This window comes from Globicephala melas, chromosome 19 (assembly GCF_963455315.2).
Source record: "Globicephala melas chromosome 19, mGloMel1.2, whole genome shotgun sequence".
Classification (NCBI taxonomy): domain Eukaryota; kingdom Metazoa; phylum Chordata; class Mammalia; order Artiodactyla; family Delphinidae; genus Globicephala; species Globicephala melas.
Genome location: NC_083332.1, coordinates 26,497,218 through 27,073,933, shown reverse-complemented (window position 1 = coordinate 27,073,933; position 576,716 = coordinate 26,497,218). Strand labels below are relative to the sequence as shown.

At 37.4% G+C, this 576,716-nt stretch overlaps 2 protein-coding genes, 1 long non-coding RNA gene and 1 other non-coding gene across 8 annotated transcripts; 3 read left to right on the top strand and 1 right to left on the bottom strand.

Moving 5' to 3' along the window:
• The first annotated feature begins 76,358 nt into the window (after window positions 1-76,358).
• Window positions 76,359-88,054, top strand: LOC115840279 (uncharacterized). The gene is made up of 3 exons (XR_004034410.2): window positions 76,359-76,529; window positions 83,570-83,684; window positions 86,044-88,054. It is a non-coding gene; the product is annotated as an uncharacterized lncRNA (long non-coding RNA).
• A 40,887-nt stretch (window positions 88,055-128,941) lies between these two features.
• On the bottom strand, window positions 128,942-326,763 carry PHKB (phosphorylase kinase regulatory subunit beta). Of its 5 annotated transcripts, none has more exons than XM_060289761.1 (32): window positions 326,491-326,760; window positions 324,177-324,289; window positions 302,708-302,797; window positions 300,668-300,806; window positions 295,009-295,108; window positions 289,964-290,071; window positions 287,118-287,198; window positions 278,314-278,429; window positions 258,418-258,481; window positions 247,091-247,186; window positions 244,750-244,947; window positions 242,073-242,130; window positions 241,458-241,535; window positions 232,273-232,431; window positions 226,661-226,755; window positions 188,711-188,766; window positions 188,104-188,197; window positions 183,390-183,473; window positions 182,575-182,679; window positions 181,323-181,405; window positions 181,026-181,116; window positions 165,332-165,393; window positions 165,085-165,247; window positions 163,891-163,972; window positions 161,993-162,050; window positions 159,750-159,840; window positions 155,425-155,627; window positions 142,969-143,103; window positions 136,708-136,837; window positions 132,533-132,640; window positions 130,363-130,503; window positions 128,942-129,710 (listed from the first exon to the last, which is right to left on the bottom strand). In XM_060289761.1, exons 2-32 carry the CDS (start codon window positions 324,229-324,231, stop codon window positions 129,573-129,575), a joined length of 3,261 nt encoding a protein of 1,086 aa, XP_060145744.1. In that variant the 5' UTR covers window positions 324,232-324,289; window positions 326,491-326,760; the 3' UTR covers window positions 128,942-129,572. The 5 variants fall into 5 exon arrangements, with proteins under 5 accessions (XP_060145744.1, XP_030688914.2, XP_060145745.1 ...); XM_030833054.3 differs by having other exon boundaries at window positions 326,496-326,759; XM_060289762.1 differs by lacking the exon at window positions 326,491-326,760 and adding an exon at window positions 303,142-303,221.
• ITFG1 (integrin alpha FG-GAP repeat containing 1) lies at window positions 326,736-566,195 on the top strand. The gene is made up of 18 exons (XM_030833058.2): window positions 326,736-327,079; window positions 328,736-328,808; window positions 334,051-334,196; window positions 335,343-335,400; window positions 336,613-336,687; window positions 354,266-354,360; window positions 398,582-398,643; window positions 406,167-406,248; window positions 445,065-445,159; window positions 447,390-447,562; window positions 495,972-496,122; window positions 497,657-497,765; window positions 509,360-509,403; window positions 531,493-531,571; window positions 556,783-556,907; window positions 557,472-557,554; window positions 562,006-562,123; window positions 564,768-566,195. Exons 1-18 carry the CDS (start codon window positions 326,872-326,874, stop codon window positions 564,825-564,827), a joined length of 1,836 nt encoding a protein of 611 aa, XP_030688918.1. The 5' UTR covers window positions 326,736-326,871; the 3' UTR covers window positions 564,828-566,195.
• On the top strand, window positions 515,676-515,778 carry LOC115840335 (U6 spliceosomal RNA). The gene has a single exon (XR_004034434.1). It is a non-coding gene; the product is annotated as a U6 spliceosomal RNA (small nuclear RNA).
• Window positions 566,196-576,716: the final 10,521 nt, after the last annotated feature.

Below are 576,716 nucleotides of genomic sequence, written 5' to 3'. Positions count from 1 at the left end.
AATTGGGTCGATGGATGGACAGAGGGAGAGATGCAAACAAGCAAATATAGCAGGATGGGGAAAGATCTGCGTTGGACAAATATCAAAGGTTCTTTTTTTTCTCCCAAATTGTATGTTTATATATTGATTTCCTAAGCATTTGTCAGATATTTACTATAATATGAAGATAAGTAAACATTAGTCAACTAAATGCCGTTTAAGACTAACCTTTGCAGCTACTCAGGATTGAGCCAGAGTGTGAGTCAGGGGCTAGCTTATGCTGTGGTAGCAAACATCATGAAAATGTCAGGGCTTAACATGACAAAGGTTTATCTCTTGCTCATGTCACAGGTCCCCCGCAGGTTAGCTGGGCTCTTTGCTCCAGCATCACCACCTACATTGTCATCTTTTTTGTTCTTACTAAGAGCCCAGTTGACAGTGAACCAATGTACTTGCCTGAAGGAAAGAAGAGAGTCCAGCAAAGCACAAATGTCTCTGAGGCGTCTTACATTCCATCAGCTAAAGCAGTCGAGCCACATGGCCAAGGGAGGGGAAGCAAGTATGTTGAAGTGTGACATTGTCCTCAGGCAGAGTAATACACGAGCCACTCTGGCCTTTCTCTCCCATTAGATTGCAAGCTCCTTGAGGTCAGTCTCCATGTGTTTTTCTTTTACTTAATTGTGCAAAATAGAATGCCAAGAAAACTTCCACGTCTCTGACACTCAGTAAACATTTGCCATTGATAACTGAATCTCTAATATCTTTACCCTCTGAGAACAGTAGCTCTTTTTTAAGTATGATACTCTTATTGTGCCAGCTCCAGGATGAAATCGCACAGACAGTGTTCAAGGTGGGTCTTAGAACCTGTGGCACAAAGGCCCTTTATGGTTTTCTTTGCCTGGTTGAGATCTGAGGCTCAGCAGTAGGACACTCTTTCTGAAAGCTCTCCACCTGATGCTCTACCATTGTGCCACTGCAGCAGGGAGCGGGAAAGAGGGAATCATTTAAGGACCCCAGGGTTTGTGTGGAATTTCCACAAGGTAGAGAGGTGATAATAAAAACTCAATGGAGAGGGACAATTGGGAGGGAGATAGCTATTAGCAGGCAGCATGGGAGGCGGAAGAGGCTTAAAAGAAACGCTGAGGTTTGTTTCCAAGGCAAACATCACACCTCCTCATCTGTGCAGCCCTCTCACCCCCCTGGTCTCTTCCCCCACACTGATGTCTTTGTGGCTTCTCCTTGCCATGCTTACAAGGCCAGGCCCTCTCCCCAAGGCCATTGAGCCAGATGATTCATGCTGTACAAACTGATACATTCTGACACGGTTTCTGTGAAAGCCAGCTTAGCTCTAAAGCGGCAAAGTACAAAGCCCTGCACAGCAAAAGCTAAACAGGTACATAAATGAATCAATACTCAAGCGCTCAGCACATTCGCACATATTTACTACAGAAACACCCTGTTCCAGGCCCAATACCTAGGCTCCTAACTGTGTTAGTCAATATCACTCGTCAATTAAAAACGAAAGGAGTTTTATCACTCCCCCGAGACCCCAGACTACTGGCTCTTAAAATGGATTTCAAGTAGGTGTAAATAGCTTGCTTTGCCCGGCAGCTGTGTTCCTGAAAAGTTTCTTGTAAATCAAATCCTCTTTTAAAATGCATGAAACTTTTAGGTTAAAAGGAACCCTGTGGGGCTTCCCTGGTGGCGCAGTGGTTGAGAGTCCGCCTGCCTATGCAGGGGACATGGGCTCGTGCCCCGGTCCGGGAAGATCCCACATGCCGCGGAGCGGCTGGGCCCGTGAGCCATGGCCGCTGAGCCTGCGCGTCGGGAGCCTGTGCTCCGCAACGGGAGAGGCCATGACAGTGAGAGGCCCACGTACCGGAAAAAAAAAGGAACCCTGTGATTAATCCTTTTGTAAGGCAAATAATCTTTCTGTGATATCAAGTCACCCTACCACCTGCCCCCATCTTGCTCTTCCTCCCCTCTCCCACTCTACCCCTTCTGGTGGCCACCTGCCCCCACCCACTCCATTCTATAAGGTCAGCTTTAGGCATAAATAACACGTTTAAAAGAGGACTTACGTCTTTGTGACCTGGAAGCAAACCAAAGCCCATCTTTTTTAACATGGATCTTACAAACATCCTGATAGAGAGGTCTGTGGAATATATATCACTTGTTTACAGATACCACAATGCACAATCACCAGAAATGCTGACGAGCTTGGCTATGAAAGGAGCTAGCTGATATTCTCTGAGAGAATGGCTCATCATCCCTCGCTCGGCCCCAAACCAAAGACAGCATCTTAGGAGATGGGCAGAGAGACAGTGAGGACACCCCATTCCTTCCTGCTGGTGAAGACTGAAAAATAGACTGAATCATAGAAAATATCATTCTCCAAGGATCATTGGGAATATCAGTCTATAATTTTGCCCAAAGACAAAGCCAAAGACTAACCCAGCACTTCTCAATCTTTAGTCATTTGGGAGTTTTACTATGTCCATGTACCAACTATAGTATTATTTACTCAGTGGCTCTTGTTAAATTGCCTCACTGCTTTTTACTTAGCCTCATGAGAGGCAATGAGATTTGTGAAAGCACAAGTTTGACATGTAGTTATATATTTTTGGATATATTAAAATAAATTTATCACTTAAAAAAAAATCTGTTCATCCATGTGCCACCTAAAATCATCCTGCAGGCCACTAGTAATACACATGCCACACTTTGCAAGATTAAACAAGATGACCTCCCCCAACCTGAGTCACAGTGGTCTCAATCCTCTTATCACTGTTTACACACCTGTGTCTATATTCATTCAACAGACACTGTTGAGTAACTACTGTCCATGGGCATTGTGCTAAGTATGGGTGATGAGAGAGGAAAAGCCTTTGTGTCTTTGGGAGCTTACAAGTAGTGGAGGCGGGGCAGGCTAAAAGAAAGAGAGCTATAGAGTATTGTACAAAGAACTGGGGGAGCACAGAAGAGGAGAAATGAACTGTCCCTCAGGGACAGGAGAGCACTGTGGCTGGGCTTGGAAGTATGGATGAGATTCCCCTGATACGAGGAGTGAAGGAAATGCATTCCCGGAGAAAGAACAGCCATGTGCAAAGGCCCAGGGGAATGTGGCAGGACAGCAGTGATTAGCTGAGTGCTTTGCATGGCAGGACAGGGGGCAAGTTTTAAGATCGAATCATAGAGGTCTTTTTTGTAGGACATTAAGTGATAATGCCCTCAAGGTTCATCCATGTTGCAGCATGTTTCCTCCCTTTTTAAGCCTGAATAATATTCCATTGTATGTTGTTATGGACTGAATTGGATCTCTCCAAAATTCATATGTTGAAACCCTAACCCCATGTGACTGTATTTGGAGATAAGGCCTTTAAAGAGGTAATTAAGGTTAAATGAGGTCATGAGGGTGGCACTCTAATCCAATAGTACTGGTGCCCTTAAAGAAGAGGAATAGACAACAGGGAAGCAAAGACAGAGAGAAAGGCATTGTGAGGACACAGGAAGCTGCTGGCCTTCTGCAAACCAAAGAGAGAAGCTTCAGTACAAAGCACCCCTGCTGGCACCTTGATTTTGGACTTCTAGCCTCCAGAACTGTGAGAAAATTGATTTCTGTTGTTTAAGACACCTACTTTGTGGTATTTTGACACTGCAGTCCTAGCAAATTAATAGATATGTATATACTGCATTTTGTTTATCCATTTATTTGCCAGTGGACAGTTGGGTTGCTTCCACCTCATGGCTATTGAGAATAATTCTGCTGTGAATTTGGGGGTACAAATATCTCTTCAAGACTCTGCGACCTCAATTACTTTGGATATCTATGAAAAAGTGGAATTGCTGGATCATATGGTAATTCTATTTTTAATTTTTTGAGGCACCTCCATACTGTTTGCCATAGTGGCTGCACCAATTTACAATCTTACCAACAGTGTACAACTTTATTCCATTGTATGTGGATATCAGGTTTTCCTAATACCATTTGTCCCTTCCCTATTAAGTGGCTTTGGTACTCCTGTTGAAAATCATTTGACTATATACACAAAGGTGTGTTTTTGGGCTCTCTATTCTATTCCTTTGGTCTATATAGCTTATCCTTATGCCAGACAAGAGTGCTGCTCTGTTTTGATTACTGTAGCTTTGTAATATGTTTAGAAATTTAGGAAGCATGACATCGCCAACTTTGTTCTTATTTTTCAAGATTGTTTTGGCTATCCATGTTCCCTTGAGATTTCACATGAATTTTAGCATGGATTTTTCTATTCCTGCAAAACATGCCATTGAGATTTTGATAGGGAATGCATTGAATATATAGATTGCTTTGGGAAGTATTGAAATCTTTAAAAATATGAAGTCTTCCAGTCCATAAACAAAGGATATCTTTCCATTTATTTGGTTTACTTTAATTTCTTTCAGCAATGCTTTGTAGTTCTCAGTGTACGAATTTTTAATCTCCTTGGTTAAGTATATTTGAGGGTTTTTTTTCATGCTATTGTAAATGGAATTGATTCCTTTTCTGATTGTTTTAGTTAGTGTATAGAAACACAACTAGTTTTTATGGGTTGATTTTGTATCCTGCAACTTTGCTGAATTCTTTTATTAGTTCTAACAATTTTTTTGTGGAATCTTGAGAATTTTCTACATGTAAGATCATGTCGTCTGCAAACATATAATTTTATTTCTTCCTTTCCAATTTGGATGTATTTTATTTATCTTTCTTGACTAATTGCTTTGGCTAGGACTTCCACTACTATGTTGAAAAGAAGTGGTGAGAGTAGGCACCCTGTCTTATTCCTGATCTTAGAGGAATAGCTTTCAGTCTTTCACCATTGAGTATGATATTAGCTGTGGGCTTTTCATATATAGCCTTTCTTGTATTGAAGTTGTTTACCTTTACTCCTAATTTGTTGAATGTTTTTATCATAAAAAGTTCTTAAATTTTGTCACTGCTCTTTTTGTATCAATTGAAATGATCAGGTGAGGTTTTTTCTTCATTCTGCTCATGTGGTATATTAAATTGATTAATTTTTGTATGTTGAGCCATCCTTGCATTCCAGGTATAAATACCACTTGGTCATGGCTTATAATCCTTTTAAGGTACTCTTGATTTAGACCTGCTAGTATTTTGTTGAGGATTCTTACATCCATATTCATTAAATATATTTTTCTGTATGGTTTTGGGAGTGTTGTGGAAGTTTTTGGGAGAGAGGGTTGTTTGTTTGTTTGTCTTGTCTTATAGTATCTTTGTCTGGTGTTGGTATCAGGGTAATGCTAGCCTCACAGGATGAGTTTGGAAGTGTTCACTTCTCTTCATTTTTTGTCAAGAGTTTGAAGAGGATTGGTGTTAATTCTTTAAACGTTGAGAAAATTCTCCAGTGAAGTCATGTGGTCCTAGGTTTCTTTGCTGGGAGGTTTTTCATTACTGCTTCAATCTCCTTATGAATTATAGGTCTATGCTGACTTTCTATTTCTTCCTAATTTAATCTTAGTAGGTTGTGTTTTTCTAGAAATGTATCTATTTCTTCTAATTTATCCAATTTGTTGGCATTTAATTGCTCATACTATTCTCTTATAATCCTTTTTATTTCTGTGGCATCACTTGTAATGTCCCCTCTTTCATTTATGCTTTATCAATTTGAGACTTCTCTCATTCTTATTAAACTAGCTAACATTTTTTCAATTTTGTTGATCTTTTCAAAAAACTAACTCTTAATTTTGTTGACTTGTTTTTGACTTTGTTTCTCTATTCTTTGCTTCATTTACCTCTGCTCTTTTATTTCCTCTCTTCTGCTAAATTTGAGTTTAGTTTGTTCTTCTTTTTCTGGTTCCTTGTGATATAAAGTTAGGTTGTTGATCTGAGATCATTCCTTTTTTTTTTTTTTTTTTTTTTGCGGTACACGGGCCTCTCACTGCTATGGCCTCTTCCGTTGTGGAGCACAGGCTCCGGACGCGCAGGCTCAGTGGCCATGACTCATGGGCCCAGCCGCTCTGCAGCATGTGGGATCCTCCCGGACCAGGGCACGAACCTGTGTCCCCTGCATCGGCAGGTGGACTCCCAACCACTGCGCCACCAGGGAAGCCCCCCATTTTTTAATGTAAACATTTACAGCTATAAACTTTCCTCTTAACACTGCTTTCATACCATCCATAAGTTTTAATGTGTTGTGCTTTCATTTTCATTTGTCTTGAGATATTTTCTAATTTCCCTGTCATTTCTTCTTTGATCCGTTAGTGAAGAGTATGTTGCTTAATTTCCACATCTTTGTGGATTTTCCAGCTTTCCCTTTACTATTGATTTCTAATTTCATTCCACTGTGATTGGAAAAGAAACTTGGCATAATTTCACTCTATTTAAATAATTTAAGATATTAAAATGTTAATTAAAGTTTTAAGAGTTGTTTTGAGATCTAAAAGGTGGTCTATCCTGGAGAATATCCTGTGTGCACTTGAGAAGAATGTGTATTCTGCTGCTTTGGGGTAGTGTTCTATGTATGTCTGTTAGGTCTAATTCATCTATAGTATTGTTCAAGTCCTTTGTTCCCTAATTGATCTTCTGCCTAAGTTGTTCTAACCATTATTGAAAATAAGAGTACTGAAGTTCCCTGCCTTTATTGTAGAACTGTCTATTTCTCACTTCAGTTTGCCAAGTTTGATTCATATATTTAGGAACTCTGATGTTCAGTGCATATAGATTTATAACTATTCTATTTTCCTGGTGAATTGACACTTTGTCAGGTAATTCAGAGACGTGTGTATTTCTAGGGTCAGTTTCTGGAGATTTGTTTCATTCTTTTGTTTGGTCTGAATGTCCCTATTTCTTTGTATGCTTTGTGATCTTTTGTTGAGACTTGTGCATTTGACTAAAGAACAATTCCAGTGTTTATAGACTAACTTCATGCAAGGGAAGACCTTCAATAATCAGCCTTCCTAGAGGTTCTGGGACCTCTCAAACTTTTTCTTGGCATACATATTCTCTGAACTTCTGTGTGTGTGCTTTTATTTCAGTATATACAGCTGCTTTTAACTATTCTTAATTTCTCTAAGAAGCTCACTCTGCTCCATTTCAGAAGCTTTCAGTTTCTGCTTTTTATTGTATTCCTCTGCATATAATCTCTTGCTCCCCTGATGCCTGTCTCCAAAACTTCAGACTCCCTGCTGCTCTGACATGCCACAGTGCTTGCCTCTGTTTTCAGCGTGGCCTCCAACTTGATATCTAAACAATGCCTCTACTGCCATTAGTTTTAAAGTCATAAGATGGAAACCAGTCCCTGGGGCAGCCACCAAACTAGCTAGAATATTGAACACAAGTATTACTCTTTTCTTTCTCTCCCAAGGGAGGAGTCAGAAATTGGGAGGTTTCCTCCCAATCAGGCTGCAACAAACTGGGCAGGAGAAAAGGCTAGAAGGTGCAGAATGCCACAAACTTTCCTACCATTTTCGGTGGTTTGGTTTCTTTGTTTCCCCCTTAGCTATACATTCCCCTGGGTCTTCAGCTTCCCAACTGATTTCTAGATTATTCACAACAGTACTTTGGTCAATATATTGTTATTAATTTGGTGTCTATGTGGGGGAATGAGGACCTGCAGCTTCCTATTCCACCATCTTGCTGATATCACCAATTGTTTCTTCACAAAGGCAAAAAGGCAATTCAATGGAGAAGTCATAGTCTTTTCATTAAATGGTCTGGAATAATTGGATATAGATATGCAACATGTGAATCTTTACTATCTTTCACACCATATACACAATTTTGCAAATTGGATTATAAGCGAAATTGTAAAACCTAAAGCTACGAAACTTCTAGAAGAAGTCATAGGAGAAAATCTTTGTGACTTTAGATTAGACAAAGATTTTTTGATATGGTACAAAAAGAGTGATTCATAAATGTTTTTTGATAAATTGGACTTCATCAAATTTTAAAACTTCTGCTCTTCAAAGATCCTGTTAAGAATAAAAGATATTTAAGATGGTACATATTATGTTATGTGTATTTTACCACAATAAAACAATTAGAAATAAAAAGAAACAACAGGCCACGGACTGGGAGAAAAGAAACATACAAAGCGAATAACTGATGAAAGACTTGTTTCTGGAATACATATAAACAACTCTCAATACCCACTAATAAGAAAATATAGAACCCAAAGAGATGGCAAAATATTTGAACATACACTTCACCAAAGAAGATAAACTGTTGGCAAATAAACATATGAAAGGATTCCCAGTGTCATATGCAAATTAAAACCTCAGTGAGATATCACTACACATCTATTAAAATGACTAGAATTTTTTTAAAAACATAATATCAAGTGCTAGCAAAGATGAGGACCAAATGGAACTCAGAGACAGATGATGGGAATGCAAAATAGCTTAATCAATTTGGAAAATAGTTGGACAGTTTCCTTAAAGTTAAACCTTTACCTCCCATATGACCCAGTAACCCATTCTTATGTATTTTCCCCACTAAAATTAAAAAGCATGTTTATACAAAAACATGTACATGAATGTCTATAATGACTTTATTCATAATCATCAAAAGCTTGAAACGACCCAAGAGTTCTTCAACTGGTGAATAGTAACCAAAAAATGATTAATCCATACAATAATTCAGCAATAAAAAAGAATGACAATTGCTTCCCACGACATGGATGCACTGAAATGCATTATTCTATGTGAAAATAGCCAAACTCAAAGGATGTATGATTCTAGGTGCATGATTCCATTTATATGACAAGAAACAGGTCCGTGGTTGCTGGGGCTGAGTTTGGGGAGGAATTGTCTATGAAGCAATATAGCAGTAGTTACATGATTGCATGCATTATTCAAAACTCATAGAATTATACACTAAAAAGTATGAATTTCACTATATGTAAATTATGCCTTAGTAAACCTGAGGCATATATATATTTATATTTATATATACACACACACGTATGTTATGTTCATGCACACACACAGCTGTTTCATATCCTTGCCAGTGCTTGATATTATTATTTTAATCACTCCAGCCATTCCAATAGGTGTGTAGTGATGTCTCATTATGGTTTTTTTGTTAACATCTTTATTGGAGTATAATTGCTTTACAATGGTGTGTTAGTTTCTGCTGTGTAACAAAGTGAATCAGCTATACATATACGTATGTCACCATATCCCCTCCCTCTTGCATCTCCTTCCCACTCTCCCTATCCCACCCCTCTAGGTGGACACAAAGCACTGAGCTGATCTCCCTGTGCTATGCACTGCTTCCCACTAACTAACTATTTTATATTTGGTAGTGTATATATTTCATCCCAGCTTACCCTTTCCCCTCCCCATGTCCTCAAGTTCATTCTCTACGTCTGCATCTTTATTCCTGTCCTGCTCCTGAGTTTTTCAGAACGATTTTTTTTTTCTTTTTTTAGATTCCATATATATGTGTTAGCATACAGTATTTGTTTTTCTCTTTCTGACTTACTTCACTCTGTATGACAGTCTCTAGGTCCATCCACCTCACTACAAATAACTCAATTTCATTTCTTTTTATGGCTGAGTAATATTCCATTGTATATATGTGCCACATCTTCTTTATCCATTCATCTGTTGATGGACACTTAGGTTGCCTCCATGTCCTGGCTATTGTAAATAGAGCTGCAATGAACATTGTGATACATGACTCTTTGAATTATGGTTTTATCAGGGTATATGCCCAATAGTGGGATTGCTGGGTTGTATGGTAGTTCTATTTTTAGTTTTTAAAGTAACCTCCATACTGTTTTCCATAGTGGCTCTATCAATTTATATTCCCACCAAGAGTGCAAGAGGGTTCCCTTTTCTCCACACCCTCTCCAGCATTTATTGTTTGTAGATTTTTTCATGATGGCCATTCTGACCGGTGTGAGGTGATATCTCACTGTAGTTTTGACTTGCATTTCTCTAACGATTAGTGATGTTGAGCATCCTTTCATGTGTTTGTTGGCAATCTGTATATCTTCTTTGGAGAAATGTCTATTTAGGTCTTCTGCCCATTTTTGGATTGGGTTGTTTGTTTTTTTTTGGTACTGAGCTGCAGCTCATTATGGTTTTAATCTTCATTTTCCTAAGGACTAGAGAAATTGACTACCTTTCCATAAGCTTACCTACCTCATAAAAGTGTTATGAGTAGTGTGAGGTACATAGAAACACTCAACAAATTGTATCTGAGTTCAGAGTGGGTGGCAGCCAAGAAATTCTTCATAGATGAGGTGGCATTTGAGCTGAGACTATAAGGAAGACAGATGTTGGATGTGCAAGAACTTGGGGTAGTATTATTAGAGTAGACATGCTTCGGGAGTCCAGATTCAGAATAAAAGTAGTATGAGGTGCATTTGAGAAATTAAGTAGTCAGGTACAAGAGAACTATGAAAATCAATAATAGTAAGCATAACAAACTGGTCTTAGATTAGAGAAGGCTTGAAAGTCAGGATGAACATAGGGGTTTTTTCCCAGAGGTTTTTGAATTAGGGTCTTTCTTCTGAAGGTGTTTTGAGCAGCGGACTGGCATGGTCAGAGCTTTGTTTTACACATGGGAAGAGACTGGCTGTAAGTAGACCCCTCGAGAGCATTCCCACAGGGGGATGGCATGTGTAAGATGCTGAAGCCTGAGAGGGATGATGAGGACATTTGGGAGGACAGACTAGCACAGAACAGTAGAGCCCGACAGGAGGATAAGAGGGACATAGGAGACATCTCAGCACAATATGCTGAAGGATGAGGAAGGCTCCCTAGTGATTGAGGGAAGGGCAACTTGGCATGGAGTGCTAGAGTTAGGGCAAGATGCATCTCCACAAGGGGTGGCAGCCCAGTGTATGGTGTGACGTCCTTGTGAGTGAAGAGGGTATCACACAGGCACAGGAGGGCAGCAGCACGGTGTGGGGTGTCAGAGACTGGATGAAGTGATGTCCACGTTGGTGGGAAGGGCAGCAGCAGTGGGAGACAGGTTACATAAGGAAGAGCTGGTCAATAAATAAGTAGGATAAGGATCATGGAGACAGGTGTCTTTCTTAGGATTTCCATCTTTCTGCTTACATTGCCCATCTCTTCTTGCATGCTGTCTACTATATCCATTAGAGCCCTATATTAATCATAGTTGAATTCCTGGTCTAGTAATTCCAACATCCCTGCCATGTCTGGTTCTGACGTCTGCTTTGTCTCTTCAAATTGTGCTTTTTGCCTTTTGGTATGCCTTGTAATTTCTTCCTGATAGTCAGGTATGACATACTGGGTAAAAGGAACTGCTATAAATAGATCTTTAGTACTGTGTTAGTGAGGTGTGGAGGGAGGGAAAGCATTCTATAGCCCTGTGAGTAGGTCTCAGCCTTTCAGTGAGCCTATGTCTCTGGACTGTGAACTTCACAAGAGTTTCTCAATTTTTTTCTCCCTCCTTAGTAGGATAGGATGGTTAGAGTGGACTGGAGTTGGGTATCTCCCTTCCCCGGGTCAGTTAGGCTCTGATAATACCCTAGCAGTTTAGGTTCTAGTTAACTAGTTTCTCCTCAGGGCAGGGCTCGTTCAGAACAGAGTACTGTGGTATATTTCAAAATGGTTCCTTTTCCCCTCACCCTACCAGAACAAAAGGGGATTTTTCTCTGGTATTTTCTGTGGGAACTTAGTCGAGTTCCTAAAGGTAAATTTCCCTGGAGTTTTCAATTCTCAGAATTGTTCACACTGAGACTCAAGCAATTGTCAACTACAATTGTCAGTTTTCTATCCTGGCACTTGTTCCCCTGGTGGTGTCTCTGTTCTGGTAAGCTGCAGCTTAATACTGCCTATATTTGCTTATCTCTGCAGTTTGGGGGGCAGTGGTTTGTACTGGGTTCCCACCCTTCCAACCACTGATCCAAGTAGAGTTGATTTTCCTTTCTGTTCAGCTTTCTGCTTCTTGTTAGGAAAGAGTGGCAACTTCCAAGCCCCTTACATGCGCATCAGAAACTGGAAGTCTTTGGAGGCAGGTTTCTTATTGTGAGAGAGGGAGTTACAAATAGGACAGGGGAGAAAATTAGAATGAATAAATAAATGTGGAAATAAATATAGATGTCAATGTGTAAATATAAATTCCCTAGTGCATCACTGTGAAGGCCTAAGAGCAGTGACACCCTAGCATCAATAAGCACACCAGATCTGAGTTTCTAAGTATCATTCTTCTATAAAAGGACCAGAGCTCCTTGGAGGAATTATTGATTTCTGGGTTGGAGCAGGGCTAGTACAAGATAAGCCTAGGTGCTCAAATATTGATGGGGTCAGGTCAAAAGGGCACAGAAACCAGCTTGAAGGGACTCCCACTATGCAAATCTTGGATAATCTGAACATCAAAATGAATGATAGCAACAGATTATAACTAATTGGCTGAAACAAGACTTCATGAATCCATACCAATAGACATAATAAATTGAAAGTTTGAGGAGAAATAGAATATCCACATAGTCTCAAAATACCCACCCTCCAAGAAAAGTATATGAATTGCAAAGGGAACAATAAAAACTTTATAAAGCCTGATAGACACCACCTTATTAAATCAAAGTTAGTGTCACCAGTAATGATAGGACAAGTCATAATCGTGTGCCACCTAATAAGATGCAATAAGAAGCATATTGTGTCACTTCTGTGATATTCCTTGTTTAATCAAAGATGCATACCCTGTTTAATCATGAGGAAACATCAAACAAACCCAAATCGAGGAGCATTTTACAAAATAAATGGCTGTAATCTTCAAGAGTGTCAAGGCCAAAGTCAAGGAAAGATGGACATTGTTACAGACTGAAGACTAAATACAACATGTAATACTGAACTGGATCCTTTTACTATAAAGAGCTGTAGACCAACTGGGAAAACTTTAAGGGAATCTGAAGATTAGATGGTAGTAATGTATCAATTTTAATTTCCTGAAATTGATGATTGTATTATGGTTTTTGTGGTTACTACTATTTTTGTGGTAATGGAGCATGATATTAGCAACTTATTCTCAAATGTTTTTACAAATGTTTTTACGACTTTCTGTAAGTTTGAGGTTGTTTCAAAAATGAAGTCTGCTTCAGTGATTGTAACAGTTGTTCAAATGAGCCTCAATGAAAGTATGAACAAGGAATTATTAGAGAGAGGACAAGATGATGAGGATGAAATTGTCAAGACTTGCAGACTGTTGTGGATGAGGGGGCAGCAATAGCAGGTGGAGACTAGGATGACTGTCAATTTTCAGGCCTGGAAGATTGAGAAGATATTGGTGCCCTATTAGAAAAAGAACAGTAGAAATTTATAAATCAGGAAGAAGATTAGGGTTGAGGGAGGACAACAATGAGTTTGTTTTTTGGATATATTGGCTATGTTGTGTTGAAAGAGTGGTTCACTGTCTATTCAGAATCCAGGCCCCTCTGAGGATTTGGATAAGAAGAGACGCTAAACACAAGTGCGTGTGTGTGTGTGTTTGGTGGGGGAAGCAGATCAATGTTAGGCTTGGCTTGTCCTGGGTCCACCCCCAATAACTGTCTGAAAGTGCAGCATTCCAACCATCATTTATTCTTTCACTAGCACCCTGATTATCCGCACCTGTGGAGAATGAGCCTAAATATATAACTGATTATTCTTGGAAGGTTGCCAAGAATAAAAACATAAGCCAGAAACTTCCCAAGCTATCTCCAGAGCATTAATGTCTTTTCAGCTTACACAAATCCCCTGTTGCCAAATGATCTGTCAGTGGCCTGGACAGTTAAAGAGACTGAATGCATTTTGGTTGCACAAATGTGTCCTTTGATTACATTATTATTTAGTCCCCTCTTTAAAGGTAACTTGTGACCCCAAGACCTTATTTTGTCATTTGAGACTCTCTCCAAATGTAATTTTGTATCCCCATTTCCTCTCCTCTCCTACCGGAGTCCCCACTCCAGCCAGCCCTGTATCCTTTCCATTGTCAAACTTGTCATGCTTTTTCCCACTTTTGTGACTTGACTCATCTCATGAGTTGAAATTCAAATCGTGTCCAGAAAGAGCATTGTGCTAGGCACTCTGGAAGCACTGAGTTGATTAATACACAGCCTCTATGCTCAGGGAATTTCAGATACAGTAGGAATGGAAGATGCCTCTATAAGGAAGAGGAGGACCTTCTTTATGAAGGCAGTTGCGGAAGAGGAATGGGCATGTGGAGTTCAAGACTGGACAGATGCTTACTGTTATAATTACGACTCGAAGACATCAAGCCAACCCATCAACAAATCTCCCATTTACAACCGGCTGCTCCTACTGCCTGGAGAGCACACACCAAACCTTGTCACCCTTACTGCCCCTCATTCTTCAGGCCTCAGCAAAAAGTAAACATTTCCTTCAGAGCAGCCTCTGCTAATCCACCCCTGCTACCAACTAGTGTGCAATGAGAAAGTCTCCACTCACACATCCTTTCTGTCTCATCAGGGAAAAAATAGCCAGGTGCATCATAAAAAATTGGAAGGAAAAAAATTAAAGAGTCTCAGAATCTCAGAGCTGGAATGGGCCTTTGCCAGCCCAGCCCTTTGCGAGGCAGATGAAGAAACTGAGGCTCAGATAGGGAAAGTAATTTAGCCCAACACCACGGAGCAGTTCAGATGCTTTGGCTGCAAGAAATAGAAATTTCAACCCAAAATGTTTTACACAAAAAGAGAATTTATTGGCTCGTGTAACTGAACAGTCCAGAGGTATACCTAGGTTTAGCTGAGACTTGATCTAGGACCCCAGTGATGAGATTGGGATTAGTGTGTCCTCCCTCTGTTGACTCTCCTATTGTGTTACCAAAATGGGTCCTCCAACATCCGAGAAATATATACTTCCTCACTGGATTCCATTTCCCCAATAATCCAACTGAAATTCCAGAAGTTGGTTTTATTGGCCCTGATTCACTTAGCTTTGTGTGTGGTATATCTCTGAACCTATCGCTGTGGCCACTGGAAAGGGATATGCAGACTGAGTTAAGGCAAACAGGGCCTCACTCTAGAGCTGGAGGTAGGACAAGTCCACCCCAAATCTCATAGCTGAGAAATTTTGGATGCTGCTGTGAAGAGGATAGGAGAATGGATGCTGGGGATACAGAAAGTTACCACCACAGAAAGTTACTGGCAAAGTCAAGGCTAATGGCCAGGCCTCCCAGCTCTGATTCAGTGGCTTCGTCATGTTATGGAAAAGCCAGCCAAGGTGCCATGGCACCAAGACGTAGCCAATAGAGTTTTGCATTCAAATAATTGTATACGGACTCTGAAATAACAATGCTAAATTCACACCATCCCACAGGCAGAGAGAGAGGAACTCCTGGCTCTGAGTCCAGACAGAGATGTGTTGCAAGAAGAGAGGCATTACTGAAAGGAGCTGCAGAGCTAAATTAGGAATGAGAAGTAGAGAACATGGGTAATAATTGTCCCACATGTGCTGCCAATGGAATTGAATCAGCATAATTGATTTAATCTACACAAAGTGAGACAGGTCTTCTGGAAAACTGCCCATGAGCAGATCAGCAAGACCCATAATTGGCACATTAAATGAAAATAAAGTGAAACTAAAGGTGGAGCTCTTCCAACCTGAAATACCCAGAATAATGCAAACAGACTGGCTGGTTGGAGGAAAGCAGGAAGAAGGATGGCAAGTGTGATTTATTCCCAGGGAGCCATGGTTCAGATCTGGCTCCTTCGGGAATCTTTATTTGTGTATTGTCTTAAACGTGATGTTCACACAGAATATATTTTATTCCCAAGAATATAGAATTTAAGATGTGCTTTTTCCTTGGTTTAATCACAAAAATAGTACATTTTTAAATCCTCTTGGGGTTTTCTGAGTTCCATAACAGTAACCCTTCCTGGCACAGAATACTGTCAACAAATAAGCGGGTGATGACTTACCTCATTTGATAATTTCACCTTCGTCAGTGTTAAGTGTTCTCTTGTAGAGAAGGGCTGAAGAGCTATAGGACAATTCTACCTTGTGAGGACCCCTTTATGGCACATATTCAATAAGAAGGAAACTTCCAACTCCTTGACAAGGCTCTCCATAGTCTAGTCCTGGCCCATCTTTCAAATTCAGTCTCTCAGTTCTCCCATTTGGTCTCTATTGCAACAAGTCTGAAGCAAAGACTTTTTCTATACAGTTTCGATTCTTGTTCGATGTGCTGCCTTATAGAGACTGTATCTTTTACCTTCCCACACATCTATGGACTAGACACAGATGGTGACCTCCGGTTTGTGACTTCTAGATTAAAACTCCACCTTTCTGGTGAAGTCTTCTTTGATTCTCAACAAGAGGAGATGACCACTCTCTCCTCCGGACACCTCATCATTTTGCCTCTCTTTGACCACTCATAACATGTCCTGCCTTGTATTATGTGATTTGTGCATCCATCTTAACTTTCATATCAATCTCTGTATTTCCAAGGCAGAGATCACAGGTGATTTATCTCTGTAGTACCATGATGCCTAGCCTGGATGGATTTCTTAAAGAAAATTCTTAAAGAAATTTCTTGAAAATATTCTGGGCGAAAATACACATAGACAAAAACTGTGTGTGTTTTACTAACTGCAACACCTCGAAAAGCACAATCAGATATCTTGTGAAAGCTTTGAGGGTAAAAAAATGGGGAGAGACCCTGGGTGCATCCTCTGATGAGATTCCCTGAAATATCCCTTTCATTGTCTTCACCTTGAGTCTTTCACAGTGGAGGCTGTTTGTCATCTTTAGCTCAGAAGAACCTTCACTTATTGTATTACTGTGACCCTGGGCAGTTACTAATCTGTGAGGCGATTTCAAGCCAGCATTCCTGGTGGCACTAATCATCCATAAAATTTATTGTGAGGTGACATGCAGCTGGTAACATGCCTTGGAGCGGGAAATTCCCTTGACGGTTGTCTAGATTAGAAAAAATAGACTCTGTAGCCACTCGTCAGAGAATTAGATTCTACTACTAGACATCAGTTTGGTTCTCACTTTGTTTCTTTCCCCTGTGCTGCTGCTACTAACTTACCCCTGGACTCCAGCTACCCAAACTGCCCTACCCCTGTCCACAGTGATAGTGATTCTTCCAGGAGTCAATGGCACATAGGAAGATCTGAAGACAAAAGACTCTCGGCTTCAGGAAAAACTAATCAACAATGCATGTGTGTTGTTAAAATTAAAATGGAAGACAGTGGAATGTCAATCACTAAAAATATAGGTTCTAGAGTTAAGATCCATTGTTTGAAACTGGCTCCCTTAGCTGAGGGAACTTGAGAAAGTCATCTGACCTCTCTGAGCCTCAGTGAACTCATCTGTAAAGTGATAGCAGCAATAGTGTCTACCACACAGGGTTGTTTTGAAGATTAAGTGAGATCATGCAAAGAAAGCTCCTAGCCCAGTACCTGGCACATAGTAACACTCAAAAGTTGTTACCTATTGTTATATCTACTTTATCATCATTATCAGTAACATATCTGGTGCTAAAATTCCCAGATTAACAGCTAAGAAGAGCCATAGGACAGACTCTTGACCACCATCTTTCCTGGAGCTGCAATATTCATAGGATATCCAAGCTCCTCTTCTGCCTGCAGGAATGTCTGTTCTCACACATTTTGGAACAATGTTCCTCATCCTTTTGTCAGTCCTCAGTCAGTCCAAAAACCAGAGCTAGAACCACCAGTTGAAAAATATGGGGAGACTGCTCTCAACTAAATATAACAAAAGAACTTTCTCACAGATAGGACTGTCTGAATATGGGACAGGCTGCCTCTCGATTCAGTGAACTGCCCATTACAGGAGAAATTCAGCTGGATAAACACTTGCTGGAAATACTGTGAAATAACTCAGGCATCATACACAGGAACCGAACTTGAAGACCTCTGAGGATTTGACTAACCCCAGGCTTCAGTGCTATCTCTTTTTTTATTCTTAGCACTTCCTTATAGAAAAATAATTTGATAACATTGAAAAGCGTCCCAAACAGTCATTTCAGCTGGGGACCTGCTTTCTGGAACAGAGTATTTTGCAAAGCAAAGATCCCAAAACAGTTATCTTTGGCTAATAGAAAAGAATTTCTAGTAAACATGCTACCAGCACCTACAAAAATCACACTTGAGAATTGAAAGAAAATTCTACTTGGTAAATTCTTATTTTAGAAAGGCATTCACTGAATTGCTTAGCTATGTGCACCTTGAGTTGAATTAAGTTCAGGAGCTAAATGTATCCTAAAATATGCCTGCCTTCTATCTTTTGTTACATCACACATTCTGGCTTTGGAAAGTAACTTTTATCTTCTGGGGAAGATAAAATCTTTCATCCTAATCAGAGCACTTATTATATGCTTTAGTAATAATAAAGAATTTGCCTAATCTTTGTCCAGGTTTTTGGCAGGAAGTTTCTAAAAACCTTGAAATTTCTTGAGTGATAGGGTGTCTTTGTTATGCTAATAAGTTGACTCATGGTGGACCCTCACATAGCTTCAGGATAGGGCTGGTCACCAGAAGGACCAATCAAGTGATTAAAGGGTAGTGACCTCTGGCCAGACCAACTACTAGAGAGAAGAGAAGGCACTGAGTTCAGCCACAGAGTCAAGGATTTAATTAATCATGCCTAAGTAATGAAACCCCAATAAAACCCTGGACACCAAAGCTCAGTAGGGCTTCCTAGTTGGTAAACACATTGATGTGCCAGGATGGTGACATGGTCTGACTCCACAGGAAGAGGACATGGAAGGTCTGCCTTCAGGACCCTCCCAGACCGCACCTCATGTGTATTCTTTATAGTAAAATTATAATTAAAAAATATATAACTCAGTGCTTTCCTGAGTTCTGTGAGTCATTCTAGTGAATTATCAAACCTGAGAGGGTCATGGGAGTTCCCAAATCTATAGCCAGTTGGTCAGAAGTGCAGCCGGGGGACACCCAAGGTGTGGCTGGTGTCTAAAGTAAGCACTATCTTCTGAAAGACTGAGCCCCTGAACATGAGGAATCCGAGGCTCCTTCAAGGTGGTTCATGTCAGAATCGGACTGCAATATACCCAGTTGGTGCTGATATAGAATAGATGCCATAACATAAAGTTATTTCACTGGATAGGCTGTGTCTTGTCTCTCTCTTCTAAGAAAGTTTGGGCCACCAGGATTATAGAATAGGAACATAACTCTTGAAAAGTAATTGGAGGCATCATATAGGAAGAAGCTGGGCCACTGGGGGATTATGAGGAACATGTAGGTTCTTGGGAGGTTACTGCACAGGTAAGAGGATACAGGGAGCAAGATGAAGATCTGGTCATGGAAATTCAGGAAAGAGTGGGCCAAAAGGAGTGTTTTACAATTTCTCATTTAATTCTCATACAAGCTGATAAGATAGTCATTTTCACTTTCCTTTTGCAGATGAGAAAAATGAGACCCAAAGAGGGTAAGTAATAGGATCAAGGATGTAAGTGTCAGAGCCAGGATTGTTAACCCACTTCTATTTGAGTTTAAACCCCTTGCCATGTGCAGTATGCCATACTACCTTTTACTGTAAGGGCAACAGGTAATGTCTCAGCACAACCGTCTGTGATCGGAAGTCTCTGAGCAGGAGACTGGGACAGGCTCACTCAACCAAGACTGGGGAACAGGCCTTTAGTGGCAGGAGAGGGGAGGACTGAGGAGGGTTTTTGGAGAAGCTGAAGCATGTGGCAAGGTTACAGTGACAAAGATTCACACATGAAGTTATGACGCTGTAACTGGAGTACAGGGAGGGACTCAGTCACAGAACCAAGGCAGACAAGAGGCCGCTTCTCATAACCTTGATGCTGGACAACCTGGATTCCTATGTCACAGGTCAGAATTAATCCCCTACCCCACCTCTAGGGCTAGAAGTCTTTACAGACGAGGATTGGCCAGATAATAAGGTCATCAGTCTAAAATCAGCAATTTTAGCCACAGCAATCAGAGAAGAAAAAGAAATAAAAGGAATCCAAATCAGAAAAGAAAAAGTAAAGCTGTCACTGCTTGCAGATGACATGATACTATACATAAGAATCCTAAAGATGCTACCAGAAAACTACTAGAGCTAATCAATGAATTTGGTAAAGTAGCAGGATAAAAAATAAATGCACAGAAATCTCTTGCATTCTCATACACTAATGATGAAAAATCTGAAAGTGAAATTAAGAAAACACTCCCATTTACCATTGCAACAAAAAGCATAAAATATCTAGGAATAAACCTACCTAAGGAGACAAAAGACCTGTATACAGAAAATTATAAGACACTGATGAAAGAAATTAAAGATGATACAAATAGATGGAGAGATATACCATGTTCTTGGACTGGAAGAATCAACATTGTGAAAATGACTCTACTACCCAAAGCAATCTACAGATTCAATGCAATCCCTATCAAACCACCACTGGCATTTTTCACAGAACTAGAACAAAAAATTTCACTATTTGTATGGAAACACAAAAGACCCCAAATAGCCAAAGCAATCTTGAGAAAGAAAAACGGAGCTGGAGGAATCAGATTCCCTGACTTCAGACTATACTACAAAGCTACCGTAATCAAGACAGTATGGTACTGGCACAAAAACAGAAATATAGATCAATGGAACAGGATAGAAAGCCCTGAGGTAAACCCACACACATATCATCACCTTATCTTTCATAAAGGAGGCAAGAATATACAGTGGAGAAAAGACAGCCTCTTCAATAAGTGGTGCTGGGAAAACTGGACAGCTACATGTAAAAGAATGAAATTAGAACACTCACTAACACCATACACAAAAATAAGCTCAAAATGGATTAAGGACCTAAATGTAAGGCCAGACACTGTAAAACTCTTAGAGGAAAACATAGGCAGAACACTCTATGACTTAAATCACAGTAAGATCCTTTTTGACCCACCTCCTAGAGAAATGGAAGGAAAAACAAAAGTAAACAAATGGGACCTAATGAAACTTAAATGCTTTTGCACAGCAAAGGAAACCATAAACAACATGAAAAGGGCTTCTCTGGTGGTGCAGTAGTTGAGAGTCCACCTGCCGATGCAGGGGACATGGGTTCATGCCCTGGTCTGGGAAGATCCCACATGCCGCAGAGCGGCTAGGCCCGTGAGCCATGGCCGCTGAGCCTGTGCGTCCGGAGCCTGGGCTCCGCAACGGGAGAGGCCACAACAGTGAGAGCCCCGCGTACCTCAAAACAACAACAACAACAAAAAAAAAAAAACCATGCAAAAAGAACCCTCAGAATGGGAGAAAATATTTGCAAATGAAGGAACTGACAAAGGATTAATTTCCAAAATTTACAAGCAGCTCATGCAGCTCAATATCAAAAAAACAAACAACCCAATCCAAAAATGGGCAGAAGACCTAAATAGACATTTCTCCAAAGAAGATATACAGATTGCCAACAAACACATGAAAGGATGCTCAATATCACTAATCGTTAGAGAAATACAAGTCAAAACTACAGTGAGATATCATCGCACACTGGTCAGAATGGCCATCATCAAAAAATCTAGAAACAATAAATGCTGGAGAGGTTGTGGAGAAAAGGGAACCCTCTTGCACTGTTGGTGGGAATGTAAATTGATACAGCCACTATGGAGAACAGTATGGAGGTTCCTTATAAAACTAAAAATAGAACTACCATATGATCCAGCAATCCCACTACTGGGCATATACCCTGAGAAAACCATAATTCAAAAAGAGTCATGTACCACAATGTTCACTGCAGCTCTATTTACAATAGCCCGGACATGGAAGCAACCTAAATGTCCATCAGGAGATGAATGGATAAAGATGTGGCACATATATACAATGGAATATTACTCAGCCATAAAAAGAAACGAAACTGAGTTATTTGTAGTGAGGTGGATGGACCTAGAGACTGTCATACAGAGTGAAGTAAGTCAGAAAGAGAAAAACAAATATCGTATGCTAACACATATATATGGAATCTAAAAAAAAAAAAAAAGGTCATATAGAACCTAGGGGCAAGACGGGAATAAAGACACAGACCTACTAGAGAATGGACTTGAGGATACGGGGGTGGGGGGAGGGGTTAGCTGGGACAGGGTGAGGGGGTGGCATGGACATATATATACTACCAGACGTGAAGTGGATAGCTAGTGGAAAGCAGCCACGTAGCGCAGGGAGATCAGCTCCGTGTTTGTGGCCTCCTGGAGGGGTGGGATGGGGAGAGTGGGAGGGAGGGAGTCGCAGGAGGGAGGGGATATGGGGACATATGTTTATGTATGACTGATTCACTTTGTTATAGAGCAGAAGCTAACACACCACTGTAAAGCAATTATACTCCAATAAAGATGTTTAAAAAATAAATAAATAAAAGGAACAGGTAACAAGCATGACAGACAGTGTATTGTGATGAAGCCCAATACCAGCCTGATTTATAAGGAATCAAAGTTCTTTTAAAGACAGCATAGGTCTAAAAAATGTATCCGTAGTTTACCAGTGTGTCATCCCAGGACAAGCGAAAAGTATAATATTCATTTGGGGAAGAGAAGAGGAATTGAGTGAGCTTATTTCTCTCTTCAGAGATGTTACCAGGCAGATACAGGCCAGTTGTTTTCTTAACTCAGACAAGAAGACAATGTACTGATATTAAAATAGAAAGAATGGCTTGACTGTCAAGGAGATTCAAAAGAATGGAACCAATGAAAACTGTGCCAAGAAGACAATATGCAAGTCTGCCTTTCTCTTGGTTATCAACTTTTTAGGAGTTTCGTGAAGTTCTAACATCATGTTATCCAGTTTTGCAGAAACTCACATCATGTCAAAGAACTGTAAATTGACTTTTTATTTATCTGAATTTAAATTAAATTTAAGTCACCTCTACCCTCTTAAATAATGTTGCATATCTGAGGTTTCATAAAATTGGAATTTAGACATTAATCTGTTCAAAGCCACATAATAAAGCAACTAACTTATTAGGTGCCCTTCCAGCTCTGTGATTCTTAACTTTATGTTTAATTTTTAACCTTTTTTATTGTGACATATATCACATATACAGAAAACTGCACTCTTGAGATTTTCTAATTTTTTTGTGTGTTCATTTTAGTAAGTTGTATTTTTCTAGAAATTGTCTATTTATCCATATGTTAAATTATTGGCATAAAGCTGTTCAAAATATCCACTTATTAACTTTTTTATGTCTATGGGGTTTGAAATGATGCTCTCTTTTTTCACACCTGGCACTGGTTACTTGCGCATTCTCTCATTTTTTCTTGATCAGACTCAATAGGGGTATCAAATATTATTAATCTTGTCAATAACAACATTATTTAATTAATTATTTTATTTATTATTTCCTTTCTTCTACTTGCTTTGAGTTTACTTTGATATTTTTTTCCACTTCATGAAAAAGATAGTTCATTGATCATCAGTCTTTCTTCTTTTTTATATACATTTAAAGTTCAAATATTCCCTTTAGGCACAGCTTTAACTACACACCATGAGCAAGTTTTGAATGTAGAATTTTAATTTTCAGTAAGTTCAAAACATTTTTCCCCAAAATGTTACAGCATATTTTTTATTAATACTTTTGAGCACCAAAGTTTTCTGATAATTAAATCAACACTTTAGTGAGAAAGTCAACTATGAAGTAAGTACAGCAGGCCCTTGGCAAAATTGTGAAGTAAAACAGATACCTCTTTGGACCTTTCAGACCTTTCACCTTTTCTGTCTTTCTTTTTTTCTTTTTTTTTTTTCTTTTTTGTTGATGAGAACTCAGGATTTACTCTCTTAATTTTCCTGTATGTCCTATAGCAGTGGTAACTATAGTCATCATGTTGTACATTACATCCCTAGTCCTAATTTATCTTGTAACTGGAAGTTTGGACCTTTTACCTCCTTCCTCCAATTCCCCCTGCCCCTTTCCTATGATAACCACAAATCTGACTCTTTTTATGAGCAAAACATTTCTAATTTCAATTGAGACATCTCCTTTGACCCATGGTCAATATTACCATGGATAAAATAGAAGTATATTTCTTAATTTTTACATATATAAATTATATTTTTTAATTGATTTCCAGCTTAAGTACATTAACTCTGAATTATTTAAATCCTTTGAAATTTATTGAGACTTGCTTTAAGACCCAACGCAAAAGATTTATTGTAAATTGTGAATGAGTGTAAATGTTTCCTGTGTGGTTTAAAAGCACAAGTATTCTGTAATTATGGAGTGTAGTATTTTGATTTTCATTTTAAAAAGGGTTAATCAAATATTTTATATTCTTATGATAGTTTGCCTGTTTTTCCAAGTACCCACAGAAGGAAAGATGTTAAAAATTCCCCATTATGATTTTAGATTTTTGATTTCTTGTTGTAGCTCTGTAATTTTTCCCTTATACATTTTGAAGCTGTAATTTTGGTTGCATATAAATTTAGAACTGTGATATTTTCCTAGTGATTTGAAAATCTTATCGTTTTGAGTTATATCTCCAGTGGGGTTTTTTTTACTGTCTAATTGTATAGTTTTTTTTAGTGGGCTGCTCTAGAATTCACAGTAAATATTCAGTTAATGCTTATTAGTCATAGATTTCATACTTGTGAATTTGCCTATTCACTAAAATTTATTTGTAACCACAAAATCAATACTTGTGGCACCTTCACAGTTATTCACAGACATGCACAGAATGATGAAAAATTTGAGTCATCCAACATGCATGTTCCCAGCTGCATTAGAATAAGGTGATGCTCTCCCTGCTTATTTCAGTTTCATGGTGTAACCAAATGTCCTTTTCATGGTCTATTTAATGACACATTTTTCATATTTTGTACTTTTTTGGTGAATTCAATATTTGAAATGGCCCCCAATTATAGTCCTGAAGTGCTATCTACTGTTCCTAAGTGTAAGAAGGCTGTGATGTGCTTTACAGGAAAAAAATATATATGTATTCAGGAGTTCAATGTCAATGGATCAACAATATAGTTTAAATAAGATGCCTTTAAACAGAAACACACATCAAACAAGGTTATCTATTGATCAGTTAATGTAAGTTTAACCAGAGTCTTCTAGAAACTTTATCCTGTATTTCCCCTAGGAGCAATGGTTCAGTATTTGCTAATTCAGTGTTCATGGAGAGTTTATAGAACATAACTACTGTAAATAATGATAATCTACTGTACTTAACTTTTCACAGTCTACTTAGAATTACTATTTATCACTTCAGTTGAAATCTAGAAACTTTGCCACCATATAGGTCCTTTACCTCCCTTCCTTTATCCTATAATTGTCCTAAGTAGCGTATCTACATACATTGAAAATCCTACTAAACAATATTACAATTTTTACTTTCAACTATTATACATATCTCATCTTAAAAACTTAAAGGGGAAAAAGCAGTCTATTATATTTGTCCATATATTTACCATTTCTGTTGCTCTTCCTTCAATCTTGAATTTCTAGAAATTCCTCTGGTATCATTTCTCTTCCACCTGAGAAACTTATTTTAGCACTTCTTTTAGATCAGGTATATTGGCAATTAATTATCTTAGTTTTCCTTCATCTGAGAATGTCCTTTTTCCATCTTTATTCCAAAAAGATTATTATTATTATCATTTTTGCTCTATGTAAAACTCTGGACCTTTGAGCACATTAAAAATGTTATTCCACTGCCTTCTGGCCTCCACAGTTTCTGAACAGAAATCTGCAGTCATTCAAATTGTTATTAATCTACATGTAATGCCTGCTTTTCTCTGACTGCTTTCACAATATTTATCTTTGGTTTTTAGCACTCTCATGTGCTATGTCTGTGTGTGGATTTCTCTGAGTTTATCCTATTTGAGGTTTGCTGAGGTTCTTGAGTTTGTAATTTTATATCTTTTACCAAATTTGGGAAGTTGTTAGTCATTATTTCTTCAAATATATTTTTTGCACACTCTTTTCTCCTTCAGAAACTCCAGTGACATAGTATTAGACATTTTGATATGGCTTACAGGTAATTTTATTTCATAATCTTTCCACCTCTGTTTCTCAGATTGGATATTTTCTGTTTACCTGTCTTCAAGTTCACTCTTTCCTCTGTCATCTCTATTCTGCTACTGAAGATCTTAAGTGAATGTTTTATTTCAGTTACTATGTTTCTCATTCTAAAACTTCCACCTTGATTCTTTTTCTTAGCAACTGTTTCTTTGCTGAAAATTTCCATTTGTTTCAAGGAGTATTCACCTTTACTTCTTGGAGCATGGTTTTTCTAATAATACCAACATCTGGATCATCTTGAATAAGACACCTGTTAATTGTCTTTCCCTTTGAATATTGTTTTAATTTTTCTGCTATTTTGTATGTTGAATAATTTTAAACTGTATCCTGAACATTTTGAATATTATGTGAAGAGATTCTCATTCCTGTTTAAATCTTATGGAGAATATTTACTTATTTATTTGCTTATTTGTTTGCTTGTTGTTGCTTAGCAGGCAATAGACCGAATTAGGACCAGGCCACAAGTTTTGACCTACATTTTTTGGTCTGTGGTTTCAATGTCAGTTCTGTTTACAAAGTTTTTCCAGTGTTATTCAGAAATATTCTGTGTGGGTGTCACCCAGGGGCCAACTGGGGACCTGGGTGGTCATCTACCCCCAAAGTTCAGTCCTCAAAGTAGTTGATTTGCTATTTGGAATTAGATCCACATGTGTACAGCTTGGAGATTGAGCCCAGGAATTCATCCACAGCAACTTCACGGGATCCCTTCCTCAATCTTCCTCCTCTCCACAATCTCCACACTCTCTGCCAGGACCCCCTTTCCTTCCCTTTGGCTGGAAACCCAGGGCTTTTATCTCTCTAAAGTGCTCTGCACTTCTTACAATAGGGTCCACCTCAAGGGCCAAATAGTTTGAGAATAGAGAGAGAAAAAAGCAGTGGGAAACACAACCATGCTTCAGACAACAGTTAGGTTTAAAAAGGATTCAGGGACTTCCCTGGTGGTTCAGTGGTTAAGAATCCACCTGCCAATGCAGGGGACACTGGTTCGATCCATGGTCTGGGAAGATCCCACATGCCACGGAACAACTAAGCCTGTGTACCACAACTACCGAGCCTGTACTCTGGAGCCCGCAAGCCACAATTACTGAGCCCACGCATCACAACTACCGAAGCCCATGCACCTAGAGCCCGTGCTCCACAACAAGAGAAGCCACCACAATGAGAAGCCCATGCACTGCAACAAAGAGTAGCCCCCACTTGCCACAACTAGAGAAAGCCCGCATGCAGCAACAAAGAACCAATGCAGAAGAAAGAGAGAAAGAAAGAAAGAGAGAAAGAAAGAAAGAAAGAAAGAAAGAAAGAAAGAAAGAAAGAAAGAAAGAAAGAAAGAAAGAAAGAAAGAAAGAAAGAAAGAAAGAAAGAAAGAAAAAGAAAGAGTGAGAGAAAGAAAGAAAGAAAGGATTCATCTTCTCCACAATTTTAGTTGCCTGCCTGGTCACTGCTGCCACCATTGCCCCTGCCAGATTTCACTTTCAGGATTAAGGAGAGAAGGAAAAAATACAGGAAAATTTCCTCACTCTCTGTTAAATAGGGGCTCCTCTTCCTAATCCTCTGTCAAGAAGAAAAGGGCTTCTCTTGGAGCTCTTTCTTTCTGTATTCAGTGAGCTGTTCCAGGATTCTAGTGCCTTTGAACTAACACAGAATATATAGGGGGAAAAGGCAGGAAAACCACCAATATATCAATCATACTTAAAGTTCAGGTTTTCTTTCCCAATCTTCCTAACACCATTTACTTTTCAGAGTCCTCAGATAGCTGCTCCATGTATTGTGTCCTGAGCTTTTAGTGGAAAAACAGGATGGAGTGTGTTTACTTCATCTTAATTGGAACTAGAAATGTTTTTTATATTTCTAAATCTTATACAGATTATATCAGACTATGTCATTCACTTTCCTTAACATTTCATTTAATTTTATATTATCATGTAGATCTTATTATAAATACATATTAACTGCTATATCTATTAACCTACCACTTATCAATATTTAGTTTCTAAATTTTTGCTGTTACAAAAATGTTGTAATGAACATCCTTATACATGTTTCCTTGTGTCTGTGTGTGAGAATTCTTTAGAACATATGCATAGAAGTGTCACTGTTGAGAAAAAATTATGTCTTATGTATTATGAAATACTATCTAAAGTAGTTGTGTCAGTTAACACTCCTGCTGGCAATGGATGAGCATTCTCCATTCCTTCCCCACGTCCTTATAAGCAAATAGCGTTATCAGATTTTTAAAATATTTTCCACTCTGATGGATGTGAAATGGTGTCCTATGATTGTTTTATTTTTCATCTCTGTTTTATTTTTCATTTCTCTTTTAAATTATTTTCTGACTGCAAAAGCACATATGCACTATAAAAGTAACATGTTAATGTAGAAAAATTGGGGAGAAATAGAAAATTAGAAAGAAGATTGCTTTAAAAATATAATACACCAAACTAATACAAGTGATTATTTCAGAGGAGGAGGACAGGTGGTTAAGACTGGGCACAGTGGTCAAAGGGCATTTAGCCTTGGTGTAATATTTTAATTTTTTTTACATAACATATGTATTCATGCATTTCTTGTCATTAAGAATTAACTTAAAAATAAATTATGATTTTCTTGTTGGGATATTTCTTTCCATTTTATATGTTACTAAGTTTTATGTTATATGTTATTACATAGATATCAGTAGACTATATTTGAAATTTAAAATCTTGATTGTTTTTTACTAAATATGCCATAATAATTTCTTTATTTAAAAAAACCTCTGTAAACATCTTTAATAGTTGCACAGAGGCCCATTCATGTAAGTGTGTTATAATTTACTAAACCATTCACCCCTTATGGGCATTGGAGTTAGTTTCAGTATTTCCTCTGAGGGCAAAATAACTCATCAAGGGACATCTTTGTTAACCAGCAATATACTGAATCATTTTGTAAGTATGGGAAATTCTGTGTTTTAACAATTTCTTTTTCTATATTTTTTCTAACTTCTTTTTTTTAAATGTTTCTCAGAGAGGAATTTCATAAAACAGTCTAAAATATAGTTTCTAATTTACTTTGTCTAAAATATAGTTTCACTATAGAGAGAATGTGTGTGTGTGTGTGTGTTTGAGAGAGAGAGAGACAGAGACAGAGAGAGGAGGACCACCTTCTCTGCCCCAGCCACAAGTAGGCAAGACAACACAAGTCATTTATTGCACACCTGCACTTAGTCTGCTCACTCCATCCTGCAGGAGAGTGGAAGAAACTGGAGCTCCAGTTCTGCCCAGCAAAATTAACCCCTGCCTAAAATAACACAGAATACTCAGCTCATTTTACAATGAGACATTTCAGATCCCTTGAGAAATGCTGTTATTAAATGACTGAATTCAAAACATCATTTTATATTGTATACACACAAAAAATTAGCTTTTTGCTCCCAGGAAACACACTTTCTGAAACATTCAAATCATTTGAAAATCAAACACAAAAAATGTAGTCACATAAAACAATTCATAATTCTAAAATCTAGTGTTAAAAATTGAACATAGACCCACTTTGCAAAGATAAAAATAATTTGTGAGTTCACTAATGAGAATCTCATTTATAATATTACTTCCAGTTTTTCTATATGCATATTTTAAAGTTATTAAGATGACAGCATATAGATAATTTTTATCTTGCTTCCTTACTTAACTTTTTAATGTGAGCATTTTACCTGCCATTCATCACTCCCCATAGCATTATTTTTAATAGCTGCATAATATACTATAATTTACTACTTGCCTTTAGTTAACTGGTTAGTTTCTATGAGGCAGGCACTATGGTCATCCCCATTTTACAAATAATATTGTTGCACAAAGCCTGGTATTGTATTTCAGAGATGAAAAAAAATCATGATCCAAATAGTGATGTTTGTTGTTAACTGGCATTTCCATAGAAAATGAGAGTCCAAATAATCACTGTTTTAAAACTGCAATTACCTTGTTTTAGCTGAGCTGGTGTCCATTTCCATGGAAATAGAAGTAATAGCAGCAGTGGAGTGAGAATTGGCTTTGGTGTCAGAAAAAATTGCTGCCTGAGATCAGAACTGTGGCTTCCTAAATTGCACCTGCCTAACCCAAGGCATGAGATATGCGGCTAGAGTTTGTAGATTATTGACTTTGGAAAGTAAAAACAAAGAGTTCTGTCAGATCTGACACCCAACTCCCCAGCTAAGCCTCGCCAGTCTAAATAATTCAGGCAGAATTAGATTTTTATTTTTACCCAAAGTTTGCAGAAAAACTACCTTGTTTTCTCCAATATTTTCAAGATAATTGCTGAATATTCTACTTCATTTATTTGGAAAAGGCTGCCTTTTATCAAAATGTGATTACTGTTAAGTGACCACTTGCACTACGCACAGCAATAGAGAGTAAGAATGTTGTCACTAGGTCTCACTCCTTAAGGCACTATCACATATAATTTCAGGCACTAATATTTTAAATTTTTACTATGGAAAATGTAAAACATCTACTAAACTAGACAGAACAAAGCATGGGTCAGCAAATTTTGTTCCATGGGCCAGATTTGGCCTGACACCTGTTCTTGCCAAGTTTTATTGGAATGCAGCCACATTCATTCATTTACATATTGTCTACAGCTGCCTTCACACTACAAGGGCAGAGTTGGGTGATTGCAACAGAGACCATAAGGCCTGAAAGCCTAAACTATTTACTCTCTGGCCCTTTAAAAAAATGTACCGTCCCCTGATCTAGTGAACCCCCATAAACCCATCACTCAGCTTCAGCAGTTATCAACTCATGAGGGGCATACACTAACAGGTGAGCTTTATTGTTTTAAGTCTCCCTTTGTGTCTCTTATAAGGTATTCAATGATTTATACAACATAAATATCAACAGCTAAAAATAGTTGCAACCAGAGGCAACCTGGGATTGCTGTCATTTCTTCCTCCCTCTTTGTGTCACTCTGGACTTGGTACCAAGGGAAAGAGGGCAACAGAGGTCAAGCCTGAGAAGATGCACAGGGTGCTTCAGAAAGGCACATAAGCAGCGTAGAAGTGAAGGAAGAACAGGAATCCAACGAGGAAATACCCAGAATCCTCTCTCCCTCACCTCAAGCCCAGGAGCCTTCCCAGCACACACCACCAGCCCTGATTTCAAGATTTTCTTATATCAAAACTTGGTTTAGACTGCGGTGTGTGGAGAAAGAGCACAGAGCCCATAGCCAAGTGCTGGGGTCTGCACTTAGCTTACTGCGCAGTATTGGAAGGGTCATTCACCAGTTGTGGGCAGATGAGTCCATGGTAGACTCAGTTTGCTCAGAAATTAAAGGGTATCATCCCTGCCCCTCTCATCACCCCAGCTCTCAAAATTCTGAAGATCAGATTGGGGGGAATATGCATAAATGTGCTTTTCAGAGCACCGTAGTTCACCTACGTGGTGGATATGAGGGATAACTGGTAGAAACCATCCAAATGACACTCAAGAATTGAGTGAAACAAACAAACAACCAAAAAAGGCAAAGGGAAAAAGTCCTTCCTTTGTTTTCCCCATACCTTTTCACTGTTTTCATGCTCTTTCAGATTTATCCATTTATTTTCTCCTCAGAACCTACCTTTAAATTATGTAGGCAATTTATCTAAACTCACATTTTATAGATGAGAAATTCAAGGCATCGAGAAGTAAACACATTCCTCAAGCCCGTGTAAAGATGACAATGCTCACAGGACAGATGGTGGGAGCTAACCAGTAGGACTCAGATTTCCGATTCTAACACATGCCATCTCTGTCTCCTTGAACAAATTTCTTAACCTCTTTTTACCTCTTTCTTTCTCCTTTGTAAAACGTGGGTAATACCTAATGAGTACTTAACAAATATTTTTTTCCCATAATGCGTATCCTGGGAAGAAAAAAAGCTCAACATGATTTTTGTTTACTTATTTGGGGCTTTTTATAGGAGAGGTATGTAGGAGTGGGAGAAAGGCAGAGTCCTGTCCTCACTCTGGGGTGAGTAGTCAGCATAGACTATCATTGTGAATGGCAGAGAAGGGTAAATATTCAGCATTTGAGAGAATTCTCTGGTTCTGTTCTCAGACACAATTTTCAAACAGGCAGCCCTAAATGATAAGACTATTTTGGCTGAGCTATTAGCCTTGACTTTTAGAAACTTAATCTTCAACCAAAACTTGAGCCACATGACTTTGGGGTTGGCTAAATAAGGTGACATCTCCATCTAAAATTACTAAGACATTAGGAATTCAAGTATATTCATGCCCACAAGCTGCTGACCACTGCACCTCCCCAGCCATGCTACCCTCCTTTTGAGAAGCAGAGATCCTACAGGTTCTATCATGAAGACACATAATGCTAGCAGAGGCAGGTAGACACACAACTGCTGTAGCACAAAACTAGCAGGGCTGCAGGCTGGCACATAAATGGCTAAGCACGCAAACCATCAATATCATTCCCATCAACCTTACTCAGAGTCACGCCTCTGCATTCCGTTTACCGTGGTGAGATAGTCTCCTCTTCAGCCTATTATCCTAGCATTCATCTGTCCTGTCAACACATCATAAATTGTTTATAATGCATCGCTCCAGAACAGCATTGAAGTAATGAGAATAAATAGATCCTGATAGACATATTGCAACCCACCAAGACTGAACCATTAAACAGCTCATGAATATTTAGGAGGTGTCGACGTGCTACTCACTGCATAAGGTGTTTGGGAAGTTTTGCCACGTATGGGGGTCTGATGTTTGGGGAGCCGTGGTAAATGAATGAATAGACTGAGTTGGAAATAGACGTGTTCCAAACTCTGTCAGTAACTGAAATAACTGGCTGTGAGGTTTTTTAAGCAAGTCCCTTAAACTCCCTGGGTGTTAATCTGCTTATCTGAAGGTACCTGTAATGTGTCTCCGAGATCTGACATTCTGATTCTGGGGGAAATAGGGGCTTCTTGTATGTCACTTCAGTGCTCTCAGCCTCACCTGACTTAAGGCCACTTGTTCCAGCCTGCGCCAGCACTGCAGTGACCAGCTCAGATTGACTCAGCGGCAACCTCACATGAGTACAACCGGACAGTGCCCTGCCTCCAGCCCATAACCACCCACCTCCATCTTATTGTCCTGGGACTTCCCCATTTGTCACTGAGGCATGAACATCCATGCTGCATAATCTCAAAGTACGAGGGCATTCAAGCCCTGTAGGTCAAGCGTCTGACAGATGGGAGATGGAATCTTGTGAGAAATTCTTCTCCCTTGTTGAACCAGATGGACTGTTCTAAGAAGCATGTTTTTATTTGGCATTGCAGAAGATGGTCCAATGAGATAGAGCAAAGAGTTACATTCACCAAGTGGTGGCCAGCTGATCAAGACATCCTTACATTGGCTTTCTCCCACTCTGCCTCACTTCCCTTGTCCCTCACTCTTGTGCCCTGGGATTTTATTCCCTAATAAAGAGATAGCACATGAGCTTTGCCCCAGGCTTTGCTTTCTGGGGATATGACACTGGGAATATTCAAATTAGGCAATGTGAAATTTATAGGCCAAAAGAAACACCCAAAGTCCTATACTTGATTTGTGACTGGTTTTAGAAAGTAGAGCATCACTGGGCAATTATTTTTATCTATCTACTTGTGTGCCTATCTACCTAGAGAAAGAAATAAAATTCCCTTCAGAAATAATCTTTAAGTGAGGCAAGAAAAAGGTAAGACATAAACCTCCCCATCACTGAGACTTCTGAGTGGGAGAAAATAAACAACATACTTTTTTTCCATGGCTGCCTTACTTAACTTGAACCCAGCAAGGCCACTCTTACAACTGGCTCCCTGAGGCTTTGCTTGTCCTCACTGTTACCATTCACTGACCCAATATCTAGGGTTTTGATATTGGATTTCTCCTGAAAATAAATAATTCTGCCTAAAATTCTTACAAATTTTATATGGCCTCACTAGGGTCCTGGTCACAAAAGAAAATACAGGTTCCGAGAACAGAAAACTGAATTCTAAGATTCTACACAAAATGATCTCACATCAATATATGTTGGGTTAATTCTCTTGGGCCCTGAGGACAATCTCCAAGTTTGTACAAAGTCATATGTGGGTGCTTTGGTGCTATTGTTGTCATCTGACCAGCTTTCTGCTTTCTCCTGTCCCAGCTCCCACCTTCTGGTTACAAAACTTTGCTCCCTGCACAGGGTTGGGTATATGACCCAGGCTGGGCCAATCTTAGCACCATAACTTACCCCTCAAGCCAGAAATTTGTCCAGGGGAAGGTACTTGACCCAATCTAGGTCAATCAGATGCTTTAGCTGTTTTTTTTTTTTTTAACAGAACTAACATGGAAGATTCCCTTTCCCTTTGACAGAAGCTTCAGAGATGTGACCCCAGAGTTTCTAGTAGTCATGATCACCGCTAAATGGAAAAAAATTTCTGACATAGAAAAGAATGAAGCCAAGACAGAGAGAAAAACAAAGATAAGAGATGGATAGAGGGAGACAGGGTCTTAGAATCAAGTCCCCAGTTCCAGTTTCTGAGCTTCAAATATTCCTGCACCTCATTGTTATTCTCTGAGATGCCCCAGTATCTTGTTACTAAATCTCCTTCTTTGCTTAAGCTGGCTGGAATTGGGTTTCTGTCACTTGCAATCAAAAGAATCCCGGTTAACATAGATGTGTGTAAAACCCAAGACCCTTTCTCTATTTTAATATGCCTTGCTATTCTCTTTTTCTTTGTGCAAAGGGATGAACTTGATGTGGACCTTCTAGCTACCTGTGCACTAGTTAGTTAGACTGGATTTACAGCTTATCTTTGGACCCTGATCCATTACCCCTATTTTTCCATGCCATAGAGAGGTTTTCTCTGGATGCCTGCACAAACCAGAATAGGAAGCCATAGATTTAGGTGACAGAGAAACGTTAACCAAGCCAGTTTGCTCTGCCGTGCTAATGTTAAATTTCATTCACGTACATGTACAGCAGATGGAGGAAAAACCCAAAATGTTTAAATTTTACTTCATCTGATTCAGACACCTTGTCAGGTAGGTAGAAATCCCAGGCTTTCTTTGGATGGAGGATTTTCACCATGGACTTTCGTGATATTTATTCTCATATCTTTCAGAGGCACAGATAGCTGAGTAATTATGCAGCATGGAATACCTAATTGCATTCAATAATTACATGGGAAGCTGCAGTGTGGAAAATAAAGAGTTACCAAAATAACACGTTGTTTCTGACAAAATGAGAGGAAAGTATAGTTCTGGCTCGAGCAGAAACAGCTGCCTGCCATGAGGCTGGTGCCCTTCCTGCTCATCTGGACAGCTTTGCCACCCATGCCTGAGACACTCTGAGAGCTGACTCTTGTGGCTAGCACGTCTTTCTCTGAAACAACTTATTTGGACTCTTTTCATACTTGAAAAAGGCTGTGTTTCAAAAATCGATTCTCAGGCATCTGTCGTTCTAGCTTCTGAAATGTTTTCTTCAAAGATATAGGCACTTCAGTATGCTGCCTCACAGCTACACAACCTGATGTCTTTTAGGTATGCAGCTGTGGCAGGCCTGCCAGCACGCACTCTGGATCCCTATGTTAGCCCATTTACTCCAATAAGTAACAGGAAATCGAAACCCTTTGCATTTGTATAGCACTGTCTTCTCAAAGACCTTCCATTTTAAACTTGACTTCTACCCTATTAGGTTTATAAGGCAGGGAAGATTATCACCATTTGATGGAGAAGAAATATGAGGACCATGAAAAGGTCCAGAATGAGTTAGGACTGATCCTAACTCATGTAGAGGGTGTGAGCTCCTGGATGCTGTACACACACACACACACACACACACAAACACCAGTGAGAGGTGTCAATTAATAGTGATCATCTGTTACCTGATTATTTTCCCCCTAGAGATATGAGACCATTCCCAGTCTTTCCTTATCTTGACCTTGGTTAATCCACCACGGAATAAAAATCTTAACTGTATTGATCAAAATATGGATCTATCCGTGATCTCCCTCATTCCTGTAATCATTAACCAATTTAGAGTTGACTGTGTGTCAGTCCTCAAGTCTTCGCAAAACAAAAAAATTCATGTTATACTACACCAGTTACTTTGAGCCTCAGAATTCCTAGCATTGGTATGTTAATTCCACAAAAATTAAAGTATCAACAAAGACCTTTAGAAAGTTCTTCAAAAGAGATACAGAGAAAAGCAAAGAGAATATAGACAAGGCACTAGGTAGTCACTGAAATAAGCAATTCTCCTCGATCATTATTAAAAGAACACCACCAGGGCTTCCCTGGTGGCGCAGTGGTTGAGAGTCCGCCTGCTGATGCAGGGGATATGGGTTCGTGCCCTGGTCCGGGAAGATCCCACGTGCCGCGGAGCGGCTGGGCCCGTGAGCCATGGCCGCTGAGCCTGCGCGTCGGCAGCCTGTGCTCCGCAACGGGAGAGGCCACAACAGTGAGAGGCCCACATACCGCAAAAAAAAAAAAAAAAAAAAAGAACACCACCAAATATCACCCAAAAATTTTGCAAAAAAAATATTGCAAAGCCCCCTAGCATAATATGTTTAAAGTCATTAAGGTGAAATCCACCAGGGAGAAAACTAAGGCAGACATTGCCGTAGAAGGTCAGCATCCTGGGTAATGGAGAATATACCCCAGAGGGGTCTTGATTTATCTTTGTGATTTTGTACAATATGAAATGTCACCACACAGTAAGAGCACTGGAGACGTGGTGTTCAGAGACAATTTTACTTGCTCTGATGAGGCACGGTGTCCACTAAGGATCCAAGGTGGGTCTACCATACATGGTCAGTGGGCAGAGGAAGCTGTGACAAACTGAATTCATCAGGTCAGCAGAGAGGAACGATCCCTGCTGCTCATTTAGTTTCTAGATAACTGGTTATTGTTCTTCTGGACACTTAGAGAACATTCCTGAGAGGCACTTAGTAACTTCTAACCACAGAAAAAAGGAAAAGAGCTCTGAGTAATTTTGTGAAGAAAATGGGAAAACACATTTTTGCATATAGAAGACAAAAATAAATGGGGGTGAGGAAGAAGAAGAAGGAAGAGGGGGCTTCCCTGGTGGTGCAGTGGTTAAGAATCTGCCTGCCGGGGCTTCCCTGGTGGTGCAGTGGTTGAGAGTCCGCCTGCCGATGCAGGGGACATGGGTTCGTGCCCCGGTCCAGGAAGATCCCACATGCCGCGGAGCGGCTGGGCCCGTGAGCCATAGCCGCTGAGCCTGCGCGTCCGGCGCTTTTGCTCCGCAACGGGAGAGGCCACAACAGTGAGAGGCCCAAGTACAGCAAAAAAAAAAAAAAAAAAAAAAAGAAAGAATCTGCCTGCCAATGCAGGGGACACGGGTATGAGCCCTGGTCCAGGAAGATCCCACAAGCTGCAGAGCAACTAAGCCCCTGTGCCACAACCACTGAGCCTGTGCTCTAGAGCCTGCGAGCCACAATTGCTGAGCCCACGTGCCACAACTACTGAAGCCCATGTGCATAGAGCCTGTGCTCTGCAACAAGAGAAGCCACCGCAATGAGAAGCCCATACACCACAACAAAGAGTAGCCCCCACTCGTCACAACTAGAGAAAGCCCACACGCAGCAACGAAGATCCAACACAGCCAAAAAAATAAGTAAGTAAAATAAATGTAAAAAAAAAAAAAAGAAGAAGAAGGAAGAAGAGGAAGAGAAGAAAGAGGAGGAGAAAGGGAAACAGCTTCTATTTTCTGCCTGTTTTGGGCATTATATTGTATATATTCAGATTGTCATAGTTGGTGTTTCAAGTCAACCCATTTTGAGACAGCAGTGCAAGGACCATGCATAGATGAAATAGGTGGATATCTTCATAGTGTGATTTAAGGGATAAGCAGGCCCCAGACTCCAAAAGATTTCTTCTCCTGGCTTGACAGGGCACATTAAGTAGTGATTATTTCAGATTCCTCTATTTAAATGCAAATAACTCTGGAAAAGATAATACATTATGAGAGTCATTAAGCATCATTGTGATTAGTTTATCATATCACTTTCCCGCTAGACTCCTAAGAGATCCTGGTTCAAGATTTACCTTGACATAGGTACTAATTTGTCATCATGGATAATTGCCTTAACCTCAGAACGTCTCAGTTTCCTCTGTTATACAAACACCAGGGTTTGCCCCATCTGCCTCTCCAGACACTTTAAGAATTGAGTGAGATAATGTGTAAGTAAAAAAGTAACAAAGACACTAGTGAGTCATTACACTTAGAATTGGAAACACTGGAAGCCTGAGGGGGAAGGGCCTGAAAGCTAAGAACCACTTTATGACCTAAGGACCAGTCTCAGACACATACCTATTTCCATAAAAGCTGTCCTGTGTAGCTCAAAGAAAGAGCATTGAATTTAGTCAGAAGACCTAGTTTTCAAAACCATCAAACAGGAAAATAGACAAAGATTATGAGAAGGAATTTAAGTAAGCAAGATTCAAATGGCCAAAAATACTTGAAAAAATATCCAATCTCACTAGTAATATAAAAAAGACAAATTAGAACAGAAAGATGCCATTTCTACCCACAATATTTTTAAAATATGTTTTTAAGTAATAATACTCAGAATATATTAGCATAGAGGAAAATGAGCTGCTGATGGTTGTACAAATAGGACTATTTAGCAACGTGGATCAAAAGACCTAGCAATTCCAATTCCAGCCATTTTCTTGAAGAAATAGATAATAATATGCATAAATATTTATTTTCAAAAATTCTTTTACAGTTCTGCTTATAATCACAAAACAATAGAAATGATATAAATGCCCAACTAAAAATGGTCATAAAATATGGTATAAACCTGCAGTTATATACTATTATATACTATTTTGAAAAGTTGTAAAAATATATTTATTGACATAGAAAAAGTACCTAATAATTTTCTAAGTGAAAAATATGGTTGTAAAACAGCATACACAGTATTAGATCATATATCTTCTTTCCATCTATCTAATCTATATTAAGGAGTATTTATCAAAATGTTAATAGTAGTTCTCTATGGATGTGGGCCCATAAAGTATTTTTTTCTTCTTTGTTTACCTGTATTTCCAAAATTTCCACAGTTAACCTTTTTTTTAACCTATGTGGAAAATATTTGTTTTAAGAGACATCTATCAATATGAGAGAAATTTCAATAGGAGTAGAGCTTTTTAGATTTGAGCCAAGTATTCCCAGTCTATAAAATGTGGAAGAGGGAAACACCTTCCCTACAAAGTCTACAAAACTTTCAGGAAAAAAAAATAAGATATGTGTGAAAAGAGTTTTGAAACCCATAAATCCCTCTGTAGCATCAAAATGGAAGACAGTGGAAACACTATTTCCGCCCTTGTCGCCTGCTGTAAGAAAATTGTTTCAGCACCACGGACAGCAAAGCTACCCAATTACTGGGAAAAACTTGACCCACCAACACAAATGAAAGGAAAGAAGTTTTAAACAACTTTTAAGTGCAGATGTGTGTCAATTAATGCAAGAACTTATTTCATTAAAGTGGCGGAGTTATTAGTCAATCCATTCAGTCACTGAAATGCCACTCCCCATAAGTATCTGCTCCTTCTACTTCTGGTGAGAATAGGTGATGGTTGGCAAGAAATCCTATTACATATGGCTTGCTGGCTTTCATGGCTTGCTCTACACAATAGGGAGGACAGAATTCTCACAAGGAACAGCAACAACTACCCTTCCTGCTTTCTCAAACTTTCTTTAGCTCCTCGACAAAATTTAGTTCATTCCTTCACATCAACACAACATAATGAGTTCCAGAGTACAATGCAGCCACTGATATTGTACAATACTACCCACTGAAGGGCCCCCAAGCACCTTGCAGGGAACAGCCACACATGTATCAGCTCTCAGACTCCAATCACAGCTCCAGGTCAGCAAGAGGTCTGGGACCAGAGCCAAGAGTGGGCCTGCACATCTAGAGACAGGGGAGAGGTGATGGGCTACTTTCAGAGATGTTATCTAACCTCCAAATTCCCCCCACCTCTCCTGCTTCTATAAAGATCTGAATGTTACCTTCAAAGACATTAACTCATTTTACAGGTATTTAATAAGCACCTACAGTGTGCCAGGTAGTGTTCTGGTCACGTGGGATTCCAACCATGAAGAAGGAAGATAGGTCCCTGCAAACAGGGAGTTTGCATCCTAGTGGAAGTGACAGACAAAGAAATAAATAAGATAATGATAAGTACTATAAACAAATGGAAATATCATGAGATAGGGAGTGGACTAGGAATGGCGGGGGTGGGGGGGCAATTTTGGATTAGGGGATAAAGGAAGGCTTCTCTCAGGAGACCTGCCAAATGAGAAGGAAGAAGTGGAAAATATGTGAGGGAAAAGCATTAGGTAAGGGAACAGTGAGTGCAGTGGTTCTGAGCTTGGTATGTTCCTGGAACCAAGGAGTTTAGTAACCAGGGAGAGAGTAGAGTGAGATGGAGCCAGGGAGGTAGGCAAAGGCCAGATCATGTAGAGCCATATAGGCCTGGTGTAAAACTTGAATTATATTCTAAGTGCAATGGGAGGACAATTGGGGGATTTTAAGACAGGGAGTGACATTCAGACTGTTGATTGAACATATTTCAGTGACTTAAATATCGGTTTTTCCAGATTCCTCACATAAAGTGCAAATACCCTTGAAGGAGGCAGCATTTTAATTGAAGTCTATTGACCACACTTCCCTTCTCCATTCTTTGCAGTACAGGTAGGGTGAAAGCACAGGGTGTCTGATTAGGAGGCCCCAAATGCAGGGAGAATTGCTTTAAAAGCAAGAATACACAAGCACCTGAGACCAAAAAAAAAAAAAAAAAATTGCCAAGGGCAGAGATTAAAAAAAGATCCTCCAGCATGGTGAGAAGGAGAGATTAACTTTGGAATCAAACAGTGTTAAATTGAAAATCTGGTTTCTCTGTTCTCCTACCTACTAACCTTGGACAATTTCCATTCTTAGAAAGTCAGTTACAAAAGCACACAGGATGGACATTATATGCTGTTATGGACTGAATGTGTGTTCTCCCAAAATTTATATATTGAAATCCCACCCCTCAATGTGATGGTATTACAGGTGGAGCCTCTGAGAGATAACTAGGATTAGATGAGGTAATGAGGGTGGAGCCCTCATGAATAGGATTAGTGCCCTTGTATGAGTCACAAGTGTGCTTGCTTCCCTTCTCTGATCTCTATCATATGAGGAGACAATAAAAAGTGGGCAGCCTGCAACCTGGAAAAGAGCACTCATGAGAATTTAACTATACTGGCACCATGATATCAGACTTCCAATCACCGTAATTGTAAGAAGTCAATTTCTGTTGTTTATAAGCTACCCAGTCTCTGGTATTTTTGTTATGGCAGCCCAAACTGACTAAGACACTTAGAAATGTACTGAAATTTATCTCAGTCATCTCTGTGAATTCCTGAGTTAACTACTCTACCATAGGAGCACATTAGGATTTCATTCAATATCATACAGTATACCCAGAGCTATGCTAGGTGCTGGGATTTCAAAGATGAATCAGAAAGCAATAATATCCACATGCTTCCATGCACACCTTTTCCCAGAAAGTAATGAAATTTTGGAAACAGTCTTTGGCAAAGAAATTTTCTTAAGCTAAAAGAATAATTGCAATGTCTGCCTGCCAAATAAATTCACAAATATTAAAAAACAATTGTATGAAACAATGAACTAAGGAACCTGGAGAAAATTTGATACAACATGAACAGGAATGTGGATGAAGAGGCATAAGCTATAGAGGCTGCTGGAGAGAAGGGGCCCTATTGGAGCTGAGGGTCAAAAGTGAGGAGAAAGTTCCAGGAAGAATTGGAGAAAAAGGAACTGAGGTTAATTCTAAAGAGAAAAGGGGGACTTGCCTGGTGGCACAGTGGTTAAGAATCCACCTGCCAATGCAGGGGACACTGATTCGATCCCTGGTCCGGGAAGATCCCACATGCCACGGAGCAACTAAGCCCGTGCTCCACAACTACTGAACCTGAACTCTAGAGCCCATGAGCCACAACTACTGAGCCCACACATGGCAACTACTGAAGCCCACACACTCTAGGGTCCGTGTGCCACAACTACTGAGCCCGTATGCTGCAACTACTGATGCCCACACACCTAGAGACTGTGCTCCACAACAAGAGAAGCCACCGCAATGAGAAGCCTGTGCACCACAACGAAGAGTAGCTCCTGCTCACCACAACTAGAGAAAGCCCACACGCAGCAATGAAGATCCAATGCAGCCAATAATTTAAAAAAGAGAGAGAGAGAGAGAAAAGGATGTTCTAACAATAACTTTCCAAGAGCTCTCCCATAGATTCCATCTGCCTTTCAGTGCATCACTACAGCTATCCACGTCCTTAAAGCAGGAGAAGAATGTTGTTGGGAGGGAACGTTCAGGGGCAAATACCACACTGGTTGAATGTCTGAACAACACTGCCTTTGCTATCTCAAATAAACAATTGACACCTCAAGCCATGAATTAAGAATCCCAAACATAATTTGACCACCTCTCCTAAATCACAGCCTCGTCTTTGGTCCTAATCTGAGGTAAACAGACTCTCATCCCTCTAGCTCAAGTAACTAGGAAAAAAAACAGGTCAGGTCAAAGCCATCTTTCCTTCAAAAGTTGTTTTCCTTAAAAGTTTAAATTTCCTTAAAAAGTCAGCTAATGGAGAGGGGGGTCAAATTTTCAAATGTTTTTGCTCCCTCCTAGTTCACTGCTAAATCTATTTTAATTTCGAACCTCTATATGACAAAGTATAATATGACTCAAATCAGTGACACCTTATCAATTGTTACCAAAAAATTACTCAAGTCACGGGTCAGAAGGTGGGATTCTTTGGCCTTGGGGCCACTAACAAAATTCCACAATGACAAAAGGATCTTCAAAAACCTGTGGAGTTGATCTTGGTAGCTGTTTCTAAGGAAGTATTTTCCAATCTAGTGAAAACATTGGGATGGAAATGGAAGCCCTTGAAGTATCATTTGTCTTAGGTTAGTTCTCTGGCAAACAGACTCTGAGATGGAGATTTGCAAGCTGGATATGTATTAGAGAGTGACTTAGGAATCAACACCTTCTTTCAGAGTAAAAGAAGTGGGAACCGGTAAGGGGAGAATCTGAAATTTGCTGCAAACACAAAAAAGACCTCCACCCATGTGGAGCTCTGGTGCTGGGATGGTTCTTTAGAGTGGTCCAGTCTGGAGGTAAGCAGGCTGGACCTTTACACTCCCTCATTGACTAGTCATTGGTTGAGGGATGCCTGCAGGAGGGAGCATGACCTTGAATGAGGGTTTTCTTTGGCTGAGGGCAATTCCCAGAGAGTGACTCAACTGACAGCCCTTGGCTGCCACACTCCCAGCACCTAGGGGAATGGAGGCCTCAATGCTCTCAATCAATTGCAGACCTGGGCTGCAAGCAACAGCGTCCATACCATCCGTAGTATGGATGGCCAGCAGTGTGCCTGCATAGGCCAGGCTGGGAGTCCACCCTCACAGATTTCCTTCAAACACTTGAAATTTCTCTCCTGCTTTCTTTCCTTGGATTAGATTCTCTCTTCTAACAGTAGTCTCTGATTACTGACTGTATGTGTTATCCAAACTGATGACAGTTCTTCTGTCCCCACTTTCTTAAGTTTCCCTCGAAGAGGAAAATGCTTCTTGATCCAGTGCATGTTGATTCTCTCATCCTCCATTCAAACTCCATTCAAACAAGAGCACTCACAGGACTCTTGTTATTGTTGGCACTGCGCTCAGCCTGAGAATTGCAAAGAGGACCCCAGCCCTGTCCTTGAGGAGCTCACAGTCTATTAGAAGAAACAAAAGGAAACGAAATTGTGTTATTTGTAGTGAGGTGGATGGACCTACAGTCTGTTATACAGAGTGAAGTAAGTCAGAAAGAGAAAGACAAATACCGTATGCTAACACATATATATGGAATCTAAGGGAAAAAAATATCATGAAGAACCTAGGGGTAAGACAGGAATAAAGACACAGACCTACTAGAGAATGGATTTGAGGATATGGGGAGGGGGAAGGGTAATCTGTGACAAAGTGAGAGAGTGGCATGGACATATATACACTACCAAACGTAAAATAGATAGCTAGTGGGAAGCAGCCACACAGCATCAGAGAGATCAGCTTGGTGCTTTTTGCACCTACAGGGGTGGGATAGGGAGGGTGGGAGGGAGGGAGACGCGAGGGGGAAGGGATATGGGAACATATGTGTGTGTGTGACTGATTCACTTTGTTATGAAGCAGAAACTAGCACACCATTGTAAAGCAATTATACTCCAATAAAGATGTAAAAAAAAAAATTTCAAAACAGTGTGATAAGAGCAATGATAAATGTCATGAAAAAAAATTTTTGAGAACCTAAAAGAAGGAATGACCAAACTCTGCTTGAGGAAATCAGAAAAAGCTTTCCTCTAGAACCGATGTTTGAGCTTGGCTTTGAAAAGTGAGTTGAGCTCTGCCAGATGGGGAGACAGAAGATGGGCATGTGAGGCAGAGCATATGCAGAGGTGTGAGTAGGGTCTAGAGTCATTTAGTTGAAGTTAGGTTAGTTAGAATCTTTTAGGTTTAGCATGGCTTGATCAGAGGGTGTAGATGGTCTTGTGTTGAGCTAATAAGTTTGGATTTTATTCTGTAAGAAAAGGGATACTAATCTAATGGAAGTCTTCAAGTTGAGAATGACAGAATCAGATTTATTTATAAGTAAAATATCAAATATTAAATAATATTACTTAATATTTTAAAAATAAATATAATAGGGACTTCCCTGGGGGCGCAGTGGTTGAGAGTCCTTCTGCCGATGCAGGGGACACAGGTTCGTGCCCTGATCCGGGAAGATCCCACATGCCATGGAGCGGATGGGCCCGTGAGCCATGGCTGCCGAGCCTGCGCGTCTGGAGCCTGTGCTCCGCAACAGGAGAGGCCACAACAGTGAGAGGCCTGCGTACCACAAAATAAATAAATAAATAAATAAATAAATAAATAAATAAATAAATAAATAAATATATATATATGTATATATATACACACACATATATATATAATATTAAATAATAATATTAATTTATTAAAATTTGTAGTGAAATTGTGGAAGAAGGATGGAATGAAGGGGGACTTCCAGAAAAGAGGTTAGGCAGAAAACTTGAAAGATTTTTATTATTAAATATTCCAACTATAGAGAATATAATGAATATCTGGTTCATACCACACAGATTCAATAAGCCTTAAATTTTTGAGGATATTTGCTTTAGATCTTTTAAAAAATAAGAAATAAAAACTCACAGACACTGTTGAAGCCTCTCTTGTATCTCTCTCCTGTACACATCCCCCTCCCTCTCATTTGGCACCCCCAGGTGACCGGCCTGTGATAAGAGACTCTGGAAACAATTCAGTGGTGAGAATATAAAGGGTAATTTAAGACAGTGGTAATTACGAAGACGAGAGAAAGGACAGAGAGACCTTCTAAGGTATAACTGACACAATTTGAGGCAAATAGATTAAATGAAGGAGAGGAGGATTATCTTAGTCTGTTCAGGCTGATGTAACAAAATACCACAAATTGGCACCTTATAAACAACAGAAATTTATTTCTCACAGTCTGGAGGCTGGAAGTCCAGGATCCTGGCAGATTCGGTGTTTGGTAAGAGCCCACTTTCTGTCTCATAGATGGCACCTTCTCACTGTGTCCTCACATGGTGGAAGGGTCTAGGGATCTCTCTGATGTCTCTTTTATAAGGGCACTAATTCCATTCATAAAGCCTCCACCCTCCCAACTTAAACACCTCCCAAAAGCCCCACCTCCTAATACCATCATCTGTGGGAAATATGATTTCAACATATGAATTTGGGGAGGGGAGACACAAACAGTAAGATGATGGTAAGGAAGAAATGAGAAAAAGGCAACTCCCATGGTTTTAGCTTGGGTTACAATTTAGCCAGTGATACCATCAGTGAAAATGGAAATGGGTGTGGCAAAGCAGATTTGGAGAAAACAATGATGAGTTTGGCTTCAGGTAGTTCTGGACCTCTAACCAGAAGTTGAGGCTGGGAATATCTTCCTGGTGTCCACACATGAATGATGTTCTGAACTTTGGTCACCTGCACCCTGTACCTTCTTGTTTCCAATTTTTTCTTTGTTGTAAACAACATATAGATGTAGCTTCTGAGTAAGTTGATGACTAGAACTGAAATTACAGAGTTACAGGGAAAGGAGCATTTGGTTTTCAGGATTTGAACATACCAAAGATACGCAGGAATTCCTCTTATAGCTCACTCTTGCCAGAATCAGCTATCATCATTTTGACAAACATTTGCTAATCTAGTAGGCAAAGAATGGTTCACTTACTGTTGTTTAAATTTGCATGTCTTTGATTATACTGGAAGTTGCACATTTTTCAACATGTTTGTTTACTGCTTTACATTTCTTATTTTGTGAATCATCTGTTCATGTCCTTTGCCCATTTATCTAGTTTGGTTTTAAATGTTTTCATAATCATTCACAAAACTATTAACCCAATGTCATGTGGTTTGCAAACATTTTTTCTTGCCTTTTCATTTCAGTTGTGGTTTTCATCTTTGTTTTATTTACATATATTTCTATACTTATTCTTCTGCTTAAAATCTTTCTGCACTCAACTTCTGAGCATGGTATGCAAGGCCCTTGGGGGTCTGGCTCCTTGCATCTCTCCCCTGGCAATTCTTCCTACAAAAATACATGTTCTAGACACCCTCAACTACCTCTTCCGGCAAATGCAAAGAAGCTCTCTCATACTTCTAAGACTTAATACATCTGCCCAGAATGCCTTTCCTGCCCCCATCAACCAAGATAATGTCTAGTCCTTCAGAATCCAGCTCAAGCATCACCTCCAGGGTAATGTGATGGAGAGGGTTAGTGCCTGGACTCTAGAGTGAGAGGTCCTGGGCTGGAGTCCCAGCTCTGCAATTTCCTCACCTGTTAAGTGAGAATAAAAGTAGTGGCCCCACAAAACGTTAAACGTAGAGTGACCACATGATCCAGAAATTCTACTCCTACATATATGCTGAAGAGAATTAAAAACATACTTTCTAACAAAAACTTGTACATCAATGTCCATAGCAGCATTATTCATAATATCCTAAAACTAGAAACAACCTAAATGTCTATCAACTGATGACTTGATAAACAAAATCCGATATAGCAATAAAATGGAATATTACTAGGCATAAAAAGGACTGAAGTACAGATACACACAACAACATGGATGCCCTTAAAAACATTATGTTAAGTGAAAAAAGCCAGACACAAAAAGACACATATTGTATGATTCCACTTATGCGAAATGTCTAGAACAGGCAAATTCATAGAGAAAGAAAGCAGAGATTAGTGGTTACCAGGAGCTGGGGATGGGGGGAATGGAAGGGGAGGTGACAGTTTCTTTTTGAGGTGATAAAAATGTTTGGAATTAGATAGTGGTGATGGTTAAACAACACTGTGAACATACTAAAAGCTGAATTGTATACCTTAAAGGGCTTAAAATAGCAAATTTTATATGATGTAAAATTTACCTCAATTTAAAAAAAAAAGCAGTGCCTATGTCACAGTGAAATCATGTGACTAAAGGAGAAGATGTGTGTCTGGGGTACAGAGTTCAGTTGGTCTGCTGTGTCAAGCTGACTGGGCACTGGGCATAGGAGATGGATGGCACAGAGTGAATGCTACCCTGTCTCTCCAGGACAGAGCTGTGCCCCTCAAACTCCTTTCCATCCTCTAACCAGTACTTATATGCATCGCAGCCTTTGCTTTACCTGCCTGCGGGCTCCTTATGAAAAGGGCTGGATATGTCCCTGGTGCCCAGCATAGGGTCCAGAATATACCTTTGTTATTGGATCAGTTGAGAGTTTCCCAAGTCTTCAGAGTCAGCTGGAAATGAAGTTGGTCTAAATCCCAGAAATATATGTGCCTGGTAAGTATGAATCAGGAGGATCAACTGGAATCCCAGAATTGAGACAGCTCATAAATATCATTTTGTAATTCCACCTTTTATTTCAGGAGGAAAGCAAGACCTAAAAAGTTGTATAATGTACTTAGGCAACATGAAGGGGAGGGAAAGAGGAATGGATTCAAGACACTTGCTGAGGACACCCCCACTCAGCACCTATAAGACCATGTTATGGACTGAATTGTGTGCCCCCAAACTCATACATCAAAGCCCTAACCCAAATACAGTGTGACTGTATTTGGAGGCTGAGCCTTTAAAGAGGAGTTAAGGTTAAATGAGGTCACAAGGGTGAGGCCCTGATCCAATAGTACTGGTGTCTTATAAAGAAAAGAAAGTAACCCCAGGAATGTGCGTACACAGGGAAAAGACCAGGTGAGGACACAGGGAGAAGGTGGTATCTGCAAGCCAAGGAGAGGCCTCGGGAGAGACCAGTCCTGCCAACACCTTGATCTTGGACTTCCAGCCTCCAAAACAGAATCAATTTCTGTTGTTTAAACATCCAGCCTGTGGTATTAGTAATGGTAGCCTTGGCAAACTAATACAGTCACCGACAGGCTGTTGGATGCCTGCTCAGAGTTGTCCTGCCCAAAAGAAGGAAGAAGTCCCAAATGATGGATCAAGGTGAAGGTGAGGGCAAAGGGAGTAGAGTCTCCAGGCCTTCCTCCCCTATTCCTGTCTTCTCACCCTCGTCTTTGCCCACATCTGTGGCCTCTCTGGCTACAGGAATGTTTCTCCAGCATTATTTAGCAAAAAGAGAGCTGGTTCTGGGAAGAGCCAGGGAGGAGTAAGATGGAACATTTCTGAAGGCCCAAACCAATGTCCTGCCTCATCATTCAGAGCAGCATCCTCCTTCTCCCACCCCAGGTGACCTTTTCCTGTAAATAAACCCATGAATGGTTTAAGGTACAGGCACTAAATTAAAAAGATCATTTTCTGCTGCAAATTCTCCTTACTGTCTTAGTTATTTTGCATGACCGAAATTCTTTTATTTTTAGTTAACACATATTTTTAGAAAACAGAATTAAATGAAAATCCTTGCAGAGCTTGTCCAACTCCTGTAATGCTTAACTACATAAAAATTTCAGTGTATTATTTATATCCAGATATGCTGCAGCTGAATTTCACATGTAACTGTTCAGAATCCCAAGTTCCTTAACAGAAAAGAAAAAAAAAACTCTTCACTGCTACTTGCTTTTTTTCTTTCATCTTTTATTAAAGAGACTTTTAACACTTTGAACTGTGACCCTCTTACACACAGAAATCCCAAATCAAGTCAATATCTTGCTTTAATTCACAAAAGAATGAAAATCCAATGCATCTGAAAAGTGTTCAACCTGTTTTTTTTTAACATCTTTACTGGAGTATAATTTTTTTACAATGGTATGTTAGTTTCTGCTGTATAACAAAGTGAATCCACTATATGTATACATATATCCACATATCCCCTCCCTCTTGCGTCTCCTTCCCACCCTCCCTATCCCACCCCTCCAGGTGGTCACAAAGCACTGAACTGGTCTCCCTGTGCTATGCAGCTCCTTCCTACTAGCTATCTATTTTACATTTGGTAATGTGTATATGTCAATGTTACTCTCTTACTTCGTCCCAGGTTACCCTTCCCCTCCCCATGTCCTCAAGTCCATTCTCTACGTCTGAGTCTTTATTCCTGTCCTGCCCCTAGGTTATAAACACTCTAAGTGGAGGAGAATGCAGAAACAGTCCTGGATTCTGAATAAGTACTCTCCTTGCATTCAGAGGAACAAGAAATGCTTGGCTTCTTCTAATAACATCTATAGTCTGTGAACTTGTACCCTTAAAACCAATTATTTAACTCCTGAGAGTGTGGGGAGACTCAGGGAGAAATCAAATGGATGGATCTGAGCCTCAGAATCTTTAGGCCAGTTATAATCATGGAAGTAGTGATGCTGATGTGAGGCTAACCAACTCAAAAAGAAGAACCAGGATGCAGGGAAGGGAACATACCATGCTGCAAGCAGAGGCAGAGCCAGATTCCAGCAACCAGTGAGCAAGCCTGGGGTTGTGAGGGAGGAATCAAGAAATCCAGACCCCCTCCCCCAACCTTCTCTAGGGTTCTCTCCACAGGTCTGTTAATGTTCCAATTGCATCTTGGACAGAATGGCCCTTGCTTTCACAGAGCAAGAGACAGACAGAGGGGGGTGGGGGGAGTGAGAGAATCAAAGCCACTCTACTTTTGGAGAATGGACTTTGGGGAGAGGATGGCTCCACTAGCAATGCTTCTGACCAGAAGGAAGAAGACCCAAGTCTAGTTCCTCTTTCTGCTCCAGCCATGTGACCTTGTGATGTCACATAATCTCAACAACAATATGAGTCTGTTTTCAGTGAAGGTAGGTGATTGTTTGAAGTTCCTTGAATTCTGAGTTCTAGGATTCTAAGAATTTGCATTAAGACCATAGAACACTATACTGGGAAGGAACCTGGAAAACTCTTCCCTGTCTCCTCACCAGTCCTGGTGTCCCTCCAGGCCTCAGAAGTTCCAGCCTTCAGAGACAGTTCCCTCCTTAGCCCATGAAGACAAACAGAGAGAGTTGGGCTTGTGAGTAGGCTGAATCTCTGGGGAGAATCATCACTGTGCTGTCAACTACTCAGAGAACATTTCCTGGAGGAGGAACATTTCCTAGAGAACATTTCCTGGAGGAGCAGACGGTTGGAGCACTTTCAGTAAAGGTGAATGAAAAAAAGCTGAGAAGCTGCAGAAAAGCCTGAAGCTCTCAGGGGCTAAAGGGAGAGGACTTTGTCCACAGAAAGTATAGAGGCAAAGAGGATAGACACCAGCTCTAGGCACATGGGTTTATCTAGGAACTGTCCTCGTGTGGCTGGGCTGGGTGCACAGAGAGGATGCTCAGTGCCAGGGCGGGACACTATTCCCATAGGAAGGGTGAAGACTTAGGTGTCACCCCCACGGTTCAGAGGAGGAAGGGAAAAGAGGGCTGGAAAGAGACCTTCCTGAATCATCAAAGATCATGGGTAGAGGGCAGTGAGAAGACCCTATAGCCATAAATGCTCCTTTAATAATAAAACACTCATATAATAGCTCATATTTGCTAAGCAATTATATGTTAAGCAACATACTAAGCACTTTACGTTTGTTACCTCATTTTTTCTTCACAAAACTCCCAAGACATAGATATCATTACTGCAAATTTAAATGAGAACCTAGAGGCATGGACGACTCAGTAATTTGAGCAAAGCAGCACAGTTAGGAAACTGCCAGGCAGGGGTTTGATCCCACAAGATCAAAAAGAACTTGGGTTTTAATCCTTTTAAAGATTCCCTAAACTTAGTATTGTTGTTACCTCCTGAAAATAAAAGTGTGTGGGTATTTGTCTGTTGAAACTGGAAGGTGGGAGCTGAAGAGGTGCTGCCTTCAGGCAGCCTCCAGGTAAATGTGAGGCAGTGAGGGAAGCCCTCGGGATAGAATCCAGACATTGGGACAGGAGGCGTGGTTGCACTGCCTGAAAGCTCTGTCCACAGCACCCTTTTCAACAGAATAAAATGGCAGAGAAACACTGTTTATCACTGGGCTGCTGTAACATACTAAGCCTGAGAATTTGGGGGTTGGTTCAATCCTGGTTTGTTATGGACTGAATGTTTGTGTCCCCCAAAATCCATATATTGAAGCCTTAACCCCAAAATGCAATGGTATTAGAAAGGAGTCTTTGTAGGTAACTAGGTTTAGATTAAGTCATGATGGTAGAGCCCTCATGATGGAATTAGATGCTTAGAAGAAGAGGAAGAGAAAAGGAAGCCATCTCTGCCTCCACATGAGCACAAAGAGGAGGTTGGGGAGCGAGAGGAGAGGCCCTGCAAGCCAGGATGAGGGCCCTCACCAAGAACGGAATCTGCACCTTGATCTTGGACTAGAATTCTAGCCTCCAGAACTGTGAGAAATCAGTGTCTGTTGTTTAAGCCACCCAGTCTCTGGTGTTTTGTCATGGCAGCCTGAGCTGACTAGGAGAGGGCTCTTGGCTGCAAGCAACAAAAACAAAGGGAAACCGTTGAGGATATCAAGGCACTGGTGGAATCCATGGAGCAGTGGTTATGGGAAAAGGCAAGAAACAAGAGGGCACCAAAACGTCAGGAGATGGGCATTGGGAAGCCCGGTGACTTTTCACACCTGAACAGCCCGAGTGGGACACCAACCATCCCCTCTGTTCCTGTGTCCTCTGCTTTAACTCCCAAGAAGTTCTGTTCCATTGGCCAGTCCCCAGCAAACCTAGGGATGGGGAGCAAGAGGAAGGCTCTGTCCTCAGTTCCTGCAGGGGGAAGCAGGACCTGGAGCACACCTGTCCCTAAGGCAGCACAGGCTGGGAGAGAGGAAACTCCCAGAAGGAATCGGGGTGCTGCTGGGCATGAAGACGAATTCTGGGCGGGCAATAGTGAGAACGTACACACAGGTGCAGATGGGAATGAGCCTGAGGTGGGAGAGTCAGTGGAAAAGGAGGGCCCTGTCCTCCTTTGTCCCCTCCTTCCAGGTGCCCTGAGCCTCTGGGACCACAGGAAATCCCACCACCCAAGGGGCACTGTTGTCCATCCAGGGTACAGAAAGCTGGAGGAAGTGGAAGTGAGGCAGGGAGCCTCTAGTCTACAGGAAGCAGCAGGCAGGTCAAAAGGAACTCCAAGGCACCAAGATGGAGTGAATAAACCTACTCCAGGGAAACAGGGGTGTGAAAAGAAATCATCCAATTACCAATTAGAGAGAGACCTCTTCGCTGCACTTGGTAGGATGCCAGGAGCCCAGAGGCATCGATAGAAAGGAGCAGGCTGCCCTCTTCCCTTTTAAAGAGCTTCAGGAAGAGAGTTCCATCTTCCTCCATTTGCATAACTTTCTGTCCCAGCCTAAGAAAGCCACTGAGGCTTTTTTAAAGCTCATTACATTTCTGTTTTCACTTCCATTTGAACTCCCTTTGCATTATTTTTTTTCTTTTCTCTCCAAGGTTGTTGGATGTAGAAGGCAGTGTGGGGGATTGCAGGCAGAGACTGAGGGCAGCTGGGGGAACGTAGGACAAGAGGGCGTGGACAGAGGGTGTGAAAGATGAGCTGCAGGAGTGTGGAGACCTGGCTTCTCTTCCCAGTGATGCCATTGACCCACCTCCCCACCCTGGGCACTGGGCTACCCCTAACCCAAAAGACACCTTTGTGCAAAACAAAAAGGTGTCCTTTCCTCCAGTAGATGCAGCCCATGGATAGCTTGGCTATCTTGCACAAGCTGTATTTCAGCTTTACTCACTTCTCTTCTGAGTTCCCTACATAGTGAAAAACCTGCACAACTGTACATAACAGCTCTGTTTAGTCAAATCACATAACTCATGCACCTCTGTTTCCTCATCTGCAAAAAACAATACCAGATGCCCGGCTTGAGTTGTATATGTGAATTCTTTTACCTTTTTGTTGTGAAAGATAATGTAAAACAGAAAAGCAGATGAAATAAATGTACAATGTCCCAGGGTTATTTCAGAGTAAAATGAAATGATGCCAGAGAAGGGACTTTGGGGAGTTTAAGGTGCTAAGTTAACTGGTTATTGAGTCAGACCCAAGGGTTTTCACACCTTTAAGGGGACAGTCTGCTTCTCGTTCTGAATTGAGTCCCTTCTGGACTTTCTTAGGCGACTCCTGTGGCTCCTCCCACAGGGGTAGTTGCTGTTCTGTGGTGCTGGATTCAGGGAGGGGATGCTGCAGAAGTTGGCTGGTATCTTGCCCTCCCCTCCTCCTCCCTTCACCACCAAGTATGACTCACCCTGAGGTGGGGATCCTGAGCCACTCAATGACTCACACACCAAGCAACTCTCAGCATTGCAGATAAGGTTGTGTTTGACAGAGTCAGGTTGGCCTGACCCGCTGCCTCCAAGCTGTGTGACCTGGGGCAAGTCACCTTACTTTTCTGAGCCTCAGTGTCCCTATCCGTAAAACAGGAATAATAGGATCTACGCATAGGCTTGGGGCAGTTTTGCATGCAATAAGCAGTCCAGCTGACACTGTGATCTCACAGGACTAGAACTCAGATCTCTTGGTGACCAAGCTCACTGCTCTCCCTGACTCCAGTTTCCTCACCCACCACCCTCCCTGGGAAGGTGGCTCTGATGAAATCCAGCTCCCCACCCTGCCCCTGGGAGGGAGCCACTAAGAGAACTTCTTCTCTGGTCACAAAAGTGATTTTTAATGGAGATTGTCAACAGCTTGAGAAGGTAAGTAGCCACGTGCTGAGCAAAGCCACTTCCAGGCCTCTTGGAAGAACTCTCTTCCCCTTCCAACACTGAATGTCTTTTGTCTCAGGAAATGTCTTTTTTTTAATGAGGATAGGAAATAGCTCAATAGTAATACCTGTGTTTACGGTTCATCCAGGATTTGGCCAAAGTCAATCCCTTATCAGTTTCCTGGGGAAAAGTGTCAAGAACCTTGGGGATGCTGCCCCAGATAGTCAACCAAACTATCCTTATGCATGTTCTACATGGGCTGTGACAGCCCTTTGTTTTGAGGATATGGGCACCCACCCTTTTGCATGACAACCACATGTGCACAATTATATGTGGATAGCTGTGACAGAGTGCTCTCCACCCCAGAGAAGCAGAAGACTGCAAAGAATCCCCCAACTCCATTGTGCCAAGCATATTCAACATCATTTAGATGAAGGGGTCCATGCATCTCAGGGAGGAGGCTCATCCCTGGATGGATCCAGAGCAATTCTAGGTACCCTGAAATCATATACAAGATTTTCTTCTATGTGTGATATGTGAGTCATTTTGGGGAGAGAAGAGAGTTTCCATTGATCTTCAAGAGGGCACACAGCCCCCAAAGTATTAAAAATAAATGAACAAGGAGTTAGGAGCACATACCCATAGGGTCCACAAAGACAGTGTAAATGCATGAAGCAGGCCAGGTAGAGTAAGGAAGGGCTGGGGAGGGATGCAGCGAGCTGGAAAGCACACTCACGTCAAAGAACATGATGCCAAAAACTCGGCCTCTGTGCACCAGTGCTGAATTGAATCTTGAAGACAGAGTTTTGCGTGAATTAGAAAAGAATAGCTTTATTGCTTTGCCAGGCAAAGGGGGACACAGCAGGCTCCTGTAACAAAAAAAACTGTATGTCCCAACCTGGGAGGATTTGATGAGGAGTTTAATAGCAATGATTCAAGGGCGGGGTTGCAGAGTGTGTGCAGGGCTGACACTCCTTTAATCTGGCCTCAGTTGGTCTGATGAGTTTCTGTGGTTCCTTTAAACTGGCCTCAGGTGGTCTCTCGAAGAGTTTCTCTGGTTTCTTTAATATGGAATGAAGTATGTTAACATCTTCCATTTATTGTGGGCTTTAGTTCTGTGAGGAGCTCAAAGATATTTTTATGTGTATCACTTGAGGCAGAACCAGGACCCTGCCCCAAGGCTGCACCATTGTTTCTTGGCTGCTCCTCCCTTTTCGCTGCATCCCCTCCCTTTCCTGATTAGCAACTGTCTGAATCTTCCCTTTGGAACTGAAGGAAGGTCATGGAGCCTAGAGTCGATTCTCTACAAACAAGAAACAGGGGACAGAAAGGTTTCTGTGCCCAGGAGCCTCACAGGATCCTGCTCAGTTTCAAACATGGATAGTAAAAACACTTTTTAGGACAACAGAACATGCTGGGCCAGTGCTGGTCCATTGATGAGCAATGTTCAAACCCCCCCCCCCCACAACAAGAGAAAGGATCTCCCTAAAGTCCCTGAGCCAGCTGGGGCCATGCCATGACTGGACCCTCCAACACCCAGGTCTTTCCACAACAGCACACAGCTGGTCTTTTGTACATAGAAGACCAACAAAAAAACTGAGCTTGGGTGTACACTGTCACCAGAAAAGTAGTAGGAATCAGGGTGGCCCAAGAAAGTCTGTCATCAGAGATGAGGCTTCAGCTAGATTTTGAAGGCTGGAGAAAAACTCTGTTTGGAACAGAAAATACAACTGAAACAGAGACCTGCTCTAGTGTTAGTTCCTATGGTCTTAGTCAGGAAAATAAAGGTAGATTTTATCCATCTCACCAACTCCTTACATTGGAGGGAGAATAGCAGGCCCACTAAATTCTTCTACAGGGAAATATGGCCTCCTCATGCCCCTCCAAGAGAATGGACTGGCTTGGAACAGAGAGAGGAGTGGCCTGAGGAGCAGGTGGCTGACAGCTGAGGGAGCCGGCTAAGAATATAATATCCCACTTAGCCCAGCCCTCAGGCAAGGGCAGGGATAGTGTACCTTATTTATGACTACAAGGAGTTGGTCACAGATCACTGATGGTACAGGTCACTCCTTCCCTGGGAGGTGGTGGGGTGGGAAGGGGTAATGTGAAGATATTGATGCAGCTGCTCCATGAGCCACCCCAACCAAGCAGGAGGCAGTGATCGGGGACTCCACCCCATCTATGACTACTTTCCACACAGCCCCCACAAGCAGTGTTCTCATCTCCTCTTCCCAATCTCTCCAGGCTGGATGTCCTTCTTTTGCCCCTTCAGGTCTCCTCCCAGCCCTGTGCTTTCTGTGGGGAGACTGGCATGTAAGCACCCCATCAACAAGCTCCCTTGTCCTCTCTGCCATTGGGGACCACTGCCAGGAGATTAGCGAGGGGAGGAGGAAGTGAGGTGAGGGTATTCATGCTCCCTCTCTGCAGGTCACTATGCCAGCTGCCAAGGTCTGGTAGCATAACTTTCATATAAAAAACTATGTACAGTTTTTATGTAAAAAAACACACATTCACAAATGCATAGGAAATGACTTGGAAGGATTAAAAAACTGGTGACAGTTAACTATGAGGAGGTTGGGAATATTTGTGAAGGGTAGAAGGTGAAGATAAAACATTTTTCCTTAAATATTCATGCTTGACTTTTTTTGATTAGCACGTGTTTGTGAATCGTTTTTGTAACTTAAACATTGTTAAGTAACTGCACTGGATATTTGTTGTACTTTTGTAGAAGGATCAGTCCCCCTTTCCAACAGCCCTCTAGCTGTCTTTGGCTTGCTCAAGCTACACCAATCACATTCTGGCATTCCTTCCTTTGCTGCAGAGCTTGGAGAGGTCAAATCTATTCCTTGAAGTTTAGGGCTCTAGATGTGGCTTGGTTTCTACAGATTAGGTACATTTGTATGAGACCAATTCAATTGTGTGAAGATTGAGTTTAAAGGAGTGAAGTGTTCATTTTATTGGCTTGGATTAGAGCAGAAGAGGCTACAGTTTTGGTGATGGCTTCCTGATTGTGGCAGGGGTAGCAGCTCCTTTGTTGCAATGCAAAAGTTGGCCTCTGTGCACCAGTGCCAAATCAAATCTCAGAGACAGAGTTTTGAGTGAAGTAAAAAGAATAGCTTTATTGCTTTGCCAGGCAAAGGGAACACAGTGGGCTCATGCCCTCAAAAACTGTGTGTCCCAACCCGAGGGGATTTGGTGAGGAGTTTTATAACAGTGGTTCAAGGGCTGGGTTGCTGATAAGGATCAAGTTGTGTGCAGCGCCTGCATTCTTTTAATCTGGCCTCAGGTGGTATCCTGATGAGCTTCTGTGGTTCTCAAAGTTATCAAGCTGTGACCTTCTCTCTGGAATGAAGAATGCTTCATCAAGTAGTTAACATCTTCCATTTGTTGGGGACTTTAGTTCTGCAGAAGAGCTCAAAGATATTGCTATGTGTATCCCTTGAGGCAGAACCAGGACCCTGCCCCAAGGCTGCACTATTGTTTCTTGACTGCTCCTCCCTTGTCTCTGCATCCCCTCCCTTTGTTGATTAGCAACTATTTAAGCCTGCACTTTGGAACTCAGGGAAGGTCATGGAGGCTGAAGCCTATGTCCTACAAACAAGAAACGGGACACACAGAAAGCCTTTCATGCCCAGGAATCCCCTAGGGTCCTGCTCAGTCTAACTCCCCCGTTTTCTTTGATACTTCTCAATTTTGAGGAAAACAGGGGTTGGACAAGAAAGGGAATAATTGTTTTGGATAGAGATGCTAATCATAAACTCAGCAGAGGAAATTGGTTTTAGGGGGACTTGATTTTAATCCCCACTTCTGTTTTATCTTTCCCCAAGTGTTTCAAGGAATGGAGCTATGACTGTTCTGGCTACTTCCTGCTGACATAGGGTGTAGTCCTGCCTCAGTTTGGGGGGAATGGATACTGAATTAGAAATATTTTAGTTCCAAGTTATGGATCTTGGTCTTGTATGATTAAGATCTTAATCCCTTAGTCTGCCATTTTGGTGCAACAGATCCAGTTAGAAGTAGGAAGAGTGACAACTGGAACGTTAATAGACAAAATAGATCTCATTCCCTGAGGAATTCAGAAGAATAAGCCTGAAACTCAGTCTGGACCTGACACTTCAGGAGTTTCAAGAGGAGACTTTGAAAACATAAGGTTGCAGCTATTAGCTGCCAACAGACACTGTTTGGGAATTGCTAATGGCATCCCAAGTCTGACATAGCTCAGAAAATTCAAGTTTTCAGCAATACAAGAATAGGTCTGAAATAACATCCACAATGGTCACTTAGTTTTACCTTAGATGTCTGAACCATAGTTACTCCATTTTGACTTTCAAGTGCATTCCCCTCCTCAGTGGCCAAAGTAGATGTACAATGCATGTCCAAAAGGCCACAAAGCAGGCTGCTTTGGTTAGTAAAATCTAAGTTAAACCATATATAAGCCACAGTGACTTCCCCATACTTCAATATGCTCAGATTTTTTTCTTTTTTTCTCATCATTTCCCCTTTTGATTGCAAGTGTTTCAATAGAAAACATTGATGGTCAAAATATCTGTCCCTCAATGCCCAGGTGATTCAGCTGTTTGCCCCAGGTATAGATCATGTCCCCTGATGCTAGGCCTCCTTTATATTTGCCTAGTTAATCCACGTTGGGGAAAAACTGATCAGGTATCATGAACAAGCTCAGAGGTATGTTAATGAGGAAATGCTTTATAGGCCATACATTTTATCATTTATATCCAATTGTCACACAAGCATTGTACATGTGCTTTTAGCAGTAGACCTCAAGCAAACAGTGATACGTCATGAGTAATTACACTCTGATAACTTCACTAGGTAATTTTCCTTTCCTCCTGAACATCAGGGCAAAAGTATGGCTAACACAATAACTTTCATAAATACAGACTTCTACTAGCAGAACTAGAATTTCATATCTGTTGAAACATAATCTTTTTCTCTAAAATTACCCTCATCTCCATCAAACACAGCCAAACCAAGGTTAATTTTTTTCCAAAATAAGTCTGGTCCATTGACTACATAGGCTCCTCCTTATTGACTCTGGTGTAATTCCTCAGAAGAAATCTCAAACTAAATTCCTGAAAGGCCTCTCAAGGACAGGAAAACCATGCCAAAGGCCTGCCATCAGATTCTGCTTTGGTGGATTTCTCTTTTCCAAAAGTCTCAAAAATATCAAGATTCCTGCACATGTCAGGAGACAGTATTTCCCATTCACCTGATAAGGTTGCTCCGAACCCAAGAGTCTCCAATTTCTGGAGCAACCAGGCAGAGAGAAAATAAAAATATTTCAATTTTACCTACAGAGGTATAATTTATCCAATTTCTCTAAGTCATAAGTAGTTTGAGGGGAAGGGCTTCCCTATGTCTGGAAAACACAGATCCAAACAAGTAATATTCCATACAAAATACCCATAAATATTATAACCATATTCACCAGTTCACTGAGTAACTAATCTTTTTGTTATCTGCTTTATGAAGCCATCAGTTTTCCCATTAGTTTTTTTTCTTTAATGTTTGTTTGTGTATTTATTTATTTTTGGCTTCATTGTGTCTTAGTTGTGGCACGTGGGAGTTTTTGTTGCAGCACACAACTCTTCATGTTGGCATGCGGGCTTCTCTCTAGTTGTGGCACGTGGGCTTAGTTGCCCCAAGGCATGTGGGATCTTAGTTCCCTGACCAGGGATTGAATCCATGTCCCCTGCATTGGAAGGCATATTCTTAACCACTGGACCATCAGGGAAGTCCCCTCCCGTTAGATTTTTATGATTTTTCTTTTTTTTACCAGCTCAGCAGTATTGTCTGAAATTTATCAGAGACTTTTACTTCTCAAAAGGTTCTTCCCAGGAACATTTTTTTTTTAGACAGTAAACATCGTCTATTTTCGCTTCTTTCCAATAGAATACATTTGATCACATTTTTTTTATACAGCACGTTCTTATTAGTCATCAATTTTATATACATCAGTGTATACATGTCAATCCCAATCACCCAATTCATCACACTACCACCACCACCACACACAGCTTTCCCCCCTTGGTGTCCATATGTTTGTTCTCTACATCTGTGTCTCAATTTCTACCCTGCAAACCAGTTCATCTGTACCATTTTTCTAGGTTCCACATATATGCGTTAATATACAATATTTGTTTTTCTCTTTCTGACTTACTTCACTCTGTATGACAGTCTCTAGATCCATCCACGTCTCAACAAATGATTCAATTTCGTTCCTTTCTCTGGCTGAGTAATATTCCATTGTATATATGTACCATAATTTCTTTATGCATTCTTCTGTTGATGGGCATTTAGGTTGCTTCCATAAACAGGCAATTGTAAATACTGCTGCAATGAACACTGGGATGCATGTGTCTTTTTGAATTATGGTTTTCTCTGGGTATATGCCTAGTAGTGGGATTGCTGGATCATATGGTAATTCTATTTTTAGTTTTTTAAGGAACCTCCATACTGTTCTCCATAGTGGCTGTATCAGTTTACATTCCCACCAACAGTGCAAAAGGGTTCCCTTTTCTCCACACCCTCTCCAGCATTTGTTGTCTGTAGATTTTCTGATGATGCCCATTCTAACTGGTGTGAGGTGATACCTCATTGTAGTTTTGATTTGCATTTTTCTAATAATTACTGATGTTGAGCAGCCTTTCATGTGCTTCCTGGCCATCAGTATGTCTTCTTTGGAGAAATGTCTATTTAGGTCTTCAGCCCATTTTTGGATTGGGTTGTTTGTTTTTTAATACCAAGCTGCATGAGCTGTTTATATATTTTGGAAATTAATCCTTTGTCCATTGACTTCTTTGCAAATATTTTCTCCCATTCTGAGGGTTGTCTTTTGGTCTTGTTTATGGTTTCCTTTGCTGTGCAAAAGCTTTGAAGTTTCATTAGGTTCCATTTGTTTATTTTTGTTTTTATTTCCATTACTCTAGGAGGTGGATCAAAAAAGATCTTGCTGTGATTTATGTCAAAGAGTGTTCTTCCTATGTTTTCCTCTAAGACTTCTATACTGTCCTGTCTTACTTTTAGGTCTCGAATCCATTTTGAGTTTAGTTTTGTGTATGGTGTTAGGGAATGTTCTAATTTCATTCTTTTACATGTAGCTGTCCAGTTTTCCCAGCACCACTTATTGAAGAGGCTGTCTATTCTCCATTGTATATCCTTGCCTCCTTTGTCATAGATTAGTTGATCATAGGTGAGTGGGTTTACCTCTGGGCTTTCTATCTTGTTCCATTGATCTATATTTCTGTTTTTGTGCCTGTACCATATTGTCTTGATTACTGTAGCTTTGCAGTATAGTCTGAAGTTAGGGAGTCTGATTCCTCCAGCTATGTTTTTTCCCCTCAAGACTGCTTTGACTATTTGGGGTCTTTTGTGTCTCCATACAAATTTTAAGATTTTTTGTTCTAGTTCTGTAAAAAATGCCATTGGTAATTTGATAGGGATTGCATTGATTCTGTAGATTGCTTTACGTAGTATAGTCATTTTCACAATATTGTTTCTTCCTATCCAAGAACATGGTATATCTCTCCATCTGTTGGTATCATCTTTAATTGCTTTCATCAGTGTCTTATAGTTTTCTGCATACAGGTCTTTTGTCTCCATAGGTAGGTTTATTCCTAGGTATTCTATTCTTTTTGTTGCAATGGTAAATGTCAGTGTTTTCTTAATTTCACTTACAGATTTTTCATCATTAGTGTATAGGAATTCAAGAGATATCTGTGCATTAATTTTATATCCTACAACTTTACCAAATTTATTGATGAGCTCTAGTAGTTTTCTGGTGGCATCTTTAGGATTCTCTATGTATAGTTTCATGTCATCTGCAAACAGTGACAGTTTTACTTCTTCTTTTCCAATTTGTATTCCTTTTATTTCTTTTTCTTCTTTGATTGCTGAGTCTAGGACTTACAAAACTATGTGGAATAATAATGGTGAGAGTGGGCAACCTTGTCTTGTTCCTGATCTTAGAGGAAATGCTTTCAGTTTTTCACCATTGAGAATGATGTTTGCTGTGAGTTTGTCATATATGGCCTTTATTATGTTGAGGTAGTTTCCCTCTATGCCCACTTTCTGGAGAGTTTTTATAATAAATGGATGTTGAATTTTGTCCAAAGCTTTTTCTGCATATATTGAGATGATCATATGGTTTTTATTCTTCAATTTGTTAATATGGTGTATCACATTGATTGATTTGCGTATATTGAAGAATCCTTGCATCCCTCAGATAAATCCCGCTTGATCATGGTGTATGATCCTTTTAATGTGTTGTTGGATTCTGTTTGCTAGTCATTTGTTGAGGATTTTTGCATCTATATTCATCAGTGATATTGGTCTGTAATTTTCCTTTTTTGTAGTATCTTTGGTTTTGATATCAGGTTGATGGTGGCCTCAAAGAAAGAGTTTGGGAGTGTTCCTTCCTCCACAATTTTTTGGAAGAGTTTGAGAAGGATGGGTGTTAGCTCTTCTCTAAATGTTTGATAGAAGTCACCTGTGAAGCCATCTCCTCCTGGAGTTTTGTTTGTTGGAAGATTTTTAATCACAGTTTCAATTTCATTACTTGTGATTGGTCTGTTCATATTTTCTATTTCTTCCTGGTTCAGTCTTGGAAGGTTATACCTTTCTAAGAATTTGTCCATTTCTTCCAGATTGTCCATTTGATTGGCATAGAGTTGCTTGTAGTAGTCTCTTAGGATGTTTTTTATTTTTGTGGTGTCTGTTGTAACTTCTCCTTTTCATTTCTAATTTTATTGATTTGAGTCCTCTCCCTCTTTTTCTTGTTGAGTCTGGCTAACGGTTTATCTATTTTGTTTATCTTCTCAAAGAACCAGCTTTTAGTTTTATTGATCTTTGCAACTGTTTTCTTTGTTTCTATTTCAGTTATTTCTGCTCTGATCTTTATGATTTCTTTCCTTCTGCTAACTTTGGGTTTTGTTTGTTCTTCTTTCTCTAGTTCCTTTAGGTGTAAGATTAGATTATTTATTTGAGATTTTTCTTGTTTTTTGGGGTAGGCTTGTATAGCTATAAACTTCCCTCTTAGAACTGCTTTTGCTGTATCCCATAGGTTTTGGATCATCGTGTTTTCATTGTCATTTGTCTCTAGGTTTTTTTTATTTCTTCTTTGATTTCTCCAGTGATCTCTTTGTTATTTAGTAATGTAGTGTTTAGCCTCCATGTCTTTGTGTTTTTTACGTTTTTTTCCCCTGTAATTCATTTCTAATTTCATAGCATTGTGGTCAGAAAAGATGCTTGATATGATTTTAATTTTCTTAAATTTACTGAGGCTTGATTTGTGACCCAGGATGTGATCTATCCTGGAGAATGTTCCATGCGCACTTGAGAAGAAAGTGTAATCTGTTTTTGGATGGAATGTCCTATAAATATCAATTAAATCTATCTGGTCTATTGTGTCATTTAAAGCTTCTGTTTCCTTATTTATTTTCATTTTAGATGATCTGTCCATTGTTGTAAGTGAGGTGTTAAAAGTCCCCCACTATTATTTTGTTACTGTTGATTTCCTCCTATCATATATATTTATAATTGTTATATCTTCTTCTTGGATTGATCCCTTGATCATTATGTAGCGCCCTTCCTTGTCTCTTGTAACATTCTTTATTTTGAAGTCTATTTTATCTGATATGACTATTGTTACTACAGCTTTCTTTTCATTTCCATTTGCATGTAATATCTTTTTCCATCCCCTCACTTTCAGTCTGTATGTGTCCCTAGGTCTGAAGTGGGTCCCTTGTAGACAGCATATATATGGGTCTTGTTTTTGTATCCATTCAGCAAGCCTGTGTCTTTTGGTTGGAGCATTTATTTATTTATTTATTTTTGGCTGTGTTGGTTCTTCGTTTCTGTGCGAGCGCTTTGTCTAGTTGCAACGAACGGGGGCCACTCTTCATCACGGTGCATGGGCCTCTCACTGTTGCAGCCTCTCTTGTTGCAGAGCACAAGCTCCAGACGTGCAGGTCAGTAGTGTGGCCCACAGGCCTAGTTACTCCGTGGCATGTGGGACCTTCCCAGACCAGAGCTCGAACCTATGTCCTCTGCATTGGCAGGCAGATTCTCAACCACTGTGCCACCAGGGAAGCCCTGTTGGAGCATTTAATCCATTCACATTTAAGGTAATTATCAAGATGTATATTCCTATGACAATTTTCTTAATTGTTTTGGGTTTGTTTTTGTAGGTCTTTTTCTTGTTTTATGTTTCCCACTTAGAGAAGTTCCTTTATCATTTGTTGTAGAGCTGGTTTGGTGGTGCTGAATTCTCTTAGCTTTTGCTTGTCTGTAAAGTTTTGATTTCTTCATCAAATCTGAATGAGATCCTTGCCGGGTAGAGTAATCTTGGTTGTAGGTTCTTCCCTTTCATCACTTTAAAAATGTCATACCACTCCCTTCCGGCTTGTAGAGTTTCTGCTGAGAAATCAGCTGTTAACCTTATGGGAGTTCCCTTGTATGTTATTTGTCATTTTTCCCTTCCTGCTTTCAATAATTTTTCTTTGTCTTTAATTTTTGCCAGTTTGATTACTATGTGTCTTGGCATGTTTCTCCTTGGGTTTATCCTGTTATGGGACTCACTGCACTTCCTGGACTTGGGTGGCTATTTCCTTTCCCTTTTTAGGGAAGTTTTCGACTATAATCACTTCAAATATTTTCTCAGGTCCTTTCTCTCTCTCTTCTCCTTCTGGGACCCCTATAATGCAAATGTTTTTGCATTTAATGTTATCCCAGAGGTCTCTTAGGCTGTCTTCATTTCTTTTCATTCTTTTTTCTTTATTCTGTTCTGCAGCAGTGAATTCCACCATTCCGTCTTCCAGGTCCCTTATCCCTGCCTCAGTTATTCTGCTATTGATTCCTTCTAGTGTATTTTTCCTTTCAGTTATTGTATTGTTCATCTCTGGTTTTTTGTTCTTTAATTCTTCTAGGTCTTTGTTAAACTTTGTTAAAAATTCTTCTAGGTCTTCTAGGTCTTCTAGGTCTTTCTTGCATCTTCTCGATCTTTGCCTCCATTGTTTTTCCAAGGTCCTGGATCATCTTCACTATCATTATTCTGAATTCCTTTTCTGGAAGGTTGCCTATCTCCACTTCATTTAGTTGTTTTTCTTGGGTTTTATCTTGTTCCTTCATCTGGTACATAGCCCTCTGCCTTTTCATCTTGTCTATCTTTCTGTGAATGTGGTTTTTGTTCCACAGGCTGCAGGATTGTAGTTCTTTTTGCTTCTACTATCTGCCCTCTGGTGGATGAGGCTATCCCCATGAACATTTTTGAAGATGAAGTACTTTTGCAAAAACACATGAGTACCACAATAATTGTCTATAAATGACAGAAAGATTTAAAAGGGCAAAGTTAAACATCTGAGTACAATGTAACCAGTAAAGAAACTTGGTTACAGTAACCCGAATTATGACTTGGTAACATTTTCAAAACATACCAGATTTGTAGGAATTACTCAGCTGACAATGCTTCATATATAATTTAACATACCAAGTAATCCTGGTTAAATTAGTATCTCTCTGAGATGCCTCAAGTTTCCTCTGAAGAACCTCAAAGTTGGCTGGAGGTCAGAAGAACTTTTAGAATCAGCCAAACAATACTTATTTACTAAGGCAAATACAGATCACTTAAAGGCAAAGGAACTCACAAGCTGTTATCAAAAGCAGTATTCCAAGAAGACTTTGGAGAGAGAAACAAAATTCAGTCTTGTCCCAGCCCATTCCCAACAAAATCCATTTACCCAACTAAATTTCCTTTTCCTTTTCCACAGATCTTCTACAGCTTTCTATATCCATATTATTTTGCCCTTTTCTTTTCCATTCAGAAACAACCAGAGTCACTCAGAGGGCTGAATGAACAGAGTTGTGATGGTTAACCTTATGCATCAACTTGACTGGGCCATGTTTTGTCAAAATTATTCTGGTTCTTTCTGTAAGGGTGCTTCTGGGTGAGATTAACATTTAAATTGGCAGATGGAGTAAAGCAGATTGACCTCATTAATGTGGGTGGCCTCCTCAAGTCAGCTGAGGGCCTGAATAGAACAAAAAGCCTGATTCTTCCTCCAGTAAGAGAAAATTCCTTCTACCTGGTTGCCTTCAAACGGGTACATTGTTTTGTTCCTGCCTTTGGACTTGAACTAAAACACTGACTCTTCCTGGGTCTTGAGTCTGCTGGCCTTTGGACTAGAACTATACAATCTGCTCTCCTGGTCTCAAGCCTCTGAATTTAGACTGAACTAAACTATCATCATCTCTCCTGGGTTTCCAGTTTTACAACTCACCCTGAAGATCTTAGGACTTGCCAGCTTCCATAATCATGTAACTAATTCTTTGGAATCCCTCTCTCTCTATGTCTCTCTGTCTCTCTCTCTCTCTCTCTGTCTCTCTGTCTCTCTCCCCCATCCCACTTCTAATTCATCAGCAAATATGTTGGCTTTGCTTTCAAGATCCATCCATACTACAAACACATCTCATCACAACTACTGCTGTCTCCCCTGAGTTACTGCACTAGGCTCCTGATTGGTTTGCCTGCTTTTTCGGTTTTTGGTCCCCTTCATGCAGTCCTCCATACAACAGCCAAGAACGATCCTCTGCTATGTCTTTTTTCCAATAATAACTAGTTCTCCAATTCTCTGACACCAACTGGATGTCCTACAATTTTATTCAATTCAGACACTAACTACCCAGAGTTAACACAGACCCAACAAGATAAGGCTTCAGTCCCACAAGACTATTCCCACTTCAGAAACCAGCTACAAATGGGGTCCCCAGGCTAGCTGCATGTCTGTCCGACCAAATACAAATGCAAAAGTTCCCATGACCCACCCACTCCCTCATGTTTGATAACTGGCTAGAATGACTCACAGAACTCAGAAAAGCACTAGACTTACTGAAACTGAGCAGAACCCTGTGGGGCTCCTGGGCATGGAAGCCTTTTCATGTCCCTCATTTCTTGTTTGTAGGGAACAGACTCCAGCCCCATAGCCTTCCCTGAGTTCCATAGGGCAGATTTGAAGAGTTGGTAATCAGGGAAGGGAAGGGATGCAGAGACAAGGGAGGAACAGCCAAGAAACAATAGTGCAGCCTTGGGTCAGTGTCCTGGTTCCACCTCAAGGGATACACTTAACAATATCTTTGAGCTCTTTACAGAACTAAAACCCACAACAAGTGGAAGATGTTAGCATTCTTCATTCCAGAGAAGCCCACCAGAGGCCAGATTAATGGAACTAGAGAACCTCATCAAGATATTACCTGAGACCAGATTAAAGGAGTATAGGTCCTGCACACACCCTAATCTTATCAGCAACCCCACCCTTGAACCATTGCTATAAAACTCCTCACCAAATCCTCCCAGGTTGAGACACAGAGTTTTTGAGGGGCACGAGCCCACTCTGTCCCCCTTTGCCTGGCAAAGCAATAAAGATATTCTTTTCTACTTCACCCAAAACTCTGTCTCTGAGATTTGATTTGGCACTGGTGCACAAAGGCCAAGTTTTCAGCATCATTACTAACGCAGTTTTATTACAAAGGATACAAATGGAAGAGATGGATAGGGCAAGGTATGGGGGGGGGATGGGAGGTGGAGTGGCACAGATGTTCCATGCTCTGCCCAGGCACTCCACCTTCTCAGCACATCAATGTGATCACCAACCTGGAAGCTCCCCTAGGCAAAATGTTTCAGAGTTTTAGTAAAGTTTTCATTATGTGGGCATGATGGATTAAGTTACTGACCATTGGTGAATAAACTCAACCTCCAACCCCAGTCCCCTCCCCAGAGATGGAGGGAGTAGGAAGGTGAGGCTAGAATTTCTAACCATCTAGTCATGTGGGTGTGACCAGCCCCCATCCTGAAGTTATCTAGCCACCCCTTCCTCACCCCCACCCCCACCTCTACCTTGAGTGAGTGAGTCATCTCATTAGCATACAAAAGACATTCCTATCACTCAGGAAATTCCAAGGGTTTTAAGAGAAAAAGACAAAATATATTTTTTATTAGAGCCACATCATGTTACAACTCTATTCAAAATCCTCATTTCTTTCAGAATAAAAGCCAAAGTTCCCACAATGGCCCACATAACAATATATTCTGGCCCTAGTGTCCTTCCCTTAACGAATTCCCTTTTATCCACAAAGGCCTCAGATATGCTAGGCAGGTTCCTACTACAAGCTTCTGCACAGTTGCTGTTTCCTTTGACCAGAAAGTTCTTTTCTCAAACGTCACTTGAGTAGTAAAGTCTCATCTGTCTTCCTTATTTAAATTGTGACTCTCCTCCAACACTCTAAATTCCCCTTTGATGTTCTATTTTCTTCCAAAACACATATTACTAGTTGCATACAATATGTCCTAATTTACTTATTATCTGACTCCCCCCACTAGAATGCATTTATTTCTCCTTGTAGTTCTATCAGTTTTGCTCATGTATTTTGATGCTTTGTTGTTAGGCTCATACACATTAAGGATTGTTATATCTTTGTGGAGAATTTTCCCCTCTATCATTATATAATATACCTCTTTCTCCCCAATAGTTTTCCTTGTTCTGAAGTCTGCTTCCTTTGAAATTAGTATAGCTGCTCCAGCTTTCTTTTGAATAGTGTTAAGTATGTCTTCTCCATTCCTTTACTTTTTTCCCTTCTTTTTGATGTGGTAAAAATCACAACATAAAATTTACCATCTTACCCATTTTTAAGTGTACAGTTCAGTAGTGTTAAATATATTCACATTGTTGTGCAACAGATCTCCAGAACTTTTTCATTTTGCAAAACTGAAACTAAACTGAGCAGGATCCTGTGGGGCTTCTGGGCATGGAAGCCTTTCTGTGTCCCCCATTTTTTGTAGGGAACAGACTTCAGGCTCCATGACCTTCCCTGAGTTCCAAAGGGCAGAATTTGAACAGTTGTTGATCGGGGAAGGGAGGGAATGCCAGAGACAAGAGAGGAGCAGCCAAGAAACAATAGTGCAGCCTTGGGGTGGGGTCCTGGTTCTGCCTCAAGGGATACACATAACAATGTCTTTAAGTTCTTTATAGAATTAAAACCCCAAAAATGGAAGAAGTCAGCAATTTTCACACTAGAGAAGATCAACTGAGGGAATTCCCTGGCGGTCCAGAGGTTAAGACTCCATGCTTTCACTGCTGAAGGCCCGGGTTCAATCCCTGGTCGGGGAACTAAGATCCTGCAAGCTGCACGGAGTAGCCAAAAAAAATTTTTTGAGACCACCTGAGGCCAGGCTAAAGGAACCAGAGAAGCTCATCAAGAAGGTAACCTGAGACCAGATTAGACAAGTACAAGCCCTGCACACACCCTAATCTTATCAGCAACCCCACCCTTGAACTGTTGTTATAAAACTCCTCAGCAAATCTTCTCAGGTTTAGACACATAGGTTTGAGGAACAGGAGTTCACTGTATCCCCCTTTGCCTGGCAAAACAATAAAGCTTATCTTTTTTACTTCACCCAAAACTCTGTCTCTGAGATTCGATTCAGCACCAGTGCACAGAGGCCAAGCTTTAAGCATCAAAACTCCATACCCATTAAACAAAAATTCCTCATCTGCCATCCCCAGTCCTGGTGAAACAGGAAGGAAGGGAGCAGGGCACAACCTTTAAAAGAATGGCATAGCTGTTCAGGATACAACATAAATGGTTAGAATCAATTAGTCCCAAGATGGCAGAAGAATTGACATCCTGTAGACCTTGAGCCTCATTATACTCTCTTTGTAATATATTATATGCTAAGTGACACACCCACAGGTGTCATGACAGTTCCGAGGTCAACCATAAAAGACCAAAAATTGGGTCATGTCCCAATTCCTGGAAATCTCCATCCCTTCTCCAAAATAGTTGAATAATCTTCCCACTCATTATTCTATGAAATTACCCAGCCCATAAAAACTAACCACCCCATATTTTGGAGCCTCTTGCCATCTGAGATGGCCTACACTCTGTCTATGAGTGTTGTATCTCTCTCAATAAATCTACTTCTTACCTATCATTTTGTCTCTCACTGAATTCTTTCTGTGATGAGACTTAAAGAACCTGAGCTTCATAAGTCCTTAGACCAGGTGTGAGATTTCATTAAAAGACAGTGGGTTCAAGTCCCAATCTGGGTTTTGGTTGGGTCAAGTTCCAGCCTGTGGTTTCAAGTCCCATCTGAAGTGTGCAGTTTCACTGATAACTATCATTCTACCTTCTGTTTCTATGAGTTTGACTCTTTTAAATACCTTATATAAGTGGAATCAGAAAGTATTTGTCTTTTTGTGACTAGCTTATTTCACTTAGCATTATGTCCTCAAGGTTCATCTTATTGTAGCATGTGACAAGATATCCTTTTTTAAGGCTGAATAATATTCCATTGTGTGTATATGTCTCATTTTATCTGTTGATTATTTCTGAGTATTTCATTATTTTTCATACTATTATAAATAGAATTGATTTCTTAATTTCCTTTTCTGATTGTTCATTATTAGTGTACAGAAACACAACTGATTTTTATGTGTTGATTTTGTATCCTGAAACTTTGCTGAATATATTTATTAGTTCTAATGGGTTCTTTATGGCATCGTTAGAGTTTTCTACATAGACGATCATGTCATCTGTGAACAGAGATAACTTTACTTCTTCCTTTCCAACTTAGATGACTTTTTTTCCTTTTTCTTGACTAATTGCTCTGGCCAGGACTCCAACACTATGTTGAATACAAGTGGCAAGAGTGAGCATAATTGTCTTGTTCCTGATCCTAGAGGAAAAGTTTTCAGTCTTTTACCATTGAATATGATGTTACCTGTAGGTTTTTATACATGATCCATTCCTTTATTTTTAACCTATTTGTGCTTTTATATTTATTTAGTTTTTAACATCTTTATTGGAGTATAAGTGCTTTACAAGGGTGTGTTAGTTTCTGCTTTATAACAAAGTGAATCAGCTATACACATACATATATCCCCATATCTCCTCCCACTTGCATCTCCCTCCCATCCTCTGTATCCCACTCCTCTAGGTGGTCACAAAGCACTGAGCTGATCTTATATTTAAAATAACTTTTTTTGTAGACAACATATAGTTGGGTGGTGGTTTTTTATCCATTTCAGTAGTCTCTGTCTTTTACTTGTGTATTTAGACTATTCACATTTAAAGTGACTATTGAGATAGTTTGATTAATGTCTACTATATGTCTAACTTTTCTATTTGTTACACTTGCTCTTCATTTCTTTTTTTGTCTTCCACTTTTTCTGCCTTTCATGGTTTTAACTGAGCATTTTATATAATTCCATTTTATCTCCTCTACTAGCCTGAAAAAAATTCTCTCTGGATATAGGATTCTGGGTAGAATTTTCTTTTCTTTCAGCACTTGAAAAATATTGTGCCACTCCTTTCTGACCTGCAATATTTTAGAAAACGGCTGTCATTCTAATTTTTTCCTTATGTGTAAGGTGTCATTTTTTCCTCTGACATTCAAGAGTTTTTGTCTTTAATTTTCAGAAGTTTAATTCTGGTGTGTCTTGGCATGGATTTTGTTGGGTTTATTCTTTAGGGGGTTTGCTCAGCTTCTTTCATATGTGGGTTTATATCTCTTGCCAAATTTGGGAAGTTTCCAGTTATTATTTCTTCAGTTCCTTTTTCAGCCATGCTCTTTTTCTCCCTCCTTTGGAAACTCTGGTGACACAAATGTTAAATCTTTTGTTATAGTCTCAGAGATCTCTGAGCCTCTGTGAAATTATTTTCACTTTATTTTCTTTCAATCTATTGTTTAGATTAGGTGTTTTCCATTGTTCTATCTTTACTTATTCTCTCTGTTCCTTCCATTCTGCCATTGATCCCATACACTGAGATTTCCACATTTTCCAGTTTTAAATTTTCATTTAGCTATTTTTTAATATTTCCTATTTCTTTGCTGATACTTTCTATTTTTCTCTATTAAATAATTCATAATGAATTCATAATTGCTCTTTGAAGCATTTTTATCTGGCTGCTTTAAAATATTTCTCAGGTAATTCTAAAATTTCTGTCTTTTTGGTGTTGAATTGTGTTGATTGTATTTTCATTCAGTTTGAGCTCTTTCTGGTTCTTCTTGGTATGATGAGTAATTTTTTACTGAAAATTATGAAACACAGGATATTATTTTTAAAAAATTTTAGTTGGATTTTTCTGACACTGCTCTGGCAGGAGGAGTAGGGACAGTGCCTTTTTATAACCAGATGGGAAAAGAAGTCTAGGTTCCCTTCTCAGTCTCCACTGACATCTATGCATTGAGGACTCCTCATTACTGCTGAGTGGGGTGGGAGTTCCAGCTCCCTATGTGGTCTCCATTGACACTGTAGTAGGGGTAGCTTCATTACCACTGGGATATAGTGAAAGTCCTGACTCTCCACTATTCCTGCTTTGACACCTCCCAATGGGAAGAAAAGGGGAGCCTCATAACTGCTGGGTGGCATGCAAGTCCATGTTTCCCACATGGTGTCCACTGGTACCACAGGAATTAGATCTTATTACCTGCTAGCAGGTATGAAGTCCCATATCCCTACTTGGCCTTCCCTGACACCACGTCTTTGGAGGTAGTGTTGGGATACCTCTTTACACCCTCATGATGGTGGAAGTCTAGGTTCCCCACTAGGACTTTGAAGGCATGGGTGGGGATAAGAGCCATAATTTTTTCCATATTTTTTGGCTGGAGTAGATCAGTTACTGCCTAAATTCCTTCTATCTTGCTTGGCTGCTCTTGTCTGTGACCTTTGTTGGGAAATTTTTTGGTCTACACCCATTTTTATTTCCAGGTCACCAGCTTCTTCATCTCCAAGTCTGGGATATATGAGGCCAAAGGAAAACTCAGAGAACTCATCATCATGTTATTCATTAGGTCCAGTGGTCTCTAGCCAGTCTGCCTTCTTTACTTCATGTTTCTGAGGTTTCTTGTGTTTGTTTTATATATAATGTTCAGGGATTAATTATATCTTGAAAGGAGAATAGAGATAAGTACATATATTCCATCTTCCCAGAAGTGGAAAAACCACTTTTGCCCATTTTCAAACATTGTTTTTTTTTTAATTATTATTATTGAGTTGTGAGAGTTCTTTATATTTTCTGGATAAGTGTCCTTTTTTCGTATTTTTCATTGCAATTTTTTTCATTCAATCTGTGGCTTACCTTTGAGTTTTCTTAAGGGTATCTTTTGAAGAGTGAATGGTTTTAAGTGTGATAAAGTTCAATATATGATTTTAGTGTTTTTTGTGTCATAGTTAAGAAAATTTCCCAAGGTAATTAAGATTTCATTTTAGGTTTTCTTCCAAAATTTAATTGTAGATTTTATATTTTGGTCTGTAATCCATTTTGTGTTATGATCCATTTTTATGTATTTGATCTGGTATGAGGTAAAGTTCAAAGATCTCCCCTGCCCCATGAGAATATACACTTCTTCCAGCACCTTTTGTGAGAAATTAAGTAGCCATACATATGTGGGTCTATCTGGACTCTGTTCTGTTCCACTCTTCTTTGTATCTGTCTTTAGGTCAATACCATGCTATTTTGATTCCTAAAGCTTTATAATAAGTCTGGAAATCAGGTAATAAAAGTCCTCTCCCTTTGTTCTTTTTTTCAAATAATTTTGGTTATTTTAGGCACTTTGCATTTTGAGATAAGCTTTTTTTTAACTCGAAAATATTTTTTTCTAGTAAGAAATATGTAACACAAAATTTGCTGTTTAACCATTTTTAAGTGTACAGTTCAGTGACATCAAGAACGTTATAATATTATACAACCATCACCACTAATCTATTAAGTCAGTTTGTCTATTTCCACAAATAAAGCCTGTGGGTTTTGATTGTGATTGCATTGAATCTGTAGATCAATTTGGGAAGAATTGATGTCCTAATAATATTGAGTCTTCCAGTGCATGAGCCTGGTATATCATTCTATTTATTTTTGTCAGCAATATTTTGTAGTTTTCAGTACACAGGTTTTGCACATCATTTGTCAATTTTGTCCTTAAGTTTTTACGTATATTTTGATATTGTAAATGGTATCATTTTTTAAATTTAATTTTTTATTATAAATATATGGAAATATATTGATTTTGCCATATTGATCTTGTACCCTGCAACTTTGCTAAACTCATTTATTTGTTCTAATAGTTTTTTGGTAGATTCCTTAGGATTGCCTGCATAGATGATCGTGCCATTTGCCAATAACAACAGTTTACCTCTTCTTTTTCAATTTGGATGCTTTTTATTTCTTTTTCTTGTCTTCTTGTGCTGGCTAAGACCTCCAACAAAATGAATAGAAGTGATGAGAGAAAACATCCTGTTTAATTCCTTATTTGGGGAAGAAAGTATTCAGTCTTTCACTATTAAGTATGATATTAATTATATGAGGGGCGGTTTGCAGCTGCCCTTCTTCAGATTGAGAAATTTCCCTTATTATAATTTTGCTGAGAGGTTTTTAAAAATCATAACTAGATGATTCTGTTAAATGATTTTTTATACATTCATCAAAATGTTTGTGTTTTTTCTTACTTAGTTTGTTAATAAATCATACATTTTTTATTTTCAAATATTTGCATTTCTGGCATAAGAATGTATTGAATTTCTTTTTAATAAGATGTTGGGAGTAGGAGTTTATTAATTAATTTATTTATTTTTGCTGTGTTGGGTCTTCGTTTCTTTGTGAGGGCTTTCTCTAGTGTGGCAAGCGGGGGCCACTCTTCATCGCGGTGCGCGGGTCTCTCACTATCGTGGCCTCTCTTGTTGCAGAGCACAGGCTCCAGACGCGCAAGCTCAGTAGTTGTGGCTCACGGGCCTAGTTGCTCCGTGGCATGTGGGATCCTCCCAGACCAGGGCTCGAAACCGTGTCCCCTGCATTAGCAGGCAGAATCTCAACCACTGCGCCACGAGGGAAGCCCAAGAATGTATTGATTTTTTAAAAGGATATAGAAGCCATGCTTTGCAGGGAGGAGATGGGAAAAGCCACTCTTCAAATGAGATCTTCCTTTTTCAATTAGCATGATGCTATCCAGGAGTGACAGAAGCACTTAAACAACTGCTGCAAACTGAACATTGTTTCTGTAATAGGAAGCAGAGTTCAGGTAGTGATTAGAAATATGTGAAATAATGTTAGATAGAAGTCAGTTGATCATTGGCGCCTCTACGACCAAAACAGATGAGCAACTCTAAGGCTGTACTTGCTCTGTATGATTGATCATGCTATGAGTCTTGCAAAAAAGACTTACTTGAGTCACCATGAAAAGAATCACAGCCCATAACTGAGTTCCTACGCCTGAATCAATTCATAGATCCAGAGCCTCTGGAATAAAGGGGAAATCAGGAAACGTTGAGTATGAATATTGAAATAATACAAATGTGTACTGGAAATCTCCTTACCATGGCAAGTGGGACTAGAGGCCAGTGTAACTGATCATTAAGGAAATGAAAATACTAAGACCGTTCAGAAATTACTGGACTCCAGCTGTAAGCTAGTACTAATTCCTGCAGACTCAGGATCCACTGATCAGAGTGCAGACTTATACTATTTTCTTTCCATCTCTATACATTTGGACTTTTTTAATTTAGAGGTTTTAGAATTTAAGAGAAAAAGGCTTCTACCCTGGGGGTTGCAACAATGTTTACGTTGAAATAAAAGTTGAAATTTCCACATAATTAGTTTGAATTCTTCATGTCACTGGATAAACTACCAAAAAACAGTTGTGTTGGTTGGGGCGATTGATCCTAATTGTCAAGAGGAAATAAGGGGCCTGCTACACAACAGGAATAAGAAGGAATATTTCTAGAGTCAAGGACCTTGAAGGAGACCCCTGACCAATACTCCACAATGGGAATGTAAATCCAGGTACATAAAGAGATTCCATGATTCTTCCTCCTTCCTCCTCTACAGTTACCAATGGGGGTATACATGGCCTAAGCCTAACTAACCAAAAACCTCTCCCCTCTCTCTTTCTCTCCTTTTCTCTCCCTGTCATCTTTTACTGGAAAGATACTTGGATGAAAGAAAGAAATTGTTGGCACTCAGTCATTTAAGCTGTGCTACCCTGCAGAGGAAACCACTAGCTGCCCACTAATATCCATGTGACCATCTTCCACAGTAATAAATTTAAATATGGGAAGTAGCAACCCAGCTAGGAACCATATTTCCCAGCCCCCATGGTGCCAAGTGACTAAGCTCTCATAAATAGAATGAGCAGAACAATTTCTGCCTCACATATTAAGAAAAAAAATCCCCAGCCCTGAACTCTTATTCTTCCCTTCTGATGACTGGAATGGCAGCAAGCAGAGGGACCTTAGAGGCCATATGTTTAAAACAGAAGCTTTATCATAAACCTGGATCCTTGAATATCTATCTGCACAGAGCAAGGCTTCATCAACATTGGACCACACATCTTGAACTGTAAGTTGAAAAAAGAAATAAATTTATTTGTTCTTACAGCCACTGAATTGGAGAGTCTCTGTTACAATCTTGATACATACTCTAATGGTCAATTAATTTGTTTTGATCTCAGTCTGATGTTCAGTCTTTCTGTCAATTCAGTGATCTCTATAACTAATATAGTAATTACAATTTTAAATACCCTTGGGGAAATAGATACTGTTATCCGACTCCAGCCATTGCATTAGCTGAAAAATTTTAGATGAGAGCCCCCTGAAAGCAGCATTCTCTTGAAGGGGATGCAAGTTATGGCAGAGACCCCTGGTCATTGCCAATATCTGTTCTTCCCTTCTCCCATAATAATAGTTCAACCACCTGTAGCTGATGACGTGGCTATCCAGCTTTCCTTGAACTAGAAATGGCCATAAGACTAAGGTCTAGCCAATGGGATGTAAATAGAAGTGATACGTGCAGATTTCAGATCACACTCTTAAAAGGTGGGGGATGCCCTCCCCTTACTCTGTCTGGAGTACAGATACGGTGTGTGACATCCTAGAAGATGAGGGCAACACAGTAGACACAGAAGAAAAATAATATAGAAACAGCCTTGGTCCCTGACACCATGGACTGCTTTGAGAGAGATAAAAACTTCTATCTTACATAAAACACTATTTTTTGGGGGGAGGGGAATCTCATTAGACCAGCCAAAGCAATGTTCTAACTGATGCATAAATTATGTTCTCAAAGTACAACTGAAATACTGAAAGGGAAACTGTAATGTGTGGATTGGAAGACAAGAGAAGGGCTCTGGCTTCAGTGGGGCTACTAACTTGCTAGGTGACTTGAGCAAGTCAGACCCCTTCTTGGAATCTCAACTTCTTCATCTAAAAATGCAGCCCCTACCAAGATGAACAACCAGTGAATAAGTTGAGAACATGCCAAACACAACAAAAAAGAAAAAGAATAGGCAAAATCAAGCCCTGCTATAGGCGAACAAATCCATGGAAAACATCGAAAACAAAAAGCAAGGCATGTATATTATAGGGGCAACTCTATGCCCTTTCTTTCTTCTTTTTTTTTCTTTTTTTCCTTGGTGTTATTTTCTTAGACATTTGTGTTTTTAAATAAATCTTACAGATTCAGTGCCAAAATCCCACCTGCATCCTGCTGAGAAGTCATAATGCCATGTTTATGACACCAGCTCTGTTTCCATGGGGATGATTGTGTCAGTGTAATTCCTGCATTATGACTTCTGGGTATGTTTGAAAAGATGGGTGAAGGCAATGAAAAAATCTTTGAATATGCACATTTGTTGTTATTCTGATAACTCACAGCCACAGGAATGATGATCCCGAAAATAGAGAGGAGGAACCAGACAGACGCCCATTAAAGGATGACATCATTTTCCTGACTGCTGAAAAGGCCACTTAACCCCTCAGCCCTTCTTCCTTGAAGTTTTTGGGCTGCTTCACTTTAAATTTTTTCTTTAAGTTTTTAATATATTAATTTGCATGAGGCAGCTGTAAGGCTTTTATGTGCTCCATCTCATTGCCTAAATCATCTGGGTAGGGATTGCATTAAGCTCATCCTGAATAATGGCTTCTATTATTTAAATCCATTTTAAATTCAATTTTGCCAAGAAGTTATCACTCCTACTCCATCTGCAAATATGGAAACTTAAATGTAGAGGTTCCTCCCGAAATTTTCCACAGAGACAAAAAAATGTCATCCATTTAAATGCATGCTTTGAGCACTGAAAATTCCTTGAGCAAACAACTTTAAACAACCTATTTCTTTTTAATATCAAAATTGGTTTTTTTTTTAATTTGCTGATTATAAAAGTAATTCATTTACTGTAAAAAAAAAAATCAAACACTGAAGAATCTAAAGTAAAAAACAGTGTCTACTCAAAATTGCTATGATCCACAGAAACATTGTTTTATCTTCATACTTTTTCTAGATCTTTAAATATAAAGAAATATCAATATTTATGAAAATTGAATCATATAATATTGTAGCAGACTGCATTTTCCAAAGAGGACCACGTCAATATCCCCATCCTGCATGCACTTCTGCAAGTGTCCTTGCTCCCTTCAATCCATTCTTTGATGAGAAAAGGTTATTTCTCCACCCCCTGGAATCTGAGAAGGCCTTTGGACAGCTTCAGTCAATAGAATATGGCTGTCATAATGTTATGCTCATTCTGTACCTAGCCCTTAAATGGCCTGGCAACTTCCATTTCCTACTTCTTGGAAGCTGGCCACCATGTAAGAAGTAGGACTCTCCTGAGACCATCATGCTCTTCAGGAAGCCCAAGAAGGCCTGGAAGATGAGATTCCATGTTGAGAGGTGAGGAAACCAAAGTTCACCAAGGCACCAGACAGGCAAATGAAGAAGTCATCTTGAAAGTGGATCCTTCCATCCCAGCTGACCCAGCTGATATATCTGGGGGGGTCAAGAACAAACCATCCAGCTGAGCCCTTCTTGATTCCTGATCTAGAAAATCAGATGCAGAGTGAAATCATTGCTTTTTTTAATGATTACCAAGAAAATTTTAATGAAATGGGAAAATATAATTATGGGACATTAAGTGAAAATACTGAAGTCCCAAACTATAAATACAAGATGTTAGCTATGCCTTTGCTTGTCTCACTTAGCTCACTGCAGCAGCCACCTAAATGGGCTCCCTCAACCAGACATGACCCCTTTCAATGCATTCTCTGTATTGTAACCAGAGAGGACTTCCTAAACTAAAATGGTTATTTTAAACTCCAAAGTTCTGGGGTTGTTTGTAACATAGCAATAGATAACCAAAACATATTCTTTGAATATTTTTTGTTAAAACAAATTAAATGGACCTCATCTCTTTTAAGGGTTCTCATATTATATGCATTTATCATACTTTAATTAACTCATCCTTAATAGATGTACTTTTAGACTAGTTTCCTTTTTATTATCATAAATAATGCTGAGGTGAATATTTATTTACATATGCACCTATCTGATTATTTTCAAGAGTGAATGTTTGTAAGTCGTATTACTGGGCCAAAAGATAATTCAAAATTCCATTTTGATATCTTCAGTCTGCTTGTATTTCAGGGATGTACAGAGTTATTCCCACACAGGGTTATACGAGAATTTCTCTTTTTTCCACACTTTCATCATCTCTGGACCTTATCAACATTTATAATCTTAGCCAATCTGCTAATGTATACATAGTTTCACTTTTATTGGCCATTTCTTATATTTTGTAAATTGCTTGTTCATAAAGTATGTTTATTTCAGAGTTATTTTAAAGCTTACTTTTGTTTTTTATTTTAGATGTTGGGGGTAGGAGTTTATTAATTTATTTATTTATTTTTGCTGTGTTGGGTCTTCGTTTCTGTGCTAGGGCTTTCTCTAGTTGTGGCAAGCGGGGGCCACTCTTCATCGCGGTGCACGGGCCTCTCACTATCGCAGCCTCTCTTGTTGCGGAGCACAGGCTCCAGATGCGCAGACTCAGTAGTTGTGGCTCACGGGTCTAGTTGCTCCGCGGCATGTGGAATCCTCCCAGACCAGGGCTCGAACCCGTGTCCCCTGCATTAGCAGGCAGATTCTCAACCACTGCGCCACCAGTGAAGCCCTAAAGCTTAGTTTTTTATGTAAATAAATTCATATATAGAAGACATTACTGTTCACCAATATTTCCATTACTCTTCCTCTTCCAGAGAAGCATAGGAAAAACAGATTTCCCTAATTAAGTGAACTTATGTATGTCTATGTACCTTGATTTGGATGGAAAACAAAAACGAAAAGGGAAAGGACATGCATAAAATCCAGGAGAATACCTTTAAAAGCTGTTGCACAATTCTCCATTCACTTCTTTCCCTTACCGCATCAATCATGAAAATACAGGTTGATAGGACGAGTCCATAAGATCTAAATGGCCTGGAAGTCTAAACCAATCTGTTGAGAAAATTGCTCTGGAGAGTCTTCCAGACCCTCAGAGTTTTTGTGAGCAAGAAATAAATGTTTTTCAAATTGATGCACTGATAGTTAAATTGTTTACTACTGAGGAGTAACCTAACTTATCTGACTCATATTCAATACAATACACACCTGATTATATACATGCTTTCCAAATGCATGGTTTGTTGTTTGGTTTGTTTGTTTGTTGCTTGGCTCCACCCCTACCTACACATATATCAACACACACAACATGGGTCACATTGGGAGAAGGATTTAAAAATCTGGTATGAATCCTTCCGTATTTTTCCTTCATGCTCACAATACTATAACAAATATGCACATACACGTACACAGGAATGTATGTAAACTGGGATTTTAGTCTTTGTTTTTTTAAAAAAAGAAAGCAGACTATTATATACCCTTTTCTGTATCCTGCATTTCTTACTCAATAAGTGGTAAAGTCCCCTACTATAGCTCTAATTCACTCATTTCACCAATTGCTCAACAGAATGGAGTATGAATGCTATAGAATGTATTCAACCATTCCCCTCTTGACCGGCATGCACTTTAATCCAGCGCTGTGCTGTTAGAAACAATGCTGCAATAACACTTTAGTGCCCATGCCCGTTAATAGATCTGCTTTTATTTCTGTTGGCATTCTTGGGAGAAGCCTGGTAAGGTTAAATGATACATGTGTTTTTATTTTTAATAAATACTGCTAGGTTATTTCTGCCAAGGGCTATAACACTGCACATTTCCACCGGGAATAGGAAAGCATCATTTTCTTTAAATCCCCACAAGTATTAGGTGTGTAGCTCTTTCTAATGAATGTAAACTCATAGCTCTTTAAATTTGCATTTTCCTGGCTACCAGTGAATTTTAGCATCTTTTTATGTATCTGTGACCATTTAAATTTGCTCCTCTATGACTTTCCCTTAGCTGATATTTTAATTACTATATTTTTCTTGTCAGTTTGAAGAAGTACTTAGAATAATATGGACAACTTACCCCTTATCTGTCATTTGTATTATATGATTTTTTCCCACTCCATTTTTTCCATTCATTTAATTGCTTCAATAGCCATACAAAGGTTATTATAATTTGATTTATAATATCTAAGTTTCTGGTTTTAGTTGAGAAGTTCTCCTTGACCCCTAAGTTGCAGAAGTTTTTTGCAGGAGTATTGTGTTTTTTGTTGTTTTTCATTTTGAATACTTGAGCATTTAAGTCATGAGGAACCTATTTAACTTTTGTTTCTTTTTTTGATTTTAAAAGTTAAGGTATTATTTATATAAAATAAAATACACTTATTTTAAGTGTGCAGTTTGATGAATCATGATAATTATATATGACAAAGTAATCACAATCAAGATATAGAACAGTTCCATCATTATAAAATTTTTCTTATGCAGCCTTATATCTCCAACCCCAGCTCCAGGCAACCACTGATCTGCTCTCTGTTACTATAGTTTTGCCTTTTTCTAGAACTTTTCATAAATGGAATCATCCACTATAGACTTTTGTGTTTGACTTCTTTCACTTAGCATAATGTTTTTGAGATTCATCCATGATGTTGAGTGCATTAATCTTTTGTTACTTCTCATTGCAGTATAGAATTCCATAGTATAGATAAACCACAATTTGTTTATCCACTCACTGGTTTTTGCCTATTATACATTGTCCTGCAATACATTTGTATACATGGTTTTGTGAATATAAATTTTTCCTTCTCTTGGGTAAATATCTAGGAGTGGAACTTCTGGGTCTCATGGTAAGTGTATGGTTACAGTTAAATGTACTACCAGACTGTTTTCCAAAGTGACTATACAATTTTGCATTTCAGCCAGCAATGTGTGAGACTTACAGTTGTTCTATATCCTCACCAACACTTGGTATTGTCAATAATTTTCAGTTCAGCCATTCTAATAGGCATGCCATTATGGTTTTTAATTGGGTTTTCTCTGATGACTAATGACGTTGAGAATATTTTCATATGCTTATTGGGCATTCATATATCTTCATTTGTAAAATATCCATTCACAAATTTGATCCTTGTTTTAGAAAGACCTTCTGCCCAGTTTTTATTGGGATGTTTGACTTCTTAAGAGTTCTTTATATATTCTAAATACAAGTCCTTGTCTGATGTATGTTTTTGAGAAAAAAAAATTCTCCCTATTTATGACTTGCATTTTTATTTCTTAACTGTGTTTCTTAAAACCCCAAAGATTTTAATCTGAATGAAGTCAATTTTATAATTTGTTTGCATTTATATTTTATGCTGACTGTATCCTGTTTAAGAAATCTTAATGTAATCAAAGTCACAAAGATTTTTCTCCTATGTTTTCTTCCAGAAGTTTTATTATTTTAGTTCTTACATTTAGGTCTATGATCCTTTTTTTTTTTTTTTTTTTTTGCGGTACGTGGGCCTCTCACTGTTGTGGCCTCTCCCGTTGCGGAGCACAGGCTCTGGACACACAGGCTCAGTGGCCATGGCTCACGGACCCAGCCGCTCCGCGGCACGTGGGATCTTCCCAGACCGGGGCACGAACCTGTGTCCCCTGCATCAGCAGGCGGACTCTCAACCACTGCACCACCAGGGAAGCCCTATGATCCATTTTTAATTAACTTTTTCTAGTGTTAGGTAAAGGTGTAAGTTCATTTCTTGTATATGAATATATAGTTATTCTAGCACCATTTGTTGAAAACTTTCTTGGCACTTGATTGACCATTTAAGTGTGGGTCTACTTCTGAACTCTGTTTTGTTCCACTGGTCTCTATGACTATCCTTATACCAATTTCGATTGCTACAGATTTATAGTAAATTTTGAAATCAGGTAGTGTAAGTCTTACAAATTGATTTTTCTTTTTCAAATTTGTTTTAAGTATTCTATGTCCATTGCCCTTCTATATAAAATTTTCAATTTGCTTTGTATATTTCTTCAAAAATCCCACTGGTTTTCATCTTCTCAGACCCTGGAGCATCCCAGATGCACAGCCCAGACTGAGAGATGTGGATACTGAGGAGGCCCAGAGTAGATAGAGTAACTGTAATCTGTTCCTTAACAGATTTGCTTTCTTGCCTGAAACAACTAACAAAATCTTTTCCTTGACAGATTTTCTTTCTTGCCTGAAACAACTAACATATAGGACAAAATAAGAAAGTTTCTCAAGACATTGAACATCAATCAAAAAAGGACAGTGATCTCTGAAAGATGAAGAACAGATGAGGTGAGCCCTACAATTGCTCTAGCTATGGCCTAGAGAGAGTTCTCAGGCAGCAGCACAGGGCAGGGCAACCCAGGTGGAGCATAGCAGTCTCCCTAAGTTGAAGAGAGGAGCTGGGATCCAGAGGGGCTAAGGCAGCTAGAATTAGCAGAGCAGAGTGTTGAAGAGGAGAGAGCAAGCTGCAAGGAAAGAGAACTCCAGAGATCTGTGAGAGTCCCAATACTCTTCAACACGCACGTGTGAGAAAACTATCAAAAGGATTAGAAGGGAAAGTCCTCGAGGAGTACAAAGGGCCAACATAGTGCCTGTTCACATGATCTGGAGTGAAAAATCCTCATAATTATAGGAACTGGTAGAATACTAAAGAGAGTTTGCCTCAGTAGTGGAGAAATTTTTACCCTAATCTGAACATTGCTCTGTTCCCTGTTATCCAAGCTTAAGGTAAGACCCAAAAGGATCAAATTGTTTCCAAGCAACTTAACTGCATCCAAAAATGAAGCTCAAATATATTTAAGCAAGTATACATTAAAGAATAACGTACACAAGGAAAATTTCACAAAGCCTAAAATACATTCAAAAATTAAGAAGCAGGCAAAGAAGTAGAAAAAAATGCAAGCCATAATGAGGAAAAAAGTCAATCAAACTGACCCAGAAATGACACAGATGATAGAGTTAGGAGGCAAGGATATTAAAATAGTCATTATAACTGCATTCCATATGTTTAAGCTAGAGGAAGATTGAACACAATAAGTAAGGACATGAAAGATATTTTAGAACAGCAAAAAATCGAAATGGTTTTTCTTGTTTCAATCCTCTTTCTGTTCTTCACCTTGGACAATATTTATCATTCTATCATCATATTCGCTTACATTTTCTTCTTTCATATCCATTTGGATTTTAAGTCCATCCAGTGAATTTTTAATTTCCAAAATTGTATTTTTTTATTTCTAGAATTTCTATTTGCTTCCTTTTTACTGTTTTTATTTCTTTGCAGAGATTTCCTTTTCTATGCTGAAATATTTTCATTAATTGAAAATATGTTTTCTTTTACTTCATTGAGGATAGTTGTAATAGTCATTTAAATAACCTTGTCTATTAATTGCAGCAGCTGATTAATCTTGGAGGGTCATACCTGACTGACTTGTCTCCTCTTGAGAATACATTCCATTTTCTTAGTTCTTTATATGTTAGATAATTTGGGATTATATGCTGGACATTATGTTAAGTTGTGAACATTCTGGATTCTGTTATTTTTCTCTTATGAGTGTTTTTAGCAGAGAACGTTCTTGCCTGGTTTAAACTTCAAACTCTGTCTTTGAGCAGCAGCTCTAGTCTCAGCTCAGACCTTTCGTCTTTAGCTGAGCTGCTTTGAGTCTTCTACACATGCATAGTTTGAGAGTCATTATGTGGGTTCACACTCCCCCTCCAACTCTCTCCAGAATTCACAGTATTCCAGCTTCAATTTGCTGTTTCCCCTAAAGCTGCTGTGAGCACTGCCATGTGGACTCACAGAGAGGAACTTGCTAAGCTTCTTGTGCCCCTCCACCAAGTGAGCATGCACCTCCCACTAGAGTATACCTGCTTCTCTTCACTATCCCATACTTTCAGGTAATCACTTTTTGTATTGTGTCCAGGTTTTATCATTGTTTTCTGCAGTGAGGGGCAGGGGCAGGCAGGTTGTGCAGTGTAGCCTTAGTTCATCATAACTGGAACCCTGGGAGAGTTCAGGAAGGACTTATCTTTGGATGTGGTGTCAGATCAGAGTCAATTTAGCTGGATGGCTAATTGTTCTAGTGCATTTATTAAATAACCCATATTTTCCCATAGAAGTACCCATTTTTGTCATATGTAAAATTCTCAAGCATTGGCACACTCATTTTGAAGTCTCTTTTTTATATCCCTGATCTGTCTATTCCCATGCAACTATCACATTGATTTAAATACAGTGACTGTGGCATAACCTTAAAAAGCAAATTCTCCAACATGGTTATTCTTTATGATTTTCTAGATTATTCCTAGGCATTATTCTGTAATATATATTCTAAGATTATTCATTTAGATTTTAAAAAGTATTTGTATTACTAATTGGAATTTCATCAGGTTTATATAATCATTTGGGGAGAACTGCTGCTAACCGTAAGTCTTCCTATTCAAGAAACATGTTTCTTGGGGAAACTTTTCTTTTATCAGTGAGATTTTATAATTATCTTCAAATAGGTCCTGTGCCTTTCTTTTAAATTTATTCTAAACACTGCGTAATTTGTCATTTATAACCAATGTCATATAGCAATGTCATTTATAACTAACATTTCTATGTGCTGATTTCTAGAGTAATGTAATTCATTGTTATATTTATATCCAGCCAAATTCTGATACCTTCTAAAAAAGCAACTTTAAAAACCCACAAAAAGGGCTTCGCTAGTGGTGCAGTGGTTGAGAGTCCGCCTGCCGATGCAGTGGATACGGGTTCGTGCCTCGGTCCGGGAAGATCCCACATGCCGCGGAGCGGCTGGGCCCATGAGCCATGGCCGCTGAGCCTGCGCGTCTGGAGCCTGTGCTCTGCAAGGGGAGAGGCCACAACAGTGAGAGGCCCACGTACCGCAAAAACAAACAAACAAATAAAACCCACAAAAACACAACCTTTTGATTTTCTATGTTTATAGATGCCTTTAGCAAAAGCATTGTTCTTTTTCCCCCATTGTTTATGCCAGTTTTGTTTCATGCTTTATATTGTTGCAGTTTTAGAGACTCAATACTAAATACTAGCCATAGGAGGTATCCCCTATCTATTGTCAGATCATATGAAATCAGTTTATTTGCTATTTAGTTCATTTTATTATTGAACCTTGATTTATAGTCATGATTCAAGTAGTTTCCTTTTGTTGCTATTTTATTCACAATTTTAATAGCTACTGAATTTTATCAAATATCTTTTCTGTATCTATTGTTATAATATGGCTATCTCATTTACTGTATTATTATAATGGGTTACATTGATAGATTAGCATATTGACCTTGCATTCTTGGAATAAATCATACTTAGTCAGAGTTATTATTGTCTTGATTTTAAAATGACCCCAAAGTTAACAAAAAGAGTTCAGCAATGGTTCTATATTCATAAGCAAAATTGGTTGATAGTATATTTTATGAGAATTATCAAAATTAGATGTTAAGATTATCCTGGTTTCATAAAGTAATGTGGGAGGTCTGGATTTTCCATGCCCTGAAATATCAAAATACATTGGAATAATCTATTCTATAAAGGTCAAACTCGTCTTGACAATGGTGCCCTTAACAATGATAGAACTCGAATAAATTTCCAGTTTTTTCTAAGATGGTTAGTTTATTCAAGGTTTAAAATTCCTGAGTAAACTCCAGTGATATCTATTTTGCTAGGAATAATCTATTTCCTTTAGGCCTTAAACCTGGATATCATCGTTGCATGCAGTATTCTTCTGTAATTTTTAAATGGTTATAGTCCCTTGCTCATTCCAAATCTTGTCTATTTTTGCTCTCTCTCTCTTTCTCTCTCAGCTTAATTAGGCTTGCAAATGTTTCTGCTTTATTGTTTTTTTCCAAAGAAACAAATTTCTGGATTTATTTATCTTTCTCTTTTTCTGTTTCATTATTTCAACCTTTACCTCTATTAATTCCCTTTTCTTAGTTACTTAGTTTATTTGATTACTTTTTCTAACTTTATATGATGAGTATTTTGTTTCTTTAATAGTTTTATCTTTCTTCTTTAAAAATTAAGACATTTAGGGCTTCCCTGGTGGCACAGTGGTTGAGAGTCCACCTGCCGATGCAGGGGACACGGGTTTGTGCCCCGGTCTGGGAAGATCCCACGTGCCGTGGAGCGGCTGGGCCCGTGAGCCATGGCCACTGAGCCTGCGCGTCCAGAGCCTGTGCTCTGCAACGGGAGAGGCCACAACAGTGAGAGGCCCGCGTATCGCAAAAAAAAAAAAAAAAAAAAAGAAAAGAAAAAATTAAGACATTTAAAGCTCTAGATTTTGGAGAGTTCTGCTGTGCTGGGTCATTTTACTTTGCTGGTGATTTCTTTTAAATTTCTTCTCGAATTCAAGTGTTTTCTAAAGACCTGTTTCTTAGTTTGCAAGTAATTAAGATTGTTTAAAAACCCTTTCATTATTTACTTCCAATTTTATTGGATTATAATCAGAAAGTATAGTCAGAAATTTTTAAGGTTTTTTTTTATGACCAAGTCCAATTTTTAAACATGTGCATGAACATTTAAAACCTTGTTTTGTATCTGAAAGAAGTAAAAGTTCTATATACAGTTATTAAATCAAGTTTGAGTGCAATCCAATTCGACTATATCATTTCTTTTTTAACAAAGTTTTTCTTAAAGGGAGAGTAAAGCCAACTGAAAGAGCACCCAGTGGCCAAAGTTGGAACAATTTGAGCCACAAGATAAATAAAATTGTATTGAGTCGTAACCTAAAATGTAAGTTTCCATGAGTCCATTATGATATAAATAAATGACTGAGTAAATAAGTAATTGGGAGAGAATAGATAAATCTCCAGTGCAGAATTCCAAATAAGTTATTTGGAAACTCTACTTTCAAGGACATGGAGCAGACCTTCCACTTCTTAAGTGTGGGCTGTGTGTAGTGACTTTCTTCTACAAAGTACAGTACAGAAAGAGGAGGGGGAAAGTAACCTTATGGTGGAGAAACATGAAAAACACTACTTCATCCAGGTGATCAAGGTTAACATCTACATGATAAGTCACTCTCATAGTATGTCCCCTCGATATGATGTAACAAGAATGGCATTTTACCTCTGTGGTATTTCTTCAAAAGAAAACACTACAGTCTACTCATGAGAAAAGAAGTCAGGCTAAATCCCACTTGAGTGACACCCCACAAATATTTGACTAGTAATCAAAACTGTCAAGGTTAAGATGTCAGCAAAAATGGCAGAATAAGGACATGCCAAGGTCCCCCCTCCATAAAAGCAATGAAAAAACTGGCAAAACTGGTCAGAAATAAAACAGCAAAAAACTAAATCTCAGCGAGAGCAGCAAGATTTGTGGCATTGTAACCTAACATTCCCCACTCCTCAGCACTGTGGAGGCCTTGAAAAATAATAGCCTGCATTCCTAATACTGTACAAGAGGGAGCAAAATGAGGCTGGAGCTCTCTTTCAAAGCCTCATCACCAAAAGGGGGCCATTATATGACCGATCTGATGTTCCCTAGAAGACCTCACTCAAAAGGTTTTATTTGACTTCACTCAAATTAGTCCAGTGCTAAAAGGTTGTCCTTGGAAGGCATTTGTCAAATGTTTTAAAATCTTGGTTGCCTGAGGCAGTGAATAACAGTTGGGGCAAACAATAGACTAACCAAAAAGCTTGAAATAAAAAGCTAAGGAATAAGGTGTCTATAGGGGCTGAAAGGTCATGCACATGCATAAAGATACACACATGTTCAAGAAAGATCTGAAACTTGAGGAAAATCCCAAGTTCTCACCTCTGACTGGCTTTGAGGCTTTGTGTAAGCATCAAGTTAAGACAGAGGCAGAGCTGTAAATCACCTGACTGAGTGTTGAAGATATTCCCAAACATGCACACAGAGCCCCTTGGCAAATACCAATAGACTTATTAGTTACAGGCATTTAAGGCAATTTCTGTCCAATAATTAGCTGATCACTGAGAGACTTCAGTGTCCACATATGACAAATACATAGATTTTAGAGACCTATTTCAGAAAAGTCACTAAACTAACAAGAAAAACTACAAAAAACAGCAATAGCAAAACCTGGGTAGTGTAGAGAATCTGATTTTCAGAGTTGTCATATATATTATTTGAAATGTCTAGTTTTCAACAACAAAAAAGATATGGGACATGCAAAAAAAAAAATCCATACACAGGAATCCAGTGAAAATTGTCCCTTAGGAAGCCTAAACATCGAACTTATTAGACTAAAATTTTAAATCAGCAATTTAAGTATTCCACAGAGGTAAAGGAAACTATGTCTAAAGAACAAAAGGGATCAGGCAAACAATGTGTCACCAAATACAGCGTACAAAAATAAAAAGATAGAATTTATAAAAAGGACTCAAACAGGAAAGCTGGAGTTAAAAGTATAACTGAAATGAATAATTTACTATATGGGCTCAATGTAAGATATAATGCAGAGGTAAGCAGGCAGAAGAAGAATCAGTGTACTTGAACATTCAATTCAGATTAACTGAAATAATTCTGATCAATTGAAATTTTTCAGTCAGAGGAATAAGAAGAAAACAGAATGAAGAAAAATGAACAGATTCTCAAAGATCTTTAAGGGTCTTTGTGACATCAGCAAGCATACTGCGAATCCCACAAGCCTAATGGGAAGCTAGAGTGAGAGAAAAGGGCAGAAAGAATATTTGAAGAAATAATGGGTGGAAACTTCCAAAATTTGATAAAAGAAATGAACCTACACATTCACAAAGCTCAGTGAACTTCAAGTAAGTTAAACTCGAAGAGATCCATATCTAGATATCATAATCGGTCAAAAGCTAAAGACAAAGAGAGAATATTTAAAAATCAAGAGAGAAGTGACTCTTCATGAACATGAACAAGGGATCCTCAATAAGGCTAATAGCTGATTTCTCATCTTCTGGCTGAAGCCAAAAGGCAATGGTATGACTATTGAAAGTGCTAAAAGAAAAAAAAACACCAAACCTGTCAACCAAGAATTCTATATCCAGCAAAATTATCCTTCAAAAAATAAAGGGGAATTTTAGGAAATCCTTCAGGCTGAAATGAAAGAACAAGTAACTTGAATTTCATGAAGAAATAAGACCAGTAAACTACATAGTTAAATATCAATGACATTTTAAATTTATTTTTTTGTTCATTTTTTCCTATTTTCCTCTCTGATTTAAATTTTTTAAATTAATTGTGCTGATGGTTGCACAACACTTTGGATACAGTGAAAAAATATTGAATTGTATACTTCAAATGGGTGAAGTACATGGTAAGTGAATTATATCTTAGTAAAGCTGTTACCAAAAAATTATAACCAACTGTCTAAGCTAAGACACGTGATGACAATATAATATGGTACCCTGGATGGGATCCTGGAAGAGAAAAAGGACATTAGGTAAAAATTAAGGAAATATGGATAAAGTATGTATTTAGTTAATAATAAAATATCAATATTGGTCAATTAATTGTGACAAATGTACCATAATATTCTAAGATGTTAATAATAGGAAAAACTTCATATGGGGTATATGGGAACTCTCTGTACTATTGTCCCAATTTTTCTTTTATCTAAAACTATTCTATAGTTATATTTTATTTAATTTATTTTTTATTGAAGTATAGTTGATTTACAATACTGTGTTAGCTTCAGGTGTACAGCAAAGTGATTCATTTACATTTTTTTTTCAGACTATTTTCCATTATAGGTTATTATAGGATACTGAATATTGTTCCCTGTGTTATACAGTAAATCCTTGTTGCTTATCTACTTTTTGTATAGTAGTTTGAATCTGTTAATCTCATACTCCTAATTTCCCGCCCCTGACCCCTTTACACTTTGGTAACCATAAGTTTGTTTTCTATGTCTGTGAGACAGTTTATGCTCTGTATCTAGATTCATTTGTATTATTTTTTTAGATTCCACATATAAGTGATATCATATAATATTTGTCTTTCTCTGTCTGACTTACTTCACTTAGTATGATATTCTCTAGGTCCATCCATGTTGCTGCAAATGGCAATATTTCATTCTTTTTTATGGTTGAGTAATAGTCCGCTTTGTATATATAGTGTATGTCTTAAACCAATCATCTGTTAATGAGCATTTGTGTTGTTTCCATGTCTTGGCTATTGTAAATAGTGCTGCCATAAACTATTTGAATCTTTTTGAATTAGAATATTTCTCTTTTCCGGACATATACCTAAGACTGGGATTGCTGGATCATATTGTAGCTCAATTGTCAGTTTTTAAGAACTATTCATACTGTTTTCCATAGTGACTGCACCAATTTACATTCCCACCGAGAGTGTAGAAGAGTCCCCTTTTCTCCACACTCTCTCCAGCATTTATTATTTGTAGACTTTTTGATGATGGCCATTCTGAACAGTGTAAAGTGATACCTCATTGTGGTTTTGATTTGCATATCTCTAATAATTAGCACTGTTGAGCATCTTTTCATGTGCCTGTTGACCATCTGTATGTCTTCTTTGGAGAAATGCTTATTTAGTATGCTGCCAATTTTTTGATTGGGTGGTTTGTTTTCTGATATTGAGCTGTATGAGTTGTTTGTAAATTTGGGAAATTAACCCCTTGTCAGTCACATAGTTTGCAAATATTTTCTCCCATTCTGTAGGCTGTCTTTTTGTTTTGTTGATGGTTTCTTTTGCTGTGAAAAAGCTTTTAAGTTTGATTAGTTCCCACTTGTTTATTTTTTGCTTTTATTCTTTTTCCTTGGGAGACTGATCTAAGAAGATATTGCTATAACTTATGTCTGAAAATGTTTTCCTATGTTCTCTTCTAGGAGCTTAATGGTGTCATATCTTACTTGGACATCTAGACAAAAAAAAAAAAAAAAAAACACCTTGAGTTTATTTTTGTGCATGGTGTGAGGGAATGTTCTAACTTCATTGATTTATATGAGTCTGTCCAGCATTCCCAACACTATTTGCTAAAGAGACTGTCTTTTCTCCGTTGTATATGCCTTCTTTGTCAAAAATTAATTGACCATAGATGGGTGGGTTTATTTCTGGGCTCTCTGTTCTGTTCCAGTGATCTATATGTCTGTTTTTGTGCCAATACCAAACTGTTTTGATTCCTGTAGCTTTGTAGTATTGTCTGAAGTCTGGGAGGTTTATGCCTCCAGTTTTGTTCCTTTTCCTCAGGGTTCCTTTGGCAATTCTGGGTCTGTAGTGCTTCTGTGTAAATTTTAGGATTATTTGTTCTATTTCTGTGGAAAATGTCATGGGTGATTTGATAAGCATTGCATAAAATCTGTAGACTCCTTTGGGTAGTACAGCCATTTTAACAATATTAATTCTTCCAATCCAAGAGCATGGGATATCTTTTCATTTCTTTGAATGATCTTCAATATACTTTATCAATGTTTTATAATTTTCAGGTTTATTCTTATTTATTTTTTTGATGTGATTTTACATGGGACTTTTTAAATATTCTGATATTCCATTGTTAATGTAAAGAAATACAACATATTTCTGTATATTAATCTTGTATCCTGCTACCTTGCTGAATTTATTTATTAGTTCTAAAAGTATTTTTGTGGAGGAGACTTTTGGGTTTTCTATATCGTGTATCATGTCATCTGCATATAATGACAATTTTACCTCTTTCCTTCCAACCTGGATACCTTTTATTTCTTTTTCTTGTTTGATTGTTGTGGCTAGGACTTCTATACTATATGAATAGAAGTGGTGAGTGGGGAGAACTTGTCTTGTTCCAGAATTTAGTGGGAAGGCTTTCAGCTTTTCACCATTGAGTATTATGGGTTTGTCAAAAATGGCTTCTATTATGTTCAGATATGTTCCCTCTATACAACTTTGGTGAGAGTTTTTAATCATGAATGCATGTTGAGTTTTATCAAATGCTTTTTCTGCATCTATTGAGATAATCACGTGGTTTCTGTCTTTTCTTTTGTTAATGTGGTGTATCATCACATTGATTGATTGGCATACATTGAACCATCCTTGCAACCCTAGATTGAATCCAACTTGATAATGGTGTATGATCTTTTCTATGTATTGTTGGATTTGGTTTGCTAATATTTTGTTGAAGATTCTGAATCTATAGTCATCAAAGATATTGGCCTGTAATTTTTTTGTAATGTCTTTGGTTTTGGTATCAGACTAATGGTGGCTTTATAGAAAGGCTTTGGAAGTTTTCCCTCCTCTTCAATCTTTTGGAATAGTTTGAGAAGGATAGGTAGGAGTTCTTCTTTTTATGTTTGGTAGAATTCCCTACTGAATTCATCCAGTCCTGTACTTTTGTTTGCAGGAAGTTTTTTTGTTTGTTTGTTTGTTTTTAATTACAGAATCTATTTCATTTCTAGTGATTGGTCTGTTCAAATTATCTCTTTCTTCTTGACTCAGTTTTGGCAGGCTTTATGTTTCTAGAAACTTGTCCATTTCTTCTAGGTTGTCCAGTTTGTTGGCATATAACTGTTCATAGTATTCTCTTATGATTTTTTTTTAATTTCTGAAGTCTCTGTTGTTATTTCTTCTCTTTCATTTCTTATTTTATTTATTTGGGTCCTCTCTCTTTTCTTCTTGGTGAGTCTGGCTAAAGGTTTGTCAATTTTGTTTATCCTTTAAAAATACCAGCTCTTAGCTTTATTGATCTATCATTTTTTATCTCCATTTTATTTCCTCTCTAATATTTATTATTTCCTTCCTTTTGCTGACTTTGGGTTTTGTTTGTTCTTCTTTTTCTAATTCTTTTAGGTGGTAGGTTAGGTTGTTTATTTGAGATTTTTCTTGTTTCTTGAGGAAGAGTTGTATCTCTATGAACTTCCCTCTCAGAACTTCTTTTGCTGCATCCCATAGATGTTGTAAGGCTATGTTTTCATTGCCATTTGTCATGCGATGTTTTCAGATTTCTTTTTTGATTTTATTGTTGACTCACTGTTTTTTTAGTAGCATATTGTTTAGTCTCTATGTGATCATTTTTTTCCACATTTTTCTTTCTGTGGTTGATGTCTAGTTATATACCATTGTGGTCAAAATGCTTGAAATCTTTGAATGTTTCAAATAATTTCTATCCTCTTAAATTTGTGGAGGCTTATTTTGTGTCCTAGTATGTGGTCTATCCTAGAGAATGTTCCACGTGTGCTTGAAAAGAATGTGTAATCTGGTATTTTTGGATGTAGTATCCTGTAGATATCAACTAAGTTCAACTGTTCTATTGTGTCATTTAGGACCTCTGTTGTTTTATTGATTTTCTGTCTGGAAGATCTGTCCATTGATGTCACTGGGGTGTTAAAGTCTCTGATAATCTTTTGAGTAGAATATCCTATGTTGCAGGTTTTCTCCTTTCAGGACTTTGAATATATCATGCCTTTCCTTTTTGTCTGCAAAGTTTCTGTAGAGAAATCAGCTGACAGCCTTATGGGGAGGTTCCCCTGTAACTGAATTTTTTTTCTCTTGCTGCCTTTAGAATCCTCTCTTTATCTTTAACTTTTGCCATTTTAGTTATGATATGTCTTGGTGTGAGTCTGTTTGGGTTCATATTGTTTGGGACCCTGTGTGCTTCCTATACCTGTATATCTATTTCCTGCTTTAAGTTTGGGAAGTTTTCAGCCATTGTTTCTTCAAATACATTTTTGATCCCATTTTCTTCTCCTTCTGGAACCCCTATGCATAGGTTGGCATACTTTATATTATCCCATAGATCTTGTATGTTGCTGTCTTTTTTTTTTTTTTCTTCATTTGTCTTTCTTCCTGCTGTTCTGATTGGGTGTTTTTCATTATTCTATCCTCTGCAGCACTTATTCATTGTTCTGCATTATTTAGTCTACTATTCATTGCTTTTAGATCAGTTTGTTTGTTTTAAACGAACTTTTTAAAAATTTTTAATTTTTTTAAAAATTTTTGGCCGTGTTGGGTCTTCATTGTTGTGCATGGGCTTTCTCTAGTTGCAGCGAGCAGGGGCTACTCTATGTTGTGGTGCATGGGCTTCTCATTGCAGTGGCTTCTCTTGTTGCAGAGCATGGGCTCTAGGCACACAGGCTTCAGTAGCTGTGGCATGCGGGCTCTAGAATGCAGGCCCAGTAGTTGTGGTGCACAGGCTTAGTTGCTCCATGGCATGTGGAATCTTCCTGGGCCAGGGATCAAACCCATGTCTCCTGCATTGCCAGGTGGATTCTTAACCACTGCACTACCAGGGAAGCCCTAGATCAGTTTTTAGCTCAGCAATTGAGTTGTCTAATTTTGATTTATTCCTCTTTATAGTTTCTAGTTCCTTGTTACAGTGATCTGCATTTCTATCAATTGGGAGTAGTTCCTCTGCTTTTTCATTTTACTTAAATTTCTCTGTCTTCATGAATTTAGGAGAAACAATTATCTACTGTGGTCTCATTTTTTATTTTTGGCTGTGTTGGGTCTTCGTTGCTGCATGTGAGCTTTCTTTAGTTGCAGCAAGTGGGCTTCTCATTGCACTGGCTTCTCTTTGTTGCGGAGCATGGGCTCTAGGCATGCAGGTTTCAGTAGTTGTGGCTTGTGGGATAAGTAATTGTGGCTCACAGGCTCTAGAGCACAGGTTCAGTAGTTGTAGCACATGGGCTTATTTGTTCCACGGCATGTGGGATCTTTCTGGACCAGGGCTCAAACCCATGTCCCCTGCATTGAGAGGTGGATTCTTAACCACGGCACTGCCGGGGAAGTCCCTCTGCTGTGGTCTTAAAAGGCTGTTTTTATGTAGGAGCATCACTGTGTAGACTATATGAGCCCAATATTTTTGGTGTGAGGGCTGAGTTTAGTATGGATGCCTGCCATGTATTGTGCTGGCCATTATCCCCTTGATAGGGGGTGTGATTGGTGTTGTGGTGACCAGAGCCTGCACTGGATGTTGGGCAGGGCTTCCCCTTTGCTCTGTGGCTGTCACAACCCTGTTGGGGGCAGGGTCTGATCCCCATTTGTTGGAGTAGAAGCCCTGAGGGTTGGTTTCAATAAGGCTTTGTTGCCCTTAAGTGTGTGCTTTCTCACCAAGGAGGTGAGTGCTGAAGCAAGTGAGACCTGTGTAGTTACAGCAAACCTACGTGCCACCCATGCAGGCATCTGCGGCTCTGCACAGAAGCAGCCCAAGCTTGCATGCCTTTCTCCTTTGTGTTCATCCCAGATCTAGTGCTAAAGTGTCACTCGGGGCCAGGGCGTTGTGGTTGCAGGAACTGAGGTGGTTGTGCTGCAGCCTGGAACATATGCTGCCTCTATGGTAGGTCTCTGCCAGGACCTGTTGGCCCCAGATCCAGCTACGGGCTGCAGTGTAAGAAGGGCAGAACTGGACCACTCCCTCTGAGGAAGAACCACTGCATACTCCTACCCAGGGGCTATCCACTGGAGACACGGGATTCTGTGATGCTGCCCGCCACCCGATGTGCATACCAACAAAGTCCTCTGCTGCTGGACACACCCCCAAACCCGCCCCCATTATGGGAGCACTGATAATGGGCTCCAATGTCAGCCCCACCTCCACAATGTGCATCTCAGAAAGCCCACCACTGCCAGAGCCACTCACCACCATAAGCACGCTGACAATTGTGTTCCTATGATGGACCCATACGTAGCCCTGCATGCGCGAAAAATTCTTAGGCCTGGACTATGCTCTAGGCTGTCTCTGCACAGCTAGACTGAGTCCTCTCCCAGGGTCCGCCCGAGTTTCAGTGCCTAGCTGCTGCTGGTACTAGCAGCCCCACTGGGAGTGCATTTCAGGCTGGGAAGTGCGGGAGGTGGTAGCTGTCAGAGCAGGTCTCTCTCTGCCCTGATTGCTAGCAAGCCAGCATGCACGCACTCCTCATGAGCAGAGTTCAGGCCCCTCCAGTCCTTCTATCTGTCCCAGTGGACCTCCCAGAAGGCAAGGAGGGCTCCAGGGCAAGGGGCCACCCATGTAGACCTTTCTTCTTTCACAGGTCCCTCCCAGGGGCTCCAGTCCCATTCTGATTCCTTTTTTTCCCTTCCATCTACCCAGTTATGTGGGGAACTTTCTTGCAGCTTTGGTTATATAAGAGATCTTCTGCCAGTTTTCAGTTGGTTTCCTGTGAGAATTTTTCCACTTGTAGATATATTTTTGATGTGTTTGTGGAGAGAAGCGAGCTCCACATCCTCCTACTCTGCCATCTTTATCTCCTGCCCAGTTATAGCTTATTTAAAAAATCATCTGTGCAACTCTGAGACAGGTGATTGAGGTGCCCACTTTAGTTAAATTTTTACTGATTATCCCTTACTTCACATATTTAGTTGCTATTATTTTTGTCACACACATACTCGATTTATCATTGCATAATATTCCCTATTTATCCTGTTTAGTGCTTTTACCCTTCAATCCCACTTTAATTTCAACAGGGCCATTTTTGTGGGCCCATGACACATGTAGTTTCTACATGACCACAGTAAGTGGGACCTCTGATATACTCTCATTTATCACCTATACTCCCTCTTCACAGTGTGTTTCATAATCACCTCCTTCACCTGCCTCCTTTTTGCATTATCTGCATCTCCATCTCCCAGCTCATAAATTTGCTGAGTATTTATTAGGATTTCCCCTACAATACTCCTGTTTGAAGAATGTTTGCTTTTATTCTCTCTTATATAACAATGTCAGTCTATCCATATCCATTTACAGGTATTCTTTTGTTCACCTCATTTTCTGGTTTTCCCCAACTGAAGTTCTCTATACTTTTTTCGTGGTCAGTCATTTCCTTAGTATATTTTTAGCTGGAGCATGTGGGTTATAACTCCAACTTCTTGCATATGAAGAAATATTTTTAGATCCATTTTTATGTATTCACTACTTCAGAAGTCACAGGAATCTTGAGGTTTAGGAACAATTTAAGAAGTTATTAATGGAGAGATAATGATTCAAACTGTCTCTCTATCTCTTCGTTTCTGCAGAAGGGTAGGAAGACCTATTTCCTATCTGGGAAAGGCAGTCTTCTCTTCCATGAAAGACTTAGAAGTCAACACATGTGGGGGCTGAAATTGGAGATTGCTGGAATTTACCTTCCTGGAGCAGCCGGAAAGTATTTGATACAATTGTTAGTGCAATCAGCACAACTGAAAGAGCAGCTTGGCTTGCTGTAGAGGGAGTATTTAAGACCAAGAGAGAAGAGTTGTCCCCCCACCCCCACCTCTCTAGGAGAAGGGAAGCAAGCCCACCCAGGTGACAAGAGTAGGTAGTTCTTTTTCTACTCTCATTTCGGAAACCTCACCAAGCAAGATTTGGTTTTCCAAATAGCCTTCTTTGTAGAAAGAAGCCAGGCCTCAATAAAAATGAATTATTTTTCTGGTACCAGTCAGATTTATTTTGATAAATAAATGTGTTGTTCCAAGGGCCTGATTCCAAGTAAAGATGGGAAAGGCAGGGGAAGGGGTAAAAAGGAGCCAGGGAGATGTTTTCATGTCTGTCTCCATGTTACCTGAGATTATTTGGGAGAAGGTACCACTTTCAGTTTTCCAGAGAGAATGACCAGTACCTAGATTTAATATAGCCAGAGAAAGATAAATAGACCAACTTTGGGCCCCTGACAAGCTTAACTAAAGATTTTGTCCCAGGACAAAGTGGGTGAGTTACTTCCATATTTCCTCTCTACATATTGATGTGCATTCTCTCAGCTTTTTGAGACTACATTCTAGGACCACTGGTCTGGGCACAATGCCTCATGGTAATTATTAATACAATTACATTTTTTCAGATCTCAAGGAAGAGCGCTAGTGTATATTTTTAATTATAAGGTAAAGTCAACATTTGACCCTATGTATATGAAACACCTTGGCCAAAGTCAGATGGGTGAGTCCTAGGACCAAGTGGGAGTATTCATATAGTCTTACATGAAGCACTTCTTCTTATCCTCAAATCTGCTCTCACCTTGTCATTTGAATACACAACATCTGTGCCATTGTTCTCAATTGCACTCTCTGATGGGAAGCTGTATGACTTGATATCTTACACATTATAGCTGTTTCATTAGGATTATCATTTAAAATAAGGAAAAAAGGCTCACTCCAGGGTGCCATATATTAAATACTTTATCTCTTCTTTTTGAAACAATCAGAGCTAAATGTTTTTATAGATAATCCCAGGTCTCATTAAAAGGGAGTAAATGTTCACTCTTATGAAAACTTTTCAGATTCCTCAATAACCTAGTTTATTAACATTTCCTTCTTCTCTTTTCCCATTTTCACATTTCCTCTAATTTCCTCACCTTTTGAAATTCAGCTGGAGCATCTCTGTCTTGTGTACCCTTGGCTGTGTTCCCCTGACTTTGCTTCCAGAAATAATTTCTATGGGTTATTTACTTAATGCCACCCTCAAAACACAAGAGTTTGCCTGTAATGGGCTGGCAGTAGTTGATGTCTTTATGTAACCTTTCATGCTTTGCATTGTGTTTTGGAGAGGGAAAAAAATCAATGAAGCTAGTCGCTGTTGCCCTTGCTTTACCTTCAGATATTATTATTGTTATTGAGAAACAGCTGAGTCTGCAATTGGACAGCCTCTTTTCTCCTTTAATTGAGTGAAGGAGTCCATAGCACTTCCCGCCTATCCCCTCCACCTCTGGGATGGACTGGGATCATTCTAGAACCAGAGCATTAGTTCTCCCTCTCTACATGGGAGACTTCAACTTCATGCTCAGTTGAGTAAGTTTCTTTAGTGTAGTAGAAGCCTCTCAGGTCATCCTCTAGCCTCCAGGCTGAGCCAATCCTAATGCCATCCTCAGGAATATGAATTGGGATTGTGTAGCAAGATCCCTAGCATGTAAAATCATGCCTTGCTGGTGGTCCCATCTTCCACCAGGTGACCTGGAGAACAGAGGAAGCAAAGACCTGGAATGCAGAAGATGTGCAGAGAGGAGCCACAATGAAGGCAAAGAGAGGATCCTCCTTGGTGGCATCCATGTCCTTGGTTCCATTCTTTTCTGAAACCCAGCTGCATCATGTATCTGTGAGCTACCCTGATATCCTTATAATCAATTCCCCTCAGAAATCTGCTTTTTCCCCTTGAACAGCTCCAGTAGGCTTCTGATCCAACCAATCGGGTCCTTACTAATAAACATATCTAAGTGTTAAAGAATCCTTCTTCTTCTCTTTTTAAAGAACTCTTCTTCTTCTCCTCTCCTTTTACATTTTCCCATGTAACTGCTGGCTTTTGCCTTCATGGTTTTGCTGAGTATGTACTTGTACACTTGTGTGTTGTGTGTGGATCTGCGTCCTTATGGACAAAAGACACATTTATCCTTTTCATGAATAAGTGTAGCAAAAGGCATTTCAAAACCTCCCATTGAAACAGGAGGGAAAAGGGCAGGGCACAACCTTTAAAAGAATGACATAGCCGTTGAGGATACGACAAAAACTGGTTGGACCCGTTTAGGTCCAAGATGGTGGAAGATTCAACTTCCAGTAGACCTTAAGCCACATTGTACGCTTATTGTAATACATTTAGCATATGCTAAATGACACACCCACCAGCACCATGACAGTTCTGAAGCCCAAAAGTGGGCGGTGGCCCGATTCCTGGAAATCCCTGCCCCTTCCCCAAAATAGTTGGAATAACCTTCCCACTCATTAGCCTAGGAAATTACTCACCCCTATAAAAAATAACCACTCCATATTTTTGGGTCTCTCACCTTCTGAGATGGCCCACACTCTGTCTGTGGAGTGTGTTTCTCCCAGGACCTCTCTCGCCTTTTGAGACAGACCATATTCTGTCTATGGAATGTGTGTCTCTCTAAATAAATCCATTTCTTACCTATCACTTTGCCTCTTGCTGAATTCCTTCTGTGTTGAGACATAAAGAACCTGAGCTTCATTAAGTCCTCAGACCAGGTGTGCAATCTCTATTAAAAGACAGTTGGTTCAAGTCCCAGCCCGTGGGTTCAAGTCCCAATTTGGGTTTTGACTGGTTCAAATCTCATCTGAGGTGTGTGGTTTCACCTTGGTGAGCCACCTGCACCCCCTTATCAGGGGCAGTCATTCTTTGGCACCAGTCTATGTGGAAATGCAGAGCAGGTGTCAAGGAATCTTTAATTCTTTTCACAATAAATAAGAAATATGAATTTTTAGGTAAAATCTCTTGGTTTTGAAATGTTGACTCAATATGTGTTTGAATATGCAATAGACCAACCAAAAGAAACCCCACAAAACAGTCTCTGGGCTGCTTGAGATCTCTGCAGATCCTTGCTATTCAGAGTGGTCTGAAAACCAGCAGCACTGGCATCCCTTAGGAACTTACTCAGAATGCAGAATCCCAGGCCCACCCCAGGCCTGATGAATCAGAATCTGCATCTTAACAAGGTCTCCGGGTCATCTGTCTGCACATTAAAGACTAAGAAATCCTGGCTTAATTCACTTGTTCATAAACTGGGCTTCATTTGGAAATTACCTGAGCAGCTTTAAAAAGTACAGATATCTGGGTCCCACTCTCAGAGATTCTGTTTTAACTAGTTTGGAATGCAGCCTGGGCATTTTTTTCAGCTCCCCAGTTGATTTTAACATGCTGCAAATGTCAAGAACTGTTGGTCTACGACAAGACCCCCCATTTCCTATCGCCTCCCAGATAACACACCCAGCACTACACTCAGACCTTATCTACCTTGGCCTGTGAGTTGGCGACCCCTGGTCTGGAGTCTTACGACTTTACAGGTGTTGCAGATCAAAGGTCCACAAATATTGCCAGAAGACTTTTTCTTTTTTGGTCCAGAACAGTGTTTCAAAAAAAATGTCTAATTTGATAGTCCTAAATTAGAAGACAGGACGTTTTTAAATGCTGCCAAGAAACATTGAGTATCAACATCTTAGGGAAAAAAAAAAACAAACTATTATAGCCAAAAGTATTCATTTACACACTGCAAGGTTTCCAAATACACAGGGCTAAGCCAAGACATGCATCTGAGATGATCTTAGCCATTTGAAAATTCCAGTCCTTCGAAAATGTAGTCAAATGAGCAACAATAGCAAAATAACCAAGGTTGAACCCTGAGAAAATGGACACCTAAAATTAGAGCAGAGGAAACATGTGTTCTTTTAAATTCTGAGACCTAATCACGCACTCTGATCATTGCTTTACACTGCAGCAGCTAAAGCAAGCTTTTTTGTTTGTATCTGTGTCTGTGTATAAAGTTCTCCCAGGGTGATAAACTGCAAACAAAAAAAAAGCCCATAATTTTTTACCCTCCCTGTGTCCTTGCTCTTTGCAATGTGATGTGGTTTCTTCCCTTAAGAGGGAGAGTCTATTGCCACCCTTTGAATCTGGGCTGGCCTGGTAAATTCCTTTGGCCAGTAGAATGGGCAGAGGGATGTTGTTCAGTTCTGAATTTGGGCCCCTGCTTCTGCAATGTGAGCAAGCTGGATTAGCTGAACTTGGAGAAGACCCAAGGCCTTCCTGAACCAGCTGACAGCCAGCTGACTCTCAACATTTGAGAGCCCAGCCAACAGCAACAGAGTCGCCTACCTGACCCACAGCTGAACACAGATGCATGAGCAAGCCTAGTCAAGACCGAAAACTTCACCTAACCAGCCCACAGAATCATGAGTTACACAAAAGCTTGATTTGTTTTGGAGTGATCTGTTACACAGAAATAGCTAAATGACATACCCACCCTAGAGAATTTCAACTAGACATTAAAGTTCTAAAGAAATAACTAGAAAATAGCTAAGCTAAACTAGAAAAGACTAAGGAAGGTGACAAGGCCAACTACATGGGACATGGCTTACCTATCCTTGTCCACCAGAAGTGCACAAGGGTTCCTTTCTCCACATCCTCGCAACACTTGTCTTCTTTTTTCTTTTCGATAATAAGCATCCTGACGAGTGTGAGGTGATAGCTTATTGTGGTTTTGATTTGCGTTTCCTTGATGATTAGTGTTGCTGAGCATCTGTTTATGTATTTGTTGGCCATTTGTGTGAAGCACCCTGTTTATTAAATATTTCTTTAGAAGTATGCTCTGGATATCTGTCTCTTTGTTCTCTCTCTCTCACACACACACACACAAAGTGACAATGTTATACTTGTCTCATCAAATCATCCCCATCTCCTGAGAGTCTCAGGAGAGAGAGCTATGTAGTAAGTCACTGTTGTCATTTCTTTACATCATCTTGAGCTGGACACCACCAAGGACAGGTGACCTCCAGAGAAAGAAATGGTCCCAAGTGTTAGCAATGAGCCAAGAGCAGCCCAGACATGTGAATCAGGAACATGCAAGGAAAGTAGTTTTCGATAAGTTCCTGTGAATAGCAATTCTTAGAAAGCTTTCTATGGGATGCCATCTGGATGCATAACTATCACCAGGATAAAACAGCACTAGCTTTCACTCTAGCCACGTACATGTCTCATATGCTATACTCTCAAGTTTTCTGAGCTTTTATTTTTAAAAATTAAGGGAAACTTTATTTTTTCACATTCGATTTTCAATACAATTGTATCACATTTTCCAAAATGCCAAGTAATCTAAAAGTAATTTACATCTGAGCTAGGAATATGTCGAATTTTTAGGATATTTTCCTTCTTACATCCTGAATTGTGCTCTGACTAATCTAGTAGTAAAATTAGTTAAATATTCAACTAGGCACAAACTGCATGATTAAAGAGAATAGCTGTGAGAGCTGGAAGGAAACCAGACTGATTTAAAATTTATCAAGACATCATTTAATTCCATGCAATGAGCATTTCCTGCACTGCCAGGGAACCGGTCATCATTATTCATGAAGACACAACCTTCATGGAGCTATATTAAGGAGTGATCGTTCAGAGGACTCACTAGTTTTTACATACAAATGAGACCCCATGGTCTTAACAGCACAGACCAGCCTACAGATGGCAGTTTTACCTTGTGGGTCTCTAAAACGAGCCTATCCTTGGAGCTTTAACCAGCAGACAATGCCTCACCTCACTACAGTCAACCTGAAATGTGCAGCACGTTGTATCTCGCTGCCTTGATTAAAGTGCACCAATCATCCAATTACACTGCGTGATTTCTAAGCCTCTCTTGAAACAAGCCCCTAGAAAACCAAGAGGAACAATCACATTGAAGAAGGAAGACCCAGGATTTCAACAGGCTTTAACCACAAAAGCTTCAATTTGCTTCTAGGTGTGCAAGGGGTAGAAGGGAAACAAGGTTCTTCATCTCCTGCCTGGTCTTCCACAGGCAGGGACGCGGATCCTCGGAAGAAGGTAAACGTGCCTCATTGTGAAGTCTCCTCTGGCCTATCATTCTTTCCTTCCCTCTAAGCTGACCAAGCTGGGTGCCTTCGCCTTGGCTACTAACACATAAATCTTCGAGAGGAAGCAGCTCACTTCACTGACTGCATCATTAACTAGCAAGGTCATTCTTTACATTTGATAAAGTGACCTGCAAAATAGATCTTTTGCAGAAAGTCTACACCCAAATGTCTCTTTACGAATAAAAACCAAGTGTCCGTGAAGACACTCCTCTTGAGAAATGTAACTAGCACTTTCTGAATCCCTGCCCTCTGGCTGACACAACACAAAACACTGGGTGCCCGTGTTACATTTATTCTCAACCACTCTAGTGGGATCTTGAAGTTCAGATGGGCCTGTCCTTTGCTTATGGATAGGCAAGAGAGGTGACACAGAGTAAGAAATGCTGCCAGACAATCTGACAAAACAAGTCCAGCTTCCAGTTCTTCCCAGAGGACAGGGAGTCATGGTTGGGAGCATGGACTCTGGAAGAAGACCAACTTGCGTGTGAATTGTAATTTTACCACCTTACGACCTTGATAAAGTTCTTGATCCACCCCCCCCAACCCTGAGACTTGAGATAGAGATACTCCCTTCTACCTTATAAAGCGGCAGTGAGGACTAGATGAAGTCATAATTCATGCAACGTGCCTAGCACAGTACTTGACACACAGAGAGTATTCAGTCAGTGCTGGCTATCATTATTTATTATGCTATTTTCCTTGGTTTACTCTCCTTTCAGTCCCTTACTGGAGTAGACTGAGAGCTTTAGCTAAAGCAACTTCCAGCAGAAGGAAGTAAGAAATGAGTGGAGATCATTTGCCATATGGTGATAAAGCAGTAATTAAATAGGAATTACCACCCAAACTCAGCTGGGCAGGAGGGATGGAGTAGGAAATCTGGTCTACTGTTGTTTTTTTTTTTTTTTTTATCAGACTGTGCTTGTGGTAATGCTGGAGCTGGAGGTGGAAGAGTGTGGAGTTGAGAGGAAATGGGAACCTCATCACCTATGGCTTTCACTTGATTAAGACTCCTTTCTTTGCACCACACCCTTCAACAAGATGAACCTTCAACACAGGCTGTGCTTCAAGAGACCCGATTTCCATCCGCTGGCTCCCAGGACCAGCCATCTGCCACGTCTGACTGGGGAGCAGAGATGAAATTAAATTGCTGCGGCATCACTTCCCCACTCCCTAAGAAACTCAGTGGAAGATGGCAGGCTGGCTGCCTGTAGCCGCTTACAGGGCAGACCATTCTGTGTTAACAGAGCAGAAACAAGCAGAACAGGAAAACCGGGAGAGATGCATTTTATGTTTTTCTTGTTTTATGGAGGGACCTCAGGGAAAGACAACGTCCCATAGCGATGTGAGTCAAAGAAATCAGAACCATGTTAGTATGGTGACATCTCTATCAGTTCAAGGTTTCCCAGACCAGAGGAGCAAGGACAACTTTAAAAAGAGTTAGAAGAAGAGCAGCCAGAAATCAGAAAAAAGATTTATGCATGAGATCACTGCCAAAATGTAAAAGGAGCGCAATTCACCCACAGCATGGAGATGAAAGCCTTCACAGAAACAGAAGGCGGCGCAGCTGGACCAGGATCAAAGGGACCTTAGTTCTAGTGCCTCCCAGAAGCATAATGGGGGAGGTGGAGGGGGTGCTCTTTCAGCAGTGTTTTTCATATTCTATGTTGACATAGATGAGAGACATTAGAAGGTGTATGTGTGAAAGCAAGACCACGAAAAGCAGAGAAAACTGTCCAAAGTTGGCATGTGCTTGCTGTAGCCCCTCTCCCCAGACAGCTCCCCCCATGTTATTGCTGGCTGTTAACCAACTATGGAAATCAGAGATTCATTCTCACCTGCCAGCTGGGGTTGCTGCTGCTTGTTTTGCCTCTGAAATGTTATGAGGTGGATTCATTTAGGGTTTTTACAGAAATGATGCTGTCAGTGTGCTGTTCCTCTCCGATGAGGCACAAACAAGAGAGTAAATAAACCCAGGCTTGGGAAATGGAGATTGGGGACTACCTCAAACCCTTCCTCCAGCATCTTACAAGTGAGCCAGCCATGGCTCAGGAAGGCTGGCTGATTTCTGTAAGATCACACACCCTGTTCAGAGGTAGATCGAGGACTAGAATCTACAAAGCTTTATTTATTTGTTTAACATCTTTATTGGAGTATAATTGCTTTACAATGGTGTGTTAGTTTCTGCTGTATAACAAAGTGAATCATCTGTATATATACATATATCCCCATATCCCCTCCCTCTTGCGTCTCCCTCCCACCCTCCCTATCCCACCCCTCTAGGTGGTCACAGAGCACCAAGCTGATCTCCCTGTGCTATGCAGCTGCTTCCCACTAGCTATCTATTTTACACTTGGTAGTGTATATATGTCCATGCCACTCTCTCACTCCGTCCCAGCTTACCCTTCCCCCTCCCCGTGTCCTCAAGTCCATTCTCTACGTCTGTGTCTTTATTCCTGTCCTACCCCTAGGTTCTTCAGAACCTTTTTTTTTTAGATTCCGTATATATGTGCTAGCATATGGTATTTGTTTTTCTCTTTCTGCCTTACTTCACTCTGTATGGCAGTCTCTAGGTCCATCCATCTCACTACAAATAACTCAATTCCGTTTCTTTTAATGGCTGAGTAATATTCCATTGTATATACGTGCCACATCTTCTTTATCCATAGAATCTATGAAGCTTTAGAGCAACAATTTAGGAATTTCAACACTGAAGTGTGAACAAATTAATGGGGATCTCCTTTATTGAAGGCATGAAAATCAGGATTGATTTGTTTTATAGTTGTGACAGCTCACAAGAATCAAAGTCCTTCCCATGTCTAAGAGTCTACAGACACAGAAAAACAAACAAAACAATAAAACAGCTCAGGGACAAAGCCAGTCAGGTTTGCAGAACAGGGTGGACCTGGGGCAGCAGATACAGCTGGATGACTGTTAAGGTGGCAGGGCAAGTTCTCAGAGGATACCAGCTGGGGTTGCCTCAAGTAGAGGAATAAGAACTTCCAATATGCAAGGCACCCTTCCAGGCATGCTGAGCTCACAGAGATGTAAGAAAGTGCGTGGAGGGGAATGATGCTGCAATGCTGGGAACGGATCCCATGGAGTGTCACTTTCATGTACATTACATCACAGCAAGCCACTGAGCTAAGTATTGCTCTCCCTATTTTGCAGAGAGGGGCTTCCAACAGTGGCAGAGAAGGAATCAGTGTAATGTGTGTGTGCATCTTCCTCAGCCTCCTCATAGTTCAGCAGGAAAAGGGTACATGCACAGAGAAACTCAGGTGTGCTCATGAAGCTGACATCTCAACAAACTAAAGACTGTAACGTGGGAAGAGGAAATAAACATTCTCTGGTGTCTGCACACATTGTGTAGCACAGGGATGGGCATGAGGTATGATCTTGACAGCTCCTTCGCTGTGCTTCTGGACCAAAGGGGCTGCTGGACTCTCCCATTAGCAGAGAGCTAGTCTGTTGCAGAGTACAGATTTGGGACCTTTCCCAAGACACAGTTTAAGAAGGCTGGGGAGTCAGAAAAGGGCTTCTGGGAAGAAGAGGAACTGGATTGGACACAATGCTTACGGGGAGCTGGTCCCAACTCAGGTTTGAAAAGCTGGTAGGAAGAGGTACTTGGAGCATCAAGATGAGAGGTCATGAAGAGGTGATGAAAGTGGAAAGAGAAAATGAATGGAATTACCTTAGGGCTCTAGCTGTAGACAGCCTGTATGATTAATGTACATAAATGTGGTTATATGATATGGACCCATTAGCCTAGAGCATGCATTTAGCAAGAATCTCCTAGAAATAATGGCTTTGAGCTAAAGGACTACTGAAGCTGGCTTCACCCCCGTGGGCAGCTGGTAAGGAAATCTTTCTGGGAACGGAGGCGCTGGAGGCTCTCAAGCCCTGGAAAATTGTCTCCTGCTTTCCTCAGCTGGGAGAGGTCCATCGCCAGAGAGTACTTCTTCCAGCCACATCAGCCGAAGACTCTGGGAAATGAAGAGAGAAGCGTATTTTTCTGTTCCATTATTTGAGTCCATCCTTCCCCTCGTGCCCAGCTTCTAATCCAGTGGTGGAAGTGAGCCACCAAAGTCTCCCTTGCTGGGTCCCTGCAACACAGGCAGCATCATGTCTTGTTTCTGAGGGACTATTATGAAAGCACTTGGATGATTAACATTTTTAATGTGCAAGAATAGATTTTGAAATTGTCAGTCCTGTTACCCAGCTCTATCCCTGGGCTTCACTCAGAGCTAACCCCGTGCCCTGCTTTCTCCACCTATCACAAATAAAAAAGCTGGTTAAAGGTCCATTTCTTCCTCCCACCGCACCCCCATTATTGTTACCTAAGTTCTAGCTGTCAAGAGACATTGCTAAAGGAAAGAATGCTTTAATTCAGCATTAGCTCACCAGAAAACACTAGTGGGAGTTGAAATCACAAGTAGGCAGAGAATGAAGTTGAGCCAGAATTCCATACGAAGTCATTTTCTCCTCCCGCACTCCCCTATGACCCAGGCAAGAACCCTTATTTGTGAAGAACATAAAGATTTGTTTCTCTATATCACAGGAAAAGCATCATGATAGTTGTTGATGCTATTTTTTAAGTGTCAGGATGTTCATTCCTCTCCTGGAAAAGAGCAGTATATTTAGAAATGCTCTGATCTCTTATCTGCAATCAGCAGAAAAAATTTATAATTTAGCTCACTTTGAGGAAATGATGTTTAGACTGGACTCCAAAAGCAGATGACGTGGATAATTGGCAATTCTCTGTCTCTAAGAACGGTGACAAATGTCATAGAAGAGCCTTGGCCATCACTTCAACAAGAGGTCCCCTGGAAGCCCTTGGGCACCTGCCCGTGCTGACAGGGAGATGTGGAGGAGGGAAGCTTTTGGAGGTGACTGGCTGGCTTTAGGCACCTAGCATTTTGGTGAGAGCAGTTTTGAAGGTAGAAAGCAAACTCTGCAAATGTAGTCAAGTCATCTTAATTAAGGCCAGAGCCTCTTCATTAAAAAGAAACAGCACTTGAGTTCATTGAAAAGGATGGAGGGCACTGGCTAACTATGAAGCTGAGGCACATATGAATTTTAGTTGCCTTTTCTTAAAGCTGGTCTCAAATTAAAGGCCAAGCGGCTAACCAGGGCCGAGGGAAGTGATTGAGTGAGAACCAGGGACTCTGACACTCAGCTCAGATGCTGCACAAACCCTCAATGGCCTTGGCCTTACCAGGGCCTGTCTTTCTTTGTTTCCAACCCTGCAAAGAGTGCCCCAAATTCCTCCTATTCCAAGGCATTCATGTCAGCCCCCTGCCTAAAATCCTCCAATGTCTTCCCATGGCACTTAGACTGAAAGCCAAACCCCAGGCAAGGCCTGCAGGGCTCCCACATGACTTAGCTCCAGCCCCACCCTCCAAACTCACATCTTCCCGTCCCCCTTTGTTCACTCCAGTCCAGCACCTCTGGACTTCTTTCTGCTCTGTGAACACAACCAATTTGTTCCTGCCTCAGCATGGCTGGTCCCTTCCCATCCTTCAGTTCACATGTTACCTGCTCCAAGAAGCCTTTCTGACATTCCCTATATAAAATACCCCTTGCTCCCTCCATAACTCTCTAATCACTATCCTGTTTTTGTTTTTGTTATCTACCTCTGACATTACTGTATTTCTTTACTTGTTTATTCTGTCTCTCCACACTGGAGTATAAGGTCCTGGAGAACAGAGATCTCACTTGTCTTGCTGACCATTAGATCCCTAGCGCCTATAACAGAGCTCAATTGCTATTTTTAAATGAGTGAATGAATAAATCTCTTAGGAGGCTCACAATAATAAAAAAAAAAATCCAGAAATAATTCTTGTAAAGCTCAGCAATCAGGAGAGTACACGTGGAAATACGTCAGTCTGGCAATCTTCACAGAGAGCTCTGCACTCCGTCACTGCAGCTCCCCTCTGCTCCCAGATGGCACCTGACAGAAGACAGAAGTAATTTGTAGGAAGTCACTTTATAACAAAACCCAGAGGTTCTAGTTTTCACTCCCCAGAGCCACTTACGTTCATTCCTAAGTATTTTTACCCAGAGATGCCTCCTGCAGTCAGCCCTGTTAATATCTTACGTATACAAGCCACAAGAGGCATCAGTTGGAAAGTCTTTAAAATATTGTCTCAGGCAGTCTGAGCACAGGCAGTAATTTCAAAGTCAGAGTCACGCTGCTGCTTGGGAAAGAGTAGCCTGTGATGGAAAGGAGAAATTGGAACTGGACTCTCCTTCTGAAGTCCACTTACCTACCCTGTTCTTCTTACACTTCTATTTAGATGTGGTCTAGGCTGCCACATGCACACCCAGGGGACACAAAGAAGGCAGTTTGTCCAGTTAGGATGCAAATTGTGAGCGTGTTTCATCTTGAGTCGTTGATCCAGAAAAAAAAGTAGAGAGAGATGAGCTATATGGGGCCAAACTCGTCGATTGTGCTTGCTTCCCTTCAGGGTAATTCTAAAATGTGAAAAGGTTAATGGTTTGTAGAACGAAGGGTGTGTGGTCAGTCTGAATTCTCTTCTACGGCTCCCTTCCTGACTAACGAATTTCTATTGGTTACAGAATATCCTCAGTGGTGACATAGCTGTGTGTGGTACCTCTGTGGGTCCATAGCAAACAACAAGGGAACTATTCAGGAGATGTACAATAACAGTGATAAGGACAGTAATAACTCAGCTGTATTTCCCTAGGAATCACGCTGGGAGACAGAGCTGAGCACAGACCCCAGTGTGGGGACCGTGACCCTAGATATTGCTTGGCTGCTTCTGCAGGTATAGAGCCAGGCTGGGGCTGCAGGAGGAGGACTTCCAGAGGGGAAACTAGAAAACTCAGGGTCTGATGGACTGGGAACCTCCAAATTCAGGGTCACTGCTTTCCGCTGCAGTGTGACAGAGGCCTAAGGGTGTTTATATAAAAAGCATTCAACTAATCAGGGTGGCCAACCTTTCTTTCCCAAATATAAGAAAATAACATTTACAAGTCCAGACTTACTCAGAAGGGCAGCCCTGCCATTTACTCACCCTCCTTGCCACCATTCAACCAATATTTAAGCACATGCCACGTGCAAGGCACCCTATTGGGTGCTACGTACTCAATGATGAGATAAAAAAGTTTCCTGCCTCCCCTAGAGCTTTCGTTCTAGTGTAAGTTTGTCTTTTTTTTTTTTTTAAAGACAGCTTTATAGTGATATGATTCACATACCATACAATTCGGCCATTTCGGGTATACAATTCAATGGCTTTTTATATGTTCATGGGGTTCTTCAACCATCACCACAATCTATTTTAGAGCCTTTTCATTACTTTAAAAGGTAGTGTAAGTTTTAGAGGAGTTAATCACTTAGTTATGAGTTGCAATTGTGGTCATTGCTCCTATAGACTTCTTTTGGAAAATGATGTGAGTAACAGGAGGAGCTCTCTGGTTTCTCATCTCCACAGTGGCTCCCGGCAAAGTGACATTTGAATTGGGAACTGATGGATGAGTAGGAGAGAGCCAGGCAAAAGGAGTGAAATGAGGAGGGGCCGGAGAAAACAAGAGCAAAGGTTTTGTGGTGAATCTGAGGAACTGAGACAGGAATTTTGAATTTTATCTTAGAACAACTGGTTCTCTAATTTTAAAGAGTTTTAAGTCTCCCTGCTCTCCCCTTACCCCCCACCTCACCCCGCCATGGTCAGATTTTCATTTCAAAGTATATCTCCTGCTGATGGCTGGAGAATGGATGGGAGGGAGGCAAGAGTGAAAGCAGGAAGGCAGTTAGGAGCCTGGGACAGAGGTCCAGCCACAAGATGATGGTGGCCCAAATTGAGGTGCTGGCCGTAGACGTGAGAGCAGAGAGCTGATGCAAAATTTTTCAGGACCTGAACTGAAAGACCTTGATATTGATTGACTGTGGGAGTGATGAATCCCAAGTATGCCTGCACAGCTAGGAATATGGGTCATAGACAGAAAACTGGAAGAAAGCCAGGATTTTAGGAGTTGGGAGAAAGATCATTACAGGTTCAATATTGGATATATTGACAGTGAAGTGTCCACAGACTAAGCTGTCAAATAGGTAGTTGAATATGAACCCGATGTCAGAGGTGAGACCTGGGCTGAAGTTACAAACACCGGCTGTTGATCATTGATGTCTTGAAAGCAGGAGAGACAACAGAGTAGAGAAGGGGGCCTTAGGCAAAGCCAAGGGGAACACCAATATTTTTTTAATTGAAGTATAGTTGATTTACAATGTTGTGTTAGTTTCTGGCATACAGCAAAGTGATCCAGTTATACATATATATGCATATATATTTTCATATATATTTTTCATATTCTTTTCCATTATGGTTTATTACAAGATATCAAATATAGTTCCCTGTGCTATGCAGTAGGACCTTGTTGTTTATCTATTTTAAATATAGTAGTTTGTACCCGCTAATCCCAAACTCCTAATTTACCCCTCCCCCTCTTTTCCCTTTAGTAACCATAAGTTTGTTTTCCATGCCTGTGAGTCTGCTTCTGTTTTGTAAATAAGTTTGTTTGTATCATTTTTTAAGATTCCACATATAAGTGATATCATATATTTGTCTTTCTCTGTCTGACTTACTTCACTCATTATGATAATCTCTAGGTCCATCCCTGTTGCTGCAAATGGCATTATTTCATTCTTTTTTATGGCTGAGTAGTATTCCATTGTGCATATATACCACATCTTCTTTATCCATTCATCTGTCGATAGACATTTACGTGCTTCCATGTCTTGGCTATTGTAAATAGTGCTGCTATGAACATAGGAGTGCATGTATCTTTTCGCATTATAGTTTTGTCCAGATATATGCCCAGGAGGGGGATTGCTGGACCATATGGTAACTCTATTTTTAATTTTTTTAAGGAAGCTCCACACTGTTTTCCATGGTGGCTACACCAATTAACATTCCCACTAACAGTGTAGGGGGGTGGGATGCCAACATTTTAATGGTGGGTAGAAGAGGATGAACTGGTAAAAGAGGCTGAGAACGAGCTTCCAGGGAGGAGGAGGTAAACCAGGAGAGTGTGGTGATCTGGAAACCAAGGGAAGATACTACTTCGGGGTGGAAGAGGCTCTTTGTTTAAACAGTGCTGAGAGATAAAAAAAAAATGTCCTTTGGACTTGGTGACAGGAAAATTATTGGTGACCTTAGTAATTTCAGTGACAGGAAGGTGAAGAAAAAAGAACATGTGCAGACTGTTTTGAGAAATTTGGCTCGAATGTAAGGAGAAGGATGGTGTGGATAAAGGGTCATGTGGGGTGAGGAAGGAAGGTTAATTTTAAGATGGGAGTGATATGAGCAAAAGTAATGCTAATAGGAAGGATTCAGTGAAAAGTAGAAAAGAAGACTGACTGATGGGTAAGGTGCTTGAGAAGACAGGAGAAGGTGAGATCCCAGCACAGCTACAGGGGTTGGCCTTACCTGGCAGGGCAACCTGCTTCTGCCCCGAGGAGCCCAAAGCAAACCTTGGTTTCATCTACATCCAGGAATGAACCCACACTACACTGGAAGCAGGGATGATGTTCTCAGAAAGCCTGGCTGGGCATTGTTTGCTCTTGACTATGCACTGGATGTGGGATGAGAGTGCTTCTTGCCCCCATGCCAAACACACGCATGCACACACACACACACACACACACTCACTCATTAAACACGTGTTTTGGAAACAGGAACCCCATAGGAGACCCTACCTCTACTTCCTGCCTTAAAGGCTTTTCCTTTCACAGCTGAGACCTCAGTTTATACCTCACACATCAAAACACCCTTTGTCCATTCCTCCTGCTCTCAGAGTTCAGATTGCCCATCCTTCACCTTCTCAGGATGATAATAAATGGCCAAGTCCCATGGACAGGCCAACTGGGGCATAATAAGCAGCAAAAGGAAGGTCAGAAATACAACAACACTCCAGAGAGGTGGTGCATGGGTCACTGCAAGGCATCATTTTCCCAAAGGCAACAAGACAGACACTAAAAGAACAGCCCCAGCAGAAGAGAGCAGCCGCTGCCCGACTCCCTGCCCCTCTGGCCTGGAGAATTCACGGAGCCTCTGGCCTGAGCTGGGTGGGGGTCCGTGTGCACTGCCCCTCTTTAGTCAGAATTCAGCTGGAATGGCCTTTGGTGCAGCCCCAGAGTGGTAGTGGGGATTAGAACTGAACTGGGCCAGTACGCTAGGGGGCGAGGAACCATCCCAGAGCAGGCTGTGAGGATAAAATGGGATGACGGCTGGGAAGTGTCCTTGAACAGGTGACTAATGTTGTCCTGAATCATTAAACGTTGGAAGAATTTGGTGAAGATTCATGGAGCCCTCTAGCCCAGCAGTCCCCAACCTTTTTGGCACCAGGGACCGGTTTCGTGGAAGACAATTTTTCCACGGACGGGGTGGGGGTGGGGGGCGTGGGGGGAGGGGAAGGGGGACGGTTCAGACGTTAATGCCGGCGATGGGGGGCGGCAGATGAAGCGTCCCTGGCTCGCCGCCGCTCCCCTGCTGCTGTGCAGCCCGGCTCCTAACAGGACGTGGACTGGTACCAGTCCACGGGCAGGGGTTTGCGGCCCCCCTGCTCTAGTCTGTACGGGAGCTTTGGGCCAAAGGCTCTGTGGTCACTGTTCTAACACCAGTGCAGACATAGTAAAAATCAGGCTGCTCTCTGTACAATAATCCAAGGCCTGAATACAGTTAAAACTTCCTTCTATACATTGTGTAATCAAATAACTACTATGCAGACTGATTGTTTTCTACCAAGCAACCTTCAATAATTAGATGCTAAAGTGTTATCCTTGTCAGTGCCCTTTCTCATTGATCACCCGTTCCTCTTCATAATGACCCTCTGTGATGTGGAGGGTGATTACTGGTTTCCCTCATAGTCTGTTGGGGAGAGGGAGCCATTAGCGACCTACAGGTGAGCACATGTTTCCTTTAGTTAATACTATGTACCGTTGCCGTGGTCTCTAAATTAAAGAATCAAAGGAAAATTTCACTGGCATAATGTATTTTAACCAAACAGTCTCCAACTAAACTCCTGTCAAGGATATGGGGCCCTGGGTTAAAAGTAGAAGGAATTGTGTTGGGATCACCCCCTGCCCCTACCTCTACCTCCAACACAGAGAAAATTAATGGCACTGCCTTGGATACATTTGAAAAAACCACTTAACTAACTGCTGACTCTGCTAGTTCTAGTTATTTACTTCCCTGTTCAATAGAAGTTGAAAAATCACTTGTATTATTAATTTGTGTGAAATCTTCCAGCTTCAGAATGTGACTCGAAAGCTGTTTTTACAAAGCAACGTTGGAATTCTCAGCTTTTTGTTTTCAAATGACTATAGTCATTCATCAGTGGTTCTTATAAACATCAAGCTTACATTTTTTACCTTACATTTTCTAGGTGAGATAAACATGTATAGGTTTACTGAATTTCTCTAGCTCTCTCACTGCACAGTCATACACAGAAGTACCAAAACAGCCCTTAGGCCCTTTCCTATTTTCAGAAAATTACCTCTCCCTTTAGGGCAATCCCTATTCATATTAAATATTTATTATCCACTCTCTTTTCTGTCAATCTAGAAGCATTTATTCAACTTCTGCTATAAGTTTAGCACTGTAATGAGTAGTGGGTGGCATGGACATATATACACTACCAAACGTAAAATAGATAGCTAGTGGGAAGCAGCCGCATAGCACCAGAGAGATCAGCTCGGTGTTTTGTGACCACCTAGAGGGGTGGGATAGGGAGGGTGGGAGGGAGGGAGACGCAAGAGGGAAGAGATACGGGAACATGTGTATATGTATAACTGATTCACTTTGTTATAAAGCAGAAACTAACACACCATTCATTGTAAAGCAATTATACTCCAATAAAGATATAAAAAAAAAAATGAGTAGTGGATGGAGACACCCAATTTATTTAGCCTTTATTGAGTACTGGGCCTCAGAGGGTTTATACTTCATCTAAAGAAAGCATTGCCCTCACCAGTAGATAGTCTGTGTTCTATAGTTGTACAGAATTACTTGGCATCCTTGGGCTGTCCAAAACTGAGACTAGTAGGAGGGGAGGGGACAGGAGGATGGAGGAACTGAACCAGAGAGAAGCCAGGGAAGTACCTTTCAGGCAAGGGGACCACATCTTGTCTGTTTTGAAGACCATGATTAGCCTGGACTAACTCGAAAAGGCAGATCATAAGGAGCCAGGGGAGGTTTATTTACAAGATGAACAGGTGTTTACAGACATTCAGTTTTGCAATGGCCAGAAGGGAACAGATAATTAGACTCAAGTCACGAAATTGGATGGGTGGAGGATATACAGTCGAAGTATTTGGCAGTGCCCTAAAAAATGTAAAACGGGGCTTCCCTGGTGGCGCAGTGGTTGAGAGTCCACCTGCCGATGCAGGGGACACGGGTTCGTGCCCCGGTCCAGGAAGATCCCACATGCCATGGAGTGGCTGGGCCCGTGAGCCATGGCCGCTGAGCCTGTGCGTCCGGAGCCTGTGCTCCGCAACGGGAAAGGCCACAACAGTGAGAGGCCCGCGTACAGCGAAAAAAAAAAAAAAAAAATTGTAAAACAGATAGCCAGTGGGAAGCAGCAACATAGCACAGGGAGATCAGCTCGGTGCTTTGTGACCACCTAGAGGGGTGGGATAGGGAGGGTGGGAGGGAGGGAGATGCAAGAGGGAGGAGATATGGGGATGTATGTATATGTATAGCTGATTCACTTTGTTATACAGCAGAAACTAATGTGACATTGTAAAGCAATTATACTCCAATAAAGGTGTTAAAAGCAAGAAAAAGTATTTGGCAGTGGATAGTTCTAGGAACAGAAAGTGACTCTTTCATCTGCTGCCAGTGGGGGAACCCAGGAAGAACAAAAGAACACAAAAGGACATTTGGGGTATAATAGGGAGGGGAAAAACATTGATTCAGAGCATTGTAAATGTGGAAGCCATCCTGTAGTTTGTTCCGGATTTCCTTCAGGGATTCTTGACTCCCCAGGATAGCATCCTTTCTCTCCTAAGGCAGCAAGACAAAGACACATACCTTACAACCCCATCTAGGTCACTATTCTTTTCAGTGGGGGCCCAGGGCTGGGGGGAGGTGTGCCATGGACGGTAATTTGAAAATAAAAGGTGCCCTCCCTCATGGAAGATGTACGCTTCCTGAGTTAGACACTGGACCTCTGGGTTAAAAAAAACCATTCCCCGTGAGGACAACCCACCCTGTTTCAAAAACCACCACTCTAGCCAGCCTCTCCTATAACCTCAGGAGGTGGGCTAGAGACTGGGAGAGGCTTGCTCTGGGATCCTTTCAGTGCCTGGCTACAGTCTATGCTGCCCACCTCCCCTGACCCCACTGCAGTGTCCATAAAGAATTTCAGCTCCAGGTGGGGCCTCACCAGGACTGAGGTAGGGGCACAGGTAGAAAAGCTTCTGTCTCATCACCTGCTCTGGCATATACATGCTATAGTTTAAACCAAATCCAGGGTTTGTTTTGGATAGATCTTAAAAATTGTTAAGTTTTGGGTGGGAAGAGATGTTTATAAGCCCTACTGTCCCTGTCAATCAAATATACCATGTCCGTGGGAATTTTGGCCTAGGGAAGTACCTGCCCAAAAGACAACCCACCAAGTGTGATGGGTTCTAAGGAGAGCTATCCTCAGTTGGGTTGGGGACTCCATTCAGGGTGGGGGAGGGAGGATGCAATGCCGCAGAAATGAAGAAAGTTTCCATGCTTTCGTGTTTACAACAAGGAGGATTCTCCCTCCCCTGAGAACACTATTTCAGACTTGCTTTTTCTTAGCCATTATTGTCATTAAAGGAAGATAGATGGTAGATAGATAGATAGATAGATGGTTAAAAAATAAAATGAACCCAAATCAGCTTTTTCAGAGGGTGAGTGAATTAGCAGTGAGGTAAGAGGCCAGATCTGAAACCATGTCGATCTCTGTTCTGATCCTGGCTGTGCCACTGAGTTTGCCCAGACTGTTTAACCTCTCAGTTACTCAGTTTCCTCACCTGTGAAATGGGAGTAATAACAGTGCCTTCCTCGTTTAACCCTAACCCTAAGAGTGTTAGGGTTAAATGTGATAAATCATTCCAAAAGCTTAGCAGAGGTAGAGCCAAAACTCCTGATGGACGTCCTGGGGAGGTGTCCCAGGTAAATCTATAGGGAGGGTCTGGGCAGGATCCCAAAGGAAGTCTCTGGGTACACGGCTCCCTGGCTTTTCAGTCATCTCCTGGGGCAGCAGGCATCCTTTTTCCGGGCTGAGATCTGAGTCTTAAACCATGTTTTCTCTTTGTCCCATTTATGATTTTTTGATTACAGACAGTGAGACAGGCAGGCAAGCAATCCCACTCCCTGCTGAGGAACTTTCTCCTGGTTCAAGCCAGATGTCAGGTGGGCAATTACAGAGAAACAAGGCCATCAGCGTCCTGGCAGTGGAAATAGGAAGATGTCAGATTCTGAAGATAGAAGTAAGAAGACAATGGGACTTGACAATTGAGGATGAGGGCTTTAAATATGACCACAGGTTTGGTGATAACAGGGATGCCACAGTGAAGAGACCTTGAAGCCAGAAGTGGGAAGTGTCTATACTGGGGAGGAAAAACAAGTTCTATAAAATTTGGATAAGAAAGGGTTTAATGAAAGATGGTAGGACAGATGAATGTAAATTTCTAGTGGACAAATAAGAGATACAATGTGTATATGTATACACACACATATATATGTTATGAGGATACAGGTGATATTTAAGGCAAGAGAATGGAGGCACTCTTTGAAAGACAGCACTTAGCAACACAGGGAGTGAAAGTTTAAAGCAAAGGGGTTGATGCACACAGTTACATAAATGGAAGATGGATTGATAAAATGGCAGAGTTGAAGGGACCTTTGCAAAAATGTAGCCCAAGTAAATCACTTTAAGGATAAAGAAACTGAGGTTCAGAGAGCATCAGTGATTCATCGAGTGGTCCACAACATCCAGAAAAATGGGAGATCAGGGGCCTGAGACTAAGTTCTCAGACACCTAGTTTTTGTCCTTTCCCACAGTTCTAGGCAGGAGACCAGGAAATGGCTGTGTGCAAGGTGAATGTTTATTAATACTGACCACCAAAATGAAATTGGCAAGCATGAGCTTCTAAATTGGGGGTAAAATAGACTTATGAGTCAAGGAATTATGAATACTAAAAAAGTGAATGCCCTTTGTCCTTTAACATAGATCAATGAGAAACAACAACAACAACAAAACAAACCCAGAAAAATACCTTAAAATGAAATGGAATCCTTAACTGAGGGCTGATTAATGATTTCAAGGGCTGGAGAATCATTCCCCTACTTTTTTCAGGATAAGGAAGTGGCAGAAAAAATTGGATTCAAACGATTTCATTTCTGCTTGAATTCATCCTGCTTCTTTTCAGCCCAGAGTCGTGCATGAAGTTGACCAGAAGAAAAACTTGATTGCACTGCCAAACTTCTAGGTCATAAGCTGTACTTTCATAATTTGAAATATCTCCAGCAACAAACAATTGAATCTGAAGAGCTAGAAATCCATGTTGCATGAAGGATTTCTGATTATAGCACCCACTTTCAGGCTCAGAAAACAAACACTTCTCTAAATGATCCAAACCCCTTCTGAACCGATCATCTCTACTGGTGGCTCAGGTGGTATTTGAACCAAAATTGCCACTTAAAACCTGCCTCTGTAGTTCACTATACTGAGAGCACAAGATGGGACAGTTAACTATCCACCTCGCATCGTATTTCTCTACCAAACGCAGGAAGATGGCACTTGATGGTGAGTGACTGATGTTATCGAGTTTCTTCATTCTCATTCTACCGTGGGCTCAAAAGAAGAGTAAGATGCACTCACGCTGTGAACTTTCGTGCTTATTTGGTACCCTTCAGTGCGTTCTACGTGATGGAACTGGGACCTGCTTTTTCAATCAGATGGATATGCCTCAGGTAATCTCTTTGAAGCAAGAAGGAGGATTAGCCAGGTTCCAGAGTAAATGTTTCTCTTGGAGCAGCAGGGGTTCCAGCTACCTCATTTAGGGAAACTGCTCCCTTGGGTTCCCACTGTGCTGTTCCTAAGGTGCATCAGAGAGGAACCAATGCTGTTGCAAAGTGGGCATATGGGCTATGGGACAGCAGGAGAATCCCTAACCGTACCCCAGATTTCTCAAATCTTCAAAAATAGATGAGCTTGTTTCTTCATGAAGTATGTTTAAGCCAGTCATGTAACAATGTTAATATGTATCAAAATTTAAAATTTTCCATTTAAACTTCCTCTGCATATGTGAAATAATTATTTCATCGTTCTGAGTGCTAATATTGTGAACTGGAATCTGACTGTTCAGACACTATTTGTGGGGCCTTGGATAAGACGCTTAAACTCTGTTCCTCAGTTTCCTCATAACGTAAAAGGAGGATACCAATAGTTCCTACCTCGTAAGGTAGAGCTAATATACATAAAGCACTAAGCCCAGTGCCTAGGATGTTAAGTGCTCAGTAAATGTAAGCTATTATTAGACTCCTTTATTACTCTATTAAGGTAACAAGTCGTATAGCTATGTAATGTTTTCTTCAAAAAACCACCTTTTGGATTTATTGTTTTTGAATTAATTTCTGTTCCGCTTTATCATTTTCTTTCTTGTGCTTTCCTTATGCTTTATTTTAAAATTTCTGGCAACGAGTATTTAATTCATTTATTTCCATTCTATCTTGTTTAGTACTATGTTTAAAAATATGAATTTTTGTCTGAATGTGGTTTTAGCCTTCTTATATGTAGTAATTTGATTCTAGTATAGATATTCTGAAATTTCAATTTTGGTTTCAATTTAGAAAGGAATTTCAAAATTTCCTAGAGCCTGGCTTTTCTCTTTTCTATTTCGGTTATGAAACTAGGGTTTTTGTTTGTTTGTTTGTTTGGTTGGTTTTTTTCCCTTTTGCTTTACATAAAAGAATGCAGTCATTGCTACTTCTAATTTTGAAATGCTTGGAGGCTTTCTTTGGCAACCCAAATTCGGTCAACTTCAAAATGTTTTAGGGGAACTAGAAGGTGTAATCTTAGTTGTTTGGATATGGAATTAAATATTTATGTATTAGTGATTATACTATTCCCATGCTATCATTATTTGTCTGTAGATTTAGTTTGTCTACGTTTTTGTTTCTCCTTGCATTTTCAGACACTTGCTTTATGTATCTTGATACTTATACTGGTTAAACAATTCTTTGTGTTACATTCTTTCTGTCCAAATAACTGGGATAGTTTCTATCTCTGGACAGAACACTGGCTCAGTAGTCAGCGATGGCTGTTGTAGTAAGCAGAGTGTGTTGAGGAGGTGGGGACCAGCAGAGACTGCTGCACAGTTAGAAAGAGACTGAAGCAGTTTGGCTGCCACGTTCGCTGTAGTCATTGTCATCCCAGCCCACAGGAATGGGGAAGGAGCACGGAGGGGCAAGCAGGGAGGTTTATGGGGCAGGCCCATAAGTGGCACTCATTAGTTTTGCTCACATCCCATTGGAGAACACTCCCGTGAAGTCACAAGGCCACACTCAACTGTGAGAGAGAATGGACTGTATGGCAAATCTAAGCAGCCATATGCCAAGCTATAATTGTTACTATGCAAGTGAAGAATTGATTTTGATGGACAGCTAGCAATTTCTACCATGATGCTGTGTTTTGTTTTGTACATTGAATTAGGCCACTTGTATCCTAGTTACGGATTTAATGCTTTTTTAAAATTTTAATTCAATGCTGTCTGAATTAGGCCACTTGTGTTCTAGTTACGGATTTAATGCTTTTTTAAAATTTTAATTCAATGCTGTCATAAATTACGGATTTAATGCTTTTTTAAAATTTTAATTCAATGCTAAATTAAATTGAATTTAATTTAATTCAATTAAATTAAAAATTTAATTCAATGCTGATAAAGAAGATAGTTGCAGTTATAGTGGATCTATCATTATTCTTTTGTTTTCTATTTTGTGCTATATGGTCAATTTTCTGAACACCCCCCTCCCACCTTCTGGTAATTTAAAATTACTTTTGTATTTTAAATGGTAAACTTTTAAAAACTTTATTTCTTGATTTATTAACTTTAAAAAAAATGAAGTGAATATTGACATCTTGCTGTGAAAGACAAGGGAATTAGCTCACTCATACTTCCTTCTCAGCCCCCACTGAGTTTTGTCAGCAAGCTCTAGGATTTTTGTCCCAGTCCATTAGTTATATTATTTTAAATTGTGAAGTTTTTCTTTCAAGTCATCTTTACATTCTCCTCTGTAAATACAAATTGCATTGTTAATTTTATATTTTAATGGATTAATTCTTATGTTTTTAATGTATCAAGTTTTCTCCATTACTATACTCTTCACATTGATCCCCTTGATTGACTGGATTTAGTCAAATATTATTTTCAAGAAAGGTTCATGGTTGTTACGATTCCTGAGTTATTGCCTATTTAAGAATTCTTCATTTGCCTTTATAACTGGCTGGAAAAAAAACTTACGTCTCACTGTTTGTGTGACATTGAACTGGTGTGGAGAAATTCAGCCCTACCTGATGGGATTTTTTTGGTCTGAACTTCTGCAAGACGTCTCAGTGTTGCTCATTCTGTACCAAATTTTTCTGAAACACGATGTATCCTCTTTATCTTTTAGTTCTTCCTTATTTAGGGAAAACTTTATCAAATCTTTGAATTTTTTTTTTTTTTTCCTGTGCCAGTCATAGCCTTCTCTACCTACAGATACAAATTCTAGGTTGGATCAACCTTGTCCACCCCTGTTTCTTTTCTTTTCCATTTGCATTCACTGTGGTTATCTCTCTGATTTGCCAATCTCTCAGATGAAAAAATCAAAATGCCCACTCCTAGTAGCTATTCCCTTCCTTGGGGAGCATGACTGTGGCAGTCGTGTGGTTTGCACACTGCACAAAGGTGCCCAGTTGAGAGCATAACAGGGGGCTGAAATCCAGTTTATGCTAGGCTCTCTGAGCTACGTGTCCTAGGCTAGTTTGGGTCTGTATCTACTCAGAGAAAGGATCTTTTTCTTTGCACAAAGGTACTAAACCTTGTGCCCACAGGGCTGAGTGTGCTCAGAAAGGGTGCCTTCTTCTAATTCACACAGCTGTCAAGTGGGCTGGCAATAGTCCTGCTGGAGAATAATGTGGGACAGTGTTAAGTGTGGTGGGGGAAGAACTTCCATTCTGGAAGGACATTTTCTGTTTCTTTTCCCTTAGATGCTGATTCAACTCTCATCTGATTCCCTCCAAACGCATGAGGTTTTTCATAATTTATCTACTGACCTGTCCTCACCCTGTACGGCTTCTGGGAGGCGAGAGGATAGGAGCCAAATACAAATTCCTATGGGTCTTTTGTCTTCCTGCTGCTATTCAGAGTTTACGGTATGAGGTTGTATTGCTTCCCTAGTTTGAATGCTGCTGACGTCGTTTTGCTGATCCTTTCTCCCTCATTTTCCATTCATGTTTTTAGTTTCCGAGATAGAGTAGTTTTATGAAGCTGGCTGCATACTACCATACTTCCAGACTCTCCTTGATTTAACTGTGGTCTCTCTGTGCTGTTATAACTATGTTTTCACATTGTGTAGATTCTTCTACTTTTATATCATGTATTTAATATGCATGCTCATGAAGTACTTTTATCTGAACCTTTATCTTTACAGTTCTGGTGAAAAGTTAAATTTATTCAGGTATTCTATAAATGTTGTTTGGTATCCGTAAGGCACTGCAAGCTTATCACATATTGGAGATGACATCAAGATGATCCCACACTCTGATTTTTTAAAACTGAAATATGACTTTTTCAGACTTAAATAAAATTGAAGGAAATCTGGAAAACACCATGCTTCTTAAAATGATGTTCTGGAAATATAGCTGAATTGGACATTCAGTGAGGAGTTTCCTATAGACATTGCTTGTACAATAAACTTACACAATGAATCTGCCATTGTGATAGAGGAAGCTTTAAATTAGATTTAAGTCTTGTCATGCCAGGATAAATGTGCTAATATTTTCAGTCAGTCTCTAGTACAGCTGTTAAAACATTTTGGCTCTGTAGGCCAAATGAGGCTTCTAAAATTCATGAGTTCTGTGTTCTAATTCTTATTATTTTTTTCTTTCCTAATTAGAAAACAGACATTAGCTTCTGTAGAGGGAATATCAAGATTTATTGATCCCAAAATATCTTTCAGAACAACAAATTTTGAGTTTCATCAAAACACAAACTCGATACATATGTCACAGATTCTGAATGCCTTCAGTAGTGGAAAACTTCAGAATTCTGCATATGTAACATTTAAGCAGGAAGCTAAAACTCATATATGCATTTGCAAATGATGTTTGATTTCAGCTAAGACAGTGGCCGATTCCTGGCAACTCTGCTCAGCTAATCTGACTTTTTAATTCTTAAAAATACAACATAGTTCCTTTTCCTCCATATTTCAGCAAATATTAAATATTTCAAGGTTTTTTTTTTTTGTTTTTTTTTTTAATTTCCAGTTGCCCTAGCTATGAACTGTCAGTCCTCAATTCTCTCCATGGGTCTCATGTTTAAGTCTTTTTCATGCTTGTTTTATAAACTAGCTGCTTCATTATCTTTTCATAAACTCTCTTAATATATCAAGTCAAGTATTATCTTCTTTTCCATATCCCTCTCCTTAAGATGTTCTTGACCATCAACAAAATGAAAAGACACCTTACTGAATGGGAGAAAAGTATTTTCAAATCATATATCTGATAAGGGACTAATACCCAAAATATATAAAAAACTCATACAAAAAAAATTCAATTAAAAAATGGGCAGAAGATCTGAATAGATATTTTCCCAAGGAAGACATATAGATGACCAACAGGTACATGAAAAGATGCTCAAAATCACTAATCATCAGGAAAATGCAAATCAAAACCACTATGAGAAATTCTCTCACACTTGTCAGAATGATTATTATATAAAAAAAGAAATAACAAGTATTGGTGAGGGTGTGGAGAAAAAGGGACCCTAATGCACCGTTGGTGGGAATGTAAATTGGTGCAGCCACTGTGGAAAACAGTATGGAAGTTTCTCAAAAAATTAAAAATAGAACCATCATACAATTCAGCAATTCCACTTCTGGGTATTTACCCAAAGAAAATGAAAATACTAACTTGAAAAAATATCTGCACCCTCATATTCACTGCAGCATTATTTACAGCAGCCAAGATATGCAAACAACTTAAGTGTCCATTGATGGATGAATGGATAAAGAAATACTCCACTACATATAAGCCATAAAAGAATGAAATCTTGGGGCTTCCCTGGTGGCGCAGTGGTTGAGAGTCTGCCTGCCCATGCAGGGGACGCGGGTTTGTGCCCCAGTCCGGGAGGATCCCACATGCTGCGGAGCAGCTGGGCCCGTGAGCCATGGCCACTGAGCCTGCGTGTCCGGAGCCTGTGCTCTGCAACGGGAGAGGCCACAGCGGTAAGAGGCCCGCGTACCGCAAAAAAAAAAAAAAAAAAAAAAAAAAAGAATGAAATCTTGCCATTTGCAACAACATGGATGGAACTTGAGGGCATTATGTTAAGTGAAAAAAGTCGTACAGAGAAAGAGACAAACACCGTATGACCTCTCTTACATGTGGAATCTAAAAGAAATAAGCAAGATCATAAACACTGAGAACAGATTGATGGTTGCCAGAGGTAAGGGGCTGGGGGTGAGAGAAATGGGTGAAAGGGGTCAAAAGGTAAAAAGAAAAAAATAAATATGATGCATTACTGAGCAACAACAACAAAAAAAAAACAAAAAAAAAGAAGGAAAGAAAAGAGAAGCAGCATTTGTATTTTTCTGGATGCACAAACCTAAAAGCAGGATGGAAGTAACCAAATTATCAATTTCAATTCAAGTTACTTTCCTCTTTAACCATAATATTACAAGAAAACTTACACTGAAATATAAGCCATATTTTAAGTAATGTCCATGCTCATATTTTACCTGTTTTCTGAATTTGCATATGGGGGGTGGGGAGAAAAGAAAAGAATACAGTGAAAAAACTATCTATATTACTCTAAGCAATTTTGTGCATAGTGAAATTGTTTTTTCTTCCAAGAAAATGTAAAGTCATTTCTTTTTCTTAACACACATTCCAGATATTTTAAATGGATATTTCCTCAAAGAGCTGCAAAATTCACAAAGGAGTTCCTTGAAGTATTTTCACTATTGTAAATAAGCAAACAAAGAAAGGCAAATCTATATATGTATGTGTGTGTTTTTGAAGAAAAAATTAAATATATGTATAAATATAAATTCAACATACATACACATATAAATAGGAATTGAATCTATGTAAATACATTTAATATATGCATATTATGTGCATATTAATTTTCCCCACTGAAATATTATTTATTATTGCTGGTTTTTAAGGAGTTCAGATTATTTCATGCAAATCTAATTAATCTTCAGTACTTCTTCAAGGTGAATAATAAAGCATTTTTTTATTTTTTATGCATTTTTATATAGCAGACATACAGAGTTCACAAATAATACAATGTGATAGATACATTTGTTGCATGTGTGTGTATGTGTAACTGGCTCTCTGTATTCATGGGTTCTGCATCCACAATTTCAGCCAATCATGGATCGAAAATATTCAGAAAAATAAATTTCAGAGAGTTCCAAAAAGCAAAACTTGAATTCGCAGCACATTGGCAACAATTTACACAGCGTTTACATTGTATTAGGAATTGTAAGTAATCTAGAGATGATTTAACGTGTACAGGAGGGCATATGTAGGTCATGTAAATACTATGTCATTTTATATACGGAACTTGAGCATCCATGGATTTTGATATCCATGGGGAGTCCCGGAACCAATTTCCTGTGGGCACTGAGGAAAGACTGTACAGTTTGACTGACTTTAGTACAAATGCATCCATCCATATTGCCAAATATAAATTGTTCTAGCTCTTTCAAATTATTGATCATTAGAGACAAAAAAATTATTTCAGTGATACCACTTTTATTTCCTATTATTTATGTTACTACTGGAATTTTCTTCAGAGCCAGATTATGCTCTGAGTCAAAGGGAAAACTCAAATTGACTGACTAGTGAGGAATTCTCAGTGGGCAATGAGCGCTTACAGCATTTATCTGGAGGCTTGTAAAAGTGGTTTGTAATCCAGTAAAATCATGGTTTTAGACAGAAGCCAGTGATTGGTTTGGAATCAAAGATAGTGCAATCAGATAAGATAGCCTTAGGCCAGAATTCCTAAAGAAGCAAGGAGAACTCCTAAACGAAATCATCCCCCATAGCCTGAATCAACTGTTACTGGCTTCTCCCCAGTGGGTTTTACCAGGAAATGTGGCAATCTGAGACTACAATCACATTAGAGGGAAAAAAATCAGTCTGGGGTAGACTAGTGAGAAGTACACAGATTCTGTAATGACATACAGAAATCTGAATTCTTTTCATATTACAAGTGGAGGAATTTATTACATAATCTGGACCATAGTATTCTTACCTGTAAAATTGGGATAACAATTTCTATCTCATATGATCAGTATGCAAATTTGCTATTATAATTCATGTGAAACACTTAATACATAACAGGTTCTGAATAGATGTTATTTTTCTCCTTCATTTCCGAAAAAAAAAAAGTTCTATTTGGTCAGATTTTTACCTCATTTTTCTCAATTTTGCCAACCTGCACACGTATGATTTCTTATGCAGGATCTAGGCAGTGTACCTCAAAGTTATGAGGAATGTGCCTGACTCTTCAGATTTTTTCATGTGATCCTGCATCCATTTATTTGATATCAGTTTGACTTGTCACTGAAGCTACTTTGTCCTTTCTTTCTTAGATCCTTTCAAGACTCTACAAATAGGCTGCATTTTTTGTGACAAGTTTGACTTCTCAGGTGAAACTCAATAATAAGACTGGTCAGAAAAATGACTCTCTTTGGGGCCAGGGCTCAAATTAATGGGCTTCATTGTAATATTCAGTAAGGAAATAAATTCATAAAATTTAAATGTTTAATCTACTTTATATTTTTATTAACATTTGCTTAAGTAAATTTGGTAACAAAATATGCGTAATTGTAGGTACCATAGATTCTCTTCCATTTCATCTCCTGATCAATTAAATGAAAATATTCAGGAGTAATAAACTTGATACTGTGAGTAATGGAACAAAGAATGTGTCCAGATATATTCATTAATTCAGAAATAAAATTTAATGACTTTTAATTTTGTTTTTTATGAGTACAAACTAGGTTAACAGCCCACACTTCTGAATAATCTTACTTAAATTGTTTTTAGTAAGAGCACAAAGAAAATATTTGATCAGGCATAGGTTTATTATTTTAGTTCAACCACTACAGTTAGCACAAATACAAAACCACAATCATGTTTACAAGGCAAACATTGTACAATAGCTCTGTATACTAAAATATTATCGATAATGCAGTTTGAGAATCAAAATATCAGCTGGCTGATTTTGCTTTTATGATGCATACTGATATCTTTTTCTAGCATTATAATGCCACTTAAAAAATTTACCATTCTTTCAATATATTTTCATTCCTAGTACACATAATTAGTTGGAAAATTCATTTAATTGGCAGTAAGGTGGGAATTTAGTCCAAAGTGCAAAGACTCATTTTGATGAGCTGTGTAATCACAAAACATGCAGTGGTGAACTTTCAATTCATAAACAATTACTATTGTTCAGTAAAGATTATTATTGTAGTGGGCATAATCATGAGAACTTATTTTCACTTGATTATAAGCAGTTCTTACCATCAGATTGCTTATGGCATGCAAGAGGTCCAATAACTCTGCCAAGGGTGTGGCAACCACTCACCAGCACGATCAGCCCACACATTAATGGTTGCCTCGATTAAGCTTCAACACAAACTTCACACACTTCTGGAAAACCTGCCTCAACAGGGTCTCTAACACCTTCCTCACTAGCTAACCAGACACGGGTCATCATTGCTTGGCTTGACTTCTCCTTCCAGCAGCAAATTCATCACAACCTTTGTCAAATAGCTGCATGTTCCTCTTTTTCCCAGCGGGGGAGTATTGTAAAAGGAAGTCATGTCATCCTACAAAGGAAAACAATAAGCAAGTTGTTTGATTTTTTTGTTTGTAAAGAGTTGACAGGTAAAGTCAGTGTCAGCCTAGAGGGAAAAATAAATTCACAGAAATATTTCCTCATGGAAAAGATGAGCTTCTTGAGTTTTTCTTTTATTTTCCTGAGGTGTCTTCTCAGCATATAAAACAAAGACAGACATTTTTAGTATTCTCCTCTTTGCTGATAATTTTTATTTACTTAGGGAACCTTTTTACTGACAAGCATAAAATATTAAACAGAGAGCCTGGAAGGGACTATATTAGGTAGTACACAGCACCAATGTAGCCTGTTACTCATTCCCAGCCTCCCCAGAATTTAATTTTATAGCCTTCTGGAACCTATGGCTCTTTTCTGCTAAAACACATTTTAACTGCTAACTATAAAAAGGAAAATTTATCTCTTCTTAGATTTCTTTTTAGTTAGAACTTCATAGCTGAATTGACTAGTAATTAACTAAAAAGTAACATTAATTCCTTAAATAAATCAGACCTCCCTCTGTCTCTCAAGTACTCTATTTAGTACTCCGTAAATCTGTTTCATAAGATAAGTGATAAGAGATTAGGGATATTTTGAAGAATTGAGACAAAAAAACAATTCTACAAAAAGCTATTTTGTCTACTTACTTGTTTTTCAACTTCTTTTAGTCGACTCTCATCTTTTTGAAATTCATGAAATGCTTCTTTCACCAGTTTGTCTAGATCTACTTTGTCTTGAAATTCTAGCTCAGGGTTTCTTTCCAGTACAATGGATACAACCATTAGTAACTAGAAGAGACAGACATATTGAAAGCCAATTATATGAACCATAAAAGCGACACAGTCTGGATATGTTTTCATTCTTTACTCAGACTGATGTATGGTCCTCATATTCCACAGTGTGTTCTGTACAATGACAGGCTTTAGGATCATCCATGGATGGAATCTTCCTAATCTTGCAAACTAGTAGCATGAGTTCTGTTTGGAAACCTCACCTTTTTTTTTCATTGTATGTATCCCTGTAGCTGTATGGAAATGTTTTTCAGTTACTTAAATAAAACTAATAACTTAGAAAAATGACTTTTCTAATCCTGTCAACAGTACATAGTGCCCTATTCACCCGAAGTGTCTGAACTCTTTCTGGTCTTCAGGCCTTAATCCTTGGTGGCAAGACACCAAAACAGTGTCCTGTGGAGCACAGGCTGCCTCGGAAGAGGTGGTAGGCAACAAAGCCAGAGAAGGCAGATGAGTTCAATGGAGATTCTGTATCTGGGCTCAGGATCAAATGACTTGGGAGTCTAGCACCCCAAAATGAGTATAATTCTGTGACATCATAGTATTTTTTAGGGGACAGTTATGTTTTAAACAATATACTTTGACTCTTTATGACATGAGTATTATTTGGTTTGTATAAGCTATCTTAGTTTAAGGCATCATCCTATTGTTTGGCTACCCTACACATTTACCTAAGTAGTAATGTTCATTTTATATGACAAACTGTAATATGCAAAGACTGTAATATGCAAAGATTGTATCTGAGTATACAATGCTTGGTAAAGACTTTCTCATGATGATTATGGCTCCTAAGTTGGCCATGGAACAGGAAAAAGGCCTCATAATTCCCAACTTGGGAATCTTTTTGAATGTATTTTATTGAAATGCTTCCCAAATAGAACCGGAAAGAACCAAAGGAAACAGAAAAATCCAGGGGTCACAATGTGGGAGACCTTGGGGCAGGGCTTTAGTCAAAAGAATTCGAAGTTTTGCTCAAGTACTAAATGTAGATTTCTTCCGCAAAGAGAATGACTTTATTTTAGAGACAACTATGGGCACAAGATACCAAAAGGTTAACAGCACAAAGAAGGCATTCACCCTTTTGAAAACCCCATCTTTTCTTGACCCCAGTCTCTGCCTCACTCCCACATGCTATGACACTGACTGGCTGATATTCTTTCCCAAATCCTGGCACATCAGAGATAAGGCTGAATCTCACTTAGCTGACTGTAGCTCCAGATATGCTGGATTTTAGGAGGTGCCACATCCAGTTCAGCACCCACTGAGAGCTTCTGTATCAATAAGACATATTACCCACCCTCAAGAAACACAAAGTCTGATGGAGACATTCCCAGAGAAACAGACAAAGTGAGGATGAGCTATAAATTATATCCATTCATTTGAGGGATTCTCTATGTATTTTTTTCCTTTTTCTTTACTTATTTATTTTCTCTCTATGTATTTGATATGTTTTAAAATGGCAAAAAAGCATGTGTACACATGCGCACACACGTGTGTGTGTACATTAGCATTTAACTTTATATGGAGCAATGATGATACACAAAATTACATGTCTTCTCTGTTCACAGAGAGATGTCTAGAAAGGTGTCCCTCAAAATAATAGTGGCAATCTATTGTTAGTGGATATAGAGACATTTTGGGCTTTCTTTTCTATAATTTTCTGAACTGTTGAAATTTTCTACAATAGTCATGAGTTATTTCTGTAAACAGAAAAAAAAAAAAAGACAAATAGAAAAAGGTCACTTCCTCTTTTTCATGGTACTGTTGATGCACTTACTGTGGGGGTGAGTGTATAGCTGAGAAAGTTGGGCAGTTAGTCTTTCCACCCTGATGGATTTAAGATGTTTGAATTGTTCATGTGCTTTGACTTGGGTCAAGGATGGCCATCTCCTCCAGGACTCAACTGGAGATTTGGGTTAGGTGAGGAGTGGAATTCCTGGTCTCTTGGGCAGTTTCCTTATACTAGTTTTCAGGGAACAGATAGAAAGCACTTCTTCAGCAATCTACATTTTAAAATACAAACCTCCACAACTATCTGTCTGTATTTTGGCTGGTCAATATTTCCCAACATGTCTTCCACAAGGAGAGAGAAATTCATCTCATACATGGTCATATCTGACAGGGTTGGTTGCTGAAAGAAATAACTCAATATTAATATGCTGCATTGTTATATCCTGGTTCCCACTTAATAGGAAAACTTCATTTTCTAGTCAATAATCTTTTTCAGCTTCTACAAAACCTTAGAGAGCATTTTCAGCTATATGACTGGATTTTATATATGTCAAATTACTGAAGCCAACCAGCTTGTTGTGATAAATTAAACCTCCTGTTTTTAGTAGTTATCTTCACTATTTTAATGTTTTTAGGGAAAAGGGACTATATTAGAAAACCACTTCAATACACAAACGGAAGAGCCAAAAATTGAGACAACAAATAAGAGTACATATTGCTTTCAGAATTAACACAAGAAGTTATGCTTGCTGTCAGACTTCAGCATGTAAGTCACCTGCTATTAAATTAACATCATTTCTGTGGCAGGTCCTTTCTGAGCTGGCAGCATAAAAATGCATACAAATAAGTGAAACAATATTATGCACAGGAAAAAGCAAAACAAAAAAAATGTTCTCTACTCTACTCTTGATATTTCATTTAAGACAAGAGTATTGCAAAATCTTCCACTCACATTCCACAAACCAAATGAAAGCAGAAAATAAACTCAAATCTGAATCATATCTGGGCATGGTAGATAATCTTCAAAGGATGGAAGGAAAGGCTCTAAATGTTAGGCTTATATGGTGGAAAGCAGATGGAGTCCCCAGAATTATTACCAGAGATGCAGAGATGATGAGTCATACTTATTTGCTTTTACCTCAGTGATGATTTACAGTGAACTTAATCACAGCCTCAGAACAATATCTATCTACGTACTACTCAAAATGGGACCCAGCAGAAATGTCTCCTTTCAAACAAATGACAGCAGTGTTATTCTGCTTGGTATAATAATGCCTCAGTCCTATATTCAGTATGGTCCATCTATTGTATTCTATATTCAATACAATCCAACATAAGGTTAATGTTTACAGGTAGTACCTAATTTGGGGAAAATGAAGCTGGTTGTTCAACAGGGTGCGGGCATACCTTGTTTTATTGTGCTTCACTTTACTGCACTTTGCAGATTGTGTTTTACAAATTGAAGGTTTGTGGCAACCCTGTGTTGTTATATGACGGTTACCAATTTTTAGCAATAAAGTACTTTTTAATTAAGGTACATGCATTGTTTTTTTAGACATAATGCTATTGCACACTTAGTAGACTACAGTATAGTATAAACATAATTTTTATATGCACTGGAAAACCAGAAAATTTTATGTAATTTGCTTTATTGCAATCGTCTGGAACCAAACCTGCAATATTTGAGATATGCCTGTAATTATAACTGTTTAGATGTCTAGCAATGAGACTAATGGGGTCACAGAAGAAAAGGAAGAACTTTTCATGGGTTCACATCAATTTCCTTTTAATATATCTCATTTGAAAAGTCAACCTAGCTAGTATGCAATACAATAGTTAAACCTAGAGAAGAGACATCAAGGCTGCCTTATTTTCCAGTCTCTGAAAGAAGTGGCAAGTGTAGCAGAGAAGTTAAGAGAAAAGGCTCAGAAGTCAAATTGCCGGGGAAGGGGGTTGCACTCTGGGTCAGCTACTTCCTAGATGTGTGACCTTGGAAAAACCACTTATCTGTGCTTTAGTTTCCTCATCTGTCAAACAGTAACAATAAAGTACCTAACTCAAAAGACTGTTGTGAGAATTAAAGGAGTACTTAGAAAAGTGCCTGGCACATAAAAATACTTAACATGTAGTTGTTGTTAGCAAGGAGAAAATACTAAATGTAAGTGGCCCAGGCAATTAGACAATTAAAAGAATATCTGGTAGGTATTAGCGGGGGTTGGGAAAGAAGGTAACAAAACATTGCCAGAGTCCACTGTACATGGACACAAGGCCTAGCAGAAGAAGCAGGACACGAACAGTAGAGGCCAGTTCCCCACCCACAGGAGACAGAGCTGCTCCATACAACGGTCACAGAGCATCTGGGAAAGGGCTGGAGCACCTATACTGGCGGCCGACAAGAACCACTCAACAGTTTGTTAATAGCATAAAGGATCCTTTTAAAAAGTTCTTATTCATTTTTGAAAATAAATAATAGATTCACAAAATTCAAATTCTGAAAGGTTAAAAAGGGTTTTCAGTGAAAAGCTGCTCTGTCCCCCCAGACCACAGTTCCTTTTCCCAAAGGCAAAGACTAGAACGCTACCAATTTCTTATGGATCCTTTCAGAAATACCCTATGTACATATAAACAAAATGAGTATGGGTGTGTGTATTTAAGAATATTTTATTTTCACAGATATAGAGATCAAACTAGTAGTTGCCAGTGGGGTGAGGGAAGAGGAGAGGGGCAAGATAGGGGTAAGGGACTACGAGGTACAAACTATGCATAAAATAAATAAGCTGCAAGTATATACTATATAGCAGTGGTCCCCAAACTTTTTGGCACCAGGGACTGGTTTCATGGAAGACAATTTTTCTACAGAGCAGGGTGGGGGTGGGAGGGGATGGTTTCGGGATGATGCAAGCGCATTACATTTATTGTGAACTTTATTTCTATTATTATTACATTGTAATATATAATGAAATAATTATACAACTCACCATAATGCAGAATCAGTGGGAGCCCTGAGCTTGTTTTCACTTGCCACTGCCTGTAGGGTTTTGATATGAGTCTGCAAGCAACTGATTTATTATGGTCTCTGTGCAGTCAAACCTCTCTGCTAATGATAATCTGTATTTAGAGCCACTCCCCAGCGCTAGCATCACTGCCTCAGCTCCACCTCAGATCATCAGGCATTAGATTCTCATAAGGGGCACGCAACCTAGATCCCTCGCATGCGCAGTTCACAGCAGGGTTTGCGCTCCTATGAGAATCTAATGCTGCCACTGATCTGACAAGAGGTGCAGCTCAGGATGTAATGCGAGCGATGGGGAGTGGCTGTAAATACAGATGAAGCTTCACTTGCTCACTCGCCCGCCACTCACCTCCTGCTGTGCAGTCCACTTCCTAACAGGCCATGGACCAGTACTGGTCTGTGGCCCAGGGGTTGGGGACCCCTGCTATACAGCACAGGGAATACAGCCTATATTTTATAATAACATTAAATAGAGTATAATTTATAAAAATACTGAATCACTATGTTGTACACCTGAAACTAATATTGTAAATCAAGTATACTTCAATAAAAAAAAGAATACTTTGTATAAAGACTTTCATCAAGAATAATTTGTTTGATGTTTCAACACTATAAACAGATACACTACTCCATTTCTTGAAGGCCTAATTATTCCCTGACACCTAAATCATTGTGCATAAGCACAATGATTTAGGTGTCAGGATTAAATAAAATAATTAAATCAAAGAGGCAGGGCAGTTTATATAACTTGGGAAACCATCTAAAGGAGGGAACACTAATTCATTCGGACCAACGGTAAGTTACATCTCAATTAAATGATTGTCTAATGACCTAAAAAGTTACTGTACTTTTCACATTCAGTACAGTTCTTAACTAGTAATTTCCTTATCCACAGCATTACTAAGTCACCTTGTTTCTTAAGACTGATTTGGTTCTGTCTTTTGAATGTATGTTTTCCTGTTTGTGAGGTCCCCCAGCACTGGCCCATTCCAGTTGGTGGTGAAGGAATACCACCACTCAGTAATGTCAATATAAGAAACCCTAAATTCACTAATAAGCAAACAAAGGAAGGATAGATTGCTTGGCAAAAGGTTTGATCATACGGTGTCTTTAAACTGAGAACTTCCTTGAAACATCTGAAATATGATAAAACAAAATTTTTTTTTTATTGAATACAACTTTCAAGCAAAATATCCATTTGTAAAACAAGGCTTTTTTATAGAGGAACACTAAAATTGAAAAATAAAAGGAACTCAGATTGGGAAAAAATATTTCCAATCCAATTGACCAGACTTATTTTCTCCCTTCAGGTATCTGGATACCCCTACTTTAAATACTCTTAGAAAATGGAATAAGTAGAAAAGTTATTTTCAAAGCAGAGAAGGAAAGAACTCTCTGCTCCTTGAGGTCCCTTTAGAAGTCCCTTTACTGACACAAACAGAGTGGGGCTGTACCTGGGGCAAATGCCTTCCAGCTACAATGATTCCATTGGGTGTGCGCTCCAGGATCTGCCACACTCGGTCATAGAACCCAGGGGGAGTTCTATTCAAAGACCCATCGATCTGACGCCTGTTCAGCCAACATCTGTAGACCAAAAGAAAATGCCTCAGTGTTGAAAAACAAGCTTGTTCTGGCAGAAAGCAGGGCTTTTATATGGATTAACTGTTCCAATAGAGTGAGCAAGAAAAGCCAAATTCCATCAATGATGCTTATCTACCATGTGTTACAGAGGTTACTAAATATTTCAAAGTGAAAACAGAGCTTGCAGGAAAGGAAAAAACCCCCAAGATTTAAAGAAATTTAACAAGCAAAATGTTATTCTCTAGTAAGTTACTTACAACTCACTATGTGATTAAATGACTTTCTAACATAAAAAGCAGCTCAATGTAAAAACACAGCAGCAGTCATTTTCAAAATTAGTTCATGTGGTCCTCACATACAATAAAATGTAAGCTCCATGAAGACATGGGCATTGTATTGATATATATAGCTTGATCATTCCTATACACTTCTCCAAGAAAGGTGCTTAATAAACACCTGATAAGTGGGTGAATGCTCAAAAAAGCATGATGTATCTAATGAAATTACCTTATTTTAAACCTTATGTGTCAATTTAAACCTTATATTTAGTTTTAAACCTTAATTTAAATATGGCCAAAGTACCAGTGCTGAAGAATCAGTTACCAAATTTTACATGTCATAATAATCGACATGTAAGAGTCAAAATTCTAGATCTATTATTTGCATGGATAAAGTATTAAACCTTAAAGATATAATAGTTATTTCAATCACAAACTGCTAAAGATGCAGAATTTGCATAATCTGAAAAGAACACACAAATGACATAGTAGTATATTCTTACAAAAGCTGAAGATAGTAACAAATATAAACTTTTTATACTTGGTATTAAAACAGGCTGCAGAGTAAAATGTGTCATCAACCACAAGGTGGGAATGTAATGACCAACAGTATTTCTAGGTGTGAAAATAGCTATGCATGATACAGTAAACATAAAAAGACATTTTTGTTCTGGTGAAAGAGGACCAATGAAATTATATCACTACATAAGTGAGGAGGCACTTTTTTGGACATACAGCTTCTTTTGGTAGACCCACACTTGTGTGGCTGGGTTCAGTGCTATGCTAAAGAGAAAAAGCCAAAGGAGTTCCTTCATGATGTTTTATTTTGGAAAATGGGTGTGCAAACTGAATATCCTATATTCTGCATTTGATTTTTCCCCTTATTTCCTTTGTTTGGCAACAACAAAAGAGATGTTTTCCGAGTTCTATGAAGTCATGGTTAATACTATAAAAAGGAGATGTTTGCTTAGAACAACATAAAAGGTAGAAATGTGTGAATACTCACAGAGGAGGAATTATTTTAGAAGAATTCTCTTATTTTTACTTTTTTGGCTTCTTATTTTGAAAAAAATTAGACTTACAGAAAAGTAAAAAAAAAAAATTAATGAAGTTCCTCTTTACTCAACTTCCTCTACTTCTGTCATCTTACATGACCAATAGCACAACTATTCGAAACCAGGAAATAAACTACTAATCTATGGGCCTTATTCAAATTTTGCCAATTTCACCACAAATATCCTTGTTTTGCGCCTGGATCCCATCCAGGACCCCACACTGCATTTAGTTTCCAGGTCTCCTTAGGCTCCTCTACTCTGTGACAGTTCCTCAATCTTCATCTTTCACGACTTAGACATTTTAGAAATGTCAGTTATTTTGTAGAATGTACCTCAATTTAGGTTCGTCTGACGTTTTCTCATGATAAGACTTAGGTTATGCATTTTTCACAGGAATACCCAGAAATAGTTGTACCCTTCTCAGCACATCATATCAGGGGGTATGTGATGTTGATGTATCTTATTAATGGTGATGTTAACCTTGATCATTTAGTTAAGGTGGAGTCTGCTGGGTTTCTGCACTGTCAAGTTACAATTTTTCCTTTTACAATTAAAAAGTATCTTGAATGGAAATACTTTGAAATTATGCAAATTTTCCATTTCTCATCATACTTCTACCCACTAAATTTAGTGGTTCTTGCCTGCAATAGTTATTACTCTTGTATTTGCCTAATGGTGATTTTTTTATTTCCATCATTCCATCTATACTTATTAATTGGAATTCCATTGTAATACAAGTCCCTTCTCTCCCATTTATCTACTTATATCAGCATGGACTCATGGATATTTATTCTACCAGATGTAATCCAATAGTATCATTATTTATTTTCTTGCTCAAATTGTTCCAGCTTTGGCCATTGAGTCTTCTTCACATTGTCTCCAGCATCCTTCTAACACACCTCTATAATTTTTTGGAGCATTTTCTTACTTTCTGGTACCACAAGATGCTCCAGGTTCATCTTGTACTTTTCTTGCCCCAGCCCTGGAATCAACCATTTCTCCAAGGAACTCTGGTTCCTTTATTAGAAAGTGGTATTTGGAAATCAATATCTGGGCACTAGGTTTGCTCATTGCTATTGGGGTTTCATTGCTTCTAGGTTCTTTCAGTGGACAATTAGAAAAGATATGGATGTATGCTCGCATATACACATCCACATTTATTGCTGTACCTATTTCTGTATCTATACATCTGTGTAAAAATCATGAATTCATACTGATATTCCCAATTCCAGCCCAAAACCACAGGGTATATTCTAGCCACTCCTCTTTCCTTATTTGTAACTACATTTTCCAACAGTGAAAAAAAATCTGGCTCAAATTAGCCACATTTACTTATTTACTTAATATCAGTGTGTGTATGTATACACACCATATATATAACACTATGTGTGTATGTGTGCATATATATATATATAAATAAATATATATAAATTCCAGAATTGCTAATTCCTACCTCTGTGAGAAAAAAAATTTATTATACAGAATACAGGATTTGTGTGCAGTTCTTTTTTGTTCAGCTTTACAGTGTCTAGTCAATGTTTTCCAAAGGTACTTTGGTTAATTCTTGTCATCCCCTCCCCCTTCAGTGTGGTAATATTATTCATTTGTAATATGGTTAGGGTCAGTTGTTACTGTTTGTATTCTATTTTGGGTACCTTGCACACATGGATTAATTTTAATTAATTATTTATATTTGGGGAATATAAAACATTACCATAGTTTGAGTCAGAGCTATTCAAATGGTATACTCAAATGGAAGGTATATTCAAATGGAAGTATTGCTCAACCCTCAACCCTACTGCACTGTACTTATTTTTTTCATTCTTCCCACCCTGTTCCTCCCCACTCCCTGAAGGTAACCAATTTCATTAGTTTCTGATTTATCCTTCCTGTATTTCTTCTGTAAAAGTAAGCAGATATCCCCTTCTTTCTTACATGAAGAGTAGCGTACGATACATACTCTTTTTTACTTTGCTGGGTTTAAAAAAATTTTTTATTTTATTTATTTTACTTATTTATTTTGGTTGCTCCTGGTCTTAGTTGTGGCAGGCGGATTCCTTAGTTGTAGCTCACAGCCTCCTTAGTTGCAGTTCAGCAGCTCCTTAGCTGCAGCATGTATGTTCCTTAGTTGTGGCACATGTGCTCCTTAGTTGCGGCTGGCGGGCTCTCTAGCTGCAGTTCATGGGCTTCTTAGTCGTGGCATGCGAACTCCCAGCCACAGCATGCATGTGGGATCCAGTTCCCTGACCAGGGATCGAACCCGCATTTCCCCACACTGGAAGGCAGATTCTCAACCACTGCGCCACCAGGGAAGTCCTCTGGTTTCTCTTCAGAGTGTGTAAATCTTTTGCCTTTTACTTTGCTGTTTTTATGTAATGATATAGCCTAGAAATTATTCTATATCAGTTCATAGAGACCACACTCATTCTTTTTTCACAACTACATAGTACTCCACTGTGTGGACATACCAGTTTATTCAAATAATCCCTCATGCATGGGGACTAAGGTCATAGGCATTCCAAAATTTGCAATTATAAACAATGATGCAATGAACAACCTTGTGCATATATATAATATCTATTCATGCTGTTGGAGGCAACCTCCAGGGTGGGTCCCTAAAAGTAAGACTGCTGGGTCAAAGGGGAAGGGCAAACGTAGACTTTTTTTTAGATGTTGTCCAATTCCCATATAGAAGAGTTGTAGTCACCAGATATATATAGGAGTGTCTGTTTCTCCACAGCCTCAGCAAATGTTTGCCATACTGTTTAACTTTGCTAGTCTGATAGATGAGAAATGGTATCTCAATGTGTTTTAATTTACATTTCTCTAATTATGAGTTAGTTTGAACATCTTTCCAAATATTTAAGGTCCATTTTTAAATTTTTTAAATGAATTGATCAATCATATTTTCCCCCATTTTTCTCTTAGGTTTTTGGTTCTTTGTCCCTCAGTTTCTAAGATTCTTGGATATTAGCTCTTTGTAACAAATGTTCTGTTCCAGCTTCTCAGTTGTCTTTTGGCATTGTCTATTTTTTCACCATGAAAAATGTTGCTTTTAATTTTTATATAGTCTTAATAATCTTTTACTGCCCCTGGGTTTGAATCATAGTTAGAAAGTCTTTCCCATACCAAGGTTACAAAGGAATTTACCCATGTTTTCCTTTTTTTTGAATTTATTTTTTTATATTTATTCCATTTTATTTTTTTGGGCTGCGTTGAGTCTTTGTTGCTATGCACGGGCTTTCTCTAGTTGCAGTGAGCTGGGGCTACTCTCTGTTGTGGTGTGCGGGCTTCTCATTGCAGTGGCTTCTCTTGTTGCGGAGCACAGGCTCTAGGCATGTGGGCTTCAGTAGTTGCAGCACACATGCTCAACAGTTGTGGCTTGCAGGCTCTAGAGTGCAGGCTCAGTAGTTGTGGCACAGGGGCTTAGTTGTTCTGTGGCATGAGGGATCTTCCTGGACCAGGGCTTGAACCTGTGTCTCCTGCATTGGGAGATGGATTCTTAACCACTGTGCCACCAGGGAAGTCCCAACCCATGTCTTCTTTTAGCACTAGTATGGTTTCATTTTTTTTTTTTTAACGTTTAGATCACTAATCTGTTTGGAGTTTATTCTCAAGTACAGTATAAAGTATGAATTTTATTTTATCTTTTCCAAATGGCTATCCAGTTGTCCCATCACTATTTATTTAAAAAGTCCATCCTTGACCCAATGATTTTGAGATGTCATACATGAAATTATCATACATGAAATTTCCATAAGGTCTTGGGGGGTCTATTTCTGGACTTTTTATTCTGTTCAACTGTTCTATTTTTCTGTTCATGTACCAGCATCACGTTATTTTAATTATAAAGACTTTTAAATATTTTTACTGTCTCTCTTAGGGCAAGTCTTTGTTTTATGTTTTTCTGGTTATTCTTGCATGTTTGTTTTTCCACAGGAAGTTTAGTATTAACTGGTCTAACTCCATAAAACAGCTTGTTGGAATTTTATTGGAATTTCATTAAACTTGTAAACAGACATCTTTAAAATGTTGAATTTTCCTGTCTAAGAACAAGGATGCTCTTCCATTTGTTCAAATATACTTTTGCAGAAGACTTCTTCTCTAGGTATTTCTAGGCATATAACTATACCTTGGAAAGTACCAGGTACACAGATAGTGCTCAATAAATGCTTGCTTAAATAATTTTATTAAAGCACTTTCTGTAATAAAGATAACTCTTCAATTTAATGCAATCCAAAGTATTTGTTTTGTTTTTATTCTAAGGTTAGCACAAGTTAAGTCTAAGACAAGTTTTATCTGAATAAGTTTACAGTCTACTTAGAGAGACAGAGTTACAGGCAAGATATTTAAGTAACATTACCAAATCCAAACTTTTATGCCAAAATGTTGGGAGGAATTGACCAAAGTGGAATGAAGTGTTACATTCTGCATAGAATAATAAAGATTAAGAAACATTTACAATCTATATCTGAAAAAAGTATAAAATTCAAATCAACACAAAATCACAACTGAAGACAATTTTTTTTTTTTTTTTGCGGTACGCGGGCCTCTCACTGTTGTGGCCTCTCCCGTTGCGGAGCACAGGCTCCGGACGCGCAGGCTCAGCGGCCATGGCTCACGGGCCCAGCCGCTCCACGGCATGTGGGATCTTCCCCGACCGGGGCATGAACCCGTATCCCCTGCATCGGCAGGCGGACTCTCAACCACTGCGCCACCAGGGAAGCCCTGAAGACAATTTTAATTAGTATCTCTAGGTATGCTGCCCATCTACTGGTCTTTGATAAAGGACCCTCATTACCTTCCATTCCTTTGAGGCTGCAGAATATCCAACAGAAGCTGTTTCACTTCAGTAGGTGACAACTGATATAAGTCTCTGGCTGGCTTGTTTCCACCACGGATCTGTAGTTCATACTTCATAGCATGGATGATCCACCTGAAACAAAACAGGGAAAGCATGAATCAATAACTCTTGAAATAAAATCACCTTGTGCTTCTTTTGGCAATGCCCTTAACAGCACTGACCCATCCAAAGAGGAATGAAGAAAAGGCCATTTGAATTTCCTGAACTGCTGATATAATTACTTCCATCAAGATTATGTGACATGATCAGCCTCTTAAAAATGAGCCCTGCTTGTGCATATGTGGATAGGTAGTAAAACATGAAAATAGACAGATACTGGGGCTTCCCTGGTGGCGCAGTGGTTGAGAACCTGCCTGCCAATGCAGGGAACACGGGTTCGAGCCCTGGTCTGGGAAGATCCCACATGCCGCGGAGCAACTGGGCCCGTGGGCCACGGCTACTGAGCCTGCGCGTCTGGAGCCTGTGCTCCGCAACAAGAGAGGCCGAGACAGTGAGGGGCCCACGCACCGCGATGAAGAGTGGCCCCCGCTCGCCGCAACTAGACGACCCAACACAGCCAAAAATAAATAAATAAATTTATAAAAAAAGAAAATAGACAGATACTTAGGTTCTTACCAAATGAGATTGATAAGTAGTGGCTGCCACACTACTATTTTCTTAATACTAGATATATGAAAAAAACAAATAGGATAAAAATAAATCATTTTAAGAAATGGGCTGAGATATGCTATTACATACACATTCCTTTCCCAGGAAGGACAAGTATTTTTTACCTACTTCATTTATTTTGTAGTCATTAATTGGAAGGGACAGAGGAGAAATACCTGCCTTTGAAATACAGGCACACAGTTAGTTATAACTTAATTATACTAGTATATCAGAGAACATACTTTAATCAGTAGATTTCAGAAGAATCTATTCTTTAATAGATATTTAAATGCTGTTCATAAAACACATTTGTATTACAGAAAGAGCTTTAATGTGATTATTTAGGAAAGCATTTATTGAGTACTATTTGTGTGCCTGGTAGTTATGTGTCTAGAAATGCCTAAAATATTTCATTATTTTATGTGTAAATAATTTTATTATTTAACTTGAGAAGCTTTTAGTAAGTATTTTTACAGTTTCATCTCATTTCATTTATTGTATTCTGAGGAAAGAACTCGGATAAACTAGTTATGCAAACCAAAGAAAACTCAGGAAATAATACTATGCCTTAGGGAACCAGAACTCTACAGACCATTACGAAAAGCTAGGGAATTAGTTTTACACAGCAGATTCCTGTGCTTTATCCTTAAATCCTTTGGTGAACACTGAATAACAAACAGAGACAGAGAACTCCAAAGAACATGTCTTCATTCACCCAGGCTTTGTCTCCCAAAGGGGGTACTGTGTAGCCAGCCCACAGGTAGAAACATCTAGTTACAGCAACAAAGATTTAAAGTGGCGAAGTTACTGTGCCCAAATATTTCAATATCTTTCTCTTATACACTTCTTTGAAAGACTGCCTACAGGTTATTGCAGGTACAGAGATGAAAATGTTAGGTGGAAATAATCAAAAGATTCAAGTCCTTCTTTCTGCCAAGGTTGGTTTGCAAAACAACAGTGATGAATCCTCATGGAATGACTTTACTCTCTCTCAATGGAAAAAATGGTAAGAAAAATGGTAACCGTTTCCAGTTGAGCAGGAAGTAATATCAACCAAGCATATCACCCTGCCCACTGGGCCAGGCCATAAGCCACAAGGCAGTGTGTCTCCTGTGACTGCTCCAATCCCTCTGATAAGGCAACTCTCAGCTCTTTTTCCTATCCTCTTCACTATTCTTTGTTGTTGCCATTTCTGGAAGTTAGGAATTTAACTAGTCTGCCAGTCAAATGCAGACTATGTTGCATGACACTGAGATAGATTATAAAGGCATGAGAGATACACAAGGATAGAACATAATAATTTAAAAAATATATAACATTACTATTACTACTGATAGTACATGACAAATATTGAATACTTGCTCTTTGGTAAGAACACTAAAGATGACAAGGTATCTACAAACAACAAACTACATGTTCGTGAATTTTCTGATATGTGCAACAACAGAATATGTAACGGAGTTAAGATGCATAATTTGCACTTCTCTAATCAGCTGAAAAGCAAAACTGGACTAAACCTGTATTATTGCCAAAGACTAGAATTTATTTACTTGTTCATCTTCATTATTATGAACTACATTTAATCAAAATGTTATACAAGCATAAAAGTCACAAGGATATAGTTACTAGTTACTCTGGATGTTTTGATGTTAAAGTTGCTTATGAAATTAGTTCTTTTAAAAATTTATTTTATTGGAGTATAATTGCTTTACAATGTTGTGTTCATTTCTCCTGTACAATGATACGTGAATCAGCTATATGTATACCTATATCTCCTCCCTCTTGGGCCTCCCTCCCCCACCCCATCCCACCCATCTAGGTTGTCACAGAGCACTGAGCTGAGCTCCCTGTGCTATACAGCAGGTTCCCACTAGATATCTATTTTACACATGGTAGTGTATTTATGTCAAACCTAATTAGTTGTTACAGCAACATTTCAGTTATAATAAACTGCTCCATGGACTCTCTTTAAAATATAAAAATTCTATTTTTAATTTTATAGGTTGGACAAAATTGTTTTCTATTTATTATTTTATTTCTTTATTTAACATTTAAAATTTACATTTGAGGCAGCTTAGTATAATAGAAGGAACATCAAATTGAAAATCTAAAGACCAGCCTTTTGGTGTCCCCAAACAACTTAATGTCATGAAAAGAAAAATGGGGTAAAGGGGTACTGTTCTAGATTAAAAGTGACTTAAGAGATATAGCAACTAATGCCATGTGTGGGCCTTCTTTGGGACCCTGGTATTTTTAAAACAAAGTCATTTTGGGGACAACTAGAGAAATATGAATAAAAACAGTGTACCAGGTAATATTAAGGAATTATTGCTAACTTTGTTGGGTGTGATAATGGTACTGTGTTTATTAAGAAAATGTCCTTTTTCTTACTTTAGATATATACTTACTAAAATATTGAGGGGTAAACGTCAAAATGTCATTTGGCTGTAAATTTCCTTTATAATTTACAGCCAAAACAAAGTAAAGCAAATATAGTAAATATAAATTACTAACAATTGCTTTTAAATTGCATTTAAATAATGGGTATATAGGAATTTACAAAACTATTCTGTTATTACACATTTAAATATTTTCTTAGTGAAAAGAAAAAACAATGAAGACAGACCTGGATACCAATTCTGTCACTTACCAACTGAACCCCATTTCCAAGTTATTTTTCAAATGGGAATACTGTATTACTATTACTTGTTCAGCTCATTTTATGAAATTATTTTGAGGAATAAGTAAGACAATGTTATGTTAAAACTGTTAAAATGCTTTTGAAATTATAGAGTTCAATTTTTATGTTCAATTGTTATGTTCAAATTATGTTAGCAAACTCCTTTTATTTGACTTCTCAAACTCAGGTTGGAAGAAGTGCCTCATTGATTTCACTTCAGGAGGTGTCCTCTTCTAAAATAAGTAACTAAATTTTTTAAAACACTTACTTTTTAAGGTCCTCCCAAAACTTGAGTTATTAAAAGTAAACATTATCTATCACATTTACCTTTTAAAACCTTCAGTACCATAAACAAAGATAGTTGGAGATCTAAAAATTTCCCCTCTGGCTTCTATTTACAAAATCTCAGCAGTTCTGTGAGCAAATTATAGAAAACATTGTACTCAGCAGCCACCAAAGAAAGAAGATGACTTTTTTTAAAAAATAAATTTATTTATGGCTGTGTTGGGTCTTCGTTGCTGCATGTGGGCTTTCTCTAGTTGAGGCGAGCGAGGGCTACTCTTTGTTGCGGAGCATGGGCTCTAGGCGCACAGGCTTCAGTAGTTGTGGCACGTGGGCTCAGTAGTTGTGGCTGGCGGGCTAGAGCGCAGGCTCAGCAGTTGTGGCACATGGGCTTAGTTGCTTCGCGGCATGTGGGATCTTCCCGGACCAGGGATCAAACTTGTGGCCCCTGCACTGGCAGGCAGATTCTTAACCACAGAGCCACCAAGGAAGTCCCAGAAGGTTCATTTGAGCACAAATGAATCTAACTTATTTGCCAGATTGTTAAGAATACATTATTCATTCAAAAATATTGGCCAAGTTAATCTGTTTAGCTTGGAATTCTTCAAAAGACTACAACAGAAACAGTCAAATAGCCTTATATATGAACAGACACTTAGAGAAAGTAAATAACCAAGTGAGTCACACAGTTTAGAAAATCAAAGACATTTTAATCCATTTTTAGAACTACTAATACAAAAGAGCATTAATTCCTTTGCATGGGAAAATCTGGCTTCTTACCCTCATTCCTGCTGACAAAGTCACCAAACCTGATTTGACAATTCCAATGTAAAAGCACTTAATGCAAAATGGGGAAAGCAAGCAAGCAAGCAACTGTGGAAGGTCAAAAGAATGAAGGTTATTCTTGGACCAGATCCTTATAAATTCAGTCTGCCTAAAGAACCAGCGACATGCTCTATTTGACAATAAGCAAATGAGAGAGAGGCAGATGCACACTACTGACCAGATCAACCTTCAAATGTAGCATGGTCTGACTTGACAATGAATTCCTCCACAATGCTGGAAAAATGTGAAGAGGTGGCCTAGTATTCCTATACAGTCCTGGGAATAAGTTTATCCTTCTAAAAACTCTCTTAATGTGAGGTTGGTTAGCATGTTGTATATGTATTGGCATTTTCCTTTCCAACCTGCCCCAATTAAGGAGTGAAATATAAAATAAGGTACATGGAAACCTGACATCACTGGTAAATCAGAACAGCTGACATTTTCTGAAAAAATGTTATAAAGAATAGCACTGATCCACAGCAAGAAACAATTTTTAAAATAATCATTTTGAGGTTATTTCAAGATACTAAGAAGTATTTGCCAAGTTTACTATTAAACACGTGAACAAATAACTGTGCAAACATTTTACTAAGCTATATGACAGGAGATGAAAAGTTGCAAGAAGGGACTGTTCTGCTTGATTCCTATTAATACAAAGAGGGAGACAATTTGATGAGGCAAAGTGAGCTTCCTGTTTGGTAACTGGAGAGAAATCACTCACCCACTCTACCTCTGATCTAATCATAACAGAATAGAGGTAGAACTCCATCATCTCACTTCTTTACCTCGTATCAAATGGCAAAAGCAAAGTACTATGAATGAGTATCAAACCAGGCTAATGAACTCAGAGCTGCAATTATATCCTTTTTCCTTTACTGCACAAGCAATGTTATGGCCTGGTACCTATGACACCAAAGGACTTCTCTTAAGCACTGGATGTGTGATCCACAGATGCAGCTGTGGGCATTAGAAGACAAGACATGCATGGATCATAATGGCTTACAGAGGATGTCCTGGCAGTATGAAAAGCAGGGATGAAAAAGACTTGATAACATATATGCTCAGGGGTTGTCTCCTGAATAATAGACCTAGAACAGAAAGCAGTTGATTGGAGGTCTTTACAGTAATGGGCCTGTCAGGAACTTAATCTATTTCAACATGAAAGCTGGAGCACAAATCAATAATGAGACAGCAAATCAAATCATTATCACACTAGAATACCATTCCTGTGAGCAGGTTAATTTTGTTCACTGGAGTGCCTGATAGCAGTAATGTTGAAGAAATTGCATTGGCAGGATTAACCTTGGGAAAAAGAGAAAAGAAACATGGTGGTATTGGTTTAAAGCAATTGAGGCAGTGGGTGATGTAAATAAATAAAATTTAAAAATCCAAAAACCTCAGAGAGAGAGGTTAAAACAGAGAGATACAAGCATACATAGTGCAGGAGAATTATGTGTAAGATGTACCATGACTCAGACAAATGTTCTTATTTTTTATGTCCATTCAGCCTAATGAATGTTAGCATTTCAGGAGGAATATGGTGTTAAAAGTTGGCTAAACTATCAAACTCTTTAAGCATAATCAACATTTGAAAGATAGAAACAACAGTAAAAAGTCAGATATGAATGAGTCTGAAATACTTTAATTAACCTGTAAGGAAATTAAAAAAATGTTTTCTATAAATCCCTTCCCTTCTTTCTTTTAAAATCATGCTACAAACACAAACGGGTGACTTAGAAGAGCAAGAAACTCAACAATTTATAAGAAATTTGACACTCAAGGACTCTATAAATGAATAATTTGCTCTTAAGCAAGGTTTTAAGCAAAACCTTCCAGGGACTAATTCCAGGTAAATTTTGTAAAGATACATAAATAGAGTATGTGTTTGCTGCTAGCAGTAAATGCAAGGAAGCTGTTCATTTAAGGAGCTGAGGTCTGAGTAAAATTTATTTAAAATAAGTTCCAATAAAAATATATTAAAAAGATACAAAATTATCTTTTTTCTTTTCAGAAGGGCACTATCACAAGCCTCACAGACAGGATAACTGCAGTTCTCTGAGGTTGTTAGATATCCCTTGAGTAGAGACAGGGTTCCAAAACCTTTCTGTTAATATGGTGGAGGAGCACCATGGGCAGGCACAGGAGAATATTTTTTTAAATTTTTATTTAATTAATTTATTTATTTGGCTGTGTTGGGTCTTTGTTGCCGCACGTGGGCTTTCTCTAGTAGCAGTGAGTGGGCGCTACTCTTTGTTGTGGTGCGCAGGCTTCTCATTGCGGTGGCTTCTCTTGTGGAGCCTGGGCTCTAGGTGCGCAGGCTTCAGTAGTTGTGGCTCGCAGGCTCTAGAGCGCAGGCTCAGTAGTTGTGGCACACGGGCTCTAGAGCGCAGGCTCAGTAGTTGTGGCACATGGGCTCAGTTGCTCCGCGGCATGTGGGATCCTCCCGGACCAGGGCTCAAACCCATGTACCCTGCATTGGCAGGTGGATTCTTAACCACTGCGCCACCACGGAAGTCCCCACAGTACAATTTTTCAGAGTCTGCCATGTGCTTCATGAGGTCCCACCAGATGATGGTGGGGTAAGACCATGTCAGATGGCAGCAGAGAATCCAAAAGGGATTTTGAGTTTCATTTTATGAAATGCTTGGGATCATTCCACTGGGCCTTGAAGGAGAATCAACTATGGTAGAAAGGGATACCTCGAGGGTGAACATCTCTTGTGGGAGCAGAGGGTCTTTGCAAACCTAGGACTGGAAGACAAGGGTGAGTATGTGTGTGTTTGTTGGAGGGGGTGGGTGGGGCATGGGATCCTCCTCCTTGGGATTTGTAGTCTGCAGAAAGAAAGCCCCAGAGGTACTTGCTCTCCAAATGCCACAAGATAGAGGACCTCAAATTACCAAATGTCACAGCAATACTGTTTAAGTTTTATCCTTTGCAAAAGACCTTCACATTCCTTACCCAGAACTGCCACAAACCAATGAAGAAGCCAAAGCAGGGACAGCCTCCCTATTTTATATATATGAGAGCTGGAAGAGGGATGGGGAAGCATGAACTCTGGAGTCATTCACCCTAGGTTCAAATCATGGTTCTTAGTATTGTGACCAAGTGCAAGTTACTTAACTTCACTGAATTTTCATAGTATCTTAATATATCTCTTGCACTGTACAAGGGGCTAACCTAGAATTAGTTCCAAATCATCCCTATTTTCTTGGTCTCATGATGAATAAAGGGGGCAAAATCTTATTTTTTATGTTTGTTAATTTGTAACTGTTCAGCCTCCTTGGTGTGTCTTGTACTGTACAATACTAAATAGTACTGATCCTAGATTGGAGGACTGACAAACTAAAGACAAAAACCATCAGGAGACAATGCACATCATAGCTGCTACATGAATACTTGAATGTAAAATGGGTCATAGGCTGAAATCATGTAGAAGGTACCATAAAGGTCATAAGGTTTTAGAAACAAACAGTAAGGCCTGTCTCCCTTAAAAGAGAGCAACACTATACATAAGTGAAAACATGCACAAAGTATTTAAGATTGAAGAACAAGAACTTTGGAGTCAGGCAGTCCTGGGTATAAATCCCAGTTCTTTCACTTACTGATTTAAGTTACCTAAGCTCTCTGAATCTCAAGTTGTTTACTTTAAAATGGGGGTCCTAGTGACTACCTCAAAGTTGTATGGATTAAATCAGATAATATATATGAAGTATTTTTAGCATACTGTCTAGCATATAATAGGTGTGCAATAAATAACATATGGTTATGGAGATGGAGGAGGAAAGGAGGATGAAACCGTTCATCAGAGTAAACTTTTGAGTGCAAAAACAACATGTTACTCACATATGTATCCCCTTAGATCCTTACAGGGAATGCTGATTAGAGAAGTACCATTATAAGGTAATTTGTACCATGCCCTGATATGATTAACTGCACCATTCCATTAATAAGTGGAGAAAGTGCTACATCCTTCTATTCTCTATATGTATGATTAAATTTTCATATAAACAAGGCCCTATTTAACTTTGTCATTTCCTGAAGGACATGACTGTACAAACCAAGCGCATTTATCAAAATTAAAAGAGTCTTTTATTTCTCTGAGTAGAGAGCCATGCTTTTATTTTTCCTAAATTCCCCATCACTAGCTCAAGGCAAACTACCTGAATCTACTTATAACCTATATATTAAACAATCTGTCAAATTTTATTGAACATCTCTTGTGGGCTAGAACACAATACAGATAGGAAGAGAAGATCTGGTTTCTATCCTGAGCAGACGTAAATTTCTTAAATAAATTACTTCTTATTTAAAAAAAAAAAAAAAAGACTCCGGGACTTCCCTAGTGGCACAGTGGTTAAGAATCTGCCTGCCAATGCAGGGGACACGGGTTTGATCCCTGGTCTGGGAAGATCCCACATGCCGCAGAGCAACTAGGCCCACGTGCCACAAATACTGAGCCTGCACTCTAGAGCCCGCAAGCCAAGCTACGGAAGCCCGTGCACCTAGAGCCCGTGCACTGCAATGAAGAGTAGCCCCCACTCGCCACAAGTAGAGAAAGCCCACGCACAGCAACAAAGACCCAACACAGCCAAAAGTAAATTTTAAAAATATAAATAAATTAAAAAAAAATCAGACTCCTTCCCAACTGACAATGTCCCAGTGTTTAGAGCTGACCCTGTGAGTCCAGCATATGGGGGAAATACATATAATAAGTTGGGCAGGGACAATGTTAATACCCACAATGGGAATATAATGCCTCGATTAATTCCAGGATGAGTTTCAGGACAGTGAATAAAGTTTCCCGGCAAATTTCTCCATTAGGAGGCTTTTTTCTATCATTAGATTTTTTCTATCATTAGATACTAAGTCAGATGCTCTGTCCTGACATTTTTATTTCGGGTGACAGTTTGAGAAAAAAAGAGTATTTTATTTCTCACAGAAGGCACTGAACATATAGAATAGCAGATACAAAAACAGGAAGAAAACTATTTTTAGAATAAACTAAACATACTTCATTCCCAGGCAGAGAAAGAAGCTTCAGGTCAGATGGATTCAAGGAAGAAAATTACATTGGATTTTTGAGAGAACATAAATTAGCCTAAAATGCTGAATAAGCAGTAAAGGAAAATCTACTTAGAGGCTGAAAAACACAGCATTGTGAAATCCTGGGGAACAGTTAACTTTTACTTTAAGCCTTTGCTTAAGTCACCGTAAGGATGACTATCATTTAAAGAGTCCCCTGAATAGAACATTTACTACAAATAATATGATTTGGAAGAGTTATAACCTATACTTCTTAGTCAGCCTCAGAGAAATGCCTGAATCTGTGACAACAGAGTACTTTTAATACCTGTATGGATACAAAGAATCACACCTCTTTTCATTTAGAGACAACTCACATGAAAGACCCATTTCTGCATCCTCATATATAGTCAAGAATTAGAGCTGAAAATTTTAGAGCTAACAGAGACCGAAAAATCAGGATATGATTCACAGTTCTTATAATTGATTTGGAATACATCCTAATATTTGAAAGGAATTATTTTAAGGGATGAAAACGAAGGTCAAGTTCTATGCAGAGTGAGTTCATTTCTCAATCAAAAGAAAGAGGAGATAAAGAATGGGAAGCGTACCTGAAATATACTCTAACTAAAATCAGGTAAACAGTTTAAAAACTAATAACCTCAACTAAAAAAATTTAAGTAAAACTGAAAAACATAACTTACAAAGTAGAAATCTCCCAGAGAAAATAATTGACACCGATTTTATGTATATTTTTCCACATATATATTATACATATATATATATATATACAGTATTATTGTTCTTTTATAAAAAATAGAACAATATATTTGCAACTTTTTTTTTTACTTAATTTATCTTGGACATTTATAAATATCAGTATATTGACTCTATCTTGTTACTTGTAATGGCTGCACAGCATTTTATTGTATGGCCCACTATTTCAAACAAGCATGAAATGAAGACTGCTGTTAAAGTATATCTAAATTCCTAGAATAAGAATTGTTGAAACGAGAGGCATTCAGATACTTCCAATAAGCAACTAGTTTTTAATGTAATTTTTTGAAGGAAAAAATGGGTAATCATTTTACATAAAGTGCTTCATACTCACATGCAAAATTAAAACAAAGAAATGAAAGGGAAAATGAAATCAATCCAGCAATAGAAGAAAGGAAAAAAAAAAAAAAAGAAACAAGAAAGCATGGTAACTAAAAAACAAAATATAATGGTAGAAATAAGTCAAAATATAAATGAAATGGCACAAATATCACATATATTTCTATTGAAAGATAATCAGACTGGATTAAAAGTAAATATGGCATGAATGTTAAATATAAAAGACATATCTATACAAAATGAAAAAAGAACATTGAAGGTAAAGGAATGGAAGACAGTATACCAAGCTAATAAAAACAAAAACAGAAAGCAGGCATGGCAGTAATATTAGACACAAATAATTCATTTGTTATATTTCATGCATTGTAATGGGACCATGGTTATGCTTTTAAAAAGTCCTTATGTCTTAGAGATACACACTGAAGTATTTACAGATTAAATGATATGATGGATTTGCTTTAAATCTAGACGGGAGTGTGGGTGAGGTAGGTAGTGGGGGGGTATGAGTGAAATAAGATTGGCCATATGATGATATTGTTGAAGCTGAGTAATAGTATGGGCTTTATTATACTATTTTCTATACTTTTGTAGATGCTTGAAATTAAAAATAATTTTTTAAAAATAATTCAATTACAAAATAAATGACACAAGGAAAGATTCATTGTTAAAACATGGCAACATGGACAAAAACAAAGCTTTAAAATATATAAAGCAAAACGGATAAAAATGCAAGGAGAGATTGACAAATTCATAATCAGGAGAAAATTTTACAATTTATCAGCAATCGAAAGTCAAGTAGGACAGAAATAGTAAAGATATTGATGATCTAATTATACAACTAGCAAGCTAAACACTTATTCACACTCACACACATTCACAGGTATTTGCGCCTGACAGGCTACATAGTCTTTTCAAACACTTGATCATCCCCCAAATTGGCCACATATTAGGTTACTCTATATGCTCAAGTATTGTTTTTTGTTGACTTTTTTACAATTAGAACATATTCACATGATACCTGCATTCAATACAATCAAAAATATGTTTAAATAAATGAAAAGACTCATTTGTACTTTACTCGGTTGTGGCAGGCCTTTTAAATATATTATTTTGTTTCACCTCACACAAAACAATGAGGCTGGTATGAAAACAGGAGGGAGGTTCAGCCACTGACCTCAGGCCACTGAGATGATGAGTGGCGGTCTGCACTTGCACTCAGTTCCGCTGGATGCCAGAGCCTGGTCACGTGCTTACTGCACTGCCTCACACAGTGCTTGACTAAGAAGATTCAAGATCACCAGAGCCTTACTTTCAACTTCTCCAAACAGAACACTTACAATTTTAATGACTAAAATTTAGATTTTGGTAGAAAATGGATACAGAAGAATATTCTTAAAAGGACCAAGTTTTTATTTGAGTGTGTCCTCCTGACACCTAATTTTACTAAAAAAACCCCACTCTTCTCTTAAGTCTTATCCACTTATTTAGAGGATTTTTTACAAGTATTGTGCATAATGGGGTTTTTGTTTGTTTGTTTTATTGTTTAACATGATACACCTGCTTAAACCCCTGGAGTTTGATTTTACCAGAGAACAGAGTTATTCCCCTACATCTCATGTTGGGAGTTAAATATGTTTAACAGGAGGGTTTTTTTCAGGCCACTAGTATTTATTTCTTCATACCACCAGATGTTGTCTCTATGACTTAGGGCAAGATGCACTTTCCTAAATACCCACCAGATCTGGGGCAGCACTTCACTCAGAGAGGCCAAGGACCACTTGAACAATTCTCTTTATGCAAATGCAAAGTACTTTACTCACCCAATTCGTATTTTCAGCATGCCACGGAATAACTCCGGGTTATTGGAGATGATCCAGCCAATATGGATGACCAGTTCTTGCTGAATGACCGCCTCCCTCTCATCATGGGTATTACACTTGTAATAGATGATGTCCTTAATCACTCTTGGAGACAAAGGATTAGAGATAACCTCTTCTTCATGTCCAAAGGCACCCAGAGTTACCTATAGGTGGCAGAATTTTATTGTAAAAATGTCCTAGCTACTAACAGATAAAAGAAAAAAATTCAAGGCTCAGGATGACTGGCAGGATGAAATTACTCTATGCAAGCTAGGGAATTAGGTAGAATAACTGTTCCTGCTATTTATTAAAATGGCTTTCAAAGCATGACTCCCACTGGAGTTCATGATGGTTCAGTCTGGTCTGAAATACAAGGGCAGGTGAGGGTCCTGGTTAGGAGAGTGGAGGTGAATGGATAAAATCAGGGAAGGAATATAAATAACTAATGAGATAAAATTATTCTGAATGACTTTAGTACTAGAAACCCCCCAGAGAAACCAGAATACATTGACTAGTTTTACTTTAGTGCACAGCCTATGTTTGAGAGTATATCCTTCACCTCTTTTACAGTTTCTCATGTGGAAGTGTTTACTCTTTAACAACACTGTAATCTTTTCAAAGGCAGGTGTAAGGACATAGAGTTGTAGTGTAGCCCCACTTTTCCTGGCGTAGTTCTAGGCACTCATTTTCAGTGAGTGCTGAAATACTTGTTGATGTATCTCTGGCCTGTGGAGGGGAATAAACAAGACTGCCCACAAGCCTGCGAAATGAGAAAGCACAGAGGGAAATGGCAATGAAAATTCAAAGCCAAGAGTGCTGTTGAGCCTGGGCAAGAGAAATAAATACTCTGCTCCCCCCTTCTCCTCTCGCCTTAGCATTCTGCCTCCCAGAAAAGTCTGAAGCCCCTCCTTCCTCCTCATTATCCCTCTCCCACTCTCTTCCTTGTACAGTGCACGATTATAAGATGCAGGAAAAAGAAGAGGACATCAAAGGGCCCTGTGTTTTCTGAGATGAGGGGAGAAGGCAGAACAGGTGTCTTCTGCCCCAACTTTGTGATGGAGTGAAAACTGAGAACTGCTAGTTTATTGTAACACAACTGGTACCAACCAGTTAGTCCAAGTGCGATTACTTTTATTAAACGATGAACAACACAATAAATGAAATTAAAAGTACTCTAGATGGGATCAATAGCAGAATAACTGAGGCAGAAGAACGGATAAGTGACCTGGAAGATAAAATAGTGGAAATAACTACTGCAGAGCAGAATAAAGAAAAAAGAATGAAAAGAACTGAGGACAGTCTCAGAGACCTCTGGGACAACATTAAACGCACCAACATTCGAATTATAGGGGTTCCAGAAGAAGAAGAGAAAAAGAAAGGGACTGAGAAAATATTTGAAGAGATTATAGTTGAAAACTTCCCTAATATGGGAAAGGAAATAGTTAATCAAGTCCAGGAAGCACAGAGAGTCCCAGACAGGATAAATCCAAGGAGAAATACGCCAAGACACATATTAATCAAACTGTCAAAAATTAAATACAAAGAAAACATATTAAAAGCAGCAAGGGAAAAACAACAAATAACACACAAGGGAATCCCCATAAGGTTAACAGCTGATCTTTCAGCAGAAACTCTGCAAGCCAGAAGGGAGTGGCAGGACATATTGAAAGTGTTGAAGGAGAAAAACCTGCAACCAAGATTACTCTACCCAGCAAGGATCTCATTCAGATTTGATGGAGAAATTAAAACCTTTAGAGACAAGCAAAAGCTGAGAGAGTTCAGCACCACCAAACCAGCTCTACAACAACTGCTAAAGGAACTTCTCTAGGCAAGAAACACAAAAGAAGGAAAAGACCTACAATAACAAACCCAAAACAATTAAGAAAATGGGAATGGGAACACACATATCGATAATTACCTTAAATGTAAATGGACTAAATGCTCCCACCAAAAGACACAGATTGGCTGAATGGATACAAAAACAAGACCCATATATTTGCTGTCTGCAAGAGACCCGTATGCTAACACATATATATGGAATTTAAGAAAAAAAAAAATGTCATGAAAAACCTAGGGGTGAAACAGGAATAAAGACACAGACTTACTAGAGAATGGACTTGAGGCTATGGGGAGGGGGAAGGGTAAACGGTGACAAAGCAATAAAGAGGCATGGACATGTATACACTACCAAACGTAAGGTAGATAGCTAGTGGGAAGCAGCCGCATAGCACAGGGAGATCAGCTCGGTGCTGTGTGACCGCCTGGAGGGGTGGGATAGGGAGGGTGGGAGGGAGGGTGACGCAAGCGGGAAGAGATATGGGAACATATGTATATATATAACTGATTCATTTTGTTGTGAAGCTGAAACTAACATACCATTGTAAAGCAATTATGCTCCAATAAAGATGTTTAAAAAAAAAAAAAAAAAAAAAAAAAAAAAATGTCATCTTGTAAAGAAGAAAGCAAACAGAAGGCACATCATTGCCTCCGGAAGCAATGATGACTAAAGCACTATTTCATTCCAGGGAGCTTGAGATGATCGGAAAGTGCTCTGTAGAAACAATATTACTTCAGTTCTCAGGGTGGAATTTCATAAATAAGCAATTACAAACTTGGAATGTTCCATTCTCATTTCTTTTTTGTAAAAGTGTAAGATGCAGTGAATGAATGGACTTCATACACCTGAAGCAGAGCTGTCAGCCTCCCAGGTACCCAGCTCTGTAAGTGACTATTTCCCTGGGAGATGTGCTGGTCTGGTGGGCAATGGTCCAGCCACAGCCTCAGGACAGGCTCCAAGGCCTCCAGGATTCTGCTCTGTGAACAGAATCTCAGAATCACAGGCTGTAATCTCCCTCTAGATAGTGTATAGAATGGACATGACCAACCCTAACCTACCCCTCCTCTCCAACTGTCAGGTGCCAGTGACCTCAGAGATCATCAAAACCTTCTCATACATCGTAGAATTAACTATATTTTCAGATATACTACAGGGGCCTAAAATCCAAGGAAAAATAGCTTCCCAAAGCCTGTTTACTTTCTTTAAGGGGTGGCTCAGTCCAAGGCAGCAATACAGGACTCTGTGGCTGGATTTGAGGATTGCAGTGAGGAAAGGAACCCCATAAGTTACTACCTGTGTCTTGGTCTTTTTAGCTGACGAATGAGAATGAAAATTCTACCTCTTAATAATTTGGAGAAAATAACATATGTGAAAAGTGATTTAAATTTTTCTTAGGAGTTTTTTTTATTAGTACAATAATTTTTTCATTGTTATTAAATATTACAGAATAAAATATTCTTTCAACTTTTCAAAAGCTAGATGTCAAGATGAAATCATTTCTGTTTTAATGAGTTAAGAGCCCTGAGATATGAACAATGGGTTGATTCCATCAGAGAAGGTTAAAGTTTTTTGTATTATTATATCCCTAGGTTAACTATCAGGAAGACATGACAAAGCACACATACTCCCAAAGGAGAGATAGAAAGCAAGCAGGTTTTCATTCCAATCAAATGATTATTCAGCCAGGTAATTAGAGCTTATAGAAAATAAAACAAAAAATGAGCAGCCATATTCCACTCCACATAGCCACGTGCACAGGCTCAATTCAACCCACATTCACCAAGTGCCTCTCAAAGGCCATGTTGGGCACACTGGGACAGGTGCTGGACAAGACATGGACCATGACCTCTGGGGGTTCACGGCCTACCCTGGGGTGAGAGACACACATTTAAATGAACTGGGATCCAGGGCAGGTTGTGAGGAGTGTCACAGGCCTACTGTGAGAACCCAGAGAAAGGGACTGCTAACTGGAGATGGCTCTGTGAGGAGAAGATGACAAGAGCTGGCCTTGGTGGGAGGGGAGGAGCTGGAAGGAGAGGTGGTCCAGAAGGTTAAGGATGTGGGGAGTCAATGCATTTCTAAGGGGGAGAAGAATCTTAAGAGGAGGAGAAGGGAAAATGCGCCCTTCATTGCTCCCTATCTTTGTTCTACCTATCCTAAGCCTGTCTGGAGTGCTTTAGTAGGTATCATACCATTTTCTTTGTCAGTATCTTCACTGATCTCAAGTTAACACAGAAGTTGAAAATTAAAGCTCTGAGGTGCAGCACAAATACTTAGTATCTGTGCATCTTTAAGACTAGATTTTGCTTGGGGAAGGAGCCTTTTGTAGAAATGCCTGAGCCGTGACTGTGAGAGACCTATGACACTGAGGCTTGCCAGATTTAAAAGCCAGGGTCCTGCCCAGAAACGTTTGTGACTGTGACGAAGAGTCTGAAAATCAGATACTTACCTGTTTGCCCTGCACTAAAACATTAGTAATGGATGGGGCCAGGCTGTCCACTAGTTTACTTAAAAGACTTGCTGTATGGCGCACCACCGACCTGGGGGTGAAGAAGAGAGCAGGCCAGAGGTTGACAAATCTAAATGATGAATGAGTGGGGCCCTTGAACGGGGAGACTTAAAAATATACACAATTAGGTCCTCATGTAATAATATGGAGGAAACAATGACCCCAAGACACTCGACCTAACAGCTGAAATCTCCCAGATTGTAGGACCAACCAGAATTAGGGAGGGATAACCTCATCCTCACCTCTGCCACCAGCATTATTTGTGCCATTAACAATTTAAAAAGAAAGAAAAGGGAGCCTAACTATCCCTTTGGCAGGGAGTGGCATAGGAGGAAGAATTGATTATTCTGATTTTGCATTAAAAAATTCATTATTAAGACTGTCACTGGTACATGCCCTCTATTCCTATAACCCGCTTTAAATCAAGTTTCTTTCGGTGCCTACATAACCAAATCCCTGGATCAGGGGACTCACTTAGTACTCAATTTTAGGAAGTGATACAATGAAATACCAGTATTTTTTTTCTTGCCAGGATGTTGGAGGAAGGAATTCACACTGCTATTTTTACATTTCTGAAAAAGTCTTAGACTGTAAGGAGAACAGATTAAGCACAGCACCTGCAATACATAAGACACTTTTGCCCCCTCAAAAGTAAAAATTCATGTGGGACTTTTAGATGGAGAAAATAAAATAAAAATGTAGGTTTAAAACTGTTTTCTTGTATTTCAGGACATCTATGGGAGCTGACCAATAAAAAACACTTACATTGCTTAATCTCAACATAGATGAACTAGTAGAAAATTAAGTCATATCTGATAAAGTTAGTGAAACAAACACTTTTAGAGAAGCTTTCACCCATACATTGTAAGACCAAAAGACATATTTAACCCTCAGAACGCAAATAAGCCCACACATTTCAAGCAGCTTGAGTTTCCACATTCTGTGCATGTTACCTGTTTCCCATGTACCAGAAAAGTAGTAATGTGTGGGGCTATAGAGGAAGGAAATTTCTGGGTAAATGCAGCCCCGTAGCGTACCGCCAACCTGGGTATGTCAGTGGAAAGCCATAAAAGGGAAAATACAGTAAATAAAACTTCCAGGAGTTTGTTCTTTTAAACATAACAGTCAGGACTCTAAATGTTTGCTAATGATTTATCTAAAATATAAGTATTAAACATAAAGCAAATACAGGTTTGCTTAACCGAAGATAAGATTATAGACCACATTTGAAATTTACTGACTAAAAAGCAACACCTATTGGTTTGCATGCCTTACTGTGCTGAGAATTTACAGTGAAAATCTGAGACTTAACCACAGGACTATTACATAATTTCTTCTGGGTTAGAATGGTATATTTATTATAAATCATAGAGTTGAAATACTGCTAAGAGACTGTTTTGTCTAATCCCCTTATTTTAGAGATTAGAAAACAGGCTCATCAAGGTTAAGGGAGTTTCTTATGACACTGCTTGAAACTTTTTTTTCAAAATTAGATAATAATGGGTTATTAAAAATATATATATATTTATATACTCTTAATTTCAAAATGTTAGATTTTGCTAGTAAAACTGTTATAATTGCTTCAAAAATGAAGATGGCATGCATTTAGACATACCTACCCCATTGTGAAATAAAACAACCTTATCTCAACTTACCTAATTTTTCTTCAGTCTCTGGGAAGAGACTACCTCTGCAGAACGTATCAGTTACTTGTTATGAAGCAACTACAATCACTGGGATTCATTCAACTTAAGTCATGAGAGAACTATTTCCTAAGTATATTATTTTTTGCTTGTGATTAAATGAAACACTGGTCTCTTCATGACCTTCTATAACAGAACAAGTTTCCCAAATACAAATTAGAACCTAAAGCATCTTGCTGGGACAGAGGAGGTGCAGGGTAGGAAAGAGCCATTGGAACATCATTCCAGTGCATCCTCTCCAGGTTCTATTCCTATGGGTGTCTTTACTCCCAGACATGTTTTTAATAACTTGGGAGAGCCATGATAAAATGCAATGTAGGCAGATTCTTAGAAAGTAGGCTGAGTCACAGTGCTGTAAACTTGGAGTTTAAAAGTAAAAATTAGGATGAATAACCACCTTTAAGACTGGTCCATTACCTTTAAGATACTGAATATGAAAACATAAAAATAAAACATAATGACAAGGACGCTAATACGAACCAACATTTTTTGCTGCCAGCTCTTCTATAGACTCTCTCAATGTGATCAGAAACGGTACCTAGACATCAGATAATAGAGTCTTTGTTGAAAAATGCTTTTTATTAAATGCATAACATTTATTCCCCTTAAAAAAAAACACTCTTGAATTTTCATTTTGTTCCATTAGAGTTAATACATCCATCCATTAATGTTCTGAACTACCTGACATATTTAAATATGTAACCCAAATATATAGTGTGAATGTCTCCAACCCTTGTTACTACTTAGTTTGAGTATATGATTTGGAATAAGTACTTTATTTCTTGAAATTCATTGTTTTCTTAATACACAATCTATGTTTTTAATAAATAAAAATAAGTTATTTTAATTTACTATAGAAAATAAAAAACAGAATATAGCAAATTGAACAAATACTATAGACTGACTATACATAATTCTTCATTTATTTGTTCAAAAAAACTTTATGGTGATTCTGTTATATGCATGATCATATACCAGTGCTCAAAAAATACCACTGGGTTTCATTCTTTGGGAGCAATTTACATGTGGTCTGGCATCATGACTGGTTTGTCAGTAAATTAACCACGTGACAGGACAGAGCACAAAAAAGGGTAAACAAGGGTAAAGGACAAGATCTTTATCATTTTACCCTGAACTTATTTTTATAACAAATTGGATAAAATTATATTCAGATTCTGTAGATGCTTATGATTTTCAATATATAAGGTTTCACAGATTTAAAACATTTAAAGTCTTCTAAATATCTAAGTAACAGATGAATATTATTCCCAAGTTTATAAAAATGGTTTAAAAAATAATTCTCTCAACATTTTCATTATAAACTATTTTATATAAATTTTGTTTCATTTTAAAGCACTACTAAAATAAACATTCTGAATTCTAGGTTCCTAATGAAATGTCTGCTTTTTAATTATCCTATTGTTTTAAAGTATAAATTTTGATGTCCTCAATATAACTAGGATCCTGTTTACACTTTGAGTTTCAAGATTAATTAGAAACATGAAGGATTCTGTTTGAAATTTGCTTAAAGTTCTTCTGCCTTAATAATATTAAGTTAAAAAATTAAGACTATTCAATTCACTGTATAATACTCAAGCCAGTTATCCTTAGCTACAATAATGCAAAAACTAAGTAGACCTTATTTGAATAAACAATTATGTTTAGTTCACTACCAGAACTATAAGTTTTATTAATTACATTGCTGTTTAGAATATTGACTCAATTTCTAAATCTAACTAAACAATATGCATCTCTGGACAGAGAACTTTCAGATGAGCTAAAAACTTTGAGTAGCTAGACATTAAATACTTGAAATGTATCCTACATTATTCTGTATTATAAAATGCTGGAAGTACACCATGATGTAGAATTCAAAGATTCCTTAGAGTAGTGACTCAACATACGAGTGTAGATTTCAGGGATAATTGGGTTTCATCCTTAATGCAGAGTGGACATGAACATGATTAGAATGATTTATTCTTGTAAACAGTCTTGAGAGTGCAATTCTACTAAATGCCATGTTCCATTTCAAATGGCTGCTGCAGACCATGAAGGAGCTAATTTTTATAGCTATAATGATTGAATATTGTTCTTGGAAACATACAGAAAAAAAAACTGGAAACAGAAACTGTCAATAAACAACTATGGAGTTATCAGAGGTTAACAGTCACAGGCAGAATCCAGGTTCCAACACCATTCAGACAATCAGAGAAGGGGGTATGAATTTTCCTTTTAAAAGTTTTTTTTTAAAAAAGGTTTAATAGAGGAGAAAATAATTTGTAACATTTTAGTGGATATTCATTATGCATATTTGATATAAGTTCAAAAATAGAGAGGTCTTTTTATTTAAAAATGTTCTCTTAGACATGTACTCTTACCTTCCTTTGTGATGAAGTTGGGCCCTTCTCTTTTCAGCAGTATACCCAGCAGGATGGCTTGGCTAGCCAGACAACTACAGTCCTGAAAATATAAATCACTATGAGTAACTGTAATGAATGGGTACAAAAATTACCACAGGGGATAACTAATCATGAAACCACATGATGCAAAGAGGAAATATTCTGCTATGCAATTGAGAAAAGATAAAATGTCATTGATATACTACTGAACGTAAGATGACATTATACAACTATTTATTTTAGCTATCCTGGAAACAGTGGGTAGGCAAGCTAGCTTCCTGGGGTAGTAGGATTTACTAATCAAATTTTCCAGGAAACAAGATAAGTAATGAATAGAAAATATGTTGTCTACAAGCATTAATACTGATTCTGCCACTCTCTGAGAGATTCGGCCAAGTCATTTAATCACTCCCTTGTTGACTTTACTTGTTCATAAATGGGAGACCATGTTGCTGTCAACCCAATGTGGAGAGAAGGATGAAAGGAGGGGATGTATGTAGACCACTTATTATATGCATTATGTTTTATGCCTACTATATCATATTTATGCTTATGTCGATCCATAGATAATATCGATCAATCACAAGAACTGGTATCTGACAGGTTATATATTTAGCCTACATGCTCAAATTTGTATGGTCTAATAAAATGTCATTGTGTTTATAGCTCTACCATTAGAATTTCATTTCCTTTGATACGTACTATACCTTATACCCCCACCCCTCCTCCTTTAAAATGAAAATAACCTTAAGGAAGGTATAATACTAGGTTGCTAACATAATATTCATATGGATGTAGTTATAGGATTGCTTTCCTCGGTAACTGGAGAGACTCAAAGCAAGCATTAGACCTAAAAACTGAGACAGGAGAGAAGACCTGGGTTGGGAAAAGGCGACAAAGGGCACTGAAAGAGAAATCTGGAGATCCCAAAGGAAACTATACTTCTTTAATGGGTTACTCAAGACAACACACTCCTTAAGCATCTTTAAGACATCCACACTAATATCAGACCATGAGAACTACCTCTCATTACTGCCTCAGGTACAGACAGGCATCTACCTCCAGGTTAACTACAACCTTCTCTGGGAGGACAAGAAGAAATATGGTTTGCCCCTGGGAGTTCCTGCTCTGCCAACCTCACTCAGGGCCATGTGGGAATTGCATCTTCCTCACATTCAGTTTTTGAAGAATTTCATGGGTGGGTTTGTTTTTCCATTCAGTAATGGTGACATCTGGCTCCTGTTCTTCTTCAGGAGCATTGGAGGTACTGCTTTGTCGTTTGACTTTTGAATGCTTGGGAAGTTCTAGTTCCTCAAAACTCTTAAATTCTGGAAGCCTAGAATTTAAAAGAAAAAGTTTCAGATTCCCTGCATTCCTAATGTAATCTCAAGAAACACAATAATAACCTAAAAGAACTTACTCTTCTGTGTCACTGATTCGTAAGAAGTCAAGTTGTTCTACCACAGCTCCAGATATTAGTGTCTGAAACGTGATTGAGAAAAGAGTCACAGCTCTTAAATTCATCAAGCCACAACCTTATGATCTATGTACATACTTTTCTGTAAATATATAATACTTTTTAAAAAGTTTACTTAAAAAATATACATGATGTTGGGCTTCCCTGGTGGCGCAGTGGTTGAGAGTCCACCTGCCGATGCAGCGGACGTGGGTTTGTGCCCCGGTCTGGGAAGATCCCACATGCCGTGGAGCAGCTGGGCCCCTGGGCCATGACCGCTGAGCCTGCGTGTCTGGAGCCTGTACTCCGCAGCGGGAGAGGCCACAACAGTGAGAGGCCCGCGTACCGCAAAAAAAAAAAAAAAACCCCCAAAAAGCCATGATTTTTAAGTAACTTCTTAAATGAACATTCTACAATCAGACAGATTTTCACATACAACAAATCCCCCTGAAATAGAACATACACATCAAGCTACAAGCTCATGAGTCATAATAAATAGCAGAATCAACATGAGATGAATTGTTTTTCTTTCCATCCTCTTATTTATTTTTAAGCTCAATTAAATTTCAGTATTTATTAAAATGTTAGAAAATAAAATTTTGAAATAAAAAAAAACATGAAATACCAATGTTGTCTTCAGAAAAGATAATTACGCTTTGGATTTTGCTACAGTAATATATTTCAGGGCTATCCAATGATGAGACGTTGCCAACTCTCCATTTTTCAGGATCATGAAGGTGTTGATTATCTACATTCTGGAAACCAATATTTGGTCATTCTATATTCCACTAGTTCCTGATTATAGCTTGAGCAAACTAAATGAGGCCAAACTTGAACACAGTTGTTGTCTGTCAGTGGTTCATGGTGAATGTATAAATGAATGATAACCCACAATGATACTTAGCACTATGTGTCACTTCTAATTATCTGATGAACTGTCAAATAAAAGTGAGAAATGTACTGCCCAGAAAATAAGCCATAAATTATTATTTAAAAATAAGTTAATTTTTCAGTCTTAAATATATTATTTTCTCTATTTTCTCACTGTTCATTTCAAATGTGAAGCAACAGGATATAGGGAATGTTGCTCTTGTTGGCTAACCACCCAGAGTTGTGCTGCCTTCTCTTCTAGTGAAGACACATAAAGTAGCTCATCAACAAATAGCCACTACAAATGGCATGATGGACATGTTACCAGCAATCGTACTAAAGTCTCCTTGCAGAGTTTGAGTGAGAAAGGCCAAACATGCAACTGACCTGCACGTTTTTATGTGGCCCAGCCACAGTCAGGGTCTGAGAGCAGTCTGTGCCTGGGCAGAGAGCAGTGCCAAGCACAATGGAAGTCTATAGAGTGATACTTCCTAGGATGCAGGATTACACCTACACATACTGCTCTCTAGTTAACTAGTCTGTTAGATGAATATTTACTGGACACTGATATATGCCAAACACTATGCTAGATATTGAGGAAATAGCATGAACAAAATTAAGTAGACAATAAACAAACAAAAACCTAAGTATGTAGAAAATATGAACAGACCAATCACAAGCACTGAAATTGAAACTGTGATTAAAAATCTTCCAACAGGGCTTCCATGGTGGCACAGTGGTTGAGAGTCCGCCTGCCGATGCAGCAGACGCGGGTTCATGCCCCGGTCGGAGAGGATCCCACATGCCACGGAGTGGCTGGGCCCGTGAGCCATGGCCGCTGGGCCTGAGAGTCCGGAACCTGTGCTCCACAAGGGGAGACGCCACAACGGTGAGAGGCCAGCATACCGCAAAAAAAAAAAAAATAAAAAAAAAATCTTCCAACAAACAAAAGCCCAGAACCAGATGGCTTCATAGGCAAATTCTATCAAACATTTACAGAACAGCTAACACCTATCCTTCTCAAACTCTTCCAAAATATAGCAGAGGGAGGAACACTCCCAAAGTCATTCTATGAGGCCACCATCACCCTGATACCAAAACCAGACAAAGATGTCACAAAGAAAGAAAACTACAGGCCAAAATCACTGATGAACATAGATGCAAAAATCCTCAACAAAATACTAGCAAACAGAACCCCAAAGCACATTAAAAGGATCATACACTGGGATCAAGTGGGGCTTATCCCAGGAATGCAAGGATTATTCAATATATGGAAATCAATCAATGTGATACACCTTATTAAAAAATTGAAGGAGAAAAACCATATGATCATCTCAATAGATGCAGAGAAAGCTTCTGACAAAATTCAACACCCTTTATGACAAAAACCCTCCAGAAAGTAGGCACAGAGAGAACTTTCCTCAACATAATAAAGGTCATATATGACAAACCCACAGCCAACATCGTCCTCAATGGTGAAAAACTGAAACCATTTCCTCTAAGATCAGGAACAAGACAAGGTTACCACTCTCACCACTATTATTCAACATAGTTTTTAAAGTTTTAGCCACAGCAATCAGAGAAGAAAAAGAAATAAAAGGAATCCAAATCAGAAAAGAAGAAGTAAAGCTGTCACTATTTGCAGATGACATGATACTATACATACAGAATCCTAAAGATGCTACCAGAAAACTACTAGAGCTAATCAATAAATCTGGTAAAGTATCAGGATACAAAACTAATGCACAGAAATATCTGGCATTCCTATACATTAATGATGAAAACTCTGAAACTGAAATTAAGAAAACACTCCCATTTACCACTGCAAAAAAAAAGAATAAATTATCTAGGAATAAACCTACTTATGGAGACAAAAGACCTGTATGCAGAAAATTATAAGACACTGATGAAAGAAATTAAAGATGATACAAATAGATGGAGAGACATACCATGTTCTTGGATTGGAAGAATCAACACTGTGAAAATGACTAGACTACCCAAAGCCATCTACAGATTCAATGCAATCCCTATCAAACTACCACTGGCATTTTTCACAGAACTAGAAAAAAAATTTCACAGTTTGTATGGAAACACAAAAGGCCCCAAATAGCCAAAGCAATCTTGAGAAAGAAAAATGGAGCTGGAGGAATCAGGCTGCCTGACTTCAGACTATACTACAAAGCTACAGTAATCAAGACAGTATGGTACTGGCACAAAAACAGAAATATAGATCAATGGAACAGGATAGAAAGCCCAGAGATAAACCCACAGACATATGGTCACCTTATCTTTGATAAAGGAGGCAAGAATATACAATGGAGAAAAGACAGCCTCCTCAATAAGTGGTGCTAGGAAAACTGGACAGCTACATGTAAAAGTATGAGATTAGAACACTCCCTAACACCATACACAAAAATAAATTCAAAATGGAATAAAGACCTAAATGTAAGGCCAGACACTATCAAACTCTTAGAGGAAAACATAGGCAGAACACTCTATGACATAAATCACAGCAAGATCCTTTTTGACCCACCTCCTAGAGAAATGGAAATAAAAAGAAAAATAAACAAATGGGACCTAATGAAACTTAAAAGCTTTTGCACAGCAAAGGAAACCATAAACAAGACAAAAAGACAACCCTCAGAATGGGAGAAAATATTTGCAAATGAAGCAACTGACAAAGGATTAATCTCCAAAATTTACAAGCAGCTCATGCAGCTCAATATCGAAAAAACAAACAACCCAATCCAAAAATGGGCAGAAGACCTAAATAGACATTTCTCCAAAGAAGATATACAGATTGCCAACAAACACATGAAAGAATGCTGAACATCATTAATCATTAGAGAAATGCAAATCAAAACTACAATGAGATATCATCTCACACCAGTCAGAATGGCCATCATCAAAAAATCTACAAACAATAAATGCTGGAGAGGGTGTGGAGAAACGGGAACCCTCTTGCACTGTTGGTGGGAATGTAAATTGATACAGCCACTATGGCGAACAGTACGGAGGTTCCTTAAAAAACTAAAAACAGAACTACCGTATGACCCAGCAATCCCACTACTGGGCATATACCCTGAGAAAATCATAGTTCAAAAAGAGTCATGTACCAAAATCTTCATTGCAGTTCTATTTACAATAGCTAGGACATGGAAGCAACCTAAGTGTCCATCAACAGATGAATGGATAAAGAAGATATGGCACATATATACAATGGAATATTACTCAGCCATAAAAAGAAATGAAATTGAGTTATTTGTAGTGAGGTGGATGGACCTAGAGTCTGGCATACAGAGTGAAGTAAGTCAGAAAGAGAAAAACAAATACCGTATGCTAACACATTTATCTGGAATCTAAAATAAAAAAAGGTCAAGAAGAACCTAGGGGCAAGATGGGAATAAAGACAGAGACCTACTAGAAAATGGACTTGAGGATACAGGGAGTGGGAAGGGTAAGCTGTGACAAAGTAAGAGGGTGGCATGGACATATATACACTACTAAACGTAAAATAGCTAGCTAGTGGGAAGCAGCTGCATAGCACAGGGAGATCAACTCGGTGATTTGTGACCACCTAGAGGGGTGGAATAGGGAGGGAGGGAGATGCAAGAGGGAAGAGATATGGGGACGTATGTATATGTATAAGTGATTCACTTTGTTATAAAGCAGAAACTAACACACTGTTGTAAAGCAATTATACTCTAATAAAGATGTTTAAAAAGAACAAAAAACAAAAAACCCCCCTAAGTATGCTATGTCAGATGATAACTGCAAAGTTGAAATGAGAAAGGCAGGGGATGGGGAATGCTGGGGCAGACAAGTAGGAAGAGGCAGGTTTGCCATTTTATAGGTTATTAGAAAAGACTTCTCTAATAGGGTGACATTTAAGTAGAGACTGAAGGAAGCATTGCAGTCAACAATATGGATCTGAGGATAGAGTGAACAGCAAGTGTAAAGGTCCTGAGGCAGGAGCATGCTGGGTATGTTTTAGGAGTAGTAAGGAGGACAGTGTGGCTGAGTAGAGTAGATAGGGGAGAACGGTAGGAGATGAGGTCAGAGAAGAAGGTCCAGACCATGGGCATCACTATTGGAAGAACTCTGGTTTTCACTTAGTGTGAGAGAGGAGGTCATTAGAGGCTTATGATATGTGACATAATCTAACTGCCCTATGACCAGGTAGAGTAGGAAGAAGCTAATAATTGTGTTATGGCCAATAGGAATTTAGGAGACTACTATAAAAATCTAGGTGACAGATGATGCAGCTTGGACCATGATGTTAGTGCTAGAGGTGAAGGGAAGTGGTTAGATTCTGGATGTAATCTGAGGGTAGAGAAAATTGGATTTGGTAATGGATTGTAATGTGGGTTATGAAAAAAAAGAGTCAAGAATTTTTAACTCTCAAAGCTGATAGCCAATACTGAAAACGTAAGAAAAATAATTTTGATTTAGTATTTTCTATTTTTATTAGCCTACCCACCTTAATTCAGCTCATAAAGTAAATGTTTAATCTGAACTAACAGACAAGTTCTAGATTCCATTCCATTAATAAGCTTTAGAGCTTTCAATTTGAAAAATTCAATTGGTTGCACAGACTCCTGAATTAGTTTTTTTTTTAATTGAAGTATAGTTGATGTACAATATTATATAAGTTACAGGTATACAGTATAGTGAGTCACAATTTTTAAAGGTTTTACTCCATGTATAGGTATTATAAAATATTGGCTGAATTAGTTTTATAAAAAATATTGTAATTAATTTGCTATGCATTAATACCTCAGTTCTGATGGTAATTAAACAACTTAATATTGATATATATGTCTCAAATGCAATATAGTATTCAAAAAGGTATCCTGCTCAGTGATATTCAAATATATCCCACCAGGCCTTTTCCAACTGAACATACCACCCAAGAATGTACTCCACTCCATTATTCTGCCCCCCTATCTGGCTTTATATTTGGTTCTGCTCCCCTACTAGAATAAGTCTCATGAGATCAGGGACCTTGTATATTTTTTTCACCATTGTATCTCTGCTGCCTAGAGAGGGTACTCAGTAAATATTTGTTGAATCAATGAACCAATATCTACATACTTCTTACAGAGAGAAGAGTACTCTGGGAATGCAGAGATGAGTAAAGCCTGGTCTGATAGAGTTTTCAATCGACACAGAGAAGCAGACATAAGAAACTAGCCATACCTAAAATAAGAGCTACAGCAAAGCTCAAGGAAAATGCCACAGAAACACACTGGAAGGAGAAATTAATTCCAGTCTTGGAGACTTTGCTAAAGAGGTGACATTGACCTAAGTTATAAAAGTAAAGTATGACTTAGAAGGAAAAAAAGAAAAAGGCAATTCTAGAATACAGTAACAGCATGAGCAGGAAAAAAAAATCAATTTCATTAAAGATTTTGAAATTACTCAGTATACTTGAGGAGTAGAAAGCAGGGCTGGGAATGAACTGCATGAAGACATGTCCTGGGTGATGCAGCTAGGAAGTGACGCTGAGGCCCAATGATGAGAGATTGTGGACCACAGGCTAAGGACATTTGGAAGGGCCTGAAATAAAATCCCAGAGAAGTTACATAGGGCCATTTTTATTTACTATATTAAAGAGAAGACAAAGGCTGGTATGGGGGTATGAGGGGTTGTTTAATGGGTATAGAGTTTCAGTTTTACAAGATGGAAAGAGGCTTATTCTCTGGTTAAGACTCTGTACTCAAGGGTACATATAGGGCACAGCAGAGAGCAAAGATAAAAAGATTAAACAATGGGAGAGACAGGGAAGATGGAGGAAGAGTAAGACGCGGAGATCACCCTCCTCCCCACAGATACATCAGAAATACATCTACACGCGGAACAACTCCTACAGAACACCTACTGAACGCTGGAAGAAGACCTCAGATCTCCCCAAAGGCAAGAAACTCCCCACGTACCTGGGTGGGGCAAAAGAAAAAAGAAAAAACACAGACGAAAGAAGAGGGACGGGACCTGCACCAGTGGGAGGGAGCTGTGAAAGAGGAAAGGTTTCCACATACTAGGAAGCCCCTTCGCGGGCGGAGACTGCAGGTGGCGGAGGGGGAAGCTTCGGAGCCGCAGAGGAGAGTGCAGCAACAGGGGTGCGGAGGGCAAAGCGGCGAGATTCCTGCACAGAGGATCGTCGCTGACTGGCACTCACCAGCCCGAGAGGCTTGTCGGCTCACCCGCCGGGGCAGGCGGGGCTGGGAGCTGAGGCTCGGGCTTTGGTCGGAGCACAGGGAAAGGACTGGGGTTGGCGGCCTGAACACAGCCTGAAGGGGGTTAGTGCACCAGGCTAGCCAGGAGGTAGTCTGGGGGAAAGTCTGGACATGCCGAAAAGGCAAGAGACTTTTTCGTCCCTCTTTGTTTCCTGGTGTGCGAGGAGAGGGTTGCTTAAAGGAGTTCCAGAGACGGGTGCGAGCCGGGGCTAACAGCGCGGACCCCAGAGATGGTCATGAAATGCTAAGGCTGCTGCTGCCGCCACCAAGAAGCCTGTGTGCGAGCACAGGCCACTATCCACACCGCCCCTCCCAGGAGCCTATGCAGCCCGCCACTGCCAGGGTCCTGGGATCTAGGGACAACTTCCCCGGGAGAACGCACAGCGCGCCTCACACTGGTGCAATGTCACGCTGGCCTCTGCCGCTGCAGGCTCATCCCACACTCCGTACCCCTCCCTCCCCACGGCCTGAGTGAGCCAGAGCCCCCAAATCAGTGGCTCCTTTAACCCCGTCCTGTCTGAACGAAGAACAGACGCCCTCCAGCGACCTACAAGCAGAGGCGGGGCCAAATCCAAAGCTGAGCCCAGGGAGCTGTGCGAACAAAGAAGAGAAAGGGAAATCTCTCCCAACAGCCTCAGGAGCAGCGGATTAAATCTCCACAATCAACTTGATGTACCTGCATCTGTGGAATACCTGAACAGACAACAAATCATCCCAAATTGAGAAGGTGGACTTTGAGAGCAAGATTTATTATTTTTTCCCCTTTTCCTCTTTTTGTGAGTGTGTATGTGTATGCTTCTGTGTGAGATTTTGTCTGTAGAGTTTTGCTTTCACCATTTGTCCTAGGGTTCTATACATCTGTTTTTCAAAAATTTTTTTCTTAATAATTATTTTTTATTTTAATAACTTTATTTTATCTTACTTTATTTTATTTTCTTTTATCCTCTTTCTACTTTTTCTCCTTTTTATCCTGAGCCGTGTGGATGAAAGGCTCTTGGTGCTGCAGCCAGGAGCCAGGAGTCAGTGCTGAGCCTCTGAGGTGGAAGAGCCAACTTCAGGACACTGGTCCACAAGAGGCCTCCCAGCTCCATGTAGTGTCAAATGGCGAAAATCTCCCAGAGATCTCCAACTCAACACCAACACCCAGCTTCACTCAACGACCAGCAAGCTACAGTGCTGGACACCCTATGCTAAACAACTAGCAAGAGAGGAACACAAACCCACCCATTAGCAGAGAGGCTGCCTAAAATCATAGTAAGTCCATAGACACCCCAAAACACACCACCAGACATACACCTGCCCACCAGAAAGACAGGATCCAACCTCATCCACCAGAACACAGGCACTAGTACTCTCCACCAGGAAGCCTACACAACCCACTGAACCAACCTTAGCCACTGGGGACAGAAACCAGAAACAATGGGAACTATGAACCTGCAGCCTGCAAAAAGGAGACCTCAAACACAGTAAGATAAGCAAAATGAGAAGACAGAAAAACACACAGCAGATGAAGGAACAAGATAAAAACCCACCAGACCTAACAAATCAAGAGGAAAAAGGCAGTCTACCTGAAAATGAATTGAGAATAATGATGCTAAAGGTGATCCAAAATCTTGGAAATAGAATAGAAAAAATGCAAGAAACATTTAACAAGAACTTAGAAGAACTAAAGGGGAAACAAGCAATGATGAACAACTCAATAAATGAAATTAAAAATACTGTAGAAGGGATCAATATTAGGATAACTGAGGCAGAAGAACGGATAAATGACCTGGAAGATGAAAGAGTGGAAATAACTACTACATACCAGAATAAAGAAAAAAGAATGAAAAGAACTGAGGACAGTCTCAGAGACCTCTGGGACAACATTAAACGCACCAACATTCGACTTATAGGGGTTCCAGAAGAAGAAGAGAAAAAGAAAGGGACTCAGAAAATATTTGAAGAGATTATAGTGGAAAACTTCCCTAATATGGGAAAGGAAAAAGTTAATCAAGTCCAGGAAGCACAGAGAGTCCCATACAGGATAAATCCAAGGAGAAATACGCCAGGACACATATTAATCGGACTGTCAAAAACTGAATACAAAGAAAACATATTAAAAGCAGCAAGGGAAAAACAACAAATAACACACAAGGGACTCCCTATAAGGTTAACAGCTGATCTTTCAGCAGAAACTCTGCAAGCCAGAAGGGACTGGCAGGACATATTTAAAGTGATGAAGGAGAAAAACCTACAACCAAGATTACTCTACCCAGCAAGAATCTCATTCAGATTTGATGGAGAAATTAAAACCTTGACAGACAAGCAAAAGCTGAGAGAGTTCAGCACCACCAAACCAGCTTTACAACAAATGCTAAAGGATCTTCTCTAGGCAAGAAACACAAGAGAAGGAAAAGACCTACAATAACAAACCCAAAACAGTTAAGAAAATGAGAATAGGAACATATATATCGATAATTATCTTAAATGTAAATGGATTAAATGCTCCCACCAAAAGACACAGACTGGATGAGTGGATACATAAACAAGACCCATATATATGCTGTCTACAAGAGACCCACTTCAGACCTAGGGACACATACAGACTGAAAGTGAGGGGATGGAAAAAGATATTCCATGCAAATGGAAATCAGAAGAAAGCTGGAGTAGCAATTCTCATATCAGACAAAATAGACTTTAAAATAAAGACTATTACAAGAGACAAAGAAGGACACTACATAATGATCAAGGGATCAATCCAAGAAGAAGATATAAGAAGTGCAAACATTTATGCACCCAACATAGGAGCACCTCAATACATAAGGCAAATACTAACAGCCATAAAAGGGGAAATTGACAGTAACACAATCATAGTAGGGGACTTTAACACCCAACTTTCACCAGTGGACAGATCATCCAAAATGAAAATAAACAAGGAAACACAAGCTTTAAATGATACATTAACAAGATGGACTTAATTGATATTTATAGGACATTCCATCCAAAAACAACAGAATACACATTTTTCTCAAGTGCTCATGGAAGGCTCTCCAGGATAAATCATATCTTGGGTCACAAATCAAGCCTTGGTAAATTTAAGAAAATTGAAATCGTATCAAGTATCTTTTCCGACCACAACGCTATGAGACAAGATATCAATTACAGGAAAAGATCTGTAAAAAATACAAACACATGGAGGCTAAACAATACACAACTTAATAACGAAGTGACCACTGAAGAAATCAAAGAGGAAATCAAAAAATACCTAGAAACAAATGACAACGGAGACACGACGACCCAAAACCTATGGGATGCAGCAAAAGCAGTTCTAAGAGGGAAGTTTATAGCAATACAATCCTACATTAAGAAACAGAAAACATCTCGAATAAACAACCTAACCCTGCACCTAAAACAATTAGAGAAAGAAGAACAAAAAACCCCCAAAGTTAGCAGAAGGAACGAAATCATAAAAATCAGATCCGAAATAAATGAAAAAGAAATGAAGGTAATGATAGCAAAGATCAATAAAACTAAAAGCTGGTTCTTTGAGAAGATAAACAAAATTGATAAACCATTAGCCAGACTCATCAAGGAAGAAAGGGAGAAGACTCATATCAATAGAATTAGAAATGAAAAAGGAGAAGTAACAACTGACACTGCGAAATACAAAAGATCATGAGAGATTACTACAAGCAACTCTATGCCAATAAAATGGACAACCTGGAAGAAATGGACAAATTCTTAGAAATGCACAACCTTCTGAGACTGAACCAGGAAGAAATAGAAAATATGCACAGACCAATCACAATCACTGAAATTGAAACTGTGATTAAAAATCTTCCAACAAACAAAAGCCCAGGACCAGATGGCTTCACAGGAGAATTCTATCAAACATTTAGAGAAGAGCTAACACCTATCCTTCTCAAACTCTTCCAAAATATAGCAGAGGGAGGAACACTCCCCAACTCATTCTACGAGGCCACCATCACCCTGATACCAAAACCAGACAAGGGTGTCACAAAGAAAGAAAACTACAGGTCAATATCACTGATGAACATAGATGCAGAAATCCTCAACAAAATACTAGCAAACAGGATCCAACAGCACGTTAAAAGGATCATACACCATGATCAAGTGGGGTTTACTCCAGGAATGCAAGGATTCTTCAATATACGCAAATCAATCAATGTGATACACCATATTAACAAACTGAAGGAGAAAAAGCATATGGTCATCTCAATAGATGCAGAGAAAGCTTTCGACAAAATTCAACACCATTTATGATAAAAACTCTGCAGAAAGTAGGCATAGAGGGAACTTTCCTCAACATAATAAAGGCCATATATGACAAACCCACAGCCAACATTGTCCTTAATGGTGAAAATCTGAAAGCATTTCCGCTAAGATCAGGAAAAAGACAAGGTTGCCCACTCTCACCACTGTTATTCAACATAGTTTTGGAAGTTTTAGCCACAGCAATCAGAGAAGAAAAGGAAATAAAAGCAATCCAAATCAGAAAAGAAGAAGTAAAGCTGTCACTGTTTGCAGATGACATGATACTATACATAGAGAATCCTAAAGATGCTACCAGAAAACTACTGGAGCTAATCAATAAATCTGGTAAAGTATCAGGATACAAAATTAATGCACAGAAATCTCTGGCATTCCTATACACTAATGATGAAAAATCTGAAAGTGAAATCAAGAAACCACTTCCATTTACCCCTGCAACAAAAAGAATAAAATAGCTAGGAATAAACCTACCTAAGGAGACAAAAGACCTGTATGCAGAAAATTATAAGACACTGATGAAAGAAATTAAAGATGATACAAATAGATGTAGAGATATACCATATTCTTGGATTGGAAGAATCAACACTGTGAAAATGACTAGACTACCCAAAGCCATCTACAGATTCAATGCAATCCGTATCAAACTACCACTGGCATTTTTCACAGAAGTAGAACAAAAAATTTCACCATTTGTACGGAAACACAGAAGACCCCGAATAGCCAAAGCAATCTTTAGAACGAAAAACAGAGCTGGAGGAATCAGGCTCCCTGACCTCAGACTATACTACACAGCTACAGTAATCAAGACAGTATGGTACTGGCACAAAACCAGAAATATAGATCAATGGAACAGGATAGAAAGCCCAGAGGTAAACCCACGCACATATGGTCACCTTATCTTTGATAAAGGAGGCAGGAGTGTACAGTGGAGAAAGGACAGCCTCTTCAATAAGTGGTGCTGGGAAAACTGGACAGGTACATGTAAAAGTATGAGATTAGATCACTCCCTAACGCCATACACAAAAATAAGCTCAAAATGGATTAAAGACCTAAATGTAAGGCCAGAAACTATCAAACTCTTAGAGGAAAACATAGGCAGAGCACTCTATGACATAAATCACAGCAAGATCCTTTTTGACCCACCTCCTAGAAAAATGGAAATAAAAAGAAAAATAAACAAATGGGACCTAATGAAACTTAAAAGCTTTTGCACAGCAAAGGAAACCATAAACAAGACAAAAAGACAACCCTCAGAATGGGAGAAAATATTTGCAAATGAAGCAAATGTCAAAGGATTAATCTCCAAAATTTACAAGCAGCTCATGCAGCTCAGTAACAAAAAACAAACAACCCAATCCAAAAGTGGGCAGAAGACCTAAACAGACATTTCTCCAAAGATATACAGATCGCAAACAAACACATGAAAGAATGCTCAACATCATTAATCATTAGAGAAATGCAAATCAAAACAACAATGAGATATCATCTCACACTGGTCAGAATGGCCATCATCAAAAAATCTACAAACAATAAACGCTGGAGAGGGTGTGGAGAAAAGGGAACCCTCTTGCACTGCTGGTGGGAATGTAAATTGATACAGCCACTATGGAGAACAGTATGGAGGTTCCTTAAAAAACTACAAATAGAACTACCATATGACCCAGCAATCCCACTACTGGGCATATACCCTGAGAAAACCATAATTCAAAAAGAGTCATGTACCAAAATGTTCATTGCAGCTCTATTTACAATAGCCAGGACATGGAAACAACCTAAGTGTCCATCAACAGACGAATGGATAAAGATGTGGCACATATATACAATGGAATATTACTCAGTCATAAAAAGAAACGAAACTGAGTTATTTGTAGTGAGGTGGATGGACCTAGAGTCTGTCATACAGAGTGAAGTAAGTCAGAAAGAGAAAGACAAATACCGTATGTTAACACATATATATGGAATCTAAGAAAAAAAAATGTCATGAAGAACCTAGGGGTAAGATAGGAATAAAGATACAGACCTACTAGAGAATGGACTTGAGGATATGGAGAGGGGGAAGGGTAAGCTGTGACAAAGTGAGAGGGTGACATATGGACATATATACACTACCAAACATAAAACAGATACCTAGTGGGAAACAGCCGCATAGCCCAGGGAGATCAGCTTGGTGCTTTGTGACCACCTAGAGGGGTGGGATAGGGAGGGTGGGAGGGAGGGAGACGTAAGAGGGAAGAGATATGGGAACATATGTATATGTATAACTGATTCACTTTGTTATAAAGCAGAAACTAACACACCATTGTAAAGCAATTATACTCCAGTAAAGATGTAAAAATAAATAAATAAAGATTAAACAATGCATTAAGTGAAAGACTCATAAATGAGCTGATTAAAAATTGGAGAGCTGTCATTTTAGTCCATGTTGTAGATATAAACAAAGACTTCGCTGCTTAGTGATGGGAAGCTATTATCCGTTTCTCTGACTTTCAAAGTGCAGTGTTGCACGAACTCGTGGTCCAGCATCTGTACTGTCAGAATTAAGCCACTTGTGCTGTGTACGTGAAAATAATCTGTGCTGTTGTAAGTATCCTGGACAATTTGATAATGTACTATTTTATTGTCTTCTGAATCTGCATCGGTAGAGAGAGACAACTTATTAAACAGCTGTCCCAACGAGAGATGTTTCTGATAATATACAGCACAGTGCAAAATCCCTGACTCCCCTCCCCAACCCTGCTCTCAGTACATGGAAGCAAAATGTATGTCCTTCAAGCAGAAGGCTAGATGTTTATTTTCCGGGGAAACTGAAGAGCAGAAGAGAGAAAAATCTCCAGATATTGGCATCTGGGTTTTCCCCAGCAAAAAGGGCCTTTGCCACCAGACTACCTTACAAGCAAATTCATCATGACAATGATCCTTTTTCCCAAACACACAGCTTCCAATGAAGTTTTTATTCTTTCACTCTTAAAAATGAAGGGATCGCTAAAGATTACCAGACATCTGACAAATGTCTCCAACATGAATGAATGAGCCCCCCAAAACAGAGAAAAAAAACCTGAAAGAGATAATGTAGAAAGGAAAAATTTCCAAAGCTCTCTAGTTAATGTTCTCAGAAGGATAAGACAACATATAATACTCAGGAAAGAAAGGACAAGATAGTATGAAAGGGAAAATTAAAAACATGACAGCAAAACACAAAACTCAACAGAGGAGCTACATGATAAATAACAAAGAAATTCCCCCGTGAAGCATTACAAAAAGACAAAAGAATAAAAAATAAGGGGAAAAGATAAAAACTTAGGTAAAAATCAATCAAGTATGCAAAATATTAGGTTGGCCAAAAAGTTCGTTTCTGTAATATCTTATGGAAAAACCCGAATGAACTTTTTGGCCAAGCCCATACAAGCACCAGTGAATGATTATGTAAACATGCCATTTACCACATTACCTACACAGGTCCCTCTTTATAAATTTTCCTCTTTCTTACTCAATATTGAGTATCTACTACATAAAAGACTATGAAATGATCACAACTTTTTAAAGGAAATAAGTTGATAATGGACTACAATTTGAATAGTTTATGTTAAAGGTCATAAAAGGATATTAAAAGAGAAAAGTATCATTTCTGGTCTGAGTGATTCTGCAGAACTGGTCTTTAAAGTTTGGTTAAGACTTCAAAGCCCAGTGATGTTGAAAGAAGGAAAGCTACTCCAGGCAGAGGAAATGGAGTGAGCAGAAAGGGGCAGAACCTCACAAATTTGAGAACACAGTAAGTAATCTGTATTGGCTGAAGCAGAAAGAATGTTTAGTAGGAGATCATTGTGGGCAGAGAGGCTGCTATGGTTATAGGGAACCACAAAGGGCTTCTGTTATTTAGGAGCTATGAAAATAATGCTGTAAAATTCTGAATGGAACAAGAATTATCTCCAGGTTGGATGTCACTGTGTGGTAGGGAACAGAGCACTGGACCAGGGAGTCAAAGAACCTGAGCTTATACAGCAGGTCACTTCACCACTCTGGACCCCACCTTCCTCAAATGCAAAACTGAGGTCAGAGATGATCTCTTAAAGTCTGAAATTCTGGTGGGAAACCACTGCAATTGCTCAAGCATCAGATTGGAGGGATCAGATAAATGGGGTGATGGCAATAGGAACGGGAAGGTAGGCAGAGAATAAAACCTTCAGACAAAAACCTTCCACAGAATATAATTAAGAAACATAGCTGTATCTGTGGACTAATTGTGCTGGAAACAGAAACACTGAAATTCAGAAGACTACCTGTAGACGATCAACGTGAACTTTGACTCCTCCAACCACTCCGTTCTTAAAAGCTGCCAGCATATCTAGTATGGGATTGAATCGGCTACCTCTGAAAAATATAAACAGATAAACAAAATGTGCATATTAACAACAGAATGAGAAATTAATTATCTAGTACTAAGTACCCTTTACACACGCAAAACACTCTGTCACACGCTGAGATGGATATAAAAATACAAGGAGGCCCTGCTTCCAAAGGGTTCACAGTGTTAATGGTGATGAGATGCATGCGCCTCAACTCTTTCAGCCACCTACCTTATATTGTCTTCCCGGATGAGAACAAGGAAAAGTGGATGTCCATGCATTTTCCAGTATTGCTTAATAAACTGTAGTGCATTCTATTAAAACATAAGAATGAGGCAGGATGTAATGGCACAGTATCTGAGCTGATCAGGATGCTTAACCATTAGTGGCAAAGAGCCAACAAAACTATTCTATATCAAGATAATTCATAATCAAACCCTGGATAAGATAGACTACTTAGGGGTAGAAATGTTCTAATACATACAAGTTAAGCTAGAAACCATTCTGATTTTAAACTTCGTTCTTAAAAATAGATCACACATGTTTTAAGGCTGCACCGCCCCCCACTCCTTTTTTGAGGCCTAATAAATACAGTTCGAGAATGGTCCCAAGGAAGGAAAATCAACCCAGGGTTATCATCCAGAAGATTAATTCTCACTCCACGTTACTGTAGATTTATATTACAGCCGGTAGAAGAGATTGGGGTGAATCTATACAGACCATTGGAAACATGAAGAGTTCTTTATTTGACTCAATTTCTATTATCATTATCATCATCATCATCATAATCATCATCCCATCAAAGACATACATTAACACTTCACTATGTGCCAGGCACTATTCTGAGGGCTTTGCATATATGAACTCCTAATCCTCAGGACAGCCCTATTCAGTTATACAGATGAGAAAACAGGGACACAGAGAAGTTAACTAACTTGCCCAAGATCACAGAGCTGGTAAACAGTAGAGTCAAGATTTTAACAAATGAAATCTGGCTCCAGACTTCATGCTCTGGGCCATGACCCTAAGCTTTTCTACTCTGTAAATGGAAAAGGGAGTGGAGGAGATTTTAACTGAGTGGGTATAATGAGTTAGGTGAGGTTTTACTTGAAATTCTTCATAAATAAAATCATTTTGGTAACTCAACTTTTGTTCAAAAAGTGATAAACTTACTATCGTATGAACATCGTTTCCAAAAAAGTTCCCCCTCTGCTTTTACAACTACAGTATATACCCTTTAGTTCCATTTGTAGAAGGTAGACAAGTAAAGTCATACAACTTTATATAAAACAGAATACATCTATTATTCTAATGCTGCAAGTAATTTAACTCCCCAAAGCTATGCAGATGTTGTTTTACTTTCATATTTGATACTGTATTAACCCAGTATCATAGACCCAGGAGCACTTAATTTAACAACATACGATAGAAATCACTAGAAACAAAGTCATCCCATTTCAATTAAAAGGTGTTCTGAAGCTACCTTTATGTCATCTATCAGCAGTAAAACATCTTGAGACATGTAGAAATCACTTAGGTCAAAGATGATAGGGTAACAAACCACAGTCTTTCCTAGAATGCGATAAATCTGTAAAGGATAAATTTTTAAAAAAAGAAAAAATATAAACAAACAAACAAATAAATAAAACAGACCAAAGGCAAAGGTACAGTACTATAAGTCCTAATAAAAATTAAAACTGATGTTTAATTCTGAATAAGCAAACAAAATAATCTTATAAATCTACATAATGTTAAGAAGGTACAGCTTCTTGATTGACTCAGTATGCTAATAAAGTAGTCCGCCTCTACTATAAGGGAAAAAGCCTCCGTCTGAGTAAATACTACTATAATCAGGTATCTTACAAGGCTCAGAAACAAAAGAGCAGTGAGATGCTTATCTATTTTTAGAAGAGTTCGTGGTATCACACAAAACTAATTTTTTTTTTGCGGTACGCGGGCCTCTCACTGTTGTGGCCTCTCCCGTTGAGGAGCACAGGCTCAGGACGCGCAGGCTCAGCGGCCATGGCTCATGGGCCTAGCCGCTCCGCGGCATGTGGGATCTTTCTGGACCGGGGCACAAACCCGTGTCCCCTGCATCGTCAGGCAGACTCTCAACCACTGCACCACCAGGGAAGCCCCCAAACTAATTATTGATATTTACTTGTAGAAAATAATAATTCAGATAATTAGCCCAAGTATATGATGAAATGTGAGAATGGATGCATAGCAGGTCAAACATCATTCCCGTCTGTGGTATTACAATCTGAACACTGCTCTCCAAGGAAATTTCATGAGTACCTTTGATGTACCGAGGCAGCCAATGGGCCTATCTGGCCTTCCGCAGAGTCCTAATTTTTCATTGATCCCCAGATGGAAATAAGCCTGTAAGACACAACTGTGTAAATCAGAGCCAGACAAAAATTCATGCTTTTCCTTTTTTGCCCCTTTTCCCCCCCTCGACTAATGCCCTGCTAATTTCTGATTTCTCCAGAGAAAAAGAGGCCAGGGAAACTTTATTCAATGGACTTGTAGGAAAACAAGCCAGCTAATGACATCAACTTAGATTCTGGGGCACTGGGAGATTTGAGAGCAAAACTTTTGCAGATCCATTTAGCAACATTCTAAAATTTGACATTGTTCTTACACTGTCATGTCATGAATTTATAACTTGCATGGCTCTATCTGATTCATACAAGCACACAGAGAAACAAATGCTTCCTCTGTGATAAAAATTTTGGCTCTTTAAAGTTTTAAAAAACAGGGCCACATAACTTCGACCAGATTCCCACCTTCAAGTATTTCCCACCAACATGGAAATGTCTTTACTGATTTTTCCGATTATATGAATTTTATGAAAAATTTAATCCACATGCTACAAGTGAATGGTCCTGTTACTCTCGTAACCCCTTAGGCAACAACTATTTCACTTTGGTATGTGTTAAAAGGAGTGTAATTTATTGTGTGATCCCTAAAAACACCAGAAGCATAAGATAGGGTTATAGATTTTTAACAGTGCATAGATAAATACCCATATCACATACACACATACATGTATATATATTTACATAAATGGGTTCATATACTATATAATCTGGTGTTCCATTTTTTTAAACTTAATATTGTTTTTCTACAAAGTAAAAACAGATAAACTTGGAATGAACTAGGGGTTAATTAGTGCCAGAGCACTTAATCCAATCAAGAAGTCTCCTTACCCTATTTAACATGGATCCCCTGATGAAGGTAGCTCCCAATTTTTAGTTATTTCAAAACCAATTCTGTAACCAATTTTGGACAGTATACGATTACTTCTTCAGGATAATTTCTTAGACTTGATGAATCAAAGAGAATATATATTCTCTTTCAAACATACTGCCAGGTTGGTCACCCTCCAGAAATAATGGACCAATTACTTCGACATTAAATGTGCATAGGCCATTTTTGTCACTCTCTTGAGTCACAATGACATTTCATTTTAGTTTTAAACAACTGTATTCAAATATTTTGTGGTGGACCATTTTCCCATATACTTAATAGCTATTTATATGTTCTATGCACTTTTTCCTTTTTTCCCCTGTCTACTGGGCATTTGTCATTCTTTTTCATTTGTAAAAGATCTTGGTATGTTAAGAATATTGCTGTTTTATCAAATATTTTACTCAATTTGCTCATCTTCAATGTTGTTATGAAATGTGAGAATGACTGCATAGTAGTTCAAACATCACTTCAGCATTTGGTATTTCAATCTAAACATTTTTCTGCTAGGAAATTTCACAAGCACCTTTGATGTGCCAGGTTGTTTATGCTACCTTCAATTATATTTAGTTAAATCTGTCAATCACTTCCTTAATCGATTTTTGGCACTAGTGTTACTCTAAGAATGGACTTCCCCTCACAACAGTTGTAAACTGTTCTCCTATTTTTTTTTTAGTGATTTTATATCTAAATCATTAAAAAGATTTAAATCTTTAATCTGTCTGGAATTTATTTTTGTATCTGATGAGAGGTAGAAATCTAACCTAATGGAAAATCAAACCAACTGTCTCTACACAATCTACTGATTATCATTTGAACTGATTTCAAATATCAACCTCAACGTATACAAAATTAATGTCATCACCAGAGCTCTCTGTTCATTCTGCCATGGTGCACACATGTATGTCAGAGTTAGCTGTCTCCTTCTCCTTCTCCATTGAATGTTCCTAGAAAATAGCACCCCCTGAGTTGGCACTGTGCCTGGCATACAGCTGGTGCTCAGGAAATACTCGATGGATGAATGAGGGAGCAAGTGAATGTCCTCCTGAACCACATGTGCTGTGCATATTAATTCTGGAACAGCAGTGGTTTTAGACAAAGTCCACTGGCTATAAAAAGTACTCTATAAGCATTATATAGCATTGTATAGCTACACTGAAACTACAGTGCACAGCACTAGATGGAGACCACTTTCCCTTAAATTAATATTTATGTCTAAACTACTTTAGATTTCTTCTTTTAGGCAAATGATTATATTAATCAACCATGCACAAGTTAAAATGTACTGATCTAGGCAGATTTAAAGGAAATCCTTAAATACTACTCTATTACAGTAAAAGCATTTTCCTTAACTTTCTGAACCATGGTAGAGAAGGTCTATGACAATTAAGTAATCAGATGCAGAATGCTCACTGAATTCTAGGGTGCTGATAATACCGTCCCTACATTGTACACATTCACACCATTTAATGCTCTGAAACACATAGCAGGGACCAAACCACCTGGAAGTACAGAAATACTTCATTCTACATCTGCAGTGTATTCAGATCTCCCATGAGGCAAATCAAACCACAGTTACCACATTATGAAACATTAACCACACACAGTGAAAGCCTTACCCTCAGCTGTCTGCCCTCACACCCTCTTCAGTGGGCTGAAGGAGGGTACAACTTCTCAGAAGAGAATAAGCAGCCACTGGCATAAGAATATGTGTATTAACTAAGATTTGAGGGAACATTTTCACTTTTAAAAGGTAGACTATAAGAAACAATGTAGTCGGCAGTATATCTTAGAGGGTGAATCCCAAAATGCAGCTAGCTTGAAACACAGAGGCTGTAGCCACAGAGAATTTGCCATCCTGACACGTGCACAGAGAAGCTGGGTTCCTGGTCACATATCTGTCTTTTTAGCCACAACACACACCCAAATTGTAAATCATGCGTTAATGCCATCTTTAAAACAACAAAGTATAAAATAAGTCAGGACCTGTTATAAGTCTTCACTTTGTAACAGAATGCTTCCTACCACCTCTGTGACTCCTCAGCACCTTGCACTAACATCTGTCATAGCACCGATCAAAGTGGATTGTCATTAACTATTTTTCTGTCATCCCAACAGACCCAGAGGTCACTAACTGAGAACAGGGACAGAGTCATTTTATCTGTGTGCTCCACACAGTACTCTGCACAGAACAGGTGTTACGATGAATGAATGAATGAATAAAATGCCACATTCAAGTTATTTGGAGCCATGTTGGTCTCTTAAGTCTTGATTGTATGTTGTCTGGTAGAGTACAGATGCTCCCAGAAAGAGGTGCTAATATACATTAGGCCTGAAGATACAGATTCAGGTTAATTTGTTTTGAGAGCATGTTTATCAAAGAATAATAACCTTTGTTACCATTCTCTGGAGCTTTCAGTGAGAGGCCATAAAAGTGTATCAGCAAATACAGCCTGCACCTGAACGATAAGTGCACAGTGTTACAACCTTAGATTTTCTGCCATTCCATACAGCCTCCTCTCCTTGCCTTGTGGATCCTTACTTCCCTCTTGGCCTCATTTAGCCTCTTCTACAATGAAACCTAGCTTTCCATCGTTTACTTTGTAGTGTGATTTTAAAGTGTTACCTACTCCAGGGTTCCTTGCATTTTTAGCCATGTCTCTTTAATCGAGGGGGAGAAAAGAGTTCTAATTTGTTAAGGACTTTTGAAGAGCTGGTGCTCTGGGTGACCTAACACCCAGGTTCTGGTTTTGTTGTCAATGCATGAAGTCCAGTCTGATTAGCAACAACTCTGGGGCCTTGCATTTTCCCTGCAATGTGCACCTCACTTCTCTGAGCTTTTATTCTTTGTTGTAACATCAAGGTTTTAATAAAAAACATTTTTATCAGCTTAACTGACTCAATCAATCTTGATCACTTGAGAGAGACTATTCTAAACATTTCCACCAAACACCAAAAACAAACACTGTTTTTTTTGGCCAGGCGGCATATGGGATCTTAGTCCCCGAGACCAGGGATCAAACCTGCGCCCCCTGCATTGGAAGTGCAAAGTCCCAATCACTGGACCACCAGGGAAGTCCCATTCCTGTACTGTTTTTAATGTACAGGTTTAAAACAGTGGTTTAAAAATAATTAGTGGAGATCAACAATTTCCCATCCCTAATGAGCAGTAATATTCCTAAACTCAGGCATATGCTGCAGGGCAGTGCATACAAAAGGCCTCAAAAGTCATCTTTTAATCCAATCTAATAGGTATGTAACTGCATCAAATATAAATTCAGATGTCACTTTATAATTATTTTGAGACCCAGCAAACCAAAGAGGGTAGGAATTACTTCAGACTCCAAATAGTAAGGCAAGAGAAAAAGGGAAGTAGTTATTACCAACAATATTTAGGTGAGAAGATTCCTTTAATTGTTAATAAAAGGGAAAATAAATCAAATGTAAAGGTTAATTTTATACACCACTACTAAAATTAAGGCTGATTTGTTATTTAAGTGGTCAGTCCAGGTTTGTAATAGACTTTAGCAAGGAGCAGAAATCAACAAGACCTATGAATATAACGCACACACACAATGCAGTTGTGTTTCCGTAACAGTGTCTGATAAAGTGGGTCTCTCAGCTTAATCAGAAAGACTTTGGATCAATGACCCTATCTCAGAATTGGATTTTTAAATATGCTTCTTGACTATAAACTAAGTCTAATCATCATGCTCTAGTACCTACATAAAGGAGACAGTAAAGAAGTAGAATCACTTACTTTCACGAGCTCCTGCTGGGCCCAGATCTGAATGGGTTCTACCTGTTGAGGAGTTTGAGTCTGAATACCATATGTGTTGAGGAAAACCTGAAGGCTAAAAAACACAGGGAAAAAAAGAGACATTTTCAGTAATGCATTTATATGGACAATGGTGAAGGAGGAGGAGAAAAGGGGAAAGACTATGCTAGTTTGGAGCACATTATTCATTTGTTAATGTCAGCAATATGTCATCTGCACTAGAATCCAGAGCCCTCTTGGGTTCTTCACAAAGCATCAGCTGTGAGCTTTGGGGGCTGCCAGAGAGGTAGGCACTAACTTGGGGGATCCCCATAATCTGTTTGCATTAATTTCTCAAAACTACACACCAGGCAACACTGGCACTGGTCACAGACTTTAATTAATATTAACACCAACTAAAACAAAATTATTTTTAAACATGAAAAGAATGTTATTCTGGCACTTAAAATCACATTAGTGACATCCTTGAAACCCTGTGAAGGGGTCTATGAAGTTAATTTCTACCACCACACTCAGTATTATAAGCCTAAAGCAATCAATCCCCTTCCCTCCCCCTCAAAAGAACACGCCACCCATCTGGATTTCATACCGTTGGCTTTCTGCTATGAGCGCTACATAAACAACCAAATCATTTTCCAGTGGGCCCTGTAATACAGAATAAGGGAGGGGGGAAACATTTTAAAAGATCTGGTCATCATCAACTATAATGAGAATCAAGGACAATAGTAACCATCTCTGAGCAGTTCATTAAGATGATGGACACCAGCTGGCTCTAAGCAGTTGCCTCTCTTTCCTTGCTCTCCACTGCCTACTAATCAATTTGATGGTGTAGACAGAGTAATGGAACACCAAGGAATGGAAAGCCATAAATCTCACCACTACTGGAGGGGCTAGTCTGTCAGGGCTATTTTGAACGCTGCATAAGAGTAGTTTGGGGACCGAGAGTCATTTTCCGTCATTTAACTATGAAAGGAAGAGTGGGAACTAAAAATAAAAACCTAACTTACGTATTCTCTAAAAAAATGACTGTGAGTTAAAACTGTTCATTTGACATCTTCACCACATAAAGGTATTCCCTTTCTGGTTAGCCAATTTTCCTTTGGCACCTGATACACCAAAATAGCTTTATTCTAATATATAGCTTCTACGGTAGAGAATGAACTACCCAGTTGACTATATAATTACCACCGTGTTAGTTAAATACAAGCTGTTGGGCTTAATAGTTCTAATCAAACATAGTGTTGGATATTTGCTACTTTTTGTGTGTGTGGAAAAGATTCACTATAGCATATATTATGCATAGCTAAAATGAATCCAATTTTGAGCTTGTACATAACTAACACAGAACATTAAGAAGCACCAATAAATTACAGTATTAGGAAGCTCTGAAAATTGTGATCAAATATAATTTCTTCATAGTAATGAATCCAACATTCCCAATAGTATGCTGTAAAACATTTGATTTACTATCAGTCAGTTCCTCTCTATGGTATTTAATATGCCAGTAGAATTTATGTATGATAGAAGGCAAGAAATACCAGAATACATATATCAGCAGTAAGTAACATACAAAGGATGGTTCCCAGAATTATTGTGAAAATGCCATTTCAGGCAGTCTTCAATGTGATTTAAATGAATATATAAGGAAAAATATGATGGAACAACCTCACAGAAATAAATAGACATTAAAAATGCTATAAATTCTATTTTTATTTGATAAAGACTTTAAAAGTTGATGTTACTCAAAAGGATGAGAAAAAGTAATTATTCAGAGTCTTGTCAAGATTTCTAACAAATGAAAACATTAAGCTTCATTTTTCGTGGATGAAATCTCCCATTCATCAAAAGAAGTAACCTTAGAGCGGGCCATTATCTATAATCTTCAGGGCAATTAGAGTTTTTAAATAAAAAGCAAGTGAATACATATATTAGAATGCAGATGTTATTCCACTAACAATAAATAAGGCAGCTTACAGATCCTAATTGGTAAACTGGTTTCTTCGTTTTGAATCACAGGCCTGTTTAAGACAATGTTGTTTCTATTTGTATGACAGAGCACTCAGATCTAAAATGCCCACTACACATGTTGAATCATAGTGAGCATCTGATTAGGAGACTATTCGATGGTTGAAGAACTCTTTCATTTGAAAAGTCAGCATTTAGGAAAGTTCCAGTTCAATAACCATCTACCATAATGAACTCAGGCCTTTAACACCAGCCCAAGCGGGACACTTCACCCCATTTCCACCCACAGAAAGAATTGTGCGTGGCCGGTCCCACCCCAACAATTTTCTTCCTTTCACTGACAAAGTTGGAACTATCTTTTCTCTATTTTCATAATTTTCTTCAAACCTCCAAAATTACTGTCTAAACCAATGAAGTCTCTCTGAAAACTGCCTAATAATAAGTAATACCTCCTATTTCTGAATGGTATTTTCCTTAATAATATTATAATATTTTCTGCTTTTAGGTTCACAAAGTACACACGTGCGCGCGCGCGCACGCACACACACACACACACACACACACACACACTCAAGCCCAGTGTGGTACTAGTGCTCTCCATTTTATAAGCATGTATGCACTTATTCATTTAACCAACAGTTAAGACATACAAGAATCCACGCTAGACTCTGATATTACAAGATGAATACAACCCAGTGCCCATCCTTGAGTTTAGTCTATTGCAATAGATAGATAAGTTTTCAAACGTGTTTATTATCACAGAAAAGTATCCCACTGATATCTTCCTTTGCCAGTATAGATCTACCTGGTTTAAAAAAAAATGGCTGAAAGACATTACATTATATGGATGTGCCATAATTTATTCAAGCCATGTTTATTTTGATAACATTTAGGTGGTTTCCAATATTTCGGAGAATCCTGAGGATTCAGGGAGAACAAAGTGCCAAGTACAGTATTTGAAACATAGTAACAATAAAGGGCACGAATATTTCCTGCAGCTGTACTTACAGTTTTCACACCTATCCTAGGGCAGCTGCTTTCTCTTCCTTGTTGAGATTTGCTGTAACATCTATGTTGCCCTAGAATGTTTTCCACCATTCTAAGACATTAGGACCATCCACTATCCCATTTTTATGACTAGTTCTTCACCAAATAATTCCAAACATCTTTTCAAAGAAATCCTCAGATGACTTACCACCTTCCCAGTTTTCCCTCCCTTTATTTCTCAAACATAGACTACCACTATTTCCTTACTTTCCTTGTCTCTGTTAGTTCTGTACTCTGCCATCTATCCTGCTTTGCCTTTGAGATGGAAATCCTTACCCTTTAAGTCCTTGTTCTTCTATTCATCTCACTTCTTTCTCTTTCTCTCTTACCAAACTCATTCACTCTGGTATCTTTCATTATCACTTCTAAGCAGATGATTCCATATCTATATTTCTAGTCTTGAACTTTCTCTTGAGGTCTATCTAGTTCCCACATTTTTAACTGCTTTCTGGACATTTTCTTTTGGCTATTTTCAAAGTTAATAGGTCTAAAACTCAACTCCTTATCAATCCTACTCTACCTCAAATAGACTCACTCTAGCTCAGAACCTCTGAACCACCTTTGACTCCTCTCTTTTACCCTCAATATCCAATTTGTCACCAAAATCCTGTTAATCCTTCCTTCATAAAATACATTGCTTGAATCTTCTTCTCATTTCATTTCTATAGCAACATTCAGGATTGAAAAGTAACAACAATAGCAACCATCACTTTACAGAACATCGTACATTCTGTGTGTGAGGAGGCACTGATCTAAGTGCTTTAACAAACCATCATCCCATTTTACAGGTAACAAAAATGAGGCACAGAAAGTTTAAGTAACTAATCCAAGGTCATAAAGCTAGTAAATAGCAGAGCTAGAATTCAGATTCAGGCAGTCTAACTGCAGAGTCTGTGCTCATAATCACTCACTTACTCTGCCTCTCAAAGAGTGGAAGGAGGGCAAGTTTTAGAAGTGAAATACCCACAAAACAAGTTCCATTCTTGTCACTTCCTATCCCATGATCCTGGTTATCTAATAGGAGCCTTAAACTTACCATGGACAAAACTGAACTACTGATTTCCATCCTTAAATTCACTCACCCATAAAGTATGTCTTATCTCTCTTTTTTAAATTTTATTTTTTTCTTTCTTTCTTTTTTTTTTTTGCGGTATGTGGGCCTCTCACTGTTGTGGCCTCTCCTGTTGGGGAGCACAGGCTCCGGATGCGCAGGCCCAGCGGTCATGGCTCTCGGGCCCAGCCGCTCTGCGGCATGTGGGATCTTCCCGGACCGGGGCACAAACCCCTGTCCCCTGCATCAGCAGGCAGACTCTCAACCACTGTGCCACCAGGGAAGCCCTAAATTTTATTTTTTAATTGAAGTATAGTTGATTTACAATATTGTGTTAGCTTCAGGTGTACCACAAAGTGGTTCAGTTATACATATATATATATATATATATATTTATTATTTTCCATTATAGGTCTTTACAAGATATTGAATATAGTTCCCTGTGCTGTAGAGTAAATCTTTTTGCTTATCTATTTTATGTACAGTAGTTTGTATCTGTTAATCCCATACTCCTAATTTATTGTTCCACTCCCTCTTTCCCCTTTGGTAACCGTAAGTTTGTTTTCTGTCTGTGAGTCTACTTCTGTTTTGTATATAGAGTCATTTGTATAATTTTTTAGATTCCACATATAAATGATATCATATAATATTTCTCTTTCTCTGTCTGACGTACGTCACTTAGTATGATATTCTCTAGGTCTATCCATGTTGCTGCAAATTGCAATATTACAATGTTTTTATGGCTGAGTAATATTCCACTGTATATAGGTACCACATCTTCTTTATCAATTCATCTGTCGATGGACATTTAGGTTGCATCCATGTCTTGGCTACTGTAAATAGTGCTGCAGTGAACACTGGGGTACACGCATCTTTTCGAATTAGAATTCTTGTCTTTTCCAAAATATATACCCAGGAGTGGGATTGGCTGGATCATATGGTAACTCTATTTTTAGTGTTTTAACGAACCTCCATAGTGTTCTCCATAGTGGCTGTATCAGTTTACATTCCCACCAAGAGCGTAGGAGGGTTCCCTTTTCTCCACACCCTCTCCAGCATTTATTATTTGTAGACTTTTTGATGATGGTTATTCTCTAATAATTAGCAAAGTTGAGCATATTTTCATGTGCCTGTTGGCTACCTGTATATCTTCTTTGGAGAAATGTCTATTCAGCCTTTTGCCCATTTTTTGGTTGGGCTGTTTGTATTTTTTTTTATTGAGTTGTATCAGCTGTTTGTATATTTTGGAAATTAACCCCTTGTCGGTTGCAGTGTTTGCAAGTATTTTCTCGCATTCCATAGGTTGTCTTTTTGTTTTGTTTGTGCTTTCCTTTGCTGTGCAAAAGCTTTCAAGTTTGATTAGGTCCCATTTGTTTATTTTTGCTTTTATTTCTTTTGCTTTGTGAGACTGATTTAAGAAAATATTGCTATGATTTATGTCAGAGAATGTTTTGCTTATGTTCTCTTCTAGGAGTTTTATGGTGTAATGTTTTATATTTACGTCTTTAAAACATTTTGACTTTAGTTTTTGTATTTGGTGTGAGGGAGTGTTCTAATTTCATTGATTTACATGAGGCTGTCCAGCTTTCCCAACACCACTATTTCTTATCTCTTTAATACTGTGCACTCATTTGATCTGGCCAAAAATGTGTAAGTTATCCTTGATTCCTCTTTCTCCTTCAAACCTCATAACCAGTAACAGCTAAAACAAACAAAAAAGACAACACTTATTGAACACTGTGTAGTCATATTATTTACTGATCAAAACACCCCTATTAGGTAGGTTACTACAATTATCCTCATTTACTAAGGAGAAAACTGAGGTGCAGAGTGGTTAAAAAACTTATCTAAACATCATATAGCTAGTAAGTGGCAAAGTAGGGATCCAAATATGGGCAATCTCATCTATCTCTTAAACATTACAGTGTACTGTCTGACTCTCTAATGCACTGCTAACTCACCAATAAGTCCTACTGGCTCTACCTCCAAAGCACATCTCAAACACACCACTTTTCTCCAACTCCACTGTTACTACCACCCTACTCAAAGTCACCATGATCTTTCACTTGGTCAACTAACTGTTCTACCTACCTCAGTCTTACCCCACAATTCACACAGTCTATCCTGCAAACAGCAACAGGATGGTTTTTTAAAAAAGTGTAAATCAGACCATGTCACCTCCCCGCCAACATGCATACACACAAACACCCTGTTTAAAACTCTCCACTGTCTTCCTATTGCCCACAGAATAAGAACCAAACCGTTTACCACAGCCCACAAGTCCCTACATAATCAAGCTCCAGCCTACTTCTTCTTTCTCATTCTCTCTCCTCTCCTTCACCATGATTTAGCTACACTGGGTTCTCTCCACTGAAAATGACAACTGTGTTCCTATCTCAGGGCCTCTGTACTTACTGCACTCTTGCTTGGAATGTTTTCCCTTCAGATTGTTGCATGAGGCCCTCTTGTTATACAGGTCTCAACCATCATCACTTCCTTAGAAAGGCCTTCATTTTCTACTGTAGCCAGCCCCCCTCTATTACTTTACCTTATTTTGTCTACTTCACAGTACTTGTCATCTCCAGAAATTATTTGGTATTATTTACTTATATATTCACTGTTATTCATCCCCACCAGAAAACAATTCCCTGAGGACAAGCACTTGATCTATCTTGTCTATTGCATAGAAGAATGCCTGGCACACGGTACGTGCTTACTGTCTGATGAATGATTGCCTAGGCAAGTTTCTCTATGTTCTTCTGTGCTTATCTATAAAATGAGAATAATGCTATTTAGGAGGCCTAACACATAGGCAGAGGATCAAACAAAAGAGGGCCTATAAAAATATTTACAAACTTTAATCTGCTAAACAAATGATATTTATATTATTCTTTGTTGTGTGACTATATTAATTAACCTCTCTAAGCCTCACTTTCTTCATGGGTAAATTGGGATAATAAAAGTGTCTATAGGGTTATGAGGATAATACATAACATATATAAGCATTTAACAGTGTCTGGCATATACTCTTTTTTTTCAATGTAATATACATGCTTTTTTTAATTGAAGTATAGTTGATGTATAATATTAAATAAATTACAGGTGTACAATATAGTGTTTCACAATTTTTAACCGTTATACTCCATTTAGAGTAATGATAAAATATTTGGCAAATACTCTTAAGTGTTTAAAAACCATTAGCCCTTTTATCAATCCAGTAACATGACTACAATCCTGGATCACTGTTACAGGCTTTCTGGACTTTCTGCTTCACACTTGCCTTTGCCCATATTCTATACTTTATGGTTAGGGAAATTTTCTTGTATCTGTGATTTTCACAAAGGAGGTGGTGAAAGAATATTTGTTGAATGAATGAAGAAATGGGAGGAAGGGTGGGTAGGTGAGTAATAGGCATATTTCTGTCATGTTTAGGACATCACTTTTATACTCCAAAACCAGTGTTTCCCAAATAAAGCCCCAACTTCCTGAGGACTTTTACAACTTCACTTCTACCTGCAGTTCCCTGTTTGTCTTAGAACACTCCACTAAAAAAATAAAAAGCAGTTCATCATGTCCATCTCAAGTTTCTGTCTTCTGTCCTACACTTGGACTGTTCTTTCTGTTTCTTTCTGCTTATCCAGTTCCTGGCCCACTCTTTCAACCTAGTCTCCTCCATAAAGTCCCCCAAACATCAGGATGCCAAGATGTCTCTGTCTCTATCAGCAAGAGCAGGTGCTGTCTGCATGAGTCACTTGCCATCTCTCTGCCAGGGCTTTTTTCATGTTTATGAGTGGTCTGTATAATTACAGAGTGCACCCTTGACGGATGCCTCATGCTCTTTTCTCACTTAGCACGTACACAGCACATTATACCAAAAGAAGGCAGTTGGCACTCATTCGGTGGTCTGGAAGAAAAATATTTTTTTAAAGTATTGTTACATTTTTATTAGCAATATACAAATCTTTCCTTGAGCATAAAGGACAAATATTTGCAAATATAAACAAGATATTTTTAACAAAGGGAAAGAATCATAACTAAAAGTATACATATTTTTATAAGCTATTAAGGATTGTACAAGTCATTTAAACTACATGATTCAGGACCAACAACGTGTAGTTGAAAATATTCTGATTTAAAACTTTCATTTCGGGGGCTTCACTGGTGGCGCAGTGGTTAAGAATCCGCCTGCCAATGCAGGGGACACGGGTTCGAGCCCTGGTCTGGGAAGATCCCACATGCCACGGAGCAACTAAGCCCGTGCTCCACAACTACTGAGCCTGCATGCCTAGAGCCCGTGCTCCGCAACAAGAGAAGCCACCGCAATGAGAAGCCCCCGCTCGCCGCAATGAGAGAAAGCCCGCACGCAGCAACGAAGACCCAATGCAGCCAAAAATAAATTAAAAAAAAAACAGAACAAAAAACCACTATCATTTCTATAAATGAATAAAGTCATATTGGGTTTTTTAACAGTTTTTTAAATTGAGATAAAAAACCACATAACATGGGCTTCCCTGGTGGCGCAGTGGTTGGGAGTCCGCCCGCCGATGCAGGGGACGTGAGTTCGTGCCCCAGTCCGGGAGGATCCCACATGCCGCAGAGCGGCTGGGCCCGTGAGCCATGGCCGCTGGGCCTGCGTGTCCGGAGCCTGTGCTCCGCAGCGGGAGAGGCCACAACAGTGAGAGGCCCGCGTACCACGAAAAAAAAAACAAAAAAACCCCCCACATAACATAAAATTTACTATCTTAATCATTTTTAAGTGAACGGTGGAAGAGAAACTTTTATAGTGTAACTTGCTGGTGAGCTGGGCACTACCTGTATTAATATTGCAACCCATCTTGCTCAAAATTTAAAACTATGGTAATTAAAACACTGCATGTACATCTATCTAGATTCTAGTTTTCAAATTATCCAAATCAGGTCAAAGTAACAAGGCTAGGAGATTTTCAGCTGGGAGCTATAAATAAAACAATATAATACAACTTTCAAAGGGTATACAGAGAAATTTAAATGTGAATGTACCCTAATGGTTTTCCTTCCCCTTGTTCTTTTTTTCAATTTAATTTTAATAGACAATTAATTCATATGGTTCAAAAAATTTTAAATTATGAAAAAGTTTTCAGTGAAGTTTCTCTCCTACCTGTGGCCCATACATCCACCCCACCACCTACCAACCAGGCAATTACTATGATTACTTATGCCCCTTTCCAGAGTTTCCTTTTGCCTATAAAAGCAAACAAGAATCTATAATCTTACTTTCTCGTATTTTAGACAAAAGGTAGCATACTATCAGCACTTTTTCCCACTTAATCATATATCATGTATTAATACACAGAACATGCCCTCATATTTTGTTTTAACTGCGTAGTATACCCTTATTTTTTATATGTACCATACTTATTAATGTCATCTTTTCACATCTTTTATCATTTAAGGCTAGTCAACCTTTTGCAACTGAAATCTCTGAACATGGTTATAGTTAAATCGTGGAACCATTAAACATCAGGTTTTAATTTTGCTTATAAGAGTAGAACAACCACTCAACCGAAAACACTCAGAGGCATTACTACCACTGGCTTATGTGGGGGCACTAGAAGATTGTTATCAGAAAAGATCAGTAAGATGGGATTTTGGGAGGGAGCAGTGTTTTGGGAGGGGGCAGAGGAAGCATGTGGGTCTTTTCTAGGAGAATGGCACACAGAAAGATGTATAGATTCTGTTCATTTATAACTTATTCATGGAAATAACATGACAGCCTAGTAATAAGATTTATATTATTATTTTATTGATTACGTTTGTTTTGTTGTCCAGTTTAGAATGTCAAGGAATTAATATATCTCAAGAGTCTGCCAGGGCTTCCCTGGTGGCGCAGTGGTTGAGAGTCTGCCTGCCGATGCAGGGGACACAGGTTCGTGCCCCGGTCTGGGAAAATCCCACATGCCGCGGAGCGGCTGGGTCCGTGAGCCATGGGCGCTGAGGCTGCACGTCTGGAGCCTGTGCTCCGGAACGTGAGAGGCCACAACAGTGAGAGGCCCACGTACCGCAAAAAAAAAAAAAAAAAAAAAAAGAGTCTGCCATATGTACTGTCACAAAAACTCCCATTTTTAAAGATCAGGAAACTGAAGTGAAGAGTGGTGAAATAATTTGTCAAAGGTCGGTGGTAGAACTTAAACCTGACTGCAGATATGTCTAAGTCTAAAGTCTATGGTGCCTGTCATGGTATATATTGCATGAATTACGTGCTGCTTGCTGCTGTGGTTTGTATTAGTTCAGGTTCTCCAGAGAAACAGAGCCAACAGGGTGCGTGTCTGTGTGCGTGCTTGTGTGTGTCCACGCACACATGCGCACACATATTTGTTTGTGAATGTATAAAGAGAAGAAAGAGATTTACTATAAAGAACTGACTCAGGCAATTAAGAAGTCTGGCAAATCCCACAATCTGCAGGGTGAGTAGGCAAGCTGGAGACCCAGGAGAGCTGACAGTGTAGTTCTAGTCCAAAGGCCAGGAGGCTCAAGACCTAGTTCTAGTCCAAAGGCAGGAAAAAAGCCAATATCCCAGTTTGAAGGCCATCAGGCAGGGAGAATCCTCTCTTACTTGGGGGAGGGTCAGCCTCTTTGTTCTACTCAGGCCTCCTGGGATGAGGCCCACTCACATTAGGGAGGGCAATCTGACCTGCTCACTCTACTGATCTGAATGTTAATCTCATCCTGAAACATCTTAACCCTCATCCAGAATAATGTTTGACCACATATTTGGGCACTCCATGTCCCAGCCAGGTTGACACATAAAATTAACCAACACACAGTTGGTTACAGTCACAGGGAGCAGAGTGGTGAGCAAAAGCCTTTGTGTTCTACCAACAGTCACTCTTCATTCACTCGACATCAGGTCTAAAGAAAACTCAACTCCAAGTGGTGTCTACAAAACACCTATTTTCTTATCTCCTTTTTGATAGAATATATTTCTTAAATTCTTGGCAATTAAATTTAAAAATTACCTCTTCTATTAAATAATAAATACAGTATGTAAAACTCATAATTCTTATTTTTGCAACATTGTATTAAGCTCTGGTCTAAGTAGCTTTATTATTTTTTCTTTTTTTTTTTTTTTTTGCGGTACGCGGGCCTCTCACTGCTGCAGCCTCTCCCGTTGCAGAGCACAGGCTCCGGACGCACAGGCCCAGCGGCCATGGCTCACGGGCCCAGCCGCTCCGCGGCATGTGGGATCTTCCCAGACCGGGGCACGAACCCGTGTCCCCTGCATCGGCAGGTGGACTCTCAACCACTGCGCCACCAGGGAAGCCCTAGGTAGCTTTATTTTTAATATGCCCTATGCTGCATAAAATAATCTACTGTGGCTGGCTTGAATAGGTCTTTTACTGAAAGAAGGACACAGGAGGAGGGAGAGAAGGAAAGAAAAAAAGAAGCCAACAAATAAACGGGTCACACCCCACCCAAGGCTGGTCTTGCCTCAAGGGCAGTGCATTGAAACATTCTCTGCGTCTGCTTCTGGGGCCTTATAGAAACTCATTTATGCTCATTAGCCTTCATCAGTAGGCCCTACCAACATCCAGCATTTTTTCATTACACTCTTTTTTCAGCAAAACCTCATTAGCTGAAGAAACCAGGCAGATGCTTTATACATCTCAATTCCAACTGGAGACACCATATCCACAGTATTTTTCCTGCAAGAGCCAAGTAACAGGCTACAGCAGTTTGAACACAGGCACATCCTGATTGGAACACACTGGCATCTTATTCTGACATTTCCAACCAAGCCAAAGCAGCTACTTGGAGAAAATGAATAGGGATTCAGAGGAAAGTGGTAAGTGGAAATACCAACAACAGCATGGTTAAAAAGCTAAACTTGGCTTAAGAGTAGAGAAGGCCAGGGAGAAAATGGCCTTTTAGGATCCCTGTATTTATACATTGCATTAGTGATTATACAAGCTTTCTATTTAAGAGGAAAACAAATGAATTTTAAAAAGTATTCCCAGACCTCAGACACACAGTTTCAAATGCCTGAATGAATAAATCGGGCAATGGTTTTTGAGAGCAGTCCTTTCAATGACTGCAATTATCTTGGAAGAGAACACTAATCATCCTTTTGTCACAACAAATTAGTTTGTTAAACTGTTTTTACTCCTGTCTAAGCACATGCTGTAACTGAACGTTTCTATATTTTTATCTTAAAGAAATGACTGTGCTAAAGGTCTTGTTTATTTCCTGGAAACGATGCTAAAATGATTATATGGGCCCAGGTGGAGAAACCCTGACTCATGGTGTTCACACAGATTTAATCATAACCAGCAGGAAGAACAAATGATGAGAAACTTATAAAAACACAACAGAGTGGTCAACATAGAGAAAGACTGGTAAAATGAGGGTGAGATAGGGGAGGTAGAGGCAGAAGAAGGGGAGTATAGGTTCCAAAAATCTAGCCATTTCCCTCTCAGGGTTTCCATGTCATTTCAAAGGACCTCAGGTGTTGGGTTACCACCAATGAAAGGTCTCCAGCGGTAGACAAATGGAAACCAGCTATTTAGAATCAAGGGGGAAAAGGAAGCAAGTTATAGCAAGACAACTTGTTTTTGGTTTTTCTCCTTTGGATGCCTGCACGGACTAGATCATTTCTCTGGTGTCTGAGTTGAAATGCCAGATGTAGAAGGGGCCATTTTTATCATCTGGGAGTAGGTTATAAAAAAAGGTGTGAGGGAGTCCATGAGAGGACTCCACTTCAGCCAGAGCAGCACAACTTTTAAAGTATTTTTTATGCTGAAATTCTGCCTAAGATTTTGTCTGAAAAATGTGTTTCCTTGATAAAAATCAGTAATCCACTTGATGGATGAGGAGACTGAGGTACAGGCAAGGGAAATGGTCCAGGTCCTGAGCAAGTTAGTGGCAGACCCAGAAATAGAATCCAGGTCTCTGTACTAACTTGTTCTAGTGTTCTCTCTACCAAATCAGACTGCCTCATCTTACCAGCTTGACAGTAAACTTTTCAGTACACTAGAGAATTGCCAAGTGCACGACTCCATGTATGAGTGGAAATGAATGGACAGGCCACATGTACAGTTATTACAATGTGAAAGCCACCTAAGAAGAGAGGCTTTGAAGGGGGAAAAGTATAAAAACCTGTGCTACTTTCTCTTTCAGCACTAGATGCTCTTCTCAAGAACAAAAAGACTGGGCTAATTAAACAGTGCAAGGGAGAACCTGTGGTAAGATTTATAGCTGCTGGGTTAGAGACCGAACAGTTACAGAGGAACCCAGCAAGCTCTAGAATCCAACGAGCTTTTAACTATATAGAGCCATGTTCACTGGTTGAGGCCAAACTGTTTCTAGTGTAGATTCTCACCGGGGACCTGACTGCGGGGGACACACGCTACCATCGCTCTTAGCAGAGTAAACCTAAATGTCTTCCATATTGATGAGATCACAATGCAACAAATCTGTGTACTAGAAATGCTCAGGGTTTGTTCACCTGTTCATTCATCCAAACATCATGGTAGGAACCAGGGATGGCTGAAAGATAGATGAAATGTTATTCCTATTCTTCAGGAACTCACCATAGAACGGAGAAGACAAACTATATATGGAGTTCAGTAGGATAGTAAATACAATGCTATTAACCGGTGGGTGCTTTGAGGGCAAGGGAGGGAGCATCTAATTTAGTCTCAGAGAATTGAGGAGGACTTTATAGAAAAAGGTATATGAGCTGTAAGAATGAAAAGGATAAACGTAAAGGATGATATAATAGAGTAACTGAAGATAGGGCTACTTTAGATTAATGGTCAGAAAATAATTCTCCTGGGGGGTGTCATTAAATCTGAGACTGAATTCAATATCAAGAAGGAACAAGATCTGGTAACAAACACTCAGGCAGAAGGAATAGCAAAGGCCCTGAGAAGAAAAGGCTTGAAGAGTTTGAGGAACTAAGAGGAGACCAGTGTATGTGGAGTATAACAAGCAAGCAAAAGAATAAGAAGTGAGGGTGGAGTTAAGGCTCAAAAGGGCCTTCTAAGGAAACAAGGCATTTGGCTTTCATCTAAGTGGAACGAAAAGCTACTTTTTAAAAGGGTTTCAAACAAGGAAAGACTCAATGTAATTTACATTTTTAGAACAATAGTAATAAATACATATATAGTACCTACTATAGGCCAGGCTCTGCCCAAGCATTTTATATATATTAACTTGTAATGGCTGCTATATAAACATGATTGGCAGAAGGCAGAGTGGACACAAGGAGATTCACTGAGCACTGCAGTTGAGAGATGATAGTGGTTGGAATGAAGAAGGAGCAAGTGAAAAGATCTCAGGAGTATTTAGGAAATAGAATTGACATGACTGGATTGGGAAGGGGAGAAGTAGTGACATAGGTATGGAGGAATCAAAGATTACTTCTATGCTTTTACAAAGTTTGAAGGAGAAGGGAGTATTCAATGGTGCTGAATATCTTTGAGGACAAACAGACTAAAATCTGAAAAAAGATCAATGGATTTATCAATTAGGAGGTCAGGAGTAAACTTTTGCATGTATTTTAGTAGGTTGGTGGTATAAGCAGTCAGGCTACATAGGGTAAAGAGTGACTGGAAGCTAAAGAAATGGAGATGGTGCAAGTATTTTTCTAAGATGTTTGAAAGGGAAGGAAAGAAGGGAACGTGACAGGGGGCACACTTGAGGAATTTTTTTCTTTCTTTCTTTTTTTTTTTAAGGTCAGGGACAATTAAACATCTCTATAGACTGAGAAGAAGAAGTATGTAGAGGGAAAGAGGTTGACATATAGAAGAAAGAATGGATATCAAAATAGAACAGGATAAAGGTGGAGGGAAAAGAGTTGGGTGAGTTAATGCCTGGGATTCAAAAGAAAAGATCCATTCATTATTAGAGGTATCTCAGCATGTACTAGAATACATTAGTCTAGTTTTTTCTTATTCAAGTATAGCTGATTTACAATATTATATTAGTTTCAGGTTTATAACACAGTGATTCAAAATTTTAATAGATTATACTGCATTTAAAGTTATTATAAAATATTGGCTATATTCCCTGTACTGTACAATATATCCTTATGGCTTATTTATTTTATACATAGTAGTTTGTACCTCTTAATCCCCTAACCTCCATTAGCCTAGTTTTGTTTTTTTGTGTTTTTTTTTGCTGTACGCGGGCCTCTCACTGTTGTGGCCTCTCCCATTGCGGAGCACAGGCTCCAGACGCGCGGGCCCAGCAGCCATGGCTCATGGGCCCAGCTGCTCCGTGGCATGTAGGATCTTCCCGGACCAGGGCACGAACCCGTGTCCCCTGCATCGGCAGGCGGACTCTCAACCACTGCGCCACCAGGGAAGCCCTATTAGCCTAGTTTTAACCTTTATTTTTACAGACACTTCTGAGAATTTAAAACTCTATCTCCCACTTTCAACAATTTTGACCCAGTGCAAGGAAGGGCTCATGCTCTGCTACATACTATTATTTATTCTTCACTGCCATCTTTAACTCATATTCTTGGGCTAACTTTATTAGTTTCTTCAGTCTCTGATTAATGATAGAAGAGTCATAATCGGTGTTCAGTTATCTGACCATGCTACAGTGTCCCTTTTGCTCTCCAAACCACACACTCCCACAACGGAAGACGTTTTAAATAAGATTGAGGAAATAATAAGGTGCTCATAAAAATAATTAAGGATAAAATATGAAGATTTTCTCATGAAAATTCATAAAATTTATGAAATTATATAAAATTGCATGCATTACATGAATATGGCCTTCTCCTAAGCCACTGAAAGTGATTTTCAAAAGATATATTTCTTTGGCATTATATTCTGACATTTCTAATTTAACATTCTTAAGAAGTATGGGATACAACAGGATAATGTAATCTGAGAAAATGCAACAGACAGTTAAGTTGTATCTATGCCAAATCAAAACTATCAATACAGGGCCACAGGACTTCCGGGAAGATAGCGGAGGAGTAAGACGCGGAGATCACCTTCCTCCCCACAGATATACCGGAAATGCATCTACACGTGGAGCAACTCCCGCAGAGCGCCTACTGAACGCTGGCAGAAGACCTCAGACCTCCCAAGGGGCAAGAAACCCCTCACGTACCTGGTTAGGGCAAAAGAAAAAAATAAACAGAGACAAAAGCATGGGGATGGGTCCTGCACCAGCAGGAGGGAGCTGTGAAGGGGGAAAAGTGTCCACACACTAGGGAGCCCCTTCGCGGGCGGAGACTGCGGGTGGTGGAGTGGGGGAGCTTCGGAGCCGCGGAGGAGAACACAGCAACGAGGCGGAGGGGCGGAGGGCAAGGCGGAGAGATTCCAGCGCAGAGGATCAGGGATGGCCGGCACACACCAGTCGAGAGGCTTGTCTGCTCACCCGCAGGGGCGGTTAGGGCTGGGAGCTGGGGCTCCGGCTTCAGTCGGAGCACCGGGAAAGGACTGGGGTTGGTGGCGTGAACACAGCCTGCAGGGCGTTAGTGCACCGCGGCTAGCCGGGAGGGAGTCCGGGGAAAAGTCTGAACCTGCCGAAGAGGCAGGAGACTTTTTCTTCCCTCTTTATTTCCTGGTGCGCGAGGAGAGGGGATTAAGAACGCTGCTTAAAGGAGCTCCAGAGACGGGCGCGAGCCGCAGCTGAAGGTGCGGACCCCAGAGACAGACATGAGACGCTAAGGCCGCTGCTGCCGCCACCAAGAAGCCTGTGTGCGAACACAGGTCGCTGTCCACACCCCCCTTCCGGGGAGCCTGTGCAGCCCGCCACTGCCAGGGTCCCGGGATCCAGGGACAACTCCCCCGGAGAACGCACGGCGTGCCTCAAGCTGCCAGTGTCACGCTGGCCTCTGCCGCCGCAGGCCCGCCCCGCACTCCGTGACCCTCCCTACCCCCGGCCTGAGTGAGCCAGAGCCTCTGAATCAGCGGCTCCTTTAACCCCGTTCTGTCTGAGCAAAGAACAGACGCCCTCCGGCGACCTACACGCACAGGCGGGGCCAAATCCAAAGCTGAGCCCCTGGGAGCTGTGAGAACAAAGAAGAGAAAAGGAAATCTCTCCCAGCAGCCTCAGAAGCAGCGGATTAAAGCTCCACAATCAACTTGATGTACCCTGCATCTGTGGAATACATGAATAGACAACGAATCATCCCAAATTAAGGAGCGGTGTGGATGAAAGGCTCTTGGTGCTGCAGCCAGGAGTTAGTGCTGTGCCTCTGGGGTGGGAGAGCCAACTTCAGGACACTGGTCCACAAAAGGCCTCCCAGCTGCACTGTGAAAATCTCCCAGAGATCTCCATCTCAACGCCAGCACCCAGATTCACTCAACGACCAGCAAGCTACAGTGCGGGACATCCTATGCCAAACAACTAGCAAGACAGGAACACAAACCCACCCATTAGCAGAGAGGCGGCCCAAAATCATAATGTCTACAGACACCCCAAAACACACCACCAGACGTGGACCTGCCCACCAGAAAGACAAGATACAGCCTCATCCACCAGAACACAGGCACTAGTCCCCTCCACCAGGAAGCCTACACAACCCACTGAACCAACCTTAGCCACTGGGGACAGACACTAAAAACAACAGGAACTACGAACCTTCAGCCTGCAAAAAGGAGACCCCAAACACAGTAATATAAGCAAAATGAAGAGACAGAAAAACACACAGCAGATGAAGGAGCAAGATAAAAACCCACCAGACCTAACAAATGAAGAGGAAATAGGCAGTCTACCTGAAAAAGAATTCAGAATAGTGATAGTAAAGATGATCCAAAATCTTGGAAATAGAAGAGACAAAATGCAAGAATCAGTTAACAAGGACCTAGAAGAACTAAAGATGAAACAAACAATGATGAACAACACAATAAATGAAATGAAAACTACTCTAGATGGGATCAATATTAGAATAACTGAGGCAGAAGAACGGATAAGTGACCTGGAAGATAAAAGAGTGGAAATAACTACTACATACCAGAATAAAGAAAAAAGAATGAAAAGAACTGAGGACAGTCTCAGAGACCTCTGGGACAACATTAAACGCACCAACATTCGACTTATAGGGGTTCCAGAAGAAGAAGAGAAAAAGAAAGGGACTCAGAAAATATTTGAAGAGATTATAGTGGAAAACTTCCCTAATATGGGAAAGGAAATAGTTAATCAAGTCCAGGAAGCACAGAGAGTCCCATACAGGATAAATCCAAGAAGAAATATGCCAAGACACATATTAATCAAACTGTCAAAAATTAAATACAAAGAAAACATATTAAAAGCAGCAAGGGAAAAACAACAAATAACACACAAGGGACTCCCCATAAGGTTAACAGCTGATCTTTCAGCAGAAACTCTGCAAGCCAGAAGGGAGTGGCAGGACATATTGAAAGTGTGGAAGGAGAAAAACCTGCAACCAAGATTACTCTACCCAGCAAGGATCTCATTCAGATTTGATGGAGAAATTAAAAACTTTACAGACAAGCAAAAGCTGAGAGAGTTCAGCACCACCAAACCAGCTCTACAACAACTGCTAAAGGAACTTCTCTAGGCAAGAAACACAAAAGAAGGAAAAGACCTACAATAACGAACCCAAAACAATTAAGAAAATGGGAATGGGAACACACATATCAATAATTACCTTAAATGTAAATGGACTAAATGCTCCCACCAAAAGACACAGATTGGCTGAATGGATACAAAAACAAGACGCATATATTTGCTGTCTACAAGAGACCCACTTCAGACCTAGAGACACATACAGACTGAAAGTAAGGGGATGGAAAAAGGTATTTCATGCAAATGGAAACCAAAAGAAAGCTGGAGTAGCAATTCTCATATCAGACAAAATAGACTTTAAAACAAAGACTATTAGAAGAGACAAAGAAGGACACTACATAATGATCAAGGGATCGATCCAAGAAAAAGATATAACAATTGTAAATATTTATGCACCCAACATAGGAGCACCTCAATACATAAGGCAAATACTGACAGCCATAAAAGGGGAAATTGACAGTAACACATTCATAGTAGGGGACTTTAACACACCACTTTCACCAATGGACAGATCATCCAAAATGAAAATAAATAAGGAAACACAAGCTTTAAATGATACATTAAACAAGATGGACTTAATTGATATTTATAGGACATTCCATCCAAAAACAACAGAATATACATTTTCTCAACTGCTCATGGAACATTCTCCAGGATAGATCATATCTTGGGTCACAAATCAAGCCTTGGTAAATTTAAGAAAATTGAAATTGTATCAAGTATCTTTTCCGACCACAACGCTATGAGACTAGATATCAATTACAGGAAAAGATCTGTAAAAAATACAAACACATGGAGGCTAAACAATACACTACTTAATAATGAAGTGATCACTGAAGAAATCAAAGAGGAAATCAAAAAATACCTACAAACAAATGACAATGGAGACACGATGGCTCAAAATCTATGGGATGCAGCAAAAGCAGTTCTAAGAGGGAAGTTTATAGCAATACAATCCTACCTTAAGAAACAGGAAACATCTCGAGTAAACAACCTAACCTTGCACCTAAAGCAATTAGAGAAAGAAGAACAAAAAAACCCCAAAGTTAGCAGAAGGAAAGAAATCATAAAAATCAGATCAGAAATAAATGAAAAAGAAATGAAGGAAACGATAGCAGAGATCAATAAAACTAAAAGCTGGTTCTTTGAAAGGATAAACAAAATTGATAAACCATTAGCCAGACTCATCAAGAAAAAAAGGGAGAAGACTGAAATCAATAGAATTAGAAATGAAAAAGGAGAAGTAACAACTGACACTGCAGAAATACAAAAGATCATGAGAGATTACTACAAGCAACTCTATGCCAATAAAATGGACAACCTGGAAGAAATGGACAAATTCTTAGAAAGGCACAACCTGCCAAGACTGAATCAGGAAGAAATAGAAAATATGAACAGACCAATCACAATCACTGAAATTTAAACTGTGATTAAAAATCTTCCAACAAGCAAAAGCTCAGGACCAGAAGGCTTCACAGGTGAATTCTATCAAACATTTAGAGAAGAGCTAACACCTATCCTTCTCAAACTCTTCCAAAATATAGCAGAGGGAAGAACACTCCCCAACTCATTCTACGAGGCCACCATCACCCTGATACCAAAACCAGACAAGGATGTCACAAAGAAAGAAAACTACAGGCCAATATCACTGATGAACATAGATGCAAAAATCCTCAACAAAATACTAGCAAACAGAATCCAACAGCACAGTAAACGGATCATACACCACGATCAAGTGGGGTTTATTCCAGGAATGCAAGGATTCTTCAATATACGGAAATCAATCAACATGATACACCATATTAACAAACTGAAGGAGAAAAACCATATGATCATCTCAATAGATGCAGAGAAGGCTTTTGACAAAATTCAACACCCATTTATGATAAAAACCCTGCAGAAAGTAGGCATAGAGGGAACTTTCCTCAACATAATAAAGGCCATATATGACAAACCCAGAGCCAACATCGTCCTCAATGGTGAAAAACTGAAAGCATTTCCACTAAGATCAGGAACAAGACAAGGTTGCCCACTCTCACCACTCTTATTCAACATAGTTTTGGAAGTTTTAGCCACAGCAATCAGAGAAGAAAAAGAAATAAAAGGAATCCAAATCGGCAAAGAAAAAGTAAAGCTGTCACTCTTTGCAGATGACATGATACTATACATAGAGAATCCTAAAGATGCTACCAGAAAACTACTAGAGCTAATCAATGAATTTGGTAAAGTAGCAGGATACAAAATTAATGCACAGAAATCTCTGGCATTCCTATACACTAAGGATGAAAAATCTGAAAGTGAAATCAAGAAAACACTCCCATTTACCATTGCAACAAAAAGAATAAAATATCTAGGAATAAACCTACCTAAGGAGACAAAAGACCTGTATGCAGAAAACTATAAGACACTGATGAAAGAAATTAAAGATGATACAAATAGATGGAGAGATATACCATGTTCTTGGATTGGAAGAATCAACATTGTGAAAATGACTCTACTACCCAAAGCAATCTACAGATTCAATGCAATCCCTATCAAACTACCACTGACATTTTTCACAGAAGTAGAACAAAAAATTTCGCAATTTGTATGGAAACACAAAAGACCCCGAAAAGCCAAAGCAATCTTTAGAACGAAAAACGGAGCTGGAGCAATCAGGCTTCCTGACTTCAGACTATCCTACAAAGCTACAGTAATCAAGACAGTATGGTACTGGCACAAAAACAGAAATATAGATCAATGGAACAGGATAGAAAGCCCAGAGGTAAACCCACGCACATATGGTCACCTTATCTTTGATAAAGGAGGCAGGAGTGTACAGTGGAGAAAGGACAGCCTCTTCAATAAGTGGTGCTGGGAAAACTGGACAGGTACATGTAAAAGTATGAGATTAGATCACTCCCTAACGCCATACACAAAAATAAGCTCAAAATGGATTAAAGACCTAAATGTAAGGCCAGGCACTATCAAACTCTTAGAGGAAAACATAGGCAGGATACTCTTTGACATAAATCACAGCAAGATCCTTTTTGACCCACCTCCTAGAGGAATGGAAATAAAAACAAAAATAAACAAATGGGACCTAATGAAATTTAAAAGCTTTTGCGCAGCAAGGGAAACCATAAACAAGACCAAAAGACAACCCTCAGAATGGGAGAAAATATTTGCAAATGAAGCAAATGTCAAAGGATTAATCTCCAAAATTTATAAGCAGCTCATGCAGCTTAATAACAAAAAAACAAACAACCCAATCTAAAAATGGGCAGAAGACCTAAATAGACATTTCTCCAAAGAAGATATACAGACTGCCAACGAACACATGAAAGAATGCTCAACTTCACTAATCATTAGAGAAATGCAAATCAAAACTACAATGAGATATCATCTCACACCAGTCAGAATGGCCATCATCAAAAAATCTAGAAACAATAAATGCTGGATAGGGTGTGGAGAAAAGGGAACCCTCTTGCACTGTTGGTGGGAATGTAAGTTGATACAGCCACTATGGAGAACAGTATGGAGGTTCCTTAAAAAACTAAAAATAGAACTACCATATGACCCAGCAATCCCACTACTGGGCATATACCCTGAGAAAACCATAATTCAAAAAGAGTCATGTACCAAAATGTTCTTGGCAGCTCTATTTACAATAGCCCAGAGATGGAAAGAACCTAAGTGTCCATCATCGGATGAATGGATAAAGAAGATGTGGCACATATATACAATGGAATATTACTCAACCATAAAAAGAAACGAAATTGAGCTATTTGTAATGAGGTGGATAGACCTAGAGTCTGTCATACAGAGTGAAGTATGTCAGAAAGAGAGAGACAAATACCGTATGCTAACACATATATATGGAATTCAAGAAAAAAAAAATGTCATGAAAAACCTAGGGGTGAAACAGGAATAAAGACACAGACTTACTAGAGAATGGACTTGAGGCTATGGGGAGGGGGAAGTGTAAACTGTGACAAAGCGAGACAGAGGCATGGACATATATACACTACCAAACGTAAGGTAGATAGCTAGTGGGAAGCAGCCGCGTAGCACAGGGATATCAGCTCGGTGCTTTGTGACCGCCTGGAGGGGTGGGATAGGGAGGGTGGGAGGGAGGGAGACGCAAGCGGGAAGAGATATGGGAACATATGTATATACATAACTGATTCATTTTGTTGTGAAGCTGAAACTAACATACCATTGTAAAGCAATTATACTCCAATAAAGATGTTAAAATGAGAAAAAAAAACCCTATCAATACAGGGCTAATTTTTAAAGTGCAACTGTTGATATCTTCCAAATTAAAAAAAAAAACTTGTCCAAATTAAAACAGTGGCTTGCATGTGTATAGGGACAGTCTTAATCAAAGACATACAAAGAGATAAGAGAAATTTAACAGGTCAAATACTCAAAATTTAATTTTTTCTAAATTGAATATAATCTAAAAAATATATTCAAATGGCTCCTTACTTAATGAGGCTAATCCTTCCTTTACATTCTTTCCAATTCTTCAAAATTCAAATCTTATCTTCTGCAAAACAGCCCAACTATAATGTTTAATCAGTAGACATTATAAAAGTTTATACAAGTATTTTAATATATAATGATTAATAAGGTCAAACTCTCTGAGTACTAAAAAAACAAAAATAAATGAAAAACTTTCCAATGTAGGAGAAAACAAAGGAATGACAGAAACTAAATAGTGGCTTCACATTCCTACTGGTAAGTGACTGGTTGATAAATGATTATTTGTTGGCCTAGCTATAGAAGCACTATGCTAGTTGCTGTGTGGAAGCTGCAATAATGAAAGGTATGCTGCTTAAGACTATCTACCTTAGTCATAATTAAGGGACAATGAGGACACAGGGAAATGACATTAATATTATAAGCCCCACTGGCAATGATTCTTCACTTAAGCAAACTTTAGTCAGGCTCCTGAACCTCCTTGTAGGCTCATCTGTGTGCTTCCTTGTAAAATTCAGTTTTAGCAAGAATCCTGCTTAGTCAGTTTAACCAGAACCCTCACCATCAATATCTATTTGTTCAGCCTCTGTATCTGTTCAGATTCCTCATCCTCTACCATCCCCCAAGTGATATCTGATCACCCTGGCCTCTCTTAAGCAAAGAATCCTGTTGGTTGGTTTAGCCAGAATCCCCCTTACCAGTGATATTTCCTCTTAGTAATTTTTCATCCACTGACCACCACCCTGCTCCTTGGCTATAAATTCCCTCTTGCCCATGCTATATTTGGAGTTGAGTTCAATGTCTCTTCCCCACTGTAAAATCCCACTGCAGTGGTCCGTATACCTATTGTGACGGTCCTGAATAGTCTGCCTTATCATTTTTAATAAGTGTCACTGAATAGTATTTTCTTTAATACCATGTAGTATATGTGCATTTTCACCATGGTGTATATGGCTCATCAGGCCACACTTCAGGACACCTGGGTTCCAGCATTGGATATGTACCTGTGTGACCTCGGACATGTCACTTCTCTTTGAATCTCAGTTTCCTGCTCTATAAAATGAGGGAATTAAACAAGATGCTCTTGATAATCTTAATGGTCTCTTAATATACTTTTAATATTCTACCATGTATGTGAGGTACAGGTAATAAACATAATGGCATGGCAAATAATTTTGAACTTTATCGGTGAAACAAGAAGAAATCAACTCCTCTCTACAGAGCTATGGGTAGTTTTATGGTTTATATAGATACATTTGATTAAAAAATAAAACATTACCAAATCTAGGCTAAGGTCTATAATAATACATTTGGATCAAGTGTGTCTTAGTGAAGGAAAGTTTCTAGAAAGTGATTTTCATTTTTATGTAAGTGTGAAAAATTGTTTTATCTTATCTCTTGCCTTATTTTCTTTGGCTAATGAACACTATAGAATATAAAATATTTCATTTAGGGACAGATAAGTAAGTAGAGACCTTTTAACGAAAAGCTATTTAGCCACAACAGCAGTCTTAAAAACACTATAATGCAGTACACATTAAATCTTAATCGGCTCTTACTAGGATAAACTTCTAGAATAGAAATTATTACATTAAAGTGTATTACATTATATGGTACAGGAAACTCGATATAGCCATATATTACATTATATGATACAGGAAACTTGACATAGCCAAATAAAGAAACATCATATAGACATTTAAAACAACATTTTATAGAAATAATATGAAGAATAACTATGATAGTATAAATAAGTGTTAGCGAGTGCAAAACTGAGTATCCAGTAGGACTATGCATAGTAAGAAAGCCTATGCATAGTAATAGCCAAAATGTTGAAAATATAATGTTTTTCTCCAGACTGTTTAGGATTGTTCTCATTCTCATTAATGAGAAAGCAATATTATTTATAAAATAAGTTATGTGGAATAAAATAAAAATAGCAATAATATTTATTTAGGTCTTATAATGTCAGACATTTTGTTAAGAGCTTTACATACAATATTACCACTTAATTACATACAACCACCATGAGTTATGAAGTATTACCCCTACTTAATAGATGAAGAAAGTGAGGCGTAGAGAGATTAATTAAACTGTCCAAGGTCACTGAGTTAGTAAGTAGAAGAAATGGGTTTTATATAAGCTAGGCCTCTATGATGCAAAGCCACTATACTATATCACCTTTTTAAAAATAAAAATTACATATATATCTCATATTCTTTAATCTTCAGGAAAATAATTTGTACAAAATTTTATGCAACTGTATTTTCAGGAAACAAAGTATGAAACCCCCTTTTCTTCATTAATTTGAAAAATGAGAGACCAACAAGTGTATATGTTTTTAGCTCAGATCTGTATAAATATGTACATGATTTAGTAAATACGTACTGACTTTCATCCTAAATTTAGAAACTTTGCAGCTTGGAAAATAAGCTTTTATGACTAAAAAGCATTCCTTTCATATTGACCTTTTCTCCAAAGACTGTCAAAGTAGATCAATTCATTTTAATTGGCATATTAAATGTGCTAGTCTACTTCTCAGATTCAAAGCTTGGCTATCACTGAAAATGATAAATGTGAAACTGAATTCTCTCAAGGGTGCTTCAACACACATGATCTGCTCTATCATGATGATTATGTCATAAACGTAAAATATTGCTTCAAGTAGCTGACCAAAAATACTCATATTTTATTAGTACAATGGCAAAAACACCTGGAACTCTCTAAGGACCTTGTGAGAGAACACTGCTCCTCACTGTCAGGGAGTAGGGTTTCCAAAGCCCAGTCCTCTGGTTGACAGTGCCTCATAATATGGCTCATTAAATAAGAGAGGGTTAGAATAGAAATAAAGGATAGGTTTCTCTTCAAAGATCAATAGACCTTTAAAAACTTTTTGTAGATTCAAGAATAAGAAAAAAAAAGGGAAATAGGGAAGTCCCAGGTAAATTCATAAATTTATTTATATTTATGAATAAACAGGATTCTGTTCTCAGAGTAAAATGCCAGGAATATAAGTGGGCTCAGTGTGTTGAATCAGAACAGGGGCACGAATTGAGACTTGCAGTAGATTCATTAAAACAATACTAGATGATAATATTCCTTGTACATCGTTAATTTGGACAATAAACCTTGTTTTCTTGCTTGGGTCTATTTTTCCTCTTTTACATTTCAGCCATGAATATAAGAAGTCTTCATCTTGTAGATGAAATATTTCATTATATCTCACGCCTATTATTGGAATTTTAATTTTAGCAAGTTCAGTTGGTTAATTAGCATGACATGTCTCTGGTGCCGCAGTGGTTAGGAATCCGCCTGCCAATGCAGGGGACATGGGTTCGATCCCTGGTCTGGGAAGATCCCACATGCCGCGGAGCAACCAAGCCCGCGAGCCACAACTACTGAGCCTGCGCTCTAGAGCCCGCGAGCCACAGCTACTGAAGCCCGTGCATTTAGAGCCCGTGCTCTGTAACAAGAGAAGCCACTGCAATGAGAAGTTCACGCACCGCAATGAAGAGTAGCCCCTGCTCACTGCCCGCGCTCAGCAAAGAAGACCCAATGCAGCCAAAAATTAAAAAAAAAAAGAAAAAAAGAATGATGCTATTATATTTGTTTAAGCTCATTTTTTCTTTTTTCTTTTTTTTTTACTTCAAATTTAACTTTTCTAAGTTCTGGATGTTTTTGACCAAGTATTTAATTTTCATTGGCTCTGGTATAAATACTAGTTGATAGGAGGCTTTCATTTCCCTTAAAGACTGCAGACAGTATTCCTGAAGAAAACCTTTGTGTATTGTGGCATAGGCAGGCTAGACTTTCAGAAGCATTTCTGATGCCTTGACTATTTTATTCTGTTTCATTATGATAATCATAAGAACTTCTGTTCAGCACTCAAATTCATTCCCATGCTTGTAGATAAATTTGGCTTTTTGGTCCCACACAAGCACTTTCTTTCTTTGTCAAGCTAATGAAGTAGAGTTTTTTTAATCCTTTAAGTAGAAATTATGTCTCAAACTGGTTACACTATTTCAGAGCATTAGAATGAACAAATAAAACTGAGCTTCATGCAAAGTTTCTCTAAATCACCTAAGGCTAATAAACCTTTAAAAACTGTGAACAGATCTGAAACAAGAACATAAAAAAGGAAAGCAGGTATAAATCTATATTCTAGGAGTGCTATATAACAAATCTACTAAATTAGGAGAGGTTTATAACCTGTCTTGGACTGCAGCAAACTCACTTCCTGAACAGATGGCCTCCCACCATTTAATCACTCTTTAACTCCCTACAATCTGGCTTTTGGGCACACTATGTACTAAAATCACTCAAAGGTTACCTGTAACCCAGATCATGGAAGCCAGCAACAAAAGTGCTAGAAGGAGATTCACGATCAAACCCAGCCAAATAATTTTATAGATTAGAAAACTACGGTCCATAAATGTTAGCAGATTTTCCCCAGATTACACGAGGGGTGAACAATGCAAGGTCAAAACACCAGCACTTGAGTTTCTGCCAATGCTGTGCTGTTCTCCCCTGCCAATTAGGTAGTCAGCTTTCTCGAACCACTGTCTCACAGTTAACATTTTTCACACTTTCAATCCAATGACACTGTTTTACCTTCTTGCTGGATTCTTCTGTCCTGCCCTTCCTTGAACATCCCTTTACTCCACACCACCTGCATTACCTGTACCCTTACAAAGAACTAAGCCTTAAGCCTAGCTTTCCAAAACCATCTGCTCTCATAGTTTCAATTCCCATCATGAGCCATGTACAACAGCAACACGACTTTGTAACTTTTCTTTTCATTAACTGCTGGGTACCTAAATTAACTACCATGTCTGCATTGAAACTATCAAAATGCAAATAATAATAGCTAACATTTATTGAGTGCTTAACTATAAACTAGGGGCTGCTCTATCTAAGCTTTTTACCTATATTAACTCATTTAAATCTTTAACAAATCTATGAGGTATTATTCTGATTTCACATGTGAGGAAACTAAGGCACAGAGAGTTTAATCAACTTGCCCAAACTTGGATTCAAACCCATGCAATGTGCCTCCAGAGGCTGTGCTCTTAATTGTTTTGCTAGGCAGAATGTCTATATGAAATCTCTACTATTTATATTCTTGAATGCTAAAATAGCATTTTCATATCAGAGTGTTTTTACCTGTGACTTTTCTGTTGATATTAGAATGGCTTATTTATGTAAAAATTCTGTTGCATTCAATATCTATTTCAAGAAACAAGTTCAATTTTTTGCAAATTGATTTAAAAATTAAGAAAAGAAATCCAATTCCTGGCTGGTCTTATTCTATTGCCTGTTAAATGTGTTAGTTTCAGAAAGAATCCTGCAAACATTTAAAAAGATATTAAGTTTGTTTTCCTATTAAACCAGGAATCTTCTGTATGTTGATTAGTATAACACACATTTCAAAATAAAGTCCATTTGTTACAAAACTCCAAAAAGCCCCCAGTTGCTACAAAAGGATGTCCTTTTTAGGGTCAACTTATCCCCAGTGGAAAACCATAATGCAGAACACAATGAATCCGTGAAATGGACATAGTAAGCTGCTTACAGTTTCTTCCAAATATGAATGAGTAGCAAAGGCTCAAAACAAACAGTTTCCAAGTGACCTATCTCACATTAACATGGCAGAGGCTCTGCAGTGTGAACAGTCTAAGTCTCATCCACAGATAACCAGCAGGTAGTCAGCACGAGAATTACCTAGGCAACAGAAAATGATGGACCCCCCTAACAGGAACAACTTAGGGTGAAAGAAGAAGGGGAGTAAACACTCAAATAAAGAATCTTGCTAGCCTCTGGAAAGTATCTTCCTTTGGATAAGGAAGAAGGAACTCCCTAATAAAATTACTAACTGTTAGACTTGTGGACTTGGTCTCATCCCAGTGCTAACAGGGAAGAAGAAAGTAACAATTAGACCCTATTAACATTACAAATGTTATATATAATGTATCCCAGCATACATTTTGTACTGATGTAACATCTTTCCACTTAATTTTTCAGATCATTTCCACAGACCTCTCAGTCTCCTAAGGCACAGGTGAAACTATTTTTCTGTGATGTGATATTGAGCCAGGCTGTCCAGGAAGCAAAATATTTCCTCTGTTAACTCCTTCATACCATTATGAAAATCATTACTTCCATGCTTGACATCCCTTCCTCCTTTTCTTCTTCAGTTAACACCTTCATATTGGTTCTGCCACTTGACAACTGTGTGACCTTGGAAAAATTACCAAACCTCTCTGAGACTTGCATTATCTATCTGTAAAGTGGGTATAATAATATTTATTTCAGAAAAGTGTTAAAATCAGACATAATACATATAAAGCAGTTCGTACCATGCCTATAATCATCAGAAGCACAATCAATAGCGGTTTTCTATTTTTCTCATTTCCTTTCTCTAGCCTTGTCAAATACCAAACTAGACTGATAGAAGGCAAAAAAGAATAAGACACATTCCCTACTCTGAGTACCCCTGCCAGAGAGGCAGGCATGTAAACCAACAACTACAATAGCATGACAAGTGTTATAACATGGTGTATGCAAAGGGTTATAGGAAAGCAGACTTCTAAACCCGTAAGACTTGTTTTCAGGGAGTAATTTACAGGATGATTAGATAATATGATCTTTTGTATAATTTATCTTTTCCAAATCAAACGTGACATAGGAAAGTAGGGGTAAGTGGAGCAGGCATTGTTACCTTATCTACAAGACTAAAGAACAGATTAAATAACCGTTTGGTATAAATTATTCTCCTTCACATGTTTCTTTACCAATTTTAATAATTCTGGCATTTAATTTACTTGGTTTGCATCTACTTGGAGCTATCACAACTGTTCAGTGAACATCTACCCTGCTAAAATCCCAGTGTTAGGTCCATCAATCAAGATCTGAAGCAGCACAGAGTGTGGCTGGAGAACAAGATATTTAACAGAAACAATGAGAGAAGACTCAAGCATGGTAAGTAGACCTGGGCTTCTAGTTCTAGAGAGTGGTGTTAGCACATACACTCAATTCTCATTCCTGTCCAGACCCCACAGAAATGACCATATAGATGCTAAAAATAAACAAAACAAAACAAAAAAGACTAAAGCCATAACAAAAAAGAGAAAAAGAAAAAAGGGGTATCAAATCAGATATTTCAGCACATTTCTAGTGTAAAAGATGGCAAATAGAAGTGCATTAATGAAGAAAGCAGAGCAGAGGAAGCCTATATAACCAAACTATACCACTTAGAGTGTTACCATAATGCTGCCACAGGTATGGGAGTTGATCCACCAAATAGAGGGGCCCCAGAAGGGTACTTGGTTTGCAGAAACACTGGACAGGATAAGTGAGATGTGACACAGAACTGATAAAGGCCACTGTGGCACACAAGGAGCCACAGTCAGCAATAAAACAGTAAAACAGGGTTTTTCTCTTAACATACTGAACAAACTGGCTGGGATGAGTTAATGCTTTTAGTGTTGGCAATAGGTTCCTCAAAGTAAAGCCCTTCACATTCTGGCATTTGGCAAGAGTAATGAGGGTCTTGTTTGTTCCCCACTGGATCCTCAAGAGACAAAACTCCCAATCACGTCTTCCTCACTCCCTGTTGGGGCTGCAGGACAGGGGGAGAGGACCACTTAATACACTGAGAATAATCAGACCATCATCTATCACCTAATACACAAGTGAACAAATGAGGATCACCAGGTATGTGAAAAATAACCAACGGGAAGAAAGAGAAACACCACATTAGTAAAACATAAAAATTACCTTGGGTATTACGCTTAGTGAAATAAGCCAGACATAGAAAGGCAAATATTGCATGATTCCACTTATATGAGATACCTGAATAGACAAATTCATAAAGACAGAAAGTAGAATAGAGGTTACCAGGAGCTGGAGGGAGGGGAGTAGAGGGAGTCACTGTTTAATGGGTACAGAGTTTTTGTTGGGGATGATGAAAATGTTTTGGGTATAGATAGCAGTGATGGTTTTGCAACATTGCAAATTTATTTAATGCCACTGAATTGTGCACTTATGAATGGTTAAAATGATAAATATCATGTAATGCATATATTACCACAATAATAAAAAAGAAAAAGATCACTCAGGAAATTTAACAAATGGTGCTCTGACAACTGGATATCTGCATACAAAGAATGGAGCTGAATGCCTACCACGTACCATGTACAAAAATTAACTCAAAATGGATCAGAGGCCTAAATGTAAGAGTTACACCTATAAAATTATTAGAAGAAAACACAGGCAGAAATCTTTGTGACCCTGGATTAGACAATGGTTTCTTAGATATGACACCAAAAGCACAGCAAAAAAAAAAAAGATAAATCAGACTTCATCAAAATGCAAATTGTCTGTGCTTCAAATGACACCATCAAGAAATTGGAATAATAGTTCACCAAATGGGAGGAAATATTTCAAAATAATAGAAGGAACTCATATGTAGAACACATAAAGAACTATTACAACACAATAATAAAAAAGACAAAGAACCCAATTTTAAAATGACCACAATATCTTAAAAGACATTTGCCTGAAGAGATACATATACATATGCCCCAAAAATACATGACTAGATGCTCAATGACTTTAGTAACTAGAGTAACTAGGGCAATGCAAGTCAAAACCACAATGATATATCACTTCTTATACACTAAAAGGCTATAATCAAAAAGACAGATAATAACAAGTGTTGACAAGAATGTAGAGAAATTGGAACCCTCATACATTGCTGGTAGGAGTGCAAAATGGTGCAATCGCTTTGAAAAACAGCCTGCAGTCCTTCAAAATATTAAACATAAAATTAGCATATGACTCAGCAATTCCATTATATCCAAGAAAAATGAAAACATGTCACACAAAAACGTGTACACAAAACTTTATGGCAGCATTAGACACAATAGCCAAAAAGTGGAAACAACCCAAATGTCCATCACCAGATGGATGGATAAATAAAGTGGTATACACACACAATGAAATGTTATTTCGCCATAAAAGGACTGAAATACTGATACACACTACAACATTGATGAACTTTGAAAACATTATGTGGAGTGAAAAAATCTAGTCACAAAATACCACACATTATATGATATACCCAGAATTGGAAAATCCATATAGACAGAAAGTAGGTTAGTAGTTGCCTAGGGCTGGGTAGGGAGAGAGAGATAGGTTGAAGAAACTAGAGAGTGCCTGGGGTCATGAAAATATTCTAAAATTTATTGTGATGAATACACTAAAAGCCATTGAATTGTACACTTTAAATTAGTGAATTGTATTGGATGTAAATTATATTTCAATAAAGCTTTTATTAAAAAATAAATGTTCAATAAACTATAGCAAATATTATTTTTAAAAATTACAGAAAAAAAGACTATTCAAGGAACAGAAGAGATCTTAACTCTTAATTATTATTCATAGAAAGACTTATGAAGAAATATTATCCATTAAAAAAAGGGGCAAGAGGGCTTCCCTGGTGGCGCAGTGGTTCAGAGTCCGCCTGCCGATGCAGGGGACGCGGGTTCGTACCCCGGTCCGGAAGATCCCACATGCCGCGGAGCAGCTGGGCCCGTGAGCCATGGCCGCTGGGCCTGCGCGTCCGGAGCCTGTGCTCCGAAACGGGAGAGGCCACAACAGTGAGAGGCCCACATACCGCAAAAAACAAACAAACAAACAAACAAACAAAAAAAAAGGGGGCAAGAAAGAACAAGATAGCCTGGACTCAGTTTTCCCTCCTGCTCTAAATACAATTATTTACCCTGGAAATAATTCAGTGGATAATGAGTCAAGGGCTCTGAGAACTGGAAAGAAGGCTGGCTAAGAACCAACCCCAGGACTTGAAGAATGGCAATGTGGTGAGAGTCCTAAGATCCCATACACACTGGGCTGAGCACTGTAGAGGCCTGCAGCCTGAAACAACCATCAGGCGTAGACAAAAAAATAAACACAAAAGCAATAAAAGTCTGTTCTCTCTGGCCAAAGGACTGGGAAACAAGAACCACAACAGCGACCAAGTGGGGAGATCCAACCCTAGTTCCTCTACTTGAGGTACTAGTTGGCCAATCTGCCTTCAGCAGCACCTTCAAAGCCCTAGTGGGCCCATCCAACCTCTGTTTTACAACCAGGGCACTTGATGGGCCAACACGACTGTAGCATCAGCAAAGAAGCCCCAGTGAACTGTCTTGACCCCTGCTCCACAAATCAGGCTTTAGTGGGCAGTCCAATTCATCTAGGATAGCAGCAGTGAAGCTCCAAGGGCCATCCCAACCCCCACTCCACAACCAGTGCACCAGCATGGAATTCTGAGCAGCCTACAGCAGCAGCTTCTCAGCAGTGCCAAGACTACCCAACCCCTGGGTAACCATCAAGCGGGCCGATACACCTGCATCAGCTGAGTTTGTTATCTCCTGGCCGTCCACCCAGTGGCATAAAGAGACTTAGGCCAAGAGAAATGGCATATTACCTGTAGAAGAACACAAATTTGAATTGGCAAGGGATTTCTTGTCTGAAACTATGGAGGCCAGAAGTGCACAATCATTCTTAGTGCTGAAAGAAAACAACTGTCAATCAGGAATCCTGCATCTAATGAAAGTAGCCTTCAGGAATGAAAAGGAAGTAGACATTATTAGACAAAGGAAAACTAAGAAATTTGTTGCTAGAAGACCTACTCATAAATAATGTCTAAAGAAAGCTATGCGAACAGAAAGAAAATGACAACAGAAGAAGGCAGGGACATTCAAAAAGGAAAGAATGATGAAATGGTAGAAGTTGGGATAAATACAATAGACTTTTTTTTTTTTTTTTACTATACTGCTTGGCATTTTATATTTGAATATTTTGCAATAATTTTAAATGGTCTATTAAAAAAGTAGTAATGCAAACCAGTATATGACAAACCAACAGCATGCACAAAAGATACAAGTGTATATTATATGAATAAAAGTTCAAAAAGTCAGTCTTTATGATCACCTCCTCCCTTTCCCAGAACTAGCCAGTTTTTGTATGATAAAACATGTACTCATAAATAGCTTATTTTATACAATATGATTATTCTTAACCCACCATTCTGTGAGCTACCCTTTACTTTATGTTTACTGAGCATTTATTATAATCCACTTCTTGTGCCATTTCATGTCAATTTACCACAGTCTTTTTAATCCCTGCATAGATTTATAAAAATTTATTAGATCTGTCTCCCACTTCTTGATATTAATATTGTTTTTAATATTTAAAGGAGTTTTAAGCACGATTGACTTTTACCTCATGACTTTCTTTAAGGGTTACATTTACATTATTCAAAAATTTAGAAGACAGATCTGGTTTAAAAAAAAAAGAAAGGCTTTTCTGGAAATGGGGAAATTACATAGTTAATAGTACCAAATGTAACAATGTAATTGCATTGTAATCTCCTCTATATTATTTCACTTTTTACAAAATGCATCTATGTAACTTTTATATGTAGTTAAAGGAAGAGGAACTGTATAGGCTTTTAAAGGATCCTGTCTGAAAAAGAGGCCAGGGTTTCAGGATGAAGGTTGTACTAAGAGTGGAGGCCTGGGAGTGGGTGAGGGTGAGTTGTGATATTAGATCAGCAAATTGGCTGAGATCATAGTACAGGGATGGTTGGGAGAAATTTGGAGAAATTGTAAGATATAAGTGAAAAACACGAAATGAGGTGACTGTATGAGGATATGGAATTTAGACTCTACCCCGTAGACAGTATAGAGTGTCATGGAAGCTTTTCAGGAAACAACATAAATGAATCCATACTTTATAAGATCGTGTGTTCTCAAGCACAGAGAATAAACAGGAGGAGAGACTGAAGACAGAGAGAGATTACTAAAACCATGCCATTGAGTAGTAATGAAGTCTGAGTGGTACATGGCAGTGGGGATAAATATGAAGAGACAAATGTAGATGCTACTTTGAAGGCAGAGCCAATATGATAACCACCTGAATGTAAGAGCTACTGGCATGAGAAAAGAGTATTGAAGATGGTCCTTATCCAAGGTAGAGACTAGGGAGAAAAGAGCTACTTTGAAGCAAGAAGATAAATTTGGCATTAGAAATATTGGGTTTCATTTTTTAAATTTTTAAACCACTTTATTGAGATATAATTTACATATAAAAAGCTGTACATATATAAAGTATACAACTCAATGAGACAGAGTTACGTATACATCCAGAAATGTTGGGTTTTAAAGACTAGATTTGTGGAGAGATGATCACCAGGTAGTTGGAAATTCAAGTTTAAATATTAGGAAAGAGGTCAGAATTAGAGAAATAGATTTAGGGATATTTGCATAAGTCCACGATTTTCCATGACATACCTTCTTCCCACACATACCATCAAGCACACTCAAACATTCAAGTTAAACCCTGAGAACCTCCTATATAACAGGTGTTACAGTACTATGACAGATACTGAAGCTACAAAAGTGAATAAAACATGGTATCTGGTCTCTAGGAACATACATTCTAAGGTCTGCAAAAGTTTTCTTGTTTTCTTTTGGTCAAAATCTCACAATACTATAAAGTATATCTGCTACTGCTAACAATGCATTTCTTTCTACTCCTCTAAACTTTATTTATAAAAGGGAATTTTATTCTCCAAGTAACATCAAGAGAAAACAGCAACTCCTGACTAGTGAGAGAGTAGTGAGGAGGGTCATCCCAGCTGATACCCTTTTCCAACCTCAGCCTTAACCCCGGATACAACCCCTTTTCCAAAAATAAATTTGCTAAGGGTAAAGTTAAGAAAATCAACAGCTGCCAATTCAGTTCTCAGTGTTTTGCATTTGCAATGTGCCAATAGCCCCATGCACACTTGAGGGAGTGGACCTCTCTACAGTTCTGGCACACTCACAGCTCTCTGGATTCTGGAAGACTTCCTTCTGCCATAACCCTTCTGTGAAGGAATAAGCTGGCCCAGCAGGCCTGGGTTGTTTAAATCTTGAAAATTTCCAAGAAAGCCATGCTTTCAGGATGGGCTTTCTGGCTTCTTGGAATGTTCTGTCAGATAAGAGTGTTTTTGCATGCCTGAGGCGCTGGGCCATACTGTTCCGGTCTGTCTATATGGTTTATGCGAACAATGTGATTTATGGTGAACATCTGCTTTTTCTCTGGGGGGGGGGTTAGAGCTTCAATAACTGCGGTCAATCATGCAGGTGCTACCCGCTTACACAACTGACCCCCAATAAAAATCCTTGATGTTCAAGCCTGAGCAAGCTTCCCTAGCTGGCAGCACTTTGCATATGTAGTCACACATCATTCCTGGGTAACTGTGTCTCACACGACTCCACTGGGTGAGAATATTTGGAAGCTTGTGCCTGGTTTCCTCAGGACTTGACCCGTGTGCCTTCACTAATTTTATCCTCTCTCCTTTTTTTGTAATAAACTGTAAGTGTTGAGTATAACAGCTTCTGAGTCCTGTGAGTGCTGGGGACCTCAGATACAACTTCCTTCGAAGTCAGGGATTTCTCTTGTTTCCAGGAAATGTCTGAACTTTACTATTCTACTTACTTTTTCTGACATTTGACAGGGTCAATCCACACAGATCAGTTAATTTCAAGATCTGACCTGGTCAATCATGATTGAGAGGGCACTGCCACCAGCATTTCAGGCAGAGGGCCCTGTCTGACTTCCGTATTTCACCAAGCCAAGCCATCTAGCCCCAACAATGGATACGGGCATGCCAGGTCTTGGCTACTGCTTAAATGGTTGAGAAAGTGGAAAAGGCACCTCACCATTTTATATACCACCACAACCAAGCTGCCAGTAGGGTGGGGCGATAACACCTCCCGGCAATTTTCTGCTGCCAATCTTTCCTATCATTTCCTTCCCAGAAACTATATACAATGTATGGATGTAATCCCAACATGGCTGCAGGAGAAAAGCCCCTGTCCTGACCCTAGAGCAAGGCTCTTAGATAGGATATGACTCTACCTGGGAGGAACATCACATAATTTAGTAGCAACATTAGAAAATGATTTCAATATAAAAAATATACCTAGAGTAAATTCTCTATAAAATTCACTCTCACTCACTTGTACTCTGCCTTCTTGAGTGGGAGAGAAAGAGTTGCAAGAATATTGTATGTCAAAAATTACATATAACCCACAACCCTCCTTATATGGGTCAAGCATGAAGTGTTTAAATGGTTGATTTTGTTAGCTGTGTGCTTTGATGTTCTCTGGTTCCTGCCCCCACACCTCAAACCTGAGACCAATAGGTCACTTTATATTCTAAGAAAAGGCTTTGAGATTTCATCACCCTAGAAGTGCATCACACATGCTATGTAAGTGATACACACTAGTCTTAAAATGGCTCGGAGTCACAGCACTAGGTAACATGAAGTTAAATATATTCCACTTTACTGACTGGTAAATATATTCCAGAGATGAGTGGTAAATAAAGATAAAGGCCAAATCCCTGCCTTATATGGGAACTAATAGGCCAGCGTAAAATTTTTATCACATATTAACATAGGCATCTTTCTCCCAAAAGCTTCTCATCTATGAACCACTCAGAGTAACTAGATGTTTTGTTTGAGGACCAGCAAAAGAAGCAGAGAAACAGTGTGAGAGAACCTATTGATACTAATGATACTAATGAGGCTGGTTGGCTCTCCCTTTCTCTCGTTAAAACAAGCATTTATGTGTGTGTTTGTGTGTGTGTGTGTATGTGTTATACATATATTTTTAAAGTAAAAGGAGCATTTCAATTTCGTAAGCATATTTTCTGTAAGTGCTGATGCTATTCTTATTAAATAAATTTAATAAGCGTGTGCTTGGAATCCCAGGCACACACTCAGGTTCATTCCCTGTCTCCTCAGGCAATTTCAACAATCCACACTACAGTTTCATTTTAACAGTACTCATTACTGGTATCATTTAATACATGAGGGTTTGCTCAAGTCAACATCAATCTTGCTGATCCTGCAAACACTTATTTTGTTGACACAACACAGTCTGAATCCATAGGTACTAAATGTAAAAAAAAAAAATTTAACTATTTATTCACCTGACATGTTACCAAGTACTAAGAACAACTCTGTCTGTCACTCAGTCCTGTCACAGAGACAGCACTGGATAGACATCAAGCGAAGGGCCTTTCATGGACCCCCACTCCCTTCAGTAACAGAGCCATCTCATCTGTCCCCATGCCACCCATACATACTGCATCTTCTCAAAGACATTTGACACCTTAAACACAACCACTGTGAAGGTGAAAATGTTTACCTGTGAGACATCTCGTGGGACACATCTGACTCATACTTCCTCATTAACAAATAGCCCTTTACCACAGGTAAATCTTAACTAACCAGAAGACAGAAAAGCTTTGCCCTCAGAAGGAACAATAAAAACCCATTCAGAATAAAATTTCTTCTTCAATTAAGTGTTAAATGTCTGGATGAGTCTAAGTTATGAAATAAAATATCTTTATATATCTCTTTACCTGATTGGAAAACCTCATGCTCACATTACGTTGATTCTGTAGTGGGACATAACGCTGAACAGGATCAATGTCTTTAGGACTAATTAATTCATCAGCTGAAAAAAAAAAAAGGAAATGACATGATCAAAAATGTATCTATAAAACACTGTAAACCAACTGGACCTAATAGATGTTTATAGAACACTCCATCCAACAAGAGCAGAATATACATCCTTCTCAATGCACATGTAATATCTTTCATATGCTAGGCCATAAAATAAGCATCAGTGAATTTAAAAGGATTTAAATCATACAAAGTATATACTTCAACCATAACAGAATGAAATACCAGAATTTAGAAATAGAATTCAAATAGAATTCTATTCAAATAGAATCAATTGAAATTGATTTCAACCACAATAGAAATCAATTAACAGGAAGAAGTTTTAGAAATTCACAAACATAATAAAATTAAACAACACACTCCTAAATAACCAATGGGTCAGAAAAGAAATGAAAAGGGAAATTAGAAAATACTTTCTAATGTACTTTCTGATGAGATGATTGAAAAAGAAGACACAACATACCAAAACTTAGGGGATTTAGGTAAAGCAATGCTCAGAGGGAAATTGACAACTGTAATTGCTACATTAAAACAGAAAATTCTTGGGACTTCCCTGGTGGCGCAGTGGTTAAGAATCTGCCTGCCAATGCAGGGGACATGGGTTTGATCCCCAGTCTGGGAAGATCCTACATGACACTGAGCAACTAAGCGCATGTGCCACAACTACTGAGCCCGCGTGCCATAACTACTGAAGCCTGCGTGCCTAGAGCCCACACTCCGCAACAAGAGAAGCCACTGCAATGAGAAGCCCACGCACTGCAACGAAGACCCAACGAAGCCATAAATAAATGAATTAATTAATTAAAAAATAAAACAAAATTCTCCAGTCTATAATCTATATTCCACATTAAGAAAGCAGATGAAAAAGAGCTAACTAAATCAAAAGCAATCAAGAGGAAGGAAATTAAGAGTGGAAATTAATGAAATAGAGTATAGAAAAACAATACAGAATATAAATGAAACCAAGTAGATTCTTGAAAAACTCAAAAGTTGACAAACCTTTAGCTAGCCTGACCAAAAAATAAAGAAAGAAGACTCAAATTACTAAATCAGGAATGAAACTAGGAACATTACTAGCAACCTTAAGGATTACAAGAGAATACTCTGAAAAAATGTATGCCAACAATTTAGATAACCTAGATGATATGGGAAAATTCCTAGAAATACATACATTACCAAAACTGACTCAAAGAGGAACAGAAAATATGAACAGATGTGTAACAAGTAGTGACTGAAACTTTCCACACAAAAAATGTTCAGGACCATGGGACTTCATTGATGAATTCTACCAAACAGTTAAAGAAGAATTAAAACCAATCTTTCACAAAAATTTTCCAAAAAATAATAGAGGGACACTTCTCAACTCATTCTAACAGGCCAGTATTACCTTAATACCAAAATCAAAGACACCGCAAGGGAAGAAAATCACAAATCAAAATCTTTTCTGAATATAGACACAAAACTACTCAACAAAAATACTAGCAAACTAAATCCAGTAACATATAAAAATGATTACATACCATGACCAAAAGGGACTTACCCCACAAATGTAAGAATGGCTTAACCTCCCCAAATCAGTTACTGTAATACACCATATCAATTGAACAAAGGACATAAAAATTATGTGACCAGCTCAGTAGACACAGAAAACACTTGACAAAATTCAGCATCCTTTCATGATAAAAGGCAGTCAACAAATTAGGGATAGACAGGAACTTCCTCATCCTGAAAAAGGGAATCTATGAAAAACCCATGGCTAATGTCACACTCAATGATGGAATGCTATGCTCCAAAGATCAGGAGTCAAGACAATGATGTCTACTCTTGCCACTTCTATTCAACATTGTACTGGAGGTTCCAGTCAGAGAAATTTGGCAAGAAAAAGTAATAAAAGGCATCCAGATTGAAAGGAAGAAGCTACAGTAATTAAGACAACGTGGTGCTGGCATAAAGACAGAGATCAGTGGAACAGACTGATCCACTGATCAGTGCAGAAATAAACTGTTACATTATGGTCAACTGATTTTTGACAAGGGTGCCAAAACAATTCAACAGGGAAAAGAATAGTTTTTCCCCCACACAAAATACTGAGATAAGTGAATATACAAAGGCAAAAGAATGAAGCTGGACCTCTTCTTCACACCACCTACAAAAATAAATGCAAAACAGATTTAAAAAGTTAAATGTAATAGTTAAAAATATAAAACTGTTAGAAGAAAATATAAGAGTAAATCTTTGTGACTTCGTATTAGACAAAATTACATCAAAACATAAGTAACAAAAGAAAAAATGAGATAAATTGGACTTTGCCAAAGCGATAAGATTTTGTGTCTTAAAGGACACCATCAAGAAAGCAAAATGACAGCATGATGAATGGATAAATCAAAAGTGGTATAACCATACAATGGAACGTTATTTTGCCATAAAAAGGAACGAAGTGCAGGAATTCCCCGGCTTCCCAGTGGTTAGGACTCCACGCTTCCACTGCAGGGGGTGGTTAGGACTCCACGCTTCCACTGCAGGGGGCACAGGTTCGATCCTGATAGGGGAACTATGACTTCGAATGCTGCGTGGTGCAGACAAAAAAAAAAAAAAAAAGGGAACAAAGTGCTAATACATGGGTGAAACTTGAAGACAGGCTAAGTGAGTCATAAAGGCCATACATTATATGATTTGAGGTATATAAAATGTCCAGAATAGGTAAATCTATAAAATAGAAAGTAGATTAATGATTGTCTAGCGCTAAGGGGAAGGATGAAGTGATTAGGGGTACATGGGGAGTGACTGCTAAAGAGTATAGGGCTTTTTTTGGGGGGGGGATTGATGACAATATTCTAAAATTGATTGTGGTTATAGTTGCACAACTCTGTGAATATGCTAAAAAATATTGAACTGTAAACTTTAAGTAGGTGAAATGTATGTAATTTTACCTCAATAAAGTTGTTCTACAATAAAAATAATGTATTTGCAGTTTCAAGGAAGAAAACTAGCTCAGTGAGGGAAAACAGTGTTTCCTAACACTAAATTCTGAAAGAGATATCTGAGATGGAGCATTTTTTATGGGGCACCGACCAGAATGAGGGTAATGTCTTCAACTGCTGTTGTACTATAAGCATGGAAGCCCTTTTCACGTGGTAGTTCCTTGTTTATGATTTATTTACCTACTTTATAGCAAACACTGATTTTCTAAAAGTCTAAATTTTCTAAAGAAAAAAAATTACTGTAATAATTAACTATTTTCTAAGAACACAATGGGCAGTTCAGGCCTTGGGAAAGGAAACAGCATATTGAGTCTTTTTGCTCTAACATAAAAGTCACATAGTTTTGTTGTATAATTATTAACTAAGGCATACATAGAGCAAAATATTAAATTTCACCAATTACAAACTAGACTGAATTAGTGAAAGCCATATATTATAGAATATTTTTAAAGATTTACTGTTCTATTATGCTCATGTAATTCCAATTAACTGCCCACAAAATGTTGTTAAGCAGATATCCTACTGAGGCTCCTTTAATAAATAAATAAGACTTTGTTAGTAAAGGTGTTGTGTGGAATCTTAATAACATCCATAGAAGTTTGATGGTTCTTGGGGCAGGGGGGACAGTTATACAATAGTCAAGAGCAACTAAATGATTCAATCTTCTGAGACCTTATTCATTTTAACCAGTGAGTTGTTAACCAGATGACACACAGCTAGGTCAGAGTGCTAATTAATATGCAGTATCTCTTTTTCTAGCAGGAGATAAGTATGTGGTTTCGTAGTCTGCAATACACCTACTCATGTCCTCTACTGCCTTTTTAGAAGTGCAGCAGGCAAAAGAGAAACTGTTTCTTTGAATGCTCTTTCGTATTCAAAATGGTCATAAAACAGAGATGAAGGCATGACCTGGATTATTTCTATTCACTCTGGTCTTAACATAAGAAAATGCTATCTACACTCAAAATTTGTCTACATTCAATACATTTATTTTGGAGTAAGGAAGGTCCAATGTTTTGTTACTGACTGATATTGTTTTCAATCTTTGTTTTTTAAAGCTCAATCTGCTTATATAGAATATGGTCAATCCTGCATTCAACCCCAAGCTGTATATACAGCAAAAAGCAGGATGAAGAAGGTTTAGATCTCAAATCCCATATCCCAGGTACCAGTTTTCAGTCTCAGACTCACAGAAAAATTTCATCATGCTCATTTGTTTCCAAGTGTAGTATACAGAAACTTATGATTCTGATGTTAAAATTCTTGTCCTTAGATAGGTTAACCACTCCTCTGCCAAAATATGTTTTATTTAGCTGATTATCAACAAGGCTTCTTTGTATTCATGCTAATAAGATGGAAATAAAATTCTAACCAGAGATAACCTTACTAACTTGGCTTGATTCTAAGAAAACTACCTTATGTATGTTATTTTTTTCTTTTGGAAAATCTTAAAGCAAAACCTGCATAAATAATATCAACTCCTTATCAAAGAGCTGTCCCTTTAAAGAAAAAAATTTTCTACAGGTTCTTAAATTAGGATTAAGTATATATGGAGACACAGAAAATATAGTCAGGAAATGAGCAAACTGAAGACAGCATTAACTTAATTTTCTCTTCTTTGAATAGCTTCTGTCTGCTCTTATATATATCATTTGTGTAAAGTTTGAATTGGAAATCTGGACTTTGAAATATTCTTCCCTAATGGAATATAAAAAGGAACCAAAGATGATTATTCTTACAGCACAAACAAATTTAGCTTTTATGCAGTAATACTAAGAACAACAAAGACAATAACAGTATTTCACACAGTAAGCAGTTCTTTTAGTGCAGGTACAGTATTTACAGTCAGCTTGTTTCATAATCTGTTTGTCATAAAAGAATTCTGACTATTATGATAACCTTTTTGACGGAAATGCTAATAATATTAAAAAATTTAGCAAGGAATGGTATAGCAAGATGCATAATGCTTTTTTGTGTGCATTAAATTAACTTTCATTTCAATGTATCCAAAGATACTTCAGCTGAAGTTTTAGGAGAAGCTGAAAAACAATTCTTCAAAGAATTATGAATAGTGGCTCCATTATGCCTCCACCTCACTGAGTAAACTGCCAACATGTATTTACTGGAAAGAAGAAAACTTTGAGACACCTGATTCCTTATGGCAAGTGGTTTACTACAGGTATGACCAAGCATGATTGTTATACTAAATCACAACTGTATTCCATTTATAAAAGAGACTCAAAGTTTCCATAGCCTTCTGCTAGCACCCTATCTACTAAGCTGAATGCAGCCCAAAATGATCATAGTGGTACCCACACCTATTTGACTTTCTTCCCAGAAACATCCATCATCATTCAGTGCAATAGACATATTAATGTACTTTTCCATGCTAAGAAACTCCCCCAAGACCTCTTAACAGCATGAAACACCACCCAAATCCAAAAAGAATGTCAATGTCAACAAAGACATACTTATTTCTAAAGACTTGATAATAAGAAAAAAAACTGTTCCCGATCTTCTTCACTTACCCAGGAGTTTTGCAATGACATAAAGGGCTTGTCCCCAAAGAAACAGTTTTCCATCACGGCCACAGTTGCTAGGAAATCGCTTCTGACTACCAGGGTTTCTTTTTTCATATTCTACAAAATCAGCTGGCACAAAGTAGTACTTTGGTATGACAGGATAACCTATGGAGTTTAAAAATAAATATTTAAAATATAACAAATCAGTATCCTCCTCAAATTTTCCCTTCAAAAACTACAATGATGACAAAGCAGAAAGAGAGAAAGTTGTCCAATAGGATAGGAAAATTTGACTCTTTTCAGAAATTCCCAGTGAAAAATGTGGGAAAAGCTTCTTTACTTTAAAACTAATTTGACAGGATATGTTATATGCTAGCCAACAATGTGTACATAATCTCTTTTAACAACATTTAACACCTTTAAATGAATCAATAAATATATAGTATGCAAATATGTAGAGCCATAGAAGAAGCTATTTTTAATAGAATTAGTCTGTGGAAGCTTTACAAATGAGATACTGTGTAATCTTAAATGAAGAATTATAACCCTGAGCGATTGCTTAGAGCAAAGAAATCCCCATTTTAAACATTAAGGCCATTATCTACTATTCAACATCACTGAGGAGAAAAAAAAAAAATCCATATTCCCCCTGTGACCAACTCATTTAAAAATATTTCTTGGTAGAAACTAAAAATTATTTTAAGACTAGAATCTTTGTGGATGATGTAAAGGGAGAAAAACCAACATTCTAATACAGTGCTACAGAAGACTTTTTGTAATATCATCCCACACTGAACTTAATTTTTCTAATAATACTACACAGATTTCCCTAAAATTTGCTTCTTTCTTCACGCATCAATAAATAGTGATATTTGTGTCTAAAACCAGTGAAAAGGTCTATGATACACAGATAATAGTCTGAACATCACTCTTTCAACATAAAGAAGCCTAAAGTGTGATACACAGACTACCACCTCAATGCATCAATGATCTATCACTGAATACTAAAAGATCTGATTCAAGGGATTTTAAATATATTCATTACAACATTCATTACATTGTTTCTCACATTGGACAAGTGGTTATTTGGAGCATAAAGACAAAAAACTGGTTTTAAACATTAACATTTATTTGAAATTCAATGTTTATCCATAAACATTTTGCTACTTTAACATTACACAGACTTTAAAGGGTGAGCATACAGTATAAAGTATTTACTCTAAGATACTGTGGAAAACCCTAAAGAATATCATAAACTTCATGTGAGACAGGAATAGGGCCCACTGCTGTGATTGCCAGTTTGTGCATCATGTCTGTAAGACCACCCTCTTTTTTTTTTTTAATTAACACACCATAATTTTTAACTTTCAGATAAATAGGTCGTCAAAGCTGTTCACTCATGAGAATATTTTACTATTTTACTAATACTTCCAAACACCAAAGATATCTGGAACTTCTCCTCTGGAATTCTTTCAAGAATTAGTTTTCTAGTCATACGAAAAAACTCAGTTATGTTCCTTTATGGCCCTTGCTGGTGTTTAACTGAAACCAATATATTATTTATAAGTCTGGACCTTTTGACCATTTCTAAAATATTAAACCCATCCTCAAAGGATGACATTTTAGAACCATGGCAGACATTCAAATTAATGTGAAAAAAGCCCTGAAAACATCTCCAAAGAGGAGGTCAAAATATTCTTGGCAATGGTAGTACCCTTAGGCTAGGGCAGAGCCTCCCTAAGTGGCCCTCTGAAGGGGGCAGTACTCACCTGAACAAAACATTTCTGGTGACATGGATAAAAATTAGTCATTTTATATTATTGTCACATTACATCCAGTGAAGGAGTATTACAGTAGGTAATAGATGAAGAACCTCTGCCCACCTGGCAAACTACAGTGTAGTAACTATAGCCATGAACACTTAAAATTCATCTCCCTCTCTATCACCTTGCCTAATGAACTCCTTTCATAAAAATAAGTTTATTATAACAAATTAAGAGATTATTCTTTCTAATTTGTTTGCAGCCCCGTTCATTTTTTCATTTCAATATAAATTGTTCTGTTTAGAAAGGAAGTATTTATACATTTCAAAGGAACATTAAGGGAATGCTGGTAGAAAGAATTTCTTGAAAAAGCATTCCTGGGGGTGCTTCAAGATGGCACAGGACTAAGACATGGAGATCACCTTCCTCCTCACAAATACATCAAAAATACATCTACATGTGGAACAACTCCTACAGAACACCTACTGAACGCTGGCAGAAGACCTCAGACTTCCACAAAGACAAGAAACTCCCCATGTACCTGGGTAGGGCAAAAGAAAAAAGCAAAAACAGAGACAAAAGAATAGGGATGGAACCTGCACCTCAGGGAAGGAGCTGTGAAGGAGGAAGTTTCCACACACTAGGAAGCCCCTTCACTGGTGGAGACAGAGGTGGTGGGGGTGGGAAGCCACGGAGAAGAGTGCAACAACAGGGGTGCAGAGGGCAAAGCAGAGAGATTCCCGCACAGAGGATAGGTGCCGACCAGCACTAACCAACCTGAGAAGCTTGTGTGCTCACCCCCCTGGGGAGGGTGGGCGTTGGGAGCTGAGGCTCTGGCTTCAGAGGTCAGATACCAGAGAAAGGACTGGGGTTGGCTGTGTGAACACAGCCTGAGGGGGCTAGTGCATCACAGCTAGACGAGAAGGAGTATGGGAAAAAGTCTGGAACTGCCTAAGGGTGCGTGAGGAGAGAGAATTCAGAGCACCACCTAAACAAGCTTCAGAGACGGGTGCAAGCTGTGACTATCAGCGCAGACACCAGAGATGGGCATGAAAAGCTAACACTGCTACTGCTGCCACCAAGAAGCCTGTGTGCAAGCAGGTCACTATCCACACCTCCCCCCACCGGGAACCCGTGCAGCCTGCCACTGCCAGGATCCCATGATCCAGGGACAACATCCCCGGGTGAACACATGGCGCACCCCAGGCTGTTGCAACATCCTGCTGGCCTCTGCCGCCGCAGGCTCACCCCACATTCCGTACCCCTCCCTCTCCTCAGCCTAAGTGAACCAGAGCCCCCTAATCAGCTGCTACTTTAACCCCCTCCTGTCTGGGAGGAGAAAAGATGCCCTCAGGCAACGTACATGCAGAGGTGGGACCAAAACCAAAGCTGAACCCCAGGAGCTGTGCGAACAAAGAAGTAAAAGGGAAATTTCTCCCTACAGCTTCAGGAGCAGCGGATTAAATGTCCACAGTCAACTTGATGAACCCTGCATCTGTGCAATACCTGAACAGACAACGAATCATCCCAAAATTCAGGTGGTACACTTTGGGAGCAACTGTACAATTAGGGTTTGCTGTCTGCAACTGACTTGTTTCTGATTTTTATGTTTACCTCAGTATAGTTTTTAGTGCTTCATATCATGGGTGGATTTGTTTATTGGTTTGGTCGCTCTCTTCCTTTTTTTTTTTTTAATTACTGAAAAATATTTTTAAAATTTTATTTATTTATTTATTTTAATTTTCTTTCCTTTTTCTCGTGTTCTTCTGAGGCGTGTGGCTGACAGGATCTTGGTGCTCCGGCCTGGTGTCAGGCCTGAGCCTCTGAGGTGGGAGAACTGAGTTCAGGACATTGGACCACCAGAGACCACCTGACCCCACGTAATATCAATCGGCAAGAGCTCTCCCAGAGATCACCATCTCAAATGCTAAGACCCAGCTCAACTAACAGCCAGCAAGCTCCAGTGCTGGACACCCCATGCCAAACTAGCAAGACAGGAACACAACACCACCCACTAGCAGAGAGGCTGCCTAAAACCATACTAAGTTCACAGACACCCCAAAACACACCACCGAATGTGGCCCTGCCCACCAGAAACACAAGATCCAGCCCCACCCACCAGAACACAAGAACCAGTCCCCTTCACCAGGAAGCCTACACAAGCCCCTGAACCAACCTTACCCACTGGGGGCAGACACCAAAAACAAAGGGAACTAAAAACCGGCAGCCTGCAAAAAGCAGACCCCAAACACAGTAAGTTAAACAAAATAAGAAGACAGAGAAATATGCAGCAGATAAAGGAACAAGGCAAAAAAACACCAGACCAAACAAATGAAGAGGAAATAGGCATTCTACCTGAAAAAGATTTCAGAGTAATGATAGTGAAGATGATCCAAAATCTTGGAAATAGAATGGAGAAAATACAAGAAACGTTTAACAAGGACCTACAAGAACTAAAGAGCAAATAAACAATGATGAACAGCACAATAAATTAAATTAAAAATTCTCTAGAAGGAATCCATAGCAGAAAAACTGAGGCAGAAGAACAGATAAGAGACCTGGGAAGATAAAACAGTGGAAATAACTACTGCAGAGCAGAATAAAGAAAAAGCAAAGAAAAGAATTGAGGACAGTCTGAGAGACCTCTGGGACAACATTAAATACACCAACATTCAAATTATAAGGGTCCCAGAAAAAGAAGAGAAAAAGAAAGGGACTGAGAAAATATTTGAAGAGATTATAGTTGAAAACTTCCCTGATATGGGAAAGGAAATAGTCAATCAAGTACAGGAAGCACAGAGAGTCCCATACAGAATAAATCCAAGGAGAAACACGCCAAAACATATTAATCAAACTATCAAAAATTAACTACAAAGAAAAAATATTAAAAGCAGCAAGGGAAAAGCAACAAATAACACACAAGGGACTCCCTATAAGGTTAACAGCTGATCTTTCAGCAGAAACTCTGCAAGCCAGAAGGGACTGGCAGGACATATTTAAAGTGATGAAAGGGAAAAACCTACAACCAAGATTATTCTACCCAACAAGGATGTCATTCAGATTCGATGGAGAAATTAAAACCTTCAAACACAAGCAAAAGCTAAGAGAATTCAGCACCACCTAACCAGCTTTACAACAAAGGCTAAAGGAACTTCTCTAGGCAGGAAACACAAGAGAAGGAAAATACCTACAGTAACAAACCCCAAACAATTAAGAAAATGGGAATAGGAACATACATATCGATAATTACCTTAAATGTAAATGGATTAAATGCTCCAACCAAAAGACACAGACTGCCTGAAAGGATACAAAAACAAGACCCGTATATATGCTTCTAAAAGAGACCCACTTCAGACCTAGGGACACATACAGACTGAAAGTGAGGGGATGGAAAAAGATATTCCATGCAAATGGAAACCAAAAGAAAGCTGGAGTAGCAATTCTCATATCAGACAAAATAGACTTTAAAATAAAGAATGTTGCAAGAGACAAAGAAGGACACTACATAATAATCAAGGGATCAATCCAAGAAGATATAACAATTGTAAATATTTACGCACCCAACACAGGAGCACCTCAATACATAAGGCAAATGCTAACAGCCGTAAAAGGGGAAATAGACAAGAACACAATCATTGTAGGGGACTTTAACACCCCACTTTCACCAATGGACAGATCATTCAAAATGCAAATAAATAAGGAAAAACAAGCTTTAAATGATACATTAAGCAAGATGGACTTAATTGATATTTATAGGACATTCCATCCAAAAACAACAGAAAACACTTTCTTCTCAAGTGCTCATGGAACATTCTCCAGGATAGATCATATCTTGGGTCACAAATCAAGCCTTGGTAAATGTTAAAAAATTGAAATCATATCAGCAATCTTTTCCGACCACAACATTATGAGACTACATATCAATTAAAGGAAAAAATTTGTAAAAAAAAAAATAACACATGGAGACTAAACAATACACTACTAAATAACCAAGAGATCACTGAAGAAATCAAAGAGGAAATCAAAAAATACCTATAAACAAATGACAATTAAAACACTATGACCCAAAACACACGGGAAGCAGCAAAAGCAATTCTAAGAGGGAAGTTTATAGAAATACAATCCTACCTCAAGAAACAAGAAACATCTCAAATAAGCAACCTAAGCTTACACCAAAGAAATTAGAGGAAGAAGAACCAAAAACCCCAAAGTTAGCAGAAAGAAAGAAATCATAAAGATCAGATCAGAAATAAATGCAAAACAAATGAAGGAACGATAGCAAAGATCAATAAAACTAAAAGCTGGTTCTTTGAGACGATAAACAAAATTGATAAACCATTAGCTAGACTCATCAAGAAAAAAAGGGAGAAGACTCAAATCAACAGAATTAGAAATGAAAAAGGAGAAGTAACATCAGACACTGCAGAATAACAAAGGATCATGAGAGATAACTATAACAAACTATATGCCAATAAAATGGACAACTTGGAAGAAATGGACAAACTCTTAGAAAAGCACAACCTTCCAAGGCTGAACCAGGAAGAAATAGAAAATATAAACAGACCAATCACAATCACTGAAAGTGAGACTGTGATTAAAAATATTCCAACAAACAAAAGCCCAGGACCAGATGGCTTCACAGGCGAATTCTATCAAATATTTAGAAAAGAGCTAACACCTTTCCTTCTCAAACTCTTCCAAAATATAGCAGAGGGAGGGTACTCTGAAATTCATTCTACAAGGCCACCATCACCCTGATACCAAAGCGAGACAAAGCTGTCACAAAAAAAGAAAACTACAGGCCAATATCACTGATGAACATAGATGCAAAAATCCTCAACAAAATACTAGCAAACAGAATCCAACAGCACATTAAAAGGATCATACACCATGATCAAGTGGGGTTTATTCCAGGAATGCAAGAATTCTTCAATATACGCAAATCTATCAATGTGATAAACCATATTAACAAATTGAAGGAGAAAAACCATATGATCATCTCAATAGATGCAGAAACAGCTTTCAACAAAATTCAACACCCATTTACGAGAAAAACCCTCCAGAAAGTGGGCACAGAGGGAACCTACCTCAACATAATAAAGGCCATATATGACAAACATACAGCCTGCATCGTTCTCAGTGGTGAAAAACTGAAACCATTGCCTCTAAGATCAGGAACAAGACAAGGTTGCCCACTCTCACCACTATTATTCAAAATAGTTTTTAAAGTTTTAGCCACAGCAAAACTTCCAGAGAAGAAAAAGAAATAAAAGGAATCCAAATCAGAAAAGAAGAAGTAAAGCTGTCACTGTTTGCAGATGACATGATACTATACATAGAGAATCTAAAGATGCTACCAGAAAACTACTAGAGCTAATCAATGAATTTGGTAAAGTAGCAGGATACAAAATTAATGCACAGAAATCTCTGGCATGCCTATACAATAGTGATGAAAAATCTGAAAGAGAAAGTAAGGAAACATTCCCATTTACCGTCACAACTAAAAGAATAAAATACCTAGGTATAAACTTATTGAAGGAGGCAAAACACCTGTATGCAGAAAACTAGAAGACACTGATGAAAGAAATTAAAGATGATACAAATAGATGGAGAGATATACCATGTTCTTGGATTGGAAGAATCAACACTGTGAAAATGACTATACTACCCAAAGCAATCTACAGATTCAATGCAATCCCTATCAAACTACCAATGGCATTTTTCACAGAACTAGAACATAAAATTTCACAATTTGTATGGAAACACAAAAGACCCCAAATAGCCATAGCAATCTTGAGAAAGAAAAACAGAGCTGGAGGAATCAGGCTGCCTGACTTCAGACTACTACAAAGCTACAGTAATCAAGACAGCATGGTAATGGCACAAAAACGGAAATATAGATCAATGGAACAGAAAAGAAAGCCCAGAGATAAACCCACGCACATATGGTCACCTTATCTTTGATAAAGGAGGCAAGAATATACAATGGAGAAAAGACAGCCTCTTCAATGAGTGGTGCCGGGAAAACTGGACAGCTACATGTAAAAGAATGAAATTAGAACACTCCCTAATACCATACACAAAAATAAGCTCAAAATGGATCAAAGACCTAAATGTAAGGCAGACACTTAGAGGAAAACTCTTAGAGGAAAACATAGGAAGAACACTCTTTGACATAAATCACAGCAAGATGCCTTTTAACCCACCTCCTAGAAAAATGGAAATAAAAACAAAAACGAACAAATGGGACCTAGTGAAACGTAAAATCTTTGGCACAGCAAAGGAAACCATAAACAAGACGAAAAGAGAACCCTCAGAATGGGAGAAAATATTTGCAAACTAAGAAACTGACAAAGGATTAATATCCAAAATATACAAGCAGCTCATGCAGCTTACTATCAAAAAACAAACAACCCAAATTAAAAATGGGCAGAAGACCTAAATAGACATTTCTCCAAAGAAGATATACAGATTGCCAACAAACACATGAAAGAATGCTCAGCATCAGTAGTCATTAGAGAAATGCAAATCAAAACTACAATGAGTTATGACCTCACACCAGTGAGAATGGCCATTGTCAAAAAATCTACAAATAATAAATGCTGGAGAGGGTGTGGAGAAAAGGGAATCTTCTTGCACTGTTGGTGGGAATATAAATTGATACAGCCACTATGGAAAACAGTATGGAGGTTCCTTAGAAAATCTAAAAATAGAACTACCCTATGACCCAGCAATCCCACTACTGGCATATACCCTGAGAAAACTATAGTTCAAAAAGAATCATGTACCACAGTTTTCACTGAAGCACTGTTTACAATAGCCAGGACATGGAAGCAACCTAAGTGTCCATCGACAGGTGAATGGATAAAGAAGATGTGGCACATAGGTACAGTGGACTATTACTCAGCCATAAAAAGAAATGAAATTGAGTTATTTGTAGTGAGGTGGAAGGACCAAGAGTCTGTCATACAGAGTGAAGTAAGTGAGAAAAAGAAAAACAAATACGGTATGCTAACACATATATATGGAGTGTAAAAAAGAAAAAAAAGGTTCTTATCAACCTAAGGGCAGGACAGGAATAAAGATGCAGATGTAGAGAATGGACTTGAGGACATGGGGACGGGGAAGGGTAGGATGGGACGAAGTGAGAGACTTGCATTTACATATATACACTACCAAATGTAAAATAGATAGCTAGTGGGAAGCAGCCGCATAGCACAGGGAGATCAGCTCTGTGCTTTGTGACCACCTAGAGGGGTGGGATAGTGAGGGTGGGAGGGAGACGTAAGAGGGAGGGTATATGGGGATATATGTATACGTATAGCTGATTCAGTTTCTTATATAGCAGAAACTAACACAATTTTGTAAAGCAATTACATTCCAATAAAGATTTAAAAAAAAAAAAAAGGAAAAGCATTCCAACTACACCTTCTGTTGTCTGATGAAGTACTGGAGTCAGAAGATCCTGATATTCTTTTACTTGCTTGGGATTGCCTCTAAAAACACCTAAAATGTAAAATATAAAATCCAATAGCATTTGAGCTCAATAAACACAACAGAAATTTTACCTTAGAAAAAAATTTACCCAATTGTAATTATTCTGGTATTTTTCTATGTAAATAATAAACATAAAATGGAAAAGGTTATGCAAATAAATGCATATGATAGTTTTCCAGGAAATTGATTTGAGAAATGTTAGCAATTAGAATTGAAAACTGACTTTTAATTGAAATTTCTCTATGCTTAAGTATAAATAATACAGACATTCACAATGTCACAAATTACAGTATTCATAAAAATTCTTCTTTGTAAATATGAAAATATATTTGTATCATTTTAAAAATACTTCAAAGTATTTTTAAAATTCTTTAAATGATGTAACATTAAGTCAGAAAGCAGAAAAGTAGCACATAAAAATGCAGAGTAGTTAACATCAATTAGTGCAGTCTATTTTGCTAGCTGAAAGGAGTCATATTTTATTTCTTTTCTTCTTTAAACTAGTTATATCCTACAGTTTAAATTTCAGGAGAAAAGTTCACTCACCATCAATCATCATGTAAAGGAAAAATATAGGAAATTCGCATTCAATGCCATCAAATAGCTAAAACAGAAAATAAAATATATAAAAAGTTCATCAACAATAATTTAGAACTGTATGTTAATTATATTAATTAGAACACTTACATCATTAGAATATACATACATAAAAATTTATTTATTGTAATAACAAAAGTGGACTGATTTTTTTTTTTTTTTTTGCGGTACGCGGGCCTCTCACTGTCGTGGCCTCTCCCGCTGCGGAGCACAGGCTCCGGACACGCAGGCCCAGCAGCCATGGCTCATGGGCCTAGCCGCTCCGAGGCATGTGGGATCCTCCCAGACCAGGGCATGAACCCGTGTCCCCTGCATCGGCAGGCGGACTCTCAACCACTGCGCCACCAGGGAAGCCCTCATCATTCTTATTATTCAAAAGCTCATTCATTTAATCCATCACAGAGTAGTCATTCATTCAATAAATATTTCCTAAGTATTTAGTAATGCCTGGCATCAGCTAGACAGAGGGCTATGAAGACAAAAAGATAGAGAACCTGCTGTAGTGGGGAGACAGGCATGTAAATAAACAATTGCAGTATGTTACAAAATGTCTATACATTGTATATATATCAAGAACCAAGGGCATGAAGCATCTGAGCCTGCCCAGGGCGTCTGGAAAGGGTTTATAGGAAAGGAGATGCTTCAACTAATGCTTGATGGATTTCTCTGGAGAGATAAGCTAAGGGAACTCCATACAGAGAAGACAACAGCACAAACTAGAAATGCATTAATGAACAAAGTACGTTAAAGAAACTCACAGCAATTCAGTATTCCTGGAACAAGCAAGGAAGAAGCAGTGAAAGCTGAAGTCTAACAGGTGGGTCAGGACAGCCAGATCAGGGAGGGCCTGAGAAGTCAGGCTGAGAGACAAAAACTTTGATCTGAAAGTGACAGGGTACCACTGAAGAGGATCAAATTTACTTGCTAGATGAACAGCTGGCAGTACTGAAGAGGGTTTTAGGATAAGAAATAAGGAGACCAACTGGAAGGCTGCTGGGAACAATCCAAAGAGAAAGGATGTTAACCTAAATCAATGTTTCTCAACTTCAGCACTATTGACATTTTGGGCCAAATAGTTCTTTGTTGTGGGGGTTGTCCTGTGCACTGTGGGACAGTTAGTAGCATCCCTGGATTCTACCTTCCAGATGCCAGTAGCACCCACCAAGGTGTAACAACAAAAAATTTCTTCAAATATTGTCAAATGTCCCCTGGGGAGCAAAATCATTCCCGGCTGTGGATCACTCGCCTAAACGAAGAAGTTAGTAGAGATGAAGGGACAGTTTTTAAGATTTAAAGGTAGTTAAATTTGCCAGACTTGGTGAGTGACAAAGAAGGCTGAGTGAGAGGGAAGAGCCTAGGATGAATCTCAGGTTTGGGGCTTGGACAGAAGGGTGGAAGGTGATCATAGGCAGACTGCAGCGCATTCTAGTGAGGATGTCCAAAAGGCAGCTGGATACGTGGTAGGGCACTCAGGGGTGGAAGTATGAGTTAGGGATAGAGATGTGGGATTAACAGTGATTGCTAGAGCTATGACTGCATGAATAGCATGAAAGAGAATAGGACTGAAGATGGATTCCAGGAGACAAGCAAAGGATAAAGGGAGGCAGAAGAAGAGGAACCTGCAAAGAAGACTAAGAAAGTGAGAGAACTAAGCAGAGACTTAGGAAGAGATTGAAGTCACAGAAAATGGAGGAGAACCTCCTGAGAGAGGACTTACTTAAGACACTCAAATGCCAATGAGCGGTCCAGTGAAATAAAGTTAGAAAGGCATCCACAATGATCCAGTGACATAAACTGACTGAAGCCAATACAGCTACTGGGAAGTGTTGGGGACAGGAGCCAGATTATAAGGTAAAGGAGTAAGTAGGAGGCAAACAAGGAGGCACAACTAGAACACACCATGCTCTTCAGAAGTGTGACAACAAAGAGAGAGGCAAGGGGAGGCAGATAGGGAGGGGTTTGGGGGTTTTTAAAGATAATTTTCAACCTATCCCATTAAAGCAAAGTCTTCAGCAATGTGGATGGATGCTTACTTTTTTGGGGGGTGTTACAGTTTTTTGGGCAGCTTAGAAACAGCTAGAATAAACCTAGATATAGGATATGTATGTATATTTGAAATGTAAAATCTTTAAAACCAAATATTTAGAGGAGTATATTTCAGAGGGAAGTGTCTAAGTGAAACAGAAAAAAGAACATTTGCTTAAAGATTGAAAATTCAATCACAAATAGATATTTTCTATTATATTAGACAAATGGTATATAGTAGGCAGGCAAAATACTGAAAGTTCAATAGAAAAATTACTCACCCAATGACTCAACATGGCCCGATGTGAGCAAATAGGCCTCAACAGCTAACACTTACCGAGTGCTTACTATGTGCCAAGCACTGTTCTAAGCACTTTTATATATATTAACTGATTTAATTCTCAAAAAAACCTCACTAATAGTAGGTACTAACATTATTTTATCAATGAAGAATATTAAACACAGAGAGCTTAATTAACTTGCCCAAGGTCTCACAGCTAATAAGTGGCAGAGCCAGAATTCAAACCCAAGAAGTCTGCCTCCTGAATCAGTACTTTTGAACATTCTATTATGCTATCTGACATGGGATATTTTTTGATACCTTAATTTCAGCTGGTCTGTAGTAGCGTCTTTTAGGATCTTCCAATGATGTTCTATACCCATCTCTCAAGAAACGCTTAAATCCATATTTTCCTTTTAATTTTCTAACCACTTTATCAAGTGTCTGGTTAAACAGAACTTCATCATCCAAGGCAAATGCAGGATAACTGATGCAGGGGAGCAGGGCAGCATCTGTGTTCTGGGGGCAATAAGAAAAAGAAGGGAAAGTAAGTGTCTGTAATCATATGATCAACACAGCCCAAAGAGAATCACAGAGATGCAAAGCCACTAAGGTTATTTAACTGACAATGAGACTGCTGTGCTCCAAGGGACAGACAGATGTTTATATGGCATGGTTTAGTGAACCGTACAGAGGAGATAAAACTTCATTCAATGATAAGGAGTATTTTCAAGGTTCAACACTGGACTCAAACTTTAGTACGTTATTTCAGTCATTGTGTAAAAATTTAACACCACTAATTAGTCATCACAACTAGTCTGTCATAACAATTTGTTTATAATAGTGAAAACCAGAAAACAACCTAAAGGTCCAACAATTAGCTGAGTAAATCAGCAGCCATTAAAATTTATATTATAGAAATGTTTACTAATATGGAAACATGTCCATTCAAAGAAACAGGTTATCAAGCATTATGAACAATATTCCTCCAGTTTCGTAAAATAAAAATATTATATGTGTACATAAAAATACATGGAAACATACAAACCCAAATGATGTCACCCTAAGATTATAACTGAATGGTGGAATAATGAGTGGATATATTTTTATTATTTGCTTATTTGTGGATTCTGCTTGTCTTTTATCATAATCTTGTATTACTTCTATAAAATAGTTATTTTAAAATAATTAAATTGTTCCATTTTGGGTGTTTTCTAAGAATAGAGCCACAAATAACCCCTCAAAAAATCTGCAATCAGGTATTACATAGTCATTTAAGAGATTATCAGACAAAAGAAAAGGGTGAATCAAATGAGAGAAAAGAAATAAGGAAAGCAGTTTTATTCAAAAGAAATTTAAATTATGAAAAATATTCTTCTACATTTCTAATACAGTAAGTCCCCTACATATGAACAAATTCTGTTCTGTGAGCACGTTTGTAAGTCCAATTTGTTTGTAAGTCCAACAAAGTTAGCCTAGGTACCTAACTAACACAATCCGCTATATAGTACTGTACTGTAATAGGTTGATAATACTTTTCACACAAATAATACATAAAAAACAAATGAACATGAAAAATAAAGAAAACATTTTTAATCTTACAGTATAGTACCTTGAAAAGTACAATAGTACAGTACAACAGCTGGCATACAGGGGCTGGCATCGAGTGAACAAGAAGAGTTACTGACTAGAGGAGGGAGAGGAGGTGGGAGATGGTAGAGCTAACGGATCCTCAGCAATAAGAGACCGAGGGCAAGCTGCAATTGCACTCACAGGTTCTGGTTCTTTGCTGGATTAAATTCTATTTACCCTCTTGAAAAAACGGTCCAGTGATATCTGGGTAGTAGCTCTTTTTTCTTGTCATAGATGACACGGTAGCAAGGGACTGCATTCTGAAAGACTGCTGCAACCTTCATGAACCATTCTACATTCGGGTCCTGTGCCTCAAAAACTAACAGTGCTTCCTCAAACAAAGAAAATCCCCTTGCCATTTCCTGTGTCGTGAATCTCTTCGGTTCTTCAGTTACTTATTCTTCCTCTTGTCACTCCACTCTCTCAATTATTTTCACTTTTGTTTCCATCATTATCGCTTGGCACTTTTTAGCAGTACCAACTACGTCACTGCTGCCTTTAAGCTTGCTTCCAGACACCCTGGGCTTGAAATAAAGACACTGTACTACTGTACTCTATACAGTACTGTACAGTAAAGTACACAGAAGCACAACCACTTGTTGAGGATGCACACACGTGACAATGTACGCCAGACACGTGAACTAAATTATGTGATTGGACCTGGGAACGCACATTCACATCTTTAAAAGTTCACAACTTGAAAGTTCGTGTGTAGGGTACTTACTGTATATAATATTGCATGACCAAAAAAAATTAATTTTGGCATAATGTTGCTACTCCCCCAAAGAGAAAAAAATATATCTAGTTCTGTACTGCTCTATGAAAACTCAAAGGACAAAGCAGCTTTCTCCACAGCTCTGTTCACTTCCTAAACATTGACCTCCCCAGGCCAGAGGAGTAAGCGGCAACATTCTCTCTTATCTCTTCTGCCAACTTTTAACACTTTAGAGTACTTTCTTGGAAAAAGAAACAAAACTATGTAACAATCATAAACAACAGTTCATATTAATTTATTATAAAAATATCTCACATGAGATCTTGATTCTCTGGGTAACAGTGAGCACAAAGTTTGCCGGTTGCGATTGTGGGCATCGAGATCCACAAATATAACTGACCAAGAACAGCCCTGGAATGAGAGAGAAAGAAAAATTTCCTAGATTAACATAAAAGAACTTGTAGAACATTGGGCAATTTGACTGAAATAAATTTCACATTATAAATCAATGTTACCTCAATTTACAAAAATAATAAAATTTTAAAAAAAGACAAGCAAAAAAATTTCACAAAAATATTAACATTGGTTGCATTTGAGAGTGGCATTACAGAAGATTTTAATTTTTTAAATACTTTCAGTATTTCTCAAATTTCTTGCAATAAACATATTAATTTTATAATCATAAAAAATAAATGTTATTTTTCCATTTTTCCAATTTCTCCTTAGTTTTCTTAAAAATCAAAATATATAGATTACAAGATAACTAATAAAGGATATTTTAATAAAAGTAAAAAATCATTTAGCTAATACTTCTGACAAAGAAATAAGAACTAATTTGGATTCACAAAATCTGAATTGTACAGTCCTAATAAAGAACGATCAAACTAAATGAATTTAGATATCTAGAATTACAGATATAAAAACTACTTGATTAAAATATGAAGACAGGAGAATCTCAAATAATAGTACTGTACATAATACTTGCTAATATTCATTATGTGTCAGGCACTGTGTTTTATGCTTCACATGGATTATCTCATTTAATCCCCTTATGTAGATATTATTATACCCATTTTACAGAAAACGATGCTAAATCTTAGTATAACAGAGGCAAGGGTTCAAAATCAAGTCTGACACAGAAGACCACACCTTGAACACTATATTATGCAATTTCCCACACTAAAAATTATCTTTCAAGTAAGAATCAAAAACTTGAATTAAAAAAAAGTGTTAACAAAAAATGATAATTGGTCTGCTAACCAAGTTAAAAAATTTATCAATACTATTTAGCCATTAGTGCTTTCCATTTTCAATAGCATAGTTTTTAAATAAACATGGTTTTGTTCTTTTATTGGGGAGATAGATATTTTGAAAACACAAAGAATGAAATTGGAATACGACTACTTCCATTACAAGAGAATACTCAGAAAAATACATGGGGAAAGGAAGAACACCATCACAAATTTTATGTTGCTTCATTACCTTCTAAATCTCATACCAATTCTCACCAACTTCAAAGATGCATTTGCCCTGAAGATAAAATACATTGACTGAAACTCAAAATCTAGTAGTACTAGGCCCTAGATCCAAGCATCATACTCACTCTGTATATTTTTCCTGTTAACCCATGTTCATACATGAATATTAGCTCATAAAATAGAACTTCTCATTCATAATATTATTTCTTAAATTTCTTTTAACTCTGACAATAAGTGAACAAGGAATGAGTGAGGCTGTCTCTTAACCAGATCAATTCTAAACAGTCTTTCTATTATTTGAAAGTCCCTACTTCTCATCTGTACTCACAAAATTGAGCCCAACAAACTTTCACGCAGTAGCTGCCAATGTCAGAGTAATGTGCCCTCTGCTTTGAGTAAAACAAGACAGAACATGACCTCTCCTCTTAAGGAGCTGACCCAGGTGATACACAGTCCTAAATCAGATAAATATTAAACAAAACAAAAAGACTGCACGTGGCAATATATGACTATGTACCAGGTGAGTGGTTTAGATGAAAGAATAATAATAAGCCTCTAAAGTTAACAGGAGGAAAACAAAATAGGGACCTTGCGGTACTTCATGGAGAAGGTGAGGACCAGAAATAGGATCTGAATTTTGGGGGAAGGGGGAGCAAGTAGAGTGGTTGGAACAAGACAGCAAAGAAATGAATGTGTATGTGATGTTGGGAGCCAATGAATACAGAAAATAACAGGACTTATAATTTACCCCTTAGGCTGAAAATTAATAAAGTTAATTACATGTCAAATCAGTCTGCCTTGAATTTAATTTTTTAAAAGATACAACAATCTAAGTAGGATAATTTATAAATAATGAAATGAAATGGCAAATTTGGTAATTCTTGCCATTATTTGCTTCATATAAACAGCTAACTTCTATTTTCTAGCCACAAATAAAGATTCACCAAAGTATTTATTGAGGTCCCCTCCTCTGCCAGCCTCTAAGAAATAGGCACAAAAGGAAAAATTAATCTCATAATGCTATCATATTTTAACACTAAGATCAAAAGCTAATAAACTATATTGTCTGACTATCATCTTAAAAAATATACCATGCTTTAGGTATATGGTCCGGACTTACAGAAGAATAAAATTCACCCAAGGCCATGGGCAGCTATTCCTATTCAGAAGCAAATTTTTTAAAACGTCATCAAGGAGACCTCCATATGGAATTAATTATCACCTACTTTAAATTATGAAACACGTTAATTTTAGGCTTGCAAATTTCAAAGGAAGCTAGACATGTCTGCATCGCTTTGAACACTGCGTACGTAATATGAGAAATCTTTCTAGTCATCACCTTTTAGATTCTGGCCTCAGCTCATTTGTTAGTATCTTGATTTCTCCAATTAAAGGCAGGAATATGGAAAGATGTTTTATATGTATATGTCACTCCAGAGTATCTTATTAACTTTGGATATTTTATTTTCATCTTTCATTTCCTGAAATTATCATAACTCTGCCATAATATTCTGACTCCATCTAAAGAGCACAGATAAGACTGACAGTTCAAACTTTACTCCCAAACTGAGTTTCTGTAATTGTTTTCTAGTATACACATTACAAGATGATTCAACCTGACTTGAGTTCCAATGAAGGGGAAGAGCTGCACTGAACCATCTACCCAGGCCTCCGTGACCATAACAAACACTTTTGAGATGGTATCTATGGCCAAGGGTAACATCTATGACTCAGATAGGCTGGCACCTGGGACCTGGGACCCTTAGCTGCAGTGCTTGCACCTGGACAAATGTCTCCTCGAGCAACAAAATACAAAGAAACTACAAAGGACTAAAAATAACTGTGCATGCGCAGCTGGGCAAATTATGGACAAGATACAAAGAGACCAAAAACCCAACAGCCACTTTTGAAGAGCCGGAAGCAAAAGCAAGGTACTGCGCATGCCCCCTGCACATGACACCACCTAAGGGGTGGGCAAACCACCTAAGGCACCTCTCCGGCCTGACCCCTGGACGCACCCCTACCCTCACCCCATATGAAGAACCAGTTCGCCCCCCACCCAGCAAGCAAGCGAGTGAGCAAGGGAACCTGTTACTTGTTCTCTGTCCCTCCTGGTGCAGCAGGGACCCCAATAAAACCTTGCTTGAATTTCTTGTCTGGCCTCTGATCAATTCCTATTGATTAAGGAGGCCAAGAACCCTGGTAGGTAACATGACCGTAAGACGATCTCTTTAGTCTCAATTCAAAGTGAAATGATTTGAAGGATTGCCCAGGCCTTTCTTTTCCTCTTTAGACTTTTCTCTGAACCTGAGCTAATGGGCTTACTACCCTCATCTAGCATCAAAGAATAAAACAAGATGAAACGGATCAGTATATCTATTGTGTCAATACTATACATGACCTTTTCTGTTCTTCTGGAAACAAAAAAACAGCACCATGATCAGGACACTTTCTTACCTGGTCCAGCATTAGGCTGTCCTATAGCTCTGTGAGCAAGCCTAGAGACATATTCTGCAGAAACGATACTTGCTGGTGGGAATTACCCCTCTACACCACGGCTGTAGTGGCGGTGGCCTGTAAATAGCCAACTTTTACTTACTGACCCAACAGCAGCTTCCAGTAGCCCTCACTAGAGGAATTCCTACTCACATATTGTTAAAGGGGTTTCAAAGAGAGATGAACCTGAGTGTTAATTCTCAGAGTTTTAGAAGAATAGAGCTGAGACTCAGACCCAGGAATCACAAAACTGTTGCTGATGTCTGTGACATGTGCTAACTATAAATTATGATTTATTTAAGTATTATCAAATATTTTTATATCACTATATATATTTATAAATCACTACATATATTGTCGAGTATTGTCATACACACACATACAGACACACACACACACAGATATATATATATATACACACACACAGAGAAAATATTTGAAACCATTATGAAATAAGTGATTCTCATATTAAGGATTATATGAGTATGTTTCTAAGTGCTCCAAATTAGCCTTTATTATAAATTTATTTAAAAAATTAAGCCACTTGATCAAATTTTCTTCTTAGATATTTTCTCCCAAACAAAAATATGTTTTGAAAATAGTTTCGGAGTGAAGATTTAAATGATGAGTCCTTTTTCTTTAATAATAAGGCAAGTCTAACAATTTAAAAAAATAGGAAAGAAAGTACAGGAACACATAATAACCAAAGCTAAAGGCTTATTCCACACAACAATTTCCCATAAAAATAAAAATTAACTTTTGTCTTATACACCAAAGCACAAAAAGGGCAAAAGTTCAACAAGTGGAAACCTCTTTCAGAAAGATCAATAATTAAGAAGAAAATGGTGTGGTCAAAAGGTACAAACTTCCAGTAAGTCCCAGGGATGTAATGTATAGCATACCTTTGAAAAGTTGTTAAGAGAGTAGGTCTTAAGAAAAAAAGTTGTAACTATGTGTGGTAGTAGTTGTTAACTAGACTTACTGTGGTGATCTCTTCATAATATATACAAATATCAAATCATTATGTTGTATACCTAAAACTAATACAATGTTGTTTCTTTTAAGTAAAAATAACAAAAACATGCCTATAAATTTTAACTTTAATACGCATGGATCACTCAAACTAAGACAAATTTTTAACTTGTGATATTCACTGAAAAGAATTATATACAATGTTTCTTTTTTAAAACAAAACAGATCAATTCACCCATTTCCGCTACCTCCCACATCCCGCCTCAGGCAACCACCAATCTGTTCCCTGTATCTGAGGTTTTGATTTTTTTTAAAGATTCCACATATAAGAGAGATCGTACAGTATTTGTCTTTCTCTGTCTTATTTCACTTAGCATATTTCACTTAGCACCTAGCATAATGCCCTTAAGGTCCATCTATGTTGTCACAAATGTCACTCCTTTTTATGACTGAATAATATTCCATTGTATGTATGCACACACCACAATTTCTTTATCCATTCCTCCATTAATGGATACTTAGGTTGTTTCCATATTATGGCTATTATAAATAATGCAGCAATGAATCTGTATATTTTTTTCAGTATTATGGACATTTCAACAACATTAATTCTTCCAACTCATGAGCATGAAACATTTTTCCATTTATTTGTGTCTTCAATTTCTCTCATCAATTTCTTTTAGTTTTTTGTGTGCAGGTCTTTCACCTCTTTGATTAAATTTATTCCTAGGTATCTTGTTCTTTTTGATGCAATTGTAAATGGGATTGTATTCTTAATTTCTCTTTGATAGCTCATTATTAGTGTATAGAAATGCAACAGATTTTTGTGTATTGATTTGTATCCTGCAACTTTACTGAATTTGCTTATTAGCTCTTTAACAGTTTTCTGATGTTTAGGGTTTTCTATATATAATATGCATATTCATGCCATATGCAAATCATGACAATTTTACTTCTTCCTTTCTAATTTTGGATGCCTTTTGTTTCTTTTTCTTACCTAATTTATCTGGCTAAGACTTCCTATCTGGCTAAGACTGGCTAATACTATGTTGAATAAAAGTGGCAAGAGTGGGCATTATATTAGTGAAACTAATATAATGTTATATGTCAATGACATCTCAATAAAAAATTAAACTAAATTAAATTTAATTTAAAAAAGAAGAAAATGGCTTAAGAGTTTTCAAAGATAATACATAGCTTTTACCACTAAAGGTAGAAAGCATTTAAGATCCAAGATTTCCTGTACTAATATCTTATATTCCAGATTCATTACCAAGTGGCTTTGGTTTAATTTCTGGTTCTGCCTCTCTGTTATGTGACCTGTGAGAATCCACCTCAACTCTATTCATTTTGAGAGAAGGGCCCTTCCAGCCCTAAAGATCTATGACTCTCTGAGTTGCCACCAACCCCGGATGTACTTTTTTTTGAAGCTCTAAATTAATTAAGTTAAAGATACATGATCAGGTCTTCCAAAACACTGTATCAATAGTCTTCAGAAATAATTGAGAATACTCATTAGACCTGAAATCCCTCAAGTCTTGAGTATGCTTCTTTAGGTCTTCACTTGAAAAAAAAACCTTTCTTTATCTCAGTTCTTTTTCCCACCACTGACTTTTTCTTTCTTTGTTTTTTTTTTTTTTTTTTGGCTGCATTGGGTCTTCGTTGCTGCGCTCAGGCTTTCTCTAGTTGCAGTGAGTGGGGGCTACTGTTTGTTGCGGTGCACGGGCTTCTCATTGTGGTGGCTTCTCTTGTTGTGGAGCACAGGCCCTAGTGTGCTGGCTTCAGTAGTTGTGGCTCGCGAGCTCTAAAGCACAGGCTCAGCAGTTGTTGCGTTTGGGCTTAGTTGCTCCGCGGCATGTGGGATCTTCCCGGACCTGGGCTCGAACCCGTGTCCCCTGCATTGGCAGGCGGATTCTTAACCACTGTGCCACCAGGGAAGTCCCTGGCCACTGACTTTTAATTAGACCACAGATCTTTTAAGTACAGGGAGTGATATTATAAAATGATTAAACACTAAAAACATCACATGCACTTTTAAATGTGCTATTGTTTAGCAAGTACATTTTTAAGTGAACTGCTGTAGAGGTGGGAATTTTAACATTTTCAAAGTCAGGTTTCTGTAATTCTCCACATCAGAAACAAAGATAAAAGGGAATTTGTAAAACTAGGATACTCTGATATTACCAAAAAAATTGGAAGATGGAGAGGCCCTACTTGCAAATGTGACATCTGTGTGGCTAAAGGAATAAGACCTTATTTGTCTATATTTCTACCTGAAATAATCAAGAAACAGTCAAGTCAGCAAACATTTGGTGCACAGCTCTGCTGGAAACAGACATGAACTAAACAAGGTCAAATGTTAACTCTGCTGAGAGCAGTTGTTCTCATCCTTGGCTGCACATTAGAATTCCCAGGCAGTTTAGAAAAATCTCAACACCACAGCCTCCCTCTAGACAATTAAGTCAGAATCTCTAGGGGTAGAGCCCAGGCATCAGTACTGTTTTTTAAATTCCTCAAATCTAACGTGCAGCCAAGATTGAGAATTTATGGCTGGGGAACAATACCAGCAGTATATTTACAACTCAGAATCAGAATGCATAGTAAAGCAATTCAGTACTTTTAGAATTATGGCTAACAAATCTACAGAAGCTTCCTGGGAAAAGTAGGCTGAAGGCAGAGCCCTGAAATATAGGTAGTTAAGAAAGGTACCATTAATGTTTGTGGGTATATATGTAGGTAGAGAGGATGCATACTAGATATGTAAACAGTATACACTAAGACTCAGGTACATCAAAGGAGATGGCATGATTGCAAAAAAAAAAGAGCTGACCACTACTTTATAATAGCTGACCTAGACATGCAATTCCATTCATCTCACTACCTGGTTACCATGTAAGGCAGAAGAGCAAGACCTGCATCTTGCCACACTGCTGTTGTAACACTACTAGTTTAGTCTGTGACTCTTCTAAGTCTCCTTGATATACCCCTGAGAAGTTTTGGAGTCCAATGGCTTTATTACCCTTCCTTAGTATTACCAGCACTTCACTAGTAATAACATGAGGTATCACTTATTGAGGGTTTAATCTTTGCCAAGCACTATGCTAAGTTTTTTATTTGCATGACTACCTTCTGAGTTAGGTCCTAGTGTCAATATCTCTATTTGTTTAAATGAGGAAGCTGAGACTTAGGTAAATACCTAGCCAAAGTCACAAATTCACTGGTAGGAGTACAGAGTATGCAGTGATTCTACCTCGTGACACTGAATACAATGGCATTCTTTTATGGCAGATTACACTCCCACTCACACACTCCTTTCTTCCTTCCTTATCTAATATATATATACACATATTCTGTAAATATTTATATACTCATACACACACATATTCATACATACACACATATTTAAATGAATGTATTGAGAGTGAGGCAGGGGGGAAAAGGAAATGAAAAGTATTGAAGGATACATGTAGGATTTCCATGAGTATGTTGACTCTTCAGAGAGACAGAAATGTTGGTACAAGCCAAGGGATCAGAGCCAGAGACACCAAGAATCTCCAGGAGAAACATATTAATTCTCATGATTTTCAACAAGTTCATATACCCCCAAACCCCCATGAGATCTGATTCCTCAATTTCTCCAGCCAGAGGTCTTGAGAGAAAAAGAGTGTGGGAAGTGGGTGATTTAGAGTCTCCTCTTGGGCACCCAGAATGAGGTGCTGCTCCCCTCTTCCCAATCCTTTCACGTCTGTGGTCGTTCTTAATCCTTCATTTCCTGGATTTAACCAGAATCCTTCCTCCAGAGGAAGTTGAAGTGAGAAGAGAGTTTACGTATGTAGGGAGAGGAAGAGAGGCAGTTGTGTCACCATGCTGCAACATGAAACTTTCCTAAATGCAAGACTTGAGGTACATAGTATCAATATTATAATTGCCATAACAAAATCCATATCATATTTTACATGTCTGCATAAGTTCCTAAAATGTATCTTCACTGACTTAATTAGCATTTTAATAGCTTAAGGTTAATTATAGTATTAGTTGAACACCTCCTTTGCCGCCTCATCTTTGGAATCTTTACAAAAATTGCTAAAAAAATTAGTTTACTTCTTGATCCAGAGAGGTAACCTGTATTGCTGCATATTATTCCTTCCACTGACAACTCAATCCATGGTCACCTGATTAGGGGCAGAAATTGGTCAAAGATCTTTTAAAAATTTAAGGCAACCCTAAGGGTTTCCCTTTTATCCCAAAGAAAATGAGATTTAGACATATGATTACAACCAGTTGAGGGTTAAGCTAGGATCACGATTTCCAATTCTTTGGCTTCACATGTTAAGCAAGTTCCCCTTTGCATGACATATACATCGATATACATTAAATAGAAACCAACGAGGGAACTGACATGGAAAATATATGGTATATAATGCCAGGAGTATTTTAAAATGTGAAAGCTGAACAAAAGACTAGAGGAAATGCTTCTCAAACTCTTCCAAAAAATAGCAGAGGAAGGAACACTCCCAAACTCATTCTACGAGGCCACCATCACCCTGATACCAAAACCAGACAAAGATGTCACAAAGAAAGAAAACTACAGGCCAATATCACTGATGAACACAGATGCAAAAATCCTCAACAAAATATTAGCATCAGAATCCAACAGCACATTAAAAGGATCATACACCATGATCAAGTGGGTTTTATTCCAGGAATGCAAGGATTCTTCAATATATGCAAATCAATCAATGTGATACACGATATTAACAAACAGAAGGATAAAAACCATATTATCAGCTCAATAGATGCAGAAAAAGCTTTTGACAAAATTCAACACCCATTTACGAGAAAAACCCTCCAGAAAGTAGGCATAGAGAGAACTTACCTCGACATAATAAAAGCTATATATGACAAACACACAGCCAACATCACTCTCAATGGTGAAAAACTGAAACCATCTCCACTAAGATCAGGAACAAGACAAGGTTGCCCACTCTCACCATTATTATTCCACATAGTTTTGGAAGTTTTAGCCACAGCAATCAGAGAAGAAAAAGAAATAAAAGGAATCCAAATTGGAAAACAAGAAGTAAAGCTGTCACTCTTTGCAGATGACATGATACTATACATACAGAATCCTAAAGATGCTACCAGAAAATTACTAGAGCTAATCAATGAGTTTGGTAAAGTAGCAGGATACAAAATTAATGCACAGAAATCTCTGGCATTCCTATACACTAATAATGAAAAATCTAAAAGTGAAATTAAGGAAACACTGCCATTTACCACTGCAACAAAAAGAATAAAATACCTAGGAATAAACCTACCTAAAGAGACAAAAGACCTGTATGCAGAAAACTATAAGACACTGATGAAAGAAATTAAAGATGATAAAAAACAGATGGAGAGATATACCATGTTCTTGCATTGGAAGAATCAACATTGTGAAAATGACTCTACTACCCAAAGCAATCTACAGATTCAATGCAATCCCTATCAAGCTACCACTGGCATTTTTCACAGAACTAGAACAAAAAATTTCACAATTTGTAATGGAAACACAAAAGACCCCAAATAGTCAAAGCAATCTTGAGAAAGAAAAATGGAGCTGGAGGAATCAGGCTCCCTGACTTCACACTATACTACAAAGCTACAGTAATCAAGACAGCATGGTACTGGCACAAAAACGGAAATATAGATCAATGGAACAGGACAGAAAGCCCAGAGATAAACCCATGCACATATGGTCACCTTATCTTTGATAAAGGAGGCAAGAATATACAAGGGAGAAAAGACAGCCTCTTCAATAAGTGGTGCTGGGAAAACTGGACAGCTATATGTAAAAGTATGAGATTAGATCACTCCCTAACACCATACACAAAAATAAGCTCAAAATGGATTAAAGACCTAAATGTAAGGCCAGGCACTATAAAACTTAGAGGAAAACATAGGCAGAACACTCTATGACATAAATCACAGCAAGATCCTTTTTGACCCACCTCCTAGAGAAATGCACATAAAAAAAAAATAAACAAATGGGACCTAATGAAACTTAAAAGCTTTTGCACAGCAAAGGAAACCATAAACAAGACGAAAAGACAACCCTCAGCATGGGAGAAAATATTTGCAAATGAAGCAACTGACAAAGGATTAATCTACAAAATTTACAAGCAGCTCATGCAGCTTAATATCAAAAAAACAAACAACTCAATCCAAAAATGGGCAGAAGACCTAAATCGACATTTCTCCAAAGAAGATATACAAGTTGCCAACAAACACATGAAAGAATGCTCAGCATCAGTAGTCATTAGAGAAATGTAAATCAAAACTACAATGAGGTATCATGTGACACCAGAGTGACGTAAGTCAGAAGGAGAAAAACAAATACCATACGTTAGCACATATATATGGAATCTAAAAAAAAAAAAAAAGAAAAAGACTAGAGGGAAAAGTTACTGAAGAAAGAAAATGAGAATTCTTAATGAAGAGGGTTTCTTAAATTAAGCAATCTTTTTTTAGTTAGAAACCTAAAATTTAAGCAGCAAACCATATTCAAAGGAAAGGTTGTTCAACCATGGGCTGCCACATAAATTACAGACATTCTCTGATCATAATGAATGACTTGGTTAATAAATGGCCAAATTAATTAAACATGCAATTCAAAAAAATAATCAAAGTCTGTTGTTGCTATTGCTGTTTTTTTACCTGGTTGCCAAAGAGGTTGAATCCATTAATTGCTTCTAGAGCTGCTTTTGCTAAGCCAACAGAGCTGCAAGAGAAAAGGAAATACTTTATAACTCTGATGCATCTGGCTACAAAATAAGAACCATTATCTGGTGAATATTCATAGGCAAGTTTCTTTATTAACACTTATATAACATCTTCCCTAAGAAGAATGATGTCTAAGAAACTTTAGTCTGACATTTCACTATTTTAGTTTTCCTTTCTTATAGTTAGTGACCTTCAGGGAAAAATATTTCTAAGTTCACTTTGATCTAGACAAATGGTCATACTATTGATGGGAGTAGTCTTAACTCCAGTATCATTTATATTCACTAACTCAAGGAAAAAAAAAAAAAGATTAAGTTTAGAGGAAGGTGTACTATGATGACATGTGCACAGCAACACCAGGGTGGGCATCATTAGCTCTGATCAACTAACAGAGCTTTTCTGATGTCAGTTCGGAGCCCTAGAAAAGATTTTGCATGCCATACACTTACCACAGAGCGTAGTTTAATATATCCATTCAAATACTCTTTGCTTAGGGTCCAATAAAATAGGCATTATTTTATGCTCACAGAGCAAATGATCATCATACTTCTCATTTTTTGCTATATTCTTCTCTTTGAAATAAAATGTGTACCCCTTTGGCCTCTCAAATGCCTCATACAATAGTGCTGGAAAATGGGAAGACCCAAATTTCATTAAAAATATATGACACTGTCATCTGATAAATATCAACCTTTAAATATTTTAGATCTAATATCTAGTTTATTTTAGTTATTGCAATTTTTTTGTTTTTTCTCAAAGAAACTGCATATTCCATTAATCATTTAAAATTAATGACCTGTCATCATTTCTCTAAAGAAGTGATTATCAAAGTGTGGTTCCCAGAGCAGCAGCATTACCTGGAAACTTGCCAGTTCTCACTGCTCTCTGGGACTGGGGTGTTAACAAGCCCTCCACGTGCTCGAATGGACTTTAAATTTGAGAACCACTGTTCTAAGCTATTTATGTCATCACAATCTATATTTTCTATGGGTTGTTTTACATGAAATGTTAAACAAGTAAGCATTAATTTTACTATAGGATAGTAAATAGGTGGGAAACATTTTAAAATACATGAATGGGAAGGAATATACCCATTATTTTATAACTTTAAATGAAACAGAACCTTTAAAAATTGTGAATCACTATGTTGTACACCTGCAACTTATATAATGTTGTACATCAACTATACTTCAATTTTAAAAAAGGATAATTAATGTATGGAGATAGTGATCAGGCGGAAGATAAAGAAAACAAAAACTTATAATTCAATGTCCTAATTTGCATACCTGAGAAACTTTTGACACATTAACTCTCAGATGCCTACTTTAAGTTTTAAAATACCTTGGAATTGATAAAGCAATGCAGTTTATAGGAATAAAGTGAAATCCAGGACCTCAAAGATGAGCTAAGAAAAGGAACAGATTTTTTTGTTTTTATTACAAAAGTGAAAGCACAAAGGTGAGTGACTCATACTATAAGATTTTACTCATAGCCAATATGATCACAGATATAGAAAATCCTAAAGAATCTACAAAAATGTGCTACTGGAGCTATTAAGGACATCTGGCAAGGCCCCAGGAGACAAGATCACTATCAAAATCAATTTTATTTCTACAAACTAGCCATGGACATCTGGAAATTTAAAGTTAAAAATAAATACCACTTACTATCACATGAAATATTTTATCATAAACTTAACAAAATATATGCAAGACCTGAACACTGAAAAACATTTCTGAAAAAATTAAGGAAGACCTAAATAAATAAAGAGCTATCCCATGTTCACAGATTGGAAAACTGAAGATCATTAAGATGTCAGTTCTCTCCAAAATGATCTATAGATTCAATGCAATCCCAATCAAAATATCAACAGGCATTTTTGTAGAAAATTGACTAGCTAATTCTAAAATGTATGTGAAAATGTAAAGTCCTGGGTTAGTAACAAAGTTTTTTTAAAGGAGAGCAAAATTGAAGGACTACTTCGGAGGCAGAAGAGCTCCATGACTATGAAGGCAAAAGAAGAAATTTCTGAAAAGATGAGAAGAATCTGTGGTAGCGTAGAGCAGTTCTTCTTGGTTTTAAATAAAGTTATTTATTCCTTAAAAAAAAAAAAAGCTGAAGGACTACTTGATTTCATGACTTACCATAAAGCAACAATTATCAGTACAGTATAGTATGGGTCAGGGCAGACATATAAATCAATAAAATAGTCTAGAAATAAACCCATATGTATATGATCAAAGAGCCAGGTAATTCAATGGGGAAAGAATAGTCTTTAATGGTGTTGGAATAATGAAATATCCACATGGAAAAAAAAATGAACCTCAATCTTTGCCTCACACTGTACACTAAAGCTAATTTGAAATAGATCATGACTTAAATGTAAAAGCTAAAACTATAAATCTTTCAGAACAAAACCTAGGAAAAAATCTTCTCAATTTTGAAGTGGCAAAAATTTCTTAGACACATAAAACACTAACCATAAAAAATTCTGATAAATTAGATTTCATCAGAATTAATATCTCTGATATTCAAAAGATACCATTAATAAAATGAAAAGGCAAGTTATGCTCTAGAAGAAAATATTTGTAAAACACATATCTTACAAAAGACTTGTATCCAGAATACACAAAGAACTCTTAAAACTCAGTAAGAATACAAACAACCCATTTTCAAAGTGAGAAAAGGACTTGAACAGACACTTCAAAATGAAGATATATGAAGATACATGAAGATACATAAATGCCACATGAAAAGATGCTCAATAAAATTAGTCAACAGGAAAATACAAATTAAAATGACCACATACTCATAAGAATGATTAAAAATAAAAATACTAACAATACCAAGTGTAGACAAAGATGTGGAGCAATTGAAATTCCTACCATACATTATTGGTAGGAATGAAAAATGGTAAATTCCTTTCAAAAAACAGTTTGGCAGTTTCTTTTTTTTTTTTTTTTTTTTAAACATCTTTATTGGAGCATAATTGCTTTACAATGGTATGTTAGTTTCAGCTTCACAACAAAATGAATCAGTTATATATATACATATGTTCCCATATCTCTTCCCGCTTGCGTCACCCTCCCTCCCACCCTCCCTATCCCACCCCTCCAGGCGGTCACACAGCACCGAGCTGATCTCCCTGTGCTATGCGGCTGCTTCCCACTAGCTATCTACCTTACGTTTGGTAGTGTATACATGTCCATGCCTCTTTATTGCTTTGTCACCGTTTACCCTTCCCCCTCCCCATAGCCTCAAGTCCATTCTCTAGTAAGTCTGTGTCTTTATTCCTGTTTCACCCCTAGGTTTTTCATGACATTTTTTTTTTTCTTAAATTCCATATATATGTGTTAGCATACGGGTCTCTTGCAGACAGCAAATATATGGGTCTTGTTTTTGTATCCATTCAGCCAATCTGTGTCTTTTGGTGGGAGCATTTAGTCCATTTACATTTAAGGTAATTATCGATATGTGTGTTCCCATTCCCATTTTCTTAATTGTTTTGGGTTTGTTATTGTAGGTCTTTTCCTTCTTTTGTGTTTCTTGCCTAGAGAAGTTCCTTTAGCAGTTGTTGTAGAGCTGGTTTGGTGGTGCTGAACTCTCTCAGCTTTTGCTTGTCTCTAAAGGTTTTAATTTCTCCATCAAATCTGAATGAGATCCTTGCTGGGTAGAGTAATCTTGGTTGCAGGTTTTTCTCCTTCAACACTTTCAATATGTCCTGCCACTCCCTTCTGGCTTGCAGAGTTTCTGCTGAAAGATCAGCTGTTAACCTTATGGGGATTCCCTTGTGTGTTATTTGTTGTTTTTCCCTTGCTGCTTTTAATATGTTTTCTTTGTATTTAATTTTTGACAGTTTGATTAATATGTGTCTTGGCATATTTCTCCTTGGATTTATCCTGTATGGGACTCTCTGTGCTTCCTGGACTTGATTAACTATTTCCTTTCCCATATTAGGGAAGTTTTCAACTATAATCTCTTCAAATATTTTCTCAGTCCCTTTCTTTTTCTCTTCTTCTTCTGGAACCCCTATAATTCGAATGTTGGTACGTTTAATGTTGTCCCAGAGGTCTCTGAGACTGTCCTCAGTTCTTTTCATTCTTTTTTCTTTATTCTGCTCTGCAGTAGTTATTTCCACTATTTTATCTTCCAGGTCACTTATCCGTTCTTCTGCCTCAGTTATTCTGCTATTGATCCCATCTAGAGTACTTTTAATTTCATTTATTGTGTTGTTCATCGTTGCTTGTTTCATCTTTAGTTCTTCTAGGTCCTTGTTAACTGATTCTTGCATTTTGTCCATTCTATTGTCCATTCTATCTCCAAGATTTCGGATCAACCTTACTATCATTATTTTGAATTCTTTTTCAGGTAGACTGCCTATTTCCTCTTCATTTGTTAGGTCTGATGGGTTTTTATCTTGCTCCTTCATCTGCGGTGTGTTTTTCTGTCTTTTCATTTTGCTTATCCTACTGTGTTTGGGGTCTCCTTTTTTGCAGGCTGAAGGTTCGTAGTTCCTGTTGTTTTTTGTGTCTGTCCCCAGTGGCTAAGGTTGGTTCAGTGGGTTGTGTAGGCTTCCTGGTGGAGGGTACTAGTGCCTGTGTTCTGGTGGATGAGGCTAGATCTTGTCTTTCTGGTGGGCAGGTCCACGTCTGGTGGTGTGTTTTGGGGTGTCTGTAGACTTATTATGATTTTGGGCCGCCTCTCTGCTAATGGGTGGGGTTGTGTTCCTGTCTTGCTAGTTGTTTGGCATAGGATGTCCAGCACTGTAGGTTGCTGGTCGTTGAGTGAAGCTGGGTGCTGGCGTTGAGATGGAGATCTCTCGGAAATTTTTGCTGTTTGATATTATGTGCAGCTGGGAGGTCTCTTGTGGATCAGTGTCCTGAAGTTGGCTCTCCCACCTCAGAGGCACAGCACTGACTCCTGGCTACAGCACCAAGAGCCTTTCATCCACAGGGCTCCTTAATTTGGGATGATTGGTTGTCTATTCAGGTATTCCACAGATGCAGGGTACATCAAGTTGATTGTGGAGCTTTAATCCGCTGCTTCTGAGGCTGCTGGGAGAGATTTCCCTTTCTCTTCTTTGTTCTCACAGTTCCCAGGGGCTCAGCTTTGGATTTAGCCCCGCCTGTGCGTGTAGGTCGCCGGAGGGCGTCTGTTCTTTGCTCAGACAGGACGGGGTTAAAGGAGCCGCTGATTCGGAGGCTCTGGCTCACTCAGGCCCGGGGGTAGGGAGGGGCACGGAGTGTGGGGCGGGCCTGCGGCGGCAGAGGCCGGCGAGAAGTTGCAGCCTGAGGCGCGCCTGTGCGTTCTCCCGGGGGAGTTGTCCCTGGATCCCGGGACCCTGGCAGTGGCGGGCTGCACAGGCTCCCCGGAAGGGCGTGTGGCTAGTGACCTGTGTTCGCACACAGGCCTCCCGGTGGCGGCAGCAGCGGCCCTAGCGTCTCATGTCTGTCTCTGGGCTCCGCACTTTTAGCCGCGGCTCGCGCCCGTCCCTGGAGCTCTCTCAAGCAGCGTTCTTAATCCCCTCTCCTCGTGCACCAGGAAACAAAGAGGGACGTAAAAGTCTCTTGCCTCTTCGGCAGTTCCAGACTTCTCCCCGGACTCTCTCCCGGCCAGCCGCGGCGCACTAACGCCCTGCAGGCTGTGTTCACGCCGCCAACCTCAGTCCTCTCCCGGCGCTCCGACAAAAGCCGGAGCCTCAGCTCCCAGTCCCGCCCGCCCCGGCGGGCGAGCAGACAAGCCTCTCGGCTGGCGAGTTCCGGTCGGCCCGATCCTCTGCGCTGGAATCTGTCCGCTTTGTCCTCCGCACCCCTGTTGCTGTGCTCTCCTCCGCGGCTCCCAAGCTCCCCCACTCCGCTTCCCGAAGCCTCCACCCGCGAAGGGGCTTCCTAGTGTGTGGACACTTTTCCTCCTTCACAGCTCTCTCCCGCTGGTGCAGGACCCGTCCCTATCCTTTTGTCTCTGTTTAGTTTTTTCTTTTGCCCTACCCAGGTACGTGGGGGGTTTCTTGCCTTTTGGGAGGTCTGAGGTCTTCTGCCAGCGTTCAGTAGATGCTCTGTAGGAGTTGTTCCATGCGTAGATGTATTTCTGGTGTATCTGTGGGGAGGAACGTGATCTCCGCGTCTTACTCTTCCGCCATCTTTCTGGCAGTTTCTTAAAAAGTTAAAACACTTATTATATAACTCAGGAATTCTACTCAGGTATTTTCCAAGAGATATAAAAATATATGTTAACAAAAAGATCTGGATCCAAATAGTCAGGACAGGTTTATTTTTAATAGCCCCAAACTGTCAACAACCCAAATTCCTATCAACAGAAAATGGATAAACCAAACTGTGATTTATCTGTACAATGGGATACTACTTGTCAATAAAAAGGAACAAAAGACTGAAAAAATTAAATGAAATACATGAACGGAAGGTGGAGTTGACATAATTTTCCTTATTCATCTAAGTACCATGAAAAACCCTGGACATTGCATAAACAAAGATAAAAAGGCTCAGAAAAATGGAAAGAAGGCAGACTGCCTAGGAACCTCAGGATTCTAAGAACAGCACTATGGTGAGTCTCCTGAGTACCCTTTTTGCCTCATATATACCAGACTTAGAGCTGAAGAAACCAACAACTAGGAAATGTAGGTAGGTGCATACAAAAAATCCCCAACAAAAGCCAATGGACCAGGAAAAGGGCAGCCTAGCAAAATAGAAAACTTTTAGACAATAACCACTCAAAAATACTGTGACCCTACTCCCACCCACCCCTGTAAATGCTGAGTGGGAAATTTAGACTTCTACGCTCCTGAGTCTATAATGAGGAACTGCATCCAACATCCAACCACCTCAGTTGTGGTGGTGTCAGAAAAATCCAAGGAGGAAGTCAAGACTTTCATTCCTGATGGATGACAAAAGTCTCCCCCTCACACCTCAGTGTCAGTGGAGATCACATAGGGTGCCTAAACTTTCATTCCCACCCATCAGTAATTAGGTGAATCTCCCCTTCCTCTTGGGATGGTGCCAGAGGATGTCCAGTGGAGAATTAAAACTTTCACTAATGCCCAGCTGTAAAGCGGCCACACCCTTTCCCTGTCATGTAAGTGGAGGTCAACTGGAAATCAGTAATGAGGTACTTCCATCGTTCCCAGCCAGGGAGGTATTAATGGAAGCCTACTGGGGAGCTAGACATAACAACCCAGACCCAGCAGTAATGAAGAGTCTCCATCTTGGGTGTCAACAAAAAAAAAACCTGGCCTTACATTCTCACCTGGCAGTAATGGGGTGATGTGCCTACCCGCTTCCCCTGCCAGAGTGGTGGCAAAAAATACAGCTAAAATAAAAAAGTAAAGTCCCCAGGGTCTTATAATACCCCCCAAATCCATGTCTCAATAATAATAATTTAAAAAACCACTCATCATATCTAGAAACAGGACTATCTCAAACTGAATAAAAAAGGGCAATCGATAGATAGAAACACTGAGACAAAAGAGATGTGAGAATTATCTAAGATTTTAAAGCAGCCATGACAAAAAGGCTTCAGTGAGCAATTGTGAATATGACTGAAACAAATGAAAAGAGAAAGTCTCAGCTAAGAAACAGAAAGTCACAGCAAATTTTTTAAACTGAAAAATACAATAATCAAAAGCTCAGTGAACAGGATGAAGGAGACAGAAGAAAGAATAGCTAAACTGGAAGATAAAACAATAGAAATAATCAAATCTGAACAAAAGAGAGAAACTAGACTTAAAAGAAACAAACGAAGAGAACCTCAGGGACCTGTGGGACTTTAACAAAGATTTAACATTCATGTCATTGGACTTCCTGAAGGAGAGGAGAGAAAGGACAGAGTTAAAAAAAAAAAAAAAAAAAGCACTTGAAACAATGGCAGAAATTTTCCCAATTAGCAAGAGACAAAAAGCTGAGTGAGACTCAAACAGAATAAAATAAAAATATCCATTCTAGAACACATCATAACTTCTGAAAACTAAAGACAAAGAAAAATCTTGAAAGTAGCCAGAGAAAACAATTTACCTACAGGGGAAAAGCAATTAAATAACAGTGACTTACTTATAGGAAACCATGAAAGCTAAAAGGATGTGACCCAAGAGTTTTTAAGCATTGAAAGAAAAGAATTGTCAACCTAGAACCTTATACCAATAAATATATTCTATTTATTTAAGCAAGGCATTCTCAGATGAAGGAAAAATAAGAGATCTGTCACAAGCAGATCTACCCTAAAAGTTTGACTAAAGTAAGTTCTCAAAACAGAAAGGAAATGCTAGATAGATAGATAGAAAGAATATGGTAAACAAAAATACTGATAAATACAATAGGTTTTTCTTCTCCTCTTGAGTTTTATAAATTATGTTTGACAGTTACAGCAAAAGTTATAACACTGTGGTTCTAAATGTATATGGAGGAAATATGTAAGATAATTATATTATAATAAATGGGGGAGGGTAACATGACACAAACAAAGGTAAGGTTTCGATAATCCCTCTAACTGGTAAAATGATGACATCAATACACTGAGTACATATGTATACATAATAATATAGAGCAACCACTAAAAAGCTATAAAAAAGATACATTCAAAACCACTATAGAGAAATCAAAATGGAATTCTAAAAAATGTTTAAGAACCCACAGGAAGGTAGGAAAAAGAAAACAGAGAAATGAAAAAGAGAGAGAGTAAACCTTAAGCTCAAACATATCAATAATTACATTAAATGTAAAAGGTCTAAATACAGCAATTAAAAGAAAGATTGGCAGAGTTGATTTAAAAACATAACCCAACTATATACTGTCTACAAGAAACTAATTTCAAATACAACAATATAGGCAGGTTGAAAGTAAAAGGATTTTAAAAAGAAGTATCATGCAAAAAAGCAAAAGAAAGCATATAACTGAAGTCCCAAGCCCAAGTATTTGGAGATGGGCCTTTGGGAGGTAATTTGGCTTAGATTAGGTCATGAAGGTGGGGCCCCAATGAATAATGGGATTAGTATGTCCATGTCACACAGCATGTGGGATCTTAGTTCCCTGATCAGGGATCAAACCTGCACCCCTTGCAGTGAAAGCATGGAGTCTTAACCACCGGACCACCAGGGAAGTCTGGGGATTAGTATCCCTTTAAGAAGAGATGCCAGAAAGCTTGCTTTCTCTCTCTCTCTCTGCCATGAGAGGACATGGCAAGAAGCTGACCATCTGCAAATCAGAAGAAAGTCCTCACCAGAGAACAGAAATGGCTGGCAACTTGATCTTGGATACTCTAGCCTCCAGAACTATAATAAACAAATTCCTGTTGTTTAAGCTGCCCAGTCTATGGTACTTTGTTATAGCAGCACAAATCAACTAATAAAATTCTATATAACAAGAATATATATATTTTTTCCAGTGCCCACCAACATATACCAAGAGATCATACCTTGGCCATAAACAGAATCTCAAGACTATAAAAGAACTGAAATCATACTGTGTTCTCTAACCACAATGGCATCAAACTACAACCAATAATAGGACAACAACAGGAACATCTCCCAACACTTGTAAAGAAAACAATACACACCTGTCTACATAATCCACATGAACCAAGGAGGAAGTTTCAAGTGAAATAAAAAAATAGACTGAACTGAATGAAAATGAAAATATAACATCAAAATTTATGTAGTATAACTAAAGTGCTGAGAGGGAAATTAACAGCACTAAATGTATATACTAGCAAAGAGAAAAGCCTCAAATCAATTATCTAAGCCCAATGTAATGAAGCTAGAAAAAGAGCAAAATAAACCTGAAGCAAACAGAAGGAAATAACATAGATAACAGCAGAAATCAATGACATTCAACACAGAAAACAGAAAAAAATGAATGAAACAAACACCTGATTCTTTAAAGAGCAAAAGAAAATTGACAAACCTCTAGAAAGACTAACAAAGAAATAAGACAAAACACACGTGACCAATATTAGGCATAAAACACGAGATATCACTACAGACACTGCAGACATCAAAAGGATAATGAGAAAATACTCTGAACAATTTGATGCACATAGCTTAGAAGGAATGAATCGATTCCTGGAAAAGCACAAACTATCACTACTGACCCGATATGAAATAATTTGAATAGCCCTGCAACTATTAAGGAAATTGAATTCATAATTTTCAAATGGTCAAAAAAGAAATCTCCATACATAGATGATTTCATTGAAGAAATCTACCAAACATTTAAAGAAAAACTGACACCAATTCTACACAATCTCTTACAGAAAATAGAGGGAAAAATATACTTCAGAGTTCATTTTATGAAGCTAGCATTAAGCTGATACCAAAACAAATCAAAGACAATACACAAAAAGAAAACTACAGACCAGTATCTCTCATGAATACAGATATTAAAATCCTTTTTCAAAAAATTAGCAAATGGAATTTAGCAATATGTGGAGTGAATTATCACCATAACTGACCAAGTGAGGTTTATTTTAGGGATGCAAGGCTAGTTTGATAATCAAAAATCAATCAATATAATCCACCATATTAGTAGGCTAAAGAAGAAAATTGACATGATCATCTCAGTGGTATTAGCAGAGGAATAGATACATAGAACCCAGAAAGAGACCAATACAAATATGTCCACTTTATTTTTAACACAGCACAAAGGCATTTCAATGGAGGAAAGATGGCCTTTTCAACAAATGCAAATAATGCTGAAGCAATTGGACATTCATATGGAAAAAAAAAAAAAAAGAACTTCAACCTAAGTCTCATCACACCTTATACAAAGTTAACTCAAAATAGATCATGAACTTAAGTATAAGACATAACACTATATAACTTTTGCAAAACAAACCATCAGAGAAAATCATCAGAATCAAGGGTTAGGCAAAGAGTTGTCAGACTTTACACCAAAAGCCCAATCCATGAAGGGAAAAATTATAAAATGGATTTCATAAGAGTTTTGCGCTAACAAAAAAACAAGCTACAGACTGGGAGGATATATTTGCAAAACAAAGAACTGACAAAGGACTCGTATCAAGAATTATATAAAGAACTCTCAAAAATCAACAATAAAAAATAATCCAACTAGAAAATGAGCAAAAGACATGAGACATTTTGCTGAAGAGGATATGCAGATGGTATATAAGCACATGAAAAGATCCAATATCATTATCCATTAGGAAATGCAAATTAAAACCACCATAAGATATCACTACAAACCAATCAGAGTAACTAAAACAAAAAATAGTGATTACACCAAATGCTGGCAAAGATGCAGAGAAATTACACTACTCATACATTGCTGGTAGGAATGTAAAGCAATATAGGAACTCTAAAAAACAGGCTTGCAGTTTTTTAAAAATCTAAACATGCAACTACCCACCAAATGAACTACTGGACATTTATCCCAGATAAATGAAAACTTTTGTTCACACAAAAACATATTTAAAAAAAAAATTTTTTTTTTTTGGTTACTTGTGCTTTAGGTGTCATAGTTAAGGTGTGACCTTGTCTAACCCAAGGTCACAATAATCTACAACTATGTTTTCTTCTAAGAGTCTTATACTTTTAGCTCTTACTACCAGTCATTGACCCACTTCCAGTTATTTTTTGTACATGATATGAAGTAGGATCCAAATTCATTCCTTTACATATGGCTATCCAGTTGTCCCAGCACCATTTGTTGAAAAGACTACTCTTTCTCTATCAATTATCTTTGTACCTTTGTCAAAATCAACTGACCATAGATGGGTTTATTTCTAGATCATTAATTCGACTGCATTGATCTCTATATCTGTTGTTACACCAGTACCACACTTTTAAAGTATTGTAGAAGATTACTATAACTACAGTAAGCTCATTATTGTAGTAAATTTTGAAGTTGCAAAGTGTGACTCCTCCAACTTTGTTCTCAATGTTGTTTTGGCTATTCTGGGTCCCTTGCATTTCCATATAAATTTTAGGATCAGTTTGTCAATTTGTATAAAAAAGACAGATTTTTGATATAGAGTACATTGAACACAGGATATCTTTCCATTCTTGTATGTCTTAATTTTTTTCAACAATATTTTATAGTTTTTGATGTACAAGTCTTGCATTTCCTTTGTTTATCCCCTCTACTTTTAAAATGAGGAAACTAAGCCCTGAGAGATGAAGTGTAAGTGGCTTTCAAATGCATCCTTACTTTCTCTTTGGTGAAAACTCTCTTCCCTACTAGAATCTATGCAGATCATTTTACCCTGGTTCTCAAGAACAACTGAGCCAATAATCTGGGATTAAGATACTGCCCTACTGCCTCAAATCTGCTATCTAGCTTTTCATTGCCTGAAGAAGTACCTGATGCTTCCACAGGTTAAACAAATTCCATAACAATTCATGTGGTACTGCTAGTATACTTAAGACAAGGGACACAGTCTCTTTTCATAGCCAAAGTCACTTTAGAGAAATGACAAGAAGGAATAAAGTCCAAATGAAGAATATGTGGTGGTTTAACACACGTCTGCATTGAGGACACGGGGAGGGGGAAGGGTAAAATGGGACGATGTGAGAGATTAGCATTGACATATATACACTACCAAATGTAAAATGGATGGCTAGTGGGAAGCTGCTGCATAGCACAGGGAGATCAGCTTGGTGATTTGTGACCACCTAGAGGGGTGGGATAGGGAGGGTGGGAGGGAGGAGATATGGGGCTATATATGTATATGTATAGCTGATTCACTTTGTTATACAGCAGAAACTAACATGACATTGTAAAGCAATTATACTCCAATAAAGATGTTTAAAAAAAAAACAAAACACGTCTTCAAAATCTTTTTTTTTTTTTTTTTTTTTTTGCAGTACGCAGGCCTCTCACTGTTGTGGCCTCTCCCGTTGCAGAGCACAGGCTCTGGACGCGCAGGCTCAGCGGCCATGGCTCACGGGCCCAGCCGCTCTGCAGCATATGGGATCTTCCCGGACCGGGGCACGAACCTGTGTCCCCTGCATCGGCAGGCTAACTCTCAACCACTGCGCCACCAGCGAAGCCCACGTCTTCAAAATCTTTGACACTTCTCCCATCACAAGGTGGAGAATCACTAGAATATGGCCTGGTCTTACTGACTCTAACAAACAGGATGTAGTGAAAGTTATGCTGCATGATTTCCGAGGCTAGGTCATGAAAAGAAATACAGCTCCCACCTGGCCTGTGGGTTTTGAGACACTGAACCTTGGAACCTAGCCTCCATGCTGTGAGGAAACTATATGGAAAAACTTCATATATGGGCCTTCTGGCAGACAGCTCCTGCCAAAGTCCCAGTCAACACTCTGACACCTGAGTGAGGAAGCCTTCAAAGTTGACTCTAGCCCCAGCCACAACTGATGGCAAACACATGAGACCCTAAGCACCCTAGCTTAGCCTAGTCAACCCTCTGAACCATGTGAGTTAACAATAATAAAAGATTGTTGTTGTTTTATGCTTCTAAGTTTGGGGTTGTTTATTTGAAATAATAGGTAACCATTTAAGAACCTAAGGCAGCTTCCTAACTGCACATGCACCCAGCACAATCATACCTATTCTTGCATACTTCAAATGGAAACCAAACAGTACCTGCGTAAGAATTCTAAATTCTCAGAACTTAAGAGTTAGAAGAGCCCGTAGGAGTCATATGCTCTGACAATGCATGCAAAAACATTCACTGCCGACTGGTTTTTTTGCTTAAGGATGTGTTCCCAATGCCCTAGGAGTCTCCATTAGCCCCCAGTGCACCAACGCTTACAGGCATTTAACCTAGTAATACCAGAAAACTTCCACTTACAGTGCGAGGTATATGTGTTATTAAGACTATTCACAGTATTTTGAGAAGTGAGAGAAAATAACTTATTCAAAAGGCAAATACATAAAAAATTCTGTACTGGAGGAGATACATAATATAGCCAGTCCAAGGTTCTATGTTTAAAAATGATGCAAAAAGACAGCTAAGGGATGAATTTGGAAACTGTCTTCTAAATAAAGCATTACAAAAGAAAGAAACACTGTACCTGGACTAGAGAAAAGGTCAAATTCTTAACATTTTAATTTTCTTTCCCAATGCAATTGGTTGAATAATTGGACTTAATTGAAATTCACAAATATGTTAATTTATTATTTACTGGTTATTTAAAACTCTGGCAACAGCAAGCTATTTAGAAACAGAAACACACTCCTATTGTGATCTTACATTTATTAGCAAATATAATACGTATGTTGTAAGAATTAAAAGTATTTTACTGGCACAAGACATTATCAGAAAATTATTCCATGATTAGCTAATGCACATATTAATATTAGGTGACTGTAACCAACAGAACATTCACCAATTTGATTCTTGCAAGGCGTTACCTCAACACTTACTTACGGGAACTAAAGTAAAATGATGTTTACCTGGGAGATAGTTTGTAATAAAGCTATTTATTGCATAAATGAAAGCTTTCCTAGAAAAGATGATGGGTTTGGACTAGGTGATTTAAAACCCACCATGGAATCCAAAAAATTAACTGGCAAGCATGGAAACTAAATTTACAATCTCCTATTCATTAACCTTATGCTTAAACTCCCTAAGCTATCCAATCATACTTTCTGAAAGAAAAAGGACTTTACAGTACTATAGTTTTAATGGGTGTTCATGAATTGCTCAGTACAGAAAAAATACATAAAATGAAGCAGAATGGATGGATAGCTGTTTGTATCATAGCTCAATGACTGGAACATCAAAAATGACTTAAGGAGACTAAGTAGTTACTTTAAATAACAAGCACTGTATGAAGTAAAATGGCCACTAAAAGCATCTTAAACTGAGTAAAGTAGAGCCATGTGGTTACTTATCTGATATTTTAGTGATAGCTTTCTTTATTGCAAAAGCCTAGAGAACAGAACATAAAACCGTAAAACAGAAAAAAAAAAAAAAAACAACCACACACACAAAAAACCCAATAATCTTTCCATTTGGATATATAACTACAATAATCTTTCCATTTGGGCATATATTACTAAATTACTACTAAGTTATTACAGCTTTCCTTTTTGTTTCCCAATAGCCAAAAAATTCAAAGTTAGGTTTGGGATTCAATTCACATTTTATAGAAGACTCATCTCTTCTCCAAAACAGAGTTTTGGTTTAAAGGGTTTAAAGATAGCCCCAAGGTGTAGAAATATCCTTACATAAATCAGGAAGGGAAAATATTAAAATTAAAAACTTGAATTAAACTTGGAGCAGTTAAGAGGACTACCTGGATATGTAACTCTGGGGATTAAGAATTAGTGTTATAATAAATAGGTACCAAAAGAATATATGAAGGAAAATGCAATTAAATCCAATAATATAAGATTTTTAAATGTAAGGGAATTTATTAAAAGACTTAGAGAATAAACAGAAGAAAAAAGGAGAATTATTTGAAATAGTTCCAGACACCCTAGGAGAAACTAAAAGGAGCATGTTGCTTGAGGAAAGTTAAGTCAACAGAAAAATCGGGAGAGCAGCGAATGGTTACTTAGGAAACATTTAGAGTTATACTGAACTTAGAGCAATGGATTCTTTTACCAAATCCCTGAAAAGGGTGAGGCTGCTGCGAGAATGGTGTTGGTTAAATGTAATGAGATCACTTTTTAGAAAACAATTCTGAAGTTTATCTAAGAAATGCTAAATAATTCAAGAATTTGGACTGAAAGAGATACCAGCAAACCTGGGGCTGAAAAGGGTAGAATCAGGAAGGGACTGACAAAAGCATTATGCTGAATCAAGCTTTACTGATTGCTAAGCAAAGATATCCTTGAAACTTAGCAAAATGTCACCAAGATTGTACACCCTGCCGTTCTTTCAAACTTTAGGAAAACTTTTTCAGACTTTAAATTACAACGTGATACAGTAAAAATAACATTGGATTTGGAGGCCAACCACCTGGAATTCAGTTCTAGCTCTACCCACTTTTGATTTGAATCATTTAAGGAGTGGAGGGGAGGAAATTATAAAACCTTCTAAACTTTAGCTTCCTCCTGTATAAAAGGTAGTAATGTTTCCTGCTTGGCCTAAATAAAAATTATTCTGTAACTGTACAGTGCTACAGATTGCAATTATTAGAGGACCGCTGAGCATGGATGCTGAAGAGAGAGCCTCTATCCTCAGAATACTATGTGTAGGGACTTCCCTGGTGGCACAGTAGTTAAGAATCCACCTGCCAACACAGGGGACACGGGTTTGATACCTGGTCCGGGAAGATCCCACACGTCGCGAAGCAACTAAGCGCGTGCACCGCAACTACAGAGCCTGCACTCTAAAGCCCGCACACCTAGAGTCCGTGCTCCACAACAAGAGAAGCCACTGCAGTGAGAAGCCCATGCACCACAACAAAGAGTAGCCCTCGCTCGCAGCAACTAGAGAAAGCCCATGCGCAGCAACGAAGACCCAAAAGAGCCAAAAATAAATAAATAAAATAAATAAATTTACTAAAAAAAAAAAAGGAATACTATGTGTGTATGTTTTGGGGGCCCGGGGGCAGTAATCTTCTTTGATCAACATGCAGTTTAGAAGGGATGTGCACACTGTGGCAAAAGAAAAAGGGACATTTACCAAGCCAGTGAGCACAAGGCCTTAGGGAGCATCAAGGCGATAGTCAGATTGTGCTCTCTCTGATTCCTGCTAAGGAGAATTGCATGGCAGAGATGGAGAATGACAAAGAAAGTTAGAGGGCAAAGGGCAGTATGAGTACTTACAGCAAGAATTACTATTTCAGGCTTTCTAAAGTTATGAGAACAGTTTAAGGATATAACAACGATATTGCATTAAGCAATCCTTGGATCAGATCCAACTAGGCACAGATAGTTCTGGGATGTCTTACAGCAATAGACTAAGAGGTGTGACTTAATCCCTTACTGGTAGTGGCTCTACAATCTACTCCCTGGGCATAAGCACAGAACAGATTGCCAACAAACACAGGAAAGGATGCTCAACATCACTAATCATTAGAAAATACAAATGAAAACTACAATGAGGTATCACCTCACATCAGTCAGAATGGCCATCATCAAAATATCTACAAACAATAAATGCTGGAGAGGGTGTGGAGAAAAGGGAACCCCCTTGCACTGTTGGTGGGAATGTAAATTGATACAGCCACCATGGAGAACAGTATGGAGGTTCCTTCAAAAACTAAAAAGAGAACTACCATAAGACCCAGCAATCCCACTACTGGGCATATACCCTGAGAAAACCATAATTCAAAAGAGTCATGTACCACAATGGTCACTGCAGCTCTATTTACAATAGCCAGGACATGGAAGCAACCTAAGTGTCCATCGACAGATGAATGGATAAAGAAGATGTGGCACATATACACAATGGAATATTACTCAGCCATAAAAAGAAACGAAATTGAGTTATTTGTAGTGAGTTGGATGGACCTAGAGTCTGTCATACAGAATGAAGTAAGTCAGAAAGAGAAAAACAAATACCGTATGCTAGCACATAATATATGGAATCTAAAAAAAAAAAAAAAAAAAGACTAGAGGGAAAAATTACTGAACAAAGAAAATGAGAATTCTTAATCAAGAGGTTTTTTTTAATTAAGCAATCTTTTTTTAGTTAGAAACCTAAAATTTAAGCAGTAAATCATATTCAAAGGAAAGGTTGTTCAACCATGGGATCTAAAAAAAAAATGGTTCTGATGAACCTAGGGGCAGGACAAGAATAAAGATGAAGATGTAGACAATGGACTTGAAGACATGGGGAGGGGGAAGGGTAAGCTGAGACGAAGTCAGAGAGTGGCACTGACATATATACACTACCAAATGTAAAACAGATAGTGGGAAGCAGCTGCATAGCACAGGGAGATCAGCTAGGTGCTTTGTGACCACCTAGAGGGGCGGGATAGGGAGGGTGGGAGGGAAATGCAAGAGGGAGGGGATATGGGGATATATGTATACGTATAGCTGATACACTTCGTTATACAGCAGCAACTAACACAACAATGTAAAGCAATTATACGCCAATAAAGATGTTAAAAAAAATTTAAAAAAAAAGAAAGATATTGGTCTTCCACCACTGCTGCCATCACTACGTCCATGAGTGCCTTAGGGCTCAGGTCTCCCGTAGTTTCAAAACAGACCATTTTGGCAGCAGAGGTGACATATCTCAAATAGGCTTGTGGATATCTGAGCTAAGAAACATTTGGGGGAAAAAAAGGTTTGAAGTTCTTTTAAGTGTTCTACCATGGAAAATTAGAAGATGAATGCTAAATGTATAAAACCCATCATCCAAAGCTAAATGGCAAACTTCATTTCCCATCCATTTGAATAAAACTGGCCTGCTACAATTGAGATTAATTTTGCATGGAAAAGGTAGCAAAGAACATCACTTAATGATCTTCCTAGCCTTGAAATAAAATCCTTAATGATTCAGTTTAAAGATGGCACAGTTACAGGAAAACATGTTGGAGCCTCTGTTTTTTTCACTAGGGACCTCTCAATACCCTCAGTTTCTAGGGTTAATGGTAACTTTTACCCAAGGTTCTTTCTGAGCTTACTACAATTTTTATAAATAGGAAAAACCCTACTCCAAATATTTTATACTGAAAATAATGTCAGTGGGACCATACTGGCATATATTAAATATTTATTAAAAAGCAGAAAAGGGGTCTGATAAATCATAAATACTGAAAAGGTAAATTTAAAAAAATCACCTTTTCCAATCATATAAACTTTCTGTCTTGAATTTGACTGATAATCTGGAATGCTGAGAACTTATAGCTGAAATATAATGTTATCTTCCTATTTTTAGTATTTGCCAGAATTTGTTTAATGTCTGAATTGCACTTTACCACAAACTATTTCTCTCCTTTACTGTCTTCCTTACATATTGCTATTATTCTACTCTGTATTATAAAAATGCCTCATATGAATCATAAAACTTATAGGAAAGTTTGTATGTTAGCTGTCCGGAGTTAAATGAAAAATCCTTTTTGTTTCAATCTTTGTTATTAAAATATTCTTAAATATGTGAGTATACTTACATTTCAGTGTTTACTTATGCCAGGTGTTCAAATGCTTTATACATACTAACTCAATCATTACAACAACTTTATAAAGTAGAGTACATTACTATCTCCATTTTATAAATCAGGAAACTGAGGCACAGAGATCTTATACAGCTAGTGATCTGGAGCCAGTTTTTAGTTTACTAAATATCTTATATCAGCTTAATTTTTTGTGTGTAATTAGTCCTTCTATCCAAAAAAGTAGAGAGCTGCAGATTCCTCTTAACCAGTGTTTCCTAAACTTTCTTCAAGTCTCAATAAAGAGACTAAACTGACCTATAGCTGATAACCTTTAGGTTCTTAAATCTTTTACTGTGAAATGGATAGGACTGATTGAGCTACATTTTTTAGTTAAACAAAATATAAAGGGTATGAGTATCTCTTGTTACAATAAAAATCAGCTCTATAACACGAAAGGGAATTTTACATGCAATGCATATACAGTTGCTGTTTGGCAATTTTAATGTACTTGATCTTTCAAACAGTGTCATTTCAGAGAGGAAAAAGAAAATGACTTGGTTGAGCAGAAAGGCCAAGCCTTGGACTGGATACTGATATGCACGTACTGACACCTTGGGAAGCTGGGAAAGACACCCTGCTCTTTTCCTGCATCTGTTGAGGGGCACTGAGAGCAGACTCTTCCTTTAATTTTATGTGAATTTCATCTGAATCATATATAGAAAAAAGGAGATGAAAATTACATAGAAACCAGAGTTCTAATCTAGTTCTTTGATTTTTGTTCATGCTCCACACATTTAAATTAAAACAAACAAACAAACACTCAGAAATCAGCAAATTACCTCGAATGCAGCTCTGTGCTGCCATTATTATATTTGCTTCCTCTTTCCCAGACACCAAAGTCAGGCACACGGTAAACTCTTTCTACACAAAATACAAGGTTCTGAATAAAAGAGACCTAAAAGAAAAGAGATGAAACATAAGGACACGTAAAATAACAGGACCTTTAGATATTGATAAGAACAATCAGATATTTGAAAATTTGGATTTGAAATTCAAAATGTATTTGCTTACCAACACTTTTTTAACATGCTGAAATTTTTGTGATTATTACATTACTATGAATACACTCTTATATCCAGTTTTTCTAATATAAAGCCTAAAGTGAGAACCTAGTATAAATAGTACAGAAATAAAATTTAAATCCTGTCAATGTTCCAACTATAATTCTTCAATGATGTATCTATCAACATTACTGTTCATGAGGGCTATGCCTCTTAAGAATTAAGAAAAATATAAAGCACTGTTTTATACTAGATAATAATATTTGGAATCTAAAATGTCAAATGTTAAAGAAGTCTAACACTTTCGAGATAAAAAGGTATTTTTCAGTTCTAAAATGAGTCAGTCTCATGGTAGATCAACCTAGAGTCTTGAGTTTATTACTCATGGAATCTGATCTTCCTCCTGCCGTTTCTATAGCTATAGGTACCCATTTTTATACACTCAAAGCTTACAGTTGGAGATGGGCCCAACCAATAGGCCAGAAATCACAGCTTTCATGTAAAGATTTCAAACATTTGATTAAATTTGTACTTTCAATAGTAACTATGGAAAGCAGAGATTATGGTCAGTTCTCACTTAAAAGTTTATTCATTTTAATAAAAACAATATCTTATGTGGGCTACTGGTCCTAATTACAGGGTTTTTAATTTAGTCATCATGTTTGGTTCAATATTGCATACTGAATATGTGCATCTTGTCTACCCTCTGTCTCGTTATCCCTCTAAAATGGTAATACATATTCCCTGACCTCCACCCTACACACCTAATTAATTTAATGCATATATTCTTAAGAATGACACATAATAACACTAAAAACCAAGGTAAAGTTCCACCAGTAGACTAGAAACTTTGAGAAATTATAGAAAAAGAGAAAGCAGTAGGAAAGAATTGGTTGAGAAATCAGAGCAGAGGAAAACACAGCCTCTTAAAATGATTCTTCCTTGTTCTCTAGGGTCTCTAGAAAGTCTCTAAGCCCAGAGTTAACAAATACATTGCTCAAGATTTGACCAGGAAGCAGCCTACATACGTTCTCTCACAAATGATGAATGGCTGAGGCAGTTGAATCCGTGACCTTTTCATTCTCAATCCCAACATAGAGATATCTGCCCTCAGAGCCAAGAACAGCTCACATATTTCAGTGAAGGAAAAAGCAATTAGGGTGTTGGGGCCTCACACAGAAATATAACAGAGCATTCTAGGTTTTCATAAAACACAAACCTATCCTGTCACTTCTCCACCAAAGAGTGGAGCAGTACACACCTCCAGTAAACATTATTTTACTTCAAATATTGGGGAGGGTCTTCCCAGCTTTCCCAATTTCTTGTTACCTTACCTATTTCCCTAAGGAAAACCTGCCCATATAAAAATTGTGGTGTAATTTTATAAAACCTGATGTCTTCAGCTTTTCCATGGTCTTTAGAGTTATTCAGATTCTATAAAACGTACAGGAAATACTTAATACTTGTCAGGTCTCCGAGTTAAAAGATTTGAAACCATCTAAATCCTTCTTCCTCTTATGACAAACTTCTTAAGTATATAGTCCATATACTTGCTTCTTCCCCCTCTTAGGAGGACTTTAGGACCAGGGCTGGGCCCAAGTGAGGCAGTATACTCAGGCTGCATGAATGGTGTAATAGTTGGCCAAGAAGGCATTTTTGGCTAATAAGTCCCATAAGTAAAACTAAAATACCACTTACATTCCAGTTCCGCAAAAAAGGAGTTTAGAAATTGCCATTCCACTTCATCCTAACAAATAAAAAGCTTTTTAACTCTTGGATCCATGAGAGGGGGGAGGACACAGAGCAAACTGCTGTCCCAAGACTGGAGAGACCCATAGGCAAAAACAGGCAGTTATGGCTCCCTAGAGCATAGACTCATGAGCAGAAACCACCTAGGGAATCAGTGCTGCCGTAGTAAAATCTGAACTGTAACTGACAAATTGCTAGAGGCTCACTTAAAAACTCTTGAAAGGTAAAAACTCCAGGGCGACCCAGTCATAACAGGGTCCCGACAGTATTGTGAGATTTACCTCCAAGAACTCAGCCAGGTTCCCACAGAAAATATCCTAGGAAAATCCCCTGTAGCTTCCAGCAAGGAGAGGGAAAAAGTAACCATTTTGAAATACATTGAAACATTCTGTTTTTCTTAAGAGGGTCTCCCCTTAGGGGAAACTAGTTAATCAAAGCCAGACCTGCTGGGCTATTTTCAGAGCCTAACTGACTGGGGAAGGGAAATACCCAATTCCAGCCAGCTCTAACCTTCCACATGGGGAACAGAAATTTTCAATTCCAGCCTACCAGAGCCATCCTGTCCTACCTAAGGGGAGAGAAAAAAACTGAAAACACTTATGAAGTTCATAGTCCAGAGGCACAGGCTAACTAACAGACTGGGACCTAACCGTAGGATTATAGAAGGCTAACTAGAAGACTGCCTAGGTCCATGAGCTGATCACGTGCTCTTTGAACCGTTCCTATAAAACTCCTCACTACCTCCTCCAGGTAGGTACACACAGTTTTGAGGTCATTAGACCACTGTAGCCCCCTTTGCCTGGCAAAGCAATAAAGCTATTCTTTTCTACTTCACCCAATAAATAAATAAATACTGCCTAATCATAGCAAAATAATAGCGACAATGTATTGATAACTGATTATGTATGTTTATGACTATATCTTATGTGTGTATATGTTTATGTATGCTTATATATAAATAAAATAAATGACAGCAAAGATACAAGGGATAAGAGGAAAGAATTAGGATTTTTTTGTTATTATAAAGTACTCACACTATGTGTGAAGTAGTATAGTGTTATTTGAAAGTGGACTTACTGTAAATGTATATTGCAAACTCCAGGGCAACAAGTAAAAAAAGTAGGAAAAAAATGAAATGTAAATGATGTGCTAAAAAAGGAGAGAAAACAGAATCATATTAAAAAACTCAATTAGAGCAAAGGGAAAAAAAGAGTGGAAGACAAAAATAGACAAACTATAAGGGCAACAAATAGAAAACAGTAACCAATACAGCAGATAGTAATCCAACCACATCAATAATCACTTTGAATGTCAACGTTCCAAATGCACCTATTAAAAGACAGAGATTGTTAGAGTGGATCAAAAACCATGACCTAACTATATGTTGTCTATAACAAACCCACTTTCACTATAAAGACACATACAGATTTCAAGAAAATAAATGGAGAAAAATATACTATGCTAACACTAATCACCAGATGAGAAAGCTGAAATAGCTATTTAATTTCAAACAGAGCAGACTTCAAAGGAAGGAAAGTTATTAGGGATAAAGAAGGGCATTATATAATAATAAAGGAGTTGATTCTCTAAGAAGACATAACAATCTTTAACATGTATATGCCTAACAACATCAAATTGTGAGGGAAAAAAGCAACAGAATTGGAAAGAGAAACAGATGAATTCTCTATCAGAGTTTAAGACTTCAACACCTCTCTATAAGAAACAGATCCAGCAGGCAGAAAATCAGTAAGGATATAGTTGAACTCAATGACATCATCAATCAACTGGATATAAAGGACATTCACAGACTATTTCACTGCAGAACAGCAGAATATATGTTCTTCTCAAGCTTACATGGAACACTTACAAATACAGACCACATTCTGGGTCAAAACCACACCTTAACAAATGTAAAAAGGTATAAATCATACAATGCTCTCAGTCCACAAATGATTAAACTAGAAATCAATAACAGAAAGACAACTGGAAAATCCCCAAACATGAAGATTATATAACATAATACTAATACTATATGGGTCAAAAAAAAAATGAAATGAAACAGCTTTTCAAAATTTTAATTCAATTTATAGCATTGAATGCATATATTAAAAAACACGAGATCTAAAATCAATATTCTAAGTTTCTACTTTAGAAAACTAGAAAAAGAGCAAATTAAATCCGAAGGAAGAATAAGTAAAGAAATAATAAGAATTAGTACAGAAACCAATGAAATTGAAAACCAAGGAAATTAAGAGAAAAAAATCAATGAAACCAAAAGCTGGTTCTTTGAAAATTAAATAAATAAGCTTCTAGCTATGCTAACTAAGGAAAAAAGAGAGAGGACACAAATTACTATTAACATAAACAAAAGAGGGGACATCACTACATTTCCCATGGCAATTAAGAGTAAGTAAAGGAATACGAAGAGTAACTCTATGTTCATAAATTTGATAACCCAGATGAAACAGACCAATTCCTTGAGAGCCACAATAAAACAAAACCAACAAAAAAAAAAGAAACAGATAATCTGAATAGACCTGTATCTACTAAAGAAATTGAATCAATAATTATGACCTTCCAAAACAGAAAGCATCAGTTCTAGATGGGTTCACTGGTGAATTATACCAAACATTTAAGGAAGAAATTTTATCAATTCTCTACAATCTCCTTCAAAGGATAAAAGCAGAGGGAATACTTCCTAACCCATTCTGGGAGGCCAGCAATACCTTAACACCCAAACCAGACAAAGACATTTTAAGAAAACTACAGACCAATAACTCTCATGAACATAGATGCAAAAATCCTCAAAAAAATATTTGCAAATTGTGCTTCCTTGGTGGTGCCATGGTTGAGAATCCACCTGCCAATGCAGGGGACATGGGTTCAAGCCCTGGTCTGGGAAGATCCCACATGCCGCAGAGCAACTAAGCCTGTGTGCCACAACTACTGAGCCTGCGCTCTAGAGCCCGCAAGCCACAACTACTGAGCCCGTGTGCCCTAACTACTGAGCCCAGGCTCCACAACAAAAGAAGCCACTGCAAGGAGAAGCCCATGCACCGCAACAAAGAGTAGCCCCCGCTCACCACAACTAGAGAAAGCCCGCACGCAGCAACAAAGACCCAGTGCAGCCAAAAATAAATAAATTTATAAAAATATATATTTGCAAACTGAATCCAAAAAAGTATAAAAAAGAATTACACCACACCAAGTAGAATTTATCTCAGGCATGCCAAGCTGATTCAACATTAGAAAATCTATTACTATAATACATCACAACAAAAGACTAATAAAGAAAAATCACATGATCATTTCAACAGATGAAGAAAAGTATTTGACAAAATCCAATACTGATTCATGATCAAAAATTCTTGGTACACTAGGAATAGAGGGGAACTTTCTCAACTTGAAATGGACTATCTACAAAATATATACAACTAAAATCATATTTAATGGTGAGAAACTCAATGCTTCCTCACTAAGATCAGGTACAAGGCAAGCATGTTCCTTCTGGCCACTCCTTTTCAAGATCATACTGGAAGTCCTTGCTAATTTAATGGGGCAAGGAAAGGAAATAAAAGGTATTCAGATTGGGAAGGAAAACATGAAACTGTCTTTGGTGGCAGATGACATGATCATCTATGCAGAAAGTCCAAAACAATCAACAAAAAACCCCTGGAACTAATAACCAAATATAACAAGTTGCAGGATACAAGTTTAATATATAAAAGTCAATTACATTCCTATATATCAACAATGAGCAAGTGGAATCTAAAATTAACATCCTCAAAAATGAAACAGGTATAAATCTAAGGAAATATATATAAGATCTATATGAGGAAAACTACAAAACTGATTAATGTCATCAAAGAAGGACTAAATAAATGGAGAGGTATTTCATGTTCGTGAATAGGAAGACTCAATGTTGTAAAGCTATCAGTTCTTCCCAAATTGATCTATATATTCAATACAATCCCAACCAAAGTACCAGCAAGTTATTTTATGGATATTGACAAACTGATTCTAAAGTTTTTACAGAGAGGCAAAAGATCCAGAATAGTCAACCCAATTTTGAAGAAGAACTAAGTCGGAGATATCACACTACCCAATTTCAAGATTTACTATAAAGCTATGGTATTCAACACAGTGTGGCACTGGCAAAAAAATAAACAAACAGATCAAAGGAACAGAAAAGAGAGCCCAGAAATAGAACCCCATAAGTATAGTCAACTGATCTTTAACAAAGGAGCAAAGGTAAAACAATGGAAAAAAGACAGTCTCTTCAACAAATGGTGCTGGAAAAAATGGACATCCTCATTAAAACAAAAAAATGAATACAGAAACAGAACTTATATCCTTTACAAAAATAAACTCAAAATGGATCATTGACCTAAATGTAAAAGCAAAACTATAACTCCTAGAAGACAACACAGGAGAAAATCTAGATGACCTTGGGTATAGTGATGCCTTTTTAGATAAAACGTCAAGGAAACAATTTATGAAAGAAATAATTGATAATCTGGACTTCAATACAATTAAAAACTTGCGCTCTGTGAAAAATAATGTCAAGAGATTCAGAAAACAAGCCACAGATTGGGAGAAAATGTTTACAAAAGACACATCTGATAAAGCACTGTTATCCAAAATATACAAAGAACACTTAAAACTCAACAAAAGAAAACAATCTGACTAAAAAAAAATTAATTAACATTCTATGTTTGCAATGCATATTTATAATTCTCCAATTCTGGTATTCTAGCCCTTGAATACTTATAACCCATACCTTTGTTTTATATCCAATTATGAAATATATCCATTTGGATTTTCCATTAAACACCATGTTCTAAATTCTTCCACCATTTGTAAGTACTTCTGAATTCTGTTTTTCACCGTAAGGCCACTGGTTTACTATGCTCTAGATCTAGAAACACATCTGTGGCTACTGTGTCTTCTTTATCCCTCATATCATTCTGACACCAAGGTCTGCTATTTTTCACACAATTTTTGTTGTCAGAAAGGTTCTGTGAATCTTGACACAGTATCACAATTCTCATGTCTAACATTCAAACCCTCCATCATCTTCCCACCCTAAGCCTGCATGCCTATATGTACTCCACAGTCTGACAGGAAGTGTAGATTCCAATTGGGCTTGGTCTTGCTCATTTCAACTGAAACACTTTTCTATGAACCTTCCTTTAGTCGCAGTTCAAATCTCCCCTACTTGGTGAAAACTCTGACTTCTTTCTCCTAACTCAAACTGCACTAGACCACAGTTCTTAATTTTTCTTTGTTTAATGTGTTTTTCCCCTCCACCTCTAATTAGTATTCAGGTCTACCATCTCTTATTTACAATATGAAAATCCCACAAACTCTGAAACTCGTTTTTTCTTAACTCATTTGTCAGCAAAACCCATAACTGACCTCAGATTATCTGCCTTATTTATCGCACTTTATGTGAATATGCATATGTCAATGTAAAAATATTAAGGGGCTATGTATGTGGTTTTGCCCTAAACCCTGCTGGGGTTATAACATAAATAAGGTATCTTATCACCTTTTCAAAACACACAAAAAAATTTGATATCTAAAACTTATTTGGTCCCAAAGGTTTCTTCTTTTTTTTTAATAAATTTATTTATTTATTTTTGGCTGCGTTGGGTCTTCATTGCTGCGCACAGGCTCTCTCTGCTTGTGGCGAGAAGGGGCTACTTTTTGTTGCGGTGTGTGGGCTTCTCATTGCAGTGGCTTCTCTTGTTGCGGAGCACAGGCTCTAGGTGTGCGTGCTTCTGTAGTTGCGGCTCACAGGCTCCAGAGCGCAGGCTCAGTAGTTGTGGCGCGCGGGTTCAGTTGCTCCACGGCATGTGGGATCTTCCCGGACCAGGGATTGAACCCGGGTCCCCTGCATTGGCAGGCGGATTCTTAACCACTGAGCCAGCAGGAAAGTCCTAATTTCTTATCATTATTGTTTCTTTATTATTTAGCTACACTTCTAAATAGGTTTTACTTATGTGTATTAAAAAGGCACAACTGGATGAATGTATAAGATTATGAACTACTAGAGCGCAGGACTACATGTACCAATTTCACAGCACCCTCAGTGCAGTTCAGTGATGACTTTGGTGTTTAGTATATGATACAATTGTTCTCCCTGCATGGATCACAGGAGAAAAATAATAAGTGTATAATATACCTGCTTTTTGATGGAATTCTCATTGTATATACCATCTCAATAATGAAAGCTTTTTGCTTCAACTGTGGCCATATTTCAAAATGTGTCAGCACGTGGGTCTGTCTGTGTGTTTGTTCAAGCATTATTGCCTATGAAAGAAATGTTTCTCAACTTTGTCATATACATTATTTTCAAATTTCCTAATAACAATAAGAAAATGGTGCTTATCTTTTGGAAAGCATCAAGAACTCTACTGAGGTTGGACAAATAAAAATAACAAAATATAATAAACGTATTTTTTTACTTTTAAAAGGATGGGTTACAAAAAGCAATGATATGAAAGAAGACATAATAATTCTAAGAAAATCTGCAAATGCTATTTTATTTTCATTGTTACTAAAATTTCTGAAAGTTACAAGTTTTTATCTCAGATCACTTGAAATATAGCCTTCAGAGGAGTAAAGTTTTATAACCTGTTACATATTTTGTTCATTTTTAAAGTGCTTTGCATTGAAAATATAAAGACTTTTTGCCTGAGTATCCAAAATCTAGTATCTGGCTATATGAATTTAGTAATCCATTTTATACAACTAAAAATAAGTTTGAAAAAGAAGAAAGATATTCTCAGAGATGAAATTTACTACTAGAGAATTTGGGGAAATCATACCTCATCAGTGTTATAGATAATCTGGAGTCCTGAGGAAATCATTTCCACAAGGTAAAGGAGATAGAGTGACACTGCATTTATCTGAAAACAAACATTATAATAGGTTAAAGGAAACAACAAAAATACTATGTTATGAAATTAAATGTAAAAGCTAAAATTACAAGTCTTTTGCTCTAGTAATGGCATATAAAAACTATTCCCTTTCCTATGAAAAATAAAGGAGCTATGGATTTAGTTCATAATAATAAAAGCTCAGCTTTGTATGTAAAACTCTAAAATCCTCAAATTCATTGTGATGGTTATTAACAGCTGATTAGGGACTATTTTTACAACATTTGCTTTCTAAGATTTATTTTTAAACTCTAGATCTGAGTACTTTTACTTTGAAACAGTTTTGCCCCACAGGCTATGTAACGTCAATCCAACTCAAATGTATGTAAATGAAAAAACTGTCTGGCAATTAAGACATTAGGACTATGCCAGTACACCATAAACAATAGGCAGTGCATCTTGTATTCAGAGAATACAGAACTTATGTAAGCAACTGCTGGAACACAGTAATCAATAATTTAAAATCTATTTATGAACAAATGAGTTTTTTCTCTTAGTTTATTAGTTTATTAAAGATAAACATTATATGATCTAAACAAAACAAAGAAAAAGACAATAATGTCCACTTTAACCAAAAATAAAGATTCTCATAGAATTCTGAATAGGATGTGTAAATTTTTTAGAGAAAACAAGCAGTGAAAGATAAATACTACAACATGGACAAACCTTGAAAACATTACACTAAATGAAAGAAATCAGTCACATAAGACCGTATGTTGTATGATTCCATTTATATGAAATGTACAGAATAGGCTTATTCACAGAGACAGAAAGTAGACTGGTAATTGCTTAGGGCTGGGGTCTTTGAAGGAGATGGGGAGTGACTACTAATAGGTACAGGATATCTTTATAGGGTGATGAAGATGTTCTGAAACTGACTGTGATGTTGGCTGCACAACTTTGTGAATATGTTAAAAACCACTGAGTTATATACTTTACATAGGCGAACTGTATATTATGTGAATTATATCTCAATAAAGCTGTTATGTAATAAACAAACAAATAAATAAATGGGAAGCAGTGAAAATTTTTCATTTAGCCAAGAAACTGCTAACTTGAGTTAAAAACAAAGAGAAGGCAAGATGTAATTTTCTCCCCATATAATTCTAACCCAAAAGATTATTACCCAATAACAGCCTTGGTACCTTGTGCCTTCCTTGACTCTCCTCCAGTCCTTTTTGAATAATTGACAGAAAGTTGGGGCAGAAAATTATTTGTGCCCTAGATGGCTTGGACAAAGCAGCCCTGTGCTGCCAGGGCCTACCAGTGGGGGTAGCTCTCTCAGGAACCAGGACTATTGTGAACATCTCCTGATTTCCCAGCACTCAAAGTCCAGTGTGTGTCGGGGGTCTTGTCAAGGTCCAAGTGGGCCGCATAAAAAGACAGAGCATTCCAGTGTTTAGGTATTTTAGGTCAACATCAACTCTTGAGGGACTTTTCTCAGATCACAGTAGGGAAGAGTTTCATCCCATTGCCAAGGTCACCCAAATATTTTCTTAGAGCACTGACACTGGCCTGTCAGAAATGACCTCAAAGAAATTTCATTACTATTGACAGCCACTTACAAAAACACCTCAAAGAGCTCACTGCTCTGAATTTCAGGAGGCTTCTGTGAGAAAATAACAGTAAGTGGTAAATTGTACAGGGACTACCAAATAACAGGTTGACCAGCATTTATTTGAAAGCTACCGTGTGCCAGGCACTGAGCTTAAATTCTGAGCTACAAAAATAAGTGAGCCACTATCTTCTGAAAACCCTATGTCAATAGTAAACATATTTGTCAAAGCAAAAGGTACAGAAAACCTAATTAGGTGATAATTACAAGGAGAAGGTTGAGCAGCTACATATTCATGTAACACTAAAACTCCAAGGAACAGGTTACAAATAAGTGTAAGAGTTTCTGCTGCCTAGAAATGGGGACACAACTTTCTGTGTTTGGAGGAGTCATACTTAAGTAAGACATTTCAGATCTCTAGAGAGAGAGGAACTATACAAAGGAGACACTCTTATTTTAGTAAGGAATATATGAATAATAAGTATTCTATCCTAAAGACTACAGAACCAAATGATGAACAGGAAGAAAATCCATTAAAGATAAACAGCATATATAATATTTGTATCCTAGAAACAAGGCAATAGGATGTCCTGCTAAAAGGAGTACACAGATGTGAGAGAAAAAGTGAAAACAAAACAGTCTTATGCTGTATTCTTAGCATATAACATTTATATACAAAATTTAATATAGTATGTAAGATAAAATTTATAGACTCCAGAAATGCCTTTGGAATTACATTTTAGTGGTATGTTTTTAACGTTATTGAAGGTTGATATATTAAAAATGAACTGTCATGTAACAAAAACTTCTGATTTGCTGTTATATTACTGCTAATTGTCTTTTATTCCCTAGTTCCTAAATATTGAAATTCCTCTAAATTTGGTAATAAGAACAAGCTTTTGTCACTGAAAGAGCTGTAGGATTCCTTCTTCTAGATAGTAATAATATTATAATCTATCCACCTGCCCTTTTTGCTTTTGGACCAATAACACAGTCAAATTTAATGTTCAATCACAATACCTAATTCAGTCCTGGTGGGATTTCTTCATTTCGTGGTTGATTTTCTACTACTGTTTTGAACAATTTATGAAATCTACTTTTTAAAAATTGTAAATAGCCTCAAATCTTCTATGATGTAGAGTATAAATGGAGAAGAAAAATTGTAATCTTCTCTTTTTACCTGAAGATGACCATATTCCTCATAGGAGAGAATCTCATCTCCTGTATGTACGTTGAAAACAGAGTGAAGGCATGTTGTCGAGCGTGGATCCTGCTTAAACTGCTGGACCTAGAATCAAATATAAAATTTGAATAATGCTACTAATTCACATTTTTATCCAAGATCAGAGATTATAAATTATTTTTCAAGACATTTTTTAATGGGGAAAGCAACAGCTTATAGACAGAGGATAGAAAAAAGCAGAAATGTTATTACTTTTTCTAAAGAAACAAAACACAGACAACTCATAACTAGTAATTTAACAGTTAACACGATTGTTAAATACTTAATTGATATTTCACAAACATAGCAACTCAAGTGTAATAGGGAGCTTGTTAATATAGTAGCATTGGCTTTTGTAATGTTTTGCATCTTATTTTAGAGTCAAATAACGGTTTACTCTGTTGGACAGGATTTCAGGGATTGTATCCCACTGTACTGCTATTTGGAAATGCTTACATGACACTCAATGAAAGAGTGCTTCAGGCGACATTCTAATTCAGTAAGTGTTCAAAACTTCAAATGCTTTTTCTTTCTCCAAGGATCACAAATTGTAACCCATGCTCTTGTCAACGTGTTTTCATTTCTTTTGCCACACATACTCTCATTTCTAAGGCACCAATTCCAAGCAAATATAGGCCATACCTTTACTTATTAACTAAACGAAAAATTTAACCATTTTAGAATACTAAGTAATTACTAAATGACAAAAAGACAAACTCCAAGAACAAACAGATATTAATTCAATTCGGCAAACATTTACTGACCAGTTATATGCCAAGTATGCCAAGTACTAGTTCCTGGAAGTATGAGATGAATAGGAACAGAGAATGAATAGAATAACACATAGCTCTATGTAAGGCAATGACTTTCTTCTCTATTTGATGGTATCTGGGTGTTCATGATCTTGTCTTGTTTCACTTGGCTAAGGAACCACATAGAACCATATTCTCTTCTCTACCTTCAAATTTCTTCTCCATCCTTAAAGTCTTATCTCAAAAAAACCCCCACAAAACCTTCTTTTATAAAGTCCCTTCTGAACCCCAACTAAAATTCCTTCCTTTGGACTCCTACATCAGGGTGCTTATCACTCAATTGTTTCTCCAGTCTTTTATTTTCATTAGTTGTCTGTATCTCCCACTATCTTACAAGCTTCTAGAAGTCACACTATCCAATATGGTAGCCACTAGCTACATGTGACTAATTAAATTAAATTACAATTATATAAAATTTAGAAATTCAGTCCTTCAGTTACACTGGCCCCATATCAAGTATTCAACAGCCACATATGACTAGTGACTTCTGTAACTGTTCAACACAGTAACAGAGAACATTTAGATCATCACAGAAAATTTATTTGACAGTACTGTGCTAGAGAGCTAACACACCTTTGCACCCCCAAGAGCCCTGCACAAACAAATAAGCTCTCCCTATGGTTGAAATCAACAAAATGAAAGTCAGGACCTATCAAAAGATAATCAGAAATGAGAGAGTGAGGGTAAAGGTAGGGATGTACACCCTCTATCTATGTAGTGACCAAGCTATCCAGTGTTAACTCAGAGAAGGTGAGAAGGCTACCCCTTCTCAGTATCTGAAACTGCTGGCAATAGTCTTAGACCAGCGGTCCCCAACCAGGGACCGGTTTCATGGAAGACAATTTTTCCACTGATCCACTGGTGGGGGTGTGGGGGTTGATGGTTCAGGTGGTAATGAGACTGATGGGGAGCGGCAGATGAAGCTTCAATCGCTCGCCCGCTGCTCACCTCCTACTGTACCGCCCAGTTCCTAACAGGCTGCAGACCGGTACCCATCCACGGGCCAGGGGCTGGGGACTCCTGTCTTAGACTACACAAATAGAAATCAATGTGGTCACTACTTTCACAGTACCATGACTATTATCTCAAAGTGTTGAACATTATTCTGGGCTCATAGACAAAAATGTGGTTAAATTAAAACAAAATACATTTTGCCCACTTGATAAGGATCTAGATGGATAAGGTTTTCTTAGTTTAATAAAGTGATTGCTGCAGTTGACAAGGCAGTGTTTGTCATTTGTCTTCAAGACACACAAGTACCCAGCATGAGAATTTATATTCATTCAATCACTGTGTCAGGGGAAAAGCAATTACTAAATGATTAAAGATGCTCAAGTGGGGAATTATATAATTATGCTTTGAGTCTTAAAGCTGTTAAAGACAAATAATTTAAAATTTCAGAAAAAATAAAAGACCTAAACTCTATAAGCTTTGACAATTAATGGGGCATACTGTATGTAAAATATAGACAAAAAGTACTCTTGAAAGCAGTCAAAATCAAGAGGACATCAATTAGTATTGTATGATATCTGGCATTTGGCAAGTAAAAATAAAGAATAATCAAAGTAAAATTTTCTAGATTAAAAAAATCTAGAATAATGTTTTTTATTCTTGTATTTTATTTAGACTTTTCCTGAAAACTTTAATCATTGTGAATAAGTAGTTTATCATTCAGGAAAAGGTACTGAGTATGCTGTCATCCATTCTTAATTTATAGACTTAAAATATGCACTTAGGTGGGAAAAATCATCTCATAAGGGAATCCTGGAAAAATAAACTTTATAAAAGTTTAATGATTTCTCATGAATTAGAAACTACTTGGTAGCATTTTAAATAAATTTTTGAAGGAGATAGAGACAGCAACATTCATAGCCTATTGTAAAGCAAATCCCTGCCTGCTGAACTACTAACTGCAGACTAAATCAATTTTGAAATCTGAATGCTTCTCCTTAAGAAGTGTTAATAAAAATAGGTATATGAACATTTAAAGGTAAAAAACGTCCTAATGTTAATAAGTAGAAATTAATACAAGCAGCAAGCCAATAATAGAAATCAGATTGCTCTACATTCTTCAAATCAAGGAAAACTCTATTCACTCAAATTCATAATAAGTTAAAATATCTCCTTTAGGTAGTATTATTAGAAAATATGTCAGGAAGCATGCTTTACAATGAGAAGCAACAAAAGTGGAGAGCCTTAAACTTTCGAAGTCATGATTTTACTTCAGAAGATGAGCCTTAAGGTTAAAGAGCACTTGAACACTACAAATATGTTTTACTTCAGTTTTAAGTGAAGGCCAAAAGATATAATTTCATATTTAAAAATATGGTAACTGGGGGTGGGGGTGGTGGGATGAATTGGGAGATTGAGATTGACATATATACACTAATATGTATAAAATAGACAACCAGTAAGAACCTGCTGCATAAAAAAAAAAATTCAAAAATAAATAAATAAAATGCAATTAAAAAATAAAAATATGGTAACAGTCTCTACTGCTATGGAGTCATTAAGGAAATGGTGAGCACCAATAAGAGGTGAAGGTATGGTGGGACACACTGAGCTGGGTGCATGGTTCATTCCAACTGAGTCGTATGTGGATTACAGTAATATCCTCCATGCCTACTCTAAAGGTTATGGGACTCAAGAAAGATTATAACAATGAAAATGTTTTAAAATTTATAAAACCCTACATTTTGTAGTACGCAGAAATACCTAATCCTAATGTGACCTACACCTTCTTACAACTCACACTTATTTTAATGGTCTACCATCATACCTACATAAGGCAAAAAATGATAATCCTTTGTAATTTAAGGAATTCAAGACAGCTTAAGTCACATTCAAGTGTATTCAAAAGAAAACATAATTGTGAATACTGGTTAGGAAAGTTGAATAATATTTAGAAAAGGACATTAACAATTGGTTAAACAAGCCACAAAGAAAAAAATTTATATTACATCATTTTCTTCCTTTTGATAAACAATTATAATTTAAGTCCGTCAGCCTGGTTAGCAAACATACGAAATTCATGGCTCTCACAATGTTTCCTTGGGAGAAAAGTTGAATTCATAGACATAAAGCATTCATGAAATGATAAATGTGAAATAAACAGTAAACTTCTCACATAAGAAAAAATAAATCACACTTACTTCAATCTATATGACATACAAGTTTAATTCAAATATGTCAATATGACATAATACTTTATTTCAAACATTGAAAAACCTTTATAATAATGATTTGCAAAGTTAAATCTCAGTAGACAGATTACAGGTTTTTCATATATCTCTTATTATCAGCTGTGAATAAATTTACTTTCTCTGCAAACTAACATTGTTTGGTTGCCATTTTCTGGTGACAGAATATAAGTTGTTTTTTTTTTTTTCATTTTGACTTCAGATACAGGGCTTAAAAAAATGTGCTATCACAAAAACAATATAGTATTCATATGATAGAGATATACAAAACATTAAGTGATCAAAATTGCCTGCATTAATTACTGAAGTGCATCTTTGCTAATGAATCATCAAACCTGAGAGTGGTCTTGGGAAACCATGACGCACTGATGTAAATATTCAATATATGGATGCTTACTATATTAGGACCTGGAAACACAGAGGTGTATGTAAGTAGGGGGAATATCACATTATATTTGTATAGAGCTTTACAGTTTAAAAAGTTTTATTATGCATATTATTTCTTTAATTTCCAAAATAACCCTGTAAAGTTTGCTGTTTTCTAAGCCTATAATTCCTGCCCTCTTTACATGTAAATGAATGAAGTTGTTATAGCCTTAAACTAAAGTTCACTTAAGCCAGAGTACTCACATGTCCAAAAGGAATTTTGATAAGGATTTTCTTAAGTAATACAATATTGGTTAGAATTATGGATATCGTGAGGTTCCTGAGAAACTGAGTATTTATCAAGCAAACACCAGATGCAAAATACAAACAAATTCAAGCCCAGATAACAGTTCTCAATCAATCTCGCTTAAGGTATTTCTTCAATTTCAGTATTTCAAAACCCTGGGCTGGGAAGGCAGAGCTGTTTTAACCTATCTAGACTGCCCTAGGACGTGGCTTTACCTTTTGAAAGTACATTCTTCTTCAGAAGATGCTATTGCTATATTGGTTAAATTAATGCCTCAGAATGATGTGAGAATTTCAGCCCACACTATAGTGTTTTTACCTTATCGGCCTGACGCATATAGCAGTAGAGAATTCCTCTCATGCATTTTATAGCCGAGTGCTCCAGTTCATGGGTCCTTCCCTTGTCATCATCAATGCGCCTGGGTGAGAGAGATAACTCATGAGGCAAATTGAAAATGCATTTGAAAAGGAAGCACAGCTTTTGATAATTAAGTATTTAACTATCTAGCTAGTTAATCCTATGTTCTGGCGACATCTACAAATTCTGTAACAGTGAAACTGCAATTTCCCAGCAGATGTAGAAATGCTGGGAAAAAAAAAATGTCCCATGATGAAACTTGCACAAATTTCTCCTTCTTTTAAGGAAGTAAGCCAATTGCTTTAAAAATAGTATATAATATTTTCAACACTGACTTGGCTGAAACTTTAAAGGATATTTCTATATTGGAAAAATCCACCAAAAGATTTTTTAAATTCATTGTTACAAAGTAGAGGCAATTTTAAATATCAATCCCTTTAGGTTATGCAATGGCCACTTGGATTCAATGAAGTGTAGATTAAGGTAGACACATGTCTTCTTTGTTCTGCCATGTGTTTAATAATGCCAGCCGGGCACTTCAGTCAGGAATGCCTTCAGCTAAAACATGCATCCAGTATGATACATGATGCATTTGGGCATAAAGTTTTATATCCTTAGGTCTTAGTTTAAAATCAATTGACCATAGTTTACATCTCTTGTTTTTAAAAAGAAAAAAAAACAGCTAACACCTAACTATTAAACTAGGTTGAGATGTCCTTCTGTCTTTAAGTTCCTTCTGTCTTTAAGTTCCTTTATTATTGATCAGTGGCCTTCAAAAAAGAGGAATGAGAGTTACCCACCAATGAAAATAATAGAAGTAGTTTATTCATTGTTTTACTAAATCTTAACTAAAATATCTGGCCATCATCCTCATCTGATAAAAAACATCACCTGTCTCCTTATTTAAAAGTATTCTATAATTACCTCCTCTTTCAATTACAGATCTCACATACCAGTAATGGAAAGAAGGATGATCATTTTAACATGGTACAGTGAATGTCAGTAAAGAGTAAGTTATTTGTCATTAGAACATCATTCCCCCTTTCATATGCAGGCGATAAAGTAAAACTAGTATGATTCTGCTCTGTGATCTATTTTCACCCTGATGTCAGAGCCAAGTGTTAATAGAAGCAAATTATGGCACGGATAACAGTGGATGGGGCACTGATAAATGAAGGAAACAGCACATCTGGAGTATAATGAGCTCAAAGAAATGTTCTATATATAATTCCCACCTCACCATAAAACAAAGAAATAATTCAGGGGAAAAAAAAAGTCAAGTTTTTCTAAAACTGCCTTTAAAATAATTATCTGCCCCTAATTTCCACATTCATTAAACCACGACTAAAATATTCCAGAATAATTTAGCCGCAATAAGGAATCCTATTTCAATGAAGCTTTCAAGCTTCTCCTTTATTCTGCAAATAATAGTGGTAACCAGAAGAATATTTCTCTTCTGACTTAGAAAATAAAAGAACAGTTGCATTTGAGTAAAAACATTTAGGCAATTAGTATATATCTATTGCCTTTCCTAAGAGTTAAAATGAACCTAGTGATCCAAAATAATTCCTCTATTTTCTACGAGGAACTGGCAATATTCTACTCTCTTTAGCCAGCTCTGTGGATGCACATTCAAGTTTTAATATGATCTCAATAATACTTTTAATTTTAAAAAACAGATAAATAACTTTATATTTAACTTTAGTCAATATATTGATCACAAGCTATGTGGAGATGTTGATCAGGTATTTCTACAATATGAAGTCTTGAGTTTATATCTGAACCAGAATTCCATACTTATAAATATATAACTAGTGAAGAAACTAAACACTTGAATCCTATCATTGGTGCATTATTTCCACACAGCCAAACTTCAAGGAAAAAAAAATAAGAATACTGTTTGGTCACGTGACTTGACTGTTTACTAGCACTAAGCTAGGGTCACCTGTTATATTCAGTTCCTAAAATAGCAATAAATCTGACAAGGGAGGGAACTGGCTAACTTCTTGCATGAAGGCATCCTCTCTCTCCCTTAGACAGTACTACAAGGTATCCTGTCTGCCTTGAGTTTTTGTATTTCTAATATATGCATATTTAAACAGTCTGAAAGTACTTCTTCAAGTCAATACTCTTTTTAAAAAAATTACTTACTCTTCTCAAATATAAAAAGTAAACTAAATTCCATATTTAAACCCTAATTTAAAGTCATGTTTTTTTCTAGAAGTTATATTAGAAAGAACAAAAAATGCAAAAACCCTACATGATACTTTTTAGTATGGCATAAAGTTTAGGTTCAACTTTCTTTTAACAGATTTTGTATAATTGACTAGGTTCAGGAACAGTTTTAACCTAAACCATGTAAATCAATATAATTATTTATAAAATAAAATAATTATAATGGTTATAATTATATAAAATTTTATTTATATTAATTATAATTATATTCACATATAATTATAATGTAATATAATGTAATGTAATATAATTATACATAGTATAATATAGATATAGTATAATATAATTTTAAACAATGACATATTCAGGACTACAACTTTATATGTAAATGACATTTTAAAAAGTCAAACATTTTAGTTAGTATTTCTTCTCTCCTCTAAAATAAAACAAAATTACAAAGTGAAACTGTAATATTACCTTTAAGGAAAACTATTTCAACGTGTATTTTTGCAAATAAGTTACTTCATTGTCTCTTGACTTTATCCAATTATTTAATTAAATAACATCAAATTATACTCCTAATGTATATGAAATATAAATGTGCATAAAATAATCCTTTCAAGTCCTCAGTACACATGCACACACACACAAATTCAAACAGAAGTGAGGTTTCAAGAGATTTTTGACAAGACTTATTGAAAACTAATACAATTAGAAAACTCAAATTACTTCCATTTTCAAAAATTAATAACTTTATATTATGCATTCATTACCAATAAGAGATTGATATAAATTCATGAAGAGAAAATACTGATAGCTTAATTTTTGAGGAATTCTACCTAATATAATCTATATGATTTCATTAGCATTTAAAAGTAGAACTGGAAACAAAATTCTACTAATTTTACAACATGGGGATTCTCTAAACAAACTATCACAACATAATATTGTGAAAGTAAAAAGGGCTTCATAGTAATTTTGTGGTAAGTACCCTTGCATTTATCCAAATAGAACACATTTTGCTTGCTAGTAAAACAAAAAATCTGCTACTTTAACTATGTAAGAAGATAAACTATCCAGGGAGTTAGTACATAGATAGTGTCCCCAGCAAAGAAAAGATTTTAAATTCTCTATCAGATGTTTGAAGCCTCCTGGGAAAAGGCCGGTACTCTTGTTTTTTTTTAAGCAATTTTCCCCCAACATTTTATTTACAAAAATTTCAAATCTATAGAAAAGCTAAAAGAATGCTACAATTACTCTTCACCTGGATTCACCAGTTGCTAAAATTAGCTTGCATTCTCTAATTTATTTTCTGCAGTATTTGAATATCATTACCCACACATATTTCAGAAGTATCTCCTAAAAACAAGGACATTCTCCTACATAACCATAATATCATTATCATACCCAATGAATTGATACTATAATGTCTAATATATAGTGTATATCAAATAGAATCCAACTATCCCCCAAATATACTTTACACTTTTTTTAATGCGTGATTCAATCAAGGTTCACGCATTGCATGTAGTTCTCATAATCTAGCCATCTTCACACCTATTTTCTAATCTTCTATGATTATTACATTTTTTAAGAGCTCAGGCAAGTTGTCCTACAAGTAGTCACAATCTGGCTTTGTCTGATTGTTTATTTACAGATAGAGCCATTTACACATTTTGGTAAGAAGTCAATATGGGTAATGTGCCACATCAGGAGGCACCTAAAGTCAGTCTGTCCCATTACTGGCTTGACTACTTGATTAAGGTGCTACTGGTCCTAAGACTAGTAGTTGCTAGACATTTAATGAAGCTACATTGTGCTTACATAGAATATGGTAAAAAACGCTGGTAGTGACATTAGCAAACAAGTGCTGAAGGTGACTGCCTTTATATTATCTCACTATTTGATTTTCTTTACAAGTGCAACACATCAATGATTTAAGACAGAGAAATCATGTTCATGTGAAAGATACAGTTTTCAAATCAGAAGTACATGCATGTGGAGAGAGCAGGAAGATGGCGGAAGAGTAAGACGCGGAGATCACCTTCCTCCCCACAGATACACCAGAAATACATCTACACGTGGAACAACTCCTACAGAACACCTACTGAACGCTGGCAGAAGACCTCAGACCTCCCAAAAGCTCTATTTACAATAGCCCCGAGATGGAAACAACCTAAGTGCCCAACATCGGATGAATGGATAAAGAAGATGTGGCACATATATACAATGGAATATTACTCAGCCATGAAAAGAAACGAAATTGAGCTATTTGTAATGAGGTGGATAGACCTAGAGTCTGTCATACAGAGTGAAGTAAGTCAGAAAGAAAAAGACAAATACCGTATGCTAACACATATATATGGAATTTAAGAAAAAAAAATGTCATGAAGAACCTAGGGGTAAGGCAGGAATAAAGACGCAGACCTCCTAGAGAACGGACTTGAGGTTATGGGGAGGGGGAAGGGTGAACAGTGACGGGGCGAGAGAGAGTCATGGACATATACACACTAACAAACGTAGTAAGATAGATAGCTAGTGGGAAGCAGCCGCATGGCACAGGGATATTGGCTCGGTGCTTTGTGACAGCCTGGAGGGGTGGGATAGGGAGGGTGGGAGGAGGGAGACGCAAGAGGGAAGAGATATGGGAACATATGTATATGTATAACTGATTCACTTTGTTATAAAGCAGAAACTAACACACCATTGTAAAGCAATTATACCCCAATAAAGATGTTAAAAAACAAAACAAAACAAAACAAAAAGAAGTACATGCATGTATCACCTTCAGAAAATTAATATTCAGAAACCTCATTTTTGTAACGGTTAAAGTGTATCACTATTGACTATGTGTCAGGACCCACAACAGATGCTTTCCATATATAATGAAATAAATGAAGTAAGGAGAACTTTTGTATTGTGAAAAGATTTATTTTTCTTTTACTTTATGAAATAATTATTTGACTGACAACCAGATTATTAAGTGATACCCCAAAGAAGTATAGTAAGAAAAACACTAAACTGGGAGAGGGAAGGAGAAGAGTCCTGGCCCTGGCTCTGTCATTAACTAGTTGTGCAATTTTGAACAAATCTGTTAAACTACTCTAGGCCCTAGTTTTATCATCTGTAAAATTCAATCATCATCAATTTCCTCTGTGATTGAAACCAATCAACTCAACGAGAATGGGCAATTCATTCTGTCAAAGACTAATGATGATTTACAAACCTAGAGATGAGAAATTTTGGTCACAAACTCATAAAATGTTAGAACTTGTCTCATGTAAATCCTTAGGAAAACTGAAAGGTTTAGAATCCTAAAAGGAGATGTGAGCAGTTGCAGGTAACACAGTGACTCAGCAGCAGAGCCAGCTGCCCAATTTGTCTTGGGGCTACAAAACCCTATTACCTAGACTTGGAGTTACTAGTAAAAGACACACCAGCTTACCTGTATGCAAGAGCCAAAGCCCAGGCCCCAGCAGCGCAGTATAGACTGTCATGGATCTTGGCCTTCTGATCATTACCACATGTTTTTGTGGGAAAGAGACCTGTGGTTGGACTTTGATACAGCAGCAATGTTGACTTGACTGAAATTGAAAACAAGAAAAAGAACGAATTGTAAAGCCATCCATTTCCCTTGAGCTGAAGGTCTTAAACTTCCTTGGTTTCCTCATCCTACAATTTTGTTGTTTCTAAACTTAGCTGTAGTATAAAACTTTTGAAGATGTAGAAACAACTCCAGGTAAGTAACTGCAGCCTAAGTAGGGATCCACCCTGCATGAAGGGGTCTTTCCACTTTTGAGGAAAGAACTCAGCTAACTGGCATTTAAAAAGCCTTTAGCACATCCTTCTTTATGTCAGTAAGTGTTAATAAGGCAACATCAGATACAGAAAAAAAAAAGATTAACCAAAAAACTAAGTATATTTTCAAAAATAAGTTCAATAGGGAAAAATAAAGCAAATATACAACAAAGAGTTGTATACATTTGCTAAATCCAAAGCTAACTCAACCCTAAACAGGCCAGAATCCTGTTTTTCACTGATGACTAATTCGTACCTGAAGAGCAATGTATTCATTTTACATACTATATTAGTGATATGTTTAACATTTTAAAACTGAATCCCATCTTTATATGACATGAAAACAGCAAGCAAATAATTATTTTGTGAACATTCAACTTAAGTCAAAGAAGTCTGAAATCAGCGTTTTCCAGTTGTCCGTCAGTATTCACAGGGATGGTTCCAGGACCCACCATGCATGCGAAAATCCTCAGACACTCAAGTCCCTTATCAAAAATGGCTAATACAGTAGGCCCTCCTTATCTGCAGGTTCTGCATCTGCAGATACAGAAAGCAAACTCTACTACCTTATATAAAACAGTCCTAAAATAGAAAAATAAACACACTAAAATTACATTTCCTAAAAGCTATTTTATTCCTGTCTAACTATAAATGGATGAGTAATGTTTTTCCCCCAAATAAATTAAGTTACTCTAATCTAGATTGGCATATGTCAACTACTTTAGGACAGTCTTTCAAAGGTCTAAAGTACTCTGGTCCATCACAGAGATTAAAGACTTAAATTTCTTTTTCTTTTTTCAGACTAAACTGACATTATCATTTCTTTCAGAATACCAGGGTATTTATTATTTTTCACAGAGTAAAAAACCGGTCCTCATAGTCCAAAGTAAAAATCTGACATTTCTTTTAAAAGGCAGTTTAATCTCTTTAGCTAGTTATGGCTACAAAAATAATAAGTAGGCAACATAAGAATATATACCAGAATCTTGACCAAAATAAGTTGAAATAAGGTTTTACACGATGCTGACACAAAAAAATCCTTCTCCTTAGTGAGATAAATAAATCCAATTTTATATTTGACATACTAGGCCACATAAATGGCACAAGAAGCAAACTGACAAAAAAAATTAATAGGCATTTCCAACTTACGGTCTGATGAACAAAGAGGAGCCCCCTAAATACATACATATCTCAAAGTTGCTTGCTCACATTAAGTAACAAAATTTGTCAGGTTGATCCTGACAAAAACAAAACAGCAACTAAAAAAACAGGGACCTGATATCAGTAACAGTAACCTGAGATTACCTTTTGAATCTCAATGAATTAGAAATGGATATAAAAGGTTCAGGACTACATAGGAACCATGTATAGGTAAATAAGCAAAAAAAAAAAATCTTTGTGTAAGAATTATTCAAGAGACAGCCTCTAGTTCTCAAATCTGGTAATATTTAGGAAGGCTAAAAGGACACAGAGGACACTGGTGACAGTTTCAAAATGATTCAGGGGACAGATATGACTTGTCAGATTCCTTCCATAGTCCCCATATCATATGCAATTGGAATATGTAGCTGTCTAAGCACTGAAACTACCCCAACATCCAAATGAGAGAACATCATCCATATAATATATATATAATATAACTAAGGCATAGCTACCTAAGGACATGTTTTCCTCAGGTTTTGCTTACCAATTCTGTAATAGTGATCCAATTTATCCCACAGAGTTTCATTATCAGGTCTCGGAAGATTAATGCTTTTAAGAGGTTCATATACTGAGCCTGAAAGAAAAATGAAAACCCATCGAATTCAATCATTTTCATCCAGATAAACAAAGAAACTTCTAAACAAATGAAGAAGCTCTACTTAGCAATCTAATTTTCATTTTTATAGTGAACTATCACATTTCACTACTTGTCAAATTTGGGGTGGGAAAAGGAAAAAGAAGAAAGCACTTGTAGTATTTCTAAATGTTATGAGCTATCCCCCTCCTCACTCCCAGCAGTCAAGCCAACTAACTCGTGTATACTGGTTCTAACATCTCAAATATCACTAATACTCCTGTGGTAGTCCAGTAGCTCAATAATTTCAGTTCCTTCTGAGAAATATCAATATATCTACTTACATGCCCTGAAATCCAAACTGTATTCCTTATCCTCATGCATTATCAGGCAGTTTTCTGTCAAACAATCATACCGCCGAAACCTCAAGGAAAAAGATACTGTACATGTTCCAAAGTCATCCACTTCATGAATATTCAGATAGTTTTCATACTGAAAGCCTGAAGCCTCCACTTTCTCCTAGGTAGATAATACTTGCCTTATTATCTAGACTATAAGCAGAAACCATTTCTACTTTTCAGCCATGGAAACTACAGCAAGGTGTTAGCAGAATACACTGCTCAAAAGCTACAAAATTCACGTTAATCATGATAATCTGCCACAAAATGGATACAGAAAATTGTTCACTTGACTAGTGCACTTTCTCAACTGCTGACTGAAAGGAAGACATCTGGCCCTTCAGCCATCAGAATAAGTACTGACTCTCATTCTTGTTAAAAGCACTCAGAAATTATAAACATCTCAAAGTCACAATTAATCCACCCTGGGACTCAGGTAAGCCACGTCATATAGTCTAACAACATAGCACAAGAGTGAACCTATAACTTACCAGGGCGGGGGGTCGTGTTGGAAGGCATTAAGAATCAGTTTTTAAAGAAAATTAAAGCATTTATGTTCGTAAAATTGCTATGGCCAGTATGCTAGTTTAAAGCCAAGTTATTTGAAATCTCTTAATGTTTAGGGGAAGTAAGGTAAAGATCTACACATTCAGGCAATAGTCCCATTATCTTCTGTTAGAAAGAGAGATGACTTATGGATGAAAACAGGGAATATGAATTGACTTGCTCTGAGTGAAGAGATTTTTCTAAAAAAGTCTTCACAATGACACCAATGAGAATGGCCCCCATAGTGAAGTATGGAGAGGACTACCAACACAGAGAGGAAAGCATCAGGACTGCAAAGGAGGCAAGGGTCCACACATGCCTTCTGCCTCTCTGCATTCAATTAGCTCTGGGTAGGTTTAAGTATATTGGCAGTATATGGGCAGCCTGTCAGCTGGGAAGGAATGCTTGCATGTTAGGTGATAAGCTCTGGGGGGTCTATACACTCTCGGTGAAATTCAGCCATAATTAATAAAATAAAATCAGGTACAAATCATCACGTTTTAAATTGTGCATATGGATATACAAAGACTAAAGGGGACATGTTTGCTGGGGTGGAATGATTGTGGAATGATTTGCTTTTACTTATATTTTATTTAGACTTGTTTTTATTTATTCTGTGGTGAAATGATTTGTTTTTATTTAGAGCGCTATTCGTAGAGCTAAGATTTTGCTTTATATGAGAAAAATAAAATCACCAAATGTTGCATATACATTTTCATTACAATTAGATAAATAATACATGTGCATATGGATAAAGATTGAAATAGAATATGCAAAACTGAAATCTACTTGCATTATAATAGTAGGTGAATTTATTTTGAAAGATTATTTTAATGACACTGTATCAGGGTTCTTAGAGTGAAAAAAATACTTCCTTTAAAAGTACTATTACATTTAAGGTACCCCTTACCTCCCCCAAAAGACTAAAATGATTCTGTCATCTAAAGTTTTTCAATAAAATCACCCATGGAGTTTCTTAGAAGCAACAATAAATAAATGGGAAACCAGACTTTTCAAGAAAATAAATACCCATTCAGCAAGAGCTAAAAGATGTTCAAAACAAAGCAGAAAAGTGTAAAAGTAAAATCAGCTAATTCACTGAGAATCTATGTTTTCTTACACCTTCCTATATCTTCAAAGAAAGCCCAAGGTAAATTAAGAACAGCTTGGCTAGATAAATGTCAACACTTCAGTGATCACCACTATATTGCTTCTAAAGTAACTGCATAAAATTAAATTACTTAGAAAGGAAAAGCAATAATGGAAACATTTTAAACAAGAATTAAACATCTGAAAAGCATCAATACCAATACAAACGTGGAGGAGAAAGAAATCAACAATGGAGTACAAGTTCCCAAAGACAAAGATGCAAAATAACAGAAAACTCTAATAATGTTTAGAATTCAAAATGAAATGAATTTTTAAAATATAAATTTCTCCTTTCCATGTTTTTCTCATTTGAATTTTGCCTATATCTAAACACCACAAAGTAAAATAAAACTTATCCGTTATCAAGTTTGTAAAATGAGTTTAAACATGTCAACCTGATTTCTTACCTGACAATTCACTTTGTATTAGAAAAATACAGTCTACGTCTTCATTTCAGAACACATTACATCAAACAGATAACAGTGACAAAGAAGATGAAGCAGAAGTTGTTACTTGAAGAGAAATATTACAGCTTTATCATGAAGGAAGAAAGTGCTATTTACTAACAAAGACTAAAGAATGAGCTGCTCTGTGAGACATAAACAGTATTATAGAAAGAGATAAACTTAACAAAGGTATAAGCTTTCTGAATTTTGCACTATAAACCCAGAAGGTTTCTGAGTGTTATGGAGAGGCTCTTAAGAAATCACAAAACAGCACTGATAGTTAAATAGTAACTGTTAAAAGCATGAAATAGATGACCCATGAGGAAATTCAAGGCGGGAAACTGATCAGCAAACCAAAACATCAGAAGTGTATTATTTGGGCATCTTACTGTACATGATTCAAAGCTCTTTAATACATACAAAAATATTATTAATCAAGACTTTGATGATCCCTAAAGTAGCTTTACCATTTTTCCATGCATGGTGGTGGACTAAGATAAATATCATTATTTATTCATTCAGTTAATGCATAAGACTCTGGACCATACATCTAGCAGGCTACCAAGGCCTACAGATTAGGAAGAAAGGTAAGGTTTTGAATAAGATTATATTTTTATATATATATATATATATATATATATATATATATATATGAATAACAAGGTAGAGTGGTGAGTTCCTTAAAAGACAAAGGACAGGAAAATTTAATCCCCCTGTGGGGCTCAGAGAACAGGGAACTCCTGCATTGCAATCTCTAAACTTACTAGCAATTTCAAATAATGAATTGCCATCTAAATATGAAGGTAACAACTCAACTCCAGGAAGATGTTAAGTCATAAATATATATACATATATGCACACATACTTAATATAGTTATTTTTTTAAATTTATTTTTAATTTATTTTATTTTTGGCTGCATTTGGTCTTTGTTGATGTGCGCGGGCTTTCTCTAGTTGTGGCGAGCGGGGACTCCTCTTTGTTGCAGCGCGCACTTCTCTTTGTGGTGGCTTCTTTTGTTGCAAAGCACAGGCTCTAGGCACGTGGGCTTCAGTAGTTGTGGCAAACGGGCTCAATAGTTGTGGCTCGCGTGCTCTATAGAGCGCAGGCTCAGTAGTTGTGGCACAGGGGCTTCGTTGTTCCGTGGCATGTGGGACCTTCCCAGACCAGAGCTCGAACCCGTGTCCCCTGCATTGGCAGGCAGATTCTTAACCTCTGCGTCATCAGGGAAGTTCCTAATACAGTTCTAAAACTTATACACATGTCTCATGAAACAAGATACTATATACTAAGATTTTTTTTGAAGTGATACACATGAAGGTTTAGGTGAAGAAATTATATCACTAAAGGGTAAATTTTATTGACACACTGACCCTAGTATGCCCTTTCACAGGATAATTTTATTATAAATTTAAATCCGTAGAAAGGACCATAGGATTTTAATTCTCTCCCTCAATTAATTTCTTTCCAGATTAAAAAAAAAAGATAACATTCTATCACCCTAAAAAAGGTATCATTAACATTTTGGTACGTTTTGGTACATTTGGTACATTAACATTTTGGTGCATTCTTTTCAGGCATGTTTTACTGTGTATATATTTTTTAATGCGTACACTTTTTAATGTGTATTTTTTTTAGTGTGTATATATCACATAAACACATAAAATTTACCACATATAGGATCATAACATACATATTGTTTTTCTCATGGACGTAAGTCCTTTTTTTCCTTACCTCATCCTCTTGCCCTCTTCTGTACTCATAACCACACATTTTCCATGTTTATATAATCAAACATATAGGCAAGAATGAGAGAAGAGTCTGCCCTTGCTCGTTTTATAAAAATGGGATCATGACAGACCTGTGCTTGCATTTAGCTCCTCTCATTTAACAACACACAGGGAAATCACTAAAAGTGATGGCTCTTTCTTTTGCTATACTACAACTTATTCCACTAGCCCCCCATCAGTGGGTATATAATTTGCTCCCTATTTTTACCATCACAAACAATACTGCAAAACACAGATATACACAGATATAACCAGGAGTGTGCTAGAATCAGTTAGAACTGGCTGGAGAGAGTCAACTGTGAAATTGTCAGGAATTTTGGGACTGGTTGTGAAACACAGCCATAACTGCAAATTAAATTACAACTAATTATTAAAAACAATGGTAATAAATAATCAAGCCTCATCACTTCCTATTTTACTACATTCTACTATTATATATACTTTTGAGTTTATTTATACCTATATATCTGTACATTGGAAATACTATGTAATAGCATGTTACAATACATATCTTCCCAACTCTGCATTCAGTAATGTCACGAAAAGAAGTAGTATTGAATTATTACTATTATTTTTTTTTGCAGTACGCGGGCCTCTCACTGTTGTGGCCTCTCCCGTTGTGGAGCACAGGCTTCGGACGCGCAGGCTCAGCAGCCATGGCTCACGGGCCCAGCCACTCCGCGATATGTGGGATCTTCCCGGACAGGGGCACAAACCCCTGTCCCCTGCGTCGGCAGGCGGACTCTCAACCACTGCGCCACCAAGGAAGTCCCCAGAGGGGCCACATTCTTGAGTACTTAACATCTGAATGTGTAGATCTTTACCTTACTTCCCCTAAACATAAAGAGATTTCAAATAACTTGGCTTTAGACTAGCATACTGGCCATAGCAATTTTACGAACATAAATGCCACATAAGAAGGTTTTTGATAGGGGCTTGGTCCAGAAAGATCCCACATGCCGCGGAGCAACTAACCCTGTGTGCCACAACTCCTGAGCCTGCGCTCTAGAGCCCACGAGCCACAACTACTGAGCCCACATGCCACAACTACTGAAGCCTGTGCAGTCTGGGGCCCACAACAAGAGAAGCCATCGCAATGAGAAGCCCACGCACCACAATGAAGAGTGGCCCCTGCTCACCGCAACTAGAGAAAGTCCACGCGCAGCAAAAAAGACCCAAAGCAGCCACAAATAAATATATAAATTTATTTAAAAATAATAAATAAAATGGTTTTTGATAACCCCAACGTTATACATATAGTTACTGCAATTTTCTTCTAAGTTTTTTATAATGTTAAAAAAATAAAGTTTCCCATTTAGCTATTTTATCCATTGGGAATTTGTTTTCTAAACCGTTTTTAAAGTAAGTAGTAAATTCCGTTAATTTTAAAAAGATCAAATTGGTAAAATTTTTTTTTTTTTAGGTTACAAAATATTCAATAGAAAGATCCATTTGTCCTAAATTATAAAGAGACCATCTCAAACTATGGGATTCAAATAGACAATTTCCTCTTGAAATAATACAACTTAATTTTCAAAACCTATATAAAAACTCTAATATCTAATAATGTAGCATTTGATCTACTTATATGCAAGATTTCAAACCCATCATGGACATATGATATTTACAAACAGCTTAAACAATAATCAGCTTCATGTGCAGCTACATTAATGTCTCTAAAATTCGCAATTGCCTGGAGCAACATATATTGATTTTTTTTTTTAAGTACTGTACGTAGCACTCAATGATGCATATTGACACAAAGTTAAAACATAAAGTATGCTGCACCCTTTCATTTTTCTATAGGTCTTGGGTTCTAGCAGAGAAATACACAAAAAATGTGAAAGTAGAATCTTAGCCCAAGGAAAGAATCAACCAGTATCTTCTGTCTGCGTTTTATTCATGATTCTCTAACTTTGGGAATGGAGCAGGGTGAGATTCACCAGTTCTAAAGACTGCAACTTTAGAATCTTCTGCCTGAGCTAATGGTAAACAGCTAATTTTATAGACATAGGACATTAAGAACTGTGATTTTTCAGTCAGGAAAATCTCTGAAAGAGTTAGTCTCTTAAGCCTAAGTTTTTGAAAACTGTTAAGTGCAGAGGCTAATAAACTAGTAAGAAAGCATGTACGGGGCTTCCCTGGTGGCGCAGTGGTTGAGAGTCCGCCTGCCGATGCAGGGGACACGGGTTCGTGCCCCAGTCCGGGAAGATCCCCCATGCCGCGGAGCGGCTGGGCCCGTGAGCCATGGCCACTGAGCCTGCGCGTCCGGAGCCTGTGCTCCGCAACGGGAGAGGCCACAACAGTGAGAGGCCCGCGTACCGCAAAAAAAAAAAAAAAAAAAAAAAAAAAAAAGAAAGCATGTACGAAGAAGCAGTTGAATAACCAAAATCCCTGAGCTAACATATTCTCCAACAAAATGATCAGGAACTAAGAAGAATCTGAAGCCCTTGCATTGTAGAGGGTCAAAAAGCCCCACAGTTTCATGAGGTTTGGATAGTCCTTATACTTGCATATAGAGAAGGTGAGGAGGGCAGGAAGGGTACAGACCAGGAAGGCATGGAAAAGCAAAGAGATAGCCTTGTATATGAACATACAAAATATATGCAAACCACATCTGCGGTTTATCAGTTAATTATTAAAACATTAATTTCTGAGGTGTTAAGATATCAAGGTTTCCCAGAGTATAATAATTATATGTTTATCATCTATATTATGATACAACGTATTTTCAAGCAACTTTGAAATTTAAATTAAATCATTAACTTGGGATGATAAGTTCTTCATCTTAAAATTCCCTTTTACTCCTCCACTGATAAAAACTAGAAGGATACTACTACAGAAGGGACAAATTATTCTAATACATTCTCACCTTTGTATCCCTAATGCTTGTACTAGGAGGTTCACAATCCAAATGTTTATTTAATTGAACTGTGTGACCCACATGATTAGGGGGAGGCCTTCTTCAATTCCACAGGCAGAGTTAATTGTTCCATATTCTGCATTCTTACAGCACTCTGTAAATTGCCTTAAGTACTGTTCTTGCTTATGACAATACGTTTTATTTTCACTAGTTGATTAATGTGCTATACTACACTGGAAGCCGATCTACAACAGGGACCATATCTAGTACGTAGTAAATAGCAGTGGAAGTTTGGTAAGAAAAGGGAAAACATGGAGAGAAGCTGACAAAAATAGTTTTCCTAAAAAGTTTGTTTTCAGGAAACTTCTGATGACCAGTTTACAATATTCTCACAGGCTATGCTATCTCCTGCTGCTCCCATCCAACTTGATTTAATCATCTAGTTCCACCTCTTCAGACTTTCATGATTAGACAAGTTGAAAAATTTACCTTACTAACTTTAGAATGGATACCCAATAACTTTTATAGTTAAAAGGTTCAAATACACTATACATGACTCAGCACTTTGAGCATCTTCAAGATCACCAACATCTCCTTCCAAAACAAAAAAACTAAACTTAAACCATGATTTTCTTTACTGTATAAATTCTTAAAATGAGAAAGGGAAATTTTGCATGCATACTACTTTGCATTGTACCAGATACTTTAAATACATTGTCCCATTTCATCTTCCTGACAAAGGAAGGAGGTTGGCATTAAATTGAAGCACAAAGAAGTTATAAATGGCAGTCTAAATTTGACCACGGGGTTCTCTAAAGACAAACTATATGTGTGCTCTTTGTCCTATACCATGAAACCTCATAAAAATGCTTGGCTAAGAAGAGTTAAGAGCCCTTAATCCCTGTTTTCATTTTCTGCTTCAAACAGATTGCTCCAAAATTATATGTACATGTATATATACATATATGTATACTTTTCCTTACTTAACTCCAATTTATGATCACAGTTCATCTGAACTCTCAACTTCTTAAGTCTATGTTTCTCCATGGCAAGTTGGGTAAGAAACGTATTTTAAATGTAAAATATGAAGTGGCAAATATAAAATAGCACAACTTCTTAAAAATGAAGTAAAACTTGCCTCTTCAACTAATCCAAATAAGATGTGAAAAGGCCACTCAACTGTTCCCATTTTATTTTTAATAAAAAGGTATTAAGTTCTTCCAGTGACCTTTAAGGAAGGAGCATGGCCAATAAAATCTATTTAAGGATATTAAATCTGGTTTATGTTTCATGAGTTGACCTTATAAATACCAATCACTCAATTAGCTATTTCATTTTCCTTTCTTATTTATAGTCTAGTAGAGTCCCTTCTCATAATATAGCATGAATGTATGTTTCTGTGAGGTCAGAGCTGTATTCTAATAATTCTAGTGTTTCTAAAAAGTTTCTGGAACTCCCTTTATGAAAAAAAATGCATTCAGAAATGACACAGTTATTTAAATTTCTCAACAGTAGTTGTTACATTCACTGTTATAACCCCAGTACCAATAGTGCCAGGAAAACAGTGAGCACTCAATAAATATTTATCCAACAAATGGAATTAATATCCTCTGATATCTAAAATTTGCCAACAATTACTTGGAATCAGCCGCAATGAATAAGGTGATTCATCAGAGCAGATAAAGTTAGGTAAGACTCACTGATCAATACCCTAAGCTGTGACCTTGTAGTAATTCAACTTGTTCTATTCTTCTATTTTAATCTGTTCTGTTCTCTTCTTCTATTGCTCATAAAGGAGGATCTGAATGAAATCATAAAAGGATACGATTTAAAAATGATTTGATCACTAGAATAAATGTATATAGCTTACAAGTGAGTTACTTTATAAAGGATAATACTAATCTGAACACATAAGATTTCTGAAGAGAAACCCAGAGTCATTATTTCATACTTATATTACAAGTAAAAATTTTCAATTCCAAACTTGTAAGACTTAAATGATAGCATCTTAGTTAAATATTAATTGAATTACATGGAGGGGAAAAAGAACTTCACTATACACCATTCCCAATCTTTACAAGAAATACTTAATTTTATTATGTCTTGTTATTACAGTGATTAAAAGCATGTGACATGAGGCATTTTGCTGTGTCATATGTTATTCAACACAAGTCCTACAGAAATAATACTTTCAAGCTATTCAGCATTTAGAAAGATGGAAACAAACCATTTTCCTTTATCATTTGCACTTTGATAAATCCTGGTCTGTATTTCTTGTCTTGGCAGAGTTCAGTAATGCATTTAATATGAATGTTAATACTACTAATTATAAATTGCCCTGATAACACTTTATAGGGTAAGCTTGAACAGAGGAAGTCTTGAATGTTAATCGATAAAAATCACAATTAACTATGAATTAGCAAAGTAAGCTAACACTAAGAATAAAAATATTCTCAACCAGAAAAAAAGTAGAAATACTTTTGACAGTATAGAGTTTGTAGACAATGAATGCTAGCTAATTTTCTTCTCATCAAAATGCACTGAACTCTACATCACTGGCTAAGTAAAACAGGGCAGAGACGTTTTTGCCATTTTCTACACTATACCATCAGACTTTGGTGATTTGCTCCAAAGCTGTCCTGCCTTCTGTAAACTGCCTTCTGTGAAGACCTACATACAATAAAATCATAACTAACAAAACTTTCTTGTATGGAATCCAATCACATTTTTTAGAAGCCATCTTTTACTCTAGTGAATAATGTTAATCCCAAGGTTCAATCAAGTAAAGAGGTCTCCCTGCTCTCCATCATCCCTCCTCCTCATCCCCCAGAGTGTAAGGAAGCTCCTGGATAGACACTGTCATAATACCTAGGAGGTTGTGGAAAGAACATGGGTGGAGAAAACAGATAGACCTTGGCTGCAATCACAGCTATGTCCTTCACAACACTGTGGATTTGGGCTCTCTCTGAGCTAGGACTTCTAACCTGTAAAGCTGGGGAAAATTTAACCTCACAGGATTGTAGTGAGACTTAAATGAAATATTTTAAGTATAGCACTGGCACACTGTATATTAACTACTTATTGTCTTCCTTTCTCCACCCTTAAATTTTTGAATCTCCTCTTGCACTTAGCCTAGGACTGGTTAGAAACTTAGAAATCAAGGAATTTTGTTTAACTGTTAATCAGAATCCTCCTGATCAATGCAAGGATGGATAAGCCCCACATAGTGATTTTAAATCTGTAATTTTAAAAATCAGTAATTAAGAAACAGCAGAAACATAACTGAATGTAATTTGAGCTGTAAATGTGATATTAAAGTACCCTGGGGTTGGTATACATAGTTTAGTGTCTATGTGCAGAAGCCATAGGAAACCAAGATTACCACTTTCTCTAAACAAGCCAGATAAACGAGCATTACTTAGGGTGGAAGAGGGAGAAAAGGTCAACTAAAATATGACCCTTAACTACACAGGAGTGATGCTAACAGGTCTTCAATACAACTTTATAACCAAAATGAGTAATTATTTCTGAAGCATGACTATTCAGAACTAACCTTAATGTCACTAACAACCTCCAAGCCTAATTATGGCCAACTGTCAAACATTCCCAAAAAACATGCAATCTCTGTGGGGAGACAAAGCAAACTCAAGACCCGTAGGAGCAGAATCAACTCTGTCACTAAGAAGCATAGGTTGCATATTAGGTTAGCATACCCATGTTATAATGAAGATATTAAAACACAAATTAACCTACATTCTAATACATACATTTAATTATAGAATTGGAACACTATAATAGGCATTCTTTCAGTACTAAATGTATACAAGCAGAACACTATTCAAACCATCTAGTATGGCTTAAATTGTTTCCTGTCTACTCTAAGTGTAGCTTAACTCTGCCATATTTTCTTTTTTAAAAATCTTTATTGGAGTATAACTGCTTTACAATGATGTGTTAATTTCTGCTGTATAACAAAGTGAATCAGCTATACATATACATATATCCCTATATCTCCTCACTCTTGCGTCTCCTACCACCCTCCCTATCCCACCCTTCTAAGTGGACACAAAGCACCAAGCTGATCACCCTGTGCTGTGGGCTGCTTCCCACTAGCTATCTATTTTACATTTGATAGTGTATATATGCCCATGCCACTTTCTGACTTCATCCCAGCTTACCCTTCCCCCTCACCTAGTAAACAAATGTATTCTCTACACCTGTCTTTATTCCTGTACTGCCCCTAGGTTCTTCAGAACCTTTTTTTAGATTCCATATATACGTGTTAGCATATGGTATTTGTTTTTCCCTTTCTGACTTACTTCACTCTGTATGACAGATTCTAGGTGCATCCACCTCGCTATAAATAACTAAATTTCGTTTCTTTTTATGGCTGAGTAGAATTCCATTGTATATATGTGCCACATCTTCTTCATCCATTCATCTGTCAAAGGACACTTAGGTTGCTTCCATGTCCTGGTTATTGTAAATAGTGCAGCAGTGAACATTGTGGTACCTGTCTCTCTTTGAATTATGTTTTTCTCAGGGTATATGCCCAGTAGCGGGATTGCTGGATGGTACAGTAGTTCTATTTTCAGTTTTTTAAGGAACCTCCATACTGTTCTCCATAGTGGCTGTATCAATTTACATTCCCACCAACAGTGCGAGAGGGTTCCCTTCTCTCCACACCCTCTCCAGCATTTATTGTTTGTAGATTTTTTGATGATGGCCATTACGACCGGTGTGAGGTGATACCTCATTGTAGTTTTGATTTCCATTTCTCTAATGATTAGTGATGTTGAGCATCCTTTCATGTGTTTGTTGGCAATCTGTATATATTCCTCAGAGAAATGTCTATTTAGGATTTCTGCCCTTATTTGGATTAGGTTGTTTCTATTTTTGATACTGAGCAGCATAAGCTGCTTGTATATTTTGGAGATTAATCCTTTGTCAGTTGCTTCATTTGCAAATATTTTCTCCCATTCTGCGGGTTGGCTTTTTGTCTTATGATTTCCTTTGCTGTGCAAAAGCTTTTAAGTTTCATTCGGTCCCATTTGTTTAATTTTGGTTTTATTTCCATTTCTCTAGGAGGTGGGTCAAAATGGATCTTACTGTGATTTATGTCACAGAGTGTTCTGCCTATGTTTTCCTCTAAGAGTTTGATAGTGTCTGGCCTTACATTTAGGTCTTCAATCCATTTTGAGTTTATTTTTATGTATGGTGTTAGGGAGTGTTCTAATTTCATTCTTTTATATGTAGCTGTCCAGTTTTCCCAACACCACTTATTGAAGAGGCTGTCTTTACTCCATTGTGTATTCTTGCCTCCTTTATCAAAGATAAGGCGACCATAGGTGCACGGGTTTATCTCTGGGCTTACTTTCTGTTCCACTGATCTATATTCCTGATTTTGTGCCAGTACCATACTATCTTGATTACTGTACCTTTGTAGTATAGTCTGAAGTCAGGGAGCCTGACTCCTCCAGCTCCGTTTTTCATTCTCAAGATTTGTTTGGCTATTCGGGGTCTTTTGTGTTTCCATACAAATAGTGAAATTTTTTGTTCTAGTTCAGTGAAATATGCCATTGGTAGTTTGATAGGGATTGCACTGAATCTGTAGATTGCTTTGGGTAGTAGAGTCATTTTCACAATGTTGATTCTTCGAATCCAAGAACATGGTATATCTCTCCATCTGTCTGTATCATCTTTAATTTCTTTCATAAGTGTCTTACAGTTTTCTGCATACAGGTCTTTTGTCTCCTTAGGTAGGTTTATTCCTAGGTATTTCATTCTTCTGGTTGCAGTGGTAAATGGGAGTGTTTCCTTAATTTCTCTTTCAGATTTTTTTTATCATTACGGTATAGGAATGCAGGAAATTGCTGGGCATGAATTTTGTATCCTGCTGCGTTACCAAATTCATTGATTAGCTCTAGTAGTTTTTTGGTAGAGTCTATAGGATTCTCTATGTATATTATCATGTCACCTGCAAACAGTGACAGGTTTACTTCTTCTTTTCTGATTTGGATTCCTTTTATTTCTTTTTCTCCTCTGACTGCTGTGGCTAAAACTTCCAAAACTATGTTGAATAATAGTGGTGAGGGTAGGAAACCCTGTCTGGTTCCTGATCTTAGTGGAAATTGTTTCAGTTTTTCACCACTGAGAACGATGTTGGCTGTGGTTTGTCATATATGGCCTATATTATGTTGACATAAGTTCCCTCTATGCCTACTTTCTGGAGGGATTTTATCATAAATAGGTGTTGAATTTTGTCAAAAGCTTTTTCTGCATCTATTGAAATGATCATATGGTTTTTCTCCTTCAATTAGTTAAAGGTTTATCACATTGATTGACTTGTGTATATTGAAAAATCCCTCCATTCCTAGGATAAACCCCACTTGATCATGGTGTATGATCCTTTTAATGTGCTGTTAGATTCTGTTTGCTAGTATTTTGTTAAGGATTTCTGCATCTATGTTTATCAGTGACACTGGCCTGTAGTTTTCTTTCTTTGTGACATCTTTGTCTCGTTTTGGTATCAGGGTGATGGTGGCCTTGTAGAATGAGTTTGGCAGTGTTCCTCTGCTATATTTTGGAAGAGTTTGAGAAGGACAGGTGTTAGCTCTAGTCCAAATGTTTGATAGAATTCACCTGTGAAGCCATCTGGTCCTGGGCTTTTGTTTGTTGGAAGATTTTTAATCACAGTTTCAATTTCAGTGCTTTTGATTGGTCTGTTCATATTTTCTACTTCTTCCTGGTTCAGTTTAGGAAGAGTGTGCTTTTTTAAGAATCTGTCCATTACTTCCAGGTTGCCTATTTTGTTGGCATACAGTTGCTTGTAATAATCTCTCATGATCCTTTTTGCATTTTGGCAGTGTCAATTGTTACTTCTCCTTTTTCATTGCTAATTCTATTGATTTGAGGCTTCTCTCTTTTTTCTTGATGAGTCTGGCTAATGGTTTATGAATTTTGTTTATCATCTCAAAGAACCAGCTTTTAGTTTTATTGATCTTTGCCATTGTTTCCTTCATTTCTTTTTCCTTTATTTCTGATCTGATGTTTATGACTTCTTTCTTTCTGCTAACTTTGGGGTTTTTTTGTTCTTCTTTCTCTAATTGCTTTAGGTGTAAGGTTAGGTTGTTTATTTGAGATGTTTCTTGTTTTCTGAGGTAGGATTGTATGTCTATAAACTTCCCTCTTAGAACTGCTTTTGCTGCATCCCATATGTCTTGGGTCATAGTGTTTTCCTTGCCATTTGTTTCTAGGTAGTTTTTGATTTCCCCTTGGATTTCTTCAGTGATTTCTTGGTTAGTTAGTAGCATGTTGTTTGGCCTCCATGTGTTTGTAGTTTTTACAAATTTCTTCCTGTAATTGATATGTAGTCTCATAGCATTGTGGTTGGAAATGATACCTGATAGGATTTCAATTTTTTTTAAATTTCCAAGGCTTGATTTGTGACCCAAGATATGATCTATCCTGAGAATGTTCCATCAGCACTTGAGAAGAAAGTCTATTCTGTTGTTTTTGGATGGAATGTCCTATAAATATCTATTAAGTCCATCTTGCTTAATATATCATTTAAAGCTTATGTTTCCTTATTTATTTTCATTTTGGAATGATATGTCCATCATTGGTGAAAGTGGGGTGTTAAAGTCTCCTACTATGATTGTGTAACTGTCGATTTCCCCTTTTATGCCTATTAGCAGTTGCCTTATGTATTGAGGTGCTCCTATGTTGGGTGCATAAATATTTACAATTGTTATATCTCCTTCTTGGATTGATCCCTTGACCTTTATATAGTCTCCTTCTTTGTCTCCTGTAATAGCCTTTATTTTAAAGCCTATTTTTTCTAAAATGAGAATTGTTACTCCAGCTTCCTTTTGATTTCCATTTGCATGGAATATCTTTTTCCATCTTCCTACTTTCAGTCTCATGTGTCCCTAGGTCTGAAGTGGGTCTTTTGTAGACAGCATATATACAGGTCTTGTTTTTGTATCCATTCAGCCAGTCTATGTATTTTGGTTGGAGAACGTAATCAATTTACATTTAAGGTAGTTATTGATATGTATATTCCTATTACTATTTTCTTAACTGTTTTGGGTTTGTTATTGAAGTTCTTTTCCTTTTCTTGTGTTTCCTGCCTAGAGAAGTTCCTTTAGCATTTGTTGTAAGGCTGGTTTGGTGGTGCTGAATTCTCTTAGCTTTTGCTTGTCTGTAAAGGTTTTAATTTCTCCAACAAATCTGAATGAGATCCTTGCTGGGTAGAGTAATCTTGGTTGTAGCTTTTTCTCCTCCATCACTTTAAATATGTCCTGCCACTCCCTTCTGGCTTGCAGAGTTTCTGCTGAAAGATCACCCATTAACCTTATGGGGATTCCCTTGTGTGTTATTTGTTGTTTTTTCCTTGCTGCTTTTAATATGTTTTCTTTTTATTTACTTTTTGATAGTTTGATTAGTATGTGTCTTGGCATGTTTCTCCTTTGATTTATCCTGTATGGGACTCTCTGTGCTTCCTGGACTTGATTAACTATTTCCTTTACCATATTCGGGAGGTTTTTACTATAATCTCTTTAAATATTTTCTCAGTCCCTTTATTTTTCTCTTCTTCTTCTGGAACCCCTATAAGTCGAATGTTGGTGCATTGAATGTTATCCCAGAGGTCTCTGAGACTGTCCTCAGTTTTTTTCATTCTTTTTTCTTTATTCTGCTCTGCAGTAGTTATTTCCACTATTTTATCTTCCAGGTCACTTATCCGTTCTTCTGCCTCAGTTATTCTGCTATTCATCCCTTCTAGAGTAGTTTTAGTTTCATTTATTGTGTTGTTCATCATTGCTTGTTTCCTCTTTAGTTCTTCTAGGTCCTTGTTAGATGTTTCTTGCATTTTCTCTATTCTTTTTCCAAGATTTTGGATCATCTTTACTATCATTATTCTGAATTCTTTTTCAGGTAACTGCCTATTTCCTCTTCATTTGTTTGGTCTGGTGGGTTTTTACCTTCATTTGCTGTGTGTTTTTCTGTCTTTCCATTTTGCTTCTCTTACTGTGTTTGGTGTCTCCTTTTTGCAGGCTGCAGGTTCATAGTTCCCTTTGTTTTGGATGTGCGTCCCCAGTGGCTAAGGTTGTTTCAGTGGGTTGTGTAGGTTTCCTGGTGGAGGGTACTAGTGCCTGTGTTCTGGTGGATGAGGCTGGATATTGTCTTTCTGGTGGGCAGGTGCACATCTGGTGGTGTGTTTTGGGGTGTCTGTGGCCTTATTATGATTTTAGGCAGCCTCTGTGCTAATGGGTGGGGCTGTGTTCCTATCTTGCTATTTGTTTGGCATAGGGTGCCCAGCACTGTAGCTTGTTGGTCATTGAGGAAGCTGGGTCTTGGTGTTGAGATGGAGATCTCTGGGAGATTTTCACTGTTTGATATTATGTGGCACTCGGAGGTCTCTTGTGGACCAGTGTCCTGAAGTTGGCTCTCCCACCTCAGTGGCACAGCCCTGACACCTGGCTGGGGCACCAACAGCCTGTCCTAGAAACAGCTCCGAATTTAAGGAGAAAAAATAGAAAGAAAGAGGATAAAAGAAAGTAAGATAAAATAAAATAAAGTTATTAAAATAAAAAGAAAGTTGTTAAGAAAATTTTTTTATGTAAAAAAAAAAAAAAAAAAAACCAGACAGACAGAATCCTAGGACAAATGGTGAAAGCAAAGCTATAGAGACAAAATCTCACACAGAAGCATAAACATACACACTCACAAAAAGAGGAAAAGGGGATAAAATATTATATATTGCTCTCAACGTCCACCTCCTCAATTTGGTATGATTCATTGTCTATTCAGGTATTCCACAGATGCAGGGTACATCAAGTTGATTGTGGTGATTTAATCCACTGCTCCTGAGGCTGCTGGGAGAGATGTCCCCTTCTCTTCTTTGTTCTCACAGCTCACAGGGGCTCAGCTTTGGATTTGGTCCCGCCTCTGCGTGTAGGTTGCCTGAGGGCGTCTGTTCTTTGCTCAGACAGGACGGGGTTAAAGGAGCAGCTGATTCGGGGGCTCTGGCTCACTCAGGCCGGGGGGGGGAGGGAGGGGTACGGATGCGGGGCGAGCCTGCAGCAGCAGAGGCCGGCATGCTGTTGCACCAGCCTGAGGCGCGCCGTGCATTCTCCCGGGGAAGTTGTCCCTGGATCATGGGACCCTGGCAGTGGCGGGCTGCACAGGCTCCCGGGAGAGGCGGTGTGGATAGTGACCTGTGCTTGCACACAGGCTTCTTAGTGGCTGCAGCAGCAGCCTTAGCGTCTCATGCCCGTGCCTGGGGTCCGCGCTGATAGACGTGGCTCCCGCCCGTCTCTGGAGCTCATTTAAGCAGTGCTCTTAATCCCCTCTCCTCGTGCACCAGGAAACAAAGAGGGAAGAAACAATCTCTTGTCTCTTCGGCAGCTCCAGACTTTTCCCGGACTCCCTCCCAGCTAGCCGTGGCGCACTAACCCCTTCAGGCTGTGTTCACGCCGCCAACCCCAGTTCTCTCCCTGCATTCGACAGAAGTCTGAGCCTCAGCTCCCAGCCCCCGCCCACCCCGGAGGGTGAACAGAGAAGCCTCTCAGCCTGGTGAGTGCTGGTCAGCACTGATCCTCTGTGCGGGAATCTCTCCGCTTTGCCCTCTGCACCCCTGTTGCTGCACTTTCCTCCGTAGCTCTGAAGCTTCTCCGTCCGCCACTAACAGTCTCCGCCCGCGCTGGGGCTTCTAGTGTGTGGAAACCTTTCCTCCTTCACAGCTCCCTCCCACTGGTGCAGGTCCCGTCCCTATTCTTTTGTCCCTTTTTTTTTCTTTTTTCTTTTGCCCTACCCAGGTACGTGGGGAGTTTCTTGCCTTTTGGGAGGTCTGAGGTCTTCTGCCAGAATTCAGTGGGTGTTCTATAGGAGCAGTTCCACGTGTAGATGTATTTCTGATGTATTTGTGGGGAGGAAGGTGATCTCCGTGTCTTACTCTTCCGCCATCTTCTCAAATCCCCTCATGACTAGTTTTCTTAATCAAATGGCTACCATGAGGGTAGATACCAAAATGAGGTAAAGAGATAAGCAACTATGTCTGCTTTTGTAAAATCCTACTCTTAAATACATACCAGCAATATTGTAAAAGACAAACATTTTTTAGCAAAGATAAAGAATAAAATTTATTGGGCAGCTACTAAATATCAAGTGTTTTGCATATAACATCTTGTTTAATCCTCAGAATAATATCTTCAGGTAGGTTTTATTACTCCTACTTTTACAGAGAAGGAAACCAAGTCTCAAAGATGTAAAGTTACTTGCTCAAGATCACACAAGTATTAAACAACAGAGCGAGGATGAGATTCAGGTATAGCTGAACACAAAATGTGTACGCTTTCCTTAGGCTCTTAAAGGGGGCCACAACACATAACAGTCCAGAAGCCTCAGGCCTATGGTCTCTTTAAGCCAAATGAACTTTATTAATTGGTTGACTACTAAATTAGGCTGAAACAAGGCTGCTACATAAGTGCCTAAAAAGAAGAGAGTGTCAGACATACAAAATAAAAAGTTGAGTTTTGCTCAGAATATACAATAAAACTTTACCAGCTATTGATATGCCTATCAAATCAAATAAATCAAATCAAATTAATCAAAAAACCTAAAAAGAAATAAATAAAGAAAAAAACTCAAGTCACATGCTGATAAACTCACTGAGATACTGATAAACTTATAGAGCCAAGATAGAGATAAGCCAATGATTCATTTTAAGGAATAATTTTTAAAATTATCTTATCATCTAAGAATAAAAGTAAAAATGCCATGATATTTTTTACCTCATCACAAAATGCCATAGCAATTACTACAAATAATTGAACTTGTAATGCCAATGTCATTGCTCTAGCTGATCAACTCTGCTAATCTAAAATATAACTGCAGTAGTCAAATGAGAAATGGAAGCCATCTAAGTTACTGGATGCTACACTCCTTCCCTAATAATTAGTTAATTCATTTTGGTTGTGGAATTTGCCTATAAATTCATTGGCCGATAGGTTTTACCCCAAGGCTCTTTAAAGAAAAGCCTGGACATCCAGATCTCTTTTTGGATTTAAGCAGTTAAAACAAAAGAAAGTATATTCAACCACAGCATATACTGACACATTAGCATTCAGAGCACAGCTCAGGCATGCACTCACGGAAACGCAGGACACACTAAATTCAATAAAGAGTAGAAATAAAGAAAAACATAGCAGAAACAAATCCAAGAGGAATAAAGAGGGTTAAAATGCATAAAACAATCTGGGTATATTAGAAATTAATTTTCCAAAATCAAGATACTGGCTTTCACTTTTGGTAATGTTCAATAGTTTCTAGCCAAAGGTACCAAAGAAAAGCTCAGCTATAAACCCAGGACATTCTTTAAAGATTGTTAAATGAAATCACACCATTATACACTCTCCCACAATGATAACGTCCAAGGAACTACAGTAGCAGAAAACAAATCATTTCCAACATAAATGAAGCATTTCTACATTAGTAAATAAACTATAAATGCAAACCACTCTATTTAACAGATAATAGTTTTATTTCTTTATAGTTATCACTAAGTTTTGGTTAGATGAACCCCAAGTGTCTATACTGAAAGTAATTTATGAGGAATCCATCTTTTAAATGGCTTATAACGATTAAGTTTGGTATTTTCCTATTTAGTTTCTTGGTGCATTCTATTTTGATTTAATAATATGGTACTGGAAAAACTTCTTGTATATGGTTTTAAACACTCTATGTAATGTTAAGCACAGTTCTTAGGTTTTGAAATTTTCGGGACTATTGATGCATAAAAAAGCATACCTTTAGCATTCTATTTCCCAGTAACTGCTGAAGGACTTTGTCAGTGCTGAAAACCCATCAAGCCCTTATTAAGAAAGCCAAGATGAAAACGAGAGCCTGATGCTTAAAAGAAAGCACAGTTCAAAGATACATGTCCTCTTGTTCTCTTAGTTCAAAGATTAAATCAAAAATCAATTGGCAATGTTACATATAATATACTATTTTGTCATTTGGCAGATGACAACTAAAGACATGGATCATTATTGTTTCTTAAAGTATAAGCTTTGTTTTCTCCTGTTTGTGACTCTTCCGTAAGCTATTTCCTATTTCTTTTCTTCAAGATTTTTCCCCTCCATCTTGCCAAAACAGGGCTTGAAATACAAATGGAAATAAACGGAAGGGGAACCACCTCTGAAAGGCTATGGTGAAACCAAAAAGAAAGAATTTTTCACTGTCACTGTTTTGATTGAGTCATCTCACAGTAATGAGTCCTGAGGCTTGAATATTCTGCTTAAGGCACACTAAAGACAAAGCAGCCTCTTGCCAAGAGGCTTTTCCCAGTGTTCACACACAAAACAGGTTTTAAATGGCCCAAGGTGGGTCACAACCCACAGAAAAAAGCTGTAAAGACTTCAGTCTTCATTTCAGCTCTATGGCCACTTAACAAAGCCCTTCTCTTCCAGATATATTCAAAGGCCTGTGTTCCTAATGGGAATCCATATATGGTCTTTCCTGGATGCATGGACTTCTTCCAAATTGTTTTCAAGACCCAGGGCACTCATCTGGAGAGCAATTCCACAGCTTTCATCCAGCTTGCAAAGGGTCTCACCAACCTGACAGTCACTGCACCAACACCTCCTCCAGCCCTTACACCAGGAAGCCATGGGATGAAAGGCAAAGCACATGGCCTTGAAACATAACAGTCTCAGAACCTGGGGCAACTTGCTTCATCTCTGTGGGCTTCCCTTTCCTGTCTATGAAAATACATATAAAAATACCTACTTCACAAGGAGTTGATGAAGAGAAAATAATTGGGACGCTGACCAAATTTTCCTACTTTATAAGAGTTACTCTGTTATGCAAAAAGACAAAAATTATTGAAGAAGCGTTTTAACTACCCAGGTGATAATTAAGGCTCCCAGATACTGAGGAATTGCCCCTGGTCAAACAGAGCTAGTGTCAAGACAGGGGCTCCACTCTGCATTTCTCATGCTTCTCACACCACAGACTACATTCACCATACAGTGCAAACTTAGGCCCAACAATAACAGAAATGGTGCTCAGGCTTGGGCCCACCAAAGAGGAAATAAAACCAAAATAATATCATACGGTGACATCAACCTTCAGAAACAAAGTTATTTAAAATTACCAAGTGACCCTTTTGGGGTCTACACACTTACCAGACCTTAAGAAAGCTGGTGGAGAAGAGACGACTGCATCAGGTGAGCTGGCCATTTCAAATTGTTGACTCTAATCATAAGCATCGCAGGCTAAACTATAGCAATTTTCAAAACTGTTTAGTGAAGGTTAGAAGCAATCAGCATTAGATTAATTGAAAGCAGTGTGAGCAGTTATTAACATGATGCGGTGTGCAACAAAGGCAATAATTGAGGTTCATTATAATTTTATTTTCTCTTTTATGACTTGAAAATTTGATTTTCTTTGCTTTGATAAGTTACATTTGCTTATATGGATGAGGCAGGAAATATATAATGGCCACTTATTAAACATTACATAAGAGTAGCATCCAGTAGCTCTATTGAGCAGTGAAGTGATTATGCTACTTTGTAACAATGCTCAGAACCTTGCAGTGGCATCTATATCATAGTCAGGTTAGTCCAAGTTTCAAACAAAACTCACTTTATATACTCCTCTAAAAGTAACAAACAGAATCAGGGTGATTGCTTTTAATGACACAGGAAGTCAATGATTCACTAAAGAAAGTTTATAGTCTACACGTCACAGCTATCAGAAGAATCTGAAACCTCAACTAATTTGGAGGGATGACTTCAAATGGTATCTCTTTTATTGCTATGATGTAAACATATAGGAACATCCCACATTTATACAATACACTCAACTACCTTGTACATGAAACTGGATTTAAGTGACTGCATTCAACAATAGTTACATAAAATTTGATTTTTTTTTCTCAGTAAAGAAAGAGAAGGTAGGTTTTCAAAGCTTACTGTTATGACATGCAGTTCAGAGGAAATTAAGACTGGAGAAGAAAATAAACCCTATACGTTTATTAGAGGAAAAGAGAAATGCTGTAAAAGTATATGTTGAGGGTAGAGCTCAGTTTCCTGTAAGAAAACTCCAGTTATTCTCTTTGACAGGAAATTATCAACTCAATAACCCTTTTTATAGCCCAGATAGACTCACTGTTAGTGGTCAACTCAATACTTCAGTATGACACAAAAAGTTTGAGGAAAAGTGTGAAACAGAAATAGACGTGACTATTCTAAGTAACTGTACTAACACTAAAATGTACTAAGGACTAGTTTTTGAAAAATTCTCTCATATGGTAGTTTTGCTATAACCCTAAGTAAATAAGTGCACAACTATTTTTAAGGTTTTGAAAACAGAATGGAATAAGCAACAAAGATTGGGTGGATTTCTCCTGTATGATTTATGAAATTACTTTCTTCAAAAAAAAAAAAAAAAAGACTGCTAAGAACTCTGTTGTCTGCACAACAACTAAGAACTTCATGAATGGGAAAAGCCAAAATATAATGGGGTAGTATTAGCTGAGGGGAAAAAAACAAAACCCTTAATACCAATGCAAATGCATAATTAGTTTTCCTAGGACTATGTCTTTCAATGTTATCAGATTATCGACTTTGACATTATCATCTCCCAACACTAATTTATATAGTAACAACAAGCCTTCAAAAGGGAAGATTCTTAGATGAAGACTTGTCATTCCACCATCTTTCCTGTTTACAGGAACACTTTTTAGCTCGAGATTACATCCAGCCAGCCAGGAATAAGAGAAGTTTCAATCCTGGCTGTCAGATGAGTTATCAGCCACAAGTGCTAACTTCAAAATGTGACTCTGCAATTTGAACAAGTCAGCTCAGGACACTGTAACTACTATAACTGCCTGCGCAGCGTCTTCTGACCTAGGTGGCCTCGGGTTTGGGAGCCACAACTGGGAACTAGGCGTCCTGGGGCCACTTGCCCAGGGAAGGGGCCCACTTCCTTCTGAGTCCTAACTATGCTCACCGTGACCCCCTTCGTGGCCTGAGGCCCGGTCTCCCTCAATTTCTGCCACATAGATAACTGGCTAGATCTCGGAACTTGTAATGTGAAAAGGAGATACGAAATAAGGCAACAAGCAGCCGCCAGTTTTCTAGGACCAGACCCTAGTCATATGTAAAAATGAGGGGAGGAATACAGACAGGGAGGGGACTCCCGGGAATGTGGCCACCGCCTGATTTCTAAGAAGACTCCAGGAGAAGTCGGCACCACCACCTACTTTTCGAGAGGGAACACACACGAAATATAGTTGGGGAAGCAAAACGGAGCAAAGGTGGGACCACCACCTAATGGGGAAAGACATCAAGAGGAAGTCAGGGACCACCGTCTGCTTTCTAAGGGGAAACACGCGGGCACAGGTTCATTCCAGGACCCCCATCTGCCTCCTGCCCAAAGCTCTTGAGGGGAAGTACCCTCTACGGTGCGGGGGAAAGGGGTGGCGCCCCAGCCAGCCAAACCTGAGCGCTTGTTCCGGGCTCTTCGCTCCAAGAGCTTCCAGCTCACTTCGGCCACGAGCCCCGCCATCGCGCTCCGGCCGCCGTCTTGGCCACCGCCCCCGGGGCCGCCTGTCAGCTCCTCCCGGCCGGCCCCGCCCCCCCGCGCGACACTGTCGGGAGGCGCACCGGCCGGAAGTGAGCGCGAGGGCGAGCTTCAACCTAGCTTCGCGGCCTCCCGAGCGTCAGTGGGGCAGCCCTACGGGAGAGTGAGACGGGGCCTGGCCGCGGTCGTACGGGCGTCTGGGCTACGCTCTTTCTCTCTCGGCCGGCGGCACGGTGCTTTCCGGCTGCCGTCAAGCGCAGCAGTGGGCCGGCGGGCGGGGGCCGAGGGGCTGCCATGGCGGCGGCAGGCCGGCTGCTGGGTTCCTGGGTGTTGCTGGCGCCGCTGCTTGGGGGCCTCGCGCTGCTGGGAGTCGGGCCGGTCCCGGCGCGGGCACTGCACAACGTCACGGCCGAGCTCTTTGGGGCCGAGGCCTGGGGCACCCTGGCGGCCTTCGGAGACCTCAACTCTGACAAGCAGACGGACCTCTTCGTGCTGCGGGAAAGTCAGTGCTTGCCCGGCCCTCCCTCTGTTCGCGTGCCCCTCCCAGTGTTCCCCACACCCCTTGCCCGGATTCCCGGTCCTCCTGCATTTCCCGGCCCTTCTCTCCCAGCCCTCTCCCCCTTTATTTCCAGCATCCTTGCAGCTTGCCTTTTTTTCCCATCTTTTCCAAACCCAGGTCCTGGCCTGACCCCTCCACTGTTTGATCCACCCCCGCAAGCACTGGAAACACCCCGGTTTTTTGGGTTTTTTTCCTGAGACGACCGCGGCCGTCACTCACGCACCCCGCCCTTCTCATGGAATCACCTTGCAAAGTCCTTCCTGATTCCCAGTAGTCTTTGTAGCTTGCCTTTACGTTCCCTCCCAAGGTCCCTTCATTCCTGTCTGCTGTATTTCCTCCAGTCTCCCTTCCCCTTTGATGAACTGGAAAACGTGCGACTTGACAATTTCCTCTCGTAGAGGACTTCTCCCTCCCTCTTCAGTTACCTTGTTCACCCTCCCTCCCTTTGTCAGGGTCCCAGCTTTCTTGGAAACTACTGTTCCTTCCCAAGGGCCTAAACACTCCCCAATTCTCACAAGTATTTCACAGGCACTACTAATAAACCCAGTGTCTCCTTGGAAAAGGGTTCTCAAACTGCAGGTTTTTCTCCCTTCTGGGCTGCCCTAGTCTTTTGTGTGCAAAAGACTTCCTTGCTTTGGCCACCACCCTAGTCTTCCAAATCTCTGTTTTCTTTTCCAGCTTGAGGTTCTTGGGAGTTCTTGGCTTTAACCATCACTAAACAAACTTTTTTTTGTAAATCTTGATGCTGACAATGGGCATTAGAGGGTCTTAGTATTCTCTAGTACCCACAAAGCAGGCACTGTTTAAGGTCAAGGCTGTGAAAGAAGGAAGTGAAGCACTCATAGAGTTTGACTGACAAGATCTTGGCCCAGATCTCTTGGAGTCCTTGTCAGGACTCCAGAGCCTCTTGTGGACCTTGAGAAGGGTGTATACTGCCTAACGTATAGCCACTCAACCCAAACTGGAGACAGAGATTCTCCCCTTTAAAGATGCCCTGTGTTTGACTAAACAATTTCAAAAATCTGATCCAATGAGTGCTCATTGAACTCCAGAAATGCATCAACCTGGGGGATGGTTCTGTAGGAGACACAAGAGGGTAGTCTTGGATGATGCAGCTTTTTCTGCTTAACTATGACATCATGTCCTAGTTACTAGTCAGATACCCACAGTAGGAGTTTCTGTGTCCTTGATGTGATGCATCTGTGCAATGGACTAAACAGCCTTATAAGAGGCTGAGTTGTTAGGTTTGAGGAAGACAAGACTTAACACGTAGTATAGTTATAAAGCATATTCTTTATATGCTTCCTTTAAGTCAATCAGTCTGACTCCTGGCAGAAGCCATTGGCTTCAATTTGCCTTGACCAACTACATTTTTCCTTGTTCATCCTTCTAGTTTCCCTGCTGCTTTGAATATTGAATTTGTGATATACTGTTAGGAATCTCCATTCCATTAGTCTAATAGGACCAACCTTGAGAGGGCAGACAAACTGGAGGAAAATAAGTTTTCTTATTGAAAACAGTGCCCAGAAAGCTTCTTGTAACCACTAATCGTATGTTTCACTGGGAATCATTTTTCTAATGTATACTCGCTTCTTTTAGGAAATGATTTAATCGTCTTTTTGGCAGACCAGAACGCACCCTATTTTAAACCCAAAGTAAAGGTATCCTTGAAGTAAGTACAAATGTATTTGTTTCTGTAAAACAGTCATTAGTGTAATAATAGATATGCAGTAACTAGTTGGATTGTCTTTGAAATCAATTTTACTCTGAAGTGGTGTTGTGGTACAAAATCACTAGTTATGAGGTATGAAGCAAGTAATTTGTTAGGAAAATTAGTGAGCATACCAAAGTTTAAAAATGATTTGCTTTAAAAAATAAATAAATAATTTTGAGTGGAACCGGGTCTGTTCCTACATAAACACCTTTCAGTCCCTTGCAATCTGATATGTTTTCTTGAATGTCTTGGGGATTGTCCCTCATCCTGAGTGGATTGTCCCTCATCCTGAGTGTGCCTGTGAGAGCAGCTCAGTCACAGGCTCATCAGATCAACTTTGTCCTTGGTGGTCTGAGGGAGGAGTTTGCACTGGGGTCAATGAACTCTGTTCTGATTTTTCATTTATTGACTGATAGGTGGTGACTGCTAGGTGACTCAGGTTGATTTTGAGGAAATTCAAATCAAACTGAATTTTTTAAATGTTCAAATAATAGTTATGTTTTTTTTATATGACTGGCATTGCATGAAGCACAGTGACCATCATCGATAGTGAGCCAACACAGTTTTGAAACTGTAACAAGCAAGGATTGATCACTGTCTGGAGGAAGAGATGAGTCAGTGCAGGCTAAAGTGGCAGCTTCTAGAAAGTTATGGGACTTATGCTTGACCTTAAGATAAGTAAAATTTAGGTGAGGGCTTTCAAGTTTCAGGACAGACACAGCATTAACAAGAGATGGTAGTAAACACAGCAGGTTGTGAAGAGGAGGTGGAAAGATTTGCCTGACAGAAGTGGAGGGTATACTTTGGAAAGTTATGGACTAGGAAGATGAGATCAGGGCAGACTAGGAACCTTCATAAGTATCAGAAAGAATTGACCTCAATCCCGAGAAAAGTGGGGAATCATTACAGGTTCTTGTTTAAAGGAGAGGTGGTGAAAACGGTATTTTAAATTGATTTGATTTACTCGTTAACCATGTGCAGGATGAATTGGTATGTAGAAAGATCAGAGATTACTTGGAAACTGTGCAAAAAGTTTAAGAAGTCCCCATATTGGGTAATGAGTGCTCAGATGCTACAATATTTAACTTAAACTCAGACATATGTAAAAAAAAATTGGCCTTGAGTTAGAACATTGAGGCGTTGAGGGGAAAGTTACAGATGGATAAACAGATTTTCCCTTTTGAGAAATGTTCCTTGATACTGGATGTCAGCATGCTTGGAGTGGGGAGGGAACAGAAGTTGATAAATATTACATCCAAGAAATGAACTGCCTAGAAGTGGTTTTTCATGGAAGATTAAAAGTTAAGGAATTTGTGGGCTATTAAAGACTTGGATTCCACTGAGTTTTTTAAAAATCCCAGTTAATTTTTCTTTTGATTAATGTAATGTTGTTTTATATACTTATAAAAGTTAGAAACTCTTGTATTTATTTAGTATAGTTTTGAAAAATTAACTGTCCTTCACTGTTTTCTTCCCCCTCTCCCCTGTTCCTCTCTCAAATGCAACCACTTTTAAAACTTTGAGCTGTTTCTTCTGATGTTTATTTCCATATTCTAAAATAAGTTTTTATACTGTAATTTCTTGAGTTACCATCTTCATCTCTTGGATTTTTTGTTAGCATAGACAAAGATTTAGCATCTTTAAATTGGCTCCATCTCCATATAGTTATATCATATTTTAGCTTGGTCAGTAATCATTGTATAAATTCTGGCCATGTAGATTATGTGTACTTCAGAGCCAAGCAGTATACGGTATTTCATTTCTCTATGGTTTTTCCCTCCAAGAGTAAATGATTGTTTTTTAAAAAATAAATTGCACTGTTTTCTGTGTACCTATCCTTAATTTCTTTGCAGATGTTCCATCATACCTGCCATATACCTGTTGTGCTTTTTCTTTCTCCCATTGAGTCCTCTGCACTCCTCCCCAATCTGAATTCGTTCTCTAGGACTTCTGCAGAGTTACTGTTTGGAGACTTTCCCTTTGTCATTCTTTGTTTGATCCCTGTCTCTTGGATCCTGTGCCATTTTGTTCTTTGCTTCTTCATTTACTTCACTGGAGTGTATCCTTCAAGAAATTCCTGAGAAAGGGTGTCCCTCCATTTCCAAAACCTTTTTCTACTCACTCTTTGATTGGCCTGTAGTCTTCTAGCTTCATCGGCTGCAGGTTTTAAATCCATTGCTATTCTTTTTCCTAATCCTTCAAATATGACTTATTTTTAATTTTTGAAGCTATTAGGGTCTCTTCTTTATCCCTGTTCTCTGAAATTTCATAATATGTCTTGGTGTAGACTATTTTTCATTCATTATTCTAGCCTCCCTTCAAGCTAGAGGCTTCTATACTTGGGACCTTTTTGAAATGTTCTTATGTTATTTCTCTGATTATTTTTTTTGTTTTCTCTTTCAGGAATTCCTACTAGTTGGTTATTGGACTGCCTAACTCCATCCTTTATTTCTTTCATTTGTGTTTTTGTCATTTTGTGTTTTTTTTCCCGTGGGAAGTTTTCTTAATTTTATCTTCGGCCTTCTATTGAATAGTTTTATGTTAGCTGTCATGTTTTCTTTTTATCTCCAAGAAGTTTTCTTTGTTCTCTTATTATTCTTTTCTCTTAGCATGCTGTTCTTTTTTTTTTTTTTAAATGGATGTATTTTCTTATGTCTTCAAGTGTGGTTTTGAAGTTTTCTTTTGTTTCCTCTGTTATCTCTGTTTTTTTCAGATTCCTTATTAGTATTTGTTTTGGCTCTCTTTAATACTCATAGTTTTCTTTAAAAGGCAGGTAACTCTTTATTATACTATATCAAGAATAAGGTACTAAAGAGCTAATTGGAAACTCTGCATAATGGGATTTACCTCCTGTCTCCTGCCCTGTGGATATGTTCCTGGCTGACTGGCATCCTAGGAATTTGGCAGAGTTGAGGGCAAGGGCCAAACTGTTCCTTTGTATACTTTCCATTAACTCCCTGTTTTTAGTGTAAGGCCAATATCTTACCCTCTCCTGTAACTTACATGTCTAATGCCTGAAAACTACTTGGTTGTTGGCATGCTGAGCAAGAAGGAGAAGGGACCATCACAGAAAAGGTGTTTTCAGCCTTACACCTTACTTTTGTCTTCTGCTGTTTCAGATGACTCCAAATTCTGAGCCTTTCAGAGGTTTTTCAGGGCAAAAAGCCTCTTGAGCCTTTTCTCCAAGCACTTCAGCTTATACAGTTGACCATTGAACGACGTGGGTCTGAACTGCATAGGTCCACTTACATACAGATTTTTTTTCACTAAATACATGCTGCAGTACTACACTATCCCCAGTTGGTTGAATCTGTGAATGTAGAACCAAGGATGTGGAGGACCAAGTATAAAGTTATACCAGCTATGGATTTTCAACTGCAAGTGGTCTGTGCCTCTAACCCCACGTGTTCTTCAAGGGTCAACTGTAGTTTCCTTGCCCTGCTAAGGCAGATCCTTTCATGATCTCTTTGTCTTTGAGGGTTATGCTTTTTTAAAAAAAAAAATTCCGTATCATTTAGTAGGTTCTAAATGAAGAAGATTCTTCTTCATTCTTCTAGGTTCTTTAGAACCTAGAAGTAGGTTCTAAAGAAGAAGAGATAAATTCGTGTGTCAGTCTGTTATTTTGTAAAGTTCTAATTCCTATTTTTACAACCATAAAGAAGGGCAATTTTAGGAATAAAACCTGATCAGGTTAAGTTCCCATCTAGTCCTTTGTAATATATTACTGACTATTTCAAGGTACCTTTTGACCCCAAATCATTAATTTATTTGAACAAGTATTACTGCCAGGTATGTGCAGCATATGTATGACTGCACATGCGTACATACACAGGTACACATACAGAGGTATACACTTAGATGCAGCTTGCTACATAGTAGCACGTGCAGTTGCTATATCATCATTTTTAAAGACCAGCTATTTTTCATGGTAAGGTTAAAGCATTGTTGGAATTCTTTGAGGAAACTGACATTACAAAAAATATTTTATCATAGTGAGGATCAATTATAGAGGCCAACCCAACTGAATTTGAATTCCAGCTATTCCATTTAACTAGCTGTTTAACAATGAAAGCTACTTCAACCTCAGTTTCCTGGTCTGTTCAGTGAGAATTACGATACCTATTTCAGGTGATGGAGATTATCAGCTAATAGCTATTAAGTACTTGATGTAATATCTGAGACATAGTAAGTAGCTGAATTAAAATAAAGCTATTATGTTGTTGTTTTTCTTAATCTTACCCTTGTCAGTATTTTCCTCATTTTCACTTTAAGTAAAACCTATTATATATATTTTTACATTCTTGATGCCATTTAGAAAATAATTATCCATAAGCTGTTTGGAAACTTACTGTCTTGCTGTTTGTTCTTAAGTAGAATTAAATGTAAATTGAATTTAAGGCCTATTTTTTGATTGGGTCACTCAGACAGCATTAGGACAAGACTCCAGAATGTTTTGTTAAGTTTTCAAGGTTAATGTAAACCATTTTAGAATATTTTATTATTAAAAATGTAGAATTAGGTATGTATGTTTTGATAGTGGATTGCCAGGTTTGGTCAAAAAGAACTTATTTTTCATTGCACATCTTGAAATAAAATGACAAGTTTTCACTGTAAATTTCAAATCTGCATTAAAATCTAAAATTAAGTAATCTATAGATAATATCTTTTATAAAATGACAGTGATACCCTCAGTGCTTTAGCAATTGATAATGAGCCTCCATTTATGTTGTTTTTGTTTTTTTTTTTGGTCGCACTGTGCTACTACAGTTCCCCGACCAGGGACCTGACCCCCACCCCCTCATTGGAAGCCCAGAGTCTTAACCACTAGACCGCCAGGGAAGTCCTTTGAGCCTCCATTCGTATAAACACCATCCATATGTCCTGGTATCTTTGACAAAAGAACTAGGTGAAAGGATTAAGCCAATGCCTGAACATAAAACTGTGCTTCCTCTTAATAAATATTTCAACTTTTTCTTGTTTCTTAAAACCCTCTGCATCCATCCTGAATTCTTTCATAGACCAAAGAGGCCTACATACATGAAGGATGATAAGCTATTAAAGAACAGAATGTAATTAATCAGTTCTGTGAATTTTTAAATTTTGCATTGAAAATATTTTTGTATGGTATAAATATAGAAGTGTACTTTTCTATTATAGCTCTACCGGAATGTTTGTTTATTAAAATGTTTGTTTCTTTTAGGAATCACAGTACATTGATAACAAGTGTAGTCCCGGGGGATTATGATGGAGATTCACAAATGGATGTTCTTCTGACATATCTTCCCAAAAATCACGCCAACGGTGAATTAGGAGCTATTATCTTCTGGGGACAGAATCAAACCTTAGGTGAATTTGTTTTAAGAGTTTTTAATATTTATCACTGGATATTAAAGGAGAAATATGCCTGGTATTCTTAGGTCAGTGTAACAAAAATAATGTTCAGAAATCAGTTCAAAAATGCAGTTCTTGAGTGTCAGTAATTGTCTCTAAAAACTTCTTTAAAAGACTGTTTTCTGGTTCTTCTTTTTCAACCTAGAACTGGTCTGCAGTCAGCTCCAGGGAACAAAATCTACTCTGTTAGCTTAAGGAAGAGAGAATTTATTAAAGGTTTTTTATGCTTTACAGAGTTATTGTGATGGCTAAAGAACACACACGAGGTTGAACTTTCAGGAACAATCCTCAAAGCCTTCAAAGAAGCTACTGCCTTTTTACCATCAGAAAGTGGCAAGTTGCACAACAGGTGCCAGAATGACACTTGCTCACCAGCAAAATGGATGCCATGCACCCTCCCTCTTAGTACTTACAATTCAGTGATCAGACATTAAGACAGAAATGGCAGAAACACAGCCTTCACCTCATTCCTGCCTTGGAAAACTCACCATATCTAATTAGCAAGGCTTACATTTTATTTAGAATCTTAAATGCAAGGATATCTGAGAAATGCTATTTTTGGTTTCTAGTCTCCCCAGTACAGGAAAGCACAAAAAGTTTAGAGTAAAGGTTGAGAGTCAGTCTACCTTATCTACCCACAAATCTTCAAGTCTTATCTGAAAAGCCAATTAATTATACCTAAATGGACAACTTTGTTCATGGAGCCAGACTGAAGAAAGGAGGAGAGGAGGGCATGGACGTTTTAGAGTCTAGTAGTTTTGCATGTATTGGGTTCTTTATTTCAAAACCTTAATTGTCAACTGCTCTACTGCTAAACTGTATATAAAGAAGACTCATCTAAGAGATTTTCAGAATGAAGACTCAAAAGGAAGTTATTGTAATGCTGGTCTTCACTGTAGAATAAACTCTCCCAATATATCTTTACAAACTTGATGTCCATTTAAGTTAGATTTATAGTGTCTCATTAATGCTAATAGTTGGAATTAATTAGAGCTGAATTTTGAAAAGAATGAAAGAGTATTTTTCCCTAAGTGCAAATATCAGAAATAATGTGTTATAAAATGCCTTTTCATTTATATATTTTCTCTTTTTTTTTAACAGATCCTTGCAATATGACCATACTCAATAGGACTTTTCAGGATGAACCATTAATTATGGAGTAAGTATGTGCTTGCTTCCCTTTGAATGATTTTAAACTTACAAACATAAAATCTTTCACATAGGAAACTACTTTGCTAAGTTGTATTGACTCTAAATTCATTCTCCATTTAAAGCTGATAGGGGCCTGTCCTCTCAATTATATATGTATTTGCCATGATGGAAGAAAGAGAAAGGTGAAATTCATTATTTTGCAAAGAGGGAGAGATTTGTCTTTTTGGTTTTGTTTTAAAAGCTTTGAATGTGTCCATGATGGATCTTTGTTGATCCTAGCTGTGTTGTTACTCAACTAAGAAAACTGTTTTTGGATAAAACTGTTAGTGCTTGATTGACAGATACGAAGGGTAGAGGATTTCCTCTAGAGACCTAGAAAGATTTCTGTATTAAGGAGAAACTTTGTCCTTTTCACAACTCTTCCTTAGTATTATCATTTATCTCCTCAAAGTAGACTCATGTACCAGGATAAAGTTAATCCAGATTTCTGTTAGGATTCTGGTAATGATGTAGATATCATTTCGGGGAGTAAACAATGTATAGCCACATTCTTGTTTCCAGTGCTGCCTTTTGTACAGTTATTAAAATCATAGTCATACATCAATAGGTCAGTAACCATTAGAAGTCTGAACTTTAATTCACGGATTAATCTTTTTAAAGGTGCGCAGCTTGATTTTTTTTATAATTGGGTGTTTTTCATTGTTGTTACAATATTCAGTGGCTAGTATAAATTTTTATACCAACTAGGGATTACTTTTGTGGGTTATTTCTCCTAAGCCTATCTGACTAAATAAGGAGGGTCATGATTCTGAAATAACAGTCTCCTTATCACTCAGAGACAGGCTAGGCTATGTAGAGGTTACAGACAACACCAAAATCTCACAACAAAAGTTTATTTCTTGCTCACACTGCAGGTCCAGTGTGGGTCAGTGATAGGCTCTTTTGCCAGCTCTCAGAGTGTCTTACAGGCCTCATCGTCTGTGGAGCTGTACTGTCATGTTCTTCTCATTGCCAAGATGACTGGAGGGTCCAATAACGAAAATTAAACACTTTGGCCTCAGAGTGAAACACGTCACATCTGACATTCCATTGATTGCAACAGATACTGACTGTTGTATGTCTACCACACCTCCCCAAAGTTTGTTTTTCTTTTTAAACTAAATTAGAAGTGAGAATTTAATAAAATGGCTGCTTAATGTTTTTAATGTTTTCTTTTTAGCTTCAATGCCGATTTAATTCCTGATATATTTGGTATCACAAATGAATCCAACCAGCCACAAATACTATTAGGAGGGTGAGTAAATATTATTATATCCATGTAATTAATTGTACATGTTGTTGTTGGAGGGACTGTGTATCTATGTGAACGGATTGCTTTAACCATTGGGGGAAAAAACCCCAGCTCATTGGAAATCCTTGTTTAAGATTTTTAAAAGGACATTTGGTCAACATATAAGCTTTCTCAAACACTATGGATTTGATCTGCGACTGGTTTCTGTGTAGAGCCAGTTTAATCCTTTTATCCCTCTGGAAATTAGAGATACAAACTTTGCAAGTCCCCATTTAAATATTGGTTCATTGGATGTTTTTAGAAATGGAAAGATTTAATTTAAATGGTATGTATAGCTGCTGTCTTGATTGAATTCTCTACCTTAGTCATGTTAGCTCCCAGATGTTCATTGATAAGCCTTGTTCCTTCTGTTCAATGAGCAATTAATAATTGCCTGAAAATACAAACATTCCTTCTCTAAGCTCTGGAGACTTTTCCATATATACTCTATCCTTGATCCGTTTGTATGCTAGGATTCTCTTATTATCCAAGAATGCCATTCTCAGGGAAAACTGCCTGGAATCTTGCATTTCAAAGATCTCCATTATAATTCCTCTAGCTTTAAATAGAACTGCCTTCCTAACACAAGAATTCATGATAGCAAGATACTTTTCATGAGATACCTTCAACTTGGTTAATTTTTTCTGTATTTGATAAGGCAAACATTTTAAGAGTACAGAACACATTTATTTATTTTTTTGACTTTCCAGCAAGTGCAGAGAACCACCTTTATCAATCTGTCTTCCCAGGCACTATAAATCTAATGAATTTTCCCTCTGTGTTTTGGAGACGTAATGTATTTTTATGATTAGTTTCTGAAATGTGATGCACAGGCACAAAGACAAGTAAATTATCAAAATGTGAGCTATTCTGAGGTGAAACTGTTACATTTCCTGTCACTTTTTCTTAAAAGTTTTCCATAAAGAATATGAGTATTTTTATGCTAGTCATAGTGACCTTTGAAAGACTTGCTGTGAATCTTTAATGAGAAACCTGTTTTTTCCTCAAACTTTGAAAAATACCTGGAAGAGAACCCTGCTTTAGAGACCAGCTGGATGGAGATCTTGCTTTGCCTTTGCGGCTATGTCTGGGAGGAACTGAGTGTGGGTGGGCTAGGGGAAGGCACAGGTGACTCCTACCATAGCAAGCCCTGCTTGTTTGTCTTGGGTAGACATGTGATTGAGAATGTGATGGTGACTTCTGGCCTTGTTTATTTCATGGTAATCTCCATTTTAGTGAAAGAAATACTTGGAATATTTTTAATGTGATGTGGTTTGACCTTTGGAAATTTAGACTTATGAAACAGCTGTTGTAGATAATTGAAAAAGTAAAAACTACTAGATATTGTGTGATAATGTCATAGCTTATTTATTTGTTCTGAATTCTATGTTAGATTTTTTTTCCTCTGATGCTTCTTTAAAAACTTATTCTGGGGCTTCCCTGGTGGCACACTGGTTGAGAGTCCGCCTCCTGATGCAGGGGACACGGGTTCGTGCCCCGGTCCGGGAAGATCCCACATGCCGTGGAGCGGCTAGGCCCGTGAGCCATGGCCACTGAGCCTGCGTGTCCGGAGCCTGTGCTCCGCAGCGGGAGAGGCCACAACAGTGAGAGGCCTGCGTACCGCAAAAAAAAAAAAAAAAAAACTTATTCTGCCTAAAGATATATTCACTTTTATTTTTTATACATTATTCTCTGGCATACTATAGTATACTGGAGTAATTCTCTACTATTTTATATTTCTCATTTAAACTTCAGTTACAGATTAAACAATAGTAGCTAACCATATTATAGGTAACAAGTTTGTATCCAAGATTTATCCTGTTACCTTTGTCCTGACAACTTTTAAAATGAAGTTATAAAAATTGACAGAAAAGAATTTTTGTCAAGAACATTGTTAGGATGACTATTGCTTGCGTTATTATTCAGACAACAGAAAGCTGAATATGTCTCTATGGGGACAAGCATTAATATGTTACTAAAATAAGAAAAATGTATTTTGCCATATCAATTTTATGTTACAGATATATGATTAGATGTATAAGTGAAAAAGCCATTAGTATTGACATTTTGGACCATTTGCATGACTAATGATTGGCAGCCCAGTCTTATCTATTAAGGAATCTAACCAACTTTTGCAACTTAACTATTATGCTCATTTATGCCAGACCCAAGGTTATCTTAAATTTAATTAAATTTGGCTAGCACCTTAATTTTATGGGAAATTTTGCAATGGTCTTTAAATAGAATGCTAAATGCTCCCATGGGATTGTGCGGGAAAGCCCATGGCTGTAAGTGGCCCAATACAGGCATGGAAACAGGAGATTGCCCACAGGTAAAACTAACATCAGTTTGGCTGGAGTAAGGGTGCAGATGGTCAGCCTAAGCTGGAAACAGTGATAGGTAGAAGAATCCCTTTTAATTGGTACTGTGGGGGTTATCTGATAGGGACAGGAAGGGTGCTAAACCTCTGCTGAGGTGCCAGAGATAATTGAAGTGTGTTAAATGTACAAAGGTGAGGATTCAGTTTGCGCCTCCACCTCACTTTATAATGACTTGAAATAATGTAATAATGTGCCACATTACTTAGAAATAACACCTAGCTATTAAGTGTTAGAGCAGCTTTTGCAGTGATGAGGTTATCGTTAATGAGCATTTTCTGTAAAAGGGTATTTGAAACTGATGTTGCATAAGCATTCAGGATATTGTTTTTAGTATTGACGTGAAAACACTTGTACCTGTAATGTTAATCAAAGCCAAATGTAATGTTGGTCTGTTCATATTTTCTGTGACTCATATACTGAGTTCAAACACATTACTGGGTCAGGCCGAAGTTGTATACCTGGGAATATTAATCGAGGTATGTGACAAACAAGCACTTTTGCCATACTCCATTTACTTCACAAACATTTGCATGAATATTTTGAATGGAATATTGATGGCACTGAAAGCAGCCATTTTTAACTTATTTATGTGAGTGGATATTTTTCCTCCATTAGCAGAAAAAACTATCTTCTATTTAAATATAGGTATTTAATCTCAATTCAGAAGGAATAAATCCCTGTTTTTCTATGTAATCTTCTTACATTATAACCAATGACTGATTTATTAAATCACCCTTCATTTTTACTGCTGATTTGTTTGTTTGCTGGTGCATTACAGAAAATTTTGCAAATATTTATCTTAATGAAATAATGATATTTGTCATTTAAATCTATTTAGAAAAAATATGAAAATTAAGAGATTTATAACACAAAAGAAAACCAAATAATCATCAGGACAGCTTTTAACTTTATAGTCAGCACTAGTACTCATAGTCTTAACAGAAAAAGGTAGCTTTGAGATGATTCATATTTTCTTAGAATTCCCCTAGCAAGCCCCTCCCTTTCTCACCTTATACACCATTTGTATTTTGAGCATTGTTGTTTAAAGGAATCTATTAGGACTTAAGAAATAAGTTTTTTATTGGTATTTCCATAGAAACAGAGCATCAGTTTTATAACTTTTCTCTTTTCCTAAAGAAACTTTGCTATTGGAGATAAATTCATTGATTCTCTCGTTTCTCGCCTAAACCTTTTCTTTTCAAAATTAAGCCACAGAAATAGTGAAAGCTTTAGCAGATAACTTAGAATTGTATATGCTGTGATTATTTCAAGTGACTTGTTATTCAAGGATCCATACTTTTATTTCCTGGAGTCCCACCAGAAGCTTTTGGGGAGTCAATTAAATGACGCTTGATTCCCTGGTGATTTATTATACTGCTTTGTTTTATGTTCTGGTTGGCAGTGTTGTATGTAAGTGAACTTTTGATTGTTTCTAAGTGAATTTAAGAGGTTATTCTCAAAATTTACTCACGTTGCTTTTAGTTAAATCTTACAATTTTTTAGATATGTTTTCTTTGTAGTAATCATTTAGAAAGAGAGCTTCTTTTGAGTTTTTGTGCAAGTAAGTTCAACGGTAATTGTTCATCATTAATATTGATGATATTTAAAAGTGTTTTGAATTCAACATATTTCTATTAGCATATATCAAAATTTTGTTTCCTTCTTTGAGAGGAAACCATTTTGTTTTATTTTATTACGATTTGCATGTATTGAAAAAAGTCCATTTTAAAACAAGCATAGAGGGCTTCCCTGGTGGCGCACTGGTTGAGAGTCTGCCTGCTGATGCAGGGGACACGGGTTCGGGCCCTGGTCCGGGAAGATCCCACATGCCGCGGAGTGGCTAGGCCCGTGAGCCATGGCCGCTGAGCCTGCGCGTCCTGAGCCTGTGCTCCACAACGGGAGAGGCCACAACAGTGAGAGGCCCGCGTACCACAAAAAAAAAAAAAAACCAAAAAGACAAGCATAGAATACCAATGAACTGTACACTTAAAAATGGTTAAGATGGTAACTTCTATGTTATATATATTTTACCACAATAAAAATTAGAAAAAGAAAAACAAACAAGCACAGTTAGAGAAGCTATGTGTATAGAGCAGACTTTGAGTAAGCTTGGTCTATATTATCATTTCAATTTAGGGTAAAATGAATCAAAATAATTTATAATTCCTGAAAATACAGGTTAAGTTCTCTTTCATTAGAGTCCTATTGTATGTTTTAAAAATGTATATTCTATTGAAAATGCCCTACAAATACTTGATTTTTAACAGTCTGGAGGCCTAGGCTCTGAGCTGCATGAGTTCCTGAGTTCCATAGTAGTCCTGAGTAGAGATGGGGGCCTATGCTTCTCCTCAGACTGCCTACTCTTCTGTCTTCCTGCCCTAGGAGCCAGTGCTGCTAGGGCCGTCTCTCAGGTGTAATATCACTGTTGCACACCCTGTGGAGGTAGGAACATTTGGACAAAGTAAGGATATGGCTGAAAGAAATCACCACATTTTCTCTTATGAACATAAGGTGCTATTTCTAAGAGGTCCTTAAGATTTATCTGGTCTGACCCATACCTTTGAATTCTAATAGAGGCCCAAGAGTGAGTGAATAACCCATCAAGTATTTACCAATGTAACTCTGTTCTTCAGCCATGCTTCTTTTCCCACTCTTCTCTCATGTGTTGTACTCCTCACCATGCCCCTCCTGAAGAGGCATAACTGAGGATTGCACAGCTTATTGTCCTCTGTGAGGCTCAGGGTTGGATGGGGAAGGATGAGATGAAAGAGAATCTTAAACAAGCCTATTTGCTTTTTAAAATATCTACTTAGTAACTCTGGGGTTGGCAGTTTCCATCAGTTGTCTCATATTTTTCCCACAACAGGTAGCTGTGTAGTTCAAGAGGCGCTGTCAAGGAGCCAGCTAATTCAAAGGTTAAGTGACCACTGTAAGCTTGCAATGTAAATAAATGGTAGATCTGGGATTTGAATCTTGGTCTTCCAAATTGTAAAGCCTTTGTTCCTGCCTTCAACTCTGTATAGCCATTACCATTGTTATAGTCACAGAGGGCCTTTGGTGGTGCTCCAACATGGTTAACTTAGACTTCCTCATAGCATAGTGGTTGTTTTCCAAGAAGAAGCAATACAAGAGTATAGACAGAAGCTGGAGATCTCTTTAAGGCTTGGTCCTGGCAGTTAAACAGCATCACTTCTGTGGCATTCTATTCAAAGAATTAGCTAATATTCTAGGGAATTTGAGGATTATGTACTCTGCCTCTAGATGTGAGCGTGGCTTAACTGAAATGTAAAAGAGCATGTGGGATGGGAAATAATGTGGTCATCTTTGGATACACAGCATGGTAGGCTGTGTTTATTTACTTTACCATAGGTAAAGACTTGCAAAGGAATATGCAAACACAGATCATTTAAGCAACTAGATCCTCAGGTTTCATAGGTACTCCTACCTAAAATGGATGAGCCTGAAAACGTACCTATTTTCACTATAACTTTCTCCTCCTTCATATAAGAATGCCATGTTCTTTACCCGTCCTAAATCTCACTAATTATACGTTTCCTGGGGAGTAAAAACCCGTACAGCACGAAACACAGGTATACTAAACTAATAGAATTTCCAGTTCTTCCTCTTCTCCTATTTCTTCTTCCTATTTCTCTTCAGATGAAGCTTGGTAGCAAAAAGCATTTTGATCCACATTGATATGTTCTAAATTCAGATGTGCTAGAGTGGGGTTGTGGGAGTAATGACAGTTTTTGTTTAATGACTTTGCCTCCTGCATTCCCTGACTACTGTCAAAGAATCTGTAATTATTGAGAGAGGGTCCTGGGAGAGCACAGCACAGAGCATCCGTAAGAAACACCAAATTCAGCAAAGCAGACCTTTTAGCTCTTCTTAGTACTCTATCCCTAAGACACGTAATTAAATGGAAGGAAGGTACTTTTCATGCCTATGTAGTTTTGGATCATGCCAGTGATTGTTTCAGATGTGACCAGAATGTTCTCAAGGACTACCAAACCTATGGATAAAACCTTTACATAATTTCTTTTATATTTGGTATGCATTTTTCTGTAATGTAGCTAATACCTACTTTATCAAATCATATCAAGAAAATTCCATTTAAAGTCAAATATTTTATCTTGTCTTATGAAATGTTTACTATTTTCTTTCTCCTATTAATAGAAAATAAATTTACATGCTGGCTCCTGAGCCAAATAATTTTTTGTAGTATATACCTTTCTCATTTATTAAAGTCATAGGGAAAACTTTGGTATGTCTAAAGAAATAAGAAAGAAATTGTGTGATTTCTCATTTTTGTAATCTGTTTTTATTTACTCCGAAAGCCAGATACCAGAGTCAGTATTCACATACATTTAATGGACTGTTATGTCTTTTATCATACTTATTGTATTATAAATTATTTTAGCTGTACTTTACATTGCAATGCTTTAAGTTCACTAAAGAGAAACAGCATGTTGCTTTACTATCTTGTCTTTATAACTTATTTTATGAAAATAGATAAATCAATTTTATCAAAATTACCTTAATTTTGACTGCTTTTAGTAATCTTTCCTACAATATATAATCTGTACTTTTCTCAGTACTTTTTGTAATGTTCCTTGAAACACATGTTAACAAATTTATTTGAATTGAAAAGATGAGGTCAAACTCTTTCTGACAGAAAATAACTTTCATTTGGAGATTGGTTTGACAGTGAGGACTGGCTTTGCTAATTGGATTATATACCAGGCATTTTACATAAATTGAATGAGCTAAATCAGCAGCTCTAAATTCTTTTTTTTTTAACTTTCATTATGGAAAAATTTAAACATATGCAAAGGTAGAGCAAATAGGACAATGAATTTGCATATAATACACCTGTCATGCAGCTACAGTTAGCAACTCTTGGCCAGTCTTATTTCATTCACAACTTTTCCTTCATTTCTCTCTCTAACTTCCTCCCCAGACATTTTTAATCCGTAAATATTTAAGTATATATCTCTAAAAAATAAGGATGTTTTTAAAATACATAATTACAATGTATTTATCATACCTAAAAATTAATATTAAATTTCCATGGAGATTTTAATGAACATATATGAACAAGATTTCTTAGCATCTGTATCTATAAAGATGAAGAAAAGGAGTAGACTTGACACTGAATCCTGTTTCATTCTAGCAGTGTCATGCTAGTCTAAAGGTAAGTAAACTAATATATTTTAAAGCTCCATTCATTTCTTCAAAAAAATGCATTTCCAATGAAATTTTACCTTTGATTTAATAAGCTATCAAAGCTTTTTCATCAGGTGTACAGTAGTAGTTAAAATAACTCGACCTCAAAAAAAAAAAAAACTCAACCTCAAAGAGATTTTTTTTTAAAACACCTGGATGCATAAAGCCAATTTAAATACCAATTTGAAGATATACATTTCTTTGGAGACATAAAAAGACCAGATATAAAAACATTTTACATCATGATAAAGTTCTATAACAGAAATAGAATAGAAGTACAAGTCCAAGGATAAAGAGAAGAAGAGCTTTTTTATGTGGTTTGTGGGTGTATGTGGATGATGGTGGATAATAATCAGTATGGTATCTGTATTCTACTGAATACATTTTTAAGAGTAATCATTTTAATTTTTTTATTGAAGTATAGTTGCTATAAAATATTATAAAGGTGACAGGTGGACAATATAGTGATTTACAGCTTTTAAGGTTTATATGCCATTTATAGTTATTGTAAAATATTGACTCTATTCCCTGTGTTGTACAATATATCCTTGTTTAATAGTTTGTACCTCTTACTCCCCTGCCCCTATATTGCCCCTCCTCCTTCCCTCTCCCACTGGTAACCACTAGTTTGTTCTGTATTATATCTTTGAGCCTGCTTCCTTTATGTTATATTCACTAGTTTGTTGTTTTTTTTAGATTCCATATACAAGTGATATCATATAGTTTTTATCTTTCTCTGTCTGACTTATTTCACCTAGCATAATGCCCTTCAAGTCCATCCATGTTGCTGCAGATGGCAAAATTTCATTCTTTTTTATGGCCAAGTAATATTCCATTGTGTGTATGTATATGTGTGTGTGTGTGTGTGTGTGTATTACACACACACATATATATATCACATCTTTTTTATTCATCTGCTGTTAGATACTTAGGTTGCTTGCATATCTTGGCTTTCATAAATAATGCTGCTATGAACATATCTTTTTGAATTAGTGTTTTTGTTTTTAGATATATATACCTAGGAGTGCAATTGCTGGATCATATGGTAGCTCTGTTTTTATTATTTGAGAAACCTCCATACTGTTTTCCACAGTGGCTATACCAATATACATTCCTACCAACAGTGTACGATCTACATCCTCACCAACATTTGTTATTTGTGTTCTTTTTGATGATAGCCATTCTGACAGATATGAGGTCATATCTCATTATGGTTTTGATTTACATTTCCCTGATAATTAGCCAGGTTTAGCATCTTTCCATGTGCCTGTTGGCCATCTGCATTTTCTCTTTGGAAAAATGTCTATTCAGTTCTTCTGCCCATTTTTTAATTGTGTTGGTTGTTTTTTTGATGTTGAGTTATTTATATGAGCTGTTCATATATGTTGGATATTAATCCCTTATCAGTCATATCATTTGCAAATATTTTCTTCAATTCAGTAGGTTGTCTTTTCATTTTGTCAGTGGTTTCCTTTGCTGTGCAAAAGCTCTTAAGTTTTAATTACATCTCATTTGTTTATTTTTTGCTTTTATTTCCTTTGCTTTAGGAAATGGATCCAAAAGAATATTGCTGCAATTTATGTCAAAGAGTGCTCTGCCTATGTTTTCCTCTAGGAGTTTTATAGTATCTAGTCTTACATTTAGGTCTGTAATCCATTTAGAGTTTATTTTTGTATATGGTGTTAGAGTATGTTCTGATTTCATTGTTTTACGTGTAGCTGTTCAGTTTTCCCAGCACCACTTATTGAAGAGACTGTCTTTTCTCCATTGTATATTGTTGCCTCCACTGTCATAGATTGACTATAAGTGTGTGGGTTTATTTCTGGGCTCCCTATTCTGTTCCATTAATTAGAGTAATCATTTTATTTTAAAATATCAGTAATTAGGGGCTTCCCTGGTGGCGCAGTGGTTGAGAGTCTGCCTGCCAATGCAGGGGACATGGGTTCGTGCCCTGGTCTGGGAAGATCCCACATGCCGCGGAGTGGCTGGGCCCATGAGCCATGGCCACTGAGCCTGTGCGTCCGGAGCCTGTGCTCCACAACGGGAGAGGCCACAACAGTGAGAGGCCCACATACCGCAAAAAAAGAAAAAAAAAACCAGTAATTCTAATAGGTTTAAAGATTACATGCTTTTGTAGCTATTTAAAACGTTGAAAATATTTATATTACTTTCTTAGAAATGAACTTCTAGGTATTAAGAGATAGTTTTTGTAAATTCTTTTAAGAGTCTATTGGAACAAAAGTTTTCAAGACCACTGGACTAGGCGGCTTAGAGAAGCATGCTAGACCCATCTTCACGCTAGACCTATCTCCTAGTAACTGCTTTTACCTGGGTATCTTTTTTTTTTTTTAATAGTTCAGTTGTATTACATGAATGTTGTTGTTGTTGTTGTTTTTTAAATTAATTAATCAATTATTTTTGGCTGCGTTGGGTCTTCGTTGCCGTGCGCGAGCTTTCTCTAGTTGTGTCGAGCGGGGGCTACTCTTCATTGCAGTGTGCAGGCTTCTCAATGTGGTGGCTTCTCTTGTCACGAAGCACAGGCTCCAGATACCTGGGCTTCAGTAGTTGTGGCACACGGGCTCAGTGGTTGTGGCTCACGGGCTCTAGAGCGCAGGCTCAGTGGTTGTGGCGCACAGGCTTAGTTGGTCCATGGCATGTGGGATCTTGCCAGACCAGGGATTGAACCCTTGTCCCCAGCATTGGCAGGCGGATTCTTAACCACTGCACCACCAGGGAAGTCCCTTACCTGGGTATCTTAAATATATGACAACTCATTGTAGGCTGATCATTGAAAAGTGAGTGGATTAGCAGTCATTTCTAAGAGCAGTTACCGTAATAGGCAACTAAAAGCTACAGTTGACATTAATTACATTTAAATTCATCCTTTGATAAATGCTGTTCTTTGAGATTAAAGATGATGATGCCTACAAATTAGAACACCTTGACATAATTATGTTTCCTGTTGGGGACAAACTAGTAATTGGAATTTTCTACAGAGGTCAAGAAATGTCAACAGATTCAACATGACTCAGAACTGCCCACTTTTTCATCTCTGCTGTTTCTTCTTTTGTCATCAGAGCAGTTAACATCTGTGACCTTGGCATTCGAATGGAGTTAAGGAAATTATAGTTTATATGGGTATAGTTGCTTGAAAAATATGGTGTCTGCTTCTTACTGAAAAACTATGTTGTGTATAAAGAGCAACATTAAAGGCAGAAGGAGAAATGAATTTTATTTTCACCTATTTAAGTTTTTAAACAATTTAATTATCTTAGGCAACTTAAGTTGTCAGTCATCTTAAAATGTACCATGAAAGAATCAAAAGCTCTTTCTCCGCCCACCTTTGGTAGTCATCAGAATGGTAAATAGACACTGTATATAAAATAAACTATAAGAATCTGCTAACTGCCTTTTAAGAGATATTACTGTAAAATATCAGAGTATAGGCAACAAGTGTAAAACTTAAAATACTATGAAGAACTTGAATATTGATTTGAAATGTTCAAGGTAGCAATATTACAATTAATATTTTATTATGAGTTGCAAACTAAAGTGTCCGATGGGGCCCAGAAGGAAAACAAAGTGAGTGAACACTTTGGGAAGCTTCAGAGTTGACCTGCCTGGAGACTCTAGCTCTGTGTGAACAGGGCCAGTTGCTTGCCAGACCTTCTGATATTTCAAGAGAAGTTGGAAATCCTGATTTTTATTTGAAATCTGATTTTTAATTTGTTTTACCTCTGAATTCAAACTTTTTTAAACAATGTGTAGGTCAAATAAAACACATTTTATGCTGAATTTGACCCATAGTCTGCTACTTTATGACTTTTGCTTTATCGCTGTTCTAGATTCTTCATTTGAAATGTACGTTTTGTTAAATAGTTCCTAAGACAAAATGTCACAAGTTAGTTGAGGTTTTCCAAAATTCTAGCTATAACTTGTTTCAAAGCAAACCTGTAAAAAAATATGGGAAATTAGATCAGTAACTACTAGCATAGTAATTAAAGACAGCCACACGATTAACCTCATGGAGCTCAACTGTGTAAAAGTTTGTGTTTTTTTAATTCATTTTCAGCATATAATTACAAATTTGTTGGGAACATGCGAAACTCTTCTGAAATGACTTTATGTCAAACTTGTCGTAGGATCTCTAGCCTGAGCCTGATTATTTTGTATGTAATTAAAAATACTTTAATGCTTAGAATTTAAAGAACTGATGAATAAATGGCATATCTTAAAGAGAAGTGAACCAATGATTATTAAATTGGACTTAATTGAAATTATTTTAAGCATTTCTGACCTTGTGTAGTATGAAAGAAAAACATGACATGAATGCTTGGTATTGAATTACCATACAACAAATGCTAAATATAACTTTTCAATGTATATTAATATTTTCTTATTATCATAACCCTATATTATGGGGTTTTAGTTAAAGTAATACAATCAAGTTGTAGGAATACTGCTTGGTTTGGTTTTTAGTGTCTTGTTTAGGTTATAGATGAGGCCCAATATGTGCTAAAAAGAATGTAGAAGAAGGTTACTGGGAAGAAGTTACTGTTTGTAGAACCCTTTGCATAGAGAAAATTTTCTCCTGTTGAATGCTTATTCTTTTTTCCAGAATCCACCTACTAATAACAAATTAGTCAATTGTTCCTTCCCACTTTCCAAACACTGCAAAACTAAATTCACAGGTGAACCTTGTTTGCTGTCTACTCAATTGGATACTGTGTTGACAATTAACTTAGACTTAATTAGCCTTTAATTGCTCTTTGGAGATGACATATCTATGCTTCCATATTGGACTGGAACATAATACTGTGAAAAAAATAGCAAATTCTAATTAGAAGTAGAGAAGAATAGGAGATGCTACTTAAGACTACGATTCAGTTCAGCCAGTATTTGGGAGCCAGGTCCTGGTTAGGCATTGTAGATACAAATATCTATGAGTCAGTATACCTAGGATACACTCTCAGAGAAACAGTTCCTCAAGTAACTATAATGCAAACTAAAGTGCTATTACTAGAGAAAAGTATAATGGTGAAACAGTGAGAGAGGAGTAAAGGCCTTTTGGAGGAAGCTGATTTAAGTAGGGCCTTGATAAATAGGAATGCCTTTGACACTGGAGTGTTCTTCACTAGTGAGGAATTGTGGGGAGATGATTTTATTTAAACTTGCTCTTCTTTCTGTAGTTCCTAATAGTTTACCAGTATGACCTTCCTGATTTTGACAAATGCACTATGGTTATATTAGATGTTAACATTAGGAGTAACTAAATGAAGGATGTGTGAAAACTTAGTACTGTTGGTTTTTTTAGTGAGATAAAATTTGCATAACATTATTAAAATTAACCATCATTGTGTACACTTTAGTGAGATTTAGAACATTTACAACATTGTGCAACCATCACCTAGTTCCAGTGACTTTTCATCTCTCCGAAAGGAAACCCTGTACCCATTAAGCAGTCACTCTCCCTTTCCCCTCTACCCCTGCACTTGGTAGCCACTAATCTTCTTTCTGTCTCTAGGATTTTCCTATTATGGGTATTTCATATAAATGAAATCATACAAGATGTGACTTTTTGAGTCTGGCTTCTTTCACATAGAATAATATTTTAAAGATTCATCCATATTGTATCATGTATCGGTACTCCAGTTATTTTATGACTGAATAATATTTTCATTGTATGGGTATATGACATTTTGTTTATTCATTCATCCATTGGTAGATATTTGGGTTATTGTGAATACTGCTGCTAAGAGCATTCATGTACCAGTATTCATTTGAATACTGTTTTCAATTCTTTTTTTTTTTAACATCTTTGTTGGAGTATAATTGCTTTACAATGTTGTATTAGTTTCTGCTGTATAACAAAGTGCATCAGCTATACATATACATATATCCCCATATGCCCTCCCTTTTGCGTCTCCCTCCCACCCTCCCTATCCTACCCCTCTGGTAGTCACAAAGCACCCAGCTGATCTCCCCATGCAGTGCAGTTGCTTCCCCCTAGCTATCTATTTTACATTTGGTAGTGTATATATATGTCAATGCTACTGTCTCATTTTGTCCCAGCTTACCCTTCCCCCTCCCCATGTCCTCAAGTCCATTCTCTACATCTGTGTCTTTATTCCTGTCCTGCCCCTGGATTCATTAGAACCTTTTTTTTTTTTTTTAAGATTTCCTATATATGCGTTGGCATATGGTATTTGTTTTTCCCTTTCTGACTTACTTCACTCTGTATGACAGACTCTAGGTCCATCCACCTCACTACAAACAACTCAATTTCTTTTCTTTTTATGGCTGAGTAATATTCCATTGCATATATGTTCCACATCTTCTTTATCCATTCATCTGTCAGAGGACACTTAGGTTGCTTCCATGTCCTGGCTATTGTAAATAGTGCAGCAGTGAACGTTGTGGTACCTGTCTCTTTTTGAATTATGTTTTTCTCAGGGTATATGCCCAGTAGTGGGATTGCTGAGTCATCTGGTACCTCTATTTTTAGTTTTATAAGGAGCCTCCGAACTGTTCTCCATAGTGGCTGTATCAATTTACATTCCCACCAACAGTGCAAGAGGGTTCCCTTTTCTCCACACCCTCTCCAGCATTTATTGTTTGTAGATTTTTTGATGATGGCTATTCGGACTGGTGTGAGGTGATACTGCATTGTAGTTTTGATTTCCATTTCTCTAATGATTAGTGATGTTGAGCATCCTTTCATGTGTTTGTTGGTAATCTGTATATCTTCTTTGGAGAAATGTCTATTTAGGTCTCCTGACCATTTTTGGATTGGGTTGTTTGTCTTTTTGATATTGAGATGCATGAGCTGCTTGTATATTTTGGAGATTAATCCTTTGTCATTTGCTTCATTTGCAAATATTTTCTCCCATTCTGAGGGTTGGCTTTTTGTCTTGTTTATAGTTTCCTTTGCTGTGCAAAAGCTTATGTTTCATTAGGTCCCATTTGTTTATTTTTGTTTCCATTACTCTAAGAGGTGGGTCAAAAAAGATCTTGCTATGATTTATATCAAAGAGTGTTCTTCCTATGTTTTCCTCCAAGAGTCTTTTGTTTGTTTGTTTGTTTGTTTTTGCGGTACACGGGCCTCTCCCATTGCGGAGCACAGGCTCAGGACGCACAGGCTCAGCGGCCACGGCTCACGGGCCCAGCTGCTCTGTGGGATCTTCCCGGCCTGGGATCTTGCCGGCCTGGGGCACGAACCCGTGTCCCCTGCATCGGCAGGCAGACTGTCAACCACTGCGCCACCAGGGAAGCCCCTTTCCAAGAGTTTTATAGTGTCCGGTCTTACATTTAGTTCTCTAATCCATTTTGAGTCTATTTTTGTGTATGGTGTTAGGGAACGTTCTAATGTCATCCTTTTACATGTAGCTGTCCAGTTTTCCCAGCACCACTTACTGAAGAGGGTGTCTTTTCTCCATTGTATATTCTTGCCTCCTTTATCAAAGATAAGGTGACCATATGTGTGTGGGTTTATCTCCTGTGAAATTTTTTGTTCTAGTTCTGTGAAAAATGCCATTGGTAGTTTGATAGGGATTGCATTGAATCTGTAGATTGCTTTGGGTAGTATAGTCATTTTCACAATGTTGATTCTTCCAATCCAAGAACATGGTATATATCTCCACCTGTTTGTATCATCTTTAATTTCTTTCATCAGTGTCATAGTTTTCTGCATGCAGGTCTTTTGTCTCCTTAGGTAGGTTTATTTCTAGGTATTTTATTCTTTTTGTTGTAATGGTAAATGGGAGTGTTTCCTTAACTTCTCTTTCAGGTTTTTCATCATTAGTGTATATCAATGCAAGAGACTTCTGTGCATTAATTTTGTATCCTGCTACTTTACCAAATTCATTGATTAACTCTAGTAGGTTTCTGGTAGAGTTTTTAGGATTCTCTATGTATAGTATCATGTCATCTGCAAACAGTGTGTTTTTCAATTCTTATTGGTATACATCTAGGTATAGAAATGCAGAGTCATATGGCAATTCATTGTTTGGCTTTTGGAAGAATTTCCAAACTGTTTTCCATAGCTAATGCACCATCTTATATTCCCATCAGCAGTATACAAGAGTTCTATTTCTTTTAGCAGTTTGAGACATCTGAGTTAATTTTTGGTATATGGTATGAGATAGGGGTTCATTCTTTTTCATGGCTGAAAACTTTGGAATTAATATTTATAAAAGATAATCATTCTCCACAGTGTCGGGAAAATATCACCCATGATAATATTAAGTTATTTTTCCTACACTTAAAGAATTAAAGATATAAATATAAGAGCTAAAACATAAAAGTCTTAGAAGAAAGCATGGGGTAAATTTTCATAACTTTGGATTTGGAAATGGGTTCTTAGATCTGACACCAAAAGAAAAAAGCAACACAAAAAAATTAGAACTGGATTTGTCAAATTAAAAGCTTCTACATAGCACAGGACACTATCCAGAAACTGAAAAGACTGTACAGAGTGGGAGAAAATATTGCAAATAGTGCATCAGTTAAAGATCTAGGATCTAGTCTATATAAAGAACTCTTATTACTCAAAGCAATAAATAACCCAATTTAAAAATAGGCAAAGGGGGCTTCCCTGGTGGCACAGTGGTTGAGAGTCCGCCTTCCGATGCTGGGGACGCGGGTTTGTGCCCCGGTCCGGGAAGATCCCACATGCCGCGGAGCAGCTGGGCCCATGAGCCATGGCCGCTGAGCCTGCACGTCCGGAGCCTGTGCTCTGCAACAGGAGAGACCACAACAGTGAGAGGCCCGCGTACTGCAAAAAAAAAAAAGAAAAATAGGCAAAGAATTTGAGTAGACATTTCTCTAAAGATATACAGGTAGCCAACAAGCACATGAAAACATGCTCAACATCATTAGACATCAGGAAAATATAAATCAAAACCACAAGAACCCTTCAGTAAGTAGCTATAATAAAACAAAGGGACAGTAGTAAGTGTTCATAATGGAATTAAAGTATTGAAATACCCATACATTGCTAGTGAGAATGTCTGATGATGAAACCACTTTGGAAAACAGTTTGACAGTTCTTTAGAAAGTCAAGTATAGAGTTACCATGTGACCCAGCAATTCTACTCCTAGGTATATACCCAGAAGAATCAAAAACATATGTAGGGGCTTCCCTGGTGGCACAGTGGTTGAGAGTCCGCCTGCCGATGCAGGGGACACGGGTTTGTGCCCCGGTCTGGGAAGATCCCACATGCCGCGAAGCGACTGGCCCCGTGAGCCATGGCTGCTGAGCCTGCGCATCAGGAGCCTGTGCTCCGCAACGGGAGAGGCCACAACAGTGAGAGGCCCGCGTACCGCAAATAAAACAAAACAAAACAAAAAACATATGTATATGTCCACATAAAAACTTGTACATGATTATTCATAACAGCATTTAATTGTAATAGCCAAAAGTGGAAACAAGTCAAATGTCCATCAACAGTTGAAAAAGATTTACAAAAAATATAGCCATGTAATTAAATATTATTCAGGGATAAAAAAGACTGAAGTAGTGACACATGCTACAGCATGGATGAACCTGAAAATATTATTCCAAGTGAAAGAAACCAGGCACAAAAGGCCACATGTTATATGATTCCATATATACGAAACGTCCAAAATAGGGAAATCCGTAGAGCCAGAAAGCAAATTAGTGTTTGCCAGAGGCTTGATGGTGGGGAGAATGAGAAGTTACTAATGAATACAGAGTTTCATTTTGAGGTGATGAAAATGTGAAATTAGATAGTGGTGATGGCTGCACACTGTGAATATACAAAAACCACTAAATTGTACACTCTGAAAGAGTGAATTTTAGAGTATGTGACAGAGCTAAGAATAAGTGCGTTTTTAAAATATCTTGCATGCAGATATTTTTGTTTTAAAACAGTGCTCATTTGATGTTTGCCTTAAGAAAAAAATTTTTCTTTTAGGAATTTATCATGGCATCCTGCATTGACCATTAAAAGTAAAATGCGGATTCCACATTCTCATGCATTCATTGATCTAACTGAAGATTTTACAGCAGGTGAGTTGCACATAAATGTAAAGTATTTCTTTTAGGCTGCCAAAGAATGATGAGATTTTTACTGTTTTCCTAGTAGTCATTTGTTATTGAATTGAACATTAAGACCAAAATGTTAAAAGGTTATAAGGAAGTTAGTGATATCGGAAAAATGTAAAAAGTACTGGATGCAATAAATAAGTCTTTAGTTATTGTTTTTTGCTGTTTGTTAACCACATCAAAATTTGGATTATTGACTAATAAATGCTGTAAATTTAATTGTAAGAAAAATATTTACCTTATGTGTTAAAGAATTTCAAAGAGTTCAAAAAAGTTTTATTATGGAAAATTTTAAATATAGAAAAGTAGGCAGAATAGTATGATATACGCACATTTAATCATTACCCAGCTTCAACAATAATCAGTATATGGCCAATCTTGTTTCATCTGTATAACCACCCATGAGCCCTCCTCCCACCCCGATAATTTTATAGGAATTCCCAAGCATTGTATCATTTCATTTATAAATATTTCAATCTGTATCTCTAAATGATACAGACTTTTTTATTTTTAACAACCTCACGATCATTTCCAAACATTAAAAAATTTAACAATATTCTCTTAATAGCAAATACTTACTCACTATTCAAAATGCCCCAATTCTCTCCTAATTGTTTCTATCAAATTAGGAGCTAAATGATGTACATACATACGAAGAAAAAACACCTGTCTTAAAGAATTTCTCAAAGTGTGGATTTTGCTGATAGTGTCCCCGTGATGTTAATATGTGACTCTGTCCCCTGTATTTCCTCTAAGCCAGTGATTAGATTTAAGCAGCTATTGATGATCATTGTCAAGTCCACTATTTCAAAAGGATTTACAAAATCATAGCACCCTAAATCTATCACTCCTCAACATATATTATCAGCTGGAATTTTCTATTTAAAACAGACAAACAAAAGGAACATCTATTATTATCTTTTTAGTCACCCGAAGTACAGTTGAGACAGGCAGGTTAAATGCTTAAATTTTCTTCCTTCTCATTTTTTTCCAGTTTTTTTTAATGTGGTAAAATACACGTAATGTAAAATTTCCATTGTGACCTTTTTTTTTTTTTTTTTTTTTTTTTTTTTGGTGCGGTACACGGGCCTCTCACCATTGTGGCCTCTCCCGTTGCGGAGCACAGGCTCCGGACGCGCAGGCTCAGCGGCCATGGCTCACAGGCCTAGTCGCTCCGCGGCATGTGGGATCTTCCCAGACCGGGGCACGAACCCGTGTCCCCTGCATCGGCAGGCGGACTCTCAACCACTGCGCCACCAGGGAAGCCCAGCTTTCTTCCTTTTTAAAGCTGAATTGTATATAACCACATTTTGCTCAGCTTCCACATTTTAGCTGTTGTGAATAATGTTGCTGTGAACTTTCATGTACAAACATCTCTTAGAGATCCTGCTTTCAGTTCATTTGGGTATATATCCAGAAGTGAAATTGCTGGATCATATGATAATTTTGTGTTTAATTTTTTGAGGAATGGCCGTCACAGAAACTTTATCGTTTTACATTCCCACCAACAGTGTACAAGGGTTCCAGTTTTCTCCACATACTTGCCAATATTTGTTATTTTCTTTTTTTTCATAGTAGTCATTCTAATAGGTATAATGTGATATCTCATTGTAGTGTGGGTTTGTTCTGTTTCTTTGGTTTTTTGCTGCTCCACGTGGCTTTCTGGATCTTAGTTCCCAAACAGGGATTGAGGGATTGAACCCGGCCCCAGCGGTGAAAGCACTGAGTCCTAACCACTGGACTGCCAGGGAATTCCCTCTTTGTAGTTCTGATTTGCATTTTTCCTGGTGATTAGTGATGTTGAGCACCTTTTCATGTCCTTATTGGCTATTTGCATATCTTTTTTGGAGAAGTGTGTACTTAAGTCCTGTGCCCATTTTTCAATTGGGTTGTTTCTTTGGTGTTGTTAAGTTTTAGTTAGTCTCTGTTCATAATATTGCTCCCTCATCAGATACATGATTTACAAATATTTTCTCTCATTCTATGGGATATCTTTTTACTCTGTTGATAGTGTCTTTGTATGCAAAAAATTTTTAATTTCATGAAGTCCAGTTTTTCTGTTGTTCCTTTGTGGCCTTGTGCCTTTGGTGTCCTATCCAAAAGGTCATTGCCAGATGCACTTTCATGAAACTTTTGCCCTGTATTTTCTCTTGAGAGTTTTATACTTTTATCCCTTACATTTAGAGCTTTGAACCATTTTGAGTTAATTTATATATATGGTGTTAGATAAGGTTCCAACTTCATTACTTGCATGTATATCCTGTTTTCCTAGCACCATTTATTTTTTTTAATATTTATTTTATTTTTTTGGCTATGTCAGGTCTTTGTTGCGGTGCGCAGGCTTCTCTCTAGTTGTGGCATGGGGATTTTCTCTCTGTAGTTGTGGTGCTCAGGCTGCAGAGCGTGTGGGCTCTGTAGTTTGCGGCACTCGGGCTCTCTTGTTGAGGCGCTCAAGCTCAGTAGTTGGGGCATGCAGGCTTAGTTGCCCTGCAGCATGTGGGATCTTAGTTCCCTGACCAGGGATTGAACCCATATCCCCTGCAATGGAAGGCAGATTCTTTACCACTGGACCACCAGGGAAGTCCCATAGCACCATTTATTAAAAGGACTTGTCTTTTCCCCGCTTATCACCCTTGTCAAAATTCATTTGACTATATACTCAAGGGTTTATTTCTGGGTTCTCTGTTATTTTCACTGACCTATATGTCTGTATTTATGCTGGTACCTCACTGGGGTTTTTTTGGGTTTGTTTTTAACTTTTTATTTTATATTGGAATATAGCCAATTATGTTGTGATAGTTGCAGGTGCGCAGCAAAGCGACTCAGCCATACATATACATGTATCCATTCTCCCCCAAACTCCCCTCCCATCCAGGTTGCCACATAACATTGAGGAGAGTTCCCTGTAGTACTATCCTGGTTTGATTACTACAGCTTTGGAATATGTTTAGTAATCGGGAAGTGTGAGTTCTCCAACTTTGTTCTTTTTCAACATTGTTTTGACTATTTTAGGAGGTCTCTTGAGATTCTATATGAATTTTAGGACAGATTTTTCTATATCTGTAAAAAGTGCCATTGAGATTTTGGTAAGGATTGTTCTGAATCTATAGGTCACTTTGGGTAGTATTGACATCTTAACAATATTGTCTTTCAGTCCATGAACATGCAATGTGTTTTCCTTTATTTGTCTTCTTAATGATTTCTTCCAATAATGTTTTATAGTTTTTAATTATATAAGTCTTTCACCTCCTTGGTTAAGTTAATTCCTAAGTATTTTATTCATTTTGATTCTATTGTAAATGAAATGTTTTCTTAATTTCCTTTGTGGATTTTTCATTGTAAGTGTTTAGAAATGCAGCTGATTTTTGCATGTTAATTTGTATCCTACTACTTTTCTGAATTCATTTATTAGTCTGAACAGGTTTTTTTTTTTTTGGTAGAATCTTTAGCGTTTTCTACATATAAGATCATATCATCTATGAACAGAGATAATTTTACTTTTTTCTTTCTAACTTGGATGCCTCTTATTTCTTTTTCTTATTCCTCCCTTTTTTTTTAAACAAGTTTTCAAACACTTCTAATCAGCTTTTGCAATTACATTTTTATATAGTATACTAATTGCAAATGAGTAAAGCATGCCTGGTGGTTGGTAAAAGTAATAAAACTTCCTTCCTTTAAAAGTATTTTATGAATTTACCTTCCCAAAAAACGTGCAAGAGGGTTCCCTTTTCTCCACACCCTCTCCAGCATTTATTGTTTGTAGATTTTTTGATGATGGCCATTCTGACCAGTGTGAGATGATATCTCATTGTTGTTTTGATTTGCATTTCTCTAATGATTAATGATGTTGAGCATTCTTTCATGTGTTTGTTGGCAATCTGTATATCTTTGGAGAAATGTCTATTTAGGTCTTCTGCCCATTTTTGGATTGGGTTGTTTGTTTTTTTGTTATTGAGCTGCATGAACTGCGTGTAAATTTTGGAGATTAATCCTCTGTCAGTTGCTTCATTTGCAAATATTTTTCTCCCATTCTGAGGGTTGTCTTTTGGTCTTGTTTATGGTTTCCTTTGCTGTGCAAAAGCTTTTAAGTTTCATTAGGTCCCATTTGTTTATTTTTGTTTTGATTTCCATTTCTCTAGGAGGTGGGTCAAAAAAGATCTTGCTGTGATTTATGTCATAGAGTATTCTGACTATGTTTTCCTCTAAGAGTTTGATAGTGTCTGGCCTTACATTTAGATCTTAAATCCAGTTTGAGTTTATTTTTGTGTATGGTGTTAGGGAGTGTTCTAGTTTTATACTTATACATGTAGCTGTCCAGTTTTCCCAGCATCACTTATTGAAGAGGCTTTCTTTTCTCCACTGTATATTCTTGCCTTCTTTATCAAAGATAAGGTGACCATATGTGCATGGGTTTATATCTGGGCTTTCTATCCTGTTCCATTAATCTATATAACTGTTTTTGTGTAAATATTATTTGCTACCTGTTTTTCAAAAAAGTTGAGGAGTTAAAGTGTAAAATACTTTTTTTAAATTTTATTTTAATTTAATTAATTTATTTTTTAACATCTTTATTGGAGTATAATTGCTTTACAATGGTGTGTTAGTTTCTGCTTTATAACAAAGTGAATCAGCTATACGTATACATATATCCGCATATCTCCTTCCTCTTGTGTCTCCCTTCCACTCTCCCTATCCCACCCCTCTAGGTGGTCACAAAGCACCCAGCTGATCTGCCTGTGCTATGCGGCTGCTTCCCACTAGCTATCTATTTTACATTTGGTAGTGTATATATGTCCATGCCACTCTCTCACTTTGTCCCAGCTTACCCTTCCCCCTCCCCATATCCTCAAGTCCATTCTCTAGTAGGTCTGTGTCTTTATTCCTGTCTTGCCCCTAGGTTCTTCATGACCTTTTTTTTTTTTCTTAGATTCCATATATATGTGTTAGCATACAGTATTTTTCTCTTTCTGACGTACTTCACTCTGTATTACAGACTCTAGGTCCATCCACCTCGCTACAAATAACTCAATTTCGTTTCTTTTTGTGGTTGAGTAATATTCCATTGTATATATGTGCCACATCTTCTTTATCCATTCATCTGTCGATGGACATCATTCCATTTATATTCACACACACACACACACTCACAGACAGACTTGTTTTTTACAATTCCTTTTTGAAGAAAGGTTTATTTTACGTATATGGTTTTAGAAACTTAGTTTCTTTCAGTTCAGTAATATTAGATTTCCTTAATCAACACCAACTCTGCCTGTAAGGAATTTTTTTTTTAATGAAAGAGGAAGTGATTGTTGTCAGATGTTGGAAAATATATCCAAAGAGGTATCTCAGTAGATTTTACGTTTTATTTGAAAATGACATGAATATAAGTCATCCCATTACAACAATTGGAAAATCCAAAAGTAAATATGTATAAATTCTTTAAAGCATACTTTTACTTGTTGAAGTACTGTTGAACTTCACTAATTTATTCAAAAAAGCTGTGGCTTGACGGGAGATGTGAACATAGATATGTGATTTCAGGATGTATTCTTCAAAGAAGTAACACCAAAACATTTTCATTTCTGTTTTACTCTCCCATCCTAACGTCAATATCCAAGAGTGAAGAATGAAAGGGAATACTGGTGGAAATGCTGGCCTTAAGTACAGCTGTGAAATGGGTGAAACCTATCTTGAGGTCCCTTCATCTGTACTGTTCTTGGTCTCTCTCATCCTCCTGGGGCTCTGGTGACATTACTGTCTTTCCTTCAGCCAGCTGATGTTCTCAAACTGACCCCCATTTGCCCTGAATTTTCCACAAAGTTAATTTCATCCCTTGCAGTAAACTTTTCCCTTACAATTTATCCCAACAAAAGTTTTGCAGTGTATAATGCCTAGCCCAAGTGAAAACAAGGTAAAAGTTCGCTGCTACAGATTTTCCCTGGCCCAACAGGACATGCATTTCAAAAGAGGCCTTGGGATTCAAGGGATTCATACCTTGCTATTGAGGAATTAATTCCTGAACTTATTGTTTACCTGTGTCCTGCCTGATAGAGCATGTGGGTCATCAAAACCTTCTTATAGGTTTGCCATAAATAAAAGGAACAGTCTGAATCATTGATCATTTAAATAAGAGATTTATTATATTTAAATAAGAGATTTATTATATTTAAATAAAAGAAGACTCACTTTAAAAGGAATATCATAAATACTGGCATTAAAATTTTAACAGATTATAACATAGGTATACACAGGAAACATAACCTCTTTGTTTTCTAAAATCAAGGCTCTGTGCCTTGGGCAGGTATTGGAGAAATGGAATTTAAACTTCTCAATTAAAATTATGTATCTTGGTCTCTTGAGGGTTTTAATTTATTGGTTAAATTTTCAGTTTTTCTGGATATTAACCCATTTCTCTTCTCCTAGCAAAAATGGCAACTGGGTGAGCCTAAGGATAGGCTTATATGTCCTCAGGGAATTGGAAGAAGAGGTCTTTCTTTGTATCTGCTCTGAGGTTCTTACACAGCCATATTGATGGCCCTTGTGTATTAAGTGCCCTGCTGGTATTTGGCAGCTGGAGACCTCCTGATCTCTTCTCCTTGCTCAGTCAGAGCCTCACAGTCTTCCCTGGTTGACTTGATCCTGCCTTGAATCTGATCCTGTTTTAATGGATTCCTCTGAAGCTCCATCTCTTCCATTCAGCCCTCTTACTTGGATTGTCCACTGTTCATCGTCTAAGATGGAATTCATTTGCCTTCTACCATAGTAGTAGCCCTTGGAAGATCCATCGGCCCTCGGCTTGGCTACTGTTGATATTCAGCACAGGGGGTCTTAAGTCCCTTTGCCACACATGAAAATGAAGGGAAGTTTGAGAATACTAGGTTACACCCTCCATGCTCTGTTTTTGTTCTGTGAGGATAACCCCTGTACATAGCTATCATCTCAAAAGATAGGCTCCTCCCTGAATTCCAGTAGCAGGGTCCTGGTCTTCCTTTGTACTCTGCTTTCCTTTCAACTTCATCATTGTTATCCCCCTCGAGGTTGAACCCTCACATTAAGAGTGGTCAGGGAAACTGGCCTTGACTCTACTCTGTCTTCCTGCAATCTCCGACTCCTCCTCTTTACCGCAAGCCTTCTCATCGCTTCCCTAGGTAGCTAACATCCAGACTTGAGTTGTTTCTACCTGTGACTTAAAGTAAAATTTGTTCAGATCCTTAGGTTTTTCTTTTAATATGTAAACAGAATTCTGGGGATTTAGATATCTGTTTTCATTCTTAACAAAGTCTGACTTTAAATACTTTTTTCTGGATAGAGACTCAATAACTGCCATTTTTGGTAATCAAAAGCTGAATATTATCTCTTTTTTGCAGTCCTGCTGTAATAACCCTAATCTTTTCCTAGGCCAGCCGTTCTCTAAGTGTGGTCTGGGTATCCCTGAGGATCCCAAAGACCCCTTTGGAGGGTCCATGAGGGCAAAATAATTTTCATAAAAACTATAAGACACTATTTGCCTTTTCACTCTTTTCACTGTCATTCTCGCTCTCATTCTCTCACAAGTGTACAATAGAGTTTTCCAGAGATTTAAAAACATATAATGACCTCATCGTTCTGACGTCTTGTATGTGTGCTTATGTATTCTTATGTTTTAAAAATGTTTCAGTTTTAAGTTTTATAGTAAATTATATCAATAGATATAGCTCACATAGACAAAACCTCTTTGGGGTCCTCAGTAATTTTTAAGAGTTTAAAGAGATCCTGACACCAAACAGCTTGAGAACTGCTGCCCGAAGTAAATGGATGCTTCTAGCTAACTGGGGTCACTGTACAAAGTAATGAGAAAGAGTAATGTAATATCCTTCATACACACATACATTTATCAAGCAAAGATAAGATCTTGGCTGTGACAACTCAGGTAGATTATAACAATTTCTTTAAGCATTCCCCCACCCCTCTTTCTTGTTCCTGAAAGAGGAACAAGAAAGAGGGGTTATCATAGTCCTAGCATCTGACACACAGCCAAATGTAGGAACTTAGAGGCTGATCTATTGGTGAGGTGTTCAGTTCCTTCAGATGGGTTCTCAGAAGAAGAATTGCTGAATCATATGGTAGTTGTATTTTTAATTTTTGAGGAACCTCCGTATTGTTTTCCATGGTGACTATACCAATTTATAATCTTACCAGGAGTGCCCAAGGGTTCCCTTTTCTCCACGTCCCCAATAGCATTTGTTACCTGTCTTTTTTTTTAATATATAAATTTATTTTATTTTTTATTTATTTCTGGCTGTGTTGGGTCTTTGTAGCTGCGCGAGGGCTTTCTCTAGTTGCAGAGAGCAGGGGCTACTCTTCGTTGCAGTGCGCGGACTTCTTATTGTGGTGGCTTCTCTTGTTGCAGAGCATGGGCTCTAGGCACGCAGGCTTCAGTAGTTGTGGCACGTGGGCTTCAGTAGTTGTGGCTCAAGGGCTCTAGAGCGCAGGCTCAGTAGTTGTGGCACACAGGCTTAGTTGCTCCGCGGAATGTGGGATCTTCCCGCACCAGGTATCGAACCCGTGTCCCCTGCATTGGCAGGCAGATTCTTAACCACTGCACCACCAGGGTAGTCCCTTTTTGATGCTACCCATTCTAACAGGTGTGAGGTGACATCTCGTTGTAATTTTGATTTGCATTTCAATGTGACCTGGAAATTTCTTTAATATCACAAATCCTTTTTCACTAATTCATCAGTTTCAATAATTATTTACTGAGCCTCTACTCTGCAAGGCATTATACTAGAAACCAAGGGATCAAAGATGAAAAACAAGATCTCCAGACTCAAGAGCTACAATGGTATGAATTTCAAGGATGTCATTATAGCAAGGCATCACTCTGTTCGTGCTGCATTCAGAAGTTTAAACTTGATTTTTGAGCATACTAATTTGTATCTTAAATGTTTTAAAATTCAGCAGAATTTCAGACCCAGATGCACTTTAATACTCAAGAGTATCATTTGTTCATAGTACATTTGATGGAGCTACAGAAGATTCTTATATTTTTTTCCTTGCACACCCCTGCTGATCTTGTGGCTTTAAGCATCATCTATATTCTAATGACTCCCAAATTTATATAATCTCCAGGCTGACCTCCCTCCGAGCTCCAAACTATAGCTCCAACTATTTACCAGCCATAACTACATCCATGTCTATGTCTGATAAGACATTTCAGACCTTGTTTCCCAAACTGCGACCTCCTCAACCCATAATCTTCCCATCTCACTCAGTGGCAGTCCCATCCTTCCAGTTCCTGTGTCAAAAATGTTGGAATCATCCTCGCCACCTCTTTCTAGCACACACAGTATCGAGTCTGTTATGAAATACTGTTTATTCTACTTTCAAAATATATCCACAACTTGACCACTTTCACCACCTCCACTCTAACCATCCTGGTCCCAGAAAAGGTCATTTCTCACCTGAATTAGTCCAGTTGCTGTTCCCCTGCTTCCAGCCTGTTTTCAACATGCGAGCTGCTATGATCCTTTAAAAATGAAAATCAGGTCATGTCACTCTTCCTAAGGTTTTCCAGTGATTTCTTTATTACATTAGAGAACTAGCCAAAGTGCACAAAATGACCTACTAGGCCCCACATACTTTGGCCCACCGTCACCTCTCTGACTTTATATTTTATTTTCACACTTGATGCCTTGCACTGAACACGCTAAACTCCTTGCTGTGTCTTAAACACTGCAAAGCAAGGTCCAATCTCAGGGCTTGGGTTGAGTAGCTATTTTCTCTGCCTGGAATATTATTCCTTCATATATCCATATCACCTCTGTTTTGCAAAAAGCTTTACTTTCTGTTTCAAGGTTCATAGGATTTGCTGGCAAAATAACCACTCTACACTCAGTTAAACAAGAATTTAGAGAGACTTTATTGAATTAACAAAGATTACAGTATACTAATTAAGAAAAGAATAGTATAACTAGGAAAGAAAAGACAGAGGTTTATACGTCACCGAATTGGGGAAGCACCTACATCCAGATCCAAGCAGTGCTGGGAAGTCCCTTGAACAGCAGTCTCTGGAGTCCCAGTTGGGAAGGTCCCAGGCGGTGCGTCCTCCCCACGGGTAAGACTTTAGTTTGCCACTCGATGGAGCCCAGCTTTTAGCAATAGGCCGCAGGCTGATAACAGTCAGCCTACGTGCAAGTTTGCAGCTCTGGTTGTTGTCATAAATGCCTTGGTCTTAACTCTAAGTCTTGGATTGTTCTTGACCCCCAGGGGCTGGCCAGACCCTCAAGGTGCAAGAAATCCCATGACTTACTCTCTATCTTATCTAATGGATTACAGATGTGTGCTGGCACCACCCCTGCTGGCCTGGGTGTAGCTCAGCAGTTTGGCATGCAGCCAGCTGTAGAGTCATTAGTGCTGCCTCTGAAGCCTGAACAAGACTACTTTACCAGCTTCCCCAACAACTCTTTCAAGTTATTTCTCCAAATAAACTTTACTTCCTTCACATCTTCACTCACATGTCATCTTATTTGTCAGTGAGGCCTGCTGTATCTGAAATTGCAACTTTCACGCGCTTCCCTGTGCTCTTTCTCTGCTTTCGTTTTTCTCCAAAGCCCTTTCACCTGCTGAAATAATATAAACTTATTTTTATTATGTCTTCTTATACTATATCATAAATTCCATGAGGGCAGGGATTTTTTTGCTGTTCTTTTCGCTGTTGTTTCTTCAGTGCCTAGAACAGGGCCTGGCACTGAATAGGGACTTGATGGATATCTGTTGAATAGTAACAATTTTGGCAGCAGAACAGAATCTGAAGACAGCTAGCATATTTTTAGGTGCTCAAACTGTCCCTAATTGGTAGGCCTCTTTCAGCTAAAGATTTAACGGCTAACCAACAGCTAACTCTTGATAAAACTGGTATTTGTTTCCAGAAGTTCAAGCACATGATTAAATGGGTTTTCTTTTAAAACACCACAAGGGATTTCTCAGAACTATATACAAAACTTAAGAACTTTGGCAGTGGGAATTTCATCTAAGCAGATGTGGAAAATAATGGAGACGTTTCTCAAGAGTTCTGTCCATTTTTCTAAAAATACAAATTAAACCATTCCAACCCTTAAGATAACATAAGGTTATCTTATAAATCCCTTCTAAATGCATTCAGTTTGAACTGATTCAGATTCTTTTCCAAGTAATAGCTGATCTTTATCAGCAGAGATGAAGAGACCTGTTTACTAAAAACTGCAGTTGTTTTTGATGTTATCTGATAAGGATAGGGCACCAGGGAGACAAAGTATTAGGAAATATCTTTTTGTAAGCATCCTATAACTTTTCTGATACTTTCTCATACTTTCACACGTTTATACCTAAACATTTCTGTGTAAATTGTAGCAATTTACACTTGCTTATCTTATAACTATTAGTACCTATTATTAGTACCTGGTCTTAATCCAGAGATGCCCACCCCTTCCTCACCCCTCCCCCCAAAAGTCTTATCACAGTATCAAATCTGCCATAATTTTTTTTGGTTTTTACCTGAGAGCCAAGAATTAATAATAAAAATAATCACTACCATTTATTGAGCACTTAGAATGAGCCTGGCCCTCTTCTAAGCAGTCTATATAGATTCACTTGTTTAATCATCATGACAACATTATGGAACAAGTTCTGTTATTAACCCCATTATGTATATTGTGAAACCAACATAGAGAGGTTAAATAATTTCCCCAGAAATCACACCATGAAATCCCGAAGGCTTTCTGCCTCTAAACTTTCAGTTTATTATACATTTTACATAACTGTAGAGCTATACTCTTAATATTGTTGTGGTCCTAAACACTTCTGAGAATCTGGGGGAAGTTATAGAACCTCTCCCAAGAAAAAATGCCTATAAAAATAAAATTTTATGTTCATAAATACCCTAAGAACTATCCATAAATTCTCTCAAAGGATCCCCAGTTAAGAATGAAGTAATACAGCTCACTTTAAATGTTCGAACATTACAGACATATATGATGCAGAAAACAAAAGTCCCACATTACCTGAAACCCTAGATATTAACGTTGTTATTGCTTTGGTTTGTGTTTACCAGATTGTTTTTTTAAGCATGTGATTTTATTTTGGTTTTTTTTTAATGATTTAAAGACTATATTAAAATGTAAAGCCTCTACTCGTCAGAAGATATCATTAAAATAAATTGGGAAGACAGCCACAGGTTGGGAGAAGATATTTGCAACATATGTAACCAAGCATGAATTGAGTTCCAAAATAATTATAAATCAAGAAAAAAGACCACCTACTACAAAAATAGGCAAAAAATATGGACAGGCATATCACAAAAGTACAAATAGAAAACGTCAATAAACGTACATGTTCAACATCTACAGAAATCAGAGGAATTAAGTGAAAGCGTTCTGCATTCAGCACTGACTTTTTTTGTTTTTTCTTTTCCCATTTATTTACTCTGAAAACTTCCAAGCATTCAGAGAATATTTTAAAAATTATTCAATACTATTCACCTTGAACAATTTTTAACATTCTGCTATATTTTCATATATATACATATATATACATGCATGCATGCATACATACATACATAGGTAAAGAGAGAGGGTTTCCCTAAACTATTTAAAAGTGAGTTGTGGACATCTTGACACTTCACCTGTAAATACTTTAACATGCATCTCCAAAGAACAAGGAAGTTCTCCTACCCAACCACAATACCATTATTAGACCTAAGAAAATTAGTAGTTATCCCATAAAATCATATCCCATAAAAATCACAGTTATTCCAAAAATACCTTACATAACTTCGTTTCTTCCCTATTAAGGACCCAATTAAAACTCACATATGCATTTGGTTATTATTTCTCTATAATCTCCTAATCTAGCTATACTCTTTTTTTTCTTTTTAAATGATATTGATTTTTTGAAGAATCCAGGACACTTGTATTATATAAGGTTCCACATTATGGATTTATCTGGTTGTTTCCACATGATGTTTACCTTTTCAGCACCAGCTTCTTAAAGTAAAAAATAGAAGGTACTCCAGTAAGCTCAGTGATATTGGCTTGGTATGTTTTTACAAAATAGATGAACTTTTTTTTTCATTCATTATGAAGAAAAGGAGGGAAAAAATACTATAAATATTTCAAATATCTTTTTAAAAAATTGAAGTATCAAGTGTAATGAGTGCTTATTATATTAGTTGTATTTCCACAAAAACAGTAGTATGTGGGTCATTGCAGTTATAGGGTCTCTTTGTGATCGTTTAAAAAACATTAAATATTTTTAAGTTACTTTTTTCTTATATTAGTGTAATATGTTGATTATTGGGTAGAATAACAACATGGAATTTCTTCCTTTGATTCAAATTAAGTAGAATTCGTTGCATGAAGTACAATTTTTTCTCATGTGTTAAAAACAAAACTATATTTCAGTACATGAGATTCTAATATGTTGTACATCTATTCTTTGGGTCTATGCAAAGATATTTATGCTCATGTTTTATATTCTAGAAATAAAAATCATCACCTTATATACATGATGAATTAGGTCATTTAAATCACTTACCTATAAACTCAGTCTATAAAAACTGTTGAGATCAAACAAAATAGTTCAAGTCAATTGGGCATTTGGTAACAAGTGGAAATATATTCCAGATATTTATCACAGAACGGTAAGTGACCAGTTTGTTAACAACCACACACACTGGCTCCAGGTGGCCAGAGCCAAGCTCCTGTAGGGAGTAGTGGCCGTGACATCCACCCAGGTCGGGCTTTGGGTTTGTCTCCTCAAGCCTAGGTTTTGCGCAAGTCCCTTTTGTCCTTTGAGACTCTGTCTCCTCATTTGTAAAAATAGCTTGATACGGTGGCTTTAGAGTGTTTCTCACCAAGAACTATAATAAGAAAATATTTTATTTCATAACCTGTACACACAGTTATACCATGTATGTTTATAGATACATACCTGTACATGTATAAACACTTTTATATTTCAACACTTGCCCATACTATGTGTGTTATACTTTATTTTAAATTGTTGACGAAATTCATTTCATGACCCATAAAGTGTTTTGAACCCTTGGTTTGAAAAAACGATTCAGTTAGTTTCAGATTTACTACCAAAATGATTCTGCCACTTTGGTCATTCAGTCAGCAAACATTTATTGAGCATTTATCATGTGCCTGATGCCACAGGGACTCCTCAAAGGCCGCTGGACTTTGGAGACTCCTGTTTATGCTCTAGGGTGAGCCTTTCAAAGAGATACTCACCCAGCACAGGCTGTGGACCAGCCAGCCTGTGGAGGTTGGTCAGATGGTCGCCATCTTCTTGATTAGTTTCACCTGCTCCTTCAGGAAGCGGCTCCTCAGGAAGTCACAGAGGTGGGAGTCTGTGCGGGCAGAACCCAGGGCATGCAGATCCAATGGTGCCAGGTTCAGGTTCTTCTCCCTAAGAATGGCGGCTTCCACAGCATCCTGGGTTTTACCCCACTCATCTTGAGAAGGCTTCCGTGCATCCTGGAAGAGGGTGCGGCCGCAGCACTGGTTCTACATCTTCAAGAGACGCTGGGCACCCTCACACTTCTCCTCGGCCAATTGGCAAAGAAAGTGGCCTACACCATCCAGAGTCACATTGTTGCTGTCGAAATAGAAGCCCAGAGAGAGCCGTGTGGCTGACAGGGTCTTCGTCCTCTGGCCAGGTGTCAGGCCTGTGCCTCTGAGGTGGCAGAGCTGAGATCAGGACATTGGCCCTCCACATATCTCCCGGCTCCACATAATATCAAACAACGAAAGCTCTCCCGGAGATCTCCATCTCAACACTAAGACCCAGCTCCACTCAACGACCAGCAAGCTACAGTGCTGGACACCCTATGGCAAACAACTACCAAAACAGGAACATAACCCCACCCATAGCAGAGAGGCTGCCTAAAATCATAATAAGGTCACAGACACCCCAAAACACACCACCAGATGAGGTACTGCCCACCAGAAAGACAAGATCCAGCCTCATCCACCAGAAAACAGGCACCAGTCCCCTCCACCAGGAAGCCTACACAACCCACTGAACCAACCTTAGCCACTGGGGGCAGACACCAAAAACAAAGGGAAATACAAACCTCACAGCCTGTGTAAAGGAGACCCCAAATACAGTAAGTTAAGCAAAATGAGAAGACAGAGAAACACACAGCAGATAAGGAGCAAGGTAAAAACCCACCAGGCCAAACAAATGAAGAGGAAATAGGCAGTCTACCTGAAAAAGAATACAGAGTAATGATAGTAAAGATGATCCAAAATCTTGGAAATACAAAGGAGAAAATACAAGAAACGTTTAACAAGGACCTACAAGAATTAAAGAGCAACAAACAATGATGAACAACACAATGCATGAAATTAAAAATTCTCTAGAAGGAATCAATAGCAGAATAACTGAGGCAGAAGAACGGATAAGTGACCTGGAAGATAAAATAGTGGAAATAATTACTGCAGAGCAGAATAAAGAAAAAAGAAGGAAAACAATTGACGACATTCTGAGAGACCTCTGGGACAACACTAAATGCACCAACATTTGAATTATAGGGGTCCCAGAAGAAGAAGAGAAGAAGAAAGGGACTGAGAAAATATTTGAAGAGATTATAGTTGAAAACTTCCCTAATATGGGAAAGAAAATAGTTAATGAAGTCCAGGAAGCACAGAGAGTCCCATACAGGATAAATCCAAGGAGAAACATGCCAGACACATATTAATCAAACTATCAAAAAGTAAATAAAAAGAAAAAATATTAAATCAGTGAGGGATCCCCATAAGGTTAACAGCTGATCTTTCAGCAGAAACTCTGCAAGCCAGAAGGGAGTTGCAGGACATTTTTAAAGGATGAAAGGGAACAACCTACAACCAAGATTACTCTACCCAGCAAGGATCTCATTCAGATTCGATGGAGAAATGAAAACCTTTACAGACAAGCAAAAGCTAAGAGAATTCAGCACCAGCAAACCAGCTTTACAACAGATGCTAAAGGAACTTCTCTATGCAGGAAACACAAGAGAAGGAAAAGACCTACAATAAGAAAACAATTAATAAAATGGTGATAGGAACATACATATCAATAATTACGTTAGTTGTAAATGGATTACATGCTCCCACCAAAAGATACAGACTGGCTGAATGGATACAAAAACAAGACCTGTGAAGCGACAACAAGAGAGGCCGTGATACTGAGAGGCCTGCGCACCGCGGCCACAACTAGAGAAAGCCCTCGCACAGAAACGAAGACCCAACACAGCCAAAAATAAATAAATAAAATACTGGGAAGATGGCGGAAGAGTAAGACGCGGAGATCACGTTCCTCCCCACAGATACACCAGAAATACATCTACGCGTGGAACAACTCCTACAGAGCATCTACTGAACGCTGGCAGAAGACCTCAGACCTTCCAAAAGGCAAGAAACCCCCCACGTACCTGGGTAGGGCAAAAGAAAAAACTAAACAGAGACAAAAGGATAGGGACGGGTCCTGCACCAGCGGGAGAGAGCTGTGAAGGAGGAAAAGTGTCCACACACTAGGAAGCCCCTTCGCGGGTGGAGACTTCGGGAGGCGGAGTGGGGGAGCTTGGGAGCCGCGGAGGAGAGCACAGCAACAGGGGTGCGGAGGGCAAAGCGGGCAGATTCCAGCGCAGAGGATCGGGCCGACCGGAACTTGCCAGCCGAGAGGCTTGTCTGCTCGCCCGCCGGGGCGGGCGGGACTGGGAGCTGAGGCGCAGGCTTTTGTCGGAGCGCCGGGAGAGGACTGAGGTTGGCGGCGTGAACACAGCCTGCGGGGCGTTGGTGCACCGCGGCTGGCCGGGAGAGAGTCCGGGGAGAAGTCTGGAACTGCCGAAGAGGCAAGAGACTTTTACGTCCCTCTTTGTTTCCTGGTGCACGAGGAGAGGGGATTAAGAACGCTGCTTGAGAGAGCTCCAGGGACGGGCGCGAGCCGCGGCTAGGGGTGCGGAGCCCAGAGACGGACGTGGCTAGGGCCGCCCAGAGCGGCTAGGGCCGCTGCTGCCGCCACCGGGAGGCCTGTGTGTGAACACAGGTCACTGGCCACGCGCCCTTACGGGGAGCCTGTGCAGCCCGCCACTGCCGGGGTCCCGGGATCCAGGGACAACTCCCCCGGGAGAACGCACAGGCGCGCCTCAGGCTGCAACGTCTCGTCGGCCTCTGCAGCCGCAGGCCCACCCCACACTCCGTGCCCCTCCCTACCCCCGGGCCTGAGTGAGCCAGAGCCTCCGAATCAGCGGCTCCTTTAACCCCGTCCTGTCTGAGCAAAGAACAGACGCCCTCCGGCGACCTACACGCACAGGCGGGGCTAAATCCAAAGCTGAGCCCCTGGGAGCTGTGAGAACAAAGAAGAGAAAGGGAAATCTCTCCCAGCAGCCTCAGAAGCAGCGGATTAAAGCTCCACAATCAACTTGATGTACCCTGCATCTGTGGAATACCTGAATAGACAACCAAACATCCCAAATTAAGGAGCCCTGTGGATGAAAGGCTCTTGGGGCTGCAGCCAGGAGTCAGTGCTGTGCCTCTGAGGTGGGAGAGCCAACTTCAGGACACTGATCCACAAGAGACCTCCCAGCTGCACATAATATCAAACAGCAAAAATTTCCGAGAGATCTCCATCTCAACGCCAGCACCCAGCTTCACTCAACGACCAGCAAGCTACAGTGCTGGACATCCTATGCCAAACAACTAGCAAGACAGGAACACAACCCCACCCATTAGCAGAGAGGCGGCCCAAAATCATAATAAGTCTACAGACACCCCAAAACACACCACCAGACGTGGACCTGCACACCAGAAAGACAAGATCTAGCCTCATCCACCAGAACACAGGCACTAGTACCCTCCACCAGGAAGCCTACACAACCCACTGAACCAACCTTAGCCACTGGGGACAGACACAAAAAACAACAGGAACTACGAACCTTCAGCCTGCAAAAAAGGAGACCCCAAACACAGTAAGATAAGCAAAATGAAAAGACAGAAAAACACACCGCAGATGAAGGAGCAAGATAAAAACCCATCAGACCTAACAAATGAAGAGGAAATAGGCAGTCTACCTGAAAAAGAATTCAGAATAATGATAGTAAGGTTGATCCGAAATCTTGGAGATAGAATGGACAATAGAATGGACAAAATGCAAGAATCAGTTAACAAGGACCTAGAAGAACTAAAGATGAAACAAGCAACGATGAACAACACAATAAATGAAATTAAAAGTACTCTAGATGGGATCAATAGCAGAATAACTGAGGCAGAAGAACGGATAAGTGACCTGGAAGATAAAATAGTGGAAATAACTACTGCAGAGCAGAATAAAGAAAAAAGAATGAAAAGAACTGAGGACAGTCTCAGAGACCTCTGGGACAACATTAAACGCACCAACATTCGACTTATAGGGGTTCCAGAAGAAGAAGAGAAAAAGAAAGGGACTGAGAAAATATTTGAAGAGATTATAGTTGAAAACTTCCCTAATATGGGAAAGGAAATAGTTAATCAAGTCCAGGAAGCACAGAGAGTCCCATACAGGATAAATCCAAGGAGAAATACGCCAAGACACATATTAATCAAACTGTCAGGGATTGAATACAAGGAAGACATATTGGAAGCAGCAAGGGAAAAACAACAAATAACACACAAGGGAATCCCCATAAGGTTGACAGCTGATCTTTCAGCAGAAACTCTGCAAGCCAGAGGGGAGTGGCAGGACATATTGAAAGTGTTGAAGGAGAAAAACCTGCAACCAAGATTACTCTACCCAGCAAGGATCTCATTCAGATTTGATGGAGAAATTAAAACCTTTAGAGACAAGCAAAAGCTGAGAGAGTTCAGCACCACCAAACCAGCTCTACAACAACTGCTAAAGGAACTTCTCTAGGCAAGAAACACAAAAGAAGGAAAAGACCTACAATAACAAACCCAAAACAATTAAGAAAATGGGAATGGGAACACACATATCAATAATTACCTTAAATGTAAATGGACTAAATGCTCCCACCAAAAGACACAGATTGGCTGAATGGATACAAAATTTACAAGCAGCTCATGCAGTTCAATGTCAGAAAAACAAACAACCCAATCCAATAAACAGACCTAAATAGACCTAAATAGACATTTCTCCAAAGAAGATATACAGATTGCCAACAAATATATGAAAGAATCTGCAACATCATTAATCATTAGAGAAATGCAAATCACCACTACAATTAGATATCATCTCACACTGGTCAGAATGGGCATCATCAAAATATCTAGAAACAAAAAATGCTGGAGAGGGTGTGGAGAAAAGGGAACCCTCTTGCACTATTGGTGGGAATGTAAATTGATACAGCCACTATGGAGAACAGTATGGAGGTTTCTTAAAAAACTAAATATAGAACTACCATAGGACCCAACAATCCCACTACTGGGCATATACCCTAAGAAAACCATAATTCAGAAAGAGTCATGTACCAAAATGTTCATTGCAGCTCTATTTACAATAGGCCGGAGATGGAAAAAACCTACGTGTCCATCATCAGATGAATGGGTAAAGAAGATGTGGCACATATATACAATGGAATATTACTCAGCCATAAAAGAAACAAAATTGAGTTATTTGTAGTGAGGTCGATGGACCTAGAGTGTGTCATACAGAGTGAAGTAAATCAGAAAGAGAAAAAGAAATACTGTATGCTAACACATATATGTGGACTCTAAGGGGGAAAAAAAAAAAAAAGGTCATGAAGAACCTAGGAGCGAGACAGTAATAAAGACACAGACCTACTAAAGAATGGACTTGAGGATATGGGGAGGGGGAAGGGTAAGCTGGGACGAAATGAGAGAGTGGCATGGACATATATACACTACCAAACGTAAAATAGATAGCTAGTGGGAAGCAGCCGCATAGCACAGGGAGATCAGCTCGTTGGTTTGACTAACTAGAGGGGTGGGATAGGGAGGGTTGGAGGGAGGGAGACGCAAGAGGGAAGAGATATGGGAACATATGTATATGTATAACTGATTCACTTTGTTATAAAGCAGAAACTAACACACCATTGTAAAGCAATTATACTCTAATAAAGATGTTAAAAAAAAAAAAAAAAAAAACAAGACCTGTATATATGCTGTCTACAAGAGACCCACTTCAGACCTACGGAGACATACAGACTGAAAGGAAGGGGATGGAAAAAGATATTCCATGCAAATAGAAATCAGAAGAAAGCTGGAGTAGCAATTCTCACATCAGACAAAATACACTTTAAAATAAAGACTATTACAAGAGACAAAGAAGGACACTACATAATGATCAAGGGATCCATCCAAGAATAAGATATAGCAATTGTAAATATTTAGCCACCCAACATAGGAGCACCTCAATACATAAGGCAAATGCTAACAGCCATAAAAGGGGAAATTGACAGTAACACAATCATTGTAGGGGACTTTAACACCCCACTTTCACCAATGGACAAATCATCCAAAATGAAAATAAATAAGGAAACACAAGCTTTAAATGATACATTAAGCAAGATGGACTTAATGGATATTTATAGGATATTGCATCCAAAAACAACAGAATACACTTTCCTCTCAAGTGCGCATGGAACATTCTCCAGGATAGATCATATCTTGGGTCACAAATCAATCCTTGGTAAATTTAAGAAAATTGAAATTGTTACAAGTATCGGTTCCGACCACAATGCTATGAGACTAGATATCAATTACAGGAAAATAATCTGGGGGAAAAAACACATGGAGGCTAAGCAATACACTACTTAATAACCAAGAGATCACTGAAGAAATCAAAGAGGAAATCAAAAATACCTAGAAACAAATGACAATGAAAATACGATGATCCAAAACCTATGGGATGCAGCAAAAGCAGTTCTAAGAGGGAAGTTTAGAGCAATACAATCCTATCTCAAGAAACAAGAAGTATCTCAAATAAACAACCTAACCTTACACCAAAAGCAATTAGTGAAAGAACAAAAAAAACCAAAGTTAGCAGAAGGAAAGAAATCATAAAGATCAGATCAGAAATAAAGGAAAAAGGAATGAAGGAAATGATAGCAAAGATCAATAAAACTAAAACTTGGTTCTTTGAGAAGATAAACAAAATTGATAAACCTTTAGCCAAACTAATCAAGAAAAAAAGGGAGAAGACTCAAATCAATAGAATTAGAAATGAAAAAGTAGTGACACTGCAGAAATACAAAGGATCATAAGAGATTACTACAAACAGCTATATGCCAGCCAAGTGGACAACCTGGAAGAAATGGACAAACTCTTAGAAAAGCCGAAACTTCCAAGACTGAACCAGGAACAAATAGAAAATATAAACAGACCAATCACAAGGACTGAAATTGAAACTGTGATTAAAAATCTTCCAACAAACAAAAGCCCAGGACTAGATGGCTTCACAGATGAATTCTCTCAGACATTTAGAGAAGGGCTAAAACCTATCCTTTCCAAACTCTTCCAGAATATAGCAGAGGAAGGAACACTCCCCAGCTCATTCTATGAGGCCACCCTCACCCTGATACCAAGACCGGACAAAGATGTCACAAAGAAAGAAAACTACAGGCCAATATCACTGATGAACATAGATGCAAAAATCCTCAACAAAATACTAGCAAACAGAATCTAACAGCACATTAATAGGATCATACACCATGATCAAATGGGGTTTATCCCAGGAATGCAAGGATTCTTCCATGTATGCAAGTTAATCAATGTGATAAACCATATTAACAAGTTTAAGTATAAAACCATGTGATTATCTCAGTAGATGCAGAGAAAGCTTTCAAGTATGTTCAACACCGATTTATGATGAAAACCCTCCAGAAACTAGGCATAGAAGGCACTTACCTCAACATAACAAAGGCCATATATGACAAACCCACAGCCAACATCATCCTCTGTGGTGAAAAACTGAAACCATTTCCACTAAGATCAGGAACAAGTCAAGGTTGCCCACTCTCACCACCATTCAACATAGTTTTGGAAGTTTTATCCACAGCAATCAGAGAAGAAAAAGAAATAAAAGGAATCCAAATCAGAAAAGAAGAGGTAAAGCCGTCACTGTTTGCAGATGACATCATACTCTACATAGAGAATCCTAAAGACTCTACCAGCAAACTGCTAGAGCTAATCAGTGAATTTGGTAAAGTAGCAGGATACAAAATTAATGCACAGAAATCTCTTGCATTCCTGTACACTGATGATGAAAAATCTGAAAGAGACATTAAGGAAACACTGCCATTTACCACTGCAACAAAAAGAATAAAATACCTAGGAATAAACCTACCTAAGGGGACAAAAGACCTGTATGCAGAAAACTGTAAGACACTGATGAAAGAAATTAAAGATGATACAAACAGCTGGAGAGATATACCATGTTCTTGGATTGGAAGAATCAACATTGTGAAAATGACTATACTACCCAAAGCAGTCTACAGATTCAATGCAATCCCTATCAAACTACCAATCGTATTTTTCACAGAACTAGAACAAAAATTTTCACAATTTGTATGGAAACACAAAAGACCCCGAGTAGCCGAAGCAATCTTAAGAAAGAAAAATGGAGCTGGGGGAATCAGGCTTCCTGACTTCAGACTATACTACAAAGCTACAGTATTCAAGACAGTATGGTACTGGCACAAAAGCAAAAATATAGATCAATGGAACAGGATAGAAAGCCCAGAGATAAACCCACCCCCATATGGTCACCTTATCTTTGAAAAAGGAGGCATGAATATACAATGGAGAAAGGACAGCCTCTTCAGTAGTTGGTGCTGGGAAAACTGGACAGCTACATGTAAAAAAATGAAATTAGAACACTCTCTAACACCATACTCAAAAATAAACTCAAAATGGATTAAAGACTTAAATGTAAGGCCAGAGACTATAAAACTCTTAGAGGAAAACATAGGCAGAACACTCTATGAGATAAATCACAGAAAGATCCTTTTTCACCCACCTCCTAGAGAAATGGAAATAAAAATAAACAAGTGGGACCTAATGAAACTTGAAAGCTTTTGCACAGCAAAGGAAACCATAAACAGGACGAAAAGCCATCCCTCAGAATGGGAGAAAATATTTGCAAATGAAGCAACTGACAAAGGACTAATCTCCAAAATTTACAAGCAGCTCATGCAACTCAGTGTTAAAAAAACAACCCAATCCAAAAATGGTTAGAAGACCTAAATAGACATTTCTCCAAAGAAGATATACAGATTGCCAACAAACACATGAAAAAATGCTCAACATCATTAATCATTAGAGAAATGCAAATCAAAACTACAATGAGGTATCACCTCACACCAGTCAGAATAGCCATCATCAAAAAGCCTGCAAATAATAAATGCTGAAGGCGGGCATGGAGAAAAGGGAACCCTCCTGCACGGTTGGTGGGAATATAAATTGATACAGCCAGTATGGAGAACAGTATGGAGGTTCCTTTAAAAACTAAAAATAGAACTACCATATGACCCAGCAATCCCACTACTGGGCATATACCCTATGATAATCATAATTCAAAAAGAGTCATGTACTACAGTGGTCATTGCAGCACTATTTACAATAGCCAGGACATGGAAGCAACCTATGTGTCCATCAAGAGATGAATGGATAAAGAAGATGTGGTAAATATATACAGTGGAATGTTACTACACCATAAAAAGAAACAAAATTGAGTTACTTGTAGTGAAGTGGATAGACCTAGAGTCTGTCATACAGAGTGAAGTAAGTCAGAAAGAGAAAAACAAATACCGTATGCTAACATATATATGAAATCTAAAAAAAAATGGTACTGATGAACCTAATGGCAGGGCAGGAATAAAGACGTAGACATAGAGAATGGACTTGAGGACGCAGGGGGCTGCGCGGAGGCTGGGGCAAAGTTAGAGTAGCAGTGACGTATATACACTACCGAATGTAAAATAGTTAGCTAGTGGAAAGCAGCAGCATAGCACAGGGAGATCAGCTTTGTGCTTTCTGACCACCTAGAAGGGTGGGAGGGAGGAGATATGGGGGTATATGTATATGTATAGCTGATTCACTCTGTTATAAAGCAAAAACTAATACACCATTGTAAAGCAATTATATTCCAATAAAGATGTTTAAAAATAAATTTAAAAAATAAATCTCCTCCATTTGATAATAATCTTCATGGTCTATCACCCACACCTCATTTCAGGCATGGACATACCTAGTCCTTATCTCGCAGAACTCCTGACCACAACCTCCTATCCTTTTTGCTCTTATTTAACCTCTAGGCAGCGTCTTACATAAATTTTGTGTCCTTGTTATACTTCCTCTCATTGACCATGGTGAAACCTGGTTTTCTTTCTTCTCAGAACCTTCCATGGGCTTCTCTTCCTCTCTCTAATCCATAAATGCGGGTAAAGTTCAGAATTTTGTCCTCAACCCTCTTCCTTTTTTTAACACTAAACACTCTCCTTGGGCACTTCCATCAATTTGTCCGCTTGCGTGGCTTCTGTCAGTTACATTAGTTTTGCTGCCATCTCCCAAATACATATCTCCTATCCCAGGTCTCTCTTATGGATTTTACCACTCCTGTAACCCATAGACATTTCAAAGTCAACATGTCCAAAAGAGAATATGTTATCTTTCCTTCAAAACCTCCTTATCCTGCTTTGCTTTCTATCACAGTGGTGGCAGCATCTCCTCAGTTGTCAAGCCATTTACAGGAGTCATTCTTGTTCCCCTTCTTTCTCACTCCTCACATCCAGTCAGTTCCCAGATCTTCATGATTTTACCTTCTAACAAACTAACCACTATTTCAGCTGCTGATTTATCTTGCTTACTTTATCTTGCTTACATTACCGTGACAGTCTTCTGATTGGTCTCAGCCACCAGTTTCCTTCTCTTGAAGTCCAGTCTTTAGGTGGCATTCTAACATCTACAGTAGAGATTTGATCTTATCACATGCTTATTGAAATATCTTAGTGGCATTTCATTATCCACAGGAAACATTCCATGCTCCTTACCATGGCACACAAGGACCTTCCTGGTCTGGTTTCTGCCCAGTGCTCCAGCCTTAGCTCTAACCCCCATCTCCTTACGCTTCATACACAAAATAAATACTCTGAACTCCCCCTACCCTCCTTTCTCCTAGCTGACTTTTATATATCCTTTAGCTCTCAACTGAGACCTCTCTTTTTTCTGGGAAGCTTTCTCTGACCCCCAGTGTAATGGCTACTACTCTATTATAATTGCTTGTTCGCTTGTCTTTTTCTTCTTAAAGAGTGTCAACTCTTAAGCCCCTGCTTCTGACACAATCCTGGTTCCTTGTGATACCTATTTGAATGACTAAGGAAGAATGAAAGAAAACCAGTTGCTAAGAAAGACAGTGCACCATTGTGGTTAAGAATGCAGTGAATTGTATTCAGTGAATCTAGATTCCAGTCTGGCTCTACCACTGACCAGCTGAGCAAATTATTTTGCCTACGCTTCAAACTCATCTGTAAAAATGAGAATGTTAATAGTTCCTACCTTGTACGGTAAGGAATAAAGTTAGAAAACACATGCAAATTATCCAGCACAGTGCCTGTAGTATAATACAATAAGGTTATTTCATTCCATTCTAATATATGAACAGGTAGAACTAAAAAGCTGTCTATCACTGCATTCTTTTTGACAATAAAAGCACATATACGTACGTAGAGAACTACATGACCCACTGACAGATTGCTTACTTAATATCAAGAGACACAAGGCATACTATTATATGTGGCCTTCAACCCCTGAAAATATTAGAAAAATTAACTGACTTGCCAATTGGATAAAAATACAACTGTTGTGAGCTAAAACAAAATCTGTACTTGTTATGAGAAACTGTGAGCCTAACTACAGTGTATTAAAAATGTACTTTATAAGTGTATGCTGCATGAAATAGAGGGGAACTTTATTGTAGCTGATAACAGATGGAAAGAACATGAGGTTTCTGAACTTTTTCTGTTGGAAACATGTCTACTGAAGTATGTCTCAAAGTGTTTTTTCTTAAAGAAGGAAAATAAAATTTATCGCCTGTTAAAATTCACTTAATAGTATTACTCCATTTACCCTTTATCTCATTTTCACTGAATCTATTATCTATTAATAGATGATACCAATTAGTTTACTAGTACCTTGGTAAAATTTCTTATGCTCTCTGCAATCTGTCAGAGTAGCCCTAGCCCTCAAAATTTGATCTGTGAAGCAAGGGAAACACTTAGCTGATTAAGGGGGAGAAGCTCTCTTCTTCTTGATGTGGAAAGTTCTTCCAGTGGGTTTTATCTAGTCTGATCCATGCATGTGGTTTGATTTTTTTTTTAATTTTTTTTATTGAAGTAGAGTTGATTTATAGTGCTATGCCAATCTCTGCTGTACAGCAAAGGGACTCAGTTATACACATATAGGCATTCTTTTTTTTTTTTATTTTTCTCATGCATGTGGTTTGGAGAATTAAGCTCTCTCTGATTAATGTTCACTAAAACATTGTCTGGTAAATAAGTTTTCCATGAGTATAGAAAGAGCACCAATGAAATCATCATATTAGCTCTTTAATGTCACTAGGGCTCCATTTGATACACTGGAGAAGGAATAAGTGACACTTTGGTATTATGGTTATTATTCTGAACAGAATGCCTGCCAGCAGATTAAATTCTTTACCTGTCAGAAAGAGTCCTATTTATTTGGGGGCATTATTGCCTTGGTGACCTTGTTTGGTGTCTAATTTATTTTCAGGGACAGGAATAGGAAAGGCAACCTTAATCAAGATAGTATTTTCTTCTTCGAAATAGATTGACTTGGTTATATTCAGGCTTTTACAAATTACCATCATTATAGAAAGTAACTGCTAACTGAAATGAGATGAACAAACTTATAGGACAGCTTAAAAAAAAAGTGGTATAAATTTGTAAGCTTGAGTTATTAATGATTTCCTTCTTGAAGAGGAGAGGTTAAAATGATTGAAGAAGTTTAGTGACCTATGTTTTGCTTTCATGAGTATTTCCAAAATTGAGCTGTACAGCTTGCACTCTGTTTTTTCAGGAAGTATTTAGATACTTCTTATATTATTGATTCAGGCCTTTTTTTCTTTACCTGCCTCATGCTTCCTGCCATTTCTTTGTTCCTCAGCACCTCTAAATAGACACTGGAAATGAAGAGACAGGAAATTAAATTTTTTCATGTTTTCTCTATTTTTAGTAGTTGAAGGGTATGTGTGGCAATGCTGTTAAAAGCACTGTAGCTAAAAGTCTGAATTTCGGGCTAGCCAGCTGTGTGTGCTTTGTTAACTATAGGACCTGATGTCTCTTACCCAGGGACTTACTGTTGTTAAGGAGATGAGACATCAATGAAGCATTAAAGAGTGATGAAACTTTTGCTTAAAAGTGCTTGTAAACTGAAAAGACAAATTATTGATAAGACTGCAATCATATATAAAGCCTCCCAACTCAATGATGTGTCATTTCTTTGCTCAGAGATCTTCAGTGTCTTCTCTTTATCCTCTTCTCTTTATCCTCTAAATCAGTTGCTGGTTTCTTAGCCTGCATACAGGGTGACCCTAGCCTCCTTTCCAACTTTATCTTCTGACTTCCTCTGCTGGTAACCTACACTTCAGCTGAACTAAAGTCAGCTTTTTCCTGAATGGGCTCTAGTTTTCCTCATTGCAATGCCTTTGCTTATGCTGTTTCCTCTACCTAAGAGTTTCTCAGTCATGGCATTATTATTTTGAGCTGGATAATTCTTTGTTGTGGGGAGTTGTCGTGTGCTTTGTAGGATGTTTAGCAGTAGCCCCAGCCTCTACCCTCTAAATATCAGTAGTAACCAAAAATGTCTCACACATCATCAAATGTCCCCTGGGAGGCAAATCACTCTTACAAATTATTTCTGCCCTATGTTCCTGCAATCTCCTGCTCCTTTGAGGCTTTTGCCACCTAGCTGCAGCAACCATCTTCCATTTTTCCTTGCTGACATGTACCAGTCTCCTAGCTTACTGGAGATACAATGCCTTCCAGGCAGTTGTCTAACTCCTGCCATCATTTTAGATGATTTCATTGACCACAGAGATGACCTAGCCCAGCACCATGACCTCCCCACCTCAGTGCATTCCTTGTACCTTGTAGGTACCAGAAAGTAAACTGTACCCCAAATCACTAAGCAGATATCCCACTCTCCTACCACACCTCCTATCCTTCTAGGCTGCCTGTTCAAGGGCCTCCCCTGCAACACTTCTTGGACCTCGCTGAGACCTCCAGGCCACTGACTGACCCTGCTATTTTAAATCCACTCATTCCCCCCTCCAGCATGGGTTTCCCTCCCTATCTATGGTACATCATTACAGTCTCTTGGAAATAACACTTAACTTCTCTCATGCTGTCACACTCAGACAGTAATCCTAGGTAAACCCAGTCACCTACAGTCTTTCTCCAAGAAAAACACATTATAATCACTGAGTCAGGAGACTGTCCCTGATCTCACTCTCAACATTCTGAAGTCAGACCCTCTTCAGAGGGTTTTATTTTGTTTTATTCTGTCTCGTAGTTCCTGAACTTTTTCTTCACTTTGTCACACTTTGAAATTAAAGTCTCCTTTCTCATCCTGATACATGCCAAACAAACACACCTTTTTTTCCTTAAAAGCAGCACAGAATATATCTGTAAGTTACCTCTGTTAGATCTAACTTTAAGTTTTTCTGTCCTCTTAGGCCAGAGTTAATTTTTTATGATTATTAAAAATATAATGCTGATGAAAGAAATAAATGGGTTCTCTTACAAAAACATTTAGAGTATGAACTACTAAAAAATAGTTCTTAAAGCCTGCTGTGCTCTTCAGTAAATCCTTTCCCATTGCTTACAGAAACATTTCTAGTATTAATCCTGGAACAAATGTTAATTATATACTGAAGTATGTAAAATGTTTACTATCTCAAAGTATGAGTCCTAGTCCACTTTCATAAGCGAGAGAGCTCAGTTTACCTTGGAGTCAATTTAAGAGACTTAAATTAAAAGCTATATATTTTAAATGACACTGACCTGTTAATGTGTTATGGTTACCTCTAGCTTTATTAATCCCCCACACATAAAACAGCCAGATTTTTGATGAAGTTTGTTATAATTCCATGGTCTTATATTTAATGACTAACTTTACATTTACAGTAAACATAAAGTCACTTTCTCTGAATAAGAATTTTTCAAGTTTTATTCATTTTTTATTTCTATATATAACAAAATATACAACATAACCATTTTTAAGTGTACAGTTCAGTTGTATTAAATGCATTCATAATGTTGTCCTACTATCACCACCATCTTTCTCCATAACTCTTATCCTCTTATAAAACTGAAACTCTACCATCTTAAACAATAACTTCCCCGTCTCCTCTTCCCCCAAGCCCTTGGCAACCGCCATTCTACTTTACACCTCTATGATTTTGACTACTCTACATACCTCATGTAAGTGGAATCATGAAGTATTTACCTTTTTGTGATTGACTTATTTCACTTATTATAATATCCTCAAGGTTTATCCATGTTGCAGCATATGTCAGATTCACTTTTTAAGGCTGAATAATATTCCATTGTATGTATATACTGCATTTTGCTTACCCACTCATACCTCGATGGACACTTGGTTGCTCTACATTTTACCTATTGTGAATAATGCTGCTATGAAAATGGGTGTACAAACATCTCTTAGGGATCCTACTTTTGATTATTTTGGATATACACCCAAAAGTGGAATTGCTGGATCATATGATAATTCTATTTTTAATTTTTTGAGAAGCCACCATCACAGTAGCTTTACCATGTTTTATTCCCACCAACAATGCACAAGGGTTCCAATTTCTCCACATACTTGCCAATATTTGTTATTTTCTGTTTTTTTCATAGTAGCCATCCTAGTGAGTGTAATGTGGTATCTCATAGTTTTGATTTGCATTTCCCTATTATTTAGTGATGTTGAACATCTTTTATTCCTATTTGCATGGAATATCTTTTTCCATTTTACTTTCAGTCTTGTAGCTTTGGATTTAAAGTGAGTCTCTTATAGGCAGCATATAGTTGGGTCATGTGTTTTTATCTCTTCAGCCAATTTCTGCCTTTTCATTGTAGAATTTAATCCATTTACATGTAAATTAATTACTAATAAAGAGGGACTTTTATCATTTTGCTATTTGTTTCCTATATGAGCTGTAGCTTTTTTGTCATTTCCAGAATTACTGTCATCTTTTGTGTTTAGTTGATTTTTTTTTTGTAGTGAAATGTTTAAATTCCTTTCTCATTTCCTTTTGTGTATATTCTGTATCTATTTTCTTTGTGGTTACCATAGGGATGACCCTTAATATTCTAAAGTTAAGACACTCTAATTTGAATTTCTACCAGCTTAACTTCAAAACATAGACTTCATAAACTCTTCTCCTTTACTACTCTATCCCCACTCCTTTAAGTTGTTGATGTCACAAGATTCATTATGTGACAAAAAACATAAATAAGTCTTTTAAATGCATTAGTCTCTTAAATTATGTTGTAAAGAAAATGTGTTGTTACAAACCAAAGTTATGATAATACTGGTTTTTAGAGCAGTGATTCTTTTTTTTTTTTTTTTTTTCTCCCCGCGGTAGGCACCGGTCTCATTCCACCTGCAGCTCCAAAGGGGCGCACCGTGACCCTGGGGCCTAAATTAGAGCTCCACTGCTACAGCTGGTGGTCCCGTCGTTCCAACCCACCCCTCCCCGCGATAGAGTAGTGATTCTTTTAAACAATTTATGTATTATTATGTAGAAAACAAAAAGTGGAGTTATAAACCATTGTTACAGTAAGACTAGCTTTTATAATTGCCCGTGTATTTACCTTTATTGAGATCTTTATTTCAACATATAGCTTCAAGTTACTGTCTAGTGCCCCTTCATTCCACCCTGAAGGATTCCCTTGAGCATTTCTCTCAGAGGAGATCTAGTGGTCACAGACTCCCTCAGCTTTTGTTTATCTGGGAATGTCTTAATTCCTCCTGTAGTGTTGAAGAACAGTTTTGCTGGATATAAGATTCTTGGTTGATTTTTTTTTTTTCTTTTAGCATTTTGAATATATTGGCCCACTGCATTCTGGCCTCCAATGTTTCTGATGAAAATTATTTATAATATTACTGAGGATTCTTTAGATGTGATAAATCACTTTGAAGATTCTCTCTTTGTCCTTTGAAAGTTTTGATTATAATGTCTTGGTATAGGTCTTTTTGAATGCATCTTTTTTCGAGTTTATTGAGCTTCTTGGATGTTTATATTCACATCTTTCATCAAATTTGGGAAGTTTTTGCCATGTTTTTCAGATATTCTCTCTGCTCCTTTCTCTCTGCTCCTTGTGAAACTCCCACAGTGTCCCATAGGTCCCTTAGGCTCTGTTCATTTTTCTTCAGTCTTTTTTCTCTGTTCTTCAGATTCAGTAATGTTCATTGCACTACCTTCAAGTTCACTGCTTTTTCTTCTTCTGCCTGCTCAGATCTGCCTTTGAATCCCTGTAGTGAATTTTTCATTTCAGTAATTGTACTTTTTAGCTCTGAAATTTCTATGTGGTTTCCTTTTAGGTTATCTCTTTGTTGGTATTTCATGTACTGTTTGAAATACACCATTTCATTCATATACTGTTTTTGTGACTTTCTGCACATCTTCCTTTAACTCTTTGAGCCTCTTTAAGAGCATTGTTTTAAAGTCTTTGTGTAATAGATCTGTCATCAGGTCTTTTTCAGTGATAGTTTGTGTTGATTTTTTTTTTCCTTTGAATGGGCTGTTCTTTCCTTTTTGTTTGTATGCATTGTGATTTCTCATTGGACATTTGAATCTTATATAATGTGGTAACTCTTGAAATCATATCCTCCCCTTCCCCAGGTCTTGCTGGGGTTTGTTATTGTTTTTGTTTATTGTTTTTGATTGTTGTAGGCTCTCTCAGTGCCAAGGATCAACCTGATGGGTAAACTTAAGGTCTTCTCAGGTCTTTTCTGGGCCTGCATCTTTCCCTGGACATGCACAGTTACTTTCTAATTTTTCCCATATATGCATTTGCTTTTTAATGTCAAGTATTTAATGTCTGGCTTCTGAACAGGGTAAAAGAGAAAAATGAAGGAGGGTGGGTGGGTGAGTGGAGAAGTGCCCTATCCCTTTAAATCCCCCACCCCACCCCCCGTAGTCGCTTCAGCTGGAAGGGAGGTGGGTTGCAACAGTGTAACAACAGTGGCTGTGCCCTTGCCCTTTTTCTCTGCACCTCTGTAATCAGAAGCAGCAATCAGTGATCCGAGAACAGATCTCTGATATTTGGAGGTCAGGGTCCTTTTTGCCCACCATAACTGCTCCAGGAACATGTGCACAGCTGCCTTCCATGGAGCTGGAGGTGCAGTATGAGTGGCTGATACTGTGCTAGGAGCTGAAATAGACCAAAATTAACTGCAGTTTATCATGCAGGCCTTCCCCTAGAAGTTGCAAGCCTTCAATAGACTATAGAATTCCAAAATGAGTACATCAGATAGATTCTGCAAGTGCAGTTGTTTTCTTGATGAAGAGACAGAGTCTTGGTGCTTCCTATTCCTACATCTCCCCAGAATTTTTTCTCTAATGTCACTCCTAACTCTGAAAAAAAACTCAAGAAGATCAATTCCATAAGCACTGTAGAAAAGCCAAATTTGCCTGTTATCTCTTTGCCACTTGTTCTTATAGAATCTCTCCAATCTACCAAGGATTCTATCTTGAACTCCCAGAATACTTGCATCACCAGTACAGCCCTTTGGATAGTGTATTGTGCATGCTGTATATCCTTAAGCTACTGGTTATCTAATTATGCTAGAGGAATAGAGGCTCAGGCACCCTCAAGAATGATGAGGTCAGAAAAAGAGCAGATACATTAGGTGGACATGTCCTTGGCCGGTGTTACAGATTGGGGAAACTCTGGGGACCAGGTGACCTGCCTTATTTCTTCCGGAGCATTTAAGCTCCAATCGTCCTAAAATGGCAATGCCACCACTTTTCTACCTCATTTTCTCTTTATTATATTGTTTTGTTTATATTCCCTCTACTTTTTCATTGATGTTGCTCCGCAGAGGCTACAGCTTTTGACATGTGCACCATCACCTTGGGATGACAGTAGTAGCAGGACTCTCTGGCTCTTTCCCTGATCATACTCACCTGTTAGGCTCCACTGATTGCCAGCTGATTGCTCTATTATTTTTAACAACACCTTGGGGCATAAATTGCTTAGTAGTCTGGTATAGTTAAATTTGGACTGCTTTGCAGGTTAGTTTTTTAGGTCAGTGTTTTAGGTTGTTCAGACCCCCAGGAAGGTTCTTCATATTTATTCTTCCCCTAGTTCTCTCTAGTAAACTGGTCTGTGGTTTAGATTTTTTTTTTTTATTGGAGTATACTTGCTTTACAATGTTGTGTTAGTTTCTGCTGTACAGCAAAGTGAATCAGCTATACGTATACATGTATCTCCTCTTTTTTTGATTTCCTGCCCATTTAGGTCACCACAGAGCATTGAGTAGAGTTCCCTGTGCTACACAGCAGGCTTTCATTAGTTATCTATTTTACACATAGTATCAGTAGTGTATATATGTCAATCCCCATCTGCCAATTCATCCCACCCACTCTTCCCCTCTTGATATCCATGGGTTTGTTCTCTATGTCTGTGTCTCTATTTCTGCTTTGTGAATAACATCATCTATACCATTTTTTTAGATTTCATATATATGCGTTAATATACAATATTTGTTTTTCTCTTTCTGACTTACTTCACTCTGTATGACAGACTGGGTCCATCCACGTCTCTACAAATGACCCAATTTCATTCCTTTTCATAGCTGAGTAATATTCCATTGTATATATGTACCACATCTTTTTTATCCATTCCTCTGTTGATGGACATTTAGGTTGCTTCCATGTCCTGGCTGTTGTAAATAGTGCTGCAGTGAACATTTTGGTACATGACTCTTTTTGAATTATGGTTTTCTCAGGGTATATGCCCAGTAGTGGGATTGCTGGGTCATATGATAGCTTTATTTTTAGTTTTTAAAGGAACCCCATACTGTTCTCCATAGTGGTTGTATCAATTTACATTCCCACCAACAGTGCAAGAGGGTTCCCTTTTCTCCACACCCTCCCCAGCGTTTATTGTTTGTAGCTTTTTTGATGATGGCCATTGTGACCAGTGTGAGATGATACCTCATGGTAGCTTTGATTTGCATTTCTCTAATAATTAGTGATATAGGTTATTTGTTTCATGAAGCTGGCAGCCTCCTCTTAATTGCTTTCCTGCCATTGGTTTTGAGTGTGCCCTTAGGCTTGAACTTCCCCTCTTTCTGTTGTCATTTCCTTAGACAAGAACCTTGGTGTTCTCTGTGTTACAGCCTGCCTCTCCTCCTGGCCAGAATCTCTGAGCCATGGCTCCAGAGATGGAAGTATAGCCAATGATGTACTTCCCTCCCAGTGACACCCATGCTTTAGGAGCAGAGCGCAGGGTGAGGGTGGTAGTTTCTGATCTTCTTGGTTTGTCTCTCCAGCATGGAACCAATAGCCTACAAAGGAGCTGGGATGCAGGTTATCAGAGCCCTGCTGTTTTGACTGTGCTGTGCCTGAGGTAGATCCTCCACCCCATCAGTGGGGGCTGAGTTGAAGAAGAGATTCTCTGACATCTTGGCTACACTTGCTTGGAATTTAGCCTCTGTAGTATGTTGCTGGGAGAGATGAGAAATGCTGGTACCTGCCCGCACCTCAGGAATATACCATAACCCTCGATTACACTAGAGGAATAGTTTGATTGGTACCTGGGGAGAAAGGGTGCCCTATGCTTTTGTCTGCACCTGCCTGAAGCAAAGCTTCTATCACACTGAGCTAGGAGGGAAAGGGAGAGGCGAGTCGTGGTTCAAATGCCACAGACTCACTATTCTTACCGAGTTTTATTTTCTTGAACGAATGTTTCTTCATCTAAAACAATTTCCAGAGACTTTAAAAGGTTGGGTTTTTCAATGATTTTCCCCAGTTATGCTTGTTTTGCTAGGGAGCAAGTTTGCAGTACTAGCTCCTCACAATGCCATTGCAGAGATGGAAATTTCACATTTGGTGGGCTTCTGCCAACCTAAAAGTAGTCCATCATAATGCCAAATGGTGGGTTTTGTTTAAACCTATGGCATTGAATTTTGTTGCTCATACTTTTGGGGAGGGGGGCTGTTTCAGGATGAAGATTTATAGTGGATATGGGATTATTATAACATGGGATTATTCTGCTCTGTTAGAGATTATTGTATAAATTAAATATGATAAATTTACAAAGCATCAATAGAACTTTCCTATCTGGCTTAACAAGCCATTCCTTCTTATTTTTGGTACAGTGTTTTAATTAGGTTTTTAGTTTTAAATGATGAAGTTCCAATTCTTACATAAAGCCCTTTGACATTAAAAAAGAAAGGTTAAATCTCTTCTTATTGAAGTGAGCACTCTTAACATGACCTATAAATAGCATTCTACACTACATTACAAAAGTCAGAGAAGACAGTTTTAAAATTAGAGTTTTATTAGTAACTATAAGGCTTACTATTTGCATTACAATTGTGTGTTTTCCATATTGTTAAAGATATACTTTTGGAGTTAACATTAAATTTCTTAAATTATTTTATGTAGCTATTTGAAAGGACGTTTTAATGCATTTAATGTACACTTACTTTTCATGTTTAATCAATACTGTACTTACTTCTGCTTTAAGAGAAATATATTTCTAATTTCACATGTGAAGTTTAGAGACTACTTTATTTAATTCCATAATCTTGAGAAAATTATTTAATTCTCAGAATTATCATTAACTTCAGATTTCATATGGCTGGAATGGGTATATGAGCAATTTTTGTAATTGTACTTAGTATATTACATTAATAAGCTTTACCTAACATTTGTTTTTGAATGAGTTAGAGGCCATGAGTATGTCTCATTATTTTAACAAGTTGCTTTAACTTGAAGTTTCTTAATGATCTGATTGTTTAGTTTTAACTTATTCCTATAAAAAGTGCCTTATATGCTGTAAAATGACATGTGTTGGTAGCATTAACATTTCACTGATGTATCATTGCTTCTAAAACTAATTACCTGTTAAGTTTGTGACCAGCAGAAATGTTACCTTCTAAGTGAAGCCCTCCCCAAATTCCCCCCAACAGTACCTCTGTTAACTCAGTCCCGATCTTATATGTTCATAATTCTAGCTGAGCCATTGCCATGTGCTGTTTCCAGATCTGTCTCCTCCAAGGAGACAGATGTTCTCAAAGGCAAGGAGCATGCCTCATTTGTGTTTATCCAATACCTAACTGAGTGCCAAGCACATAGGATATGCTTAAAAGATGTTGAATGGGGCTTCCCTGGTGGCGCAGTGGTTGAGAGTCCGCCTGCCGATGCAGGGGACACGGGTTCGTGCCCCGGTCCGGGAAGATCCCACATGCCGCGGAGCAGCTGGGCCCATGAGCCATGGCCGCTGAGCCTGCGTGTCCTGAGCCTGTGCTCCGCAACGGGAGAGGCCACAACAGTGAGAGGCCCGTGTACCGCAAAAAAAAAAAAAAAAAAAGTTGAATGAGTAGGTAGATAGATATAAAAGAAATCTTAAAGATTATTTAGTCTTATCACACCATTTCAAAGGCAGGGAAATGAAGCCCAGGGAGGTTAATGCTTTGCTTTACTTTTAACAATTTATTGGAATTTATTACACATCAAGCATTTTATTACTACACTGCTCTAGATTCAGCAAAAATATTCCCTTCTAGTATGTTCCAAAAATGATGCACAGAAATCATATAGATAGATTATCTCATTAAGTCCACTATTATTCTAGTCTGCAGAAAGTTCCTCTCTGGTGTTTAGAAAAACAAGTTAAGAATAGAAGACAGTACAGAAATCAGGAGTTTCTAGAGGATGGGACGTAACTGCCTACTGTCAGAGATTTGCTTTTGAGTAACTGAGTTTGAATCATTTTAAATAACTCATTTTGTATGTTTAACTCTTCTTCTCTTGGATTTATAAGAGGAATAATCTGCTAAACTCTGCTGACCCATATGTATTGTGTTTTGCAGTTCAATCTTACATAGCAATTATCAGAGACTGACAGCTTCTACTCATAAATTTTAGAGCATTTATCACAGTGATTGAATCATGCCACTTAAATAAATTATTTTGAGGTTGAATTTGGTTTAAATGTCTAGCCACTCTTTTTGTGCGCAAAGTTGAGGTTTCTTCTCTAACCCTAGCCCCTGAGTAGGAGCCCATCATGTAGTGAAAACTAAGAATTCTGTTAAAAATCAAACAACTCATTAGACAGAAATGCATAAAAAATAAATTTGGTGGAAAGGTCCTTTAACATCAATATAGGTACTCAGAAATCCTAGATGCCATGTTTCACCTGCCTGAAGAACTGGTTTTGGATAGTCGTGCTTGTGAAGGTGGCTTCTAAATAATTAGCAAGTATGACATCTTTATACGTTTGTATAAATTTGTAATATACACTTAGTGTGTATATTACATTAATAAGATAAGCTTTACCTAACATTTGTTTTTGAATGAGTGGACCTGATAAGAAAGGATCAGGAATGAAAGGGACTAATGGAAGTAGGTAGCCTTATTGTATAAACCAAATGTATGAAGACTGACTTCATTGCCCTAAGAAAAATCATCAGGCCAAATGCAGTTCTAAAATTTGTATTATAAAACCTTCATTCAAGAAAATTAACTTTAATGAGAGTTAATGGAAAATCTGAAAATCTTAGTGATGATTAATGCCAAGTTCCTGTACTCCAGTTCTTCCCATCATTAAGTATTATAATCTCTAATGAATTCTTTACCTTCTGGAACATAGAGGATTCTCCTAGGAGATGAAATGTGTTCTCATATTGGAATTTTAAATTAATGTGTGTTAACCCATAGAAACATTACAAGATTGGAAAAATTAAAACTGCGGACTCAGGGGACTTCCCTGGTGGTCCAATGGGTAAGACTCTGCACTCCCAATGCAGGGGTCCCGGGTTCAATCTGTGGTCGGGGAACTAGATCCTGCGTGCATGCCACAGCTTAGAGTTCACATGCCACAGCTGAGTCCACATGCCACAGCTAAGAAGTCATCCACATGCCATGGTGAAGATCCTGCATGCCGCAACTAAGACCCGGCACAGCCTAAACAAACAAACAAACAAAAAACAAATAAATAATTGCAAACTCCCCCAGATTCCTTAAGACCCCGATCTCATAGGAGTAGAGGAGATAATGACTTCAACTGAGATTCATCTAACACTATAGAATTCAAAATATTAATAAGTCTTTGAAGATCACTAATTTACCATAATTACCTTGATTACATTTCTCTTAAAAATCTAACATCCAAGTTATAGAGAATAAATTCCCTATAATAAAAATGTAGTAATTAGAATATATCCAGTTCTCACTTGTTAATAATCTTCCTCAAATGAAAATTATAACCCCCTTAAACATTCAATTTCAGGACACTTAACAGGCTCCCGTCAATCTAACCTTTTTTTTTTCTTACAACAAAAATACTTCTGATAATGATTTGACTGATAAGAGAAGGCAGGGCGGGAGTAGGTTTATTGTTTACCCAGCGTTAAGGGCCTTTAGTCTTATAATAATGTGTGCCTGTGTTCCAGAGTATTGTGTCTAAGTGTCTAGTCAGAGCTCTCTGCTAAGCATAGAGAATCTTCATTTGGGCCCCAATGTTTCAGGATAGGAAAGAGAAAGAAAGGGAAAGGAAGTCTAGATAGAAGTTTATGAACTTAAAATTGAAATTTTAAAATGATTCTTAGAAATTTGGACTTCTTCCTTAGAATAGTATCTTGTGAATGGGGACCCATTCAAATAGGTTCCTCACCATCTACTAAATTAGTGCATTTGTACAGAATATTATCTGGCAGTGTTTGGTATAGGGAATATAGGAAGTAGGGTTGGTTCTCTGTGAACAAATATGTAACCAAAGCAATAATCTATCAGGTTTTAATCTAGTACCTCAAATTGACTTTGCAGAGATGTTTTTAATTTTTTCCCATGCTGCTTAAAATATTTTGAATTATATTTCAATATTTTTCAAATATGATTTTCCATATTTAAAAATTATATTTCTGTAGCAACAACAATTGGCTGGAGCTAACTAGTTGCCATCCTCTATGGTCGGTGATGGACTCTTTTTAGTTCCTCTCAGTCCCCTACTTCCTACTGTCTCCCCCATCCTGAGATCTTTAGTCAGTTTGTATGCCCTGTGCCTTTTTACTATTTGATCATCTTGGTTGTACCAGGACCTCTTAACTTCTTTAAGTTAGAGCCTTATGCCTTACAGTGTTTGAGTTGATGACCTCTGAGCTTCAGAATGCAGTTAAACTGCTGCCGCGAAAGGGAAGAGTTGTTGGCATTAGCTGGTTTATCTTAATGATTTCAGCAGTTATATAGCCTTCGGTGTACTGTTTTATGAACAAGTGGAAACAGATGAAAGATAATTTTATTCTACACTCTCATGCTGCCCTTTCACTAGTGTAACTGGGACTAAGAAAGACTGGACAGTACTACAGAACAGATGTAAACATGAACTTGGCAAATCCTCCTGGCTCAAGCATAGAAACAGTACAGAATACTGCTTTGAACCATTCTTTGTGAAAATGTCTGATGCTTCTAGAAAATACCAAAAATATTTTATTAGCTATGTTTTTTCCAAATGAACCATGAACTCCTTTGGAAATACAGTGACTCAGTATCCAAGGAGAATTTCTTCATGCAGGAACTATAAATGACATTACGAATACTACTTTTTAAAAATTTCCATTGGAATATTTTTCTTAAAAAGTTGAGATGTCACACTGAGGGGATACAGTGCCAGAAATCACAATTTTTAATCTCTTCCTTTATACCATATCAAAAGGATGTTAGGTGTCCATTATTAATGATTAACCTTTGTTTTGATTTTTCCTAACATGGTTTAGTTCACATAGTCCAACTTCCAATTTAAGTTTCTAAAACTCCTAAGGCTTCCTTTTGATGCCAACATTAACGAAAGGGTTCTTCATTTGAAAGGAAGGCTGTGCTGCACTTGGCAAGGATTAAAATGCAGTAGTTTAATCCTTTCAAGCTATGAATGGAGATAATTGAAGCATAAACCATTTAAAGTTTTTGTACACACTTACTTGACTATGTGTCTATATTTTGAGGAGAAGAGACTGCATGAACATAGACTATTTTCACTATTTTACTTGTTAAAAGAATCTAATGAACAAGGATTTAATTGAGTTTGGGGTTTATATCTTGAATTTTTCAACTAACTTATAATGCAATCTTTTGATAAGGATTATTTCTTCAACTGAATACCAGTGATGTCAGCTATCATCATATTGTTTCTATTAGCATTTTTAAATTAGTTTTCAAGACAAGAAGGGCAAACACATATCCAGAATATGTATCTACTCTTATAAAATGAATTGCTGCCACTTCTAGAGTAGATGAGGTCCAATGTAATCACCATACCCCCAACTCCTTATTGTGCCTCATCTTGCACCCCATCTTCCCTACCCCACCCCTTAACCCCTACCTTGATCATGTACTCTCAGAATGCCAGTACATGTTAGCTAGGTCCTGCACTTAATTCAGGCTGTAGTCCCTTTCTCCCTCAAATGTGCATACATTCCTGGTTAGGTTATCTTGTAACTTAACCCCACGTTTTGGCCTAGTGGCAGCAGAGAAGGTGGGACAGATTGTAGGAAGTGGGAAGAATGTTGCCTAATGGAGTTAGAAACTTCTCCATCATCTTCCAATAAGAGAGAACTCTAGCCTTTAGGGGAAACTTCTCCATCATCTTCAAACAAGAGGAAATGTCAACCTTTAACAGTCCACTCCTGCAGGCTCTGAAAATCCATTCAAGTGAATCTGGGGATTCATGATTTTCAGGTTATCACCTAGATGTTCCTATCCCATGGGTCAAATATCATTTTTTCCCATCTAGGGCTCTAACCTTAACATAGCAGACCTGCTTAGGTTGAGAATTTAACCTTTTTGGAAGCTCTTCTACTCTTACCATTAAGTCCTGGTCTTAGTCGTCAGCTTTCCTTGCCCTCCTGCTACTGGAGGTGAGAACCTCTTGTTTTGCTCTCGAAGAGGCCCTCTGGCTTTCACACTTAGCTTTTAATTTCTCATTAATCATGCTCAACCTTTGTGTCTTTCCTTTATTTCCTAAATTGAGCTTAGCAATAGCCATCAAACTCTGCTGTCCTTATAGTTAGTGTTTATCTGATATTTCTCAAAAAGCCTCAAGTATCACACCCAGTGGAACATTCCCTTCCACCAGAATACTACCCAAGGCAGCATCAGTAAAAGATAGTGTGGCTGTCTGTGCACTGCTTACCCCCAGTGAAGGAATCTTTATTGCCAGTACCATGATAGGTGATCCAACTCCAAAATCTTAGTGTCTGCTTTCTCAGATCACTTTTGGTATTAACTGTTGTAGATTGGGTTCCCTGCAAAGAAAATTCTGGGGTGGAGATGAGTGTACAAGAAGTTTGTTTTAGGGAGTGCTCTAGTCAGTACGAGTGGAAGGGAAAAGTTGGACTATGATTCAGTGTCAGTAGAAGCCTCAGCTGACCTTGGGACCTCTGAATGTGGAATGGCCCTGCAGAGTTGTCCTGAGTTGTGGTGAGGGGGTCTAGTCTTTATTCTTCTGAACTGACTAGTTATTGAATGCAGGCTAGCACAGAAAAGGTCACAACCTTTGGCAAGGTAGTACTCTTCAGCCAAAACTGTCCTCCAAAGGGCTGGTTTCTTAGGGCTGTCTGCCAGCAGCATTTCCAGCAGCTGAGGGAATAAGTCCTTCATTTCCGTGAGGGATCTCAGTGGCATGTTACAGCATCCATTAGTTTTATTGAGTACATTTCCTTTCATTTTATTGTGTAAATTACTCTTTTTTTAAAATATTTGTTTTTGGCTGTGTCGGGTCTTAGTTGCAGCACGTGGGATCTTTCGTTGTGATGCGTGGGCTCTTCGTTGTGGCATGTGGGCTTCTCTCTCTAGTTGTGGTGCAGGGGCTCAGTAGTTGCAGCACGTGGGCTCTCTAGTTGCGACGCACGGGCTCCAGAGCGAGCGGGCTCTGTAGTTGTGATGTGCTGGCTCCAGAGCACACAGGCTCTGTAGTTGTGGCTCACGGGCTCTCTAGTTGTGGCTCACATGCTCAATAGTTGCGGCGCATGGACCCAGTTGCCCCGTGGCATGTGGGAGGGTAAGAACTTTATCACTTTGTTGACTAAAATTTTTTTCTAGCTGTTGTTTCATTCTCATTTCATTCAAAGTCTGAGGCATGATTCTTCATATTGAATTTTTAATAATTAATTGTCTCTATTTTTCTTTCTCCACATAATGAATTATTTATTTTTCTATAACCTCTTTATATAATTGAATGATGAAATGAAATTTTTTTTAAATCTGTTTTATAAGGTACTTACAATCCCTCATGTCACTTGACTGTTTTTCAAAGTCTTAATAAATAGCCAGTGAAGCTGTGAAAATAGAATCAACAAACATCATGGCAGTGGCAAAAAATGAGCCTGGAAATGTAGGTAGGTAGGCTTTCACCTGACAGATGATGAGATTATTCCTATATCCTGGAAGAGAAGAAATGAGATCAAATTTGCACTTTTGTTTTTTAATCATGCTGATGGCAGTGTGAAGGATACGTGGGCGAAGGAGAGAAGATTGGTTGTAGGTATATCATCACATAAATCGCAGATATTGTTTGGGAGTTTTCCTAGAGGAGTATGGAAATAAATACTTCATTGGGAGTATATGTTTGACAGATTAAAGAAATAATCTTAGTAAAAGACTACATTTCTATGTCCATCCTTAGTGTGGTGAAAATAAATGCAGAGATATTTGATACATTGACATAGACAGTTGTTCCACTTAGTTTTGAGTTCAACTAATAATAAAAGTGAACAGGTTACTTAGTTTTCCAAGAATTCTATGAAAATCTTTCTTATTGTAATTATTACATAAGTTAGCTTCATTAAATTAATATGAAGCCTTTACAGAAAACATTAACATATCAATGATAGTTTTCTAAACACATTTAATGGGATTAAAAAAAAAAACTTTTCTTAAAGGTAGTTGTGGTCTTTATACCACGTTCATCTTTTTAAAGCACAAAAGAGTAATGTCATTTTAATATTCCTATGAGTCAACTCATCATTTTAAAACTTCTCTATTTATTAAGTAAAATTGCCATTATCAAACATAGTAAATGCTGCTACTAGAATAGACTTGCAGATTACCTGGCTTTTGGATTAATAGGTTGTTTGATTTGACTGTCAACCTACTGTTTTTCAAAAAAATTTTATTAAAATTCCTGCACTTTTTAATAAAACTTTTTTAGTTGAAATATATGAAGACAATTCTATTAAAATTTGAAATACAGTTTATTGTTCACTTAACATGAGTGCCAAAGATTGTGGATGCTGTAATACTGTTATTTAAAATCATGATGAAACCTGACTATGATATATACTTAAGTGTTGCTTTTAGGGTGAGAAAGCAAAATGTGATTATGATTAGAATATCTTTTTTAAAAATGTAGCCTACCTTAGAATTAAAATGTGTAAGATAAAAAAGTAGTACACATAATTGTTCTTAAAAATAAAAAATGCTTTTGAAGGACTAATACTAAATGCTTTCTTTAAATACATTTTCCTTAATTGTACTAATACAGGGTCATCTGCTTTCTTTTCTTTGATGGATCAAGCTCGTTAAAATGTAATTTAGGGACTTCCCTGGTGGTCCAGTGGTTAATTAAGACTCTACACTTTCACTGCAGGGGGGCACAGGTTCAATCCCTGGTCAGGGAACTGAGATCCCACATGCCACATGGTGCAGCCAAAAAAAAAAAAACACAGTAGCATTCATCCTTGATCTTGTAAGAGGGTCACATTACCCACCATTGATGACGCTTAGATCTGAATCGTGTAAACTATCAATAAACATCATTTGATATACAAAAAAGTATATATATATGATATATATATATAAAATTTAAAATACATTTAAGTACAACTGTATTAAAACTATTTTTATGTATTGTACTTCTTCCTGTTTTTAAATGTACACATCAGTAACAGAACTTACAATTCTCTTATTTTCCTCCTAGATTTATTCCTCACGACATTGTCTGCCTCTAATACCTTCCAGTTTGAGATATGGAAAAATCTGGTAAGAAATCTTTTCTTTGAAGCATTTTTAAATGATGGCTTTCAGTAAAAAAAAAAAAAAGCACACAGTCTTAGAAAGTAAAATGAAAGTAATCATTTGGTCGGTTGGTTTCAACAATAAATAGAACTTTAAGAGCTTTTGGTTGCATTGCTGCATTCAAACTGCTGAATATTGCTGAAGGAAATGATTCTTTCAGCATCAATTCCTCTGCAGGTTTTTAGGCATGACCCGCCAATTAAACCAATCAGTCTTCCCTAATACGCATGTTAACAGGGCCCCTGCTAGGCTGTCAGCTGTTGAGAGAGATGCCTGTCACTTAAGTTGTCAGCATGATGGTTTGTTGAAGAAAACCCCTTTTAAAAGACTAATTTTTCCTACTTGCCTTCAGGCTTATATACAAAAATAAGAACAACAGATACTAAATTTACTCACAAGTTGACGAGGCAATATAGTTTTTTAATTGCAAATAGAATATTCCCAAACTGATGTCATGGTTTCACTTTATTTTTAGCTTGATGTAGATTATATGAAATACTAATTAATGAAGAATAGACTACCCAGATTTTTAAAGTTGAATTATAGGTACATAATGGAGGACAGGATTTGAGGACAAGCCAAATTGGCCAACTGAGTGACATTCATCAAATAATGGTCGAGTATTAAACCTCACTTTCCTCATATGGAAAACAGGTATAAGAGTGTCATGTCGGCTTCATAGACTGTTTGTGAAGATTAAATGCAACAATGTGTGTAAAATACCTGGCACACAATACACACCAAATTTTAGTTTGAGATCACTTGGTTTCCCAGCTATTTACTCCAGATTGTCTTTTATTCAATCTAAATTAAACCCATAGCATTTTGTAGATTTTTGTTAAAATACTTTTGAAAAATAAACAGATTTTTAAAAATGTAAAGTGCAGGCTCATGGAAGAAGACTCATTATCAGCCATCTCTTATAGAAGAGTCATGATTCAGATTTCTTCATGGAAGGAAACTAGGATCGGGCAACAGCTTTGTTTAGACAAGATTAGGGCTTTTAAATACTACTAACTACTTCCAAACTAAGCAATTTGATCCTTTTTTCTTTTTTTTTATGAGGCAAGGAAAAAGAAAGACATCTAAACCAGAAAGATTTATCTTTGTTTAATGTACTATATATATATATATATTTTTTTTTTTTTTTTTTTTTTGTGGTACGCGGGCCTCTCACTGACGTGGCCTCTCCCGTTGTGCAGCACAGGCCCCGAACGCGCAGGCTCAGCGGCCGTGGCTCACGGGCGCAGCCGCTACGCGGCATGTGGGATCTTCCCGGACCGGGGCACGGACCCACGTCCCCTGCATCGGCAGGCGGACTCTCAACCACTGCGCCACCAGGGAAGCCCAAATGTATTATATTTTTTAATATAGTTGTATTTGTTTTTCTGATGATAGAAATACAGTTATATTTTTAATGATTACCATAAATGAAAATTTCCACTAGTGGGGGATACTCGTTTTCAGGTGGCCTTGAAAACAATACTTCAAGTGAATCTTGAGGTATTAGAAAATGAGAAAATCAATCATTTTGATTAACAAACTAGTATCCATCAGGGGGAGAAAAGCCTCATTACAAATAAATATTATATATATATATATAAAATTACAGACTACTTTTGAGTATATTATTTCCTCTCAACCTAGGCTGATTTAAAGGTCATAAAGTGAAGCAACTCAATAGGAGAAAAATCTTCAAGAAGAGACTCGATTTTGATTGGACTCTTTTTTCCCTTTCTTGTTTTCTTTAAAGAAAATAAATTATCTATTTGACAGTAGAGACTAAGGGTTTTTCATGTGGTAAAACAGCTGGGTCAATAAGGTACTCACATTAACAATAATATAAAAGTCATTAGTACAAAGTAAGGGGAATGTAGACTCAAAATTAACTTGTTCAGATAAAATGTAGGTTTTGTAAAATGGGAGGATCATTTTTAATTTAGAAGTTGGGCAAACAATTCACAGTAACACACTAATTGACAAAAAAAAAAACCCTCAAACCCTATAAAACCATATTAGCTAATAGAAGAATATGCGCTGCAACAAATCTTTTTAGATAGTTTGGGCACAGCCCCATGGTAGGTGCTCTGGGAGATCAGAAGTCGACAGAAGACGAGGAGGAGGGCTAAGATGTGAGTGTAGGCAACTCTGACTGGTATGATGAGAGGTACAAACCTCATGCTGCAAGGAGTTAAAAGACAGAGCAGTTGCTTCCATTTGGACCACCCAGGATCATCTGGGAAGGCTTCAAGGAAGATGTGGTATTTGAAATGGCTGGTACAGATGAGCAGGATTTTAGTGGTTGAAAGTGAGAAGAAGGAAGAGGGCAAGGACATGCATGGGAAACACAGGACATAGAGTAGAAAGTGGCTGGTTTGGGCCAGAATATGAAAAGATACTGGAAGGTTAGATTAGAACAACTGGTTTAGACAAGATCAGCAAAGGTCTTGACTCCTAAACTAAGTAATTTGATCTTTTAAAAATTTATTGAGAAGCTTAAGTCCTAAAGGTTTTATGACTGAGCATGAGGTAAATAGAGCTTTCATTATTGCAGTTAGTCTGGCTATTGCATATCAGATAGGTTAGCATGGAAAATCTGGAGGTGGGGGGATGACTTAGGTAGAATCTACTATATCCTGGGAAAGAGGTGGATGATTAAAGGAGTAGAATGTTGGGAATAGACAAGAAGGGATAGGTATGAGAAGACAGAAGGACCATTAATGCAAGGGTAACAGAAAAGACAAAGGAAGATCTAATTTGGGGCAGGAAAAAAAAATTGTTTTAGATAAGAGACATATCAATGAAATGGTTAGAAATGTAGGACTGAAACTCAAGGAAGAGAATAGATAAGTATCATGAAGGGAAAGAGTTAAGAGGGGAATGGCAAAGCCAGACCCATGGACAACACCCACCGCCCTTAGAAACTTTCAATCTTGGCACTTAATGCCATTTTAGGCCAGATGATTCTTTGGGTTTTTTTGGTTTGTTTTTGTTTTTTGGAGTTTTTTTTGAAGAATAGTTGATTTACCATGTTGTGCCAATCTCAGCTGTACAGCAGAGTGACTCAGTATACATATATATACATTTTTTATGTTCTTTTCCATTATGGTTTATCCCAGGAGATTGGATATAGTTCCCTGTGCTATACAGTAGGACCTTATTGTTTATCTCTTCTAAATGTAATAGTTTGCATCTACCAACCTCAAACTCCCCCAGTCCATCCCTCTCCCTTCCCCACTCCCCATTGGCAACCACAAGTCTGATCTCTATGTCTGAGAGTCTGTTTCTGTTTTGTACATAGGTTCATTTGTGCCATGTTTTAGATTCCACACATAAGTGCTATCTCATAGTATTTGTCTTTCTCTTTTTGACTCTACTTCATTTAGTATGAGAATCTCTAGTTGTATCCATGTTGCTCCAAATAGCATTGTTTCTTTTTTATGGCTGAGTAATATTCCATTGTATATATGTACCACATCTTCTTTATACTTTCATCTATCGATGGACATTTAGGTTGTTTCCGTGTTTTGGCTATTGTGAATAGTGGTGCTATGAATATAGGGGTGCATATATCTTTTTGAATTATAGTTTTGTCCAGGTATATGCCCAGGAGTGGGATTGCTAGATCATATGGTAATTCTATTTTTAGTTTTCTGAGGAACCTCCATACTGTTTTCTGTAATGGCTGTACCAACTTACATTCCCACCAACAGTGCAAGAGGGTTCCCTTTTCTCCACACCCTCTCCAGCATTTGTTATTTGTAGACTTTTTAATGATGGCCATTCTGACCAGTGTGAGGTGGTACCTCACTGTAGTTTTGATTTGCATTTCTCTAATAATTAGTGATGTTGAGCAGCTTTTCATGTGCCTACTGACCATAGGCCAGATGATTCTTTAATGTGGAGATCTGTCCTGTGCATTGTATGTTGTTTAGCAGTATCCCCCCTGGCCCCTGCTCACTTAGATGCTAGAAGCTGGCTCTCAATTGTAACAATGAAAATGTCTCCATATATTGCCCAGTGTCCTCTGGCAAACAAAATCACCTCTGGTCAAGAACCATTGCTTTATGCAAATAAAGATGTAGACACAAGATAGTCATCCTATGTTGCTTCCTGATCATTTTTTAACATTATAAATATGGCAGTTTTAATAGTAAATATTAAAACCTGCAGGCCAAAGCATAGGTGGTCCTCCATGTAAAGATACTTGTTACAACATAGCACCTGTGGCTGGAATTCAAGCAGAAAATGGCAAATCCCTTGTCAATGGCAGTGTGTTAGCTGCTTCAATGGTGGGTAGCAGAAATAATAGTATTAATACTAGCGTTCCTACTACCAATTATAATGTTAACTACATACATATTTGTGCATATGCTGAGCTAATAAGCACTTTATATGGATTATTTTACTAATCCTCACAAAAACCTTGTAAAAATTCATTTTAGAGATAAGTAAACAGATGCTTACATTAGAACTAACTTGTTCAGACCTCAAAGCTAGGAAACAGTGGAGCTGGGAGTTGAACTAGGAAATCTGTCTCTAAAATTTGGACCCTTAAGTCATTGCACAGTCATTCCAGAAACCAAGTAGGTGGAAGAAAAGGTAAAAGACATAGTTATAATTGTAGCAGTGGGTTGGCCCAATTTTGGATTGCAGGACTACAATGAAGGCAAGTAAGAACAGCATGGTAATGAATGGGACAGAGTGGAGTGGTCTCAAATAGCAGCTCATGAAAAAAGTACTTGCAGCTCAGAAGCACAGGACTGACATTATATAAAAATACCTTAAAAGTGCCTGATAACTTTACATTTTGCAGAACTCTTCCTAAAGTTTCATTCCATTGATCCTCTCTAGAACCCTGCAAGTACACAGTACATTTATCCCCTTCGAACAGTTGAAGAACAGAGACCCAGAGCAGTAAGTGGCTGTTCCAAAGTGATACAACTTAGCAATGAAAGGTCTAGAACCACGTCATCTAACTACATGTCTACTTCCCTTTCTACCAGACTGTTCTACTCTCGCAGTTTAAAAGAGTATTGATCACGTTTGTCTTTCCTACATTAAATAGGTACAAAGCAGCTTCATCTTTGAAAATAAGTGTAGGCATGCATCACTTTAAAATATGTCATCTAATAAGAGTAATAACATAGTGATGATTAAGTTTATTGAATCATTTTAATCAAATACTAAATATGTACATGACACTGAAATTAAGTCCTATAGGTTTGTACTGCCAAATGGAGTAAAGAATAAGCAATGATAATGATGGAAAGATAAATTCAATAAAGTGTTATCTTTTCCCCCAATTATGTCATATATATAATGTATTCTGCACGCTCTCACTGTAGCAAGAATATATGATTCTCTTTTTCTTACAGTTAGAAGAGGGTTTTGTTCTTCTTATACTGAGATTCATGGTGAATGTGGCATCTTAGAAATGGGAGGCTGTCACCTGGGGAGTATTCAGTGTTTCTTGGTGGAGATGCATCATGAAGTTATACAGGCATACCTGTTTTATTGTGCTGCACTTTATTACACTTCACAGATAGTGCTTTTTTTTTTTTTCTTACAAATTGAAGGTTTGTGGCGGCCCTGTGTCAAGCAAGTATATCAGCACCATTTTTCCAGCAGTATTTGGTCACTTCTTGTTTTCTGTGTCACTTTTTGTAATTCTGACAATATTTCAAACTTTTTCCATAGTATTATATTTATTATGGTGATCTGTGATTATTGATCTTTGATGTTACTATTGCAAAAAGATTACAACTTGCTGAAGGCTTAGGATGACAGCACATTTTTTCAGCAATAAAGTATTTTTTAATTAAGGTATGCCCATTTTTTTAGGCATAATGCTTTTGCACACTTGATAGACTACAGTATAGTATAAAAATAACTTTTATATGCACTGGGAAACCAGAATATTCCTGTGACTTGCTTTATTGCAAGTTATTATTGTGGTGTTCTGGACTGCAATATCTCTAAAGTATGCCTGTATCTGGAAACATTTCTAAATATATTTTATTGAGTTTAACAGTACTTCACTGGGGTAATTCATTCACTTGAGTCATTTAATAGGTTGATGTTCAGCTTTATGTTAGATGAGGCTGATGTATTTTAAGAGAGATTTTTCCATTCATTCAAGAATAATTATGTCCACTTTGTACCTGATGGCTGTAATCTTTCTAGAATGCAAATTCACTTGACACTTGTCAGAAATTTGGCAATTTTGATGCATCTCTAGTGTAATTTCAGGTACTAAGTAAGACTGGAGGGGAATCCTAAGTTTTAAGACAAGTAAATAAGATTTCCGTAGAAAAATCATTCAAAAATATATCAGATACTTTAATAATGGTAGGTAGGAGAAACATGTTTCTGCATGTGGATGATGGTGTATTAAAATGGTTGGAAAACTGCCTGTCACAAGGCAAATTTTACTTATTCATGTTTCTCAAGCATGTAGTCTTCATGCTTTCAGTGTAGCAATGCATTTCTCTGTAAATGTTAGAAATAATTTCTTAAGAAACTAACTTGCAGATATGCAGTATCCTTAGAGGAACAAAGAAGAAAAATGTTTTAAAATTGTTTAATATTTTAAAATATATAGGTATCCTATATAAAGTATGTAGGAATCAGGGTCAGTATATCGAATAGTGAATAGAGAAATCAGTGATAAGAAGAGAGCTCTAAAGCTGAGAGCTCAAAACCCAAATGCAGAGTTTTGGGGTTTTTTTCTTGTGTAGTAATCTAAAATTATAGAAAAGAAAGGCAGTAATTTAAAGAAATGTATATTATTTTTGTAAGCCAGACATTCCATTTTGGTAAGAGTAACTGAAACAAATGATCTCTAATGGGTTCTCCTTTTTTGTTTAGCTTATCCACCTCTGGTTAGTACATGGCAGCTGTTGTACTCCTTTGCTCCCTTTCTGATTGATACATAAACTTGGGTTGATAATGAATGGGCCATTTAAGGATGAGTGTAATTCTCATTTCATTTGAATATCTGTTCCTAATTAACCCCCAACAGAATCATCTTCCTTGAAATCTGTAAAACATAGTGTCTTTCCTACTTATACCACTTATATGTTACCTTCAGAAATTCTGTTTTCCTGACTTATATTTTATCTCCCAACTGGACTGTAAGCTCTTTGAAGGTAGGAACTATGTTTTGGGCTTCTTTATATTCCCCAAACCTTCCACAGTACTTGAAAGTAGAAGACACTCATTCTGTCTGAAATTATGATGATGATTTAGTAAAACATACCATACCTGAATTGACAGCAAGGAAAGCACTCCAAATGCACATCTTCAACTCACAGCAGTTTCTTTCATTTTATGAGAAAAGTGGAACAGAAAATTGGGATAATTTTTTGCAGTACAACAAAAGTCTTAAATTATTTATTTTTCTGCTTTAGTTAAAATGCTTTGTTTCACATTTGACAAATGAATGGATTATGATGGTCTAATCCAAAACTTTCTGCCTTTAACAGGATGGAAATTTCTCTCTCAGTACTGTATTTGAAAAACCTCAAAATATGATGGTAGTTGGACAGTCAGCATTTGCCGACTTTGGTAAGATTGTTTCTGTCTTTGAAAGTCTCCCCGTCTCTCTGACCTAGTCATATTAATTCCCCATATCTAAAAGTAACTTTAGTGTCTTCAGAGCTATTACTGATTTAAAAGATGCCTGTCCTAGTATTATACATGGCATGTGGTCAATTCTTTAATACAATAAGGAGCAATTTATGACGTGTGTTTAAATTATAGTTTGAATTTAAGGGACTCCTGTTTGCAGGAGTAACATGCAAAAACAAGGATGTCTACTGAGGCTCTTCTAGAGAATACCAGATAGTAATTATCATGACATTTTTATGTATATCCACACTGTAGAACAAAAATATTGAAGAAATTAACCTGATCTCTTCAAACTACTTGAATATTAAAAAACATTTTTGTTTATATCTTAATTCCAAAGAGTAGCATCTGTTATGAATCTCTGTTTTCCAAAAGATTCTACACAATAAATCAAGTTCAGAACTTCCAAAGCATATATGGCTCTTTCATCATTTGTCAGGGTTATTATTAAAAGGATTTTGGTGTCAGATGGAAAAGTGGTCTAGATGACCACTACCTGAGTCCAAAGTTCGCTCCCATCCTGCTTTTCCTTCATTCTACCAACAAACATCTCAGCCCTGTTCCTCAAAATGCAGGTGACATATTACCACCTCCAGAGGCCTCAGTTTCTTCATTTGTAAAATGAGGATGATGATTATAACCATCTCACAAGGCTATTGTGAATAACACAATGTGAGTAAAGCACAGCGTCAGGCACAGAGTAAGTGCACAGGAAATTATTGTATAATCTCAGTCTTTTCACTGGACTTGTTTGGTCTTGTTGCTGCTTTTTGCTCTGCTGACTAAATCAACTCATTGTTCAGTGTCATAGAGACGTGTCCCATGACAACTAAAGCAGGAGGTTTGATAGTGTTATTTGATGAAAATTTCAACATGAATCTCTGTTGTACTGTATTTTAGTTTTATTACATTGAATATTACTTTGATTTTGAGCAAATTTCTGGGGCCTGATTTATAGTCTTTAATGCAAATAGTCAAGTGTTAGGATACATGAATTTTTCTTTTAATTTGCTTATGGACTTGATTAGCTGGATTAATGACAAATCCCTTTGCAAGTCTCTCTCTAGGGAAAGAAGTATATATGCAGTATATAATTCTCAGGAGGCTCACAGACCTCCCTTAACCCCTGGTTAGGATCCTCCAAATTGAAGATATTTGTTTTATTATTGTGTGTTTTGTATGATGAAGTGCTTTGCTTGTAACAAAGTTATTAGTAGCTTTACTTAAAGATTTTTTTTAATTGTGCTAACCATACACATAGACATTTAATTTACATGTTTGTATTTTTTCAATGTGCAGAATATAGGATATGGTCAATTAAACATAACTATTTCTCCCCTATTTTTAATAACTTTAGGTGAGTATATCAGTAAACTTTTTTAATAGATCAGTAAATTTTAAAGAAATAGCCCACACTGTCTTTTTAAAACTTGATGTATTTTTAGCTGGGTATTATCAAAAAACAAGACTGCTTATGAGTCCAAACAGATGGCATTGAATAAGGTTATGAATATTAATATATAAAAATATGCATTTTCCTATACATTTGAATATGTCTGTAAATTGCATCCTGCCCTCCATCCACCACCCCTCCCACTCCTTTTGAACCAAGGCAAGGGAAGTGACTGACAGCCAGGAAGTCAGAGTGATATCAGAAATTCACCATTTGTTTGGTTAAGAAAAAGTACATGCTTGAAGCACATGCATGACTAAATGATATAGCTCACAGGAAGACTCCTGTACCAAAAAGGAAGGTTTAAATGGCTCCCAGCTCACCTGCGTTGTCTAGGAACAGAAGTTTTTTTACCTATGATGAAGTTTTTAGTTTCTAACGTAAAATATTTTTTAAAAGATATCAAAAAACCTACTCTTAAAGAAGGCTGTGCTGGTATAGTGAAAGGGAGGTAGGATGGTTTGAAATCAAACAAATCAGGAACTTCTAGCTAATAAAACAAGGAAGTAATTATTCAGACTTATGATAACATTATTTATTCCCTTTATAAGACAAACAAATACTTTCCCAGAAATCACCTAAATAAAACTCTGTGAAATGTTACACAGCCGATAAAATGGGAGTTATGAAGATTCTGTTAGGAGAAAAAAGCAGAACAGTATGTTGTACAGTATGATCATTAAAAAAAAAATAAGACTAGAGCAAAATATATCAAAATGATGATAATGGTTGCGTTAAAGTCGGAAAATAGGTTATCTTATTACCTGTTTTCCAAATTTTCTGCTATGTGGTTAGATTAATTTAGTAATGAAAAAGTAAAATATAGAAGGATAATAGTCAACTATGGCAAGAAAGAAACCAAAGTATGTACTTAAAGTGTTTAGATATTTCTGTCGTATTACCTCTGAGTTCATATATAATTTATCCTATCCTCTGAGTTGCATGAACAACTCCTTCAGAGAAGGTCATGTACTTACACACAGTCTTTAACTCCTACAGCTTTGTAGATACAGTAGTAGTCCCTAGGTATCCACAGGGGATTGGTTCTAGGACCACCCCACCATCACCAGTTCCCACCAGCTACTGCCAGATACCCAAATCCGAGGATATTCAAGTCCCTTATAGTGTAGAAAATTACATGGTACAGTCAGTCCTCCATTTCTGTGGCTTCTACAGTTGATTGAATGGATGCAGAACCCATGGATATGTAGGGCCAACTGTACCTTTTTAAATTAACTTCAGAAAGTAAAACAAAATCTTCTGGTCTGATGGGATATGCAGAAGGTAATGCTTCTGGGACATGGAATAGGAAGTCAGGGGGAGTTTATTAGAATCTCTGAGATACCTGAGATTTTCATATCAAAAGAGAGGTGGATTTCAGAAGATGTGGTTCATATATACAATGGAATATTACTCAGCCATAAAAAGGAACAAAATTGGGTCATTTGTTGAGATGGATGGACCAGAGTCTGTCATACAGAGTGAAGTAAGTCAGAAAGAGAAAAAAAATATTAACACATGTAGGTGGAATCTAGAAAAATGGTACAGATGAACCTATTTGCAGGGCAGGAATAGAGACACAGACGTAGGGAACGTACCTGTAGACACAGGGGTGGGATGAATGGGGAAATTGGGATTGACGTATATGCACTGCCGTGTGCGAAATAGATAGCTAGTGAGAACCTGCTGTATAGCGCAGGGAGCTCAGCTTGGTGCTCTGTGGTGACCTAGATGGAATGGGATGGGGAGTGGTGGGAGGGAGGTCCAAGAGTGAGGGGATATATGTATACATATAGCTGACTTACTTCATCATACAGCAGAAACTAACACAACATTGTAAAGTAACTATACCCTAATTAAAAAAAAAAAAAAAAGACAGGGTAGATTTAAACAGTTTTGAAATACTCGATCTCCTAAGGATGGAAACCAATCAGGAGACAGGTCGGGCATGAGGTGGTGTGAGCATGAGCTAACTACATCAATAATTGGAGGGACAGTTGGGAGAAACTTTGCAAAGAAATAATCAGTAAATGTACTGGTTGGTTTGACAATAGAAGGATTAAAAAAAAAAACAAAACAACTTGCCTCTGAATAACTAGAAGAATCATTCTTTTCTCTACCATTTTTCATATCTACCATTTTTCATAGAGATAGGTAATCAGGAGAGAAAACTGGTTTGGATATTAAGATACTTTAGAGTCATTACTTTAACAATGCTAGTAAGACAACAAGCTGGAACATTTATGAAACATAAGTTTAGTAATAAAACCAAAGCAAGTTTGAAAGTCCTTCAAGAGCTAAGAGATCAAGAACTGAATGAGCCCTCCAAGAAGGAGAGTGTGAATAGAGTTTGACACGAATAAGGAGGGAGAAAAAAAGAGTGCTAAAATGTGGTCAGAAAATATTGATGATATTAAAATGTGATGTACAAGGATGACCACGAAAAGGCCTTTGGATTTACAGTTTAGCAGGGCACTAGTGGCCCAAAAAGGTGTCATTTACAGAGCTCTTTAGCATTTCCTGAGCCTTAGAAATCAGCTAATAAGTAGTAGCTGCTGTTGGTTATTAGCTGGGCCCTGGCCTCACACTTGGGAGATCTGCAACCCATAAATGCCTCTAATACTTAAACAGTCATCTTCTAGAAAACATGTTGTGCCTTACCCTATTATATACAACCACACTTAGAGAAAACATTAATTTTGTATGCAATGCCAGATGTAATAGAAATCAATAAAAAGCTGCAAAACTGAAGGGAGAACACAAACCTTAACAGAACGTCAGCATTTTCTATAGATTGAATCATATTTTAAATCTCATAAAATACATAAATTTACATATCCCAATCTAAATCTTGTTTATCAGATCATCATAAAGAGATCACACTTTATTCTTCAAGTGAAGAAAGAATACTGGCATGTTGGTGAAACCTGGGAATTGTAAATTAGGCCTAAATAATCCTATAAGTGATAAAGGAGTTAATGAAAATAGGAAACTTTGTCATCCGTGAAAGTTACTAACATATCGGAAAGTATTGAACCCCATAAATAGTATCACTTATGATTGAAACCAAATCTTATTCAATTGAGTATCCCAATGGCCTAGTACAGTAGATAATAAATGACGTTTAAAGGGAGAAAAACCCCACAAGCAAGTTATTTTATGAAGTTTTTATGCTGCTTGATAAAAATTCAGATTAAAATTCCAAATTAACTGTGGTACAGCTGAAATAGTTCAAAATAACAGCAGTTTTCCTTCCTCTTGTTTTACAGTTGGGTATATTCAGTAACAATTTGATGAATTAAAATTGCTTCTTGTTAGTTTTGATCTGGAAATAAAAGAAAATCACGTGAGCCATGTATGGAAATTTAAAACTTATATTTAGCCTAAATGCTAATGGGTAATTAAATGTTCATATTCTCTTCTATTGTTTTTTTTTAATTTTTATTGGAGTATAGTTGATTTAAAATGTTGTGTTAGATTCAGGTATACAGAAAAGTGAATCAGTTTTACATATACATATATCCACTCTTTTTCTAGATTCTTTTCCCATATAGGCCATTACAGAGTATTGGGTACAGTTCCTTGTGCTGTACAGTAGGTTCTTATTAGTTATCTATTTATATAGAGTAGTGTGTATATGTCAATCCCAATCTCCCAATTTATCCTTCCCCCCTTATCTGCTAACCATAAGTTTGTTTTCTACATGTGTGACTCTACTTCTGTTTCGTAAATAAGTTCATTTGTACTGTTTTTTTAGATTACACATATAAGTGATATCACATGATATTTGTCTTTCTGTGTCTGTCGTACTTCACTCAGTATGACAATCTCTAGGTCCATCCATGTTGCTACAAATGGCATTATTTCCTCCCTTTTTTATGGCTGAGTAGTATTCCATTTTATATATGTACCACATCTTCTTTATCCATTCCTCTGTCGACAGACATTTAGGTTCCATGTCTTGGCTATTGTAAACAGTGCTGCAGTGAACATTGGGGTGCATGTCCTTTTGGACCATGTTTTTCTCCAGATATATACCAGGAGTAGGATTGCAGGGTCATATGGTAGCTCTATTTTTAGTTTTTTAAGGAACCTCCATACTGTTCTCCATAGTGGCTGTACGAATTTACATTCCCACCAACACCGTAGGAGGGTTCCCTTTTCTCCACACCCTCTCCATCATTTATTATTTGTAAATTTTTTAATGATTGCCATTCTGACAGTGTGAGGTGATACTTCACTGTAGTTTTGATTTGAATTTCTCTAATAATTAGTGATGTTGACCATCTTTTCATGTGCTTTTTGGCCATCTGTATGTCTTCTTTGGAGAAATGTCTATTTAGATCTTTTGCCCATTTTTTGATTGGATTGTTTGTTTCCTTGATATTGAGCTGCATGAGCTTTTTGTATATTTTGGAGATTAATCTCTTTTTGGTTGCTTTGTTTGCAAATATTTTCTCTCATTCTGAGGGTTATCTTTTTGTTTTGTTTATGGTTTCCTTTGCTGTGGAAAAAGAAATTAGATCCATTTTTTAATTTTTAATTAGATCCATTTTTTTATTTTTATTTTTAATTAGATTCATTTTTTATTTTTTTAATTAGAGCCATGTTTTAATTTTTGTTTTTATTTTCATTACTCTAGGAGGTGGATCAATAGAGACCTTGCTGCGATTTATGTCAAAGAGTGTTCTGCCTATGTTTTCCTTTAAAAGTTTCATAGTGTCTGGCCTTACATTTAGGTCTTTAATCCATTTTGAGTTTATTTTTGTGTATGGTGTAAGGGAGTATTCTAATTTCATTTTTTTACATGTAGGTGTCCAGATTTCCCGACACCACTTATTGAAGAGACTGTCTTTTCTCCATTGTATATTCTTGCCTCTTTCGTCATAGATTAGGTGACCATAGGTGCGTGGGTTTATATCTGGGGTTTCTATCCTGCTCCATTGATCTATATTTCTGTTTTTGTGCCAGTACCACACTGTTTTGATGACTGTAGCTTTATAGTATATAATCTGAAGTCGGGGAGCCTGATTCCTCCAGCTCCATTTTTCTTTCTCAAGATTGCTGTGACTGTTTGGTGTCTTTTGTGTTTCCATACAAATTGTAAAAATTTTTGTTCCAATTCTGTGAAAAGTGATATTGGTAACTTGATAGGCATTGCATTGAATCTGTAGATTGCTTTGGGTAGTACAGTCATTTTCACAATATTCAATCCTCCAATCCAAGAACATGGTATATCTCTCCATCTGTTTGTGTCATCTTTTACTTCTTTCATTGGTACCTTATAGTTTTCTGAGTACAGGTCTTTTGCCTCCTAAGTAGGTTTATTCCTAGGTACTTTATTCTTTTTAATGCGATGGTAAATGGGATTGATTCCTTAATTTCTCTTTCTGATCTTTTGTTGTTAGTCTATAGGAATGCAACATATTTCTGTGTATTAATTTTATATCCTGCAACTTTACCAGATTCATTAATTAGCTCTAGCAGTTTTCTGGTAGCATCTTTAGGATTCTCTGTGCATATTATCATCTCATCTGCCAACAGTGACAGTTTTACTTCTTCTTTTCCAATTTGTATTCCTTTTATTTCTTTTTCTTCTCTGATTGCCATGGCTAGGACTTCCAAAATTATGTTGAATAATAGTGGTTAGAGTGGACATTCTTGTCTTCTTCCTGACCTTAGAGGAAGTGCTTTCAGTTTTTCACCATTGAGAATGATGTTTGCTGTTGATTTGTCATATATGGCCTTTATTATGTTGAGGTAGTTTCCCTCTGTGCCCACTTTCTGGAGAGGTTTTATTATAAATGGGTATTGAATTTTGTCAAAAACTTTTTCATTATCTATTGAGATGATCATATGGTTCTTATTGTTTAATTTGTTAACATGGTGTATCATATTGATTGATTTGTGTATATTGAGGAATGCTTGCATCCCTGGGATAAAATCCCACTTTATCATGGTGTATGATCCTTTTAATATGTTGTTGGATTCTGTTTGCTAGTATATCCTTGAGGATATTTGTGTCTGTGTACATCAGTGATATTGGTCTGTAATTTTCTTTTTTTGTTATATCTTTTTCTGGTTTTGGTATCATGGTGATTGTGGATTCGTAGAATGAGCTTGGGAGTATTCCTTCTTCTGCAATTTTCTGGAAGAGTTTGAGAAGTATAGGTGTTAACTCTTCTCTGAATGTTTGATAGAATTCATCTGTGAAGCCACCTAGTCCTGGACTTTTGTTTGTTAGAAGATTTTTAATTGCAGTTTCAATTTCAGTACTTCTGATTGGTCTGTTTATATTTTCTATTTCTTCCTGGTTCAGTCTTGGACGGTTATACCTTTTAAGAATTTGTCCATTTCTTGGAGGTTGTCCATTTTATTTGCATACAGTTGCTTGTAGTAGTCTCTTATGATCCTTTGTATTTCTGTGATGTCAATTGTTTTTTCTCCTTTTTCATTTCTGATTTTATTGACTTGAATCCTCTCCCTTTTTTTCTTGATGAGTCTGGCTAAAGGTTTATCAATTTTGTTTCTCTTCTCAAAGAACCAGCTTTTAGTTTCATTGATTTTTGCTCTTGTTTTCTTCATTTCTATTTCTTTTATTTCTGCTCTGATTTTTATGGTTTCTTTCCATCTACTAACTTTGGGTTTGTTTTGTTCTCCTTTCTCTAGTTCCTTTAGGTGTAAGCTTAGGTTGTTTATTTGAGATTTTTCTTGTTTCTTGAGGCAAGATTATATTGCTTTAAACTTCGCTATTATAACTGCTTTTGCTGCATCCATAGCTTTTGGATCATCGTGTTTTTGTTGTCATTTGTCTGTAGGTTTGTTTTTTATTTCTTCTTTGATTTCTTCAGTGAACCATTGGTTATTTATTTATTTATATTGTTTAACCTCCGTGTGTTTGTGATTTTTAGTTTTTTTCCTGTAATTGATTTCTAATCCAGTAGTGTGGTCAGAAAAGATGCTTGATATGATTTCAATTTTCTTAAATTTACCGAGGCTTTATTTGTGACCCAAGATGTGATCTATCCTGAAGAATGTTCTGTATGCACTTGAGAAGAAAGTGTATTCTGCTGCTTTTGGATGGAATGTCCTATAACTATCAATTAAGTCTATCTGGTCTAATGCGTCATTTAAGGCTTGTGTTTCCTTATTAATTTTCTGTCTGGATGATCTGTCCATTGGTGTAAATGGGGTGTGAAAGTACCCCACTCACATTCTCTTATATGTAAGTATTTTAAAGATCAAATACCTTCAAATAGACAGATCATTATATTACAAAAGTGGCTGTATAGGGGGGAGTTCTAAGTATTATGCTTTCTGGGCTTGGTCTCATTTTTTTGAGTCATTTAAGACTGCTTTTCATTCCAAAGACTTAATAGTGGACTTTTGTTTGTTCGTTTGTTTCCTATAGTTGAAAATTGGTTGTTCTCTTGTTAAGTAGCCTTATTTATTTTTTCATTAAAAGGGACACTGAATTCCAGTTGACATTAGTCAATAAGATAAAATTTTCAGATAGTCTCTCTTAAATGTACTAATATAGCACCTTCATCACCAGTCAGAAATTATTAAGTAAATATAAATACAAAATACTTTAATATATGGAATATGGACAACTGGATGTAAGTGCTGGATTCAAGGAATTTGAAATATGATACTTTGAAATATAATTCATAAAATACCATGAATTTTATGGTACAGACATATCAGTTCAAATAGTTTATTCTATTCTTTAAAATTGTGGAGTGATCAGTTTTTCTCCCATTCAGTTTTCTTCCTCTTTTGTACTGGAAGATGTACAAGATGTTCATTAACCTATTCAAGAAATACTTGTTTTCAGCGCCTACTATTTAGACGATTCTGGATGCTTGGCATGTAGCCATGAATGAAGCATACAAGAACCTTGCTCTCATGGAGTTTAAACTCTGTTGAGGAAGGGAAAACAACAAGAAGTAAATTAGGTATTTTTAGAAAGTGTTAAGAGCTTTGAGCAGATAAAAGTACTATAAGAGGAAGTGAGAAGGCCTATTTTCTGTAGCTGATTGGAGGTCATATTTCACCTTCGAGTTGAATGAAGTCACAGGAAGATCTTGGAAGACTGTTTCAAGCAGAGATAACACCTAAATGAATGTTCAAAGTACAAAAAGAAGGATGGCACTTGGCCAAGTCTTCAGGGACTTGAGAACCAAGGTAAGGAATTTGGGGGTTTTTCTAGATAATTGGGAGCTTCAAGGAGACTTAAGAGGATATGTAATTAATCCCACAATATTTTGGACCTATTAAGTTTGAGATATCTATTGGACACTAAAATGTTATACAAGTGCAAGATACAAACTCTGAAGAGACATAGAGTTGGATATCAGTATATCCTTGTTTAAATACCTTTTAGAAAATGGATAATGGATAAATAAAGGAGTACCTGCTCAAAGTATCCCACCTTTCTTCCTAACACTACAAATGTAAATTATTCCAGCCACAGTGGTCTCTTTGCTGTTCTTCAAACAGGCCAGGCACTGTCGCCCTAAGGGCTTTTTCTTCTGCATGGAATGCTCTTACTCCAGATATTCCCATGGCTCACTCCCTCACTACCTTATAGTCTTGCTAAAATGTCATCTTCTCCAAGAGGCCCTCCTTGACCACTCTATTTAAAATTGTAACCCCTGCCCCCAGCACTCCTGGCCCCTTTCCCTCTTTACTTTTCTCCGTAGCATTTGTCACTATCTGATATACTGTGTTTTCACTCATGTACTCCATTGGTGTGTTTTCTTCACTGCTATATCTCATGCCTTGAAGCAGTGCCAGTCACATTGTAAATAATGAATAATTTTGAATGAATAATTTAATTTTAAAATGTATTAATTGATTAAACCAATTGGTTTTTAAGAATTGAGCCCAAATTTAGGACATGTCTTAAATATCTTCAGCCATTATCCTAAACCCAAGCTTCTTAGTGTCATTCACATGATGAGAACTGATCTAACATTACTTTTGCCCATTTTGATTAAAGTTAAGTGATTGAACTAAAAATTGTTCTTAATCTCTAAAATAGATGGATGCTGATTTCAGTAGGAGGCATCCTAGGTCCTTATAAATTTTAATTGTTAGTTTCCTATTTCCATTTTTCTAATTCCTGAATTCTGACAACATACGTTAGCTATAGAATTTATATTATTTAACGTTTAAACAGACCATTGTATTTGCACAGATTCTGAATATCCTTTTGGATCTTTCTAGTGTCAGTTTGTACTGAAAGATCAAAGAAACAGCAACCAATTTAAATAGTTCTTTCTAACCTGGCAGGCTGACCTGCCCCTGTGGCACCAAAGAAAGACCATACTATTCTAAATTTGGGGTGAAACCGAAATATTTTATATGCACACATTGCCATAATTCACGGGAAGTGAGTAGACAGTCTTAGAATATTCTTCTAATATATGTCTAGTTTGTTAGTATTTTCTTTCCATTCCATGTCACTTTGGCGATCACACTGCAACGGTTGCCATAGCAAAAGTGATTAGTCCCTGAGTTTTACTTCTAGCAAAGACTGTGAGGCATCTCTCTTGGTGAGTCACAGATGCCAGATGTGATTTTGATAAATATCTTGAATGCTTTTTGATGGGAAATGGTAATTTATATACAAATTATAAAATTGCTACTTCAGAGTCTTGATTTTATACATACTCAGCATTTAAAGACTATCAGGCTGTACAACTTTTGTTTAAGATTACAAATATGAGGAAAAACTAGGATCCTAAATCCATGAAGTCTTTATGTATAAGTTTGTATATGGTAGAGTATTGCCTTTCTAGGTAAGAGGGTTTTTTTAGTACAGCTATCTCTCTGACTTACTGTATTCTCAAGGCTACATTGTTCTTTTAATTTTTTTTAAGGTGCATGGTATTATGAGTATATAATTATTTCTTTGAATATTAAATTTAAAGTACTTAAAGAGTTTATAGGATAATGTTATATTTTACATTATCACATTGCTGTTTTGTAATTTAACAGGTGATATTTTTAATACTTTATCTAAAACAACCTGCAGCTAATTGGGACACTTGTCTCTCTAAGCCTGCCCTAATTAATAGAATGGATCTATGATAACTGGAGCAATCCATGTAACTGACCTGTGAACTTCACCATACATTTATCTCTTTGTTGGTTGATTGCCACAGTACTAGGAAAGTGATTATTGCAGGATCTTGCCTATTCTTAGACCTTCCAGTTACATGCAGCCTGGGAAAGACTAAAAGACAGTGAAATTTATTCCTCTCTACTATATTATACCTGAGGGGAATTCCCTGCTATCAGTCAGAGCAGTATTAGAATAATATACTCTCAGAGCCTGAGAATAATTTATGAAGATCCCCTTTCTAAATGTCCTACACCATTTTCAAGTAACTCAGGCTTCCATTTCAACCCCATTTTCTTTGCAACTCTGCATTTTCATTCAGTTTAAATGCCCCATCCATTGTTAAGCAAAAGCAGAGGTGTGCTTCTGGATATAGGTATGTATACAGCTCTCTGTGCTTATCCTTCACCCACTATGGGTTGGGCGGATAGATAGGTAGTGGATGGATGGATGAAAGTACCCTTTGCTATATCCCTTGTCCACAACAATCCATTCCCTTAGCGGCTCTCACAAAGCAATTCCATTTTCCTGTTCTGTTCCACATTAGCAAGTCAGTACCCTTTTATTCTCTGTTACACCTTGAGACAAACGGACATTATCTGTACCTAACCTGCCCCTGCCTATCATTATACCCCAAATAACTAATGTATTCTTAATTTAGTCAGTAGAAAAGTTTCAGAGTTTTGTAATCAGTGACAAAGGATTTAAGAGTTTAAGGATTTAGGAGTTTGGTATTTTTCTTTTTTTGTTTATTTTATTTTACTGTTATTATTATCATTGTTTTGGCTCTATTGGGTCTTTGTTGCTGCGCGCGGGCTTTCTCTAGTTGAGGCAAACAGGAGCTACTCTTCGTTGCAGTACACGGGCTTCTCATTGCGGTGGCTTCTCTTGTTGGAGGGCACGGTCTGTAGACGCGCGGGCTTCAGTAAGTTGCAGCATGCAGGCTCAGTAGTTGCGGCACGTGGGCTCTAGGGTGCTCAGGCTTTCAGTAGTTGTGGCACACAGGCTCAGTATTTGTGGCTTGCGGTCTCTAGAGCACAAGCACAGTAGTTGTGGTGCATGGGCTTAGTTGCTCCACAGCACGTGGGATCTTCGAAGACCAGGGATCGAACCCGTGTCCCTTGCATTGGCAGGCAGATTCTTAACCACTGCACCACCAGGGAAGTCCAGGAGTTTGGTATTTTTCAAATACTTGTTTATCTCTTTTTCATAATACTTAACTGTTCTTACTATTTGGCAGAACTCTTTTACAGAATGTGTTTTACATTTATCTCAGTTAATCCTCCCAAACCTCTCTGAGGTGAGCAATATTATTTATCCTCGTTATACAGATGTGGTAACAGGGGTTCAGATGTTAAGAAACTTGCCCAGGGGTACAAAACTAAGAAGTAGTAGAGCTAGGAAGTGATCCTTGGCTCTGTCTCACAAGCTGTGAGACACCCCTTCTTCTGCATTAGTTCTTAAACTGTGTGAACATCCCTTAATGGTCTCCAACAGTGACCTCCTGGTCAGCATTGTTTTGGTTTTTTAAAACCAAATAATATGTTGATGGTGAATCTTTTCTTTCTGCTCCCTGCATTTTATGATGGCGTTTCCCTAATTGTTTTTAGAATTTTTATACTATCTGACCATTTTCTAATTCATTATCCATGTCAAAAATTTGATTATATATATCAATAATTCTAGAATATATAATGCTTATGGATTCCAGAAAAAATCAAAACCAAGCATTGGTCATTTCGATACAAAATTCACTATATAATAATATCTCTTGCATTAAGACAGCTTTTCAGAAAAGCTCTTTATCAAGTAAAAAAAAAATTATAGTTTTTATTAGGATGAAGTCATTCTATTGTAAAGTTTCTGAATACTTTGGGAGGTCATTTCCTAGGAATAAGCTCCTTGATTTCTCTTTGATTTTGATTTTTCCCCTTACTCCAGATGTTTACCGTTTTGCAGCCACATATCTGTATTTTTCAGTCAGTTTTTTAAACTGTAACTTACTTCTAAATTGTGACTCATCATTTGAGACCGGGATCTCTCTAAATTTATTTAAACACATTTTTTCTTAAACGTTCATTAATAAATGTATAAAAATTCTTTATGTCCTCTCCTAGTTCATATTTTTTAAATCAAGATTTTTTTTGCCTCATACAGATGATTTCTATTGTCCTTTGAAGTAGTAGAAAGATCTGCTTATATCTGGCATGGGTTAAGGATGTCAGTTAAGTCTCCTACATCTCATATTTCTTATAATCTTTTCAAAATAAGCTGCCAGTTTTAAAAGTGAAATATTTCATGATGAAATGTTAAGGCAGCAGAGAAAAGGAATTTAATAGATGGTTAAAAAACAACAACACTGTTTGAAATCAGTCACCAACTCAATAAAAGTAGTTGAGGGCTTATAGAGTAAGTAAATTTTTATTTTAAATCTATTACAAATCCCTATAGCAGTTAGTACTGTTTTGCTATTAAAGATTTGTCATAGGCTTTAGATCCACACAGACTTAGATTCAAATTTCAGTTCTGGGTAAGTCATTCAAACTCTTTATCCATCTATTTCCTCATATATAATATGAGGTTATAACGAGGTTGTCGTAAACATAAAATGGTATTGTAGGTGCTTTAGTGCCTTCACATTACATGCTGAATAAATGTGAGCTGCAATAATAATAACGATATTTTAGACCACTTATAGTTTAATATCCTCTTTATTCAATACATTCTTCAAAAGATAGAGAGGAGTTCAAAATCCTCCTTTAGAGTTCTTTCCCCTCTGCTGCTCCCAGAACATCTACCTAAAATAATTCTTCCTCTGCACTGCCTTGTACTCATCAAACCACCAAAACCCATGGAGTCTTAACCTCATTCATATCTCTTTAAACTGTCCTTCTCAGGGGCTTCCCTGGTGGCGCAGTAGTTGAGAATCTGCCTGCCGATGCAGGGGACATGGGTTCGAGCCCTGGTCTGGGAAGATCCCACGTGCCGCGGAGCAACTGGGCCTGTGAGCCACAGTTACTGAGCCTGCGTGTCTGGAGCCTGTGCTCCGCAACAAGAGAGGACGCGATAGTGAGAGGCCCGCGCACCGCAATGAAGAGTGGCCCCCGCTTGCCACAACTAGAGAAAGCCCTCGCCCAGAAATGAAGACCCAACACAGCCATAATAAAATTTAAACTGTCCTTTCCCAGGGTTGCTTCTTTAACTCATCTCTTCCCTAGCTTACTGAGAGATTACTGACCTTCTGACTATTCATATGCCTCTCCAAACCATTCTTCACTCCGTAGTGCTGCTTCTACACAAAATGAATCTGCAATACTAAAATCCTTTAATAGCTGTCCTTATGATAAGGTCCAGTCTTTGCTGTGGTACACAGACCCTTTTAGATCTGGCCTCTTTTTGCTTATCTATAACGAGACTTCACAGACACACTGATCTATGTGTCTATCTATACAGTTCTCTAAATATATCATACTCCTTTTTTTGTTTCACTTCCAGGCCTTAGTATGTGAGATTCCCTTTGCCTAGAATCCCCTTCCACCTCTTTTCACCCACCTAATGCATAATCATCTTTCAGGTTTTAATTAATAGTTATTTTTAAAACATTAATCACAGTACCTCATGCATAGTAGTCTCCCTGAAAGTGTTTACCGGATGGATAAATAAACTGTTTATATGATTGATTAGATGATTATGTCAGATGGAGTGTCAAGTTAGAGTGACTTGCTCCTGCTGCACCTACTGTATTTTAGCATTTGCCATACTCTGGTGCAACTATATATTTTTTTTACTTCTATTTCCCTCCTTACCTAGGGGTTCCTTGGAGACGGAGAGCATGATGTTCCACATTTATATTTCAGTGTCTAGAATATTGGTTAGCACATAGTAAGTGCTTGATAAATGTTTAATGAATAATTCCTTTGAAAGGAGTCTGCTTAAATACTTTAAAATTTTTAACAATTTTATCAAGGTATAGTTTGCATAATGAAAGGCTCCCATTTTAAGAGTAGAGTGCAAGCTTTAATAGACTGTGATAGTTGTGTAACCATGACCACAGTCCCAGTTTTAGAATACTCTCATTAACCCACAAAGTTCCCTCATGCCCATGTGTATTCTCCTAGACAACCCTGCACCACACAACCACTAATAGGCTTTTTTTTAATTGTGGTAAAATCTATATAAACATACAATTTGCCACATTAACCAGTTTTAAATGTACAGTTCAGTTGTATAAATTACATTCACACTGTTGTGGCGCCATCTCCACTATTTATTTGCAAAACTTTTGATAACCCCAAACAGAAACTCTGTAATTATTAAGCAGTTATTCCTCATTCCTCCCCCGCCCCAGCCCTTGATAACCTCTAATCTGCTTTCTGTCTCAATGAATTTGCATATTCTAGATACTTCCTGTAAGTGGAGTCATACAATATTTGTCCCTTTGTGTCTCATTTATTTCGCTTAGCATAATGTTTTCAAGGTTCATCCAGGTTCTAGCAGGTATCAAAATAAATTAATTTCCTTTTTGATTATCCATTCATCTGTTGATAAACTCTAGTTTTTTTCACCTTTTAGCTATCCTGAATAATGCCAAAATGAAGATTGGCATACAAGTATCTGTTTTGAGTCCCTGCTTTCCATTCTTTTAAGTGTATACCTGAAACTGAAATTGCTGGGTCAACTTTTTGGGGAACCATAAACTTTTCCATAGCAGCAGCACCATTTTACATTCCTATCAGCAATGCACAGAGGTTCCAATTTCTCCACATCATCACCAACATTTATTTTTCTTTTTTTATCATTATTATTATTACTATTACTACATTCCTAGATTATGTGAAGTAGTATTTCATTGTGATTTTCATTGGCATTTCTCTAATGACTAATGATTTTGAGCATTTTTTCATGTGCTTTTAGGCCATTTGTATACCTTCTTTGGAGAAATGTCTCTTCAAGTCCTTTGCTCATTTTTTAATGGGGTTGTCTCTCTCTTTATTGTTGAATTGTTGGAGTTCATTATGTATTCTGGATGTTAAATCCTTGACATGGATATTTAAACATGTATATTTAAATATATATGATTTGCAAATATTTTCTCCCATTCTGTAGGTTGACTTTTCACTTCTTGATAATGTCTTTTGATGCATAAGATATTTTAATTTTGATAAAGTCCAGTTTACCTGTTTTTTCTTTGCTTCCTTCTGTTTTTATTTTTATATGTAAAAATCTGTTACCAAATCCAAAGTCATAAAGGTTTTCCCTTATGTTTTCTACTAAGAGTTTTATAATTTTAGCTCTTATATTTATTTTTTTTTAAGAATCATCTACTTTATATTCATTTTTCCACTTTGGTAAACAATATATGAGGCACAAACTAACAAATATAGAGAGTTCAACAACATGGGATACCTTCTGTGACCATGAAAAAGATGTCACTTTTTGAAATGTTAGTGTAGTTAAGTCTTTTTCACCGTACCTCTTATTACCAAATACAAAGGAGTCTTAAAATTGAATGCTACCCAATATTACAGAAAAAACTGTCTCATAACTTAAAGGAATCTTCTAGAAGTTTAATAGTTGGTCCTTCTATCTATAGAGAGAAGCATTTTTAAATAGTAAAGTTACAAAAAAGAAACACCAAATTGATAAACTTTTTAGACCATGAGTGAAGAAAAGGTTAAAATCTTCTTCCATTTTTATGGTCAGAAAGCCTTTTCTCTATATCACGTAGGGAAATTTAACTCATTGTTCATTAACTTGTTATTTTCTCTTTAGAGGTACGTTGTAAATTCCAACACAAATAAGGCAGGAGCTATAACTTTTGCTTTTCTTACTTGCTTTAAAACATCTCAAAATAATGATGACCTTGAGGTTTGTATGGATAGATTTTTAACAAATGCAAGCTCTCCCTCATACATTACTTTATTCAGTTCTAACTAAAACTCAGGAGTAGCTACAGTGGTGTTCTAGAGCCAGCCTGTCCCAGCTCCTGAGAACTGATTGCTAAATTTTCAGAAATAAGCTTAATAGGATTAAATATTAAGTTATATAACTTATAATCACATAAATTATATTTGAAACAAAGGTAATAAAAACTTGACTCATATCCTAATTACTTTACCACAAATTCTATAAATCAGAGGTTTTTTTCCTCTACTAAGTAGCTATTATTAGCCTAACTTTAATTCATTTTAATTTTAATTTTATATTATAATATAGTTGATTAACAATGTTTTCTTAGTTTCAGGTGTACAGCAGATTGATTCAGTTACACATATACATGTGTCTATTCTTTTTCAAATTATTTTCCCATTTAGGTTATTACAGAATATTGAGCAGAGTTCCCTGTGCTATAGAGCAGGTCCTTGTTGGTTATCTGTTTTAAATATAGCACTGTGTTCATGTCAATCCCAAACTCCCAATCTATCCCTCCTCCCCACCCAGTAACCATAAGTTTGTTCTCTACGTCTGTGAGTCTGCTTCTGTTTTATAAATAAGTTCATTTATATCTTTTTCTTTTTTAGATTCTGCATGTACATGATATCATATGATATTTGTCTTTCTCTGTCTGACTTACTTCACTCAGTATGATAATCTCCAGGTCCATCCATGTTGCCACAAATGGCATTATTTCGTTCTTTTTAATGGCTGAGTAATACTCCATTATATATGTACCACATCTTTTTTATCCATTCCTCTGTTGATGGACATTTAGTTTTCTTCCATGTCTTGGCTATTGTAAACAGCGCTGCAGTGAACTTTGGGATGCATGTATACTTTCTTTTTTTTTTTTTTTCATGTATACTTTCAAACCATGTTTTTCTCCAGATATATGCCCAGGCGTGGGATTGCTGGATCATATGGTAGCTCGAATTTTAGTTTTTTAAGGAACATTCATACTGTTCTCCATAGTGGCTATACCAATTTACATTCCCACCAACAGTGTGGGAGGGTTCCCTTTTTTCCACACCCTGTCCAACATTTATTGTTTGTAGATTTTTTTTGTTAATGGCCATTCTGACTGGTGTGAGGTAGTATCTCATTGTAGTTTTGATTTGCATTTCTCTAATAATTAGCGATTTTGAGCATCTTTTCATGTGCCTCTTGGCCATCTGTATGTCTTGTTTGATGTCTACTTAACTCTTGTGCCCATTTTTTATTGGGTTGTTTGCTTTTTGATATTGAGCCGCATGAGCTGTTTGTAAATTTTGGAGATTAATCCCTTGTTGATCGCAAATATTTTCTCCCATTCTGTGGGTTGTCTTTTCATTTTGTTTATGGTTTCCTTTGCTGTGCTGAAGCTTTTCAGTTTAATTAGGTCCCAATTGTTTATTTTTGTTTTTATTTCCATTACCCTATGAGACAGATCAAAAAATACATTGCTGCAACTTCTGTGAAAGAGGGTTCTGCCTGTGTTTTCCTCTAAGAATTTTATAGTATCTGGTCTTAAATTTAGGACTTTAATCCATTTTGAGTTTATTTTTGTGTATGGTGTTAAAGAATATTCTAATTATATTCTTTCACATGTAGCTGTCCAGTTTTCCAGAACCATCTACTGAAGAGACTGTCTTTCCCCCACTGTATAGTTTTGCCTCCTTTCTCATACATTAATTGACCATGGTTGTGTAGGTTTATCTCTGGGGTTTCTGTCCTGTTCCACTGATATACATTTCTGTTTTTGTGCCAGTACCATTACTGTTTTGATGACTGTAGCTTTGTAGTATAGTCTGAACACAAGGAGCATGATTCCTCCAGCTCCATTTTTCTTTCCCAATATTACTTTGGCTATTCAGGGTCTTTTGTGTCTCCACACATATTTTAAGATTTTTTATTCTAGTTCTATGAAAAATGGCATTGGTAATTTGATAGAGATTGCATTGAATATATAGACTGCCTTGGGTAGTATAGTCATTTTAACAATGTTGATTCTTCCAATCCAAGAACATGGTGGATCTCTCCATCTGTTTGTCATGTTCAGTTTCTTTCATCAGCGTCTTATAGTTTTCAGAGTATAGGTCCTTTGTCTCCTTAGGTAGGTTTATTCCTAGGTTTTTGTTTTTTTTGTGTGTGTGATAGGAAATAAGATTGTTTCTTTAATTCCTCTTTCTGACCTTTCATTGTTAGTATATAGAAATGCAACAGATTTATGTATATTAATTTTATATCCTGCAACTTTATCAAATTCATTGACGAACTCTAGTAGTTTTCTGGTAGCATCTTTAGGATTTTCTGTGTATAGTACCATGTCATCTGCAAACAGTGACAGTTTTATATTATTCTTCTTTTCCAATTTGGATTCCTTTTATTTCTTTTTTTTCTCTGATTGCCATGGCTAGGCCTTACAAAACTATATTGAATAAAAGTGGTGACAGTGGACATCCTTGTCTTGTTCCTGATCTTAGAGGAAATGCTTTCAGCTTTTCACCGTTGAGTTTGAGGTTTGCTGTAGGTTTGTCATATATGGCCTTTATTATGTTGAGGTAGGTTCCCTCTGTGCCCACTTTCTGAAGAGTTTTTATCACAAATGGGTGTTGAATTTTGTCAGAAGCTTTTTCTGCCTCTATTGAGATGTTATTATGATTTTTATTCTTCACTTTGTTAATATGGTGTATCACATTGATTGATTTGCCTATATTTAATAATCCTTGCATCCCTGAGGTAAATCCCACTTGATCATGGTATATGATCCTTTTCATGTACTGTTGGATTCTGTTTGCTAGTATTTTTTTGAGGATTTTTGCATCAGTGTTCATCAGTGATATTGGCTTGTAATTTTCTTTTTTTGTGATGTCTTTCTCTGGTTTTGGTATCATGATGATGGTGGCCTCATACAATGAGTTTGGGAGTGTTCCTTCCTCTGCAATTTTTTGGAAGAGTTTGAGAAGGATAGGTGTTAAGTCTTCTCTAAATGTTTGATAGGATTTGTCTGTGAAGCCATCTGGTCCTGGACTTTTGCTTGTTGGGAGTTTTTTAATCACAGTTTCAGTTTCAGTATTTGTGATTGGTCTGTTCATGTTTTGTGTTTCTTCCTGGTTCGGTCTTGGGAGAATGTACCTTTCTAAGAATTTGTACATTTCTTCAAGGTTGTCCATTTTATTGGCATATAGTCTCTTATGCTCCTTAGTATTTCTGTGGTGTCCATTGTAACTTCTCCTTATTGATTTCTAATTTTATTGGTTTGAGTCCTCTCCCTATTTTTCTTGATGAGTCTGGCTAAAATTTTATCAATTTTGTTTATCTTTTCAAAGAACCAGCTTTTAGTTTCATTGATCTTTTCTATTGTTTTCTTCATTTCTATTTCATTTATTTCCGCTCTGATCTTTATGATTTCTTTCGTTTTGCTAGCTTTGGATTTTGTTCTTGTTTCTCTAGTTGCTTTAGGTGTAAAGTTAGTTGTTTATTTGTGATTTTTCTTGTTTCCTGAGGTAAGATTGTATTCTTATGAAGTTCCCTCTTAGAACTGCTTTTGCTACATCCCATAGGTTTTGTATCTTTGTGCTTTCGTTTTCACTTGTCTCGAGATATTTTTTTATTTCCTGTCTGATTTCTTGAGTGATGCATTGGTTGTTTAGTAGCATATTGTTTAACTTCCACGTGTTTGTGTTTTTTTACAATTTTTTTCTTGTAGTTGATTTCTGATCTCATAGCTTTGAGGTCGAGAAAGATGCTTGATATGATTTCAGTTTCTTAAATTTACCAAGGCTCACTTTGTGGCTCAGCATGTGATAAATCCTGGAGAATGTTCCATGTGCACTTGAGAAGAATGTGTATTCTGCTACTTTTGGATGGAATGCTCTATAAATATCTATTAAGTCCATCTGCTCTAATGTGTCATTTAAGGCCCGTGTTTCCTTATTCATTTTCTGTCTGGATTATCTGTCCATTGATTAAAGTGGGGTGTTATATTACCTTACTATTACTGTGTTACTGTCAATTTCTCCTTTTATCTGTTAGTATTTGCCTTATGTATTGAGGTGTTCCTATGTTGGGTGCATAAATATTTACAATTGTTATGTCTTCTTCTAGGATTGATCCCTTGATCATTATGTAGTGTCCTTCTTTGTCTCTTGTAGCAGTCTTTATTTTAACATCCATTTTGTCTGATATGAGTATTGCTACTCCATCTTCCTTTTGATTTCCATTACCATGGAATACCTTTTTTGCATCCCCTCAATTTCAGTCTGTCTCTATCCTTAGATCTGATGTGGGTCTCTTATAGACAGTATGTCTCCAGGTCTTGTTTTGTATCCATTCAGCCAGTCTGTGTCTTTTGGTTGAAGAATTTAACTCATTTACATTTAAGGTAATAATCAATATGTATGTTCCTGTTATCATTTTCTTAATTGTTTTGGATTTGTTCTTGTATGTCTTTTTTCTTCCCCTTCCTCCTTTGTTCTCTTCTCTTGGGATTTGATGACTAACTTTATTTAGTGTTGTGTTTGGATTCCTTTCTCTCTTTGTTGTGTGTATCTATTGTAGATTTTCAGTGTGCATTTACCAAGAGATTTTGATATAGCAGTCTATATATAAACAGGATTGTTTTAAATTGCTAGTCTTTTAATTTCAAATGTATTTCCAACATCCTGCATTTGTGCTTTCCTCATAGTTGCTGGTTTTGGTATCATATTTGTATTTAGATGATTCCTACCTTTACTTTATATTTGCCTTTACATGGTGCTCTCTTCCATTCCTAATTTTCTTGTTTCTAGTAGTAACCTTTTGTTTTCCACTTAGAGAATTAATTTTAGCATTTGTTGCAGAGCTTGTCTGGTGGTGCTGAATTCTCTTAGCTTTTGCTTGTCTGCAAATCTTTTGACTTCTCCATCAAATCTAAATGAGAGCCTTGCTAGGTAGAGTGTTCTTGGTTGTAGGTTCTTACCTTTCATCACTTTAAATATATCATGCCTCTCCCTTCTGGCCTGCAGAGTTTCTGCTGAGAAATCATCCAGTAACCTTATGGGAGTTCCTTATAAGTTATTTGTTACTTTTCCCTTGTTGTTTTTAATATTTTTTCTGTCTTTAATTTTTGTCAATTTGATTACTATGTGTCTCGGTTTGTTTCTCCTTGGGTTTATCCTGCCTGGCACTCTCTTTACTTCCTGGACTTGGGTGACTGTTTCCTTTCCCATGTTAGGGAAGTGTTCAGCTATTATGTCTTCAAATATTTTCTCAGGTTCTTTTTCTCTCTCTTTTCCTTCTGGGACCCATATAATGCGAATGTTGGTGTGTTTAATGTCCCAGAGGTCTCTTAGACTGTCTTCATTTCTTTTAATTCTTTTTTTTGTAATTGGGGTATAGTTGTTTTACAGTGTTGTGTTAGTTTCTAATGTACAGCAAAGTGGAGTTCTCTGTGCTCTACAGTAGGTTCTTATTAGTTATCTATTTTATACATATTAGTGTATATATTTCAATCCCAGTCTCCCAATTCATCCCATCCCGAACCCCGAACCCCCCACTTTCCCCCCTTGGTGTCCATACATTTGTTCTCTACATCTGTGTCTCAATTTCTGCCCTGCAAACCGGTTCATCTGTACCATTTTTCTAGATTCCACATATATGTGTTAATATTATAATATTTGTTTTTCCCTTTCTGACTTACTTCATTCTGTATAATATCTTTTTTCTTTATTCTGTTCTGTGACAGTGATTTTGTGATTTTGGTTTTTTCATAAGAAGGGGTGAGCTCACATTCTTCTACTCCACCACCTGAGGCCTTTCATTAGTGCCTTATATTTAGGTCAATTCATTTTTAGTTAATTTTTGTACATGATGTGAGTTAGAGATCCAGTTGATTTCTTTGCATGTGGAAACCCAGTTACCCCAGCACCATCTATTGAAGAGACTGTTATTTCCCCATCAAATGGACTTAGCATCCTTGTCAGTTGTCCATGGATATTTGTGTTTATTTCTGTCTCAGTTCTGTTCCATGGGTCTATGTGTCTGTCCTTATGCCAGTACCATATTATGGTGTTTTTTGTTTTAATTGATATATAATTGACATATGACATTGTATTAGTTTTAGGTGTACAACATAATGATTTGATATATATATATGTGTATATATATATATATATATATATATATATATATATATATATATATACACACACATAAGAGCTTTTAAGATCTACTCTCTAAGCAACTTTCAGGTAAACAATACAATATTGTTAACTATGGTCACCATGCTGCACATTACGTTCCCAGGACTTATTTATAACTGCAAGTTTATACCTTTTGAGCACCTTCATCCATTTCACACATCCCCCACCTCTTGCAACCACCAAACTGTTCTCTGTATCTCTGAGTTCAGCTTTCTTTTAGATTCCACATGTAAGTGAGATCATATGGTATTTGTCTTTCTCCATCTGACTTATTTCACTTAGCATAATGCCCTCCAGGTCCAACCATGTTGTTGGAAATGGCAGAAATTCCTTCTTTTTATAGCTGAAAAGTATTTTATTGTATATACGGTAAGTCCGCTACATATGAACCTTCTCGTTGCAAACTTTCAAAGATGCAAACGTGTGTTTGCATGTCCAGTCATGTAAGTTGGTTCATGTGTTTGGCATACATTGTCATGTACATACATCCTCTACAAGTGGTTGTGCTTTTGTGTACTCTACTATACAGTACTGTATAGAGTACAGTAAGTAATACAGTACCATTATTTCAAGCCCAGGATGTCTGGAAGCAAACATAAAAGCAATGGTGATGTAGCTGGTACTGCTAAGAAGCACCAAGCAATATCATTGGAAACAAAAGTGAAAATAATTAAGAGAGTGGAGCTAGGCAAAAAGATGGCAGACATCACTCATTCTCATAACATGTATTGTTCAACCATTGGCACGATTCTAAAGAACAAGAACAAGATCATAGAACATGTGACGTCTGCTGTGCCAATGATGTTGACAATAATATCAAAGAAGCATGGAAAAGTGATGGAGGAGATGGAGAAACTTCTCAGTATATGGATGCAGGATCAGCATCAGCGTCGAGTCCTGCTCAGCTTAATGCTGATTCAAGAGAAAGCTAAAAGCTTTTATGAAGACTTGAAGAAGAAACACAGTGAAGAATCAGAGGGCGCATCTTTTAATGCCAGCCATGGCTGGTTTAATCGGTTCAAGGCTAGAGACAACCTTCACAACATAAAAGTACCTTCACAACATAAAAGTAAGTGGTGAAGCAGCGAAAGCATGTATTTACCCAAGCAGGTTTTTAATGTCGATGAGACAGCACTGTACTGGAAGAGGATGCCAGATTGAAGTTACATCAGTAAGGAGGAAAAGTTGATGCCAGGCTATAAAGCAGCAAAGAATAGGCTAACTCTGTTGTTTGGTGGCAGTGCTTCTGGTGATAGGCAGATGAAGCCTTTCTTAGTTTATCATTCAGAGAACCCAAGAGCCCTTTAAAACATAGCCAAGGGCTCTCTTCCTGTTGTGTGGAAGAGTATCCCCAAAGCCTGGCCTACACAGGCCATTTTCCAGGACTGGTTTTTCCACTACTTCATCCTGGAGGTAGAGAAATATTGCTTAGAGAAGGATGTCCCATTCAACATTCTTTTGCTACTCAGCAGTTCTCCAGGCCAGCCCCTATTCATGGACTGCTTTCATCCCAACATCAAAGTTGTGCATCTGCCACCGAATACTACGTCGCTCATCCAGCCTATGGACCAGGGAGTTAATAGCAACTTTCAAGAAATACTATTTATGTCACACTTTTAGTCAGGCAGTAAAGGCGAGTGATAAATCAGGAACAACCTTGTGACAGTTTTGGAAGGACTATAACATCTACAAGGCCATAAAAAACACTGACTTTTCTTGGCATGAGGTTAAGGCCATCACCATGAATGGACTTTGGAAGAACCTTTGCCGGCAGTTTGTTCACGATTTTTGTGCATTTGAGAAGGTGGATGAGGAGTCCAAAGAGGTCTTCAGCAACTTAGTGAACGTCAGCAAGAAGCTGGAGCTAGATCTGCGAGAGGACAACTTCCCTGAACTCCTTGCTGTGCAACACAAGAAGCTTACTAATGAAGACCTGATAGAATTGGAGGCTCAGAGAAAGGACGAAGAGAGACAAGAGGAAGAAGAAGTAACTGAAGAACTGACGAGATTCACGACGGAGGTAACAGCAAGGGGATTTTCTTCACTTGAGGAGGCACTGTTAGTTTTTGAGGCACAGGACCTGAATGCAGAACGGTACACAATAGTTGTGCAGCCATTTAGAATGCAATCCAGTGCTACCATGTCATCTGTGAGGAGAAAAAAGAGCTACTACTCAGACATCACTGGATCGTTTTTTCAAGAGGGTAGATCAAATTGAATCCAGCATGGAACCAGAACCTGTGCCATCAACATCAGGTGTGACTGAAATTGCAGCTTGCCCTCCATCTCCTATTGCTGACGATCCTTCAGCTCTCCTATCTCCCACCTCCTCTCCCTCCTCCAGTCAGTAACTCTTCTTGCCTGTTCACTTGATGCCAGCCTCTGTGTGCTAGCTGTTGTACTGTGCTACTGTACTTTTCAAGGTACTGTACTGTAAGATTAAAAATGTTTTCTTTGTTTTTCTGTTTCTTTGTTTTTTATGTTATTATTGTGTGAAAATTACTATAAACTTATTACAGTACAGTACTATTTAACTGATTGTGTTAGTTGGGTACCTAGGCTAACTTTGTTGGGCTTATACAGTCGTGCTCTCAGACGGAACTCATTCGTATGTAGGGGACTTACTATAATAAATACTGGTGTGTAATTATTTTCCCTTTTTGTCTTTATCTGACTTTCGTATCAGGATAATGTTGGCCTCATAGAATGAATTATAAAGTGTTCTCTCATCTTCTGTTTTCTGAAAGAGTTTGAGAATATGGTGCTAATTCTTCTTTAAATACTAATTTAAATCCAGAGAAGCTATCTGCTTGGATTTCTTAGTTGTGAAATTTTTGATTAATGATTCAATCTTTTTACTCGTTATAGATCTGTTGAGATTTTCTACCTCTTCTTGAGTCAGATTGGTAATTTGTGTGTTTCTAAGAATTTGTCCATTTCATCTAGATTATCTGATTTCTTGGCATTACAGTTTTTTAAACTATTCTCTTATACTGCTTTTTATTTCTTTAAAGGCAGCAATTATGTACCCACTTTCATTCCTGATGTTAGTGATTTGCATCTTTGCTCTTTTTCCTTTTTCAGTCTAGCTACAGGTTTGTAAATTCTTTTGATGTTTTCAAAATAGCAACTTTTAGTTTTATTGATTCTCTTTTCTTTATCTACACTATAGTTATTACTATTTTCTTTCTTTTTCTTGCTTTAGGTTTAGTTCACTTTTTTTCTAATTCATCAAGGTATATACTTAATTCATTGATTTCAGATCTTTCTTACTTTTTAATGTAGGCATTAAATTTACAGCTATTTCAAGCAATTAAAAGCCATGGAGGAACCTTAAATGCATATTACTAAGTGAAAGAAGCCAATCAGAAAAGGCTACATATTGTACAGTTCCAATTATATGGCATTCTGGAAAAGGCAAAACTATAGGAGACAGTAAAAAAGATCAGTGATTGCCAGGATTGGGGGATGGAGGGATGAATCGGCAGAGCACCAAGGATTATTAGGACAGTGAAAATACGCTGTATGATATCATAATGATGGCTACATGTCATTATACATTTGTCGAAACTCATAGAATGTACACCAAGACTGAACCCTAATGTAAACTATGGGCTTTGGGTAATTATGGTGTGTAGGATCATCAAGTGTCACAAATGTACCACTCTAAAGGGAGATGTTGATAATGGGGGAGGCTATGAACGTGTGAGGGCAAGAGATATATTAACTATATCTTCCCCTCGATTTTGCTGTGAACCTGAAACTACTCTTTTTTAAAAAGTCTCAATTTAAACAAACAAATAAATAAATAATTTACAGATATAATTACCTCTGAGCCCTGCTTTCACTGTATCCCATAACTTTGAATACGTTGTCTTTTTATTTTCATTCATCTCATTAACTGTTTTCTAATTTCCCTTTTGGTTCTTCTTTGACCCATTAATTATTTGCAAGTATGTCATTTAATTTTCATGTATTTGTGAATATTTGTTTCATTCTGGTATTGAATTCTAGCTTCATTTCATTGCAGCCAGAGAATATACTATGTATGATTTCAGTTTTATTAAATTTATTGAGACTTGTTTTGTGGAATAACTTTTGATCTACCCTGGAGAATGTTCCATGTGCACCTGAGGGGAATGTACATTCTGCTGTTGTTGATCAGTGTTTTATACATGTCAATTAGGTCTAGTCGGCTTTTTAGTGTTGTTTAAGTACTCTATTTTCTTTTTAATCTTCTGTCTAGATGTTCTGCATTACAGAAAGTGGGGTATTGAAGTCTCCAACTATTATTGTAGAACTTTGTTTCTCCTTTCAGTTCTGTGAGTGATTGATTCATATACTTTGAGGCTCTGCTTTTTGGTGTATATATGCTTACATTTGTTATATCTTCTTGATGAATTGACCCTTTTGTCAATATATAATGTCCTTTTTTGTCTCTTGCCAGTTTTTTTTACTTAAAGTTTATTTTCTCTGATACTAAGGTGGCATCCCCAGCTCACTTTGGTTACTATTTGCATGGAATATCTTTTTCAGTTCTTTCACTTTCAGCCTATTTGTGACTTTGGATCTACACCGTGTCTCTTGTAAATAGCTTATAAATAGACCTCTTTTTTTTTTAATCCATTCTGCCAGTCTCTGCCTTTTGATTGGAGAGTTTAATCCATGAAGAAATGTCCTCATTTCTTTCTTTTTTGTTAGTTGACTTGTAGTGAACTATTTTGCTTCCCTTCTCATATTCTTCTGCATATATTTTGTAGATTTTGTGTGTTTGTGTTACCATGGGGATTACATTTAAGAACCTAAGACTTCCCTGGAGGTCCATTGGTTAAGACTTTGCCTTCCAAAGCAGGGGGTGTGGGTTTGATCCCTGGTCAAGGAGTTAAGATCCCACATGCCTTGAAGCCAAAAAAACAAAAACATGAAACAGGAGCAATATTGTAACAAATTCAATAAAGACTTTAAAAGACTTAACCTCTTGGTACCTGTTTCTTCTTCTGTTAAATGGGGGAAATAGTATAGGATAATAACACAATAGGGGTTTTATGAAGTTTAAAGGAGATAATACAAGTATAAAACTTATAACAATGTTTTGAACATAGTAAACACTCAATTCTACCATTCAGAATGGCCATTATCAAAAAATCTAGAAAGAGTAAATGCTGGAAAGAGTGTGGTAAAAAGGGAACCCTCCTGCACTGTTGGTGTGAATGTAAACTGATAGAACCACTATGGAGAACAGTATGGAGGTTCCTTAAAAAACTAAAAACAGAACTACCATATGACCCAGCAATCCCACTACTTGAGAATAATCTAATCCAACCTTCTCTTCACCCTCTTCCCAGCTTCTAAAAGTAAAATAAACAAGGCATTGCCACATAAGAATATTTAGGAGACATTTCTACCATCCTTTACCCACTGATGAGTGGGCTGATTTTGGCCTCTTCACCTGTTACCTCTTCACTCACTAAAACAGTTGGCTTTTACCTCTATCCACATAATAGAGCAGGAGGATCTCAGAACAGGAAGTTGAATAAATACATCATTAGTTTGCTTTATATCCTTAATTAGGAAAAGAATTATTAAAACATAGTAGTCAAAGAATCAGTATATTCAACAAAGCAGAAAAGCATCAGTAGATGGTATCCTGGAGACATTATTGAAACCTGATGGATATTTAGGTGCTAAAATTGACAATGAAAAATATTTTATCATTTCAAAAAGAACAGTTATTAGACTTGCAAGAGAAAAAGAAGTCATCATGAAAGTTCTATTTCATGACCAGCTACTCACAAAGCCTAAACCTATGTTAAAACAAATTCAGTTAACTTTCTATATCCTTGACCCCACCTCAAAATTTCCAGCATTACCAGGTCTGTTAGGAACCAGCAGCATCTTATTAAAGAACTACAATATTTCCGTTCTGATCATGTTCATATTCCTTCACAATATGTGTTTCTTACCACTGAGTTCTGTTAAGGCCCTGGCACTCTGTAGACTCGTCTTTAATCACCTAAGTATATTAATATATATTTATATGAGCGTAACTTGAAAGTCAACCTGGATGCTATTTAAAATCTGAAGAAAAATAAGCAAACTTATATATGTATTCATAAATCTGCAGTTTATGTTATTTAAAAATGAATATTTTGAAGAAAGGAAATTTGTACCTTCCAGATGATAAGGTGACATGTTCTTCTTTTCCTGTGTGTGTATATGTGTGTTTTATAGCACCTGTTTCTTATTGTCACAGTTTGGTTCATGAGCATTGAAAAAAAAAAGAAATCAAACATTTCCATGCATGCCCCCTATTTTTTTATACTATTCATCATTTATTTTAAAAGTCTGAATTTTATTTCCCCAAAGAATCTAATCTGGCTGCTGTAATGTAATCGTTTTTATATCATATTCAATGTATTTCTGTGCCAATAATGTCTCTTACATTAAGGATGTGTTCTTCGGGAAAATATTAAGTGATATACTTCATATACTGTAAGTTCCCTACATACGAACGAGTTCCATTCTAAGAAGACATTATTGATAAGTCTAATATGTTCGTAAGTCCAACAAAGTTAGCCTAGGTACCCAACTAACACAATCGGCTATATACTACTGTACTGTAATAGGTTTATAATACTTTTCACACCAATAATTATATAAAAACAAACAAAAAATAAACATTTTTAATCTTACAGTACAGTACCTTGAAAAGTACAGTAGTACAGTACAACAGCTGGCGTACAGGGGCTGGCATTGAGTGAACAGGCAAGAAGAGTTACTGACTGGAGGAGGGAGAGGAGCTGGGAGATGGTAGAGCTGAAGGATCCTCAGCAAAAGGAGACAGACGGCAAGCTGCAATTTCACCCACGCCTGACATTGATAGAATACATGTTCGCATCTTTGAAAGTTCACAACTTGAAGGTTCATGTAGGGGACTTACTGTATTATAGTGGAAGTGAACAGGAAATTTTTTTTTAGTATGTGTATTTCCAATTTTATATTAATGAATAACAAAAAATATAGAATATATGAATACATTTTCTGTCACATGTCTCGCATGTCTCTTGACAAATGTAATGGAAAAGCTGTTACTTCTACCTACATTCTGGGTCCATTTTGGCAAGAAATGCAGTTTTAGAAACTCTGTATAGATATCTTTCAGCATTGGGTCCCATATTTTAAAAGTTAAAGAAAGCCTTGAATTCTGTTTAGAACCTTCTGCCATTAATTAGTTGTGTGACTTGTAATATTTATATCTTGTGTATGCTATAGCCATCCATGAGTAAATTTTCCAGATGGTGGAAGGAGTCATTTTGACTTATTCCCCATTTGAGCTGTCATGATGTGTTCTACTCTATAATTCAGAAATCACTGATTTATTTTTATTATTGAACTCAGAGTTCCAGGTTATAGATCAAAATATTTAGCCATCTACTTACAGTTTTTTTCCACCATCTGTGAAGTAACATTCGTCAAATCCTAAATTATTGCTTTCATTTTTCATGATCAAATGTTTCAGTGTTTCCTGCTGGAAGCATTACAGTGAGTCCTGGAAGTGAGCACTCTGAAGAAAAAGCCCTCTATTCTTCTGGGAGTTATGCTTTTTTACTCTCTTGCCCACCTACCCACACAGAGTATACCACTGTCCTAAGTACACACAGCATACCACAAGTGATAGAAGGAGTATATAGGGATAATATACTCCTTTATGATTGTTTACTGCTGTGTCATTTTCCCCAGGTTATTTCCCCCACATTTCATTCTCACAATGACCCCTTTCTGTGGCCAAATTATGTTCCTATTGATCATTTTACAGATAAAGATAAATAATATAAGAGAAATTGAGTTTCTTTTCTGAAAATGATAGATCATTCAGTAAGTGGTGTGAGACAACTGGATATATCCATCTGTTAAAAAGTCATAACTCACATCATAAGCTAAAATAAATTCCAGGTGAATCTAAGACTTCAAAGTAAAAGTAATGTCCCAAAGTACTGTGAATTGGAAAAGCCTTACTAAGTTGTTAGCAATACCTAGAAGCTGTAAAGGAAAGTGTTAGTAAATCACAGACAAAATAATAATTTTCTTAATGTTAAAAGGATTCCTACAGATTAGCAGCAGGACAAAAAAAAAGACCAACAAAGAGTGTTCTGCCCATGTTCTCTTCCAGGAGTTTTTTGGTTTCAGGTCTTACATTTAGGTCTTTAATCCATTTTGAGTTTGTTTTTATAAATGGTGTGAGGAAATATTCTAATCTTGTTCTTTTATATATAGCTGTCCAGTTTTCCCATTACCACTTATTGGAGAGACTTTTTTTTTCCATTGTATATTCTTACATCCTTTGTCGTAGGTTAATTGACCATAGATAGGTGGGTTTATTTCTGGGTTCTCTATTCTGTTCCATTTATCTGTGTGTCTTTTTATTGTGCACTATCATGCTATTTTGATTACTGTAGCTTTATAGTATAGTCTGAAGTCAGGGAGCGTGATGCCTCCACCTTTCTTCTTTTTTCTCAAGATTGCTTTGGTAATTCAGGGTCTTTTGTGGTTCCATATGAATTTTAGGATTATTTGTTCTAGTTCTGTGAAAAATGTCATGGGTATTTTGATAGGGATTGTGTTAACTCTGTAGATTGCTTTGGGTAGTATGGATATCTTAATATTAATTCTTCCAGTCTAAGTGCACAAGGCGTGATAGGGATATGGAATTAAGAGACACAAACTACTATGTGTAAAATAATTAATCAACAGAGATATATTATACAGCACAGGAAAATAGAGCCTTTTTTTGGCAATAACTTTAAATGGAGTAAAATCTATAAAAATACTCAATCACTGTTGTACACCTGAAATTAATATAATATTGTAAATCCACTATGCTTCAATTTTAAAAAGACAAACACCATAATTAGTAAGAAAACTAAAACCACAATGAAATACCATTTTCATTAATCAGAGTGGCAAAAATCAAAATATTTGATAATTTGCTTATTGGTGCAACCTTTCTGGCAAAGTTTTTCAAAGTGTGGTCCAAAGTATGGATCCCAAGGGGTGGGGAGAGGTTTTCTTGCAACTCTTTCAGGGGGTCCACAAGATCAAAATTACCTTCATAAGAACACTGAGATATTATTTGCCTTTTTCACCCTGTTGACTGATGATGATATGAAAGCAGTGGTGTGTAAAGCTGCTGCCATTTGGCACAAATCAAAACAGTGGCACTAAACTTTATTACCATTCATTGTATTCTTCACCACCATATACTCACAGTATTAAAATAAAGAAGGAAGAGAAAGAAAAAGAAAATAAGAAAAATAGTTTCTCTTAAGAGTGTTTATTGATGAAGCAAAAAATATTAATTTTATTTGATCTCAACCCTTGACTACACACCTTTTTAATACTGTCAGGAAACAAGACGTATGCATAAAACACTTCTGCACAGAGTATGGTGGTCGTCTTAATGAAAAATACTGGTGTGATTGAGTTGCAAACTGAACTAACTCCTTTTTTTTTTTTTTTCATGTAATACCATTTTCACCATTTTTTGCTTGAAAAACAACTGACAGACAAACTATGGTTTTTCAGACTTGGGGATTTGGTAGCCATTTTCTCTACAATGAACAAAGTGAGCTTGAGACTTCAAGAAAACAACTGATGGGAAGGTGCCAATGATAAAATTTGATCTTTCAAGCAAAAATTGGAATTTGGGAAAACTTTTTATCTGCTACCATGAGCTGACAGCTTTTCAGTACCTAAAGACTTTTTTGATGAGATTGGTGGTGATATTAACGAATCTGAATTTTTTATATTGTGCAATGAAATGTTTCAGCATTTGCAAAATCTACATAACTCAATGAAACACTGTCTTCTAAATGTTTGACGTGTGATTTTACAAAGTTATACATTGGTTAAACACCCATTCATAGTGCAAGATGGACTACTGGATTTTAATTAACAGAGTAAGAAATGTTCATTGAAACACGTTTAGATTCTTCATTGCAAGAAATTTTTAAGAAATTGTCACTTGTTGAATTTTGATCGTAGCATTGAAGAATATTAGAGTTATCTGAAAAGGCTGTTAAAATACTTCCTCCAACTACATATTTTCATATTTGTCAACCAAAACAACAGATTGAATACAAAAGCAGTATGAAAATCCAGGTTTTCTCTGCTAGGCCAGATAATCCCATTCTTCTCACAAAATGTCTTTGTTTTGGAAAACAGTTATTTTTCATGAAAATATTAGTTATGTTTATATGTGATATATTTATGGTTTGTATTTTCACTTAAATATATAAATATTTCTTAGTCTTAATTTCAAGTTAATACCCATAGAAATACCCACAGATATTACCCACATAAACAAAGCTTATTGGGGTCCTCAGTCTTTAAGAGTATAAAGGATTCTTGAGACTAGTTTGAAAACTAACTGCTCCTCTATGGAGATTAAAATAAAAATTTTAATTACATACAATCATTGAATCAGTAATTTCCATTTTAGGAATTTATACTATAATCTCTCAAATATGAGATATTATATGTGCAAAGTTATTCATTGTTGGATTTTTTTGATTACCAGAAGATTGGAAACAACTCAGTGTTTGTACATCAGTAGAGAATTGGCTATATTGAGATATACCCATAAAATGTAAATGTATACTATATATGAGGCAGATATAAATTTATCACTGTGGAATGCTCTCAAAGATATATTAAATCAAAAGTTGAAGGTACCAAAAAGTGTAGTGTACACTACAATTGTACAGAATTGTATATAGTATATGTGTATGCATAGCCTGTGTGGTGAAGGATACACAAGAAAAACTGCTATGGTGGTTGCCACTGTGGAGGGGAGCTGGGGACAAGAGTAGGAAAAAGACATTTCTGAAAACCTGAATACTTCTTGAGCAGTCCTAAAAAATACAGAAGTACCTGTTCCCCAAATCCTAATATTTTAAAAATATTTTTCAGTATTTTTTCCCCAAAAGTACATGTCTAATTACTTATTAGGAGTTAAGCCAGGTTAAAAATCTAAATCTAACTGATCTTAGTCCTACCTTCTTACCATTACATTAAAATCTCCATACACTCTCATGGAGTGGCAAGACGTTCACCAAAAACAATTATTTTATGTAGTAGTACTTGTTTCGCTGCCATAATGAGTTGACCTGCCCAAGAGGTACAAAAATTTGCAAAAGGTGACTTGGATTCAGTCTCAAGAGGCTGGAGCAAGATACATACTGAGTCCTAAATGAATAGTAGAATTTGATTAGCAAAAGAAGTTTGTCGTTAATGGAGGTGCATGATTAAGACAGAAATAGGGTACGTGTAGCACCCCCTGGTGTCAGTGGAAGACCAGCGTTTCAACCAGAGGGATTATGAAAATATGCATTGCTGTGCCCTACCCTTAGAGGTTCTGATTCATTAGATCTGGACAGAGGCATAAGAATCGACATTTCTAACAAGTTCCCCAGTGATGCTGAGGCTGTGGGACTGGGAACCACACTTTGAGAATCACTGCATTAGAGAAGTTGTGGTTTACAGAGTTGATGGGTAATCTGGGGCCAGAACAATGAGCTGTAATTTGCTTAAGCCATACCACAGGTCATTTAATTTCATGAGACTGAAAATGTTATGAATGTTTAAGAGGAAACATAATATAAATGTGACCCTTTCTCTTGTATATCTTCTTCTTTGTCCTCTGCTTAATTAAAAACAAAAATTATTATACCAAAATTCATTATAATCCATTTTTATGAAGACTTTACTTTAGTGTTCTCTTGATTTTAAAATTAAAATTTTTCAGAAAATCAGTTTGACTCATTAAATCTATCTCATTAAAATTATCTGTTTTAGAAGAGAATTTCTTTTGAAATTTGGCTAAGGTTAACATCAGATGGAAATTAACATGTGTTTAGTGTGTACTTTAGTCTCTACTGGTCTGCCATTCAAAAGGCCAAATTTTATACTGCATTTTATGAAATGAGTTAATCAAAATGCCATTCCTTCTGTCACAGTTTCTGTTGAGGCTTTGAGAAGGAATTTTAGCCTTTAAGAAAACTCTAGATATATAATGGGCTGAAGTTCTGAGGAGAAGGCAGTCCGTAGTTAATAATTCCTGGGACTTCTTTAAGGAATGTGTGCCAAGTTCACAGACTGGTACCTCTGTCAGCATGACATTCCTCTTAGTCTCATTGTTTTTCAGAGAATTTGCTTATTACTAGTTCCTAGCCTTGTGCCTCTGCCTCATGTGAAACTGATTTTTCTGAAACTACTTCCTTCTGTAGGTATAATAACTTATTGGAAAAGTAAAAGATTCCTGTAGTCCGAGGTTAAAAAAAAAAAAAAAGATACGCAGATTGTAAAAGGCTATGAAAATATTCTAGGGACTTCCCTGGTGGCACAGTGGTTAAGATTCCACCTGCCAATGCAGGGGACCACCGGTTCGAGCCCTGGTCCGGGAAGATCCCACATGCCACAGAGCAACTAAGCCTGTGCGCCACAACTGCTCATCCTGCTCTCTAGAGCCCATGAGCCACAACTACTGAGGCTGCGAGCCACAACGACTGAGCCTGCGTGCCACAACTACTGAAGCCCATGCGCCTAGAGCCCGTGCTCCACAACAAGAGAAGCCACCGCAATGAGAAGCCTGCACACCGCTACTAAGAGTAGCCCCAATCACTGCAACTAGAGAAAGCCCGCGCACAGCAACGAAGACCAATGCAGCCAAAAATAAAGAAAAATAAATAAATAAATAAATTTATTTAAAAGAAAAAACCTATAAAAATTTTTTTTAGAAAAAGAAAATATTCTAGATTAAAGAAGGCTAAAAATAACGACTACATGTAATTCCTACTCCTAGACTGGATCCTGTGTTAGAGGGGCAAAAATGCTACAAATGACATTATTACGTCAATGGACAAAATTAGAATATAGTACAATAGATAAAAGTATCTGTGTGAATTGATAGTTGTACTGTGGTTAAGAGAATATCTCTATTCCTAGGAAATACACACTCAAGTATTTAGGGGTAAAGGGCTATAATGTATATAATTATGGTTCAGAAAAAAACTGATTTCACAGATCAAATAAATGGGGTAAAATGTTAATAGGTCAATCTGGTTAAAGTGTTTACAGGAATTCTTTTACTATGTTTATTATTGCAATTTTAAGTTTATTTACAAATAAAAAGTTTTTTTTTAAAACATGCAGAAAAGTGTAACATGTAAGATTTAAAAGTTTGTTGCCTTTAAGAGAGAAAATTTCCTTTGCGTGTGAAGTGGGGCTCTCAGAAAGCTTTTCTGCCACTTACCCTAAACATCAAAAAAATAGCACTTAGAGTCAGCACAAGGAGCACATTCTCTGATAGAGTTCTAGATTTCTGTGACCATATCTATAAAATATTACTGATAATTCCTACTAAAAGACATGATTATGATGTTGTGACGTGAGTTAGTTATATGTTTAACAGAAGGTTATTTGCCAGCATTAAGTATCAGCCAAGTCATGGTCAAAATAATTGTGGGAAATAGGAAACTACTTGGAAGAAAAATAAACTAGGAGAAAAGAAAAGTGTACATCAAAATCTAATCTGAGTATTTTGCCATTGGGGTAAAAATGAAGGGCAGAGACTTAGTAGTTGCTCTTCTGATTAGTCCCACATTAATTGCAGTAAAATGGTTTGGCTTTTAATGAAGTCTATGATATTACTAGAGTCTGTTTATATATCACATTTTGCATTTAATTCTCTCTTGGCTAGCTCCTTTTTTTTTTTTTTTAAGCTATGATATATGTTTATGCCCTTGGAAAGCCTTCTCCTTTCCAAGTATTCCTGCCTAGAGTTGCTGTTTCTCTCTCTCTCAACTTTTCACAGTAGTCCAAATGTGTATACTGTCATATTACATGTATTCTCTGTACTCTCCATTATTAATTCAACTATTTTATTTAATGTTATACTCCTCTAAGCGTTCGTCATCACAAAGAATATTAACCATGAGGATCATAAGTAATTAAACTATGAAATTAAATGAAAGAAATTCATTTTTCACTGTGCTGTGCCTTTTACTTTTCCATGCTGAGGTCACCTTCCATTGGCTAGATTTTCATCCCACACAGCCTGAATTGTTTTTTTTTCTTTGTGCATACATTATTGGAGACTTGATAGGCTTGTTATAGTTATATATCTCTCTTAATATTTAAACCTATGCAAGGATGGACTTTTTTTATTGGTAAACCTTATATATCCTTCCAAGTGAAGGTACTACCTCAGGCACATATTAAATGATAACATTAAGCCATTGCAAATAAATCAGTGATTAAAGCAACACAAAATTAGGCCCTAAATTTAAAAGCTTCATGACTACTCCATTGTGTGAATGTCCCCATAGAGATTTAGCTCTGGGACATCAAAATCTGTAAACTTCATCAGGTAGGGAACAGTAGATAGGAAGGAGCACTAGAGGAAATGACTCCAAGTTCATCAGTAACCTCATCTCTAGAAGTCTTTGCAGAACATTGTGCAGCTGTTTAAAAACCAGTCAGTTGGAAATGACGTCTGTATTCCCTTCATTTGCCTCTTTATTGATAAAAATGTATTGGTGCTTTTTAGAATCTAAGTTGCTGAAAGCTTTATAACTCTTGAATTGACGTTTATGCTGTGTAAAAGAGACTTAAAAGTATGTGTAAAGATAAATTATCTGTAAAGACATTTAAAATAAGCCACATAATAATGGGTTACTATTGCATGCTTATTTTTCTCCTGTGGCAGTGATGATAATTATGTAAATAGGTCAAAAGCTACATTTTTTCAATTGATAATTTTAACATCAAAGCCTGAAATGAGGAGTTTTTCCACCATTGGATAAATATTTAACCACAGAAGAGTGAGCAATTTAAAACAAGACATGGTCCAGGTAATAGACAGTAAGGGCCAGAATAATTTTTTTAATTGAATCACATTCACTCCAAAGCCATGCATCAGATTCCTCAGTTTATCTAGATTGATGCAGAGTTTAAACAAATAGGAAATTTAATCTGTCATACAAGAACACTATTTTGTGTCTGTTTCTTTTGGCAGATGGAGATGGAAACATGGATCACTTATTGCCAGGCTGTGAAGATAAAAACTGCCAGAAAAGTACCATTTACTTAGCAAGATCCAGAACAAAGCAGGTATATCTACTTGTTTCTTAATGTAAATAGAGTTATGTTCTTGGAAAAAAATTTCAGAGGTTAGAAGAAGTATCTGAAGAATCAGAAAGGAGAAAAACCAAAAATAAATTTACTTCCTTATTTTAACTTAATGTAATGCATTTAAATCTATTTTTATTGGTTTATTGAGAGAAAAAAGTAGTGGCATAATCATTTCTGGTTAAGAAAACCCACTCTTGATCCTGTAATTAAATGATCTGTTAGCCTTTTATATGCTGGGAATATGGTAAGACACACTATAGCTATAATAAAGGGTTATGTAGAAGAACATCATACCTATTTTCAAGGCTAATCTTGTTTTTATTTGTGATATCTAAATCTGTTTCATTCTCTCGTGCCGACTTTATACCTGTAGCTTGTAGATAAATAATTTAGAATCTGTTAATCACAGCGGAGGATTAATGTGGGAATGATAAGTTATGACATTGAGATTTTTTCCATATTGACAGTACCTGAATGGAAACCAGTAATATAGTAGTAGAATTAATGAGTTATATTTTCTGTTTGGGGGTAATAAATGATAGAATTACATTTTGATTTTTTTAGCCCTTATGGGTAGGAAGTATCACTTTTTATACTAAGACACTAAAGAAAACAAATCTTCCTCCAGTCAGCATTCTAAAAGCATTTAACTCTTACACCCATAACCTTTATTACCTTGAACTTTTTTAAAGTTTTGAATCATTGAAAATATTAGGTCAAGTCACACTTCATCGTTGGTTCATAGCTGTAAGTAAACCTAGTAATTATTAGCCTGTCTTCAAGTGACAGACTACTGTAAGAATATTTTCAAATTACACAGTTCTCTCTGGGCAGATAAATGTCACAGTTCTTTTTTGACTGTTAAGAACATCACATTAATGAAAAATATTTTACTTCTTAGACCTTAATACATTTACCTTAACAGAAATACTTTATCCTCATTAATAAACTATCAACCTCTTCAGAAACTTGTGAAAACTTGGCATTTTGTGAAATTTCTCATCCTCTTCCAAAACAAGACCAGCAGTTTTTTTCAGAGTCACATGAAACATTAAAACATTTTGATGCTATATAATACTCTTTTGCTTTAAGAAAGATTGAAAAATTTATTAAAGATGCAGACCAGTTTTTTAAAACGGCTCGTTTTCTGTAAATTTGTCTTTGTAGTTAAGCCACTTTTTTTGCTTTTTCCTTGGCAAACTATGCTTTCTTTGGATAACATAGAAAATGTTTGGGATATCCTATGTTCTAAACCTTTTTCAAGAGGCCACTTTTTATGTAGTCTGGCTTAGAGCTATATATATGAGTCACCTGCTTATAAGGACAAAAACATCTGTAGGCATGTTTGGCCTCCTGTCATTTCAAGCCAGCTGCACCTGCTTCTGTTTGGACATCTCCAGGTTATGTGCCAGTATCCATGCTCTTAGCTAATTATGGGCACATCTATAATTTTAATGTGATGATTTCCACTCTTCAGATTTTTAGTTTGCATTAGGTTATTAAAAGTAAAGATTGGGGCATTCACAAGAAAAAGAGATTCCAAAAGCTCATTTTGAAATGATCCTATTCTCTCTGTTCTTGTTATAATCAATATAGAGATAAAGAATTTATTTAAAATGTAGCTTCCAGCTGTTTTGGTGACAGAGCTCATTCTCTGGGGCAGGCAGAGCTTGTCAGGGCTAGTATTGTTTGGTAAGCCTCAGAGCTGCTTGGCTCTGAGAATGATGACTAAAGTCATCATCATGTATAGGAGGCAAAGCAAGAGAACAAGGGAGACTGTCATGTTCTAATTCTTCCTGAGCTGGTCCTCCGAAAGGACATCAGTATTACATGATATTGTAATTTTTTAAATATTCATTTGAGGTTGTATTTCCACTCAACACATTTTAAAATGGCAATTCAAGTATATGATTATCAGCATCAGTTCAATCCTAAGATTTTGTGGTTCTGTGAAAAACCTTCTAAGCCTCTGTGAGCTAGTTCAAAGAAAGATGACTAGTGATAAATTTTAAAGGAGATGATTTTTTTCCAAAGTGTAAGTTACCTGTTTATCAAAGTAAATTATAGTACCCTACCATTTTGTAGTGATAAAGAACTTAAATAAGGTGATGCTTACCTTGAGGACTTTTCGTGGATCATTTGTTTTACAAATGGTGAATTTTTTTCTAAAATGACTATAAAATCTGATTTTTTTTCTCTTAATCCACAGTGGGTTCCTGTCCTACAGGATTTTAGCAATAAGGGCACACTCTGGGGTTTTGTGCCATTTGTGCATGAACAACGACCAACTGAAATACCAATTCCAATTACCCTTCATATTGGAGACTACAACATGGATGGTTATCCAGATGCTCTTGCCATACTGAAGAATACATCTGGAAGGTATGGAAATTAAGTCAAATGAGAAATAGTTGTGAAATATTTTCACTGTGATACTTTGTAGCTGAATGACTCCTAAATATGGTACAGTTCCTTAAATAAGGAACACTGTGAGCTCTGAACTTCTCCCAACTGCTTAGAATACCTGTTCTTTTTCTGTTTTATAGAACAATAAAAGGCTTATTTTTCATTCAACAAAACTTGATCTTTAAAAGGTCAAAATTTTTATAAGTAAATGACTCAGTTACATTTTGAGTCTGAAGACCATGGAGGTTAAGAGTTGAGCCTAGGCTTCGCTCTCAGTCCAGCCACTTAGCACCTGTGTGACCTTGAGCAGATTACCTAAACTCCCCATCTGTAAACTGAGAGTAGTAACTGCACCTCTGTCATGGAGTTGTAGTGGAAATTACATGAGGTAAAAATAAAAAATGAGACAATTAGCAAGATACTTAGCACATGCTGACTTTACTATCAGTGAATATTGCCTTACTGTTGCTTGTTTTGTAATGGTGTTGAGAATTTCGACATGACAATTGATAATATTTGTAAATACAGAATTTCTGAGTATATTTATTGCATTATCAATGATTTTGAATGTTGTTGCTACTTTTTTTTCCTTAGGTAGAGGTACCAGTAGCTAAACGAATATAGTTAAATTCACAATTACCCTGATCTTGACAGATTCCATAAATATGACTCTTTCCAAATTTTAATGCTTTATTATATTCTTCATATTACAGTTAGTTGTATTTCTTGCCCCTTATTCTTTCTTGCCTCGTACATCGTATCTATCCATAATTTTTCTTCTGAGCATTAATTCATTTGTTGGCTCTGGAATTAGTGACGATTCAGCTCCACATTTACTACCAGGCTCATGATGCAATATACCTTTCCTGGAAAAAGAATCAGACTATTGTTGATTTTAACATCAAACAATGTTATCTAGAAATGTGATTTTTAGAAAACCACACATTGTTAGTGACTGTCCCTAAATATTTATAGAAATTATAAAATGTCTGTACTTAAACTTTTCTAAGGACCTTGATTTGAAATTATAATCACTCTGAGTTGTGTTTATAAAACTTTCTAGGGATATGAGCATCATGATCCTTAATAGAGAGTAGTATATACACTCATAACTTATGTGTATGAAACAGATCTTATGTAACGAAAAGAAACTTCTGAGTTGAATGTGATTTTTATTCCTTTTAAAGTGGCACGTAAAAACAAAGAAATGTAAAAATTGCTTTAATTTGAACAATTTACCCTATTCAAAAGAATAAGAAATTACATCTTAAATTCATTTAAGATGTGATTACTTATTCTTAGAAAAACATACAAACAATTTATAGTTTTGTCATAAAAGTTCTTTATCAACATATTCTTCTTCAAACCATCAAATATTTAACTTACCTTTACCATTCAGTAATAACGATGATATCAACAGCTAATTCAGCAGTGAACAAACACTGTGGCTCTATAGGAAACATAAGGTAAAAGACAGTCATAGACTCTTGATGCTTTTATAAAAGCAACTGTTTAAAACCCAGGGTTTCTTTTTTGTTCTTTTGGGATAGATGAGAATTGAAGGATAGATTTGAGTGCATTTCAGTGTTCATTAAATCACTAGATGAGAAATAGCCCTATACTTGAGAGATGTCTGTCTAGGAAAATTCAGCATAATATTTTCTTTGAAACATAGAAGAAGGAAAATAAGACATAGTGTACCTTATAATCCTTTTCTACTGTTCACTTTTGTTGAAAAGCATTTTATAATTTTTAACTGATTTCAAGACTGCTGTATTGCTAAGAAGTAGTACAGGGTTGCAGTTTATAATTTCAAGGGTTGCTACCTGGAGAATTCTGTCTCCTTTTTTCTTCAGGTTTTGAAAATCAGGTAGAGATTAACTACGCAGTTAAGAATAAAATCCACAGTATATGTTTCATGAAAAGAAGTTCTGAAACCGTGGCTTGTTAACTTGTGTTTTTTTGTTTTCAGAGGAGAGTTGCTATTTGGCTTTCTGTTTGTTTTTTATTTTATGGTAAAAGTCTAATTGTTGAAAGTTAACCTTTAGAATCATGTTACATGAAAAAGATCTCTATTAGTGACATTTATAGAGGCAGCAAGTGACTCTAAACAAAATAACATGGTCTGAGGTCAGCCATTTTACATCTGTGCCACCACTGACTGAAAGCCATGGTTTTTTCCCTTGGCTGTCCCATTACTACTCAGTTGCCCTGTGTTTACTGTCATCTTCTGTGTGTAGTCATGTTGTCTTAATTGTCTGAATTTTCATTTTTTTGAAAGAAGGCACACTTAGAATGACATTATTCCAATAGTGTGCTCTTAAGCTAATAATAATTCTGTTTTTAGAATTTTTTAATTTCATGTGTAAAATAACACTGAAAAGATATTTTATGTCCTAAGTCTTTAGTATAGAACTGAAAAACTTTTTTAAAAGGAACTGGAGGATAAATTATAACAAAGAATATTTGAGAACCATTTATCCATATCCTTATGGATTTCTAATCACTATTATTTCTTAATTAGCCAGAGTTACTAGAAAAACTAGTACACAAAAATGAAAAGTTTAATTTTATTTTTGCCCAATATGTGGTATACTAGAAATTTTATTTTATGCATATGTTAGAAAAAACATTTCTCTAAATATTCCCCTAGAAATATTAATGTCATAGGTAAAATTAAATACTAATTTTGAGTAACTGTTAGGTTTCTATAGGAAAATTTGATAAACCATATTTAAATTAATATTCTAAACCATATTGTGTGATTTTTTAAAATTCAAAACTAACATAGATTGTAATTTGCTCAGAATAAATGCATGTTTGTTTAACACTGGTACTGTAGTCTAGAAGTTGTGTTAATGATTTACTTATCATTTTGTCAAGCGCATACAGTGCATATTTATTCCTTATTTTTAGCATTTAACTGAAGATATAAGAGAGTGACTTTTAGTCTTTGTTCTATTGCATATTAATCAGAATGTTAATATATTTAAGAAAAGTTGTATTGTTATTAATAAATTGAAAGTGGATGAAATTGTAAGCAAAACCTCAGCTTCCAGCAGGGATTTATAGAGAATCTAAATCTAAAAGTACTAAAAGAAAAAAAAAAATTTAAACAAAGGGTTTTAGCAGCAAAGGAGCAGATTCTGAGTATCAGCTGTGAGAGCTCCCAAAATCTGTTAAATGGCAAGTAAATCAATAAATGGCCAAATGCAATATATTCCTTGTCAGTTAATGCCAGGAAGCAAAGGGCTTTAGTTTATAAAGTGATTATCATCATGCATATTGCTTCACAGTAATTTCTATGGGGTGGTATTATCTTTACTTTGTAAGTATGGAAACAGTCTCAGATAAGTCAGACTACTTGTCCAGGATCACACAGTTTCAGTCAGCACTCTAAGTTCACAGAATCTGAATCCTTTTTCTTTCCCTGTAAGAAAAAAATTTAGAAGGAAGTAGTATATAACCAAAAAAACACATTTTTAGCAGAGGTTAGAAATGATGATTTGGGCAGATAGTAAAAGTCTCTCTGACAAGAGAAAGAAGGAGCAAGCTAAGGACAAATGAATAAAGTCCATAAGTTTTCTGAGTCTTGCTGTCAGAGGAGATTGATTATATGCAAGCACGTGGCCTCTTATGTTAGTAATTTGGAAACCAGAGGTATAATTTGGATGTGTTGGTGGTATACATTCAGGCTACCAATATGAAACGATGGAAGAGGACCAGAAGCAAGTCGGGATCTGGAACTTTGTCAAAAAAGAATTACTGGGGACTTTTGCAGCTATTAGCTAATTACCCATTCAGTATAATTTGCATTTTCATCTTCACCCTCAGCTTTATAAAATAACTTAGGTTCACACTAATACTCTGAGTCACCAAGGGCGGGTTACATTATATTTCAGATGTTCTGCTTTAGTGGGCAAGGAGATTGATAGTACAGATGCCTGTATCCACTTGTACATTTCAAGCCACTGTTGTTTTTCATTTTTATTATGAACTGTAACAAAGGGTTTCATATCATTTTAAATTAGATCAAATATCTTACTAATTTTATGTTTTATACTTCAAATGATTCACCATAATCTTTTTTAAATGAAGTTAATCACCATCTTTTCCATGAATGTGAAAATATAACAGACTTCCTAATTTACAATAAAAGAAAAAACATTCCATGCCTATTCTGCCGGGGAATGTTTAGTGGTAGTTTGCAAAATACATCTTGGTAGGCTATGTCACATAATTTCCATCTGTTCAAATGTTACTAGGGAGAATAGCCTGTTTCTGACATTACAACCTACATCGCTAAGTCTTATGCTCTAAATCTTTAACTAATCCTTAGTTAATGAGTAATAACTCTGGGTAGGGAAGTTATCTGCATTCACAGCTTATTGAAGACTGAAGAATATTTTAATATTTTTGTTTAGGGTATTTTATAGAATTATACATAGGGTTAGAGTAAGGTTTTTGTAAAATGTTTGTTTTTCAAAATTAATAAGGGTACTGAATTCAAGAATCATATTCACATCACTTCTAGGTTTAATAAAATGTATTACTTCGTCCTAAGCAGATTATTATAAAGCCTCCAGAAGCTTTCAGTATGTAATTTTTTTTTTACATCTTTATTGGAGTATAATTGCTTTACAATGGTGTGTTAGTTTCTGCTTTATAGCAAAGTGAATCAGTTATACATATACATATGTTCCCGTATCTCTTCCCTCTTGCGTCTCCCTCCCTCCCACCCTCCCTATCCCACCCCTCCAGGCAGTCACAAAGCAGCGAGCTGATATCCCTGTGCTATGTGGCTGCTTCCCACTAGCTATCTACCTTACGATTGGTAGTGTATATATGTCCATGCCTCTCTCTCGCTTTGTCACAGCTCACCCTTCCCCCTCCCCATATCCTCAAGTCCGTTCTCTAGTAGGTCTGTGTCTTTATTCCTGTCTTACCCCTAGGTTCTTCATGACATTTTTTTTTCTTAAATTCCATATATATGTGTTAGCATACGGTATTTGTCTCTCTCTTTCTGACTTACTTCACTCTGTATGACAGACTCTAGGTCTATCCACCTCATTACAAATAGCTCAATTTCGTTTCTTTTTATGGCTGAGTAATATTCCATTGTATATATGTGCCACATCTTTATCCATTCATCCGATGATGGACACTTAGCTTGTTTCCATCTATGGGCTATTGTAAATAGAACTGCAATGAACATTTTGGTACATGACTCTTTTTGAATTATGGTTTTCTCAGGGTATATGCCCAGTAGTGGGATTGCTGGGTCATATGGTAGTTCTATTTTTAGTTTTTTAAGGAACCTCCATACTGTTCTCCATAGTGGCTGTATCAATTTACATTCCCACCAACAGTGCAAGAGGGTTCCCTTTTCTCCACACCCTCTCCAGCATTTATTGTTTCTAGATTTTTTGATGATGGCCATTTTGACTGGCGTGTGAGATGATATCTCATTGTAGTTTTGATTTGCATTTCTCCAAAGAAGATATACAGACTGCCAACAAACACATGAAAGAATGCTCAACATCAATATGTGATTTTTAAAATCAGTTTTTACAATATAGAATATCTTAATCAGGCTTTACTTTCATTTTAAACTATTTCTGATTGTACTGTCTTATTCAGTAGCTTCTATACCTCAAATGAGGGAAAATACTAAATTAGCCCAGTATGATGTGGCAGAGTAAAAAATGATAAAATGTGTTTGAAATCTTATCCTGGATGACTCATCATTGAAGAACTCATACTGTTTCATCATGGAAGAACTCATACTGCTATGTTGACTAACCTTCACTCACAAACCAACTTCAGCTTCAGTAGTTGGAATTTGTAAAGCTCATGTTTTCTCTACAGTATGGTTGCCTATTCTTCTGCCCTAACGAATCCCTATACTAAAATGAAAAAGGATCCACTAATTAGTTGTGAGGGAAAAAATTATGTAGATGGTAAGTTAAAACACTGACAGTCTCTGTTAATTCCAAAAGGATATATATTAAATATTATTTACTCTATTAGCAATCAATTTTAATCAATCTATTAATAATCACTCCTGCACTCTGAGTTTATTGGCATGTTGTTGCATTCTTCTGTAATTTTTACATTTCCTTTGAGTCCATAGGTGTTTGTAATGTTATTTGCCTTTTGTATTTAATTCATCAGCCTTAGGGCTGGTCTGTTTTATTATTGCATTAATGTCTGTGTTTTTGTTGTTATATTTGTTTAAAAAATTACTTTTATTTTCAATGAGATGGATTTTTCACAAATATTTTATTTCTAATTCTGTATTTAACTCCTTCCCTTTTTTGCTTTTTTTAGATTTATTTTTGTTTTTGTTTTTATTTCATTGAATACTTAATAGAATTTTCCCATTTTCTTAGTTTCTAATAAGTGTTTTTAAGACTCTTTTCTAAGTACTTGACTTCAAACCACACATTTTGATAGGTACGTATTTTGATAGGAATTTGCAATGCAATAACCTTAAGAATGAACAATAAAATTACAGACTCAAACCCTAAGACAGCAATGCAACAAGGACTCACAACACTGCATGGCACAGCATAAGTTCTATGTAGTGTCTACTATTATTTTAATTATTAGTAATATTATTATGTGGTCACACATGCTTTGATTTACTCTTGCCATTTTATGTTTGTATTCATCATTTTTTTCTCATTTTTCTGCCTTCTGTTTGATCATTCAAATTTTTCTTCCTTTTGTAGTTCCTAAGATGGTTTGTATATCATAAATTTCATTTCTGTCGTAGTTGTTACAGTTAAATGTTTAGTACATATATTTAAACTTCATTTTTTTAGTGAACTACTAGAGACAAAACAGTCCTTAAGACAAGATTTTTAGCATACGTTAAAATTCTCTTTCCCCTACCCAGCCCCTCCTCATTCAGTGATATCATCACCATGTTGATATCATCTAGGATTTATCTATTTATGTATTTATTTTCACATTTTGTTGTAGCAGTTATTTACATTTGGCTACAAAGTTTACTAGTTGCTTTGATCACCATTGAACACTCCTGTCTTCCATTCATTCTTTGATTCATCTATTATTTTTCTGGATAGAGTCAAGTAATTCTATCAGGGAGAGTCTGCAGCCTCTTCCTCTAAGACCTTGCAGGTCTGAAAATTTCTTTATTTTCCTCCAGCCTACCTGCTAATTTGCAGAGAATAGGATTCTAAGTTTATATGAGTGTATGCTAGTCTTTCCAGACAAACTATATTGATAAATTTCATTACTTTATACACTATGGCCACCAAGATAAATTCCAATAAGCATTGTCTATATAATTGATGAGTACCTTGCTAACTTTGACTTTACATAAAATTATACTAATATAAAGCAGAGTTAGCTTTTTAACTTTTGAATCATCAACATATACAGTTAACTTTTATAATTGGTGGAGAGGTGCTGGAACAGGAAAAAGCATTCTGGAATATATACTTAATCCATTTTATTTCATTTTAATCCTTCCTTCCTAGAATAATAGCCACAAAGTTTTATCACCTCTAAGTAGCAGTAACAGAGTTCCTTCAGAAGAGCAGTAACATGGAAGATTTTGAACTTCAGTTTTTGTAATTCTTACCGGCTGTATAAATTAAACTACTGGTGGTAGAAACCGGGAATATGGAATCAATTTCCCAGGCTGACAGAATTGAAAATGCCTCTCCATGAATAGGGTAAAACTTAGATTCAGACCTCTCTGTTATGTATGTACTTGCAATCAGTTATATTAATGAAAAGAGAAATAAAACACAAGTGAGTTTTCTTTTTCAATTTTTTTTATTGAGGTACCATTGGTTTATAACATTGTACAAGGTTCTTGTGTACATTAAATTTCTGTTTCTGTGTATACTACAGTGTACTCATTACCAAAAATTTAGTTTCCATTTGTCACCATACACTTGATCCCCTTTCCCCATGTCACCTTCCTCCCTCCTTGCTCCTTCCCCTTTGGTAACCACTACTCTATTCTTTGTAGCTACATTTTTGTTTGGTTTGGTTTGACCATTTATTTGGGTCTTTTGTTTGTTTTTTATATATTCCATACGTGGTGGGTGCTTTTTTGCCTCTGTCTTGTCTGGGATCTCCTGAGTCATGAGCTCCATCACCACAGGGAGAGGGAAAGGGTAGGAGGGAGCCAGGGTCATGGGCATCCCTTCTGTGTCCATTGTTTTCTGGTTCATGGGCGCCAGCCCTGCAGGCAGGGGGTGGGGGGGCCAGAGTCCTGGGCACTTCTGCAGCTGGAAGGACAGGATCCTAGACCTTTTGCCACTGCTGCCCAGTTACCTCTGGGTGCTGGCACCACAGTAGCCAGGAGGCCAGGCCAGAGTCATATGTGCTACCTCCCCTGCTGCTACTGAGTTTTCTGGGGCTGTGGGCTCAGCTGCTGTGGCCAGGGGTCCAGGGCACTAGGGTTATAGCTCCTCCCTTCACTGTCCCGCTTTCTCACCTCCTCTGTGTCCTAGTCCACCCAACTTTAGATGTACAGATGTGCGGAATTCTCTGGCGTCCTGGTGTGTTGGGCAGAGGCACCTTTGTTGAATTGTGGACGTTTTACTGGTTTTAAGTTGAAGGGTAGAACAAAAGGAGCATCTCAATCCACCATAATGCTGACGGCCTTTTTTTTTTTTTTTTTTTCAATTTTTGACAGCATTTATCCCAAAAGGTATTTTTAGGGTGCATTGCGAAACACATGTTTCTTCCACTACATTGTATATCACATGAGGTTAAAAGAAAAGTTTATTTCTAAGTGCAGCTTAGGATAGGAAAAAAAAAAGAGAGAACATGGACTTTAGTCTTCAGTTCAAATGCCAGTGCTGCCACTTAGTAGCTCTGTTTCCTACAGCAAGGTATTTAGCCTGTCTATATATCTATAAATCTGTAAAATAAGGATGAATATACCTACCTGCAAGTTTCTTGTGTGATTAAATGAAATACTATTCCTTCTCCTTCCCTCCAAAGCTTACCTTATTAAGAAACTTTTAAACTACATTGTCAACAACATGAATGTCAACTTTAGTTCCAAAAGACCTATGACAGCTAAGTGATCTCCTACGACTAATAGACCACACAGATTGTCAGAGAAAGGACTGATGGCTATTTTATTCCTGTTAATTTTGTACCGCAACAGCTTCCAAAGGAAAATGAAAAAGGAAAATTAAATGGTGTCAGCAAAAAGTTTTCTTCTGTTGATTTCAGTAAGTGACTTAAAATATCCCGTCTTTCCTGATACTCAGTTTGCCTTTTCTCCCTAAAGCTGAGAGATTAAATGCTACAATGGGTCACTGTTTTCAATGTTGTTACACATGAATTAAAAGAAACAAAACAAAAAATATAAGAGGTCTGTGGTAGCAAGATCTATATTTTTATAGATAATTGGAATTATATAATTTTTGGTCCTTAATGACTGATTTCTTTCACTTAACATAGTGTTTTCAAGGTTTACCTGTGAGGTAGCATGTATAAATACCTCGTTTTACTAAATAATCCTCCAAGTATGGATATACCACATTTTATTTATTCAAGCTTCAAGTGGTGACTAGTACAATATTGTAGAAGAGTATCAAGAATGACAGTGAACTGTGTATTACCACAGACATAGTATCTCATAAAAACACAAATTTATTCTGTCACAATTCTGGAGGTCAAAAGTCTGAAATCAGTTTCACTGGGCTAAAATCAAAGTACTAGCAATGCTGGTTCTTTCTGGAGGCTGTAGCTAAAAATCTCTTCCCTTGCCTTTTCTGACTTCTCAAGGCTGCCAACCTCCTTTGTCAAAGCCAACAGTGTAGCATCATTGTATTTATTCAGGGTTCTCCAGAGAAACAGAACCAATAGGAGATAGACAGATAGAAATTGAGAGAGGGGAGGAGGAGGGATTGGGATTTTTTTAAGGAATTTGCTCACATGATTATGGAGGCTAAGAAGTCCTGTGATCTGCAGTTAACAGGCTGAAGACCAAGGAGAGCCAGTGTGTAGTTCAGTCTGCGTCTGAACCAGGAAAGTTGATAGTATAAGTTCCAGTCCAAATTCTAGCAGGCTCAAAACCCAAGAAAAGTAAGTGTTTCAGTCCGAGTCCCAAAGCCAAAAAAGAACATGTCCCAACTCAATGACAGAGTTCCCTCTTACTCAGCCTTTTTGTTCTATTCATGTCTTTAATTGATGGGATGAGACCCACCCACGTTAGGGAAGGTAAATCTGCTTTAGGAATTCTACCAATTTGAGTGTTAGTCTCACCCAGAAACACCCTCAAAGACACGCCCAGAATAATGTTTAACCAAATGTTTGGGCACCCCATGGCCCAGTGAAGTTGACAGATAAAATTAACCATGACGATCTTTTCTTTTCTGATCTCTGCTTCCACTGTTACATCTTCTCCCTTCCTACCATTCTTCTACTTCCCTTTTATAAGGAATATTGTGGTCTTCTTTGTGGGACGATTACTAAGCTTACCATGATCTGAGACCCTCTGAGTTCCTAATGATTCAGCCTCATACTGCATGCAAAATACACTCAGTCCATCTCAACATCCCTGAAAGTCTCAATCCGTTAGTGCATCAGCTCAAGTCCAGAATGTCATTTAAGTCTCATCAGCTCAAAAGCCCCATAATCTCATCGTGTAAATTATCTAAATTAGGCACATGTAAGGCTATCAGAATAATTGATATTAGGGCAGAATTACTCTTCGTTTACGGATCTGTGAAACTAGAAAAAAAGTTATTTGCTTCCATAATACAATGGTGGGACAAGCATGGGATAATAATTATAGGCATTGCCATTCAAAAAGGGAGAAAACGAAAGGAAAAAAGGAGTTATTGGTCTCAAGCAATTATAGAATCCAACCAGACATACCACTTTTGTTTTAAGGCCTGAGTCTAATCCTCGGTGGCCCTCAGCTCCATCCAACAGCCCGTGGCTCATCCTTTTTTCCTAAAGGATAGTACATGTTTGCAGCTGAGTAATTCATCAGCCTCTTTCCTGCCTCTAGAATTTTGAGAGTCTAACAGCCTTCTTTTATTTCATCCTCTCTGTTCCTTTCCATCCAAGCTGGCAGTATTTATGCTAATATAGCACCTGAAAATCTTGGTGAGTCTCCTGCATGTGTCTGAGGAATTGTCTCCATCAGACAAGAGGCTTCTCTACAAATCTTTCTTGGATAAACCCATCTCCATTTTTGGCTTCTGAGATGGCTAAAGGGATACATGAGTCACAGACCTGATCTCTTCAGGGGGATTTGTGATGGAATACTTTGATTTTTGATCCTTTCAAGACATTAACAAAATATTGTCCATGCATGTCCTTGCCATTTTCTCCTGAACATGTTTTCCTGACCGAATCTCTTAATTTTTTATCTTTTTTCAACCTGCATAGGCTGATAATTTCCCAAATCATCAAGTTCTGGTTTCTTTTTGATTACCAGTCCTTCCCTCAATGTATTTCCTACCTGTCACACTTTTTATAAACAGTGAAACCAAGTTTTACCTTCAGAAGTTTTCTTCAGAATCTCTTCAGTTGAAGGTCTACATTCATCACTTACAATTCTGTTTTTAATATAATTGTTGGACACAAGTCAGACGCGGCCATGACTCACAGGCCTAGCCGCTCCGCGGCATGTGGGATCTTCCCGGACCTGGGCACAAACCCGTGTCCGCTGCATCGGCAGGCGGACTGTCAACCACTGCGCCACCAGGGAAGCCACCAGCAGAGCTTTTAACATCCAGTTTTCCACGAACAATCTGTTTATGATGATTTAGGTATACTCTGTGAAGGTATAGATTTTTTTGATCATTCTTCTGAGCCTTCAGTCTTTAACATCCATATTTCTACAAACAACAGTCTGTTCAAAGCAGTTTAGGCTTTTTCTATCATGCTCCTCAAAATTGTTCCAGCCTCCACTGGTTACCTAATTTCAAAGTCACTTCCATATACTTAGATATTTGTTACAACAGTACACCACTTCCTGCACCAAAATATGTATTAGTTTCCTAGTGCTACTGTAACGAATTATCACAAATTTAATGGCTGAACAATGCACATTTATTTTGCAATAGTTCTAGACGTCAGAATTTCTGTATGAGTCTTATGAAGCTAAAACCAAGCTGTTGCCAGGGTTGGTTCCTTCTGGAGGCTCCAGTAGAGAATTTATTCTTTAACTCTTTCAGCTTCTAGAAGCTATCCTTGCTCTGCTGAGGCCCACATCAGCAGATCTGCTGGCTCTGCGCCCATCACCTTTTTTCCCCTCTGCTTCTGCCCTCACATCACCTTCTGACACTAACTTTGACCTCCTTCCTCCCTCTCATAAGGACCCTTGTGAATTACATTGGGCCCACCCAGATAATCACATAAAACACAGGATAATCTCCATACCTCAAGATCCTTAAGTTGATCACTTTTGAAAAGTTCCTTTTGCGTATAAGCTGAGATAGTCATAAGTCCTATGGATTAGGATGTGGGCATTATTCTGTCACAGGTTGTGTATAGGTACATTATAATTGCTGATATTTACTGAGCACTGCTGATGTATCCTGGTGTTTTGCTCAGAGTTTTAAATATGATATTTCGTATTTAATCCTCACTACTATCCCAGTAAGCTGTTACACAATTTTACAGATGAGAAACTAAGGTTGCCACAGAATGAACTGAACACAAAAGATGACATATCAGAGATGATAGATGAGCTTTAAATGCTATGTTTTTATAACCTAGTGGAATAGCTAAAACAATCTTGAAAAAACAATGTTGGGGTCTCAGACTTCCTGATTTCAAAATTTACTAAAAACTATAGTAATCAAAACAGTGTGGTACTGGTATAAAGACAGACAATACAATAGAATAGAAAGCTTAAAAATAAACCCTGGCATATATGGTCAAATGATTTTTGGCAGAGGTGCCAAGACTATTCAATAGGGAAAGAACCCTTTTTTCAATAAATGGTGTTGGGAAAACTGAATACATACATACAAAAAAATGAAATTAGCCCTTTGCCTCACACTATATACAAAAATTAACTCAAAATGTATCAAAGACCTAAACATAAGATTTAAAACTATAAAACACTTAGAAGAAAACATAGGGGGAAATTTTCACAACATGGGATTTGGCAATGATTTCTTGGTTATGACACCAAAAGCACAGGCAACAACAGCAAAAATAGACAAATGAAACTACATCAAAATGAAAAATTTTTATGCTTTGACGGATGCTATCAACAGAGTGAGAAGGCAGCCCACAGAACGGGAGTAAATATTTATTTGCAAGTCATGTATCTGTTAAGTAGTTAATATCCACAATATATAAAGAATTCCTACAAGTCAGCAACAGCCACCACCCTCACCCTTCCAAAAAAAACAAACAAAAAATAGGACTTGGATATACATTCCTCCAAAGAAGATATACAAATGGCAAATAAGCACCTGAAAAGGTGCATTAAGGGAATGTAAATCAAAACAATAATAAGATGCCTCTTCTCACCAGTTAGAATACCTATTTTTTTTTAATACAAGAAATTAATAGGGCTTCCTTGGTGGCGCAGTGGTTGAGAGTCCACCTGCCAGTGCGGGGGACACGAGTCCGTGCCCCGGTCTAGGAGGGTCCCACATGCCGCAGAGTGGCTGGGCCTGTGGGCCATGGCCGCTGAGCCTGCGTGTCCAGAGCCTGTGCTCCGCGATGGGAGAGACCACAACAGTGAGAGGCCTGCGTACTGCCAAAAAAAAAAAAAAAAGAAAGGAATTAACAAATTTTGGTGAGGATGCAGAGAAATTGAAACTCTTGTGTGTTTCTGGTGGGAATGTAAAATGGTGCAACTGCTAAAGAAAACAGTATGGTGGTTCCTCAGAAAATTAAAAATAGAGTTACCATATGATCCAGTAATTCCACTTCTGGATATATAACCAAAAGAATTGAAAGCTGGGACTCCTACAGATATTTGTTCACCATGTTCATAGCAGCTTTATGCACAGTAGCCAAGAAGGAAGCAACCCATATGCTCATCAACAGACGAAAGGAGTTTAAAATGTGATTTATACATACAATGGAATATTATTCAGCCTTAAAAAGGAAGGAAATTTTGACACATTACCATATGAATGAACCTTGAGGACACTGTGCTAAGTGAAATAAGCCAGTCACAAAAGGAAAAATACTATATGATTCCACTTATATGAAGTACCTAGAGTAGTCAAATTCATAAAAACAAATATTAGAATGGTGATTACCAGGAGCTGGGGGAAGAGAGGAATGAGGAGATAGTGTTTAATGAGTACAGAGTTTTAGTTTCTGAAGATGAAAAGTGTTCTGGAGCTAGATAGTGGTGATGATTGTACAACAATGTGAATATACATAATGCCACTGAACTGTATACTTTTAAATTGTTAAAATGATAAATTAGGTATATTTTCCACAATTAAAAAAAGTATGGAATGTTAAAAGTGTTTTCTTCATCTGCAAAAATGGAGGCAATATGTTATCTAAGAGAAAAAAAACTATCTTTTTTACCATAATAACCTTGAAAATACCTAAAATATTCCTTTAATCAACTGATTATCTGTTTTCTTTTTTTCTATCCTAATCTTCGTGTTATTTCAGTTTGTCAAGGTATTTTTTTTTCTCTTAAGCAAATTATACTTGTTCATATATTCATTTGCTCAGAAACTAAATAGTGCTGGGCATTTTTTTCAGATGCTAGAGATACAACAGGAGCAAGAAGAGGTAAAGCCCTTTCTTCTCATTGACCTTTATATTCAGTGTTTAGGACTGAGACCAAGATGTCTACTTTAACATGTTTGTCAAATAAAGCATTGCCAAAGTAATAACATTTGAGATTAAGCTAAAATGATGAGAAGGAGGTAGCCACATGAGAACTAGTGACTGCCCCATAAAACTTGGTCATTAATTTACTCGTTGAACAAATTTTATTGAGGGTATAACATGTTCCTGGCTCAACATGTTATTTAGAAATAACATCAGTGTAGAGCTGATGTTGTAGTGGGAAAAAAATAGACCACAGACAATTACATGTAAATATATTATAAAATATAAGAAATAAGTGCCAGGAAAACAAAATTAAGTGAGCAATTGTGTAACAGGATGGGAGTAGAGGACAGCTGAGAGATGGTAGACAATTTTGGCTATAGAAATCAGGTGACACTCTTCTATGGCCATGATATTTAGCTGCTCACTGAATGCAGTGACCAGGAAGCCATGGGGATGTCTGTTAAAGAATATTCTGAGTAGAGGGAAAAGGTCCTGAAAGATCATGTTCAAGTGTTCCAAGGAAGTGACTGTGGCTGGAGTGAGTGATCCAAAAAATGCTAGTAGGAAATGAGTCCAGAGAAGTATCCAGGGGCCAGGTCGTTTACAGCTTTATGGGCCATAGTAAAGGCTTTGGATTTTACTTGAAGTATCATGGGAAAACACTAGAGGGTTTGAACAGAGGCAGAATTTGAATTTTAAATGAGTCATTCCTAATTATTCTCGCTACTCTTTGGAGAATGCGTTTGAGGTGAAGTTGGGGAAGATTTGAATAAGGGAAGCCAATTAGGAAGCTGCTGTAGAATTCTAGGCAAGAGATAATGGTGGATTAAGGGAATAACACTGAAGTTGTGGAAAAGTGATAAGTTTTGCTATATATTTAAAGGTAGAACCAACAGGCTTTCCTTATGAATTGGATGCAGAGTCTAAGAGAATGAGAGGAGTCAAGGATGACTCCATGGTTCTTTCCCTGACTGGCTGAGTGAGTGGGAGTACCATTTCCTGAGATGGGGAGCAGCAGGGGAAAAAGCAGTTTGGGCGCTGGAGAAAAGAATGTGTAAAATCTGTTTTGACTGTGTTTGGGTGAGGATGCTCATTACTCATCCCAGAGGAGTTCTTGCATAGGTAGTTGAATATGTAAATATGTAGTTCAGAAGAGATAAAATAAAGTTGAAGTGAAAAAAAATTGAGGAAGAGTCAGCTTATATATAGTGTTTAAAACCTTAATGCTGAATGAGATAATTTAGGGAATTTGTATAGATAGAGAAGCAGACTGATGACTGAGCATAAGGGCCCTCCCACATTTATAAGTCAGGAACAAAAAGTAGCCAGCAAAGGAGACTGAGGAGGTGTGGCCAGTGAGGAAAACGATCACAGTGTGGCTGCCAAAAGAAAGAGTGTCAAGGAGTAGGAAGTGATCATCTACATTAAATGTTGCTTAGAGTCTGGATAAAATAAAGCTTGAGAATTCACCATTAGATTTAGCAATGCAAAGCTCTTAGTAATTTGGACAAGATTGTTTTTAAAGGATTAAAGTCCAGTGGGAGTGGACTCAAAAGTAAATGGGGGTTTCCAATTTCAGAGAAGTTAGAATATTCAAAATGCACCTTATATCTCCTACTAATTATACCTAAAAATACATAAAATACATAAAACAATTATTATAAGACTCTGAAAGATGGACAAAAGGACATAAACTGGCTAGGGACCTCAGGACTGGAGAGATAATCCAGTGATGAGTTCTCTAGTTTTTGTTTTTGTAATATTTTTATAATTAATTGGGGATTTTGGTTGTTTGTTCACTTGTTTTTTGTTTCTTAAATATCCTGACCTGACACTAGAGTAGCCTACAGCTCAGAAATGCCATTGAGCAAAGGCAGAACAAAAAGCCCTAAGACTCTCAAGCCAGAGGATTGGGAAGATGGAGGACTTGTACAGTAGAAGTCCTCTTGACCAAATGTGTTAGGTTAGGAGGCTAGAAGCACAACATTCAAGGTGCCATCTGGGTTGGTTTCTGGTGAGACCTCTCTTCATTACTTATAGACAACCAACTTCCTGTTGTGCTCTCACATGAACTTTCCTCTGTTTCTAGTGTTTCTTTCTCCTCTTATAAGGATACCAGTCTCCTGTAGGATTAGGGTGCCATCACAAAACTTCATTTTACCTTAATTACCCTAAAGGCTCAATCTCCAAATTCAGTTATATTGAGGATTAGGGCTTCAACATATGAATTTAGCAGGAGGGGGGGACATGATTCAGTCCAAAGCACCTGCTGTACTCCAAATGAACACCACGACAGAAGCCACCACCCTCCTTACTGGGTACCATGGAGACTGGGGAGTGGAACACATATATCGACTGTGCATTAACAGAAGCAATCCTCTGCTTCTCCTCATCTGGTAAACAGGCTGAGGCAAAGCCCTGTTGACCATTCCCACCCTCCATTAATAAAGTGATGTACCAACCTTTCCTTCTTAAGTGCTTTGGAGACTATGAATGGAGGGTTTTTGACCATCCCCACCCTACTGTAAGCAAATGTCATCAAAGAGCCAGTGCTTTATTACCTACTAACAATAGAGTGCAGAAAGGATTAAGGAGAGGAGAGAGCTGGAGAGATTCTTTAAATCTGTGTTTGAAGTCCTGGGTATACCTGTAGGTAGCCATGCATGAAAATGACAAGGGTCAACACAGGGAAATTTCTGATAATTAAACTACAGTGTGGAACACTGCCTAGGTTCAAAATGGCCTCTGGTAGCAAACAAGCAACACAGACCAGTAGAACAATGCAGTAGTTTCAAAATCTAAATTGCCATTCAAATTGAATTCCACAAAAGTGAATTGAGACATGCATTCTGATTGACTCCTCTAAAAAAAGATTTAAAAAGAAACTAGAGTCTAGTAACATAAAATGTCAAAGATACAACCCACAGTTGCTCGTTATTATACCATTGAACAAGGAAAATCTCAAATAAGAATAAAACAATTGACAGATGCCAACACCAAGATAACACAGATCCTGGAATTATCTAAAAAGTTTAACCAATTACCATAAAAATGCTTCAGCAAGCAATTACAAACCCTATTGAAATAAATAGGAAAACAAAGAAAGAGAAGTGATAAAGTAGACCAAAATGGAAATTTTAGAATTAAAAATTACAATAATTGAAGTTTAAAACTCACTGAATGCCTCAATAGCAGAATGGAGATTACAACATAAATATTAATAGATGTTAATAATTATTAATAGACAATATTCAGCCTGATAACAGAGAAAATATGAATTGAAGACAAGATGAACAGAGCCTTAGAATTCTGTGGGACAATAAAATATCTAGCATTCATGTCACTGAAGATCCAGAAAGCAACAGAAAAGAATGCAGGACTGAAAAATACTTGAAGAAATAATGTCTGAAAACAACCCAAATTTAGTGCAAGATATAAACCTACAGATTGAAGAAAGTGAGCAAACTTCAAACAGATTACACCCAAAGAAATCCACCTATCGTAATCAAATTTATGAAAACTAAAGATGAAGAAAAAATGAAAATGATCAAAGAAAAAGGAAGCATTGCCTTTAAAGGAATAGTGATTCAACTGACTACGTGTTTCATATCAGTAACCATAGAGACTAGGAGTAATTGGCACATTTTTGAAGGGCTGAAGAAAAGAATAGTAAACCCAGAATTCTGTGCCTAGCAAAAAATATCCATCAGGGATCAAGGTGACATAGATACATTCTCAATGGGAGAAAGTCTGAAAATTCAAAGTTAGCACACCTGCTGTAAAATCATTGTTAAAAGAAATTCTTCAGACAGAAACAAAATGACACCAGAAGAAAATTTGAATATCAATAATGAGGAAAGAACGATATTTGGGTAAATACAATAGATTATTCTTTTCCTCTGGAATTATTTAAACTATGTTTGATGGTTGAAAGCAAATAATTTAACATTTTCTGATATGGCTCTCAACATATGAAGAGGTAATGTTCTAGATAATTACGTCGTAAAGGGTAAACAGAGCTAATTGGTAAGTTTTCTACATTCCATTTAAAGTGGTAAAACACTGGAATGTAGTGATGTATGTTATACATAAATGTATTCCCTAGAGCAACGCACCTTAAAAAAAGTTTTTATAAAAAACCATACAGTGCATTGGAAAAGGGTATAAGAATGAAAATAGTGAAGACAACAGAGGAATGAATACCATAGCCAACATAAACCTTATCAATACTTATATTAAATGTAGGAACTTACCTGGTGTCATGGTGGATAAGATTCTTCCTGCCAATGCAGGGGACACGGGATCGAGCCCTGGTCCGGGAAGATCCCACATGCTGCAGAGCAACTAAGCCAGTATGCCACAACTACTGACCCTGCACTCTAAAGCCCACGATCCATAACTACTGAGCCTATGTGCCACAACTACTGAAGTCCACACGCCTAGAGCCTGTGCTCCTCAACAAGAGAAGCCACCCTAATGAGAAGCCCATGCACCACAACAAAGAGTAGCCCCCTCTCTCTGCAACTAGAGAAAGCCCACGCACAGCAACAAAGACCCAATGCAGCCAAAAATAAATTAATTAATTGATTAATAAAAATACTTATATTAAATGTAAACGTATGAAACACACTAAACAGAGAATGTCAAAATAGATTTAAAAATTATGAACCTGTGTTATGTTGTCTACCAGAAGATCACTCCAAATATAATGATATAAGTAAGTTAAAAGTAAGTGTGGGAAAACATACCATGCCAACAATAATCAAATGAAAAGTGGAGTAGCTATTTTAACACAGCAAAGTAGACTTCAGAGCAAAGAAAATTACCAGGATAAAGTGTGATGTTACCTGATTATACAAGGGTTAATTCACCAAGAAAAATAGTAATCCTAAATGTGTATGTATCAAACAACAGAGCTGCAAATATGTGAAGGAAAAAACTGATAGAACTTAGAATAGAAATAGGTAAATCCACAAACATAGCTGGGGACATCATACCCCTCTCTCAGTAATCAGTAGAACTACTAAAAAGAAAAACAGCCAGGTAGAGAAAAACTAAGCAACACTATTAACCAGAAGATCTAATTCACATTTACAGAGCACTCACTGGACAACAGAAAAATACACTTTTTCATTATAAGTTTAATTGACCTACAACACTGTGTTCTGAGTACCTGATATAGTGATTACAAAATGATTACCATGAAAAGTCAAGGTACCATCTGTCACCATGCAAAGTTATTACAATATTATTGACTATATTACCTATTGTGTGCATTTCATCCCCGTAACACTTTTATTTTCTCACTGGAAGTTTGTCCCTCTTAATTACCCTTACCTATTTCATTCATACCCCCACACCCTTCTCCTATGGCAACCACCTGTTTGTTCTCTGCATCTGAGAGTCTTTTCTGTTTTGTTATGTTTGTTCATTTGTTTTGCTTTTGAGATTCCAAATGTAACTGGATATACAATATTTGTCTTTCTCTGATTTATTTCACTTAGCATAAAGCCCTCTAGGTCCATTCATGTTGTGACAAATAGCAAGATTTCATTCCTCTATATCTGATTAATATTGCATTGTATAAATGTTGTATCTTCTTTATTCTTTTACTTATCTGTGGCTACATAGGTTGCTGCCATATCTTGGCTATTGTAAATAATGCTGAAATGATAATAGGGTTGCATTTATCTTTTCAAATCAGTGTTTTTGTTTTCTTCCGAAAAATACCCAAAAATGGAATTACTGGACCATATGATAGTTCTATTTTTAATTTTTTGGGGAATCTCCATATTGTTTTCCATAGTGGCTATACCAGTTTACATTCCCACCATCAGTGTATATGGGTTCCCTTTTCTTCACATCATTGCCAACACTTGTTACTTATTGTCTTTTTGATAATAAAAGCCATTCTCGCAGGTGTGAAGTGATGTCTCATTTTAGGTTAGATTTGCATTTTCCTGATGATTTGCGCATCTTTTCATGTTTCTGCTACCATCTGTATGTATTCTTTGGGTAAATGTCTATTGAGATCCTTTGCCCATTTTTTAATAAGGTTGTTTTTTTGATGTTGAGGTTTTTGTTTATTTTGGATAATAACCCCTTATCAGATATATCATTTGCAGGTATCTTCTCTCATTCAGTATGCTGCCTTTTCATTTGTTGATAGCTTCCTTTGCTATGCAAAAGCTTTTTAGTTTGATGCAGTACCATTTGTTTACTTTGGCATTTGTTTCCTTGCCTGAGTAGACAGATCCAAAAAATTACTGCTAAGACCAGTGTCAAAGAACATACTGCCTATATTTTCTTCTAGGAGTTTTATGGTTTCAGGTCTTACATTTAAGTCTTTAATCCATTTTGAGTTTATTTTTGTGTATGTTTTTAGAAAGTAGTCCAGTTTGATTCTTTTCCATGTAGATGTCCAGTTTTCCCAGCACCACTTACTGAAGAGGCTATCTTTTCATTATTGTATGTTCTTGCTTATATTATTGACCACATATGTGAGTTCATTTCTGGGCTTTCTATTCTGTTCCATTGATCTGTGAATCTGTTTTTGTCCTAGTACAATACTGTTTTGATTACTGTAGCTTTGTAGTATAGTTTGAAGTCAGAGTATGATATTTTTATTGTTGTCCTTCCTTCTCAAGATTGCTTGGGCTATTCAGGGTTATTTGTGTTTCCAGACAGATTTTAGAATTCTTTGTTCTAGTTTTGTGAAAAATGCCATTGGTATTTTGATAAGGATTGCCTTCAATCTGTAGGTTGCCTTTGGGAGTATGGTCCCTTTAATAATATTAATTCTTCCAGTCAATGAGCACTGTATATCTTTCCATTTATTGTGCCATCTTCAGTTTCTTTCAACAGAGTCTAATAGTTTTCTTAATACAGGTCTTTTACCACCTTGGTTAGATTTATTCCTAGATATTTTATTCTTTTTTGATGTGATTATAAATGGGATTGTTTTCGTAATTTGTCTGATAGTCTGTTGTTAATGTATAGAAACAACGTATTTTTGTATATTTTATGTCCTGCACCTCTACTGAATTCATTAATTCTAATAGTTTTGTGCCATCTTTAGGATTTTCTATATGTAGTATCATTTCATCTACAAATAGTGACAGTCTTACCTCATCCTTTCCAATTTAGGTGCCTTCTGTTTCTTTTCCTTTTCTGATTGCTGTGGCTAGGACTTTCAATCCTGTGTTGAATAAAAGGGGCAAGAGTTGGCATCCTTAGTCCTGATCTTAGAGGAAGTGCTTTTAGCTTTTAGCTTTTAGCTTTTCACAACTGTTTATGATGTTAGCTGTGGACTTCTCATTTGTAGCCTTTATTGTTTTGAGGTATGTTCCTTCTATACCCACTTTGTTGAGATTTTTTATCATAAATGGATTCTGAAATTTGTCAAAAGCTTTTTCTGCATCTACTGAGATGATCATTTGGTTTTTTTTCTTCAATTTGTTGATGTGGAATATCACAGATTGATTTCTGGATGTTGAACCATCCTTACATCCCTGGGATAAATCCCACTTAATCATGGTGTATGATCCTTTTAGTTTTTGTTAAATTTGGTTTGCTAATATTTTGTTCAGGTTTTTTGCATCTATGTTCATCAGTGATACTGACCTGTAATTTTAGTTGTCTGGTTTTGGTATCAGTGTAATGCTGGCCTCATAGAATGAGTTCAGAAGTATTCCTTCCTCTACAATTTTTTGGAATAATATGAGAAGAGTAGATGTTAACTCCTCTTAATTGTTTGGTAAAATTCACCTGTGAAGCCTTCTGATCCTGGGCTTTTGTTTGTTGGGAGTTTTTTAAATTACTGGTTTGATTTAATTACTAGTAATTGGTCTGTTCATATTTTCATTTTCTTCCAACTCAGTCTTGTGATTGTATGTTTCTAGAAATTTATCCATTTCTTCCATATTGTCCATTTTTTGTATAATGTTCATAGCAATCTCTTAAGATCCTTTGTATTTTTGTGGTGTCAGTTGTAACTTCTCCCTTTTCATTTCTGATTTTTTGTGTGTTCCCTCTCTTTTTTTCATATTGAGTCTGGCTAAAGTTTATATGGCTATCTATACTTCATTTATTTCTGCTCTGATCTTTATTCTTTCTTTCTCTCTACTAACTTTGGATTTTTTTTTTTTTTTTTTTTTTTTTTTTGCGGTATGCGGGCCTCTCACTGTTGTGGCCTCTCCCATTGTGCAGCACAGGCCCCGAACGCGCAGGCTCAGCGGCCATGGCTCACGGGCCCAGCCGCTCCACAGCACATAGGATCTTCCCGGACCGGGGCATGAACCCGCGTCCCCTGCATCGGCAGGCAGACTCTCAACCACTGCGCCACCAGGGAAGCCCTAACTTTGGATTTTGTTTGTTCTTCCTTTTCTAGTTCCTTTAGGTATAAGGTTAAGTTTACTATTTGAAAATTCTCTTATTTCCTGAGGTAGGTTTGTATCACTATAAACTTCCCTCTTAGAACTGCTTTTGCTGCATCCCATAGATTTTGGATCATCGTATTTTCATTTTAATCTGTCTCCAGGTATTTTTTGTTTCCTCTTTGATTTCTTCAGTGACCCATGGGTTGTTTAGTAGCATTTTGTTTATTTTCCATGAGTTTTTGTTTTTTGCAGTTTTTTTTTTTCCTTGAAGTTGTTTTCTAGTCTCATAAGATTGTGGTCCCAAAAGATGCTTGATATGATTTCAGTCTTCTTAAATTTATTGTGATTTCTTTTGTGGCCTAGTGTGTGCTCTGCCCTGGAGAATGTCCCATATGCACTTAAAAAGAATGTGTATTCTGCTGTTTTGTGTTGTAAAGTTCTGTAGACATCTGTTAGGTCCATGTGGTCCAATGTGTTGATTAAGGCCAATGTTTCCTTGTTGATTTTCTGTCATGATGATCTGTCCTGTCAGGATGATGTGTCAACCAAAATTTCAGAAACAGAGACCTGATTGAAATAATGGGACATTTTTGGGGTTTTGTTAGGACTGCAACCTGGGAGACACAGATTCAAGAAGCACTTGAACTCCATTCTGTCAGGCTACAAAATGGAGGAAATTGTAAGGCCACAGTGAGGTGGCAAGAAGTAAGGGTTCTTGTTAAGCAAGGATTTATGGGGTCTGAAACCATTGCATAGTTACAAGGGGGGACCTTGAGACTATAAAGTTGTCACTGGTGGATGTTCCAAATATGGCTCATGATGTCCTTGGTTTTGATACAGTTCAGAGAAAATTTAAGTTCTCAGTGGTGCAGGGATATGTCTGAGACCAGATCCTTCATGGCCACATGACTCCATTTTTGTAAGCTTGAACTATGATTATTTCATTATAATTTCAGTTTGTCATCAGATGTAAGTGGGGTGTTAATGTCCTCTACTGTTATTGTTACTTTCAGTTTCTTCCTTTATGTTTGTTAGTATTTGCTTTATGTATTTAGGTGCTCCTATGTTAGGTGCATATATATTTATAATTGTTATATCTTCTTGTTGGATTGATCCCAAGATCATTATGTAATGTCCCTCTTTATCTCTTGATACAGTGTTTGTTTTAAAAAGTCTTTCTTGTCTGATACGAGTTCTGGTACCCAGCTTTCTTTTCATTTCCATTTCCATAGAATACCTTTTTCCATCCCCTCAACTTCCGTCTGTGTCTTTAGATCTAAAGTAAGTCTCTTACAGGCAGCATATATGCAGGTCTTGTTGGTTTTTTTTTTAACCCATTCAGCCACTCTGTGTCTTTTGATTGCAGCACTTAGTCCATTTACATTTCAAGTAATTATTGATAACTGTATTTATTGGCATTCTGTTCATTGTTTTCGGTGGGGGCAGGGGAGTGTTGTAGTTCTTTTTGTTCCTATCTTCTTCTTTTGTTCCCTTCCCTTGAGATTTGATGACTATCTTTAATGTTATGTCTGGATTCCTTTCTTTTCGTGTGTGTGTGTGTGTGTGTGTGTGTGTGTGTGTGTGTGTGTGTGTCTATTGTGGATTTTTAGTTTGGTTACCATGAGGTTTATATATAGCAGTCTATAAATAGTGATTACTTTATATTGCTGATCTCTTAAGTTCAAACACATTTTAACAACCCTACATTTTTACTGCCCCCTACCATGTTTACTGTTTTGTACATCACATTTTACATCTTTTAGTATGTTTATCCCTTAACTATTTATTGTATATATAAATGATTTTACTTCTTTTGTCTTTTAACCTTCCTGCTATCTTTATATATGGTTGATTTACTACCTTTAGTGTACATTTGCCTTTCCCAATGAGATTTTTCCTTTCATAATTTTTCATACTTCTAGTTGTGGTCGTTTATTTCCACTTAGTGAAATCCCTTTAACTTTTCTTGTGAAGTAAGTTTAGTAGTGCTGAACTCTTTTAGCTTTTGCTTGTCTGTAAAACTCTTTATATTACCTTCAAGTCAATGACAGCCTTGCGTTATGGAGTATTCTTGGTTTTAGGTTTTTTTCCTTTTATCACTTTCAGTGTATTGTGCCATTCCCTCTGGCCTTCATAGTTTCTGCTGAAAAGTCAGTTGATACTCTTTGGGAGTTCTGTTATATGTAATTAGTCATTTTTCCCTTGTTGCTTTCAATATTCTCTCTTTAATTTTTGCCATTTTAATTACAGTGTGCCTTGGTGTGGATCTCTTTGGGTTAATCTTGTACAGGACTCTCTGTGCTTCCTAGACCTGATGTCTGTTTTTTTCCCAGGTTAGAGAAGTTTTCAGCTACTATTTCTTCAAATAAGTTCTCCAGCCCTTTCTCTCTTTTTCTGCAGTCCCTATAATGTAAATTTTAATGTGCTTGATGTTGTCCTAGAAGTGGCCTTATGTAGGAGCCCCAGCAGCACACATCCCTCTGGTCACCAGAGGTATATGCTCTAGGGGTGCTCCATTTGTGGGCTGCATGGGCCCTTCTGTTGTGACTGGGCTGACTATTATGGGCATACTGGTAGGCAGAGCTGGCCCCTAGCTCAGTTAGCTGTCAGACCCCACTTCATTGTGAGCCTGCCATCCATTGGTGTGCGGGTCTAGGTTCCAGAACGGCTGGCTCTGCAGCCTGGGGAGTCATGGGGCTAGTGCCAATCTGCTGGTTTGTGGGGCCAGGTCCCTGGGTGGCTGGCTTAAGGGCCTGCATTCCCATGGTTGGTGCCAGCCCAGTGGTGGGTGGGGCTGGGTTCTGGGATAGCTGGCTGCAGGGCCTGCTGTTCCCAGATCTGGGACCAGCTTGCTGGTGAGCAGGACCAGGTGCCATGGCAGCTGTTCTGGGACTGGAGTCACCTGATGGTGGGTGTGGCTACGTCCCTGGTGCCTGTCTTCAGTGTCTGGGTTGTCCCATGGCTGCTACTGGCCTGCTGTTGGGCGGGGCCTGTTTCTGGGGTGGCTGGCTAAGGGGTTTGTTGGGACTCAAAGAGACCTACAGCTGGTGCCAACCTGCTAGTGAGTGGGGCTGTGTCCCCACATGGCTGGCTGCTTGACCTGGGCATTCTTGAGACTGGTGCTCACCAGCTGGTATGCGTGTAAGCCACCAGCACTAATACATTAGAGGGAGGGAGTACTCTAAAATGATGCTTGTCAGCACCAGTGTTATCGTGGTAGTACAAGCTTCCAAAAATGGCTGCCACCAGCATCCGTATCCCCAGGACTACTCCCACTTGCCTCCTGCTTCTCTGGCCGGCTCTCTAGGGTCAGCAAGTGTGTCTGACCCAAGCTCTTTTCAAATTACTGCCTCTGCGCTGGATCTTGGAGCATATGGGATTTTACGTGCACCCAAGAGTGAAATGTCTGTTTTCTAGAGCTCTCCAGCTCTCCAGTATGCAAGCTCTGCTGACTTTCAGTGCCACATGTTCTAGAGGCTTGTCTTCCCAGTGCTTAGTTGCTCCGCGGCATGTGGGATCCTCCCGGACCGGGGCATGAACCCGCGTCCCCTGCATCGGCAGGCAGACTCTCAACCACTGCGTCACCAGGGAAGCCCTAAATACCTATTATTGTGTATTCACTTGCTAGCATTTTTGTCAGGCCCATATTTAGCATTTCAAAAATGTTGCCTTGTAATACAAAAAATAGCAATTAAAGAAATATAATAGCAAGGGAGAGGCCTAGAATTCTCACATTCCAAGAAAATATATTGTTCATATATTGTCCTTTCAGGAGGTGGACAACCAATGTCAACTAAAAAGAGTAGAAGAACAGATTGATACATGCTCAGATACATGTGGGAAATTTAGCAAAATATTTATGAACATGAATCCAGTCAAGGGAAACAAATATGATATATAAAATCCATGTTAGCCAAGCTTTTAAAAAGCTATTGTTCATAGGTCTTAGAAACTCCTTCCCTCCTTTCCACATAAGTAATCAGAAACCAAGTAGAATATCAAAATGAGAGTGATACATAATGATCATTTTTCGTATACTCTACAATATGAAATAGAGTTCTAAAGAGTGAAAGAGAATCATGGATTGCCTGAATTCAAACTCCTTTTGCATTATAACCATTATAGCTAGGATGTTTAAACAGACTTACTCAGGTTTTTTTCCCACAGAACTAAAGTTGAACTCATGGTCTTTCCCACTGAGTTACAGTCTCTACATCTTCAACAACTTACTATTTGTTAGCACGAACATGAGAATCACAGTTTATTAGTGATATTTTCTATAAATTTTCATTATCATAGTATGCCATTACTTAGAAGTTTTAAAGCCATCGTTACCCCCAAAACAGAATTTTGTCTCTCCTTCAAGTAATGGTAAAAAGTAAGTTTGAATGATGAACTTAAATCTTAAATTGGGTCACTTGAGGTCACCCAAGGCCAAGAAAGACCTGACAAGGGAGAGGGTTTTAGCTTTATAGAAGCACTAATTGTGTTACATCTGCTTTTTCTTTCAGAGTTTTAGTTAATTATCTAAATTTTTTGTACTCTGCTTAATAAAGGATTTAATAGGTGATTATATATACATTCCTGGTTTAATCTTATTTTAATGCATTTTCATTGATGGGATAACGCCCTTTTTCTAAGGTACATAATTATCTTAAGTCAGCATGTTGTCAAGCTTTTCCCCAAAAGATAAAATTGAAGTTAAATGTGGTTAGTTCTTTCATCTCACTGGTATTCAAGTACAGAGGATTTCTTACCTTTCATGAACCAATGAATATTTCATAGAAGTTGATTTTAGAATATGGTGTAAACACGAAATATGGCTGGTGACAGAACAATTTGTTTTCCTTGATTGAATTTCATTGGTATTCCCAACCCTAAATGAATCTGACTGATATTTATCTAAAACACAGATGAATCAGTTGTCCAGAGGAGTCACCTTGGTAGAATAAACACTTATTTAATAATGTTTAAAACACTTTAGAAGTTCTTCTGTAAGAATTGCCTGTATGGGGAGTGATTGCTAATAGGGATGAGATTCTACATGTGGGTGATGAAAATAATCTGAAATTTAATAGAGTTGGTGGTTGTACAACCTTGTGAATATACCAAAGACTGCTAAATTGTACACTTTAAAATGGTGAATTTTTTGGTAAATTAGTTGTCTCAATAAAAGTAAGTCAGTTAAAGAATCAGACGTAAGTCTCACTGATTTATATATACTTTGATTTTGTATAAATATTGTACTAACCAACCTATTTACTGACCTTAACCATAACACTTAAGTTCACATTTACTGCTCACACTGAAGACTTAACCATCACTGGGAACGTTAGAAGACTCAACATCTTCCAAAGGCATCCTCAAAGAGGAATCACAAAAATGTCCTCAGCAATGACATTGAAATAAGTATAGAGCATCACAGCAAGCTTGCTTGGAGGACACAAGATTTGTGTGTGTTGTGAGATTATTCTTCTATAAAACTTGGTCATATTAACTTGTTACATTCAGTTTCTCTTGTGCAGCAATCCCAGGCTACACTGGGCCTTGTGAGGTATCTCACAGGGCAACCCAGAGAGGTATTTGGCCATCCTCAGGGGTGCAGGTAGACTACATCTCCATTTTCCTTTGCTTCTAACATATTTGATCACTTCAAAAATAGAGGAGCTGAGGAGAAAGATGGCAGTGCTTAACAATAAATTAAGCTTTTAGTGTTTATTTTTCTTATTAAAAAAGCATTACCTGTTATCTTTTACTTTAAAAAGTATTTACTGAGTGCCTGTTCTACTGAAGCAAATTCTGGGTGCCGAGGATGTAAGAGTGAATAAGAGAGATAAATTTAGGAAAAGTAGACAGTAAACAAGCAAATCATAAATAAGAAAAATATAAAGTGTGCTAAGGCTATGCAGTGAATTAAAATGGGTGATGTGAGAATGACTGGTGACTACAAGAAAACAGTATTTTCTTCCTGCTACAAAAACTACATACATATCAAAAGAAATAAAATAAAATATACTTAAAACCCTGCACACCAAGAGATAACCACCATTAGTCTTGGGTGTATGTCCTTCCAAACCCTGCTCTATCTCTGTGTGCTCAAGAGTGTGTACATGTGTGTGATGTTTTGTTTGTATTGTAAAATAAGATCATACTATTAATACAGTGTTGTGACCTGCTTTTTTCATTTAACATATTATGAACAATTTTATATGTCAGTAATATTACTTTTATAATGCCATTTTAACAATTATAAAATATTCCATTTGGTTGATTTAATCAGTCTTCAGTTATTGGATGCTTGGACTGTCTCTTGCATAACTCAAAACAATCACATGAAAGGGTGTCATATTTAGCTAAAGTTTACATGGTCAAAAAAATTATTCATTTCTAATGTTGAATGATACAAGTTTCTCTCCATCACTGTGAGATATATACTTTTCATTCTTCTGGTTTGGTTTGTTGTTTTGGGTGGTTGTTTCTGCACCAAGAGGCATGTGGGATCTTGGTTCCCCGACCAGGGATCAAATTCTCGCCCCATGCAGTGGAAGCGCAGAGTCTTAACCATTGGACCGCCAGGGAAGTCCTGGGTTTTTTTTTAAATCTTCTATCTGCCCCCTGGGGACATTCCACAAGGCAGAATCTTCAGCTGTTGACTTTTTTTCCCTGTATTTCTTTCCTCAGTTATTTCATTCAGATTTACAACACAAGTTGTCTTAACTTCTAGGTGAAAAACCGCCAGATCTTTATCTCAAACCTTGTCTTCTCTGCCATGTGGCTGTCCGACCACTTGCCTTGTCTAAAACCTCAAGACGTGCCTTTTCTAAAACCAATCTTGCCTTGTCTAAAACCTTGTCTAAAACCAAACTTGCCTTGTCTAAAACCAATCACACCTCTCTGTCTCTTGCTTTGTCTAAAACTTGCCTTGTCTAAAACCAAACAATCACACCTCCCCGTCTCTTCAAATCCAACTCTCCCTCATAATTTCCCTGTTTACTACAAAGATATCATCATGGCCCCAATCATTTTAGCCTAGAAAAGTTAAATTACCTTTGACTCCTCCACAAAGCAGATACGATCCTCTTTCATAATGTGATTTTCAGACTTCTTTTCTTTTCCATCATCACTGGCACCTCCCTAATGGCAAGACACTTTCTGCTTAGCCCGAATTATTATTTTAACAGTCTCCTCATTGATTTTTTATTTGGTAACCCCTCCCTTTCAATTCTGCCTGTATCTCTGGATCTTACTGTATCAGTTATCCCCCCTTTGCCTTCAGAATCATCTCATTCCACCCTCTTTTCCTCCCAATCTTTATTTAAATATGTGCAAGTCTCCCCAGACTTAAAAATGTTTTTGTGACTCTAGACAGCTTTCTCTACTTTATTACCTCAAACTCACCCTGCCACAGTCTGGCTTCAGGCCATTCCACTCTACTAAACCTCTCATTCAATCCCAGTGGCTTCTAATTGAAAAATCCAGTAGATACTTCACAGCCTTTATGTCACCGGATTTTTGTCTACATTGGGCTGTTGATAACTTACTCGTAAACTTTACTGGTTCTCTGTATAGTGTCTCTCACTGTTCCTATACCATCTCTTCAGAAAACTCTTCTCACCTTGACCTCTTAAATACTGGTATTTCTGAGGGCTCCATTCTCAGCCCTTGGTTCTCTGCATGTTCTTCATCTACTTTGGCTATTTTAATTACGATTTAGAAGCTTAGGACTTTTAAATCCCTGTATCTGGGCCTCACACTTGTGTGTATAACTGCCTGATGGATCTTCCCCTGAATACTCTACCAAAGGCACCGCAAACCTGAAACTTATCTTCTCTCCCCTAAAACCATTCTTAGTTTTCTGTTTATCTCATGTGGTGGTACTATCATTCACCTAATCATTCAAACCAGAAATGTGGAAGTCATCTTTCATTTCCGTTCCTCTTTCGTTTCATCTCTCCCTTTCCCCTCATCCAACTCGCCACTGCATTCTACAGTATTCACAACTAAACAAGAACTAGTATAATTTCCTAACCAATCTTTGTTTCCTGTGTGTGTATACTTCATAAGTTGCAGTGTGTCCATGAATTTCTCACTCTGAAAGTCTCAATATTCTGTTTATACCATTACCCAACTAACAAATAAAATGACCATTATATTTCATTTTACATAATTTAAAACAAATATTATAATACCTAGAAAAAATGTTGCAGTGGCCGCCAAATTACTAATACAAGGAATGCCTTCAAATAAAGATAAATTAAAACATTGCAAAATCTTTTCTCACCATTTATTTGACAGGAGCTTAGCATTCAGTCTTTCATCCTATTAAGTTTTGCATTTCAATTGGCGTTGCTCTACAAAAGATGCTTACTTCCTCTCTTCATTCAAGAAACATTTACCTTCTGCCCACTGACTCTCCTAGCCTAGCTGCTATCTGGGGAATAAAGATATTGCTTTTGCCCAGAGCTCAAGTGAACTTTATTCTGGACATCAAGTTTATCATCTCTTTTGAACATTTCTAATTGTCAGTAGTCTGTATTACAGGAACACTTAAATAATTTTAGTAATTTCAAAGTGGAAGTTATATATATAAACTTAGCTGAGAATTCTGCATTTACCAATAGCTGGGCAGCATGGATTTCAGAGCAACAACTCAGAAACAATTGTTTCATTTTTTTTAGAGAATTCCTAATGGGCTTATTTGTGTTTCTTCTTAATTTGTTTTTCTTCTATGTGTAGAACTGCCTTTCTTAAGGTTTACACAGAAAGACATATCCCCAAATTGAAGCTCTTTTCCTTCCATGTGAGCCTAGGTTGATAATGAAATTGGGGAATTAAGAGGAAGAGAGTTAAGGACAATCTAGAAGAGCAGAACTCACTAGATAGAAATGACTAAACTGAACCCACAAGCTCTAAGAGCAGCCAGGGAGAAAATCAAACTTAAATGACCCGTCAGCTACCTTCCTTTTTTAATGAGAAATAAGACAGATGCACATAGCGTATTAACAATAACAATTTAAAATACCCCGAACTTTGTCACGTGGTAGCTTATCAAGAAATAACACCAATTTTATAGCCTTGAAGAGAAATTAAAACCAGCCTCAAAAGGCTGCACATTAGATGTGTAAATATTGGCCAATTCAGAGAAGTGGCATCTGATATATGCATTTTACATGTTATGTCACTTAAACATTTCCCACAGGTATTTTCTGTGGGTTAAAATTTTCTGCACACATGTGTGACATGGAGAAGACAAGTGTCAAAACCATAAAATTGTACTTTTTTTTTTTTGGCCTTGCCACACAGCATGTGGGATCTTAGTTCCCTGACCAGGGATCGAACCCGTGCTCCCTGCAGTGGAAGCGTGGACTCCTAATCACTGGACCACCAGGGGATTCCCTATTCTTTCTTAACAGCTTTACTGAGGTATAATTCACTTGCCATACAATTCACCCACTTACTATATACAATTCAGTGGCTTTTAGTATATTCAGAGTTGTGCATCCATTACCACAATCAATTTTGCAACATTTTCTTTACCCTAAAAATAAGCACACCTGCCTTAAGGCATCACTCTCCAATCTCACCATCCCTAAGAAACGACTCATTTTCTATCAGTTTTGCCTATTCCTAACATTTCGTATAAATGCAATCATACAGTACATGGTAATCTATGACTGACTTGTTTGACTTAGCATAATGTTTTCAGGGTTCATCCATGTGGTAGCGTGTATCAGTACTTCGTTTCTTTTTGTTGTTGAATAATATTCCATTGTATGGATACACCATGTTTCGTTTATTTCAGTTGCTATATATTTGGGTTGTTTCTACTTTTTTGGCTATTATGAATAACAGACCTATGAACATTCATATACAGATTTTTCTGTGGACATGCTTTTGTTTCTCTTGAAATATACCTAGAAGTGGAATATACTTAGAAACGGAACTCTTTGTTGAACTATTTGAGGAACTACCAGATTATTTGCAAAAGCAGCTACACTATTTTATATTACCATCAACTATGTATGAGAGTTCCAATTTTTGCATAAACTCACCAGTATTTGTTATTACCTGTCTTTTTTATTGTTGCCATCCTAATAGACGTAAAGTGTTATCTCACTGTGGTTTGCAGTTTCCTGATGACTAATGATGTTGAGCTTCTTTTTCTGTGCTTAATGGCCATTTGTGTATCTTGCTTGGATAGTTGTCCATTTTGATCCTTTGCCCATTTTATTTTTAATATTTATTTATTTATAAATTGTTATAAATAGTCTTAGTTGCAGCACATGGGCTTTTCACTTCATTGCGGTGCACAGAATTCTCTCTAGTTGTAGCATGTGGGCTCTGTAGTTGCGGCACATGGACTTAGTTGCCCCATGGCATGTGGGATCTTAGTTCTCCAACCAGGGATCGAACCTGCGTCCCCTGCATTGCAAGACAGATTCTTAACCATTGGACCACCAGGGATCTTAACCACTGGACCACCAGGGAAGCCCCCTTTGCCCCTTTATTTGTCTTTTTATTGTTGAGTTATAATAACTGTTTATATATCCTAGATACAAGGCTCTTGTTAGATACATGATTTACAAAATTTTCTCCCATTCTGTGGGTTGTCTTTTCATTTTCGTGATGGTGTCCATTGAACCACAAATGTTTTCGTCTTGACAATGTCAAGCTTATATTTTCTTTTATTGCTTGTGTTTCTAGTGTTTTCTCATGAAGGAGTACCGTATATTTTTCACAGCTTTATTGAGCCTTAATTGACATAGAGTGAACTTCACATATTTAAAGTGTGTACATTGACAAGTTTTGACATATACCTACACCTGTCGAAGTCTGTTGCCCACATATTATTTGGGATATTTGTTTTTTATGATTGCATTTTGAAAGTTCTTTATATACAGATCCTCTTATTACAAATATTTCCTCTCATCTCTGGCTTGTCTTTTCATTCTGTGAACACTGTCTTTCAAAGGGCAGAAGCGCCTATTTTTTTTTTTTTTTTTTTTTTTTTTTTTGCGGTACGCAGGCCTCTCACTGCTGTGGCCTCTCCCGTTGCAGAGCACAGGCTCTGGACGCGCAGGCTCAGCGGCCATGGCTCATGGGCCCAGCCTCTCTGCGGCATGTGGGATCTTCCCTGACCGGGGCACGAACCCATGTCCCCTGCATCGGCAGGCAGACTCTCAACCACTGTGCCACCAGGGAGGCCCAGAAGTGCTTAATTTTGAAAAAGTCCAATTTATTGATTTTTTCTTTAATGGATTATGATTTTTAGTGTCACATCTAAGAAATTTTTACCTAATTCAGTCACAAAGATTGCCTCCTATGCTTTCCCCTTGAATTTTTATAGTTCTACATTTTACTTGTAGGTCTGTGATCCATTTTGAGTTAATTATTCTATATGGTGCAAGATATGGATCCAAGTTCATTTTTTGGTAAATTGTTCCAGCACCATCTGTTGAAAAGACATCTTCTTTCCACGTAATTGCCTTTAATCTTTGCTGAAAATCAATTAACCATATGTGTGTTGGTGAGTATATTTCTTCACTCTCTATTCTATTCCAATGATCTACTGCCCATCTTTGCAGCAGTACCACATGCTTTAATTACTGCTGGTTTACAATGAATAGTGAACTCAGGTAGTGTAAGTCCTTAAACTTTATTCTTCTTTACCAGCATCATTTTGGCCATTCTAGGTCCTTGACATTTTCTGTGAATTTTAGGATCAGTTCATCAATTTCTGAAAAAAAAAAAAATGTCCTGAGATTTTGATTGATATTACATTGAATCTGTAAGTCAATATGGAGATAACTGACATATTAACAATATTGAATCTTCTGCCCAATATCGAGTCTTCTGCCCGTGACCACTGTGTGTGTGGATGTGTGTGTGTCCTTTTATTTTATTTAGGTCTTTAATTTTCTCAGGAGTGTGTTATACTTTTCAGTGTACAGGTCTTGTTCATCTTTTGTCAGTATGCAAGTATTGCATTTTTTATTGCTTTTGTCACTTGTACATTTTTATTGAAATTGCTGATAGTTGTTTGCTAGCATACAGAAATACAACTGACTTTTGTATATTGATCTTGTATTCTGCCACCTAGCTCTATGTACTTATTAGTTCTACTAGGTTTTTTTAATAGATATTATAGGATTTTCTAAGTAGGTGGTCAGATAATTTATGAATAAAGACTGTTTTTCTTCCTTTCCAATCTTGTTGCCTTTTCTTTGTTTTTCTTGCCGTTTACAATGGCTACAACCTGTAATTCAACGTTGAATGGATATGGTGAGAGCAGACATCATTGTCTTGGAGGAAGAGTGATCTTAGGAAGACAACATTCAGTCTTTCACTATTACTATGATGTTCAGTGTACGTTTTCTGTGAACACCCTGTATCATGTTGAGAAAGTTCCTTCTATTCCTAGTTTGCTACAATTTTGGATCAGGAATGGATATTGGATTTTGTCAAATATTTTTCTACCTTTATTGAGATGATCATATGGTTTTCCTTTTTGAATTTATTAATCTAGTGAATTGAACTGATTTATTTTAAAATATTAAAACAACTTTGCATTCCTGCAATAAACCCAAGTTGATCATGATTTTTTATCTTTTTATTCTATCTGTAGTCTTCAATTTGCAAGGTACTTAGTTCACTGAAATATGTCCATATCAGAATCATGTCGTATCTTTGCATGGTTCTCTGGTTATCATGAAGCAAGATATGTATGAGTTTGAGTGAACACTGTACCATGCAAAGCAAGATCTGACTCTACTGTTGGATTTGATTTTCTAGAATGTTGTTAAAACTTTTCGCATCTGTGTTCGTGAAGAATATTGGTGTGTAGTTTTCTTATAATATCTTTGTCTAATTTGATGTGTAATGTGGCTTCTTAGATGAGTTGGGAAGCATGTCTCTCTCAACAATTTTCTAAAGAGTTCGTGTAGAATGGATATTATATCTTCTCTAAAAATTTGGCAGAATTCATCAGTGAAGCCATCTGGACCTGGGGTTTTTCAGAAGGCTTAAAACTGCAATTTGAATTTCTTTCTTTATCTTATGAATGAGCTTTGGTCATTTGTGACTTCCAAGGATTTTGTTCGTTTCATCTAACTTGTCAATTATATTGGCACAAAAATTTTCATAACATTATTATCCTTTTAATATCAGTAAAATCTGTTGTGCTGTTACCTGTCTCATTCCTGTTATTTGTACTTTGTATCTTCTCTCTTTTTAATTTTTTTAAATGGCCATTCTCATTGGAAGTTTATCAGTTTTAAAATTGTTCTTCCCGAAGAACTGGCTTTTGGTTTCGTTGATTTTTCTCTATTGTTTTTCTGTTTTCTACTTCTTTGCTTTCCTCTATGTTATTATTTCATTTCTTCTGCTTATTTTAAATTTTATTTGCTCTTATACTTCAGTTTCTTAAGGAAGAAAGTGAGATCATTGATTTGAGATCTTCTTTTCTAATTAAGTGTTTAGTGCTATAAATTTCCATCTAAATACTGCTTTAGTGACATACTGCCAGTCTTGATGTGCTGTGTCTTTATTTTCATTCAGTTCAAAGTACTTTGTCATTTCCCTGTGCTGCACTGAACATTGTGGTACATGTCTCTTTTTGGATTATGGTTTTTTCAGGGTATATGCCCAGTAGTGGGATTGCTGAGTCATATGGTAGTTCTGTTTTTAGTTTTTTAAGGAACCTCCATACTGTTCTAGTGGCTGTATCAATTTACATTCCCACCAACAGTGCAAGAGGGTTCCCTTTTCTCCACACCCTCTCCAGCATTTATTGTTTGTGGATTTTTTTGATGATGGCCATTCTGACCAGTGTGAGGTGATACCTCACTGTAGTTTTGATTTACATTTCTCTAATGATTAGTGATGATAATGATCATCCTTTCATGTATTTGTTGGCAATCTGTATATCTTCTTTGAAGAAATGTCTGTTTAGGTCTCCTACCTATTTTTGAACTGGGTTGTTTGTTTTTTTGATATTGAGCTGCATGAGCTCCTTGTATATTTTGGAGACTAATCCTTTGTCAGTTGGTTCGTTGGCAAATATTTTCTCCCATTCTGAGGGTTGTCTTTTCATCTTGTTTATGGTTTCCTTTGCTGTGCAAAAGCTTTCAAGTTTCATTAGGTTCCATTTGTTTATTTTTGGTTTTATTTCCATTTCTCTACGAGGTGGGTCAAAAAGGATCTTACTGTGATGTGTGTCATAGAGTGTTCCACCTGTGTTTTCCTCTAAGAGTTTTATAGTGTCTGGCCTTACATGTAGGTCTTTAATCGATTTTGAGTTTATTTTTCTGTATGGTGTTAGGGAGTGTTGTAATTTCATTCTTTTCCATGTAGCTGTCGAGTTTTCCCAGCACCACTTACTGAACAGGCTGTCTTTTCTCCATTGTATATTCTTGCCTCCTTTATCAAAGATAAGGTGACCGTATGTGTGTGGGTTTATCTCTGGGCTTTCTGTCCTGTTCCATTGCTCTGTATTTCTGCTTTTGTGCAGTACCATACTGTCTTGATTACTGAACCTTTGTAGTATACTCTGAAGTCAGGGAGCCTGATTCCCCCAGCTCCATTTTTCTTTCTCAAGATAGCTTTGGCTATTTGGGGTATTTTGTGTTTCCATACAAATTGTGAAATTTTTTGCTCTAGTTCTGTGGAAAATGCCATTGGTAATTTGATAAGGATTGCATTGAATCTGTAGATTGCTTTGGGTAGTATAGTCATTTTCACAATGTTGACTCTTCCAATCCAAGAACATGGTATATCTCTCCAGCTGTTTGTATCATCTTTAATTTCTTTCATCGGTGTCTTATAGTTTTCTGCATACAGGTCTTCCGTCTCCTTAGGTAGGTTTATTCTTAGGTATTTTATTCTTTTTGTTGCAATGGTAAATGGCAGTGTTTCCTTAATAGTGGTGAGAGTGGGCAGCCTTGTCTTGTTCCTGATCTTAGAGGAAATGCTTTCAGTTTTTTACCATTAAGACCGATGTTGGCTCTGGGTTTGTCATATATGGCCTTTATTATGTTGAGGTAGGTTCCCTCTATGGCTAGTTTTTGGAGAGGTTTTATCATAAATTCTTGTTGAATTTTGTCAAAAGCTTTTTCTGCATCTACTGAGATTGTCATATGGTTTTTATCCTTGTTTGTTAATATGGTGTATCACATTGATTTGCATATGTTGAAGAATCCTTGTATTCCTGGGATAAACCCCACTTGATCATGGTGTATGATCCTTTTAATGTGCTGTGGGATTCTGTTTGCTAGTATTTTGTTGAGGATTTTTGCATCTATGTTCGTCAGTGATATTGGCCTGTAGTTTTCTTTCTTTGTGACATCTTTGTCTGATTTTGGTATCAGGGTGATGGTGGCCTCAAAGAATAAGTTTGGGAGTGTTCCTCCCTGTGCTATATTTTGGAAAAGTTTGAGAAGGATAGGTGTTAGCTCTTCTCTAAATGTTTGATAGAATTCGCCTGTGAAGCCATCAGGTCCTGGGCTTCTGTTTGTTGGAACGTTTTTAATCACATTTTCAATTTCAGTGCTTGTGATTGGTCTGTTCATTTTTTTCTTCCTGGTTCAGTCTCAGAACGTTGTGCTTTTCTAAGAATTTGTCCATTTCTTCCATGTTGTCCATTTTATTGGCATATAGTTGCTAGTAGTAATTTCTCATGATCCTTTGTATTTTATAGTGTCAGTTGTTACTTCTTTTTCATTTCTAATTCTGTTGATTTGAGTCTTCTCCCTTTTTTTCTTAATGAGTCTGGCTAATGTTTTATCAATTTTATTTATCTTCTCAAAGAACCAACTTTTAGTTTTATTGATCTTTGCTATTGTTTTCTTCATTTGTTTTTCCTTTATTTCTAATCTGATCTTTATGATTTCTTTCCTTCTGCTAACTTTGGGGGTTTTTTTGTTCTTTCTCTAATTGCTTTAGGTGTAAGATTAGGTTGTTTATTTGAGATTTTTCTTGTTTCTTGAGGTAGGATTGTATTACTATAAACTTCTGTCTTAGAACTTCTTTTGCTGCATGCTATAGGTTTTTGGTCATCGTGTTTTCATCGTCATTCGTTTCTAGGTATTTTTTGACTTCCTCTTTGATTATTTCAGTGATCTCTTGGTCATTTAGTAGTGTATTGTTTAGCTCCATGTGTTTGTATTTTTTACACATTTTTTCCTGTAATTGATATCTAGTCTCATAACATTGTGGTCGAAAAAGATACTTGATACAATTTCAATTTTCTTAAATTTACCAAGGCTTGATTTGTGACCCAGGATATGATCTATGCTGGAGAATGTTGCATGAGCACTTGAGAAGAAAGTGTATTCTGTTGTTTTTGGATGGAATGTCCTATAAATATCAATTAAGTCCATCTTGTTTAATGTATCATTTAAAGCTTGCGTTTCCTTATTTACTTTCATTTTGGATGATCTGTCCATTGGTGAAAGTGGGGTGTTAAAGTCCCCTACTATGATTGTGTTGCTGTTGATTTCCCCTTTTATGGCTGTTAGCATTTGCCTTATGTATTGAGGTGCGCCTGTGTTGGGTGCAGAAATTTTTACAATTGTTATATCTTCTTGGATAGATCCCTTGATCATCATGTAGTGTCCTTCCTTGTCTCTTGTAACATTCTTTATTTTAAAGTCTATTTTATCTGATATGAGTATTGTTACTCCAGCTTTCTTTTGATTTCCATTTGCATGGAATATCTTTTTCCATCCCAGCACTTTCAGTCTGTATGTGTCCCGATGTCTGAAGTGGGTGTCTTGTAGACAGCATATATACAGGTCTTCTTTTTGTATCCATTCAGCCAGTCTGTGTCTTTTGGTTGAAGCATGTAATCTATTTATATTTGAGGTAGTTATTGATATGTATGTTCCTATTACCATTTTCTTAATTGTTCTGGATTTGTATTTTAGGTCTTTTCCTTCTCTTGTGTTTCCTGCGTAGAGCAGTTCCTTTAGCAGTTGTTGTAAACCTGGTTTGGTGGTGCTGAATTCTCTTAAATTTTGCTTGTCTGTAAAGGTTTTAATTTCTCCATTGAATCTGAATGAGTTCCTTGCTGGATAGAGTAATCTTGGTTGTAGGTTTTTCCCTTTCATCACTTTAAATGTGTCCTGCCACTCCCTTCTGGCTTGCAGAGTTTCTGCTGAAAGGTCAGCTGTTAACCTTATGGAGATTCCCGTGTATGTTATGTTTTGCTTTTCCCTTGCTGCTTTTATTATTTTTTCTTTGTATTTAATATCTGATAGTTTGATTAATGTATGTCTTGGCATGTTTCTCCTTCAGTTTATCCTGTATCAGACACCCTCTGTGCTTCCTGGACTTGACTCTTTCCTTTCCCATGTTAGGGAAGTTTTCCACTATAATCTCTTCAAATATTTTCTCAGACCCTTTCTTTTTCTTTTCTTCTTCTGGGACCTCTATAATTAGAACGTTGGTGTGTTTAATGTTGTCCCCAAGGTCTCTGAGACTGTCCTCAATTCTTTTCATTCTTTTCTCTTTATTCTGCTCTGCAGTAGTTATTTCCACTATTTTATCTTCCAGGTCACTTATCCGTTTTTCTGCCTCAGTTATTCTGCTATTGATTCCTTCTAGAGAGTTTTTAATCTCATTTATTGTGTTGTTCATCACTGTTTGTTTGCTCTTTAGTTCTTCTCGGTGCTTATTAAATGTTTGTTTTATTTTCTCCATTCTATTTCCAAGATTTTGGATCATCTTTACTATCATTACTCTGAATTCTTTTTCAGTTAGACTGCCTATTTCCTCTTCATTTGTTTGGTCTGGTGGATTCTTACCTTGCTTCTTCATCTGCTGCATATTTCTCTGTCTTCTCATTTTGTTTAACTTACTGTGTTTGGGGTCTCATTTTCGCAGGCTGCAGGTTTGTAGGTCCCGTTGTTTTTGATGTCTGCCCCTAGTAGGTGAGGTTGGTTCAGTGGCTTGTGTAGGCTTCCTGGTGGAGGGGACTGGTGCCTGTGTTCTTGTGGGTGGGGCTTGATCTTGTCTTTCTGGTGGTCAGGACCATGTCTGGTGGTGTGTTTGGGGATATCTGTGAACTTAGTATGATTTTAGGCAGCCTCTCTGCTAATGGGTGGGGTTGTGTTCCTGTGTTGCTAGTTGTTTGGCATGGGGCATCCAGCACTGGAACTTGCTGGCCGTTGGGTGGAGCTGGGTCTTAGTGTTGAGATGGAGCTCTCTGGGCAACTCTTGCTGATATTACATGGGGCTGGGAGGTCTCTAGTTGTCCAGTGTCCTGAACTCGGCTCTCCCACCTCAGAAGCTCAGGTCTGACACCAGCCCGGAGCACCAAGACCCTTTCTGCCACATGGCTCAGAAGAAAGGGGAGAAGAAAAGAAAGAAAGAAATTTTAAACTTTTTTAAATTATTAAAATAAAAAAATACTAAAATAGAGAGCAACCAAACCAATAAACAAATACACCAATGATAACAAGCGCTAAAAAGTAAACTAAGATAAACATAAAAATCAGAAACAAATCAGCCTCAGACAGCAAACCCCAAGTGTACAGTTGCTCCCAAAGTCCACCGCCTCAATTTTAGGATGATTTGTTGTCTCTTCAGGTATTCCACCGATGCAGGGTACATCAAGTTGACTGTGGGGTTGTAATCCACTGCTCCTGAGGCTGCATGGAGAAATTTCCCTTTCCCTTCTTTGTTTGCAGAGCGCCTGGGGTTCAGCTTTGGTTTGGGCCCCACCTCTGCATGTAGGTTGCCCTCAGGCATCTGTTCCCCACCCAGACAGGAGGGAGTTAAAGCAGTGGCTGATTAGGTCCCTCTTGCTCACTCAGTCCGGGGAGAGGGAGGGGTAGGGTAGTCATAATTGGAATGCAGGGTGAGCCTGCGGCGGCAGAGGCCACCGTGACATTGTAACAGCCTGAGGTGCACCGTGTGTTCTCCCGGGGAAGTTGTCCCTGGATCACGGGACCCTGGCAGTGGTGGGCTGCACAGGCTCCTGGGGGGGGATGTGGGGGGTGGATAGTGACCTGTGCTTGCACACAGGATACTTGGTGGCGGCAGCAGCAGTGTTACTGTTTCATGCCCATCTCTGGCGTCCGAGCTGATAGCCACAGCTCATGCCCATCTCTGGAACTAACTTAAGCGGTGCCCTGCCTTCTGTGGGCACAGAGGGAAGGAATCCCCTCTCCTCACACACCCTGAAACAATGGTCTCTTGCCTCTTCGGCAGGTCCAGGCTTTTTCCCAGACTCCCTCCCGGCTAGCTGTGGTGCACTAGCCCCCTTCAGGGTGTCTTCTCGCAGCCAACCCCAGTCCTCTGCCTGGGGTCTGACCTCCGAAGCCCGAGCCTCAGCTCCCAGCCCCCACCCTCCCCGGTGGATGAGCAGACAAGCCTCTCAGGCTGGCGAGTGCTGATCGGCACTGATCCTCTGTGCAGGAATCTCTCCACTTTGCCCTCCGCACCCCTGGTGCTGCACTTTCCTCCGTGGCTCCGAAGCTTCCCACCCCACACCCCCCGTCTCTGCCAGTGAAGGGGCTTCCTAGTGTGTGGAAACTTTTCTTCCTTCATAGCTCCCTCCCAGAGGTGCAGGTCCTGTCTCTATTCTTTTGTCTTGTTTTTTCTTTTTTCTTTTGCCCTACCCAGGTACCTGGGGGTTTTCTTACCTTTTAGGCAGTCTGAGGTCTTCTGCCAGCGTTCAGTAGGTGTTCCGTAATAAGAGTTGGTCCACACGTAGATGTATTTTTGATGTATTTTTGGGGAGGAAGGTGATCTCCACGTCTTACTCCTCCACAATCTTGAAGGTCCCCCCTCTTTGAGCCATTTTAATCCTGTCTCCAGTATCTCTTATTTCTGCCTCTGCAGTTATCGGTGCCAGAGTTCCTCTGGGCAGGTCCATTGTTGACATAGTCATAATCCTCTATCTGTACATCACTTTGAGGGTGCTGATCATTAAGAAGTCTTGACCTTTTCCCAGACCCTCTCATGTATTTGAGGCATATCCTGTAATGCTAGCTAATGCCTAACACAGTGCCTGGAACTGCTCACAGATTCCTCCTCCAGAACTGCTCAGGTGGCAAAATGTTTCATGTTTTGAGGTGAGAATTGAGGCTAGCTCAATATTTGCGAAATAGTTTGGAGAACATTAGTATCCCATGTCTTGTTAATGCTTGTTTGAGTTAAAGGACTCTAGGGATATCTAAGGCAGATTCATCTTCTGAGGCTGACATCACAGAAAGTAACTGCACCTTTTGACAAAAATAGTCTTTCACAGCACTGTCTGGAGGACTGGATGTGACATTTTATTCCATTGGGAATACTGTTCTTCTTCACCACGATGCGAGAGGTGCGGGGCTCTCACGACCCAGGCCACCCAGCTCTCAGATCTCTTCCAGAACAGCCCCCGGGGCAGTTGCGGCTACTGGGGCACAGACACAGCAATGGGTGATCAAAGCCTGCAGCTCCTGCCGGGCACTCTAGGCAGAGACCAGGGCGAGCCCCAAGCCCAGGTAGCCGGGTGAACAGAGATAGCGCATGGAAAATTCCCAAAGGCACGTGCTCCTCATGCGCTGAGGGGCCGCCTGATTTCTTCTTTTGCTCGTAGATTATTTAGTGGTGTTTAATTTCTAAATATTTGGAGATTTTCCAGATATCTTTTATTGATTTATTTTTTCCTTTTTTTTTCCAGCTTTCTGAGATATAATTGACATATAGTGACATTGTGTAAGTTTAAAGTATACAGTATTATTTGATATATGTATATATTGCAAAATGTTTACTACATTAAGGTAGTTAATATCCTTTATCTCACATAATTACCATTTTCTTGTTCTTATTGTTATAGTTAAAAACATTAAAGCCCTACTCTCACAGCAGCTTTCAAGTATAAAGTACAGTATTGTTAACTATAGTCATCATGCTGTACATTTGATCCCCTTAACTTAATCATCTTATAACTGAAAGTTCATGTCCTTTGACCGACATCTCCCCATTTCCCCCACCCCTCAGCCACTGGCAACCACCATTCCACTCTCTAATTCTATAAGTTCAGTGTTTTTATATTCCACATACAAGTGATACCATACAGTATTTGTCTTTCTGTTTCTGATTTACTTCACTTAGCATAATGTCCTCTAGGTTCATCCATGTTGACACAAATGGTAGGATTTTCTTCTTTTTTTAAGGCTGAATATTCCAGTGTATGTATATACCACATTTTCATTCTTCCATTGATGGACACTTAGATTGTTTCCATATCTTGACTATTGTGAATATTGCTGCAACAAACATGAGAGTTCAGATACCTCTTTGAGATCTTGGTTTCACTTCTTTTCAATATGTACCCAAAAGTGGGATTGCTGTATTATATGGTAGTTCAAATTTTAGTTTTTTGAGGAAACCTTACATTTTACATCTGCTTATGTCATTAACACCATGCTGTGTTGTTTAATTATCAGTTATCTTTAAAGAGGTTTAAATAACAAGAAAATCTTTTCTGTTTGCCTACGTATTTCACATTTTCACTGATCTTCATTCCTTCGTGTAAGTGCAGATGCTCCATCTGGTGTTATTTCCATCTGCCTGATGGACTTCCTTTAACATTTCTTATAGAGCATGAGAAAAATACTGACATAAATGAGTATATAAGTATTATTAACCTTTTAGTGAAAGAAACCATACATTTTAAAAAGAATAAAAGGCTGGGGTGAAATGTTTATAACATATCAGAGTAATAATAACAGCACATATAATAATAACAGCAGATATTGAAAGTGTGTTGTGCTATGTACTGGGCACTACATTAAACCATTTACCATGTATTTTCTCATTTAATCCTTAAAACAGCTATTTGAGGTAATGTACCGTTGGGTTTTTTTTTTTTAATTTTTATTGGAGTATAGTTGCTTTACAATGTTGTGTTAGTTTCTGCTGTACAGCAAAAGAGAATCAGTTATACATATACATATATCCCCTCTTTTTTTTATTTCCTTCCTGTTTAGGTCACCACAGAGCATTGAGTAGAGTTCCCTGGGCTATACAGTAGATTCTCATTAGTTATCTATTTTATACATAGTAGTGTATATATGTCAATCCCAATCTCCCAGTTCATCCCACCCACTCCCTTCCCCCTGCTTGGTATCCATAAGTTTGTTCTCTACATCTGTGTATCTATTTCTGTACTGTTTTTACACACATTTTGCAAATAAGAATATGAGAATAACAGGTAGGGGCTAATGTCCTTAACAATCAGAGATCTAAAAACCAATTATTGAAAAAATTTAAGTGCCAATTCTTAGAAGAAATATGAATAGATAATAAACATAAAAGTAATACTCAGCTTCTCTCATATAATCAGGAGAATGAGATAATTTTTAAGCTACCCAATTGGCAAAAATAAGAAGCAGTGTTACTAATATTGGCAAGATATGAAGAAGGATATACTAGAGGTATAAATTGGTACATTTTTTTAGAAGGCCATTTAGCTTTACCTATTCACATTTAAAATACGCATATCCTTTGACCAGATGACTTCATTTGGAAATCCTTTTACAAATTCTCAAGGAAAAATTACGTGTGTGTGTGTGTGTGTGTGTGTAATGGGGAACAATTGAAGACAACCTGATTATCAATAGCAGGGTGTTAAAACGAATGATGGCATAGCTGTATAATGGAGTAAGCATTGAAAGGAATGGGCATGTGGGAAACAGGCAGTTTGATGGGCTGCTGCTGGGGGATATAAATTGGTACAACTTCTCTGGTGGGAATTTTCAAAATAGATTTCAGAAGTCCTCATTCAGGTTGTATCCCTTTTCCCCATGTGTATGCTATGTTATTGAGTGGAAAGAAAAAAGTTGCAGAATAATATGTATAGTAGAACCCAACTGGGTTTGTTTTGTGGTTTTTTTTGAAGGATATATATACTTAAATATTTGTATGTTCCCAGAAGAAGGTTTGGAAAGATGCACACCAAGTTGTTAACAGTGATTTTCCCTGGAAAGGAGGAGTTCAACTTTTTAAATGTCTCTATTACTTGAATTTTATAATAACTTTTGCAATAGTTTTGAAAAAAAAAGTTTTTTAAAAGTTATATCGGTTGTAATTGCCAAAAACACATAGAGCAGTTGACTCAAAAGAAGCAAGACTGTTTCTCCCCAAGGGTTTCCAAACCGAATGAATCAGAATTCTTTCTTCCTGGGTTTAAATGGAATTTTTTTTTTATAGTTAAGATTGTTGGGCTCTACCTGTAGGGCTCAGTGGAGTTTAAAAGAACTGAAATTTTATAGACCCCATGTTCCAGAGTATAAGACTAACCTGTTTAGTGAGAATTCAGACAAAAACCATGGTGCATGGCATTTATAATCTTTACAAACTCATATCAAAAATTAAAATGACAAATTATGCAACTGCAGTTAGAGTTTTTGTTGTAGCTTATGTTGTGTATTTGAAATTGTGCCCAGAGTTATAATACAATAATGAAATCCTTTCATCCCTGTTGTGAAAAGGGAAACCAGTGGCAAATTATCACTCAAAACGTCGCCAGTGTGATGCATTGGTTATAAAAGATTATAGAGGGCTGCCTTGGGAATTCCCTGGCGGTCCAGTGGTTAAGACTCAGTGCTTTCACCGCTGTGGGCCCAGGTTTGATCCCTCGTCAGGGAACTAAGATCTCACAAGCTGCATGGCATAGCCAAAAAAAAAAAGAAAGGCCACCTTTATCACTGGTTCTCATGTTTTAGTATAATCTAATAACAAAATAGAGTGTTCTTCATTTCTGTGAAATATCTAGTAAAATTGTTTAGCTACAAAGGTAGGATGGGTAAATTACCTGGAAAAAGTATTACAAATTAGAATTTTAAAATCAGTTATTAGACAGGAGACAAAGAAGAAATCATTATTCCTTCTAGTGGAATAACACTATTATATGTTAGGCCTTGATCAAAGCCACCTCAAAGTTTTCCATGTAAATGTTATAATCTGGGAGTTTAAACTATTTCTGTTGGAATTTTTTATCTAGAAAAATAATGTGAAGCTAATCATATGTCAAGTACATCAAGTAAATTGAATATTTTGCATGTTTCCTTACTCTATTGAACACTGAAAAATTTACCTTTCTTATAATAGAACTTTTTTCTTTTCCAAATTGCCCAGACCCAAAGTAATATCCAAAGTAATATTTTCATATGGAAAAAAAGAAATCTGTCTTTAGTTTTATTTAAAATAATTATTAGAGAAAATTGAGCAGTAATAAAATTTAAGCTTTTTAGCTTATTATTTTCTATGTAACATAGAGGGACCTGAAGGAATGTAAATATTAGAAAATGCCTATAAATAGGAGCCATTACATCAAATCACACCATTTACAAAAGTTACTTCTGTATTTAAAGAAAATATTTTTACATGGCATGCTGTTGCACTACATAAGTAAGAGTGATGATAATACAAACACTTTTACGAAGATCTAAGTGAATGACAGGAATTGTTCTAAGTATTTTGCACTCGGTATTTCATTTCTTTTTTACAACAGTTCTTTAAGTACTCATGTTACTCAGTTTACAAATAAGGATCTGAGTCTTCAGGAGGTTAAATAACTTGTTTAAGGTCACGTAACTGCTAAATGACAGAGCCAGAATTTGAATCCAGGTAATCTGGTTCCAAAATCTAAACTCATCACCACTTTGCCTATAGAGTAGGATTCAAAAGGGAGGACTTCATAGCTATGCAAAGTACAACACTTTTTTTTTCTATCTTTTATCTGAGAGGTACTCAGCAATATCTACTCTACTGTCCGTTTGGGAAGCTCAAATTGTATCATTGTAGATTTACTGCTTTGGGTTTACAAGACTTGGGGATGTCAGGAATCTCTATTTAAAATGCAGGTTTTTACCTAAGGAGTTATACAAATCTAAAGGGATGATGACAGTGTCCAGGAACTCAGTAATGAAACACCGGGTCGATGGCTGTGGAGCAGCAAGGAAGGGCGGAGAGATGGACTTGGAAATCACGAAAGAGGAGAGAGAGGCCAACAACTGACTAACCTCAGGATTTTTGCCAAAGGCTGAAAAACAATAGCCAACAATTTAAGTTTTTTATGACTCAGGACAATAATTAGTAAGATGTAGGGATTTTTTTCATATTACTTAAGTGTATACCATTTACCATCTCTTTGATTCTAGTAAAATACAGCATAGCTGATGCTACTCAGCATTGATATGTTATATTGACTAAATGCCATTGCCTTTGTCTCACAGCAATCAGCAGGCCTTTTTACTGGAGAATGTCCCTTGTAATAATGCAAGCTGTGAGGGGGCGCGTCGTATGTTTAAAGTCTACTGGGAGCTGATGGACCTAAACCAAATCAGAGATGCAGTGGTTGCCACCTTCTTTGATATTTACGAAGATGTGAGTTCAGAGCTCTTCTGTGTGTTTGGAATCTAATTGCCATCCACTTTCACCCTGTTTGACCAGAAAATGTAGATGAGATTATGAAAGCAAATGAGTTAATTAAAGAAAGCTCCTTTTAATGTTAAATGACAGAGGGAACACATTTATTGACACCACTGACTGATTAGTACAGTGAAATACGAAAATGCTTTTATCTCATTTTATGCTTGTTCAGATTAAACCACTAGAGAATCATGCTCACAGCAATTGTGCATGTGCACGAGTAGAGAAAAGAACAGCCAACAGATAACAGACCCTTAAACCCGCACAAGATCACAGAAGAATGGGTTCAGTGTGTACTCTCTCTTAACCTAGTGAACTAGAGTTGGCATCTATTGCTACAGATTCTTGTGACTGTCTTCAGTTGCCAGGTGGCCTGGGAAAGGCACTCAGGGCCCTGGTTTTCTTCTTTCTAATGTCAAAAACCAGTTTATCAAGTGCTTCTGGGCATTGTTGAGGGAAAATAGAATCTCCCAAGCTGTTTTGTTCTTTAAAAGTAAGCCAGTTTATCACTCAGAAAAATAATAAATTCTGAAAAAAATGTGTTAAATTCCAGAGTTAATATGTCACAGTATATCCTTGTAAAACAATTTGATTATTTTAAAACGTTAAATCTCCATCAAGACATTATGTCCAACCCTAAGCCCGGTTGGTTGGTTTGTTTTTTTTTTTTATAAGAGGCTAATTCTCAATTATATGAATTATCCAAGTCCTTATTTTCCTCTGTCTCTCTGCTACCAAATCTTGTGTTCGTTCACTTTTCATAAGCAATTTCCAAGCATGAAAGTAATTGGTAAAAATATCGCAAGAGGGAAAATCAAGAGAATTAACTACAAATCAATTAATTTCTGTACATAAAAATATCATAAATGAAATTTAAAATTGTGTTTAAATCTGGGAAATAAATTAGCTATGAATTAAATAATTAATATTCTTAACGTAGAAAGGTTTGTTCAAACTGATACAAGTCACCAGAAACTCCCACTGGAAAAACAGAACATGATTAAGGCAATTTACAGAAAAAACACAAGTAGCTAACATATGAAAAGATATGATAAATGATCAACCTCATTAAGAGTCAGCAGAATGGAAATTTTAATGAACACACCTTTTTTACCCCCAATAAAATTAGCAAAGCTTCCCACTTTTTTAGGAAAAAAAAAATAATGGGGGCCAGGGCAGATGAAAAGGTACCTTCTTTCTCTGATGATTGGAAACACTTCGGTACTCCATATCACAGACCTTTAAAAATTCATGCAGATATGACTGGAAGGAAGTACAAAATGCTAACAGTTATTTTCAGGGATTAAAATTATAGGTGTTTTTCATTTTATTTATATTTTAATATTCAAGTTTTTATATTTTTAATATTTTTATTTTAAACATCAAGTTGAATAAATAAGGTTTATATTTACATGGTAAACATATCATGCATTTTCATCATTTTTTTCATTCAGTCTAGTAGTTCTTACCATTTTTATGTTTTTTCCAGGGAATCTTGGACATTGTAGTACTAAGTAAAGGATATACAAAGAATGATTTTGCCATCCATACACTAAAAAATAACTTTGAAGCAGATGCTTATTTTGTTAAAGTCATTGGTGAGTATTTGTTTTATATGTTTTATTATTACTATTAAATATTAACGTTTAATTTTTTTTAACATCCTTATTGGAGTATAATTGCTTTACAATGGTGTGTTAGTTTCTGCTTTATAACAAAGTGAATCAGCTATACATATACATATATCCCCATATCTCTTCCCTCTTGCGTCTCCCTCCCTTCCACACTCCCTATCCCACCCCTCTAGGTGGTCACAAAGTACCAAGCTGATCTCCCTGTGCTATGCGGCTGCTTCCCACTAGCTATCGGTTTTACATTTGGTAGTGTATATCTGTCCATGCCACTCTCTCACTTTGTCACAGCTTACCCTTCCCCCTCCCCATGTCCTCTAGTCCATTCTCTTGTAGGTCTGCGTCTTTATTCTCATCCTACCCCTAGGTTCTTCATGACCTATTTTTTTTTTTAGATTCCATATATATGGGTTAGCATACAGTATTTGTTTTTCTCTTTCTGGCTTACTTCACTCTGTACGACAGACTCTAGGTCCATCCACCTCACTACAAATAACTCAATTTCATATCTTTTTATGGCTGAGTAATATTCCATTGTATATACATGCCACATATTCTTTATCCATTTTTCTGTCGATGGACACTTAGGTTGCTTCCATGTCCTGGCTGTTGTATATAGAGATGCAGTGAACATTGTGGTACATGACTCCTTTTGAATTATGATTTTCTCAGGTTATATGCCCAGTAGTGGGATTGCTGGGTCATATGGTAGTTCTATTTTTAGTTTTTTAAGCAACCTCCATACTGTTCTCCATAGTGGCTGTATCAATTTACATTCCCACCAACAGTGCAAGAGGGTTCCCTTTTCTCCAGCATTTATCATTTGTAGATTTTTTGATGATGGCCATTCTGACTGTTGTGAGGTGATATCTCATTATAGTTTTGATTTGCATTTCTGTAATGATTAATGATGTTGAGCATTCTTTCATGTGTTTGTTGGCTATCTGTATATCTTCTCTGGAGAAATGTCTATTTAGGTCTTCTGCCCATTTTTGGATTAGGATGTTTGTTTTTTTGATATTGAGCTGCATGAGCTGCTTGTAAATTTTGGAGATTAATCCTTTGTCAGTGCTTCATTTGGAAATATTTTCTCCCATTCTGAGGGTTGTCTTTGCATCATGTTTATGGTTTCCTTTGCTGTGCAAAAGCTTTTAAGTTTCATTACGTCCCATTTGTTTATTTTTGTTTCTATTTCCATTTCTCTAGGAGGTGAGTCAAAAAGGATCTTTCTGAGATTTATAACATTTAATTTTGTATTCTCTCTGTCAACACATTTTCCAAAGAGTAAAACATGCTCCTACATAACATATGTACAACTCTCCAAAGCAGATGATCAGCTTCAATACAACAGTACCACCCTGTTCAAATTTTGCCAACTGTCCCAACAATGGCTTCTTTCTTTCTGACCCAGAAGTCTGTCGAGGAATACCTACTGTCACATCTTCTCCAATCTGGAATAGTTCCTTTTCATGTCCTTATCAGTTTTAAAGAATACAGGCCTTACATTCTGTAGGATAATCCTGTTTCTTCCTTACCCAGCTCAGGCTACACATTCTTTGCAGAAACTCCACTACATGGAATTTAGTGGAACCAATGCTGTGGCCTCTCAGTACATCAAATCAGTAAGCACGTGATGTTGACCTGTCCTGCCACCCTGGTGATAACCTTGATCATCTGGTCATCTTGATGACTACTAGGTTTCCCCACCTTAAATTCACTATTTCCCCCTTTGTCATTGATTAGTACTTTGTGGAGGGGTATTCTGATATTACTTTAATAGACTTTTCCATATCAAATTTCTACCTACCAGCCTTAGAGTCCATTGATAGCTCCTGCCTGAATCAAGCATCTATTTGATAGGTGTCAAAGAGTGATTCTATTTCCAACACCCCTGCATTTTTTGGTTGGCATTCTACTCTAAGGAAGATCTTTCCCTTATCTCATTTATCAGTATAGATCTGTGTATTTGTATTTTATTCAATAAATAATATCGTTTCTTTTAATGTTAAAATTGTTCCCAGTGAGGGCAGTAGGAGCTCCTTCAGACTGGCTCCTTTATCTTTTTGACATGTGCTCTGGCAAAACAAGATGTTCCAGGTGCATCTTTTACCTCCCTTGCCCTAAGTCTAGAATCTGATCTCTTTCTTCAAGGAGCCCTGGTTCCTTTGAGTAGAGGATGGTATTTTAAAACCCAGTTCTGGGTGCTCAGTGTGCTCATTGCTACTGGGCTGTTATTTCTTCTAGGTTTTCTCAATGGACAGAACTAAGAAATACAGGTAATGTATCACACATACACAACACATATATACATATATTTGTATATGTGTATATGTGTATACAACACATATATTTGTACACACAAATATACATACCTAAATATATGTGTATACAACACATATATTTGTATATACATACCTAAAACTATTTTATATATATTATATAACAATGAATTCATATCATTACTTCCATTTCTAATCCAACACAACATTTCAAGGGTTCCTTCTAATCTTTTCTGTTTGTAGACATCTTCTCAAACTCCCATTTTCCTCAGTATAGTTACCTATTTGTTCACTGTTACCTGTTCCCAACCATGCAAGCTATCTACCATCTCCTCCACCTAACACTTATGTTCATTGTAGAGATCCTGTACATGTTTTGTTAAGTGTATGCCTAAGTATTTTATTTTCTTTGATGTGATTATAAATGTTATTGTGTTTTTAAGTTTAGTTTCCACATGTTTGTTTTTAGTGTATTGAAATACAATTGATTTTTGTTTGATGATCTTGTATACTGCACCCTTGCTGAACTCACTTATTAGGTCCAGGAGGGTTTTTTTAGATTCTGTGGAATTTTCTACATACAAAATCATGTCATTTGCAAAGAGGGACAGTTTTATTTCTTCCTTTCCAATCTGTGCCCTTTTTTTTTCTTTTTCTTCTTCTAGGTAGAATTTCCATTGCTATTGATATGTTGAATAAGATTGGTGAGAGTGGACATCCTTGCCTTGTTTCTGATTTTAGGGAGAAAGCATTCCATCTTTCACCATTAAGAATGATATTAGCTTTTTGGAAATGCTCCATATTGTATTAAGGAAGTTTCCCCTATTTATAGTTTGCTGAGAGTTCTATCATGAATTAATGTTGAAAGGCAACTGTTTTTGTGTCACTGTTATTATAGTTGACATCAAGACAGCCATATCTGTTCATTTGTGAATGAAATGACACAGTATTTTGTATAAATATTTATTACAGTTTTGAAGCGGTCATAAATAGCTGAACACAGAAAAGCGACAGAATAATGAATGAGTGTTGAGAGATTTATTTTGAGAAATGAAAATGACAGAAAATGTAATTTTCTTTTCTAACCAGCAAATTCACTCTTATTTGAATGAACTAAGAGTATTTCCCCGTCTTCATTACTACTGTAGCCACACAATACTGGTATTATGAGTCTAACCATTTCTGTACTTTTAATCCATATGACTGTCTCCTGTTCTTTATGATTTTGAAGGGGGTATTATTTGGCTATTTCAGAGCTTCTCAAGAAAAAGTAAGCTTCTTTAAAGAATCAAGTAATGATACAACAAACTACTTGAAAATGAAATGACATATCTGAGGTTTTTCTTTAATCCAGGCAAGTGGGAAATGGAGTATAGGTGAAATGACTTTGGCCATGTGTTGTTGACAGTTGAAGTTATGTGAAGTATGAGTGGGATTCATACATAATCCAGGCAACATAAAAATTTTGTTTATGTTTGAAAAATTACACGTAAAAATTTTAAAAACCCAAGAGTCTCTTGAGAGTCTGTGGCCTGTAACTTCCTAACCTAAGTCAAGGATGGGTATCACTGGGTAGCACTGCCATCACCTTAACAGTATCCCAAGGAAAGTTTTCTCCAAACATTACCAAGCTCAGACCCAGAGATAGCCAATTTGATGTAGGAAGTTTTAGTTTTAGAAAGCAAGATAACTTTGCACTTATGGATATTAACATAAATGTTAATAACATGCTTTATAGAAAGGTCATGGGTAATGAGATAATTTAGAGCAATTATTTGTGAAAAATAACCTTCTAGTTGTCTTGAGATGCTCTTCCACTCTTTCCTTTGATTGTTACTTGTTTTCCTTAAGCAGACAGTTACTAGTATATAGTTACCCTTTCAAAGCCATCTACAATGTCCAGAGTTGATTTTGCTCTAAAGTAACTGTTACTCTAATGCTCAAACCAGCCTATGTTAAATGTCACTGTCTCAGTTAAGGAAATTCGGGTACCTAAGCTTCTGTGTGTGGCTAGGGAAAGGTAATGCTATCCTTCTGCCTGCTCCCTCACTGATTCCCACAACACCACAGATCTACAGAATGCTCTTCACACAGGGGACTCTGTGTGTTGTGGAATTGGAGGGGTTCCCTAGCTCCCCTGAATCAGAACTAGCTCCTAGCTCTAATTTGTTTCTCTTATTCCTGTCAGATACATTAGAGGTTCTGCATTCTGATTCTACTAGTACTTAACGCAGATTTCTAACAAACATATGTGAACCTGTATTTCCTTGGATTTTTAAAATTGTAACAGTATCTTCACCTTTCACTACCCAAATAAGATGAGACCTTTCAAAAGCTTTTATTCCCCTGCCTTCTTCCAGATTTTGTTGAAATACTGTGGAAGTTTATTTCTGGATGACTGATTTGGTAACAGTTACAACCGTGTTATCAATGATTATTTAAACTTAACAAGTTTTACTGGCTTTATTGTCACCATTTACATATATACCACGTCTTTACCTTTATTGACTCGAATTCCTATTTATTTTGATGGAATGCTTCCTCAAGAGATTTTCAGAAAGTTGTACATAGGCTAATATATTTTCTGAGTACTGGTATGTCTTAAAATATATTTCATTAAGCATAGGATTTTTTAATTTAAAAAATAATGAATGAAAGGTAGGTAATCAATAACAGACAAAAGAAGTTTTCCATATAGAGTCTAAAATAATGTCTAAATGACAAGAATGGGTAGGATGGGGATCTTTATTTTACACGTGATATTTGATTATAATATTTGCTTAGGATTCATGTGTCTTAAACAAAAACTAAAGACATTTTCAGAGACTGAATGTGAACAGTCACCCATAATCCAGGCAAGGATTTTTCATTTTAAATGCTACTAAAACCATTATACAGTATTGACCTTTATAGCTTTGACTTTATTCTACTCATCCTTGTCCCAACCTGCACATTGGTTTGGTGTTACAGTATTTATGCACAATTATTGCAGTTTTTTGGTTTTGGCATTTGTATAAAGTAGCTAATGTAAAGTGAATCACAAAGCTAGAAGCCAAGGTTTTATACTTTAAATATCTTTAAGAATACATGGGCTAAAAAAATTGCAGAGGAAGGAAGACTCCCAAACTCATTCTATGAGGCCACCATCACCCTGATACCAAAACCAGACAAAGATACCACTAAAAAAAGATAATTACAGGCCAATATCACTGATGAGCATAGATGCAAAAATCCTCAGCAAAATACAAGCAATTCGAATCCAACAATACATTAAAAGAATCATACACCATGATCAAGTGGGATTTATCCCAAGGATGCAAGGATTTTTCAGTATCCGCAAATCAATCATTGTGATACAATAACTGCAGATACTTACTGAATTAGTCAGGATTCTCCAGAGAAGCAGCACCAATAGAATACAGAGAAAAAGAAAGAGAGAGAGAGATTTATTACAAGGAATTAATTCATGCAGTTACAGAGGCTGGCAAGTACAAAATCTGCAGAGCCAATGTCCAAGTTTGAGTCAAAAGGCCAGCAGGCAGTTGTAGAACCAGGAAGAACTGATGTCCAGTTCATCAGGCAGGAAAAGCTAATGTTCTAGTTTGAGGGCCATCAGACAGGAGAATTCTTACTCAAGAGAGGGTCTGGCTTTTGTTCTCTTCAGGCCTTCTACTGGTTAGATGAGGCCCACACACATTATGAAGAGCAATCTGTTTTACTCAGTTTACTGATTAAATGTTAATCTTATCCAAAAACACCCTCACAGAAACACCTAGAATAATATTTAACCAAATATCTGGGCACCTCATGACCCAGCCAAGTTGACACATAAAACTTACCATTACACTTACTGTTTACTCTCTTCATCAAAGAGAGTCTATGATCAAATGTGTAGTTTAAGAAGATGGATTTTGCAGCAATGTTCAGAAGAAAAAAATAGAGGTTCATCAAAAGAAATAGGTGTTCTGACCTGAGAGGTCAGGCTGAGGGTAACCACTGGAATACACCAGTCATCCAGGTGTGAGCTGATAAGACAGTAGAAAGAAAGTTGTAGCAATGGATGTACAGAGAAAATAAGGTTAAAGCGTATAGCTTGGTGAGATTTTACATAGGTATACTCCCTTGTAGCCACACTCCAATCAAGATAAAATATTTCCAGTACCCCAGAAGGGTCCTTCATGTTCCCCTGCAAAAGTATAACCACTGTTCTGATCTCTGTCACCATAGATTAGTTTTTCCTTTTCTAACTGTCATATAAATGTAATCAGATGGTATGTACTCTTTGTGTCTGACTTCTTTTGTTCAGTAGTATGTCTATGAAATTCATCTAACACATACATTTGTAAATAGAATCTTACTGAACATATCTGCCTTTGTCTTATTTTTTTACCTTAGCAAGAGAGTATAAACACCCTTTCATGTCAGCACTTAACAGGTCTCTCTCATTGTTTTAATAGTTCCATGTCATTCCATAGTACTATAGATGTTCCATAATTTATTTAGCATTTTCTCTCTTAGTGGACACATAGATAGTTTCCAATATTTCATATACATGAAATTGATGAGTTGAGGGGCTATGTTTTTAGTGTTAATAGATAATGCCGAATTACCTTTCCCAACAGTCATAGACGTTTATATCCCATCAGCATAACACTGTCCAGTTTACCACATATTCATCTGAGAGCTCTAAATTTTTATTTCTGTAACAAATTTGTTTTTAAAATAAGTAGTACATGCAAATGGTGAAAAAATACAGAAGAGTCTAATAGTGAAAAGTAAGTCGCTTTTTTACCCATGTTTCCCAGTGGTCCAGTTCTTTTCCCCAAAAGCAACCTCTTCTTTGTGTCTGTCTAAGATATCTTAAACACATACAAGCACATATGTTTATATGCTTTTATTTTACATAAATGGTAGTTCTAGACTTTGTTTTCTCCACTTAACAATATATCTTGGAGATTATACCATAACAATATAATCTAGAGCTACCTCATTTTAACTACTGAATAGTATCATGTGTATGGATACAACATAATTTAATGAGTTTCTTATTGACAGATACCAGCTTATTTTCAGTCTCTTTTTATTATAATTAACGCCACAGTGAATAGCCTATAGAATAAATTCCTAAAAATGGAATTACTAAAAAATAATACATGTACACTTTTTAAATATGCTCTATTGAAATATACTTACAGAAAAGTGTACATAAGTACACAGGTGTATAAATTTTGACAAAGTAAATGCACACATGTAAGTACACCCAGATCAGGAAAAACATGATACCAGCAACCAGAAGCTTCCTCATGCCCACCCTTTTCATTACTGACCCAGTTCACCTACAGGTAACCACTAATTTAATTTCCAGCACCTTAGATTAATTCTGCCTGGTTTTGAACTTTTTAACATGTGTCCCTTCATAGAAATCGTATCAGTTTAAACTTCCACTTACAGTGTAGGAGAATGCACATTTCCTAATACCTTCACCAACCCAATGGATTATTAAACTTTTTAAGTTTTGCCAGTTGTAAAGTGAAAGTATTGTCTTATTTTGCATTTTTCTTATACTGAGTAAAGTTCAGCATCTTTCCATATGTTCAAGAGCCATTTGTATTTTTATTTCTATGAATGGTCCTTGTCCTTTTTCATTTGCTTATTGATTTATAAATGTACCATAGTATATATTAGGGAAATTAATCCTTTGTGATATATGTTGTAAATATTCTTCATAGTTTGTCATTTATCTTTGATTCTGTTTTTCCTACAGACATTTTTATTGGTCTTTCATTTTTTGCCTTTCTGTTAGGTATAAAATTGATTTTTTTCCTGCCTAGTGAGGTTGAGTGTCTTTCTTCCTGGTTTTTTGATTATTTGTACTTCTCTCTTCTGGATATTGCTTCTTGATATCCTTTGTTTTTATTGGATTATCATCTTCTAACCCATATCTGGAAGCTCTTTGTATATTGGCAATAGTATCTCTTTGTAATGTATATTTTTTAAAGTTCACAGCCCCTTGTCATTAGTTTTTTTTTTTAATTTTATGGTATTTTTTAAATTTTATAACAGCTTTATTGAGATATAATTTACATACCATACCATTTGCCTGTTTCAAGTATACAATTCAATAGCTTTTAGTATATTTACAGAATTGTACCAACATGACCACAATCAGTTGTAGAACGTTTTCATCACCACAGAAGAAACCCTGTACCCTTTTCTATTTTTTATTTTTTTAACTTTTTATTTTATATTGGAGTATAGTTGATTAACAATGTTGTGATAGTTTCAGGTGTACAGCAAAGTGACTCAGTTATACATGTATCTATCTATTCTTTTTCAAATTCTTTTCCCATTTAAGTTGTTACATAATATTAAGCAGAGTTCCCTGTGTTACACAGTATGTTCTTGTTGGCTATCCATTTTAAATATAGCAGTGTGTACATGTCAATCCCACACTCCCTAACTATCCCGTCCTCTCACCCTCACCACCCCCACCCCGTAACCATAAGTTATTCTCTAAGTCTGTGAGTCTGTTTCTGTTTTGTAAATAAGTTCATTTGTATCATTTCTTTTTAGATTCCTCATGTAAGCGATATCATACGATATTTCTTTCTCTGACTTAATTCACTCAGTATGACAAAAGTAAAAATAGAGCTACCAATGATCCTGAAACCCTGTACCCTTTAGCTACCACCCTCAATCCCCATCCCCAGGCAGCCACTACTTTCTGTATCCATAGATTTGTCTATCCTGAATATTTCATATAAATGGGTTCATATAATATGTGATCTTTTGTGACTGACTTCTTCCACTTAGCATAATGTTTTCAAGATCCATCTGTGTTGTAGCATCAGTACTTTATTCCTTTTAATTGTCAAATATCCCACTATATGAATATACCTGCCACATTTTGTTTATCCATCAGTTGATGGACATTTGGATGGTTTCTACTTTTTGGCTATCATGAATAATACTGTTGTGAACATTCATGTACAAGTTTTTGTGTGGACATATATTTTAATTCCTCTTGATATATACCTAAGAGTGGAATTGCTGGGTTAAATAGGAACTCTTTGTTTATCTTTTTAAGAAATTGCCAGACTGTTTTCCAAAGCAGCTGGACCATTTTACATTCCCACCAGAAATGTAGGAGGGTCCAGTTTCTCCACATCTTCACCCAAATTTGTTTTTATCTGACTCTTTGATTATACCCATCCTAATGGGTGTGAAATGGTGTCTCATTGTGGGTTTGTTTTGTTTATTTTTACAATCTTAACCATTTTTGTGTGTGTGGTTAAAAAAACATGTAACATAAAATTTACTATCTTAACCATGTTTAAGTATAGTTCAGTGATGTTAAGTATATTCACATTGTTGTGAAACAGATCTCCAGAACTTTTTCATCTTGCAGATCTGAAACTCTGTACCCATTTAACAACTGCCCTTTTTCCCTTCCCGTCAACCCCTGGTAACCACCGTTCTACTTTGTTTCTTTGAATTTGACAAGTTTAGACACCTCATGTAGGTGATATCATAGAGTATTTGTCTTTTTATTACTGGCTTGCTTAGCATAATGTCCTCAAAGTTCATCCATGTTGTAACATGTGACAGGATTTCTTCCCTTTTTAAAGTTGAATAATATTCCATTGTGAGTGTGTACCACATTTTGTTTATTCATTCATCTGCCAATGGACATTGATTTGGGTTGCTTCCACCTCTTGGATATTGTGAATTGTGTACGTCTCGTTGTGGTTTTGGTTAGCATTTCCATGATAATGATGCTGAGCATCTTTTCATGAGCTTTTTATATGTCTGCATCATCTTTGGAAAAATACCTGTTCAGGTCCTTTGCCCATTTTTTAATTGGGTTGTCTTTTTATCACTGTAGTGTAAGAGTTCTTTATATTAGTAGTGTCTTTGCCAAATGTAATTTTCATGTTATGAATCAAAGTCTAACTTTATTTTCCTCCAAGTAGCCAGTTATCCAGTACCATTTATTGAATAATCCATCTTTTCCCTCCTTTAACAAGTATTTATTGAGCAAATACATTTGGCTAGGCCTGAAAAAATGATAAAAAAAACTATGCAGAGCTTACATACTGGTACAAAGACAGACTTTTGAGTAAATAATATACTGTTTAGCAAGATAATGTTTTAATGAAGGTTTAGGAAAATCATTTGGGGACAAGTGAAAAAGAAGTACCAGTGTCTGCCCAGAGTTGAGGGAAGAGGAACAAAGGAGAGGGAGAAGTAAGGTCATGGAGTGTTTGAGAATAAAAGAGTGATAACTAGGCACTATGCTGGGGTAAGGAACTTAAACATTGAAAACTGATTTGCAAGTATGAAACATTTATTTCACTGTTTCCTCAGGTTGAATTTAATATAAACGTACTATAGTAAATAAACAAGTATCTTCTTATGTGATGAAATTTGTCATGTTCATTTCTCATGCCTTTGCAGTTTATGTACCCTGCCTAAGTATAATATTTGTATTAGAATGATTATCATTTCACATTTGTAAAATATAAATCAACATAAGGAACAATTTTCCTATAGATATATTTGAACTAACCAATAATCACAATTATTATTGGTACAGTTCATGCTTACTGAACAGTATTATCAGCTGTCTTCCTTAAATTTATAACATATAGCATATTTAATAGCACATAAAGTCTGCCTTCTTATAAAGGAATTACTTCACATGAGTGTAGTTATGTTTCAAAATACATGTTAGTTATAGAAAGAATGTTCAGATATCCTAACCTTTTCTTTTTTGGTAATTATAGAATAAATATGTCATTAAATTATTTTTGTTATAGACCCATCAATTATTTTATAGTTATGTTCTCCATAAAAGTTATCAAGGGAGCCCAAACTTTTTTACCCAGAAAATTTGACTAGATAAATTGAAATAGTCTAGTTTGATATGAAGTGTTAAATGTTCTATTTTGTTTTTTTCAGTATAAATTTTAATTGGTTTGCATTTGGCAATTCTCTGTCAGATTCTAAGTCATCCTTGGAATGTAGCTAACCAATTGGAAAATAGAACCAACAGTAGGTATGATATTATAACCATAATTAATTATATCATCTATATATTCCACAAAATGGCAGCAGCTTGACTGCTTAATAAAGGCTTTTGAAATATTGGCCTAAAGTGAACAAAAGAAATTTAATTTACTCAGATCTAAAGAAATTGAATTGGTTTTTGCTTGACCATGAATCAATAGGGCATATTAATATTATAACAGTAATAATAGGCTTTTTTTAATTTTTCCACAGTTCTTAGTGGTCTCTGTCCTAATGAATGTCCTCGTAAGATAACAGTAAGTAACCTTAACTTTCAGTTGTAAATATTTCTGTGAAAGTTCTCTGCATGATAGATACACACAAAATAGTTGTTATAGGTTAAATCAAATTGATGTTACTTTTAGAAGTGATTAAAGTATCCTTCAGTGCTCAAGTAAAGTTTACTGGGAATAAAGTACCTTTCCTAAAAACTGTCTCACCTCAAGGTTCACTTCCTTAATGAAGTCTTTTCTGATACTCTTGGAAAAATGAACACACCTCCCACTATTTCTGGGCATACTGCTGCCATTTTGGCATATATAATACCTTTTTAATTATTTATTTATTTATTAATTATTTGGCTGCATCAGGTCTTAGTTGCAGCACACCGGATCTTTCTAAAGCATGCAGGCATAGTTGCCCCATGGCATGTGGTATCTTAGTTCCCCAACCAGGGGTCGAACCCACATCCCCTACATTGGAAGGCAGATTCTTAACCACTGGACCACCAGGGAAGTCCCTTGGCATATGTAATGCTTGATCACACTTTATCTGTTTATATTTAATGCCTCTCCCCAGGCTGTAATCCTTTGAGGTCAAGAACCATGCCATCATTGTATACCTCGTTCATAGCACAGGGTCAAGCATATAGTAAACAATTAATGAATTTTTTTGGTTTAATCTTAATATTGGCTAGCTGTCTAATGGAATGTTTCCATGAAATAACAGAATGTGAAAATAATTAGGCTTAGGTTTTGAAATTGCCAGTTCATGTCAATTATAATAAGAATATTACATTATATTTGAAAGCATGAGCATGTGTGTGTGTGTTTGTGTTTGTGTTGGTATATCCCAATTTGAGCCCTCATAGTAACCCTTGTTACATAAGGAATTATCCCCCATTTAAAGATGAGGAAACTTGAGGCTCAGAGAAATAAATTATCCAAAATCATAGAGCCATTAAGTAGTGGAACTAGAACACAGAACTAGGTGTTCTGATTATATTGTCATATTTTTACTACACCTTTAAAGCACTGCTTCATTATCAATGTTTTATGTATGGTTGGGAAACTTCCCATATTTAAGACATGTGGAAGCAGACCCTGACCCAGAGATTTGCGTGCAAAGATTTAATCTAGACTATTCGTGAGAGCAAGGCTTCTGGAGTAGTGAGAAAAGCAGGTCTATCAGATGTGAAGCAAGGCTGGTTTTTCTAAGATGGCCCAGATTGAAGCAAAAGGGCCATACCTTTGTATTCTGCATTAGACACTGCATGCAGGCAGTCCCCAGGAAGGGGTTATAATTTGTACAAGGCAGCTCCCTTTGGCTGAGAACAATTTTTAGGTAAGAACCTAGCTGCTGTGAGCTATCAGCAACCAACACTTGGAGCAGCTCGGGGAATATTGCCTCAGTCCTGAAGGGAAGGTCTGGACTGTGTCACCACATCCACTGTGAACTATATGAGTGCCTGGTCAAACCTATCTGCTTTCATATCATTATAAAAATGTAGATATAATAGGGGAGAGTCTGAGGAGGAGAGATGCAGAGGGTATGTCAGAACTCTTTATACCTTTCACTTAATTTTGCTGTGAATCTAAAAGTGCTATAAAAATAAAGCCTATTTTTTTAAATCAAGTGCAAGTCTGATTAATTGGAGGCCAAAGATTAACTTGGTTGTTCAGGTATTGTCTACCCAGTTTGTGAAATATTCAGACCCTTTGTTCCTCTCCTTTTCTCTGATTGACCATATTCCCATCATGTGGCTCTTTCATTACCTCGTCAAGCAAAGAACTTTTAAAAAGTTGAAATTGAACCCACTCATTTTACCCACAAGTTCTAGCAGAAAATTTGATAGGGAAGGCTGTTTGCTTAAGGCAGGTTTTAGTTCTAAGATCACTAATGCTCCCCTTCTCCTTATCTTAAACTAAAAGTCACTTCTATCATATGGAGAACAGAGTCATTTAGAAAGTCATGTAAGTAAAGTGCAGCATGCACATTCTTACAGTGATTACCCTAACAGTCCAGCACCTTTGGGCTTTTCTGCAGCTGATACATCTGCCTCCCATTCATCCATTTATTACTTTCTTTGAAGTTCAGGTCCTGTCAAACTGCCCTTCACATCTATCATTTTCCTTTCCCACTGATGTCATAGATCACAATTTTATAACAACCTAAAAGAAACAAATCCACACTATACTCCCCCAGTTTTCCATATATCAAATGTATTCCCACTTGTAAAATTATTTCATGATAAAGTGAGGTTTCTTCATATTGTTTTGACATCAGATCCACTTGATCATAGTCTGTTATGTAAGATATGACCCAGTGTGAGACTAAGAGGGAAAATGTGCATACCATATGATATTCTTTATCACTTGAGTTAAATTATGAGTTGAATAAATGCTCTTCTGTTGCCTATATATTCCCACCTGCTACAGGCAACCTATCTGATATATGGAGAGAGGAAATAATATTCAAATCAGCAACTAATCTCACCCAAATTCCTTTATTTCCATGCTGAAAACCCCAGAGTCTTTCATTTTCATTCAACTATGGCTACTCACTCCCGTGGCCATGTGGTGAACCTTATCTACCAGAAATGTTTTACTTTTGAAATCTCAGTACCATCCATCAACTCTCAAAAACTATTTTTCCAGCCCTCTCACTCTTGTTATTATAACTATACCTATTCAACTTTAAGTCTATTTGTTTCTTGACCTGTATCAACCTGTTTTCTTTACCTCGTTATTTAGCTACCGTATATCAACCATCACTTCACTACCTTTAACTCCCATAAAGCACTCTTCTTTTTACTCTACCTGCCTGGCAAAATTACAACCCTGGGTTGTTAATCCAGCTATCTTTCTTGTTCACTCCTAGATCTAAGCTACTGGGCATTTCTAAAGAGAAATATACAGCCCTGAATATTGTCACCACCAGTGATTCATAGTCATCAACCTCAAATGAGCATTCCTAATTGTATCATAATCTTATATGGATCCCTAGACACCCTTTTCTCCCATTCATTTTCCCAGGTTACTTTCAGGATTTCCTCTGTGTCTTTGATTTTCTGCTGATTCAGTATGAAATGCATAGGTATAGATTTTTAGGTATTTTTGCTGTTTGGTGTTCTCTAAGCTTCCTGGATCTGCAGTTTGATGTCTGTCACTAATTTTGGAAAATTCTTATATTATTTCTTCAAATATTTCTTCTGATCTTTTCTCTCCTTTTCCTTTTTTTTTTTTTATAAATTTATTTATTTATTTTTGGCTGCATTGGGTCTTCTTTGCTGCACATGGGCTTTCTCTAGTTGCAGCAAGTGGGGGCTACTCTTCATTGCAGTGCGCAGGCTTCTCATTATGGTGGCTTCTGTTGTTGTGGAGCATGGGCTCTAGGCACGCAGGCTTCAGTATTTCTGGCACACGGGCTCAGTAGTTGTGGCTCACGAGCCGTAGAGCACAGGCTCAGTAGTTGTGGCTCACAGGCTTAGTTGCTCTGCAGCATGTGGGATCTTCCTGCACCAGGGCTTGAACCCGTGTCCCCTGCATTGGCTGGTGGATTCTTAACCACCACACCACCAGTGAAGTCCCTTCTTCTTTTCCTTTTGGTAGTCCCACAACACATATGTTACACCTTTGTGTATGTAACCTTTGTGTAATTGTTCATGGATATTCTTTTCCAAATTTTCATTAGTTTTTCTCTTTGCAGTTCAGTTTTCGAGGTTTCTATTGATATATCTTCAAATTTACTGATCCTTTCATCTTCTGTGTCCAGTCTACTGATGAGCACATCAAAGGCATTCTTCATTTTTATTGCGGTATTTTTTATTTCTACCATTTCCTTTTGATTCGTTCTTAGAGTTTCCATCTCTCTGCCTACATTAACAATCTTTTCTTGCATGTTCTCTGCTTTTTTCCATTAGAGCCTTTATCATATTAAATATTAAATTTCTGATCTGATAATTCCAACATCCCTGCTGTATCTGAGTCTGGTTCTGATGCTTGCTTTGTCTATTCAAACTTTGTTTTCTGCATTTTAGCATGGCTTAAAATTTTTTTCTTGAGAGCCAGACATGATGTATTGGGTGAAAGGAACTGTGGTAGATAAGCCTTCACTATGAGGTTTTATGTTTATCTGCTAGGAGTTAGACTGTGTTACTGTTTGCAGTAGCTATGCTGTCAAGAGGCAAAATTTTCCTCTATTGTCTTTCTTTTGTCTCTTCTGTTGTCTTTGTGTCACCCTACAGACTTCCTTTTAAATGGGTCTGAGGTTTGCAGTTCTTTTAACTGTAATCTCATTATTAGACAGGAGCCCAGTTGATGTGGTGGTGAGATATAAGACTATGGTAGGAGAAGCATCCTATCATCCTGTGTCTCAGTTTTTTAGTGAGCCTGTGTGGGCTGTGACTTGAAGAAAGTGCTTCTCAGCTTGCCCTCCTCTATAGGTTAAACAGGGAGGCTAGAGGGGGCTGAAGTTAGGTATTTCCTTTCCCTCGGGTTGATTAGTTTTTGGTAAATCCCAAGTTACTTAATCTCTAGTAAAATAGGTTTCCTTAAGGGCAAGCTGTTGTGAAGGAGAACAGAGAGCTCTGGGCATATTTTTAACTGGTTACTTTCCTCTCTGTGCTAGAAGCATGAGGGTTTTTTCCCCCAATCTTCCTCTTGAGAATTTGATGGAACTCCTGGAGGGAAAACTTGCAAAAGTGTGGCTCCCCTAAGACTGCCTCGCTTTCTCCCCCAGAGTTTTGAACTCTCAAACTAGTTCACACTGATTCTTCAGTAATGTCACCATCACAGTTTAAGTGTTCCTGCCAGTACTGGCTCTAGTTTCAGTCTTCTGGTTCTGGGCTTCTGCTCCCAGTAAGCTGTGATTCTCTGTATCCACCTCTCCAGTTTTCAGGGTAGCAGTTTGCTCTATGACCTTAGTTCTCTGATGGGTCAAAGCAGAGTTGATTTTCAGTTTCTTCAGCTTTTTTTGTTGTGAGTACAGCAGTGATGACTTCCAAACTCTACGTGTCGGGCCAGAAAGAAGCTCTCCTTGCATTTTTATCAGTATTGCTTTATTTTGTTTGTTAATTTCTTACAGCTTTATTGCAGTATAATTGACATGCAATAAACTGCACATATTTAATATATTCGATTTGATGTTATGACATATATAGTGTATATGTATATATACACTATACCTTCTTAATGGAGATATGTAGATGATAGATAATTAATGTCAAAATAATGAATATATCATATCCAAAAGTTTTTTTGTGCCCCTTGGCTATCCCTCCTTCCCACTTTCCTTGACCTCCTTCCCTATCCCACTCTTCCTCAGGCACCACTGATAGGTTCTCTGTCAGTGTAGCTTTATTTTAAAAGTTGTTTTTGTTTTCTTACTTCATGACTTTTTCAAGATATTTTCCTCTGTGACATTTATTGCTCTTTACCGTGAATTCATTTTTTAACTTTTTTTGGAAAATTTTTAAATACATATAAAAATATACACTAGTATAATAAAACTTCTTGTGCCCATGCTACCATCCAGCTTTTAACACTATCCTCATATGCCCAGTCTTATTTCACCTATGCCCCCACCTACTGCTTATCCCCCTTGCGGCCCCTCTTAGATTATTTTAAGGCAAATTCATCATATCTTATATTCTGTAAATACCTCACTGTGAGATAAGGACTTTACATATGACGCTAGCAATTCTTATTCTTCATAAGAACTATTTTATGTTCTTCCCAATTTTCCCTTACAGCCAATCCCAACTTCCAGTTCTTAGAAATTCACCTTGCCTCCTACCTCAAAGAGAAAATAAGAATGTAAAATGGGAATTTCTTCAACTATCTGCAGTAACTTTGGGGAAATTATTTAACCCTTGTTAAGTCTCTTTCTCCACATCAGTATAATGGGGAAAGTCATAGTACCCACGTAGATTAGTTTCCTATTGCTGCTAACAAAGTAACCATAAAATTAGTGGCTTAAAACAACACAGATTTATTCTTACACATTTGAGGTCAGAACACTGACTGTGCTTCATGAGCTAAAATCGAGGTGTCTGCAGGGCTCCATTCCTTCTGGAGGCTTTGGGGAGAATCCATTGCCTTGCCTTTCATGTCTTAAAGCCACCTACATTCCTTGGCTCATGGCCCCTTCCTCCATCTCCAAACCCAACAGTGCAGCATCTTCCAATCACTGACCCTAACCCATCTCTCCTTCCTCATTCACTTATAAGGACCCTTGTGATTACATTGAGCCCACACACCCTGATAATCCAAGATAATCTCCCCATCTCAAGATCCTTAATCATGGATGCTTGCTTCAGCAGCACATATACTAAAATTGGAAGGATACAGAGAAGATTAGCATGCCCCCTGTGCAAGGATGACATGTAAATTCATGAAGTGTTCCATATTTTTAAGAGAAAAAAAGATCCTTAATCACATCTGCAAAGTCCATTTTCAACATAAGGAAATACATTTAGCAGGTTCTGGGAATTAGGATGTGAACCTCTTTAGGGCATGATTTTTCTGCTTACCACACTCCCACCTTTATTAAGATTAGAGGAATTAATGTAGGTAAATCACAGTGGAGGCCTAATACACAATAAATACTCAAAAAATGTATCTGCTGTTATTTGTCAATGTTAATGTTTCTTCCCTGCCTCTATAACATCCCTTTATTAGTAAGGACAGTGACTTCCAAATATTTGAGAAATGTTGGTGTTCTGTCTGCCTTCAGAATAGGACTAGAGGTCTACTTGACTTCTTGATTTTTTCTTGTCTTATTTTCTTATCTAATACATATTAAATCTTTTTTATTACATATCACAGAATTTATGAAATCTGAATATGGAGGATATCAATATTTTCAGTGAAAGCTACCATAAACATCTGTGAATCAGAAGAATATATTCCTATTTCCTATTTTTTTCTTTAAATACTCAGATAATTTTTTGAATTTTTTATCCTCAGCATAAGGCATATTTTGGCCTTCCTCTGTGTTAGTGGAGATTATAGCTTCTTTCCCTGTCACTTGGTGATTCTTTTTACCAAAGCCTGGTGCCTTTTCCCACTTTATAAATTATGAGTTTACAAGCAAGCAGATGAGTACTTTTCCGTTTGAACAGCAGAAGAGTTTAGAAGTAGTCCTTTAATACTCTATATACAAAAAGAGTCTGTGCACATTCCTTTTAAATACCTCCATGAGGGCAGAGATAGTATCAGTTTTGCTTGCCAGTGTATTATAGAACCTAGCATAGGACCTTGTGCTTAACAGTTTGTCAGTTGCCTTCTGTAGCACTAAAATGTAATCCGTTCATCCACACCCATCTCTTTTCCTTTTTCCCTTGACTAAAAATTAATGCACCAATTATGCTGTGGGTCCTACATACCTCTCAGGGACCTCATTCCATTGCCTATTCTATCTGGCCTGTGTATTCAACTCCACTTCCCTGTCAGTGCCTTCTCTTCAACATTTAAGAATGCACAAATCTCTCCTATATATAAATGCATATACAAGTACCTTCCAAAACCCCACATCCCCTCTGGCCACTGCCTAATCCCTGTTTGCTCTTCCAGCCAAACTTCTTGAGTTGTGTACAGTAGGATCTCTCCAGTTTACTTCCATATCCTTAACCCGCTGTTGTAATCAAGCCTTTGGCGTCACGCCACTGAAAACTACCCTTGATTCTGCTGACCAATTTTAGGAACACTCCCTTTCCTTGGCTTCCTTTACGCTCTCCTTTCCTTGATCCCCTTTTACTTCTCTGGCCATTCTCCCAGGTTCCTTTATGGACTTTTCCTCTGGCCATCCTTTAAATGTTGCTGTGTCTCAGGGTTCCATCCTAAGTTCTCTTCTCACTCTATGTGTACTCTTGAAGTATTTCAGTCTCTCCCCTGACTTTTTCTTTTTTTTCTATTTGTAATACTGATTACTCCCAAATCTGTTTACCAGCTGTCTCTCCTAAGCTTCAGACCTTTATATCTGAGTGTCTTACAGGGACCTCTAAAACTGAAATCTAGTGTGTCCCCACAAAAACCCACTCCTCTTCTCATGTTCCCTATCTCAGTTACCTTTTCCTTTCCCTCACCCCTCAAATCTACTAGATTATTATTCTCTCCCTTTAACTGTTCCTCCTCTCTATCCTGTTACTTTAGTTGAGCTATCATCATTTTTGGCCTGACTGGAGTCATCTGAGCCATCCTTCAAAAAGCAACCAGAGGGCTTCCCTGGTGGCGCAGTGGTTGAGAGTCCACCTGCTGATGCAGGGGACGTGGGTTCGTGCCCCGGTCCGGGAAGATCCCACATGCCGCGGATAGGCTGGGCCCGTGAGCCATGGCCGCTGAGCCTGCGCATCCTGAGCCTGTGCTCCGCAACAAACCACCAGCATCAGTGCATCTCCTGGGAACTTGTAAGAAATGCACACTCCTAGGCCTCACCAAGATCTACCAAATAGGAACACCTTGGTATGCAGCCAGTGAATCTATAATTTAATAATCCCTCCAGGAGATTCTGATATATGCTAAAGTCTGAAAACCACAGCACTGGACTTTTAGAAAAGGGATTACTGTAAGCTAACAACCTTGTCTTCTTACACAGCAATTATGTATACTCAGAAGTGGAATTTCATCCAAACGTACATTCTTACAAATAAATTATTCCTGTAGTTTTAGAATCCTACAGTACACTAAAGAAAATGAATGTTAACTTGATAAATGTTTCTGTTTTGATCAAAATAATTTTATTCACTCGTAGTTCAACATAATTGAAAATGAGATATCACTACCAAAAAAGACATTAATTTATTTGGCCAAAGTAAAAAGATAATAGTGCATACATATTGAGCACTTACTGTGTGCCAGGCACTGATCTAATTATTTTACACATATTTACTCAATCTTTACTTCAATCCGATGAGATAGGTACTATGATTATCCCTAATTTAAGTAGAGGGAACTGAAAGTTAAATAATTTGCCCAAGGTTATACAGAAAATAAGTGGAAGAGGAATAATTTGAACCCAGATTCTCTGACTCTAAAAACTACATTCTTAGTTTCAAAATTTGGAAAGCTAATACCTAAAATATTCTCATGACATGAAATATTTGGAATAACTCACAAGCCTTTAAATTTTTGTTTTAATCACCTCAAGCTGCCTTTACAAAATACAATCGGAATTTATTTTCTCACAGTTCTGGAAGCTGGAAGTCCAGGATCACGAGATCAGGGTGCTAGTATGGTCAGGTTCTGTTGAAGGCCCTCTTCCTGGCTTGCTTCTTCTCACTGTGTGCTCACATGGCCTGTCCTAGCTTTGTGCCCAGGGGGAGACAGAGAGAGAGAGCAAGTTCTCTGGTGTCTCTTCTTATCAGGACACTAGTGCCATCATGAGGACCCTGCCCTCATGACTCCAACCCTAACTACCTTCCACATATCATCACATTAGTGATTGGAGCTTCAACGTATTAATTTTGGGGAGGCATAAACATTCAGTCTATAAGAATTAAGAAAAGTATTTCAGAGAAGTAAGAAAGAAGTTATGTGAAATTTTCACAGATGTGTTGTCGTTATTGCTGATTGATATTCCCATAGTTTGCATTCCCGGCATATTAGCTTTTCAGGTTTTCATAAAGGAATTCAAGGTATGGGTATAAATACTTAAACTAGAGGAATTAATTGTTTCAGAAATCCCTAATCCTTTTAAATTGAAAATTCCTTAATGATACAATCACTTCCCAAATAATAAATTTATAAAAATTGAAATTCTTTGGACCACCACTAATATAACCTAGGTATGTGAAAGGTATTAAAAGATACAGCAATACTCCTAGCATCTCTACTGTATTAGAAGAGATACAAAGTAAAAGTTATCCAAGTTTTTGCACTTGCTGAAGGTATAACCCTATTTACTACATTTTGTACTAAACACTCATATGGAGGTAAATGGCACTATTTAAGGGGGAAGAAAAATCCTGAAACATGTTTAATGCTATGACATAAGGGTTAAGAAACCAAAACACACAGGCACATGTACCAGTCATATCATTTCCATTGGGAAAGGCAGAGTAGGGATTGAATTACTCATTATGTACATGATACAGAGTACCAATTCTCAAACTTCTTGTTCTGAAGACTCCAAATAGTTTTTCTTAAGCGAGTTTTGTTTATCAGTATTACTCTATTTGAAATAAAAACTGAAACAACTTTAAATGTTTTTATTAAATCATTTTAAAACAATAGACCTATTACATGTTGACCTAAAATAAAGTTATTTTTATGGAAAAATAACTATTTTCCAAAATACAAAATGAGTGAAGAGTAACATTCCTTTGTATTTTTTTCAAATCTCCTTAGTACCTGTCATTAAAAAAAAAAAAAAGATTCTCATATCTCCTTTTGCATTGTTTATTATTCTTTTGGTTGAAATATTAAAAAAAAAATTTAGCCTTACACAGCTGTATAGTAGAAAAAGAGAATATTTCATATCCTGTTCAGATAACTGATAGTATACCAAAACTCAACAGTGACAGTTACTTAAAGGTTAGTTGTAATGTGGAATTTGAAACTATATCAGTGAACATTTCCAACTCTGTCACATTACCCATTGGTTATTTAGAAGCCTGTTGTTTAATTTCCACACATTTGTGAATTTCTCAAATTTCTTTCTGTTGTTGGTTTCTAATTTAATTCCATTGTCATCAGAAAACATACTTTGTACAATTTCAGTGCTTTTACATTTATTAGGACTTGTTTTATGGTCTCGTATATGGTTCCCCTTAGAGAATGTTTCATGTGTGCTTGAGAAGATGTATTCTACTAAAGTTGGGTACAGTGTTCTATACATGTCTACTAGATCTAGTTGATTTCTAGTGCTGTTCAAGTCTTCTTTTTCCTTGTTGATCTTGTGCTTCATTGGTCTATCCATTAATGACACTGCTGTATTTTTAATAATTATAATAGTATCCAACAACCATTATTGTTGAATTACCTGTTTCACCCATCAATTCCTTATGTATTTCAGGCCTGTGTTATTAGGTGTATTTATGTTTATAATTGTTATGTGTTCTTGATAGATTGATGAAACTGTCCTTTTTTATCTCTACTAACATTTTTATCTTAAAGTCTGTTTGTGTCTATTATTAGTATGGCTACTCCAGCTCTCATTTGGTTACTATTTCCATGGTATATCTTTTCCATGCTCTTACTTTCAACCTATTTGTTGTTTTTGAGTTTAAAGTATCTTTTATAGACAGCATACACTTGGATCATGTTCTTCTATCTATTCTGCTAATCTCTGCCTTTTGGTAGCACTATTTAATCCATTTACATTTAATATAATTACTAATTAGGTAGATTTATCTCTGCCATTTTGCTATTTTCCTTATATGTCTTATGTCTTTTTTCTTCCTCTGTTCCACCATTACTGCTCTCTTTTGTATTATATATTTTCTAGAATGTGATTTTAATTCCCTTGTTTTTTGTACTCTATATTTGAAATTTTTTTTTTAATGTTTCCTCTCAGAATTACAGTTTCCATTGTAACTTAGAAAACAATATACTCCATATTAATACCAACTTAGTTTCAGTAGCATAAACAGACTTTGCTCCAATATGCCTCAGTTTACTCCCCCCTCCTTTGTGCTTGTATTTTCATACATGTTACATCTTCATGCATTGTGAGCCCAACAACATGGTTTTTTCATTATTACTTTATGCAGTAATGTTTTAAATTAGATAGGAGAAAAGAGCTACAAACAAACATACATTTATAGCATCTAGTAAATTTACCTATAGTTACCTTTACTGATACTTTTTATTTATTTCTGTGGATTTGAGTTCCTGTCTACTTTCAGTTCAGCCAGAAGAACTCCCTTAGTATTTCCTGTTAGTTAGGTGTGTTAATAATAAATTTTCTCAGTTTTTTTCTCACAGTGTGTTAATTTTCCCTTCATTCTTCAAGGATAATTTTGCTACCTTTTAGATTTCTTGGTTGACTGTCTTTTCCTTTCAACACTTTAAATATTCATCTTACTGTCTTCTGGACTCCTGGGTTTCTGATGAGAAATCAGCTTTAATCTTATTCAGGTTCCCTTGTACATAACAAGTTGCTTATCTCTTGTTGCATTTAAAATTCTCTTTGGCTTTCAGCAGTTTGAGTATGATGTACCTTGGTGTGGATCTCTTCAAGTTTATCCTACTTGGTGTTCATTGAGCTTTTAGATGTGCAGTTTCATGTATTTAATTAAATTTGGGCAGTTTCAGACATTGTCACATCACATATTCTTTCTGCCTCTCCTCCCCTCCTTTCCTCTGGGACTCCTATTATTGTTGATATTCTTGATGGTGCCCCACAGGTCTCTGAGGCACTGTTCATTTTCTTTATGTTTCTCATTTTACTTTCTGTTTCTCACACTGGATAATCTGAATTGACATATCTTCAATTTTATTGATTCCTTCTTTTGCTAATTTAAATCTATTGAGCCTCTCTAGTGAATTTTTTTATTTCAGTTATTGTACACTAGAATTAGTGTGGGATTTTTTGTGTGTATGACTTATATCTCTTTACTGATACTCTATTTTGGTGAGATATTGTTCTCATAATTTCCTTAAATTCTTTACATGATTTCCTTTACTTTCTTTGAACATATTTATAATAGCTGATTTAAAGTCTCTACCTAGTAAGTCAAACATCTGTGCTTCCTTGGGGGAAATTTCTATTGACAGCTTTTTTTTCCCTTTGTATGAAACATACTTTCCTGTTTGTGTGTCTCATAATTTTTTGTTGTTGAAAACTGGACATTATAAATAATGTGTTCACCCTGAAAATCCCCCCCTTAAGTTTGTTGTTATTGCTGCTGTTTGTCCAGTGAGTTTCCTGGATTATTACTATGAAGTCTTTATTCTTTATTGTATATAACCATGAAATCCTTATTCAGTAAGTTTTAATTGTCAGCTGTGAGTGGACACAGTTTTTCTTAAATAAAGGATTGAGAGATTAGGGCCTTCTCAGTTCTTTTGTCTGAAAACAGGTTACACACATGTGTGGACTTCTAGATTCCCAGAAATATATCAGAGGTTTTCAGAGTCCCCTTTGAACATCTCATTCACATTCCAGGAATATGTCGGAGCTTTTCAAAGTCCCCTTTGAACATCTCATTCACATTTTTCCTTTTAAGATTTGATCAACCGCTTATTAGCCCAAATTGATATCACTGTCTCAGGCAGCATCAATAAAAACAATTGCTAATGATTGTTTTTAATAAACTTCCAGTTTGATAGAGCTGTTCACACTGAGCAAGCTCTCAGTCTGGCCAAATAAAGACAAATATTGAGACTGTAGCTTTTCAGGGAACTGCCAGACAAGTCAAATAGTGATAATTCTCTGAGGATGGAACATTAGGGAGATCCGCCCCTCCCTTTGCTGCTAAGCTGTTCATTTTCAAAGCTCCCTTAGTAGCAAAGCTATTGGTCTTCAGGACTACTTCAGAGCTGGGGAGGGGTTATGGGAATAAGGCAGATTAAAAAACAATAAACACTGTTTTACTGAGATTCAGTCGTTTTTCTTAGATACTCCTTGATTCTTGCAAAAAAAAATTTAACAATTTTTGACAGTGTTCTTATTTCTTTTATGTAGACTTTTTTTGGTCCTTACTAGATCTAGAAGTGATTCTCCCCTACTCTATTACTTCAAAATCCATTGGTCTGTCTTGTACTTTAAATGATCTTTCATGTATGCATGGTTTTGTAACATCATGCATTGGCCATTTGGAAAATATTGGTTTACTGAGGTATGCATATCTTCCCAATTTTAACACGTTTCATCACATACTATTTTAAAATCACATTTGTTAATATCACTGCTGATCCCATAAGTAAAGTTTTTAGGTTTTAATGTGTCAGGCTCATGGTGGTGGATACAAGGCTTCCAAAACTCAAATTTCATTTATAAGCTCAAATTTTATCAGTAGCAACAAATACTATCAATTATCGTCCCAAAAGTGACATTCAGTTTGTCATTTTCAAGAGAATGTTGGCTAATACCCAAGTCTGAATAACCCATAGTTTAGTGCCGCTGCTAATTACCAACCCTTTTACCAATGGGATTTTTGGACTCCAGGGGTCTTTGCACCACATTTTGAGAGAACCACTTTGTAGAGGAATCAAGTCTGGATTTCTGGACCTTGTCTTTTAATATCAGAATGACTGGTGCATGGTGAGAAGTTAACTTCAGCTTTAGGACTCATAACAGACACTTGCTTACCTGATGTTTTTAATTGACTATAGGACAAAAGAGAAAAGCCTATATACATCTGTAAAATAAGATACTATGAATAGGAGTATGAAATTTTCCAAATGTGAATTAGAAAAAAATATTCAAGAATATAATTGGGAAGGTTCACAAAAAACAATACTTATAGCCCAAGATACCAATCTTCCAGTACATAGACTAGACTATGGGTAATAAAATAAATTTGAGGTTATAACACTCTGATAAATATAGCCTCATAAGTATTATCTCCAAGCCTCATTGCAATGAGACAGGTTTAAAGTGTTAAAAGGCATACCCTATTACAAAGAAGCAAACCTAGGAGAGATGAAATAATTTATGTTAAGAAGTGTATACCACATTAGCAATGTTGTTGCTAAGCATGTGAAGCAACTTACAGCTGGTGGGAGTATAAACTGGTAATACCACCTCAGTAAGAAAAAGAATAGGCACTACCTGGTACAGTTGAAGATACATATATCATATGACTTCACAGTTCTGCCTCTGGGTACATAACCCCTGATAAATGTTTGCACTTGTACATCAGGTGACATACATAAGAATTCAGTGTTTATCATGGCAAAAAAATAAATGGGAACAAGCGTTGATCAACAAAAGAATGAAAAATATTTATGCTATAATCATACAGTGGAATACTTTACAGCCGTGAAAGTGAACTACAGCTACTCATCCTTAATCATGGATGAGTCTCAAATTAATGTATTTTTTAAAAAGTCACAGAAGGATACATATAGTATTATTCCATTTACATAAAAACTTAAAATAGGCATAACCAAATATATTTTAACATTTATGTATATGATAAAACTTATAAAGAAAAAAGTAATAATTGCATGAAGAAGATAGTTGAATAGAAGTTAAACTATGAAGTTAACTGTGATTTGCTTTAAAACTGCATATATATGCAGGAATCAAGATAGCAGAGTAGAACTTGGAGCTCACCTGTCCCCACAAACACATCAAAATTACATCTACCTGTGGAACAATTCCCACAGGAAACTAACTGGAAACTAGCAGAAGAACTCCTAGAAAACCAAAGCTGCAAGAAAGATCTCCGTGGAACCGGGTAGGATGGGAAAAAAAAGGCATTGGGTTGGGACCTGCACCCCTGGGAGGGATCTGTAAGGAAGAGAAGGTCCACACAGGCCGACCCTTGCCCTGAGGAGCAAGCTAGTTGAGCCACAGTCTCGGCATTCCAGTCCTGGGGTCCTGCATGAAGGAGACAAACCCCCTTGCCTGCTGGGAAGTCTGCTGAGATGGACAAAAGGGCTGGAGAAGCCTAGACTCTACTCATAAGGAGTGCACATGTGCTGGCTTGCCAACTATCAGGGCAGAGAGAGCCTTGCACTGGTGGCTGCCACCTTGCTGCCCTTTCCAACTGAAAGGGGCAAACACCCCAGCCCCACTCACTCCACACCACAGCTTGGCATGAAATCTGGGAAAAGATTCAGTCTAGCTATGCAGAGACAGACTGGGGCACAGAAATATTAAAAATCATAGAAGAATACTATGAACAGTTATATGCCAACAAGTTGAACAACCTTCCAAAAAATGGACACGTTTCCAGAAACATACAGCCTGCCAAAATGAGTCAAGAAGAAACAGATAATTTGAACAGACCAATCACTGGAAGTGGAATAGATTCTGTAATTAAAAGAAAAAGAAAAAACTCCCAGCAAACAAGTCCAGGACCAGACGGCTTCACTGGGGAATTCTATCAAGTATACAAAGAACTTACACCTATCCTCCTCAAACTATTCCAAAAATTGAAGAGAAAGGAACACTCTGAAATTCATTCTATGAGGTCACCATCACCCTGATACCTAAACCAAAGACATTACAAAAAAGAAAATTACAGACCAATATCTTTAATGAATATATATGCAAAAATCGTCAACAAAATATTAGCAAACCAAATCCAACAATACAGAAAAAGGATCATACACCATTATCAAGTTTGATTCATTCCAGGGTCACAAGGATGATTCAACATACACAAATCAATCAATGTGGTCCACCACATTAATAAAAGGAAAGACAGAAACCACATATATGATCATCTCAATAGAGGCAGAAAAAGCATCTGACAAAATTGAAAATCCATTCATGATAAAAACTCTCACCAAAGTGGGAGGGAATGTATTTCAACATAATAAAAGCCATTTATCACAAACCCAGAGCCAACATAATACTCAGTGGTGAAAAGTTAAAAGTCTTCCCACTAAATTCAGGAACAAAACATGGATGCCCACTCTCACCACTTCTATTCAACATAGTATTAGAAGTCCAAGCCATAGCAATCAGACAGGAAAAAGAAATAAAAGCTATCCACATTGGAAGGGAAGAGGTAAAACTGTCACTATTTGAGAGGACATTATACTCTATGTAGAGAACCCTAGTGTCTCCACAGAAAAACTATTAGAACAAATGAATGAATTCAGCAAGTTAGCAGGATACAGGATTAATATATAGAAATCTGTTGCATTTCTTTATACTAATAATGAAATATCAGAAAGAGAAAGTTAAAAAAAAATCCCATTTAAAATTACATCAAGGGCTTCCCTGGTGGCGCAGTGGTTGGGAGTCCGCCTGCCGGTGCAGGGGATGCGGGTTTGTGCCCCGGTCCAGGAGGATCCCACATGCCGCGGAACGGCTGGGCCCGTGAGCCATGGCCATTGAGCCTGCGCGTCCAGAGACTGTGCTCCGCAGCAGGAGAGGCCACAGCAGGGAGAGGCCCGCGTACGGCAAAAAAATAAATAAAATAAAATAAAATTACCTCAAAAAAATAAAATATTTAGGAATAAACTTAACCAAGGTGGTGAAAAACCTATATGCTGAAAACTATAGAACACTGATAAAGAAACTGAAGATGATTCAAACAAATGGATAGATATCCCATGCTCTTGGATTGGAAGAATTAATAATGTTAAGACAGCCATACTGTCCAAAGCAATCTGCAGATTTAATGTGATCCCTATCAAAACACCCATGACATTTTTCACAGAACTAGGACAAATAATCCTAAAATTTATATGGAAGCTCAAAACACCCAGAACTGCCAAAGCAATCCTGAGAAAGGACAATAAATCTGGAGGTATAACCCCCCCAGACTTCAGACCATACTACAAAGCTAAAATAATCAAAACAACCTGGTATTGGCACAAAAACAGACACACAGATTAATGGAATAGAATAGAGAGTCCAGAAATGAGCCCACCCACCTATGGTCAGTTAATCTACAGAGGAGGCAAGAATATACAATGGAAGCTGGAGGGACCAAAAGCTAGTACAATAGCCTTTGCCTCCCTCCTCAGCTTCTAAACTTATCAGACGCAGGTGAAGAGAGGAAGAAAGAAAACCAGAATATTCCTGGACTGCAAGAACCTAACCAATCACTGACAGCCACAAGCCTGCTGCCTCCACTGCATCCTGTCTGCATGTGATGGGTGTGCTCCTGATTTAACGCCTCTCTCTCTCCCCTCCCCCCCTTTTCTTCTTCCTCTTCCCCTTTCTCCTCCTCCTCCTCCTCCCACGCCCCCTCTGCCTTCCTCCTCCTTTTCCTCTTCTTCTTCACCTCTCTCTCTCTCTCTCATTCTACAGCGTGCTGTGGGTTTGTGCTAATAAATTTGAGAATGTTCGGGTTCTGTCATCTCAGAGTGACAACCGGACAGAGGAGGAATCACAGAGAGGTTTCATATCAATTAAGACCTGTGTTGAGTATCTCTAAAGAACGGTCCAAAGTGAGCAGTTCTTAAAGACTCTTTCCTGGGGACAACAATGGGTTACGGTCCATCCTGTCTCAAGAACTCCTGATTAATAAATGAATCCAGGTCCCACCCCACCCCAGAAACGGGGTGGGCTTTTTTTTTGCTTCCTGAAGCTCCCACCAGTCCATTGGCTTCAGGGAGTGCGTGTGCTGTGGGAGGCCTCCATCCCATCTGAAGCAAGGAAAGTAACGGCCCAACACAAATTCTTCCAACAGGACTCTTTACTGAACATACACACTACCCCAGGAAGAAGTACCAGCATGGAAAACTACTTTAAGTCACAGAAGCCGAAGGAGCTAAAATTTAGCATCGCACAGTTTTCTGTGAGATGTATGTGCAGGATCAGCAAGCATGGGAAATTGGAACCAACCCCTGCAGGGATTGCCTTGGGCTACAATCCAATTGCCTTGGATTCTATAAGAAAAATCCCTTTGAGAGAGCGTCCCATTCAAAATTTATTCATATGTAGCTTAAAAGCTACCCAGGTTGTCCTATCACCTGCAGCAATTATTCACATGCAAGGGAGCCAAGAAAGCATATCCTACTTTGAAGGTCAAAGAATCCCAAAAATACAGGAAAGGTGTGTTTTGGGGGACAGTGATAATAGTGTTCAATTTGTGGGATAAGACCAAATTATAAAGTTGTTATTTTAAAGAGCTTTTAAATGCTACACAGGTTGAACTGCCAGCATCCTGAAGAATTATAAATACAGCTTCATGTTTTTGTGAAAATGCCATATATTCATTTCAAAAAGTGCTTGGTTCCAGTTTTATTATCAGTGCCTGTCAGTACAGCACAATGTTTAAGAGTGTGGACCCTGAAACCAGACTACCTACGTTTGATTCCTAACTGCTACTTACTAGACATGGGGCCCTGTGCAAAGCCCTCATTTTTCTCATCTCGAAAATGGATAAAACAGACTGTTGAGCCAATGCATATAAAGTTGTTACTACTGTATCTGGCATACTGTAGATGTTCAATAAACTTTGGCTATTATTATGATTGTTTCTAGGAATCTAAAATTCTCAGCATATTCACTGAGATCAGGGTAATACTAAAGACAGTTCATTGAGACCTGGTAAATGCTATAAATGCACAGTGAATTCTTCACTTAAAGCTCTACCAATATTCAGTGCCTGAACACAATCCTCACTTCTCTAGCTGGGACACTGCGTTTTGATGGTATTTGATCATGACATCAGAAGAGACTAAATTCACAGAAAGACTTAGAAATTCCACTTGCTCGTAAAATAGGATAACTGAATAAAAAAAGTATAAAATTTATTTAGACTTCCACACCAGCTCTATTTTATCCTCCAAAAGGAGTGTTTTAGGGTCAATTTCACTAAAAATTAAATTTATTAAGGGAGATAATTCAAGCAGTTATGCTAATTAACAAGTGTTAGAGCCATAAGATTAGACAGTTGGCTTAACACTATGTTGTCCAGATAATTAGATGAAAACTTTCCTTTTATTTATTCCATTAGCCCAGCTAATTTATGGTAATTCCCTATAGCCTTCTTGCCTATAGATTTATTTTATGGATCTAAGAGACCTAGATTCTATATAAAAATTAAACAACTGGGGATTTCAGAAGCAACATGAAAAATATATATATGTATACAGTAGAGAAAAGACAGTCTCTTCAACAAGTGGTGTTGAGAAAGCTGAACAGCTGCATACAAATCAATTACAACACTCCTCAAACCATACACAAAAATAAACTCAAAATGGCTTAAAGACTTAAATATAAGACATGACACCATAAAACCAGAAAAGAACATAGGCAAAACATTCTTTGACATAAATCATAGCAACATTTTCTTAGATCAGTCTCTCAAAGCAAAAGAAATAAAAAGAAAAAGAAATGGAAACTAATCAAACTTAAAAGCTTTTGCACAGCAAAGGAAACCATCAACAAAATAAAAAGACAACCTGTATAATGGGAGAAAATATTTGCAAATGATGTGACCAACCAGTACTTAATTTCCAAAATATACAAACAGCTCATACAGCTCAATAGCAAAAAAACAACCCAATTAAAAAATGGGCAGAAGACCTAAGTAGACATTTCTCCAAAGAAGACCTACAGGTGCCCAACAGGCTCGTGAAAAGATGCTCAACATCACTAATTATTAGAGAAATACAAATCAGAACTACAATGAGGTATCACCTCACACCAGTCAAAATGACCATCATCAAAAAGTCTACAAATAGTATATGCTGGAGAGGGTGTGGAGAAAAGGGAACCCTCCTACACTGTTGGTGGGAATGTAAATTGGTGCAGACACTGTGGAAAACAATATGGAGGGTCCTTAAAAAACTAAAAATAGAACTACCATATGATCCAGCAATTCCACTCCTGGGTATATATCTGGAAAAAATGAAAACTTTAATTCAAAAAGATACATGTACCCCAGTGTTCATAGCAGTACAATTTACAATAGCCAAAACATGTACAATAAATAACCCAATCAACAGACAACTGGCTTAAGAAGATGTGGTGTATATACATACAATGGAATATTACTCAGCAATAAGAAAGAGCGAAATATTGCCGTGTACAGTAACATGGATGGTCCTAGAGAATATTATACTTAGTGAAGTAAGTCAGACAGAGAAAGACAAGATATCATTTCTATGTGGAATCTAAAAAATAATACAAATGAATCTATATAAAAAACAGAAACAGATTCATAGACGTAGAAAACAAACTTAAGGTTACCAGAGGAGAGAGGAAGCAGGGAATTTTATTCAATATCTTGTTTTTAATAACCTTTAAAGGAATATATGGGAAAAAATAGCTGAATTACTATGCTGTACTCCTGAAACTAACACAAGATACTTCACTTTTTCAATTATACTTCAATTTTTTTAAAAACATGCATATCTAAAGAAAAATGCTTTCTTTTGCCTATCTACAAACAGCAATATAGATATAGAATTTTGGTAATTCTTTCATGGAAGTAGTATGTTGTACAAAGCATAATATTCTTCTTTCTACATAAAAGTACTTCATTAACAAGTTTGCTTTTATTTTTTGTGTGATAGTCTATTATGAAACTTACTCAATTAGTAATATCTTATGAGTAATTCCATTCTTGTAGCAACCTGTTTTCTCATGGTCATTGAAACAAATGGATTTCTAAAGTTCTTAAAATATCAATCAGGTTATTGTAGAATCAATGAAATTAATTAATTTCTTGTCTGTCATCTTGAAGGAAATCATTTGTAGTGCATAATTAAACTATCTAAACTTCTTTATTAACTTTTCCCTACTTTATTGGGAAGCACAGTAGAATTTTTAATTCTGCAAAGTGTTCAAAGCATTTCTTGATCATTTTCTCATCTCTTCTTAGGATACCCATTGCAGACATTGGTTTCTTTGTACCCCATTTAATTAACTTTGATTTCTAAAGGGAATAAATCATTGTATCAAGGTGTGAGGAATGTTCCAGAAATAGGGAACAATACACAAGTTGGAGATAAACCTCACCATTGTAACTAGGCTCTGCCAGTGATGTTTTCCTTGAGTGGAAAATAATGTATTCTCTAAGTCTAGTGCAGGAGATAAAAATGTTTTGGAACTACTCAGCAATATTTTTTATTCTTTTATGATTATTATGGATGGATTTTATTTATTTTTGAGAAATTTTATTTATTGAGAAAATGTAAACTATGCCCAGTCTGTTCCAGAAGGGAAAAGCAATGCTATGTTCAACAGAAATGTCATAATAAAACTATTCCAGGTGGGACCAAAAGTCGTAAAGAAAATTTTGCCTAAAATACTTATCCTTATGTAATAAGAAAAAGACATGATTAGATCTTAGAAATATCTAATAAAATTAATGAACTGTATAAATACAACTATCAAATCATTTAAAGTGTTAAGAATTTTCTACTAATACAGGGTGTTTTTAATAGATAACACTGGTTATCTATTTATGAACATGTTCTCTAAGTAACTGCCATCTATGTAAGAATTTTATGGAGGAGTGTTTACTTTTTGTAATAGATTTGCCAGAAACTTCAAATGATGCACTTACTTTCCAAGGCTTAACTATTTCTTTGTTATTGCAGCCCTTTGGAGTGAATCAGCCTGGACCTTATATCATGTATACAACTGTAGATGCAAATGGATATCTGAAAAATGGTTCAGGTAAGACTTGATATGCATAATAGCACCTTTAATCAATATATTAATGAAGTAAACTGGATGACAAAAATTATCATCATGTTTTCACATTCTTTATAAAATCTTCACTTTTTATATTATATGTTGTCTTTCTGTATACTTACATCAGTAGATTACAAAAGGTCCTCATGACAAATATATTAACATTAAATTCTTCGTATATCCCTGTTGTATGGAGCCACATAATTATCCTTATTTTTCAGTTGAAGTAACAGAGAGATTGGGAGCATTTACTTCAGTTATCTTGATCAAAGTATGAAATAGTAAATTAGTTAACAGAGCTCGTCTTAGAAGAAGTAAAAATTAGGACTCCAATCTACTCCTAGATTAATCCTAGCTTCTTCATATGTGGACTAGAAAACTAGAAAATCCTAGTTTTTTCATATGTGGAATATTATACAGATTTATATAATATTATGTAATCATATGTTTTGATATATGATTATAAAGAAAAATCTTGTTTTACATTTGAATAAAGGGAAATGCAATCAATCAAGACAAAAGGGAAATAAGACTAAGCAAAGGATGTCTGATCTTGACAGATGGCTAGCTGGCTGAGATACGATCCAAATCACCATAAATACAACTGTGAACATTTCAATTCTCTCAGGAGGAAAAGGAATCCTAACAATTCATATGCTTCTTTGAGAGTGCTAGAGTCCTAACCATGAAGAAGTACGTGTAAACAGAGCTACTGTTACTCTCCATTGTTAAATGAACTAAAAAAAGGGAAGAACTCATTATATAGCCATTTTCATTTTATATAATGGCATAACATAACATACCAGAGTGCATTTCCTTTTAAGCTAACTGTACACATGTAATACTGTCATCATGCTACTGCATCAGCACAGAAACATTCCATGAAACAAAAACTGAAAAATTCAAGGAGAAATTTACAGACTCAATTACAGCTTACCCTTGAACAACATGGGAGGTTAGGTACGCCAACCCTCTGTGTAGTTAAAAATCTGCCTATAACTTATAGTTGGCCCTCATTCCTCCGTATCCTCCAGTTCAACCAAGTGTGAATTGTATAGTACTGTAGTATTTACTATTGAGAAAAATCTGCATATGAGTGCAACTGTGCAGTTCAAACCTGTGTTATGCAAGGGTCAACTGTATAGTCAAATACATTAATGTACCACTGTCAGTCAAGGAAACTTAAAATAAATCTGGATATAGTTGATTTGAACAAATTACTTATTTACATTTTAATTCATATATATATTAAACTGTATATAAAAGATTCCGGGACCAGCGGGTTTTATTTTTTATCAGTTAACACTTTGAGACTTTCAAGATGCACATAATTTTAGTTCTAGATTAGATGTTTCGGAATGCAGGGGGAAAAAAGATCAAGTTACTTATTTCATTTCATGAAGCTAGTATAACTTCATAAAGCTAGTATAATTTTATGGCTAGTATACAAAGCCATTATACCCAAAAGCAAAAACTTAGCTGACTGGTGAATTATCAATCAAAACTGCTATCTAAAATACTAACAATTTAAATTCATCTGTATTTTGAAAGAATTACTTACTTAAGACCATCAAGTAGGTGATTACCTCGGGAATGCACTGATGGTTTAAAATGGGGAAAATTTCTTTAATATCATAACAGTAAATCAATTTTTTAAAGATTTGCCTCCCTCTTTTTTTTTTCATATAATGTATATTGTGTAAATCTTTCCATGTCTGTTCATCTAGCTAGTCCTAATTTTTTTTAATTGAAGTATAGTTGACTTATAGTGTTATATTAATTTCAGGTGTACAACATAATGAATCAATATTTTTATAGATTATATTCCATTTAAAGTCATTATAAAATATTGCTTACATTTCCTGTGCTGAACATTATATTCTTGTATCTTATTTATTTTATACCTAGTAGTTTTTAACTCTTAATTCCCATCCCCTGTCTTGCCTCTCTCACCACCACTCTTCCCTCTGGTAACCGCTAGTTTGTTCTCTATCTATGAGTCTGTTTCTGTTTTGTTGTATTCATTTGTTTGTTTTATTTTTTAGATTCCATATATGTAGAAACATACAGTATTTGTCTTTCTCTATCTGACTTACTTCACTAAGCATAATATGCTCAAAGTCCATCCATGTTGTTGCAAATGGTAAAATTTCATTCTTAGTTCTAGTTTCTTTTGGAATTGTTTTGTATGTAGATACAGTAACTGGATAATTTGCTGGGGGGGGGGTTTCAATATAACAATACAACAGTAAAGATCTATGTGATATATTTTTGTGCAGTTAAATGAATAATTCTCACTTCATAGAAAAAAATCTAGAAAAATACTCATCAAACTGTAAACATTTATCTTGGAAGACCAAGATTTCAAGAGATTCACTTCCTATTTGGTACATTTCTATAACTATTTACTACTTTTAGTCCTTTTTATTTTTTTATTTTATTTCATTTTATTTTTTTTGCGTTACGCGGGCCTCTCACTGTTGTGGCCTCTCCCATTGCGGAGCACAGGCTCCGGATGCGCAGGCTCAGCGGCCATGGTGCACGAACCCAGCCGCTCTGCGGCATGTGGGATCTTCCCAGACCGGGGCACGAACCCGCATCCCCTGCTTTGGCAGGCGGACTCTCAACCACTGCACCACCAGGGAAGCCCCCTTTTTATTTTTAAAAGATAAATTTTTACAGCAAATTGAAACCTACCAAAGATTAGATATAGAAGATATTTTTTAATCAGTGATTGTTGTTCACAATATATATTTATTGAATCTCTACTACAAACTAGGCATTGGTACCTAGTAGGATATCTTATTAGATGCTAAAAACCCATTCAATAATATTCACTACACATTGCTGTTTTTTTAAGTAAATAGAAAAATATTTCCTTAGCATGATTGCTTTTTAATTTACTCCAAAACAATAATGGAACATTGAGTTTATTCTCACTCAATTATATATTTACTTCTTCCCTGGATTAGGAAGGAATTTGTAAGCATAAACGCAAAGTAGAAAATATCTGTATAAAAGATAAATGCATAAATCAAATGAACGCATACATTTTCATTGCAAAAAATCATAAACAAAGATAAAAGACTATAGCAAACTGGGAAAATCTAAATGTCTAACAATTGAGAAATAATAAGTTATGATATCTTATAATAATTTCCAGCCTACAAAATATTTTAGAATAATTTTTGATGAAATGAACAGATGTTTATGGTATAACACTTGGGAAGGAGGCACATCTGTGTGCGTAATCCAAATTGTGTGGGTGTGGGTGTGGAGTTTTTAAGTGAACCCATGTATAGGAAAAATATAGAAACAAAATGACATAGAAACGTTACCAGGAATACCTCTTGGTTGTGGGATTTTGTTCTTTATTTTTTGCATTTTAGTTTATACACTGATCATATATTGCTTTTAATTTGAGAAATATGTTAATAATAAGTAATCATAAATATTTTTAAAAGATTTCACACATATGCTATATTTCATGCATAAATATATGTTCTAAACAGGGAAGTGGCACTTAATTTAATTGATTTAGGAAGTACTATTATGAAAACCTGCCCCAAATTTTAAAAGGATGAAAATTACTAGTTTAAATGTTAATTAAGCATGTTGAAGTCTAAAGAAAAATTACTTGGTTAAACTATACCTTCCAACCCATACAGCCCCACTAGTAGAGAACTTTCCACTCTACGAAGAGAACGACCACATATGAATACTTCAGAAACTGTAACCCTGGTTTTCTTATAGAGCAGCTAAAGGTCACTACTCATTAGTGGATCATGAAATGAATTTAATGGGTTCTGTTAAGGGCTTTTTATTTAAAAGAATAAAAGGTAGAAAATATCAAGTGTATCCTACATTTAGTATTGTTTCACGAAAGCTTTATTTTAGGGTTTGTGTATCTGTGTCCTTACTGGGTGGTGACATAAAATGTAGTTTTTACTGTGGGCTGTGATCAAAAAAGTTTGAAAGCCACTGCCAGAGACAATAACATGCCTTAGTGTTATTCAAAAAAGGCCTGGCCTAATTATCCTTTCTGCTTGTAGACAGATCTTATTGTTACCAAATACTCTGTGGTCTTACTCCACTTCCTAGCAAAGCGTGAATAGCCAAATGTTATTAGACAGTTATATTACAGAGGAGTCATTAATTTTCTAAATAACCATTTACTACTCTTGTAAATTAGCCAGAGACCTGCAATAAGTACCCGAATTTCCTAAATAATATTTAATAAGAACTTAGTAGATAGGAGCATGTAGGGCAAATTGTATGGATTAGGGAGTTGTTGGTCATTTCTAAATAATAACACTATTAGACCAAGAATTGTTTTCTACCTCTTAAATTGCTTATTTGGCCCTGCTGTTATAAAATCATTTCCCTTTAGTCCTCTAATGTTACTATTTGTTAACATATCTGAGAAAAGCGTAAGTAACCTTTAACTACTGTGCACTCTTCATCATATGCTTCAAATATAAGAGCAGTTAAAATGTATGGTAGACTGATATGAAAGGGCAAAAAAGCATTTGGATTAGGTATAACAAAATTCATATTGATGGTAAACATTAGATTATTGAGAAAAAATGATTTGTTGTAACATATAAGCACATTGTCTTTCTATAATTTTAACCTTTCAGGTTTCTCCATTTTAATCAGTAATTGTCAATTACATCTTCCAGTGTCAAAACACATTTTATTCTTTATGTTCATTTCTCACAAAACACATTTTATTCTTTATGTTCCTTTCTCATTCTTTATGTTCATATTCTTTATGTTCATTTCGCATATTTTCTGAAATTATCTTCAAAGTATAGTCATGTTCCATTATTCCACACATAATTATCCGTAAAAGAATTTTTTTAGTCTTGAGTCATTTTATTTTAATTACTCATCACATTTTAAATTCTCATACCCAAAAATTTTAGCTTGAGCAATACTTATTCAGGCATATTTTTGTGTCAAAAATCATAATTCATAACAAGATAATGGAAATAGTTGTTATGCCCTGCTGGATTATCCATGACATTCTTCTTATCTGAAAGAATGAATTCTTGCAAGAAGAATCATTCCCTTTCCTTACCTCACACCAAGTAAAGACCTCACAGGAATAGTCAAGTCCACAGAGATAAAGATGAGGGCATGGCGAATAATGATTTTTTTTTTTCACTGCAATGAAAGAGAGAAAGGGAAGGAGGTAAAATATGGTATAGTTCTAAGCAGTACTGATACATCCTCTTCATTTAATTGTAAATTGAATTAATTAATTACAAGAAATACAGAGAGTCTGAGAAACTGTAAGGAAGTTTACAAATTATTCAGCTATTCAGCAATTAGAAATCCCATCTACACAGATGCAAGTGGGTCACAGTCATATTCTGGAAAACCAAAAGAAAGAAAATAAGAAACTGTAGTGCCGGGCTTCCCTGGTGGCACAGTGGTTAAGAATCTGCCTGCCAATACAGGGGACACGGGTTCAAGCCCTGGTCCGGGAAGATCCCACATGCCGTGGAGTGGCTGGGCCCGTGAGCCATGGCCGCTGAGCCTGCGCGTCCGGAGCCTGTGTTCCGCAACGGGAGAGGCCACAAGAGTGAGAGGCCCGGGTACCGCAAAAAAAAAAAAAAAAAAAAAACTCATAGCAGCCAAAAAACATTTTAAAAAAAAGTATAAAATATATTCATCATCCTCAAAAAGTCTGTAATTTATTTGGAGAGTAAAAACAAGAAAAAACAAGATGATAAGCCATTAATTAAAGATTTTTAGAAGACTAGTAACTTTCTGGAAGATGACTGACTTCACTATTCACACGCCCCTTCTATAAGACTTAGGTGTCTAGAGTGTGGAGTCTTAAAAAAAGACTAGGATTCCATATCATTATCTATAAGACTTCGTAAAAATTTGATATCCTTCTCCTTATTTGCCTGGATAACTGAACATGACACTTTGCCAGGTGCTATGAATGTGCAAAAATATCAAGACGTTGTTACTTTATATTTCAAATATCAAGAACTTTATATTTCAGGAGCTAGACATAGGTTTTTGTTTTGTTTTGTTTTGCGGTATACAGGCCTCTCACTGCTGTGGCCTCTCCCGTTGCGGAGCACAGGCTCCGGACGCGCAGGCTCAGCGACCATGGCTCACGGGCCCAGCCGCTCCGCAGCATGTGGGACCCTCCCAGACCGGGGCACAAACCCGTGTCCCCTGCATCGGCAAGCGGACTCTCAACCACTACGCCACCAGGGAAGCCCGACATAGGTATTTTAAAGTGTCTTCTTAAATAGTAATTACAAAGCAATAAGTATCAAATTAATGGCAACAATAAGTACAATAAGAACTCAAAGAAGAGGCCATTGTGGACTGACTGACAGGTGACATTTTTGTGAAGGAAGTCTTCCTTTGAAGGATTGGTGTATAATATGGATCAGAAATGAACAAGAAGTAATATAGATTTAGCATTAGCAAAGTCAAAACATGAAAAATGTAATTTTATTCGGAGCAACACAAAAAGGAAATAATTTGACAGTCAATAAAGAAAATCTTGTTCTGTTTTTTAAAAACAACACACAAATGCTATAATATCTTTGAATATTTTCTTTTTATTTTCATAAGTGCATTGAGGAAAAACTCTAGTATCCCATTGGTTTTATGTAGTTGCTTTAGTGTTTTTGTATAGCTTGGCAAATGGCCTGGAATTTAGTATAGATTGGTCTTTACACAAAATATTTCTTATTTTAAAACTTAATTCAGTGAGCAGTTTACTAACCATTATAATACATTTTTACTTAATTGTGTACATTTATAAAAAGTAGCAATTTAAAATATGAATGCTACTTAATTTATTTCAAGATTTTATATTTTTTTAAATCAATAAACAATGTAAAATAGGCCTGGTTGCCCATTTCTTGAAATATATTTTAAAATAAAGAAAAGAAAGAAAAAACAAATGAATGAAAAATCTCTGTTTAACAAGTACGGTACTGGGGACTTCTGGTTTCCGGTCCAACATGTAAAGAGCTTGGAAATCATACTCCCATCCTCCCTTCCATTCCCACCCCTGCCCCAGCCAAATGATGACCAAAATGAAAATCAACAACTCTTCTTAGATCCATTAGAGAATTGAAGACACTGGGCAAACGGCAGCCCCCAAAACTGGAAAGACAGACAAATGCATAAAATGGCAGCTTACCAGAGCAGAAGCCACAGCTAGGGCCAGCTACTGGCAGGAACACTTAAAGGGTAATTCTGGGGGCTCAGTTTGAGACTAGTTTAAGAGATTAAAAACTCCTACCTTTGGGGACCCAAACTTTCAATATTTTTACCTCTGTGAGCCACACAGGTTCTCAGGGTCAAGATCTAAGAAAAATCCTCTTGTGCTTCTGTCAGGAGAAAGGGGGAAAATAAACATTTTCAAATACTCCCAGAGCTACAGTTCTTCTTAACAAAGGCCTGCCCTCAAGGGAAATTATTTTACGAAAACCTAACCAACTTTCCTTTTTACCAGAGCCTAACTGACTTGGTGGTAATGAATATCCAGCTCTAGCCCCCCTAATTTAGTCTTCCTGTCTCACCTTCATAGGTGAGAGGGGAAAAGACCTGAGAAGCACTTATGAAAGTCACAGCCCAGGGTCATAGGCTCACTAAAAAACTGAGACCTAATCACAGGACTAGAGAACACTTACCCGCCCCCTACATCTTACCACCACATCAATCAGGCTCCTATAAAACAACAGGGGAGCAAGGTTCAAACCCTATTTAAAAAGGAAACCCAAAGATAACAGAAGAGACAAAAACAAGGACACTACAGGAAATTTTAGCCTCCGACACCTACAGCTACAGCAACCAGTAAATGCAATCTAATTCATAGCCAGATAAACATAAAACCTCACACTAAAGACCTGTTTACCTTAGTTCTTTTTGCTTGATACATCATGTCCAGCTTTCAACAAAAAATTACAAGGCATGCTAAAAGGCAAAAAAACAAAACAAAAAACCCCCACATTTTGAATAGATAAAGCAGGCATCAGAACCAGACTCAGTTATGACAGAGATTTTGGAATTATAAGACTAAGAATTTACGGTAACTATGATTAATATCCTAAGGGCTCAAATGGAAAAAAAAAAAAAAGGAAATGCTAGAAAACAAAAACACTGCAACAGAAATGAAGAATTCCTTTGATTGGCTCAGCAGCAGCTTGTACATGGCCGAGGAAAGAATCATTGAGCTCGAAGATGTCAATAGAAACTTCCCAAACTAAAGAGCAAAGAGAAAAAGGAATAAAAAATATAGTTTATCTTAATGAATATTGAAGTGCAAACTGCTACACTAGTGGCCCCAATGACTCATAATATAGTCTCCTTCCACATTGACTGTGCTTAACCAAGGGGACATCAGCAAACATGACACAAGTATAGCCTTGATAAGCTCTTAGACTTTGAGACTTACCCTCTTGGGATGCTGCCCTGAGATCTGCCCAGTCTAGTCACCTTAAGAATGAACGATTGTAAGGAGAGATGCCTACTCGGGCCTCCCAGCTGACCTGCCAGCTGAATGCAGCCATGTGAGTCAGCCCAGCCAACCCACAGAATCATGAGAAAGAAACTGGTATGGTTGTAAGCCACTAAGCTTTGAGTTGGTTTGTTATACAACAATAAATAATCACTAGAAGGAATGTATTCTGTTTGCTTAAGAGCCAAATATAAAAGAATTTACAGAGATGAACCTGTCAACAGTATTAAAAAGGTATGTTTGAGAAGTGCAGACTTGAGTAGACAGTAAAGGGAAAGAAGTGGAGAGAAGGAGAAGTTGAAAGCTTAAGCGTTTAAGAGAATGTGCTTACTGACATTTCACAACTTTAATCACGTCCTCTAGGAAAAAGGTACATGTGAAATAAGTGACTTTAGTAAAGGAAAAATTCAAGGTATATTTGTGTTTTGTGTATGTTGATAGCCAAGAATTGGATCTAGGTCTCTCCAAGTTGACTAACATGTGACAGATACCTAGTCTAATAAACAGTTGTTTTTAATGTTTCACTAAAAATAACCTATCTTGCAATTTGTAACTAAAAACACTGCCTCTCACCTTCGATTTATAAAGTAGCTATGTGTCTTTTATCCCTATTTCAGAACTAAACAGTTTTACTCCCTTGTGGTTTTCGTCACCACCAAAAAACACAGCTCATAGCAAAATGCCGTGGCCTATGGGTTTGCCTCTCAAAGAGGTATAGATCTCCAACTTGAAAAATAAAGTGCACTAAAGCACAAGCCAAGCTTTCCCATTTAGCTAATTTATACCACACAGTCCACTTTGGAAACCAGAGTTTATCTTTTTAATCCAGAGAGTGACAGCTGGAACATAATTGCACATAACCTCAGAAAAGTTTACCTCCTTAATACAACTCTGTACAGGAGCACTGACCATTAAATTAGACCTCCACAGGCAATAGCACCCAATGCAGTTTGGCTTTATGAGAGTTGTAGATTTATTTTATTGTTTCCCTTTGCATTATTTTTTCATGCATTGGCAATGGCTTTTATCATTCCTTCATTAGGTGCTATGTGCATTAAGCTCTAGAAAAGCAATTATCAAAATCAAACTACTCAGTTTCTCAAAAAGTTAAGCATAGAGTTACTGTATGAACCATTAATTCCACTCCTACGTATATTCCCAAGAGAATCGAAAATATGTCACACAAAAACTTGTACATCGATGTTCATAGCAGAATATTCATATTCATAATAGCCAAAAAGTGTAATAAGCAAACCAAATGTCCATCAACTAATAAATGGATAAACCAACTGTGGCATATCAATACAATAGAATATTATCCCATTAAAAACATGAAGCATGCTATAACATGGATGAACCTTGTAAAACATTATTCTAAGTTAAAGAAGCCAGATACAAAAGGCTGCATATTACATGATTCCATTTATATGAAATGTCTAGAATAAGCAAATCCATAGAAATAGAAAGGAACTTGCAGGTGAGGGTTACCAGGAACTGGGCCAGAGAAGAAATAAGAAGTGACTGCTAATGGGTCCAGGGTTCCTTTTTGCGGTGATGAAAATGCTCTGGAATTAGTGGTGACAGTTGTACAACCTTGTGACTATACTAAAAACCACTGAATTGTACACTTTAAATTGGTGGACTTTGTGGCATGTGAATTATATATCAATTTAACAAAAGGAAAAAAACTACTCACATTCTAAATTTATAGCTGGGAAGTAGGTTGACAGGTAAAGCTTGAACCAGTGTTCTAAGCTTCCTGATTTATTCCAAAAGAGAAATCAGAAAAACTTCTATGAAAAAATGATGTTATACTGTTTTTCAGGAACTAATATCAAGTTGAAATTCAACCTAAGAAAAAAACAGAAAATATGAGGAATGATTATATAATAATAAAAATAACAAATAACATTTGTAGTTTTGCAGTTTTAAAAGCATTTTTATATACATTAAAAGTTAGGGCTTCCCTGGTGGCGCAGTGGTGGAGAGACCGCCTACCGATGCAGGGAACACAGGTTCGTGTCCCAGTCTGGGAAGATCCCACATGCCGCGGAGCGGCTGGGCCCGTGAGCCATGGCCACTGAGCCTGCGCGTCCGGAGCCTGTGCTCCACAACGGGAGAGGCCACAACAGTGAGAGGCCCGCATACCGCAAAAAAAAAAAAAAAAAAAAAAAAAGTTAAGTACTGTTGTTGTAATTGTCTCATAAAACCCATTCAATAGGTGGTATTGTAATTCTGATTTTATAGATGAGGAAACATTCAAGTTGTATTTTTCTGTTGTTGTATGTTTAAGCATCCCCAGGTCAAGATTTGTCTTTTTCATCTCTGTAAAAGGCATACAGTGTGCATTCAGCAAAAGTTAAGGTGAATGAATAAACAAATTAAGACTTAGGGAGGGCAAGGGACTTTCTAAAGATCAAACAAAGCAGTGTGGAATACTGTCTTTGGCATTCAAATCCTGTGTGCTTTCCATAATATCACATCACAGGTCTCCTGTGTTAAGGAACACATTTGTTCAAGTTCCAGCCTTTAAGCTGATATCAGTTATTTTAATTCAAAGCCAAAATGGAGGTCTTCAACAGCAGTCATTGATATGACATATTATTAGACCTCAAAGAAAACTAAAGTTAAACAACTGTACAAACTTTACTTTGTTGTTTACTACCAAACCTTCAGGTTAGTAGAGCAGACATTTACCAAGTGCCTGATATGTGTCAGCCACTATACTGGGCCCTAGGAATGCGGCATAGAAATGATTAAGTCACTAGATTGGAAGCACCTAAGCACCTCTTCTTATGGAACTATTTTCAGTCTAGTAAGAGGTTCTTCCACATATTTCATCACTTTATCCTTGTCAGTTATCTAGAAGCTGAGTTCAGAAATAAGTTAGAATACTCCAAAGGATTAAGTCAGACGTCAGTGGATTCCTTTACTCTCCATTATAAGCCACCTATTGACTACCAGGAAAAGAAGCCAACCATTGTTTTAAGAAAATTTCTATAAATTGCTACAATCCTAACTTCTGAAATACAGGAATTTAGCATTTAGGCATGTAGCTTCATGAACTCCCTATGTAGTGTTCACTTACTATAATACAGGCTCTTTCTTCTGGATCCACATTCTATAGCACCTGGTAACACCACATATTTTTAAAGGTATTAACTACTTTCTGTACATGGATTATGCCTTTCTATGAAGACAGCCTATTTCTTGTTCTTAAACTGATTACTAAGTAGGACTGTTAAAAACCAAGGTGTGTTTATATAGCAACGTTAAATTAACATGTCTTAGATTTATAATTTGATCACAGATTAAGGTGCTTCTCCAGTCAACAGAGTGCCTGATATATAGCATGGTGCTTAATATCTATAGAATAAACAAACTAATTAATCACAGAATTAGTAAGTGATTAGTGAGAATCCACTTACACTGGAAACTAGCTTTATGTGCCTTAGTCATATAAGCCAGTAGAAGATTTTACCATCAAGCAGAGAACAACTGCTTCATTTCTTTTTTCTATGTGGGTTGCCATCCATTTAATTTAAATCAGTGAATTTTAAGACAAAAATAAGAAGAAGCTGTGATTTAGTAAATGTTTTAAATATCAAGTGTCTATAGCCAAATTTTAAAATTAAATTCCAATATTTTTATTGTACTCAGTCAAAATTTCTTTTGGCTTCCCCTCACCTTCCAAATCTATTTTGCCCTCTTTTTTTCCCCACTTCTGAATTCTGGTGTGGCATTACAATATGATGTTGAGAAGTGCAGGTAAGTTTAGCCTGTTGACAATAAGGAGCCTTTTTGCAATTACCATGTTCTACATATAGGAATTAGCTGTCCCTCCCTAAAAGTAGCTAAACACTTCAGCAATGAATTTAAATGTTGAAAATCATCACTGTTTTAATACATTTTATCACTTGTTTTCTTTGACTACTATTCTATCTTAGTTGATAATTTATTGTTTAAAAAGTGGTCACTGGTATATATTACCAGAAATCATCCTACTGTAACAGCTATGATATTCTATATTATCCAGAATATTTGGGACAGTGTAGTCACAGATCAACTCAGTATTTTAGTAAGAAGCCACAAAGGTCACCTTAGATTTTTTAAATAACTTCCACAGAGTTAGAATACATATATGTAGCATCTGACATAGGGATTCTTTTCTATAAAGTTTACATGTAAGTTGTTTGAAACTTTTAAAATTATTTTAAAATATCAGGAAAAGGATTATATTATCAGAGTAGATCATAAACACCAATTTCACTGCTAGAGTTTTTCTGGCTAGGATATCTGATTTGATAAACATTTACAATGAGCCTTATCACATTAGATAACACAAATTATTACCCCAGGGTGGCATTCAAGAACAAAGAACCATGATAATTGTTATAGCTAGGAAGATTTTATTAGCTATATCAGAAACTTACTCTGTTGGCAACTAAATTAGAATAGCAGCAAATGAAAGTATTTTTAACCTTTTAATTTTATTACTTGTCAATACCTTTTTTATCCACTGATTTTAATAGAATCCTAATCACTCTTGATAACGCAATAACATAAAATATGAAAACATATTTTTCTTTCAAAGTCGTAGCTTAATTTTTCTTGACTTTAGTCTACCATTTGTTATTATCCAGCTTGCCATTCTCACAATTATAAATTCTCCTCATAGAGAAAAACACTTTCCCCTACCTGATATTCTAACCGTTTTCTTACAGGAAAATATAATTTAAGACACACACCACAGGGGACAAATACATGACGATGTTTCTTTAACATCCTCCTACAAGCAGTGAGAGTAGTCCTAAATTTTTCACTCTACCGATTATAACTTTTTAAACTATCTGGAATGAGCCAGAGAACCTGAGCTTATTCTAGCATCGGTTAAGGGCTAGTCCATAGCCAGAGGATTGTCATGTTCATAATTGTATCCCCTGTGAACATAATCGTATTAAAGTTGATGTCTGTAATAGAAGATCAACAAGATAAACCAGGCTCATCTCACAGAAGAATTGCTTAAATACCTCAGGCTTTAGGTATAGAATGGGACCATCACAAAGCCTAAGGTATGCTCATTGGGCTCAAATGCCCTACAGTCTGGATTTACAAAATCAACAAATGCCATTTTAACTGGAATGTCTGTGTAGAAAACGTTACAGGTTACCATATCATATCCTAGGACCCCACAAATACAGAGATCCAAACAGTAAAAGAAATGAACAACTGACATTGGTGGGGAGGGGAGGAAATGGTATTCTGTCATTAGAAGTCCTTTTTATAGAGCAATAAGACAAATATCACACTTCTTTTTCAACTGAAAAAAAAAGGATCACAGGTAATGATGAAGGATGTGGCATTTGGAATTAAGCTACCAAAATGAAAATCCCAGGGCTTCCCTGGTGGTGCAGTGGTTGAGAGTCCACCTGCCTATGCAGGGGACACGGGTTCGTGCCTCGGTCCGGGAGGATCCCACATGCCACGGAGCGGCTGGGCCCGTGAGCCATGGCCGCTGAGCCTGCGCGTCCAGAGCCTGTGCTCTGCAACGGGAGAGGCCACAACAGTGAGAGGCCCGCGCACCGCAAAAAAAAAAAAAAAAATGTGGTTTTGGCCAAATTGTTTGACCTCTTGATTTCCTCATAATAAAGTGAGGATAATTGATGTCACAAATGTCTTTTATGTATGTATTATAAATTGTTCAGAATTCTTATATATAACTGATACTTTACCTTTGGGTAGACTGTCTTTCTGTACTGGTATCTATGTGGTATAAATTGATACAGTATTTTTGAATTGGAATATGTTACAAGTCTCAGGTCTGACACATTTGTAGGATAGAAGTTCTTTCATTTATTCATTCATTCATTGAACAAATATGTACTGAGTGCCTAATATACGACAGGCCTATTCTAGGCTCTTATAATATAGAGGTGAAAAAAACAGACCAATTTCTCAGCCCTCATAGAGATTACATTCTAGTAGGTGAAAAGAGGTAATAAACATAATAAGTGAGTTGTTTAATACTATGTCATGGTTAGGAGGTGATATCTACTGTGGGGGTGGGGAATAAAGCAGGGTAAGAAAGATACAGAAGGAGTTAGCAGTTTTATGTAGGGTGGTCAGAGTGGCCCTCTCTGAGAAAATGTCATTTGAACAAAGATTTGAAGGCTATAAGGGAGTCATACATATAGTTAACTTTTGAAAAATACTCCATGTAGAGGAGAAAGCCAGAGCAGAAGCCTTAAGGTATAAGCATTCCTGGAATTTCCAAGGAACAGTGGAGAGACCAGTGTCTTGGAGTAGAATGAAAGAAGGGGTTTAAGGAGTAGAAGATGAAATCTGAGTTAAATGAGGGCATGGAGTGTAAACTGAGTAAAACAGTAGACTATAGGAAGAGCAAGAGCTAAAGCAGGGAACCTAATTAGAAAGCTAGTAAAATAATTATGGCTTGAAATGATGGTGGCTTTGACCACGGTAATAGTCATGCAGGTAGAAATGTTGGGATTGTGGATATTTTGGGATTGTGGATATATATTTGATTTTTTGGCAGACTGGGTAGAGGATATGAGGGGAAAAAAGTACTGTAACTATAGTGTTACTGGCCAGAGCAAGTAGAAAGATGGAGTTGCCATAACTGAAATGGAGCAGGTATTGGAAGAAAAATCAGGAGCTCTGGGGTTTTTTTGTTGTTAACTTTTTTCTTTTTTCTCATTAGTCATCCATTTTATACACATCAGTGAATACATGTCAATCCCAGTCTCCCAATACATCACACCACCCCCCACCCCCCACTGCTTTCCCCCCTTAGTGTCTATACGTTTGTTCTCTACTCCTGTATCTCAATTTCTGCTCTGCAAACTGGTTCATCTGTACCATTTCCTAGGTTCCACATATATGTGTTAATATACGATATTTGTTTTTCTCTTTCTGACTTACTTCACTCTGTATGACAGTCTCTAGATCCATCCATGTCTCTACAAATGACCCAATTTCGTTCCTTTTTGTGGCTGAGTAATATTCCATCGTATATATGTACCACATCTTCTTTATCCATTCGTCTGTCGATGGGCATTTAGGTTGCTTCCATGACCTGGCCATTGTAAATAGTGCTGCAGTGAACATTGGGGTGCATGTGTCTTTCTGAATTATGGTTTTCTCTGGGTATATGCCCAGTAGTGGGATTGCTGGGTCATATGGTAATTCTATTTTTAGTTTTTTAAGGAGCCTCCATACTGTTCTGCATAGTGGCTGTATCAATTTACATTCCCACCAACAGTGAAAGAGGGTTCCCTTTTCTCCACACCCTCTCCAGCATTTGTTGTTTGTAGATTTTCTGATGATGCCCATTCTAACTGGTGTGAGGTGATACCTCATTGTAATTTTGATTTGCATTTCTCTAATAATTAGTGATGTTGAGCAGCTTTTCATGTGCTTCTTGGCCATCTGTATGTCGTCTTCGGAGAAAAGTCTATTTAGGTCTTCTGCCCATTTTTGGATTGGGTTGTTTGTTTTTTTATTATTGAGCTACATGAGCTGTTTATATATTTTGGAGATTAATCCTTTGTCCGAGGATTCATTTGCAAATATTTTCTCGCATTCTGAGGGTTGTCTTTTCGTCTTGTTTATGGTTTCCTTTGCTGTGCAAAAGCTTTCAAGTTTCATTAGGTCCCATTTGTTTATTTTTGGTTTTATTTCCATTACTCTAGAAGGGGGATCAAAAAATATCTTGCTGTGATTTATGCCAAAGACTATTCTTCCTATGTTTTCCTCTAAGAGTTTTATAGTGCCCGGTCTTATATTTAGGTCTCTAATCCATTTTGAGTTTATTTTTGTGCATGGTGTCAGGGAGTGTTCTAATTTCATCCTTTTACATGAAGTTGTCCAGTTTTCCCAGCACCACTTATTTCTCCATTGTATATCCTTGCCTCCTTTGTCATAGATTAGTTGACCATAGGTGCATGAGTTTATCTCTGGGCTTTCTATCCTGTTCCATTGATCTATATTTCTGTTTCTGTGCCAGTACGATACTGTCTTGATTACTGTAGCTTTGTAGTATAGTCTGAAGTCAGGGAGTCTGATTCCTCCAGCTCCATTTTTTTCCCTCAAGACTGCTTTGGCTATTCGGGGTCTTTTGTGTCTCCATAAAAATTTTAAGACTTTTTGTTTTAGTTCTGTTAAAAATGCCATTGGTAATTTGATAGGGATTGCATTGAATCTGTAGATTGCTTTGGGTAGTATAGTCATTTTCACAATATTGATTCTTCCAATCCAAGAACATGGTATATCTCTCCATCTGTTGATATCATCTTTAATTTCTTTCATCAGTGTCTTATAGTTTTCTGCATGCAGGTCTTTTCTCTCCCTAGGTAGGTTTATTCCTAGGTATTTTATTCTTTTTGTTGCAGTGGTAAATGGGAGTATTTCCTTAATTTCTCTTTCAGATTTTTCATCATTAGTGTATAGGAATGCAAGAGATTCCTGTGCATTAATTTTGTATCCTGCAACTTTACCAGATTCATTGATTAGCTCTAGTACTTTTCTGGTGGCATCTTTAGGATTCTCTATATATAGTATCACGTCATCTGCAAACAGTGACAGCTTTACTTCTTTTCCCATTTGTATTCCTTTTATTTCTTTTTCTTATTGCCATGTCTAGGACTTCCAAAACTATGTTGAATAATAGTGGTGAGAGTGGACATCCTTGTCTTGTTCCTGATCTTAGAGGAAATGCTTTCAGTTTTTCACCATTGAGAATGATGTTTGCTGTGGGTTTGTCGTATATGGCCTTTATTATGTTGAGGTAGGTTCCCTCTATACCCACTTTCTGGAGAGTTTTTATCATAAATCGGTGTTGAATTTTGTCAAAAGCTTTTTCTGCATCTCTTGAGATGATCATATGGTTTTTATTCTTCAATTTGTTTGTATGGTGTATCACATTGATTGATTTGCATGTATTGTAGAATCCTTGCATCTCTGGGATAAATCCCACTTGATCATGGTGTATGATCCTTTTAATGTGTTGTTGGTTTCTGTTTGCTAGTATTTTATTGAGGATTTTTGCATCTATATTCATCAGTGATATTGTTCTGTAATTTTCTATTTTTGTAGTATCTTTGTCTGGTTTTGGTATCAGGGTGATGGTGGCCTCATAGAATGAGTTTCGGAGTGTTCCTTCCTCTGCAATTTTTTGGAAGAGTTTGAGAAGGATGGGTGTTAGCTCTTCTCTAAATGTTTCATAGAATTCACCTGTGAAGCCATCTGGTCCTGGACTTTTGTTTGTTGGAAGATTTTTCATCACAGTTTCAATTTCATCACTTGTGATTGTTCTGTTCATATTTTCTATTTCTTCCTGGTTCAGTCTTCGAAGGTTATACCTTTCTAAGAATTTGTCCATTTCTTCCAGGTTGTCCATTTTATTGGCATAGAGTTGCTTGTAGTAGTCTCTTAGGATGCTTTGTATTTCTGCCGTGTCTGTTGTAACTTCTTTTGCATTTCTAATTTTATTGATTTAAGTCCTCTCCCTCTTTTTCTTGATGAGTCTGGCTAATGGTTTATCAATTTTGTTTATCTTCTCAAAGAACCAGCTTTTAGTTTTATTGATCTTTGCTATTGTTTTCTTTGTTTCTATTTCATTTATTTCTGCTCTGATCTTTATGATTTCTTCTGCTAACTTTGGGTTTTGTTTGTTCTTTCTCTAGTTCCTTTAGGTGTAAGGTTAGGTTGTTTATTTGAGATTTTTCTTGTTTCTTGAGGTAAGCTTGTATAGCTATAAACTTCCCTCTTAGAACTGCTTTTGCTGCATCTCATAGGTTTTGGATCATCGTGTTTTCATTGTCATTTATCTCTAGGTATTTTTTGATTTCCTCTTCGATTTCTTCAGTGATCTCTTGGTTATGTAGTAACGTATTGTTTAGCCTCCACGTGTTTGTGTTTTTTTCCTTGTAATTCATTTCTAATCTGATAGCGTTGTGGTCAGAAAAGATGCTTGATATGATTTCAATTTTCTTAAATTTACTGAGGCTTGATTTGTGACCCAGGATGCGATCTATCCTGGAGAATGTTCCATGCGCACTTGAGAAGAAAGTGTAATCTGCTGTTTTTGGATGGAATGTCCTATAAATATCAATTAAATCTATCTGGTCTTTTGTGTCATTTAAAGCTTCTGTTTCCTTATTTATTTTCATTTTGCATGATCTGTCCATTGGTGTAAGTGAAGTGTTAAAGTCCCCCACTATTATTGTGTTACTGTTGATTTCCTCTTTTATAGCTGTTAGCAGTTGCCTTATGTATTGAGGTGCTCCTGTGTTGGGTGCATATATATTTATAATTGTTATATATTCTTCTTGGATTGATCCCTTGATCATTATGTAGTGTCCTTCCTTGTCTCTTGTAACATTCTTTATTTTAAAGTCTGTTTTACTGATATGAGTATTGCTACTCCAACTTTCTTTTGATTTCCATTTGCATGGAATATCTTTTTTCCGTCCCCTCACTTTCAGTCTTTATGTGTCCCTAGGTCTGAAGTGGGTCTCTAGTAGACAGTATATATATGGATCTTGTTTTTTTATCCATTCAGCAAGCCTATGTCTTTTGGTTGGAGCATTTAATCCATTCACGTTTAAGGTAATTATCGATACGTATGTTCCTATGACCATTTTCTTAATTGTTCTGGGTTTGTTTTTGTAGGTCCTTTTCTTCTCTGTTGTTTCCCACTCAGAGAAGTTCCTTTATCATTTGTTATAGAGCTGGTTTGGTGGTGCTGAATTCTCTTATCTTTTGCTTGTCTGTAAAGCTTTTGATTTCTCCATTGAATCTGAATGAGATCCTTGCCGGGTAGAGTAATCTTGGTTGTAGGTTCTTCCCTTTCATCACTTTAAGTATATCATGCCACTCCTTTCTGGCTTGCAGAGTTTCTGCTGAGAAATCAGCTGTTAACCTTATGGGAGTTCCCTTGTATGTTATTTGTCCTTTTTCCCTTGCTGCTTTCAATAATTTTTCTTTGTCTTTAATTTTTGCCAATTTGATTACTATGTATCTCGGCATGTTTCTCCTTAGGTTTATCCTGTATGGGGCTCGCTGCACTTCCTGGACTTGGGTGGCTATTTCCTTTCCCATGTTAGGGAAGTTTTCGACTATAATCACTTCAAATATTTTCTCAGGTCCTTTCTCTCTCTCTTCTCCTTCTACGACCCCTATAATGCAAGTGTTGTTGCATTTAATGTTGTCCCAGAGGTCTCTTAGGCTGTCTTCATTTCTTTTCATTCTTTGTTTTGTTCTGCAGCAGTGAATTCCACCATTCTGTCTTCTAGGTCACATATCCGTTCCTCTGCCTCAGTTATTCTGGTATTGGTTCCTTCTAGTGTAGTTTTCATTTCAGTTACTGTATTGTTCATCGCTGTTTGTTTGTTCTTTAACTCTTCTAGGTCTTTGTTAAACATTTCTTGCATTTTCTCAATCTTTGTCTCCGTTGTTTTTTCGAGGTCCTGGATCATCTTCACTATCATTATTCTGAATTCTTTTTCTGGAAGGTTGCCTATCTCCACTTCATTTAGTTGTTTTTCTGGGGTTTTATCTTGTTCCTTCATCTGGTACATAGCCCTCTGCCTTTTCGTCTTTTCTGTCTTTCTGTGAATGTGGTTTGTTCCACAGGCTGCAGGATTGTAGTTCTTGCTTCTGCCATATTTAACATTTAGTTTAACAACATTTACTGTCTCTTAGGCACTCTTTTAAGCATTATCATTCAATCAGCACAAGTCTATGAGACAAACTAATTCTGTAGCCCATGCAGCTTTACAGTTTTACATACATAGTTTAACTGTATTAAGAGCGCCTATCCCTAAATTCAGTGTTCCTTTTCATTATACTTTTCTCTTACTAATGTAAGAATTGTATAAAAAATCAGGTATATATACTTTCCAATGATGTCATATATCTGGGTAACATTAGTAGATGTTTAGCAGAGTCCCACTGAATATTAAAATGTTTAGGTATTAACTAACCCTGTAATTTTTTTTTTTTTTAATTTGGCTGTGCCAGATCTCAGTTGCAGCACGTGGGATCCTTGTCACCATGGGCAGGACCTTTTAGTTGCGGCATGTGGGATCTAGTTCCGTGACCAGGGATTGAACCTGGGCCCCCCGCACTGGGAGTGCAGAGTCCCAGCCCTGGACCTCCAGGGAAGTCCCTAACCCTGTTAATATTTAAATATTCTGTTTAATTATGTAGCAAATACCTAGCAAATAAATACCGTCTTTTAAAGTGAACCATGATAGAGAGAGATTGATTTTTGGAATGTCAGTGTGAGGACTTCATGAACCTGCTGTCCCCTCCCTCCCCATAAAACAAACAGACAAACAAACAAAAAGTACTGGCCTAACAGCTAACATTAACCATTTCAGAACTCTGGAAATTAACCAAAGCCACAGAATGTTCTGAGCATTGTCTATCCAAGAGGAACTCCTGATACTTAAGACAACAGAGTCTGTGGCATTTTAACTTGGGGCTGTTTACATCCTACCTCCCCTCTCTGCTGAATGGTGCAGCAGCCATGAATAGCTAGTAGCCTCACAGTCACTGGACGGAATGGAACTTTGGAGTCCATTAAAATTCCCATCTCTATAGCACTGTCAATATGCGTCTAAACTAGCAACTCCTTGGAAAATCCCTTCTCAGGATGTTGGGGCTATTTGATTTGACTCAGAGTTCAACCCAGCAGGAAAAAGAAAAGCCCTATTCCTCCAAGACATTACCCAAAACAACAGTCTGTTGGAAAAATCCCAGGTGTAGTGAACAAGAGCCTGGCCAAAACATAAAAGGAAGCCCTGAGGCACCAGACAGCCACAGGCAACTTTGAAAGGCTAAAATATATTCTTGGACATCTTACATGGCTAAGAACATGCCTAGAAAGGAAAATACCTCATTCAGATACTTAGCTTGAGTGTGCTACCTCGAGGCTCTGCTCAAGCAAGAAATGAAAGGTAAGGCTATCTTGTAAAGTGCCTGAAGTTTGAAGGCATATCTTCACACACAAATCCCACTGACAAAGTTTGGAAGATATACAGACAAGATATTTAAGGAAATCTAATGGCCAATCATTAGCTGACCACTGAGTTATACTGAGCCATGTATGCCTCCTCGGAAACCAGGCTTAGAACAAGAACTTTAAAAATAAGAAAATAAAAGAACTTTGTGGCAGGCACTGTAGGGAATACAGAATCTATAGAATCCATCTAGGAAAGTCACTAAACAAATGAGCAACAACAATATCAAAAAGAAAGACCATCAAACCCTTAGAGGGAGATACCATAGCTGTTATATTATCTAAGAAGTCCACTTTCAAACAACAACCAAAAAACACTATAAAACATGCAAAGAAACAGGAAAGTATGCCACATACACATTTTTTTAAAAAAAGCAAACAACAGAAAATGTGCCCAGTGGTGTTGGACTTAGTTAACAGAACCTATAAATTGGCTATTATAAACATGTTCAAAGACCTAAAGGAAACTAGGATTAAAAAACTAAAGGTAAGTATTACAACTGTGTCCCACTAATAGAAGATATAAGTGAAGAAGTAAAGATCATTTTAAGAATCAAATGGAAATTCTGGAGTTGAAAGTACAGTAACTGAAATGAAAAATTCTGTAGAGTGCTCAACAACAGATTTGAGCTGGTAAAAGAATCAGCAAACTTGAATATAGGTCAATTGAGAGTATACAGAAAGAAAAATGAACAACCTCAGAACCTGTGGAGCCACCATCAATCATACCATCATATGCATAAAGCGAGTCTTAGAAGAAAAAGAGATAAAGAAAGGGGCAGAATGTATATCTAAAGAAAGAATGGCTGAAACCATCCAAATATGATGAAAAACACTAATCTGCACATAGAAACTCAACAAACTCAGAGTAACTCAAAGAGTTCACACTTGGGCTTCCCTGGTGGCGCAGTGGTTGAGAGTCTGCCTGCCAATGCAGGGGACACGGGTTCGTGCCCTGGTCCGGGAAGATCCCACATGCCGCAGGGCGGCTGGGTCCATGAGCCATGGCCACTGAGCCTGCACGTCTGGAGCCTGTGCTCCGCAACGGGAGATGCCACAACAGTGAGAGGCCCGCGTACCGCAAAAAAAAAGAAAAGAAAAATAAAAAGAATACTAAAGGGAGCCCTTAAGGCTGAACTGAGAGGACTACTAGACAATAACTTGAATCCACACAAACAAGTAAAAAACACCTGTAAAACTATAGATAAGTATAAAATATGGTTTATGTATTTCTGTCAAATAGTTCCTCTTATTTCCTAGGTGATTTACGGAACAACTACATAAAGTAATAATTATAAATTTGTGTCAACGGGCTGATAATATATAAAAATATAATTTGTATAATAACAGTATTACAAGGGAGGGAGGATTTTGGAGGAAAGTTGTATGTGCTAGGTATTGTTATTTTGTTAAGTTAATATGCTAATTGCAATCCACAGGCAACCACTAAGAAAATAGCTCAGAAAATATATAATAAAAGAAACTATGGAATTAAAGCAGCAATGGAGGAACAGAACAATTAAAAAGACATATAGAAAACCGATAGCAAATGGCAGGCAAAAGTCCTACCTTATCAGTAATTACATTGAATGTAAATGGAATAAACACTCCTATCAAAAGGCAGAGAGATTGGCAGAATGGCTAATATAATATGACTCAACTAGGTGCTATCTGCAAGAGAAACACTTTAGATTCAACGATACAAATAAGTTGAAATTTTAAAAAGGGGGGGTGTAAATTATACCATGCAAAGAGTAACCAAAGGAGAGCTGGAGTGACCATTCTAATATCAGATAAAACTAGGGCTTTAAGACAAAAATTGTTACTAGAGACAAAGAAGGACATTTTATAATGATAATAAAAAGGTCAATCCATGTGGAAGATGTAACAACTACAAAGACATACACACCTAACAACAGAGCCCCCAAGATACATGAAGAGAGAAATTGGAGGCTTTATTACCCCAATTTTAATACTTTCAGTAATGTATCAAACAACTTAGCAAAAAAATCAATAAAGAAGAGATAATGACACTATAAACCAACTAAACCTAACAGACTTGTATAGAACACTCCACCCAACAACGGCAGAATATGCATTCTTCTCAAGCACACATGGAACATTCTCCAAGACAGACCATATGCTAGGTCATAAAACAAGCCTCAATAAATTAAAAATATTGAAATCATCCCAAGTATGTTCCCCAACTGCAACGGGATGATAATTAGAAATCAGTAACAATTTAGAAATTCAAAAATATCTGGAAATGAAACAACACAGTCCTAAAAACCCAATGGGTCAAAGAAGAAATCACAAGAGAAACTAAGAAAATACTTTAGGTGAATGAAAACAGAAACACAACCTTCCAAAATATATGGAGTTCTTAGAGGGAAAAACAGTTCTTAGAGGAAAATTTATTGTTGCAAATGCCTATATTAAGGAATAACAACAATCTGAAATCAATAACCTAACTTTCTACCTCAAGAAGCTAGAAAAAAAACAGCAAACTAAACCCAAAGCAAGCAGAAGACAGGACATAGTGAGAGGAAATAAGTAGGGAGTAGAAAATCATAGAGAAAAACCAGTTGAACCAAAATTTGGGTTTTTTAAAGATTAACAAAATGTACAAACCTTTAGCTAGACTGATCAAGAAAAAGAGAAGACTCAAATTACTAAAATCCAGAATGAAAGAAGAGACCACTCGCTACCAACCTTAAGACCTAAAAAGGAAGCTACAAAAATGGCCAATAAGCACATGAAAAGAAAGCTCAACATCATTAGTTATTAGGTAAATGTAAATGAAAGCCACAATGACATACCAGTTCATAACCACTAGAATGGCTATGATCAAAAAGTTAGACAGGGCTTCCCTGGTGGCGCAGTTGTTGAGAGTCCACCTGCCGATGCAGGGGACATGGGTTCGTGCCCCAGTCCGAGGAGATCCCACATGCCACGGAGCAGCTGGGCCAGTGAGCCATGCCCGCTGAGCCTGCGCATCCGGAGCCTGTGCTCTGCAACGGGAGAGGCCACAACAGTGAGAGGCCCGCATACCAAAAAAAAAAAAAAAAGATAAAGTGTTAGAATTTGGAAAAATTGGAACCCTCAACTATTAATGCTGGGAATGTAGAATGATACAGCCATTTCGGAAAACATAAGTTGACACAGAAACTTGTATGTGAATGTTTACAGCAGCATTATTCATAAAAAGAGCACACATTGCTTGATTGCATTTATATGAATCTCCAGGATAGGCAAATCTATAAAGAAAGTAGATTAGTGGTTACCTGTATCTGGAAGTGTAGGGCTTAGAAATAGGAATAACTGCTAATGGGTATGGAGTTTCTTTTTTGGGTGATGAAAATGTTTTAAAATATGATTGTGCTTACAGCTCAACACCTTTTTGAATATACTCAAAACCACTTAACTGTATACTTTAAATAGGTGATGTTTATGAGATGTGAATTATCTCTCTTACTGTTTAAAAAATGAATCACTAATATAATGAACTGGGCATTTCATTTCACCTTTTTATGCTTAAAGATAAGTTCTAGCACCTAAACTTGTAACATTTATCATTTTAATGTTTGATGAGAGCAGTGTCTCCAAAGATGTATTGTTCTTTTTTCTTTCTTTTAATAAATTTAGCTGGACAACTTAGCCAGTCGGCACATTTAGCTCTCCAACTGCCATACAATGTACTTGGTTTAGGTCGAAGTGCAAATTTTCTTGATCATCTTTATGTTGGTATTCCCCGTCCATCTGGAGAGAAGGTGAGTAAAAAAATTATAATTAATCTATTTTTAAATATTTATTATTCAAATATTTGAATTAAAATATTTTTATTCCATTTAAAGAATTTTTAAAATTCATTGGTAGTGACCAATCAAAGCTTATCTTACACAGAGCACATTATAATTTGAAGAAATAAACCTTAAGACTTCCTGCCCCTCCTCTTCCCTGCTTTTTCTCCTTATCATTTTCACCATCTAACATACCAAATATTTTTATTTTGTTTATTGTCAGACTCTACCTCAACTTGAATTTTAGCTCCAAAGCAGCATTTGTTCATAGCACCTTGAACAGTGCCTGCTACATAAGTGTGTTCAATAAATTAATGAATCCATGAGACAGAAATACAATCCTTCCCTGAAAAGATGGAGAAATTTTTGCCGATAGGAGTCCTATTTGGAGCCTAATATATGTAAATTCAGCTTAATCCATACCTAGGATTTCAGTTAATCAAAGAGTACTTAAGCTTTTTCTTATTTATTTAGAATAATTATTGTGTCTTTAAAGTGTACTGAATGTTAAATGTTCTTAAATTCTTTTTCCAGTCTATACGGAAACAAGAATGGACCGCAATCATTCCAAATTCTCAGCTAATTGTCATTCCATATCCTCACGATGTTCCTCGAAGGTAATGTCCTTGCTTGAACTGAATTTGGTAAAAATACTGTCAACTCTGAATCATAGTTATATCTTTTAAAAACTTTCTCTATTCCTGCTGTGTTCCCATGAGTGTCATGACTTAATTTGCTTACAGCAAACTTTAAATGCCTAAACATACCTACACAAAAGGTCCCTGACATTTTTCACGAAGAACAAACTAAACCTTATTAGAGAAACAGCAGGTTAACTAACTAGGGACTTATACATATTCTGCTTAAATAAACTGGTCTTCAGTTTACTGGCCATAAATTCTAAAATTTCAGGCTGCTGAACTTTATAAGCAATGATCTTTTTTAGCAAATGCTTTGAGAAGTGGTATATATCCCACAGTTGTTAGGCACAAATTTTGAAGTTCAGCGGACCCAGGCTAGAAACTCGGATCCACTGCTAGCTGACTGAGATTGGAAGCTAGTCCTTTGTTCTCTCTGAGGGTCAATTTCTGCTCTGTAGAAATTGGGAGATAAAATACCTACCTTACAAGAATGAGGATGAAATATGCTTAACACAGTACCCAGCATATAGTAATTTTTCAGTGAACAGTAGGTATTTTTATCCTTATTAGCAAAACATGTTCCTTGTATAATATAGCATTTAATTCTAAATCTTTATCTCTGTTTGTTTTTCTTTAAATTACTAGGTTGATTCCATTATTTCAAAAAGCAGGTGGTGAAGGTATTCATTAACATTTAAATTTCATTGGGAAAAATATAACTTGTTCTTAAGGCTACTCTCATGTCAATATGAAAAAATAAGCTATTAAAATGTAACTAGTGGCTTATTACATTTCTTCTCAAAATACAGCCTGTACTGTTCTTTTTTCTTCTTCCAGTTTTGTTGTGATATAATTGACATACAGCACTGTGTAAGTTTAAGGTATACAGCATAATGATTTAACTTACATACATCAAAAAATGATTATCACAGTAAGTTTAGTGAACATCCATTTTCTCACATAGATACAAAATTAAAGAAACAGAAAAAAATACGTTTTTCCTTGTGATGAGAACTCTTAGGATTTACTCGCTTAACAAATTTCATATATAACATATGGCAGTGTTAATTCTGTTTGTCGTGTTGTGCATTACACCCCTAGTACTTATTTATCTTATAATTCAAAGTTTGTACCTTTTGACTGTTTTCATCCAATTCCCCCTCCCACCTCCCACCTCCCACCTCTGGTAACCACAAATCTGATCTCTTTTTCTATGACTTTTTTTTGGAAATATAACTGACCTATAATACTATGTTAGTTCCTGTTACACAACATAGTGATTTGATGTTTATAAACACTTCAAAATGATCACCATGGTTAAGTTTGGTTACAATCTGTTGCCAAAGATATTACATAATTATTGACTATATTCCCCACACTGTACATTTCATACCCGTGACTCATTTACTTTGCAGCTGGAAGTTTGTACCTCTCAATCGCCCTCACCCATTTGTCTCCTCCCCTCATCCCTCTCCCCTCTGGCAACCACCTGTTTATTTTCTGTATCTATAACTCTGTTTCTGTTTTGTTATGTTTGTTCATTTGTCTTGTTTTCCAGATTCCACATATAAGTGAAATCATACAGTATTTGTCTTTCTCTGTTTGACTTTTTTCACTTAGCATGATACTCTCTAGGTCCATCCATGTTGTTACAAATGGCAAATGGCAAGATTTCATTCTTTTTTATAGCCAAGCAATATTCCATTGTGTGTATGTGTATATGTATAAATGTGTGTGTGTTTGTGTGTGTGTGTGTGTAGAGAGAGAGGGGGGGAGAGAGAGGGAGAGCACTCACATCTTCTTTATCCCTTCATCTATTGCTGGGCACTTAGGTTGCTTCCATTACCTTGACTGTTGTAAATAATGGCACAGTGAACATAGGGGTGCGTGTATCTTTTCTAATTGATGTTTTCATTTTCTTTGGGCAAATACTCAGAAGTAGAATTGCTGGATCATATGGTAGTTCTATTTTTAATTTTCTGAGGAATCCCCATACTGTATCTATTAAAAAATGGGCAGAGGATCTGAATAGACATTCTTTCCAAAGAAGACATACAGGTAGCCAAAAGGCACATGAAAAGATGCTCAGCATCACTAATCATCAGGGAAATGCAAATCGAAACCACAATGAGATATCACCTCACACCTGTCAGAATGGCCATCATCAAAAAGACAACAAATAACAAGTGCAGGTTGTATTGTCCTTTATTAAATTTTTAGATGGTTTGCTAGAACCAGCTCATGCCACCTCATGAGCTGATTGTGTGCATCTCTTTCCACTTCTGTTCAGGGAGATCACGTTAAAATCAGCTATGATGGGACTGTTTACACCATGAAAATTGGCAAGTGCCACTCAGGGGTTTTTTTCCCCCCAGAGAACCAGTTTACCAGCACACCCCTGGAGGTATTTTATGGTGGATTTATGGGCTTTAGAACCAAACTACTTAAGAAAACAACTTTATTACAGCATTATGCTTGAAATAAGATATCAATAAAAACAGTTATAGGCTTCCCTGGTGGCGCAGTGGTTGAGAGTCCGCCTGCTGATGCAGGGGACACGGGCTCGTGCCCTGGTCCGGGAGGATCCCACATGCCGCGGAGCGGCTGGGCCCGTGAGCCATGGCCGCTGAGCCTGCGTGTCCGGAGCCTGTGCTCCGCAACAGGAGAGGCCACAGCAGTGAGAGGCCCGCGTACCGCAAAGAAAAAAAAAAAACAGTTATGGTCTGAGTTTAGACTTTTTTAATGAGTCTATTAAAATTTTGAAATTTATAACAAAATGAATCTGCACAAGAAACTATATGAATTATAGTACTTCTATATCATGCAATATCATGATAATCTTTTAAAATAGAGTGGTAAAGCAAAAGATAAAAGGAAAATGCACTTATGAATAATAAGCAATGATTTGTGATTTATAAAGAAGATATCTATGCGTATATGTTTATGTATGTATAGAATACCTCTGGAAGGATATGTAAGAAACTGAGAAGAATGACTGCTTCTGAGTAAGAAACTCAGTATTGGCCTTTTGTTCATTGTTTTTCTTACCGAAATTCCTTTATTCATGGGTTTTTTAAATCTATTTTTAAATTAGAACTACCGGGACTTCCCTGGCGGCCCAGTGGTTAAGACTTCACCTTCCAATGCAGGGGGTGCGGGTTTGATCTCTGGTTGGGGAGCTAAGATCCCACATGCCTTGGGGCCAAAAAACCAAAACATAAAACAGAACCAATATTGTAACAAATTCAATAAAGACTTATAGATAGATAGATAGATAAATTGGAACTACCAAAAAAATCTCATGAAAGGACCTTTTCTTATGTATGAGGTAAGGTGCTGAGAATAGCTAACCTCAACTAATTAACAGTATTTGTTTCTTAAGGTTTTCTTACTCTTGAATTTCTGGGAAATTTTGTTATAGCCTTTCTTCCATAATAAGCTCAACATTTTTCACGTTTCTCTTGCTCTTTCTGAAAAAAATGTTCTTTTCAAATTTATGTACATAATAAAAACCAAATTGATTTTAGTTTGAGGTGTATTTTGAGATTTATTGACTAGAGGCTAACTTATGGATCAGTAAATTTTAATTATCCCAAAATAAGTCAGTTGGTGCTTGCCATTTATCAGAATAATCTTACCTTTATTAAACTTTTAAGATGAAAATATATCCATTATCTATTTTCAGAGAGAACAAAAAGTTCTTTATATATAACCACCTACAGTGTTGGTAATATAGACCTCAGTTTTAGGCTTTTCAGTGTTTGCAAGTGCTGTATTATGTGGACTGTTTTAGAGGAAAGAGCTAGTTCTATTTATGCTAAAGTTTGTATATTGCCATTAACACTGAGAAACTAAAAGTGATTTTGTAAGAAGTCTCAGTATCATTGTAATAATCTAAACCCTCCAACATGACATTTTGTACAAGCATCTATCTACACCTACTTGGACATATGGTTCTTTTACTTAGTCATAGTACATATGTGAACAGGGGTCAAAAAATAAGATATAGAAATCTTATCAAAAATCATGTGACTATGTAGCCTTAAAGTTCAAGGTTTCTAATTCAGTAAGTCAAACAAGACATAAAAACAATGTCTAAGATTGCCCAAAGTACCCTTGATAAGTTTACCTAAGAATAATTCTCACAGGAGCAAAGAAAAATAGCAAAGCATCTCATCAAAAATTCTATTCTATTTCAGTTCTTGGAGTAAAAATCTGAACTCTGCTGGATCGTCAATATTCTTAACCCTATCTTAATTTTAATTGCTTTTGTTTTATTTATAATGAATGGATAGATAGGTGAATGAATTAATGAATGAATGGACTGATTCATTAATTAATAAGCTCTTTTGCTTTTTGGTCTCAATAGTATTTTGTTATTTTTAAATTAAAATGTGTAATTTTAATTCTTCTCTTTTCATCTACAGCTGGAGTGCCAAACTGTATCTTACACCAAGTAACATTGTTCTGCTTACTGCTATAGCGCTCATCGGAGTCTGTGTTTTCATCTTGGCAATAATTGGCATTTTACATTGGCAGGAAAAGGTTTGTTCATTTAAATGGAACATTAACTTTATAATAGTAATATGTTACTCTTTAAAAACACTATATTTCAAACTTTTTCACATGACTAAGATTTTCTGATTTTTCAAGTTCTGTCCGTAATGTCATCTTACTAATGATAATTTTTTTCATCCCCCTGAGTTACTAATGTCTCTTAGCAATTCCTGCAAATCAGACTATGTATTTTAAAACTTTGATACTGTACAAAAGTAATAAAGTGAACACCCCCAAATCAACAGGCATATCAAAAAGCTTAATTAGAAGTAATTTCATAATGGCCTGGAAAATAATAATCATTTCTTAAATGAGCCTGTGTCCATTATTTACTGATAGGGCCATGGACATTTTTTTCTGGGAATAACAGCTATCTCTTTATAAAAAATTAGAGCAGAGAGAGTTTAGGTGGGAAGTAGCAAAGTGATAAACATCTTTTCCATCTATCAAGTATTCTTTGTACTAAACTAAACTGATTTCTGTTCTTTAGTATAACACCCTAAATAATAATTAAAAACAAAACTCCAAAAATGTAGTTTTTATATAATGTTTATGAGTAGAGAAAAAGGCTATCACATAACTTTATTCATAGTTTAGATATAAATTTAAAAAGCTAATTTCTACTTGTGTATGAATATATATTTATTACATAACTAGTGGGTTCCAATAATGTTCTCCAAAATGGGCTCTATGTGTCACAAAAGTGGTTTCATTTTTGCACCTATTATTTTTAGATTGTGATGCTCATGATAATCATTTTTGTTAACTAAAATTACCATCTGCTTTATGTTACCTGTTTTAACTTATGAAAAAGAGAACATGTTAATTGTTCTAATAAATGTTCATAGGTTTGTCTCTCAAAAAACACTCCGTTCATACAAAAAATGATAACATAAAGTTACATATTCAGTTGATTTTAAAATTGCAACTTAAGAGGTAAGATCAAAGATGACTCTATTTACTCTTGTCTAGAAATGTCAGAACATAGTATGACATATTACACAGCTCTAGACCTATGAAGGAAAGGAAATTAATTTTATTGATTTCACAGGAGATCTAATTACCGTGTAAACATTGTAGACTTACAATAATAATGATGCAGTGGCTAAAAACTGAAGTTTTAAATACAAATACGGATTGAAATACATATCTGTATACTGCCTCCGTCTGTGATACTGTGGTTTGTCACCTACCTCTTGGACCACTTCTCTTTTCACCTACGCTGGCTGTTCTTTCTGCCACGGTGTCTGCCCTAGGCCCTCTTTATATACTTTCCCTGCCAGTTTTATCTAAAATCATGGCTTGAGCTATTACCTCAGAGATGCCCAGCCCTCATCTCTCTGTAAAGGTCTCTCCCCCACTTCCAACTGTCACCGTGAAACCTCTACCTAGATCACTTGGAAGCAACTTAAAACCAGTTTCCTAAAGCTGTCTCTCTTCTTTCTTACTCCCTGCAAGATTTAATCAGTTGCCCTCCTCATTGTGCCTCCCTACAATCTCTGCAGCTGACTCCACTTCTGAATTCCTTACACCAGTGCTTTTAGTTTAGTTCAGCTCCTTGTTAAATACTCCCTGTCCTCCCAAATTCCATTCTCTCCCCTTCGCTCCATTTAGCACTTTTGCTGCCGGATTACTCATCATTAAGTTTAGTCTTAATCATGTCACTCCTCTGCTCAAAACCCTCTGGTGACCACCCCCTGCCTAAAATGTGTAACTCCCTCAGCCTATAGCCTACATAGTACTTCCATGTGACTCTACCATACGCCTTTCCAGTCTTTATCTTATCAGTTACTGTCACATATCCCGTGCTCCTGCCAGACTTCTCAGGATTGTTCCTGTTCTTCCCGCATCTTGTAGTGAATGTCCCTCCTCTTCATTTCCATAAACACTATCTTTTCAAAGCTTTGCCTTTCATCATGCCAACCCAGAAGTAATCTCAGAATATTGGTAACATTTTTCACATTTTATGCTGAAATAGTTATTTAGTATGTTTTGCTATTTTCTTTTTAGGCTTTAATAAGTTCCTTGAGAACAAGACACAGAACTGTGTCTTTTCTAATCCCTCAAAATTTCAAGCACATAGGACTTCCCTGGTGGTCCAGTGGTTAAGAGTCCACGCTTCCACTGCAGGGGGCGCAGGTTCGATCCCTGGTTGGGGAACTAAGATCCCACATGCCACACAGCACAGCCAAAAAAAAAATTCCAAGCACAATACTTTGCTGGGAACAGAGGATCAATAAATATATGCAAAATCAATAGGTTAACCCCAAAATAATTAATGTACTTTAATATAATTAGATTCAGCAGTGTTAAGAATGGGAAAAATGTAACAGTTGATTCCATTCTTACAAAATCTAATGTTTACTCCTACTTTCAAATAAATAATAAATAACAAACTAAGCTTTTAAGGAACATTTCTTGTTGGTTTTTTAAATTCAATTTAGAGGATTGTTCATTATAAGATAGCTACTGTAAACTATAAAAATATTTCATAAGATTATTACATAATAAAATCACACCTTTTACCTACTAATTGCTCAGGGCTTTTATTTTTTTAATTAACCACTTTTTAAATTAATCTTTTCTTGACATTTTCCTATCATTTATAAACTAGTCTAAAATTCTTTTTCAGAAAGCAGATGATAGAGAAAAACGACAAGAAGCCCATCGGTTTCATTTTGATGCTATGTGACTTGCCTTTAGCAGTGCATAATGGAACGGCTATTCACTTGATTAACTTGGCTTAAATATTAAACTTGGCTTATAGAAGAAAACAGGCGATTTTATTATTTATAAATGATACATCCCTTGGTAATTATTGGAAAGTATTCAAATAAATATGGTCTGAATGTGTTACAAGGTCTTTTTTTAAAGCATTTTGTATACAATAATTTGGGTTCTTTTTTCAATTGTGCTGTACATATTTGTTCCTTCGCGGAATGTGTTGCATGTACTAAGGTGTTTACGTATTTATAATCTTATTAGAATAATGATGATGGAAAAAGACACGTGTAAATAAAAATATTTAAATGAGCAGGGTTTTTTGTTTTCCACTTGAATCCATCTTGTTTCTTATTCTAACGATGCAAATTATACTTCTGTGAATGTATCAAAGATAAAATTATTAACCATTCACCCTCATTATAGCATGTCAGGGGGTCTTTCACTGATGGTATACAATATAGTGATTGGGTACGCTGGCTTTGGAATCGCAGTCAGACTTGCCTTAAACTCCTGGTTACACGACTTACAAGCTGTTTGAACTTAGCTAATTGCTTAAGCCTTAGTTTTCTTGTTTATAAACAGAGCTAATACACTATTCACTTGAGGTGTTGTATACATTAAATGGGATGATGTACACAAAGTACCCAGCTTGGTGCCTAGCATAGAGTAAATTTTCAATAAGCGGTAGTTGTCATTATTTATTATTATTAAATAATTTTTTTACAGACTTCTACAACTAATTATCAAAATATATTTAGACTTGATAGGATTTTATTTTCAAGCATGTAGAAAGCATAGTCTTTGGAAAACTTAAATTCCTAGTGTTGACACCCTCTATTAAGATTTATTACTTGTTTATATTAACTGAAAATTATATCATAATACCCTCCAAGAATTAATGTGCCCTAATAATTTTCATTTGAACACTGATTTTTATCATGTGGTAATGAAAAGCATTTGATTTCTTGAAAGGAAACTGCTGTAGATAGCATCTGGGAATGCAAATCTTCAATCACATTTCTATTCTCAAAAGCTTGTAAGAGTCTATAATTTACATTCAGACTTCAATGCAAATTTTTATGAACTTCCCCTTGCCAAAAAGTTACATATAAGATTGGGAAAAAGTTTATGTATCAATGCTAATAACTTCCTAATATGCAAATGGACGTATGATAGCTATAAAACACAAAAACTTATCTGAAAGCAACTAATTTTGTTCTTCATGGTTTTTTTCCTTACAGTTCACTGAGAATGGCATGTGTATAAGTGGTTTACTTTGTGTATCTAAGCATGTTAATATGTATTCTTAATAAATATTCTGTATTGAAACAAAGAATTTTGGTGAGTGTGTAAATAATTACTTTGGACCATGATAAGCCCTAGAGGTTATGAAGTCTAAATCACAGATTTGGACAGAAGTGGCTTGCTTGTCAGGGCAAGATAGGCATCTCTGACTATGGTATCCAATTAAATTCATTTATCAACCTACAACACTGTGCCAGGCACTTTTCTACACTGTCCCTAAAGACAGGTAGGTTTAGTATCAATCAACTGATATAGCATGAGTTGTAAAACTCGCTTGTAGTCAGAGTCTACGAGGAATACTGTTATAGTCATATAAAATGTAATGAGAACAAAAAATATTGGGTTAGCCAAAAAGTTCGTTCCGGTTTTCCCTTAAGATGTTACAGAAAAATCTGAACGAAGTTTTTGGCTAACCCAATACCATCAGTGACTTTATACTGTTTCTGTATCGTGATACTAACCTTCAATGAAACATCAATGTCATTCATTAAGGGGCAGCAGGTGAAAAATGTGTCACAACATTGAGAATCAAATACAGTTGACCCTTGAACAAAATGGGTTTGAACTGCACAAGTCCACTTATAAATGGTTTTTTTCAATAAATATGTACTATGGTAGTACACAGTTGGTTGAATCCACAGATGCGGAATCTCGGATACAGAGGTCTAACAGGAAAATTATACTCAGATTTTCGACTGCGCAGAAGGTCAGCACCTGCGTTGTTCAAGGGCCAGCTGTACAAAGATCCTTATATTAATTTTGAATACTGTAGTGGAAACAGCACAAGACTTCGAGGTCAAACTAATCAGGATACAGGGCCTAACTCTCCCATCTTGTGACTTTTTAGTCTGTCACTTTGCCTCTTTGAGCTCTGGTTTCTTCATCTGTAAAACAAGGATACCGAGTGATACCCTAAAAAGCTATTTTGAGTCTTAAGTAGCAATATGTGCGTAGAAAGTACTTGATAAATGCTGGTTCTTTTCTTCCCTCCTGTTTCCCATTGCAGTGACAAACAACATTTTGACTGTCTTCCACTGATCTTTACTTCTATAATCCTCCTCCTTTTGGTAACAAGGAGGAGTAATTAAGACTTAGTAACCATTTTGAAGATAACAATCACATACAGGCAAACCTCACTTTATTGTGCTTCGCTTTACTGCATTTCACAAATATTGCATTTTTTACAAATTGAATGTTTGTGGCAACCCTGCATCTAGTAAGTCTATTGGTGCCATTTTTCCAACAGCATTTGCTCACTTCATGTCTCTGTGTCACATTTTGGTAATTCTTGTAATATTTCAAATTTTTAAATTATTATTATATTTGTTATAGTGACCTGTGATCAGTGATTTTTGACGTTACTGTTGTAATTGGTTTTTTGTTTTGTGTTTTTTAATGTATGTACATTGTCTTTAAAAAGACATAATGCTATTGCATAATGCTGTATTGTATAGACTACAATATAGTGTAAACATAACTTTTATATACAGTGGGAAACCAAAACAGTTTGTGAGACTCACTTTTTACCATGATATTTGCTTTATTGTGGTGGTCTGGAACCAAACCCACAACATCTCCGAGATATACCTATACTTGTAAACACAATAAATACATTGTTGTTAACACACCATTTACCTAGACTAGCGCTTTATATTTCTCCATCTACCAGCCAAAAAACTATATATTTTCAGAAACTTAATTCTCAAAATAGTTTCTCCTAGAAGGCCTCAGATTCAAAGGTAACGACTTATAAACATACTTTTTATACCCTTCCCACTCTTGATAAGGAAAGGTAGGGACCTATTACAAGTAGCTATACCTAGAGATTCACCCTCAGATTAAGTATCACTATAAAGTTGTGAAGTGCTTCTCTACTAAAGGTGGTGGTTACTAAACCATCAAAGGTAAAAACAATCTTGGCATCATAGATACAGCCTTTTCAAGCAGAGAAATCCTATAGCAAAATGTTTTGAGATATAGGAAAAATAAGATCACCAAGATTACTAAGATTAAGTAGTCTTATAAAAACTAAAATAAATTTTAGTTATTACTAAAAATAAGATCACCAGGGTAAATTAAGATATCTTAGATTTATACAAGGGTCCAGTGAGTTCATATGGTAATTGCAAAAAAATGAGCTTTATTCCATGTTTTAAAAAATAATTTTCCTCGACTTCCTTGGTGGTGCAGTGGTTAAGAATCCACCTGCCAATGCAGGGAACACTGGTTCAAGCCCTGGTCCGGGAATATCACACATGCCATGGAGCAACTAAACCCGTGCGCCACAACTACTGAGCCTGCGTTCTAGAGCCCATGAGCCACAACTACTGAGCCTGTGTGCCACAACTACTGAAGCCCACGCACCTAGAGCCCATGCTCTGCAGCGAGAAGCCACCACAATGAGAAGCCCACACACCACGACAAAGAGCAGCCCCCACTTGCTGAAACTAGAGAAAGCCTGCGCATAGCAACAAAGACCCAACACAGCCATCAATAAATAAATACTTTTTTTTTAATTTTAAAAAATAGTTTTCCTTTTGTTCTTTAGAAAATCTCTAAGAAAGGATAAAAGTCAGGAAATATTAATCTTTACAGATAGCTAGAATTAACTACTTAAGAAACTCAAAAATTTGAACTGTGTCCAAGAGACCTTACTGAGGATTAAGCTAGGATACTTAAGGGCAACTCCTCAGTATAAAAGTGAACTAAAGTTGACCAGCCCTTGTGATGACTTGCAGCCTAGCTTTACATCACCTAGCCAGTTATTTTAAAAGACTAATAAAATAGATAATAGATTAGGGGGTGCTCTTGATCAACACCTATACAGAAGAAAGGAAGGAAGCAAGACTGGGCAGAGGCAGAAATCAAGTTGTGGTTCATTCTTAATAGAATGCCTCTTACAACCCTACAGTGAGTTTTGAGATAAGGTGACCTCTTCTATCTCCTAACCCGTCCTAAGTTAGGGTAAGAAGGCTGGGCCTTTACACCCCCACTTCATCAGTTATTGGCTATAGGCTGCCCCAGAGCCTCTATCAAGAAAAACAAAACAGGCACAAATAACCAGTATCAGAAGTGAAAAAGGAGATATAACTACAGATAAAGTATATATTAAAACAAAAATAGGAAGATGTTAAGAACAATTTTATACCAAGGAATTTGAAAGTTTAACAAAATAGACCAATTCCTATGAAGACATAACTAAAACGGATTCAAACAGAAAACCTGATTACTTCTCTGGTAGATGCTATAATGTCCAGATCCTCACTCAAAAATAAAGGATTTATTATCCTAATTTCTGGGAATGCCTTCAATAGTTTGCTGTCAGCCCCCTTTGTGGACTGCCTCAGCTAAAGAGAGCAGACTCAACAAAGTTCATTCCACTCCTCTTGACATAAAAATCCTAAATGTGTATAAATACATAAAGCAAAACAGACCTGTAAGGAGAAAGAGACACACCATGATTTAGGTTGGAAATGTCAACACTCTTCTACAGTGATTGATAGAAAAAGTAGAAAATCAGGAAACTTAGAGGTGACCTGAAAAGCACTACCAATCAACTTAACCTAATGGAGACTTATAAAACACTTCAACCAACAACAGCAAAACACAGAGTTGTCTTAAGTGCACATGGAACATTCACTAAAAGAGACATTTATCTGGGCTATAAAACAAACCTCACCAAATTTAAAAGAATAGAAATTATACAAAGATCCTCAGACTAAATCTGAACTAAACTAGAGAAAATACCCAAATATCTAGAAATTAATGCACTTTAAAATAACCATGGGACTAATGAGGAAGTCTCAAAGGAAATTTTAAAATACTTTTAACCAAATAAAAATACAACGTAAGTCTTCAGACTAAGATTGAACTAAACTAGAAACATACCTGGAAAATACCAAAATACTTGGAAATTAATTCACTTTAAAATAACCATGGGGCTTCCCTGGTGGCGCAGTGGTTGAGAGTCCACCTGCCAATACAGGGGACACAGGTTCATGCCCCAGTCCGGGAAGATCCCACACGCCGCGGAGCGGCTGGGCCCGTGAGACATGGCCGCTGAGCCTGCGCGTCCGGAGCCTGTGCTCCGCAACGGGAGAGGCCACAACAGTGAGACGCCCACGTACCGCAAAAAAAAATAAAAATAAAAATAAAAATAACCATGGAGTCAATGAGGAAGTCTCAGAGGAAACTTAAAAATTTTTTAACCAAATAAAATAAAACATAAAATTTGTAGGAGACAGAGAAATCAGTGCTTAAAGGGAAATGTATAGCATTAAATGCATATATTAACAAAGAAAAAAGATCTAAAATCAGTAACCTAAGTTTCTACCTTAACTAGAAAAACAAAGATTAAATTAAATCTAAAGCAAACAGAAGATAGAAGGAAATGATTAGACCAGAAATCAATGAAATAAAAAGGTGGTTGTTTGAAAAGATCAATAATATTGCTACACCTCTGACCAGGAGAGAAAAGAAATAGACATAAATAACCAATATAATGAACGAAAGAGAAGACATCACTACTGATCCCACAGACATTAAAGGCGTAATAATAAAAAATACTAGGAACTAGCTATGCCCATGAATTCAATAAAGTAGATTAAATGGATCAATTCCTTAAAAGATATAAACTACCAAAACACACCCAAGCAGAAATCAATAAACACCATATCTATTTTGAAAAGTTAAATTTTTATATTAAAAAACAAACCTTCCACAAAAGAAAACTCAGTGGAACACATGGTTTCACTGGCAAATTTTACAAATATCTAAGAAATAATACCTATTCTACACAGTATCTTGAAGAAAAGGAAGAGGAAGGAATATCTCACAACTCCTTTTATAAGGTCAATATTTCCCTAATGCCCAAAACAAAGACATTGCAAGAAAATAAAACTACAGGCCAATATCCCTCATAACACAGATACAAAAATTCTCAACAAAACATTAGCAAATTGTATGCAGAAATATGTAAAAAGATAATATACCATTACCAAGTGTGTTTCATCCCAGAATGCAAAACTAGTTCACTGTTTGAGGGGGGAAAAAAGCAATATAATTTATCATACTATTAAGTCAGAAAAACCATCTTATCCTTTCAATAGACACAGAAAGATAATTTGACGAAATCTAATATCCGCTCCTAATTTTAAAAACAACAACAAAAAAAACCTAAGCAAACTATGAATAGAACTTCCTTAACCTAATAAAGGGCATTAATAAAAATAAAAAACTACAGCTAATACTGATACATACTTAATGATGAGAAACTGAATGCTTTCCCCCACCGATAATTTTCAACATAGTACTGGAAAATATTTTGTAGATCTGGGTTTTTTAAAATTAATTAATTAGTTAATTAATTTTGGCTGCATTGGGTCTTTGTTGCTGCACGCGGGCTTTCTCTATAGTTGCGACGAGCAGGAGCTATACTCTTCATTGTGGTGCATGGGCTTCTCATTGCGGTGGCTTCTCTTCTTGCGGAGCATGGGCTGTAGGCACAGGGGCTTCAGTAGTTGTGGCTCGCGGGCTCTGGAGTGCAGGCTCAGTAGTTGTGGCACATGGGCTTTGTTGCTCTGTGGCATGTAGGATCTTCCTGGCCCAGGGCTCAAACCCGTGTCCCCTGCATTCAGGACAGGCTGATTCTTAACCACTGCACCACCAGGGAAACCCCTAGATCTGTTTTAATATAGGATCTTTTTCTAATTTTTAAAAATTTTTTAACTTTATTTTGGCTGCGTTGGTCTTCGTTGCTGCACGCAGGCTTTCTCTAGTTGCTGCGAGCAGGGGCTACTGTTCATTGCGGTGTGCGGGCTTCTCACTGTGGTGGTTTCTCTTGTGGCAGAGCACAGGCTCTAGGCTCATGAGTTTCAGTAGTTGCAGCATGTGGGCTCAGTAGTTGTGGCACACGGGCCCTAGAGCACATGGGCTTCAGTAGTTGTGGTGCGTGGGCTCAGTAGTTGTGGTTCATGGGCTCTAGAGCGCAGGTTCAGTAGCTGTGGTGCACGGGCTTAGTTGCTCTGCTGCATGTGGGATCTTCCTGGACCAGGGATCAAACCCATGTCCCCTGCATTGGCAGGCGGATTCTTAACCACTGCGCCACCAGGGAAATCCCTTTTTAAAATTTTTTTATTGAAATATAGTTGATTTACAATGTTGTGCTGGAAATCTTAAAGTAATAAGCCAAGAAAAGGAAATAAAAGGCATACAGATTGGAAAGGAAGAAATAAAACTGTCCCTATTAGTACATGACATAATAGTCTAGAAAATCTATACACACACACAAAACTTCCTAGAACTAAGTGAATTCAGCAAGTTCAGCAGGATAAAAGGTGAACACAAAAAAATCAATCATATTCCTATATAAATGCAATGAGCAATTGGAAATTGAAATTGTTTTAAATACCACTTAAAATACACCCCAAAAATGAAATTCTTACGTATAAATACAACAAAGCATGCATAGGATCTGTATGCCAAAAACTATAAAATAGCGATGAAAGAAATAAAGGAACACTTAAAGACACTGTGTTCATGGATTGGAAGATCCAATCTAGTAAAGATGTCAACACTCCCCAAAATGACCTATAGATTTAATAACATCCCTATCAAAATCCCAGCAGTATTTTTTGTGGACATAGACAAGATTATTAGAAAATTCATATGAAAGAGTAAAGGAACTAGAAAAGCTTAAAATAATTTTGGAAAAGGTGGCAAAGTTGGAGGTCAAACTACCTGATTTTAAGACTTATTATAAAGCTATAATAATCAGGATAATGTGGTACTGGAAAAAGATAGACACATAGATCAATGGAACAAAATAGAAAGTCCAAAAATAATCCCACACAAATATAGCTATTTGATCTTTGACAAAAGTGTAAAAGTGATTCAGTGGAAGGTGGTCTTTGAGATAGTGTTAAACTATTTGGTCATCCCTATGCAAAGAAAAAAAAGAACCTTGACCTAAACCTCACACCTCATACAATAATTAATTCAAAATGGATCATAACCTTAAATGTAAAACATAAAACTATCAAATTTTTAGAAGGAAACATACGAGAATATACTCATGAGCAGGGGTAAGGCAAAGAGTTCTTAGAAATAATACCAAAAAATCTAAAGAAGGTTTTAGATAAAAGAAAAAAATCTAAATTTAAAGACATTTTCTTTGCCAAAAACACTTTCAAGAGAATGAACAGACAAGCTACATATGCGATGGAAATATTTGCAAATCACATATTCAACAACGGACTTATATCCAGAATGTATAAAGAACTCTCAAAACTAAACAATAACCCAATTTAAAAGCAAGCAAAGGCTTCCCTGGTGGCGCAGTGGTTGAGAGTCCACCTGCCGATGCAGGGGACACAGGTTCGTGCCCCGATCTGGGAAGATCCCACATGCCGCAGAGTGGCTAGGCCCGTGAGCCATGGCCGCTGAGCCTGTGCGTCCGGAGCCTGTGCTCTGCAACGGGAGAGGCCTCGGCATTGGGAGGCCTGTGTACCGCAAAAAAAAAAAAAAAAAAAAGCAAGCAAGAACTTGGACACTTCACTGAAGAAGATATATGAATAGCAACTAAGCTCATGAAAAGTTCTCAACATCATTTGCCATTAGGGAAATGAATATTAAAACCATGAAACGAGGGGCTTCCCTGGTGGCGCAGTGGAAAGTAACTGGATGACTAGAAATTTTCCTGATAAAGTTGAAATACTTAAGTACTGGTAGTAGGCAATATTTCTTAAACATTTTCTTGCTTTGGAATTATACTAGGCAGAAATTTGGAAACAAGTTTAGGTGACATTGTTACTGAAAGAACCAGTTTTAACTCCCTGGAAACAAGTCTTCTTCAATATCATTAACACAGGGATAATTTTGGTTCATGAGTGTACGGACTGAACTCTGTCCCCCCCCCCCAAAATCCATACGTTGAAGCTCTAACCCACAATGTGACTGTATTTGGAGACAGGGCCTTTAAGGATGTAATTAAGGTTAAATGAGTTTATAAGAGTAGGACCTTAATACAATCTGACTGGTGTCCTTATAAGAGGAGGAAAAGACATGAGGAGTTTTTGGTGCACAGAGCAAGGGCCATGTGAAGACACAGCAAGAAGCTTGCCGTCTGCAAGCCAGGAAGAGAGGTCTCGCCAGAAACCAATCCTATTGGCACCCTGATTTTGGACTTCTAGCCTCCAGAACTGTGAGAAAATAAATTTCTATTGTTTAAGCCATACAGTCTGTGGTATCTAGTTATGAGAACCCAGGCCAACTAACTCAATGAACTAATAAAAAATTTTAAAGTTTCTTTTCCTTCCCTAAAAAAATCCCCACAGTTGTATGACACTGAAATCTTCATACACTGAGATCCTGTATGATTTTGCTTTTCACTAAACTTCACCATCATTGTAGCCATATCTGCACACTGTAAGAAAAGCAGTATGAGACCCCTATTTTTTTTTTTTTACTACAAATAGATTTTCTAATATCAGTTTGGTTATGTGTCAATTCCTATATTTTCCTTAGTTATGTTATATCTCTGTATTAGTCTGCTCAAACTGCCATAACAAAATGTCATGGACTGGGTGACTGAAGCAACATTTATTTTCTCACAGTTCTGGAGGCTGGAAGTCCCTGATTAAGGCTTCAGCCAATTTGGTTTCTGGTGAGAGAGCTCTTCCTGGTTTGCAGGCAGGTGCCTTCTCATCAGGTCCTCACAAGGCATTTCCTTCATGCTTGTGCTTTCTGCTGTCTCTTGTTATAAGAAACTAATCCTATCAGGTCAGGGTCCCACCCTTATGACTTCATTTAACTTTAGAGGCCTCATCTCCAATACAGGCACACTAGGGGTTAAAACTTCAACACATGAACTTTGAGGGAAACATTCAGTCCGTAACAATCTCTAAACATAACCTGCCTTTCTAGGTTATCATTTAATAAAATGTTAGAGCTCCCAAACTCCAGCAAAAAAGAGAGACAACAAAAATCTGTTTGGTACATAAACACTGAGATAAAATTCAGCATTTTTTAAGTAAGTCAATGCTCCACACCACCATTCAAGTGCTACAGAAAACTTGGTCAGAGAAAACGAAATGTAAACTACAGGAATGATCTGTGAGGAGCTGGAGAGGCTATACCTATGCCTGGAAGATCAGGCAGGGAACAATGAAAGCAGTCCTCAATCACCTGGGCACTGGCAGGTAATCTGGGAACAGACTGGATACTACTGGGTGGTCTTCCAGGGAAATAATATTTCAAATACAGAACTCCCCTGCTGAGAGAGATGCAAACTGCTTTTCTTTTGATTTAGTCAGCATATGGCCACACAGTAGTCTCAGCTATTATCTGTGCTTTACCACATTCCTTGGAAAATCTACTACAATTACACTAGTACATCCAAAAGATAGGTGTCTTAAAAGGGAGCCACAGAATGAACAGTCCCAATCCACTCCTTGGGAATCTAGTCCCCAGCCAACATACGAGAGAAAAGACTTCTTAGGTTTCACCAAAATGGTACTACCATAAGAGGTACTAGGCTAAATGAAACAATGCTGTGTATATACTTTGTGAGTATGGTTGCTCTAATCTCTCCCCTTTTACTGTATCAACTCAAATGCCAGATTAATGTTTCCAGAACTCCATTGCTCCACTATTAAAAACTGCGTCTAGGGCTTCCCTGGTGGCGCAGTGGTTGAGAGTCCGCCTGCTAATGCAGGGGACACGGGTTCGTGCCCCGGACTGGGAAGATCCCACATGCCACGGAGCGGCTGGGCCCGTGAGCAATGGCCGCTGAGCCTGCGCGTCCGGAGCCTGTGCTCCGCAACGGGAGAGGCCACAACAGTGAGAGGCCCGCGTACCGCAAAAAAAAAACCAAAAAAACTGCCTCTAGCCTCCTGAGTCAAGTACAAACTCCTTTGCCTAGCAATCAAGCAAGAATCTCCATAGTCAAAACCCACCATATTCAACTTTATCTTCACTACCAGTCACAACACTTGCCCCAAATGTGAGGCTCACCCCTGCTCCTTGCCTGATGTGAAAGTTCTTCTGCTCTCTCTCCTCTCCACTTGGCATCCACAGCCTTTTTATTCTTTGTGTGTCACCTCCTTCATGAAGCATTCTCTGATAACAACATATACACATGGATTCTTCCTTCAGTCAACAATTATGCATTAAGAACCATTATTCCAGAAGCTGAGAGGGCTCCTTCCTCCCAATTCTTTTTGTCCACCATTGTCTGTGACTTAGATTTAATAATGGTAATACTGTCCTGGTCTCCCAATAAGTCACTTTATTATATTTGTGGAAAAGCCTCTTAAATGTTTTATTTACTAGTTGGTTCTCGTGTGCAATCTCAATTTAACTGTAGGTGATTTTCCTCATACACATCTCGTATACCTTCCACAGCACACTCGGTAAAGGGCTAAATACCTTAATATTATTTGATGTTAAGTATGTTTTCACTTGCAAACCTTGTTAATACTTACTTTTGGAGGGATAGAAGGAAAGAGATATTTTCAGTTGCTGCAAATTGTCCTTAACTTCGTTAGACAAATAT

Bases quoted from the DNA above. Each gene is read 5' to 3' on its own strand.
- PHKB (XM_030833057.3), bottom strand. From the start codon at position 326,562: ATGGCGGGGCTCGTGGCCGAAGTGAGCTGGAAGCTCTTGGAGCGAAGA. The intron at 290,072-295,008 runs GTAAAAACACTA...ATTTGATTCTAG, and splicing joins ATATGCGTCAGGCCGATAAG to GTCCAGCAGTTTAAGCAGGA. The intron at 163,973-165,084 runs GTGAGGAAGATG...TTATATTTTCAG, and splicing joins AAATTCTTCAAAAACTGAAT to GACTGTAGTTGTCTGGCTAG.
- ITFG1 (XM_030833058.2), top strand. From the start codon at position 326,872: ATGGCGGCGGCAGGCCGGCTGCTGGGTTCCTGGGTGTTGCTGGCGCCG. The intron at 398,644-406,166 runs GTAAGAAATCTT...TGCCTTTAACAG, and splicing joins TTGAGATATGGAAAAATCTG to GATGGAAATTTCTCTCTCAG. The intron at 509,404-531,492 runs GTAAGTAACCTT...TTGTTATTGCAG, and splicing joins AATGTCCTCGTAAGATAACA to CCCTTTGGAGTGAATCAGCC.